This window comes from Microtus oregoni, unplaced genomic scaffold, assembly GCF_018167655.1.
Source record: "Microtus oregoni isolate MIOR12 unplaced genomic scaffold, Mior012 000005F_ref0000423, whole genome shotgun sequence".
NCBI lineage: Eukaryota > Metazoa > Chordata > Mammalia > Rodentia > Cricetidae > Microtus > Microtus oregoni.
In genome coordinates, this window is record NW_024543064.1 from 59930600 (window position 1) to 60507315 (window position 576716).

A 576716-nucleotide genomic window follows, 5' to 3' on the forward strand; every position below is an offset into this window, starting at 1 on the left:
GTTATTTATTTGGTGAGACTTTTTTAAAGACTGTAAGCTGAGGATGAGAGGGAGAACATTACTAGTTTCACAGTGTGGTTACTTGGGCTTTAATTAATTATTTATAGCCTACTTTGTTCCCCAGGAGGCAATTTTAGGTGATTTTTAGAAACGATGTGAAGTTACGAACAAGAATGTTTTTAACCTGGGGATATAGCCCATAATAGAGTATGTGCACAGAATCTTTTTATGATGTCCCTACTGGACCCAAGAACCCAGCTGTCACTAGGGACCAACAAAGAGGGAAGACATTGCTTTTTCCTCATCCTCAATCTCAGGACCTCTGGGACTGCAGCATGACAATCTGTGCTGATGTGAATCTCAGAAAGAAAGGCAGAGTTTCTATTAATAGTCCAAGCAATGTAGCATTCATATTGCCTGCAGTCGTCTGTTCTTTATCCAGTTCTTCAGAGGACCAATTACAAGCGGGTTAAGACTTAACCTGGAAGTAGGTTTTAAAGAATTCAGCTGTGTCAAATCAGAGACTCTTGACACGACCCTTTACAGACGGCTTCCTTCCATGAAAACACACACACACACACACACATACACACACATGAAATCAGATCTCCCACTTCAAAATTATGTCTATTTCATAAGTGACTCTTTTCAAAAATACATTTAATGTCAACACATAAATTAAGATGTTACTGTGTTGGAGATACTGTGGGCTGACAAGGCTATTTCACAAGCCTAGGTTCTTGGCAGATAACGATGTCTCACAAGTCCTGCTGAGCCTACCCTGACACTTACTGTGATGCACACCTGTCCATGTTTATGTGAGGTCAATTTGGGAAATATGAAAGAAAAGAAAAGTACCATGACAATAAAGTCTCATTATATTTAATTTTATGACCAAATTTGTTGACATTAACCAATAACAAAGATCATACATGCTGAAAATACATTAAATAGTAAGACTTTTTGTATTTTTTAAAAATTGGGATTCTATCAGATCTTGAAGTTTCAATGAGCATCATGCCTTATTTCAAAGCATCAGAGAGGCAGCTGATCACATTACTAACCAAAGTTGGAAAAGCCTTGGTTAATACTCATTCATGTTAGGATATGAGTGGATTACTGTTGGGACTTAAGACAGAAAGAAATTTGAAACAATGTCTTATTCCCATGATGCACATGCTCCTCAATTCTGATCGTAAGCCCATTTGTGGAAGAATGACAATGCCCAACCTCACTTCAAGCTACTGCATTGAAACTGTAGAGCCATAGCTGACATTGAGCAGCTGAGCAGAGGCAAACGCTACAGAGAAGAACCCTTCTTTTTTCTGAGCCCCCAGTTTGAAACTTCAAAGGCCCTCACTGTGTTCAAGATGGTGGCAAGGTTCTTTGCCAAGAGAACGTCCCTAGGCGGATCATCTTGCTATTCCATGCACAGATGGGGCCCCTGCAGGACTTGATAACACATCTGGGTTGTCCCTTTGATGAACAAAGAGGCTCTGCATGCCATCATGACTCACTGCCATCCTCATCAACACGCACTTCAGCTAGAGACTGCCAACTCCCTGAAACAAAGTTTGTCATCGTCCACGTACAAGAGAGTTCAGTTTCCTCGGAGAGAGAGTTTTATTTCCCTCATTTCCAAATGATTTTGTGAAGAAATGAGAGCAAACTAAAAATGATTTTGCAGGCAGAGAAGCACCGGTCTGCGTGAGGATGAGTTCTAGAGGCACTGACTGAATGAAGTATCAGGAGGAAGCTTAGGTTTCTGAGAGAGGAATGAAAGCTTGTTCTGTGTAATCCGGTAAGGGGTGTATTTGTCCATGATTCATTTTTCTCAGTAAGGACCTTCCCCTCAAGACCTTACACTAATCATTATAAATGAGTTAAATACAGAAAAACTATGCTGGCTGAGTTTAATGTCTTGTTATGGTAGAAGATAAAGTCAGGCGCGGAAATGTTAACTAAGTTAACTAAATCAATCTCCTAAAACTAGAAGCACAATTGATCAATGCCTTAGCTATTTCATTAGCAGACGGAAACCTGAAGACAATTAATATGGAGGAGAAACGCATTTCCATTGTTTGCTTAAAATTTCAAAATGGAGTTTTAGAACACATCCCCATGTTGGTTCCACATACAACACCAGCAGTGGCGGCAGACGCTGGGTGACCTTAGGCACTGGAACTAAGTCATGAAATGATGGTAAGAAAGTCAACACGAGGAATCATGAGATCTTGTGGGAATTGGACTGTCTGGGAAGACGTCTGTCCTTGTCTGCAATGAGAGCAATTGATACCTAATACACTTTTAAATTTCTCAGTCATCGCAATGAATATTTGGAGAGCATTTGCATCAAAGTCATACATATTGCCATTCCCAAGATCATTCCACACTTTCCAACAACCTTCTCCGCCCTGAACTAAACCTTTAGAATTAAGTTCTACTTTAAATGTTGTTTGACTCTTTAGACTTTTTTCATCAAGGTGCTCAATTTATTTAGGTGAAAGCTAAGCCAAAGACATATTTTTTTCTGAGAATATTTTTTTCAGTTTTCCAACATATATATGGCATATGTTGAGAATACGTCTCTCATATTCTTCTGCCCTCCCCTTTCTCATGCATAAACCTTTATTATATCCTATTTATATGAAGAAAAGAAATCCCCAGTGCAATGAACTGAAAATGTTTTATACATAAATTGGCAAAACTCTTGCTCTGAATTGGAATCTGTAGTTTTTGGGAAACATTCAAAGGGGTTCAGGATTTCAAAACTTTTAAGAATTGCCGATTTAGGAACACTAGTTGTCCTTCAAGCAAGCAGAGAGTACTGTTTTTCTGAAGAGAGACTTTGATAAACACAAGGAGCAACAACTTGTGGCTTAGAGCAAATACATGGATCATTTATAGTTTGAGTGCCCAATTGCATGTCCTACCCCATCATTATCAGGGGCAGAATCAAAATCCTTACTATAACTTCATATTACCTCAAACATTACAGGATTCAATCCTTTCTAAAAGGTCAATATCATCTTCTCAATATAATTAGTAGATATAAAAGAATACTACAGACCGTTAACCAAATGGCTCTAGTTGGCTTTTATACATTTTAGCCACTCACCGAGGAATAAATGTAAACCATTTTGGTGGTTGATCTTGGCTCTCAACTTCATTAGATTAAAAAGCACCTGGGATATTAGTACAATTTATTCTCTGAGTATTTCCATAAAGGTGTTTGCAGTGGTACCTGAAAGTGAGCAATACCATATCATAGACTAAGGGCCCAGACAAAAAGGAGGAAAACAGCCAGGGCATGCTTTTTCCTCTGCTGCCTGGATGACAGAAGAGAAGATGACTTGATTCCACCACCATGATATGCTGCCTCACTGTAGGTCCAGACACTTGCATCCAAGTGACTCTGGGCTGAAGCCAAATTAAGTCCTTCCTCTTTTTAAGCTGTTTATATTAGTTCTTTTGTCATAGTGTGACAAGTCTAAGAGAATTTTAGTACCAGAGAAGTGGGCTTGTAGCTGTGACTTCAGCTGATGGTGTGGGCCTTTGAAGCTGAGTCATGAGAGGGATTTGGAAGAGTTTAGAGATGTTGGCTAGAGAAGCCTATGGATACTGTAAGTAGAGCCTACTGGGCAGTTCTGGTGAGAGCTAAAAAGCCTGGAATATTGCTGAAGATGTGTAAATAACATGTTAGAGAAGTTTTGTATGAAAATGATGAGTATTCTCAGGGATGGGGTTAGAGTCCATGCACAACTATATTCGAATAAAAACATTCTATTTGTATCATGAGACTTTAAGTGTTGCTGAATTTGAAGGTGACAGACTACTTTATGCAGCAGAGAGAGTGGGAATCTCTTTGAAAGGTAGCCCAGCAGCCAGGGTAGAAAATAGCTGTTGCTAGTTTCTTTTAGCCAAGCTTACAGTGGCAACTGTGAGCCTAAAGAAGAGTTTTGGAAAAGTGTAGCTTTCCTAGAAAGAGTTGGGAATTGTGGATGCTGAAGATATTAGGGTCACCAAACAGTCCGGAACCTTGTGTTGGGACAATGGGGGTCACCTCGGTGGGATCTCTGAAATTCAAATAATGTCACATACCGAAGACCCATTATTGTAACTTATGTAAGAGGCTTTGCCATAAGAAGAGGTGCTTTGGAATTTCTCTAGTGCCAAGTTCCTTGCTAGCCCCATAATGGTTCCCTCAATCAAAAGATCTCTTTCTTTGCTCTCATCTCTGTCCTTCTCAGCTATCCCATTCCCTAAGTTCTCCTCCCAACTCCCCTTCTCCCTGCCTCTTCCCCTTCCACCCTTCTTTCTCTCCCCACCCCATGCTCCCAATTTTGTCAGGCGATCATGTATATTTCCCCTTTCCAGGATCCCAGCTAAGACACTAAGTAATAGAGGAGAGGGTGCCCAAACTGGCCTTGACCTGTAGCAAGATAGATGAATATCTTAAAAGTCACCATAGAACCTTCATCCAGCAACTGATGGAAACAGAGGTAGAGACCCACAGAGGAGCATTGGTTGAGCTCCCAGAGTCCAGTTGAAGAGTGGGAGGAGTGAGAATATTAGCAGAGAGGTCAAGACCATGACAGAAACATCCACTTAAACAGTTTACCTGAGCTAAAGGGAGCTCACCACTCCAACCAGACAGGAAAGGAGCCAGCATAGGTCCAGACTAGTCTCTCTGAATGCAGGTGACAGTTGTTTGGCTGGGGCAGACTGCAGGATCACTGGCAATGGCACCAGGATTTCTCCCTAATGCTAGCTAGACTTACAGAATCGCTGACTGAAAACCTGTTATCTGTATCTGTAATTTCTAAGAACAGCTTTGAGCACATTCCCACAGCTTGTGTGTTTTTTTCATGTAAATATTCCATCTTTTGGGCACATATATAGCTGTGGATGGTCAGGAAGATGACTTGCACTTAATTGTATAATTTTGATGAATAGAAATAATACTAGGATATTTTTCAATACTCAGACTAGCATAGTCACAAAGACAGCCTTTGTCACAGACAGTTTTGGACTTCAGAGCAGATTTAAAGCAGGCTGGTTGCACCTGGAGACAAATATTTTTCTGCCCCTAGAGACAGATGCACGAGGTCACTTTCCAGGTGTTTTGTTGATTCAAGGTCAGGATAGAAGCAAATTTATTGGACATAACTTTCTCAGTAATTGACTTTTTGCATGTAGTCCCACGTTCAGGCTCAAGGTTCAGCCAATTATTTACTGCCTGGGAACCCTCACCGACTTAGAGCTACATGCATGAGTCAATGTGACATCTCTAGCCTAAGAGAAACTGCATGGCTTATCTTGCATCATGATAATGGGTCAGGCCCTGAAAATGTAACTTATAATTGTCCAGAGTTTGGCTGTGAAATGAGCGGCAGCGACAGTGTGGAGAGAGATGGCACACACACACACACACACACACACACACACACGTCACTCAAATTCTGCAGCAGTTCTTATACAGCTCTACACAACTATCTCTCTCCACACCATATATATATATATATATATATATACATATACATATACATATACATATGGTTTTTGAGAGTCAGTGATCTTGTAAGCCTTGCTAGACAGGATTATCTCCTTCAGATAATTATTCATCTGGTGGGTGGACACCTGAATTACCAATTGCCATACGCTGTATACTTCCATGGCCCTTTGTAATTAGTGCTGAGGACTATGACTCTGAAGGCCCAGCCCAAGAAGTTACAGAGGGGGAACAATATTAGCAACCTGGCTAGAGAATATTCTTGTGGTATTTGACAAAGAACGTGGCTGCTCTCTGCCCTCATCCTAAGAATAAGCCTGAGGCTAAATTAAAAAGTCACTAACTAAGTTTTGATGGAGGAGAAAAGGATGCAGTTAAGCTTGATGCTACAGCTCAGACTTGTGCAGGAAGAGAGGCTATATCTGTTAAAGAGGCTAGTACCATTACGGAAGGTCCAGATCTGCATTGGAATAAAAACAGGGGTGCCCTTGGGGTAAGAGCTCATCCAGTTAAGCTTGTGACTTGTGAACAGAAAAGTCCTAAGGAATTAACAAAAATTGCTAAAATGTGGTTCAGGGGGACCAGGTTCATCCCAAGTGGGCAGTTGAACTCAGCAGTGTTCTCCATGTAGCTCTGGCTTTCGAGTCATGAAGGGTAGAAGAACAAAGGGTTTGTGGAATCGTCTTCTGTGGTTAAGGAGAACCACTGAGGTCAGCAATAGGTGCATGGAGCCTGTATGAGGGCAAGAGCCTCTAAGATGTCCCTGGGTGAATGCGTGAGTGGAGCCTGGATTTAGTTGGAGACTCCAAGATGTCAGACATGCCAGAACTATGGAATATCTGCACACAGGAAGTGGAACTGGCCCCAGAGAGATATATGTTACAAACAACAAAGTAAGAGAGACAGAGCCATCTAAGCTGTTTGACAACAGACAAGGAATCAAAGGATTTGGTGTTTTCCTTGCTGGTTTTTGTCTTGATTCCTCACTCTGTCTCTTTCTTCCCTTTTGGAATGGTAATGTATATTCTGTACCATTATACACAATTTGCTTTTTGACTTTATAGGGGGTTACAACTAAGAATTTGCCTTGAGTCTTAGAAAAGTTTTTGGACTTTTAAGCACTGCTGTGACTGTCAAAGACACTGGGGGCTTTTGAAATTACACCAAATGTGTTTTACATTAGGATATTGCCATGAGACTATTGGAGCCAGGGAGTGGAATATGGTGGTTTGATGAGATGTCACCCATGAATGTCATGCATTTGAATACTTGGTCACCAGTTAGAGACTTTGGGGGGAGGATTCTGAGATTTAGCCTTGATTGGGGAAGTATGTCACTGGTGGGTGGGCTTTCTAGTGCATTCTCTGCCTCTGTTTACAGTTCAAAGTGTGAGCTCTCCGTTAATCCTGTCTCTATGTCTTTTCTCTGCCATCATGGACTCTAACCCTCTGAAACTATAAGCCCAGCTTTATGTAAGTTGTCTTGGCCATAGTGTCTTAGCACAACAATAGAAAAAGTAACTGATACGCTGCCCTAGACTGACTGAGATAGGAGAAGAGGCTGTAAGCAATGAAATCTGAATGAAAGAGAAGCACTAACCGTTTCACAGAGACAACAAGGGTTACAACAGGATGTCAGGCCGGGCGGTGGTGGCGCACGCCTTTAATCCCAGCACTCAGGAGGCAGAGGCAGGTGGATCTCTGTGAGTTCGAGGCCAGCCTGGTCTACAAGAGCTAGTTCCAGGACAGGAACCAAAAGCTACGGAGAAACCCTGTCTCGAAAAATCAAAAAAAAAAAAAAAAAAAAAAAAAAAACCAGAATGTCAGGACAATTATATGCCAACAAATTAAATAATTTAGAAAACACAAATTCCCAGTGGAAACAAATTACTAAAACTGATTCCAAAACAAATAGATTTTCTAGAAAGTAAATTGACTTCATAATTAAATTCCTCCCACAAAGCAAAGCCCAGACATAGATTGCTTCATTGACAAATTCTACCAAATATTAAAGGAGAAATAATAACAACCCTTTAAAATGCTTTCAGAATACAGAGAATATTCTCCCAACCCACTCTAAAGCCATTATCATTTTATAGAAAAGGCAGACAAAGAAATCACACGAACAGAAAACCATAGAACACAACTCACAAGCAATCCACTAGCAAAACAAATTCAGCGACATATTCAATGAATTAAATATCATGAGCAAGGAGGATTAAGCCCAAAAATGCAAACTCAGTTTAATGTGTAATGGTAGCCTTAAAAGTTTTAGCCTTTAAGACTCCCTTTCAGGGTTTAGTTAAAGATGCCATGAATAGCTAAAGGGGGGGGGGGGGGCTAGGAATCTGAGGGTAAAAAAAATCTACTCACAACAGGAGTAATTCATCCATATTTCTTTATTCTTCTTTCTCATTTCTATCAATTCTCCCTTGTTCTCTCTTGTTCTTTGTTCTACCTGTTACAAATGTTCCCTGGTGTGGGAGAATTGTCTGTATTTTGTCAATCATGTTTTAAATAAACACTGATTGGCCAGGGAGGAAGTATAGATGGGTCAACCAGACAGGAAGTAGAGGCAGAGCGATGAGAACAGGAGTATTCTGAGAAGAAGAAAGCTCTTTCCGCAGTCCTGCCCTGACAACGGAAGAAGAAAGATGTAACCTGCCCCACTGAAAAAGGTAGCAAGCCATGTGGCTAACATAGATAAGAATAGTGGGTTAATATAAGCTACAATAACAAATAAGAAGCCTGAGATAATGGGCCAATCAGTTTATCATTAATATAGAATCTCTGTGTGATTTTCTTTGTGGCTTACTGGTTGTGGGAACCAGGCAGGACAGAAATCCCAACAAGCCGGCCCTCATGTTACAGTTCCCAGTCATATATATCCTTAAAACCAGCAATTCCCCAGCCTTAGCAAGTTCCAGGGATGGAATTCTTTTGCCACATTAAAAAAAAAATCAGATAATGGTTTACAGACACACACACACACACACGCACACACACACACACACACACACACACACAGAGAGAGAGAGAGAGAGAGAGAGAGAGAGAGAGAGAGAGAGAGAGAGAGAGACGTGGGAGTTGCTAGTACACATCTGGTGCACTCCTTAATGGAGACGGTTGTTTAAGGAAGGAATTAAATCATCAAGGAGTCTTAGAGGGGAAGGTTAGTGTGCTACACTACACTTTTAGGTGGTAGATAAAGCTAAAAGGTTTATTTTCTGTAGCAGGAGGGGCTGCTTGTTTGTCCCAGCTGCCCAGACCTAAAATATTCACACAGAAACTGTATTCATTAAATCACTGCTTGGCCCATTAGCTCTAGCTTCTTATTGACTAACTCTTACATCTTAATTTAAACCATTTCTATTCATCTGTATGTCACAATGAGGTCGTGGCCTACAAGCAAAATTTCAGCACTTCTACCTCCAGCTGCAGATCCATGGCATCTCCCTGACTCTGCCTTCGTCCTCTCAGCATTCAGTCCAGTCCTCCCTGCCTACCTAAGTTCTGCCCTATCAAGAGGCCACTGCAGTTTCTTTTTTCATTAATGATAATCACTGCACACAGAAAGAACTCCCACATCAAAACACACAGAGAGTCTGGATATTGTATATTATTATGTTGTCTTTAAATTGCTTGACAGCTAAGGAAGAAGCAACAGCTGCTAAAAGACATTTGAATATAAATGCTGCTAAATTAATAAAGCATAAATATTTTAAAAAATACTTTGACTTCAAAATTGAAGTCAAAAGGTATGTTACTTTGGAGAAGAAGTTTTGCTTTTGTTTCCATAGGAAATGAAGGCTGTGGATTCATTCCAGGTTAAGAAAAATCAGGTTTGATCAAGGAAGACCCCCCCTGAGAAATCTCCAATAGGAGTAGATGGTCCAGATGTCTGAGTTCTACATCCAGATTCAAGACTGTTGTCTGAGATGATCAAGCCTCACAGAATACTCCAGTCACTACTTGATCATAATTCTAAATTTTCTTTAGGTTCCCATAAGATTATCAGTGCCCCCAATCAGCAGGAATAACCTGAAAAACTATGCCCACATTCCCCCAAAATGGACTATGGATATTTTCCTTTGTTTAGAATGTTGGTTACAAGTTGTTATAGATAATGGTCAGGAGAAAAGCTAAACAAAGGGTATTAGATTCAGAGTTCTTGTTTTTTTTTTTTTAAAGGGGGAAAGTGCTGTGGGACAATAGTTTGTACCTTGTCAATTGTATTTTAATAAAATGTTGATTGGCCAGTATCCATACAGGAAATATAGGCAGAACAACCAGGCAGGAAGTAGAGGCAGGGCAGCAAGAACAGGAGAATTCTGGGAATAGGAAAGCTCAGTTTGCAGTTGTTACTCAGATACAAAAGATGTAAGATGTGAGTGCCTCATCGAAAAAGGTGCCAAGCCACGTGACCAACATAGACAAGAATTATGGGTTAATATAAGTTATAAGAATTAATTAATAAGAACCTGAGATACTCAGCCAATCAGTTTATAATTGATGCAGACCTCTGTGTGATTTTTTGGGACTTAGCAAAAAGAGAAGTGAAATGACTTCCCCCCCCCCCCCCGAAGGAACTCAGTGAATTTAAAGAAACTACTCAGCAATTTGAGTGATTTGTCAGAGAAACCTAGCAGATCAGATATAATTTTAAGACTCAAACAGAAATTCTTATCCTAAGATGTAAAAAAATGACATTAAAATATGATAGAAAGTATCAATAGCAAAACAGATCATAGAGAAGTAAGAAGTAGTGAGCCTTTTGAAAACACACAGGAAAAGAAAATTCAATGTTAGAGTTCAAGCTTCAAAAATCTGGAAGAAAATAAAATTCAAATTCTTCGCAGTCTTTGACTAAGTAAATTGTTTGGTGTGAGAACAAAAGTACAAATCATAAATGAAAATAATAAATTGTTCTGGGATAAAATTAAAATTCTGTGCTTCAGAGGTATCATTAAAAAGTTCAAAACTGTTCACATACTGAAGAAAACATTTGCAAATTATAAGTTAAATACTGTTCTCCAGATTATAGAAAGAACTCATAGCTCAACAAGAAGAAAAGTGACTTAAAAGTGGGCCAAACCAAAATAAACATTTTTCTTAAAAAGATATGTTAAAACATATTCAACATCTTGTTTGTTTGCAAAATGAGAGTTGAAACCACCGTGACATGCCACTTGGTACTCCAGTGGGGTAGTCAGAGGACTGCTGTCCAAATGCCAGTGTCTGTGAGGAAACTGGATGGCAGATTGCCTTATTCTACTGTTGACCATAGTGGAATTTCAAATCAGCAAACTTACTTAGCTGATTTTTCTTTCAAAGTCTTTGTTGTGTGTGGGTGTTTGTATACTCTGGTGGAGGATGCTTTACAAAGAGTTGCAAACAGGCCTTTCCCTGGGAACACAGTCTTCTGTGGTTGTACTCCTCCCATGAGAAAAGCCCTTCTTGGTCGTATGGGTCACACATCAAGCCCTTTTCCTGGACAATCAGCTTTCTGGGACGGTGAAAACACAGTGCTTTTTAAGCCTTATTCACAAACCATCTTTTTTCTTTTATTTTCAAAGGAAAGCTTTCTGCATCTAAGTCTACTGTAGAGACATTTGCTTTAAATATCTTCGGTTGCTCATAGATCTCATCTTGGTGTTTTGATCTTCAGCACCGAGATTTGTGTCAGCTACACTGAGGTCTCTGTAGAGTCATAACATCCCAGATGGAAACATAAAGATGTTTGTCTCATTACTTGACAGAAAGTCTATAGCAAAACTAGATTCATGTATAAGCTACCACCTACAAATCAGTGAGTAAGATTCCCTCATATTATGAATTCATTCATCTCTAAGACACAAATGTTTATACACAAAACATTACATAATTATACTGTGGCCAATCGTAATTACGTAATTACACATCACGTGTAAATATAACTGTGTACAATGGTTTGCCTATACTCCTGCATGACATGTGTTCTCCACACTGTTGTGATTTATTTTTATTATTTTATAGATGAGGAAACAAACGTAGTTAATTTATACAAGAAGTAGCACCACATGCTGTTAATGGAGGTTTCTGTCCCACCTGGGTCCACAGCCATTCAGTCCTAAAGAAACACACAGAGGTCTACATTACTTATAAACTTGTGGCCTATTAGCTCAGGCTTCTTATTTACTAATTCTTACATCTTAAATTAGCCCATAATTCTTGTCTGTGTCAGCCACATGGCTGGGTACCTTTTATCAGTGAGGCATTCTCATCTTGCTTTCTCTGTGTCTGGGTGATGACTGCAGACTGAGTCTTCCCTCTTCCCAGAATTCTCCTGTTCTCATCGCCCCACCTATACTTCCTGCTACTGGCTTATCAGCATTTTATTAAAACAATACAAGCGACAAATCTTTACAGGGTACAAGATTATTGTCCCACAATAACAGGTGACAGAGCCAAAGTGTGAACCCACTGATTTACTCCCTGAGTTTTAACATAAAAGTTTCAGCAAATATACAGCTTGATCCTCCTCTTCTGTATAAGTTTAATGTTATCAAAAGTTAACATGTGTCTAGATTCAGGAAACCCATTTGAAATGGAAAGGATTATAACAGTCTGGTCCCACATAATAAATTTGGTCACAAGAGGGTTTCTGAGAGTTGTTAGATTCACATTTAACCTATTGAAGACAAGTCCTCTGATGATCAGATTCAAAACAAGGATCAAGATCTGCAGCCAGCTTCCTTTATCCAAAGATAAAGTGATCAATTGATTACTGTGAGTCCCATATGAGTTCATTACATACTCGTTCTGAGCAAATTATGTCACTGTTTAAAAGTGTGAAAGAAACGAGAATTTGTCATATTTATTCAGCATGGTGAGCAAGCCCAAGCATGGAGTTATCAAAATATGTATCATTTGCTTTCTGCGTAAGCTCCAGGGGGAGTATTATTTTTATCTGAAAGAGAGAATAAAGGCAGAGATTTATATTAGCAATCAGTGAGGAGATAAGTTAATGTAATTGAGGTTACATTTAGCATTAAACTTGGCAGTCAAAACTAAAATAGAAACATTATAAATTATGTAGTGTATCATCTCATAAAATAATGCAATTTATCAAGAACATTCAAACATTGTGCTACTGTTAAACCCTAAAAATAAATTCGCCCCAGAATATGTCACCAATACTCAATTAATGAATATTGAATGAATTAAATTAATCAATTCAATTAATATCACCAATGTTCAATTAACGGGTAGAAGTGTTTTTTAAAGTTGTCGAAATTTCTTTCCCTTCCCCCACACCCATGCACCCATGTAGCATCAGGACCGTCTTTCCATAAATAACCCAGTATAACCCTGTGATGCCAAATAATTAGAGAAGCTTTTCCCTCCTATTGAATTACCTCAAAAGCGTAGAACCAGAACCTAAGCCATAATTACATTTCTGTTCCAACATTTTTGTGTAAAGAGAAATTTCTGAATAAGAAAAATTTAGAATGCCATCAATTTGTCAATAAAAAGAACTTGGTCATTAATGAACTCCCAAATTAAAAAATATGAATCGAACCACAGTTTTCCACAAAGAATTGAAGTCACTGATGTGGAAGCTATGTTTTAAACTTTGGAGTTTTATAGATAAATGTAATTTATTATAACTGGGGATAACTTTCAACTTCCAAAAGTCTTTAGAAATCTCTACCACTTACTGGTGTTTTCCTTTCAAACAGAAGTAGAGCGATGGCACAATGAAAGGAATGAGGGCACGGCTTTGAAATACAGGGAAGCCCTCTACCTTGGATATCTTTACTTTTTAAAAGCCCATTACATCATCCTTTTCTGTGGCCTGGTGACAGCATTGCTCATGGACTGGTACAAGCTTCAAAAAAATACCATAATGGAGAGTGTTCTGAAGGGCAATCAAGCAAACACTCATTATTTGAGGAAAATAAAACGGAATCTGAAAAAATACTAATAAAAATGATAATTATAAGTGATAATACAATATCGTGAAAGACATCATAAAATATAACAATTATTATAGAAGATAAGGTCTCTGGGAGTTAGAGAGCTTATGGCAAACCATAGTGGAAGCTTTGTGATCTGGATAGTGTTTTATGTTTTTATTACTAGTACTTTTGAGTTAGCACACAAGATAATGGATTTCATTACAATATTTTCATGCATATTTCATTATACTTTCTGAGAAGTGCTTTGGACAAAGAGAGCTCAGAAATTTTAGAGAGGGAAATATCATAAATAGGTATTGTATGGGGGTAGACACAAACACAGTCACAATCAAGCTATTGGTACAGGGTGTATTTCCGGGTCATAGTTTCATGTTTTAATTCACTGAGACCACTGTGCTATCCAGTGATGGGATTATTCTTTCTTTGGGCCCTAAGACCTTTAGGACAACCTAAGTCAAATACATCAGGATAAGAATCAGAATTCCTGGTGATACTGGGTGTAATTGTGAGAGGAGTAGCTTCAATTTCTAGTTTTTATTCTTGGGCATGTATATCCCACAAGGACAGCAGCATGTAACGATCTCTTAATCAAAGAATATTCTAGGTCCCTACATAACAGAATCCTTTCATTCTGTGTGTTCTTCTTAAAACTGTTACATTCACAGTGAACTCTTCATTACTCTATTCTATTTTTCAGTTAGGTGCCTGCTTTCTGCAGGTGGGGTAGGGTAGTAGAATAAGACCAGTTAGTCAATAGTCACGGTCCCTGGGTTGTTTTCTTTTTTGCAGGAATTGAGTGCTTGATTAAACTCAAACCACACCAAATGTCATGAAGGTGGATAAAGCATTCTGAACATCCCTGAATGTGATGCTGGCCAAAACATCATAAGCAAAGAAGACGTTGTATAAACCAACGCATATGTTTCCCACCTCCACTATGGAAAAGGAATGTAAGAAACTTGCCACTGCATAGCTGGAAAGTTTCCCAGGGAAATGGTAACATAGTAAGACTCCACCTAACATCTCCAGTTAGCAGATTAGGTACCCAATAGTCACACAGAATAGTTAGTTCATTCTTCGTAAGTGGGAGTTTAAGTTTTGAAGCAATATACAGCAAGCTGACAGTCAACATCAAATGAAATGGAGAGAAACTCAAAGCGATTCCACTAAAATCAGGAACAAGACAAGGCTGCCCACTCTCTCCATATCTCTTCAACATAGTTCTTGAAGTTCTAGCTAGAGCAATAAGACAACAAAAGGAGATCAAGGGGATACAGATTGGAAAGGAAGAAGTCAAACTTTCACTCTTTGCAGATGATATGATACTATTTAAGTTTTTTAATTTTATAGCACATTCTATATTAGTTTTAATAGTTTCTGTTTGTAGTCATTGATTATATATGAGTGTGATTTAATCAATTTTAAGAGTATTTCATATATTGTACAATTTAATGTGATGGCTGTTAGGGCATTTTGGGTTTTTTTTTTCTACTCTGGGGATTGAGCCTTCAAAAGTAGACTGCTGAGTCTACTTTAATCCCAAAATAAAACCAGAAGCAATGTCCAAACCAACATGCACAAATTGCAACATGGAAACACAAAAATACAAAGCTCATAACATCTCAACCACTGAATTCAATATGCTAAATATAAACCATTATGTATAAAGATTTCAATATTTTTAAATCATATTAAAAATTATCTGTAACCTCAGTCAATTTACAAATAAGCATGTACGAACTAGACCCAGGATCTGGGGAGGAAAGCCAGAAGCAGAGGGGAAGGTAAGCAACACAGAAGAAAGTTGTAGAAAGAAACAGAAACTGAAACAGCTGAAGTGAAAACACAGTGGGAACAGTACCAATAAACCCAAACTATCAGAAAAAAAAGAGAATCAGGAGTGGAGACAAGTCTGAGTAAAATACTACAAGGAAACATCATTAAAGAGTAACATACAAGTATGGCCTCAGTGTTCTGGAACTCCAGGATACAATCAAAAGGCCAGTCCGCAATCTAGGAGAAAGAAGGAGCTGAGAGATTAAAAACTAAATGTATAAAGGATGATCTAAGCATTAAAATTATAGCATAAATGTCCAATTATGGAATTTATGTATATCCACAAATATCCAAAAAAAAATCAAAAGATACTGAGGACCTAAAGTAGACACAGCCATAGAAGAACTTCCACATTGTAGTTAAAATGTCTAAAAGACTAAATTAAAAAATACATTATTAAGAGCTGAGGAACAAAATCGCAAAAGCAAACACGTCTCTTTGGCACCCCTAAAAATCATGAAAACATGTTATGATATGTTTGAAACACTGAAAGTATAAAGTTGTCAACCAAGTTTTCTACATACAGCAAACTGTCTTTTAAAACTGTTAGAGAAATAAAGGCAATTCAATACAAGCATAAACTAAGGCAGTTCTTTAATACTAACCCAACACTTCAGGGTATACGTAAGGAAATACTAAATACTGCGGAAGAAGAAAGACAATGTGTGCCATGAGGACACAAAACAGAATAATTTTCATCAGAGGATAAAATAACACAGGAGATGTAGAAAGGAATCCATTATGTTCAACATAGTAAACAAATTCTTTACACTACATGGGGGGGGGGGGATAAACAATAATACAACCAACCAGTAAAACAACCAACAGGAATTAGCAAACATTCTTCAGTAAAAATAACAATAACTTTAAATGAAAGTGGCCTTAGCTCACCAACAAAAAAATAAACCAGATGACTGGTTTAAAAGATAAGGTCCAACTATCTGTTGTATTTGTTGTTGCCAAGAAACATACCACATGAGCAAAGGCACCCATAGACTGAGAACAGAGGACAAAAGTCCACCTTCTCAGTAAGTAAAAACCAAAACCAAACTGGTAGAACTCTCTTAATATCTTATTTTATATATGTCAAAGCAAAATAGGTCAGAACAGATAGAGCAAGCCAGTACACATTTAAAGGGGGAGTTCTTCATCCCAAAGCTATAACAACTATAAATGTGCAGCAGATGTTAAGGCTCTTAATTTTGTAAAAACATATTAAAAGTCATAAAAAGTCAGACAGATTCTGATACAGCAGATTTTAGGGATGTCAGTGTCTCATCTCATATTAAGATAGGTCCTTCACTTGTAGAGACAATTTGGAAATCAATATGGTAGTTTCTCAGAAAATTGGAAGTCAGTCTACCTTAAGATACAGCTATGTCACTCCTGGGTGTGTACCCAAAGGACACTCCGCCATAGCACAAGGACACTTGCTCAGTGTTGTTCCGAGCAACTTTAATCATAATAGGCAGAAACTGGAAACAACCTAGGTTTTCCTCAACTGAATAATGAATAAAAGAAATGAGGTACATTTGCACAATGGAGTATTCCTCAGCTGTTAAAAACAAAGACATCCAGAAATTTGCTGACAAATGGATAGAACTAGAAAAAATCATTCTGAGGGAGGTAACCCAGACTCAGAAAGACGAATTGGGTATGTACTCACATATAAGTGGATATTAACTGTGAAGGATAACCATGCTGCCGTCCACAAACCCGGAGAAGCTAAGTAACAAGGAGGACTCAAGAGGGGTACCTGAATCTCACTGTGAATGGAAAATAGAACAGGCTGATATCACCACCAGTGGGCAGGGGTAAAGAATCTAATGGGGGTGGGATGGGGATAGGAATAGAAAGGATCAGGTGAGGGTAGGATGGAGAGAAAAGGTACTGGGAAAGACAACGGGAATCAGGGGTCATCTCTGGATGCGCTAGAAACCTAAAGCATTGAAAACTCCCAGGAATCTATGCGGGTGACCCTAGCTAAGACTCCTAAGCAATAAGGGATTTGGAGCCTGAATTGGCCATGTTCTGTAACCAGTCAAGACTTCCAGTGGAGGGACTGGGACACCAACCCTCCACATAACCTTCAACCTACTATTGGTCCTGCATACAAGATGTGCTAGGGTAAAGATGGTGTAGAAATTATGGGAGTGACAACCAATGACTGGTCCTGATTGGGACCTATACCAAGAGAGAGAACCCTTGTCACTGCCTGGAGGGGCAGGACCCAGAGGTTGGATAGCCCAGAGACCTAGGACAGAACCAAACAGGACTGGAGAGAGAAAGAGAAACAGATGAGAGAGGGAAGGGGGGAGAAGAGAGAGAGAGAGAGGAGAAGAAGGAGGAGGAGGAGGAGGAGGAGGAGGAGGAGGAGGGAGGGAGGAGAGAGGGAAAGAAAGAGAGGGGGAGGGAAGAAGAGAGGGAAGGAGGAAGGAAGGAAAGAAGGTAAGAAGGAAGGAGGAAAGAAGGGAGGGAGGGAAAGGAAAAAGAAAAAAGAAGCCAATGAAATGATTCCTAACAATACCCTGCTACACTCATAGATGGGTGCCTAGCCCAATTGTCATCAGAGAGGCTTCATCCAGGAACTGATGGAAACAGATACAGAGATCCAAGCCAAACATTAGGCTGAGCTCACAGATCCTGCTCAAGTGAGGGAGGAAGGATTATATGAGCTAGAGGGGTCAAAGATACCACAACAAAACCCACAGAATCAACTAACCTGGGTTCATAGGAGCTCACAGAGACTAAACCATCATGTCAGGGAGCCTGCAAGGGACTGACCTAGGCCCTCTGCAAGTATGTTACAGTTGTGTAGCTTGGTCTTCTTGTGGGATTCCTAACCGTGGGAGCATGGGCTGTCTCTGACTCTGTTGTCTGCTTTTGGGATCCTTTCCTCCTACTGAGTTGTCTTGTCCAGCCACAGCAGGAGAGGAGGTGCCTAGTCTCATTAAAACTTAATATACCATTGCTGATGGATTTCCATGAGAGGTCTGCAGCCTCCCCCCCCCACCTCTTTTTTAAAAAAGAGGAACAGAAGGAGGAGTAGATTAGGGAAGAGACTTGGAGGAAAAGGAGGAGGGGAAACTGCAGTGGGGACCTAAAACATACATACATACATACATACATACATACATACATACATAAACAAATGTCTTTCAAACTAAAAATGAACAAAGAAACATCAACTCCAACTATATGCTAGAATAATTGAATTTAACAAATGTCTAAAGGATGCTCCAACCAGCACATAGAAAATGCACATTCTGCACAGCACTCCATATACCTTTATCAAAACTGATCAGATTATAGAACACTAAGAAAGCTTTAGCAAATGTGAAACAATCAAAATATTTCCCTGTAATTCATTAGATCATAATAAAATGAGAAAAAAATACATAATAAAATGAGAAAAAACACAGAAACTAAACCATTATCTGGAGACTGGACAACACTTTCATGAATTACCAGCAAACAAACAAACAAAATAAACAAAAATATACAAAATTCCTAGGATCAAATGAAAATGAAAGTATAACTTGCCAGAACCTTTGGGCTATAGTCAATGCAGCACTAACAGGGAACTTTAGAGCTATGAGTGCTTACATTAAAAATAAGAGAAATCCCAAATGAGTTAGCAAATGATGTGCATTATGAGTCCTGAGAAAAGGAATAATCCAAACCAATAGCAATAGGCAACAAGAAGCAATCTAGATCACAGTAGACACTACTGAAGACTAACAGAACAATGCCCCAAATCATTCAAACAAAATGTTGGTTCTTTGAAGAAACACAACTGACAAAACCCTTAGCTAAAAGAGTGATAGTCTCTCTAACAAAATCTCAGTGCCAGGCATGGAGAAACTCTCTTGGAGTTGTAGGTCAGGGCTGTCCAAGAGACTCTCAAAACAATATAGGATATTGACGCTGTTCTTTGGTTGCTGCCAATAACTTGAAAGTAGGGATGTTGAAGACATCACGTACTTCAGACACAAGGCTTGAAGGAACTGAGTTAGAAGTAACCTGGAAGTCTCCTCTCTGAGAACTAATTCTCATCCTATCTGAAACTGCTATGCAATCTACTAGAGAAGTAAACAGCTGGTAGTCCTACCCAGCTAGAGTCCATGAAGACAACAATGCCAGTCTAACAAGTTATCCTCAGTAGTGAAATAGTGGTGCTTTTATCTTGGATGTAATCAGCAGCTGTCTAATAGTCCTTAATGCTCATCTAATAAAAGTACCCTTCTATTACTGTAGATGTACCCAACTACCTGCGGCTGGAGAGAGAGTAGACCCTAGATGATAACCTACAATTGCCGTTTTCCTAAACCAATATAATTTCTAACAGAATTCACAATACTATTCACATACTCAGATAAGTGTAGCTTCTACCCCATCCCCTATTAAAGAAACTTTTTACAGAAGATGGAAGGTATTATGGAGATCCATAACTAGTCAAATTACAGAAAACTGGGTACCCAGCTCCAATCGGTACGTCAATAATATAACCCCTACACCTAACTTTCAGGGGACATCATGGAAGAGGGGAAACAAGACTATAAAAGTCAGAAGATTGAGATGCCTACTGCTAGATAATCGCTCTTAGCTAGGGCAGGAATGTTGTTTCAATAAATCCTAACATTACAGTTGTCTAAATAAGACCTGCATAGTAACAGCATCAATAAGTGTGTTAGTATAGAAGGGGGGATTTAACAAGACTCTACCCCTAGATTAAGAGCTGAAAGAAATAAATGGCTTCTGAGGTAGGAAGAATCCGTTTTCTCCAAGGAAAAGACCTCAGATAGGTTGTCCATTCCTAAACACATGCACATGGAAGCAACACTAAGTGGATTCCAATATATATATATATATTTTTTTCATGAATTTGAGAATGAGTGAGGGGCCATGGGAGGAATTGAAAATGAAAAAGGAGGAGTGAAAATGATATAAATATAGGATGCATTTATGAAAATTTAAAAATAATTACAAAAAGAAAAAGGAAATGAGAAAAGACCCAAATTAATAAAATTAGAGTCGAAAGGCCTGGTTGAAATTGTGCTGGCCCAGTTTTGTTGTCAACTTGACACAAGCAAGTTAGTTTGGGAAGAGAGAACCTCAACTGAGAAAATCCCCCACCATATGGACAAGTCTGTAGGGCATTTTCTTGATTAATGATTGATGTGGGAGAGTTTAGCTCACCGTGGGGTGGTGCAAACACTGGACTGGTGGGATCACAACACCTGATCTCAAATTATAATATAGAGTCATAATAGCAAAGAAATTATAGTAAAGCCACATGTTACTAGTACAAAATCAGACATGTGAGCCAGTGAAATATAAGATGTAGAAGAAAATCTATACAGCTCTGTGCACCAAATTCTTTACAAAGATGTCAGAAGCACGTATCACAGAAAGACAACCTTCCTTTTGGCAAATGGTGCTGGGAGGACTGTGTCTCCACATGCCGGAGGATGAAACTAGAGCCATATCTCTCACCCTGCATTCAATTTATTCAAAACAGATTAAAGACCTAAAACGTTAACACTGCTAGAGCAAAACACTTCATGGGTATTGTAAGCATTTTATTCCTGGGTTGTAGGAACTAGGCAACTCCTACCAATGTCCCAATCCCAAATCAAAGTTTAATTCATTCTGGGGAACAAATGAGTTCATTGAGTTTTCTTATAGAGCAAAGGTGAGAGATTGCTTACAGGAAGATGGATGACCTCAAAATAATCTTGCCCAGCTTCACACAGTGTAAATATTGCCTTCCTCACAGCCACATAAATAAATGGAGACCCCTTCCCCCAGTTCTCTCCAGCCTATACTCCAGCTCCATCACCAAGACCACATGGAATTAGAGTAGAATTGCACACGAGTGGCTGGGAGAAGTAGCTGAATACTCTGGTGAGGGTCCAAAGACCATCCTCAACTTTTCTTTCTATGAAGGATTGCCAGCATTTAACAAACCCAGTTAGATTGAGATTTTGCAAGCAGATACACCTTATCTTATGAGGTCTTGGTTGCTGTGCTCAGAAGATAGTGCTGTACAACAATGTCTATCTATTGACAAATGTTCAACAGTTATAGACTCTCATCTGAGCACACATTTTATCATATGCAAATTTTACTTCAATATAAAATTTGAAATAATTTGAATATAAAAGTCATAAAAGCAATCTGTAATTCTAATTTGATCACAATCCATTCATTAAACCAGGACAAAACACTCATAACTTTCTCATTTATCTAAAAGGCTCAAGTCACAACTCAAAGTTTTGACCATATTGAAGATGAGATTTAAGTTCATTTCCCAGAAAGCAGGCTATGAAAGAGAAAGTAGTTGAAGGCACCATACAAGGTTACCCATGGTAAATCAGACACTAATGAAGTTCAACTATTAAGTATGAAGAAGTATTGGAAATGTCTTTTCCTTTTCTAATACTGCTCTGTTCAAGACTGAATGCTGATTTAATTCTAGAGTTATACAGTGGTAAATTATTGAGAATCTATCTACAAGATGACAGCATTTTTGCTTGCTCTCTGTGTGTCAGAGGTAGCATCTGAACTTCACTGCACAGCACAGCACAGAGGCTTGGAATGGTCCTTTCACCCCAGCTTCGCAAGCACTGGGATTATAAGTGGGTACCACTGTGCATAGAGGAAGAGATCTATCTGGGCAGTCGTCCTCGTCAACTTAGACCATGAAACCCAATATGGACAAGTTCAACAGAACCACTATATATGGGCTGCCACGCATGCTTCATTTTTTTCCCCACGGTGCATAGCAATTCCTACACTACCTTTGAAGAAAGTGCTAGAAAGGTGACCACTGTTGCAAGTATAGACAACTACAGATCATTTGCCCATACAGTGTCTTAGAACTACACATCCCATCCCCCCTATAGGTGCCAATAGTGTACGGTATTTGTTTCTCATTCTACTTAATCACTTTGATATTGACATACTACAATTTGTAACATTTTCTATATTTAAGCTGTGTTTTGCAACTAAAGCAAAAATCTCCACCAACTGTAGTTAATAATCTTTCTCCATCTATTTTAACCACTTTTAACTTGTATTTTTTTCAAACAAACTTATGATTTTTCCTCTCTTTAAGAAACATGTCTATCATGCTTGTATTGTTGTTTTGTTGTTTGACAACACACCCACACAAGTGTATTAGGTAATTTCATAAATCAATGCTATAAGAATGAGCACAATCTAATCCCCACAACCCTGGCCTAAGGACATTATTCAGGCTGAGTAAGAATGAAGGAAACACTGTGCCATCACACCAAGTGCAAATGTCTCTCTTTGAATATTATGTAAAAGCAAAATTAGCAACAAGAAAATGGACAATTAAGAGGTCTTGTTCTTGGGTAATTGAAGATGAAATAAACAGATTGGGCTTTTGAAATCAGTAAGAAATCTGTTTTTATTTGCACCACTTTGATAGAAGGCCAAAGAGTCTGATTTGACTTTCAATTTATCTTTACACAGAAAAGAAGGAGTGTGTTTGACCAGGATGGAAGCCCTACATATCCTGTTCACTTTCCTTTAACTCTGTATTTCAAAGGGCAGATATTTTGTTGTTTTGTTTTTAGAGTATCATCTTTCAATATCCTAATGAGTTAATATCACATTGGGCTTATTTTGGAAATTTCCAGTCAGCATAACATGACTTGATCGGCCAATAACTGAATCATTATTAAGCAATTATTTGCATGACTCACACTGAGCCTATAACAAAATTTTAAAAGGTCTGCGTATAAAAATGAAATGTTCTCTTATACAAATTGGAGTAGTTAGTAATAGTTTAGCATTTGCAAAATGAGGCTGAAACCATAGATTGTGGGCTTCCTGTTTAATTTCTAGATGGTAGAGATGCTCCAAGTCACAGCTGGAATGCTTTGTTTGTGAGACCAGTATCCAGGATGTCCCCTCATTTCCAGCTAGTTGGGTTCGATGTGTTCTGAAAGCAACACTTCTGGTCTGGCCTGGCAGGCTGTGAGAGGTGACTAGGAGAAACGGAAGGTGAGAGCAGATGTATGGGCTCTAAGTCTACCCCACTGCTACCTTTCTTCAGAAGCTAATTCAAATATCTGACCAGCACTAAGTAAACAATACTATCTTTTCCCTGATGCTTGAATATTTTATATTGCACTGGCAAAATGTTTGCTTCTGGAATGGGTAACATTTTTATTGTGTTCATTCTATTCTAAGCTTCACAAGAAAAAGCAATTAGAACTTGAATGACATGTCTTGGCCCAAAACGGTTTCTTTATTTGGGAATCAATAACTTTGTTTCATAGGAAAAATAAATATTTGGCTTGTTGGGGATTTGAGTCTTTCCTGCTTTACCAGAAGTTTTTGTCCCTTCCTTTTTGTCTCATTTATTTTTTTTAATATTTGACTTCTAAACCCCTGAGTAAATCTGGAGACAACATTATCTCTTCTTTGTTGGAATCATTTTTAAAATTCATTTGGGAAAATGAAAGAACTATGAATCAAATATAATTGTAAATCTAATGACATTTGTAGCACGATTGTTTGAACTGATTTGATTTCAAGTTTATATGAGGACATGCTTGAATAAGTATTGCTCCTTTTCTTCTTCAAATTTCAATATCACTTGCAACGACTTCTACTTTATTTAAAGGTCTAGCAGACAGGCGGCATTTCAGATGCTGCTGTGGGACTCAGAAAGATTAAAAAAGAGTCTCAAAAATCAATGGACTTGAATTAGACTCAGACTTTAAAGATGCAAGAGAATGATGGGCTTAAGTAGGGGCTAAAGGACAAAAATCCCTCCAAGGGATGCTGTAAAGGGATCCCATTTTGAAAATGGAAAGCAGCCCTTAGTGGCTACTAGTATTTCAGCACCAAATTCTTAGATTTCTTGGTCTCCCAAATTGTATGAAGCCAATTCCTATTGTTTATAACTTGTTCAGTCTCATATTCTTGGCCAATACTCTTTTCTTGGTTTTCAGCTCATGGTCACCGGCAGAATATTTAGGCTCTAAAGTACAGGAGGAAAAGCACACGTCTGAAGTTCAGAGTCTGGATGATTGCACACTCACAGCTGGCCAAATGACTCGTGCAGGTCCCCTGCTGTCACTCAGAGTGAAAGAATCCTAGAAAAAGCCACGATTTTCTCCTGAGGTATTCTAACAACCAATTGGACATTGAGGTCTCAAACAGTGCTACGACAGTCCCAGCTCACTGTAGTGTAATTTGAGGTAAGTTGTCTGTGTCTAAGAGTTCTTCCTGATTTGTGAAAACAACAATAATAATACTTTTTTGTTTGTTTTAGTTTTTGGTTTTTTGAGACAGGGTCTCCCTATGTAGCCCTGGCTGTCCTCAAACTTACTACTTAGACCAGGCTGGCCTTGAACTTATAGAGATCTGCCTGCTTTGCCTCCCAAGTACTGGGATAAAATGCATGTACCACCAAGCCTGGCTTTTTTTCAGTAATAATACTTATTTCACAGTTTTGAGAATGGAATGCACTAATGCATGTCCAAACTTAGCACAATAGTTCAGAGCAAAAACATTCATAGAATACGATATTGTAGAAAAACACTCAAAAGACCTCTTATTCTCAATGAATTTATGAAAACAATTTACTCTTTCTAGAGCAAACAAAACAGGAGATGAAAGCTTCCCTCATGAGATCCGCAAGGTTACTCATAGACCAGCTGACATTTGGAAGGCCATCCCACCAGAGATTCATTCACACATCTGATGGAGGATGTATTCACACAGGCAAGGCCCGTGAGAAACACTGCCTTCTGAATAGCTGGCTGTCTCTAGCTATAAACTCCCTTGCGTGATAACATGCTCCCCTGCAGGGTGTTCCTCATATGTTGGGCATTATTTTCCTGTGTTCTGTTAGGAGGATGGCTTTTTTTTTGTTTGTTTGTTTGTTTGTTTTTTGTTTTTTTTTAATTTATTTATTTATTAAGGATTTCTGCCTCGTCCCCACAACCGCTTCCCATTTCCCTCCCCCTCCCCCTATCAAGTCCCCCCCCCCTCATCTGCTCGAAGAGCAATCAGGGTTCCCTGACCTGTGGGAAGCCCAAGGACTGCCCACCTCTATCCAGGTCTCGTAAGGTGAGCATTCAAACTGCCTAGGCTCCCACAAAGCCAGTACGTGCAGTAGGATCAAAAACCCACTGCAATTGTTCTTGAGTTCTCAGTATTCCTCATTGTCCGCTATGTTCAGCTAGTCCGGATTTATCTCATGCTTTTTCAGACCTAGGCCAGCTGGCCTTGGTGAGATCCCAATAGAACATCCCCATTGTCTTAGTGTGTGGGTGCACCCCTCGTGGTCCTGAGTTCCTTGCTCGTGCTCCGTCTCCTTCTGCTCCTGATTTGGACCTTGAGATTTCTGTCCGGTGCTCCCGTGTGGGTCTCTGTCTCTGTCTCCTTTCATGGCCTGATGAAAGTTAATATTCCTGAGGATGCCTATGTGTTTGTCTTTGGATTCACCTTATTTAGCTTCTCTAGGAACATGAATTATAGGCTCAATGTCCTTTATTTATGGCTAGAAACCAAATATGAGTGAGTACATCCCATGTTCCTCTTTTTGGGTCTGGCTTACCTCACTCAGGATAGTGTTTTCTATTTCCAGAGGATGGCTTTTTCTACACACTGTGTAATTCTGGCAAATAAAATAGGACAGTCAAACCTTTTGTCCCATACTGCAATAAAAAATAAATAAACTTAGAAGTCTGTTCTCCATAATTACCTCCACGACAGTATGATTTGTCCAGATAGGAGTCCTTGTGGGGTGATTGCAGGAGGAACTTTCACAGAGTGGAGTGGCAGGTGTCCAGCCTTGCTAGAGCTAAGTCCTTCCAAGATGTAAGACAAATGAGGGCGGTGTTACAGGTGTCTGTCCTTGTTATATAACAGTCCTTCTGGAGATCAACAGCTCCTATGCCTCCGTGAGTTTCCTTCACCTGCACCTCCCTGCTCTGATTAAAAAAAAAATAGCAATTAACTGAGAACTCAAGAACAATGGCAATGGGTTTCTGATCCTACTGCACGTACTGGCTTTGTGGGAGCCTAGGCAGTTTGGATGCTCACCTTACTAGACCTGGATGGAGGTGGGGGTTCCTTGGACTTCCCACAGGGCAGGGAACCCTGACTGCTCTTTGGGCTGATGAGGGAGGAGTACTTGATTGGGGGAGGGGGGGAGGAAAATGGGAGGCGGTGATGGGGAGGAGACAGAAATCCTAAATAAATAAATAAATAAATAAATAAATAAATAAATAAATAAATGATGGAACCGCCTTACCATGAACTGAAACAAAACTATGAGGCCAAACAACCTGTCCTTCTTTTAAGTTGATTTTCTCAGTTATTTTGTCTCAGGGACTGAAAACTAATTGACATCCTCTCTGTCTCATATAAAAGAAGAGGAGCTGAAAAGGGCAGAAAATGAGATGAGGAAAAAGAAGGAAGAAAAGTGAGAGGAGGCAAAAAATAAAAATGAAAAGGAAGATGGTAAAAAAAGAAATTTTAAATATGTGGCAAACCAAAATTTTATAAACTCAAATTTGAAGTGATCAAAAAAGTGGGAATAGAAAGAACCATCCGATATCAGAGACTAGCACTTCCCTGGATTTATGTTGGAGGCCTGTGTATTCTATGCATCCAAATAAGGCATAAAATATTGTCAGTTTGACATAAAACTAGACATATTTGGGAAGAGAGGAATTCCATAACCTTCGTCTGTAGGCAAGAGGGGCATATTTTGATTGAGTACTGATGCAGGATGACCCAGCTACTGTGTGCAGGGACACTCCTGGGTGGGTGGTCCTGGGCTGTACAAGAGAGCAAGCTGGGCAAGCCATGAAGAGCAAGCCAGTAAGCAGTAATTTTCCATGGTCTCTGTTTCTGATTCCAGATTCCTTTCCTGGCTTCCTTTCATGATAGACCCTAAGCTGTAAGATGAAATAAACCCTTTTCTCCTCCAAAGTGGCTTGTGGTCTCGGTGCTCATCACAATAGAAACCTAAGAAAGACAGGCCCTAAATTTCAAGTTCCATCTTTCTCTTTTTAGTGAAAATTATGTTCTGCATTGCACATATGGCCTTTTACTTTTTCCTACTCAATCCTCATTAAAACAAAAAGGCAACATCATAAGTTTTAATTCTACAAAATTAATAATGTGTAAAAATTACAGAACCAGGGGCTGGAGAGATGGCTCAGAGGTTAAGAGCATTGCTGCTCTTCCAAAGGTCCTGAGTTCAACTCCCAGCAACCACATGGTGGCTCACAACCATCTATAGTGGGGTCTGGTGCCTGCAAGCATACACACAGACAGAATATTATATACATAATAAATAAATATAAAAAAATTACAGAACCAGATACAGATAGTCAACCGAAAAGCTGGAGTTCATGATCTTCCCAGAAACCATGTGGGATTAAGTTGCTCAGGCTGAAGGTAATTAAAACAGAGGCCATAAAGAATTTTGAAGTTAAAGAATTGGAAGGGCCGTCAATTTGGCTGTTTAAATAATTTACCAGCCTGTGAGTCCTTGCAATATGTCAGGCCCTCTGCTAGAAGTTCTTGGACAGTGCATCCCTTAATCTCCTTAGCCTTTCATGATATCTCATTCCTCCTGTCGACTCCTCTGAGGTGGGCCTTATACTTTGGAGGGGGTGGCACAACTTTTAATATGGATAGGAGTGGGGAGATTGGGGGATGTGAATTGAGAGAGATGGTGGGGTGATTGTAGAGAAATGAGGAGGTGGTGGGGAGGGTCAACCAAAATGAAGGAGGTATTTAAAAATCCATATGGAATCCTACTAGTCTATAAGCTAATTAAAAATATAATTTTAAAACACTTTGAATGGAGATCCCCTGCATGAATAGATAATAAGTCTCCTCGAAGCATTAGGATATTAAGTAAAAATCCCAATGACAGATCTTGGACTCCTTAGGGGGAGTTGGTCGGGGGAGACACCAAAGAGGCCCCCAAAACAATACAAACTATTGCAACTGATTTTGGTTGCCACCAGAGCTAGACACTACTGCTAAAGATACCACTAGTTGTTGCATGACATAGAGAAATCAAGCTGGAATTTAAATTAAAGCTTCTTCACTGTTGACAAGCTTTTACAATACCAGAAGATGCTATGCAGCCTTCTGGGGGTAGAGTGATCATCAGAAATGATGAACCCCGTATGATACGTTACCAATGTGTTAGGGAATATGTGCCCACTGGAGCAATTGCAGCCTGAGTGTTAGGAGAGTAACCAACCAGTCTCTGGTTGGATTTGAGACCCACTCCACAGAAGTTTATAGTTGGAACTGTAAAGCTGATCAAAAGCTTTACATAGGCCTAGGGAAAAACATACAATATTGTTTTGCTATATGAACAAGATGTCAAAAGTGCCTTGTAAATAATTATGTTTATTCCCATAGATTAGTGCCGCAACCAGTCTTGATCATGGAAATGAAGTAGGCAAGGATTAACGAAGAGGCTCCTAATTGGAGAAAATGCTTAGAGTAAGTGACTGGTAAGTGCTCAGTCTTGAATGGAAAGAGGTTTGAGGGAGAGCATAGTGCTGGAGAGAACAGCAGAGAGAACAAGACATGAAAATCACCATCTTCGAAGGGTTCTGAGGACATGAAGCAGACAGTCGTTACGTTGAGAGTCTACAGGGTAAGTCAGCCTTCAATTCTTGTGAAGGGACCAAGGCAAGTTGAGAAAAAGGGTTAATGATCAAAGGGAGAGGCAAGGAAAAGAGCATGGACAGGGTGACTGGTCATTGTGGGAATTTATTGGCAGTTTAGAAGACTGGTGGACATCCTTCAATGACCTGGAGCCGTGTTCCCAACCTATGGGTCAAATAACCCTGTCACAGGGGTCACCCAAGACCTTTGGAAAATACATTGCAATTCATAACAGTAGCAAAATTACAGTTATGAACTAGCAATGAAAATAATTTGTTAGAGCCACAAGACCATCCAGTAAATGCACAGCTGACAGACCAATAGACTATAATCTGCTGGAAGTGTATGCATACATGTCCACATGGAATAATCCATTTTGCAGGGCTACGAGAACACTTGTCTTTTGAAAAAAATTGCTGTTATATCTTTAAAAACCTTGTGAGGCCATGATTCTTCCCTTCAACATGGGACTCATTCCCAAAACACCTCAGCAGTATAACTTCTCCTGCACAGGCAACGGAGTGACCTGGCTTCATTCCCCCAATCATGAGGCCTTAGAGCAATAACATACAATCTTCATTCTAACAGCTAAATTTACAGAGTCAATCCCACAAAATTACTTGCTAACAGACCACATAGAATTTCTATAGAAGATAGGCACTGAGCAGGAAGGCAGCATGCCCCACTTTTGTTAACAAATAAATCTGGATGTCCTCGAAGCTGGTTATCACAAAAGAGGTTGGGTGAGGAGGATAGGTAAATCCTGGATTCAGGGATGGTTAGTAACTTCATCTCCTGGTTTGGAATGTCAAGTACTTCCCCTTGAATGCTGGATCTTTCTTGGGTCCTGTCACCTGTTCTGGAGCACTTCTTTGTCAGGTTCTACCAACCCTTTTTGCAATTTTGATATACACATTATTGTTGTCCTTGCCTATGGAATTTTCCAACTCTGTCTGTTAAAACTAGAAACCTTATAGAGATCACCCCTTACTCTTTTTCTTCATCTTCTCCTTATTATTCATGCCCCTTCACTTTCTCCTCTCACCCAAAAAATAAAGAACATGCAGAAGTAATGTACTTGAGTTATTTATTTACCCTCAGATCCTTGCCTGCTGTAAATATTCTGAGCCCTGAGGACCGGGTACTGAGACTGGTACTCAAGGCCCCCAATAATAATTTTATGTCTGGAGGTCTCCACAACATGAGGAACTCTATTAAAGGCTCGCAGCATTAGGCAGGCTGAGAACCACTGATCTGGAGAGACATTTGCAAGGTATGCTAACTCAAGTCTGGAAAGCAATGAGAGTACACGGTGCCAAGCTTCCCTAGCCCTGAGCAGCAGACCCTCCCTGTTGACTCATTTTCCTCCTTCATACTTTTAGCAAAGAGGCAGACGATCTGATCAGACAGTAACCCTCCCCTCCATACACATGCTCACCACAGGTAGTGTGTGTTTTTGTCATCTCTATGTTTTAAAAATCCTTTGCATCCACCCAATCCGCACATTCATCCAGATTCCGGACAGTTTTTTAAGCGTACCTAGTTCTGACATGAATTGAGACAAACGACCCTTTCCATCACAACTTTGAATGTGAATTTCCATGAAAACAACCTCATTTCTTATTTTAAAAACATCTAATTCATATTTTAGTCCTATCCAGGATAAATATAGAAATCCACTCAAAACAGTACCACAAATTCTACTTGTAATTGAATCATTCTAAAATAGTTTTATATTAAATAATAATAAAAATCCAGGCTAGCGTTGCTTTTAAAACTCCCTTGCTGCCTTTGTTTTGAAGGCTCCAAGAAGACAGTTCAGTGACAAACACAGCGATGAACACAGGGGGATTCTTTGGATGAGACTTAGGGAAGAACAGGAATCAGTAGTGGAAACACTCCGGTCATGTCTTCCACATAGACGATTCTAGAGTTTTTCACGCATGCTGAATCCTCAATGGGCCATTTTTAAATAGACGACTTTTCCTCACTCTGCTGATTAGCGCAAAAGGTACCTCTAGGGGCCAGAGGTGAGGAACCAAAACATATCCTATTCCCTTGCCTGTGATGCCGCAGCTTTGTGAGCGCTTCTAATTTGTGCTTGATATTGAAGGTAGGAGAGAAAGATAGAGTACAGAGAAAACAGATGCCGGATTAAATATGCATGCTGAGTGAGAACATTTACTGCCCTCCAGACGCCGTGAAACGTATGAAAGTGTACTTTTAGAAACCGGTGAATATATAAATAAAGCAAATAAAGCCCTTTCAGTGTTAGAGCTGGTCACTTGCATAGCCCTAACAAGAAAAGGAAATTAGAATCACTCTTCAACATCGGATGGAAAGCACCCCATAAACCCAGCTGGTCATGATCATCCACCACATCCGACATCCAAAACAGTGGTACCATGGTGATTAGAGACAAAGGGTTAATTTAACTAGAATATTAAAGTTGGTAACAACTTCCTGTGGTAATCTGGCAAGGTGCATAGTCAGAATGGACGGAGGAATGTTGAAGTAGAGCTTGACTCTCAGAGGATCTGCAGGACCTGACCTGATACCCATCAGGGGCCCTTGGCTGTTTGGTGATAACTACGGAAGGGGATAAGTTTCATCCATGTATCTGATGAAGTAGGATCGAATTGTGGGACGTGAGGGTGGACAGTCTGGAAAAGGTCTGTTTGCAGCTTAGAGCTCTAGATGCCAAGCGAAGAGAGCTTGAAAGCGTGCGCAGTGGGGAGAGGAAAGGGGAGAAGCAGCCCGGAAGGGATCAAGCTGCACCCAGGCCTCACGTGAAGCCAGGAGGAGGTTCACTGAACAACACACGCTGTGGTCCCACCATCCGCTCACTTTGCGCTCTCTCTCTCTCTCTCTCTCTCTCTCTCTCTCTCTCTCTCTCTCTCTTTCTCTCTCCCGCCTATATAATTTGAAGGTTTGTTTTGGTATCACATTCAAAGAATAAGTGTCCTTTTCGTAATTTTCCTTTCTCTGAACATGTAGAATAACATTCAAAATCACACCATGGAAATCTTTAATAAATATTAGTTTGACAATAAAGAATAAGAAAGAAGCTCTTTAAACAAGGGGAGCGATTCAGACTTCAGTGGGCATGGGCACAAAGTGGTCTCAAGGCACACTAGCTGCCACCGCCAGTCACCGTCGCCTGCAGGACTCTGTCCATGCGCCTCCCAGTGCTTGAACCTCTCAGCAGGAAAAAATGTCAACTTCAGGGATTCAAAAATACTTATTTTTCAGACTACATGATCTTTTGAAGCAATGATTTCTTCATCAAATGTCTAAGTAATGACATGATCTGCCATAGGCAGAAAGGCTACTGCGTAGTGAACTGAGAGGTGTGATGGGATTGATGAGAACTTTCCACTTTCTATTTGAACTTAGACTCCACGATCCATATTAGAGCTGCACTGAATCCCCACGCACATCACACTCTGCGTAACCTTTTCCCTATTAACAGAGTCATATCCCTGGAGTAGAAACGAGCTCTTACTCACAGGAACCACTTGCTCCCTGCTTGAATCGTTTCATTTCCTGCCTGGTACTTCACTGGTTGGTTATTACTAATGGTTCATAGAATTCCATTTCAGGAAAAATAAAACCAGAGATGCTGAAAGCTGACCTTGGATTTTACAGGGCTGTGAAAGACATCGCTGAGACAATGGGCAAGAAATATTACATCATAGAAGGAATTAGAAGATATTTTTTTCTTCCTTCATTGAAGATTGCATTGGAGCTATGTAAGACAGTTTTTACTTTTAGAAAGACTCACTGAAGTATTTAGAGGTAAAGAAATATGATAACTAAACCTTCCTCTTAAAGGGTTGTTAGAAGATATGCATGTGAAGACCTGGGCATTCTGCACAATCATACACAGATATTCTCTGTGCCATTCTTATAACTTTTGTAGTAAATCCAACATTTCTGGGGAAAAAAAGTAGAGAGACAAGAAGATGCATGAAGAACCCATGTCTTTAAGGTCCCCGGTTGTACTGGTTAGTTTTAAGTCAATCTAACACAAGCTAGAGTCATTTGGGAAGATGGACTTTCAAAGGAGAAAATGCCTCCATAAGACTGGCCTGTAGGCAAGTCTATAGTGCATTTTATCAATTAATCATTGATGTTGGAAGGCTCAGCCCATTGTGTGTGCTGCCAACCCTGGTCTGGTGATCCTGAGTGCTGGAAGAAAGCAGGCTGATTAAGCCAGGTAAGGGAGAGCAGCTCCTGCCTGGAAGTTCCTTCCCTGTATGAGTTCTCTCACTGATGGACTATACTGTGGAACCATAAACTGAATGAAACCCTTCCCTCTTTTTCAGTTGCTTTTGGTCATGGTGTTTTATCACAGTAATAGGAACCTAACAAATAGACCAGGTCACTAATTTCTTAGGCTCAGTAAGTCTGACAGCTTTTCGGGGTACTTTGCTACCACAGTAGGCTGAGGTAATAGGATCACAAGTTTCAGATGAGCTTGGATGGTAACCAATAGTATTTCCCCACTTAGGTTCCTGCCTCCAAGTTCCTGTCTTGAGTTCCTGCCCTGACTTCCTTTGATGATGGACTTTGATGTTGAAACATAAGCCCTTTCCTCCCCAAGTTGTTTGGGTCATGGTGTTTTATTGCAGTAATAGAAAGCAAACTAAAAATTCACACTATTTCATAGATACTATAAAGTGAGTTGTAAGCCAATAAATAATCTAATTAATTTGCATGTTTTAATATTTTCCTAATCAATTTCTTGACACTGCAGAATATCCATCTTGAATCATAACATCATCTCCGTCGATGCTAAGTCTCTTTTCTAGTGGGGTTGTCAGGGGTCACCTCCATTAAGAAAAGAACAGACATCACAAGGAAGAAGTAAGACTAGGATCAGTGCTGGACCTGAACGAAATGAATTTTACTTAAAGATCTCAAGTTTCATTAAAAATAATTTTCACAAAGGCTCAAAAGATTTCTATAATCAATCTTTATTGTAAATCTCAGCCAGTACTCTGTAGCCTATGGGTGATAAACCCTTGGAAGGTCCACTAGTTTGTAGGCAGATCCCTCAGATAATGTGTTATACCAACATTTTGAGGCAATATAAATAAATAACATAAAAATATAGTTTAAGGCACTGTCAAGAGTCCATTACAGGGATAACCAAGTAGATTATTTCTCTATCAATAGGTTATTAAAATTCAACTTCTAGAATGCAGCAGCTACTTGTAAGGAGAGGGCTCCTTGTTCATCCTGGCTGCCCAGCTAGCTTAGCCACAAAATAACCAAACAGAGGCACAGAGGCGGAGCGGCGGCGGCGCCAGACACGGCGGAGCGGCGGCCAGACCCAAGCGGCGGGGACAGGCATGCAATAAGGAGAGCAGATCGCCCTACTACAATTGAATCAAAGAGGTAGGCCTTTGGTTGGCCAGGTCACTGGCACAAGGGGAGCCTGGTCCTGTCCTGAAGATCCTTCGGAGGGGTGAGAGGGTTCTTGGCCTGCAGCAGGAACCACGAAAGAGAGTGAGGGCATTTTGTAAGCGGAGCCCTTGGCTAGCAGGGAAACCTGATCCGGTTTCTAAAGGACCCATTGGATAGGATCAATAGGAGGAGATGGGCAGGCGCCAAGGCAAGAACTCACCCAATAATCTGAAAAACAACATGAAAACATCAGAACCCAATGATCTTACAACAGAAGTATTTGAACAACCTAACACAGAAGAAGTGGAAAAAATCGACTTTATGAAGATAATAGAGTCCCTTAAACAACATGTAAAAAATGCCCTTATAGAAATGGATGAGAAGTATAACAAAAAGTTTGAAGAAATGAGTAAATACGTACATGATACCCTGGGAAACCAAAGAAAAAACCATCAAACAGGTAATGGAAACAGTTCAAGAATTGAAAACTGAAATGAAGGCAAAGAAGAAAATACAAACTGAAGACCAGCTGGATATGGAAAATCTAGGCCAACGAGCAGAGTCTACAGAAATAAGCATAATCAATAGAATACAAGAGCTAGAAGAAAGACTCTCAGATGCTGAGGACACCATAGAGAAAATAAACGAACAGATCAAAGAAAACAGCAAAGCCAACAAATTCTCAACACAAAACATTCAGGAACTATGGGACACAATAAAAAAACCAAACCTAAGAATAATAGGAATAGAAGAAGGAGAAGAGTCACAGCTCAAAGGCCCAGAAAATATTTTCAACAAAATTATGGAAGAAAACTTTCCCAACTTAAAGAAAGATATTCATTTAAATATTCAAGAAGCATACAGAACACCAAACAGACTGGATCAAAGAAAAACATCTCCTCGCCATATAATAATCAAAACACAAAATATACAGGTTAAAGAAAGAATATTAAGAGCTGCAAAAGAAAAAGGGCAAGTAACTTATAAAGGTAAACCGATCAGACTTACACCTGACTTCTCGATGGAAACTATGAAAGCCAGAAGGTCCTGGATAGAGGTTCTGCAGAAGCTAAGAGACCATGGATGCAAGCCCAGACTACTATACCCAGCCAAGCTATCGTTCACTATCAACGGAGAAAACAAGACATTCCAGGATAAGAACAAATTTAAACAATACGTAGCCACAAATCCAGCCCTACAGAAAGTAATAGAAGGAAAATCGCAACCCAAGGAATCCAACACTGCCAACACTGCCTACAATAACCCAGGCATCTAATGACCCTTCACGAGCACATCTCAAAGAAAGGAGACACACAATCTCTACTACCAAAAGCAATAAGAATAACCAGAGTAAACAACCACTGGTCATTAATATCACTTAATATTAATGGGCTCAATTCACCTATAAAAAGGCACAGGCTAAAAGATTGGATACGAAAACAGGATCCAACATTCTGCTGTTTGCAAGAAACACATCTCAACCACAAAGACAGGCACCTACTCAGAGTAAAGGGTTGGGAAAAGGTGTTTCAAGCAAATGGTCCTAAGAAAAAAGCAGGTGTGGCCATACTAATTTCTAACAAAACTGACTTCAAACTAAAATCAATCAGAAGAGACCGAGATGGTCACTTTATACTCATAACAGGAACAATTCATCAGGAGGACGTCTCAATCCTGAATATTTACGCCCCCAATATAAAAGCACCTACTTATGTAAAAGAAATATTACTAGAACTCAAGGCAGACATCAAACCACACACACTAGTAGTAGGAGACTTCAACACACCTCTCTCTCCAAGGGACAGGTCAATCAGACAGAAACCTAATAGAGAATTAAGAGAATTATTGGAGGTAATGAAGCAAATGGACTTAACAGACATCTATAGAACATTCCACCCAAATAGGAAAGAATATACCTTCTTCTCTGCAGCTCATGGAACCTTCTCAAAAATTGACCACATACTCGGAAACAAAGGAAACCTCCACAGATACAAAAAAATATCAGTGTCCACCTGTGTCTTATCAGATCATCACGGATTAAAGTTAGAAGGCAACAACCACGCTGCCCCCAAAAAACCGACAAACTCATGGAAACTGAACAGTCAACTACTGAACCACACCTGGGTCAAGGAAGAAATCAAGAAAGAAATTAAAGTCTTCCTTGAATTTAATGAAAATAAAGGGACAACATACTCAAACCTATGGGACACAATGAAAGCAGTGCTAAGAGGAAAGTTCATAGCACTAAGTGCCCACTTAAAGAAAACGGAGAATGCATACATTGGGGACTTAAAAACACACCTGAAAGCTCTAGAAAAAAAAGAAGCAGACGCGCCCAGGAGAAGTAGAAGACTGGAAATAATAAAACTGAGGGCTGAAATCAACAAAATAGAAACCCAGAAAACAGTCCAAAGAATCAATGAAACAAAAAGCTGGTTCTTGGAGAAAATCAACAAGATCGACAAACCCCTATCCAAACTAATTAAACGACAGAGAGAGAACACGCAAATAAATAAGATCAGAAATGAAAAGGGGGACATAACCACAGACACAGAGGAAATTCAGAGAATCATTAGATCTTACTACAAAAGCCTGTATGCCACAAAACTGGAAAATACAAAAGAAATGGACATTTTTTTTAAATAAGTATCATATACCAAAGCTAAACCAAGACCAGGTGAATGATCTAAATAGACCGGTTTCTCGCGAAGAATTAGAAATGGTTATCAAAAATCTCCCTTCAAAAAAAAGCCCAGGACCAGATGGTTTCAATGCAGAATTCTACCAGAACTTCCAAAAAGAACTAATACCTATACTCCTTAATGTATTTCACAATATAGAATCAGAAGAGTCATTGCCAAATTCCTTTTATGAAGCTACAGTTACCCTGATACCAAAACCACAAAAAGACCCAACCAAGAAAGAGAATTACAGACCTATCTCACTCATGAACATCGACGCAAAAATTTTCAATAAAATACTGGCAAACCGAATCCAAGACCACATAAGAAAAATTATCCATTATGATCAAGTAGGCTTCATCCCAGAGATGCAGGGCTGGTTCAACATACGCAAATCTATCAATGTAATCCACCATATAAATAAACTGAAAGAAAAAAACCATATGATCATTTCACTAGATGCGGAAAAAGCATTCGACAAAATTCAACACCCCTTTATGATAAAGGTCTTGGAGAGAATAGGGATACAAGGGTCCTACCTAAATATAATAAAAGCTATTTACAGCAAGCCAACAGCTAACATTAAATTAAACGGAGAAAAACTCAAAGCCATCCCACTAAAATCAGGAACACGACAAGGATGTCCACTCTCGCCATACCTCTTCAATATAGTGCTTGAAATTCTAGCAATAGCAATAAGACAACATAAGGAGATCAAGGGGATTCGTATTGGAAAGGAAGAAGTTAAGCTTTCGTTATTTGCAGATGATATGATAGTGTACATAAGCGACCCCAAAAATTCTACCAAAGAACTCCTACAGCTGATAAACAGCTTTAGTAACGTGGCAGGATACAAGATCAACTCCAAAAAATCAGTTGCCTTCCTATACACCAAGGATAAGGAAACAGAGAGGGAAATCAGAGAAGCATCACCTTTCACGATAGCCACAAACAGCATAAAATACCTTGGGGTAACCCTGACCAAGGAAGTGAAAGATCTACTTGACAAGAACTATAAGTCCTTGAAGAAAGAAATTGAAGAAGACACCAGAAAATGGAAAGACCTCCCTTGCTCTTGGATTGGGAGGACCAACATAGTAAAAATGGCAATTCTACCAAAAGCAATCTATAGATTCAATGCAATCCCCATCAAAATCCCATCAAAATTCTTCACAGATCTGGAGAAGACAATAATCAACTTTATATGGAAAAACAAAAAACCCAGGATAGCCAAAACAATCTTATACAATAAAGGTTTGTCTAGAGGCATTACCATCCCTGACTTCAAACTCTATTACAGAGATACAGTATTGAAAACAGCTTGGTATTGGCATAAAAACAGAGAAGTCGACCAATGGAATCGAATAGAAGACCCTGACATTAACCCACAAACCTATGAACACCTGATCTTCGATAAAGGAGCTAAAAGTATACAATGGAAAAAAGAGAGCATCTTCAACAAATGGTGCTGGCAAAACTGGATGTCAATCTGTAGAAGAATGAAAATAGATCCATATCTATCACCATGCACAAAACTCAAATCCAAATGGATTAAAGACCTCAATATCAGTCCGAACACACTGAACCTGATAGAAGAGAAAGTGGGAAGTACTCTACAGCACATGGGCACAGGAGACCACTTCCTATGTATAACCCCAGCAGCACAGACACTAAGGGCATCATTGAATAAATGGGACTTCCTGAGGCTGAGAAGCTTCTGTAAAGCAAAGGACACTGTCACTAAGACAAAAAGACAACCCACTGACTGGGAGAAGATCTTCACCAACCCTGCAACTGACAAAGGTTTGATCTCCAAAATATATAAAGAACTCAAGAAACTAGACCGTAAAAGGCTAATCAACCCAATTATAAAATGGGGCACTGAGCTGAACAGAGAATTCTCAACAGAAGAACTTCAAATGGCCAAAAGACACTTAAGGTCATGCTCAACTTCCTTAGCGATCAGGGAAATGCAAATCAAGACAACTTTAAGATACCACCTTACACCTGTCAGAATGGCTAAAATAAAAAACACCAATGATAGCCTTTGCTGGAGAGGTTGTGGAGAAAGGGGTACACTCACCCATTGCTGGTGGGAATGCAAACTTGTGCAACCACTCTGGAAAGCAGTGTTTCGGTTTCTCAGGAAATTCGGGATCAACCTACCCCTGGATCCAGCAATACCACTCTTGGGAATATACCCAAGAGAGGCCCTATCATACAACAAAAGTATATTCTCAACTATGTTCATGGCAGCATTGTTTGTAATAGCCAGAACCTGGAAACAACCTAGATGCCCTTCAATGGAAGAATGGATGAAGAAAGTATGGAATATATACATATTAGAGTATTACTCAGCAGTAAAAAACAAGGACTTCTTGAATTTTGCATACAAATGGATGGAAATAGAAAACACTATCCTGAGTGAGGTAAGCCAGACCCAAAAAGAGGAACATGGGATGTACTCACTCATATTTGGGTTCTAGCCATAATATAGGACATTGAGCCTATTATTCGTGATCCTAGAGAAGCTAAATAAGAAGGTGAACCCAAAGAAAAACATATAGGCATCCTCCTGAATATAACCTTCATCAGGCGATGAAAGGAGACAGAGACAGAGACCCACACGGGAGCACCGGACAGAAATCTCAAGGTCCAAATCAGGAGCAGAAGGAGACGGAGCACGAGCAAGGAACTCAGGACCACGAGGGGTGCACCCACACACTAAGACAATGGGGATGTTCTATTGGGATCTCACCAAGGCCAGCTGGCCTAGGTCTGAAAAAGCATGGGATAAATCCGGACTAGCTGAACATAGCGGACAATGAGGAATACTGAGAATTCAAGAACAATTGCAGTGGGTTTTTGATCCTACTGCACGTACTGGCTTTGTGGGAGCCTAGGCAGTTTGAATGCTCACCTTACGAGACCTGGATAGAGGTGGGCAGTCCTTGGGCTTCCCACAGGTCAGGGAACCCTGATTGCTCTTCGAGCAGATGAGGGGGGGGGACTTGATCGGGGGAGGGGGAGGGAAATGGGAAGCGGTGGTGGGGACGAGGCAGAAATCCTTAATAAATAAATAAATTTAAAAAATAAAAAAAAAAAGATTGTAAACCCCATTGATGCATTGGATATTGAAGTTGCTAGTAAAGAATCATTATAAAGACAAAAAAAAATAACCAAACAGAAATTGTATTGATTAAAACACTGCTTGGCACATTTGCTCTAGCCTCTTATTGGCTCACTCTCACATCTTGATTTAACCCATTTCTATTAATCTGTATATCGCCACCTAGTAGTGGCTTACCAGGAAAGATTCAGCATGTCTGACTCCGGCGATAGGTCCATGGTGGCTCCCTGACTTTGCCTTCTTCCTCCCAGCATTCCGTTTAATTTTCCCCATCTACCTAAGTTCTGCCTTATCAAGGGCCCAAAGCAGTTTCTTTATTAACCAATGAAAGCAACACAAAGACAGAAGGACCTCCAATACCAGCTATTAGAATGTGTCTGATTTTAAAGTGGGTCTTTTATTTTAAAAGATAAAAACCTCCAGATATGCTATTGTGTATCTACTGCACTGTCTACTATTCCAGTGGGTCCTTGAATTGATGTTTCTCTGAAGCTTATCTCACAGTCTCAGTAGATTTCTTTTTACACTTCCAGATCCTTCTCCAAACAACAAAAAGCATAACCATGTGATCTGAAAGCTAAATGACAATATGGCTTACCATATGTAAGTCAAGGAAACCTACAGAAGTGACTTTGTATTTATTTGTGCCCTTTACATGGAGATTCCTGACTACAAAGTTTTGGAGATCAAACTTCATTTTGGGTATCAAATTTGATCCTTCCTTCCACATTGGTTTTAGCACCAGTTTATTCTGTTCCTTGATTCTCACAATTCAGGGGGAATAATTGTATCACACTAAGGGGTACAAAAGTTTGGGAGTAAAATTGTTTTTTCCACACTAGCATACAAAGTTCTCCAACATGGCAATCTTTCAGAAATCACTCAGCAAAAAAAGTAAGAAATTATTTTCAAAAGAAATCCAGAATCACAGAGAAGGCATTGCATGTTTGTAATAAAAGCGTTTCCCCAAAATATAACATCTCAGAAAAAAACCTGACTAATCCAGAAAGACTTCTTTCTTTATATAAGCACAATAGGGTTAAAAGTGTGCAGACTTCCCTCCTATTGCAGAAAACATAAATGCTCTACCTCAGGGGTTTCCTTAGGAATATAATGAGAACTGGTAAGTTAAGCAAAGGCAGCTGATTCTAGCATGATTGGAAGATTCTCCGTATCATATGTTTATCATATATTACGTGTGTGTGTGTGTGTGTGTGTATGTGTGTGTGTGTCTCATGGTAGAAATTAATCCATTTCACACATACCGAATGGAACAGGGAGAAACATAGGGAAGAGGAGGGATGGAGGTGACACCAGCACTCAGAATCTTGACATATTTTACTATACTATATTAGTTAAGTTTTTAATGGCTCTTTTGCAGTTAAATATAATTTATGAGTCTTCAGCTAATGATTTGAATAAAGTTAATAGATGGCAGGGCAGTCACTCCCCGTTGAAGGTGAAGTCCTTTCTGGGTTAGAAGTTCTGACATTTTGCCTTCTTCTCCAGCCAGACAAAGGAGGACTGGAGAGAATGTGGAGTTCACTGCAGGAGATTGAAGCTGGGGACTGGATACAAAGCAGAACAGTATGCACTTGGGAAATAAGGAGTAAGGCTCTATTATATACCACATAGCAAACCAAATGTTAACAATAATTGTACAAGCCTTTGTTAATTTCACAAACTTTTTAATAAAGGTACATAGATAATAAGTCTGAATTTTAGAGAGTTTGTGCAAACAGATTTGTTATATAATCAAGTTCCTATTCTTTATAATGAACTCTAAACTATACTGTGAAACATGCCAGAGTTATCTTAAACATACACACAACACAATTATAATTATCTGATATATTCTATAGATCCCTAAGTCCATATGTTGACTCCTTTATATGACCTACATAAAAACTCTTTAGTGATAATGTAAATGAAAGCTGATACTGATGTACCATGACTTTTTTGTAAGTTGACGTATACCCTTAAATAACAAAATTATGGCTCAGTAAATATATTAGCAACATGCTTATTTACTATCAAGTGTTATAGACTAACGTTACTGTATCTGCTAAACTCATGATTGGAAGCTCAGTTGTCTTGTTCACACCAGCATCACCACAAACACATGGGTAAAGTACACACAACATTAGGACAGCTGTAATGTCTCTGGGCAGGAAGAATTTTTTAGCTCTGTTATAATACTTTAAGACCATGATCATATACACAGTCCATTATTACTACATAGCAATAGTCATTATATTATTATATAAAAACTTATATAATAAGTTACTCTTATATAATGTATGTCTCTACATGTATGTATATATCATATAAGTGTATTCATCATCAAAACAGGTAAGTTCTCTCAAAGATCTTTACTAATGACCAGTTTATTTAAACTCCAGCCACTTTGGATGGATTATTTATGTGTTTGGATATAAAGTTTCTGTTGAGCAATTAACTTATAGTGCAATTTTAAGCCATCTGAATAAAACCAAGTCAACTCATGAATAATTCACTATAGTCATTTCTTCCATGTTAGTGCATTTGTGGAATATGTCAGCACACTGAAGCAGAGATGCAGGAGGGAGGGAGCTCATCCTACACAGTGATACTGAACTTGAGAAAGCGCAGTACCTCCTGGATGATTGTTTTGTGGCTGTGTGAATTAGGTACCTACTACACAACGAGGTTGTTGCGTCAACATACCGTGAACACCAGACAGAACTCTCAACATACCTTTTATCATAAGCTACTTTGAACCTCTGCATCCAGACATGCTTAGTCACTTATTCTACAAGTACTCCTGAGAACTACTATAATCCCGACTAATGGTTTACTATGGTAGGATGGGCATAGGCAGCTGCACCAAAAGCATTCTTCTCTTTCAACAGTACTAAAACATCCTAGAAAGTAGCTGCTCACTCAGGAATTACACTTGCCAATATTGTGTATGCCTATATCCTCTGAGCTAGGCAACAAGCATCTTGGAGATTCTGCTCTGCCCTCTTGCTAAAGGATGATCCCAGTGGGGCTTGTTGTCTGTATATATCCCCTTCTACAAGTATGGGGAGAGCCCTAAAATCCTCACCTGAGTACTTAACTATTTCTTCCCACCTATTGTATGCAACTCTGTCTTGATTGCCCTAGACTTCAGAGAGGACCTAGAGTATTTAAGCCAGGAATACTTGTAGAGAGGGCTTCATTTCTATGTCTACAGGACATCCCTCACCCATTCTGCACAAAGACTTTCCAGTTTGGTCTTTTGGAGAAGGAGTATCCACACCCCTGCCAGTAACCTCTCACCTATGCTCTGTAAATAAGCCCAATAAAGCCATGGTTCCCCAGAAGGAACTTTGGTGAAATCACACATCAGTTTGTCCAGTTAGTTGTTGGGACCCTGGGAAGAGGGATGGACATTGTCTATGCCACCCCCTGGAGAGGAATTTTAGAAACACCAACTCACCTTGTAACTTAGATGTGGCCTATGTGGTTCTTATCATCAGAAGACATTTGAAATTAAATGTGTGTGCTACTCTGGGGTCAGGGTGATGTCAGTCGGTGCCTTCTGTCTTTTTTTCCTTTCTGTTGGCAGTAAGGGGCTCTGGAGTCTGAAATAGAAGAGCCAAAGAGCCTTAAATGCCTGGCCTGAACAACCACATAGAAAAAAGTAACTCGCCAACCTGGAGAACACGAGGAGGCTTCAGTCTGCGAAGAAGAGAAAGACAGAAGGAAAAGTCACGTAGAGCATTCCTAGAGGAAAGGGCACATAAACAAGGAGCGGAGAAGCCACCACGACTGTGGCCTTCAGCAGCTTGCTACCCAAACTACGAAACCTAGGGGTAATTATCAAAGCCACCAGAAAATAACAAATTCTTATTAAAAAATAGAGTAAAACTCACCTGTCTAAACATGAAAGTATTAGTGCATAATTGTTTATTACATTGATTACTGAGCTGTGTATATAACTTTATGTCTTATAATTCAGCACGATTTCATGGAATTGACATGTTAGAAGCAAAATATTTAATAGCAGGTGTGTATCCCCAGGGATACAAAATATCATAATTTTTATATCTTCAACATATCACAAATACATATGTGTGCATATATACATATGAATGTATATATACATATATGTGTATGTCTATAATATATAGGTATAGTGTATATACAGGAATATATATGAAACATACACACATTTATATATACACATATATGTAAAGCAAAATAAACTTTGGGTGTGTTTATCTCCCTTAACTTAGGATCCTGTGATGGTCCTGTTACTGAAGGCTTATGTTTGCAGTTTTACACATGGAAATATTTTCTAGGTTCTGCAGCATACATCTGATTCCACAACATCAAAAACCAAATGAATTAGTGTCTAGAAACATTTGAAACGGCACTAAATGAAAGAGTATAATACTCCCTTAATGATTCAGAAACATTAATAAAGTGCTGAATTTCAAATGATCTGGTAATTAAGCAATAGTAGGTTTTAGGGAAGGCATCCCCAAGCTCATCCAATGAACTCAAAAACCCTTCCGGTGATTATTCCATTAGTACAGGCAATACATCCTGAGAGGCCAGATTTTGTTTTCCATAACAGATTGGAAAATGAAGAATTGAGTTAGAAAAATGAAGTGCTACATTCAGAGTTTGTAGCGGAATCCCAAGGACCTCTTGAGACAAGTTTCCCACTATTAATCATCTGATGATTCCCTTAAAGTTGAAATGTACTCCAAGAGAGCCCTTAGTCTCGGAATTTAAATCCCTTCGGTGTGCCAGGGCCCAGTGTTTGCTGATTAACTTGATAGGGAGTCCTTTGGGACCAGCTACAGTCTATAACTTTGCTTTTTATTTTAAAAGGGCCAGCATCTTTACTCACCCCCAAACTGTAAACCGCTTCTGATGAGGCACAATCTTTGGGAACTCTCTTGATTTTATCTTCCCCCACATTTCAGGTCCATATCTTCATCTGCATACTGAGCACAGGAGAAAGCAGTTTGCACACACGATCTTTTGAGTGTTTGTCATTTGCTATATTTCCCCTTCCTGTTAGAAACTAAGACATCATTTGCAAGACTTTCCTAAACAAAGGAATGGCATTTTGATTCCACAGAAGGGAATCTGCTAGTAAGTTTATCAAAAGCTACCCAGTACCTAAGTAATGATAGCATTTTAGAAAGAGAGCCACAGCAACAATAGGATTGTTGTCTTAAGAGCAAACTGGGGTCAGTGGAGACTGGGTCACTGTGAAGGTTGTGTAGAAGTTTTGATCATCTCCTTGGATGACTCACAGCTGCTAACTAGCATTTCCCTCAAGTCTCCAAGGAAAGCTAAATGATTACCTTAAAGGTTTGGTGTGCATAGATCCAAGCACAGGAGCTAGATGGTTGTGACGGCTAGAGGCGATGGAGCAATGGATGCTGTCTGAGCTGATCGAAGGTGGAAGTGTGTGATGATACCTTATGTTTCCTGCATAAGAAGGAACACCCTATTACACTGGAGCTGAAACTGGCTACTGTCCTCCTGCTTTGTGACCAGCTGCTTACACTCATGGTTTTTCTTCATCTTTCATATGTTCTCAAGAACAGAACTTTTTTTTTTACTTTGACATATCGTCAGTCAAAGATTGTTTTATATAAATTACCTTTCCTGGTATGTGTTGTGATCCCATGGCTCAGTTTGGACAGTGAGTTTCAGAGAATATTATGACATTCCCATCAAGGACAATTAGAAAAGCCAAATAAATGCATAAAACAAGCAAATGGCATGCATACTTAAAAGCACTAAAAGCTCCCAAAGCAGCTAGAAATAAAGGCACTTAGTGCTCAAGGACTACATCAAATAGACCGAGCAGCTTGTAAACAACGGAAGTTCATCTCTCAGCTTTTCAGGTTCAGAAGCCTAAGCTCAAGGTATCATACAATGGGAGTTCATTTCCTGGTTCACAGGAGTGGAACATTTCCCCTGTGTTCGGAGATGGTGAGTAGTCTCTTCAAAATGACATGAATGCCATTGGTGAGGGATCTGCGACATGGAAAACCGACTTACCACCACCACTTTGATCAGCTCCGGAGGTTACTCCAGGCCATTGAGCAAATATGTCATCAAGAGTTGGTGAAAAACTGCAAGCGTTCAATCATTTGCTACCAAATGGGGTTTGTAAAAGGGTAGGGCAGTGAGTGCTATTCCTTGTGGTAGATTCTTTACTCCAGAGACTTGGGGACAGTGGAAGGCACAACCCAAGAGAAAATAATACATCACAGAAAATAAAAATAGGGACGAGCATCGAGTCGTTTTAGAAATAGCTAAACATGTTCCCTTGCTCACTCCCCTCATAACTGTGGGTTGAAAACACTCAGAAAATCAGAGTTCCATTCTTGCAAAGAACTCATGCTATTGGAATGATCTGTAAAATTTTGATGCAGTCACATAACAGGCAGAGAGTTTGGTACTTTGTAGTTCTTTCCTTCCTTATGCAGTATACAATAGAGTTCAGTGGGACTCACGCAGTTCTTCAACCCCTTAGGACCATGGACTGAGCAACTGGATTCAGATCTCACATCTATCCCCCACTCCTTCCAGACTTGCTTCCACTGACATGCACCGCCTTTTACTCATTCAGTAAATATGTTAAATCCACACCAAAAAGAAAGGATTTTGGAATGGAAGAACAACAGAGAGAAGTGTATTGCATTTGTGTGACTGATGGCATCCGACTCTCCTGTACCACTGCATATGGGTCTCCTGGACCCTTGAGAGCATATGCTTTGTTTATACAGAATGTTATTTTAGGGCAGGGGAGGCGGGGATGGGAAATAGAGCAGAGATTTGAGGTCTTTATGGAACTGAAGTTTCAAAATTAGGTTAAGACTCTGATGGGGTCAAGAACTGTCTATCAACATATGACTATGTATTCCTTTAACCATTTATCAAATTTTGAAACTACATAGAAAAGGAAACTAAACAGTTAAGCAGAAAGTTTCTGAGGAACAAAACAGAAATTTCAACCAAGAGTCAAGAGTTCAAAACTTTGCAGGCAAAGCAGCCGAGAGAAGCCACCATCCTCATATTGGGAAGCTGCTGTAATGGTACACCCCACGAGCTAAGGAGAATTGAGTGCACAGAGACTCATAGATAAAGTTCCAAGCCTTCACAGATACAATGTACCTAAATAGAGTAAGACAACCTTAGCCATTGTTTCTGCGTAAGAAAATGGTAAATAGTTTTGAAAGAGATAAAACATTTGTAGGTTTTGGTAATAAACAAAATACAACCACATCCGATCACAATTATTGTACATATGAAAAAATGATACTATATAATGTAAAACAAGAGAAAAATTAGACATCACATGTAGGACTCCACATGGTTCCTATAATAAAGATAACAAAGATTTTCAACTAACATGTATTAATACATTAAAGAAAACAAATGTAGTGATAAGAATTTCTTCCTAGAAATAGAATTTATAAAAGGTATCAAATGAAAATTCTTAGACTAAAAAGCCTGGCACCTGAAATTAAGAATGCAGCACATGAATTAACAGTCAGTAATGGCGAGGATTGGTAAGTAGAAGATAGGTAACTAGAAAACATCTAGAGGAGAGCCCTAAGGAAAAGAATTATAAAATATGGAAAAGTCTAATATATATATATATGTGTGTGTGTGTGTAGCCTAGAATAAATTTAACTAAGTTATCAAAAAGAAAGAACATGAGGAAATAATGTCCAGGAATTTTCAAAATGGATGAAATAACTACTTCCATGGAGCATAAAAAAGTAAATATACTACCTTAAAATTTTGAACACTAACCCCAGGGATCCTGCTATCTTAATCTTCCCAGCACTGGAATTATTTCTATATGGATTCTAAAGATCAAACTCAGGTCCTTATGTCGCTGTGACAAGTACTTGATCTGCTAAGCTATCTCCCCAGCTGCTACCTTTGAATTTAAAAGAAGCAAAATATGGCATATTTTGCATATTTTTATTTAACATAATTTCTTTATTTATTCTTTGGAAATTTCACATCATGCACCCTAATTCTACTTGGGTCCCAGTCCCACCCTTACAGGTAAGTTTTACAAAAACAGTACGTTTCCTCCTATGGTCCTCATACATTTCTTTTTCATGCTACATTTATTATTAGTTATTGAGTGGATTTTATTTTAGTATAATGATTAGATTTTACTGCTTACTTTGCTTTCTAAAAAGTTACTAGTTATAAACACAGAAAGCATAAAATTTATCATGTTTTTCTTTTTTTATGTTACTGTCCACACACAGCACCTTCATTAATCAGCTTTAGTTACAAAAATGCCAAATTGTTGACACTTTCATTTTCTTTTCTATTTTTTTTATTGAGCTATATATTTTTTTCTACTCCCTTGCCTTCCTCTTCCCTCCTTCTACCCTCTCCATGGTCCCTGTGATCCCAATTTACTCAGGAGATCTTGTCTTTTTCTATTTCCCATGTATATTAGATCCATGTACGTCTCTCTTAGGTTCCTCGTTGTTGTCTAGGTTCTCTGGGATTGTAAATTGTAGGTTGGTTTTTCTTTGTTTTATATCTAAAAGCCACTTAAGAGTGAGTACATATATGATATTTGTCTTTGTGGTTACCTCACTCAACATGCTGTTTTCTAGATCCATCCATTTGCCCACAAATTTCAAGATGTCATTTTTTTCTGTTGTGTAGTACTCCATTGTGTAAATGTACTACATATTCTTTATCCATTCTTCAGTCGAGAGGCATTTAGGTTGTTTCCAGATTCTGGCTATGACAAACAATGCTGCTGTGAACATAGTTGAATGCATGTCCTTGTGGTATAATTGAGCATCCTTTGGATATATACCCAAAAGTGATATTGCTGGGTCTTGAGGTAGGTTGTTTCCTAATTTTCTGAAAAATCACCATCCTGACATCCAAAGCAGGTGTACCAGTTTGCACTGCCCTGGGACCTGATCAACATTTTGCTATGAAATATTCTACTATCAATAGGCATGCTGAGAAAAATGACCTCCAACCAGAGACTCAAATTTAAGCCTTTAAAAGCTTTTTGATACCCAACTCCCACTTCTATGTGTGATTATTTTTTCCTGTTCCTATAAGTGTTATCATATTCACTGTGCATTCATAAACATGATTGATTGGCTGTGTACAATCATCATTGCTAATATCATTCACAACTTCTCCATCATACAATCTTTCCATCCCCCTCCCAAGAAGATCCTTGAGCTTTGATGAGAGGGATGAGACACAGACTTCCCATTTAAGGCTGAGTACTTCAGTTTCTTCTTTACTGCATGTTGATCATAACGTGGTAATCTGTGTTAATCTACTGTAAAAAGAAGTATGTCCAATGAGAATTGAAAGATGCATTAATCTATGTGTATGGCATCAAGTCATTAGAAGTTATTTTAATACTGTGTCCATTTTGCAGAATAAGAGTAGAAGATTCCCCCCTGGAGCCTATGACCTATCTAGCCAAAGGTTCTTGGCCCTGATAATGGTACCAAACATGGTTTCTCTTTCATAGATAAGGTTTTAAATCATCAAATAAATGTTGACTGAAGTTTCTGTCCTTCCCAGTTCCCACAGTCCTTAAGTCACAAAGAAATTACACAGAGGTCTACATTAATTATAAACTGATTGTCTTAGTATCTTAGGCTTCTTATTAACTCTTATAACTTATATTAGCCCATAATTGTTGTCTATGTTAGACACATGGCTTGGTACCTTTTTCAAAGAGGAAGTCACATCTTGTTTGTAGTCACATCTGGCTTCTGCTGTGTCTGGGCAAAGACTGCAAACTGAAGCTTCCTTCTTCCCAGAATTCTTGTTGCCCCGCCTCTACTTTCTGCCTGGTCACCCCACCTACACTTCCTGCCTGGCTACTGGCCAATCAGAGTTTATTTAAAATACAAGTGACAGGGTACAGATCATTGTCCTACAGCAAATAAATCCTTAAATTAAACCCTTTTTAAATAGTTGAGGGTTACAAAAAGAAATCTTTTTTCACATTGTGTTTTTTTTTTTTACTCTGTTATGTCTCAAAATGTTTACTCTGTAGTTGAGAGATAGAAAAATCTAACAGGATCTGATGTTTTTGGCTTTTTTTTCTAAATATATTAATGATTATTTTATTACAGAGATGTACACAGAGGAGAAACTATCCTATTAATCATACTATCTCCAGATACTCCTGTGGACAGTGTTAAAACTTGACATAATACATGCTCATAATTACAAACATGTGAACTAGGGGTGAGGAGATAAGTCAGTTAGTAAAGCACTTGTCAAGAAAGCATTAGACCCGAGTTAGAGTTTTAAGACCCACATTAAAATACCAATTTTGAAGAGGCAGAGACAAGTGTGCCCCTGAACCTTACTGTACACTCCATGTAATCACTTCAAAAGTTCCAAGCCAGTGACAGATTCTGTCTCAAAAAAATTGCCTGAGATTGACTTCCAGTCTCAACATAGACTCTCCCAAACACACACACACACACACACACACACACACACACACACACACACAGAGAGAGAGAGAGAGAGAGAGAGAGAGAGAGAGAGAGAATTCAAAGGGACAGAGAAAGAGGTGGAGAGAGACATAGAGACAGAAAGATACAGAAAAGGAAAGATAGACAGAGACAGAGGGACAGGGAAGGAGGAGAATAACTCAAGAAAAGGGAGGAGTTGCACGCATTAGTTCACATGTTTACTAATGCATAACCGGGGATCATGAATAGACCAGATGTGGAGAAGATCAGTACACTCAGGAGGGAAGTGCACATTGCCAATAAGCCCTGACTATGACCTAGGTAGATCACCCTCCCTAAATAGTCTGGAACTGTTCCTTTCCCACTCAGAAAACTTGCTCTTAAACCTGTTCTGGAACCAAAGAGTTCTAGGGTCACATACTCGAGGTTGGCATCTTCCATGTTTCACTACAAAAAAATAGTGGCCATTTCTCAGAAAATGAAGGATAGGGAAAGACGTTGGGTTACTCTCAGCATGATTCCTCATAGAAGCTCTTGGACAAAAGAACCGAATCTGTCTGTCTTGGTTGTACTCACAGTGCTAACTGACTGCCCTAGCTATCTAGAAGGAACCACTGATACCCTAAAGAGGTTTTTCACGTGAATCCATGTGCTCCTTCTTCATCACAATAATAAGACTCCAGGGGCTCTCGCTCCCAACAAGTGAAGAATAGAGTCCCACGGGAGAGTGGCAGAAAATAGCCTCTGGCAAAAGGAGCTCGGAGCACTTTCCAGCTCACAGAGTGATGGTTTTGTCTAAAACAGATTCCGCTGGGAAGCCATAAAAGTACAAGTAGTGGGGGAACTGTCTGCACTTTGAAATGACAGACTTCCTCCCCTTGTAATTAGCATTTAAAAGACTTTCATAACCATTCTATTCAAATGTACCCCCTTTGTAGCCATAGTAACTCTTTTATATTTAGATTTGATTGCAGTTACAAGTCTACTTGAGCCATTCATTTCATCTGCCTCCTCCAGTGCCTGCTTTCTTTCCCCTTTGTTCTTTCTAATAGACTCATTTTCTTCTAATATATCCATTCTCCCTGAAGAATAGGATAAAAACAAAATAAGCCATCATGATAAGTTCCCAAACTATAAAAACATCCCCTGAACTAACAGGAAAAGTTAGAAGATGCTGTTGTCTGCAGACATAGAGCGGAAGTTGTTTCATCCTGTTCAAACTCGGTGTCTTTCTCTTCCTGTTTGCCTCTGTAATAATACCCACTTTGCTGATTCAAGTCTTGGGATGTTAAAATTCAAGATTCAGGCCGGCAAGACTGTTTCCTCCAAAAAGGACCAGGATCCATATCAGTGTCTGTTCTATTTCTTTTTTATGTATAGAAAAAACATGTCAAATGAGATAAGAGCATAATATAAAATTTGCATTCCTCTCTCTGTTTTTCTTTTAGTATCTACTTCTACATCTGATTTTGTGTTTATGACACTTTTTAAAAATCCTCTTATTTAGATATTCAAAGTAGAAGGTTCTTCAGAGTTTATCTAGCTGGAGTCTTTACCTTGCAAGCGAGAAAACCGAGACCACAAGGAAATGAGAAATCAGTCCACAACACACCCCCAGCTAATGGGCAGCTGCCTACCCAGCAATCCCTGGAGTCTGTTTATCCCATGGCTCACTGAGTCTTCACAGCAGAGGATGGAATAAAAGACAGGTTAATAAGAGAAAGGCATAACAGATTCAAAGATTTTTAAAAAACGTTTTTAAAGGTTTATTCATTTTATTTGTATGAATGTTTTGTTTCCACTGTATGTGTGTGCGCATGCGCACACCTGGGAGCAGCAGAGTTCCCAACCCCCCGAAAAAAGGCATTGAATCCCTTGGAACTGGAGTGACAGACAGTTGTGAACTGCTGGGAATCAAACCCAGATCCTCTGCAAGAGCACCACATGCTCACAACCACTGAGTCACCTCTCAGCCCCAAATGGACTCTAAGTTTAATGTTTAATGGCTTCCAAGGGAGCCATCAGCAATGAAGACCAAAAGACATAGATAAAACGTCATAGAATTCTAGTGGTTATGTCAGATAAAGAATGGGCATTCAACCATGTAGAAATTAGATTGGGCAGAGTGAGATAACCTAAGATAGTGCTCTATCTCAGGAGGTCATGACCAGAGCCCTGACTTGAAGTAGCAGAGTGTCTCCAATAAATAAGGTCCTGTCACTCGAGCCAGCCAGGAAGTGGACAGTGGCAGGACCGGAAGGTTTGTAATCAGTATGCTGTGATGGAAATCAAGAATTTCGGCTCACCTTTAAGATAAAGACATGAACTTTAGGTTTAAATAGGGGAGCAACTGTGACAGAGAAGAGAGCAGTGCTGGCCAATCCGTGGTCTGACTGGCCAGTATCTCAGTCCCGCTCCTACCTGGTGAATTCCTACTGCTTGATGGTTTCCTGAGACAACTGCTTCTCTTTGGGAGGGGAAATGGGGTATCTAATCGTGAGGTAACATATCTGTGGAGCTCCACTGTCCCAGGAGTCCAAGGTATCTGTGGTCTTAAGACAGGAACTAGAGACTTGCTTTTTGGGTGACAGCCGAAAATGGGGTGGGGGAGGTGTCTTTACAGGATGTTGCAAAACAAACAATTAAAATTTTATTTTTAAAAATGAAATATAGTAGAATAATTGAAAAAAGAGTGCAGTGTCTCAGCCGTTCTTTGTGATTTCTGCTTTGGAGGGGCATGGAAGAGGTTAGGGATCTCTAGTGTTCAGATAAGATGACTCACTTTTCCACCTATGCTCAGAGTAGAACAGTACTTGCCAAGAGTAAAAGCAGTAGATACACAATAAAGGCAGAGATAGCAGCCTTTGTCCTGCCTTTAGTTACCTTGTGGGTCCCAGAAGAGGATCAGTGCTTTTTAGGAAACAGTTTCTAGGTAGTTGCTGTAAACCACATCTGTCCAGACTCTTCTTTGCTTCTTTGTAGCTTTGCTTCCTAACTGATGGAGCACAGTTCTGCCTGATGATGGTCTTCAGGGAGAAGGGAGGGGAGCTGTCTAAATTTCCTGGATTGCTCTGAAGAAGGACAAAGAAGGAGGAGAGTATTGAGGATTTTGCTTCTGAGGTCCTTCCAAACCCCTTTAGTCAACAGCACCCAACATGCTGTGCTATCCTGAAATGTCATGTTCTGAACCGCACACCTGTATTATTATCATCTTAAATTTCAGAAAAGGTTTTCATTTTACATTTTATATGTAATTAAGTTTCTAAAAATTGATTAATATTCTTTAGGCTGAATTGTCCTAATGTGTGAGTGATACATGTTATATTCATTAACCTGGTTTAAAATTCAAGGTCAAATGAAAGTGAGGCAATAATCTTTTGCTTCACATTTTTGGCAGGAAAATTGTTTAAAGACATCTCATTGACCTTCAAATTTTTCTTGGGCAAAAATCTGCAGACTTAGTCATATATCTTCATTCTTAGAAAGCCTCCCAAAATGTAGACTTTTGTTGTTGTTTGTTTATTTTGAAATTTTTACTTTATGTTTATGAGTGTTTTCTTGTATGTACATATATGCACCACATGTGTATACGGTGCCCACAGAGGATTAGAGTGTCTCAGCTCTCCTGAAATTAGAGTTACGGTTCTGAGCTGCCATGTTGGTGCTAGAAACCAAGCCCACGTCTCTGCAAGAGCAACAAGTGCTAATAACCACTGAGTCATCTCTCCAGCCCCTGGAATGCAGTTTTTAAATAAAGTTGTCCTTTTGGTGTCACTGTTGGGGGGACTTGTCACTCGATGAATAAGCATTGCTGATTCGAGGCTTATATCAAGGTAGAAAGGATAAGAATGCCTCCAACTATGGTGCGCCCTTGTCTGGCTTTATTAACAAACTAGTGTAAAATGCGAGTGTCCTTGCCACATGTACAAGTTAAAAAAAAGAACAAGTCAATATGATGAGTGACAGAATCAATGTATGTCAATAATTTCTATGATAAACAGTGGGACTTCCATGTAAGGCTGTTTCCATCACTGACATCATTCCATCACATACCACGTTATGTTGACAGGTGTCAAGAACCGTCTGTTGCCAAAAGAATAATACATTAGTGCCATGCCTTCGGTCAATATGCCAAATTAATATGTCAGCTTTAACCACAAAAACATTTCTTCAAAAGTTAAAGAATGCACTGACTCTCTGATAAAATGTCATTTATTTAAAAGAAATCTCCAAATATCTGAAAGTTAATTTACATAATACATTGATAGAATGTTAATAGAAAAAAGACAAAAACTACAGTCATTTTAGAAGATATAGAAATCATATTTGATAAAAATCAAGCATGTCTTCTTCATGCTAAAAATACTCAGTAATCTAGGAATGGGAGAGAGCTTAGCCAACGTGACAAAGGCCATCTCTGTAAACCTGTAAGCACAATTGTACCTAATAATGAACAACTGGGTGTTCACCTAAAACCATGAACAAGGCACCTCTCACTACTTCTGTTCAGCATTGCAGTAGAGGTTCTAACCATACCAATAAGGAAATGAAATTAAATTCCTCTGAAAAGAAACAAAGAATTAAAATACCTATTACAAATGATGGTCTTAAGTATAAGAAATCCTAGAAGATCCTCTAAAAATGTGTTAGAATGAATAAATGGTTTCAATAAGTGAAGTACATAAGATAATACATATATTATAACATGCATTTTATTGTATATAGTATACTGTATATATAAAACCATATATATGTATATAATAAATGTATCTATACATAGTAAAAATGGACAGTCCAAAACTGAAATTAAGAAAACAATTTCATTTGCAATTGCATTGAGCAGAATAAACTACTTGGAATTAAATGCCATTAAAGAAACACAAAACATTCTCAGGAGGTCCCATTTATTCAATGAGGTCCTTAATGTCTGTGCTGCTGGGGTTATACGTAAGAAGTGGTCTCCTATGCCCATGTGTTGTAGAGTACTTCCCACTTTCTCTTCTATCAGGTTCAGTGTGTTCGGACTGATATTGAGGTCTTTAATCCATTTGGACTTGAGTTTTGTGCATGGTGATAGATATGGATCTATTTTCATTCTTCTACAGGTTGACATCCAGTTTTGCCAGCACAAATTTGTTGAAGATGCTCTTTTTTCCGTTGTATACTTTTAGCTCCTTTATCGAAAATCAGGTGTTCATAGGTTTGTGGGTTAATGTCAGGGTCTTCTATTCGATTCCATTGGTCGACTTCTCTGTTTTTATGCCAATACCAAGCTGTTTTCAATACTGTAGCTCTGTAATAGAGTTTGAAGTCAGGGATGGTAATGCCTCCAGACGCTCCTTTGTTGTATAAGATTGTTTTGGCTATAAAAAAAAAAGAAACACAAAACACATACTCTGAAAACTCATAAGACATTGTTAGAAGAAATTAGAGAAGGCCTAAGTAAGTGGAAAGAATTCTAAGGGATGAATTGAAAGATTTGTATTGTTAACATAGCAATTCTCCATGAATTAATCCATCAATTCAATATAATCCCTATGAAACTTCCGACTGGCTTCTTGGCAGATGTCAACAAACTGGAAATGTAAAAGAGCCAAGACGGAGGAGACAGGATGAATAGAGAAAGCTATGAGAGGAGCCACAACCTCCTATTTCTCTTCAGGTCCTCTAGACCACAGTTTACTCTGAACATTATTTCTTCTTTACTAAACCTAATTTCTTCAACAAAACGACTGAAAACTGCTCATTTTTCAAGGATGATATGAGATTATATCTCAATATAGATATTTTAATGTTCAATTCTTGGGGAAAATTTCAAATAGACAACTATCTTACTTTATGATTTATAATGCCATACTTCCTGGCTACTTTTCAGCTCCAACACTATAAATACTCAATAGAAGGTAACATGCAGCATTTCTCTAAATTTTAGAATTCCATTTCCCATATCTTTAGAAATGTTTTCTCACTGTCTCATTTATTTGATGAATAAATGCAAACTTTATGTAAAGTAGATGTAAAGTTACCAAGAACACATCCATTTTGTTAATTTATTGTACAACCCAGAAGAGTCTGAATGTGCTGATTTGGATGGTGCCAAATAAAAATAGGCAGGATTTTTTTAAAAACTATAGTTAAAACCCCAGATTACTCCATAACATGAGTATCTATATGAAGATCAAAAGGGTTTATGTCAATATATTTGACTGAAGCAATTTTTCTCAAACATCGCCTACAAAGACTTGAAGAATTTCAGAGACGCAGTGATGTTAGCTTCCCAAGATGAAAGAGAAAACAAACCTGTAACTCCCTTCAAGATATTGAATTTTTCATTTAAAGGAATTTATTTCACATACTTACCCAGCACAGTTGAAACCTCATCAATAATTCTTGGAATGTTACCATCTTGATTCATTCCTCCCCAAGTAGCACTCTCATTTCAAAAAATACTTTCCTAGCGAAGTTTACAAGCAGAGTTACGTGCCCATGTCGGCATTGCTCACCTGCTAAGGGTTACAGATGTCTGCTCCTTGTCAAGTGGGTGCTGGATATCCTCAGCCTGGACCTCATCTTGTACAAGTGTTCTGTCCATGGACACAGCTCCCCAGCCTTTTCTCACTCATTCTTACTGTTAGTAATGTGTTTTCTTTACCAGGAGCCTCTAAGTTCCCTTAGCTAAGTTATTAGATTTGGAAGAACATATTTCTTATAAAATATTAGTTCAATATTTATCTTTTAATTATTTAATTCTGTGTGACTTTTTCATTATTCTCACAGATCTGAATTATCCCTGTTTATTACACATACAGACACTGAAAAGCACCTCCAAACTTTGTGACCCCTCCCTTCTGATGTCAGTATGCAATAGTGTGTTGTAAATTCTTATATTCTGAAACAGGAGCATGTGCCCTCATGAAAGAATTAGAATATAGCCATTCGAAATCATTTGACAACTAAGATGCAGACTATTAAAATACAGTAACAATTAAGATCCAATGTGATTTTCCCAAAGGGCAGAGAGTTTTTCAAGAATTCACTACACATCTACCCTGAGTCCTGGATTGTTCATCTGTCCCCGGAACTGAGAGTCTTAGATGATGCATGATAAGTGGATCATTTATCAGGGGTTTTTAAGACGACCTACATCATTTCCCTTGGGCCAGTGAACTTAGGATACTTGTAAAATAACCTTAATGTTTTTTCCTCTGTTGTTTTAATGAATTTTCCAGGTAGTACAGAAGTATTTCGACATTTGAACAAGAAATATGGCCATGAACTGTTGACCCTACGTCTGCATGAGTCTCTCCTTACAGAGGATAAGAGACTTATTATACTATTGTGATATGGTATGAACTTGATGTGTGCACAACTAACACGAACTGGGGAATGTTTAAATAATGATGATGGTTCTTTCTAGGTCCTTTTGTTAAAAAGTTTTCATCAAGATAAAGCTAGCAGTCCATTGGCCTTCCCTATAGATTAACAGTCAGGTAGACTCACTGGTGGTAAGAAAAATAGATCTATGGAAGTGCACTAGCAGTGAAGGTTCATCCTTTCTATCTATTTGTGTGTGAGAAAAACATACGTGCATGAATTCCTAGATAGTTTGTTCCAAGGAGCAAAAAATATGTATCTCAGAGTCGGCAAATGTCTCCTTCCTACACCATTATGTGTCGATCTCAGTAGTTTTATAAAAGAAAATAAAATAAAGTGATGAAAGAATTGTTAAATGCATATGACCCACACATAATGTAGAGACAAAACAGTCAAAAAGAATAAGAAAAAAATCTCCCAATCTCTAATAGCTTGACTGCTTGAAGCCTGACCCAGTGACTTGCAATGACTTATACAATCATCTAGAGCCTAACTCCTAATGACATCCCCAACAGCCAGTCCCTAGAGACAATGGCTGGTATAAATGTTACTACTTAACAAATTAGCAAGAAGTTGGTCTGACCTGTGACTGAAGATGTAGAGTCCACACCTACGACATATGAGAACAAACCAAATAACACTCTCTCTACTATGGAGAAGGCTCACCTCCTCCTCTTGCTGCACAACTGCTGGGGCTGCACCCAAGTGTATCTGACCAGCTTTCTACGTCTCTCTTTTTCTGTTGATGCTTCACTAGGCTTGTCACCATCGTCTATGCCTGGCACAGAAGAGGCAGTACCGTGTGGCCCTCTGAACAAAGTAGCCATTCAGTAATAGGAGCACAAGCACATGTTTTCTTCATCTGTCTCACACAAATGCCGCCAGTGCAAAAGAATGAGAAAATCTTATTGGGAAACTAACTCCATAGCAAACGAATCCAATAAATTTTTCTATCCAAAACTAAAATTGGAGGTTTTTTTTTACAAAATATAATGATATTTTCAACAAATAAAAAGAGAACACAAGAAATAAATAATAGACAATGTTCTTAAGCTCAGTAATATTCTAGCAAAAGTAAGCTGTAATTATGAGGAGTCTACTCTCCTGCTTGGAAAAATAATTGAAGACCAGGACACTGTGACCTCAGTGGCTAAGAGTTGGGAGAGGAGATGTCTTGGGACCTCAGTGGCTAACAGGAGGAAGAGGACACACCCTGGTACCTCAGTTTGCTTCTTACAAATGATCAGTGTTGGAACAATCAGAATGTAAGCAAGCTTATTTTTTTTCCAATCTTGGCCTGAAATTCCACATGCAATGAGTTGAATAATATCCCATCATTTTAAATCTGTGTCCCCTGATACCTCAGGGTATAGTCCTTTTTTATTTAAAAAATTACATTTTTGCAAATAAAATTAAAGGTTATTCTATATTTAGAACATGCTCTAATCCAATGACTGATATCTAAAGGAAGACATGACAATAGAGAGACACACAGAGACGAGCAAGAGGAAGGAGGCAGCGCTGGCGGGACTCAGCTGTAAGGAATGACAAGGATTGATGGAAGCTGCCAAGGACCAGGAAAAGGCAATCAAGCAAATCTTCCCCTGGAGCCAGGATCATGTCAATACTGTGGTTTCAGACTTCTCACCTCCAGAACTGTGAGAGAATACATTTCTATTGGCTTAGGCGCTAGGTTTTTTGGTGATATTCTTTAATGGAAGCCCAAGGAAACCCAAACAAGACATTAAGAAGAAAGCTGAGATGAGATAAAGAAGGGGGAAGGGAGAGAATCAAGCAGATGTATCACCTCCAGAACTGTGAGAGAATACATTTCTATTGGCTTAGGCGCTAGGTTTTTTGGTGATATTCTTTAATGGAAGCCCAAGGAAACCCAAACAAGACATTAAGAAGAAAGCTGAGATGAGATAAAGAAGGGGGAAGGGAGAGAATCAAGCAGATGTATCATAAGACACCGGTACTCTGCTGGTTGCCATGATGAGGTCTGAAGGGAGACTGAACTCAGCTTACCTGGATCAGATCCACACTACACTGAAGGGATGGAAAGACTAAGGTCTAGGCTGAGATGACACTCAAGCTAAGGGTCTACCTGCTGGCTTTGAAGTTTCAGGTATATATCCCAAACGACTTCCCTGTTCTCGTTTCTCATTCCTCCCATACTTTTCATGAACCAAATTCAGGATGGCAGAGAATTTATTAGTATGCAGGATGAATAATAATTAAAGGATACAACATATAGTCCAAAAATTTATATGTGACAATACATAGGAGGGATGGAAAAAGAAAAGTCCAAAGCAAAAAGGGATAAACAATATACAGAAAATAAATTATAAAATCCAAAAGCCAGAAGGCCAGTGAGATGGCTTAGCTGATAAAGGCACCTGCCGCCAAGCTTGATGACCAGGTTTGATCCCCAGGACATAAACAGTAGAAAGGGAAGAGAGAAACAACTACCTGGAGATGTTCTCGGACCTTCTCACATGTACGTTGGTATGGTATGCACACACAAGTACACATGTGCACACACATACACACATACACACACACTAAGTAAATAAAATACAAAAAAGAGGAAGAAGATATCAGGGAAATATTTACCTCAAAGAAAGAAACACTATGGTGTCTTTGTCTAAGTGTAAAAAAGCTGAAAGTACAGTTAGTTAAATGAAAATTAATGAGAAACAATAACAAGATATAGAAGCAGGAGACAGAAGAGCTGAGAAAGGAATCAACTACGGTAAAAACCCATGGAGATAAAATCCATATTGAAAATAGAAAGACGATAAAAGCCAAACAAAAAGTTTTAAAAGATGAAATGGTACAATATACAGCCCTAATCTATTTTGTATCTCTAATTACACAAAAGCACAGAAGATATTGATCACACAAAACAGACTTGTTCAGGCTTACCATTCCGGCTCAAGGTTGAGATGCCGGATCTGACAATAGCTTTCTTGTTGTCCAAGTCCCCAGATGTCATACAAGACATCACATGAAGACACTAGGATGGCAAGGGAGACCTGGTCCAAGAGGTTTTCATAGCACACTCATTTTTATATAACCCATTAGCCCATCTGTCCATCAGTCTCACAAGAGCAGAACCGTAAGACCTCTTAAATGTCTCATCTGGTCTCAGCTTTGCGTGTGTCATTAAAGGGATTAAGTTTCAACATGAGTTTTAGAAAGGACAGATTATATTCAGACAAAGACAGATTTCTTGGAAAAGTCCCACGAGGAAAATGAAATAATGCAATTTAAGAAGAGGCCTATGGAGGAGGGGACAACAGACACAGCAGACAGTGCATTGACAATGTATATATAATGGTAACTGTTACTGAAGGTGACAAAAAGCAAAAAGAGGGGAAAATGTGATTTCAGACAGAAGTGAAGATTCAGCAAATTATTCAGGGTGGGAGGTAGATAGGGGTATGGTATTAGTTATAGATATTTAATGAGACTTGTCATGTGAAAAAAAAAAGATACATATGTTTCTCTATAACAGCAACACTAGCTGACAGAAAGACCACAAGACAGTATCCACAGTTAGCTGTGGTGGGCATGCTATAAGTGATTTCATAAACTTATCATTACTTATACTGGACGCAAAAGGCCTTATCAAGATGAAAGTTTTCAGCTGGGCCTGGTAGTACATGCTTGTAATCCTAGCACCTGAGAGGCTGAGGCAGGAAGATTGGAAGTTCAAGGCCAGCCTGGGCTACAGTGAAATCCTGCCTCAAAAAGGAAAATAAATTAAAACAAAATATAAGAAAAAAAAAATATTTTTAGCCACAGACTCTCCTTGCCAAAACAACTTGAAAATGAAATTTAGATAATTAAATTTAAAAAAAAAGTAGGAATGGGTAAGTCATGCTTCAAAGAGATTAAAAAAAGCATGCAACTTCGCATAGCCCTAGGACTGCAAATGCCTTATAGGATTCCTGTGATCTGTGCTATGAGGAAAGTTTACATTTATGGCTGTGTATGTGTTACCAGCAATCAGTCAACACTTTTGTCTGCAGTTGACAAATCTACACATACAAATGTGATCACATTATGTAAATGACAGAAGAAAGAACACGAGGAAACATTAAAAACAGATAAACAATTTTAAATGAGAAGTTAGACTTAAAACATTTCAAACAAACATAAATGAGATACATAGGAAATTTTAAATTCAGATAGGATTAAGAAAAATAAGAGGCCGTCTCAGTGGTGAAGAACACTTGAGTGCTCTTCCAGAGGTCCTAAGTACAATTTCTAGCAACCACATGGGGGCTCACAACCATCCGTAATGGGTTCTGATTCCTTCTTTCAGTGTGCCTGAAGACAGAGCTCTCATATTCATAAAAAATATACATGAAGAAATAAACCTTTAAAAACAAAAGAGTCTCGCTAGAAGAGCAGCTGCCTGGTAGAATGCTTGCTTAGTCCATGGGAGGCCCTGGGTTCAGTTCCCAGCACTGAAAAAATAAATAAGAGAAGAAAGTAATATGAACTCAGTAGCCAACTACATCGGCAAGATGGTTCCTCAAAGAGAGAAGTAGCTCATGTCTGGCATTCTAACTGCATTCTGTTAACAAATTAATGTCGCTACAAGACACAAGCTTTGTAGCATCTCTTGTAGTTATAACAGAAAACTAATAGTCTCAGGTTGGGGCTAAAAGTTTGATTTGGTGTCACTAATTTAAATAAACCTGTAACTCTTAGTGAGATAGAGGCAGTAACAAAATCTCCCCAACCTCAAAAATAGGCCCAGGGCCAGATGGTTTTAGCACAAAATCCTAAATAGTAGCAGACTGTCAAAGAATTAATCCCAATACTCCTCAAATTATTCCACAAAATAGAAACAGAAGAAATGTTGCCCAATTTGCATTTAGGAAGCTAGAGTCACCCTGATACCCAACAAAGATAATAATTATAGACCAATTTCCCATATAAACACAAATGCAAAATTTTTCAATAAAATACTTGGAAACCAAATCCAAGAACATATCCAAAAGATCATTTATCACAATCAAGTAGGTGTCATCTCGGAGATACAGGGATTGTTCAACATATGTAAAATGATAAATGCAAGCTACCATATAAGCAGACTAAAAGTCAAAAAGCCGTGGTCATCTCATTGGATGCAAAAGGCATTTGATAAAGTCCAACACGCCTTCATGATAAAGTCCCAGAAAGACTAGGAGAGCAAGGTGCAGACATAAACATAATAAAGGAGATTTACAGCAGGCCCACACCCTACAAAAACCTAAATGTGGAGAAACTCAAAACATTCCACTAAAATAAAGAAGAAGATAAGTTTGTTCACTCTCTCCATATCTATGCAATTTAGTACTTGAAGTCTTAGCTGGGAGCAACAAGACAACTGAAGGAAATCAAAAGAACACAAATAAAAATGAAAGACATCAAAGTATCCTTATTTACAGATGATATGATAATATTCATAAGTGACCCTAAAAATTACATAAGGAAACTCCTAGATTTGACTAAAAAAAAACCTTTCAGCAAAATAGCAAGATACAAAATTAATACACGAAAATCTTAGCCTTTCTATGTACAAAAGACAGACTGAGAAAGAAATCAGAGAAACAAGACCTTTTACAATATCAAAAAACATAAAATGTCTTGGGGTAACTTTAACCAAGCAAGCAAAAGACTTGCACAAAAAAAAAAAAAACCTTTAAGACACTGAAGAAATTGAAGAAGGTATCAGAAGATGGAAATATGGATCAGTAGGTTGATATAGTGAAAAAAGGCCGTCTTACCAAAAACATTCTACAAATTCAATGCAATCCCCATCAAAATTCCAACACAATTCCTCAAGAATTTGAAAGGACAATTTTAGCTTCATATGGAAACAAAAAACCCAGAAGAGCTAAAGAAAATATCCTAAATAATAATTTTAAAAAAAGAACTGCTGGAAGCATCATCATCCCCAACCTCACACTGTACTACAGAGCTGTAGTAATAAAGACTGAATTGCAGAAAAACAGACAAGTTGACAATGGAATTTAATTGAAGATCCAGATATAAATCCATACCTCTGGATGACTGATTTCTGATAAAGAAGCCAGAAATTCATACTGGAGAAAAGACAGCATCTTCAACAAAAACTGGATTGCTGGATACAGAAGAATGAAAATAGATCCATACTTATCACCCTGCACAAAAATCAGCTGTGAATAATGATACTTTGTTTGAAGGCAAATAAGAGTAGAAAAAAAATCATCCTGAGTGAAGTAACCCAGATGGAGAAAGACAAACATGGTATGTACTCACTGGTAAGTGGACATTAGCTGTAAAATAGAGGATAACTATGTTGCAAGAAGGATTCAAGGGGGGACCATGGGGTCTCCCTGGGAAAAAAGATGAAAGATTTTGTGAGTGCACTATGCTAGGGTAGGGATGGGATCATGATCTATCATCTTGAGGAGGGCAGAGTGGAAGAATACTGAAAGAAACTGCTGGAAAGGGAGGGCATTTGGGGATCAGGGTAAAAACCTGACACAAGGAAATCTCCTAGGAATCTACAAAGATGACACCCACCCACCCCCACCACCACCACTAAGACTCCTAGGAATAACTGATAAGTAGCCAGAGCTGGCCATCTCCTGTAACCAGGCAAGACTTCAAGTAGAGGAAGTTGGAAAACAACCCAACCACTTAACTTTCCCCCTTGAGTCTGTCCTGCCTATGGGATGTGCTGGGATAAAGGTGACCTAGAGATTGAGGAAATGGCCAGCCAATGATTGGTCTACCCTATGGCACAGGTAAGGAAGAGTAAGCCCACCCCTGACATTGCCTGGAACACCTGGATCCACAAACTGGATGACCCGGAGACATAGGATAGACTCAAACATGACTGGAAGAAAAAATGGCAATATAATGATACCTAATGATATTCTGCTATACCCATAGATTGGTGCCTACTCCAATTACCATTAGAGAGGCTTCATCCAATCACTGATGAAAACAAATGGTACTCACAGTCAAACATCAGGCGGAGCTCGGGGAACCCTGCAGAAAATGGGGAGAAAGGAAAGTAGGAGCAGGAGGGATCAAGGACTCCACAAGAAAACCCACAAAACCAACTAACCTAGGCTCATAGGGACTCACAGAGACTGAATCAACAACCAGGGTGTCTGTATGGGACTGACCTATGCACTCTGCTTATTTGTTACAGTTGTGTAGCTTGGTCTCCTTGTGGGACTCCTAACAGTGGGAGCAGGGGCTGTCTCTGACTCTTTTACTGACCTTTGGGACTCTACTCCCCATATTGGGCTGCCTTGCCCAGTCTTAATACATGGGAAGTGCCTAATCTTACTGCAACTTGTTATGTCATGTTTTGCTGATATCCTTGGGAGACCTGCCCTTTCCTGAACAGAAACAGAGGAGGAGAGGACTGGGAATTGGTAACAGAGGGAGATGGGGGAGGAACTGAGAGGAGAGGAGGGAGGGAATGTAAAGTTAACAAACAAGTAATAAATATATAAATAAATAAAAAATATTCAATATCCTTTAGTCATCAGGAAAATGCAAATCAAAACTACTTTGAGATTTTTGTCTTACAGCAGCCAGAATGGCCAAGATCAATAAAATGAACACAGCTCTTGCTGGCAAGGAGATGGAGTTAAGGGAACATTCAACCATTGCTAGTGGGACTGAAAGCTTGCACAGCCACTATGGAAATAAGTGTGGTGGTTACTACAGAAGCTGGGAATATATCTACCTCAAGATCCAACTACACTAGATTTGGGGTATATACCCAAAGACAGAAACACTTACTCAATCATGTTCCTTGCTGTTCTATTCATAAATTCCAGAAATTGGATCTCTGTCAACAGTTGAATGAATAAAAAAATGTGGTACATTAGCCGGGTGGTGGTGGCGCACGCCTTTAATCCCAGCACTTGGGAGGCAGAGGTAGGCGGATCTCTGTGAGTTCGAGACCAGCCTGGTCTACAAGAGCTAGTTCCAGGACAGGCTCCAAAACCACATAGAAACCCTGCCTTGAAAAACCAAAAAAAAAAAATGTGGTACATTTACACACTGGACTGTTACTCAGCTGCTAAAAAAAAAGGGGGGGGGGGGGAAGAAAGGAAGAGAGAGAGAGAGAGAGAGAGAGAGAGAGAAACCATGAAATTCACAGGTAAATGAATGGAGCTAGAAAAAAATTATCCTGAGTGAGGCAACCCAGATCCATTAAGATAAATATGGTATGTATTTATTCATATGTGGATGTTAGTTGTTAAGTCATTGATAAACAAGCTACAATTATATAGCTACAGGTTGGATATAAAGTAAGGGACTAGGGGGAAGGGGTAGATCTCCCTAGGGAGAAAAAATAGAATAGACAGTTGTAGATGGATGGTGGGGACAATGAGAGAACCAAACGGGGTGGGAGAGGGAAGAGGAAGGTGAGGAAGGGAATTCAGGGAGGAACTAAAGGACATTTGAGGGATCATATAGAAACCTAGTACAGTAGAAGTGTTTAAAAATATATGTTTATATAATAGTGATTTAAGTGGAATCACAAAATAATGAGGTAGATTGAACCTCAGTTGGGCATCTCTTTTCACCAAATGAAGCTTCCAGTTCTAGGAATGGATTACATCTAATTGAGTTGTTGGCCAAATGGGTCCCAAGGGAGCCTTCAAACCCAGGCTATTGCCAAGGTGATTGGTTCCTATTGATAAAGACAACACCTATACAGCTCATTAATCATGGAGAAGTTTAGCTGGTGCCTACCTACAGCCTTCCTCCCTGCTGGCTAGTGTTTCAGGTACTGGAAGGTTTACTGCCTACTACCAAAGGAGAAAGGTAAACACCAATCCAGCTCCAACCCCTCTATCTACTACAGTGACCTGCATGCAAGATGTGCTAGAGAGAAACCCTAACCTAGAAGCTATCACTCGATAGCCACTTGCAAATGTAACATCAGCTTTGTCTGATGGATTTCAAATGGGGAGACAAACCACTCTTTTTGTTTTTAACTAGCTAGACCAGGCTGACTTCAAACTCACAGAGATCCGCCTGCCTCTGCCTCCCAAGTGCTGGGATTAAAGGTGAGTGCCACCACTGCAAACCACTCTTAAGACCAGGCCCCATATCCAGCTGTGGTTATGATGTTTTGTGGGTTTGCCTTAATTCTTTTGTTTGTTTCACAATGACTTTTCTGAGAATCTTTTAGATGCTTTTTATTCTAACTCTACAGGACTTTTTCTTTTAAATTTTGGTTTGTGATGTGTTTTTAGGGAATTTCTGTGTCCCAATGTGTATGTCTCTGTGTCTATAGGAGTTTCTTGTGCTTTTTTTGGCTCTTGTCTTCTGTTAAATTTTTTGCTTGGTCCTATTCAAGTTTGCTTGGTTTTTTAATCTTATTTTTATTATTTTTTCTTTAAATGTCTATTTATTTTCTAACAAGAGCAATGAAGGATATGGATTTAGGTGGGTGGAGCAGTAGGGAGGATTTGAAAAGATTTGGGGGAGGAACATTACAATATATCATGTGAAAAATATTTTGTCAATAAAAATAAATTAAATAATTTAAAATAAACCTACCCAACTCACTCCAAGACATTAATATACAAAATTTTAGAGCACTATGAATTCAAAAATTTAAAAATCATACCAGAGATAAAACAGATACCATCAAAATCCCCAGGAATCCAAATAGCACCAATTTTCTCTACAGCAACAATAAAACGTCCAACAGCAGAAAAAAAAAACTTTAAAAATGAGAGTTCTCATTCTAGCAGCATGTGTACAAACATCCAAACATACAGGATGCTCTGGTAGGTAGACACAAATTCAAGGTCAGCCTGGGCTGTGTAGCAAGACCCTGTTTCCAAAAGAAAGAACTTAGCATTTTCACGAAAGGACCATTCTGAGCTAGAAATTTATAGTTAGACATGCTAGGCTTGTGGAGACAACATCATTCTTCCTATCCCCCTTGGAAGACACACTGGGCTGCACTCCAATAAACAAAGGAATACGGTACACATGACAGTGAGTCCAGGAAGCAGGAGTCATGGGGAAGGAGCAGCAGTTTCTCAGTGAAGTCCTTGCATTCAAACCTGGAGTGGCATCCCTGTATGTCACCTGTCTTCTCACCTTGGTTCCCAGGCAACTGAGGAATAAACAACGGGACAGCAGGTGGAAGAGGAGCTGTCAGTAATTGCCAAGGAAGTGACTGAGGAGAAGGTGAGCAAGCCCAGCCAAACCTCTTTAAGTGACCCCAGAGTTGGGGCAGAGGCCTGTGAACAGGAATGCTGCGGAAAGGCTCACAAGCTCCACCATGCATGGACAAGTATTGACTCCAACGACAGAGCCTGACACCCAACCTGGGAAAACGATTAAAGTTATTCATTCCAATGCTATGGTTGGAACAGCACAAATATTTTAGTTCAGCAATCAAGAGTCAAAGGCAGTGGCACACTCTCGGTGGCTCGTCTTGTTTGAGACTGAGGCATGCGACTCCCTTTTAGGACTGTGGCTTTCACTTTATGCTCAAATTCTGAACCGCAGATGGCACACGGGGATGCAGGCAGCAGAGGCACCTTCTTTCAGCGGGCTGTTCATCCTCCTGCAGTCTTCCTCACCAGTGTTGACTGTACTTTCCTGCCAATGTGGCTCTGAGAGACAAGGAGTCCTAGAGGTCACTCAAGAAGTCCCTACTGGAGCCAGGAAGACAGCCAAGACTTTCGACTCCGAGTTACAGCTGAAATCAATAGACCTGACTGCCCTCCTTCCCGGCCTGCCTCAGCATTGTGCCCAGGGCTGGTGTTCACAACCGGGAGGCTAAGCTGAGCTTGCGAAGAGAAGCTGACTTTTAACCTCCTGAGCATTTCAAAACCAGAAAAAAAAAATCTTGTTCCTCTTGTAAAAGTACTAGCCATTCATCATTTCTCCTCACTTCACAGCTAAGCAGAAGGAGAAAGCCGTCGTTGGGATGTGGGGTATAAGTGATGTTGAGAATCCCTCTGTGAAAGGGGGAGAATTCTAAACTTGCCCCTCAGCCCCACAGACACGTTTGCTGTTGGGATTTTTATTAAACTGGAAGAGAAAGGCCACAGACGAACAAAACAAACAAAAACACGCCACCAAAAGCAAAGAAAAGCAAAGTCAGCCAGGCTAGGCACCTAAGAAGAATGTCTTTACAGAGTGCCAGGATTCCACTTTAGTATTTACACTATGGTTTTTAAATAAGCAAAACATGTTCTATTATGAAGCAGACTGCTATTGACTATGGACCAACTAGTGGTACCAGAAATGCTTCAGACCTGCCTAAGCCTGTCATCTCAATAGCAAAATGCACTAACCCTGTCATGATGTAGGAAGCCGCTTGGTCGTTCTGGCCACTGGGCAGCTCAGACCCAAAATAACCACACAGAAACTGTATTAATTAAATCACTGCTTGGCCAATTACTTAAGCATATTGCTAGCTAGTTCTTACATCTAGAATTAACCCATCTCTATTATTTTAAATTTTACCAGGAGGCTTGTGGCCTACGGGCAAGGTTTCAGCATGTCTATCTCTGGTGGCACCTCCAAGGCTTCTCCCTGACTCCGCCCTTCTTTCTCCCAGCATTCAGTTTAGTTTTCACCACCTAGCTCTGTTCTACCCTATCAGGCCAAGCCTTTTTCTTTATTGACCAATGGTATTCACAGCATACAGAGGGGAATCCCACATCACTGTTATATTCCATTAAGAACTCAGACTTGGGAGACAATACTGTATTCAAGTGGGATCTGTTTGATGTTGAGCAAGCTACTTTAACCTACAGGATATTGGTTTCTTCATCTGTAAAACGAGAATCTTAATAACTGCTTAAAAAATCCAGCAAATAGGTCCAAAGCAGTTTCTCTATTCATTAATGGTAATCACAGCATACAGAGGAAAATCCCAAATCATAGGACAATCATAACCAAGTGAAAGCTTAAAGGATGCAAAGCTTTGCTAGCACATCTTAAGTCTCTCCATATCTAATATATACCTCTCTGCTTTGGACCTATAGCAGGGCAGAACTTAGCTAGGCGGGAAAAACTAAGCCGAATGCTGGAGGAAGAAGGCAGAGTCAGGGAGCAGCCATGTAGCCCCGCTGGAGACAGACTGAACTTTAGCCGGTAAGTCACAGCCATGTGGCGATACACAGATTTGATAGAAATGGGTTAATTTAATGTGTAAGAGTTAGTCAATAAGAAGCTAGGGCTAATGGGTCAAGCAGCGATTCAATTAATACAGTTTGTGTGATTATTTTAGTTCTTGGAGGCGGGGACAAACAAGTGGCCCCCACTTCCTCCTGCAACAATCTCCAGCATGCTCCTATCCTTTTATGTATGTTCCTATAAGAACCTGAACATAGAAATTCACATGAGGATAATGGTATTTTAAATTTGCTTTATATTTTTATATTTCTAGCATCAAGTGTGGAACTTGAAATATATAGGCAGTAAGCAGTAACAGTTAATTTAATAATAAAAAAACTAACATTGTTTAACAAAAAAAATAAAATAAAAATAAAAAATCCAGCAAAGTGGAAAGATAAATAAAAACTGTTTTCCGGTGAAAACCCCAGTCAGTGCTTAAGACATGATTCTTTTGTTGCCTAACATGGCAGTCACAAGTGCTGGGCACATAGAATAATTGTTCCTTTGTGCTCGTGCTCTTGAACGTAGATTGGTCATGTGCAGCCACTGCTCACCAATGGGGGTAGTGAGCAGCCATGATGTAGGGCTTCCAAGCTGAAGTCTTAAAAAGCCAGTCCATGTTTTCCATGACCATCAGCAGCAGTATGCCCACTTAGGAGCAAACTTGCAACCCAGAACAAGGGTATAACAGCAAAATTCACCAGGGACAAGTTGTTTTAGGCCGTTGTGATCTCCGAGTCTCCTGTAGCACAGCACAAGCGACTCCTCCCCGGATCAGCTTTCAGTAACGCTTGGCGCTTCTGATTCTTCCTCTCACGGACACTCACCCTGTGCTGTACAGGCTGAAATGCACAGCCCAATTCTTGACTTCACGGGCTCCTAGAGAGGGGAATGTCAGGGTTGTGGTCTGAGTTCTACAAGCTCTTAGCAAGAGATTTTCATATTCAGCCTGAGGAAAGCCTGGGAATTGCTAATGCTATGAACACTGCATTCTTCACAGCTGTTGAGAGCATGGAAGCTGAACACTGTAATAAAAGGGGGACAGCCGGTTCTGGTAGCACAGGCCAGTAGGATTTGCTGAAGGAGGCAGAAGCAGGTGGATCTGGAGTTCGAGGCCAGCCTGGACTACACATTTGGGGGAGGGGGAGGAAAATGTGAGGTGGTGGCGGGGAGGAGACAGAAATCTTTAATAAATAAATAAATAATTTTAAAAAATCCAAAAAAAAACCAAAAAAATAAAAGGGGGACAGAAGGCAGGGGCATGTGGGGAGAATGAGGACAAAGGCAGTTAAACTGACTCTGTGCTGTTCACCTTCACTTTATAATAATTTCCTGCAGATTTTATCTTTGTTTTCCCAATTTGCTTTGTCTTTAAATTATTAAAAGTAGTTTTAAAGGTTGCTAATAACTTCAATGACACTAGAGATAGTTATTTTTTAAAACAATTCCTGTCAAAGAAATAGTACAGTGCCAGCTGTTCAATATTTCCACTACAGTTATGTGTGAGAAGTGTTACGGTGACCGCTACTGCAATAAAAGACATTGCCGTTGTTCTTGATTGCTCACTGGAATTGTATGGTAAGACCCTATCGCTGAAGACACCGTGCACTTTTATCATAGAACTTGGAGAAATCAAATTGGTGGTAACCAGGAAGCTTCCACACTGCTGGATAGCTCTTATAGTTCTGGAAGGTGCTGTGCAAGCTGCCAGGGAGAAAACATTTTCAACAGTCTTATCCAGCTGTGAACACTTTGAACAACAATAATGATCTCTGTGACAGGATATGCCCATGTGTGCAATGGTGACACAAATGTTATGGAAGTAACCAACTGTTTTATGACTAGATTTAAGGCCTCCACAGGAGGAAACACCTGCCTGGTACTATAAGTGTGGACAAGAACCCATGGTTAGAGGGCTCTTAGGCCCCAGGGATAAACTCTACCGCTAATATTATGCTAAAATAAACACAGTATCAAACTGCCTTCTAAGTTTGCCTGTCTTTACTCATAGATTAATGCAGCTCTCAGACCTCGACGGAGAACTTTCTTTGTGTTGTGTGCTTGGCAGTGGTTAACATAGACACTCACAACTGATCAAAATACAGAGAATAAGCATCAGTGCAGTGTTCAGCCACAAATAGAACATCTACATAACACCCCTCTCCATGCCTTAGAGGCCAGCCAGGAAGGTGAGGCAGAAAGAATCTAAGACCCAGAGCAAACAGTGTCTTGTTTGGGACACGGTGTAACCACTGAACTCATGAACGCACAGCATCTGTGGTTGCCTGCACAAGATCTCTATAAGATTAAGCCACTCCACAGTCTAGCATGGAAGTAGGTAGGGCTTGTTAATCCTGTACTGGGAAACTTTGATAATTGATGACTTCTGGGGAAAGAAGAGACAGTTTTCTTAAAGGGTGTGGCCTCTACTGTGTTGTCCATACTCCAGTGAATGCCCCATAATCACATGTACATGACCAGCAAAAAATGGACCTAATGGGACATGAAGTTGGGAAAGAATGGTGAGGTGGAACTGGGAGAAGTCAAAGGGAGGTGTGGGGGACAATTATGGTCAAAATACATTTTATAAAGTTCTCAAAAAGTTAAGAAAGATATTACATTAAAGAAAGTAATACTGAAATTGTGAAAATAAGTAGCCAGAGTAACAAATTTCTAGTGGTGGAATCAGAGTCAGAGTGACTTAGTGACACCTGAGAATTCTGTTTTAGCTTTATTAATTCAAGTGTGGCCCATGATTTTTGAAAGTATTATATTAGTTTTTGAAAGGCTGCTATAGAATTACTAAGAGAGCCAACTACTCTTAGCTGGTAATTACTAACCACTCCCACTAACTCTATATTCAAACAAAGTGCTAGTTAATACAAGGGTGAGCATGATGTCAAGCAATGTTTACATGTATGTAGTGTATATTTAAAATTTTTAAATGATTATCTAAAGAGGTTCATTATCGACTCTCAACAAAGGAGTTGATCAAGCTTCTGTTTTGACAACTCAGGTTTTCTCAGGAATGTCCCTTTCTCCATGATCAAGCAGCAAGTGGGAGGATATAGCTGTCCTTTGGTTCTGGCTTCAGGGAATGTGGCATAGACCAGCGAAGGCTCTCCATCACTACAGTAATGCACTTCCAGCCTTCTCGATTTTCACGGCAGCTCACTGTCAAGTTCTTGTGCAGCTGCCAAATTAAGATACTTTGAAGCTGTCAAATGCTGTTAGCTGCTCATTCAACATCCATTCCTCCTTGTCTGCTTCAAACAAAGTCTCACTTCTTTAAAACTTGGGTACGAACCCACTTAAGAAATATTTCATACTCCCTTACAGCTAAGTGTAACCATGACCAAGTGGTGGCCATTCACATGGAGATGTGTTATGACAGCATCCTTCTATAAATAAAAAGGGAAACTTCAACAAGGGAGTCTCGTTTTTTTTCCCCCTTCATTATTCCTTATTCTTGTCTGGAATTCAGACATATTACCCCCCCCCCCCCCAAAAAAAGGCAACAACTCTGTAGCACTGAAGACAAAAGCTATCCATTAAGATGAGAGAGCATAGACTTTTGAATTCTAAGGCTGGTATCATAGAGCTATCAGACAAATGCTAGACAGTATGTTTCCAGGTTTCTTTTTGAGAAAAATAAAGTCTTGTTTGGTTAAGCTGTGGAAGCTGAGTTTCTGCCACAATCAGCCAAGTGTGAACCCAGACAGTACAGCCTGCAGACACAGGTCTTCATCTGAGTCCCATTCCTCTTTCTGCCAAATGGAGAGTTGGTGACCCCTCTGGGCTAAAGTTGAAGGGAATTGAACAACACCAATAAAGGTCCTGGTAGGAAGCAGTGTGCCGTAACTACATTTGTAAGTTTTCTAGCTAGCTTCAAACATAGAGATCCTCTTGCTTCTGTCTTTTGAGGTTTAAGTGCTATGTGATACTATTTCTGAGAAGACATTAACAAACAGCAATTTTACCCCAGATAGGAATCAATGGCAGGCCAAAGACACTAACTGTCTTAGTTAGAGTTTCTATTGCTGTAAAGAGACACTATGACCATGGCAACTCTTATAACAACAAAAACATTTAATTGAGGTGGCGGCTTATGGTTTGAGAGGTTTAATCCATTATCAACATGGTGGAGAGCATGGCAGTGTGCAGGCAGACATGGTGCTGGAAAAGGAGCTGTATATGCTGATTTGCAGACAACAGGAAGTAGACTGAGCATCACACTCTGTGAAGTTTGAGCAAGTGAGTCCTCAAAGCCTCCCCCACAGTGACACACTTCCTACAAGACCACACCTCCAAAAGATGCCAATCTCTTTGGAAGCCATTTTCTTTCAAACCACCACAACCACTAAAGTCCAGTTTGGTCAACCAATGAAGTTTATTTGTGACTCTTACAGAAATATGGTTGAGGAGTTAACTGCAGGACTGAAAATAACTCAGGCACTGCTACATCATCAAAACCCCACACCACCATGGGAGACAGTTCACAAAAACTAGGTACTTGAACTGCACTCCACAGCCTGGAGACAGATGAACAATTTGGAGGATGTTTGTCATTCGTTTGGTCTGAGCTTATTCTGGGACACTTGGCCGGTCTTTTTTCTTCAGGAAACTTCAGCAGATCTCTGCCTCTTCCAAGTTACTTGGCTAATATCTTCTTCTTCCTGGTGGTTGGTCTGGTATAGGCCTCTTTCTAGACAGCTAAGCTTGAACCTTTTCTTATCTGTGAGTCTTCCCTTAGTTGGTCTGAAAGTGTCCCTCAGGAGTCTTTAACACTTATATACTCTTAGATGAAGAGTAGTAAATTTGATCTCTTTCAGGGACTTCCTGAAGCCCTCTTAGGTTGTTTATGTCTGGTCCTGAGGCCTTTAGCTGCTTCCCTGCAGGATGGAGTATTTCACTTCCCCTTAGAATAGCAGTTGGTTCACTTTCCTGTAAACTTCCTGTCTTAAACTATCCAGTTGCTCAGCCTCCCTTTTCACACCCTATTTTAAATTTCCAACAAAAATGAAAGGTTTGAATGTCAGAGGAAACTACTGCAGAGCTAACATGTTTAGGCTATTCTCACTTTCCTATTCTTGGTGTCTGCTGCCTGGGGAAGATCAGGATTGTTCAGTCAATAGAGTCAAAAACAAGGGAAATGAAGCTGAATGGGATATACTCAGGTTCCATTTGTATAAAACTTTGTAGAATAGATGTATGATTGTTTTCTTCTTTCTTAAGTATTTTTGCAGTATGAAATGGTTCTCTCTGCCATCAGCAGTTACCAATCTGTTGGGTTGTTTTGGAAACATTATGAACTTCTGTTAATGGGCCTGAAGCAACTGCAATAATCTCCTGATGTTGAAGTTGACTCATCATGATCAATGTGAGCCTATCTGGGTCATCCCTGGAGTCTTCATTGACACAGTCTTAGTACTGGTTAACTGCTTTCTTCCTTCTCCTATGGGTTTGTGAATAAAATGGAGTGTTGTCTGAGATTTGCTTCATGGGGAGGACACTGGGAAAGGGTGCCTGCAGGTACAATGCACAACTAGCCAGGTAGTCAATAATTTTGCAAGGCTGTGATGGCCCCATAAAGCCTTGCTGTGTTCTTTTCTCACATCTGTGAATGTTTGAAATTTCCCAGAACAAAAAGGAAAGGGTTTTTTTTGTTGTTGTTTGTTGTTGTTGTTGTTGTTTTTTTTTTTTTTTTTAAGTTTAGCCCATGACTTTCGAAATAAAACCTGAGGTTTCCCTTTACTTGGCAAGACAACCCTGAAGGTCTGAGTGAACCTCTGCGGACTGCAGAGACAGAAAGATGGCATGCAAAAAAAGGTCCTTAATGCACAGAAAACCTCCACGGTTTCCCAGGTTGGGTCCTCCTCATCCATCAGGTTAAAAAATGTTTCCCTCAACAACTAGCTTGTTCCACCTCCTATTAATTGGCCCAGACTCTTGACTTGTTCACCAGAGAGCTGGACTCAATTTCCCCTGGTTAAAGGGTCTTTGCAAACAAGGCTGGGGGAAACGCAGAGTTGGCAGTCTGGAGGCAAAACACGAGTCTTGTCAGGGACACCAAAGTGACCCCAGTGTCTTGGGTCATAAAGGTAACAAACGGTTTGCCTGTTGAACTAAAGACCCTTCACTTTCTCATCATTGTAAAACAGAGACTTCAGTTCCCTCTGACAGAGAGCCATGCCCCCGAGGCCTGTACTTTTCTAAACACCATCTTTTCCACCTTTGCATAGTAAAGAGAGATCAATTCTTATTCCTGCAGATGATTGGAGAGGAGGTGACCACTACAGGCGACCCCAAACTTAACAGCACTTTCTGGCTTCGGGAATCGGGTGCTGCAGGGACCTGTACGATTTCTCCTTTGTGCCCTTGCCTTCCTGCACACCCTGACCCGGTCCCCACTGCAGAGAAATCTGACAGGCGGCAACGGCGGGCGTGGCCCGCGCAAGAGGCGCGCAGGGCGGGAGGGCGCCAAGCTGCGGCTACTCCCGCGCCGCCGAGAGGGAGGGGCCCAACACCGCCCGCCAGCCCAGCTCGCGCCACCACTCGCCGCTGCTCACTGTCCCCACAAGCCCAGATCCAGCCGGTGAAGGCGACCGCCAGCACTAGTCCGGGGCCCGGGCGCGAGAGGCGGAGGCCGGAGGAGGCGGCCCGAGCGTCCAGGCGTGCGAGCCCTGCTCACCGGTGCGGGTAAGTGCGGGTCTCCGGCTCTGCGTCCTCCTAGCTGCTGGTCCCCCGGCGGGTCTTGCGCATCGTACTGCTCCGCCGCAGGCTCACAGGTGGCCCCGCAGCGGACGTGGCGCCCCAGGCCCAGCTCCTAGTTAGCCAACTCTCTCCACTCGGGGGCGCGGGTTGCCAGCCCCTATGTGGCCCACTCGGGCTCGTCCCGGAGCTAGGGCACCAGCAAGAGCCTGACTTAGAAAGGGATGCGCAAAGACACCCCCCCCCCCCCCCCCCACACACACACGACTAGCTATCCGGGGTTAAAAACAGTGGAGCAAGCTTCACCCCGAAAGCATCGCAGCTTCCAGCTTGCAGGTGGGGTCCAGCTATTTTTTCGTTTTATTTTCTTCTTGACCATCCATGGAAAAAGTTTAAGATCATTCAAGGCAAAGTTGGGGCGCAGCTGGGGGGCACATCCCGGACATCAGAGCAAAGGATTTACAGAGCTCACCCTAGAGCTGATCTTACACCCTAGTAGTCCAGCCCTGCTGCTAGCCCTGACCCGGCACTGACAGTCCCTAGAGCGCTGCGAGCCGCTTAATCACGGGTGCTAAGCATAGACATCTGCAGCCTGCCTGGGCATCCGATGGGCTAGGGTTATCTGAGGAGCAGTGGCAACTCAACCTGCGTTGACTGCTGGGCTTGCTCTGCTCCAGCTAATCCCACTGTATAAGTGGCGTGTGTTTAATTAGCTTATTTTACACCTGAAGTGATCTCGGCGAATGCTCCGAAAATAAAATTATTGGCACCAAAAAGGAAACAAAAACAGGAAATTTAGAGGCTTGTTTAGAAAGAGAATCTTGACTGTAGGAGCAGGCGTGTGGGGTACTCTACCCACCTCTTCCGTAGACTAACGAATCAAAACTCTGCTCTGCGTATCTGGCATAAAGGATAGGTGTTGGGGCTACTGGGGGAGGGTTTTATGGACAGAGGTGTTGCTGCAACTTGCATGTTGTTTACGAAATACATACTTGGTCTCTCAAGATAGCCTCCTGGTCATGTCCCTGGGCTGAGCTTTTTTTAAGCTCTGGAGAGTAAGAGTAAAGGGTTCTGGCTGTTGCTGTTCCGAAGCTCCAACTGAAAACAGTATCTATATGCTTTAAGAAAACAGCTTGTTCATGTCGACAGGACATTTCTTGCTTTTTCTTGTCTTTCTTTCTTTTTCTTTCATAAACTTAAATATTTAAAGAGCCTGTTTTCTGTATCTGTATGAGACACAATCGTGAAAAATATTATCCTTGGATTATTATGTGAAAAGAAAAACAGTATTACCTCCTCCCCAAACCACCCTTTCCAAATGATAGGTTCAATCAGAAAATGCACCGAATTACATAATTGTTCTAGAAGAAAACATAATGGATAATGGTCAGTCGTCAAGAACTTAGTTCTGAAGGAAGTGGGGCCATTTTAACACTGAGCGATGTTGCGTGGCTTCAAATGGATGATTTGACTTTCACCTATAAATTTTTTATACTTACACACATCTCAGCTGTCTAACCCTGGCATCAGATGTGTTGAAATATTTACTTGGTTTATACATGTGTGGTTATGAGTCCATTCTAGATACCACTTCTTCTTCCAAATGCTGCTTTTGTTCTAATTATTTTAAAGCAATTTGTGAGGTCGTTGTTCAATGGTAGCGCTATTATCTGGAGTGTCTGAGGCTCTGAATGCAATCCTCAGTACCCTCCCCACAACACATGCACGCACACGTACATATACACATATATGCAATAAAAGCAATTCTGGTTGGCAAGGGTTTAATTGTCTATAACAATATATTGGTGTGTGCATGTGTGTGTCTGTGTGTCTGTGTGTGTGTGTGTAGCTAGGGATCAAACCCACATCCCACACATGCTAAGTAAATTCTTCACCCTAGTTCTGCTCCCCAGTTTTAAAATAAGGAAACCCAGAGCTAGAGAGATGGCTTAGAAGTTAAGGGCACATACTACTTTTGCAAAGAACCTGAGTTTGGTTCCCAACACCCATGTTGGATAAATCACAACTGCTTGTATCTCCAATTCCAGGAGATCCTAGGGCCTCTTCTGGGTTCCTGGGGCCCCCTGCACTCACATGTGCACATACTCACACACAGACACACCCACTAAAATTAAAAGAAACCTTTAAGGCCGGGCGATGGTGGCGCACGCCTTTAATCCCAGCACTTGGGAGGCAGAGGTAGGCAGATCTCTGGGAGTTCGAGACCAGCCTGGTCTACAGAGCTAGTTCCAGGACAGGCTCCAAAGCCACAGAGAAACCCTGTCTCTAAAAAACAAAAAAAACAAACAAACAAAAAAAAACAAAAAAAAAACCTTTAGAAAATAAAACAAAGAAACTGAGGCACAGATAAGTAACTTACCTATGAACACATACTATAGGACAAGACTTTATTGTATTTGCAGTTATTTTTATAGAAACATAAGATTTTGGTGACCTACTTACCTTGGTTGTTGTTCTTACTTAAGCATAGCTGGTGAAATCTTTCTGTGAAGAAGAAGAAGGATACCTGATAGTAAACGCGTCCCACAAGCACAGTTAACCAGGAAGCAAGGAACAGTATGACAGAACCATCTAGCCGAGTCTGAAGTGTGAAGACCACCATATCCACCAGAAGACCCAGGATGATGGATCTGCACCAAAGTACCACAGTCAGGTTGCTGGAGAAATGGAGCTCCAATGAGCCACCATCTGGCTGCCGGAGACATCATCATGCCAGAAAGAAACTGAAGCTAATTCGGGTCATTGGCCTTGTCATGGGCCTGGTCGCTATGAGCACTGTCCCGTTTTCAATCAGTGCCTTTACTGAGACAGACACTCAGAGCCACACAGGAGAAGCCAGTGTCGTGAGTGGCCCTAGGGTAGCCCAGGGCCACCATCAAAGAACTCTCTTAGATTTTAATGACAAGTTGCTAGATGATGCCACACAGCCACCCACTTCTCAGGAAGACAAAGCCGAGAACAGCACTGACCATGCCCAGGGAGACTACCCAAGGGACATCTTCTCCCTAGAGGAGCGCAGGAAAGGCGCCATCATCCTCCATGTCATCGGCATGATCTACATGTTCATAGCCTTAGCCATCGTCTGTGATGAGTTCTTTGTTCCTTCCTTGACTGTCATCACTGAAAAACTGGGCATCTCTGATGATGTGGCCGGAGCCACCTTCATGGCTGCAGGCGGGTCAGCCCCAGAACTTTTCACGTCTCTTATAGGGGTCTTCATTGCTCACAGCAACGTTGGCATAGGCACCATTGTAGGTTCCGCCGTGTTCAATATCCTCTTTGTTATTGGCATGTGTGCTCTGTTTTCTAGAGAAATCTTAAACCTGACATGGTGGCCGCTCTTTCGGGATGTGTCCTTCTACATCGTCGACTTGATCATGTTGATCATATTTTTCCTGGATAACGTCATCATGTGGTGGGAAAGCTTGCTGCTCTTAACAGCTTATTTCGGCTATGTGGTTTTCATGAAGTTCAACGTCCAAGTAGAAGGATGGGTGAAGCAAATGATAAGTCGCAATAAAGTTGTCAAGGTGACAGCACCAGAAGCCCAAGCGAAGGTCAGTGGAAGTAGCCTCTACTAACCGCTTTCTTAGCTATCATTCTGAAGGCAGATGTCTTGGCAGTTGGCAGCTTGCTTTTGTTTTCGTGTGTGTTTGTTTTGGTTTGTTTTTTCCTATACTGATCTTTGGGCTATCGTGGTAACAGATTGCATCCTGCAGTTTTGTGAAAGCCAATGAAAATGACAGCAGAAAATTTAAATTTGGGGGGCGGGGAGACGTTGTTCTATAAGTGTACCAAGTTTCCACGCTACTATGGAGTTAAAAAGGCCAGTGTAAATACAGGCATCCCAAGGCAGACTCAGCATTGACTCGTTTTTAGGAAAATGGACCCAGTGATTTTGTGAGCAACTTAATTTTTATAGGCAGGTTCTTAGCAAGTGACAGGGTTTTGTTTTTGAGAATAGCATATGGTGGAAGAACAAGAGCCATCTCTTTAAAGATGTTTAGGGGAGAAAGTTTGCTGTGCCCTCCAGCAGTAGCTTGGGCTTAACAGTAGTCTGGCTTCCACTACAGTGGCCATAACTATGTGTCCTCTCTTTAAGTCAGTCCTATTTCATGGTGCTGGGACTGAACCCGGTGTCTCTCATGTTACTAGGTGAGCATCCTGAGACCGAGTGACACCCAGACCAATGCCTATTTTTTTGATCCTAGTGGTCTTCTTTGCAATGGATCAGAAGCATCTGTAGAGGAAGTCACCGGCAGCCCTGGCACCCGCCGCTGTGCTGCAGTAGCCCATCTTGCACACCGTAATAAACATGACCCAAACTACTTTCACAGCAGAACTTGAGGGGATGTTGCTTAACTAGGAAGGATATTTGTAAAAAGCTTAAAAGAAAAAAAAATAGAACTTTGAAAGAAAAACAATAGAGGAATAGCATCAATGAATTTTTATGTAGTTTCATAATTATGCAGCATTCTGATTTCTATCCTAAATATAAAAATGCCATCTTCAGATGTGGTTTTAAGCAGAAAACCCAAGTTCATAACAGAAACTTTTCATGTTTGCATATGGGAAATTTTTCACACATATAAAATAAATGCTTGAGTCGTGGTAGGAGATTTAATCATAAAGAGAAGAAAAATGATACTATCTTAGTTAAATTTGCATTATTCCTTTATAGACTAGGTTGATGATCATTGTTTTCATAGTAACCACAGAGTAGAAGCAGAAAAAAAAGTCACCAGCAATACCTAGACAGTAGATAGAGTATACATTAAAACATGCAAAGAGAAGTGTTTTGATCATTTTTTATCATGTACTGATATGTGTCAATGGGTACACAGGCCAAACCATGTGTGTCAGTCAGAGGACATCTTTGTGGACTTTGTTTCTCTTTTTATCCGTATTTGGGTTCAGGGAATCATTCTGGTTACCAGGTTTTTGTCACAAATACCTTATCCTGTTGAGATATCTCTCTGGTCCAGGACACATTTACACTATATAAATCTAACATTTATTTCTGTGTGTGCTCATTGAGAACTGCGGTTTATAAAGTTGTTTTGCATAATATATAGCAAGCATGCATTCGCTTGTGACAGCTGAGGACATGCCCTTCAAGGCATTGGACAATTATGCTCTGTGCTCTACCTTAATAACAAAAAGGATGTCGCTCGGCCTCTCTTCAAGCATGTTAGAGTGATTTGCTTAGCACTTTGTGGTCTGTTTCAATCAGAGTACTGGGCAGTTCTCAATAAAAGCCATATTTTTGAGAAGCAGGGAAGTGATCTGACACTCTAGAAATACCCCGGGCACATCAACAGTAAAAAGTTTTTTGAGGAACTATGCCCCTGGGATTCTTTTTATGCTACAGTGGACCTTCTTTACTTCGACATATCCTTGGTTGAAAATTGTGTTGGCCACATTTGCCAATGATGTTGGAATTCAGAGTTTGTGTTCTGATTTTAGTTAGGTTCGGAATGCAGCTGACATCGTACACGTGGGAAATAACTTTTGAAATGCAAGCCACAGAGTGCACTCAGTCAGTTATAATCTGCTCACCACAGTAGAGCTAGTAGAGTTTTTACCTCCCTAATTAGATGATTGTCATGTCACGTCCCTGATCATATACACGTCAATAATTCAGACTGACATTTCTTACTTGGTGTTTTTCATATCCATAATTTTATTCTTAATTCTGTGTTCTTTTCAAATTGGAAATTCTGAGTATGGCTTAATTTTATCATGAAGATATTGGTTATAATCGTAAATATTTCCACAATGTGTCAGTTCTCTTATTGTCCTTTCACACCCCACATTTTTAATTTACTCCATTCAATCATCATCATTTCTTTTGGCATTTGATAACTAATTAGAGTAGATGGTCTGTTTGTTTTTGTTTTGTTTTGTTGTTGTTTTTTTCCTTAACAGAGCTCTGTCTTGCTTGAGCACAGTCATACATTTTCAAGAGGAATGGTTCATAAGAGCCTGATTCCCTTCAGGAAACTGTACCGAGTCAGTTTCTCTATAGAATTACTGCTGGAACTTTGCAGTAATTGCAGCCCTTCTCACCTTCCAGGTTTCAGAATCTTGGAGAGCTTGCTCCCCAGCTCTGAGCAAGACTGCCTCAGGATGGCTGCTTTGAGTATAACCATTTGCCCTCTGGTGTGCTGAGCTCACTGTGACCCAAATACAGGTGTCAGTGTTCTGTTGCTATCTGGACACTTAGAAAGAGAGCCCTACACCAACTGTAGCTCACTGACGTCCCCATAAGAAGAAGTCTGCTATATAGGTCTCTAGAGAGCAAATACCGGCATGTTTTTTTATAAGCTCACTTTGCTGCCATGCTTTTGCAGTTACGGGGCGGGAGGGTTTGAGAGTGTGGAGAAAATACAATTTAGGTAACCTCACAGATTATCAGATGGTCCTTGCCCATCAGCTCTTCTGGGCTGAACACAGTGAAATGACTTTCAAATGACTCACTTCAATAAGGAAGGTGGAAATCTTAATTTGGTTCCATGATGGACGACCGGATCTGTGCCAGGAAGCAATGGGCTGTGAACATGAAGAAGTTGGGAATTCTTTTCCTAAAGTGTTCCTGCTCCATGCGTACTTTTCAGTCTTCTTTTTTTTTAAATTTGTTTGGTTTTAGATTTCCTTTAGTGATACCACTACCGTCTTTAAAAAGCTCCGTAGTGTCATGACATGATACAGAGACCCGGACAGGAAAGATTTTGCTGTTATTTTTAATTAGTTCTTTGAGAGTTTCATACAGTAAAATTTGATCATATTTACCCCCCCCCTCAATTTTCTCCGTTCTGACACCTCTTCATCACCTACCCAACTTTGTGTCCTTGTTTTTAATCCTTAGAGATCAATTTGTGCTGCTCAATATTCTTGGAAGTGTGGTCTTCCACTGAAAGGATACATATGTTTCCTTCAGGGCCAAGCGTTCTTCCATCTCTTATGCTCTGCACCATGGCCAGCTGCGGGTCTCTGTATTAATTGCCTTCTATTGCAAATTGAAGCTTCTCCAGTGAGGACTGAGAGATGCATTGATCAATATGTATAACAGTGAGTCATTAAGGATTGGTTTAATATTCAATCCATTTAGCAAAATCATAGTAGGAAGTACTCTAGGGCTTTCACTTACCTGGCCACAGGCTCTTGGCTGAATAGTGGTACCAGGTATAGGTTTCATCTTGGGGAGGGAGAATAAAATCCAACAAAAAAGGGGGGCTTGGTTACTCCTGTGATATTGGTGCCATTATTACACCAGTGCGTCTATCTTGCCAGGCCAGTTGTTATTGCAGCTTACGGGGTTTACAGTGGAGTATAACTGCTGATTTGTTTTCTCCTCTAGTATTCTTCCTAGTGCTTTTCAGAACTATGAGAACTGGCCAGCAGAGACGAAGTTTCCAGACCAGTAGCAGTTTGATTTCGCTTTCTTCTGTGACTCAAACTTATGGCGTCTTCAGAAATAGAATCTTATGGTCACTCTGGGGTGGATAGCCAAGAGCATAAGAAATAGCATGTAATGTTTGGGGGTCTATGAGACCTCTATGGCCAGTGACTCCAAAGAAATAACCCATTCCTGGTGCTGGGCTTTCTGTTTGATAGCCTGTGGTGCCTAGTGGAGGCATTGTGTCCCTGCTATGGATAACTCTATCCTCTCTCTCAATGTTTGTGTATTTATAATAGGAAGCGTCCACTGCAGTAGCTTTCTCAGTGACTTTTTGGAAAGGTTTTTAGTGTTATTTATCCATCTCTGTACTTCCTCCTCTACCCTGTTCACTGTTCTCCCTACGCCAGTTTAACCCATCCAGTTCCATTACTCCCTTCTAACCCTCTATACTGATACATTCTATCTCCCCTGCCATGAAACCTGTCCCACAAGTCCCCTGAGTCCCCTGACTTCCCTGGGTATCAGGAAAGAATTTTAAACCCTATCTGTGTAGCAAGCATCTAGTATCATCCTTGGCGTATGTGGCAAGTGTGGCTTGTTCGGTATATGTTGGTTTTCTTCTTTTGCTGCTCCATTCCTAAATGCAAAGTGAATCAGAATGAGTGATTCCAGGTTTGATTTACAAAAGCATTCCTTGAAGGTTGAATTCACTTTAGTGGCTCACTGGGCCAAACAGGTTGCCATGCCTCTCAAGGGGATGGATTTACCATGTCATGATGCTCATAAATCTAGTTGGTGTACCATGAATATCTGTGGTTCCCGTGTTAGCATAAACTCCAAGGAAACCACATCTTTTGTCCTGAAGTTTTGTTGCCTAGAATTTTCCTTGAAATCAGGAGACCATTTGGGAGGAGCTCAGAAATATCTGTACTGAGAGCAACTTCTTTTTAAGGCATTTTTGGCTATAAAGACCAGGAACCTTTTCTCCCAGCCCCTTCCTAGCTGGCTAGTCAGACATTTGGATGGTACAAGCTGTAGCGCTGTCTCTTTTCGGGACATGCAGACCTCATGGGAAGCATCGGATTTGGCCGCTGAGATCTGGTTTTGATGTGTCACTGTACTAGGCTGTCACTGGCCCAGAAAGCAGCTGTCCATGGTATTTAACTTCTTAGACTTGGCGCACTAATCTGACAGCAAGTCAGCTGAGTCCTAATCAAGGGAGTGAGCCAAATAAAGACTCTGAAAGCAGCCAAGTGAGAAGCTCTGGGCTCGAGTCATCCGGGCTCACTGCGCTTCACTAAACCTGAGTGCTCCTCGAAGTTGACAACAGTTTTTGCAGTTGGAACTATTAGTTACGTTCCTGGGAAAATGAGAATTGAAACATGATAAATATTCCTTACATAGTTCCCTCATTAAATCGTAACTAATTTTATAAACACCCATGCGTAGCCCAAAGCTTGCTTAAGATTCAGAATGTGTTAGAAAGCTCAAGCCCTCTCAAACCTAGTATATAAATTACTAAAGCTGATGTACACACCGCAAGGAAGTCAAGACCCTTCTTAGGATGTAAATAAAAGGGTTTTACTTCTTCCCATCCTCCTCTTTCTCCCTCCATCCCTCCCTTGCCACTTCCTGGTCTCAGTGTTGCCCAGCTGAACTGGCAACCTCAATCCTGCTCAATTTTGCTAGGGTGCTGGGATCATAGGTGTGCAATTTTGCTGTGTGCATCACCAAGCTAGGCAGGATATATTTCTAAACAGATCTGAAAACTTCTCATCATTTTTAACAAGAAGAAAATGTAGGGGGTCACAAATCCTTAATCAACTAGAATTTTGTGAGTGTTGCATCTAGAACTTCCTATCCCAGCACCCAATTAAGAAGCCCAGTGTCCAGCACACACCTTTAGCCCAGCCCCCAGCAGGCAGGGCAGGGGGTTGCAGGGGTTTGCACACACCTCCAACCCCAGCCACCCACCCACCCACCCCCCTGCCTTGCAGGGCAGAGGATTGCTCAGGTTTGCTGACTTCCTTTACCTACAGGAAAAATGCAAGCCTGGGATCAAGAAGAGACCCTGAAAAGGAAAAGGCAGGTGATAGAAGAGGACACCTGCTGCCCTCCTCTGGCTTCTGTGTGTGTGTGTTGGGGGGGGGGGGGGGACACAAACACATGCACTTAAACACACACACACACACACCACATGCACGTGTGAACACAAAATAATTATCTTTTGAAAAAGAATAGGCTTGTTACGTTAATCTCTTTCCTGGAGGCCTTTGGCAGGTTTAATTTCCCCGTTCTTTGATTTCCCACCTTCTTTTCTTTTGGATATGTCTCTGATATGCAGACTGCAGCTGCATTTGGTTTTTGTTTTTGTTTTGCATTGACAGTCTTCTTTGAACTGGAGGCTCAGCTTGTTTGACTGTGAGTCCTGGAACCTCTCTTTCTGTTATCCCCTTACACTTTCTATTGTCTCATCTTGCTGTTGCTTTTCCTATCATTCTCTTGCCCTTTTGTTGTTCTTTCTAAGTTTGTTTTTCCATAAACTATTTTGGAATTTATTTGCTGTGTTTCTATATTTGTTGTTGTTATTGTCTGAAAATTGAGGAATTTTGTTTGTTTGAGGAAGTTATCCAGTATTTGGGATGTAATATATTGAGAAGAGATTTTCTGAATATTTAATGGGCCGTCTTGCCAGAGTTTGCTAAAAGATAGTGCATGTAGCAAGTGAAGGTGACACGAAACTTCAGTGCTGGCTGTGTCCTGGCTGTGTCCGAAAGGACCCTCATCAACAAACATCCTACCAGCAGCAAAATTTTGAGCCAAATAAATTTTAAGAGGCAATTCTAATAGAAATTTATATGGATCACATTAAATATTAGACTTGCCTTTTAGATTGTATTTTTTACCAGACACAAAATAACATGTTCATTTTACAAGGCTATAAGAAATGAAAACACTAAAAATGAAGTAACCTCTAATCTCTTCATTGAGCCATCCCAACATAGCTTTAGCTTCTATGCCTCCAGGTTCTCATACATATGCATTTGCACATCTACAGATTTGTTTACACGTAAACCTACATTTTACACAAATAGAAAAATATTTTGCATGCACAATTTAAAAATTATCTATAGTTGATGATTTAATAAGGGGGTTAAAAATCTTAGCCTATTGAGAGTGTGTCCTTCTCCTGCAATGTGTTAGACCATTTAGTTTTATCATCTTGTATTATTTATTGCACTATTTCATTAGTGCTATAAAAATGTTGCAACACATTACCCATGAGTTTCTATGAAGCAGAAACTCAGCCCCCAAGTCTTTCGGCTTCTTAAAATTTCTACAGTGCCGCTGCGTTCTTCAGCGTTGGATATTAAAAGTCCCAGTGTTTTCCAGTTCCACAGGTGAGAGCTAGAATTTTGATTAGCTTTCATTTGCATTTCTCTGATTAATTGGGAGGCTCTGCTTTGAAGCATATGTTTGTGGAGTTTGCCAGTTCCCTATGTCTTTGTGTCACTTTTAAAGTTCGCTCTGATGACTAACACGGAGATCTCTTACAAATATATGCCGAGAATCCTAACTTTAACTTTCCTCATCGTTCCCATTTCCATACCTAAATACCATCAGGAAGTTTCTGCTTTTGTTGAACAGTGAGTTATTCTGAAGAGGAAGCCTTGAGTCGGAGATTTCTGGACTGGCAAGTGCTCCCTGATCGTATGACCTTGTGGAATTTTCTGCCACTCAAAATCTCTGTTTCTCTGTGGAGAAACAGGGTTGTAGCTTAGATGGTCTACTATATTAAGAAGATCTAGTCTGAGATGACCTAGTGTATCAGTGTTTTAGCATATTGTATTGTTTCTGTACTTAGAAGTATTGAAGTTGAGCACCCTAAGGAGGCCAACAAGCAATTTCTTATGTTTACACTAACAGTATCCATATCACCTAGCTCTGCTCAGTAACTACTTTACATGTGATGTTTCACTTGAATGTTTTAATCAACTTAATGAAGCTGTAATTTAACTTAAGCATGCCTTGGGAGATAGCTCTTCTGGACAGATGGGGACTGTGTGCTTGCAGGGAAGACATTTAAAGTTTACTGCAGGACACCAGGCCTCCTTGGCACTCCCGGATTCTGGCAGTGAACACCTTTGCTGGCAGCTGCTTCTGCCTCCCTGTGCTCCTGGAGACTGCTGAGCCCCGATGGCCCTTCTGGAGTCAAGGGCAGAGGGAATCTGAAACTAGACAGCACTTCCTATCAGGTTCTCACCCATCTCAATCCTCCGAAGCAGGTACCATACTCACCTGCACACCCCAGGACCAAGGGATCTGGAAATAGAGATGATTTCAATGATTTTCAGTTTAGATTTTTGAATTCGAATTTGTGTCTGCCCGACTCCAAAGTGCATCCTGATTCTTAGACTTTAGTATATCTCTGGACAATTAGAAACAAAAACGAATCACACTTCCAAATTAGATTCACTTTTCATATTAGACTCTATTAAGTCAGCACCTTTCAAATACATTTTTTTTTACCATGATTTCTGTTTTAGTTTTTTTTTTTTTAAAGGTTGCTTTTGAGGTTCTGGGAATTGAACTCAGGAATCTGTGCATGCTAGGCAAGTGTTCTATCACTGAAATATATATATATATTATATATGTAATATAATATATAAATATATTAAGGGCTGAGAATACAACTTAGTATATAGAAGTCCATTGTGCTATCCATTGTGCCCAGAGCCAGGTGTAACAACTCAGTATATATGCATGTGCATATATACAAAGGTATATGCGTATTTATATATAAAAATAAAATCCAAATAAATCAAGGCATTTTGCTTTCACTTTTGCAGTGCTTGCATTTTCTATTCACTGGAAACGATACCTTCGACCTTTTGAATAATGAGTTGTGGCCTGAGTTTTTAAGAGCCTGTTACAAAGTTTCTTTGTAAGATTCTCTTCTCAGCAGGGCTGCTCTACAGCTGTGCTGGCCGTGTGGTGCTCAAGAGTGTCTGTCTGACCAAAGGGATGGGTGAGAACAGAAATCCAGAAGTCACCCCACTAGACTAGCTCTGGGCTTCAACAGGAGCCTGTGGCTTCCCAGGGAATGGGTGACTCACTCTCGTTTTCTTCAGAGGACAATTTGTAAGAGTCACTTCTCTCCTAGTATGAGGATCCCAGGGTTGTTAGAACTCAGTCAGTTCATCAAGCTTGGCAGCCAGCGCCTTTACCTGCTGAGTCATCTTGCTGACTCTTTTGAATTTAACAAAATAGAAGTTCTTCGGGCTAGTGAGTCCCTTGCATCTTACCACCAAATTTTCCTTTTTATGACTTTAGTCTCAGAACCACGATTTCAAAGAGCTCGTTAAGTACAAGTAAAACCGTGCTCACGTTAACGCTAGGGACTCCTAAAACTGTTACAATGCAACCATGTGTCATGGCAGCTTTCTTCCCAAGCACAGGCCCCTGGGTAACTAGTGCTCTACCTAATGCAGACATGCATAGAGTCCCGAGAAACCAATGTTCAGTGAACCACCTGCTGCCTTCTGGCTCTGACGTGGTTAGGAGGGCGATGGTTAATTTTCTTTGCCAAATTGACACAAGATAGAGTCATCTGGGAAGAGGCAATGTCAGTTGAGAAAATGCCCCAATCAGATTGGCATGCAGGCAAACAAACCTGTGGAACCTTTTCTTGATTCGTGATTGATGGGAGGTGCAACCCACTGTGGGTGGTGCCATCCCTTGGCAGGTGGGCCAGGGCTGTATAAGAAAGCAAGCTGAGCAAGCCATGGAGAGCAAGCCAGGAAGCAGCATTTCTGTGTGGTCTCTGCATCATCGCCCTCCCTTAGGTTCCTCTATGAGTTTCTGCCCTAACCTCCCTTTATGATAGACTGACTGTAAGGTGGAAAAAAAAACAACAACAAAAACTCTTTCCTCCCCTGCTTGCTTTTGGTCATGATCATTGCCACAGTAAAAAGTGGGCTAGGACAGAGGGTGACAATTCTATCCCGAGTTTCCCTCAATTCATGCTTCCATGCATCTGTGAGGAGGTGGGGAAGAAACATGAGTGCCATGGAAGGGGTTATGAAGTCAAAGAGAAGCAGAATTCAGTCAAGAGAGCTGAAGCTGGGATTCTATTAGGTTGGTTTCCTTTCTCTGAAGTATTCTATTTGTGAACCAAATAAGGCAGACACAGTTCTTATAAAGGTAAAATTGGTGGTTTGGGAGGAGCCTGAGCATCAAGCCACACTGAATGCCATGTTCACGGCTTTATCGAATGCACTCAGAACCATGCATTGGCAGGGACCAAGCCCGGAGACAGAGTGCCTTTTAGCCCCCACCCTGACTGTGTAAGACTGTACCAGGCACTATGCACCAAGCATCTATTCTCTGGAAATGAAAGACTGGCTTATCTCTGATGTCCCCAGAAGCTCTTATAACTGTGCTTCTCTGTTAATGGGAAATTGCAAATACAGCCACATAAAATGGCCTAGTATTTGCATAGAAACTACATAAACCTCTGCGGTATTTTCAGTTGTTTCTCAGTTACTTCTACCTAGCACACGTTGTTATATAAATGGTTGTTGGACTGTCCTGTTTAGAAAGTAATGACAAGAAAAGTGTGAGTTCAATACAGACACAGTTATTTTCCAATTGTTTGTAATCCGTGGTTGAATCCGTGGATGTGGACCTGTTTATAATCATGGACTGACCAGCAGCAGAGATGGGCAGGTACTGGAGCCCTGAATTTACCTCCCTTGGAGCCGTTTTTCAATTCAGGGAGATTAATTTTTATGGAATGAATTTAAAAGGCTTCTTTGTGTCTTTACTTGTCCAGAAGAACTTGGAAAGGGCCAAGTGAGCCTGTGATGCTCTGGCCCTTGTTCTATTACTGTTTGGTGGAATTGGGCATGTGCACTTCAGGGAGAGAAAAAAATGTTTCCTCTGGGTGTGGTGTAACCTGTAACCCCAACATTCTGGGGTGCTGAGGCAGGGAAATACAGAGTTCCAGGCCAGCATGGGTTGCAGAGAGAATTATAGGGTAGCCTGAACTTCCCACTGAAAGCCTATTGAGAGAGAGAGAGAGAGAGAGAGAGAGAGAGAGAGCAAATGAAGCAAGATTTCTATTATGTTAGACCTTGAGTCAGCCCTGAACATTTAACATTTTCCTGAAACCTATCATTTTATTTGCTCAGTCTGATGACTTAGAAACCACACATTTAGGACTAGGATAGCAGTCCAATCATGGATGGATGTCCTGTTTAAACCTCTTGGGATTGTGTTTGCTTATCCATATGCTTAAAAAAAATAGGACAGTTTCTGTCACAGGGAGGCCGAATTCTGAATAAGACTAAATAGGATCAGTGTTTAGCTGAGCCCAGTTGCGAGCCCAACTACATGCTGGACTCCAGGCCCCTCACGCTGAGTCCTGCGTGCTAGCCTCCTCTCCCCAATTTCCCTCTTGCTTCTGTTGTTTGCTTCCTATTTCAGGCCATTGTTTGACTCCTGGGCCCTCCTCTCTATGTCTCTTTTTCAGCCATATAAATATGCAGTTGCCCGACTAGTCCTTAGCAGCCATATCTTCATGTTTGGACACAAACCTGCCCTCCCCTTGTGTTTGCAGAGGATTAAGGAAGTGTGTCTTCTTATCTATGAGACCGAGCCTCTGTCAACCATGAAATTATTCTGAGCTCTCTTACGTCTGTCCCTGAAATTGTATTTACTTCTGCTGATATACATCACCAATATTTAATCCTAGTGCCTCCTTTGTCCATCTCCTTGCTCCCATTCCTATGTGGAATTTTCCTGGTATCCGTTTTCTGCCTTAGCTTAGGCCACACCCCTTCCCTTGTTAACTATTGAGTTGCATTTGAAGAATTAAATGCCTGACACAGGGCAACGGAGGTTAATATTGTCAGTGATGAAAATGTTCTCTGAATTTTCTAGGCCTGACAAGTCCTAAAGTGCAGTGGTTCCTGTGCTAAGGCCCGTGGTAAACGACAGTCTTCCTAAGTAGGAAACAGAATTTATTGAAAGTCATTTCTTCCCCCATCAGAGTGCAGCTATGAAGACAAGTCCCTCAGAGATGAAGAAAGAGTCTCCGTTCTCCTAGCTGCATTGTTCGGACTGTGGCCCTAAGTGTGTTCTGTAGTGCTTTTCTGTTGACTTTTTAAGTAATAGCTCCTTTAAAATAAAAGTGACTTGCAGCAGTATGTGCCCCGAGTGTGCACTGTAGAGATTTCTTTAGAATGCTTTGATTTGTATCATCATGACTGCTAATTTCAGACCATTTTCAATCACCCCAGAAGAAAGGCCTTAAGACAATAATGTTATTTGGCCATCAAGGGCTTCTTATCCCCCAATAGCCACAATCTATTTCTCCTGTAAAGGCCTGTCCATGTTGGACATTTCACATAAATGGAAGCAGGTAATATATAGCTTGTGTGTCTGCTTTCTTTCATGTAGAATAATGTTCTCGCAGACCTTCAGGATTCTATCTTTAATGGCAAAATTATATCCCATTACATGGATTTAACACATCTTGTATATTTAACCATTTGTGGCATTTGGGTTGTTTCACCTTTTAGGTTGTTAGGGATAGTGCAGCAATGAGCATCCGTCTGCAGGTTTTGTGGCTAGACGCTATGGATCTTCTGTGGAACATATTTAAGAGTGGAATTGATGGCCATCTGCTAACACGATCTCTCTAACCTTGTGAGGAACTGCCGGACTCGGTTCTCTTTTGTTCCAGGACCAGTTTGTATTCTTACCAATGGCGTATGAGGGTTCTAATTTCTACCATCGTCATCTCTTCCTGCTATATGCCAAGCTTGCAGCAGTCATGCTGACTCTGACCGCCCCCCAAATGCTGTGTTTACAGATGTAAGCCACCACACCCCACTCCAAGTCCTCCATATTCAAAATTCTGCTGCTCATGCCAGTCCTCATGAGTGTGAAGTGGTATCTCTGGGTGATTTTATCTGCATTTTCTTGATGGATGATGACGGTGAGCTTTTTTAAGATAGGGATTTGGGACTGTTTCATATCTTCGTTGAGGCAATGTCTGTAAATGTCTCTTGCTTGCTTTTAAATTGGACTGTTTGCTTCAGTGTTTTGACTATGTGAATATGTATCTTAATTAGGTCCATGGTTGGCAAGTATTTCCCACAGTCGTGTGGGTTTTGTGTGCTTTATAAAGACTACTCCTAGCTTGGGAACCCCTGAAGATCTAATGTTTTCCATATTTTTCTTGAGGAATTCTTGTGCGGAAAGCAATTGAGACCCTTGGGTCGACCCTGAAGCTATATCCTGTCTGAGAACTTTGAAAATGTTGGTCTGTGGGAGAAGATTGACTCCCTTGAAGCTGAGGCCTTTGTCGTATGCAGAGCTTGTTTGGGGTCTGTACTTCCTTACTGTGGAGAGCCTGGGGATGTGTCTACATGAACATCAGACCCAGCATACTTAGAATCTAGTTGAATTATCACTCATCACACTGCTTTGCTTCCAAAATATTCTGTTTCAGCTAAGAGAGATGTTCCTAACCTCCAGTTCCTTCTCTCATTCTTGCACCTACTGTGGGCATATTCTCATTCTCTCTCTCTCTCTCTCTCTCTCTCTCTCTCCCTCCCTCCCTCCTTCCCTCTCTCTCTTCTCTCTCTCCCTCTCTCTGTTTTTACATGGATGGGTGTCTTGCCTGCATACATGTCTGTGTACCATGTGTATGCTTGCTGCCCATGGAGACCAGAAAAAGGCATTGAATCTCCTGGAACTAGAGTTTAGGCCATTGTGAGCCACCATGATATGGGTGCTGAGAGCTGAACTCTGATCCCCTGGAAGAGCAACAAATGCACTTAACTGCTGAGCCATCTCTCCGGCCCTCATGGTGTGGACTTTGGCCTCATCTGCTGTCTGGTAATAACCCTTAGGTTTATTCATTTTGGTTGCAGACCCATCAGGCCCACCCACCTGCTTTCCCCCAGTGTATATATATCCCTTCCCATTCCAGGTCGTAGCAACCTTTTCATCTTTCTTGAACAAAGCTTTGAAGCTAATGGTGCTTTATACAGTGAATAATAATTTCAGAAATGACCTACTTTGGCATTGTCCAGCAAGCACGGTCACCCCACCAACCTGACTGATGTGCACCATCTGAGAGTAGAGACAACTTAACCACATGATTATGCTTTTCATGCACAATTGGTTCAAAGCTCTCGGGGTTTCCTAGGGGCCCAGGAAACATCTTCTCCCAGGAGTCCAGCTTGTGTCAGCTGCATAGTAGCTGGTGGCCTGGTAGATGGGGTTTTGTAGCCTTGAGCAAGAAGCTGATTTATTTAAATGGCATTCAGATGAGCCGGGCTGCTCTTTTTAGGCTGCCTATAAAGGACCATTACAGATCTACTATTTTCTGCTGCCTTTTATTTTAAGTCCAATTATGTGGATCGCCATAAATAGCAGCTCTGACCTTGGAAGTCTAAGGGAAGGTGAGATGTGGTAACCGGCTTAGGAAACATATGTTTTGATGTGTTAATGCGCTGCCAGTCACATACACTTACAGAAATAAATAGAACAGAGCCAGATAGCATTGTGCTGCAGGGGGAGGAATTTAAAAGCTATAGGACACACTTTCCTGGTGGAGAACCACAAACTGGGATACAATTTCACCCGATCTGTCTCTTCACCTCTGGGTGGCTCTGTGAGGTTAGCCCCACGTGGGTGGGATTTCCAGTGACGTTTGCTGTGCAATTCTGTTAGACCAGTGCCTCCGTCACATGCCACAACCTTACTTTCTGCAGTCCCACTGTGTGCTTGGGTTCTCTATTTTCAGTAGAGCAACGCCGAACCACCATTTCAGTCCAGCTTCTTGCAAATGGGGATAGCAGGATGACTCTTCTTGCTTAAAAAATATCATCAGCACGGGGCCTCTTGTTAAGATGCTTAAAGTCCTCGAGTTGGGATAGAGAGATTCTAAGAGCTATTTTTACCATCCTTTAAAAAAAAAACAAAACACACCAAGTATTTGCAATGCCTCCTGAATGGTTCTCTGTCGAATCTGCTCAGTCCTGGGAGATAATGCTGGTCTGACCATCTTCCTGACACACTGAATGGTCAGTGTTAAATTTCAGTTCTTGCCCCTGTTCCCTAACTCTCAGTATTATGATGTTCTAGCTATCTCACGGCTCCAACACTTCATGAGTTACATATACATTAATCTGTCTCCAGTGTTCTACATCAAAAAATGGGAGCAGATGGCCTTCCTTTTGCTTTGTAGGATAGTGTGAATATTAATGAGGTAATGGGGATGTTTCACGATCTGAGCTCATGGCAGAATGAAAGTGCAGACAGGAAGAGACAGTGAGAGGTGCTGAGTGGGTATGCTGGGAGATGGGACGAGGATCGCTGCATGCCCATTTTGGTGCAGAGTCCAAATGGCCTTTTAGCAAGGGGTTGTTCTAGTGTGACTATCTTTGCTAAATGTTCAGTAGTGATCTCAAGAGGCTAATATATGCTTACATGATTTTAATCCCAGAAACTTTAATTCATCCATAGGGTCCTTATTCTGATGTTCAGAACATACACAAGGCATAAAGCCAAGAGACCCATGACCAAGATCAGTTGTCTGTGTTTCATATAGCAACTTCTTGAGGCCTCTCCTTAAAATCTGTTTGTTTCTGCCATATTCAGAATTCAAACAAGTTGGCTTTCTTTGTTTCCCACCCCATAAAGAAACTAGAGGTAGAAAATGCACTGTGCAAGCCTTGATGGAGAAAATGTTGTGTTCATGATGACTCCTGTATGCACAGTGGCAACCAGGTCAGCTACTGGCCTTTTTAGGGTCTTTAAATAGATTTTTAAAAGATTTCTACCCTGTACAGTTCAATTAGAAAAGATTATATACACACAAATACAAGTGTGTGTGTGTGTGTGTGTGTGTGTGTGTGTGTATGTGTGTGCCTGTGTGCCTGTGTCTATGGCTGAATGGGCAGTAGGCATCTTTGCCCTGTGTAAAAGGTGCACAGATGCAGTGTGCACCAGGGTTCACAGCCTTTAGTATACAACACGTGTTTCACTCCATCCTGATTTATGCACCTCTAGGCAGTGCACTAAGATATCCCTTGACAACAAAGATCAAAGGAACTTTAGCAACATCCATGAATCTGTCTGGGGCCAGAAAGTGTAGAATCAAATTACAGTACTTTACTTTCTGATGATACCCATGAATACAGCCGTGCTACATAGTGATGGATGTTAAACACTGAGAATGTCCATGCTCATCCTGGGCTCCTTAGAGGCAGTAGAGCTGTACTCAAGGATGGGAACATAGTGCGGCCACTTGGTACCATCATCTACATAAGTGACGATGGCAGCGTGGCCAGGAAGTGGGAAACAAACAGGTAGGAAGAGGTGTTCAGATTTGAGACATATATTGAAGGTAGAGCTAATATCATATTCTGGTGGGTTCAAGTCAAATTAGGAGAAAAGGAGAGAGGAGGGAGATAAAGGATGCTGAAGGTTTTTGTCTCTGTGACAGGAAGAATTGCCCTAGTTTAAATAAACATCACCAGAGAAGCAGACTCCCAATGTGTGTTATAAACTTAATTTTAGATTTAAGTTGTACATCTATGATGGAGGAAGGTCATTGGTTAATAAAGAAACTGCCTTGGCCCATTTGATAGGCCAGCCCTTAGGTGGGTGGAGTAAACAGAATAGAATGCTGGGAAGAAGGGAAGTGAGGTCAGAGACGGCATGCCTCTCCTCTTTAGGGCAAACACAATGAAGCAAGCTGCCAGGTCAGACATGCTGAATCTTTCCCGGTAAGACTGGTGCTACACAGATTACTAAATATGGGTTAGGCAAGATAAGTCATGACCTCATGGTGCTACACACATTAATAGAAATGGGCCAAGCAGTGTTTATATGAATACAGTTTGTGTGTTGTTATTTTGGGGCATAAGCTAGCCAGGCGGCCGGGAGCTGGGTGGCAGGAATGCAGCCCGCAGCTCCCTTCTACACATCTACATGGATAAGTTAAATTCTTAAGGACATTTAACTATGTTAAATACAATGTAGGCATTTGGGTATGAATCTGAAATTTAGATCATAAATATAATTTCAGATATTACTAAAGAGTTATATCAATCTAGAGATCATAGATAGTCCATAATATTGTAAGACATTTTATTCAATGTCTCCAATAAAAAAATTCATGAATGGTTGTAGAAAGGGTGTGAAGAGTGAGTCGTGAGGTCTTCACAGCATTGAGAAAAGAAAATGAGGATCCATCAAAGGAGCTGGAAACAGCAGGAAATGGAAGGAAAGCAACCTGGGAAATGAGGAAGCTGATGAAGTTAGTATCTCAAGAAGGGGGTGGTTGTGTGTCAAAGTGGAGGATAAGGACAGGGATTTGAACACTGGAGCCGGCAACATGACAGTCATTAGTGACTTGGTAGAAGCAAGTGACAGGGTGAACACCTTTGCAACACACATTTATGAAATAAAGGAGTGGACTAGCGAGATGGCTCAGTGTTAAGAGCATTTATTGATCTTGCAGAGGACCTGGGTTCAGTTCCCAGTACCCACATTGGGGAGCCACAAGTGCCTATAGCTGCAGCTCCAGAGGGGTCTGACATCCTCGTCTGGACTCTGCAGGCACCTATACTCATATGCACACACCCTTCACATATATTTATAGTTAAAATGAATCTCAAAAGAAATGAAGGAATAAGAGTTGGAGGTTTTACAGTGAGGAACAGAGAAATAGAAATGAGAAGAAGATGTAATTTCAGGAGGTTGTTGATTTGCTTATTATTTTATTTTGTTTCATGGCAGGATGTACTCTGTAGCATAGACTGGCCTGGAACTCACAGCAGCCCTCTTAGCCTCCCAAATGTTGGGATAGAAGCTATGAATCTTTTTTTTTAAAGCGGAGAAATAATAGCCTATTAGGACGGGAATGACACAGCACAGGGAGGGTCTGGTGATGTACAGAAAGGAAGAAATGCTGACACAGTGTGCTCGAATGAATCGGGGGAGGAGTGGATCCTAAATGGGAGGGCTGGGCTAATGAGCATCACATGTGGAGGAAGGCTGGTACTCCGGCAGCACTTGCTTTAGGTGACGGATGGATTTATGGGAGTTATCTTTTTGCTTCTGTTCAATCATTAAAATAGCAGGCCACAGATTTCCAAAATTTGATTGAAAATCCTCTGAAAATAATACAAATCATCTGTCATTCAAACCAACATTGACCAGAATAAAGTTCGATGGCTCCTATTGAATTATGAAAATCTGTTCTGCTTGTGAAGCCAAGTTTAAAAAAAAAAGTTCAGTTATCCTGCTGAAACAAAGGCCACAGGCTATACGGAAGGACATTTGTAGGTAGGTTGATGGATGGAGCTCCGGAGTGGTTTGCTCAATCCCCACTCTGCCCCAGGGGTCTCAGGGATTATAGAAAAACATGGAAGTTGGTGAAGTACACACTTCATTAAGGCAGAAGTCTGTTTTGTTCACACAGGTGCATGTGTGGCAAACCCTAGGGGCTCGGTAATAATTATCAAATAATTGACAAGCAAAATCCAACCAGGCTGTGCTTTGTTTCAGAGGAACTGAAAATTCTAAGTCATCTCTTCTGCATTCTCTGGTTTTCCTCCTGTAATGGAAGTGTCCATCTGGCTACAATGATGCCATTTTTCTTTCTCATGCAGTGACGATGGAATATTGCTTACACCTCTGCTTACAGGATCCTTTCAGAGGTGGTCACCGTTGGCCATTGAAGAGCTGGAGGTTCTCTAGTTGGAATGTGGACCTTCTCTGTGATGCTGCCTGGTCCAATCTCACAATTCAATGGTGATAGTGATCATTATGCCCAGTGGCTAAAGTGCCAAGCACTCCTTGTTGGCGATTCAGACGCCTACACTGGAAACCAGAAAATTCTTCCAGGATTTCAGTTATTCCAATCTGCCACCATATGGCGGGGGTAGTAAGAATCGGAAGTACAACAGAAGTGCCATGATTTGTATTCCTGGGCTGAGGAGCAATTTGCCATTGTCTTTTGTTTGATCTTCCTTGTAAGTAGCAGGATTGCAGAGTAAGCCAACTGTACTTCATTTCCTTTTGCTTGGCAAGAATGTCTTCACTCAGATCAATAGGCTGCATTCTGACAGTTAAGCCATCCCCACACAAAAGAGCGATCCAAGCACTTTTGTGGTTGTATCCATTGCAGATACCTCGGGACAGGTGCATTGCAGGCTGGGGTGAGCCGGTGAGTCAAGGAGGACAAATGACTTTTCCTCAGAAGAATAATATGATAGGCTTTCCTTCCAGCTTTACTGAGTTACAGACAGACACAAGCGAGAAACAGGAAGGAACATAACTGGCTTAATAGAAATATTGGTTTTTAAAACTGTTGAAATGGCTTGCTTCCATTTTTAAGAGCAAGAAAATCTGACAGGTCCTCGTCCTCTTGGGTCCTCATTTGTATAACTCAACCTCAGTGATCACCATTCCCTTGGGACCTTCTGGTTCCATAACCTAGCAGGAAAAACATGACTTGGGCTCCTTGATGGCATGAGGAATTTGTTTTCTGAGTCACATTATATTCTAACTCATGGTTAATCCTTCTTCACTGAAAATCTAATGGAGCCAAATAAGGAAAAGGCAGAGTTGCATGTGGAATAGTCCCAGTTTAAAAGGACAGCGCAACTTGCTCACCCCACAGACAGGTCACTTAAAGTTGCTCCTCTCTTCCTCCAGAGGAAGCCTGAGGTCCTACTTGCATGAAGAAGCAAAAATAGTGGGATGGGGCAAGTGGGGTCGCAGGCTCCTCACTGTGTGAGTATTTGCCCCTAGTGTAGTGTAGACCGTTGTAGACTTCCTGGCTATTGGTAGGTCACAAGTTGTTTACTTTCATATTCCATAAAGTTCCTGTTTGACAGTAAAATTACCCTAACCCAGGGCTTAGAGATGTAGTCTCTTCACTTCTGTTCATGTCTTAAGCTTTGTCAAGATCTTTGCTGGGCTGTAGCATGGCCTTAAGCATCTAGAAAGTCCATTTAGCTTGTGGGGTTTATTTTTATGTTTCTTTATTTCAGTTCCGGGTCTGGTCTTTTCCTCAAGCTAGCTTTTCTTTGTTGCAGTCATATTTCTAGTTTCTATCTGCTTGCTAGCAAAGGAAAACATAGCATCGTGGAATTTTTAGTTAGCGTCACTTCAAAGAAGAAAGGGGAGAGGAGAAGGCAAAACACATTGCTCAAAATGTTTCCCTTCTTTTTGCAAGTGGTTATGGATCAATGAGCATCCTAAATTATCGGTAATTGTTTTCACTCAGTTATATATTGGGCTGCTATGCTCGTTTTTATTGGCAGCTCAAATTTTTTATTCTGTGTATGAAAACATAGCAGAGACCATAGCTGGGGCTCAGGATACAGACATAAGTAGGCACGTTCTTGCTTTCCAGGGCGGTGTGCTCTGTTAATCATTCAGCCAGCTCCAGAATCTTCAGGTAGCTATTTGCGTTTATAGGAAGCTACAGTGGAAGGCCAGGCATGGGTTCTGTGCCCTAGGTTTAGACATTTTTGGTACTGTCCTTCTTGCCTCCCAAAATTAGAACATTAGTTACGAGAAATACAGAAATGTGATGTTTTCCTGAGCAAACAGACTGAAGTCAAAGTTTTTAGGCTCTAGTTTGGAATTAAATCAGATAAAATAGTTTTTTTTCAGTTCCAAAATAATGTTGACCTCTTGAATAACTGTTAGTACCTCACAGAGGAAAAATTAGTCTTCACATAATACTGTGATTGCCCAAGGAGAGAACCCTGCCTTGCCATGCGAGGCCTGAACTTCTGGCCTATGTTGTAAGCATCAAGGTTTGTGATGATTTTTTTAATTGAAAGTACTACAAGACACCGTTATAAAAAGCTTCTCAGTGTTAGAATATGAACAGTTAAACTTTGGGCATGTTCAGAGAATCATTGTAGAATATTTAGTCTACAATTCACCCCTACCTAGAGTCCCCTTGAAATTATTTTTTCTTATTTTGCGTCTCTAGTTTTTTAAACAACTCTGAAGAAGGACACATCCATGCGTTGATGGATTCTCTCATCAAATATTTATTGTATATCAACTATGTATGTGCCTGGCCCTCAGCTGCATATTTTTGAGGTACAATTAGACTAGAAATGATCCTTGTACTTCAGGAACTCACAGACTTGAAAGCAGATCATGGTTTTTGGATGCTCCGGTTTCAAGGTTATTACAGGCACTGAGGACAGGGACCAGGTAACTTGGTGACTTTACCATGCTTGGGAATCTAGTATTCAGCCCAGCACTGTAAGCCTGACAACATGAGTCACTGCAAACAGTCTCAACTCACACTGGCATGCTCATTATTACTGCTCTTTATATTATACAAATCCAATTAGCGCCCCGAATACACAATCATAGCTCCATCTCCAGCACTGAGTGGACTGGGCTTCATTGGCCTCTAGGCAAGTACACAGAAAGCAAATTATGATAATCGGGGTGACCATCTATTAATTTACAAGGAGAAATTAAGCTGTCAAGTTGACTGGTCCATCCAGCACATTGGTTCACAGAGATAGCCAAGTGGGGAGCCAGATGATTCCATCATGATGGCTTCAAACGTGTTACTTTGCTAAAATACCTTGACAGACTCCCCCACAGCAGGGGTGACCTTCGTGATGAAAATGGAGCAGTTTCTCAGCCAAGGTGTCCTCTGTCCTTGAGTGGCCTAGGGCGGGCCTGGCCAGCTCCGTCTCCTACAGTATTCTGTATTGTTCACTTGTCTCACGCTCTGTTTTTACAATGCAGCACAATACAGTTATGCTTTGGTGAATTAAAATCATTTTCAGTTCTCTTTCAAAGTTGTGCCTGAACCTCTTTTGTTCAAGTTTGTGATGTGAACTTTTTATTCACATCTAATAGGCAACCTCTGGGGGTTGTAGTCAAGAGGATTAATCAATACAGTGTGATTAAATACTGTAATAGACTATAATTCTATCAGAACTCAGCACAGGAAAGAACAGACATTCATTCTATGCTATGGACCAAGTATTACAGCAAGGATTCTACAGGTATGATCTCACGTAATCCTATAATAACCATATTGTGTAGTAACTGGGGATTAAGGCCCTTGCCTAAGGTTGCAAAGCAAGCAAGAGGCAGGACCACAGTTTAAACCCAGGCCATCTGAGCTCAGAGCTTATGTTCTTAACTGCTGGCTCTGCTGCTTTCCTTGAGTCTTTTGGTCCTCATACACCCACACTAAAGGATGGAGACTTGTATCACTCTGCACTTAATCCAAGAAAATAGCAAGTTTTGAGGACAAGTATTTAATGAAAGAACTGTGTGCTTGCAAATGCATCAGGAGGGCTGGAGTGGCAGGCTGCAGCCCCCCAAAAATTCCCAGACTGCTCTCTAAGACCGGCCTCCCAGAACAGCTACGGCATCTGCCGCAGCCAGGAAGGTAAGGAATCAGGAAGCCGGAATGGGGAAATCTAGGGAAACTCATGTTCTCCCCTATCCAATCCACCTAGGTGATGTGGGATGCCCATCTGGTCCCTGGGTGCATGCCCTCTCTACTGCATACCTGTGGTGCGACAGTAGTTTTGAAGCCATAATTTATTCCAGAGAGGTGACATAGGTAAGCAAACACTGACAGAAAAGACGAGAAATTCTAAACTCCAGGAAAGAGGCTGATGCATCGGAGGCTGAGATGCCACTGTAATAGCAGTTAACTACTACCCTGAAACACCAAAGGTGAGCCCCACATTAAAGAACAGTGGTGTGCCCTAGTAAACACCGCTCCTGTGCCATTACGACAGCTAAGCACTAGTGTATAGAAACAATTTGGGTGAGCGATGGTGACCATTGAAGGGTTTTATCCCCTTCGTTCTTAAGGTCTCCTCTCCCAACCCTTAGAACTCTCTAGAATAGGAGCTAAATCTATTTTTAAAAGACTTATTGATTGTCGACACAGATAAAATTCAGGGTTTCTAAACTGCTGGGACTCAGGAATCTGAGAAAGTGGAAGCGCTGTCCTTGCGGGCTAAGTTGAGAGCCCGGGTATTTAGGGAATGATTCAGCTCTTGTCCCTGTCCTCTCTGTGGGCTGATGCAGAGGAGCCCTCAGTGGTCTGAGGGCTTCCAAAGGTGCCCTCTGCATCTTTATAGGAGGCTTTTCTTTAGCAACCCACAGTATAAAAAAATAACGCAGGAGGTGAAAGTGAAGATAAGTCTAAAGTCTGCCGACCTCTGAGGGTGCAGGAGCTTCCTTTGAAAACGGCATCTTAAAGATTCTGGCATTTCCAACTCCTTTGCACCTGCCATTTGTCCTCATTTTTGTCATCTAATCCCCAGAGGGAATTTTGAGTATAGAGTAGTAAGTAGTCTCAGCACAGACTCAAAGACCCTGGGGTCAAATTACCCTCACTCAAAATCTGGTCTGGCCACTAGTTAGTTATCTGTCTAACTTTGGGGGAAACCACCCAGTTTCTTTCACTTCAGTTTCCTAATCTATAATATGAGTGTGGTAATAGTTCCTACTGCCTAGGGCCATCGGGAGAGTAACTGAACTGACTACATATATATAATATTATATATAACTGCATATATATCATACAAACACACACACACACACACGCATCCTTTTGGTTAGGGCTTATTGCAGTGATAAAACACCATGATCAAAAGAAAGAGTTTATCATCTTAAATTTTTACATCACAGTCCATGGTCAAGGGCAGTCGGGGCAGAAACCTGGAAGCAGGAACTGATGTAGAGGCCATGGCCGAGTGCTGCTTACTGGCTCGTCCTCCAGGGCTTTCTCAGTCTCGTAGCAGTTAGGACTACCAGTCCAGGGATGGAACCACCAGCCCTGGGCTGGGTCCTTACGCACCAATCACTAATTTAAAAAAATGCACTACAGGTTTGCCCACAGGCCTTTCTGATGGGGGTATTTTCTCAGTTGAGGTTCCCTCTTCCTAAACATTCTAGCTTGTGTCAACATAAAGCTTCGGCTCTTGTTAAAGGTAGTTTTTCATTTCTTTCTCCTCATAACATATGACAGAAATATTTATTAAGAGTATTTGTATGTAGATAAACTTAGGATTCATGAGGGTATAAAGCTACCCCCGGATACACAACTCCTATAAAGGAGCTTATCCAAGGGCTAAGTTGAAGGATTGCTTGACTGTATATCCTATACCAAATGTCATTTTGCTTCCTGTAACAGTTCCATTGATAGTGTATCCCTGAAAGAAACAGGAACTTCTTTGCCACAGCCATTTGGAAATCCTTGCCTTTTCTCGTTGGGATCCTCCTTTAGACCATCAATTTCTGGATCAGAATTGATCTTGCCGTTGCTTCATGAGCCCTCATCCTTCTCCCACATGGGATCCTATTGAAGCTTAGTCAGTGGTTCACCTCTCTTAGGTCTTTCACATCTGATGAGAAAACCCCTCTTACGATTGTCTCTCCATCCTGAATCGGGTCTTTCTGCCTAGTTTCCAGTTCTTTTCATTCTCCTCCCTGACAGGCAGCTCACTCTGTGGTCATATAACCAGACACCTGTCACGCTCTCACCAAACGGACATTTTTAAGGTCAGATTCTGTCATCTGACAACTTTTGACGACGTGGAAGGTGGTTCTCATGCGGTGCACTCCCAGCTGTGGGAGAATCGGCTCTCTTTGCAAAGCAGCAGCTGGAGCCAGAGAGGAGCAGGACCCGACCTGTCTGTGGAGATTAGGTGGGATGTCGATCCACCCCGACCCTGCCTCTGTCTCGCAGGTTGGAAAGGCGCCATCTCCACCTTCCTGTTCATCCTCGGTTCCCCCAGCGTGCATTAACTAGAGAAAGAAGTGTGACCTCTTCTGCAGCATTCAGGAAGGACTGGGAGTGCTACGTCAAGTGCCTACAAGGGCCTTGTGCTGATGGTACCGATGGGACCATGAACACAGAACTCCTGACCCAGTTGCCAGTGTTTGGGTTTCTCCCCTCCCCAAAATGTTCTTTAGCTTTTGATCTCTTTTCTTAGGACTAAGTTTTCCTAGAAGCAAGTGGATCCCTGCTTCTCAACTCTGGCTGTAGGTGAAAAACACCCAGCATGTTTCCTTAAGATTGTCCAAGTCGTGACACTCGGTCATCAACAGTACTTCCCAAGTAAGACTGAGCACAAAAGTTTATAAGTCTTAACCATTGAAACTGAATTTAAACCTCCAGGTTCCTAGCTGGAATACTTTGGCCAGCCCTTCACAGCTTTGTTTATATTTTTTCCCTCTGTCAAATAGAGATAATAAAACTGTTGTTGTCTACATTAGAAATTTAAAATAGAAGTGGGTCTAGAAAAGAGCCCAACACAGGAATACCTACCAGCTTTTACTATAGCAATGTCTGCTGCTGTAATTATCACAGCCAGCACTTGTGAGGAGTCCCAGGGACCAAAAAATGGGGAAAGAATGGTCCTTGCACTCCAGCTCATGATACTAATACTCAGCTTGAAGTGGTAAAGCCCCATAGCAGAGGCCCATGCTGCATGCTGTGGGATAGGAAACAGGAAGAAACTTCTACATACAAAAAAGGAAACACGCCTCCAGGATGCATGACTGACACCCACGAGTCTTCCATAGACAGCAGAGACAGAGGTTATCTGGTAATGCAACAGTCTGTGCAGAGCTGTATTGGCATCAAAGCGTCAGATGATGGTTGATCATTGGACATGATATGTTGCTAGGAAAGGTGATGGTCAAGAGGCTGGAAATAAAGACCAAAGGCAAGCTCAAAGGACCTGTGCATTTTCCTGGAGGCAATTTGGATTGTTTTTCTCTAAACAAACCACTTTGGTTTTTAATAAGTAAAACCTCCTCACACTTGCATTTCAGAACAATAACTCACCTAGCAAAGAGAGTCAGTTCAGAAAAGAAAATGGAGCCAGGCGATGGTGGCACACACCTTTAATCCTAATACTTGGGAGGCAGAGGCAGGCAGATCTCTGAGTTCAAGGCCAGCCTCACAGAGTTCTAGGACAGGCTCCAAAGCTGCACAGAGAAACTCTGTCTCAAAGAAACAAAGAACAAACAAACAAAAGAAAAGTAACTGGCTGTGCAGTTATTCTAGACCCTCTTGCTATTAAGGAGATCCAGAGGTTAACATCTTGAGCTGAAAGACAGCAGTCTTATGAAGAACAGGAATTTGGTTGCCTGTTGTGTAAGGTGGAGTCTGGGTTTACTGTGGCCTCTTATCCAGGGCTGTTGGAGTCTTACTATGGTATCTGTAGTTGAACAGGACCATAGGGAGGCAAGTAGTGCTGGAAAAAGAAGAGTAAAGTAAGCAATGAATTCTGTTGAATTGGGGCATGTTCTTGGCTGTACAGAGGTATTTAGGTAAAAGTGTTCTTTAGACAGCTTGAGTGGACAGAGAAATCACTATTTCCCTAGATCGCTCTAGTCTCCCCAGTAAGTCTTCCTAAACTCTGGAATCCAGTGAAACATCACGCTCCAACCAGCCTCAAAAGCTATTAGTTAGAATTGTCTCTAATGTCTCTGCCATTACTTGGTGGCATTTTCTCATTAAGCATTAGGCTTCATGGCAGCATCCAGGGCTCATGGAGAACTGGAACTCTCTTGCCTTGACTCGAGTTTTTAAAGGGTCTGGAAACTGCATAAATCATTCTCCACGTAGGCATATTCCACTGAACTTTCTCACAAACAGCAATCCCAGTTTGGAGAACTGGGTTATGGTTCCATTTGTGCATTTATCGCAGTGAAAAATGTACACCTGGAGAGAAGAACAACATTACCAGGTCCCCCAAATGGCCGCGCGTGTACTGCTGCTACATGGCCTATACATCTATAGGGCCCCACCTAATAGGTTGTTAGGGGGGAAATGCAGGAAGCACAAGAAAGTTTGACTGTTCAGTAAATACTGGATAATTCATTCGTATATGTAATATTCAAAATACTAGGGCAAATACCCTAATAAAAATGGCCTGTTGTTTTTCTACCATGCAAACTCACTTGAGAATCTTGAATTTTTAGTTGCTACTTCTGGCTACCCTTAGCCTAGTCTATGCTGTGTATTCTCCTTCTTTTGTTGTTTTGAGACAGGGTCTTACATTGCCGTACCACCTGACCTTGACATATCATATAGCCCAAGCGAGCCTCAGGCTTACGACAATCCTCCTGCCTAAGCCTCCCAGGTGCTAGGATCCCAAGCATGCGCCACCATGCCTAGCATCTTGTTCAGGTCTTGGAATGCCTGGGTTGTCTCCTAATGAAAAAATAAAGACCCCCGCCTCCCGCCCCTGCCTTTAGCACAGGGAGACCAGCTGAATATATGCTTCTCCACATCTGTCTTATCCACAAGCAGTAGACTCTGATTGGGTGGTTTGTTTTCTTTTGAGAACTTTTATCCATTTCATGTACACATACACCTTTTCAAAAGATGAATCTGTGTTAGTCAGCTTCCCATCTCTGGCGGCAAACACAAGAGAATGGTGAGCCAAAGCAGGACAGGTTGATCTGGAGTTTGGTTGCTGTGGTTCTAGCCCACAGTCATTTGGCTTCAGTTGCCTTCCGGCCTGAGGCAGCACAGTCCTTCCTGGCAGGAGGGAAGCCATCTACCTCATGGAAACCATGAAACAAAGCAAGAGACAGGACGGATTCAAGGTCCCAGTGCCCCCTTTGGGAGTATTCCCCCAGTGGCCCAACTTCATGCTACTAAGCAAAGCCCGTGTTTTGTTTGTTTGTTTTGTTTTGTTTTTAGATAGGATTTCACCATAAAGTCCTGGCTGGACTGTTTGGAACTCACTATGTAGACCATGTTAATCTTCAACTCACAGAGAACTACCTGCCTAAAGGTTCCACCAGATCCCAATGGTACCACAGGCTTGGGACTAAATCTTTGAACACGTGGACATTTGGTGGACATTTCCACACCACAGCAGCATATCAGAAATGATAAAAAACACAGTCAACAACCAATGAAAATTTGGGTTAGTTTCATAATATCATTCCCACAGAGAAAGTGGCCCAAAGAAATATGCTCTTTATGTCTTTCAGAAACCATTAGTAAATCTCACTGCAGATTCAGGGAAGCTGAATTGTGAAACCTATCCTCACCTAAGCAACCAGAGCTGGGTCAATATTTGGAACACACACGTTGATTTTGCTGATTCATGGGACTCTTGGGGGTATATTGATGGTGTCTGGAAATAGCTCTGGGAGCTGATTGTGCTGATATCTAGATGTGTCTCCTCCCTTATGCCAAGATCCCTGGAGAGACAGTTGCTGCAGAGATGGGAAGGGGTTTTTATTTCTCACCTTACACAGTTCTGCTTCCTCCTACATCCTGTCCATCTGCAAAGGGAGAACATGCTTGGTGGTCCTCTGGGGAGGTTGACCAAGCCCCCTTTCTTTCTCTACTTGGATATTTTCTCCTTCTGGTCAACCCAGCAGTATCAGGGAACTGGGGAGTTCTTGAGTTATATATAATAAAACAAAGGAATAACAAAATGTAATCAGGCCTGGTTTGCTTAGATGAAAAGACTGCTCAATCTTGCCCCCCAGCAAAAAAAAAATGATTATCAGGTTAAAACTGGGAAGATCCTGATTCTAGTTCTGCCCATCTATGTCTGACACCTGTCTGGCATTGTTTTCTGCTTCCTGTGACTACACAAAATTTTAGTTATTCCTTCTTAATTACTGTCCTATTGCTGTGAGGAGACACCATGACCAAAGCCACTTTTAAAGGAAACATTTAATTGGGAGCTTGCTTACATTTTGAGAGTGTGAGCCCATGATCATCATGGCAGGAAGCGTGGAAGCAGGCAAGCAGGCAAGACACTGGAGCAGTAACTAAGAGCTCACATCTGATCCACAACATGCAAACTTGCAAGGAGAGAGAGAGAGAGAGAGAGAGAGAGAGAGAGAGAGAGAGAGAGAGAGAGAGGAAGAAGAAGAAGAAGAAGAAGAAGAAGAAGAGGAGGAGGAGGAGGAGGAGGAGGAGGAGGAGGAGAGGAGAGGAGAGGAGAGGAGAGGAGAGGAGAGGAGAGGAGAGGAGAGGAGAGGAGAGGAGAGGAGAGAGACTGACTGACTTGGGAGAAACTTGGCCTGGCAAAGTCCACCCCTAGTGGAATACCTCCTCTAATAAGGTCATACCTCTTAATCCTTCCCAAATAGTTCCACTAACTGGGGACTAGACATTAAACTCTATGAGCCATGAGCCTCTGGGAGCCATTCTCATTCAAACTTCCACAGGCATCTCAATAGTTTTTAGTGTGCCTTACCCCACAATATCAATGGAGCCACCAGTTTTAAAACCTTGTGATAAAAGTATAGAGACTCTTTTGTCATTTTTGTTAAGCATTTTTTTTTAATTTCAGCCTGGTGGTAAAGAGAAAACCATGCCTGCTGTGGTGCTTATATTTTCTGGTGGGACTTGGCCAAAAGAGCCACCCTTCTGCACAGAAAAATTCTATCTACTCCAGCTGGGCTGAGTGTGAGCTAGTTCCCAGTGCAAATGGTTCTGGAGATTTATTTTTAGTAAACAATTCGTCAGATAACCTGTGCAGCATGCATGACATTCACTGTCATATATCTCCTCTGTGAGGTTGTAGCCTTTGGAAAATCATAAAATAGAGAAATGTGTATAGGCAAAGAGGTTGAGAAACGGCAAGCGTCAGCCGGTGGAGACTCAAGAGCAAATCTGTTTGCTTGGAGCATCCTGCTGTTGCACTTCCTATGAGCTCTGTGATCTCAGGCAGTTTATTAAATTCTGTGTGCCTCAGTTTCCTCACCGGCGAGGCAGAAGTGATGAAGACGCCAACCTCATACATGCTGCCCTGTGCATCAAATGGTTTTCATGAATTCTAGCCCAGTGCCTCTGTGTGAGGTATGTGCATGCGCATTTGGATCTGCACCATCCGTGTATCAGGCCGTGATGCTATCTTTATGCCTGGTCTGTGTCACACGAAGCAGGTGGAAATATTGACGTTCACCAGAGACAGAGTAAAACTGAATTTTCAGATAAGGCAAGAATTTGCTTTAGCTAATCTCTTGAAAGGCAGAGTGCTGTGTCAGATAAGAACATTTTGTAATTAACTTCTTCCAAATGCCTATTACCTGCTGAACACTGTGTGAAACATTTTACTCTTGTAGGAAGGGTTATTTTCCTTGTTTTACATAGGAGTAATTTGAGACTTGAAGAAGCTAAATGTGTATATAAGAACTTTCATAAAAGCACAAAAAAGGTAAATCGTGTATGGACACTATATATTTATATAATGATAAGAAAGTAAAGATATAAACAGTGGCCTGGTGAGAGGCTTGCGAGGTGGTTTAGTGAGCATGCGTGCTTGCTGTAGAAGCAAGAAGACTTAAGTTTGAATGGTCAACATCCACGCAAAACCAGGCATAACCAATCAAGCATGAGCGTGCCTGCAATGCCAGCTTTGGGAAAAAGACATAGGAAAATCCCAAGGGCTCCTTGGCTACCCAGCTTAGCCAAAACAAGCTTCAGGGTCAGTGAGGGATCTGTGAGAAAAGTAGATGAAGACGTGTAGTTTCATTTCATTTGTATTTTAATAAATAAAGCTTGTCTGAAGTTCAGAGAGTAAAACAGCTGCACTGATCAGCCTTACAGAGCAGGCGGTGATGGCACACACCTTTAATCCCAGTAGCCACACTAGTTTGCCATAGAAACTGGGTGGTAGTGGCGCATGCCTTTAATCCCAGCACTAGAGAGGAATATAAAACAGGAGGAAACAGTGCTCATGCACAATCTCACTCAGAGATTCCTGGAGGCAGGGTCGCCATTTCAGGCTGAGGTAGAGGTAAGAGCCAGTGGCTGGCTATTTTGCTTTTCTGACCTTTGGGTTGAACCCTAATTTCTGTCTCGGGGTTTTTATTAATTGTGCTACAGAGAAGTAAAGTGTGGTAGCTCTTGTCTTTAATCCAAGCACTCAGGAGACAGGGGCCAGCAAATCTCTGTGAGTTGAAGATCAGTCTAGTCTACATAGTAAATTCCAGGACATGCAGATCTACAAAGTGAGACTCTGTCTCCAAAAACAAATATACAAAAGTAGGTAAATGGAGAGTGACCGAGACAAGCACCTATGCCCTCTTACCTCCACATATGCATACATAGGTCCATACACCCAGGCACACATTCACAGAGAGAGAGAGAGATACATGAGGATGAGAAATAGCCAGCTCAGGGTGGTGATGGAGAGCGATGATTGGGTTAGGGAGAAACACCGAGGTTCGTCAACCTTATCTGTGAGATTTTATTTCTTGCAAATAACTCAATATAAAGCACCATTAAAACTTAAAGAATCAACAATTCAATGTTTAAATATTAAGATATTTAGTTGTCTTATGGAGAGTCCACTTCTTAGTGACCTGGAAAGCCTCAACACAACATTGCTGACACACAAAAGACACTCAACGGTTCTTGTTAATAAGAAGTCCCCACTCCAACCCCCCAAAACTGGGCTGTAAGGCAAAACTGTTGATTTCAGTATTGAAATTACATTATAGGGGAAGATAAAGTGTAGGAGGAAGGAGGCAACTTGTTTGGTCCCCGGCCACCCAGCTATCTTAGACCCAAAATAGTCACACAGAGACTGTATTAATTAAAGCAATGCTTGACCCATTAGCTCTAGCTTCGTATTGGCCTACCAGCAAAATTTTAGCATGTCTATCTCTGGCGGCCGATCCATGGCATCCTTCTTCTAACTCAGCCCTTCTTTCTCCCAGCATATAGCCTAGCTTTCCCTGCCTACCTAAGTACTGCCTTGCTATAGGTTCAAAGCAGTTTCTTTATTCGTTAATGGTAATCACAGCACACAGAGGGGACTCCCACATCAATAAAGGAAATTACCTCCACTACCCACATGGAACTAAGAATATCTTGAGAAAAAGCTTTGTTCATGGTTGGGCAAACCAGAAAGATGAACAAGTGCAGCTTAAATGAATACCTGCAAGAAAGCCCCATAAGCCCAAGCTTGGTTTTCTATGGGTTTCCCTGGGGATCTCCAACCTCAGCTTCAGAATATGAAGTTAAGGAAAGACTGAGAGTTAGGGAAATGTCAGAATCAAGGATAAACAGTTCCCTGGATCAGTAAACAAAAACAAAAGCTTCTCCTTGCCTATCCTTGAGTACGATTTTCTTTTAATTTGGAAGCGATATCAATCAATTCTGTTTGACACAGCACAGATATGGCAATTGAGGCTTATTGTTACTGAATTCTATTCCAATTAGTGACACCGAGTCTATACATGTTATCTACAGTTAGAATTGCCTCCGCTGATCCCAGTTGTATGAGGTATATCGAATATTTTCATGTCAGGATTAACAATTTCTTCTGTTATAACACTAGAAAGTCAGCTGATTTAATTTTATTTATATTTTGCACCTATTTTAAAGTCACTTAGAAGTTTGGTGAAGAAAGACACATAAAATTTATGCCACCCATGTGCCCTCATGAAGGCTGGGATCACCACAGACCTTGTATCTCCTTACAGAGTTGTGCTTGCCTTTGTCAAAGAGATTGCAGTTTAAACTGTGCACACCTGCATTCAAAAGGAAAAGACCAAAAAGTAACTAATTATGGAGGGTAGGACTGTTGTATTATGGTTGATTTCCTCTCCAGTCTTTTCTGTATTTTCTAGATTTTCTGCAACAAATATAGCTGATGATTGCAAGTACTTTTTATTTTTATTATTCTTGGAGAGTTCCATCTGCAGTATCCTTCCCTTACCCTTCCAGATCCACCTTCTTCCCCACACACCCAATTTCTTCTTTTTTTTTGTTTTTTGTCTTTTTTAAAAATTGTTTTTATTGAATTATATACTCTATATATGTAGCTATATTATCATCCCTATTCCCCTTCCTTCCTTCCTCTATCCTCACCTTCAACCCTCTCCCATAGTCCCCATGCTCCTAATTTACTCAGGAGATCTTGTCTTTTTCTACTACCCATGCAGATAAGATCCATATATGTCTCTCTTAGGGTTTTCATTGTTGTCTAGGTTCTCTGGGATTATAAATTTTATATTTGTTTTTCTTTGCTTTATGTCTAAAAACCACTATGAGTGAGTACATATGATATTTGTCTTTCAGGGTCTGGGTTACCTCACTCAATATGATGTTTTCTAGCTCTATCCATTTGCCTGCAAATTTCAAGATGTCATTTTTTTTTCTACTGTGTAGTACTCCATTTTGTAAATGTACCACATTTTCTTTATTTATTCTTCAGTTGAAGGACATTTAGGTTGTTTCTAGGTTCTGGCTTTGTGAGAAATAATACTGCTATGAACATAGCTGAGCACATGTCCTTGTGGCACAATTGAGCATCCTTTGGGTATATACCAAAAGTGGTATTTACTGGGTCTTGAGGTAGGTTATTTCCTAATTTTCTGAGAAATCACCATACTGATATCCAAAGGGACTGTACCAGCTTGCACTCCCACCAGCAATGCAGGAGTGTTCCCTTTACCCCACAACCTCTCCAGCTTAAGTTGTCATCAGTGTTTTTGAGCTTAGTCATTCTGACGGGTGTAAGATGGAATCTCAGAGTTGTTTTGATTGGCGTTTCTCTGATGAATAAGAATGTTGAGCATTTCCTTAAGTGTCTTTCAGCCATTTTAGATTCCTCTGTTGAGAGTTCTCTGTTTAGGTCTGTACCTCAGACCTAAACAGATTATTTGTTCTTTTGATGACCAACTTCTTGAGTTCTTTGTATATTTTGGTGATCATCCCTCTGTCCAATGTAGGGTTAGTGAAGATCTTTTCCCATTCTGTAGGCTGCCGTTTTGTCTTGTTGACCATGTCCTTTGCTTTACAGAAGCTTTTCAGTTTTAGGAGGTCCCATTTATTAATTGTTTCTCCCGGTGTCCGTGGGTTATATTTAGGAAGTAGTCTCGTGTCAATGTGTTCAAGTGTACTTCCCACTTTCTCTTCTATGAGTTTCAGTGTGGTTGGTTTTATTTTTTTTAATTTATTATTTTTTTTTAAAAAGAATACTAATCCATGTTCCTACTTCCTCCCCTCCTCCCATTCCCTCCACACACCCTCCCACCCCACCCCCATCTAGTCCTCAAAGAAGGTAAGACACATTTTATGTTGAGGTATTTGATCCATTTGGACTTGAGTTTTGTTCATGGCAATAGATATGGGTCTATTTTTATCCTTTTACATGTTGATATCCAGTTATGCCAGCACCATTTGTTGAATATGCTTCCTTTTTTCCATTTTCTATTTTTTGCTTCCACACATCCAATTTCATGTCCTTTAAAATAAAAAATAAAAACCAATTTGTACTGACCAAATACCCTTGGATATGCAGACACCAAGAGTATGGTCAGCTTTTCAGAAGCTAGAGTCTTCGCACCATCTCTCCCTCTCCATGTAACTAACAGTTGCCAATAGCTCCATGGCTCGGGGGTGAGATTTGGTGTCCAGCTCCCATCTTCATGATGGCATTGGCTCTGGCTCAGGCTTTCACGGGCCTTGTGTGTGCTGTCACAACTGCTGTGAGTTCTTGTGTGCAGCCACCTGTTGTGTTCAAAAAACACTGTTTCCTTGGAGTCATCTGCCACCTCTGGCTTCTGCACCCTTAATCCTTGGGAGGAAGGCATTCATTATAAATGTTTGATTTCGTGCTGAGCATTCTGCAGTCTCATTTGCTGCATCTTGGCCAGTTGTGGGTCTCTGTGTTAATCACCAGCTACTTAATGACAAGGAAAGCTTCTCAGAGGAGAGCCGAGAGATACACTGTCCTGTGAGTATAACTGTCAGTCATTAGGAGTCTGGTCCTGACCTCGAAGTTTCATCCCTTCGGGCTGACTGGTGTAGTGCTGGAAGGAACCACGCACACTGTTGGAGGAGAAAAGTCATCATCAGCCGTGCCCACCTGTGAATCCTGTGGGCCACAATATGAACTGGCTTAGCAAAATGTGCCCACTTTTGCTGTAGTGGTATGAACATCAGGAAAGTAGCCAGCCACTTTTTTATTGGATTAAGTCCCACTCCATAAGATGGAACTCATGCAAGGCACCATTATCCAGCAAGAACCTATGGCTAGATAGGCCCTAGGCCCTAGAGGAGAATCTGCTATTATTATTCTGATAATGGGTACAAGTATTCTTTTAACTACTATTTCCAAAAGACCGAAAGGAAGAAAAGGTTATGATTTATGTCAGGCAACCAGACTGATATTAACTCTGACACATCTCTTGCTACTGATTTTCGTATTTCTAAGATTGGCAGAAAAAGGAAAATGAACTGACTCACTTTCCTAACATGCAAGATTCTTATATGTAAAAGTGAGTTGATAAAATGTGAAAATCTAAGAATAAAAGCTATTTCATCTACAGAAAGCTAGGATGTAGAAGAGGGAATTGAAGTTGAACAGCAAGACACAAGGCATAGATTGACTTTCCTATTTAACTTGAGGCAGGTACAAGGGCAGTGGACCTCGGACTTACAGTCATCAGAAATGCTGGGAGAGCTGATCAGTACACTCAAGTCTCAGAGTTAGATTTAATAGGTCTTGGGAAGGTCATGAGATTATGCATTTCTAGCAAGTTCCCAGCTTCTATGCAAGAACCGTTGTTTGAAAAGTATATAAAGATGTATGCCTGCATATAGTTATTCCAGGACATTGGGTCTTTAGACCCTTGCCGATGACCTTGGAAAGTACATATTCAGTAGAATGGAAGATGTGTTAAAATTGGCTGAGGAGAGAACTCTAGCTGCGGAAAAGATGTCAACAGTCTCGGGCTAGATGTTGGGCAAATGTGAGTAAAATCACACGGCACTTGAGTGGGAAGCTGAGATGAGTGAATTTTTAGGCAAAAGATGAAATGCCTGATGGGAGCCCATGAGGTATTCATTTCTCCCACGCACCTTATTGTTCAGTCCTCTAAGTTCATAGCCAACATTTAAGAGTTATCAGTTTTCATATGGGAATCCAGGTTTCTTTCTGGTTTTTGGAAATCTACGGTGATAAACTGAAATCTGAATTCCCATGTGACAGCGAGCGGGCAGAGACAGGACTGCCTTTTCCCTTTCCCTGGAGCGTTTATTCTCAGGCTAACCAGCCCTACCTGATCCTTCCCTCCTAGACATAATTGGCAGATCTCTGTCAATCTGTGTGTTTTCACGGACTCCAGCACTGTTCGAGGATCTCAAGAACTAAAGACGCTGGAGAGCTGTAGCTCCATCGTGAGACAGTCAGTAAGAGTGGGAGGATGTGGACTTGAGAACACAAGCGGAAGGGTTGACTCTGGGAAGAAGCAAGAACAGTTATTGCTGCCATGAGTCAGGGAATTCAAAAGACAGAGAGCGGTAAAGGATAGGCTGTCCTGGACTGAGATGGTAACTTTCAGCTTCTCGGTAGCACGCATAAGACTTCTTGTGAACTTGAGGGAGGAAGGCTCTGGTTCTAGAAAACAGTAGGGGGATGTTTGCTGAAGAATATGTTGTGGAATTAACAAGGTATATTAAAACATCGTAAAGCAGGTCTGTCATCTGGTTTGCAGTAAGACTATGAGGTTCTCTACTCCAATAGCAACACACCTGGGTGGACCAGTGAGCTAAGACTGAGAAGTCACCAAATCAAGATATCCATCCATGTGTGTTGTTGGTCCGTCCACCTCGGCACTATAAAATTTCTATAGCACCAAGAATTTCATTCAAATTTCCATGCTTTTTGAATTACAAATGTAATGTACCTTGGGATAAACAGAACATGAAGACCGGACTATGATTTTTATCAATTGAATTCTCTCTCTCTCTCTCTCTTTCTGTGTGTGTGTGTGTGTGTGTGTGTGTGTGTGTGTGTAGACCACAGCTCATATCAGGAGCCATCTTCTGTGGCTTTTCTACAGTACTCAGGTAGAGTTTCTCAGTCAACCCCCAAACTCCATGACGTGGCTAGTTTTACCGTGCATCTTGCCCCGGGATCCCTGCCCTGGGATCCCGTGTCTCTTCTCTGCCTTCTGGGGCTGGAACTGTAAATGGGTTGGTTACTCTGCCCACCCGGAGTTTCCATGATCTAAGCTCAGGCCCTCACTCTTGCTTCGCAAAGCTTCAGCACTGAGCGTCTCCCCAGCCCCTTGTTGGTGGATATTTTGCAAGAGGTCAGCATTAAACAGTTTCCCTACCAATTTAGCAAGAATGTGGTGGATGTCGATTCCCTTTGTCTTTTTCAATGCAATATCAATTTCAAATAAATTTATCTACACAACTCTGCCGAGCCTCCATGGCTGATACATTTTGTCTTCTGTCCCGCGACAATGGCAAAGCTCGAGAAATGAAAACATTTCATTCTTCATAGTTAAACTTGCAGCACGGTGAAAGATGATTGTTTTAAAAATTCAAGAAACTAGGCCTGCAGTATTTTAAATAGTTTCCCTAAAACGCAGCCCACTAAAATCCTGTATAATTTATCAGGTGAATTACAAATGAGAGCATGATCAAGCTTGCTTTGAACAGAAGTGATAAACGGATTGACCTCGTGATATAACCTCTGCAGTAACTGTCCAGCTCAGCCCTCGCTGCTGCATCAGCAGATTTCTGTCAGCGCTGATCCTGCATGTGGAATATGGTTTTTGCAGGGTTTTACTTTGTAAAAAGAGGTTTTAAGTACAGAATTCAGACAACTAAATCTTCTAGTTAAAAGATTTTTTTTCCCCGAAAAAAAAAAAAAGGTAGTGGTAATGCCTACTTATTTTGTGGGAGTGCTGTGGGAATTCACCAGGACCATGCTAGGGAATCTGCTCTTTGGGGACGGATCTCGGTGTACAGATATCATCTGTTGTTAGGTAGAGTGTCCGAAGTGGATGCATTTCCAGTTCTGTTCAGAAAGATTTTTTTTTTCTGAGCAATTGACAGTGTGTCTGTTTATGAGCTAATGAAAACAAAAAGGTGAGGTCCTCTCCCAGGTTCCTAGCGGAGGAACATGCACTGGGTGAAGAAGGCTCCAGTAGATTTTCTGGACCACCGAGGACCTCATTTCCTATCTTTAAGCCGGCAGCAAAGACAGAACCCTGAAGGCAGACTGTGAATATGGAAGAGCTGAGCTGCCAATCTCTTGTCTTTCATTCTCAGTTAGTCTAATCCAGGTGAATTCATTATCATTTATTGAATTTTTCCCCCCAAGGATAATACCTGCCCATCTTCTGGCAGCACGCTGCGACTGAATTCCCAATGTGGAGCTCTTTGCTTCGGGCAGTATTCACTCATGTACTATGCAACACTCTGCTCACCCACTGGTAAATCCAGCAGCTCCCTGATAACCTCCATATACTAAATGGCGTCTGAACTTTAATGGAAGTTGAGTCAAGACGGAAGTTGGCTTTCTGAGCTTCTGATTGCTAAATCTCAAGGAATACCTACCTGATCAGCTTCATTGACAAAGAGAAGTTTTATGAGAAATAGCATAAACATGCAAGAGATGTGTGTCTTATAGCTCAGGTTATCCCATTTTACATACCGTGCTAACGCCAGTATCGTTTAAGCTCAGTGAGTTGGTTTTCAGTAGTCATGTTTTAAAATGCTAATTGAGATAACTGAATTTTCAAACGAATAAAATTGTTCCATTTACCTGGAGTGGGAGCAGAGAAACAAGGAGGCTGTTGACTTTTTCGTGCAATTGTATGCCCAATATAAGAAGATAATCAATAATTCGATGTCAAGCCCCAGGAGCAGCAAGCAAGAGCAGAGTGTAACTCTTGACGGTCTGACAGTCTAGATCCAATTAGGAAGCAGAAATCACACCCGCTATTTAAGCGAAGCAGGCTTCCCATAAAGAATTGTTAACTAGGTAGAGAGCTGTTAATTATCTCAAGTGAAAGGAAGCTTTAAGGTACCAGTGAGACAAAATTGCAGGAAGCAGCTGCCACTCCAGGGACTGAGGAGACAAAAGGAAAATACTAGAATTATTAAAGCTGAGAAACTCAGAGGAGGTCATGGCTCAGCTAGTGTTTGGAGCACAGAGTGGCAAAACCAGTCCCAGGAGTGTTAGAAAAGCTGTGTCCTGGATCAGCTGCTGGAAAGAGACACTGTCACCCCAGGGGTGAAACAGGAAGTGAAAAGCCCAGAAGGAACCGCATCTTCCTGCATCCTCTTAGAGGCTTCCACTCTCCCTTTAGCGGGTCCATATTTAGAAGAACCAGAAGGCCCCATGGAGAAAGTAAAGGAAATTTGAGACAGCCCCCTCTCTGATATCACAGAGCAAGAATCCAGGGCAGGTTGAGCAGAGAGAGGTACTTACAAGCACAGCCGGGAAGCCGTAAGGCAGAAGAGAACCTGGGAGCTCCCAGGAAGGCTGAGGCATAGTCTAGGTGCCAGGAAAACATATAGAATGTAGCATCTTCTTAATTCTTATCCCTGTGTGACAGTTTTAACAGTGCTTATTTACTTTCAAATAAATCCCGTAAAACTGGTTTGAAAGAAGGCCGTAAAATTACCAGCACAGGCCTCGGCAAATAAGCGACCCTCGCCACCGTTCCTTTTGTAATGGAAAGTTTCACATGTATAAAAAGCAGATAAAATAGCACACTGAACCCCCATGTCCGACTGTAACAATCAGGAGGGTTTGCCCACTCTCTGTGCCCTCCCAGCTGCCCCCTGAGCTGTTCATAAACAGTTCATTGTGTTTAATTGCCCCCTTTGAATCTTCACAAAGCTGCTCAGGTAAGGCTCACTTAGATCAAAACATAAACCTCTGCAAATACTCCAGGCCTCCTTCAGACAGCTCTCTTGGGTCTCCTCTTGACTGTTTTCCAGAGAAGAGGCCCCTTTTGCCAATTTCAAACTTTGTGTGTACAGACAACATGTGCTTTTTAAAAGTTCTTCTTGCCAGGTGGTTGTGGTACAGGCCTTTAATCCCAGCACTCAGGAGGCAGAGGCAGGTGGATCTCTGTGAGTTCAAGACCTGCCTGGTCTACAAGAGCTAGTTCCAGGACAGGCTCCAAAGCTACAGAGAAATCCTGTCTTGAAAAAAAAAAAGATTTTGATTTTTAATTGTTCTGCCTCATTGTCTTTCGTTGAACATGGCACCAGCTTACATACATACACTTTCATGCAAGGATGCAATGTACTCACAGCAAAATCCTCCTCTGTGTCCTACTTCCCCCCTTCTCTGTTCCCCTTCTTCCCTGCTCCCCTTCTCAGCAGATCTGTTCCCCCCATGACATTTTTCCCCATGTCCTTTCATATCCTCTGTACACATATGGTTTTTACATACCTGAAAAACTCAGTTTCTGTCTTTCTCAGACTGAGTTCACTTGTTTACTGTAACTCCCTCAGGTTCTACAAATTTTTATGAAAGTAACGTAACTTTGTTTTTTGGTGGAAAAAAAAAAGATTGTATGTCACCTTTTCTTTATGCCTTCCTCTGTTGACGATCCTGAGTTAGCTATTGTGGACAGAACTGTGGTCAACATTGATGTGTGAGTATCTCTGCAGCCTTGGAATCCCTCTGGCTTTTTGAGGAACACAATGTCAGTCCTTGTTTAGTTTACATCCGCACCAGCAGCGTGTAGGGGTTTGTCTTTGTCTGCATCCTCAGGAGTGTGCCATTCCGCAATTCTGACTGGAGTGGAATAGAATCTCAATGTCGCTCTAATTTGCATTTCCATAATGGCTATTGAGGCTGAACATTTTTTCATATGTTTATTGGCCACTGGAAGATTTTATTCCTTTAGAACTCTCTGCTGTTTTCATTTGCCTGTTTATTGACTGGTTTGTTTGATTTCTTGTGATTTAATATTTTTAGTCTTTTCTGTTCTCTAGATATTGGTCTTCTGTCAGATGTGTGGTTGGCAATCCTTCTCCCATTCCGTAGACTGTCTCTTCACTCTTTCCTTGCATAGAGCAGCAGCCTTTTGGTTCTAAGATTCCCCTCTGCTAGAGCAGACCATCTGATAGGCCACACCCAGCCAAGCCTTTCTCTCCGAGTCCAGTTCTTTCCCACCCCCAGTCCTGAGAACTGCCCTTCGCAGTAACAAAGCCCCAAAGAGAAAAACACTCCAGACAGGACAAGTGACCACTGTCCCATTGCATACTAACTAGTCTAGCCCATCGTCCAGGAATGACCTTGAGGCTATACGAAGACATAATATCTCTGTCTAGTGGAGTTGTTGTCACTGACCGTGGGCCCCTTTCCTCTACCACAACACACATTCCTCCTCCTCTCCTTGGACTGGCTCAGGCTTTCCTTCCAACCCCTCCTTGTCAGTTCTAGTGAACCCTTTGCCTGATAGTGGGTTCAGCTCTGTCCCTCTTTTTAACCCCATCTTTTGAACTGGAGACCATCACACATTTGTCAGCTGTTGCTATTATTTCTTGACTTCCTTGAGTCTTATTCCAAAAGGCCTTACCTATTTTGGTATCTTGAAATAGTTCCCCTCCTTTTTCCTGTAACAGATTCAGAGTCTTGGGTCTTACATTAAAGTCTTTGAGCCATTTTGAGTTAGTTTTCATAGAGGGCAAGAGAGGGGAGTCTAGTTTCATTTCTTCTGCAGGTTTTTATTTAATTAAGACTTCAACATTATTGCCGAGGTCTACCATGGCTGCGTATGACCATATTTCATTTCTCTTCCTTGTTCTATGGTAGTACATCATAGGGATGTCCCTGCTTTCTCCGCTCTTTATTCTGTTGGTAAGTAATTGTTTCCAGTCTTTGGCTATTAGAAACAATACAACTATAAACATTCTGAACACAAAATATCCCCTAGGATACATTTGTCTACGTTTCTGTTAAGAACATGTCAAAAATGGGTCTTAGGATATATGTCGAACTTTAATAAATACTGTCTGATAGTTTTTTAAAGTAGTAAAATCGGTTTATCACCCATCACCTCTAGTCGCTTCATATGTCAACATCTGATGTTGTCTGTACGTTTGATTTTAGCTGTTCTATGAGGTATATCTTATTTCTTTCTCACTTTAATTTGCATTTCCTTAATGAGTACATTTTCTGAGGCTTAACTTGGTAACTGAATATATTTTGTAAAGTGTTCAAGTCATTTTTTCATGTATGATTTGTGTTTGCGCGTTCAGAATACAATTTGGGGGAGGAGTTGGACAACAACCCTGAAGGCATTTTCTCCCCCTGGTAACTTTCCATTCTCTTGATGGTATTTTTTATAATAAAGTCCATAATTTTAATGTAGTTCAATATCTCAGACTTCTTCTCTATAGTTAGTTCTTACTGAATTTTATTTGGAGTGAGACTCTTGCCTCTTCGATTTGGGTCTGGAACTACCTGCCGTTGAACTCTCTGTGATATGAGATAGATTACCCTACAATCATGTAGTGGAAAAAAATAACGTTTTCTCACTATGACTTCCTCTCAGTCATAAAGTGACAGTGTGGACAGGACGGTCTGTAGTTTCCCTAACTGTATAACCCTGTGTGGATACCGTGCTGTTTTAATTGTAATAGGAATGGGGATATCTGGTAAAGCAAATTCTTTTAAAAAAAATTAATTAAATATTTTAAATATTAAATGTAAACCACTGGGTGGATGCTGAGAACTAAACCTGGGTTATCCGAAAGAATAGCAAGTGCTCTTAACCACTGACCTATCATCTCTCCGCACCCCGCCCCCCCAGTGCACATTTCATAAGTTTTGTCCTCCAGAGTTTTCTTTGCCTTTTTAAGTTAGTTTAATTTTCACATTATCTGGTAGAGTTTTAGTCAGGATTAGATTCAGCCTATAGTTTGTCTAGAAATGGCTTCTTTATAACATAGACTGATTCTATTCATAAGCATTCTGTGCCCTTTCATTAATCCGAACAGCTTTATTTTCTTTGATAAGGCAAATTCTCTCTGTAGAAGCCATGTAAATTCTTTTTTTTAAAGTTAATCATGTAATTTTATTTTATTTTTTTTAATTTATTAAGGATTTCTGCCTCCTCCCCGCCACCGCCTCCCATTTCCCTCCCCCTCCCCCAATCAAGTCCCTCTCCCTCATCAGCTCGAAGAGCAATCAGGGTTCCCTGACCTGTGGGAGCCATGTAAATTCTTAAGTTTATTTCTAGACAACTATTTTTGATATCGTAAATGGAATCATTTTATTTTATGTTTTGTTAGTATATGGAAATTAATGTGCTAATTCATGTTATTTCAAATAGCTTGTTTGGCGATAAGTATGTTTTTTCTCTCTCTGTAAACATAATAAGATTGTCTACCAATTCTGATAATTTCTTTATTTGTCTTTCCAACCCATGCCTTTCACTTCTTTTTCTTGCTTTCTTGCATTGGTTGAAATCACTATTGCTTCTAGGCCACCACAAGTACACACCGGGTGTGGACACTATTACTGGAGATCTGTCCCTCTAAATCTGTCTTTTTACCTTAACATCTGCAGGTGCCCCAGAAAAAGTTCTTCACCTCCCTCAGCCTTTGAAACAGAAGGCATCCCAGTTGTACGACGGTCTGGGAATTGTGTTCGTGTTGCTAGTGGTAACAAGGGCAGGGTTTCACTGAAGAATCAGAAGGACAGAAGCACTTAGATGAATGACAAGTGCTGTGACAAGTCTCCTAACAAAGTAGCATGTGCACATAGATTGTGCCCATTGTCTTTGCCATGATGAGAGACGGCTTTGTGTTTGCCTTTCAAATCCTTTTGCCTTACTTTTCTTTTCCTTGTTTTATTGTACTGTTGAGAACCAATTGTTTTCCAAAAGATTGGAAGTCCTATTTGCTTTCCTAATCTTTTTACCTTACTTTTAATTATTGGGACCAGAAAATTATTCCTTTCTAAATTTCTAAATATTTTGTAGTGATGGTAGATACCAGCTGAAGAACATTTTGAAAAAAGAAGCTGTTGATGTTATACTTAATTTTGCCCATATTTACTAGATCTGTGTGTGGAATCAGGCTGATTCTTTGCATGTTATAATTGAAAACATCTAGTTTTTACAAAACTGTTGAGTAAAATTTTCAAAAATCAAATTTAAAATGACAAATTTCCTTAATTATATTTTATTTGAAAAAATTGAGATTTCCTCATTGATTTCTATTGCTCTTTTTACTTTAATATGTAACAATGAAACTGTTTAAAGAAAATTATATTTTAAGCTATCAAAAATAGCGTTTTATATTTTCTAATGAAATATATCAAAACTTATTCATCTTGAGTACAATTGCATGTTACTTCTATCCTCTAAATCATTACTATCAAAATATATCAACTAAATAAAAAAATCTCTTAACAAATGATGAAAAAGTTACTAATATAAAGGGAATAAAAATTTTAAAATAAGTATCTAGTCATCATTGGCTTAGTCTTCTTTTAATTATGTAAGTTCCTCAGACATGCCCAGTCCAACAACAGACGTCTGGATATGTAACATAATAATTAAATGTAATTATCCTTTTTGATATCCTGCCATCTTCGATATTTTCAGTCATGTGTTAATGATAGTTTTGTATTTTTTTTCACCAAGGTCTATTCGTGAATATAGGAAGGAAGAGAGTGTTTTGACAGTGTCTTAGGTTGATTTATAATGTTAGCATATTTAGGTATGTGGAACACAGAACTCCGTTTGTCTTGCTGTTCTCACAAATGAGCCTTGGTGAATCTGACAAAGGCCTTGGTACAAAGTTACAAAGAAAAGGCATGGGTATCCTTGTTCATCACGCAGTGCAAGGAAATGTGCAGCCAGTTCATGTTTGGCCTTTTTGTGCTCTTCCTCTCTCCTTCTAGAAGGCCTTGCTATGTTTGTAGTTTAGCTTATTTCTCCATTTAGTTGTTTATTTCTGTTGCATATATTTGACTCTCTGTTGTCAAATACATCAGTTGGGAATTGTGTTGTCATACTAGGCAAACCCTGGCATTGTCATGCAATGGTCCTCCTGATTATAATAATTACTCTGTCTTTAAAGTCTGCTTTATTTATTTTTAATATTGCCAATCTGAGCTTCTTTTGTTGTTTATTTTTGAGATTGTAGTTTAATTGCAACATTTCTCCCTTCCCTGCCCCCTCCAAACTCTCCAACATACACCTCCCCACTGTCCTTCATTGCATGCATGAATTTGTATATACATACATACATATTCCTAAATATAAACTGTTGAGTCCATATAATATTAGTTGTATGTATGTTTTTAGGGTTGACCATTGAGTACTGCACAACTAATTGTTGTGGTCTTCCCTGGGTTGGGGGGGGGGGGACCACTTCTTCCCCTCCCAGCTTTACTCAGCTGCCAATAGTTCTTTGTGTAGGGCTGAGGCCTCCTGGGCTTTTCCATCTCCAATTTAGCATGCTTGTTGGTACCCTCCTTATTCAGCTCACATTTAGGCCGTCAAGATGTTGAGAATTTGCTGATGTTATGAGAGACACAGTCAGAAAATTCCCTGGTCCTCTGGCTCTCACCATCTTTCCACACTGTCTTCTGCAATGTTCTCTGAGCTTTAGGTGTGGGAGTGTTTTGTAGATGCGCCCATTGGAACTGAGCTCACAAGTCTGCATTTTGATTGGCTGTGATTTTCTGAAATGGTCTCTGTCTGTTGCAAAGAGAAGTTTCCTTGATGATGGGTAAAGACTCCACTTACCTAGGGGTATGAAGAAAAATGTTTGTAGATTATTGATAGGAATTACTGGTTTAGTAATTAGTGGTTGCAGATTCTCCTCCAATAACCATAATTTCACTAGTACTGAGTAGCTACCTAGGTTTCCAGTACCAAGCATGGAATCTCTATTTTTGAATAGATCTTAAGTCCACTTAGAGATCTGTTGGTTACCACCAAGGTACTGCAACTGTAGGGTTTTTAAACCATGCTATGCTGATCGTTGATGTGGTTCGTAGTAATCCAGGCTTTTTTTTCTTAATGTTTATCTAAAATTATCTATGGTTTACTTTCCACCTTTTTATATTTAAAAGTCTTGTGTAAGCCATAGGTAGTTGGAGTTCTGTTTGTGACCTGTTGCTTAAAATCTTTTTCTTTCTTTATTTAGTCTATTCCAATCTGATGTAATTATGAGTATATTTGGTGTTTAAATTCATTATCTTATTTTCTGCGTGTCTATGTTTTCTTTCTTGCACTTGCTATTTTTTTTTACTTTGACAAAATATTTTATTTTGTTTCTTTATACTAAAGCTATAGAAAAGGGCTGGGGTAATTGCTCAGTGGTTAAAGTGCTTGCCACACATATGACAACCCATGTTCAATTCCTTATGTAAAATCCAAGCACAGTAATACACACCTGTAATCTCAGTGCTCCTGAAACGCAAAATGGGAGTCAAAAACAAGAGACTCCTGGAAGCTTCTGAACCAACCACCCTGGCAAACATACTGCAGTAGCCACCAACAAAAGAGCCTTGCCTCAAACAAGACAGACAGTGAGGACCAATATCCAAGACGCCCCTACTTCTACACATAAACACACATGCAAAATGCATAATGCATGTTCAGTTTAATAGATCAACTACTTGCTACTTTCTTTGTAGCAGGTACTAAAAAGTCAGGACTATACTGATTCCATATAATTCTCTCCTTTCTCATAGTATTGGTGTCACGTTTTAATTCTAATGGCACCCTGGCATGACTTAAACTATTCTGTCTACTCACTGTCTACATTAATACTTCTCCCGCAGAGAGCTACACTAACAGTATCCTGACTAAGCCATCACTAGGGTATCATCACTTCACCCTTTCCTTTCCATCTCCTTATTGTTTTGTTTGTTTGCTTTTCTTTCTGGGCTTTCAGCATGAAACATCTTATATGTAATATATATGGTTCTGGGTTTTGCTTGTTGACACTCGGTAAACCTATGTTTAACCAGAAGGGGGGATAAAGGCTGCCAAGCAAAGGACAAAAGCACTAGCTCTCACAGCATTAGAAGATCAATCCACAGACGGTAGGATTTTAACAAGAAGAACACATGGGATGGATATGAGGATTGCTGCAGAAATGGCTAAGTGTGCAAATCTCTCCTATGCATACATTTTTCATTCTCTCACTACTTCCTGAACACCCGTGTAGATCTGGGTGGGTGCCATACTACATGGGGAAGAGCAGCCCTCCAGTGGGTTCCTGCAGTGGTCACGCTGACAATTCCCGGCTGGAGAGATGGGTAGAAGCTTGGTGGTGGAGAGAAGACTGGAAAAGAGAAATGGGGATTACATTGTCCATGAAGCAGTCTCAGGCTGAAGGAAGTCAGGAGCTTTGAGCCTCATGTCTCCAAATCAGCAACAGTGAAGCAGTGAAAAAATTCCAAGGGATATTCACGCATAAAGGTTCTGAGGATTGGCCCAGAATATTCTCCACTCACAGCCCTGAATTTGTAATTCCTGATTAAATTCATTCTTGAGATTCAGAAACCAAAGACCACTATGCCTTGAAATTTGGGCCAGGTTCCTGAGCTAACACCACCTCAGATGCCCAGTGTTTGCTTGGTACGATATTAGCCTTTATGGCAAAAATCAGCAAATAAACATAAAAAAAAAAAGCAAAATCAAAGCTAACAGTCACATGGCTGTAAACATGACTCGGTGACTGTTCTTCCACAGGACTGGGGTTTGGCTCACAGGGCTCTCTCATCAGGCAGATCACATCTACCTATAACTCCAGCCCCAGGGGATCTCGTGCCCTCTGGTTCCTCAGACACTTGCACAAGTGTGGTACACATAAAACTCATCCAGATACCCACACACATATGTGACGTCATATCCTAAGACTTCCTTGTGCCCGATCTTCATGTGAAGTTACAAACCAAGTTGCTTATGTGATTGTTGCATCCCTAATGCTTTTCCCTGGTCTTTACCCATTTTTTAAATAATAAAACAAAAAGGACACCAGTTAATTCCTAGCTTTTACCATAAAAGAGCAATTGAAATACCAGAATTTTTTGTTTCAGGCAGTGGGGCTGTATTTTTTTTTCTCACTCTTTCTTTTCTCAGCATTTCCTCCAGCCTCACAGGCAGATGGGAGAGCAGCTGGCTCTGAATAACAAGCGACCCTGACTGACAAGGGTGTGTGCTTCCTGGCCTATCCTGGATCCGGCCTAAGGAAGGTGATTGGGGGAGTGACTGAGGAGAAAGATCCAGAATAGTTGTGGGGAAGAGTATCCCTCAAGCTGGGTTAGGATTATACCTTAATGCCTACCTCACACTGCTGAAGATTCATTAAGAGCTTCGGCCCTGATGGAAATGCATGGATAGGTGTTCTGCTGTTTAACAACAGTTAGTTCTAGCATTTCTGCAAGGAGTATTCTATGGGTACTGCACCAATCCCAGCTGCGCTTCAGTGTTTTCTCAGTAAGCAAACTGGAGTAGGTGAAATTAATCTCACAACCTTTGCCTCATCGGTGCTGGCCAGCAGGGCTTAGCCACTTGAAGAATTTGGGAAGCAGACATAGCTAGTTGCTCACAACAGCCGTGCTCTGAGTTGAATGTAATAAGCAGTCAAAGCCTGCCCTTTGTTTTCTGTGTGGGTATAAAACAGCGGTGGTGGGATCCACTTTGCATCTGTAGTGTGCTGGCACTACCGCAGGATTTTTCTCATGTTTCCAGGTCCTCCTGGTATCCTGGTAGACACTGTTCGAGTCATTACACAGACCATAGACAAATTATCTGTAGAAGTAGCTAAAGAAGCTGATTTGTGAGGTGCCTGTTGCAAAATTAAGGTTCCTAGCCCACTCACTTGGACCATTTACATCACAGCTCAGTTTCCCTTTCTTATCCGATGGGGATTTGAACTGCTGCTCTTTCTCTGCAAGCACTTAGGCAACCCTGTTTCCCATCTCTCCCTCTGGGATGCAGCTTGTGTAGGGAACTTTCTTCATTTTTGTAAGTATCATTGAAGCCATGTAAAGTTACTGCTTCTCAGTAATTCTCTCCTTTCTCTTTGAGGAAAAACTGTAGAGTGCCAAGACAGTCATTGTAGATCGTGTGTGTGTGTGTGTGTGTATGTGTGAATGCACATACGTACTCACGTCACCTGAGGATGCCATCAGAGGTATCAGATCCCTTGGAGCTACAGTTAAAGGCAATTGTGATCTTTGTTTTTTTAATTCTTTTTTTTAAGGTTTTTTTAAATTTATTTATTTATTAAAGATTTCTGTCTCTTCCCCGCCACCGCCTCCCATTTCCCCCCTCCCCCAATTAAGTCCCCCCCCTCCTCAGCCCGAAGAGCAATCAGGGTTCCCTGCCCTGTGGGAAGTCCAAGGAACCCCCACCTCCATCCAGGTCTAGTAAGGTGAGCATCCAAACTGCCTAGGCTCCCACAAAACCAGTACGTGCTGTAGGATCAGAAACCCATTGCCATTGTTCTTGAGTTCTCAGTAGCCCTCATTGTCCGCTATGTTCAGAGAGTCCGGTTTTATCCCAGGCTTTTTCAGACCCAGGCCAGAAGGACATGCAGTTGGGAGGGAATTGTGCTGTGGTACCCAATAAAGCAATCAGTGGGGGAATCAGGAATGAAATAATAAAGTTAGACTGTACACATGAAATTCTCAATAAATGAAAAAATAAAATAAAAAAAAGGCAATTGTGAGTCACCTGACATGAGCAAATGCTCTGAATTGCTGAGCCATCTTTCCAGCCTCCGTAGAGTCTCATTTTGAAAGTGCAGAGTAGCCAAGAACTCTGTGTCTACTATGTCCAAACCAAAATCATTTTATTTGAATAGACTGATGACAACAAGCTACATATGCTCATTGGTAATTTATTGTCATCATTATTACTTCTGTTTTCAGTTATAATTTTATTATTGCTATTAACCAGGATGACAATATACTTTTATGAACTTCATAGAGTAGATTTTGAATATATGAATAAAATCAATTGCAACACATAAATAGTATAACATTCAGCATATTAGTTCTAAGTGTACAGGCAGTGGTCAATGCATATTTCTGAAGTAACTGCCGAGCAAACTGAAGACAATTTTGATCACATCGGTTGTGAAGCAAAGTGCTGCCTGCCTGAAGTCGTTTACTTAGTGTTAGCTATGTAATAAGCTCTTCACTGGTGTTTAACGGAGGTGTGTGTCTGTGCTCAAGATGCTATTACAGCACAAACCGGATTTCTTAAGCTACACAAGTTTACTTCTCATGGCTCTGTACATTGGCAGTCCAAGATCAAGGTACCAGGTGGCTCAGTTTTCTCCTGGCTTGCAGATTACTGCCTCATGACACAGAGAGAAAGATAGAGGTAGAGATGACAGAGAGAGAGAGAGAGAGAGAGAGAGAGAGAGAGAGAGAGAGAATGTTTCCAGTGTATTTTTCACATAAGAATACCACATCTTCTGGGTCAGGTCCCTACCCTCATTGATTTATTGATAACTAGAGTTTCAGAATTCCTGCCTCCGGATACAGCCATCTTGAGGAGCGGGTCTTCAACTTACTTACCCATTTAAGGAGGACACATCCAGTCTGTAACACTATCATACAACCCTATAAGAAACCTTTTCAAATGGAGAAGCTGAAACTCTGAGAAGGGATCTCACGGCAGACACAAGTTTCAAACTGAGAACTGGTGACCAAATCTGGACTTTTCCACTAGCTAGGTCACTCGCTGAGCACATCACAGTGGCATGACATCTGGGTGGTAAATAAGAGAAACAGCGAAAGTGCTTTGTCAGTGACCATACAGCTCGTGCTGGTTTGGCTTGTGTGTGCTTCTTCCGAAAGATGTACTCAACAGCAAACCAGCATGGCTTCACACTCAGTCAGATTACACGGCAAGAGGTGTGGAAGCCTTGAGGGTTTTTAGTATGTCTAATTCTTTGGAAATGAGTCTTTTTATGTTGTCAGAAACACTTATTACCAAAGGCAAAAATTAAACCAAGATATGTAAGATTTAAGGATAGAAGGGAGAAGGCGCAATGGTTTAAAACACTGTTCAGTGTGAATTGAAATGTATTCATACTGGCCGACGTATCCATCAAATAATACTTTTACGTATATTTAAAACCTTGAATGACAATTTAGGGCATTTGTATTTTATCCATTTGAACCATAGAAAATGCAACAAACCTAGTAACAATACACACTGTGGTTTGCCCAGGGAAACTAGGCATTAGATTCCATAATCAATGTGGAAGTTGCATATTTTGTCATGTTGTCACTAAATAAATCCACCCCATTCTATGAGGCAGCGTCGTGGGCATTGGTAGGCAGTTGTTTTATCTTTTTGTTTGTAAATCACAAAGCTCATCATTGGTGTAAACGCTGCCCTTCAAGTCCAAGTCTCAAGTCAAACAAATAAAAGCGGTTTTTGGTCCAGAATGTCCTTCATCCCTTCAGTGAACGCAATCACCTGGGACAGGAGTCTCTGGATGAATAAACCTTGATGCACCTTCTAATATATTGAGCTCCCTAATCATCAGTTTTTCCAGCTGAGCTTCCTGTGCAAACAATGCAAAATGTATTAACAGCCTTTTACATTTTTGTACCATGCTGCAGTCTTTGAAAACTGAGCCTACCTGACTGACCCATTTTCCTCCCCAGTGGAGAACCTTCTGTAACTACGTGTGTGGCAACTCAGATATTTTTTCACTGGGACAAAGCATAAGAATAAAGAATAAGTAAATAGGTTATAGTCCCTGGGCTGGAGCCCTGGGAAATGTCAATGTGCTGTGTTCACGCACAGCCAGCTTAGCCCCTTTAGTGCCCATTTGCCTGGGTTTATGAGATACTGTTCTTCTGGATTTGGCCTTTCTGAAATGATACAGCTGGGAGCCAGTCCATTTAATTTTTCTGTCACTAATTCATTAGAAATGTCAGTCACACAAAGCAACTCAAGAGAGACCATCTGCTTTCTAAAAACCGTAAGTACACAAAGAACAAAGTGGCTGTGCACCCCAAGTCTGTGCTGGAATGGCTGTTCCTAAGATGGGAATAGCCTCCACAGACTCATCCTCATCCCGCAAGCAGCGGGGCCCTCCTCAGCCTCAGCAACCTCACCTGCTTCTCGGAAGTGGGTGGGACTTCTGGATGATCTGCTCCTCTCCCCGTGGTGAAGTCGAGGGTATGGCATGAGCACTTCAATGGCTACCTTACCCACAGAGAGATGGCAATTGTCTTCATTTATAATTTCTGCTTTTTAATAGTAATTGTCCTTGCTTCTAAAGAGTTGTTGAGGTAATCAGGCTGCAAGGAAACCGAGTATTTGTCCAGAAAAAAAAAAAAGTCCTCTTTTTAATATTTGGGATGTGTATTTTTCAAAAATTATTTTCTCTAGAAAAGGTTTGCAGCCAAGTGACTTGAATACCATTTTAAACGTGGAGCAGGCATGGGAGATGGAGAACCCAGTCAGTAAATGCAGGGGCCGCTGGTGCTGGCCTTTGCTCTGCTCGATCCGGCTCCTGGGGAAGAAGTGCGAGGTCCAAATCCCCACTCTTGGAGATTCCACACTAAATAAGTAAATCAACAAGTATAGAGAACATTTTATAGAGGAAAAATAAAGACAAAGGATTTGAGAGTTACAGCCAGGCTCTCTTGTGAAATGACTACACCTAATACCATATATAGCGAGATTGCTCTTCACCAGAAGGTTATGCTGACACCTATTTTGTATTTTATTTCGTGAGGACAGCAAAATATCCCTCCATACAGGTTCCCATTCTTTGGTTCTGTCCACACAGGAATGTCTCAATTTTTATAGCAACTTAAAAGTAGAAACTACAGCGCTGAAAACAGAACTGGTTTTCCCGATGAGAACCCAGAGGTGATGAGGCCCGTGGATACGAAATTACCCATTTTGACTTGCCTAATACGTGAGGTGGCACCGTCTTAACTTCTTCACTGTGGCAAAGTTCCATCCCATAATATTTAGGAGGCTGGGTGAAATGGGAGGAAGCAATAACTCTGGGACTGGCTGTGGGGAAGCTTCGGGCAGCGTGATGATCTGCCGTGCACCAAGCAATAAACAAAAATCTGTCAGGCACCAGGCCTTCGTTCTTGCATGGAAAGGAAACAGACTGTGCCCAAATGCATTTATTAGAATTTGAAGCTAGCCCAGAAACTTTCCATGCCTTTTCTTTTTTATGTAAAAAAAATATATATATCACATTGACTTGCCTTGAGGTAAACAGATCAATTGTGCAGGGTGCAGAATAATTCTATAGAACAGTTGGCAAACGAAGATGAATTCAGCTCTGTTAAGCATATGTGAAGAAGGAGTCCTGCGATGATTGGGAGTGAGTCACCAGCACGACCAAGTAGAGGGTGCCTAGTGCCAATGAGCGCGTCAGCCAGCCTCACTTCCACTCCCTGCTCAGGCTGGAGAGGGTCACTCAGGTCTCCAGGCACGAGCACTTCTTTCCTTTCTCCGGTTTCAGGAAGGGTTCTGTGGTTTCTGACTGCTGTCGGGAGCCACATGACAGTTTGATTCGAGTTTTACAAATACAAAGCAAGAGAGACAACAAAAGCAATACTCATGGGAGTAACCCAGCTCGACTAATACGGGAGGAAGATGGTGGAACAGGTATAGAACTAAAGGGTATAGTAGCATTTAGTTGGGTACCTTCTTGAAGTTCCAGTGTTTCCCTGGGAATTAAAATATTTCATCAGCAAGGAAGCGATCTGTTGATAGGAAGTATGATTTTATGTAACTTTAAAAAGCATTTTAGGGGGGCTGGAGAGATGGCTCAGTGGTTAAGAGCATTGCCTGCTCTTCCAGAGGTCCTGAGTTCAATCCCAGCAACCACATGGTGGCTCACAACCATCTGTAATGGGGTCTGGTGCTCTCTTCTGTCCTGCAGGCAGACACACAGACAGAATATTGTATACATAATAAATAAATAAATATTTAAAAAAAAGCATTTTAGGTAAGTTTCTATATGAGATGTTCATGCATATTTCATTTTTGTTGACTCCTGTCATGAGATGGGTGATTCCAGAAAGATGAGCTTGAGAGTGCTATAAAGTTTAAAGCAGAAATTTTGACAAGACACATGGTTCTTGGTTTGTATGTTTGTCTGTTTGTTTGTTTGTTGTTGTTCCTTGGTGATGCCGAGCTTTCCTTGGAGCCATGTTTGAGTCAAAAGGTCCAGCAATCACCACATTCACGAGCCCACCTTTTGAAGAAGCAGATGTCACTGGGTGTGGTACCAGCTCTGTGAAGCTGAGACAGCAGGGCTGCCATGGGCGTGAAGATGATAGCCTGGCCGATGTGATGAGACCATGACTTTAACAGGAGGGAAGGCTCAAAGGAAGATGAGGAGAGGCAGCAGCAGCTTGCGCACTAGGAGCATAAGAGCTGTTTTTGTTTGTGTTTTCTTGGTTTGTTTTGCCCCAGGCCATCCAAATCTGAACATAAAGTGGTGGGACACAGGGGTAGCTTGGCTTTTCTTTCAGGCCTTATATTACCCCAGAAGCATTTTCAGCATGAGCTAAGTGTCTGACGAGTGAGGGACAAGCGTTGTGAACGGCTTCACTTTGATGCCCATGTGTGCATTCTAGTTCCTCCCATTCAAGTGGGAAGAGTTAGAAGCGTGGAGGGCACAGGAATCCATTCCCTTCCAATGCTCACCTCAGAAATACTGTGTTTATAGCTCCTTCTTTTTACTATTGATGCACCATCTCACTATGTTTGTGGCTATTTCCTTTAAAACAGAATAAAAGTAAGGCCTACATAAAAAAGTACCCTAAATAAAATGAAATAAAATGTCACGGTTGTATAAATGAAGCTCTGGAAACACGGCTTATTTTGTAGACAGTTTACCTCCTAATCTGAGAATTTTATCAAAACATTCAACAGAGATTGTACACATTCCATCCTAAGCCAAAACACAGTAAAAATAAAATGTTGAGCCAAACTCTATTCCTTAAAGTATTCGCTCATTCGGGAGGAGGCATGTGCAGAGTGCCATTGGTTCTTTTAACTGTATGTCATGGCTGGGGGTGGGGAGTGGACAACACCTGACTGAGTTTTGTAATTAAAATGTGCAGTGTAAAATTAACCACTTAGCAGATGTTTCATGTGCAAGCTACATACTGGGTTTCTCAGCCTAGGTGTCATTTTCTTTGTCAATGGGGCACTGTGACAGGCATCCTGAGCCATTCAGCAGCATTCCCAACCTCACACTCATCCTACAATTGGAATCACCAAAAATATCCCGCAGATGTTACAAGACGCCCCTGTGGGAAAGAGGGAGCAAAATCACCCTGCTGGAATAGAACATGGTAGATAGCCTACCTGCGGTACAAGACAGAGGTGTTGAGGGTGCAGAACAGCACTGGGGGCTGTTGAGGCTAGGGTGCTGAGGGTGGAGGGTTGCCCACCAGGGGATGGGCATATTGGAGAGAGCAGAGGGAAGAAGGTAGACTAGGCAGGCCCTTGAAGTTTTTAAAAGATGTTAAGTCAAACTGTGTCTTGCTGACTGGTCTTATGTTAGTGGTGCACAATCTAGTTGGTGGGGGGGGGGCATCTAAAGTATGCCCTCTTAATTTCAAAAATGCTTAAACTTCTAAATATACAAAAAAAATTGTAGTGAGGAGCTGTGGGCTGCTTCCTGCTTCCCAGCTTTCGGCCACCAGCTAGCTTTACCCAAAATAATTACACAGAAATTGTATTCTTTTAAACACTGCCTGCCCCATTAGTTCTAGCCTCTTATTAGCTAACTCTTACATCTTGATTAACCCATTTCTAATAATCTGTGCAGCACCACAAGGTGGTAGCTTACCAGGAAAGATTCTAGACTACATCCGTCATGGGTCGAAGAATCATGGCCTCTGCCTGAATCTGCTTCTTTCTCCCAGCATTCTGTTCTGTCTACTCCGTCTGTCTAAGCTGCTGTCCTATCAAAGGGCCAAGGCAGTTTCTTTATTAACCAATGAAAGTAACACATAGACAGATGACCCTCCTACATAAAAAATTAGAATGCATTCATAAGTGAGAAAGTGGTAAAACTTAACTCATTTTTAATTTCCAATTTAAATGAAGACTGAATGATTTCCAAACTTAATCATGAGCAAAGTAAAAACCATGTAGAAGTAATTGGATGGAGTGTAAGCTCAGTGTTCCCACTTCTATAGATGCCACAGGGACGCTTACTGAAGGAGAATGGTATATATGACCCTGTGTCAATAATGTTACCACTTGGGAGGACTTTTTCCTTACCCTTCTACTCTCCCCACAGAAAGAAAAATCCCACACTGTTGAAACATTGGATACTGTTCCCCCAAGTCTTCTTTTGGGGAGCAAATGTGCACAGTTGTTTTTCAAATACTTTATTGAATCTTTCATTTAATCTTAACTTTGAAATCATCCTTTCTCAAAGGAAGTGACTTGCTAAACTTTATTGTGTTAGGAAATGAGAAACCATCCCATGCTGTTGTGTGGGAGTGCCATTCTCTTCCTCCTAGTGTCACCCCCAGAATCTGATTGAGCATCTCAAAGTGATACATTTAACCAGATATGAAGCTGATTCTGATACTGTGGCCACCAAATATTGTGGCTCTGGATCACTCATAGACGTCTTCTAAGAACACTTGACCTTCAGTTTCCCTTCAGGGAGTTTTCATTCTCTTTAAGGGATACAAATTGTGTCTGTACCAATTTGACTGCTTGGCAAATTAAAGTGCAGGAATATAGCAGATGCTAGACTTAACTAGGGATGTACTCCAAATCAGATTACATCATGAGCTGGATTACATTTCAGACATCTGAAATCAATCTTGAATATCAAGTGCTTTCAAGTAAACATAAATATGTAACTCCATAATGATCTGTGTGGGGGAAATGCTGACATCACTAAAGACATCTCACCCAGGCAAGTGTCTCGCAAACTCCTTATAAGTACTTGTCGAAGTAAGTAATGTGTCCTGATCTCTGTCCTGGCAGCAATATATAGAAGGCTTTTCAAAATTAATTTTTCCATGTGTTTTTTTTCTTTTTCTGGCTATGACTCTGAACTTCTATTATTAATTATTCATAGAAATTCCCTTCAATTTAAGCTTCAGCGAGAGTCCCATGAATCGAACAATAAATAGCCTGTCTTTCTGATTCGTCTATAGAGGGAGATGAGCTAATAGCCTTGGTACTTCTGTAGGGCCCCTGGTAATATTGCAGCAGATCCTAAAGACATATGGCAAAAATGTCTTATTTCGGAGAGACTGTGTTGAAGTCATTCTGCGTTGATGAAAGGAGCAATTGGTGACAGAGGATAGGGGAAAATCCTGGATTGTAAATTAAGTGAAAGGTGATAGAATATTTAGAATAGACACACCTACATTAAATGTTATTTTTAGGATGAGGAAGGGGTACCAGATGTTCTGAGGGTTTGCTCTTTTTTTGATGCATCTTCTTTTTCTTTGTTTTTGAGTAGAAATATGAAATAGATCAAAACTCCTTCACAACTGTGCAACAGAAATAGAGCAAACAACACAAGCGCCAGATAAAGCCCTCCTGAAAATAATTGTCACAGCTATTTGCAGCTTCATTGTGAATTAGACCGCAGGAATGTGCATGATAAAAGTGGCATCTGCCATTTCAAAAACAATATAATTTATTTAAAAATGGATCCGTATGCACTGCTTAGATTGACAGGTCTTTAAATTTTGATGATAATTTTATCACTACCACCCCCAAGCCCCGGTATTTTATATGCTTTTTGCTTTGGGATTTTCCTTGAGTTAAAAATTGAACAATCTTATTGCACTGCAGAAAAGATTTCATTACTTGCCGAGGTGACCTTCCAGATTCTATTAGGACAGGAAAATAACCCTTAACAACATCACTTAAAATCTGTCTTCCCGTCCTGCCCTTTGCCTGATTCTAGCACCTCCAAATGTTCTAGAAACTCTTTGACATTTCCCTTCTCCTTGATTTTCCCAGCCAGAGTCTGTAATAAGAATGTGTGAAGGATCTTTGGAAGTCATCCGCTCCATTCTTCTGCCTGCGTCTGTGATTCTGAAACTCACACTCTATTGTCATGAAGGCTTTTTAAAGATGAGTGCTAGAACCCAGAAGATCTGACTGGAATATCCTATTTCTTTGATAATTTAACAGACAACCCAACTTGTATTTTTGCACCTGGTGGGCACCTGCTCACAGTGCTTTCTTCCTCATGGAACACCCCATGATTTCTTTAGCGTCTGTCATGATTTGTCATCAGTTTTAGGTATTGCATAAGAACTCCAAACTAGACGTTAATTAACTGTTTTCACCTTTCCTATTACAGATGCAATGGTGCCAAAGAAGGCAATTTTTTCCGTGTCACTCTATAGCAGTCACAATACTTCTTTTTATTTAAAGAGATCCCAAAATATGCATTTAACCCAGTATTTATGGCTCAGCTAAATTAATTCATGAGGAGTTGTATTTTTATATTACTTCAATAGTTCTGAGTCTGAGACATTAGAAATATCAGGGTCTAGACAACAATGTGGACCGTAAGAGAGACATACTTGGATCTAATCTACATGGGAAGTAGAAAAAGATAAGATTTCCTGAGTAAATTTGGGTGCATGGGGACCATGGGAGAGGGTTGAAGGGGAGGGGAGAGGCAAAGGGGAGCAGAGAAAAATGTAGAGCTCAATAAAATCAATTTTCAAAAAAGAAAAGAAAGAAAAAAAGAAATATCAGGGTCTGATTTCATCTGCTCCAGGATTCCTCAATCCACTGGCCTGTGCCTTGTACCACACATGAAATGACTTAAGACCACTCTTTACTATTTCCATTTGACTCAAGTACAACTGTAAAAGTAAGAAGCACTGAAAACAAGCACAGTTGACAGTTTCTGCAATGCTTTCTCCTCTCGGGAAAGACTGTGTAACCACTGAGGTGTGAAGAATTTGAAAAGGTATTAAGGGAAATTATCTTATATTAGAAGATGAAGAACTAAAGGGACCCTGGAGTGAGGTTGAAGAATAGCCTATTTATCTGAAAAGGGGAGGAAAAAAGAGAGAAAGAAAGAAAAAGAAAGAAAGAAAGAAAGAGAAAGAAAGAAAGAAAAGACGTTTCACTAATTCAGTGATTATTTCATCTATGCAGTTATGTGAAAATGGTGACCAATGATTTCTCTATAAATATACAGAAATAGAGTTTTAGCAAAAACAGAATAAGCCTTAGAATGCAAGGTTAACTTAGATAAAAAAGAAAATACCCTCAAAATGAAGATGTTATCTAGTAGAAATGATTGCTTTGGGATGGTCGATTGTTTCATTGGAAAGTAATAGGAATACAGAGATATGAGTGTCTGGCATATAGAAGTCAAACATACATTTATGAGCCTCCTATTTCCATACTGCTTAAGATTTCTTTCAATTTATTACTTAATTTCTTGATTAACCTCTTTGATTTCATCATTTTTATCATAATCTCATGGGTGAAGCTTTTAGACTTCATTTTCAAAAGAGGGGGTGACATTAATGTTTGATTATTTTATCAAGAATATTTTTGTCTCCTTGTTTTCCTTCTTTTGCTTTTGGTACTCCAATTAAGTCAAAACATTAGCTCCAAAATGAAAAACAATTCCAGATGCACACAAAAGCTCCTCTAGCCAGTGTCAACAGAGATCAGCTTTCAGAATATTTATACCATAAAGGATGCATGCCTGGGATCCAGCTGAGTTCACCACACTGAGTCTCTATGAATATATAGGATTGGTGTTTGTTTTCAAAATAACCCACAAGAGTGTATTTTTAGAGGGAAATTTTCAGAGTTGGAAATTATCTGACTTAGGGACTATTTTTAACTCTTTCTTCTTTCCCTTTCCTTTGTTTCTTTCTTTCCTTTTTTAGTTTGCAGTCAAAGACTTTAAATTCCCTTCCCTTTGAGACAGGTGATTTTTCTCAGATTTACAAAGAAAAGAGTGGTCTTGGAATATAAGAGGCATGGAGGAAGGTCTGAAAGGAGTGTTTTTGTAGTCATGCCAGAGCAGAATTATGGGCAGTAGGTACTTGTGTCGAGCATTCTGTTTTGGAAAAAAAGATAATCACACCATGATGCTACTAGCAATGAGCACTCAGAGATACAACACACACATACACACACACAAATGCACACATATGCATATATCACTCTATACACACATATACATCACTTTACACACACTATCACTCTACACATACACACACACGTGTGCACACATATGCACACACCACTCTATACACATATATACACCACTTTACACACACTATCACTTTACACACACACACACACATCACTCTAAACACCAAAAATAAAAGAAAACTGCTTCAGAACTACCGAGAAGAAATCAGGATGAGTTCTGTTTAAGTGTTTTCTGTTGAGTCAGAAATATGCTGGATCTTAAACTATATCAAGATAACATGATGGAGGTTTCTGTTGTCAATTTCTCCCATTTTGTGCACAAGACATGTTCAGCATGACATATTCCTCCCCCGCAGACTTTGAGAAGGAGCTACAGATGTAGAGAATATGACTCATGGATTATCTCAGCCACAGCCCTCTTCCAACAGACCTGTAGCTCAGCAACACTCGAGGGCCAGCTAAGAGTTCATTCGGATCTCATAACCTGCTCTCTGTGAAATTCCACATTTGAGTTTTTAGACAAGACCATCTCAAGTTGCTACTTCCATATTTACTCATTTGCTGAGATTTGGGTACTGTCTTCTGTGATTCTTTTCGTAATACCTGATACCTTAATGCAGAGTAAGTCAAACTGATGACTCAAAAACCCTCAAATCAGACCTTATTTTTTTTTTACACCCAGGGTTTTTTTTAAAATACAATGTAAAGGTTCTTTTCATTTTTTTGGTAGGCTGAAGCATATAAAAGCCATGCTGCCAAGGCCACACGGCTAGTGCTGTGACCAAGAGAAAACCAGGTCTGAATAGTTTCTGTTGTGTGCACTAAAGAGAACCAGTTCTAGTTTGATTTCTGTTGCTGTGCAAAACCAACAACAACAACAACCAGATAAAAAGATTTAATTGCTTACACATCTGGGTCATATCCATTGTTGAGGGGCATCAGGGCAGAAACCCAAGCAGCAGCGTGTCACAGAAGCCATGGAGAATCACTCCTCGCTGACTTTCTTATGGACTCATACTTAGAGAGCTTTCTTTTTTTTTTTCTATTAGACAGGCACTTTTGAATAGCCTTTACTTGCCGTCTCTTAAAAACAAGCAAATAAACAATATTTTAAAAGTACAAAAACATATAAAATATATTGAACATTAAAGATTTAGACATAGTTGAGAATTAGAATCCTTGAAAAGATGACTGGCAGGTCGTTAATTAATTTGCAAGAGCCCAGCCCACTGTGGGAGGCACAGTTCTCTGGGAGGTTGGTCTTCAGCTGTATAAGAAAGCTGGTCTTTTTTTTTTTTTTAAGTACTCAAGCCAGTACTGGTGGCACCTACCTTTGATCCCAGAATAAAGAAACAAAGCCAGATGGATTTCTGTGAGTTTGAAGCAACAAACATAGCAAGCTCTAGTCCAATCAGAGATGCGCAGTGAGGCCCTGTCTAAGAACGCTACAATAAAATAAAAACAAATAAAAGTACTCAAGATTTTACCTTAGTTGCAAAATGAAGGAAACTCCTCAGCATTTGGTAATATAAGGTACAAGGATTGCTGCAAGGTCAAGTTCAAGACCAGCCTGGGCTACATAGCAAGACCCTCATGGGGAGAGACTGAGTTCAAGACCAGCCTGGGTTACATAGCAAGACCCTCATGGGGAGAGACTGAGTTCAAGACCAGCCTGGGCTACATAGCAAGACCCTCATGGGGAGAAACTGAGTTCAAGGCCAGCCTGAACTACACAGCAAGACCTTCAGGGGGAGAGCCTGAGTTCAAGGCCAGCCTGGGCTACATAGCAAGACCCTGTCATGGAGGGCGACTGAGGCAGAGAGACAGAAGAGACACAGAGGAAATTTGGGAGGAAGAGAGGGGGAAAGAGGGAGAGAGAGGGAAAGAAAAAGGGGAAGAGAGGAAACTTTCTATAAACTCCTAAACTTAACAGCTTTGACAGCTTACCATAGCAACTCCTTCTTCTCTACACTGCCTCTCACTGGAGACCATTTCTCCCCCCCCCTCAATGGCGACTTTAATGAGAATCCTCAAGGAATCCAGTTTCTCTTGTGTCTCAGCCTCGGCTGTCATCAACATCTAGGAAACAAGATGATCAGTGGCAGTCCAGAAGTGAAACAGTAGCGAGACAAGCTTAAACACATGCCCCGATCTGAGACAGACACACACAGAACACAAATGGCTTTAAAAAATACTCTTCGTGTCCGATAGGACAAATGTGACAGTGGTGCATCATCTTAAATATGAAATCTCCTCTTTATCATACAAACCAAAGGCATCACGGTCTCTAGAACCGTCTTCCCTAGGCCACCACAAAAGCCAAAGCAAATGCAGAGACGTAGATTTTATACAAACCACACTGCAATAAATTAAAGTTGTTAAGAAGATCTAAGGCTAAACTCCTCTGTAAAGCACTCACATGTGAGCCAGTGAGGTGATCACGGGTACTTGCTACCCAAGCCTAGTGGATTGAAGTTGATTCTCGGGATCCACCTGGTGGAGAGACGCAATTCCCAAAAGTTACCTCCCCACTCATGCTTTGCCATATGCCTTCCGTCCCTGAATAGAGTAAATAAATAAAATGCCTTAAAAAGAACTCAAAAAGCACATGGTGATAGGGAACGGTGTGATTCAGATGTGAATCCCACCATTGCAAAAGTAACTAGAACAGGGTAATTAATTGTCCCAAAGCTCGTAGGAGGTTAGCCACACTTCCTCGCCCACTAAATTGGTAATGAGTGTGTTGCAGTAAGAACACTGAGGAATAGGGATCCTTTCCCTCCCAAAGCACAGTGCCAAGAGAGTGTCTTGTAACTGCAAACACAGGGGCAGCAAGCCATGCCCCTGATTGTTCCACCAGGCAAGCAGTCCGTGCCCAGAAGGAGGGTGCATCATGAGCTTTCGCATTTGGGGTGTTGTGTGAAGTGTGGGAGGAGGAGAGCTGGGTAAGATCTACTCTGCAGAGGACTTGATTGCTTTCTGCCAATATTCAGTTGAACAGCTTATTGCAGATGGGTCTTTCCTTCTCATATAGCTTCAAATATGTCAAGGGAAATGTGTCCCACTTTCTCAGACCAGCTCTAAAATTTCAAAAAGCAAAAAGGCAGTATAAATTCGGAAAGAGTCATGGGGGAAATCAGTTGACATCATACTCCAAAGTTCCCAAAGTTGAAGAGAAGTGAAAATGGGTCACCTTTTTCTCATAATATTTTCCATTTTTTGAAATTATAATATAATTAGATCATTTTCCCCTTTCCTTCCCTCCCTCTAACCCTCCCATGAACCCCCTTGCTCTCTCTCAAGTTCTTGACCCCTTTTTCTTTTAATGATCAGATAATAAGGCATTGCCATGGTGGATACTGTAGATCTAAGCATTTAGACATGCATTCCACTTCTCAGTGTGGTCTTGAAGTGCCCTTAACATAATGCCAAAACCTGGTTGACAATAAGGGCCACAGGTGCCTATCCAAGTGGCACGTGATGTTGTAACCATGTGAGATAACCCCAGATGTGACCAACTGATACCCAGTTCACACTTATCTTCGTACAGCCCAGTCACAGTAGATCTTATCACGCACACGCATTTGCTTCTTGCAACTAAATTTTAGCAGAAATTTCATTTAGCTAAATCACTGAAAAGCTGAACCATTGATGACTCTTGTACGGAAAGACTTAATACGGTGCGATCACCACAAGAGGTTTCATTTGGAGTTCTTAATCATAGGAGAAAAAAAGGAAGAAGCTCTCTCGAGCAATTAAGAAAATAATAATAAAAGGAAGTATAGAATCTCAAGCAAGATGCTGAGACATTTAGCATAACCATATTGAACCACTTGAAGCCTTCAAGTGCAATGAGTTGGTGTGGATTCATTTTTTCTGAAATCCTAAAAACATAATCACACAAAGACATTTTTTAAAATTGCTGCAATGTCCTTACTGATCTCCAAAGCAAACATTTTGACAGCAGCCTTTCAGCAATAAATACATTTCTTCCTAGTTGAGTAATATGTGGGTATTTTCTGCTAGGTACCTTCTAAATTGGAGTCCAGCCAGGCAATTACAGTGCTAACCTTGAAGGGCAGAGTTACTTTATCGAATCAGATTCCTGCCCATCAGTGCACCACCTAAGAGCAAAATGCAAGAGAAATTTGATGTGTCTCGGGAATACTGTGCAAAATACCCAACTCACTATCCATTAAAGGTCACATCATAGGTATCTGGAATTCTGTTCAAAACTAGATTTGGGGGTTTCAGAACAATGCAGACTTGTGGCAAATATCAGGAAGTGTTCATTTTCTGATGAGCGTAGTACTGGTGGTTGTAAAAGGGGAACTCAGCAGAGGGTTAAGGCCCCTTGGGGCTGGGTTTTCTATATCTCTTTTCAGATAAAGTCTTAGCCTAATTTGTATCCTTTAACCTACAGCTCTGCTTTGCTCCCTCCTTGTCTTTCCTATAACCAACCATTGCTTATTCTTTGCCCCTATACAAAGAAGCAGATCTGTGGGATAAAAAAAGCTCAGAGACCTAATTTTTGACATGAAAATTATAGTTAACAATAGGTGTTTAGAATCAACTGCAGTAGAGCATTCCCATAACCCCAGCTCTCAGGAGACCGATGCAGGACAGTTGTGGTTTGAATACAGCATAGGCTACAGTGGGGCCCACCATGTCTTTGTTCTGTCACTGCGATAAAATATACTCTGTCAAAAGCGACTTAAGGGGAAAAGGCTTCTTCTGGTACAAGGCTACCGCCCATCATGGCATGGAATTCAAGGCTGTAGGAACCTGAAATAGCTTCTCACATTGCATCCGGTCAGGACGCAGAAAGGATGGATGCGCATTACTGCTCACATTGCATCCGGTCAGGACGCGGAGAGGATGGATGCGCATTACTGCTCACATTGCATCCGGTCAGGACGTGGAGAGGATGGATGTTCATTTCTGCTCACATTGCATCCAGTCAGGGTGCAGAGAGGATGGATGTTCATTTCTGCTCACATTGCATCCGGTCAGGGTGCAGAGAGGATGGATGCACATTACTGCTCACATTGCATCCAGTCAGGGTGCAGAGAGGATGGATGTTCATTACTGCTCACATTGCATCCAGTCAGGGTGCAGAGAGGATGGATGTTCATTACTGCTCACATTGCATCCGGTCAGGGTGCAGAGAGGATGGATGCACATTACTGCTCACATTGCATCCAGTCAGGGTGCAGAGAGGATGGATGTTCATTACTGCTCACATTGCATCCAGTCAGGGTGCAGAGAGGATGGATGTTCATTACTGCTCACATTGCATCCAGTCAGGGTGCAGAAAAGATGGATGTGCACTTCTGCTTAGCTTTCTTTCTCCACTTATGTAGTGTGGGATCCCAGTCAAGAAATGGACCCTCCCACAGTGGGTAGACCTTCCCACATCACTTAAATTCAAAGTAATCCCTCACAGACATGGTTCCCCAGTGACTACAGTTTCTGTCAAGTAGAGAATAAGCATTGACCATTGCATCCCATCTGCATAAGGAGAGATAATCATAGAGCGGAGCCTGAGAGGTGATTCAGCCAATAGCACTGCGTGCTCTTGTAGAGGAGCCAGGTTTAATTCCTAACATCCACATGGTGGCTCACAGCTATCCGTACGTAACTCCAGAGCCAGGGGATCCAATGCCTCTGAACTCTGAGCGCACCAGGCACACAGCTGGTACATACAGACATGCGTGCAAAGCACTCATATACATAAAATAGACAAATCTAGTAGAGTTTTAAAAATGGCATCATTTGATATACCTTAGATATACACAATAAATTTATATGTAAAAATTATTTAAGTAGTGATGAATATTCCCTCTGTTCAAACACTGAAACAGATGAGTGATGAGTCCCCAAAAGAAGCAATGGTGAAAACCACAGACAAGTCTAAAAGGAATACAGAAGAAGCTGGTGTATTTTAAATCAAGATAACCCCAGGAGACAAAGGGTCTTGTCAGCCTTTGACTAAGTGGTTAGTGTTTAAAAAGGCAGGCTGCCTCTTTCCCTTCATGGCCCTGGGTGTCCTGCCCTAGCCCTTGAAGGGAAAAGCAAGCCTTTGGGTCACTCAGGGTCCCAAATTTTAAAACTCACACCCACCTTGGTTGTGCTGATAAAAAGCTTTGTGTCACTGGTACACTTACACACACACCACACACGCACACCACACACACCATGCACACACACATGCATGCACGCACACACATACATACACACCACACACACCATGCACACACACAAAATGTGCACACACAACGCACACACACACACCACACACACACAACGTGCACACACACACACCAGATTTCTATTATTGTCTAAAACAGTATTACCAAAACGCTTCCATCCTCCTACAGTTGGAAAATGTGAGTATGGAATTGCTTAATGTTAAGAAGCTATATTTAATGTATTTGGAAATCCTTATTCCATGGGGATTCTCAGGAACTGAGTTTTGATGAAACATCTTTTACTCGCTGACCAAACCCAAGTCTTAAGAAGATGGATACTCTGAGTGTTCATAAGATCTGCCAGAAGACAAGAGAGAGCTGCCCTTAGCTTATCCAAATGTGAAATTTAGTTGGCACTTATGTTTCTCTTCAATATTGGAAGTTCCTTCCAGAAGAAAGCCAGCATCTCAGAAATGAATCCATTCAAAGACCTCAACATAAAGCCAGCCACACTGAACCTTATAGAAGAGAAAGTGGGAAGTACACTTGAATGCATTGGCACAGGAGACCACTTCCTAAATATAACCCCAGTAACACAGACATTGAGAGAAAAAATTAATAAATGGGACCTCCTGAAACTGAAAAGCTTCTGTAAAGCAAAGGACATGGTCAACAAGACAAAATGACAGCCCACAGAATGGGAAAAGATCTTCACTAAACCCACATCAGAGGTCTGATCTCCAAAATATACAAAATCTCAAGAAATTGGTCATCAAAAGAACAAATAATTCAATTAAAAAAATGGAATACAAACCTAAAGAGAGAACTCTCAGCAGAGGAATCTAAATGGCTGAAAGACACTTAAGGAAATGTTCAACATCCTTAGTCATCAGAGAAATAGAAATCAAAACAACTCTGAGATTCCATCTAACACCTGTCAGAATGGCCAAGATCAAAAACACTGATGACAATTTATGCTGGAGAGGTTGTGGGGTAAGGGGAACACTCCTGCATCACTGATGGGAGTGCAAACTGATACAGCCCCTTTGGATGTCAGTATGGTGATTTCTCAGAAAATTAGGAAACAACCTTCCTCAAAACCCAGCAATACTACTTTTGGGTATCTATCCAAAGAATGATCAATCATCCCACAAGGACCTGTGCTCAACTGTGTTCATAGCAGCATTGTTTATCATAGCCAGAACCTGGAAACAACCTGAATGCCCCTCTACCAAAGAATGGATAAGGAATATGTGGTACATTTGCACAATGGAGAACTACACAGCAGAAAACAATGATGACATCTTGAAATTTGCAGGCAAATGGATGGATCTAGAAAACATCATATTGAGCGAGGTAATCCAGACATAGAAAGACAAATATCATATGTACTCACTCATGTGGTTTTTAAACATAAAGCAAAGAAACCTAGCCCACAAATCACAATCCCAGAGAACTTAGACAACAATGAGGACACTAAGAGAGACATACATAGATCTAATCTACATGGGAAGTAGAAAAAGACACGATCTCCTGAGTAAATTGGGAGCATAGGAACCATGGAAGAGGGCTGAAGGGGAGGGGAGAGATAGGGAGGGGAGCAGAGAAAAGTGTGGTGCTCAATAAAAATCAATAGAAAAAAAGAAAAGGGTTCCGTGTGCCTTAGGGAATCCAGGAAGAGGACAGCAGCAAGTGTCAGTAGGGGAGGAGGACCTCAGTGTTGCTCTAAAGTAAAGACTCCAGAGGTGACTGAGTTTACCTCGACTGGAGTCAGCCTGGTTAGTATTGACCTGCTGGGATGGTATGGTGATGGCACTTCCACAATAGGAGAATGAGGAAATATGCCAACCTTCAACCAGATACTCTCCTAATTATCAGCAGGATTTTTTGCTCTGTGGCAAGCAGATGTCGGTGTAAATATTGGCTGAGAACACTGCCTTTCGATGGCGGGAAATGACTCCAATTGTAGGTCTGAAACGTGTATTTTGTTTATAAAAGTGTTTGGCGATAACTTGTTCCTGCTGTCAAAGCGCCATTTTAGAAAGAGCGAGCAAAATGCGCCTCTCGTTAGAAGTGTCCCTAAAGCCCCATCCTCATGCAGACAATGACCCCTGCAGTATTTTATCAGTTAAGTTGAAGTCTTTCTTTCCTTGTGGCAAGTCCTTATTCCTCCAAGAGACCTTCGCATCCTTCTGTGGAGTCTCCAAACAGTACCAGACCTTGTTCCTTCCTTTTCTCTCCAAAACATCTCTAGATGTTTGGGGCACAGCAGCAAGGGAAGCAGGCAGCTTCCCACCAGAGTATCTGATGTACGTACCATTAGCTTTTGATAAATTATAGGAAGAAAATAAGCTAATAAGTGGGCAGATGGAGCAAGGGCTTCTGTCTCAGACTGTGTTTTGACAAAGTTTCCCTAGGGGTGGAATCTGAGTGCGGACCTAAATTAAGAGACAGAGTGAATCAGGCAGATATCTAGGGCAGTGATTCCCAACCAGAGGTGACTTTGCCTCCCAAGGGACAGTTGGCATCTGGGATGCTTTAATTGTCACAACCAAGGATGGGGTTCTCACCGACTTTTGCTGGACAGGGAAGAGCCAGGGATAATGGCATCTTTTCGTGTGTATGCATGTGTGTCTGTGTGTGCACATGTGCATGTGTGTGTACATGTTGCATGTGGCACACTGTTGAGGTCAGAGGATAACTTCAGGCTTCTGTCCTCATCTTCCACCTTGTATGAGGCAGTCTCCTTGCTGGTTTTCCACTGTGTATGCCAGACTGAGTGACCCACAGGCTTCCAGAGACGTTGGTTTTCATCTCCTGTCTCCCTGTAGGAATGACAGACACTTGGACTGTATGCTTGGCTTTTATGTGGGTGCCAGAGATTCTAACTCAGGTCCTCACGCCTGCATCTCTCCACCCCCTTAAACGTCTTCAAATGCACAAGACAGGCCTCTGTGACAAAGTTTCATCCAGCCTAGAATGCTAGGGACTGGGCAAGAACCTATCAGGCTAAGAAGACAGGAAATACAGGACCATGCCCTGAGACAGAACTTAGATTGGATATTGAGGAAGACCTAGAAGGCTTATGTGACTGGAGCCTAGTAACAAAGGGAGATACAGCAGAAAACATTTCAAAGACAGCTCAGGACCAAGTTTTATGGTAACATTCAAGACCTCTGTCACTTCTTTCTCCAGTTCCTCTTCTCGTTTGGGATCCTGTCACACATCTCTACTAGGAGACCAAACTGGTTTTGCTAATGGATGTCCTAGGCAGCTGAATCAAGGGTTTATGAGAAACAGGGGTTTCACATACTCAACTACATAAAGAGTGAGTTCACGTCCGACCTGCCCATTGGTGGTGGATCTTGGAGTTGGCTCTCTGGTGATTTAAAAAAAATCATTCCACTGAAATAGTGGGATAGCATTCACCACTGAAGTTGTTACTCCTCGTGTGAATCTTTGAATTTAGGTTATCAGAGTCAAATAAAATGCAAAACTTATTCCTACCAGTCCTTGGAGCCCCAGTCCTAAGCCTTGGTCCTGCCCTGCCTGCAGTCTCCTGGGTCCTTTCCCGTACATCCACTTGCTTTTTGTCTGACCTCCCCTCCGGCTTTTCACAGTAAGACTCCCTGTGGCTTCTAGGAAGGGTGGATACATCAGGATTGTTCAGAGCACCGAACAGCTTGCTATACTCTCTCCTGGTCTCTGCAGATGGAGTATGGGTGACGGCTGGGCTGTGCTCGCTTAGCTAGCACATCGCCCTTAGTTCTTAAGCAGAATGTTCAAAACAACAGTAAGAGGAAAAGTGGTCCACAAGGAATGCTGAAGTCCCTCTGGATGGGCACTTGGGCTCAGAGCTTCTGCTGCTGGGTGTCCTCTGCGTCACCTCTCATCATTGTGTTATTTTTCCACCTGCCCACATCACAGCCTCCTGCTCTCCTGCCTACACAACAAATCTCGTTCTGATCTCTGGGTATTACTCACTTTCTCTGTTTTCTAACTTTGTTTAATGAACAACGAATCCTCAGAATTGCAGATACATATTTCACATTTCTGCTTTCAGGCGTCATTTTTGTGCTGTGCAGACAGTGGCTCTGATTTGAAAAGACAGCAAAGCTAAGTCAGAAATCAGCTTCTTAGGCAGCACGATGTGCCTGCTCACGGGTTCCACTCTTGGTAATGCCTGGCCTTTAGGTGCTTTCTGATGATGACTTTCATCCCTAGAACATCTTAGATGTCACTGAAGGTCCCAAAGAGCTTTTGTTTATAGGATTATACCTTTCTGCATTTACCATACTCCAAATTAAAACTCAGAACACTTGGAGTTTAATACAGAGTATCATCAGCCATCAAGAACAATGATCACAGATTACACGGCCTCTTGAAAACCCTGTGTGTTCCTGAAGACATAAGACAAAACAGAAAAAAAATGTAGTTGTCCCTTGGTGTCTGAGATAGGTTTGATGCCAGCAGTCTCAAGAATATGTAAGTCTTGAGGTGTGCAGGTCTCTTACATAACATGGTTGTTTGCATATAACATGCACAATTCCCCCATTTGTGTAAAGTCATCTCTGCATTACTTATAATACCAACACAATGCAAATTATACATTTGCTATATTGTATTAAGAAATGAAAAGAAAAATCTGCACATTTGATACAGATACATTTTTTTTTCACTAAGTAGTTTCCCTCCTATTTGGTTGCAGCTACAAAGGACCAAATATAGCATCTTGGTCTTAAAAATATACTTTTGGTCTTCAGTGGAAAAAAAATCCCCAGGTCTTACTTTGAGAAATTCTAAGAAGAGACGGGTATTTTTCAATGCCACTAAGTTAATCTTCCCTTGGCCTGAAGTGGTTAAGAGATGTCCAGAGAGTGGAAAGGACGATCCCAAAGAGCTTTTGTTTATAGAATTTATTTTCAGTTATTTTTAGCTAGGAATTGATGAAGGACTTTCTTAGTACCTATTCCATCACACACTTCCAGTCAAACGCTGTTCTCAATCCATCTGCAGCTGTCCGTCTCCTCTGACCTACTTCAGGGTGGAATCAGCTCTCCCCTGCGTTCTTGTGGCAGCCTCATAGCCAATGGCCTCCCTGTTGTCAACAGTCCCCAATCTCTATTCTAACTGTGCAACCTTTCTAAGGCCTCAGATTGCTCATGTTTGACCTTGGCCTTTCCCACTGCCCTTTGGATAAAGTTAACCTTCCCCACATGGCTCACAAAGTTCACATATGGTGAAGCTCTGTTGACATGTACATTGTTGTTTCCTTCTCTTTACTGCCTAGAGCCTCTGCCTCAAGCCCATCTCCCATCTCCTACCCATGTCAATTAGCTAAAGGTTTAGACATAGGACCTCTTTCTCCTAACGTGCCTTTCCTAAATGTCCTTTCTCCCAAAGGACCTCAAACGTGCCAACCATACCTGACCAAAGCCTACAGGCTCGTCACATTTAGTGAAATGTCACTTTCCCTGGAAAACCCCACTGCCACCCCTGCCTCCACAGTGACATTTGGTCCTCCTATTATTTGCCGATAGCTCATTAAGGGATGAAAATAAAGCAGCTTCCCCTTGGATTAGTTTGAACAACAGAGAGCCCAACTTAGAATTCTCTACTTCTCCCCCTGTCTCCTGTCTGACCCTAACAAAGGGCTTTGCTCTACAGTTGTTGAACAGGACAGAAAACATGGCATCCTCCCCACCCACCCAACTTCATGATCTTTCTATCTCTCTCAAAATAACAAACAAAAAACAGAAACAACAACAACAAAAAAAAAAAACCCTACCAAACCAAGAAAAAAAAAAACAGAGCAAAACCAAAACAAACAAAAAACCATGGAGGCATTTTGTACTGGCTGAGTATCTTGGGTATGAAGCCTGTTCTTCACTGTCACTGTGTCGATCACTCCTTGGAGAAAACTGACTTTTCCCCTCCCAGCCGCTATTAATTGCAAATAACTTCTTGGTTAGGAGTGGCTCTGTGTGCCCTCCCCTTCAGAATGAGGGACTCTTTGTAGAAACCTTTAACAGAGTTTTGCAAGAAAAACTGAGTGTTCCCAGCTGACCCAGCACTCAAAACTACAAGCAGGTGCTACTAGCCTATATGCACATATTGCGCCCAACATTTATGGTGAATATTTGCTGTCTCAAGGTTGCTTTCAGCGGGCTGGCTGTTTTTAGCAAATGATTACAACATGCATTATTCTGAGTCAGGCCTTGAACACTAGATAGATAGATAGATAGATAGATAGATAGATAGATAGATAGATATCTTAAGATTAAGGCTGTGCATTTAGCTTGGGTTATAAAAGCTGGTTGCACAGGAAATCCAAGCCCTAGTAAAGCTGGTCACGTTGTTCTCTCTTATTAACCAACTAAACTTAAATAGGCTGAGTATGCAGGAGAGCAGCAGGTTAAGCACTTTAAGTGACCTCAAAGCATTTTATTAACTTGGCTGCAAAGTCCAGCAGAAGTTCACTATTTTGGGATTCAAGAGATAGGTTCACGAAAATAAATCACCACAGTCGCCTTCATAAGGCCTGGCCTTCTCATCATGGTAGTACCTATACCCTCCAGGGTACTTCATAATATCCCACAGAAGGGAATATGGTTGACATCATGGATGTCCTCTGCCTGAATTCATGGTAACAAGGTTGTTGAAGGAAAGTAATGATTGGATCAGTCGACTTTTAAATCTCCTTTATGCTCCATGTAAATTATTCCACTTAATACTCCTATAAAGTATCCATCACTGCCCACGTTTGAAGGAGTGTAAGCTCTTTGTCTCCATTGCCTAAACACCCCAACAGCTAGGAAGCGTTGGATCACTTTCCTGTTAGTGTAGGCTAAGATGGGGAGTCACCAAAGTAAGGGAGAACTGCAAGAAATGAGCACGTGAGGTAAATTTTCCAAGTGAGCACGCGGGGAAAGAGTTGTTTCAAAAGCAGCTGGGGCCTCTTTCAACCTGAGAGATACTGCTGAGATGGCCCCAGCCAGAGCTTAAAATAAAGCCGCTGAAAATAATAGTTCAGAAACAGATCTGGTTCGTCATAAAGACTTTCTCAGCCAGCAGTCTTGAAAATGTCAATGCCTATGTCTTTGTGCTGAAAGAAAAAGATGGACTAGTAGACACACGTGCACATCTCTCTCTCTCTCTCTCTTCTCACAAGGACTTTAGGGTCATGAAAGTCACACTGCCTTACTTCTTTCTCACTTAGGTCTTGTCTTTGTCTTGTTCTAACAATTTCTTGCTTTCTTGTTTCCCAAGGGCTTGCTGCCTCATGTTTATTTTTTTCCAGAAATATTTCAATGAAGTTCTGAAACCAGAAAAAATATATATATAAATATAGTAGCTTTATTACCTTTATTTTTAAAAGATTTATTTATTCTTATTTTGTGTACACACATACACACTCACACACACACACACACACACACACACACACACACTCACGGCATGCGGTAACTGAAGGCCAGAAGATGACTTGGATTTCCTGATACTTGTTAGCTGCTATATGGGTGCTAGAAACTGAACCTGGGTCCATTGCAAGAGTTCTTAACCACCAAGCTGTCTCTCTACACCTACTTTCATTTTTTAAGGCAAGTTAGTAATAGAAAATACAAGTCAGTGTTTAAAAAAAGTGTAAATCATTTCTTATATTCCACCATTATTTGGGCATATATTCTCCTGTCTATCTTGTATTTTGTCTCTATGTAATCTGAATCTCTATGTGAATGCAGCCTCTTTCTTACCATTGCTGATATCTTTCTGTGCCTCAATCCCCTACTCAGGCTTCAATGCTCTGGGCCACTAGAGAACAGAATTGCAAGTGGTAGCGTCTCATAGCCCCCCAGACATCCTCCCTGGAAACTGTATTTTAACAAGCTCCAGGTAAAAGCAAGGGGTGACCCAAGGACCATATTTCAGCAGTGGAGGCTGACATGTTTTATAAACACTGCACAGAATGTCAGTGTCAACATAGTTAAATTGCCAGACAGTCAAGTGATTTATGACTTCCAGGAAAGATGGAAAGACTTCCTTATAAATAAGAACGCACACCCTCGGTGTTCTCCTCAAGCACAAACACTGTAAGCTGAATGCTATACATGTTTAAAGGAAATAATTCATTTTTAAAGAGGCTAGAGGAGGAGCTAATTCCACTGAGAAGGCCATAAGACTGTCAAAGTGGCCTTTGCACTTTCTAATGATTTTGCGTCTTCCCCAATCTGCATTGACCCAAGGCCAGAATGTCTTTAACTGTTTTGTTAAATGTCATCATGGGGTTATTTGAAATACTTTTCCCTCTGTCTTTTCTCCAGGCTGTCTGATTCTGTCCGTCTACCTTCTTCATGCAGTTGTAACCTCACTTCCATACTCACAAAATCCTTCCTAACGACCCAGGCTGCAGCCCTCACCACTATTCTCCAAGTCAATTATCTCAAAGCACACTTACCTACTTTCTCTTGATGCATCTGGACCGTCACTCGGTGCTTCTCACCTCTTGACCTGGTTATAAGAGATTGAGGGGGATCTTTAGTGTTTGACTCAGGTCTCCCGGTATGCCCCTCCCTCCAGGCAAGGGACTGGGTGCAGGGGATGAGCTTATAGTTTGAGTCTCCGTTATAAAGTTCACCACTTTACAATCGCATGTGAGTTCCAGGAGCCCTGGTCTGGTCATCTATAAAGTATGAACAATATCTTCAAGGCTTATGTTACCTGTCGATTAGTTTTCATGCAGGTTGTGATTACAGTCTATTTTAACACGTCCCTTCACCTAAATGCTTTGCTAGAATATCTCATACTATAGCTTGTCTCCAGATTCTGACTAATACATGCGAGTCTCCTCCCTCTCTATAGACACCTGTCGATGAAGAGATGCTTTAGACTTTCTTCATTTGTTTACGATCTAAAATTAATATCTATATCAAAATAGGTCATTGAAATGTGTATGTTTTACAATATCATGCTTTTAATATAGTATTTTAATCATTGCCAGTTTCATACAATGTATTCTAATCATATTCATTCCCCACTCCTTCCCCTAATTCCTCCTAGATCCACACCACACACACTCACACAATATGAGGTTAAATATATGTATATTTTGTGGAATTACTAAATCTGTGAATTTATTTGCTTCTTACTTATGGCACGAAGTTATAGTAGTGATATAAAGTTTACTTTTGTAAAGGTTTATTTTATTTTGTATGTGTGTTTGTGTGTGTGTATGTGGGTACATGCACGTGATCACACACATACCTGCACAGGTGCCAGTGGATACCAGAAAAGGCATGAAATCCCTTGGGGCTGGAGTTACAAAAATTTGCAAGCCTCTTGATGTGGGCGGATTGGTGGCGTCAAAGCTCTGGTCCTCTGGTAGAGCTACAGTAAATGCTGTAAACCACCGGGCCATCTCCCCAGCCCCAATGTTTACATTTTAAATAAGCTTATTATTTAGGCAAAACTATTCAACTAACAGCAAAAGTCTTTTTAAATTATCAAGCATTTACATTATAAAAGTATACTAACCCCATCATATTAAAAATGACTGACGTTTGAGAGGCGTTTACCTATAGGTAAAACAACTTGCGGGTATAGGTTGTTATCTTAGTTATGATGATATAAACTACGAGCTGATCAGTTCTGATGTTTCCTGCCTAGCAAGCCTTAGACACAATAGAGTCTAAGTAAAATGTACCTGTATGGAAAATAGACCAAAAAGATGAGTAACCAGGGTAGATAGCTCCTGGGTCAGAGCTTCATTGCGTGTGTCTGCCCGGGAGCGGGGAGCATGGCGTCTCTGAGCTCACTTCCTCTTCCTCCCAGCATTCTGTTCTGTTTACTCCTTCCACCTGTGTTTTAACCTATCAGGGCCAAGCAGTTTCTTTATTGCTTAACCAATGAAATCAACAGATTGATATATGACACTCCCACATCACTTCCCCTTTTTCTGTTTAAACAAAAAAAAAAAAAAAACACTGCTTCCAACTGGAAGAAAATGAATGGGTTATTTGGCAGTAAGATAGTTTTTCTCATTATCTAGAACAACCAAGTTTTAAAGAACACCAAACCTTGTCTAGGAAGAGTTTGATTCAAACCTTTATTCGTTAGAAAAACAAGCTTACTAGGCTGTGAGTCACCATAATTACTACCATAATATTAGAATTCAAAGCAAATTCACGTAGAGTTTTTATTTTAACCTTACAAAATCAATTAAGGAAGGAGGAGTTTTATGAAGAAATAAAGTAAAATGTTGGCAAGAAGAATGAGTTCAATGAAAGTGAGAAAGGGATAAGAAAGGGTAAGAGGGGCGAAGAGGATCAAAATACATTATATGCGTAAGAAACTATCAATAATAAAAGAAGGAAAAAAGGAAATGAGGTAACAAAGAGATTATGGAATTATTCTAATTCCATATGGATATTTGTAGGTAGAATAAGAAATAAAATATGTTTACTCTGTTAACTAGATAATTTGCCATTGATTTCTGACCAGCATGGGTTTCTGGAACATTTTTCTTTCCTTGCTTATCTGAGCCTATTAGATAACTTGACTCAAGGGTTCCAGATTTGAGTTGTACAAAAGTGGGATTACATTACATAAATTACATTAGTTTGGGAGAATGAATTGAATTAAGTGGGATTGGAATGGTGTCTGGTGTTGTTTGTCTGAAGAGCATAGAAAGGAATGAGCCTTCACCGCAAAGGATGTAGAGCAGGCATCTGGTCAAGTGGACCAAAGTGTGGACAGCTCGTCTTCGGGAGACTTGGAGGTTTCCCGTCCTTTCTTCTTGTGATCCGAACGAAGGCAAGAGAATGTGGAAAGTAAAAATGTCAACCTCAGACCTGAAGCAGCTCAGTTCTAAACCCTGCTTCTCCCATTGTCTGTGGGATCTTGGGCAAGTTATATAACTCCTCTGGTTTCTAGTTCAACTACAAATTGAGAATAGTAGTGTTTGCTTCGGATGGTGGTGATGGAGTTAATGTGCATGAGATCCATCCACAAGCTAGAAGGTACACACTATGAGATGATGGAGATTTGGGGAATGAAAATGGGAACTAGTGTTGTAGAGATGTCAGGATACTCCGGGACTTACAGTCCACCCTGGAGGTGAGAAGTTTTCTCGTCCTTTGAATGGTGGCAGTGCCTTCTGGATCTTTTGTTTACTTCATTAGCCAGTGTTTCCCAGCATGTCTCAGCATTGTGCCTTAAAAGAGGGACTCTGCACGTCTAACTACCATTTCTACCTTGCTGACCTAATGTTTGAACCACTAATGTGGAACTTGGTATCATCTTGTCCGATTGCTATCTGGCTTACCACTGCTTTCTTCTACCATCATGGTCCAGGCCACCTTTCTCGAGTCATCTCCATAGCAACCATGGATTTTCTCCCATTGTGCCCTTACTCAGGCCTCTCCAGAAGCAGACCCCAAGACAAGGCTTCCAGTATCAGTGGCTTACTCAAGAGATCTAGAAAACACTGACAGGAAAGTGGAGAAACCAGGAAGGGTGCAGACCACTGAGGTGCATTGTAGGGCTACTGCCACTGCGGTGTTGAGACTTTATTCCCTGGGAGGAAATTCTAGGAACTGGCCTGCATTCCCCAGATAGAGGTGATGGTCCCTGTCCATGTTCCAAATCCCACAATGTGGGAATATGCTGCCTTCTATGGCAGAATTCACATATGTGATTAAGGATCTTTGGAAGGAAAGATTGTCTTGAATTACCCAAGTAGACCTAAAGAAATCGAAGGACCTTTTAAGAGAGAGACATCAGGTCAGGAGTTGCAGAGAACGTTGAAGATCTTACCCTGCTACTTTTGAAGATGAAGGCATGGCCCAAGAAAGAGCCAAAAAGCAGGGATGGTGATGTATACCCCCAAATTTGGGGGGGGGGGGGCAGGTAGATCCATAGTTCCATAGCGGCTTTGACTACAGAGAGAGTTCAAGGCCACCCTGAGCTACAGGATATCTTGCCTCAAAAAAAAAAAAAAAATCCAAGGGATACAACCAGATGCCGCCAGGAAGGCAGAGGAATAAATTATTCATACTTCAAATGTATGGTCTCCAAAACTCTTGGATAATACAGTTCTGTTTCTTTCACCATTGAGGGGTTTTGGTTTTATTTTTAGAGCAACAATAAGAAATATTGCCAGAGCTCTTTGCTTCAAAGGCAAGCATTGGGCATTGACTCATTATCAGTCATTGACAGAGGGCCGCTGGGTGTGCAAAGTTCAGTCCTTACCACTTCACTGGCAGTTACAAGTCAGAACACACCCGGGAACTCTGGAAGTGGACCAGGCGCCGGCTGACTATGCTGCTGCAATGTGCCCTTCATCAGCCTCTTCCTCTCAAATCTGTCTTCCCAATGGATGTCTTATAAACCACGCATCCCAGTCAGTCCACCAGCGCCTGTCAAGCTTGCCTTCTCACAGCGGGGGGGATCCTTCAATAGGCTACTCCCTCCCTTTCTCAGAACTCTCCCATTCTCCTGTGAGCGAGACCCTTACTGGAAGCCCCAGTGTCAGCTGAGGAAGGTTGGGCCCAGACCCCCTGATAGTTTAGTCTTGTTCCTTAACTTTCTATGTTTGGTTGTGCAAAGGGGGAGGTCAGCAAGCTTGGCTGTCTGTTTGTGTGCAAAGTTCCGAGTTTAGTGTACAAAACTTAAGAAGCCTGAACTGTTGATCTCTTCAGTCTGCATTCTGAGAATAGCAGCGGCAGCACCGTGGGCAAGTGAGAAAATCAATATGAAGGAGAAGGTTAATTAAGGAAACATTTAAGACACGTGGCTGTCAATCGGCACTAAGGATCCCAAACCTGACTATGGCACAAATATGCGTGGAGAAGCCTGGCCTCTCGGGAACTTAGAGTTGAACGATCCACACACCACAGCAAGCACACCCTAATGCTCAGTATTTCTATGTCAGAACCTTTGTGGGAAAGGCTTCAGACTCAAATGACCCCTTGAAAGTTGACTGTGCCCTTAACATTGATTTTCTCAAACTGTGACCACTCTACTTGCTATTTGTCTAGACCATAAAAGGGTAGAGAGGTTAAAAAGAGAGTCTGTGCATTCTTAAAAATCAAAATAAATATGCTTCAAAATTACCACAGGTGGTGCTGAAACTGGAACACTTTCCTCTTTGTTTCGGAGTACGGTGAGGCCGTGAGAGGCAGAGCCTGGGAAAGGAAGGATACTGGTGTTTCCCAACACTGCATGGGTGTCGGTTAAGCAGAAACACAGTAGCACATGAGCCCCAACAGAAAGCATTGCTGTCACCTCAATGGTTATAAGTAGAGCTTCCCAGGTAATGTAGATTGTCTGACGGCATAAAACTAAGAAGTGAGTGACTTAGTGTTTGACCGTTTTTCTTAGGCTATTCTCATTTCATCTGTGAGGAGCTATCAATGACCACATTTGGGAGATATAGTTACAAAGGCTCAGCTGGTCAACAGTAAGTCCTGGCTATGGGCTCAGGTCTCATGACCTTTCTTGTCCATTGTGTTCAAAACAGAAGGGCTGAGTCACTTAGTAGCCTGAATCCAGTAGATAGACAGTGGATAGACAGCAATTCATTCCAGAGCATCATCCTGGTCAGAAAGAGTTCATTAGCATAATTATAAGATTAAAGGAGTCTCTGTGTAGAAAAAAATTTGGAGACTGAGATGGAGAGATGACGCAGTCAGTAAAGCTCCTGCCTTGCAAGCCAGAGGATCTGCGTTCAGATCACAGAGCCCATGTAAAAAGCCAGAACTGTGGCTCACGCCTGTTATACCAGGACAGTGAGGTAGAAGGCAGAAATAGCAGATCCCTGGAAGCTTGCCAGCTAATAGCTGGCCTACTTGGCATCGTTCCAAGCTAAGGGCAGACCCTATCTCAAACAAACAACCAAAAAGGTGGAAAGCACATGAAGGTTGACACCAGAAGTTATCCTCTGACCTCACACACACACACACACGCATGCACGCGCGCGCGCACTCACACACACACACACACACACACACACACACACAGATTGGTAATGCTAGAAACTGAAACAGTGAAGATCAAGTAGATCGAGTTTATCTACAGGTAATCACAGGCAGTCACTCACCACGTTTACCTTCTGGCGCTTGTCACACATGCTCATGCGCACATTGCATTTTTAGAAAAATAGACATCGTGCTACGTATATGATGGTTTTATAATATTAGCCGGAGTGAGGGTTCTCTTGCAGGTGTGTTTTAGCAGACTGCTTCACGTACCATGATACTTTGTGAATGAAGTTCGTGGCCGTGTTTGCTCACTGTGACCACAGTTTATCCCCGTTAAAGCCACTGTTATGGGATACCATAGTTTACATCTAAACACGAAGTTTACATCGCCAACAGCAGTTGAAAGGGCCAGTGTCTCTGTTTTGAATGTTGTTGTTTGAAAAACTTTGTAAGATTAATAGATGAGTACAAATTCTCTTTCAAATGCACGTTTTCCAGACTTACAACTTAGTTGAATTTGTTTCTCCTTTGTACTTTACCAGGTGTTCTGGTCTCCACACAGTGCCAGTCTCATTTCTGTAATGCCACAGGCCTCTGAGACATCACAGTTGGTAGGTACTAAGATATCAAATGCTACATTAATTCCCAGTGCTCACCAGCCCAGCCACCACCAATGCCAGAGCGCAAATACCTCCTGGCACAAACTGGGTCTGAGTCTCCATTCTTGTGCCCTTCTTGGCTCTAAGTCAGATACCTGGCAGGTATCCAACATATTTCTTGAAGAGTGTGAGAATTGGCATGTTCCTCATCAGGTCTTCTAAACTTCTCTGTGACATCAACAAGTCCGGCCTCCTCTCTGACCTCAGGATCTGCCCTGAGATGTGAAGAGAAACTTGATGCCGTGAAATGGGACAAGGTCCATGCGCATCCACCTTGTATGTGCCCGTCACCTGGGCAGCAATTGTTTTCCTTCCTGTAGACGCCCACGTCTCGTGGATTTATCATACATGTTCTCCTCTAGGGCTTTTGTGCTATAGGTACAACACATTTCCTTTCCTTCTCTGGAGTCTCACAGGCCCCTGGCAGTCCAGGAAGTGAGGGGAGGGGGTGGGAGTTGGAGACATCACCAGCAGGGAGGAGGTGGGGGTTGGAAGCATCACTAAGGATGATATAACTGAAGCCGCTTTCACAGAACTCATCCAAGGATCTCAGTTCCCATTTAATTTTTGTAAACATCTATGTTAGCATCTTTGCCTTGTAAGCACTTAGGAGAAAAAGCTTCAATTATTTAAACAGAATGCATTTCAGCAGCTAGAGTGGAAAATGCAATAAGCATTTTAATTTAAAAAAACACTTTTTGGTCAATATTGTTTTGTTTTATCACTGGTCATGTTCTTAATACTTATTTTTAGATTTCAGAAGTATAATGCTTCACTCTGAGAGGATGCATGCCATAAAGGTACACATGCTAGGGATCAACTTTTTCCTGATGAAATTTGCAACCCTATTTAAAAAAAAAAAATGTGAAATTATTTCTATTCCCAGAGCTAATTTCTTTGAATGAGGACTTAAAACCTCTGGAGAACAGGAACTCAAGGCTGTGTCAATTTGGGGCCTTTTTGACTGAAATAATGAGAAAGTGTGCATATTTCAACTAGTAACATGCATTTTTAAAGATTTCACTACTTGGTATAATAATACAGCGTTCACAACCAAGTGAATAAAATGGTAATTTTAGGTAAAGTGATATAAGATTAAAATGTTTACTTACCCAGCTCTCAACTTTGTTGTTATCACTTAAATCCTAAGTGACAAATTTTATTATTTTCTCAAGTCCCAATTGAGTTCTGTAGTGCCAGAAAAAAAAGGGGGGGAGGATTTCTTAGATGATTACAGGAGTTGGTACAATTTCTAAAACATGGATGCAGGCACCTGTCTCCAGGTTTAGTTCATCCAAAGCATGAAAAGGCATCTTAGTTTTGATTTCCCTCATTTGTAGAAACTTCCATAACTGCTAAATGCCTCAGAACCAATGTTCATCTTCTAGAGCAATGGATAATTCACCTCAGTTCTTAGTGTAAGAACGTGACTGCACATAGCACACCTCCTGCGTGTAGCTGTGTAACTTCCCAAAGCATGGGGCCAAATTGTTTCATATGCTTAGTTATAGAAAAGAAAATGATGCCACTGAGATTAGATAACCTTGGATTTGAAATTAAATTAGACAGTTTTTTGCCCCAGCAATGCTAATCTTTTATCAAAATTTTGCGGGTGGTTTATTTTGTTACTATGATTCAGAAATTCAGAATTCGCCTGATTTTTTTCTTTTTCACATGTTCTGAATTATTAACTATACAAAGATGAAAAAGGAGTCATTAGTAAGTCATTTACCTGTTTGTGATAAAGAGATATGTTCTATTCAAGTAAAACAAACAAACAAAAAACTCCATATCCAAATGAAATATAACTTCCAGAATAAGTATTTTTCTCTTAGACGAGCTACTCCCCATACTGCTAATAAAGCCAGCGTGGAATTACCCTCATGTTCAGCTTACATGAGTAATGGCAACTGCCTCATGACACAGAATTTCTCAGGTCAAACAGAGCTGCCTAACCACGGCCACTCATATGCAAATTGTCCTTGACATCATATGGCCTAGAGAAACCAAACCAAGCAATCAGAGGTGTATTTGACACAGAGGCAGACCCCTGACACACTTCAGACTTTGGCAAGAGAAGTGATTTCCTTGCACATGGGTGAGTGTCTGGAGTGCTGGTGCTGAGTGGAAGAAAACTTGCAAATTCATTACTTAGGGTTTGTAATAGTATACTCATATCTTTGTTTATATTAACTAAGTGTCCTACTCTTCTAGCATATTTGGATAATCCCACAAACCAGTCGAAAATTCATGGTAGTTTTTCGCTTTCCATTTGGTTCACTAGCCTACATCTTCATGATACAATCTCCTGTGTGTTCCTAAGCACTACCATGTACCCAGTGAATTCCAGTATGAGTGAGTCAGACTTGCCCTTACGGTCTTCTCGAGAGGCAAGAGCACTGGCTACAATACATTAGATTAGATGGCTTTGGATGAGATGAAAGAAATATAAACAATGCTATTGGACCATCAGTGTGAATCGATGGAAAGACTGATAGTTCCAAATGGGGATGGAGTTTATCAAAAGCATGACATCATGTGACCAGCGAGATGGTCACCCAAGCCGGACAATCTGAGCTAAATCCCTAGGATCCCCTCAGTGGAAGGAGAGAACAAGTTGTCCTCTGACCTCCACATGAAGTTTAGCATGCACAGGCATACTCACAAGATAAATGGGGACGTACATGAAAAAAAAATATTTTTAAAAATAGAATTGTGGTATTTGGACTAAGGCTTCAGGGTAGAGCTGCTCTGCCTGCATTATAATTGCTAAGTTGGAATGAAGTAGACACTTTCCAGGAACCTTCCTGTGACTCCCTCTGTAGTCTCTGTCCTATATCTATTCTTTGAATTAATTATTTCTTTATTTAAAGAAATTCTTTCCTCATTTTATATACCAATCCCAGTTCCCACTCCCTCCTTCCACTCCCTCCACCTTCCCCTCATTAGACATTTCAAAGGAAAACATGAATTATATTTTTTAATTTTGCATTTTACACTCACACACATACACACATTACTTTTTCTTTATTTTTACTTTTGGTGTATGGGTGTTTTGTCTGCAAGTATATCTATGCAGTGCCCATGGAGGCCAGAAGAGGGCATCAGATGCCCTGGATATGGAATTACACATGGTTGTGAGCGCCCTTTGGGTACTTGGAATCAAATCCAGGTCCTTTGAAAGAGTAGCGAGTGCTCTAAACTGCTGCACATTCTCTCCTGCCCAATATGCTATATTTTAAGGTATTTAATAAGTACTACACATGCTATTTGTGAGTTTGTTTTTTATAACTATTACATTTTTTTTATATTCCTGCTTCTTTAACCAGATCACAGCATTTATTGGGTACAACCTTCTCTTTTATCTTTCTGAAGATGTTATTTAATGTCATTGAAGGCATACTAAAATATTAAAAAATATATAGCAAGCACTAACTAGGAAGCACAAAATGCATGAAAAGAAATAAAAGCTGACAAGTTGAAGTCACATTGCATTCTCTGCCTCCCAGGAGAGCTTTCCTCCTGAGTCTGATAGAGCCAGCAGGATCTGGTATGGAGATGAGGAGTGACTCCTTCAATAACATAAAGCTTGCCCACTCTTTAAATATATGATATCTTCCTCAGTGCAGTTTTTAATTGGCACATAATTGTCCATATTGATAGGGTACACTGTGACATTTCAATGCATTCCCATTATCATATTTGTGAAGCTCATCTGCATTTAAAAACTTCTATATCATTCACTTTAAGTGACTGGTGGTATTTATTATGTGACTAGACTACAATTAATCTATTTCTTCTTTATTTAGTACACCATTACATTTGATTTTAGGTATTTGTGACTACTCAGTCATGCTGCTTAGAGTAATCTGTGCATGTGTGCAGTGACAGAGGAGAGCTTTTCTGAGATGAGTCCCTTAAAGGAGAATATCTGGGGCACATCTTTGTTCCGACTCTCACTTGCTGGGTGTTTTGGATTGACTGTACCTTTCATAATTATCCTTTGTATGTTTTTTCCATTATTTCTAGTACCTCTTATTTTTTTAATTCAGTTATTTCATTGTTAGATTGGTGTTTATTTCTCCCTCTCTTTTTTTTTAACTCCGACTTGTATTATGAGGGCTTTATTTAAAGGTCTGTTGAAAGGCTAGTCATCTATAGTTGACTGTTTTGAAGGGATGTATGCCTGCCAGTGGTTAGCTGTAGGTTTCGCTGTAGGTTGGCCTCCAAGGTGGTGTGATTCTGTTGTGAGAGCTAGGCTGTGTGCTCTGAAGAATCCAGCAACTTCCCCGAGCCTCTGACCATTGGATTCAACAGCACCCTTCCAGTCGTGTCTTACACAACTCCCCGACTTGCGCTTAGGAATGACCACTCTTACAGGAAGGGAGGACCACTTACTTTCCCCCAACTGAAGCTCTCAGAGGACTTTGCTCTGCTTTCGCTTGCTTTCTTCAAATAAGCTCCTACATCTTCCCCTGGGTGTAGGACAGTCAGATTGATGAGGATCAGGTGTGGCTTTCTCCTAACCCCTTCTATTCTTATGCACACTTTTGCGAACTGTTTCTGGCATCCATGACCCAAGGCTTCCCTTTACCCTCCCTCAGCTTCCTGTCCACATAGGCTGTCTTCACCAACTGCATGGAGCGGGAAGTACAGGTTTGTTGATCCCTGTGTCTGACCAGCGCTGGCGTGACATACACATGTATGAATTCTTTCACCATACGTGCCTGAAACTGGCATTTAGGTACATGCTAGGCTGGTAAGGCTAAAGGCAGCAGCTACAGGCTCATGCTGCCAAGCCTGATAATATGAATTAGATCCCCAGAACCCACACTGAGAAATGAGAGACCAGACTCCACCAATCATGCATATGGCAATATGCATACATACAGTCCATAAATAATGGAAAAATAAAAAATAATTAATGTTCAGTTTCAAATCCATTTCTCAATATGAATATCTCAAGCTTTGCTCCGTGAAGGGCACATTCATCTGCACAAAGCTCTTGATGCTGGTCAGCCTTCACCTTCAGGAACACTTTATCATGTAAGTTTACTGAAGTTTTCTCTTCTTTGGTAGGATAAACTGTCAATCCTTTAAAGTACATTATTAGAAAATGAATTTCCCCCAAACAAATAGAGCAGATATTAAAGTGAAAATAAATCCTTCATAGAGTAGAGCAGGTGCTGTTCTCAGTGTGATCTGCAAAACTTTGATGTAGACCTGTCAGCAAACAGAACATCTTCTGTTGGTGTGTTTGAACTGACTGGGAAGTGGCTAAGGCAATTACTAAAGCAACACAGGATAGGAATAAATACCTTCAACCTGATATTTAATGTTTTATCTAGTATTTTGGTGTGCAGATTGTATTACTTTCCAGTGTTTTAAAAATATGTTTATTTAGAATGAACACTAAAGTGGTCCAGGAATTTTTAATTTTTTATTGTTTTTATTGAGCTATACATTTTTCTCCACTCCCTTAATTTTTATTTTTTATTAATTTTGCTAATGTTTTATGTATGTGTGTTTTACCTGAATATACATCTGTATACCATGTGTGTTCCTGGTGCCCATAGAGTACCAGAAAAAGGCATTGGTTCTCTGGGGCCTGGAATTACAAAGGGTTATGAACTGCCGTGCGGCTGGAAATCAAATCCAGGACCTCTGAAAGATCAGCCAGTGCTCTTAACCACTGGGCCATCTCTCCAGCCCTACCAGGATTTTTTTGTGGGTTTTCTTTTTGAATTTTATTTATTTATTTAGAGCAAGCAGATTAACCATTTTTAAGTGGAAAATATGGCTATATCATAATTCAACAAGTTTACTTTTTCATATTGGTAAGATTTTCACAATTCCAGATTTGAAATTGGCTTAATACTTATACATCTTTAAGAAAGATTGTCACTGACCGTTTTTTTTAAACCACCAACAGAGCTAATTTTTTTTAGATATTGACCATAAGTGAATAAATAATCCAAAATTAATTTAATTCTAGTTAATGAAAAGTACCACTAAAGAGATAGGGGGAGGAGGGAGAGGGGAAGTTGGCTTTAAGAAGAAGAGCAGCTCAGAAAGCATCTCTCTGAGAAGCCAGTCCCCTTTCCCGGTGCTCTTCTCTGTGTCTGAGAGGAAAGTACAAACCAGAACTGACCTTTCTGGAGGGACAGAAGAATGACTTCGGCTCCTGCCCACCTTCTCGATGTCCTGTTCTTATTTTGTCCTCCAAATGTACTTGACTGTGGAGAACGCTGTGTTTTTACACCTCTTCATCCAGCAGATATTTAAAGGGTAAGCGTTTGACTACATAAAGCCAATGTTTCCATCTGTTGAGTTCTTTGTCCTTGGCTTTAGGCAGAGCCATCAACAGCCAGAGAAGAGATGAATACGTTCTGTAGTAGTTAGCAAACAACAACAAAGTACAATGATCAGTACCCACTGCATACCCACTATGAGCCAGATGAAGCTCCCGTTCTTATACAGGTCCACATACATAGAGGCCAGCACCATCATAGATGTTACTCCATTTTATTCTCATAAATACCCTAGGACTTATTAGTGTCCCCACTTTTACAGACATTTTTCTACATAAACACCCTCACAAAAACTCAAGGCAATGTTTATCCCATTCTCTGTGTGTCAGTTATTCCTGATCCCCTTGTGACTTAGTCTACTTGACTTGTCTAAGTCTACTAAACTAAGGTTTAGGCTTTGCTGGCCAACTACTTTATAAAGAGATAACAATGATTTTTCTTTGTGAGCAATTAAGAAAATAGCTGATATTTACACAGTACTTAGTATGTTCGTCCTTTTTCTCTTAATAGAGTACTTCTTGTAAACAAATTTTAGTTTTGGTGAATGTTCATAAAACTCTGAATGGGATGTATTCCTCTGGCTAAGAGAAAGAGGAGGAGGAGGAGGAGGAAGAAGAGGAGAGAGGAGAAAGCCAGAATACTGATATCATAAAAAAAATGATCTGTAGATGCACCTCTGCTGTATTTACTAGAGGTAGGCTCTTCGCCAAGAACACATCCTGATCTATATCTTTGGAGTGAAGGTGACAACGAAGCTCATTGTAAGATGTGTTTTCTAGTCAGCTTAACTAAAATACGGTTGCAGAAGTCCTCGGAGGCCCTTCACAGCACCCACCCACTGCTTAGAACCACTTCTTGGGGGCGAGTCAAGGCTTTGTTATGTAGCCAAGGCTGGCCTCCACTTTGGAGTCTTCCTGCTTCAGCCCCCGAGGGCTGGAATAACAGGTGCATACTATTATAACTAGAACTTTGAAGTCATTTTCAAGTATTGCCTTCAAATGCATATTCACGAAGGTCCAGTGAGTCTACCAACACACATGGAGCAGTCTGCTGGCAGCCCTTCCATGTGCTTCTCATTTCTTCTTTTGTCACAGTGCAGTGAGAGAGATGCCACTCCCTCATTCTGCAACCAAGGAATCTGAGATGCCAAAGATTTTTTTTTTCTGATTGTGCCACTGTCAGTAATCTGTGAAGCCAGAATTGCTCAGTCCCAAACTGAACCAAGGGCTTTTGCACGGATTATTAGTAATGTGCTCCAGACTGAAGAAAGGCATTTTTTATTTCACACATTTAATAGCACCTTTCTTTATCAAGATTTCTATAAACTGTACAAATTGATTTGTAAGTTATTTTTAGAAATCATTTCACCCATCACTGAAAGCAACCTCTTTCAATGACATACAAAAAATGTTGCCTGGCCGTCTAATGAAATGGAAAAGGCAGAGAGAAATTATTGGGACTGCAGAGTGTTTATGCATAAACAATAGGAGACACACAAGCTGCCAGAGGTTGACTCCCCAGTGGCCTGCCTTGGCTGAATTCATATTTATGTAGTCTAAGCTTTGTTAGCTATAGCCTGGGTCCTCTGCAGAGATTACACCTGATTCAAACATTTGTTACTTAAGCTATTGGGGCCCTAACCAACTCTTTATTGGGGTACTAATCAAGATAGCTGAAAGTGGTAATTGATGGAAAAATGTGCCAGACTTGGTGAGAATAATACAAGGTAAAGATCAGGGGCCACTGGCAAAGCAAACCCCAGAAAGGAACATGAACAAGAGATCTAAACCTTAGAAAGTCAGAAACAAGTTATGAAACATGACTCAAGCTGGGCAGTAGTGGCACACACCTTTCTCTCAGCACACGAGAAGCAGAGGCAGGTGGATCTCTGTGAGTTCTAGATCAGCATGGTCTGCAGAATAAGTTCCAGGATAGCCAAAGCTACACAAAGAAATCCTGTCTCGAAAAACCAAACCAAAGAAGAAGAGGAGAAGGGAAAAAGAGAAGAGGAGAGGAGAGGAGAGGAGAGGAGAGGAGAGGAGAGGAGAGGAGAGGAGAAGAGAAGACCTGGTACACACCAGATGTAAAGGATGTGGGCCCGGTGTGGTTGTATGTATTACCTAAGGCATGTAACCACCCAAGAGAGCCAAAAGATTTGTGTTTCTATTTCTCACTCACCATTTAATCTCCAAGTGGGTGGCGTGAATTCTCAGAATATTTCCCAGTTCCTTATAAAGTTCAGGGCTATGCTTGCAAGAACAAACATGCCATTTTCTATATTCTACCCCGAAACACCGTGCATCTGCTCCACCCATCCACAGATCAGGTGGGAACTCAACTCTTCCCTGAAGCCATCTTGTCATCTTCCAGCATCCATTTTCCCCCAGGGTTCTCCATGCGATTTGGAAGATTTGAACTCAACAACCTTAAAAGAAAGTCACTGACCTGAAACCCAGTCACAAACAAACAAAGACCTCTTCACCCATCAAATAGACTTGGATGTCCCCTTCTTGGCTATTTGACACCATCTTGCTACAGTCCCTAAAAGTACTGCTCTCTCAGCAACAAGCATTGAGTGCTTCAAGGACAATGGCACGGGGTTTTGATCCTACGTAATGTGATGGCTTTGTGGGAGCCTAGCCAGTTTGGATGTTCACCTTCCTAGATATGGACGGAGGTGGGAGGTCCTAGGTCTTACCACAGGGCAGAAATCCCTGACTGCTCTTTGGACTGGAGAGGGAGGGGGAAAGGAGTGGGGGGAGGGGGAGAAGGGTGGGAGGAGGGGGCGTAGGGTGGGAGGAGGGGGTGGGAAATGGGAGGCTGGAAGGAGGTGGAAACTTGTTTTTTTTTTCTCCTTTTCTCAATAAAAAAAAAAAAAAGCATTGTTATTCGCCGAGCTATCTCTTAGGACCCCGGAGGCCCGCGCTTCTCCCACCCTCCCTCTCTGTTTAGAAACAGCAGCCACTGGTCAACATCTCTGTTTTTGTGCCAATACCAAGCTGTTTTCATTACTGTAGCTCTGTAATAGAGTCTGAAGTCAGGGGTGGTAATGCCACCGGAAGTACCTTTATTGTACAGGGTCGTTTTGGCTATCCTGGGTTTTTTGTTTTTCCATATAAAGTTGATTATTGTTCTCTCAAAAAAAAAAAAAGAGTGCCATCTCTCCTGGGCCAGTGGAGGCATAGGTCTTGGTCCTGTTAGTCCAGGGGCCAGCATCAGGAAAGAACCGGAGTCTGCTCTAAGGATAATGTCCTAGGAATGGTCTCTGGTCAGCAGGGAATTTTCTCCAATGCAGCAGCATTCTGACTCCCGCTGAATGATGGGAGAGGAGTACTTTTGCCTCTTTTCATACAAGAGAGGAAGAGTTTCTGTCTCTCTGCCAGAAACAGGAATGAAACAGCACAAAATGGGGGGAAAGTAATTGGAGAATAAATCTTGTGAGAATCGCCAAACAGATCCTGCAGCCTGCATTTCCTGAAGACCCTTTCAGGTCCAACTCCTTGTTTCTCTTCAATCTTATAAGTTCTTCCATCAAGAACTCCCCTTTCCACCTTTTTCTTAAACATAGTTCTTCTTATTGATTATTTGAAAATTTCACATCAGGCACGCCAGTCCCATTCATTCCCCAGTCCTTCCATGTCTGCCCTCTACCCTTGTTGCTCCCCTCAAAAGAAAATCCCAAAGAAAAAAATGGAAAACATGTCACTCCTCCATCTCTCCCACCTCTCTATCATATATTCTTTTGTCATAGTGGCCTTGGGCACTGTGGTATGTCATACAGTATACACTTTTGCCCAAACAGCTTTATTTGTGAATGTTCAATGCAAGAAGTTGTTGGTCTGGTTCAAGACCTCTGGCTTCTGGTACGTCATCAATACTAGATCTCACTGAAACTTCTCTTGAGTATCCTGCTGTTGTCCCAAGTCATCTGCCTCATCTACGACCTGCTGGAGACTATGAAGGGACCAGTCCTGTGGAATCAAACCCTTTTCCATCTTAAGAAGAAGGTTTCTTTTGCTCATAACCTTAAGAGTTTTGTAAACTACTCCCAAAAGTGAGGAGCCATAGATACAGAGAGGAAATGCAGAAGTGGGAACAAAAAGGATTGTGGATCCATTATGCTCAGGACTGTGGCTCCATGCTGACTGTCCTGCTCACCAGATCACCAACAGCTTTCAAAAATATCAACTCCCAAAGTGGGAAGACTATATCGTAAGATCTGGCTTTTTAAAAATGGCTTCCTTTGGCCAGACCAAGTACCACTCTCTTGTCTTAAGCCTTGTCAGTTCCAGGACAGTCAACCAACCCTCTATATCCTTAAAACTGCAGCTCTGTATCCATGGCGTCCCTCTTAAACCTGCGCCAGGACAATCGATCTTCCTTGCCCTTCGCTACAGTGGCTGTCTGCTCCATGTGAGGCTTAGTACCAGTCCCATAATTGATCCTATTTCCCTAGGTGTCTCTCCCGCCAAGTCCTAACCTCCCTGCCTTGGGGCCTTTGTCTATAGTGTTTCTATCAAGCACCTAGGTACATGTTCGGCATATGTAGTGAGCACTCCGTAGTTAATTTCCTGTTCTTTAAAAAAGGTTTGGATAGTATGTCTTACTCTCCACTCTCTTTAGTAAATGCCTTGCAGGGTGTCATTTCAACATAATGCTAGGAATGGGTGTTAGAGTAGATTTTCTTCATGGATTCTTAGCCTTCCTGCAATCTTAATGTGCTTTGGGCTTTTGTTGTTGCTGTTGCTGCTGTTTGTTTGTTGCTGTTGTTTCCAGGAAGTAAACCTTTTGGGAACAGCTGCTTTCAGCTGTGTTTTGATTTTTCATCTATCTTACTTCAAGGAAAGTCAATATCTAAAGTAAGAAGAATGTAGCAGTGGCTTCTCTGGGCTCTCCCCATGACCCTACCCTCAAAACTCGGCCCCATCAGCAGACACCTGCTTAGAATAGTGTGAACAACTCTCACAATCATGTTCTGAGGTTAGCTACAAGTGTGTGTTTGTTCCTATTTAGAGAGGAGGCTTTCTCCGATGTACCTGGTGTTCAGGGAGACCTGGTCATCCCTACTGTGTGCATCCCCTGTCCAGGGAATTGCTGTGTCAGCACAACCCCGTAGTGTTTCTCCTATGGCGTGGAAATGGCCTTCTCTTTGTTGCTTTCTCTGTGTCATGCCCCAGAGGCTGAGACTGAAAACTTCTGGGTTTTTTGTGAAGGTGTCCCCTTTACCATTTTAAGTGAAACTTTCAAGGGGACAAAGACAGCAGCAGGAAGAAGACTGTGACTGAAGGGAGCTGGCATCTTTATTCACACACAGTGTGTGACTTCTGGTGTTGCTCCCGAACAGACTTCCAGAACGCAGAAATTCTTGTCCTGTGTTATCTCCAGGCTGTAGGCTACGGTTTTCAGTACCAGGGGGAGCATCAAATATAATTTCACTCGTGTGGTTTTAGACATTGAGAAACTGAGGCCCAGTCAGGGATGACTTGCAGATATCCGCCACTGAAGGCAGCATGGTAATAGAGCCTTACCTCTGGTAGAGCACTGCCCTGGTGCCAGATAATGAGTTTCAGAGGTCCCTGGCTAAGTCCCACTTCCAATTAACCTGTGGCAGAGAGAAGTGCACAGGAAATGTCAACTGTGAAGTCAGGCTGGTGCATTTGGGCAAAGCAGTGATGATAAATCACCCTGCAGGAACAGGACCAGTGTCCCTTTCCTTTACGCAAAGAAGTTGTCTGTATAAACTCATGCTGCTCGTGCCTTTCTCAAACACCCGGCAAATATCCTGTTTTCTGGATAAAGATTGACATGATGAGTCTCTGGAAAACAAAACCAATCTCCCCAACTCAGTGCTATGGAGATCCTTGTATTGGAAATGTTCATGGTTAGTCCGAACAAAGGTAAGAACAGCCAAAGTTACAGTGGCAGTGACTTCTGCTTTGTCCACAACTTTATTCTACTGTGCTTCCTAGAGAGTGTCTTACTCCAGAGTACCATGAACCAGGAAAATGAGAGCCGAGATCCAAAATCCCAGAGAGACCCAGCTCTGCAGGAACACAGGCGGGTGGCTCTCTGTAGTGACCCCAACAGACCCCCACTAGGTCCAAGCTGGAGGTGGCAGCTGACAAAAGGGACAGTAAACCCTTTCCCTTAGAGAGATCATATTCTGGAAAAGGGACTCAGAAAATAAAGTAAGAAAGTTGAATAAAATGCTGGAAGACGAGGCAGGACACAGTGAGGCAGAAAACAGCGAAGGTAAGGAGCAGGGAGATTGGTCATGAAAAGCCATCCTGGGAGGTGGGGGAGTCTGTATTTTACAAATAGGCAGCTAAGGTGAAAAGAACTGGAAGTCAGGGAGGGAAACATCTGAGGTCTGTGTGAATGCCCTGTAAAAGGTGTCTGAGAGCAGGATTTCTAAGTCGAGACCTAGGGGTGTCACTGGACAACTGTTGACAACAGGTAACCCGGGATGGTCCCTGCGGGGCTGGGGTACCTTCAAAGGACTCAGCCTGTGCTCTGATATGGGGGTACTTGGAAGACTTTTAGCTGGGGAGAGTGGTGTTCTGACATTGGGGATCTCTCTGCTGAACATGTCGAGGGTCTACATTTGCATATTTTAAACTCTTCGCTGAATCTTTCAAACACGTTTTGGTAGTGCCTCTGAATCTCTTTGGGCAAAATAGTCAAATTCCGAAGGTTGGAACAAGAAAAAGTCCCATCGTCCTCATTAAAAAGTGACACAAAGGATTGCTAAACGAAAGAGGAGTCAAAAGTCAAGTGCTAGGTTTGCCCGAATACTCCATGGATCTGAAGTATTGATGCCTGCTGCCTAATACTAGTGGTGGGGGGGGGGGCAGACTTCAATTTTGAGGTCCTCTTGCCAGTTAGGCTGCAGCAGAATGAGAAGCAATGGCTCTCATGGGATATGGTTGTGTGAGAAAATATTGCAAACTATGAGAACTAGAGTCTGGGGTATGGAGCAAAAAGAATTTGAAATTTAAGTCAGAGTCATAGAGGGATGGCTCAGTCATTGTAGGCTGCCACTGCTGAGGGCCTACTCTGTGCTAGGCTTGCTACCTACAACCTCCCATCTCGCTCTATGTTCTGTCATTAGGCTGTGTTGTTTTCAGGAAAACACTCAAAGAGATAGAGTGGGTCATCTCTCTAAGGGTACAAAGCTACTGTGACAGAGAGGGACTGCAGATGGGAATTGTCATATTGAAGCCCACGCCCTTACTATGGCAGATTTGTGACCTGGAACCTGGTTCTGCTATTGCTCATTGTTTAATGTGTTTGTATGCACTTATATTATATGTTATATATGTTCAAGCATATATATATACATATAAACATATGAATACACATACAAAAAATATGATCATGTTAAGAATTGAGGGGGCAATTGTGAATTGAAGGCAGTGTTCAGATCCAAAGAGTTTCCAATATGGCCAAAGAGATTGATGTACAAACTAAAACTTTTAAAAATTCTGCATGAAACACTTAAGCATGTATTTACGTAAAAATATGTATACATTGGTGCAAAAACTACTTAAATTAGAATAAATAATGTGTAATACATATATAAAATACGATGTGTGTTACATAGTAAATGCATTTATGTGCTTTTAGAATACAATACAAAGATTTTTTTTGTGTGACAGGGTCTGACTATGGAACCCTGGCTAGTCTAGAATTTGCTATGTAGACCAGGTTAGACTTGAACTCACAAATATCCACCTGCCTCTGTATCCCAAATCCTGAGATTACAGGTATGTATTTTGAATTACCAAAATACATGAAGATTTTAATCACTTTAACTTAGATTTTTCTAATTTAAAACATTTTTATTATTGATAATGCTTACAAAGAAATCTCCTAGTTTGAGAAATCAACTGTTAAAAATTAAAATTATTTATTTTCAAAGCCAAAGTGGTCCTTCTTATTATGTAATTTAATAGTAGCCAAAATTTTGTCTGTACTTTGTGACTTTTAGTTGTCATGGGAATGTAAGGTAGTGAAAATTCATGAATTGAGAGTTAATTTATCTTGTTTTGTCTGCTTTTTCATTGTCATAATCCTAGCTGATCTTTAATTTAAAAAACCTCTTTTTAAAAACATGTCCCACCCTTTGAGATGAACCTATAGAGAGGGGTAGAAACACAAGATAGCAGTAGACAGCAGTGGAGGTTCGGGTGGTGTAACTGGGTAAACAGACAAACAGCCAGCAAAATTAGCTACAATTATATCACCCAGAGAAGATCACTGCTAATGGAAACTGTACAGACTTGCAGGTGTTTTAAAGCATCTAATTTTTAGATGTTATTTTCACATTTAACAAATCATTACATACTTAATCTGCAAATATCACTGTTTGGGAAAGGCTCTGTTTATCATTATTATTAACCTTCTCCACAAATCAGCAAATAACCTTCAATGAGCATAGCATGAACTCCATCCTCATCTGCTGACGTCAGGCTAATTAGCTGGAGATCCTGGCATTGGAGGCTGCATTAAGAGTTTTTATCCGAGAAGTCAGAAATATTCCTTAGAAAGCCACAAGTCTCCCTCCTTGTGCCTGGGTAGTGGAGATGGAGCAGAGAGGACAGATAGCTCACCGTGGATCATGTAATCTCCAGATCTGCCTCTTCTCCTCAGCACACGTTTATAGATCTAGGTGTGTTAGGAAGCAACCACTAATCAGAAGCAGTTTCCACATCCAAGGAACTTCCCATGCAGCCAGGGAGGTGGGTGCGTAAACTAAAGTATTAAAAATGTGCATGAAATACACAAGTATGGAAAGATGGTCTGGACCCAAGGGCATTGAGAGGTGAGCGGGAGAGGAAGGCTTCCTGCCTGGAAGATCAACTGTAAGAACCCATGATGAGGTTAACCTGTTTTCTGGGTCGACAATATGCAGGAAAACATTTCCAGGCAGAGAGAGAGAGCAGTAAGATACAGAGCATCGAGACTGCAGGCAGAGCGAAACAGCCCTGGCAGGGACCAGCTAAACCTGAAGCTCCGCCATGGGAAGAAACCATTCTCATTAGTTCTGGGGCCTCTCCAAGTTCTGGCACTTCAGTCTGGTCCAGTGCATCATCCAGAAAGACGAGGTCAGTTCAGAAAGCCTTGGGCTACCGTGAAGGCCATGCAAGAACAGCAAGGCCTGGAGCAAGAAGACCACTAAGACTCGGGCCATTATAGGAGTTCCTGGGCTCTCAGGATGGAGATGGAGGAAACAGAGTGTGTAAAGGGGGGGGGGGGGGTAAAGTATAGTACCATGGCAGCTACCAGCTCAGGCTGTGACAATGAAGGTGTTCAGGACACCAGGCTTCTGGGTCCATGGTGAGTGTGATAATTAATTTTTTGTCAACTTGACCCAAACAGCAGTCATCTGGGGGAAAAAAATATCGTCAATAAAGAAAATGTCCCCAGAAGACAGGCCTGTAGGCCTGTGGGGCACTGGCTGGATGAGTGATTGATGGAGGCAAACCCAATCCTAGAGAGATACAAGACAGCAGACTGAGCAAGCCATGGGGAGAAGCCAGTAAGCAACTATCCTCCATGGTCTCTGCTCCAGTTCCTGCCCCCAGGTTCCCGCCCTGAGTTCCTGCCTTGGCGTCCCCTGATGATGGACTATAACCTATAATCCAAATGAGTCCTTTCCTCCCCAACTTGCTTTTGGTCATGGTATTTTATCCCAGTAACAAAGCAAACTCAGACAGTGGGGGGTCATTAGATGCAAGAAATGTGGGGGACAGAACAGATCTGAGTCAGACAGGGTGAATAAGGAGAAGGTCACTCAGTTTGGGATAATTTATTTTGAAAAGCCCAAGGGGGGAAAAAAGCAGGTTGGAGCAGGAAAGCTTTGACAAGATCTCTGTCACGGAATTAGCAGTTTCCTCCTTTGGTAAGGCTTAACTCAGGAGTTTGTTTTCTTTTTATAGAATAAACCATGGAAGTTGTGTTCTTAAAGGAGAAGGAAGTCAGATTTATCATAACAGCGTCATGCAGGCTCGTTGGTTAATCTGGATGGAGAGAAACAGACCCGGTTACGTTAACTATAATGTGCCTGGTCTTCAGTGATGGGTACTGTGCGTTTACTCTTCAATATCTCAGTGAGGAGTGAGAACCGCTGTCTGTGCAGCTCTGAGACTGCACATAAACGGCACCTGCCATGCGTGGTGGGCACTGTGCTTTGGAAGCAATAAAATGCCCCAGAGGGAGGGAGGGATGAAGAGAGGTGGGTAGGTGAGGAAGAAAAGGGAAGGGAACAGGATGGAGGGGAGAGAAATGAAGGGAAGGGAAGGGAAGGGAAGGGAAGGGAAGGGAAGGGAAGGGAAGGGAAGGGAAAGGAAGGGAAGGCTCTAAGAGTTCCACTTAGAGAGGCTTCAGTCTCTGAAGCCCTGAAAAGTACCAAACATTGTCACCTTGAGAAAAGGACAAAATGCCCAGCAGTAAAAAGAACCTGACGGCTCTGCCACGCTAGGAGAGAGAGGGAGCCTGTGAGGGAAGGGAGGGTGTTATTTCATTATTGGTACATGCTGTTCTCATTAATAGTTGCAAATCAGGAAAATTTGGACCCTCTGTACTATCCAGCTCTCACGCATCTGCATCGTCTCCTTGATCAAAATTGTACATAGGACAAGTGATTTGTGGCTCCTCAGTCAGCTAAGAAGCAATTTTTATTTTCTGAAGTATGCATTCACTCATCCTTACCAACAATAGACCAGGCAATTTCCCACATGATTTTCTTGCATTCTTTTCAGGGAATAAAAACAAGGACCTGGATATCTGGTAATTAGCCAGATTCATTATTAGAAGGTCCCAGGCAGAGGGGTGGAGGAGATGACTGTTAAGAACACTGACTGCTTTTCTAGAAGGGTTGGTTTAGATTCCCAGCATCCCCATGGTGGTTCACAACCATCTGTAACTCTGTCCCCTGGGATCCAGATTCCTCTTCTGTCCTCTGTATGCACCAGGAACACATGTGGTACACAGAGAGACATGCAGGCAAAACACCCATACGTATTTAAATGAAAGGGTCTCAGGGGGGGAAAATGAGCTAGTTATAAAATAATTTCTAAAATCTTATAATCTTTGGGTTATTTTCTTACATACATACATCAGTTCGTATTGTACGTATGAAGCCTCATGGTAAGTCTGCTTTCCTAGATGAAGAAAGGGAAGCCCTGTGAGTTAAGTAATCTGCCCAGCTAGTGAGCTGCCAAACCACAGGTCATAACTCCTTTCCCTGCTTCCAGAGCTTATCCTCTTACAGTGTTCTGTAGCTAACCCTTTCGGCTGATGTCTAGTCTGTGGTGTTTAGATCCACCACAACAAACTGTTCTCATCTCTCTCTAGGACATGAGTACCCATGCAGTTGCCCAAGCCAGAAACCTGAACCTCCTAGACCGCAGACTCCCTTGCAGCCCGCAGACACCCTCGCAGCCGGCCTCCACCGGAGCTCTACCTTCTCAGCTCCTCCAGAATCATGCATGCCTGTCATATGCATCACCTCCTGATGAGCACAGGCTACCTAAGTTACTCCTTGGACATCAGCTGTGTTTCTCAGTACTGCCCCCTGTATCTGTCTTTTCCTCCTCTTCTTCCTCTTCCTCCTCCTCCTCATCATGGGAAATCAGACCGAGGGGCTCTTGGGAAACTCCTTCCTTGCTTTCTCCCAGCTTCTAGTTGCTGGCAGTCTTTAGGATGCTTTAGCCTGCAGCTAAGCAGTTCTGATCTGCCTTATTTCCTGTGTGCGTCTTAAATCTTTCTCTTCTTTAAGGACACTTGTAATCAAATGTAGGACCCACCCCCATCCAGGATGACCTCATCTTTTCTTGATTCAGTCTGCAAGGACCCTGTACCAAATAAGGGAACACCCACCGAGAGTTAGACCTCCAGTGCACCATGGGTGAAGGGAACACTTCTACCTGTGGATGGGGTTCGCCCCCATGATTTCACACTCGTTTGAAACCTGGTTTCTTGTTTCACAGAAGACACGCTAGTGTCCATGTTCGGGGTTATTGTGAACAATCATCGAGTTGATGAGTGCAGCGTGTTTGTCACAGTTGTGTGTCTCAGAGACTTAGAAAGTAGCAATTTTGATTTATTGCCAAAATAAACTAAAAACAAACAAACAAAAAATCCTTTATCTGTAAGCTTACCTCTTATCTAAGAAAGCCTGCATCAAATCTGTTGTGATACAAAGCCTGGGGCCTCTGTTGTTTTTTTTTTTTCATTCTGTCTTCCATATGCCTCCTTATAAAAGGGTATGAGACACACACATACATCTGAACTTGGAGGTACACGTACCCACATCAAAACATCTGCCGCTCACCTCTGTGTTCGTCAGAGCAGGAAGAAGTTGTCCTGGTAGGGAATGGAGACAGAAGAGGGTTGTAGCTTGTGCTTCTTCATGCTCTAGATAGTCAAAACACCTACATCCCCACTTTGCTTGCAGTAATCCAAGGCTCCTGGTTCAGAGATTTGCTGGAATCGAGGCCTGGACACAAACAGCGTTATCGGGAACAGACCTGAGCTCAAATCCTCCTTATGCCACTCACTAGCTTTGCCACCTTGAACATCTCTGAACCCTCTTCTTCTCACCTTTTCCTTGGCACTTATTAGGAGAGGTAAAATATCTCCTCTTCAGGGTGGTCCCGGAACTTAATGAGATGGAACAGGTGTAGATCACTTTTTCCTTCTCTCATTCCAAGGACTGGGTATGCATTGACTACCTAGACACTCACATACTTGGCTGATGGTGGGTGTTGAATTTAAGTCAGAAGCTCTTTCATTCCATAATATAAAGACCAATCCATATTTTATTTAGTATATACAATGTGCTATTCCTGTATCATTTTTACAGTATGGTACTTATTAGTGATCTGGGACCACTAAGATGGGGAATGCATGCGCGCACACACATACACACACACACACACATGCTTACACAAAACCACTCATCCATCAATGAATGAGATAAATGAGCACATTAATTTAATAAAGAAAGTTCAGAATATGGGCATTAAATCAAATTTAGAGCTAGCAGAGTACAGGATGGTGTTTGAGAGCAGGTGTTCTTTTTCAAAAGAGCATACTGGTTGGAAGTAACACCAGACAGGAAGCTGGGGTGGTACTCCAGGCTCAGAGGCCACAAGTATCCCGTGTACTATGGGAGAATCAAAGTGTACCCCTGAGTCTCTGATCAGGGTTTTTTTTAATTAGCTGGGGAGACTCATGCATGCCTTGCAGTGTGACTGGCACAGGGCATGAGCATCATTGCATGCCATAGCAGACGTGAAAATAATTCGAGAGGACAGGTTGGGAAGCAGCAATCTTTGAGTCCGACTTTGTGCCAAGTGCTACTGCTGTCTTGTAAATACGCGTAGTCTAATGCTGCAGTGTCTGATACAAGGGGCTCCTGAGTTCTTCAAATCCAGAATCTTATCTGAAGTTTCTATTGCTGTAAAAAGACATGACCGTGGCGATTCTTATAAAGGAAAACATTTCATTGGGGCTGGCTTACAGTTTCAGAGGTTTAGTCCATCATCATCATGGCAAGAAGCATGGCATTGTGTAAGCAGACATGGTGCTGGAGAGAAGCTGAGAGTTCTTCATCTGAATCCGCAGGCGGCAGGAAGTGGCTGCCACACTGGGTCTGACTTGAGCATCTGAGACCTCAAAGCCTGCCCCCAGTGACCACTTCCTCCAATAAGGCCACACCTCCTAATAGTGCCACACCTCCTAACATGGGCCTATGGAGGCCATTTTCTTTCAAACCACATGCAACTCATCCAAATGGAGATGGGCTTCGATAAAATGGAGTTTGGTATCTATAAAGAGCTGATACTACAAAATATCTCCCCTGCAGTCACTAACTTGTATACGGATTAGATGCTCAAATTATAATAATGTAGATATATTTTATCAAGTAAAATATGAGGTGAAAACTAGATTCGCCTGTTTCCTGTCTCTTTTTAAAATAAACATTTGCGGTGACATAAGTGGCCCACATAGCATTTCTGTTGGACACTGTTGGTGTGGTCAGAGGTCTTAGCCTGCAATGGCTAAGACCAATGGGCACGGAGTTTGAACACTGCTGTGGAGAATGTGGAAGGCTCGGGTGGAAGGGAAAAGAAAGGATTTTCGGGGGACAGAGAATGATAAACATCAGCACCAACCTGGGATTTCCAAGGTCTAGTTAGGAATCACATGTGGGCCATCTGGAGAAGTGGGTGACAAAATAGACTCTCAGGAGTCCACATCAGATATGATGATAAGCTTCATATCAGCAGAAGACAGGGATGTCTGTCACTGACAAAAACAACAGAGAATTACAAATAGAGGTTCTAACCTTTTATTGTTGGTTGCTTTGAAGTCAAGGAGTCCCTTAGAGAAAATCAAAATGGGATGCCATGGGTAAAGTGTTAGAAAATGAAAAGGTTGATATTCTTGTCATATCCTTTATTTGTAATCCAATAACTTATTACAACTATAAATACATGTATGTTTCAAAGAAGATAATGATGAGGAAACAGTCATGCCTCTAGGGTGGGGGGTTCTTTTGACATGGGGGCTAAGACACACATACCTCTAATCTCTTCTAGTGGTCTACTCTTCCGCAAGAAATACTGAGCTGAATTGATCCAACATGGTTTTTTATTCTTGCTTTTAAAGTAATTAATTTTATAATGAATTCTGCTTTTTTTTTATTAACATCCGAAGATGGATAGTGCAAGATTTTCCCAGTACTGTGCCGGTTGTCTTGTAGGACACATTTATCTGGAACTGTCCATGTTATTTATACAGCAGCCTAACTGTTTGTCAGTAGAGCATGTCAGCCGAATAAGAAATATGCAAAATACACTGATACAAAATATGTGATTTTGTTGAATTGAATTGTGTTCTGTGAAGTGCAATCATCAGAAAGGTTACCTCTAAGCCCCAGAAATGACAGGGTTTCTAGCATTCTTCTTTCATCTAGCAAACCTACAAAACACATAGATGGAGGAAGGCAATAAATACCAGATGGGAGACTCCGGGCAAGCGAGACTGGATTTTGTAGCAGAATCACGTTTTGTGTGCTCTGGTGTACTAGGCAACTACAATAGTGTACCCAACTATTCCAAAATTACGGGATGTCTGTGCTCAGAAAGACCAAGGTTCCGGCCGGTCTTTTGTGATTATGTTGGGTTAATGACAATGCCGCCTGCCTCTTGTAAGCATACAGGAGAGCGTCTGCAAAGTGCTCTCACATCCCAGGGTGGTGCAGCCGGTTGTCCAGGGACTCGAGCACAACTTAACCCTTTGAGAAGAGGAGAATAGAGCCTCTGAGTCAGGAAACGATCTCTCCCAGAGCTTCTTAACCTGTGGTGCCTAGTCAGGTGTGTTTGCTGCGCTCCAGGGGAAGCTAGAAAGTTCGAGTCTGTCTCCCCAGTCTTGGCCTGTTCCTGAGGAAGGCTGGAAGCCCCACTACTCTCCTCTCTCACCTTCACTCCTGCCACATTTTTTAGAATTTTCCCATTTCTCAAATATGCTGTGATATCTTTATTTCTAGGAGAAGTCTGTATGTCTTCATTGGTGCCCTCTCCTGTGGCGATTATCAAGAGAAAAGATAAAATTTGAGGATGGATCTAAACATCCCCCTGCATAGAGGTTAAATCATTCATAAGAACCTCCTTCTCCACCCTGATACCTACTTGTTTGAATGAGTTGCTCCTCCTGAAAATAGTGGCCTCCTTAAAAAGAAATGGCAGGGCAGTGATTACTCAGACAGCAGCTTCCTTCACCTGCTCACCAGGCAGGATCTGGGATGCTGGAGACAGAGGCCAGAGAGGGTCCAGAAGAGGACAGTGAGCAGATGCTGAGTGGCAGGGAATCCTTCAGTTCTGCGCCTTCCATCTGTCTGTTGTTTGTTCCTTTCCCTTCGGAAGGAATCCGTACTTACAGAGTAGCCTGTTTGCATTTAAAGGAGGCTCAGTTCCCTCTCAGTCCCCTGCTACCCACCTTAGAAGTGGAACACTTCCTGAAGTCCAAGGCCTGGATAGTCGCAAAGGTGGAGACCTGCACCCCCACCTGGTATTCTTCTAACTTTCTTTTTTTTTTTTTTTTTTTTTTTTTTTTTTAATTTATTTATTTATTAAGGATTTCTGCCTCGTCCCCACAACCGCTTCCCATTTCCCTCCCCCTCCCCCGATCAATTCCCCCTCCCTCATCTGCTCGAAGAGCAATCAGGGTTCCCTGACCTGTGGGAAGCCCAAGGACTGCCCACCTCTATCCAGGTCTCATAAGGTGAGCATCCAAACTGTCTAGGCTCCCACAACTTTCAAGGGAAGCTGCGAGCACATTTGAAAACCCTGGAACTCCAGAGATGCTGACTCCCACATATCCCATTCTGCATGTGTGTGTGTATGTGGCTCTTCAGGGATCCGCTTTTTACACACTTCATCAAAGCTTCACCAGTTAGCACAGGAGGCAGGTATTCAACTCTGTACATTAGAGCTGGGCCAAACAGCACCAGGGAGTGTATAATAGCCCAGTACAAGATTTACCCATAATTACTGGTGTTCTATGGAAGGTAAACACTTGTTGCCATCAAAGCCTAAATTCCATTCCTGGCTGGTTTTACTTTAGAAGAGTGGGGGGTAGAGGACAGTGGAAAACATGTAGCACACTACACTCAAAAGAAGTTAATTAGGAGAATGTGTAGTTGGGTGACGGCTGAGCATGCGGCTGAGCAGTACTGGTTTCCCACACTGTGACAAAGGACCACAGATGGAATGGCTTACAACGGACGTCTATTGCCTTGCAGCTCTAGAGGGTAGTAAAATCAAGGGATCTGCGCCTGCCTGGAGCCCAGAGAAGAGTCCTTGCTTGCCTCCTCTTAGTTTGCACCAATGGCCGAGAGTCCTCGGTGTTCCTTGGCAAGTCTGGAATCTCTGCTCAATTCTCCTCCCTGTTCTGTCAGCCTTCGCTCAGCTGTCTCCTTTATTATTCTTTCATTCTTGATTGGTACCTACTGGAACATATTTGTGTTCAACGTTGTGCTTCAATATGTAGACGTTTTATAATGACAAAATCAGGGTAATTAGCGTAGCTTAAGTGTTTATAATTTCATTGTTATAAGAACCTAAAAGCCCCTTCTTCCAGCTGTTTTGACATATACAATGAGATGGTGTTAGCTACAGTCATTCTCGTGTGCGGCAGAACACCAGAGACAGTTCCTCACATCTGACTGCAGTGTTGTACTTATTAGCCAGACTCTTCCCATTGTTTCCTCCCCTGCCTATATTGTCTTCTTAATAGGACGACGACAATCGTATTAGACACCAACCTCCCTCCTCCTTGTCTCTTTATGCTCCTGATAACTCCATTTGCAAATGTAAGCATTCTGAGGTACCACACATTAGAATTTCAGAGTGTCTCTTTGGAACCCATAACAGATCCATGGTACTCTGGGGTCCTTCTACTGAGTAAATTGGGACACAAGAGACAGGTTTATTACAGGAACTGAAGTCATGAAGAGAGGGGAAAAAAAAAAACCATTGACTGTCCATTGCCACCAGGTAGGGAATTGGGAAAATCAATATTTTGACCTCTTTTCCCAATTAGATCTCTTGATGCTTATGCTAGTACCTCACCCTGACTGAACCAACAGAAAAGTCAAAGGTCAGGAGCCCAGAGATACAGTGACTAGAGGTTGTGTGGCAGAATAGTGGAAGAACAGTGGGCGTGGGGAGGTGAAGAGAAATGAATAGTACAGCCTGTTAACTCTTGCAAGCTTCCATTCCCCTGGCCGTACACTGGGGATAGTATTAGTGGCTACTTCATAGGGTCATTAACTTGTCACCCAGCATATCATAGTTCAGATTCCCTGCTGTGGGTTGACACGGAGGTGTGTCCTGTGCTCAGCTGTGCTCTCTGCCTTGCTGAGTCATCAACTCAAATGGCTGTTCCTCAGTAGTTTGAACTAGTACTGGAGGAGGTCAAGGTGAGAAAAGGCTGGGTGATTTCCTGTCATGGCCCCATGTTAGGTAGAAAAAGCTGAGATACAAAATAAAAAGACAGAGACACAGACTAGAGTCAGGAAGGCAACCAGTGACTACTGAGTTCACCCACATTTGTTTTCCATAAGCTCATATACCCCAATCCAAAACGGGGGGAAGAAGTCAAAAGTCTGCTTTACCATGATACAAAGAAGAAACAGAGCAATTACCTCTTTAATACCCCAAACACCAAGTAACTATATCCTGAGTTAAATATTCTATTGTTTAGGCAGGACATGCAGCGACCACATCTTAGGCTAAGCATCCTGTAGACAGCCACATCCTGGCTCAAATCTGTCATAACCTTGAAGGAGCAGGAATTGACCTGAATTCTCTGACCTTTGGTTAAGGTGGATTGACAGCCATGGGCTCCAACATGTTCCATAATAAAAGTAAGAGGGGCCCTGGAAAGATGGCTCAGGAGTTAAACACTCACAGTACTTCCGCAGAGGACCTGAGGTCTAGCCCCGGCTGCCTGTAATGTTGGCTCCAGGGAATGTGGCACCCTCTTCTGGCATACACATGAATATACTAACACATACACAAACCAATTTAAGTCAAAGATAGGAGCAATCAAGTTCCTGGGGTATAGTGTTTCGGATGATGACAAAACTGGACATGGAGGAACACCTCAGTGTGGTGTAGCCCATCACAGACAATTCTCACAGGTAGAAATCATCGATGTTCTTAATACTCAGAAGAGGAGTGCTTGCCCTCGAGGGGATGTCTGAGAGGATTCTGTGGAAAGGATGGTGATTGAGCTGGGCCCTGGTGCAGTAGGATCTGGGCACATGGAGATTGAGGGTGAGGAAGCCAACAGATTATGGGAAGTGAAGAGTAGGAATGTACAAAGACTAGACAGGAACTATGTATGAGTAAACAGAGGTAGATGAGAGACAACAGAGGCCTCCTGGGAAAAGGAGGCTTAATTTCCACCTAAAGCTTAATTGACACTTAATATAGAACTAACACGCTGCTCTCAAGGTCAAATAATACGTCTATCATTCTCTAATTTTAAACGGACTCTTCTCTCATGATGACCCCACTTAAGTTCTGGTTATTTAAAGATGCATCTGAGCTAAAATCACAGTCTAGAGCTGAGAGGAATGTTCATTCAGAATCCAGGGTGGGCAGAATCCTAGAACCCCTGGGAAACAGCCCATCACATGCCAAAGGCAAGTACTCAGTGAAACCACGTGGACAGTCATCCCAACAGGAGGCAGCCTGAGGAAAAGAGGCCCTGCAGACCAGCATGGCACACCCTGAGGGTACAAGAGGGATCCGTGGCAGGTAAGGAGCTACAGTGATGGCAGCTGTGGGGTGGTCAGGAGTAATGAGCAGGGAGAGCAGCACAAACATGTCCAGTGTCACTGCTGCAAATAGGCAGGATGAGAGGTGCACAGCTGTGCACCAATCAGGCTGCCAAAGAGGCAGCCGGCCTGGAAGAAAGTAAGAACACAAATAAGGAACACAGGCGTGATTGACTGTGATGGGGACTCTGAAGGTAGGGTGTTTTGTGATGTTTTACTCTTCTGACTTCTTGAGGGGCCCACCGTCCAGCTCCCAAATAAACCATACACAGAGATTTATTCTAAGCTATGAATGCTTGGCCTTAACTTAGCTTGTTTCTTGTCAGCTTTTCTTAACTTAAATTATCCTAACTACCTTTTGCCTCTGGGCTTTTATCTTTTTCTGTTTCTGTATACCTTTCTTTAGTTCTTTCTCCTTGGCTTGCTGTGTAGCTGGGTGACTAGCCCACTCTCTTTGTTCTCTTGTTCCTCTTCTTCCTCATTTCTCCTTCTATTTATACTCTCTGCCTGCCAGCCCCGCCTATCCTTGCTCCTGCCTTGTTATTGGCCGTTCAGCTCTTTGTTAGGCCATCAGGTGTTTTAGACAGGCAAAGAATCACAGCTTCACGGAGTTAAATGCATAAACAAAAGCAACACACCCTAAAATATTCCCCAACAGTAGTGCATACAACATAGATGATTTTCATACTGAAAAAAAGTGGGGTTCTGCAAACAGGAGAGGGAGTAGGAAAAACATTTCAAGAAAGGTTTCTTGAATCAAAAAAATAATAATAAGGCACATTACAACGTCCTACCTGGGCCCTGAAGAGGTGGCCCCGTGGTTAAGAGCACTTGTTTCTCTTTCAGAGGACCTGGGTTCTGTTCCCACCACCCAAATATTGGTTCACAACCATCTGTAACCTTATGTCCAGGGATTCAATACCCTTTTCCAACCTTCAGCACACACATGATTCATGTATTTTCATATAAATAAAACCCTCATATACATGAAATAAATCCTTTAAAAAAATAACAAAATAAGATATTCTACCTTGTTTTATAATGATTTATTAAGTGGACTGGGTGTTTCCTATGTCAGAGACAAAGGTTTCCCTAAGTTTTTTATTTTCAGTTCATAATAACATTCTTTAATAACTTTAAAATATTTTATTTTATTTTATGTGCCTATGCACCTCTTGCATGTTTGGTGCTCGATGGGGCAGAGGAGGTTGTTGGACCTCTTTGGAACTGGAGTTACATATGGTTGTGGACTGTCGTGTGGATGCTGGGAATCAAACCTAAGTCCACTGGAAGTGAGCAGCTCGTGTTCTTAACTACAAAGCCATCTCTCCAGCCACAGTAGAGCATTCCTAACTCATGTATGACATTGTCAAAAAATGTTAAGCTAAGAAGTAATATGTAAGAAAAAATGAAAAGTAAAACTAATAGATAATGATAAATGTTTAGTTAAACAAAAAATAACTAATCACAGTTGAATGGAAACAGACTTGAGTAGAATAAAATATGAAAGAAGACAACCCCAGTGTTTTGAAGGCCAGAGAAAATATAAGTTATGGCAGCTACAAATAGGAGGCAAAAATCACATAGCAATCCTGACTTCCCAGGTATGTCTCTAGCGTTTCCATTTTTATTTCTTAGGCTGGCTGTAGTCTTGGTAACCACAAAGACTTTGTATTCTATTCATTGTGGTAACCAGCATAACAGTTTGACTTAGGCAAAAGCTCCCACTATGGAAATGATGTATCCCCCAGTTTCAGAGAGAAGCACAATCCAGTTTGCAGCTTGGGAGCCTGGGGTCTAAGGGCCTACTTTCCATAAAATTCCCACCAGGAAGAGCAATTCCAGCTCTTCCCAGGCAGTTAGAACTTAGGGACACCAGTGATCTTTTTTTCACAATCAGACCCTGCACCTTCAGATTAGAATGTTAATTGTGGTTTCTCCCAGTCCCTGTGCTTTCCTCCCATGCACCGCCCGCTGCGCTCAGCCACACATCAACTCAGAAATGCTCTCAGTGCAGCGTGTCAGGCAGCCTCCACCCACCAGTTCTAATTGGCAGGGAGCTGAAACCCATTTGCCACCAGCCTTCCAAAGATTCCTTTATGTGCCTTCTTCAAGCAAGTTTATCTGACTGCAGCTCATTCTGCCAGGAAGAAAATCCTTCATTTACTAGAAAAAAAAAATTGCTGCTATCCAGCCCCCAGACCAAGAATTAGGAATGACTGACGTTTTCAGAGAACTGAGACCTTCTCACCTCAGGACCATTTCTGAAGGAAGTTGCTTTGGGGAGTATTAATAAGTCTTCTCTGCATAGGAAATGGAGGATATTGAACATAATTTAACATTTATTCAATGTAACCCTCATTTTAAAAAATCATTTCTGAAAATATTTTGTAATTATGCATCAGTGTCCCAGGAGATACCTGCCTCTCTTTAAATCATCTCATGCATCGTTGGAGATATATAGAAACCAGTGGGGCAGATTCTGCAACCTTACCCTCTTCCAATTTTCTCTCTGGGGCTACTGGGCAGAATAAAGGTTACCAAAGACTCCAGAAAACTACAATTGTTAAATCACCTTGTTTTCCACTGCACCAAAGTGTCAAGTGAAGGATACTTCTCCCCAACAGTAATAGATACTTCTTTTATATACTTCGGATTTTCCAGGTATTTTACAAAGCATGGGACCCTTAAATTGTAATTTGAGATTGATGGAATGTTTAGGCATGTCTTAAAATTTTTTTGTTTGCATTACTTGTTTTGAATCATCATTATAACTAGGTTGAAGTCAGCAAGCAACTGTGGGCAGAAGTTGCTGTCCCTCCGGCCACTCCCAAGTAACCACACAGAGGCTTAATATTAATTATAAATACTCAGCCAATAGCTCAGGCTTGTTACAACATTTTAAATTAACCCACATTTCTTAACTATGCTTTCCCATGTGGCGAGGTATCTTTTCTCTCTGTGTCTCCTCCCAACTCTCTCTGACTCCACCCTTCTTCTTTCCAGCATTCTCAGTTTGGCTCTTCTGCCTAACCTTATCCTGTCCAGCTGTTGGCCAATCAGCTTCTTTATTAAAACAATCACAGCAACATATATTCACACAGTGTAAAGGAATATTCCACGAGCAGTAAGTATCCACAATGAGAGTGGCCTTTCTGAATGGGGGCCTGAGGGAATGAAGATCATGTGTGCATGACAATACCCACAACATATGTGCATAGACAACCCCTTTAAGATCCCTTCCATTGGTGCTTCAGTGCACAGTACCTGTGTAGTTCAGGTGTGAGTGTGGACAGTCATTGGTTAAATAAGGCAGCAGAGAAGTGGAAGAGCATACCTACGGTGATAATGTAGTTTTGGGCATTGTGGGCACATCCAAAGGGTATCCACACTTCCCAAAGCATCACCAACTTGTATACACAGTCCTCAGCCCTACCAGAAAGACATTGGTAGGACAATAGCTTATATAATGTTTAGCATGACCCCTTTCTTTACTTGAGCTTAAAGCTACAGATAAGATGTCTAAGGGAGGAAGATGGATGGTGACCTGTACATTCCTCATGTGACCACTGAGTAGGCAGAAGTTTATCTGAGCGAGAAGGACAGGTTCTCCAGGTGGTCAGATGTCATCTATTACATGACAGACAGTTCTGTGATTTAGAAGTCCTCATCTTCCTGGGAGTGCACAAGCGGAAGCACACAGAAGGACAAGGTGTCCGAGCCAATGTCAAGAGTACACCAAGCTAATACCTAGGCAAGACGAAGAATAGACCTGTGAACATTTGGAAGCAGCAGAACGGATACATCTCAAAACATGTGAGATTATCAGGCATCGACGACTGCATTCTGGTGAGGCATTGTGACCCACCACTGTAAGCTTAACATTCAGAGGCAGAGAGAGAGAGAAGATCTCAAGTTCAAGGCTTCCTGGGCTTTACAGCAAGACCTGTCAAAAAAAAAAAAAAAAACCCTAGGGCTGGAAATGTGCCTTAGTGATAGAGTACTTACCTAGCATATGCAAGCTGGGCAGAGAGGCAGGGGAGAGGGAGGTTGGGCGGTGGTGGCGCACGCCTTTAATCCTAATCCCAGCATTTAGGAGGCAGAGGCAGGCAGATCTCTGTGAACTCGAGGCCAGCCTGGTCTACAAGAGCTAGTTCCAGGACAGACACCCAGGCTACAGAAAAATGCTATCTCGAGGGGGGGGGGGAGCAAGGCAAGAGGAAGGAGAAAAGAGTGTACGTCCTAGGTGAGTCCATTTAAGAGAATGTCTAGAACACTGCGAACGATGACAGCAAATGGCAGGTCAGCAGTCTCCTGGGATGCGGGGAGGAGCGGGCCACAACGGGGCATGAAGAAACCACTTGAAATGGTAGGGATGTTTTGAATCATAAGATTAGTGGCTACACAGCCTTGACACTGACTGAATCATGCGTTTAGTATGGACGGGTTAAACTGTATGCAAATTATTTCTAAAAGGCATTGATTTTTTTTTAACATTTCAGCTGTATAGGCTTCATATAAAGGTGGGCTCACTCACAGACTAGCTCCCCATCAGGGCTGCAGCTCCGATGACCAGCACGTGAGGCCGGGTACACACAGATGCCATGCCTGCTGCTGGCCTTGAAGAGGTTTAGTCCGTGCTTATTCCATACCTGCTCTGTGCTGGACGCTGTGCTTACCACAGGCATGCAGTGATGGTAGATAAATAATAAAAATAAAGGTGGGGTCTCAGGATGAATGAAACTCGGCTGCATGCTTCCACTCATGTTTGAATGTGTTGAATTCAAATTGTCAGTATGGTCATTTGGGTAACATAAAGAGATCAACTTTCCAGAAAGGACACGAACGTGCATTTAGGCAAAACTCGCACATGTAAAATAAAAATAAAAAATATCTCTATCTTTAAGCTGACGACTAGCTAGATTGGATTAACAAAGTCCGAGTATCAGAGAATAAACCAAAGCCAGGTGAGATGCCCCTGGCATGAGTTGCCTTTCACCCAGCCAATGTGTGTCAGAACATAAAAGGTGGGAGAATTATTCTGAGCACAGCAGAACAAGGCTGGTTCTGCTTACATACACAGGGTTTATGAGTTCAGTGAGTTGGACAGATGAGTGAGTGCTCACTGAACCTGAAATAAACTAGAGGAGAGACTGAAATCAGGGGCACAAGTTTTGAGAAGCACGAGGACTTCAACCACGGTGCCTGTGTGGATTCCTATTGCTACTGTAGTAAGTTATCAAGACTTTTGTAGCTTAATCCAGTGCACACTGAGTATGAAAGCTGTTAAACTAGGAAGCCTCACAAGATGGTGTCATCAAGGCAGTTTCCTCTGGACGCTTCCCAAGGGTTCTCTTCTTTTCCCTTTTCTCTTTTCTCAAGACTAAACCTGGGGCTCCTTCTGTATATTCAAAGTTTATTACCTCAACCCTGCATTGATGGTCACATTTTCCCTTCTCTCTAATCCTGCTTCCCTTGTGAAAGACAACCAAACATAATCTTCCTATTTCAAAATGCTTAATTTAACCACCTATACAAAGCCTCTTTGCCACAGAAAGTATTCATAGATTTTTTGGAACTAGGATAGGCCATGACCTTCTTTAGGGAACATTAGTCAGCCTACTGAGGTAATGTCAAATCCAATTATTTTTCCTATCATGCAACCAAATGCCATAACTGGAAGAATCTTGCAATCTCCAAAATAAAAGAAAATACAGTTATTATCTCTAAGAGAAGAGGGACCAGAGAAGCCCATGGAATATATGTGTCATAAAAGAAGGAAAGCCAGGTGTGGTGGCATATGCATTAATCTCAGCACTCAGGAAGCAGAGGCATTCGCATCTCTGTGAATTAGAGGCCAACCTGGTCTACATAGAAAATTCCCAGATAGCCAGGGCTACAAACACAAAAGCAGAGGGAAGGACCCTCTTGTGGGAGAAAGAAAACCAGCAAGAGGAGGGGAGAGAAAGGTTGGGGAAAGTCAGGTTGGGAGAAAAAGAACAAACTACTACAGCACATATGAAAATATCTCCGTGAGACCCAGTTCTTTTTATGTTAATGAAAGGGAGAGATTAGAGGGTAATGGGGGAAAGAAGACGAAGCTACAGAAACTGAGAGTGGATGGGAACATGGACACCCACAGCTGTCACCTTGAGAACCCAATAATATTATAGAACCTTTGTGATGAGCCTTGGCTTGATTTTGGGTCCCCTCATCCATGAAACAAAAGTGCTTGTTGGGTCATCTGGCTCTTCACAGGTTGGTGTCTTGCAGTTCCATTGGTGGTAGTTGGTTTATTTATTGTGCTAGGGCTTTTTTTCGTTTGGTAGTTTTATGTAGCTATCATGCTTTGCTTTGCTTTACTTTTGGGTGTTTTGTTTTTGCTTGATTTGGGGATTGTTACTCTTTGTTTGGTTATTTGGTTTCGGGTTTGGTTTTGGTTCCTGCTAATTCTACCACAGACTTAGCGTTACAAAAGCAAGAGTCTGAAAAGAAAATTGGGAAAAGAAAGAGCGAGACCTAAAGATGACCATGGGTTTCCCATAGTAGACTATGTGTTCCTTAATTCCTAATGCCCGTTCTTCCCAGGAGCCACATTAACTGGATGTACCCTTGGGTAAGAGTAGTTGAGTTAGATGCCCCCAGCCTGCAGCCCCATCCTGTTCATCAGACAGCCTTGGACAAGTCAGTGAATTTCTCTCCATATCACTCTTGAGTCTATAAAATAATAACAAAATACCATTGACATCAGGTAGACGCAGGAATCCAACAAGGTAATACTAGGTCTTTGAAAGAGCCGGTACTGCTGTACACTTTACATACATGCCTCATATAACCAGATACTATCATAAAGAACATGCTAGTAGAGAGTATCAGTTTACTGGGAGTCTTGATTTTACATGAACTATAAAGACAAACGAAGTAACCAAGGCTTCAGATCTGTCTGCTACCATCAAGTTCCCATCTGAGCTTCTTTCTGGAATGGTACTTATTTTTCCATTTTCATATTTCAGCTGGCAGCCCATTCTTTACCTCTGAGGTGTATAGATACCATACCAATGAAAGCTGACTGCTTAACAGTGAGATTTCTACAAATACAAATGATGGCAACAACTCTTCTTCGGGGACATTTGAACCCAACAGCAGAATTCACAGAAGGCCTCTGGGTGCTGGCACGTATTCTCAACTAGAAGATGATTTGTAGGATAGCCATGAAATAGTTTTTATTTTAGTTGTGAAACATGGTTATTTGTGTATTTTGATCTGTGAGCATATGCATGCTGTGTTGCATTTTCTTTGAAGGTGGCCAGATTGTTTATGTGAAAGTGGTCCACTCAAGGACATTGCTACGTATAATGAGGCCAAGGTCACAGCTTCAATTCCCATTTGGCCACTTAGCTTTGCTCATAGCCACAGGCTAGGCTTTTCCTAATTATTAAATGCAAGCTGTCTCAGCATCGTGAAAGGGTGCTGGGTGATGCAGATTGTCAGGGCTGATACACAACCACCGTCTAGGGCCTACTTCGGACCACAGACCCAGAGAAGTGACAGACCACTCACTGTGGGGTTCGGTTTTGTGCTCCTGTGAGCACTTCTTGAACTATCCTGAGTCCCTGCAGAAACACACTTTAGGTTCTCTATATCTGATCGACTAAATCATTTTGTCATTGCCCCCTTGAATGGCTAGTACATACTCCTGGAACCCAGCTAGTAATAATTACTGTTTGCCTTCAGAAGATGTTCTGACATTTTCTACATTTGCCTGCTCTGGAGTCTGTTACCAAAGACCCTACTAGTGAAAGTTAGCACCGTCTGATTCTCCTCTTGGCAGTCATTAGTTGCCTTGACCTCTTCACCTAGGATGAGGCATTGTGGGATTTCTCCCATCCACATTGGCTTGTCAACTAGTGTTGTCATGGCTCAGGTCTTGCTTAAGCAGCCATGTTAGTGAGACTGCATGGGTGTGTCTTCTCTGTCATACACAGAAGACACAGTCTGACAGCAGACGTCCTAGTCCTCTGGATCTTACAATCTTTCCGCCCACTCTTCTAGAATGTTCCCTGAGCCTTGGGTGTAGGAGATGTGTTGTAGACGTATCACTTGGGCTAGGCAGCCTAGCGTCGGTGGTTTTCAGCCTGCTGACCACGTGGTTTTCTGTAATGCCGTCTATTAAAGAAAGGAATTCCTTTGATCAGGGGTGAGATCTACATCAACCTATGGATCTGAGGATAGGTATTTAGAACGCAGAGCCCCAGATTGCTTATCCAATACCAAGTAGTCAGCTCTGAACACAACACACATATATATGAATAACACTAAATGGCCTCAAGAAGTTGTATTTATATATTTATATTTAACAATAATAATTTAAGAATACGAGGTAATGAATTTGAGAAGGATAAGATGAATGGAGACAGGGGAGGAGTTGGAGGGAGGAGAGGGAAGAGGAAATGATACAAATATGGGACTCAGATGAAATTCTCAAGAAATTAATTTTAAAAAATAAAACAAGTATTCATGTGTGTTTTAATGTAAAACATTGAGTTTAATAATAAACATTTCCAAAAAAAAAGTCTAACACTGAGTACTGAGTGCTTACCACATACCAAGACTCAAGATATTCAATTAACATATGAGATAAAAAAGAGTTTTCTTTCTTCCTCTGAAACCAAGGTTTAGTGCAGTTGAGTTATCATATGTTCTGAATGAGTCAGGATCCAGTCCCTGCTTGCAGGTCGTGCTCCTTACCCATGATGCTTTGAAGCGTACTTGCACCAGTGACATGCTGGGCATCGTTGGCAACTGTGGCCCTACAGATTCACCCTGCTTTGTTGAATCTGCACATTCTGGAAGGGATTATCCTATACCATGTCCCTCTTGTCAGAGGTGCATCCGAGATGGCCATCTGGAAAACTGTGCTAACTGAACAAGCTCATTCAGTGCCAGGGGTTAATTCAGAGTTCCAGGCGCCTTCATATTTCTCTGCTGAATCCCAAGCCACTGGGAATAAGTAGACAATGACTGGACCTAAGAAACACATGTGCTTGAACAAGTTGAGATCGGTGAGCAAATAAAATCTGTGACCCCGGAAGCTCTTGATCCAGCTTACTCTCCCCAGACATCAGTGCGTACTAGACCTCATTCTTTAGAAGCAACTTGCAAATGCCAAAAGAAAACCCACATTGAAGTTGATGCCCAGTATCCTCACCAGCTCTCATTGCCTCTGTTTACTGCATACTTGTGGGCCCAAGAATCTTCCCAACCCGTTTTTGCTCATGCTTATTCCATCTGCAGAACAACTATATTATCTGGGAAAGAAACAAAGAAAAGAACTCAATACTTCTCGTTGTTTACTAAAAACATACAAAAGCCCACCCTAGCCTCCCACCTAAAACAGTTTTGCTTTGTGTGGTTACTAGTTAGTCAGCCTTAGCCTCAAATCTCTGAACACTTGCACGGTTTAGAAGTCATCTGGTACAGAACGCTGATGCTTCTCTTGCTTTCCAATTGCAGTGACAGATCCCTGGACTTTGAGGTTTCCCAAAACAATCCTCACATCTTCGGAAGAACCAGTTTTTGTTTTTAATCAAAACTGGTAAGATTTACTAAGCTGCATTATTCTGAAATAAGTATTCTAGGCCCAGACAATCCGAGTGAAATCAACTTTAATAAATTTAAAAAAAAAAAAACCTTTGAGTCACTTCCTCCCCTATTTCTAGCATCCCCAATCTGTCAATACATGTGGGTGACATATCGTCTGTAACACGGAATACTGATCAACACTTTTTATAGAAGTTCCAGAAGCTTGAAGCTCAGTAGCCAGCCTAAAGCCCTCAGTCTTAAGAAATGTCCTCTAGTTAGCCACCTCTCTCTGTCAGTGACGGGTTTGCCTGGGTTTTTCTCTGCCCGGTAGACTTAAGTGATGCTTTCTCAAGTCCAGTTGATCCCTGCTTTAAGATTGCTCACCCCCCGTGACTCGTTCCCTTCTTGTCCCCTTAGGTGACCTAGTTCGGCTCCCAAGCCTCCTGCTGTATTGTGCAGGCTCTGAATTTAACTCCCTCAATCCCATTCCTTGCTTCCGCTTTGTATTTCCCGTTGTCCTCATTCATGGCATACAACTTTCTTGAGGTGCATAGATGTCCTTTTTTTTTTCTTTTTGTATGATTGTTTTGGTTTTAATCTCTTCATCTCGTCCCCTGCTGCATCTCTGGATTCGTTTTAGAAAGCTTGTTTGAAATATATTATCCTAATTTGGCAGTTCTTTCGGATCAAAGACACGCAGCAGTACCAGTATTAATCAGAAGGTCTTAGAACGGGGTGTTTCACCTTGAGGCACCTGTGCTCCCCACCTGTAAAATGAAATCCATAATAGCTAACTTCGTGGGCTGTTGTGGCTGTCGTGTAAACTAATAGCTGCTGCGCCTGATACAGTTTGGACCTGACCGGTAAGGCTAGTGCCACTTTATTCTAGAGACCTAGAGGGTGGTGCTGGCATGGCTACTTGGATTTTCATCTTCTCTTTGTCCCGTTCTCTTGCCTTCCACGACCACTGTGAAGAGGAAAAGGCAGTTCCAACTCAGAGCTTGCCATCCTGCGTGAATGCGGGCTACAAAGTTGTCTTGGACAGCTTAGCTGAGACACCTATCATCTTATTGCAAACCTTAGCTTCCTGTGAACCACGTGTTTTCACATCTACGGCAGAAACTAATGATTCTCATAGAGAACCTATATTCACCTAAAAGTAATGAGCCAGAGACAGCACTCGGGTGATTAATTTGTTAATCATCCTCTCCTGCTGGGAATAAATCTTATTTCCTCTCCTTTTTTTCCTTATTCTAGTGTCTTAGTTTGCTTTCTATTGCTGTGATAAACACCAAGACCAAAAGCAGCTTGAGGAGGACAGGACCTTCTCTGCTTACACATTCTGAACAGCCTATCATTGAGGGAAGCCAGGGGAGGAACCCGGAGGCAGAAACTCAGGGAACACTACTTACTGGCTTGTTCCTCATGGTTCCCTCAGCTTAAGGTTTTCTTTAAATATATATGTCAGGACCCTCTGCTGGGGGAAGCACTGCCCAAAGTGGTCTGGGCCCTCCCATGTCAATCATTACTCAAGAAAAATGGCCCACAGACTTGCCTATGGGCCACTCAAATGGAGGTATTTTCTTAGTTTGTAGCTCCCCTCTTCCCAGGCAAGTCTAGTTTGTGTCAAGTTGACAAAAAAAAAAAGGAAAAAACTTGTAGTGCCATACTCTGTAATTAACCTTCATGCTAATAACCGTGGAAGGAGGGAGAAAATCAAGAAGCAACATGCTTCTATCTTGAACCCATCTGATTAAGAACACTATTCCTACCCCCCACACACCTCTCCGTGGCATTCTGGAGCCAGCCGTGCTAACTGGAGCAGAGCTAGCTGCTCCACCCTCTCTCTCAGAGACATCTGTCACACGAAAACACAGTTATGGACACCCACACCTTCCTCACCCTACCCAGTATTCCTGCTCTAATTTTTAAAAAAAATTTATGAGCCTGTCCTTTTGGACTGAATTTTCCAATAAAAGAAATTTAGAAAGCCTAATGCAAAACATCTGTAAGCTTCTCCAGGATCAAAACAATGGCTTTGGGACCAGGGAAATGATTCAGTCAGAAGGCAGATGCCTGCCAAGCCTGCTGGCCTAAGCTTGGTCCCTGGGACCCCCATTGTGGAGGAGGAGAATGGACCTCTACTGTAAGTGTGCGCCATGGCTCATGAGTGCATGTGTGTGTGTGTGCACATGCATAAACACAGAAGCCTTTTTAATGTGACTTTGAAGATGACATTGAAAACCTGTCAGCTCCGCATTGTTGTATGAAACATTCCTTTTCTGTGGGCAAGACTTAGATCCCTGATCCTTGGTCCTCATCAATGTAGAGTTCACAGCATCGTGAGAAAGGAAAAATGAAAATCAATTGCTAATGAAGGCAGGCGGGAGCGCGCTGCAGCACTGGGGGAATCTTCATGGTGCCGTGGGACGGGAAATTAATTTTAGATGGGAAAATTTGGGGAGACTCATAATGAAAGATGTCAGAATTGAAGTAAGAATGACATCCAGATTTCTACAGGGAGATAGCCAAGGAAACATGCAGATAAAGGAGCAACTCAAGATACAGCAACATCAACCTTCAAAGAGATGTCACCTAGAACTATTGGTTAAAGCTGAATTTTTAAGGCCACAGAACCTTACTTTCACTGTAAACATATGAGAAGCTAAGACTGTAAAGGAAGAAGATATTGGATTTCTCTCTTGTTCCCATCTGATTACACACACTGTTAAAATGGGGAGCTTCTTATGTCATCTGTGCCTGTCAACTCCCCCCCCCCCCCCGATTTGAGGCCCTGTGCCCAGATCTGCACCAATCTGTCCCTCACAGTAGTGACCTTTCTTCAAAGACAAAGCTGGCCTGACACCAGTGATGTTTAAATTCGGCATCCAGAGCATGAGAGGAATTTCTTTCTGAAGCAAAAAGGGGAAAAAAAACGTGTCAGTCCCCAGATGACATCTCCGCCATACCCCTGCTCACTGCCCAGAAGGAAGCAGGTTTGTGCTCATCTGTGGCAAGGCTGGTTTCAGACGACAAACATGACCTGCTGGGTCAAAGCACACAGCTTCAGACCTGCAAATCTGCAAGATTCCCAGAGCAGGCAAGAAACCCAACTGGTTTTTCACTTTGTGAGGAAACAAACAGGTAGATTTGAAGGCAATAATGTAAATTTGGCACACACACAAACACACAGAGACATTCATACACAGACACACACTGACAGACAGACACACACACATACATAAATACAGATACACACACAAACACGCACACACAAACACAGAGAGACATATACACACAGACACACACTGACAGATACAGACAGACACACACAGAGACATACACACAGACACACGGAGAGAGCTATACACACAGAGACACAAAGACAGTGCAAACAGACACACACAGAGACATACACACAGACACACGGAGAGAGCTATACACACAGAGACACAAAGACAGTGCAAACAGACACACACAGAGACATACACACACAGACACAGACAGACACACACATATACAGACACATATAGAGAGACATCTAGACACGCAGACACACACTGACAGATGCAGACAGACAGACAGACAGACACATACAGACAGACAGACACACACACACACACCACTGCTGCTAGGTGTGATACATTTCCACTATTGCTTTGAGTTGCCTAGAGTTGCATAACGACACATGCCCCCAGCCACCCCAGATGGTTCTATCTTGTTTCTTCCCTCTGTCTCTCAGTCTGTCTGTCTGTCTCTATGTCTCTCTCACTTGTCCCAGCTCCGAGGCAGCCTTTTGCTTTCCCTCCTCCTCCAATAAACCTCTTGAAATAGATCTGTTGTGTGGCATGATCTCTTCATGGCTCACCTTAGCTGGCCCTCCAAGGGTACCTTTTCACCTCTTTATGCTAACAACTAGAACATTCTGGTTGAATTATTTTAGTTCAACAAAATGGCCAAAAGTCCTTGCATTTCGTTTAAAGCTTGAATCCCGTTTGTCACTATGCCTGACTGACTTACAGGCTAGCCCGGAAGGCACACCTATGCTCCTAAGGCAGAGGTGCATCCTACGGCCTGTAGGGTTTTTTTTTTTTTTTCATGGTTTTATAGGAAAGCTGTTCCCAGAAAAGCTGATGGAGTTCCCTCTTCACCTGGGTGGGAAGATGCAGTGAGATGATTGGCTAATCATCTTACTCAGAACTAGTGCCACCCACCCATGTGCACATACCTCAGGATCATTTCCTGCCCATTGCCTATAAAACCAAAGGGCTAAACAAGAGCTCCCTTAGATGGGACAGGAGAGGTGGCTCTGGCTACCTTACCAGAGGACCCAGGTTCAATTCCCCACAAGCACAAGGCAGCTACAAATGCCTCTAACTCCCGTTCCAAGGGAAGCCCTCATCTGGTCTCTGTGAGCACTGCATGCATGTGGTACAGACATGCAGGCAAAGCACTCGTCCATATAAAAAATAAATAAATCTAAAACAAAGGAGTCCCTTAGAGGCTCCTTATAACCCTAGAAAAATGGATGTAAAGGCTTCTCTTTTGCAGAAGCCAAATAAGGTATGGGGTATGCCCAGGTCTGGGTGACTGGACAACTGTCAGTGCCTCCTCTTGTCACCCACTGCTGTGCCCAACTCTACCCAGCCTCAGGGCTGCCATCCTTAACCTTCCCAGCTTCCCTCCTGAGCTCCACTCCTTCGCATCTGACCCTCTTCGGCACCACATCTCTTGACTACCATGTTGGAAAACATACTATGTCTATTATATACGGAGAATTTAATGTAGAATTTAATATTTTATATTATATCAAATTTGATGTTAAATATAAATTTAATGTCCCCACTTTTCTTAAATAACTAGATGCTCTAAACCTATGTATACGAATAGTATAGCCCTGGTTTTTTCATAACAATTCAGCGTAATGAGTGAAAGCAGAGACATTAAGAAAAAATGTCAATTTTACACCAGTCACTAGCATATGATATTCCTAATGGGGAGGAAGGTCCGGGTAGCAGCTTTTGCAGATGAATGTAAATAGAATTGTGTTGTTTTCGCTTAGAAGGGACCTCTAGGAGTAGGTAGCATTTATAATTCACCAAGGTGTCACTGATCTGACTCTTTATGCTGTATTACAGTATCTAGCTTGAAATCTCATCATAGTCTCTTCAGGGATCATCTAGAGAAACTGTATGAAATGGTGTCATGAAAGAACGCGATGTTTTCTCGCCTGCAAGCACTGTGCTTCCCTGCAGTGGTGTTTCGTTTGTATTTTAATAAATAAAGCTTGCCTGAAGTTCAGAGTGATCAGCCTTACAGACCAGGCAGTGGTGACACACACCTTTAAGCCCAGTAGCCACGCTAGTTTGCCACAGAAACAAGGCAGTTGTGGTGCACACCTTTAATCCCAGCGCCAGAGAGGACTATAAAATGGGAGGAGACGGCTCTCACACAGTCTCATCCTGAGATTCCTGGAGGCAGAATTGTGCTTTCAGACTGAGGTCAAGATAAGAGTCAGTGTCTGGTTGTTTTGTTTTGCTGACCTTCAGGTTGAACCCCAATTTATATCTCTGGGTTTTTATTAATCGGGCTATGCTTCCCATAATCTCCTCTTTTTTTTTTTTTTTTTTTTTTTTTTAGTTTCATGCTTGCTCTAAATTTGTTCTGAAAATTTTCATCGTGGCTTTTGTAGAGAAAAATCCCTTGTTTTTATATGCTTTTAGGCTTGAGAGCTCAGAGAGTGAGAAGACCAGTATAGCCACAGACTTGGAAGAGTGCCCAAGCAAACAAGTCCTCTCAATGATGGCAAATATTCTTTCAATAGGAGCAACGAGACACTCACAAGCATTCGGTTACTGAAACACGAAAGCCCGTGCTTTTTAAAACATAAACGTGATCCCTCTACAGAGTAGGCATATTATTTCACATGAAAACTTGTATAAGCTGGAGTCAAGTAAGGCAAACGAAAACCGTAATTGAAATGAAAATGCTAATGTGGAGGGCACATTGCTGATTGTTCAAGGGCACAGAGCAGGGGCACAGCCGCTTGTGCTCAGCTCCCAGTTCTCCCACTTCTTACATTGGAGCAACAGATCTGATCATCCCCTTCCTCGGTTTCCCTTATCTCCTCTCACAGGCTTATTGTTAGGATACAGTAGGTGAACCTAGGTAAAACGCACACCGCCTATTTTGTACTAGCAAGCACTTAGTACCTATTACCTTAAATTTATAAGCATGCCAATGTGCCCCCCAGAAGCCTGTCTTCTACCTACATTCAGCCAAAAATAAATATGTATGAAAATTCGGCAAAGAAACCTGATGTGTGCTAAATAAAATATATGCTAATTTAAAGATAAAACTGCGCACGCACACACAACATTTGCCAAGCACAGAAACCAGTCTAGAGGGCAGGGGTGATAGCTCGGGTAACAGCATTTGCTATGCTAGTGATCTGAATTCTACCTCTAGCTTCTACAGTGGAAGGCAACAACCTACTCCCGATCTGACCCCATACCCACACACATCACACGTATGCACACACAAATCACAACGATGCTGATGCATAAAAATTTAACTAAAGACCCTTCAAAAATAATATTAATGAAAACCATGACATTTCAGTGGGAAGGAGGATTAAATGTAATACTCAGTGTCCTCTGAATTAGTAAAATGCCAGTGTAAGTAAAGCATATTTTTATGATCTTTCAGTTAACATATAGATAAAAATTTCTACTTGATACGGTTCTGGCAGCTTACATTTGATATGCAAATGGCACACTAATCAGTAACTACTAAATCAGCTTTGCTGATTTTTTTTTTCAGGTGGGCAGATGATTGTTGAATTTATTTAGACCTGTAACATGAAAAGCAGATGCCATCTCTAGAAGCAGGATCTTGCAGTCACAAAACATACAAAGTCATCCCAAAACCCAAGTTGGCAGTCAAGACAAGCTCTCCCTGTTCTGTGGGCGCAGAACTAGTCTGGCAAGATGACCAGTTAAGTGTACTCTATATGACTGAACTTAGCTCCCAGAGAAATAAACTGTTGGCTCGGAAAACTGACCCTGTGGTTTCCGCACACTTCCTTCTGGCCTCAGCCACGGATGTTGAGTGTGTCAACACTCCTGTCTACTCAGGCCCCTGCCAGATGGTGATGAGACACACTGCCATTGAAATCATCCAACTCTCTCAAGAGCCATGAGGCCTGACTGATTGAGCTCCCTCCTCTGCTCTCAGATCCAGACATATGCATGCAAACAACAGGACAGGAGAAGTGTGCAGTTGGCCAAAAGCTGGGACATCTTCTAGTGTTTGTGCTTCCTGGGGAAGCCCGAGCACATAACCCAGATCCCACCACTGTACAGTTTTAAACTTGCCAAAGGCACGCCAGTGCCCCATCTAGTCATCTGGAAATTGAACACTTCTATTTGTACACCCCCTTTCCCTTCCTCCCCAACCCCAGCTTCTTTATCAGGGAAGACCCTACGCTACATCTATGGGAGCTAGATCCTTTCCAGACCTAGTTTTGATGCTGATCTTATTTCAGGGGATGAAAAATGGAGCCATGTTTTGGGAGAATCTGTGGCATTTGCTGTTAGAATAGGTGTTGGGGAAAGAGGGGGAAATAGGAGTTAATGACTTTTTTCTCTTCTTAAGCAGCCAAATAGAATTAGTGATATTTCCCTTTCCTAAAAGGGATATGAAAGATTAATAGATAGGTACTTAGGGAGTCAAAAGTCAAAACTTCCAACTGAACATGCATTGTTTGTTTTTTTCGTTTCAACACTTGAATTATTTTAATTGTTTAAAGCATTGTTCACAAGGTTCTGGACGGATGGCTCAGTGGTTAAGAGCATTTGCTGCTCTCGCAGAGGACCTAGGTGTAATTATTGGCATCGGGTGACTTCAAACACCTGTAAAACCTGGTTCAAGGGACCCAGTGCCTTCTTCTGCCCCCCTCTATTTCCCAGTGATCTGATGCACACACATACACATAAAACTAAATGGCTTTAAAAGGTGTTTAAGAAACATAAAGTTAAGCAAGGAAATGAAATAGTTTTATAGCATACAAATTAGTGATGAAACTAGCCCCGCCAGCATAGAGGACTCTTGCTTCTGACATCCAGGAAAGTTTATGTCAGGGTCATTAAGTTTGCTCTGCTCGTTGAATGAGCATGGCAGGTGGACAGTTAAGAGTACACAGCGTCAGGACTAGAGATGTCTCTTAAGATAATTGAAGGCCACAGTATCACTCAAGAATAGACCAAAGTAGAGTACCTGTAGCTGATGAGAAGTCAGTAAGGCAAGGGGAAGCTGTGATAGTCTGAATGTAGTTGGCCCCCATAAGCTCACTGGGAGTGGCACTATTAGGAGGTGTGGCTTTGTTGAAATAGTATGGTCTTGTTAGAGGAAGTGTGTCACTGTGGGGCTGGGCTTTGAGGTCTCATATCTGCTCAAATCATGCCCAGTATGACACTCACTTCACTCCTTCTTGCTTGTGGATCAAATATATAGAATTCTCAGCTCCTTCTCCAGCACCATGTCTGCCTGTATACTGCCATGTCCTACCATAATGATAACGGACTGAACCTCTAAACTGTAAGCTACCCAATTGCATGCTTTCCTTTATAATTGTTGCTGCGGTCATGGTGTCTCTTCACGTTGTAGAAACCCTAAGACAGAAGTTGGTACCAGGGACTAGGATGTGGCTGTTATAGGCTGGAGCATGTTTTTGTTTGCAGTAATATGGACTTCAGGAGTTTGGGTTAGGAAAGCAGTAGAATGCTTTAAGCACTGCTTAATTGGCCATTCAAGTAGGAGCATGGAAGACAGTCGTGCCAAGGGTTATTTGGACTGTGAGGGCCTGATCCAAGAGGTTTCAGAGCAAAATGATATTAATATGTAGCCTAGAGATCATTCTTGTGATATTTCAGAGAAGAATGTGGCTGCTTTTTGCCCTTGTTCAAAGAGTCTGTCTGAGGCTAAAGTGAAGAGTTTGGGATTAATTCCATCGGCAGAGGAAATATCAAAACAGCCTAATATTGACTCTATTGTGTGGTCCCTCTTATACAGATTTTTAATGAAAAGGGGCAAGCTGAACACGAAAAAGTACAAAATGTACAATTTGAGGAGAAAAAGAGCTCCAGAAAGTGGAATGGAACTAAAATCTGCTTCCAAGGGGATAAACAGATTAAGAAATAAAATAAAGGGAGTGCTGACCTCAGGGCAAGATGCCACCCAGATGAATTTCCAACTTGTAAAAATGAATTAAAGGAAAGCTTTAAGCAGGGGGTAGCAGTGCTCATCTTTAATCCCAGTGCTCGGAAAGCAGAGGCTGGCAGATCTCTGAGTTTGAGGTCAGTCTGGCATACAGATCCAGTTTCAGCACAGCCAAGCTGAAGCAGTAAAGGAGGCCATCAAAAACAGAAAGTTGGTGAAAGTATAATTGAATGGGGGGCCATGTTCCAGCCCCAGTAAGCAGCAGAACTTGGCGGCTTCAGCCACATGGTTCTGGAGTTAAGGACAGAAGAAAGGGACTATGGAATTTGCCTTCATGACTAAAGAAAGCTTTTGAGGCCGGGCATGTGTCAGGGTATCCCTGAATGGAGGCCGAGAGGCCATTGCATGAAGCTCTAAAGTTGAAGCATGGGTTGCCTTGGAGATCCCAAGATGTTGGAGATGCCAGGGCTGCGGGAAACTGCTGAGGAGAACTGCTAACTAGGAGTGCAACCAGCCTGAGAGAGATCAGCATGTTGCAGTCAACAAAGATGAAAGGACCTGGAGCTCTGGAGAATGCTGTGACATCAGACATGGAGTCGCAGAGTTTGGAGTTTGTCCAGCTGGTTTTCGGTCTTGCTTTGGTCCAGTATTTCCTCACTATTTTCCCTTCCCAACATTTTGGATGAACAATGTATATCCTATGCCATTGTATGTTGGAAGTATGTGATCTGTCTTTTAAATTGTGATTTTTATAGAGGATTACAGTTAAGAGATTACATGAATGTCAGGAAAGACTTAATTTGAGTTTTTAAACATTGCTGAAACTGTGATAGACTCTGGGGACTTTTGAAGTTGGACTAAATGCATTTTGCATTATGAGATTGTTACAAGCTTATGGTGGTCAGGGAGTGGAATGTGGTAGTTTGAAAATAACTGACCCTCATCAATTCATAAGGAGTGACACTATGAGGAGGTGTGGCTTTGTTGGAGTAGGTGTGGCTTTGTTGGAGTAGGTATGGCCTTGTTGAAGGAAGTGTGGCACTGTGCGGTCACTTTGAGGTCTCATATATGCTCAAGCCATGCCTAGTGTGACACTCATTTCACTTCCTGTTATTTGTGAACCAAAGAGGTAGAATCCTCAGCTCCTTCTCCAGCGGTATGTCTGCCTGCACACTGCCATGTTTCACTATAATGGTAATGGGCTGAACCTCTGAAATGTAAGTGAACCACTGCGGTTAAATATTTTCCTTTATAAGAGTTGCTGTGGTCATGGTGTCTCTTCACAGCAACAGAAACCCTGAGACAAACGTCACAGAAGAATCTCGGGAATTAGGCAATGAGAGGAATCGTCAGTCTATGTGTTACCCTCATCTTGAACATTCCTGCTCATCACAATTATATTGGTCAATCTCCTTCCAATCTACACATTAGTCGAAGCCATCTTTTTAAAAATCTACTGTTGGTAGCTGTGTAGCACCTTCATTATCTCACCCTTTGAACCTAGACTCAAATGCACAGCTCAACTCCAAGGCTGTACATAGTTGGAAATGAGGAAGGAACTCAGGCACAAAGTATAGAGGAACTTGAAATCTACCTTTGATTTAGTGTAATATTTTGAAAACATGAATTGGCAAATTATAACCTGCATACTAACTCCATGTTTTTATAAAGCTTTATTGGAACCAGGGCCAGGATGAGGGTCAAGAAGTAAGGAAGGATCAGTCTAGTACAGAGGCAAAGGCTCTCTTTATTTAAAATCTTGACATTCCGGCATCATCATTTTTTTTTGGCATTGATGATAAGTATTTAGGTACTGTATTATATCATTTTAATATTATACAGTATCATTTATCTCTATCATAATGTTTTAGGACTTTGTTTGGTTTGGTTTTGTTGTTGTTTTGCTGTGGTTTTTTGCTTTGGTTTGGTTTGTTTGGTTGATTGCTTTTGTTTAGGTTGTTTGGTTTCTGATTTTTTTTTGGGGGGGGGGGGGTTGTGCCCTTTTACATCTGTGTAGGAGGCCAGTAAAATGTTCACCTGATCCCTATGTTTTCATCAGGAGCTATCTGTACTTCCCAGTGAATATGTGTTCCTTTCATAGTCAAAACATATAAATTCTAATCAGTGCTTTCAAAAACTATTTCAGCCACCTAAAATAAATGCAAGGATAGGAAGATGTTTTTCCCAGCAGTACAGAGAGAAAGACACTGAACTTTCATATCAGAATAGGGGAAAGCTGCCGGTCTTCCGGCTGCATCAGATCTGGCCTTGCTGAGAATCCGCAGAGATCCCCGTGGATTAGGAACAGCAGGAGAGCCATTTTCAGATGAAGCCGATGATGCTTTCATGGAAAAATTCCAGGCAGATTAAAGTTGCAGAAGACATCCTGCTTTTTGACAGCTTAAATATGTTAGGATCATAATTTTATCTTGTGACTGCTTCCACAGAAAGGAGCTTCTTCTTTTCTCTCGTTTATTTCTTCTTTCATAATTTCATGTACAAGTATCATGTACATCAACCATCACCCACCCCCATTACCCTCCCCATCTCCTTTCTTCTCAGCAAGTCTTTTTTCTTGCTTTCTTGTCTTTTTAGTTTTATTTTATTTTATTTTAGCTCATTGCATTTAAATAGGGTTGACTCCGTGTTTATCTGAGCGAAGGCCATTTACCGAAGAACATCACTCCGCCTCCACCTTAACTACCTCTAGCGCTCAGGGAAGAGTGGGACCCTCTGAGTCCCTTTCCTCTCCATTCTGGAATGCTAATGGATCCTGTCCTGTTAAGATCTTCTGCGGGCAGCCACCCACTGCTGGCATGTCTTCATGGTGCAACAGCCACGTCAGGCCCTGAAGTCAGCATTCCACAGCCCCTCTTCCGGTGCTCTGATTCCTGCATCCTTTCCTCCCTCTCTGAAACCTAGAGGAAATTATATAGATGTCTCAGATAGGGCTGGGCACTCAACAGTTGTTTTCTCTGCACACTTTGGACCCCTGATGAGCCTTTGCATTACCCACTGCAGAAAGAATCGAGAAATCTTTCTGTTGACCAAATGACAAACTGAAAGACACAGGCATGCTAAATTTCTTCACTCATCTAGTAAACTCCAGTCACTGAGCATGAAGGATCTTATAAACCAATTAAAAATCATACTTTTAACATATGTGTGGGATTTGATTCACAGAATAAATACCCTGTTCTCCAAGTTATCAAAAACAGTCTCCCCTCCGTCGGTCTTTACCCTCTCTTCTGCAGCCAGTACCTTGTGTTTTAAAGATTGATTTGCTCCTATTGTGAATCACATGCAGATGAATGTATTCAGACAAGCCTACAAACTGCACTGACTCTCATCAGAACAAAGCTCATTACGAGATTGGGATGAAGGTCTTAGGTGAATTTTTAGACTGTTGTCTGTCCATGCCGCCTTATTTGAGAGCTGAGAATTATTGTTACAAAATGCTATCAGTGTGAATACTGGAAATTGGTTATCTAGATCTGTTACTAATATGACCATGAAATCCTTAGAAGACTATTGGTCAGAAGACACAGGATGTGTCCAAAGTACTTGTCTCATCATGCTTGTTATTTCTATCGTCTGTGTGGATAATAGCTGGAATTTGAGGGGACAGCTGGCAGGGTAGTGTGGACATGTTCATATGGAATTTGGGTAGAGTTTTAAGGGACATCTTCATTTATACAAGATAGTCTGAGGCCAATGCCAACAAATGACATGTGTCCCTTCCACTGAACGCAACCGGCCCAACAAGTCACAAGATCTTGTACAAAGCCTGGAATAAATTCCACCACCACCTGGGGCAGGGGTGTGTGGGCTGGCAGGTATCTTGTAAAGGGACGTGGGAGTAGGAGGGGAGTCATTGCCGCCATTCCACAAAGTACCGCAGCTAATAATGTTGGAGACCCCCTGAATTAGCTGAAATAAAGGGGCACTTTTTTAATAAGGGCAGCGTGAAGAGAGAAGGAAATGAAGAACCCTGGAAAATAATCTTCGTGTTGATAAAAAAAAAAAGAAAACCATTTGCAAATGCAAAATGGCCATCATTGGAACGAAAACAGAGAAACTAGAGAGGCTGTATCCTTGTCCGTCTAGAATAACGCCTCACCTGCCCATTCTCCATAGCTTTATGAAACTGAAATTCTTAGCAAAACCTTTGGAGAGATTCATTCAGATGTAGACAGTCCAGCCTGGCTGCCAGCCATCATTGAGTTTGGGAACCAAGTTGCCCGATCAGAGGTTCTTATCACTGTATGCCTCAGATATGTTCACTGGGTGCCTGTGGGGAGAGGACTTTACATATGTCATCTTCTTTAATTTGATAATTAAACAGTCCTCTAAGACAGCTTCCATCCACATTCTGCATGCTTAATTTCTAAGGCCTACATCCCTCTAGTATCCAACTGGATGTCGCACACCGAGGAATTGGCAGGCGGACTCTGAATGCTTTGTGTTTTTCTCCAGTGTCATCCTCAGCTTTACCCTTCTAAATTCCAGCATCTTGGTGTTTGTTTCGTGCATATACATTGTGTGTGTGTGTCATATGAACTTTCCAGTGTATACATGTACACTTGTGTGCGCGTACATCTGGAGTCCAAAGGTCAACGTTAGGTATTTTTCCTCGGTGGCTCTCCACCTTTATTTTTAAGAAAGGGTCCCTCACTGAACCTGAAGCTTATCACCTGAACCAAACTGCCTGCTCAGTGAATCTCAGGAACCTGTCCGTCTCTGCCTGACTCGCCCTGCCCCAGCCCAGTCATGCTGGGCTTACAGACACATATGGCTTTTCATGTCGGTTCTGAGGATCTGAACTCAAGTCTTCAAATTATGTGGCAGTTGCCTTACCAGCTGAATCATCTCTTCAGCCTTACCATGTTTTTTTGTATACTTAATACTTAAAAGTTTTAGAAATACTAATATCAGGCCAGGCATGGTAATACATGCCTTTAACCCCAGCCTTTAGGAAATCAGGGAGGCAAATTTCTGTGCATTCAGGGCTACATAGTAAGAACCTATTCACCCATCCACCCCCCCCAAGAGAAAAAAATAACAAATATCAGAATCAAACCCAATGGGAAATAATTATTCTCTTACCAAAAAAGAACAAAACCAAGATTCCCTTAGATCCTCTAGTACATTAAAATGAGTATTTGTGTATCTCCAATTCAATAAGCAGAAGATCTAAGAAGCATTAAAAATATTAGGATTATTCTGACAAACTCATATCTAGCAATAATAATAAATTCACTTTGCTAACATTTGATTTCCCACAAAACATCCTAATAATGTACTGGATCTTAGGGCATTTCCTTGGAGATGAGAGGGTCAGGCAAATAGTATAACAAACTCCTAATAACTCAGTTAGGAATTAGGCCTCAGTTCCAGCCTCCTGAAACTGAACCAGTCTGTTTCTGAGGAAGACAGGAACAAAGGGAAATCAAACACCACTACCCCTGAAAGTAAGGATGAGAACAATTGCACATACTAGGCCAGGGACACCCCTACCCAATCCCGGTACCTCAAGGCAATAACCAAATAAGGACAAAGGCTGGGACTTGTCCAGATATGCCCAACCATGAAAAAGCCTAGCCTCAGCCCATCCCTGCTAGCCCTAACCAGTTAGAAAGGTACTAATATGATCGCCACTTGCGTAAGCCACCCTAGACAAAATGATCACATTGCTTTTAAAATTCCCTTAGTTGTGTATGAAAGAACCAGCAAACTTCTCTTGGGGGTTGCCATTCACTGCTTTTGCCTTTGTGTTGGAGGCGTGGCCCCATCGTGCTGGTATCTTCTCGAGACAATAAAGACTCTTACTGACTGCATACATGGATGGTGGTCTCTCGTGGGACTTCTCCAGGACCCTAACAGGAGGAAAGAAAGTTTTTTTTCATGCAGTTAAGTACCCTCCAATGATCTGAGACTTCGCACCCTCCTGGAGAGTTAACTGTTTATTAAGCTGATTTGTCTCATAGTATCAAACCTGCAGGGACAGGGAGCCCCAGCTTCTTGCCCACACAGCTGGATGTGAACCTTAGCTTTACCAGAGACTACACCTATGGCCTTGGGCTCATTCCTCTCTCCTTTCTCCAGCAGTAAAATGGGATTAATAATGCTCACGAAGGTATAAATATTAAACGAGATCATGTAAATCAAGGGTTCGGATGCTAAGTGCTATTGATCTATCTCTCACTGTCCGGTTTTTCGACAAAAGCTAGCACAAAGCTCAAGGTGCCAGCCACCCCACAGTGCAGGCTGACTCCACTGGGTCAGGTCTCCAGCTGGTCTCTCAAGCTGAGCATCTCTAAACCCCAGAGACGCGGTGGGAAATTGATCTTCGCAGACTCTGTAATCCAGCTCCATTCGCTAAGTCACAGACTGGCCTTAACCAGTCCAGTAGCGTCATCGTTTTGAGGTTCACTTCCTTCTAAGCCTGGAAAAGAGATTTGAGGAAGACAAATAATTCCTCTAAAGCCAGGAGACAACTATGGGAGAAACCCTAACATGATGCTTGGTATTTCTCTGGACCCTTGTTTTATTCCCTTTGGTGCTGATGAAGAAGTATACCCAGCACCCATTTTCAAAATGTCTAGGCAAGTAAAAGAGGAGGCCTTCATTATTTTCTTACTGTTTTTGTTTTTGTTTGGGATGCCTTGGAGGAGGAGGGAAGGTCCCCCTCCCCCTTGTGTGTCTTTGAAGCGGAGTACAATCACAGACGTAAGCTGCCCTCATGGCTACCAGTGCCTGCCGAGGCAGCATTTAGAACAAACAGCCAGCAAGAGGCAGCTGGTGCCCAGAGCAGACCGTGGGCACCCTGCCCAGTCTGTGCCCACTGAACAGAGTCAGCTCATCTGCAGTGACATCCCAGCCTTTTCCTGAAGAGTGTGAACTAATTGAGAACTTGACAGCGTGTGTAAAATGCTCCATGCCGCCTTCTGCTCTCCCTCACCTCTGCCAGATCCCATTCCGCTGTGTGGGCTGTGGATTGACTAGGCTGGAAGGGTCCTTTCACGGCCCCTCCTTTCTGTCAGGGAGCGATCACACGTGGCCTTTGGAAGTGTATCTTCCAGCTCAGGGGTCAAAGTCGTGATCCTTAGCCTTTTTAGGGTTCTCAACACTTTTTAGAATCTGATGGTAGCTTTACACACTTGTTCCTCTGCCCCCTGGAAATTTCCATGCACTCAAAACTTAGCCAGTCTCAGACTTCCACAGTTCTCCTCTTCCCAAATGTAGAATACGGAGCTTCTTTCTATTCTTGCCCTTAAAGTCAAGCCACCACAAGGCCTTGTACACCTCCAAGCCCTGTGGGTCTCCCTTGGAACAAAGTAGCTCCTTTCCTGTTCCAGGAAAATGAAAGTCATGGCAATATATAATGTTTTTATTCACAAATTTGTGGACAGTGGTTAATCCAGTAATGATTAACCCCCAACAGTGGTGAGCAAAACTGTTCTTAGTCAACTAGGCAAGAGGCTCAGGGGGTAAAGGCTCTTGCTGCCAAGCCTGATGAGCCCAGTTTGACCTCCAAGGGTCACAGGGTGGTGGAAAGAACCAGCTTCCTGCAAACTGACCTCTGACCTACACATATGCACCACGGCAAGTGCAGGTCTGTGCATACACATACACAATAAGGTAAACAAATGTAATTTTAAAACCTTTTTAAAACAGAATACTTATGCCACAGTAAAATATTTAAATGAATTTAGTGGCATTTGGCGATCTGTTCTCGTGAAAAAGTATAAAAAGGGGGAAAGGAAGAAGCCCGAGAAAGTGGTGCCATTAATTGTTTTACATAACTAGACTCGGGACAGAAGCATAAAGCAAAGAAAACTGACAGTGTTGGCAAGAAATAAACAGCAGCACCGTTAGGATGTGTGCACCAGTTAGTGCAACATGTCCCCCGTTACCATGCATGCATACAAAGCACCACACACACACACACACACACACACATGTACACGTGTGTGCACACACATGCACACACATAGCAACTGTGGCTGCACAGGAGTATGTTTGCACACTCCACATGAACATGTAAAATGTTCTGGGCTAACGATATGACGTCTGAGTTCACTTCCATTCAGGAAAGAAATATACCCGTGTTAACAGAACAAGAACAGAAAATAACAGTGAATTTGCTTAAGTGGAAGAACCATGACTATTCTGAACTTCTCCTTAGATTGATAGCTCTCACTATAAAAACTTAAAAAATGAACAAAGACATATAATTTTGAGAGAAATGTCAACACAAGTAGTCTCTGATTTGGGACTAGATCTTCTTTCGTCAGCCCCACAGCTCTGGTTCATTCTCCATTGCTTACTGGAGTCTTACCCAAAGACATCAGGCATTGCTGCCATTGACAAAACAGTCAGTGCCTGATGCTGGTGCCACACAACCTGATAACTATGCTCAGCGTGTGAGAGGTTGTCTGAGCAGTGAGCGTGTGAATGCTGCTCCTCCAAACTTCTGAAGCCACCTTAGGAAACTGTCACAGGCAAACCAAGGTCTGAGGCCAGCAGTCGATAGGAGACTTAGCGTCATTTTCCTCCAACCTTGCAAAGGATGATTAATTCCAGAACTGGAAGTGGTGCTGTGTCTCGGCCGTGGAAACACTGTTGATGTCACACTGGCCAGTCCTTGGCTGCTTGCTGAGTCTCTGCTGCTGATATCACACTGGCCAGTCCTTGACTGCTTGCTGGGTCTCTGGTGCTGATGCAACACTGGCCAGTCCTTGGCTGCCTATGACAGTAATGCAGTTCAGCCTTCCAGCGCCTGTCTTTCCATTTCTGGAACTGCCGAGCTACATCTGTTTTCAATTGCACACAATTTCCGTTGTTCTATTGACAGATAACAGATAAGATAGGCCCAGGGAGACCGCAGCCACTGCCTGGCCAGATCTCTTTTATTTTATTTTAAGACTAAACTCCCAACATTTTCAGCAAATATGAAGCACTATCCTAGTATCAAACCTCAATTTCACCCCTAGATTTCCTTTTATAGTTCATAAATTAGATGACTCTCATAAGATTAGAAAATTTTGTGAAATTGATAATAATTAAAGTTTTTTTTAAATACCCTAAAATTTTTGTTCAAATCAAAGATAATGACTACCAGTACTCTAGGTTCCTTAGGTAGTCCTATGAAGATCAGGGGGTTATGTTTTCTAAATACATTCTTTCTACTCTCCTGTCAGGAGGGTAATGAGGAGTGTGTTTTGTGTCTTCTTGGGGAATGCAAAGAGAGTAAGGGACCTGAGGAGTCAGGGCATTAAGAGTCCCTGCTACTGTGCTTCCCCAGCATGCAGGAGGCCTTGGATTCCGTCCTTCACACTCAAATCAAACAGGGCGGGGGCATGGAGGGAGAGAAGCATATGGTTTCTATTTAGACTTTCTGCTTGTCGATTCCAGCCCCCCCCCCCATACAACCTATATAATCTGAAAGTAGGTTTGTTAACCGTACTCACCCTTCCTCTCTAAAATGCGTAATAACTTGAAGATGGAGGCCCAATACCTGAGTTTGATCCCTAGACCCCACAAGGTGACAAGAGAGAACCAGCTCCCAAGAGCTGTAATCTGACCTCCACACACACACTAAGATACAGATAGATATACCTGCACTTCCACGTATACAAAAGTTAGCATGCATAATAGCAATTGGGCATCCATCACCAAAATAATAGACCATCCAAAAATCACACAATATGACAAAAAAGGAAAAATGAATATCACCAAAATTGAAATTTTTGCCACAAGAAAAACTTTATTTAGAATATAATAGGGTAAATTATTATTATTATTATTATTATTATTATTTTCAAACAAGATATCTCACAAAAAAGCGTATATAGAGTATACTTAGAATTTGCAAAATATTTTTAAAAAACCAATCCAGTTGGAAAGTATTCAAAGGATTTGCACACATAGTTCTCTGACAGAAATCCACAGCCGACAAATAAGTCTATGGGGGGATGGCCACTATCTAAACCATCCGAGAAAGCCACAGTGAGGGTGTCACCACAAACAGCTATCACTGCACCAGTGTGAGTGTCTAAAATAGGAAATAGCAGTAATCCACAGTGTCGGCCAGAAGGAAAGAGACCCTGATCAATCACATCGCTCGTGTGAGTGTGAAACGGCACAGGGAACTACTACAGAAAATAGTGTAACAATCAAAGTAAACGTGGTCTTATTATTTGACCCACAAATGATAAGCTTAGCATAAATCCCAGATAATTTGTGTTTATGCAGAAATTTGTTTGAAATATGCACAGGCTCCCAGGGATCAAGCCAGAGAATAGGTCAAACATGCCATTGTATACTAGTCAAATAATGTCCGCTAGCTGTAACCTGAAAGTCAAATACTGGATCCAAATACCTCATACTTTCTTCCTCGTAGTTTTTCTACCTACTTAAGCTTCATCCTTTCTTGCAGAGTGCTGGACCTGCCCTTGTGACCAGCAACAAAAAGAGCAGTTTGTTGAGTCTACGTATGGTGTTAGCACAATGGCAGACAAATATGGAGTATAGTAAAGACGTGTAAGATGTAAGACAGTCTTGCTTAGAAAAGCCTACAATCCCAATAAAGCATATAACATGGCACCCTTAGCCTATTAAGAATCATTTTTGATTAGTTTTTTATTTTATTGACCAAATGCCTAAGCAGAAAGGAAGGAAGGAAGGAAAGAAGGAAGGAAGGAAGGAAGGAAGGAAGGAAGGAAGGAAAGCAGTTTAAGGTAGGAACAACCGGTTTATTGGGGATCCCCTGTTTGGAGGCACAGCCAGTTGAGGGAAAAACCTGGAAGCAGGAGCATGAAACAGCTGGTCCCATTACATCCACAGTCAAGAAGCAGAACAAGGTGAGAGTTGGCCCTTGGTGTCTTCCTCTTGCCCTCTTATCCAGTCCAGGCCCCAGCCATGGGATGGTGCCACCACATCCAGAGTAGACTTCCCTCCTCAGTTACAACCCTTTGGACACACACCCCCAGACTTGGCCAGGGGTGTATCTCCTGAGTCCAAATCCAGTCAGTCCTCACAATGTCGGGAAATGCTCATTCTGACCAAAGTTCAAAGAAGGCAGGTTTAAGCTGGTGTCTTTCCAAAGACTGAGAAGATGGGCCAGACCAGAGTGCACACCCCTGTGTTGAGGGAAGAAACTCGAGAGGCGCTGGGTCATCAGAAGTATCAAAAGCACGAGGAAAGTGACACAGATCAACCTTGAGCTAACCAAAAGCCATTTTCTGCCAGCATCTTTATAGATAAGCAATGGCTCAGTGATTTACCTATTACTAAGTGTGCATTTACTGAGCCCCTAGCATCACTACAGTATATACCGGGAATTAAAGTGAAATAAAAATGGTGTGTGCTCTCAAATGGATGATCCATGGTGGGAAAGAGAGGGGAGATAAGCAATACAGAGGACAGACTAGAGAGGAGATGGGAGGCCCCGTGGGAAGGGCATGGAGAAGTAGCCGCATGGTTGTGTCCACTTTCACTCACTGCAGTGAGGTGAACGGCTTTAACCACCTCTTGGCCCCAACCAAGAACAGAAGAGCAGATTAAAAGATGCCCCTAATCAGGAGCAGATGGAGAGAGAGCACGAGCAAGGAACCCAGGACCGCGAGGGGTGCACCCACACACTGAGACAATGGGGATGTTCTATCGGGAACTCACCAAGGCCAGCTGGACTGGGTCTGAAAAAGCCTGGGATAAAACCGGACTCGCTGAACATAGAGGACAATGAGGACTACTGAGAACTCAAGAACAATAGCAATGGGTTTTTTATCCTACTGCATGTACTGGCTTTGTGGGAGCCTAGGCAGTTTGGATGCTCACCTTACTAGACCTGGATGGAGGTGGGTGGTCCTTGGACTCCCCACAGGGCAGGGAACCCTGATTGCTCTTTGAGCTGACTAGGGAGGGGGAGGGAGGGGGACTTGATGGGGGAAGGGGAGGGAAATGAGAGGCGGTGGCGGGGAGGAGGCAGAAATCTTTAATAAATAAATTAATTAATTTAAAAAAAAAGATGTCCCTAATCCCCGGTGTCAGTACATTTTCAACAGAAAAGACTTTGTACTTGGTATTTCATTGTTCTCTCCAAAGTGTGTTTACGTTCATGCTCATTACGTGTTCAAATTGTGCTGCATTGTGTTTACTGATTCCCGGGAACTCCTCTAAAGCCAGGGTGTCTGTTTTTCTGCGCTTGTGGAAACTGTCAGGTGCTGCAGGAGCCGGGTGGGAAAGCAGAAGCAGCATTTCCAGGATGGGAAGTGGAACGCGTAAAGGATAAACACTTGACGTTACTAAGTGACTCTTACATCACAGAGACCATATGAAAAGATTTATAATGTGCACAAATGACCGTGTTGTGTTGCTTCCCCTGTAAACTTTTGTTCTCACACATCAATCTATGAAGGCATCTAAAAAAATTAGCAAGGATCTTTGTGATATGAAAACCTGAGTCACACTTGAAATTTTATCAGTTTTACTCTAATTCATACATTAGGCATCTGGTTCCTTGTAATCCTTGAATTTTGCTGGACATCGTGTTTACATCTCTGTAGAAAAAGTCATGCTCTTCATATTTTAATTGTCTTTACCAGCATCTCTCCCAATGAGAGAACATATTAAGTCCAGGATTAAAGATCAGTCACAGTGTACGATTTCAGGCATGATGGTTAGATCCTAGGTAACCTGCTTGGTATATCTGAAAATATCACATTTAATTTGAAATGATGCAACTTCCACCCACACATTCTTCTTCATTTTAAAATAGCATATACTACAGTGAGAGGTTGACAATCCATCGATGCTTCAATCATTAAGGCTGATTCTTTATTTTCTGAGCTTATTCCGAGATGGAGAAAGGGCACTACTCTTTCAAGTGCCAGAAAGTGATTGAAAATTGGACGCCCATGATCTTCTAAATAAACAACCTGCAGTGCAGGACCTGCTCCTGGCCACACAGTGAGTGAGCCAGACCATCAGACAGCTCTCCTCCTATCTATTGCTGAGTTATTGAGTTCTAATACAAGCCATCTTGATGTATGAAGAAACTCATTTGCACTTGTTACATTGTGACAGCCATTAAAAGTGCCTCCATGACCCTTAAGAGACAGAAATTATATTTTTAAAACACTCTGACAGTTGTGGGTGAGTCTAAATTATAATTCTGAAAGAGACAAATGACAAGAAAATTAATTCTTATACTTTCTCTACTCTCTAGTACTTGCTCACAATTCCCATCAAAACAAATGTGTACCTAATCAATACAAATAAAATCTGTCATTCTAAATTCTGAACAATTGCTTGACATCGTCTGATTTCCATTAGAAATCCAAGTTCATAAACAGTTCTTAATATTTTCACTGCATTTGGAGTTCTGCTTGCCACTTTCTTCCCACGGGTTACTAGAAGGAAAATTCCACTTGCTTATTCTCCAACATGCTTAAACACTCCAAAGACCAGCTAGCTGAGCTCATATCCCAGTTCTGCCATTCATTGGCTATAGGACCTTGGATAAATCACCCAGCCTCTATCAGTCTCAGGATCTGTGTGTTGTAAAGGATACAGAAGTGCTTATGATACTTACTAATTTAAAGATTTGGTGAGGTTTTATATATATATATATATATATATATATGTATATGTATATATATATATATTATGCTTTCCATAAATAATTCCCATTTTTGCTAAATGTTGCTTGATTTACATAGTCTTTAGTTTGTCCAGCACTAGTATTTACTGGATCTTAAAAAGGATTCAGGGCTGGGGAGATAGTTCCATCAGTTGAGTGTTTGCTGCACATGTGTGAAGACCTGTGTTTGAGTTCAGATACCCATCATCCATATAAAAAAATAAATATGGTAGCTTGCCTCCCAGCATTGAGGAGGTAGACACAAAAAGAGCCCCGAGGTTCACTGGCCAGCTAGTCTGTCATCTACTTGATGATCTCCACCCTCAGTGAGGGATCCTGACTCAGCAACTGAGATGGGAAGCGATAAGAGAAAGTGCCTTTTGTGAACGTCCAGTCATGCAATCATGTGCATACACCATCTATAGACATCTGTGCATAAACACATCACATGCATTGCATGCACATGTGTGCATGCGCACGCGCACACACACACACACACACACACACACACACACACACCCCAGATCCTCATAGGCACTCTTTCCTAAAAAGAAAGAAGGCAGGAGTCCAGTGGTAGCGTACTTGTCGAGCATGTGTGAGGCCTTGAGCTTAACCACCAGCCCTGCAAAAGGAAAAAAAAAATAAAGCAATAAGACCATTTATGAATGTGTTCTGGGTTCCTAACCAGTCGCTGGCAATGTGCGTGTCTTATACCAACCCTAACAGACGGTGTTTGGGGGGCATATCACAATTGTTCACTGCCAATTCTGAGAATTGTAGTAATTAGAGCTGCAGGGCTGCGTCCCCAGCACCCTGGCCGCCTGCTAGCTTATGCCCCGAAATAATTACACGAACACTGTATTCTTTTAAACACTGGTTGGCCCATTAGCTCTAGCCCTTACTGGCTAATTCTGATATCCCGATCAACCCATCTCTAATAAACTGTGTAGCACCGGTCTTACCGGGAAAGATTCAGCATGTCTGACCTGGCGGCTTGCTTCATGGCGTCTGCCCGGGAGAGGGGAGCATGGCCTCTGTCTGAGGCGTCTGCCCCCGAGAGGAGAGCTATCGAGTCTGAGCTCACTTCCTCTTCCTCCCAGCATTCTGTTCTGCCTACTCCACCCACCTAAGGGATGGCCTATCAAAATGGGCCAAGGCAGTTTGTTTATTACCAATGACCTTCCTCCATCAGAGAATCACGAGAACAATACAATGAAGTCAATTAGCAGCCTCTGAATTGTTCAGGGGGAGGCAAGAACGAGCAGTGGTAGGTAGACTGTTAAGTCCTAAATTAAATGGCTTGGCACTGGTGTGACATATTGCAAGTACAGAAACAGCCCGATGATGGAGGAAGGTCATTGGTTAAATAAAAAGAAACTGCTTGGCCCTCATTGGTTAGAAGATAGGTGGGAGGAGTAAACAGAACAGAACGCTGGGAGGAAGAGGAAGTGAGCTCAGACTCCACAGCTCTCCTCTCGGGAGCAGACGCCCCAGAGAGATGCCATGCTCCCAGCTCCTAGGCAGACGCACGCGATGAAGCTCCGACCCAGGATGGACATAAGCTAGAATCTTCCCGGTAAGCGCACCTAGGGGCGCTACACAGATGATTAGAAATGAGCTAAATTAATATGTGAGAATTAGCCTAGAAGAGGCTAGATAGAAATGGGCCAAGCAGTGATTAAATGAATACCGTTTGTGTGTTGTTATTTCAGGCATAAGCTAGCCAGGCAGCCGGGGTGCTGGGGACGCAGCCCCGCTGCCCTTATTACTACAGCCTGAGGCCCTTCCTGCCTCTTACTCTCCGTCTGTAAAGCACAGATTACTGTCTTCCGCATACCTGCTTAATAAGGAAGATTAAGTAGTAGTTGAATAAGTGGACCTAAATAATCACCGTGACTATTAACTTAACCAATGTCACAGGGAGCTTCACTTGCTGAAGCACACGGCCCCGTCCCACCTGAGTGGTTCACTCGGGCATGCCACCTGGTTGCATTTTAAGTCACCACAGGCAGGGACCATGGAAAGCACAGAGGTGAATTCCGTCCACAACTATCTTACAACTTCCAGTATTTGGGAGGCTCTGTGGAGGAGTTGGGTACAGATGCACCCAATCTAGCTTGCCAGTTCTGCAAGAGGTACTAAGAAGTCCTATTTAAAGCTTGGAGCTGTGGTGTCGATGGAGTGTACAAGATAACTACTTGGTAAGCAAGAAGGAAAGATTAGGATGACTTCTATCTATTTTTATCTTTCGGGGAATAGAGTCAGACAGACGGTTCACTGGGTAAAGATGCTTACACCAAGCTTGGTGGCTTGAGTTCAGTTCCCAGGGATGGAGTTAAAAAACAGACTCTCATAGGTTGTCCTCATGCCTCCACACTTGAGCTGTGACAGGTGCACACATACACAACAACAATTATTATTATTCAAGAATAAAGAAGTCAGTTTGTGTTTGCTTAAAGGTTGATAGTAACAGATAGGTGATAGATAATGATATACTATAGGATAGAAAGATGATAGATAGATAGATAGATAGATAGATAGATAGATAGATAGACAGACAGATAGATGGATGAAAGGGAGAAAGGTGACAGACAGATAAAGGTGTGGCGGTTCAAAAGTCAATGTCGATAATTGTTCAGAATGCTTATGAAAACAGTATATGATCAATAGTTAGCCACATTGATCATGCATAATTATATAAGTTTGTCAATAATAGTCCAGGTCTGCCTGTATCCTGATGTTACTCTACTGTCTGCCTTACATACTGATCATTCACAAATTACATTTCCTAACAATCTCAGCAGAGTCCAAGCCATGCCTCTAGCATAACCTTCTGGTTTAGCAATCTGCCCTCTTGCATGGTGAACTTCTTTTCAAGTTGTGAAGGGACTTCTCCCTTTAGTCAAATCATGCCCTTTAAGAGACAGTTAGCACTCCCATGCTTGCCTGCACCAGACACACTCGTGAATCATCTGTATACAGACTGCCTTCTTGCATGTAGGAACCTCTAATTCAGAATCTAGCCAGAGAAGGAAAGTACTCCAGCAGCTTTCTGGTCCCATACTACCTCTTCCACCTGTATATGCAGCATCCTCCAAGGGACAGCATCATAGAACACTCAGGTTTCGAGATTCTGTGCGTTTAGATCTTCATTCTCTCTTCTCTCAGTCTTCTTCCTCCTGAGAGCCTTGGGCATAGACAATATGAGCTGCTAAACTCACTTCGTCCATGCTATCTTTTAGAAGGTTACAGGGACAAGGTCAGGAGCCAAGTCAAGGACATAGAATCTGTTGTGTCACCTCCTTCCACAGATGCCAAGCTAGGACATACCATAGTGGCCCTGCCTAGATTCCTGCTTAAGCCGCTTCCCTCCACCCTCATCAGTGAACTTGCCTGCTTCCCATAGAAGTCACCCTACTTCCAAGTCTAACTTTCAGTCTAGAACTACTTTAACCTGTCATTCCTTATCTTGTCGAAGCTCTTCAGTTGTGTATGACACCTAACCTTCACAACAGCCGTGTACGTCAGATAGTCTTATCCCCATTTCATGGATCAAGTTGTTAAAGCAGAGCAATGAGATTACTTTCTCAATGTGATATAGCTGAGAAGAGGCAGTTCAGAAAACCCCAAAACCAACACAACCCCTGAATTCCATGGGCTACCACTTCTCAGCTGACTTGATTTCTTCTCTTGTATAATGATCTAAAAATTAAATGATGGGGCTGGAGAGATGGCTCAGAGGTTAAGAGCACTGACTGCTCTTCCACACGTCCTGAGTTCAATTCCCAGCAACCACATGGTGGCTCACAACTATCTCTAATGAGATCTGGTGCCCTCTTCTGGCATTCGGGCAGAATACTATATACCTTATAAATAAAAAATAAAATAAACTTAAATGATGTTCTCTAACTCTCTTCAGGCAATTTATTGTCTACTCTCTCCATTCAAGGTTTGTCTATTTTCAGATCTCTTTCCATTGCCCCAAATATTCAAGATGATGGAGATGATCTGTTCAAGCAAAAGGTCAACCAGCTTTGCTTCTAGAATGTGAGCTTCTGTGAGAACATTCTTTTTTTTTTTTTTTGACAGGGTTTCTCTGTTTAACAGTCCAAGTTGTCCTGGAACTAGGTCTTGTAGACCAGGCTGGCCTCAAACTCACAGAAATCCACCTGCCTCTGCCTCCCAAGTGCTGGGATTAAAGGCGTGCGCCACCTCCCGACTTGCGAATGTTTCTTACTTGGGTCATTTCTAGTCTTTCTCCCTCTGATGACTCTGTAAAGCAGAACTGTGGTAGGGATATTGCATCATCCAGGGCTACCAGATCCAGCCAGGATTTTTTTTTTTAATTCTTACTTTCCTGAATGATTGTCAGAGAATGCAGCATGAGTACACAGTCCAAAGTCATCTGAGTTTTCTTCTTTCTTTCTTTCGCTAAGCAATTACTTAACTTCCCCTCTGTTGGTGTCTTGAGGACTGTGCTGGTACCTGGTAGAAGGAGGAGCCAGGAGATGGGTTTCCATCTAAGAAGTGCTCAGGCTTCTTTCCTTCCTATTAAGTTCGAGATTCTGTGCCTGTTACCTCATCTTCCCAGTAGGCTTTGAGGCTTATCTAGCTTTATCTGGGAAAGATAATTAGAATGTGTTTTTCTTACAGAAAAGAACATTGACAGAAAAGGGATACACCATTTTTAAGAAATGTCAATCAAGTCACCTCTCACTCAACTGTCTCAATCCTGGGTTGTTAAAGTTAATGCCAACTAAATATTAAATATTAGATTCACATTTTAATTAGTCGAATGTCTGGCTTGGGTCACAATTATGACAAAAACAATACCTTTATGTTTGCCTACATGTCCTTTATCTGTACTGCTGCCTAGTCTTTGGTATGCCTCCTGGGACTCGGTAGAGGGTTTGAAATAGAAGTTAACGGCTCTTGCTGCAGCATTCTGAATGCTCCTGTCTCCCCTCTGTCCTATGCCCGGTCGCTGGCTCAGGAAACCACCTCTTATTTTCCAGACTTCTCTGTTGGCATAGGAAGTCTTCATGGTGACACACTTGGTTGTATACTTTGCAAGTAATTGCAGGTCAGAGTGAACCACAGGCATGGCTCACTGTGTGGTCCAACCCAGCTGGGCTATGCAACCTTTGCCTCATTTTCACATGCCAGGAAAAGGAGAGGGGAGCAGAAAAGCTGTGCACAGAGTTATATCAAAACTGCACTTGTCATGCAGTGAACCCATCTCCCAGCCAGCAGCCAGCGACTTCCCATGGCCAAATGGGGGGTAAAAAACGATTTAAAGACATGGGGATTTCTAAAATTCTTCCAAATGGGTTATAGGTTTTATCATCTGAGGGCAGAGCACTTTAAAAGTCATTATAAGCAGCTAGCAACATTCCCATGTGCAAGTAGCATTTTCTCTAAGAAAGATATCAGATACTGCATGATCGCAGTTGCTCAAGTTCAATGCACTCACCAAATGACTAACGCAGAGCAATGATGGAGGGGCCATTCACATTGAATAAAAAATTGAATAACAGAATACTTCATAAGACCCTGGCCTGGGAAAAGAGGACTGCTTTGTTGGAGGAGGTCTGCTTGTGGGTTCCCGGCCACCTGGGCTAACGTAGACCCGAAATAATCACACAAAAACTGTATTAATTAAATCACTGCTTGGCTCATTAGCTCTAGCTTCTTATTGGCTAACTCTTACATATTAATTTAACCCATTTCTGTTAATCTGTGCATCGCCGCATGGCAGTGGCTTACGGGCAAACTTCCCAGCATTTGTCTCCAGCGGCTACATGGCTTCTCTCTGACTCCGCCCTTCTTTTTCCCAGCACTCAGCCTAGCTTTTCTTGCCTACCTAAGTTCTGCCTTGCTATAGGTCCAATGCAGTTTCTTTGTTCATTAATGGTAATCACAGCACACAGAGGGGACTCCCACATCACTGCTTCAGTCACCAAAGCCACAGCCTAAGACCCTTCATGATGTCCCTTGGATGTCCCTTAGAAAGTCTCTTAAATAAACTAAAAAATTTCTTTGTGTGCTGCTGACTGGCTAGACAGAACTCTTCTGTGTGTCGGCCTTTGAACTGACTGTGGGAATGGAGATTTCAGGTTAGTACAGTCAAAATTGATAGTATTGATATAGGATCCAGAAATAATGGACTTTGTTAAAATTTAGATTTTTTTTAAAAAGTGCACTATAAAACACCAAGATCCAAGTCTTATTAGTCTTATTCAACATATAATACATTTAAACTTCTCAGATGTTTGATAAATAAATCAACCGGTTGGCCACACACACGTCATCCAACCGTACACAGTTTCTCTGAGATTTGTTTACCTTCGGTTCACGAAAGCCCCTTCACCGGTGAGTTCAAAGCTCAGGAGCGCACTGTCAGGACTGTGAGCACTAGGAATCACGTGGGGTGGGGAGTGGCCTTTATCACCTGCCACCTTCGTGACAGCTACAGAAAAGTGGCCTCAGCTGCCATGTCTGTGCCACCTACAGCTACATGATGTAACATGATACACATTCATGTCTGAAAATCACACCTGGAAGAAAACTAATGCTATCAACTTCCGTGACATGAGACAGCAGGACACCTTGTAAAGGCTCCATCTGGAGAGACATCTGTCTCTCTGTACCGTGTTCCTTGCAGAATCTGTGTGCTACGCGTGGTCCTTCAGCCTGCCGACGTTATGATCCTTCTAGCTCATAAGAGAAAAATTCAGTGGGGTAAATATTTTTTTTCTTTCATTCAGACCAAAATGTAGTCTTGGTTTTAATTTTTATTCCTCAAATAAGTACGTTACACGTGCTTTTAAAAATTCAAACTCTCAGCCGAGCATTTTTGCTCTTCTGAAGCGCGCCCTTTATTTTTCCTCAGTTTCATTCCGTTCTTTTTGTCCTGGCATATCAGTCCGCCTCACAGTTCTTTGCTTCCCGTTTAGCCACCAGGTATAAATTGGCTAACTGTAAAGGCGTGTTCTGGCAGCTAGTCCCAATGTGTGTCCAAAGGCTAAGCTAGCTGCACTGGGAAATTTCCCCAGAGGGCTACTCTGTAGAATGTGGAGCCGTTTGTTGAGCTGTCTGATGTGGAAGAACAAAGAACCTGCCTTTGCACAATGGACTCACAGAGTGCCTCTCAGAGCAGAGCGAGAAATCAAAGGACAACTTCCGGTCTGCTTCCATTTCCAAGGCCGTTCTTGGCAACCAGGGTATCAGAGGTAGTGTCTTGTGGTATTTTTCAAGAAGTCATTGAGAGATAACCCCCAAAGAAAATGTTATAGCAAATTTACTGACACCCATGGACTGTTCTGGGAAATTTTCACCACCCCAGAACTTATCTGTATGTCTGTCTGTCTGTCTGTGTCTGACACACACAGGTTCTACATGGATCTGTAACAATGTTTAGAAACAGAAGGGAACATACATTGCCTTGATTTCAAGGTCCAAAAAGGGATTTCAACAAAATTAAGATCGTTAAAATATTTGATTGAATGTCTGTGAAATATTTAACATCAACTTTATTAAATAACAAATTTATTCGTCTTAAAAATTATATCGTGCATACTACTGGAATGATGACTCAGCAGTTAAGAGCACTGGTTGGTCTTCCAGAGGACCCCACTTCAGTCCCCAGTCCCCACATAGTGACTCACAGTTATCTATAACTCCAGTCTCAGGGGACCCCATACCCATGTCTGAGGGAGCCAGGCATGTACATGATACACAAATATACATGCCTACAAAATGCCCATACATATAAAATAAATATATTTTTAAAGATCAAAAATTATCTCATTATATCACACAAGAGAAGAAATTATGGATTCAGTTTTCTTACTTTCCAAGATTTTGAGCATAACAATCATAAGTGGCACATAGACAGCCATTTCCTCTCCATCTATCCCACAAGGGAACACATTGCATATAGAATATGGAAGAAAATCATTCTGTTTTTTAAGATTTATTTATTTATTATGTATACAGTTTTCTGTCTGTATGTCTGCCTGCAGGCCAGAAGAGAGCACTAGATCTCATTACAGATGGGTTCGAGCCACCATGTGGTTGCTGGGAACTGAACTCAGGACCTCTGGAAGAGCTGCCAGTGATCTTAACCACTAAGCTATCTCTCCAGCCCCTGCATATCATTCTTTATATGATGTGTGTGGTAGGATCTAAAACTGGAGAGCGTGCACTGGTGAAGATTTTTCAGACAGCACTGCACCCCTTCTTTACATATATTATTATTACCACAGACTCATGTCTGCTCAGACTCCCTAAGAAGGACCAGAGGTTGCCCAGACGGAGGAGGTTGAGCTTCTGCTTTGTTCATGCTGCAACCACCCATAGTTAGGATAAAGAGACAGGGGAAGTGAAGCTTGTGGAGCTTCCAAAGAACCTGTACATCATGGAAAAGGCCCAAGAATGGTCCTTACTCTATGTAAGAAGGAAATGTCCTTTGAGATAAGGGAGCCAAGCCATCCATTTGAGTCACACCAATGGAATTCCAATGTGCCTTTGTCTGGTGTTCTTTCCAGGTGGATGACCTGCTCTTCTGTTCAACATTTCCTACCTGAACAGATTTCTGTTATAGACTAGGACCTGTAATATAGTAGGGATGGGGTAAGGGGTGGGTTGTCTTGGTTCCATTGTTACGTGGTGGAGACAGGATACAGGGTGGCCTGTCTGGGTTCCATGTGAGATAATCCTGGTCATTAATCCAGTGGCCTAACTTCTTTGGGTATTGCTTCATTATCCCACATATGGGACAATGAATGTAAACTCCCCCCCAAAACATAAAAAGTGGCAATTCCCTATAATCCCATCACACAACAATAACTATGCATGACACTAATTCTTGCAGAATCTTTCCCTTTATATACACATAGATATTACTCACCTTTGTTAGAGCAACATAATAAATATGATTTTAAAAATAGTTTGCCCTTAATGCATTTCCATTTCAGTATGTATGACTTCATCTCATGTATTTTAATGATTTCATGGTATTTCACTGCATGGCTGCGCCATAGTTCATTTCACTGCCCTTTATTACTAGATATCAGAAGTGGAAATTCAGGTTTGACTTTGGAGAATGGGTCATATGTCTAAAAAAAAAAAAAATTAACTGTGTGCTCCTACTTTAACTGAACTCATTCCAGAAGTGGAAATAACCATCTCTAACCATCTCTGTATTGGTTTAAATGTAAATTTAATTAATTAATTGCTATTAAATGTAAAGCCTCTGTGAGATTTGTTATTTATTTCTTTGTCTTCTGTTTCTGCCCTTTCCTCTTCTGCAGTCGTCTACACCAGGGGACAAGGAAGAGCCGTCTTTTCCGGTAGGAAGCAGTAGCCCTGCCTGCCTGTTCCTGTGCCTGTGGAGAGTGCCTTGCAGGGGTGGGAAGGGGCTCTATGCTTGCAAATCTTCCTCTCCCTTGGAATACTTGTGGTTTGATCCATTGGAGGGGGGTGTATACTTCTGCCCTACAATTACTAACAATTGAACTCTGGCATTCACTCATAAATTATTTCTGGTCTTATGTTTCAAAATCTTGAATTCTTTCTTCCATTGGGCCTGAAATTTTATAAGCATGAAAGGGGTAAAAATGTCTAAATTACATTCCAAGGGATGTTGGCTGAAATGTGGGGACAGTGTGGGATCTAATGCTTGAGAAATGTTTTCTTTGTGGGTCTGCGTGCACACCCTTTTTGCATTGTTGCATGAAATGTAAACATTCAGTATATGCAATACTGCCTGAAAGAATGCTTAGTGTCTTCCATGGACATAATTCATGTCTAACAGAGATACACACAGCAGAGTTCTTGTGGTTTCCCAGAATAACCACCGTAGTAGCAGTGGTTATTATGACAAATTACTAACAACGACCACGTTTTCAGTTGCTCTGCAATTAACACATGACATTTCATATTGTGCTGCCTGGCAAGGAAATAACCTTGTGAGCTTTTGTGTTCAACAAACAGTTATTCCATTTCCACTGGGTTTAAGTATGCTACCTTTGCCCCTAGAATATTTTGAACCTGCTGATCTGAAGCCCCTATAACTAAATGCCACAGGGCATTTCTAAATGTTACAGGCTTTTAAGGATGAAAGGGATCGCCATGGAAATGTTGGTGACCCTGTAGTATTGCTTTCCATTAACACTCAGAGCAAAGATGTGACATTCACTGAGCACCCAGAGGATACACTAGACTCAAGGCCAAGGTACAGCTCGCACTCCAGCTGCCTTTGAAGAGCTCAAACGGTGTTCATCACTAAGTTACCACTATTCTCCTTCATTCACCCCCGAACTCTGATGGGTTAGGAATACAGCTTTAATAGAATTACAATAAAATCCCTGCTGATTTCTCCCTGTATTACATCCTGAGATTTTACCCATGCTCCAATCTTGCAATAGCTTTTAGGTTTACCAACAACGTTTGAACCGTGTCCCTTAATAAGTATTTTCTGGAGTAACAGACATAAGGTCAATAACTTGGAACTGTATTTCTTTTGTGTTACAATATTCTAAAGATGAGTTGTCCTAGAAAATATCACCCTATCCACATGTGATTAATTGTGGGGTCTCGTGGAAAATTTGTGATGGAGAAGTTTGAAGACTTGGTGAAAATGAGGTTTTGATTTTTCCAGACCATATAAAATTTTCTGGTCAATTTTTTGGACCAACAGTTAAATTTTTTTTTAAAAAAATAGTAATCTAAATCAGGCATGGCATTGGATTTATAGTGAGATGAGGCAGGTAGATGGTAGACATCTGTGAGTTAAAGGCCAGCCTGATCTACAGCATAAGTTCTAGGACAGTCGGGGCTCTATGGAGAAACCCTGTCTTGAAAAATAAAAAAAATAAAATAAAATCAGCAAATAATGAATCTGCTTATAGCAGCCCTCCTCCTCCTCAAGTCTGTCTCTGTCCTCTGTGTTCACCACCACAGACTCAACCACAAAGAAGAACGCCATTTCTAGTCAGGATTAAAAAGCTGTCCAAATAAAGAGGGTTTGGGCAGCTTTGGTTTGATTTAAGGCTGTTTTTGAAGAAAAAAGTAAAAGTTTGTTGGTAACCCCATCTCCTGAAGCTCACTGGGGTCCAGCTATCAGAGCATACAACTAGAAGGGCCTGGTACCAAGGAGACTTCTTGGAAGCCAGGAAGCTCTGTCTGGAGACACAATAGGAAAGTCCCTTTCAGTTTCTCACTTAACAGGGACCTCAGAGCTTCCTGGGTCAGAGGCTAGAGACAGGAACCCCAGAAGTCGTGTAAGACGATATGGTGTAGCTCGTCTGGTGACATAGAAACAGGTACAAACAAAGATCTTGCTGATAGAATACACAATCTAAAAAGATTAAAGATTGTCTGCTAGGTTATGAAGAGTCTTTAAGAAAAGCAAACCTGGAATCCACGCCCCTACCCAACACTTTCTGTCTGTGTGGCACAGAACCTCATTTCACTCCTCAGAGACTTCAGGTTAATACTAACAACCTCGGGCCCACGAGGCTCATTCTGAGAATGAAATGGAATCCCTGGTGTGAAGCATGCCGCACCCTGCCTGCTTTGTACTAATCTCTTTGGTTAAAAAGGGGCGGAGGTGGGGGCAAAATGGATTCATTTAGTAGAAAAACCATTTCCTTGGGGCATTTGAAAGGTGCTTTGAAGTTCTTTGGTTCAACTTGTATGCCCATGAGGCCAAGATGAGTGACCACAGGCTGGGCGAGGCCCCTCTGTGATGTACATGGTGTTCGTTGCTGAGAACTAACGGCCTCTTTGGTTTCTCCGCTCAGGCGAAGCCGCGCCTCCAGCGAGGTGGGAGTTCTGCCTCTCTCCACAACAGTCTTATGAGGAATAGCATCTTCCAGCTCATGATACACACCCTTGACCCGCTCGCTGAAGGTAACCGTCAGGCTTGGGCTTGGGATTGCTGTTGGGGGAGAGGAGGATGTCGAATACTTTGCATATGTATGCTGAGGTTACACGCACCTGCCAAACTCCTCTTGGTTAACATCATGAGTTGAAATCTTGACTCTGCCATGGGCTTCATTCACCAGTGCTTAGTTCCTGGCAGGGTGGTTTTACGCCGGGAGTAGAATATGAGTTCCACATGCCGATTCTGTCTGTTGATGCCTTTGGCATAAACACAGTTTGTTTGGAGGCAGGGACAGAAAGAAAGGTCTCCCTCCTGTCTGGTATTTCCCTTTATCACTTTCAACAAAGTTGTGTGTGAAAATAAATTGCATACCCTAAAAAGAATAGGAAAGAGAACTCTATTCCTGCGGAGGGCTATGAATAATTTAGAGAGTGATGTTCTCTGAAGACCAGTAACATGGTACTGTTTTCTTGGCAGGTGGATGGGGGTAGCATCTAAGCATTCAAAAGGCCCTGCATAACTCCTTGAGACCAGTCATTGGGGACCCAAAAGGCCTGGCTCACCTCCCATGGCTATCATAAGAACTATCACAAAGAATCCAGTATATTATGTCCTTCCACTTTTACTTAGTCGCAAAGCCAAATATGCTTTTTTTCTTCAGTTTCATAGGTATCCTAAATATGATTCTTGTAGTAGGTGGATAGCTGCCATAACCAAATAAGTGATCAGAATTCTGCCACAAAAAGGGGTTCAGCAGACAGGTCTACCCTTCCACTCCTGAATCTCATCACCCTTCTCTAGGAAGACACTTGAGGGATTGTGGGGCAAGTAGACGAAGAAGTAGGCACAGGTCACTGAACAGACACAGGAGATCTGACTGTCAGTCATATTGCATACATCAGACATCTTATGGAAAATAGACCACTGCCAAGGTCTTTCCAACCTAGAGGTGCTCAAGACTTACACGGTGTAAAGGACAACCAGGGATCTGAAGACCAGTTCCCCAGGCCCTGTCTATCCCATTGGACACGAGCCTCTCCTCAGAATAGTAACTGAGGATCCCTGGCCACATCCCACTTCAGAGCACAGAGCATTTCAGTTACAAAGCGCCCATTCTACCCCCAGAGCAGCGCTGGCATGATGCTCCTCCCCAAGACGTTTGGCTTCGCACTCCAGATTCTACCCAATCCCTGTGGGAACAGCCAAGATAGCATCCCTCTGTTCACCCAGTGGTCCAGCTGACGAGGGAATCATCAACCACCATCCTTGTTTCCTTTCATCCCCAACAAAAGGAGTGAAGGAATCACTGTCACGCCTACCTCCTGCCACTACACAGTCATGTGACTTTGGGCAAGTTGGGGTCTCTCTCCAGAATCTGGCTTCTTCATTTATCATTAGCACCTTTCTTCCCTGGGCTCTTTACAGTTGACAACATGTTCACGCTTGAGTGTATGGCCACCACCGTACTGCGCTATTCTCCTTCCATAGAGGATTGTGTGACCAACAGAGACCCCAGGTGTGCCTACTGCTCACTCTTTGCCATCTTCTTGCTCCCTCTGCAACTTCAGAGCTGGTCCTCTTGCTTAGCTTTCATCTGTTTCCCACACAGCAGTTCAGGTCATCTTTAGAAGTCAACCCGGTTATGTAAGCGCCTACTTAACAACCTTTGGTGGCTTACTAAAGTTCTGAGGAAGCTATGAGGCCCTCACCACAGTCCCCAGGGTGTGTTTCTCATTGCAAACGTTTGGAGTCCCCGTATTCAGATAGCTACTTTCACCCATCTCGCCATCTTCCCTGTTCCTGCCACCAGAACATTCTTCCTTCCCTCCACCTTTCTCCCACCTTCCCTTGCTCTCCTCCCTTCTTTTCCTCAGCCCTCTGACCATCCGTGACAAATCAGGGCCTTCAGCCCTCACCTGTGCATGCTCCCGCCCTGCTTTTTACAGCACCCCTTGCAGCCCCTGAAAGCCAATTCGGGCTTGAGGTTGTCAATGAATCGTTCATGGATTATCTGGGAACCATTTTTTCTACCCCCTATTGCCCTGGAGATGCAACTGAGAAAAGAACAGTTGTTTCTGTCCCAACTCTGTCATGGCAGCTGCTGAGGAGTTTGGGTTTCTGAAAAGGCGGTATTCTATGGTAAAGAGAAAAGACTCCAAGCCCGAACCCTCTAGCTCTGGATCCCACTTCTGCATTTACTAACTATGTGACCTTGAACAGCTTATGTACCTGTCTCTACCTCAGTTCCTTCATCTATAAAATCCCAGTGATAATGATGTCCGCCCTCTAAAGCTGCCATAAGGATTAGAGGCATGAAGACAGAGAACACAGCACACTGCCGGGGAGCTAAGCAGGTTTGAGGCTGTTCGCATACATTATTGTGGTAAGCAGGTAGCAGTCTAGTGGGGAGCAGGGGGAGCCTTTAGGTGTTCAAAGGGGTTGTTGTAAAAACAAGCTCTCCTCCTCTACCAACCGTCCACCCAGTTTTCTCAGTTCCCCAATTCTCCCTCAGAGAAACCATTATTGTCAGGTTCTTGGAGCTCCTTTCAGAGAAATTCTATCTTAAGTAAATATGTGTGGGTTGTCTGTGTGTCTGTGTTGTGTGTGTGTCTGTGTGTATTGTTTGTCTGTATGTGTTGTGTTTGTGTGTTATGTGTGTCTGTTTGTGTTGTGTCTGTATGTTGTGTGTTGTGTATGTTGTGTGTATTGCATGTTTGTGTGTGTGCTATGTGTATGTTGTATGTGTATGTGTGTGTGCATTATGTGTGTGCTGTGTGTGTCTATGTGTAGTATGTGCGTCTATGTGTGTTACTGTGTATGTACTGTGTGTTATGTATGTGTTGTGTGTGTTGCGTAGTGTGTATATGTTGTGTGTAGTGTGTATGTGTGTGTTGTGTGTGTGTTGTGTCTGTGTGTGGTTTGTGTGCATGCTGTGTGTATTGTGTGTGTGTGTCTTTATCCACAGATCTGAGCAGTCGAAGTATCTCTTTAGTTGGGAGGATTCAGTTTCTGAAAGGACTTGTTTTTGTTTTCCTGCGTGGAGGGGAGGTTGTGTTTTGTTTCTGTGAGATAAGGAAAAGTGAATCTGGGTTGTCTCCATCAGTGATTTTCCAAAACACCTGGTCCTTGTGGAGCTAAGCTGCAATTAAGCTGTTTGTCCTGCTGCTGTAGCAAGAGGCACCTTCCGAATCTGGGCACCGGCTTTCAAGGTGAAACCTCTCCCTGAAAGACAGGGGCTCCCGGAGCGTGAATGGGAGAGATAATCAGTTCCGGGAGGACTTGAGTGACTGAAAAATACAGAAAGCACTTTGACGCTTTAGAATTGCTCCATAGCACAAAGCCAAGCAAACAGCTTGCTCTGCTAGCCCCTCCCAGCCAACAGAATTCACAATGCCTTTCCATTTCAAGACGAGCCAAAAACTTAACCCGCTGCTTTCCCAGAAATAGTCTTATTCCCTATAGCTATTATACTTCTACTATAACTCTCTTAGTATAGGTTTCATCACTTGAATTCATATGTCCTTGTGCAAATCTACAACCTCTGAAGAATATAGAACATGCCAGTTCTGTCCCCCGGTTGATGCTGTGAAAATTACAACAGCTTCCATAGGCAGACAGTTCACTGGTGCTCCTGGCACTGACGGGGCGGGGAGGCACATGGGCACCACTGGTGTGCAGCCAGTGTTCCCAAAGGGGAGTATTCAGTTTTATTGTAAACATTTAGAACAGATGGCCTGTAGGAACATATTTCCCAGTCTCATCTGTGCCACACAAGTGTGTTGACAGAACCCTGGCTGACACCTTTGATCAGCAGCTGGTTTGGCCTCTGGGCCTGAGTGCCATAATTCCAACTGTGTGTGCATATGCCTTCCATTGATAGATCACAAAGCACCCAAGACCCAGAGCCTGACTTTAAGATTTGGTTTGGAGTCAGCTGGGTGATTCTTCTGTTCCATATGGTGTCGATGGAGATTATGTAGTGAAAACTATCTAGCCAGCAAATTGGAAGGTCCAAGAGGGACTTCTTGACATGTAATCTTTTAAAGGAAGATCTCTGACTCTCCATGGTCATCTCTGATCCTGTGCACGTAGCCAGATGTCCTGCTTGATGGCTAAGAGTTCCAGCGGAACTAGGAAGCCCAGCCTCGAAAGTCCCAGGACCCCACTTTCCCCACATCCCTCTGTCCAGCATCCCAGAGCTGGCCCAGAGCACAAGAAAGGAATGTAGCCCTGCTTCTCAGGACAGCGATACCAGAAAGCTTGAAGCACAGGCTGTTTTGTTCACATGTTCATGGTTGTTTGGTGTGCCGGAAGTAATGCACACTCTGAAGAGGGACAATCCATAGTCAGTCTGCCAAACGAAACTGACCTGTGTCTTTTCAGGAACACTAAACTATGAGCATGCGTTGTTCATGAATACAAAGTCTCAGATTCTGCCTAAGGCTCTTAAGATGGTTGAAATAAACCAAGATAAGACAGGAGCATTGCTGCTAGTTCCAGGCCACTCTGGGCTACAAAGTAAGACCCAGTATCAAAAACCAAAAATAAAAAAGGACAGAAAAGTAATGTAGTTTAGCAGCAATGAGAATGAATTACAACATACAACAAACCCATGTGGAAGTTCATTGATGGGGGTGAAAGAGGAGGTTGTGATGGTAGATCAGGAAAGGGAAGTGATGAAAAGTGAGCAAGGAATGGGCAGAGCTTGCTTTAAAAGGGGCCTTTGTGCATACATACAGAGCCTTACACAGCCATTTAACACATGTACATAGATTACATAGTAACATACGGCCGTAGGACCCTGGGCTGACTAAGTATTTGCCTGAGTACTGACAAATGCATCCCGCCAGGTGGCAGAGGGCCGGCCAGAATAAAGCTACTTATTATAAAAAGGTGAGGAGTTTGAAGGGATAGCAGGTGGGACAGGGATGAGGGCGCTGAGTTCTTGAGACTACTTCCAGCTGACCTGAGGGTGTCAGAGTCTTGGGGGGCACCTGAGAACACTGGGAAGCTGGCCATGTCCGGGAGATGGTTGCCTTACCGCTGTCCAGGCTCTGGGGAACCATCTAGCGCAGTTTAGACCTGGCAAGATGCCGTTCCAAAGTGGATCCTAGTCAACTCCCTGGAGCTTACAGGAATTTTTTGAGTTTGTGGGAAGATGAGTTTTAGACACATTTAAAACAAAATAAAATAAAACCAAAGGGAGTTTTAAATCCCTAACTTGTGGCCATGATAATATAGTTATAATGGGCAGAACTCTGTCAGCTAGATTAACAGCTTATCAGAATCCTATTGGTCAGTGTTTTAAGTTACAACAGTAACAGAACAAGAAAGAGGAATCCAGACCACGTCTCATTCTTTTATTCATCTCAAATCACTTTCTCCTTATCACCATCTTTACATCAAAGAATCTTAAAGCCCCCATTCCTTCCCCCATCATCATGCCATCTCCTTAACACTCAGGAGATGCAGGCGGTTGATTGCTGAGGGCAGTCATTGTAGAGTTAGTACCTTCTAAATAAAGGGATAGTAAGAAGTTACATTAAAATCTTTTCTGTGAGCCTCTTCTCTGAATATGGGTGGGGGGGGGGGGCATAGATACCTCTGGAGTGCTGTGGTTCTCAGCTCCTGGACATGTTTGGTAGTCTTGCACCTCCAGCTAACAGCTGCTAGTCCTGTGACAACAGCTGGTTAGTTGTTTGAGCAGAGATTTTTGAATTTATCATTGGGGATACAAGGGAGGAAATTGATGAGGTGGTGTCATTAGTAGAAACAGGAGAATGTAGAACAGTCTAGGGGGAAGGATAAGGGCCAGGAAGGAAAGTATATGGGGCTCCCAATCTGGTTGTGGGACAAAGCCTCAGTCTTCCGGAATTGGAAACCAGGCAGTTGATCTCAGTGTAATCTGAAACTTAAGGGAGCGGAGTCCTGTTGGAGTTGCTGTGTATGAAGAAGGATTAGCTTGAGGTGAAGAGATAAATGGTTTGAGGTGATATAAGAGAATCCATTGAAGGAGGTCCTCATACTTAGCTTGGAGTTACAAGAATTACTATGAAGGAGCCCTGCCATTTAGGGGAAAGGGGTGAGGGGCATTGTTCTGGAGGAGAGAGAAGGACCTGATCCCTTCTGTTGATTGGAGATGGATGAGGTTGGTTTGTGGTCAAGGCAGAGAGCAGTCAGTAAAGTTTCCTAGGAGGGAACGGGGGTGATGCAGTAATGGGGTGAGTAGGTGATAAGGGAGGGGTGAGGGTTTAGATGAGAGACCAGGGGTTAGAACTGGCCACCCATAGATGAATTCAAAGAGGGAGATGGAAAGGGGTCATGTGGGGAGACCCAGGAGCCTGAAAAGGGCCAGAGTCAAGAGCTTTACCCAGTCAAGGTGAAGTTCCTCTGACATTTTAACAAGAATGTTTTGGGTTTTTTTTTGTTTGTTTGTTTGTTTGTTTGTTTTGAAGTTCATCAAGCACTAAGGAGCAGTTAGGTCATTCTATCTTTACCGAGGACTGGGAAGTGATATGGGATATGAAAATGCCAAGGGATGCTGAGGGCTTTAGATAGGTTTTGGGAGATCTGAGAGGTGAACTCAGGACCATTGTCTGACTTAAGAGAGGCTGGAATTCCAAATCGGGGGATAATTTTCCAGAGAAAGTCAGAGACTGTCTGAGCCCTTTAGTTAGTGGTAGGGAACACTTCTACTCAGCCTGAGATGTATCCACTAGAGCCAGAAGATTTGACTGCAGGCATGTGGGTAAAATCAAGATGCCAGTCTGTCCCTGGGAGGAAGCTCCTGGCCTGGTGGTTAGGAAAAGGGAGGCTATGATACCGGGAGTTGGGGTCTGACATCTGACAAGTTTTACAAGAGGCAGTAACAGTTCTTAAGCAGTGCAGGTCCTCAGAGTGGGCTGGAGTTGTCTCATTGACAAAATGAGACAGAACCTGGCTATTAGGATGGGAGAGATGGTGTAGATAGGACAGAATTTTTTGAGTGTCAAGGTGATATGGGTTGTAGTGTGTGGACTCTTTGTGGTAAATGAGGTAATTCTGGGCCTTGGAGGGCTGCGGCTCTAGCTGCCTCATCAACTCGGTTGTCTCCCCTAGAGATGATGGAGTTGTTGGTCTGATGAGACTGGCAGTGAATAGTTCCTACAGCTTTGGGGAGATGGGAGGCTTTTAGCGTGGCTATAATTTGACCTGAGTTAGTTACGAATCCTCCTTTTGTTGTAAGTAGCCTGGCGCTCTTTCCAAATAGCAATGTTGGACGGAGGATAAGAAAAGCATATTTGGAGTTCATGTAAATATTTAGGGGTTGTCCTTATGCCAATTAAAAGGCACGGGTGAGAGCTATTCATTCGGCCTGTTGGCTAGTGGGATGGGCAGGGAGTGCCCTAGTATCTGATGCCTGCTTTTCGGGTCCCCTCATGTAAAACGGAGCTTCCTAGGTGACCTGAGGCAATGTGCCCTCCTGTATGTGTGAAAGATGGGCGGTAGTTCCTCAAGGGTATCAATGCAGGAATGAGATGGGTGTGAAGGGGTCAGTGTTGAGCCGAGGAAGAAGATTTGAGATATAGAGGGGTGGGCAAGATTGGAACATAAGTGTGGCACCTTCTACTAGTGGCACCTGGAGGGAAAGAACCTGGGAAGGAGATAGCGTTCATAAGCCTTTATAAGTTAGAAGATGGGACAGGTTGTGGCAGAAGAAGATAGTGGTGGGTAACGCAAAGATTAAAGTTTTTTGATTCATGAATAAGGAACTCAACAGCTGCCAAAGCACATAGGCAGGGTGTCCATCCCTGGGTGGTAAGGTCTAGTTTTTTTGGACAGGTGTGCTATAGGTGCAAAGGAAGGTCCCAGCTGGTGGCCTAGGATCCCAAGGGCCTATCCCTCCTTTTCTGTTACCTAGAGAGAGAAGAAAAGAGTTAGGTCTGGGTGATGAAGGGCTGGAGCCTGGAGAAGAGCCTGCTGGAGCTTCTGAAAGGGCTTAGTAATGGGATTGAGGAGGGGCTCATGTGGGGGAACTGAGGGCCGCCTCATATAAGAAGCAAGCGAGGAGGGAAAAAGAGGGGATCTAGGAACGTAAGAAGCCAACTATTTCTAAGAACGATAAAAATTTCCTCTTTAGTAGAGGGGACTGCAAGAGACTGGATTAGGTGTTTCTATATAAAGTAATGGCTGAGTGGGTTGGAGTAATGGTTAGCCCCAAGTAGGTGACCTGAGGAGTGGAGTGGACAGTTGGACCTTAGAAAATGAGACTCTATAGTCCCAGCTGGACAAGAAATTTAGAAGAGCAGGGGTATTAGTTTAGCTAATTTGTAAAGACAGACTACAAAGGACAGACAATATCAACCACATACTGTATGAATTTAGACTTGGAGAGAGACAAAGAAAGTAGGTCAGAAGCTAGAACCTGGCCAAATATGTGTGGGCTGTCCTGGAATCCTTAGGGTAGGATATTTCAGGTGAGCTATGCAGAGAGGTGAGTGTCAGGGTCAGTCTAGGTGAAAACAAAGATGTTTTGAGACTCAGAACTGAAAGGGATAGAGAAAAAAGCATTCTTGAGATCTAGAGCTGAGAAATGAGAGGTCCCTAGAGGGATAGTGGAAAGGATACAGAGAATTCGGCACCACAGGATAGAGGGGGACCACGGCAGCATTAATGAGCTGGAAATCTTGAACCAGGTGGTTCAAGGTTTCTTAACTGCAAGTATAGGAGTGTTAAAAGGAGAGGCTGTAAGACAACGTAGTTTCTTTCTCCTTAGGAGGTCAGAGATGAGAGGCTCTGGGGTGGGACTGGCTACTGGGCTTGGGTCATGTACCATGTAGGATCTTATAATAGGATGAGGATAGATGGGGGAATGATTTCTAGCAACGTAAGTGTTTTGAGGGTCCACCTGGAACACTGGCAGAGGAAACGACATGTTGGAACCAGTAGGGTGGGTGTCTAGGAGGAGGAGAAGGGTCGCTGGCAAGACTGGGGTCAGATGAACGGGGAAGCAAAAGAAATAGAAGCTGCCACTCTGGCTAAAAGATCCTTTCCCAATAAGGGTACAGTATGTGCACAGGACAAGTTGGCACAACCAAAAATGAATGAGTAAGAGGACTATCCCAGAAAATGCAGTTGAGCGGTGGGGTCTAATGAAGTTGTAAGGCTGTTCCCCTAACCCAACAGTAAGGAGATGAAGAGAGGTGAGTCCCCCAAAACACCTGCAGGACCAAGTATGTGGACCACTGTCCAAGAGGAAAGAGATGGACTGCCCTGAGACTGTGATGTCTACCCAGAGTTCCCTGTCAGAGATGATAGTGGTCGGGTCAAGAGAGCCCGGGTCCTTTCATGGTCCATGACCAGATCTAGACAGTCAGCTGAAGTTTGGTCTGCATTTGATATCCCCATGCCACGAGGTGCGTGGAAGCAGTCTGACAGTGTCCCTCTTGATATCACTTTGAACATGGCCCAGGTGGCCCACAGGGATTAAGGCAAACCTGGGCCTAATGACTGTCCTCAGCACATTTGAAGCAGGGACCCAGTTGTCCTTGAGCCCCAGGGGGCAAAGAAGCCCGGACAGTCACTGAGGCCTGTCAGATGGCCTTGACCATCATTTGGTATTTTTTGTTTATGGGCTTTTTCATCTCTCTCACGGTACACTTTAAATGCAAGCACTAAGACTTCTGCCTGTGGGGTCAGGGGCCCCCTCACCAAGTACTTAAGGTTAGCCCTAATGTTGGGGAAGCTCTGGGAAAAGAAATAGGTCATAAGGAGTTGTCTGCCCTCTGGGTTTTCAGGGTGTAGATTACTATATTGGGGGGGGGGGGACTTTGTGAGATGTATAGGAACTGAGATGGATTTTCCTGTCTGTCCTGAACAATTTCCTAGAGTTTCTCATAGTTAGCTGCTTTAAGGGCAGCCTTATGGAGACCCACCAGGAGGCAGGTTGTAAACTGAGCTCTAGCTAGAGTATCCTCTGGATATTATAGTCCCATTGGGGGTCACAGTTTGGGACTGTCTCTGCCCTGACTGGATGTGCTGCATTAGTTTGATGAATCTCATCTGTATGGGCTCTGCCCTGTTCCCAAACTCAACTGCATTCCTCAGGGAGTAGGTTGATAGCTAGGATTTTAGATAGATAGATAGATAGATAGATAGATAGATAGATAGATAGATATCATGAAAGGTGAGACTGTAAGATTGTGTAATATATTGGAACTCTTTTATGAAAGTGGTAGGGTTAGATGTATAAGAACCTAGCTTATTTTTTTCTATTTGAGAAGGTTCTGCCAGTGAGGAAAGGGCATGTACCTCAACCAGTCCATCCACTCCAGCTACCTCTCGCAAGGAGAAAACTGTGGCCAGGTTGGTTTGGGTTGCTTTGGGTAGGGTGGGGTCCCATAGCAGCGTGAGGATGAGTAACAGGAAGGGAGAAAGCAGGTGAGAATCGGGTGGTTGAACCGGCCTCAGCCCCATTGCTGGAGAAAAGGAAGAAGCTGGAGGAACTTATGGGCAGTTGTGTTGAGGACAGAATGGTGGGGTTCGTTAGCAGGGTCCAGGTTAGTGGGAGGTTCTTCTAGCTCAGATTGCATAGCTAGGAGGACATTAGACGGTGAAGCATGGAGAGAGGGTTTGGAATTGAGGTAGAAAAATGCTTGTATATAAAGTAGCTCCTTCCATCTGCCCATTCGCTGGCAGAAGTTTGAAAGGTCCCATAAAATTTCAGGTTCTAAACTGCCATTAGTTGGACACTTTGAGTTGTTATCTAAGGAGTATTCGGGCTATTTCTGAGTACAAAGGCAGATGAGTTTAGAAGCCTTTAAATAGGGCATTAAGCATGGGGTTTTTAGATTTTCTAGAAGACATCCCAGAGGAGTGGATGGGCTTATATTTTTGGTAAGCTTATTCCCCACGAGTGAGACAGAAAAGGAAAAAAATGAGATCCATTGGCTTCTTACCAAGTGAGGATGGAGCAAGAAAAGCACTGGGGTAGAGGGAGGGGTTGGGGGACTAAGTGCAAAGGACACTCAGGTCCGAGAGATGAGAAAGGCACACGCTGCCCTGTGAGCTGTCGTGTAAAGAGCGGGAGCTGAGGTGCTAAGCCCGAGGGGCACTCGGGTCCAAGAAACGAGGCCTTACTCATGGGGGATGGCCAGAGGTGGTTGTCAGCAAAAGGGGCCAGCTGTAGCCCTGAAGGCTGTGACTGGGGGTTCCCTCACTTTCAAGGACACCAGAGGAACAGTCAGGGAAGCATTTAAGTCAAATGAGAAAAATGAACCTCACCAATTGCAGCCAATGTTATGCCAAGGGGGCTAACAGATGAGTGGTTAGTTAGTTGTTGTTCAGGATTCCACCACTCAGAGTACCAGGAGGAGCGGTCAAGTCTCACAGCACCAAATATTGTAGTTCAGCGGCAGTGAGAACAAATCTCTATATACAACAAACCCACATGGGAGTTTATCAATAGAGGTGAAAGAGGAGGTCGTGATAGTCAACCGGGAAAGGAAAGTCATGAAGAGAGAGGAAAAGGCAGAACCTACTTTAAAAGGGAGCCTTTGTGCATGCGTACAGAGCCTTACACAGCCACACAATACATGTACGTAGAATAAGTAGTGACATCCAGCCATAGCACCCTGGGTTGACTAAGTATTTGCCTGAGTACTGACAAGAGCATCCCAGGTGACAGGGACGGGCCAGCATAAAGCCTGGATGCTAACAAGTAAGAGAGAAAAATGACTGAAATACATTTATTTTCCTTTATGCGATAGTTCTGGTGGACCAGAGTTCTCAGTCTTTGAGATTACACACACCGTGCCTGTCTGAACTGATCCCTCTAATAAACTCACTGTTCCATATTGATTTTAACATTTTTCTAAACAAGCCATCTTTATTAACCTTAAACTTGGCTGCTAGGGGGAGTATTTTAAAGTGTAATGCACCGTCTGCTTTGAATGCATCTGAAAATAAAACACACATATTTGCAGGGTGCTTGCTGCAGGCCAGCACGCTGTCACAAGTTCTACATGAAGCAGAGTATCTCTCCTGGGCACTCTCCATCATGCAGAGGACACAGACATCAAAAAGAGGCCAAGTCTGCCTAAGGTGACACAAGAATAAAATGTCAATCTAGACAGACCCATACTGGACAGTTTCCAAAGTCCGTACCCTAGGGACCTACTACTAGCTGAGCAGAAGTATCAAACTCATGAGATTATATACACTACTCAAGAAGATGCAGGTTGATTGCTGATCTTTATGGAAAACTGTGGGCATTGAATCATCAGAGAATAATTCCAGCACAGGGTTTTATAGTAAAGCAGATTGACTCTAGACCCAGGCCCTGTGGGTTCCAAGCCTAGTTCTGTCTTTTACCAGCTGTGTGAGAGTCCTCGTCTATAAAATAAGAATACTACTTCCTATCTCGTTGACTTCACTGAACTGCTTTAAGAATATAGATTGCTGTTTTATGATTTCTATCACTGTAAAGGGACACCATCACTGTGGCAACTCTTACAAAGGAAAACATTTAGTTGAGGTAGCAGCTTCCAGTTTCAGAGATTTAGTCCATTTTCATTATACAGGGAACATGACAGCGTGCAGGCAGACATGGTGCTATAAAATGGGAATTTCAATTGTGAAAACTCCTCCCTTGGATTGGCCTGTAGGCAAGCCCATGGAGTATTTTCTTAACAATTGATGTGGGAGGGCCTAGCCTAATATGGGTGGTGCTAACCCTGGAGGTATGGTTCTGGGTGGTATAACAAAGCCTGCTCAGCAAGCCATGGGGAGTGAGCCAGTAAGCAACCTTCTTCCATGGGCTCTGCTTCAGTGCCTCCAGGATCCTGTCCTGACTTCCTTCAGTGATGGACTATGATCAGGATTTGTAAGCCGAATAAACCCATTCTTCCCCAAGTTGCTTTGGGTCATGGTCTTTATCACAGCAATAGAAAAGTCAAAAAAAAAAAAAGTCAAAAAAGAAAGAAAGGAAGAAAAGAAGGAAGGAAGGAAGGAAGGAAGGAAGGAAGGAAAAAGGAAGGAAGGAAGGAAGGAAGTCATGACCTGCCTCTGCTCAAAGCCCTTACACATGGAGTCCCCTGTGATTTACAAAACTCCCCCTCTTTCTGGCCCTCCTTGCCCTCCCTCTTCCTCTTTTCATTTCTGTTCCTGCTCCTCCTCTTCCCTTCTGCCTCCCTTCATCTTCCTTTGTCACTGCTTGTCCCTCTCTCTTCTTTCGTTGATTTTTCCCCTTTGTTACACCTCTCTGACTACCTAGACATGCCTACAAACTCTAAGCTCGGTTTCATCACTAGGCCTTTACACACATTCCCTCTTCCCCTGGACATCTACATGTCTCCTGTTCTCCTATCCATTGAGTCAGCTTTCAGATGATACCTGATCAGAGAGGTCTTAGTTAACCTTGACAGTTCTATCCAAATAAAAACAATGCTAATAAGTCAGAGTTCCCGTCTCTTTTGCTCTGCTCTGTAGTTCCCCATAATGCTTACCACATTTATTTGTTGTTCCTGCCTGTGCCTCCCTTTATATGGCCAGCAGGACAGAATTTGAAGCAGGCTGTGTTCTACTCCCAGTGCCTGGCTCAAACAGACCCATAGATGTGTGTGTGTGTGTGTGTGTGTGTGTGTGTGTGTGTGTGTCTTTGTTGTGAAATATATATTGTATATATATACAGCATATATATGTCAACTAGAATGAATACTGGTTTTATAATTTTTCTTCTGAACAACTGTGTACATGGCTGTGCTCTGCTGAAGGGCTCTTTTGTTCTAATCAACAAAGTCCTATTCAATTGTTCATCTAACACTAGCGAGAAGCAAACTTCTATGCTTTGACTCCTATTGTGTCCACAGCCATTAAAATGGCACCTTCTTGGGGCAGTTGACTGGTTTGTGCCCTTGCTGGGTGGTCAGATGAAACCCTCCCCTCAATCTTTGCTGCAGGGAGAAACAGCCTCACTCTGCTTCTCACTTCCTCATGAGTCCCAGACTTCTTCCAAATACTTTGTTCCTTCATTTTCTTTCCTTTTCTTTCCCTTGATATTTACTTATTGCATTCCATGGAAATAGTTTTTTAAAAAAATACCACCACTACAAAAGTCTAAGAAGTAGGTTGTCACCAGGCAGTGGTAGCACAGGCCTTTAATCCCAGCACTCAGAAGACAGTTCGAGACCAGCCTGGTCTACAAGAGCTAGTTCCAGGACAGACCCCAAAGGTGCAAAGAAAGCCTATCTCGAAAAACCAAAAGAAGAAAGAGGAGGAGGAGGAGGAGGAGGAGGAGGAGGAGGAGGAGGAGGAAGAGGAAGAAGAAGAAGAAGAAGAAGAAGAAGAAGAAGAAGAAGAAGAAGAAGGTTGTCTGAGTCAGTCAATCACAGTGCACAACCACCCTCTCACCCCCCACCCACACCCCGAGCCCTGTAATCCGTTACTCAGAGCATGGTTTGAGGTTAAGGGGATCTTGAGGCAGAAAAGCATAGCTCCTCTTCCACTGCTTTAAATCCTTTTGTAAGTCTAGTACCTTCTCCATGCTTTGGAGATAAAAGATTGGACTTGCATTTTCTTCATTTCTCACGGTTTTATTTGTAGGAGCAGTATGTGAGATGGTTTAGGACAGCAGCAGTTCCTCATGGAGCTCCCAGACGGACTCCTTGAGGCTGCTTTTCCTGATAATACCTTCAGAATGCTGTAAGGGGATGTCTTCAACTGGTTCCACCATCCCAGTGGGATACACTCTTTGTCCTTGTCTGCAGTTAGGCAGACTCCCCTGGGCTAAGCCCACTTCCCCAGCAGAGCCCATGGTCTCTCACCTTCCTGCGGATTGGCCACACTGGTGATGCCTTTCAAAGGGACCTTTTGTGCCCTCTTTCCCTCTCTGATTGCTACAGGACAGCCTGATGACTCAGGCGGTGGGGGGTAAGCAGGTGACATCATCAGCGACCTAGACTGCAGAAGGTCTTTATATCAAAGCTTCACAAATGAAAAGAGAACGTATATTTTTTTTTTCACAATCTTCCTTACACTGTAGATCACGTATTTTCCTTTTTTTTAAAATCAGCAGAGTTCTTTTGTTCAAAGCAATTTCCAAATGGAATAGTCAAAAAGTCTTTAAATGGTTATAACTCCAGAGCACTTCAGGCCGCCTCTGACTGTGCCCGATTCAGTAACCTCCCTATGACACAGCAGTGCCAGTGACAGAACAGACAGACACAAAATACCGACAAAGCCTGACAAAGTACAAAGAATAAACTCGAAATAAATACTTAAAATTTTTGCAGCAAAAATAATTGACGCTATCAACCTTCCTGAAGAACATAAGAGAAACCAAAGTAGAAGGCGGTGTGTCAGGGAGATGCCCGTTCTTCCCTAATTACACTCCAAAGGCAGCACAAACCTAGAAACCCCAAAAGGATACTGCGTGAGACTTCCTAATCGATTTGTAAATTTATGTAAACCAAATAAGGAGAGCAGAAGAGATTTTTGGGCAATAAAGAGGGGAAAAAGGAAGGTGTGCCAACCGGAGCTGAAGAATCATTCACAAAGCTTGTGTGTTAGATGCTCGAGTTAAATCTGAGGAAAGAAAGCAGACTTGGTCAAGGCAGTGACGATGCCCCTGGATGCCCCACAATCTGTGACCTGCTCTTGGTGAAGCACAGGGGAGGGGAATCTTCCCAGAGTATTAAAGACAGACCCCTCTGCTTGTGCTTAAGGAGGGCGTTCATCAAGTGTTTTTGTGCGTATACACCACAAGCCTTGAGGCCGGCTTAGCATAAGCTTCTGACACACGTGCAGCTTACCAGGTCCTGAGGAATCTGTATCGCTGTAGGAAGCCGGAAGAAGGGCCGTCAGAAAGCATTGCTGGAGACTAGGAGCTGCAAAGGTAGATTGCAGAAGTGCAGGGAATGTGAGCATCTGAGAGGCTGGTTGGTTCAGGGAGGCTCAGAATATGAACTGTAGGCTCAACAGACATGAGCGCTCCTTTAAGAGGAGTGGCCATACTGGATGTCCCTGACTGCCCACTAAACTACAGGCCTGTCAGCCTCTCCCATCAAAGAGTATGTGTGTGCCTCTGTGTGTGTCATGTGTGTGTGTGTGTGTGTGTGTGTGTGAGAGAGAGAGAGAGAGAGAGAGAGAGAGAGAGAGAGAGAGACTGTGAGTCTGTGTCTTTATGTGAGCCTGTGTATGTGTGTATGTGCACTGTGTGTCTGTGTGTCTCAGCAAATGTGTGCCTTGGTGTGTGTGTGTGTGTGTATGTGCCTGTGTATGTATGTGTATGTGCCTGTATGTGTATGTGCCTGTGTGTGTGTGCCTGTGTATGTGTGTGTGTATGTGCCTGTGTATGTGTGTGTATGTGCCTGTGTGTGTATGTGCCTGTGTATGTGTGTGTATGTGCCTGTGTATGTGTGTGTAGGTGTCTTATGTGTCTGTTTGTCTCTGAGTGTGGGCATATGTGTGTATGCATGAGTGTATGTCATATGTGTGTGTGCCTATAGAAGTCAGAGGTTGATGTTGCCTGCTTTCTATTGCTCTCCAACGAATTCTTGAGCTAGGCCCTCACTGAACATGGAGCTCAAGTTGTCTAGAGTGACTGGTCAGTGAGCTCTATGCTCTTTCTGTCTCTGCTTTTCCCTGGGTACCATGACCGGGGCATCTGCTGCTACTCCCAGCTTGTGTGTGCTAGAGGTCTAAACTCAGGTCTCGTGCTGGGGAAACATGCCCTTAACCCACTGAGCCCTTTCCTGGCCTCAGGAGAGTGGACTTTATGAGTCTCTGCTCCGTGTGACACAGCTGATGTCATCTGCGGGATTCTCTCAGCAACAGTGCTAAGAACGTAGACGTGTTTTGCCTCTGAAGAAACATGTTCAAAAACATTGTGAGTGCTAACAGCCAGGCTGGCCTGACGTTTGGCGTCCAAGCTGAGACATTTGCCCACACGGGGCTCTTGTCCACAGTCACACACCCACCCCCACACACCCACATCATCTCTGCACTGAGCCATCTGTCTCTCTATTCCATAGCCTTCCAATGCTCCAACACGAGTGAATGTCAGTGAGGAGCTGACATGAAGATTCAACTTCTACTCCCTTGCTGAGCTTTCTTTTTTTTTCTTACCAGACACCAGAACTTGTTATTTATTTCTCCCAGCTTCTGGTGTTTAAAGGAAAGAGCTAGAAAACAAGCTTTTACAAGTTTCCATTTGATCCCTGAAGAAAGTCATTTCATGCCTGTTGCGTTCAAACGACGGTGGTGTCCCTGGAAGCGGTGGTGTAACCTTTCTGGCTGTCCCAAGTTATACATCAGTTTAAATTAGCAAGAAATATGTTTGCACACAGCCTCGGCCAGGGAAGTGAATAGGCAGCGGGAGGGGAGAGAAACTGGAACCACAGTTTAATAAGGTGACAGTGGTAAAGACCCCAAACCTCCAGATAGAGGCGAGCAGGCTATTGACAGGACAGGTTGGTTAGCCCCTCTTTTTAGCGAATAACAAAGCTTATTTCTGTATTTGACCATCAAAGATGATTGAAATGGAGTCACACCTTGTGTGGTACACGTTATAAGTAAATATCAATTAGAGCATAAGGGAATGTGGATAGTCTTACTGAAGTAAATGCTTTTGAGTATGGGAATGGTCTCCCCCCACACACACCCGGCCACAATTTGCTTTGATGACATTCGAGGTTCAATGTAGCATGAAGGAGACAGACTGACGATGAAGCACAAGATTGCACCTCATTTGCTTCCTTGGAAGTTATGTTCCAACAGCCCCTCTTTCAGAAGGGAGGACTCAGAGCGTCAGAGATGAAAAGCAGTTTTCCAGACAGCCCTTGGATTCAGGGGTGGGGCAGAGGGCAGAGCAATCCTGAAGGTGAAAGGGCATTTTCAAAGTGCAGATTCAAACATGAATGTCACCATAAAATGTAGGCTGTTATTGTTTCCTTCCATAATAAAGGCATTTGAGTCGGGCGGTGGTGGCACACGCCTTTAATCGCAGTACTTAGGAGGCAGAGGCAGGTGGATCTCTGTGAGTTCGAGACCAGTCTGGTCTACAAGAGCTAGTTCCAGGACAGGCTCCAAAACCACAGAGAAACCCTGTCTCGAAAAACCAAATAAATAAATAAATGAATGAATAAATAAATAAATAAATAAATAAAGGCATTTGAGCTGAATGCCTACATTCAGTAGTGAGATGGTCCTTCCTTTTTGTCCCATCCCCCTGGGAGGTGCTTGTCGCTATCATAGGGATGCTGATCCTATTAAGTGCATACAACCTCAAGTGGCTCTCAGGTCCCTTCTCTCCTGACGTTACATGACCAAGTCTGCCAGATCTGGCTTCTTCTGCCATTAAAATCATCTTCGCCCACACCACACTGTCCTTCACAGGTTGTTTGTGATCAGATGAGACTATATTATATGTTCATGTGCACATACATGTTTCTGAAAACAGACGAACATTGTTGTTTATGTAAAGCTCTCAGGTCTACATCAGATCACTGGGGCAGGGGGAATTCATGCATCCACCCATCCATTCACAAAACAATTTTCTGTCACAAGCTGGCATGAGTGGCAACCCCATTCAGAACATTTTCTTTTAGAAACTGTCATTATAAGCAAGTTTCTGGGGACCTATTAGCCAATGCTTGTGCCAGACTGCTTGTGGACAGGTAGCTCAATGCCATGGTTGAACCTGAACTTTGGAACTAGAGCTACAGTATCTGTGCAGCTACTTTCAATTGACTTCCAGGGTGGCAGTTCTCATGCCCAAACAACTCATGATGGAAGGAGCTTTGTTTCAACTTAAAAGCCTTTTGGCCAAAACATTTGTCATTAGAAGGAATTAAATTCAACAGTGAGTGACTCTCATATCAGAAAACTTTTGAGAAGAAAATTCTCCCCTGTGAGAGAAAGGCTAGCAGCACCCCGCGGGCATGGAGGCAGGAGCAGGAAGCTGAGAGACCACACCTTCAAAGGCAGACAAGAAGCAAAGAAAGCCAAACGGAAGTGGAGTAGGACTATAAACGCTCAGCATTCACCCCGGGTGATGTACTTCTCCAGCAGCACTCCACTTTCCAGGAGCTGGAGAGATGTCTTAGCAACTAAGACCACTGGCTGCTCTTGCAGAAGACCTGGGTTCGGTTCCCAGCATCCACTTGGTGGCTCACAACCATCCAGTTCCAGGAGAGCTGATGTCCTCCTCTCACTTCTGTGGGCCTTTGCACATACATGATGCACATACATACATTCAGGCAAAGCATTCACACACATAAATCATTTTTTAAAAAAGACTCAACCTTCCAAAGTCTCCACAACTTCCCCCAAGTAGTGCCACCAATAGAGGAGCAAGTGTTCAAATAGGAGGGACATTCTCATTCAAACCTCCAAACCCAACTTCTCAGGAGGTTAGGTCAACCAGAACAACTCTGTAAGAGCGTGGATGGAAATTCCAAGTCAGACAGTTCTGAGGGTGTAGCTAGCTCAGTGATAGAATACCTGACAAGCATGCTTCTCGGTCCCATCTCCAATACTACACAATACACCCTTTAATTCGCTGTCTGCATTTTCCCTTGTAAAGGAACCTGCTTGGCCATGGAGGGCAGCGTGGCTGGTTTCCTGTCATTCGCCTGCTAGTTGGGCACAAGTTGTCCTGGCACGGCACAGTTGGAGCTCCCGTGCCTGCAAACTTCTCCCGTCTTTTGTACAGAGAGGAAATTGTGTGGCATAGAACCTCACTTGTTTCCTTTGGAAGGTTCAAATTTCACCTGGAGTGCACACCTTTAGTATGGTCCTCGGACAGGGGGGAAAAAAACTCTTCCCAACACAGCGATTAAAACCCTAGAAAAGCAGTTGCTGCAATAATTCTAAAGCCTGCTGAGACAATCCTTAGAGTCCGCAGGGCTTAGACGATTACCGTATCCCTGCTTTGTCGTATTCGCTGTTTCACTTCAGATATACAATAGGGTAACTGTGAAACATACCCTTCATTCCATCCGCCTGTGTGGTCCCTATCCATCGGGACAATATTTAAAGATGTGGTGGTAATGAACAAACTTATGCTTGGAACAGATGATAAGTTTTAGAGATTCCTGTTAGTCTTCTTCCAACTTCAAATCCAGTCTTCTAAGTTTGTGTTCATGTGGGCTGCTTATTTCTGCTGAGGTCAAGAGCTAAGTAGTTAGTGGAATAGCAGCCAGGACAATGCCATCACATAGACTATCTAATCATAAGGATGCTGTTTCTCTCAGTCACCTCCACGGCAATGACGCTGGTTGCCTTTCTGTTGTGTCTTTTACCCCTGGAACCTCAGATCTCTCTCATTCTCCCATTCTGACTCACATTTTCCCTTTATTTCCTCTTGAACAATGAGATTTTGTTTGTTTGTTTGTTGATGTCTCACCCTTCTTCCATCCCAACCTCAGAACACTTACCCTATAGATGCTTCATGTATCAAAGGGTAGAAGCCCACCAATGCTCATCCAGTAATTGCATAAACTTTATCTCTGATACTCTGTGTGAGACACAAACCACTAGATCCAGCCAGGCCCCAGGGAAGAAATCCAGGAACCTGCCCAAGGTGTTCTCCAGCAGGATGCAGCATTTTCTCTTCTTGGCAGTGTTTTCCCTCCACGTCGTCTGGGTGCTGAGCTCTCTCTCCTCTTCTGCCTCATTTGCATGCTGTAACTCCTCCCACGATGGAAGCAGTGAACAGCATTCCAAGAGTAATGCTACATTTTTCCCTTAACATACTTCCTCCCCACAGATACTGTAAAGAGTAGACAAACTTGCAGAATCAGAGAAGAAAATGGAGAACCATCCTAGGCAGAAGTACCAAAAACAGGGCTGAAAGGAGACACTCAGAACACTTGAAGTGGGAATTTAATTGTTGACAGAGCACCTACAGATCACCCACAGACGGAATTAGCAAAATAAATGCAGTGATTCCTTGCCCCAAAGCAAGCAGGTTAAGGCAGATTTGACAAGCACAACAGCAGAAGCAAGTACCTGGCATAGTAGAGCAGGAAGAAATGGCTTATGGCAGGGCTGTGAGCGTGCAGGGAGTGATGTCTGCAGGAGGGAGCCTCAAAGCATGGTTTTGGAGGGGGAAGTAACTTGGGAGATGCAATGAAGTTCCAATACAGACAGACAGTATTGTATGGTTAAGAAACACTGGGTTTTCATTTTGTCTTTTGAAAAGATTACCCTGATTAAAAAAAAAAATTTAAAAAAAATCAAAGAAAACACTGCAGTTTGACAAGTGGTATGAAAACCCGGGAAAGCAGAATTCAGGTAAGACCATTGGAGTATAACACACAGACCTCACCTAAAGGGGGTGGCACACAGAAGACAGAGCAGAGGAGACAACAGAACTGGGGGAAATTCATCTCTGGGATCACTAAGGCTCCATGCCAGTCCCTGAGTAACCCAGCATCGCGTTAGCTGCCCCTCCCCCAACCATAGATCTTGGTCAAATTTATATGTTTATGAAACATGTTTGCCTGTCTATATCCACAATCTCAACAGACTTTAAAGAAAATCAGAAGCACTGAATATTTTGCCAATTTTAAGAGCAACAAACACATCTAGAACTTTCACCCCAGATCTGGTAGAACTGAATCGCAGAGGGCTTGTGTTTGATTTTGTAAGCACAACCATCCAGTTTACAGAGATATACAAATGTAGCCAAGGTGTTTGTAGATATTATCAGTGAAAAGCTCAGCTTTCCCCAACCCTCTTCAGGGGCCCCTAAAAACTGTTAAGATCGTGTTTGAGAAATATGCTAATAGAGCATCCAAACAAGGCATCAAACCCAATAAATACCTGTAATCCTCAACACCGTTCTAAAAGATGGCCGTGATTGTTCCCATCTACAGAATGACGGAAATCGAGTCTCAAGGAGATCAGATATCCCCAGACACACACACACACACACACACACACACACACACACACACACACGCCTCCTGGCCAAGAAGAGCAGACTCTGTTGTACAGTTAAGATCTTCAGGACTACAGGCTGTGCAAATAGCTATCATAGTATATTATCACCTGTTTTTCACCTTGACTTGGAGAAAAAGGGACAAACCACACTCTAGCAAAGTGTCAGGATGTCAAACTCTCTGAAGATTGTTGTTGAGGTTGGAAATGGCACAGTTAAAAGGATGCTCGTAAGAGATTGTGTGACTTTCTGATCACGCTGTGTTAGGCTAGGCCTTTTGCTTAGGATGTTCATTGTTTTTCTTTGTGAAAAAAAATTCTTTGCTTTTTCTGTTGGCTTATTCTCCTCTGCCCCTTCCCCCTCCAGAGTTCATCTCAAAAAGAAAGCAGAGCAGCACATCCAGCGTCTAGTTTTCTTGCCTGGTCATCCAGAGCATGTAAAATATGGCTAAGTACAATCTGAGTCAGCGCCCGCCTCCCAGGACAGAGCTCGGCAAGCACTGTGACATTGCTAAGCAACACCACAGAGAAGCTGGCTGCAAATTAGGGGACAAATTTATAAGAAGGCAGAGTATCTGGGGACTCACATGGACATTTTATTATGAGCCATCTGGATGATCTACAGTAATAACCACACATTATTGTTCACTGTTCAAGGCTGATAATTCCCACATAATTATATTGACGCCTCCCTCTGTGATCCTAACCTAGCTTTCCAAATCTTCTACTGTGCTTCGCCTAATCCAGGTATTATTCTGCAGAATGACAGGGGACAGTTGGACCTAATGAGCAATCCCCATTCCTCCCAAAATAAAATTTAAAACACAGTGAGGAAAGTCACTTTCTGCTCTCTGCTTATGCCATGGCAGAGCTGACTGCCCAGGAATGTCCACAATAGAGGGACTGGTCACAATGCCATCACTGCTCAGGTTTCCCCGTACGGGCTCCACCACACTTCCCCAGACAAAGCCATCATAAAAGCCAGTCTCGTCCTCAGCCAGCGAGGACCGGACTGTGGTACAGAGAGGCAAACCTTGATGAGGAAATGTGTCTAGCAAGCATCCCTCCCAGGTCCAGCTACCTGAATGGTTCAGTCAACAAATATTTTTAGGAAAACTGGACCAAGTGATCTGATTTCAAATCAAGAGTTACAAAATTGATGACCCAAATATAGCTCCAATCAATTGAATTTTTTTAATTTGGTGTTTATGGACAACACTTGAAAATCAAGAAGTTTCACACAGAAGCCCAGGCATCTAGATCCCGCTCTTGAGAAAAGGTCTGTGGATGCTGCATTTACAGTGTTCCACTTACACGTGCACTTACGCCGGAAGCAGATGAGTGAGGGGACAAAAAGGTTGACCATAACAAAGCATGGGGCTTGGAAGAGAGACAGGAGAGTAAGAATTTCGCAAAAGGGTGGATTCAGCGGGCATGAAAATCAGTGGGAACTCTCTAAGAGCTCAAAGGTGATTTTGTGTGTGTGTGTGTGTATGTGAGTATGTGTGTGTGTGTTTGTGTGTATGTGTGTATGTTTGTGTGTGTGTGTGTGTGTGTGTGTGTGTCTAGTTCATAATCCTACCTGAGACTCACTAGCTGGTTCATTTTGCTCTGCTCTAGCAAAATGCCTAAGACTAGCATTTATGAGGCACAGAACTGGGTTGCTCAGTTGCTCGTGGTTCTAGGGATCTGGTGTCTAGTGAGGGCTGGCTCTCTGCTTTCAAGATGGCACCTCGGACACATGTCCTCTGAAGGCATTGAACATTGCTCGCAAAAGCAAGGAGAGAACCACTCTCATAATCCTTTTTATAGTAACATCAATGTATGCCAGAAAAATTCAATTCTCATAATCCAAACCTGTCTCATGGCCCATCTCCCAATTTCACCGCATTAGAAATTAAGTTGCAATTCTTGAATTCAGAGGGACCCATCTGAACCCTAGCAGTGCCCCCAAGTTCCGCCCTTTATCTCTTCATTTGCTAAGTTCTTACCTTGCTTTGAAAACCTAAGTGAGGGCTAGAGAGATGGCTCAGAGGTTAAGAGCGCTGATTGCTCTTCCAGAGGTCCTGAGTTCAATTCCCAGCAACCACATGGTGGCTCACAACCATCTATGATAAAATCTGGTGCCCTCTTCTGGTGTGCAGATATACATGCAAGCTGTATACATAATAAATATATTTAAAAAAAAAAAAAGAAAAAGAAAACCTAAGTGAGAGGGTTTAAGCTCACAGAACAAAAAGAAGTATCTTTTAGCGTAAGTTTGGAAGATTTGGATCAGGAGAGAACTCCACAGGGCAAAATCTCTCTGTGTTAGCACCTCATGTATGACATATGTGTGCCACACATTGAGTGGGGACTGTGGATGCGCTGAAGAGCCGCCTCGGGAGGTTCATCGCGAACGTCAGTCTCCCACAGAATGCCAAGCAGAGCGGCTGTAATGAGTCAGTAGTTAAAGCTCTGAAAGCTTTGCAATTTGAAGGTTAAAATATTCCCTTCCTTCTCACTTGAGTAGGAAGTGGGATTTGTGGTTGTTTCCTCATTTAACCTCCATCTCTAAAGTGGTTTGGGTTTTCTTTTGTTTTGTTTTCTAATTTTAAAAAAAATTACTTCTTTGGGCCAGGAACATTTGATACATAAGAATAAACCAAAGAAACCTTTTAGGAAAAAGCTGTTAATTTTAGTAGTCCATACAAATTGGTTTTGTTGGTTGGTTGGTTGGTTGGTTGGTGTTTTTATTGAGGAAAAGTTCAACAAAAAGTTTAAAATTGGGTTTCATTAGAAAATATCTTTCACCTAAGAACTTATGTTCAGTATGAAAAAAAATTTCCAATGAAGAGTCATAAGAAAAAATAGTAGTGACCAATTTACTTCAAATACCTCTATGAACAACACAAGTGCTACGTATGATGATGGGAAATTACAAACCATCAACCCTCGTCCTGTCATTTAGAGACATTCACGCTGGCTGTTGAGCATATGCCCTTAATCTCAGCACTTGGGTGGGTAGGAGCAGAAGAGCAGGACTTCCAGGCTGAGCTCAGCTAAATAGTGAGTTTGAGACCAACTTGGGCAACATGAGTCATTGTCTCAAAACCCAAAGTAACAATGGTTAAGTAAAATCTTCAAAGCAAGAATGTACTCCATAGTTAAAAGGAGAAGGGAAGTCCTCGGGTTTATAGAACACCTTCATTCTGAGGCTAAATTAACACAGTGCAGACATGCTTTTGGAAGCTTCCCTTGGCATCCTTTACCGGAGTCTGCGTATCAGAGAAGTGTAGGTAATTTGGTTCGTTTGCACATCTCAAAGTACTTGTGAATACTATCCACCCTTGGAGACAGTTAGCCTTTAGATACTACTTCACTACTTTGCACTAAGTTGAATTTCACATGTTGTTGCTGCAACTTCAGCCGTCCGTGGAAAGAGACCTAAAGATGTTTACAACACCCTAGTCCATTGTGCTTTATGGACCATCTCATCTGATCCTACAGAATGGCCCCTTGATGATAAGTGATGGCCTCTCCCTATGCCCCGCACCTCATTTTAAAGAAAGAACAGAGACACAGGAGGGTTACCCAGATCATAAGTAGTCGAGTATCTTTGAACTGTCCAATGAGTGTTACTCGGAAGTCCTTTCAATATGTATAGCAATAATATAGTTTTAAACCTTGGGCATCAATGTTGACCTTCTTTATTTTACCACATCCATAAAACCTCCACACGCCAAAGCATTCTGAATATCACTGTCTCTGGAGCTGTGCGTTTGAATAGTTTCCTTTAGGAAATGAGAGGAGAGCTGAGCATGTTGTGTGAGAACATGGTTTTCTGTTTTAGACAGACTTAAAGTGAAATGGTCTTTGCCCCCAACATAAGACGAGTTAGCCAGAGAGCAGCTCCCTGCCAATATTCAAAGGGAAAATGTCTGGGCTCCAATCAGTACCTGACAGGGAAGGACCATGTGCCACACCCTCTCCCTCCTTTTGGTGTGTGCTTTGATTCTTTTTATATCTGAGAGTAGATGTGCAGAATTAATGAAGAGATATTAAATATTGGCTCCAACATGATGGATACCCTTTGCTATTGAACAACAAATCCCTATTTGGATTATCTTGGTCATACTGAATTTATCTTTACACGCTTGGATAAGGAACCAACTTGCCTCCTGCCTTGTTCCTCATCTTAGGGCTTCTCATCTTTTTAGTACTTCCAATAATGGCAGTTTCTCATATTCTGCCTTGTGTGGGTCATCCAGTACACCCTTCACTGTCACCTTGTTTATAGGATAAAGCAATCATCGTGTAACTTTACAGCTGAGGATGCCAGCATCCAGAGAGAGGAAACACCTGGCTCAGAGTCACATGTCCCATAAGCAGCATATTTTGGCTTCAAAACTACAGCTCCAACTTCAAATCCCATTTTCTTCCATGCACTGCAGAGCAGAACCCTTCCATGCAAGCCAGTACTCATACATACATCTTGGTAAGCACTGGGCAGCTTTACCGAGAAACTGCAGTCAGTTCTAAGAAAACCTCGATTTTCAGGTTTGCCCTAGTAATAAAGCTAGATCTTTGAAAAGAATAAGGCATCAATCTTTAATTTCTCTGTGAAACGACACTTAAATAATAAACGTGTATTCTCATTTATTCCTCCACCTCTAGTTTTCATTCAAATCAAATAAACTCAGCGTAGATCCTTCTATTGGCTTTCCATTTCATGCACTTGAATTTTAAATCTTCAAACATGAGAAATACTTTTTCTGCTGCTCCCGTCTCTAGGGTTTGATGGAAGCTGTGGGATGAAGAATGGCAAAGGCCTCAAGAATAAAGCTGAGGAAAGAGAAGTCTTTACCGTGTGCTTCTTGAGAAAGGCTGAAGTCGGGAACCTCAAATACTAATTCTCATTCACATACTTTTTAAAGACAGAGAGTAAAGAATAAACTTCATCCAATCAAAACAATGCCCACTGCTGTCTATCTATACTATGGGTAAAATAGCCTTTCTAAAGGTTTCTCTTTTTTCCTTTTTTTTTTTTTTTTCAAGACAGGGTTTTTCTCTGTGTAGCTCTTGCTGTCCTGGAACTCACTCTGTAGACCAGGATGGCCTCGAACTCACAGAAATCCACCTGCCTCTGCCTCCCGAGTACTGGGATTAAAGGTGTGAAGGACCACCTGGCATCTAAAGGTTTCTAAGCAGCACGTTTCATAAAGCAATGAAACTTCCTTTATACTTTGTCTTGAATTTTTCGATGTGAATGTTATTCACAGATTGTTTTAAGATTAGAAGCAAACCCTCTACTATGATTTTGTGCAGTGTGAGGCGTGGATAAGAACCCAGAGGCCAACCCCTTAAAGTCAGGGAGAAAGGTTGATGGCAAGCGTGGACCACAGTGGGCAGAAGGACAATAAAGCCTTCAGTTCCTTAGAGAGCTAGGACCGAGTCCGCACCTGGGATCCCAGCTCTCCAGATGAACCAAACGCTAGTACAGGACCATGTTAGGCAGTGTCGCTGCTCAGCCTTCAGGCCCATCGAAAGCATACACCAATTACTTTGCATGGCACTGTGCTAGGAGTCCTCCATGTCACAGACTTGGGCTCATCCCAAACACAAACCAGTGGGCTTGGGATCCCTGTCCCCCGGTCTCTTGGTCTTCTTGGAGAAACCTTGCAAAGAAAAGACACCAGGTGATTCCCAGAATGGAAACCTGGGTGACCTACCACTCTTCCAGTCCTGACTGCCTCTTGCTCACTTGCTACACTGAACACTGCTGGATGGGACATTAACCTTCTAAGCTTTCTCAGCCTCTTTTCTCCTTTCTTCAAGAAACAAGCCTTATTTTTAGTCCAAATAAGTTGAAGGTAGCAGGGCAGTGGTCACACACACCTTTAATACCAGCACTCAGAAAGCAGAGGCAGGTGGACCTCTGAATTTGAGGCCAACCTGGTCTACAGAATGAGTTCCAAGACAGCCAGAACTATACAATGAAACCCTGTCTCAATAAATATATAAATAAATAAATAAATAAATAAATAAATAAATAAAGGGTGGGTCGGTGGGTGGGTGGATAGAAGAAAGGAAGGAAGAAGAAAGGAAGGAAGGAAGGAAGGAAAAAAGTGGGTGGATAGAAGAAAAAAAGAAAAGGAAGGAAGGAAGGAAGGAAGGAACATAGATAGTAGATAGTAAAGGTGACTTGAGAAGATGTCAATGGGTTGTGGGAATGGAGGTCAAGTTCTTTGCACAGGTGAGTTTTCATTATGCCTCTGGGCCCTCACAGCCAGGTTAGGCCTGGCCACAGACTATCAACAAACTGTGACTGAGGTCACTTTCCGTGGGGCATCCCTGGGCTATGGGACAGTAGCCAGGTATGTGAGGAGCTCTGGCGTCTACAACGCACACCGTTTGTCCTGCTTGCATGTTGCATCCCTCATCCTGCACCACCCATGACCCCAGGATTAGGGAACAGGGCTGACTAGCTCATGGAGATGCTGCCCTGCTTCCCTCGGGATGTGGCTGCTGAGTTCTCCATCTCACCATCCCGTGGCTGCCAGCGATGAAGACTGTGTTCTAATTGGCTGATTTCATCCTTCATCCTTTCCCATAAATATGATCCCCCTCTGCTTGAGTGGCTCTCCCTTTCAGCTTCCTCCTTCCTACTGCTTGAATAGCCATGTAATGTATTGTGCAGCTTTTCACCACCTTCATTCCACATTGTCTGCCTTGTTTTTTCCATGGAGTGTGCCCTGGTCTTGTCCCTCTATCCCATTCAGCATCCAAGGAAGCAGCTCAGAAACAATCTAAATATTTCCACGGTGCAAGAATGCGTGAGGCTTGGTATATGGGAACAGTTTCTATTCTGTGAACATAGAGTTACAATTAAGCAATGTGATTGTATTTATTATACATGGTTCCACTAAAGATGAAATTCAAAACAATATCATCTGCCGTAAATAGATGTTTCAAGGTTGGGAATCAATGCATGAAAGCAGGTGGGTGCACACAGAAAGGTTTGCATCCGAAAAGATGGTTCCACTAACCCGCAGGGATGTGACATCACTGTGCAGAACATGATTGACAGTCAGCTTTGCAAACAAGGGTCACCCGCATCCTGTTTCCTGCGCAGGTCATCATGGATTCTAGTGGTTTATTATTCTAGCAGTGGAATAACCTCTGCTTTACCTGGCAGAAGAAGGGAGCCTACAAAAAAACTATTAGTTGACCGGTAGAATTTATCTATTTCCTGCAAGATTACACACGCGCACCTATTTCGTAATGCCATCAAAAACATATGATTAATATTTATGAACTATGTAGATCACTTAAAAATTCTACTCTTTTGTAACACACACACACATACCAACAGTTCTTAAAATTGCAGAAAAAATATTTCACTAATAGCAATCCCAGAAATCACCAAAAATATCTTATTTACATAAAACTCAACTTCTCATTGAAGCATCCGCTTCTTTTGTAATGATCCTAACAAGAGCAGGCTAGATTCACAAGAACATAAAGAAGGGGTGATTTTACCCCCAAGGGCATAATTTTACACTGGCGTATCAAAATAGCTTTAGATAAAATTAGACATGTGGGAAGGAATATATAGAAAGAGCATGCATGGTACAAAGATCCAACGCAGGGATGTTTGTCATCTGCTTTAAGCAGGTTCCTGCCTCTCACACAGACTCAGCGATTACAAGTTGATCCACACGTGGGTTTTCAGTATCCATCCAAGGCAATGGGCTGTGGACACATTCTGTGGAGGGTCTCTGGAGTCTAATTAATTTCTTGAAGCTTATTAGTAGAATGTGGTGATGGCCATTCTTAATCTGCTTACATTGTTCAAAATAATCTGGGATTTTGAAAAGAACAAAACTCAAAGTTTTTTGTTTAGAAACTAAAGTAAGAAAAAGGGAAATGATAGGCCCCTATCCACCTCTCCCCTCCCCCTGTCGCCATACCTCCAGCTGACTCCAGCATCCCTACCTCCCAGTACAGACGGGTTCCCAGGGTCATCTGCACTCGGAAGCCCGAAAACTGGTCCCCCACCCTTGCTCTACACCACAGCAGGCCTCCAGGTTGTGCTACTTTCTTACCTGCCTCAGCCAGGTGGACTCTGCTGGGAAGATGCCTCACTGGTACTCAGTGCCCTCAGTGTCACTAGCAACCTGCCCAGCATCCTGCCCACATGACACTGGTGTTTCCTCTCAAGTATGAGATCCTCCGTGATAAGAGAGCTATGGGGCTGTTTAATACCTATCTCCAGGTAGCCTCCTTATACTCTAAGAGATGGTTCTGTCAGGTGCTGGAAAAGTCATGCAATGACTTTGGGGCCACTGAAGACGGCAAGTATCTACAAGGTTCTCTGGTTCCAGCTGGCTGTCCTGGCTCAGGCCTTTCCTCCTGGAGTATCACGTGTATAAAAGTGAGGCTAGACAAAGTCCAGGCTGAAGCACCTTTGCCAAGTCTTCCGCTTTGTGGCGTGTTGAACAAATGTGTCCTCTTCTGTGATGCAGGGCCCAGCCCACCCTAAGTTGAATAATATATTTTCAGGGATTCTGAAAATGGGCCGTGAAGCCGTCTGCCACATGGCTCATGTTTGCACATCTCCATATAGTTACGATTGCCGAATCTGACAGTATAACTCTGAATCTGATTAATTAAGAATGTGTAAAAACAAAGTTCTTGCATTATAGCTCGTTCCTTATCTTTGTGTCTTTTACTGTGATGTTGTAGAACTTGGATCATATGGAAAACTAAAATATTATGACACAATGGCTGAGGAAGGTAAGAATGACTTCAGAATTGTATGCCGTTGGCTTTTTGTTTCTTTTCCTTCTTTCATTTATGGTGTCTGTGGCTTGCCCATATTTTAACCTCTTTTATTTTCTTTTTGCATGACCTCAGTAACATTGTGTGATTTGCTTTTTGTGTTCTTTTGAGTTCTGCATTTTTTGTCTTGTTTTTGCCATTGTGTTTCGTTGGAATTAGAGACGTGCAATACCATGGGTAATTATGTTATTCCATCCAAACAATCAAACCATCCCGATTATAAAACACACACAGAGAAATGGTGTCGGCAATGCAAGCACAAATCAACACCCACACACTCACAGGAACATACACATCCTCCCAGCACTCTCCTGAGATGTCCTGCATTTCAGAAGGAGATTAAGTTCTGGTGGATTTATGGTTTGTGCAAAAGCAATAAAGTACCTAAAGTAGCGTAGTCACCTTAAACCAGCCTGAAACCAAGATCTCAAGCAGAGGGCTGTGGACTTGTGTTAAGGCCCTGCCATCCCTGCCAACTCCGACAAGAACCTTAACCTGATAGGCCAGAGAATTCCAGGCATTCCAGGCATCTGAATAGTTTGTCTGAGGCCCCCACTCTGTGAGGTCGGGTGAGTAACTTGAACAATTCCCTAAGCAGAGATTTATTTTAAAATGCACTTACTGATGACTTCCAGACCTTATTTCAGAGGGTAACCTTGTCCCAGGGACAATCGCTTTTCATAATTATTAAATTCTGGAACAGAATCATAGAACATCGATTTGAAATTTTTGAAATCTCGTAAAGGGAGACGGCTTCTCATCTTAGCCGCTGTTTCACCCCACACGTATCTCCACATCTTGATGAATATGTAATGTTTCTTTAAAGAAAGTCATTTTTACATGATTCTTTCTCTGATACTAATGAGCAATCAGAAGGTACCCTAGAATGGCCTTCAGCACAATAAATTCCCAGATGTGTTGCATATCTTGCGTTCGGCTTCCAGTATTTCTTAGCTGCTTTAGTTTGCCAAAGATCTCCTAGTTGCTTTGCATGCCCAAAGTGGACAGTCTGAGAGTCCTGGAAAAGAGGAAGCCCTCCTCAGCCCCTCCCAATTCTGACTTGTGCACACCTGGGCCCTCCCCCAATGCTCTCCTGGGTTTCTGGCTAATGCTACGATGTGGTTAAGTCATCTGACCACTAAGAAGATCTCAGGCAGAGTCCTGCCAACAGCCAGAAAAACGCAGATCCTTGCGCAGTGAGAGGCCCAAGAACAGAAGAATGAGTGCCCCTCCACCAAGGGTTAGAAAGAGCTCTTACACATTAAAGGAAGCCCCTGGCCTGGCTGTTATTTGACTCCTGGCTCGGGCAGAGGGTATGCTAACTTCTACTGCCCTGTTTCTAATCTGCACTGTCTCCTTTACTTCCTGCCCACATCCTACCAGCCCAGCTCCCGTTAGTCACTTTCGTCTCCCTTTCTCTCTGTTTCTTTCCTTCCTCTTTGTCTAACCATCTGAACAAACACTGCTATGCAGAATCTACCTCTCTCCGTGCTACCCCAGAGTAAGATCACAGGGAGATACAGCAGTGGTCCTCGCAGTCTGATGATATTGCTTGCTGACGGTTGGGATGTGGGAGAAGGAAAGAGAAGTCAAACTGCTGTCTGGACTAAGAACCAAGGATGGGCCTTGGGAAGCTTAACCACCTGTGTCTTGGTGGCCTTGTGGCTCACCTTTAACATTCTTTATCTCCCACTTCCCCTCATGTATTTTCTACTGTCTTGTTCTTAGCTAAACATTTAGCTCTGCTGTGATAAGCAGGAAACTAAAGCAGAATCCCATGAGACAGCATCCGTGATGTTACTAGCTCTATTTGAACAAGAAAGGAAAGATGAGAGGGAGCCATAGTGAAAGCACTTTTGACTTAGATTTCTTTACCGGGTGATTCTTGGTCCCTGGCTGTGCTGTGAGCCACTACAGTGAATCACACAAGAGGGCTCAGGTGTACAGGGTTCTCAGGTTGCTTTGGTCAGAGAAAACTTGCTTACATGGAGCTTCTTGAGAGACCATCCCGTGAATGCTACCTGAGGTTGACCCTTCCCCTGGAATGAAAACCTCTGGAAGAGTAAAGCCTTCTAAACACAGAGCAATCCCTCGGAGGTACCAATATCAAGGATATTGTGGAACAGAGGTTCAGCCATCTCAGACCACGCCATTAGGCAGGACAAGCTAAGTTCGGCTTGAAACTTAATGCTTGGATTCCATCGAAGGGACCCAGAGTCAACTTAGATCCCATTGAGGTGACAATAGACATATTCTTAAGGACCTCCCACCTCTCACTTACAAACAATCATCGTTGCTGTGATTTACAGCTCTCCACGCTGTGCAGTTTAAGGGAGTGTCACAAAGATAGGTGTTTGGGGTGTTAACTATGGCTTCACCTCATTTGGGAAATACTCTGCTCCATGCCAGCAGCTTTCCAGTCTTAACACTGTGCCGAGCCCTCCAGTAGGGCTTTATGACGTTAGCTCACGTGATGAGTCGTTATTTATAACTATTTGCCGGGATTCTCTGGACCTCTTTGTCCTACTTACATGGAGCAGATGGAAAGATGCATTGTCCATGCCTTCTCCTCTCCAGAGAAGACTGGAATAGGGATTCTGAAATCACAGAACTGTCCTACACTGCACAGAGTTGGCACATACTTTTGAGCACACACCTGTGCTAGGTATCCTACTGGGTGCTCTGAGGACACGAGATTGGAGAGCAGGCAGTTTGTTCCTGTGAAACTTGCAGACATGGGGGAACAACAGCAGAGAGTGACAGAGGCACCAAGAAGAAAATGGTAAATATCAGAGAAGTTCGAAAGATGATGTAGAAAAAAAATCTCTTCCAGTAAGAAGGAAGAAGATTTTTATGAAAAGGTGGTCTTTGAATGAGCCCTAAAAGGTCAGCAGATAAGGGATAAACTGGAGAAGGGAGGTGGCAAGGACCAGCTGACTGGGCCAAGAGAACAATGAAACAGAGACCGCTCTGGCATTGTGAGTTGCTGTCTCCTGCTGGGTGCAGGCCCGTGGGGTTTGTAAATTTTGTATTGTCTCCCCAGCATCATCACCACATAAGTAAGTGGTATTAACAGTGAAAAAAAATCAAGGTTCACAGAAGTTTTTTAGTGCTGAGAAAACTGGGGTTCAGAGGAGCAAAGAGATTCATCTGGGAATACAGACACAGGAAGTGGTGGCTTGAACTCAGTACAAGTCACACCAAAGCCCTGCCTTGTGCAGGTGGCTCTGGGGAGCACTGACATTCAACCCTGCCTTGTGCACATGTGGCTCTGGGGAGCACTGCCATTCAACCCTGCCTTGTGCAGATGTGGCTCTGGGGAGCACTGAGATTCAGCCCTGCCTTGTGCAGATGTGTCTTTGGGGAGCACTGCCATCCAACCCTGCCTTGTGTAGATGGCTCTGGGGAGCACTGCCATTCAACCCTGCCTTGTGCAGATGTGGCTCTGGGGAGCACTGCCATTCAACCCTGCCTTGTGCAGATGTGGCTCAGGGGAGCACTGACATCCAACCCTGCCTTGTGCAGATGTGGCTCTGGGGAGCACTGCCATTCAACCCTGCCTTGTGCAGATGTGGCTCTAGGGAGCCCTGCCATTCAAGTTGGCTTCAGTGCATGGAGTGAAGATCTTAGTATCTGCCTCCAGTTTCTTTTTGTTTCTGTAACAAAGTACCCCAGCAGATGCAACAGCCTAAGTCATCTATTCATCAACATGAAGTTGGACATGGTGCTAGCATAGGATCAGGACCTGCAGCTGTCAAAGACAATCTTCCTGAGAACTTATGCCTGGTGGGAGACATGAGAGATAAAGCTGTAAGACATAAAACCTGGAACATGCAGCAGGGTCCCTCTCTCAGCATTGGGAACCTGGAGCAGGCAGAGTCCCAGAAGCCCCAGCTTTTCCCAAGGACTGTATTTGCTTCTAGAACAAGACATGTATGGAAACTCAACTGAATAACCCTAATTGTTATTTCCATGACCTCAGCTAGAGACAGACAGACAGACAGACAGAGACAGGCAGAAAGGAGAGAGGGGGAGAGAAAAGACACTTTGCCTCCTCAGAAAATAATGCTGCCTATTCATGGAAGAACAACTTCAAATCTCTAAAATGAGTAATCTATAGTTTATTTCTCATGTGCTTATACACAAATTTCATATCATTCTCACATTGGAGAATTCTCACTATGACTTCTTAACATTGCTCTAAATGCAAATGTATAAACTACTTCAGGGCTGGTGAGATGACTGAGCAGCTAAAGGTACTTGCTACCAAGTCTGATGTCTCGAGCTCGGTCCCCAGGACCCACATGGTGAAAAGAAAGAATCAGTTCCTACAAACTGTGCTCTGATCTTTAGATGCACACCATGGCACAAGCCCTACTCCACCTGAAAAAAAAATAAACAAATGTACAAAAGAAAAAGTTAACTCAGCATTTTTTTTTTCTGGCTGAGCCCAATATCTCAAGCATACTAGACAAGCTCTCTCTCTCAGACAGACCTCCTCTCCCAGGCCCCAGTTTATAGGATGGATTGAAGGCAAAGGCAATATGCATAAGTAATCATTTTGCCCTTACAAAGGCAGGTAGGTAGCTGGACAGTTGCCTCGACTAGCCTTGAAAGCAGCGATGTGTGGCAGAAACGGCTTGCATCAGGTTACCCTAAAGCTGTGGCCACTTAACAAAGGCCATTTGCAGAAGGAGTTCACCACTGTTTAAAAGAATCAATCATTTTTCATCTGTGTAAGTTAAAGTGAGATAGAAAGGGTTGTGACGGTGAGCGCAAAAGTTGTGAGGCCCTCTCCCCATGAAATTAAGTCTGTTTCACGGCAACCAACATCTCCTTTACCTAACCAAGAAACTGCTGGTGTCATGCATGACTCATGGGATCCTAAACTACATTTGTGGCTAGGTTTTTCTAAAAACCCTTTGTTTCAAAGAGACGGTTACCCAATGTTTATAGTTGCCATGAACTAATACACATCTCTTTCAAAGACAGTTGGATTCTGAAATACCATTCAGGAGTGTTCTCCATTGCCAAAGATACATCCTCTAAAACCATAGAACTAAGACAGGTCCTCAGGTTATCTGGTATTTTTCCTATACATTTTAATCATTGCTTTAGTCGCTGACTGTGTTATATACCCTTATATTATCAGATAGAATTGGTTCAACAATAAATAGCAAAAGAGAATCTAAATTAACAATGCCTTAATCAGGTGGAAGTTCATTTTCCTCTTAAGGGGAGGGTCAGGAAGATGTGGTAGCCCTACAATAATTCACAACCCAGACCCCTTCCACCCACCCTGGTGCTTTCAAGTGTAGAGGTGGTGGGTTGCTGGCTAAGGGAGATACTCCAACAGAAAGGAGAGAGTAGGGGGTTGTTTCAGAGGCTGTGACGAAAGGAGGATTTCTGTATATAGTTTTTGAGTTAGAAGGAAGAAAGCAAAGCTTGCAGAGGAGAAGTCAAGGACAGTGGAGGTTGGCTGCCTTCAGCACTGGGAGGTTATGTCAGGTTAGGAATATTCAAAGCCATCTGGAGATGTGATCCAGATGCCGAGATGAAGCAGGCATTCTACTGAGATGACAGGATGTTGCTTAGGTCTAGGAACAACCTAACAGCTCTCATCCCGTTCTTCTAATGAATCCATGGCTATGTGTCATGGGAAAGCAGTATCTATCTTATCAGAAGGAAGAATTTTAGGTCCCTTGAGGGCCAGCCGCTGGTAGTATCATGGCTAGGGAAAGAAATCAACCTTCCGCAGTTCAAAGAGAGAATTTAGCCCAGACTAGGAAAACCTTTCTCCTCAGACATAGCCAAAGGCAGAATGGCCTGGCTTAGAAAGATACACGTCCTTTTCTCCGGAGAACAATGTTGAGATGATGGACACCCAATACCCCACACTCATATTTATGACTGTCCTCTAGGAAGGATGACATCACTCAATGGCTTGCCATCTGCTCCGACCTCTGAACACCTGACCTTGTAGCTGGCCAAGCTGGGAAGTAATAAGTGCTTCCTGGGTCACACACCTAAAGTGACAATCTTGAGTATTGTTGCGTCCGGTTCACAAGAAATAGAACATCTTCTAGATCTTTGACAGAACAGGAGGCGTTAGATTCCTTTTTTATTACTAATCAAAACTTTTACCAGAGTAGAAATTTTAATCACAAACTAATTTTAAATTTATTAAAACTGTTTCTTATATATAAAAAAAAATTACATTCACACAAAAGTCAAAATGGGACACTCCATAACGAAGCCAGGAAGTGTCCTTCCTGCCCTAAACTCCTAATCCCTTAGAGAAGTAAGGAATTACTTCTTTAGCATAACCCTCCACACTGAGCACATTGTTCCGGCTTTGTGTATTAATTTTGCCTTGGATACCTGTCTATACTGGCATATTCAGACATCCCACGTTCTTTTTTAGTAGTTGCGTAGTATTCTGCTACCTGGCTCTTTCATGGTGGATTCAGTCAGCCTCCTGCAGGTGAACATTTGAGATATTTTCATTATTATATTCATTGTTATCATAACAATGCTGTGTGGTCCTTTTCTGGGCCCGTGTTTTAAATGCTACTGTGTAGATGCCTACACATAATACAAATATCTGAGAACAAAAATGTCAGATCGAAGAGTATGCCTACACTTCTCACACTCTGAAAGACACTGCCAAAGTACCCTCCAGACCAGAATGGTTGCACCAATTTACACTCCCATTTGCAGTGTCTGGGTGAGCCTCAAAGGCCAGGTTTAAATTAGCCCATTGAGGAGAGATGTCTCAGGACTCCATTGCAAAGCAGATAGACGTTGTAATAGAGCTGCTTTCTAACTACTTGTTTTAGAAATACAGGTTTCTAGCAGAGTTGAGTTAAAGCCAGGGTACTTTTGTGGTTGAAGTGGTTGCCCTCTCAAACTCAAGTGACAAGGCTGTTCCTCCCACATAGAACATCCCGTTTCCACTGCAGCATGTTCCTTGCTTCTTCCAAACTTCTGACACCCTCACAGAAATTCTGCAAAGGACACTGTGGGCTACCTCTCTACCTTCCAATAAAGGAGGCTGGTCCTCACTGCACACAGGCACCATTGCCCTCTCCACCTTCCAGTGCAAGAGGCTGGTCCCCCACTGTGCACAGGCACCATTGTCCTTTCTACTGCCCATTGACTGAGCAGGAAACCAGCTGTGCACAGGTACCATTGCCCTCTCCACCTTCCAGTGCAGGAGACTGGTCCCCACTATGCACAGGCACCATTGCCCTTTCTATTGCTCACTGACTGAGCAGGAAGCCTACTGTATACAGGTACCATTGCCCTCTCTACCTTCCAGTGACCAAGGCAGGAGCCCACGCACAGACACCATTTCCAGTACTGTGTTATGTTTCATTCATTCCAGTTCATGGTTAATTCCATCCAGTCCAGCCTTCCATGGCCAGAAAATTTTGGGGTACTTGAACAGATGCTTTCTGGAAGGCTTCATCCAGAAAACAAATGTCTGAACTCACCATGACTTCTTCAGGGATGTATTCTGGGAAGCATCTCCCTGAGACTGGATCTTTACGGAGATGGACAGCAAATGTGCAGAACCAAGCTCAGCAGCTAGTACCGGGCACTGGATCTGTCAGAAAGCCCAGCCCCAGCGCTGTGGGCAAAGCTGCCATCCTCCTGAAGTCTGGGACCAGGGAGTTCTTCCTGCGAGGATACATCTGCTGCTCGAATGCATTGCATCTTATTTTCCTGATCTAAACTGTCAGCAGTAAAAGCAGAAAGATCAGACTTGGCAAGCTCAGGCGGATTTTGCCACACTGCATATGTAGAAGGTGATAAATGGCAGCAGAAGGCAAATTGTGGATGCCTCACCCTGTCTGTTTCTGACATCCCTAGAGCTCACGATGTTAGATTGCCTCACCTTCATCAGTCAAACCAGAATGTGGTTATTCTAAATTAATTATTCCCCTAACACTCCTGGATCTCTGTCTCCTTCTCTCTGAAAAGACAGAAAGAGAGACTGGGGAGATGGCTCAGCAGTTAAGAGCACTGGCTGCTCTTCCGAAGGACCCGTGTTCAGTTCCCATGATAGTTCACTACCATCTGTAACTCTAGTCTCCGGGGATCTGACACCTTCTTCTGGCTTTAATGGGTACCAGACACACACAAGCTGTACAGACAGAGAGACACGCAAAACACCTGTGCTCTTAAAATAAATGAGAGGAAGGAGGGAAGGAAGGAAGGGAGGGAGGGAGGGAGGGAGGGGAGGGGAGGGGAGGGGAGGAAGGAAGGAAGGAAGGAAGGAAGGGGAAGGGAAGGGAGGAAGGGAGGAAGGAAGGAAGGAAGGACTGGTTTCCAAAGGAAGCTGGCATGTTACTTAAGCATGGTAAGTTTCTCTTATAATTAACTCTAAGATGAATTGGATTCTCTCGTTTAGTCATGGGCCTCTACAACTTGAGTTACAGAGTTCTGGCCTGTGCTGGCATTTTTGCTGCAAGCCCACAAGATTTGCAGGTACCAGACTGCAGTGTAAAGTAGAAGGGGATTGAAAATTGTTGGGGGGAGGAGAGACAGAAAAACTAGGAACTCAAAGTAAGTGCCAATCCTTATACACAAGAAATCTGGGTGGCAACAGATATATTTTGAAAGCCACATACCAGTGGCTTCTGTAGATGAAGTTTTAACAAATCTAATGACTTTTACTTTACATCGGGATAAATCACTGGGTGATATACTCCTCATCAGTACAAACGATTTTTTATTGTTGTTGATGTTTTTAGTTTCTGGGTTTTTTAGCCAGTTTGCAAAGACATTCTGCAAGTTTGAGCCTTAATGAGCTGCCTGGGACAAGACCTCACCACCTGTTAGGAAATGCTTGACTTAAATGTTGGCAGGTCCAGGGGTACGCAGCCCACTTTATCAGCACTGACTCTTCATCCATTCCTCCCCTAGCTCTCTGCAAGGACCCAGGCAATGGGAACCAAGGCAAATTTTAAAGCCTCCATGGGCAGGCCCATCTAATTCAGAAATCCGAGTCCTCTTAGCCTGAGCCACAGCTCTGTCTGGCAGCTGGGAATGGTCACTGAGAAAAGTTCCAGAAGCAGAGCAAGCTCCCTGCTAAGCTAGTGAGCATCAGCTCCCCAGTCTGGCCAGCAGCCCTAGTTCTCCTGAAACACTGCAGTAAAGACCTGCTCTGAGGCTGACAACATCATCTATTAGCCCTGCTAAACTTTGGAAATCTACCCAAGTGTGAACTTAAGCAGTCCCTGGAGGCTTCTGCCATGTGTGTTGCCTCTTTCTTGCCCTCTCCCCAGAAGTAAACGGAGAATTGAGTTTGAAACAATTCCAGGTCCTCATCACTAACCCACTTGCATCTCTCTCTGTTGTTTATAGTCATGGGACCATATCCACAAACCCCCAGAGAGCAAGCCTAGCATTTGGGGGACTGATACCCTGTCCTGTGCTGCCTAGGGAGGTCAGAAAAATACCTTGAAGGGTCTCTGATGAACACCATCATAGGGCAGATAGCAATGTGCTGATATGGAAAAAAGAGATCCTTGAAGGTGTATGTCTCAGAACCTGGCAGAGTAGAAAAGATCACTTCATGTGGAGAATTGGGAGCCATGTGGGAGATAAGTGGGGATGCAGGAGGGATGATGAACACTGGGATCCAGTGAAGATGCTAGAACCAACAGCAGCCCAGGAGACTTAGCATGCAAGAGTCACAGGTAGAGTCCAAAGGTCTTGGCTGAGATGGCTAAGATGCCCCGGGGGCAGAAGACTAGAGTATAGGCATCAGCAACGGATGGCACAGGGAGAAGAGCAGCTGCCTAGGAAGGAGGAGTGTTTGAGTGGAGGTGTGCGTCTTCTGGAGAACAGGGTCTGAGCTTCAGGACTGATGCACTGCTACTCAGGTAGCAAGCAATTGGGTCCCCTGGGGAGAAGAGGGAATGAGGAAGAGGGCCCAAGAGGGGCTCTGAGGATTACTGGCATTTAAAGAAGTCCCTTAGGGGTTGTGAAAATTAAAGATGATTTTTGAGGTTGGGGTAAGGGAAGCCAAATGCTACAGAGAAATCAGGGTCATGCAGAGGCAGAAAACAACCAAGGACTGGTCCCTAGAGCGATGCTGACGGACACCAGGTGCAGAGTTCATGTGTAAACAAAGGAGACTAAGGGCGCGGGCACCAGCATAGCCAGCTCGTCCAAGTGGGGTGCCTGCAAGGCAGAAAGGTGAGAGGGCAGTGCCAGTGGAAGTGAAGGCACAGAAGGGGCTGTGTTATGACCTTGAACTTGAGAGAAGAGGCAGACACTGCAGACTGAAGGTGATCCAGAGTCTGGGAGAGGAAAGTCTGCAGACTGGGAACATTAGAAACAGAAATGTCAGCATTTACATGCCAACAGTTATGAAACTCTGTAACTATTTTCAATGTGTTTATGAAAGTACGCTCATGATGATGTAACCAGCTCAGGGAGGCAAGATCACAAATTCACATCGGACAGATGTGCGTTCTCATCCGTTACAGATCTACCTGTACATGTAATGACAATTGAGTTATGTTGAGCACTTCTACTATGAAGTTCACTCACAACTGATTAAAGACGGTTTACAATAGTAGTTTAGTTTCGTTAATGTCAATGTAGTATAACTTACTACATGATTTACTTGATGAATTTCATAATGGAGTAAATAATTTAGAGGCTTTAAAAAGTATCTAACATTTTCCTTTAAAGAATACAAATCAAGCCAGTGCCTGTTAAGAAATTACTGTTTCTCTGAGTTTGTGGAATGATCCATTCGTCCGTCCTAGCTGCAAGGTTGCCTTTTCAGTTTTATCCCCTGAGCTTCACCCCATCCTGGCCATCGAGAAGGATCCAGGAATCCAGGCTGAAGCTCCAGGGGTACCAGATGAACCCACCAAACACTACCGAATACATAGCACAGGTTTGCTTAAGATTTTCAAGACTGGCTTGAGAGGAAGCTTCTCGGGGCTGCCATTTTATAAAGGAAGAGTTTCATTGCAGTGTGCAGCTGAGGAGCCTGGAACTGTTGCTTTTAACCCCTGAGCCATCTCTCCATCTCCCAAGCCTGGCATTATTGAGGCATAGATGATGGCTAAGAGAAGGCCCCCTTCTCAGTGAAGTCTGTCCTCTAGTGGTGAGAATGGGTAAGGACGTGGGAAGCTGACACAAGGCTATGATGCTGAAAAAGTCAACAGAGAACAAAAGACAACGGAGAAACCTTCAGGTTAGCCCCTCATAAATACTAGCCACTTCGTAAAGGAGGGGCAGGACACAGCCTTTTCCCCCCGGGTCTTCACAACACTCCAAAACCTCTTTTTCCATCCCAAGGAGTCCTATTTTGGGGCTGGCCCAGGAAATTCACAGAATGGGGAAACATGGTGTGTGCCCTGCCTTTTACCCCTGGGCCATCAGTACTCACTGTGCCCCAATTATCAATAGAAAGTTCTCAGCTTGGGAGACCTGTCTGTTCCACCACTGCTATAGCCTTGGAAGGTTCCGTGAGGACAGAGTTTAGGTTATGGTCAATAGGAAGTCTAACCTTAACGGTGGTAAAAAGCTCTGCCTTCACCCAGCTTTTTCACCCATAGAAAACGATGCATAAACAACAGTAATAATAGTAATGGGATAACTGCTTCTGCGGAAAGAAGCTGGGATAGGAAACGCTAAGGTTTGCTCAGGGAAGCCGGGGTGAGATGGTGACGTTTGAACAGATACTAGAAGAAGATGCAACAGTGAGCCTCTGATTTGGGGGCAAGAGGGGCCGGGAGGAGGGGTGTGAGGGGTGCCCTTCGCGCAGAGCAGGCAAGTCGGTGCCGTGGCGCTAAAGTATAAAGGGGCACAGTGTTCTCAGGGTGCAGAGAAGGGGCTAGCCTGGATGCAGCAGGGCAAGAGCGCCGTGGGGATGAGGTTAGCATGGTCAGGGATTAGATGGAGTCCGGAAGGCAGCTGTAAGGTCCTGAGCGTTCACTCCGACCTAGAGATCCTCTGCGGACCTAGTGTGTCTCTCCCTGAGAGTGCCTGGGAGACAGAGAGGAAAGGGGGAGGGGCCACACCAGCTGGCTGGGTTGCCCCTGTGGAGCTGCTTGGTGGAACTCAGAAGTGAGGGCTCAAAGAGAAGTGGGCTAAAAGAATGTTTTTGGTTTTTGCTGATGAATGGTTTTAGGGAGAAAGAGAGGCTCTTGGGACGACGGGTGACACCACCTCGGTTCTGTCAAAGCCTTGTCAGAATGAGGAGGGCCTGTCTGCCTGATTCTAGAGTTTTCGCAAGGAAAGACGAAGAAGCAATAGATGGGGCACAGGGATGGGGGGGGGCAAGAGCTCGGGTGCCCTTTGGCCTTCGAAGCTACCTGCCAAGCCCTGAACTTCAAAGAAAGAGACAGGAAAGGCAGCATTGAAAACACAGAAATAGACTTGAAAAGACTTGTTCCGAGTTTTCTCTCCCCTACCCCCTCTTTCTCATTTTTTTCTCTCCAAGTGACTGGCTTCCTTTATATCTGTCTCTTTTGTGCCTTTTTTCCCCTATATTCCTGTATTCCTGTATGCTCAGGCTACGACAGTCTGGATCTGACCCCAAGCCCAAACGGTCCCCTTTGACAATTGCCTATTTCAGGCTTGGTGGGGGGGGGGGGGGAGTGAAGGGATTTCCAGGGGGCTGTTTAATGAATTAACAGCAGGCTAGAAGCCACGCCTACTCCCCTCCAGTGCACAAACCTCCAGGTTGTCTTACAGTACACATGGGCCTGACTTCTGTTTCAGCTTGGAGGGACCCAGCCAAGGCTCTGGGTGACTGTGTTTCTTAAATAGCCTCATTCCCAAGAAGCCCTCAGCTCCCCTCTTTTCCTTCCAAGCTTCCTAGCCACCCCCTCACGCACCCTCCTGTAAGGACACTCAGCTGGTCCCTCTTGTACATCTCAGATCAAATGAAACTATACTAAAATTGTGTACCAGGTTTGACGTAGGTGCCTCACGATCCGAGCCCAGTCTGCTATTTCCGAGACTTCTAAGTATACAAATATCTGTGGCTATATAAAAAGACAACACCTTCAGGGTTTGCACCCCAGCAAAGGATATTTTTAAGGCTGCTTTGAACCAGGCTAAAAAAAAAATCACTCCACGGCTCACCTTGAAAAGTATTCAAAGGTGTCTCGATTCTTTCTTGCCAGACACAAAGCGGTATGGCAGTCTCTTACGCCCATCCCTCCGTGCCCCCACCGAAATGTGGACCTAACACTTAGAGGCCATTCTGAGAGGATTCCCTGAAACTCAAGCACCAAGCCAACAGGCGGAACCAAGCAGACCTTGCTTTGTCGGGCTCTCCCTTCCCCCTTCGGGAGTGTATTGCTGAGTGCTGGAGGTGGCCCTGGCTGGAAACTAGACTTCAAGAGAAAAAAACCCCTTCAGACAAGGGTGCCGTCATCAGCACTCTGAATGAGAGTAGTCACCAGAGCAGAACAGTGGGACTAAACATGATCAGGGGACAAACGTGAAGGAAAGAAACTGGAGAATTCCTTGCCAGCCTTGGCAGCTTTGCTAGGCTGCACGTGTGACTAAACCCCAAGAGAAAAAGGTCATAGAGCAGCTCCTTCTTTCAATAGCACAGAAACCGAGGAGACCCACTGCAGCTGAGGAAATAGCAACACACAAGATACACAGACAGCACCCCGGCCCCACCAGCCCTTCCCACTCTATCTACCAAAGTTCTTGTAGAATTTGAGAAAGCCACACCAGGCATGGCCCACTCAGTGTTGAAAGATATTCATGGCAAAGTAAGTGGCTACAGCCAGACGTGTTTGTGTGTCCATTTTTAAGTCACTTCTCTCTGGCACGTACATCCACTGAGGAAGGAATCTTTTGAGCACGGGCAAGCTGTGAGAGGTGCTGGGAAGAGCATCTTGTCTGCTGTGATGCGTGACTTGAGGGCATGATTGGAACTAGGTTAGTCTACACAGGTTTGCTTTTTCCGCACCCTTGTCTACTTTCTTGCTCTGCCATATGTGGTTTTAAAGCGTGTTTGATCTTTTTATTGCATAGGCCTCAAATTGATCTGAGCTCAGAGGTGGATCCCACACACACGCCACAGTTAGCAGAAGCTGCAGGGAAATTGCAGAACCTCCTTTTGCCACTTCTGGGTCCAAAACACATGATCTGGAAACTTCTTGAGCTTGTCTTTCTTGCAAAGTAACCCCTTTAGGCTTAAGATTGCAGGGTCCTAAAGGACACCCTCCCCATCTGCTTAGTGCTCAGAGAAAACTCCACCCAGTAGCCAGGAAGTGCCCAGCATCGCACGGCAAGCTGGGCCACCACCAGGCCACCACCTACCTACCTACCTCCTTCATATCCTTCTTTTTTCTTTTCTGTTCCTTTCCATGCTCGCTTTGACCTGCTCATTTTCCTAGTCCCCAGAGTGTCTTTCCTTCACCCTTTTCTTTCCACAGTTTACCACGGAGATTAAACAGAAGCCCAAGCTCAAAGCACTTGCCAGAATGAACAGCTGCCCGTCTCCTCATCCTTCCCATGCCTTGTGGAGTCTGAGTTAGTCAGTTCTCCATCACAGTGGCAAAGATTTGTTCTCACTCCCGGTTTCAGAGCCTTCATCCCTCACCATCTGGTCCCTTACCTTAGGACCAAGGGGAAGCAGAACATGATGGCAGTAGAAGCCTGTGGCAAAGGCTGGTACTACTACACTTCGTCGTGCCTGGAAACAAAGAGAAGTAACGGGCAAACGCTAGAATCTAGTTATTCCGTGCAAACTGGAGATGTCCCTCCAATGCCTGCCATAGTGCCACCACCTTCACTGGCCTACCATCAATGTGAGGCCAGAAGAGGCACTCACAGACACAGTGGGTTGCTAATCGCCTCGATATCACTCACCCAGTCAAGTCGCCCATCAAAGTAAGCTACCATGCACTCCAAGCCACGTTCTAGCCTACTTTCTGTTTCTCATTCCACCCCCACCCCCCGTGCCTGGAGAGCATAGTTGTGCAACACACTCACGGCCTAGACTGACACCTTTGTACAATAGGAAATGTAGGTAAAGGCTGGCAAGATGGCTCCATGGGTAAAGGTGCTGGCCTCCAAGCCTGACAGCCTGCCTTCCGACTCCAGGACACATATGGTACCCTCTGATCTCCACATGTATGCCGCAGCATGCATATGCCTTCCCCAATTAAAAGAAAAAAGTTTTAAAAATGCAATGGGTTGAAACACAAAATAAATTCAAATCCATGAGCTTATTTAAAAAAAAGGGGGGGGTTTTAGGTTAGTGGCCAAAGAAGCTCTGAGCAGAAATGACCCCATCCTGTGTCACCTTCATATAGACCTGTACGTGTTCTATCACATTATTCTAACCTGTCATGATTCCCATACATGGGGAAAGGAGAGGCCTGGGTGCTCCCCTGCCATGCCTAGCCTTGGAGGATGCACTCTCCAAGAGAAACATTTTCATTCGATTTGCTTCTAACTTGAAAAACAGAATGAGATCCCCCGATAATACGCTGCTAGGTAACACAGCCAACCAAAAAAAAAAAAAAAGCCCAGTAGAAAATTGTGGAACTGAGGATATTTTGAGGAACTCATCATGCAGGAATCTAGGCAGTAATCAGTTTAAAATGAGAATCTTTTGTACCTTGAATGTTCCCAAGGAAGAAAATCAAAGACTAAAAGAGGGAGATGCGCTGCGTCCCCCTAACCGCTACACTTTGCATGCCTCTTCTGTGTGCTTATCACATGCATTTACCCATTAATTACGTCAATAACGAAGGCGAAATGAGGCGCTTCACTTGTGGCACAGCTCTTTACAGTGATTGCTTTGAGCATGGTATAGATATATAGATATATTTTTCCCCAGCACCTTTTCCCAAAGTGTCTCATCACCAACATGCTCGGTTGGTCATTCTCTGCCCTAAATCCCCAAGTGAGATCAGTCGCCGCCTTGACACTTTCGTCGCAGCTGACTCAGCTTCTCTGGAGAGCTGTGGTATCTGTCCCTGACTCCTGGAAGCTGCAATAATGACAGACGCTGGAAAACCAAAGTCAAGCCGAAGGATTGCTGGGCTTGGCTTTCCTTCCCAGCCATTGTCAAAAGCAAACCTGGGCGGAGCATCTAATTCCAAAGCAGCCCTGGATCTTCAGTCTCACTGGGAATCTCAGAGGTTGTGAGGGGAGATGTTGGATGTTTTCATGCATTTGTGAGCACTTGGGAGGCGAGACAGAGAGCCAAGTCCCACCCTTCCCCTATGGTTCAGCAGCTTGGAGCTTGCAGCTCTCAGGGAACTGGGCTGAGGTGTCCAAAGAGGTAAGAAAGCACCCTCCACATAGGCTGAAAGACATTTGGGGTGGATAGAGTCTGTGGTCCCTGCTGCGATGTAGCCTACGTGGAGAGGCCACAGCCCTGCGCTGGCAATCCTGCCCCCTCACTCTGTCTCTTTCCTGCCACTTTCTCTTGCTTCAGGGAGATTCAGAGAAAAGGCTTCGATTCTCCACAAGATTGCCAAGAAGAAATGCCAAGTGGATGAGAATGAGCGGCAGAATGGGGCTGCCAATCATGTGGGTAAGTGAGAGATATCCTTGTCCTCCCCTGTGGGTAAGGGGAGGTGACACAGAAAGGCAGGACCCAGTGTGGGCACCCCTGACTATTTACCAGCCCAGGCCCTTCCTCAACAATGAAATGAGTCCCTCTTCTGCACCCAGGACCAGGCATGTACGTCACCAAGGGGACACTAAGAGAAGTCCATGGGCAGTAGTAATTCTAACCAAATCACCAAGTATTCTCTTCAAGAGGTGACAGACACTTGGCTTCAGAAAGCCACCAAAAAAAAAAGACACAACCAAGTCATTAATGTTTATCCAGGGGTAGGAGTTCTGCTTCTGTACCCTTAACTGGTGATCGGATTGTATATCTACTATACTGCTCTGTGCACCACCACCCCCAAATTACCACTCACCCCAACAGAATCCTTTAGAGTCTGTGCCGTCTCCTCTTTCTTAAAAAAATTCAGCAAGATCATGGCTGGGGAGGTGGATCAGCGGATAAAGCGCTTGCTTCATAAATGTGAGGACCTACGTCCAAGTTCCCAGCACTCACGGAAATGCTGGATGAAAGTGGTGACCCCACCTGTAATCTCAGCATTTAGAAGCCAGGGACAGAAGATTCCCCAGGGCAAGATAGCTAGCTAGACTAGACAAATTAGCAAGTTCTGGGTTCCCCCAAGAAACTCTGCCTCAGTAAATAAGGTGGATTAATCAAACTCTGGCCTTCATATACATGTGCTCAGGTACACAGACACACAGATACACACACACATGCATGAACACATGTACACATATGCTCACACCATACATATATACACAGCCCTTCCCCCCAAAAAAATAAAGTCAGGCAAAATCAGTCTAGGTCTGTCTTGGCTGACTTCTCTAGAACTCCTGTGTGACCAGATTGTGACATTCAGGCAGCTTATTTTAACTTGGGGCATCATGTTCCCTTTCTCCTGTCTGTAACTATAATATAGCTCTCAATTCCAAATTCAGACTAAATTTAACCTAATCTGGATCCATGCTGTAAACGAAGCTATTGCCCAAGTGACTAAAATTATCTGCAGACAAATCTCAACAGTTTTGCCCTCAAAATACTCCATAGACGACTTCCTGCCTCTCCTACCATCCTGAATTCTAGCCCAGGCAAAATTTTCAGCCAAGGAACAGACAATTGAGTCAATTGAGTATTTATGAAGAACATGGACAGGAATCAGTTCAAATGTGGACCAAGATTGGGCTATGAATTACAAGGTTTCACCTGACCCCCTCTGCCTCCCTGAGCACATTCTCTTAGAAGGAGCAGAGTTCGGGTTTTGTGTCAAGGTCAACGGGGAAAGTTATTGCCTGGTTACACTCTGGTTGTTGTGTGTGAGTTTTAGGTTCGATCCCAAAGGCAATTTTTTCTACTCCAGCTGTTGGTTTTTCTTTTGTGGGACAAAGTAGCTTGGAACAGAAGATTTATGTGGCTGGGTTCACTCCCAGACAGACTCTTGCAGACTGGTGACTGGAGACTTGGATTTAATCATCCGTAACAGAACTCCTAGGAACTCCACTGTTGACAGGGCCAGCGAAGGGCGTGGCAATCAAAAGGAGTGTGTATGGAAATCTATGCTTTCCAAAGTAACCCCGGGATTTAGCTCCCTATTGTCTGTGATAGTAAATACTGTGGCTACAGGCACCCTCAAGTTAGAGGCTGTGTCTACCAGGTAGGCTCTTACTTGTCTGCGTCTCTCCTGGACCACCCAAACCTCCTGTGGATCCTGTGATTCTAAAATCAAGTTTGGCCTCAGCAATCTGCTATGGGGGGCGTGTCCCCCGGATTCTTAGCATGTTTTGATTTAAGTAACTGGATGAAACATACTGAGATAACTCGACATGGTTACAGACAGCAGGACAGCCCACACCACTGACCAGATGAGTCACCGATGGATAGGGAGAACCCGAATTTCCATACTTTCCTTACCACCACTTGTGTCTCAGGACACCCCAACCGAATTCATGAGCATTTCCTTAGGATCTCCAGTACTTGACTGCTTCAAGCCAAACATTCTTATGGAGTTCTTTTTGTTGCTGGGGGGATGTAATAGGGTCTCACCACATAACCAGGCTGGCCTTGAACTTGTGCGATCCTCCTACATCTACCTACCAAGTGCTGAGATTCTAGGCATGTGCCCCACATAACTCTCTATTTTCTCATGCACTAGTGGCAGAAATATTTGGTCTTTCTGAAATTGCTAGAGGAAAAAAAAACAAACTTCTGTTCTTCTATGAGCATCCCATTGCTCACATCTGGCACAGCCAGGCAGACTGCTGTCCGGCAGCCCTGACTCCTGACTTAGCACCATACAAGCATTGCCTTCTGACCCTGAACAGAGTTGGTGCCCATGCCCATGGAGCCCAGCGTAGAGCGTTGGACCACCCAGAATGTATGTAGTTAATGAGAGTTGTGGACCTCCCAATACAGGTGCAGAGAATGGAACCCAGTTCTTGGAAGGAGTAGTGGGTGCTCTTGACTGCCGAGCCTTCTCTCTGACCTCAGTGAAAGACTTTCTACTTCACACCCTCTTAAATTTATGTTAAACCTAATGGGGCCTGAACAGTGGCCACCTGCAGGTGCTTCTCTTAGCCCTGAAAAAAAAAATCTTGCAAAAGGCCATTGTGGTGACGGCGATCCAGATCGTTCCTTTCTGGCTTGTCAGCTCCGCCACGGCTCTGTTCCGAGTGCTTTCCGTACACTTTCCTACCTCTCTGCAGCAGGGGCAGTGAGGGCAGCTATAGTAATGGTGGTGGTGGTGGCTGTGTTAGCGGCACGGAAGTTCTACATGTGAGGAAACAAATGTCGCAGAGGTTGAAGCATTTGCTGAGGGTCACGAAGTGTAAGTTGTGGAGTGAGAAACACGGGCCCGTTTGGTTTCTGGTGTCACGGCATCCCAGGGCCTGACCAGGGTCCTTGAGCCTCTTCTGCTTTCTCAGGAAAACATGACTGCACTTGCTGATCCATGACCTCTCTCTCTCTCTCTCATTCTCTCTCTCTCTCTCTCTCTCTCTCTCTCTCTCTCTCTCTCTCTCTCTGACTTGAACCTTGTTGCTTGTCTCAGCTCCCCCTTGCTTTTCTTGGAACAGGACAACCAGTGCAGAATGTGCTATGAGTGTTCTCAGGATTGTAAAAAGAGACAGGTGGCCAAATCCTACTTCCCGGTGCCCCCTCCTCCCCTCCTGGCACTGGCAATTTTGTAGCGTGGGGACTGAGCTGAAAGCAGTGCCCGCCTGGCCATCAGCCAAAATGAACCATTCAGTTCACAGAGATGTCCCAGCCCAGAGGAAAGGAGGCCTGCCGGAGATGCCAGGCTGAGGGTCACAGAGCATAGCCTAGGCTATGGTACCATGACCAGTATCCCTTCTGGGGCAGAATGTGTTGTCGCACTAGGGATCCAGCTATCTCACAGTCTGCATCTAAATGTCAACGATATGTATTCATGTCCTTGCATAGCCTGTCACATATGGCAGCTGATGGGATCTCCAGTGGAGTCGTGTGTGGTGGAAACCAGAGCTTAAGGCAAATGATGAAACCCTTTACTGGTGTCCAACACCAGCGCGGGTCTCAGATGCCTCCTCACCTTCCATCAGCGTTGTCAGTGTTTTAGAACATTCCTTCCAACACGACCCCTTTGGCCCATTGGTTCTGATCGTTCTCCTTGTGTTTAAATTTATGCCACAGAAAAAATCGACCTTCCCACCAGCACAAGCACGGAGGTGGAGATGACGCCGTCGAGCGAAGCTTCGGAACCCGTGCAGAACGGAAACCTCTCCCACAGCATCGAAGCTACAGATGCCCCGGTATGATACCTGAGCATGACAGTACAGGCTGTTTGGTGGCCCAGCTCCCGGCTGTGTGGCCACCAAGGAGTTGATTCGTGTATGTGTGTCCTTCCTAGGGCCTCACGTGGGGGAACTCTTTGTGCATTGAACAAACATGCAAACTGTCTATGGGCGAGGGAAAGGGCAAGTATATCTGAGGCTGGGGATGAAGAGGTGCAGGCTAATATATGACCAAGCTTGATGACTGTGTCTTCAAAGGCAGTGCTAAAGCTCATAGTCTTCGCTCCTCCCCGAAGACCTCTTACCTCAATGGTTGAAAGTAATACTCTTTGGCCCCACCCACTGCTCAACCACAACCAATGAACCGTTCCTCCTAGAAGTAATTAATGATACCTAGCATTTATCCAACACCTACAACTTGCCTACATGTGGTGCTAGGTGCTTTAAGAATGTCCATCCTCATACATCCCAGCCACCGGTGCAGCTGGGGAAGCTGAGCTGGGTGAGATGATTAACTGGATGACCTAGTTGTGAGGCATGAGCTGAGACCCTGTCTCAGGTTTGTCTAAATGCATTGCCTGGTCTGCTTCTATCAGGAGCACTGCCTGTAGGCCACGGCTGCTCACACAGTGGGCAGAATCATGTGGTGCTTACTAGATACTTGAGGCTTGTCCTGATCCAGTAAATCGGAACTTCAAAAGCATGGGGCCCCAGTTTTGCATCTCATCAGGTACCCTCCATCAAAGCTCTGCAACAGGGGCAATCTGCCCTCGGGGGGGGGGGGGGGGGGAGAAATGTTACTTCTCACCCGTTGCCCTGATCTCTAAGAGCAATTTAGAAGGAGAGTCTCTCTGTTTATCTGAAGAGAGCCCAGCTCTGCCTGCCCTTGTATCCTCTGCCTTCCAGCTTCTCGCCCTCCTGCCCAGAGCCCTGGGCTGCCACCACGTCAGCTCAGCAGTGATCTGGCAGAGTGGCTTCTGTCCATATGGATGAGCAGCATGTGGTGGCAGGGGGCAAGCCCCAAGGACATCTGGCTGCCCTTGGGGCTGGCACGGTCACAGGTGTGCAGAGGAACACCTTATCGCCACGCCACTCCATCTGGCTGGCTGAGGGACATCTGTGTCCCTTTCAAGGGAGGACCTTGCTGCAGGGGAGCGAAGGACTTGCTGACCTCTGTCCATGGTGCTGTCCCAGGTCTCAGTGCAGGGAGACGGCACAGATTTGCATGCTGTGCTGGCTCGACTGGAGAGCAGTCCAGCTCTCAAAAAGTCATTGCTGTCGCTGACTCCAGGGTGACCTGCTGATGCATTTCAAAGCCATGAGGAAGTTGCCAACCTGACTGTGCGCTCCCTTCCTCCTCCTCCTCCTCCTCCTCCTCCTCCTCCTCCTCCTCCTCCTCTTCCTTAAAGTACAGGTCCTGAAAATACTGCCTCATTGGTGCTATTGTGAGAGCTAAATGAGCCCTTGGCACTGAACCCCATGCTGTCTACTTACACCGGATGCCCAAACTTGCTGCTTAAACAGCATTCACCCTTCCTTTAAGGATTCCTTATAGATAAACGTGAAAACGGTTGTATATGTATACACAAGATATATTTAAGTCAGCCAACAAATGTTGGGTGGTTAATAATGTTCCAGAGTGATCATGGAGGTCTCTGTGCACAGTGCTCTAGAAGCCTGCCAAAAAAAAAAAATTGATCTTACCTGGGAAAGATATGAAAACTGTAGGACATGTAATATGTTAGCTGGGTGTTGATGAATGGGAGGAAGTTGTCTCTCTGAGAGGAAAGAAATGGAATGGCAACCTGTGCAGGTGTCTGAAAACTCATGTTTGATGATTGCTGTATAAGATGGTAGAGTGGGAGACTAGAAACCAAGCTGAGGAGAGATAAGCCAGAAAGGGTAAACTAGCTTGAGGTCTTTCACCCATCCATCAGATCAGAAGGCTCTCCGTGTTCATCTGGGTCAGACAATGCCCACATGTTCCAGCAGGGCTGAGACTAATAGCCACAGGGATACAGAGAGCAAGGGAAGGTGGTGGGAAAGGGGAGTGCAGTGGCCCCTGGAACACCTAGGTGAAGATGTATCCCTCAAACTGAGTGTGAACCTGTGGAAGGAGCCTGCCAAAGGCATGGCACCATGAGGCAAAAAATGAGTTCCCCTTGTTTGGAGACAACATTCCTGTGACAGCAGCAGGACAGCTAGCCTTCAGACAATGGGATGTTGGTTCTTCTTGGGCAGAGCCAAGCTACTGGGCATCCCAGATGTGACTGGCCCTGCCGGAATGCCCCTGAAACTGCATCTAGACTGTATTTAAAGCAATAGTGAGACAGAGAGATCCCTAGGGGTTTGATGGAGGGAAAGGATTGCTGGTGCTTGGGTCAGTGCAGTAGACGTAGGGGAAGAGATAAGTACCCATCATGAAACATGCTGTATATTCGGTCCAGTTCTCAGGAGTGAGGAACCTTGAAGGGTTTAGGGAGCAATGGTAACCTTTGGATATTTTTCGGGAAGATAGCTCATCTTGTTCAAGAAAGAACAGGTGGCTGAAGATGTGGGTTGGTAGCAGAGCAATTGCCAAGGATGCACCAGGTCCTGGGTTCCATCTCTGGTACCACAAAAATACGGGGAATGGTATAATAGAAAAAGACCAGACACAAAAAAGCTAGACCCAGCAATACCACTTTGGGGTATATACCCAAAGGATGCTCAAGGACATGTGCTCAGCTATGTTCTTAGCAGCATTGTTTGTCATAGCCAGAATCTGGAAACAACCTAAATGCCCCTCAATTGAAGAATGGATAAGGAAAAAGTGGTACATTTACACAATAAAGCACTACACAGCAGAAAAATATAACGACATCTTGAAATTTGCAGGTAAATGGATGGATCTGGAAAACATCATATTGAATGAAGTAACCCAGACCCCGAAAGACAAATATCATATATACTCACTCATAAGTGGTTTTTAGACATAAAGCAAAGAAAATCAGGCTACAATTCACAATCCCAGAGAACCTAGAGAACAATGAGGACCCTAAGAGAGACTTACATGGATCTAATCTACATGGGAAGTAGAAAAAGACAAGATCTCCTGAGTAAATTGGGAGCAGAGGGACCATGGGAGAGGGTTTAAGGGGAGGGGAGCAGAGAAAAATGTATAGCTCAATAAAATCAAAAAATAAAAAGAACACAGAAGCCTAGGGATTATTGTGTTGGAGTCCATAGGCCAATTTGGCCTGTCGCCTGCGTCTATATGACCCAGAGGGCTAGAATGGTTTGTATATTTCAGAAATGTTTTTGTGAAAAAGGGAAGCAGGAGCATATGGAACAGGGACCATATGGACCCCAAAGCCTGAAATATTTACTGTCTAGCCCTTTGTGGAGCGCGGAGGAGGGGTACTGCTTGTGCCCAATATAGACCATCTGTAGTCTTTAAAGAGAAAGCTCTCCTATACCGATTTGGCACGATCCTTGGTGTGTGTTGTTAAGTGAAAAGGCACCGTGCCAAAGTGTATCCTAGATTGTGATATACAACGAGACGCTGATACAGAAGGAAAAGAGGGGGATCAGCATGCAAGCCTTTGCTTGCGGTGCTGCTGGAGACATTAGCTGTGTCAGTTACTTCCAGAGGCTTTTGATATGTCCCCTTCTGCAGGTTTTGCATTTTGGACCAAATAATTGTGTTGCCTAGTCAAAAAAACAGAGTAATAACAATAAAAATAATACTGGGTTAAATTAGGAACGGGGATGGAGCTCGGTAGGTAACATGCTGTTTCAGAGCCGGAATTAAGAAGCTATAACAGAAATTGACCATAGCAAGCAAACAGGAAAACGGGGGGGGGGGGGGGGGGGGACGGACACTGTAGAGAAGGCTGAGGTTGCCTGACTGGAAAGACTGGATGATGGGTTGAACTAGGGTTACAACTCCAGGGCAAGAAAAAGCAAGATTTGCAGTCACCACTCCTCACATAGATTAGCAGAAGTGACTCAGCATCTCTGTTTTGCTAGTTCTGTGTCTTTCTACATTGTATTTTTATCCAGTTCCACGACAAGGGAGGTTTGCATCCCCACTTTAGTCGTGGGAATTCTGAGCCCATGCTGCACACCCATTGCTGGTATTCTCCTAAGACTTTAGCCTGTCTCCTTAATTGGCCTGCTATATTTCAAAAAACAAAAAAAAGAAAGAAAGAAAGAAAAATCTCCACTTACAAGTTAGTTGATCTCACCTTGACACCTTGGCTCAGAAGTTTCACCAGCACAGACATTCCACGGCCCCTGGCTGGGAGGAGCATCTGAAAAAAAATACCCTCATGGAGCATCTGAAAAAAAATACCCTCATGGAGCCCTGTGTGGCAGAGTCCCTGCTGCGTGCTAATCTGTGCAACTGCAGGGGAACGCAGCCTTTTCTACCCTTGAGTACTATTCTCTTTTCTTCACCTGCCCTCCCAGTGCTGGGCAGAGAAGAGGACTGGAGATGCCATAGATCTGCATCCCACCCAGATTTCCAGTGTGGGTAGTTTCGCCAGGCATAGACAGATAGACAGACACTAACCTTTTCTTCCATTTGAATTTTGACAGTCTGTGGACAGCTTGCCTAGTGCATATGAGTGGCCTCTGGATAGGATCCCTAGAACTAGAGATTTGAGGGGACCACCTAGCTGCATGTTAATCTTGCAAATCTAGACAACGCCCAGGTATTGTCCCTTGGCCGCATGCCCTGTGATGCTGCCACTTTGCCGCAGCTGCATGCTCACTGTTGTGATGCAGCTAAACCCTGCAAATACACTCAGCAGAGTTCAGGATCTAGCTAAAGAGCTCCCTGGTTTAAATTACGCCTGCTTTATTTTTTCTTTGAGATAGGGTCTCACTATATAACCGTAGATGGCCTGGAACTCACTGTGTAGTCCAGGCTGGTCTCGAACATACAGAGATACACCTGCCTCTGCTTCCCTGGTGCTGGGATTAGAGGCGTGAGTGATCATGTCTGGCAGTGCACCATAAAGCAACTTTTTTTCTGTGCTCAACTCTGATTTGATTTTACCTGAGATTTCTCTGTCCTTAGGATTGTCTTAATTGTTCTTGTTTTAGTTGTGATACAGGTACATCTAGGGGTAAGGCAATTTATGTAAGAAAATTACATCCTTGGATAGAAGACTGGGATGGATGTATGTATGGATGGATACATGGATAGATCAGTGGACAAATGGATGGATGGGTAGATGAATGAATGAATGAATGAATAGATGGACAGACAGATGAATGGATGGACGAATGGATGTGTAGGTAAATGGCTGGATGTGTGGATGGATGGATGGATGGATGGATGGATGGATATGTGGTTGGATGAATGGATGTATGTATGGATGGATGGATACATGGATGGGTCAGTGGACAAATGGATGGATGGGTAGATGAATGAATGAATAGATGGACAGACAGATGAATGGATGGACAAATGGATGTGTAGGTAAATGGTTGGATGAGTGGATGGATGGATGGATGGATGGTTGGTTGGATGGATATGAGGGTGGATGGATGGGTGAATGGATGGATAGATGAGTGGATGTATGGATGGATGGATAGATGCTTTGCAGAATGAAAAATAGACATCGGGTCTGTACAATGCAGGATCTTTTCTTACTTCCTAACCTTATAATTGGAGTATTGCCATACTGTGTTAAAGCTGTCTTCTTTCATTTTGTAGCAGCTCTGATGTACTTCTTTTTAGGGCTGCCTCCCCTTATCTCAATAGAGTTTTCAAGACCTGCTTTCTCCAAGCCCCACTGGATGACTAAGTAAATGATAAATAGAGAAAATGTAGTAGAAGCGGCTGTGTGTTTAAATGTCTCCCTTTGGGGCTGGAGAGATGGCTCAGTGGTTAAGAGCATTGCCTGCTCTTCTAAAGGTCCTGAGTTCAATTCCCAGCAACCACATGGTGGCTCACAACCATCTGTAATGAGGTCTGATGCCCTCTTCTGGCCTTCAGGCATACACACAGACAGAATATTGTGTACAAAATAAATAAATACATATTAAATGTCTCCCTTTAAAAGAAAAGAATTAAATGCTTAAAAATATCTCCTGCCTCTTAAATTTAGGTTTCCAAGAGTGCTTTAGAAAAACCAAGTACCGTTTTCAAAGTTTGTCACTTATCGCAGACTGGGGCTGCTGTGACCTGAGGGCTCCCTGGACAGACTTGACAGTGCAAGTGGCTCAGACTGTCAGGTGTAAGAAGAATGTTCAAAAATCACCTAGGCAGGTGGTGCCTGGAATCCATATTTTCTGTTTCTTCTAAAAAAAAAATGTTACCCTTAACATAACAAAAGACATCTCTTTCCATGGTGGTGAGGTCCAGCACAGGGACCCCACACTGTCCTGCTAGTCAGTGGGTAGGCACATGGATGGAGTAGATCAACCACTGCGGAAGTTCAGGAACAACTTCACTTTCACCTGCTAGTAAAATAGTCCATCTCCTGGAACATCCATGGGGCACAGCGAGAGGATTCTATTAACCATGAGATGGTGGAAGAGGTCAGAGGGCAGTAGTGGGACAAGATAGCCAAATATCACTGTGAAGGCAATGGGAATACTAAGGATTCCCCAGTCCTTCTTGCTGGGTGGCTTTCTTATAAAAGAACCCGTTTGTGTCCGAGAAAATCCAACAGCAATCACAAAGCAGGCAAAGCTTAAGGCCTTTTGCTGACTAGGCCATTTCCAGCACAGATAACATTTTTCTGTCAGTTTTATTTTTAACAAAAAATCGAGATCTGTTTCCTACATCTGATGACCTGGATAATATTTACCAAGTACTTCAGATTCACTCAGAGGCCTTTTAATATATTTTAAACATGAAATATGATACAATTTAAGACTCTTAAAAATCTTCATAAATTTGAATATTGACAAAGAATTATACCTTGACTGAGAACCATGCTGTTAAGAATTTACTCTCTGAGGAATTTTGAGAATATCTGTTCATCCTTCAAATGATACATTAGTAACTGACTATCAATAAAAGAGTGGAAAACTTCATTACCACTCTGGGGAAAAATGCCAACATTAATATACAGTTTCTATGACTAATTCTGATCCAATTGATAATGAGGATAAAAAGGAGTTTGCGATTATTTTCATGATTCTCGAGTTAACTTCTGTGTGGATAAATCTTTTACGAACGTGTCAGCAATATTTATAAATCCCTGAAAAGACACCAAAGCCAGTTTGTAGCAATGCAGAGAAATCTATCTTGTCTGTGGCTTGTGCCTCAGAATCACGGAGGCAAATGCGCAGCGAAGAAGAGCACCTGCATTTCAATGAGACCCTCATGTGCTGTTCTGCCTGGTCGGAAATGCCCCCTTGCCGTCCTGGAATGCTGTAGTTCAGACAGCTCTGTCATTCACTGCAGTGGATGTTGAAACCTTGGTTTTGCTTCAACATCTGGTACAAGATGAAGTTTTGGGGTTGCCACTAAACAGTGGAACCTTATTTTATATTTCATGTGCTAGATATCTGATGTTGGAATTTTTTTTCTTCTACATGTAAAGTAGGCCATATGATGTCATTAGAAGGGAGTGAATTCCTCCCTACAACCTGCAGCAAATGTGTCCGGTGTTTAAGGAAACCTGTTTTCTAGTGAAAGATCAGCTCTGTTGGTTCAGAAGGCCAGGCAAACGTCTCAGATGGTGTGTCTCTCCTAAAACGGGATGCAGTGTGACTTCCTTTCGGCTTTCTTTGTATATAAGAAACAAGGGATAGGTACCTCGAGATTAAAGGCAAATTACAGAGACTGAGGGATTTGGGGTAGAAACTATGAATGCAAGATCAGTGAGAATCTCAGAACACAAAAGTAGGTTGTTGTTCTAAGACTCAAACATGCGTGTTTAAAGGGCAATTGAAAAGCAGATTAAGTTAAGCAAACATAATTTCTTCCCAAGCGAATCACGTACTCAACAATGACATGTTGGAAAGGAAGAGATACTCATGCGGCCATCATACTATTCTATCAGGCCATCCATAAAGAAATACCGTGGATGGGTTGACTTAGACAGCGCAAACTTGTTTTCCTCATGGCTCAGAGGGTTACAAGTTTCCATCCTCTGGTCAAGGCTCTCTTCCCAGCTCCTTAGTGAGGCCTCATGTGACCTTTCCTCAACCCATGCAGACCTGCAGGGGCAGAGGGAGACACAGAGGGGACAGAGAAGAACCAGGGGATAAGGGACACTCCAGGGAACAAGCACTATAGGATCTCTTGTTACAAGGATACCCTAATTACTTCCACAGAGTCCCTATCCCCAAATACAGTTCCCTGGGTAGAGAAAGACTTGACATACTTGCAGTGTTTTGTGTTTAGCCAGGACTTGATGCTTCCATTCAGATAACAAATTTTCCTACATGACTGGTTTTCGGTCCCCTGCTCTAAAAAGTTTTCTTCTCCAGGACTTTCCTGGTTTTGTTGCCTTTTTACAGAGGAAAGGCAAATGCATTTTATCCCTTGGAGGGGCAGAGTCTTACAGAAAACCATCCCAGAGTCCTGAGACGACTTCGAACATAACTCAGCATGCCTTGTTTGACAAACCCAAAAGCTGCAGTTTTGAGGTCCCAAAAGTTCAGATTCCATGGTGACTTGGAGATTTTAAGTTTGAGTCTGTGAAACCAAAATGAACCATAAGCCAGTAGTTCATGTTTATGTGGGTGTCTTAGTTAGGGTTACTGTTGCTGTGACGAAACACCATGACCAAGAGCAACCTGGGGAGGAAAGGGTTTCCTTCGCTCACAGTTCCATGTAACAACAGTCCAACATCAAAACCAGTGAGGCAGGAGCTGACAGAGGTCTTCAAGGGCGCCATTTCCGGACTTTTTCCCCATGACTTGCTCAGCCTACTCTTGTATAGAATCCGGAACCATCAGCCCAGGGATGGCACCACCCACAATGAGTTGGTGGCACCACCCACAATGGGTTGGACCCTCCTCTATTGATCATTAACTTAAACAATGCCTTACAACCAGATCTCATGGAGGCATTTTCTCAGTTCAGGTTCCCCCCCTTTCAGATAATGCTAGCTTGTGTCAAGTTGACATAAAAGTAGCCAGGACAGTAGCCATGTGAGTTGATAAGAAAGTCTGTGTGTGTTAGCCTCCATGAATTAGTCAGTACATTTTGTGGGAGAATGGAGCCAGTCAGTTTGCCCCATTTCCTCTGCCAAGCACAAGTGGACTGGTGCTTACATAAGCACGGGCCCCTGTGGAAGTCTCTCGAGGAATTCTACCAGGCAGTCGGTTGTTGACCATAGAGTCGGTCACTGTTTTAAAGAGTCCCTATGCACGGGGGGTAATGTTGCCTTGGAGAATACCAGCACTGGTCTTGTTTTTAAGTCTGCACAGAGCTCAGAGTCAAGGTGTCACAATATTGGGAGTCTTACCATCTGTTTAGAAGCTCAGATTCCGACAGAAAGTCCACTCAAAGCTAACAACTTCCTGAATAAAATAGTGGTTCTCCTTGGGGCTGTAGAATTTCCCCTTTTCGTTTACGGAGCCTTCCATTTATCTAAGAGAGAAGAAAGTTAGATTGTTGGTATCACTGCAGCCAACAAATGCTCAATAGATATTGGATGAGTGAACAGATGGGGGAAATCCATTGCAGTTTTCCACTTTCATATCAAATAATTGAATTGTAGGGCTTTATTGTTGGAAACAATATTATAATTCACCTAATCAAATTTCTTTCTCCTAGAAGAAATTATTTTCCTGACTATATTTTATGAGTGATAACCGTCATGGTTTAAATGTCTGCTGTGTGCCAAACATTGTTCTAAGGACTTTGCACAAATTATTTCAGGCGGATCTTCAATAGCACCAATGTTGTAAAAGAACCTTCTAGAACAGAATTCCTATTTTAAACAGTTTTATGTCTGACTTCCTATTTCACGGGAACCACATATTTACTGTGGCTTTCTGCAGCTGTCTCATCATTAGATAAGGTGCCATCAGGATGTCCCCTGGGAGGGTCTTACAGGCCCACTGCCCAGACCCACACACCTTTCACCAGTTCCCCTGGAGACCTACTTTGAGAGATGATGTGTGTTACCAAAGAGCTTCTGTTATTGCTTTGGGCATGAAAACGGAGGCAGGCAGTCCCAGGATAATGAAGGTGCTGTTTTCCTGTGCAGTCTTCCTTGGGGGCACCATGACCTTCAAACACCGAATAGCAGAGTCTGAAACTGACCCAGCTCCCCTTTCAGCCCTTGCTGACGTTAATCCCAGGAAGGTTTATTATTGTAAAGGATTTTATTCATTTTCTACAATGTTCCCTGGATACCCATTTTAAAGGTAGCGAAAATGGGATTATCCACTGTTATAGGCATCAGGCGATGAAGCCCACATAAAATCTCCTTGTTGGGCTTGTCTGCCATGTTCCCCACTTCAGCAACCCGGGGAAGCACTGGTGGGGAGGCTGGTTTTGAGAGCGCGATATTCACTGGTGTCTATAGCATTTCATTTTTTCAATATTTTGAAATGAAAACATATTTACGCCATTTTCCCTCCCTTCAACATTTCACATGTTCCCCGCAAATACCTGACCTCTTTTCTTTGATGTTGTTACATATATGTGTGTGCATAAATCCATAAACACAACTTGCTCGGTCCATTCAGTGTTACTCATATATTAGTGGTTTCGGGGATGACCATTTGGTATGGATAACAGCCAGGGACCTCACCCCTGGAGAAGACTATCTCTTCTGCTCTCAGCTCTCTTCAGTGCCTGTACTTTGTCTACAGGCGGGGTCCCGTGAGCTTCCCCTTCATGTTAGCAACTAGCCAGCACTCAGTGCTTTGGGCCATCCAGTTTTGCCTCTTCTTTTAAATGCAATACACCCTGGAAGCAGGAGCCCTAGATTTTTCATGATTCGCTTCATAGCTAAAGGCCCTTGGGAATCTGCAGATGAGAGCAGAGGCTCCTTGAGAAATCTGGAAAGTGGAACTTGTGAGTCCTGACTCTGCCCCTGCCTTCCCCGTCTCACTAGATCTGAGGGCTAGTGCAACACCCATCACTTAGGAAGCTAGTTAGAGGTGTGTGTGTGTGTGTGTGTGTGCATGTGTGTGTGTGTGTGTGGTCAGAATTTCTCCATACAGCCCAGGCTGTCCTGCTACTCACTATATAGCCCTGACTGACCTTAAAGACTGGGATCCTACTGGCTCTGCCTTCCAGAGTCCTGGGATTAAAGGTGTAAACCCCCATGCCCTGCTGAGTAAGGTGTCTTCCTCTAAGATTTGTTTTATTTTTTTTTTTTTACTCTCAGAGATTACAGGGTCTTAGAGATCTAGTCAGTAGCCTAGTTTTGTGTAACCATAGGGCTTATGCAGGACCCCACCTGATTGCAAACCATGCTAAGTCTTTACATCAAAAACCACTTGGATTCTTTCTGGCTTACACATCTGTAGCCAACTCTCCTTGCCGTGTTTCCTAGGGACGCTCTTCAGACACTTTAGGAGGCAAGAACGGGTCATCACAAGGTCAAAGCTGGCATGTCCCAACTCCAGGAAAACCTGACAACTCATTGCCCTGACCTCAGTGGCCTCTTGCTTGGGGCCAAGCCTAATGCAAGTAGTGTATCTCCTGCTCAGGCACAGACAAAAAGGGCCTTGAACTTGGCACAGCATGTTCTTCTACAGTCTCTAACCAGCTTGCAAGCTGTTGCCCTTCGAATCAGAGCAGGATTTCCTTGGCAAGAAGACAAAAAGAATTTCTTCTGAAGTGCCCTGACAGCTTGCTCCTGAGGCCCCTCTCACATCCATCCCAGGGTTCCGGACCCTGTCATTTTCCTACAACAGGAACTGGTCCCTTGAAGAGTGAAGTTCTCTGTTAGCCCAGCTTAAATCACAACCTGGTCCACTCCGGCCCTAGCAACAGCCTCCTTAAATGCCATTTTTGGACCCTATACAACACAGCTAATTGTTTGCACTGGACACTCGTGTGTTTAGAGCTTGGGCGTCCAAACGGACAATTATTTTCTGCTCTTCGCTGGCGGCGCTGCCTGCCTGGTGACTTTGGCAGATGGAGAAAAGAGCTAATCCGTAGGTTACAAGCAGAAGGGTTATTGATGAAATGTCACCATCTGTCGGTGTCATTAAAATGATATGAGTCACAAAGACTTGCTTTTGTCTTTTCTCAAAAAAAAAAAAAGAAAGAAAGGGTAGCTTGGAGCTTAGAGAGAGGTTACTAAGTTGTGAATGGCAGCAGAAAGAGGAGTGTGGTGAATCCATCGGACAGGCTGATTGGTGTTCAAGGAAACCAGTCCTCAACTGGATTAAACCCCCGACTTGGTATGAAGTGCCGTGCTCATGAAGACTGGCATAGTACATCAACTCTCTGTGCCTAGTTCTTGAGTATTGACCAGGTGTGGAAGGGAAACTCACCCATTAGGTTACATGAGGAAGACCTCATCGGAAGAAAACGGAATATGCCCCAGCCTTTTTAGTCTTCACTACCGCATGGCACACAGATTATCACTCTTGTATCCAGATGGCACCATGGGTGCGTGAGCCCATAGGGGATAGATGTCTCTGCGGGTCACCTCTCCTCCAACGATGGCATGATGAGGATCAGGAAGGGAGTCCTCATGAAAGGGTAAAGACAACGGTGGGTAGGATGGCTTCCATGTCACATTAGCAAAGGGGTTGGAGGGGCGAGGTGTGTGCTTGGGTAACCAAACTGTGCCAACTTCTTTACCTAATCCCCACAGTTCACTCACATTTGTGCTTGAGGATTCCATGTTTCTTTTCTTTTCTTTTCTCTTTTGGTTTTTCTAGACAGGGTATCTCTGAGTAGCTTTGGAGCCTCTCCCGAAACTCTGTCTGTAGACCATGTTGGCCTCAAATGCACAGAGATCCGCCAGCCTCTGCCTCCCAAGTGCTAGGATTAAAGGCGTGCGCCACCACAACCTGCCTTGCACTTTGAGGATTCTTACCCACTGCGACAAACCTGTTATTTCCTGTCCTTTTCAACATGGCTTTTTTGTTTGGTTTATTGTTGTTGTTGTTTTGTTTTGTTTTGTTTTGCTTTGTTTTAAACTCCAGAGAAGGTTGAAGGGTGCGTGATTTCATAAACCATGACAGGCCTTTTGTTTAGCCCTAATGAGTGCCAATAAAGAAACTAACAGTACAGTAGTATTGCTGTGAATCTGTACACACCCATCCATGACCTCTAGTTTGGTATTTCATCCCTTAAAACATCCGGCCCAAACCCTTCCCACCTGCCACTCCTTAGGGACACAGACATTGAAAGAGCCGCCGCTGCCATCACCACTGCTGCGTGTGCGAGCCGTTCTGGAAGCCTGCAGGAAGCTCTCTGTGCTTTCTAAAGGAGGCGTCACTGCAGGGGCACCTATTGATTTGTTTAGATTCGGTGCTCCTGTTGCTGCCGCTTCATTTCTGAACAAGCAGGGTGAGCGGCGATGGGTGGTATCACAGCGCCCTGCTAGTGACTCTGTGCCCCAGTCATGGACTAACGGTCATCCCGCTGGGCAGACTCACCTTTTGTCTGTCTGCCTCTGGGACTCGAGAGCTGATTCTTGGGTGACTAGAGCTAGGACATCCCAGAATTAACACTGAACTGTTTCTGAAGTGAGCTTTGTGCGCCTAGTGAATAGCAGTTGCAGGAAGGACAGGGAAGAGGGGGATGTCAGGGGAAGAGAGGGATTTTAATTTTTTACCTGCCTTCTTCCTCCCAAGGAGTCCTAACCACATAACACGATCCCAGGGAAAAGGAGATGGGGTCATAGGTCAATATATCAGCAGATATTATTAATCATAGAATGTTCATGAAGGGAGTTTTTTTTTTAAAAGATAAGGCGGATTATATCAAAGTGCACTATGTGCGTGTATGCAAATGTCATAATAAAACCCATTACTTTGTACAGTTGAATATGAAGCACAGTTGGATTGGAAAGAAAGAAAGAAAGAAAGAAAGAAAGAAAAAAATGTCATGAGTAGTAACTATGGTCAATGTTGAATATCAGTTGATAAACATGAGAAGCCATAAGATACTCAAAAAATGAAAAGGAAGTTCTACAGTGCTCTGGTGAACGGTTAGTTTTTGGGCCTCGGGCTGTGAAATATGGGGCGCTTCTAGAAAAAGAATGCTTGTGAAAGCAGCTGGGGTGGCTTGGGACAACCCTCACTTGCTCTGCAGTCTACGTGACCCCCATCACTTCCCAAGCTTCTGCCTGTTTAAAGCTGCCCTCTTGTTCTACAGCAGGCTGCAGAGACCACTGAGGAAGAGGATGACCAGCCCCTCAGCCTGTCCTGGCCATCCAACGCCCGCAAACAAGTCACGTTCCTCATCGTTCTTCCCATCGTGTTCCCTCTCTGGATCACCTTACCTGACGTCCGCAAACCTGTGAGTGCAGCTCTGTCGAAACCCTTGTTAAAAAAAAAAAAAAGTATGGTAGCCATCGTAGTCCATTTCCAGTTGTGTGCATGTCTCTTCTCATACATGCCTGGAACTTCAGTCACAGTGATTGTGTAGTGACTAGCAAACCTGAACCACCCCAGAACTTAGGCATGTAAAACAACCACCATTTTATTCCGTTCACAGATCCTTCGGGAGGGAAATTGAAGTGGGGTGCTCTGGGGATGGTTTACCCCTACCCACCAAACCTGGGACTCCAGCTAGAAAGACTTGCATGGTTAGGGGGGTGACTCACAGCTGAGACCTGTAGTCACCTTCTTTGCTAAGGTTTTTGGCACCTGGGCAGAGATGGGTTGAAGGCTGGTTGTCTATCAGAGTACCCAAACACAGCCTGTCTCTGCACTTTGATTCCTCACAGCATGGTGGCCCCAGGTTAGCCCAATGTCCTACATAAGAGGTTAGGGGAGCATTCTAACAGTAGAAGACAGAAGTTAGGTGATCTTTGGTTCCCTTGACTCTGAAGCTATGTACTGACAATTCTACTGGCCAAAACACCCATGAACCTGCTGATATTAAAAATGTAACAGTAGCTGGGTGGTGGTGGCACACACCTTTAATTCCAGCACTCTGAGTGTAAGGCCAGCCTGGTCTACAGAGTAAGTTCCAAGACAGCGGAGATATATGAAGAGACCCCGTAATTTAAAAGGGGAGAGGACAGTTCACCTACAGGCAAGAAAGGTAATTCAGGAGTTAAGAGCACACGCTACTCCTAAGTAGATCTGAGTTTAGTTCTTAGCAACCACACTAAGTGGCTGACAACCATTTGTAACTTCGGCTCTGGAAATGCCTTCTTCTGGATGCTGAGGGCAGCTGCATTCAGGCATGTACAAACCCAAGTGTAGACACACACATATACCACAATTTTTAAAACATGAAATCTTAAAAAGAATTAACCTAAAATATGCCAGTGCCCGGTGCCATATGAATTCCTTAGTGAAAAAAAAAATGGCCAAAAGCTTGAAACAATCATAACAATTTTCTCTTAGGGGGCATAAGGTTTCAGCTGGGTGGTGGTGCACACCTTTAGTCCCAGCACTCAGGAGGTAGAGGCAAACAGATCTTTGTGAGTTTGAGGCCAACCTGGTATACTCAGTGAGTTCCAGGACAGCCAGAGCTATTATATAGAGAAACCCTGTCTCTCAAAAAGCCAAACAAAAAAACCCAAGGTCTCTCAAGGTCCAAGCAGGGAAGGGGCTCTGTATTTTCTTGAGTTTCCTTTTAGAGATATTTTAAAGATAATTTAAAGTAATGCAAATGCCTACATATCTGATATTCCCTCTGTAATTTTACTGTCATCACTATAACCAATGTTATTATTGAGTGCTGTCAGATGTCAAGGGCTGAGAATGCAATACTATCCTGCAGCCAGCAAAAGGTAATCTAAGTGTGGACTAATCACAGGAGCATCCCCTTCCAGGGTTGGTGAACGAGAGTCCTAAGCCATTCAGTTTTGCCCTAGAGGTAAAAAAGGTAAAGAAAGGAAAAGGGTACATGCGCCAACACACACTCGACAGATTCATACGTCAGATTCTGCACTGATATTTTCAATGAGCTACATCATGGGTCTCAGGAAACATCTGTGGTAGGATATACGTGTATTGCTGGTGTAAGAAAAAGAGGCTCACGTGAGTCAACTAAATTCTATCTGGTCACTTTCCAGAGTGTCATAAACCACCTTTTGGTGGGATGACTTCTGCCATAGGTCAGCCATGATGGGTTCGTACGTTCCAAGGTAGGGGCATGAGGATTGGACATGTTAGGTGGGAGGAACAGGGATATGAAAGAAACACAGAGACATAGGAAAGTTCAGGGAGGGCAACTCCATGGATGCTAAATACTAAATTCACCCGCGTTTATTTTTCATATGCTTTTATACCCCAATACAAAATGGGGAGGCAAAAGACGGCTTTAATCTGACACAAAGGACAATTAGAACAGTTCCTTGCTTCAGTACTTGAGATATCAAGCCATTATTTCCTGAGTAAGGCATTTGATGTCTTGAGCAGGATATACAATGAATACATCCTAGACCAAGTATCCTGTAGGCAGCCGCTCCCTATGTCAAACCTCCTATTTTAAGTGAAGGAGCACAGGAGTATGCTTGAGTCCTCTGAGCATTGGTCAGGGTAGAGTGGATCCACCTTTATGGGCCGTCTTAATGCACAAAACACCAAATGACGACACCTTAGGTCAGGATCTCCAGTTGTAGCCACACCTGTTGTCAACCACTTAGAAAAAGCAAAAAATCAGCTCAGACTCTCTGGCCTCCAGGCAAGGTGGAATAGGCTCACATTCGTGGGCCCTCACACCAGAGGTTGGAGCTGAGATGCAGACCAGGTCTCTGCAACCACATGGTTTCCCCTAAGATTTCTTGATACCTGATGGTTTTAATCTGTAAAAAAAAAAAAAAAAAAAAGCTAAAAGCATTTGCAATAAAATCCTATGGTCACATTCAAGTCTAAAGTTAGCAGAAATCTTCAAGGGTCTCCTGGTGATCCTACTTTCTTATTGGCTGGGGTCGGGTAAGAAGAATCTTATCCCATTAGCCTGCACTGTGAATAACCCAGCCTAGTAGAGAGTCGTGTCCTTCGTAGACACTAGGAAAGAACTCACGGAAGTACTCGCCACAGTCCAGCTACCCTGGTAAAGGGTGCAAGCTGCTGGTCTGGTTTTGTCCTGGCTGTCCTGAAACTTACTCTGTAGACCAGGCTAACCTCAAACTCAGAGATCCACCTGCCTCTGCCTCCCCAGTGCTGGGATTAAAGGTGTGCATCACCACCTAAGTTTCTTAAGTCACAACTCCAGAGCATCTGCCTATCACGAAGGATTGGCTTCCTGAAATCCTTAACAAAGCAGCTGATGTATTTAACCCCGCCCCTTTCATGACTCACACTGCACAGATAGTTCTGCAATGCGTTCATTATCCCTTCTGATGGTTTATACTGATGGTCAGCTTAGCAGGGTCTAAAGTAACCAGACCCTAGCCTCTGGGCACATTTGTGAGGGTTATAGGTTAGTTGAGGAGGAAGGACCCACCTTAAATGTGGGTGGTACCAACCCATGGGTGGTTTGTTGTCCCCAACTGAATAAAAAGGAAAGGGTCAGCCTAGCACCCCTCATTTATTCCTGCCTCCTGACTAGACACACTGGACCAGCTGCCTGCTGCTACCACTGCACCCTCTAACTGGGAGCAGAAAGAAACCTTTCCTTAAGTTGCTTTTGTCTTCTTTTGTTACAAGGAAAGTAACCAATATGCCAATCATTCCCGTTTCTATACTGTTTGGCCCAGTGTTTTCTTTTACCCCACAAGAGGACATCAAAAAACCAAGTACAGTTTTCTAATTCTCTACAGAAGGCTTAACGTGATATGGTCCAGGACTGGCTGGCTAATGGGAGCTAACTGTTACTTTGCCCCATGCGCTTGAGCAGAATGTCATGGGAGCAGAAGTGTGGCAGGGCCTTTCTTCACTTCTAGTAGGCAGGAAGCCAAGAGGAAACACTGGTGCTCTGAAGGCCTCCTTTCTCCCTTTTATTCCATCTATACCCAAGGTAGGCCTGTCCCCTTCCATTAATCCTCTCAGAAAACACCGTCACAGACATATCCAGGGGTGTGCCCCACAACGCTTCTAGATGATTCTAAATCCAATCACATTCACAGTAAGCATGAACTATCACACCTCACACCTAGATCATGACAAGTCTGACTGATGAGGAAACAGAGCTGCGTGTGGCCCTCTTCGGTGACACCATTGGCTCATTCTTCGCTTCGCGGCCTACCCTTGAGGGCCAGCCCCTGCCACCGTGACCAGGGGAGCTTCCTGTCTCTGTTGTCACTTTTCTGATTGTTGTGCCAAGATACCCGGACAGAAGCAGTTTGAGGGAAGCAAACTTGATTTTGGATCATAGTTTTAAAAGGATAAATTCCATCAGGCCTGGGAAGACATGACTCATGGGCGTGAGGCAGCTGGTCACGTGACGTCCAAAGTCAGGAGCAGAGGGAGGTGAATATGAGTGCCCCACTCACCTCCTTCTGTTGATCCAGCTTGGGGCCGCAGCCCATGGGATCCTGACACCCCCATTCAGGATGAGTGTCCCCTCCTCAGTTACACCACTTTGAAAGTGCCTTCAAAATCAAACCCAGAGGTATCTCTCCTGTGTGATTCCAAATCCAGTCAAGACAATGAAGATTAGCCGTCACTTTCCTTGCTTCCCCAAGCCAGTCAGCCATAATATGAAATGGATTCTTTTCTATCTTTTTCTGGGCTTTCTGTATACCCTTCCAAGCAATGAGACGACCGAGGGAACGTCTGGTTGTTTTGATTTCTTCAGCAAATAGCACTAAGGACCACGCAGACCCTTAGAGGGTAAAATAACACAAAATATTAGGCTGTTTCATTAAGTTTAATAATTAAACCAAGGCATGCTTGCTGTGCTTCATGGTTTTACGTCAACCTGCTCAAACTAAAGTCGTCTGAGAGGAGGGAGCCTCAGTTAGGAAAACACTTCCATAAGATAGGCGGTAGGCAAACCTGAAGGGTATTTTCTTAATTAGTGATTGATGGAGGAAGGTCCAGTCCACTGTGGGTGGTTTCATCCCTGGGCTGGTGGTCCTGGGTTCTATAAGAAAGCAGGCTGAGCAAGCCCCTGAGGAACAGCACCACCACCTCTGCATCAGTTTCTGACTCCAGGTTCCTGCCCTGGAGGAGTTCCGGTCCTGACTTCCTCCCACATGAACAGTGATAGAAGTGTAAACCAAATGAACCCTTTCCTCCCCACGTCGCTGCCGGTCATGGCATTTCATCACAGCAACAGAAGCCCTGACTGAGACTCTTACATGTAACTCGAAACAAGATTTCACAGAAACAGTTAAAGGAGACTTGACCCCGAGGCTCCCGATTCCAGATCATTATCACTCCACTACCCCGACTGGTAGTTTGCATCCCATGTCCTGCGTAGTAAGCTGAGGAATCTTGGGAAATGCACTTCTCGGAATTCAATTTTTGTCCACTGTTGATAAAGATTTTTAAGATCTCTAGATTCCTTACCAGCCATGGCATTCTGTGATTGGGAAAAAGCACAAATAAAGAGATCTGCCTCAGGACAATGCTGCAAATTGAAGGTGACTGTATTACTTGCTGTGATAGTCCCAGCTTGCTCTGAGAGCATACTGATTGGAAGATAAGCTATGTGGTCCTCCCCGCACATACAAGAGGCCAAATGAAATAAACCACGCCAGTAGATACAGGAGCCAATAAGGTGTTCCCTGGTCATATTTATTACAGGAGAGTTTTATTCAATCGCTTCTTATGTTAGTTTTCCATTTTGCTCTGTAACACACCGTCTCAAACTCAGCTTAAGACAAGCTTATTTTGGCCCATGATTCTAAGGACCAGAAGTCTGTGTTAGGCTCAGCCATACAGTTCTCCTGGGAGCGGGTTGCCATAGGAGCATCTCAGCTGAAACAGCCTGTCTGTGTTCTATATGGTCTCTAACCTTTAAGCAGTGTGCTCTGAACTTAGTCATGGGATAGCAAAAGACCAAGAGCTACAAGAATGAAGACTACAGAACCCTCCTGAAATCTAGTTCAGAACTTGTACTCCATCATGACCTTATCATCATGACTCCATCACGACCAGCACATTGTATTGACTGAAGCCAGTCCTAAAGCCAGCCGATACCTATGGGGGTGGGGGGGAAAAGCTCACCTACCGATGGAAGAGGCAGAGTGATGTACTGTTTTGTTTTGTTTTTTCAGCCCTACTTCAGCCCTTATTTATGTCCACAAAGGCCACTGGAGATGATATCAAGAAGAGGGGAAAATAAGAAACAGACATTTGCCCCTACTTAGGGCCCACCAGCTCTGTTTCTTCTGCAGTTTTTTTTTAAATTCTTCCTAGGGATGAAAATCCCAAACCTTACCAGTAATTACAGGGAACACATGATTGTATAGTTCTGATTTCAGAATAAATATCACTCCCACTGTGTTCATCACCACATCATTCCTATGCAAATGTTATGGCCATTTTTATTGACTCACACACACTTTCAGCTGAGATATTAAATAGGAGCTTCACACTTATCGTTTTCTTAAATAAACAACTTTGTGTGAAAACAGAAAGGGCTACAGTGTAAACCTGGGCCCGAAACATACCTTTGGTGAAAACTGAAAATTAAGCACAATAGGACACATAATGTGATTTTCTCTCGTGGCCTGAGATGGGTGTTCACACAAAGGAGGGGTGTATCTCTTGAGACAGGAAAACATGATCTGTTAGTACCAGGAAGGAACCTGGACACCCGGAGAGGGGTTTGCATTTTGGGTCATGTATTCATTCTCCCAATTTTTATTGATTATCTAGCAGGAGCCAAACGCGATGTAGCAAGAACGAGGTGACTAAGACCCAGGGAGGCTGAAAGGTTTGTTCAATCACAGCTGCTAAGAGGAAAGCCAAGCCTCCTCTCCATACCAGGCATCCACAGTGGCTTTGCCTCCCCAGGTCTCAGCCTCTCCACCTCTTAAAACCTGTGATGAAGACAATGACTGACAGTAACAACCATGATTGCTACGGGGGCACTTCTCATGTCTCGGGGGCTTGGCTTGGCTTTCTGTGTACATGACTCTTCGGATGGTTTAGATTTGTGTTACCCCTCCCCTCCGCGTTACAGACGAAGAAACCAAAACTTAAAGAAGTCTTCCTAAGTGAAAAACACTGCTCAGTTGAGAGTCACTATCATAACCCAGTGGCCATAGTGTGAATCTTAATAAGGCTGTGGTGGAAAACTTCTTAAAGTGTGTTTACTTCGGGGGACGGCAAGATGGCTGAGCAGGTAAAGGCAATTACTAACAAGACTTACGGCCTAAATTTGACCCACATGGTGGAAGAAGATAACAGACTCCCACAGGTTGTTTTCAGACCTTCGTACAGATATGCATAAACATGCACCTCTCCATGTGTGTGTAAGCGCGCGCACACACACACTCACACACACATACTAATGAATGAACAAATAGATAAATACATAAGTGTAAAATATTTCAGATTTAATGGTAAGCTAAATGGTAAACATGGCTACTCAGAAAACGGAGGAAAGACAGCTATAAATTTGAAACCATCCTGGGCTATATAACAAGACTCCCATCCCTTCCACCCGAAGAATATTCTTCAGTCCATTGCACAAAGTAGATGATCAGTGACTATTAAATTTAGAACAGCCAGGACATGGCCAGTTTGCTCAGCCAGCTGTTGTCCGGTGACTTTTTCCAAACCGGTATCACACTGCTCTACTAAAAGCTTCTAATGGGAACATTAGCTGTCAATTAGGTACCCAGCCATTACATTGGAAACAAAATGAGCAGCACATGGTCACAATTTGCTCATTTGCTAATTGGTGTGAGGCCCACCCTAACAGATGTCAGGACGAGCCACCGTTGCCGACCATAGCCTGATGGGTTAGACCTTGGCTTCAGGGCTGGTCTCTCCCTTCCACGAGACTCGTAACCTAGTACCCATGCAGATGCTCCTGGGCAGTGATGTACAGGGTGAAACCATGGAACCCACATGAGGAGCATGGTCTAGACAAGAATGAGTGGGGTGATTTCCTGGGTTGGGAGACGGGGCATGGTAAGGCATCTGACGGAGAAACGAATTAGCCAGACTGCTGGTGCATGAAGGGTTTCCGCTTCCAAGGCAAGAACAATCTGGGAGGCTGGAGAGACAGCTGGCCTTACAGCTGGAGCACTGACCTCTGTTTCCTGGACACTCTCGTTTTATTTCCTGACGTTGAGAAGAGAGCCCAGCATGATGATGACAGCACTCACTCTGTCTGTGGCGGGGTGCATTTTGACCAGTTTGGGCCCTGTTTATGTGATGGTAAAACATACGTGTTAGGCACGCATTGCTGTGTAGTCAGCAGATCTGAACGTCATCTCTAGTTGAAGAGCTGGATGTAGAGTAGGTAGCCAGTCTTTACCTGCTTCTAGCTGATAGTGAAGAGCTTGAACTTCACTAAGAATATTTATTTTAATAGTGTTTTTGAATAGCCTCTAATTCAATATTTGATATTTTTGATGGGTGTTCATTATTAACTGGTATACCTCAAATTCTAATTGGTCTCAATAAAAACCCGGCGTCAGATACCAGGGGGTGAAAGGTAAGAGGTCAGAGAAACAGAGTGGCCAGTCACCAGAGTTCTCACCTCTACTGATGCTCAGACTGAACGGGCCATCCTGTCCTCAGACTGCATGCTCAGACGGCAGCTGTCTCCACCAAACCTCGGGCTGCACTGAGTTCCTGTCTCCTCCCGTCTTAGATTATTTTCTCTCCGCCCAGCCATATCACTCCTTCTCCACCTCCCAGTGCTGGGATTCAAGGTGCAGACTCCACTTTGAAAAAACAGTGTTTCCCCTGTCACCCACTGAAGTGCTCAGGTCTCCGGGACAGACCAGAGTCCTTACCCAAAATACTTTTCTAAGAAGGAGGAGGAGCACAGGGAAGCATTTAAGGGTGAGATCTAGTCTGCTCAGTGTGACATGAAGCCCCTTCCCAATTGAGCATGCCCGTTTGGTCTTATAGTCACCCCAGAGAACACCCTGCACCAGCAACAGTCATTTCCAGAGAGAAAAGATTCTTGCATAGTCTAAGGCCTGTGGGAATAATAATAAAAAGACTTTCTCAAAGCCTGAAATTTACAGAGATTGCAAGCCTTCTCTGGAACCCGAGAGCATGTCTATCACTGGGCTTCAGGTTTAAAAGATTGCCACACACAAATTTATCTTTTTTCTACCCATGAGCCTTTAAATGCCATGGCAGAATGGACTCTGTGACTGCCAAGCCCAGCCCTTCAGACAACTCAGACAGCTGCTGTCCACATCAACTCCAGGAGCCGGTGCCCTGAATGGAACTGGGTGACATTATCAGAGTGTGGTTTTCTCAGCGTATAAAAGCTTTGGAATTAACAGTGTTGGCAATAATAGGTGGCAGACTCTCAAAGAGCATCCTCTTATCTGTGCCCCATGTTTTCCATCAAGGGAATCAGCAGAAACTAATTCGGTGCAAGCCACAATTTCCCTGGAATGGGACTGAGTAAGAAATACTGCATTTGTTATTAAATTTCTTTATTTGGTTCTTGTGATCAGAGACAACTTACAGGAGTTGGTTCTCTCCTTTCACTCCGTGTGTTCTAGGGATGGGACATGGGTGTCTGGCTTGCCAGCCGGTGACTTTACCTACTGAGCTATCTTATTGGCCATGAAAAACTACATTTCTAAGTGTCTGATTTTTTATTGGTGCTCTAAGGGAATTTGAGTGTGTTCACACAGTCCGAATCCAAGATGACAGGAAGTTCAGTGCTGGAAGCAGAACGGGACTTGTACTATAGGTTGGAGAGTTGTATGTAATACAGGTGCAATATAAATGTGCCAAGAACACAATTCTGAGAATGGTGTCTGCCTGCCCCTCCCTGGCAGGGACCATTCTGATTGGGCGTCTCCATCTCTGTCCACTCCAGCTGATGGGTATTGTTAGTGTCATGGAGACGACCCATCCCAGCCATCTCTGGTGGTGGCTTTCCTGATAAGTCATGGGACTCTAAGATAAATTAATCTATTTCCAACCTTCCTAATCCTTCCTGTCTTTTGTTTCATGGAATCAATTACATAAGAGGTTTAGCATAGAGATTATCATGGCACATGGTTTCCCGGCAGTAGATTCTGATGAACTGATTCTGGTGAACTTGGAAGCAAACTAAAGAAAAGGGAAGAGATAGAGGGAGGATGCAGGATATATAACAGAAGGAATGACAGAGAATCCAGACCCTATAAAAGACAGGAGCAGGGGGCATTGATCATTCTCTCAAGTGACTTCCAGAGCCCAATACGGTGGTCCATGTCACAACAGTTGGGAGGTTGAAACAGGAAGATAGGATTTGAGACCAACCTGGGCTGCATAATGAGTTCTGGGCCATCTAGGCTATCCTGGGCTATGAGACACTGTCTCAAAGAGAGAAGTCGGGGTAAGGGGAGGAAAAGGGGACAGAGGAAGGAAGACAGGGAAATTTCTTTCTCAGTTCTACAATCATTCAGCTCCCATCAATTTAAATTTCCAAGAATGCGTTTTCCTCTCCCAGTTTTATTAGGGGCAAGTAGCATCTTTTGATTGCCAATGCAACCAAGTAACAAATGTGAGAGAAATCACAGCAATGGCAAAGGCGGCTGTAGCTTTGGACTCTCTCTCCAGCATAGAGGGCAACTCTGACATGTTTCCCCTCTGGTTGTCTCACAGGCTTCCAAGAAGTTCTTCCCTGTCACGTTCTTTGGCTCCATCACTTGGATCGCAGTTTTCTCTTACCTGATGGTGTGGTGGGCACACCAGGTAAGACTGCCGGTGGCACCCATCTGCCTGGTTTGTCTCTAGTCTTGGTTGTCAAGTGATCAATCAATGTGTTTGCCCTTATGGAACTGTCATAATACTGAGTGTGACATAAACAAGTTTCATTACAGGACTGGATTTTCTTATTCCCCTAGCTTGGTGGTCAGAAATCAAATCAGCATAGCTGTTAAATAGCTATGTGGAGGAAAGCAAGCCTGGCTGATTCTTGTTTTTTTGTTTTTGTTTTTTTGTTTTGTTTTCTTTTCTTTTCTTTTCTTTTTGGCTGATTCTTCTTGTCTGTCCCCTAAGGCCTGACCAATCAGGACTTGGGCAGAAAGTCAGGTACCTACCTCAGTATCTTTATTTTGTCTTAGACAAGGAACTCAGCATGGCTGTCCCCAACTCTGTGTGTGTGTGTGTGTGCATGTGCATGTACCTGTGTGTGATGCATGTGTGCATATATGTGTGAGTCCATATGATAGGCATAAAAAGTCTTCCATGTTCTCCCTACCTTATACGACCTTGAAATAGAGTCCCTCATTAAACCTGTATCTTGCCATTTCTCAGCAAGGCTGGCAGGCAGAAATCCCCAATGTTCTTCCTATCTCTACCTCAAAGCCCCATGCTGGGGGTACAGGCCTTTTCACATGGATGCCTGGGCTCTGAACTCAGGTCCTCATGTTTCTGCAGGGATTTAAGTGGGCTCTTACCCACTGAGCCACCTCCCCAGCCCTCACCAAGCCTTTTAACAATGGTTATTAAGAAAGGTCGTGAAGACAAAATATTCATCCTTGGGCTTTAATTTATAAATGTAACGATGCATGTCATTTTTGTCACTGTTGGCTCAGTACCAGTCATAATGCTGATCCCAAGATATGGTCTCAGTGATTGCTGCCTAACAACTTGAATGAGTGATATTTGAGGGCTTCCATTCTCAAAGACGAGAGTGGAAACCATTAATTGTTGAGTGTATGCTCCATGCTGGACAGTTCACATCCCTTTGTCATTTTACTATTGTTTTTGATCATGCACACAGATTCAGATGCTATGAGCAGGAAATTATCATTATCTACAGTATACAGATTTTAAAAAATGAGTTAACAGCTAATAAGATAAATGCCCAAGCAGCTGGGCGCAGTGCCACACAAGTGGAATCCTAGCACTTGGGAGGTAGAGGCAGAAAATTCAGGAACTTGAAGCTAGCCTCATCAGAGACTTGGAAGGCATCCTGGGCTGTAGGAGGCTCAGTCATGTTCATAACCACACCACCATGCTTCTTTACAGTTTGGTCTCTTCTATAAGGACTGGCATTCAAACTCCAAATATCAAAAAAAAAAAATGTGTATTTTTTTAAAAGATCACCGCAATAGCATTCCTTCTAAGAATTTAAATTATTAAGAATATATAATAGCCAGGCGGTGGTGGTGCACACCTTTAATCCCAGCACTTTGGAGGCAGAGGCAGATGGATCTCTGTGAGTTCAAGGCCAACCTGATTTACAAGAGCTAGTTCCAGGACAAGCTCCAAAGCTACAAAGAAACCCTGTCTCAAATACCAAAAAAGAAGAAAAAAAAAAAGGAGGAGGGGTAGATATTCAATCAATTGTAACATACTTAGGGTGAAAATCACTTAGTCAGCACGAAGAAGACCATTTTGCCTCCTGTTGCCCAAGGGAAATCACCAGCGTGATTCATGCCGCAAGTAGGAACTTAGAGCCTACAGCAGGTGTCTTCGTCACCTGTTTCTTCTTATAACTCTTTTTGCTCAAGTAATTTTATGCACAACCCCAGATGTATTGCCCTAGAAAACAAATACACAAATCAAACATTTGCTCGTGATAAGTCATAAATTTATTTTAAAACAATTCTTTGGGGGCTGGAGAGATGGCTCAGAGGTTAAGAGCATTGCCTGCTCTTCCAAAAGTCCTGAGTTCAATTCCCAGCAACCACATGGTGGCTCACAACCATCAGTAATGGGGTTTGGTGCCCTCTTCTGGCCTGCAGGCATACAGACAGAATATTGTATACATAATAAATAAATAAATAAATAAATAAATAAATAAATAAATGAAACAATTCTTTGGTGTGTATATAATTTAACCATTTGTTAAAGGTGAAAGCTCTTTGCATACTACTCAGAGATACTTGCTTGTTTGTTGTTGCATGAAGAATTAAACCACAGAAGCAAGTGTGATGCTGCAGGACAGAGCGCATACATGGTGCCTTTCCCTAGTTGATCACTATTTGATGTTTAGAATTGACTGCGAACATTGCATCATGCAAACATGCAGTCCAATATGGTACAGATGTGTTTAGGACTACTTCAGAAATGGTTAGAGACCCTGCCCTAGTCCCAAGAGAGATAGAATTTATTTAATGTTTCTTCGTTTATTTTATGTATTTGGGCAAAGAGGCCCCTACCCATGCCAGAGCACGCGTGTGGGCGTCAGAGGACAACTTCCAGTGCCACGTCTCTCTTTCCAGTGTGCAGGCTCTGGGGATCAGGTCATCAGGCTTGGTAACAAGTGCCCTTTGCCCACCGAGCCATCTCAGGTCCTCATTTAACAACTTTCTAGGAAAGTCAAGTCAGCAACTCAAGCAGAAATTTTTATAATCTAATATTACAACATAATATAATCTGAGGTGTGGATGTTGCTTGCATGTAGATTACTTCTTTGTCATTTTTAAAGTTTTTATTATATTTATTAGTGTGCATAGAAGCGGAGAGAAGACAGTTTGCTGGAGTGTTTTTTTTTCTTCTTCCACCATGTGAATACTGGAGCTCTGATTCAGGTGACAGGCTTGGTGGCAAGTGTCATTACTTCCCCTGGGACTTGCCTTCTAGTTGGTGGGGACGGTAGATCTGTGTGCCTGGAGGACCGAGTCGGCTCAACTGTCAAAATAAAAGCCTGCCTTTAAGTTACCAGGAACCAAGATATTATGTACTTATAAATAAAAAAAGAGATTTAAAAATAAGTATTATATTCCCTAAAATTCTTTATTCCTATATTTTATTTTGCCCGTTAAATTATTTTTAAAAAGTACATAAAGAAAACCTTTGGATGTCATAATATTGGAAAACATTCTCTAAAATTTTTGAGAACAGCAACACACCAGTAATTCTCGAATAATGCTCCAGAAAACATAAAAGGTTTATTAAATCCCCCACAAAGTAAGGTGCTCAAGAAACAAAAGGAATTATGTGTGATAGCTTACAGTCATTATCCTAGAATCAGGTGGCAGAAAAACAGAAACAAGAAGATCCCAAGTTGAAAGCTAGTGGAGGGCTACATAGTGAGATGCTGTCTCAAAGAAACCATGGCTGGATGTGTGGCTTGATGGTAGAGTGCTCGCCTAGCATGTGCAATGCCCTGAGTTTGATCCCCAGTATGGATAGATGGATGGGTGGATGGATGGATGGATGGATGGGTGGATGGATGGATGATGGATGAATGGATGGATGGATAATGGATGGGTGGATGGATAGATGGATGGATGATGGATAGATGGATGGATGGATGAATGGATGGATGGATGGATGGATGGATAATGGATGGGTGGATGGATAGATGGATGGATGATGGATGGATGGATGGATGGATGATGGATAGATGGATGGATGGGTGGATGGATGGGTGGATGGAGGATAGATAGATGGATGGGTGGATGGATGGATGGATGGATGGAGGATGGATGGACAGATGGATGAATTTTCTATTTAAGGCTAGACCGACTATCCAAACACAGCTGGCAGTCTTAAGCAAAGACCATAATGAAATAGAATACTGCACCTTCTCACTTTTCAATAATGATGTGCTATTATAAGAGCTTTCCTGAAAACTATCATTTTAGCTCACAACTTTCTCGTAAGGAAAGTATTATTATCCCTACTTGATTGCTAAGAAAGTAAGAATCAAGACACTGTACAGGGAACAGTTATCAATTGGTCAAGTCCTTAGAGCAGCCCTGGGACCAAGGCCCTCTGATTCCTTGCAATTGGTTCTGCATAGCTGTTTTGTTGATTTAACTCCATATTTTTAAGCCTAAGTTCACCCAATGCCAAGTTCCCTGTGGAAATAGTAGAGGTTATATGTGTTTTAGAGTGGTAGAAATAATTGAAGGTATTAAGAAAAAAATGGGACATTGTCTTAACACTTAATAGTAGATTGTCAGGTGCTGGCCTTAGGCTCAAAGACCATTGGCTTTTCAAATGAATCTTGCAGCTTCCCTGACAGTCTTAGCAGACAACAATGTGGTGGCTGCACTCAGGGTCTCTACAGCCCTTTATTATTTAAAATAGTCTGTTCAGTCCTCATGTGCACATCTATGACTTCCTGGGCACAGATGCTGAATTGCATTAACTCCTTTATCAGTGACTATGGCTTATTCTTTTATCTTATATCAGCACTTACCCTAAAACAGAGGAGGGAGTCATTCAAAACAGGTCACATAATGGTGTTGGGTTCTGCAATTTTCAGCCCTCACATTTGTCCTTGCTCTGGTATTCAGGTTGGAGAGACCATCGGCATCAGTGAGGAGATCATGGGTCTGACCATCTTGGCTGCTGGGACCTCTATCCCTGATCTTATCACCAGTGTCATAGTGGCCAGGAAGGGGCTGGGGGACATGGCCGTGTCCAGCTCTGTTGGAAGCAACATCTTTGACATCACTGTGGGGTGAGTACGGTGTTCTATACGTATGCACACCAGCTCCACTCTGTCTTTTTCATCATAGAAGCTAAAGAAACATGAGCTGGCTCTCTGAACCCAAAACTTGTCCAAGTGCCAACCAAAACTTATGCCTGGGAGCGCCATTCCATTTTACCAGCTGGCTTTTTGTTTTCAGGGAACTTAATAAAACTAAGTCATCCCTAAATCAGCAGACACACATATTTACATACAGAATGTTCTAGAAGGTAAGGCAGCACTCACCACATATTATGGATGTGCACTGCCCAGGTAGGACTGGGCTGCCCTGTCAGTTTCGTGGTGTTTTTTTCTATCCTCTAATTACTGCCCTGACCAGGTGAGATTGGATTCAAAGGCAGCTTGGGACACACCCAGGCCCAGCACTGATATCCTGTCTTCTTGCTTGGAAAATGCTGGCAACCCAGGTTTTGTGAAAGGCAGATGAGATCTTTTCCCTGAGCTGGGCAAACTGGTGCTGTCGCTGGGAATAATCTGTAGTGAGCCAGATTGGCAGGGACTCTGTTATGGCTCCCATTTCATCTAACTTGTCAAAAGTAGTTGACAAATGACCCTGCATGTCAGCTCCTGAAAAACTCAAGTCACAGAGTCTCTATGCTCCGGGATAATAGGTTTCTTGGCCCTGGAATTGGGAAATTCACTGAGAGGTATCCACTTTCTCATTGAACATTTTGAATGCTGTTCTTTTTCCTTTTCGTTAAACCATCCAATGGTTTAATGAATATATTTGTCCTTGTTCACATGGTGCTTACAGTTAGTAATTTAAGACACCCAACAGTCATGTGGATAATGTGTTATCAACCTTAGTCATTGTTCACATAGTACTTACAGTTAGCAACTGAAGACCCACAACGATCGTGTGGATTATGTGTTATCAACCTTATTCCTGAGTGTGGGAGCTGGAGGGCACAGAGCTAACAAATGCAGCAGGTAAAGATAGCTGGAACTAGAGCAGGGTCCCAGAGGACAAGTACTCTGCCTGAGAGTGAAACCCAACTGAGTTTTCACTGTCTGAATCTGCTGTCACTCACCCTCTCCCGATCACGTGCCTTTGCTGGCCACCCACCAAAAAGCCTCTTCCTCTGTCGACAGGAAACCCTGACTTCTTTTCCAGAGTCTATTCAAATCCAGGGGTTTCTACTCTGGTAGACTCAGCATATTGTATTCTCGCTGTGATTATTTCCTCCTGCCAGTCTGCAAGCCCTTCAAGCATCCCCTACTGAACTCACATAGCCTAGCCCCTTGTCTAATCACGGTAGCATCTCACGAGGCTTCTAGAATGAACAGATACGTGGGTGTGTTTTCGCTGAAATTGTTCTGGCATAAGCTATCAGTCCAATCCTTCCACTTACAGATTTACATTCCCCTTAGAGGGTTCAGCGAGGGGGGAGGGAGGAGAATGTCCTGTCGTGTAAAAGGAAAAAGTCTACTACAGCTCTAAGTATTCAGATAGACGTGTTTGCCATGTTTTCCAAAGGCACATGCTCTGACAATTACAACACACTCCTTGTTCATTGTTACCAAATTAGATGTAAATAACAACAAAGGAAAGTCTCTCAGTCTTCACTAGACCTACTGCCAAAAGCCCTTCATTTTTTATCTTCTGCAAAGATGCAATAATTTTTCTTAGAGAATAGTCAGTTTTGTTCTCTTGAAGGGCATTTATCTTTTCTAAAGCCGTGTGGTCCTGGCATGGCGTGGCCTCTCCTAGTAAGCTGGCGGGCCCCATGAACTGCTCTGCTGGGTGTTTTAATAGCCCTAGAAACTAACACTGACTTTAGGTGTTTCAACCAGTTGCACCGCAGGTTAACCAGTGTCTTTCAATGGAGCTTTTCTCTTTTTTTCTTTTGCTTTATGCTGTTATGGGAATTTTATGGATACCTTTATATAGAAAATTCTCTTTCAATTATTTCATTAGAATATATCCCTTAAAAGAGCAATAACAAACTATGTATTTTGAATATTTTAATTGATATTGATATATTTTATATATTTCTTTTCCAAAATGTGTTCAGTTTTATGTTTTTATTGTCAGGACACTGATTGCACTGTTAACAATACCGTGAGTATAGTTTCTCTATAGTCAGTCTTGCCATCATTTTCTATGCACATGTAAATAAATACATAAGGGTTTTAGAAGATATATATAGAAATCAATAAAGAAAAAAAAGAAATCAATAATGATCTACCACCCATTCATATATTTTGCGTGATTAAAATTACATTGCTAGTTTTATTTTTGCCATTCATTTTTTTCAATTAAAATTATACACAAGGCCCTGCATTCAATCCCAGCACGTCAGTAAGTAGATATCATGTGAGCAGTGGAAGCAGAGGGATCAGAAAGTCAGTATTATCCTCAGTCAAATAGCAAGTTCACAGTCAGCCTGGGCTACACATGAGACGACTCTAACTCAAAAAGAATACTAAATTGAAACTTACATCATGAGTATTTTCCTATTAGCACTATAAGGCCTGCAGAGTTTGTTATTCAACAGTTTAGCTTGGTTGTGTCGTGGTCTCATGCAGCCCAGGCTGGCCTCACACTACCTATGTAGCCGAGAACTCCTGATGCTCCTGCCTCTGCATCCCAGGTGCTGGATTTCAGGCACCACGTCTGTCTTAGGCAATGCTGACGAACTCGAGGCATCTCGCATGCTAGGCAAACCTTCTTCCAGCTGCTCGGAAGTCCCGATCTCTAAGCTTGTGATTTTAAATAGCCCCATAACATTACACCGGCCTACGCACTCTCTAACTGGTTCCTTATTGCTAGAAATTATAAAAAAGATCCCCAACTTCCTCCTCAAATAACACTGAAATGATCATGCTTCTGATTGGAGTTGCATTTACAGCCCATTCCCTCCTTATGTTTGATTACTGACAACAGAGGTGACAGATCAAGAGGGGTGGGAAATGTCAATCCCTGAAAAGAGGTTTTACGAATTATATGAAATCCCACCAGCCTCGACTTTACCCAAGTCAGTTGTGCGTGTGTGTATGGGTGTGACTGTGGGTCGGTCAACTCTCCGCCCCCGTAATAAACATCTAAACTCTGTCTCCTTAAAGGAGAAATGGTTTATTTTGGCTTAGGGCTTCAGAAGTGTCAGCCTGTGGTCTCTTGTCCCTCTTGCTTCGGGCTTTGGGCAGCCAATGTATCACAGTGGGAGTGCATGGCAGAGAAGGCCTGTTCACCTCATTGTGGCCAGGTAGCAAACGAAACAACAGAAAGGGACCAGGGTCCCAAAATCCCATTCAAGATCATCCTGTTGACCTATCTTCCTTCCATCCGCCTCCTAAAGGTTCCATCACCTCCCAAAAAGCCTCAGACCAGAGACCACACCTTTAACACACAGCCTTAAAGGAATGTTCAAGACCCAACTATGGCATGGAGCTTAGTGGGAGTGAAGTGTTTGGCTCCCACAGCCCAGAGAGATCCTCTGAAGTAAGCGTCTCCCACCCAGGCTCTACCGAGCAAAACACCTGTGCTGACATCGCAGGTTCTGATGTCAATCACTTTTGCCCAAGTCAGCAAGGACCCCAGGGGGTCAGCAAGTGCTGGGCCTGGAAATTTGAAAATACATACACACTGTGGGCTCTAGTTTCACACACAGTTGCTTTCACTATTGGCTGTTTTTAAAATAATGTTTATGTCTTATTTGCTTTTCCGTTAGGAAATTTGGGATTCGTAAAGTTACTTCCTCCCCTACATCCCATCCTAGCCATGCTCCTGTAACTGGCTGCACGCCACAGAGCTGCCTCCAGAGGGCAGCACACCACTAGAACCTGATATTTTCAGCCATGTTTCTACCGTCTGTGTCTTCCCAGCAATGGCTCTGCCTGGTAGATGTCAGAGTCATCACTCTGGTTAGGGAGCAGTGGGTGTTGTCGGATTTCAAATGTCAGTTTAAAGCAAGAAAACTGGTAGTAAATTTTATAATAAAGTTTTTTTTTAATTCATTATAAATAAACAACCTTCTTTTGTTTATTGTTTGAGATGGGGGCAGGGGTGGTCTCACTGTGTAGTGCCAGCTATCCTGGAACTCACTCAGTAGATCAGACCAGACCTCAAAACTCACAAAGATTGGCCTGCCAATCTCTGTCACCTGTGTGCTGGGATTAAAGGCACACACCACTAGACCTAGACACCAGCCCTAGACCCTTTTTAATAAATGATTATCACAATCCTTCCCAGCATAAACTTCAGACTGCCACACAGTGCCTTGGTCCCCACCACCATCCTACAGCCTCACTGCGTTTTAGGTTCTCAGAGGAGTCCTGGCTACTCTGTCTCCATTCTGAAGGCGAGGTGGCCTTTTTTCCATTTTTACCACTCATTCCTCTACCATTTCCTGCTGCCCTCTCCTCCCTTCGCCTCGTACAAACTTGGTCCACCTTTTCAGGGCTGGGAGCACACTGTAATCTCCCCTAGGAAGAAAACAAAAGCGAATTCGGATCAAATTCCGAGGTCACCCGTAGCATCACGCCTTTGATGTGGTCCACGGGAGAACGAATGAGTCAGGAGTCAAGATTCCAAAGCTCCACACCACCACCACCACCCCCGCCCCCAGACTCCCTTACATAGTTTCCCGGCCCAGCCGTTTATCCTCGCAACCCTAAAGAATCATCCTCCTCGGGGCCCTAGGCAGGGGCTTCCTCGCCACACCTGACTGCTCTCTCTCTCTCTCTCCTTCCTCTCCTGCCGGCTTCTCTTCCTCTCAGGCTCCCCCTGCCCTGGCTCCTCTACACCATCATCCACAGATTCACGCCGGTGACTGTCAGCAGCAACGGCCTCTTCTGCGCCATCGTCCTCCTCTTCATCATGCTGCTCTTTGTCATCCTTTCCATTGCCCTCTGCAAGTGGCGGATGAACAAAATACTGGGCTTCATCATGTTTGGCCTCTACTTCGTGTTCCTGGTGGTCAGCGTCCTCCTGGAAAACAAAGTGCTCGAGTGCCCTGTCTCCATCTAGTGGAAAAGCCATATCTTCAACCAACAGCATGGATGGTCCTTCCTGGCTCTGGGCTCCAGGCTCCTTGCAGAAGCCTTGAGAAGAGGCAGCCTGTGCGCAGCCCTGGGAGGCAAGCGTCCCTCCTTGGAGGGCGGAGGAAGGATGGATTCTCATGGGGCCATTCGCTTCACGGGCACCTCACCTTGCCTGCGGAAACGACTCCATGGAAGAGACAAAGAGAACCGTCTCTCCATCACCACTGACAGGTACTCCTCGCTGGTCGGAGGTACATTCATTGTGATGACGCGAAAGAGGACAGAGGCTATACATACACATGAATATAAATATTATAAATATATACACATGAGCGTACAAATCCTGCCTGTTTCTGTACTATACCTCTCCTCCTAGACCTATAGATTAATACATAACTGTACACAGAAAGAGAAATTATATATATATAAACATATATATATATTTAAGTGCAAATGCATCTTTTCAGGGATAGTGCTAGCGTAATTATAGTTCCTATTTGAAGAGGGGCATCAACCTTCAACCTTCAGTTTGTGTGCTTTGCCTCTCGAGTGCAAAAGGTGAATTAACAGAATCAGTAGGCCGAGCACTCTTTGCTGTGATTTCCAGCCTGCTTTGGACATACTGCGTTGAGTTAAATAGTTTGCAGAGAGGAAAGCTCAGAAGAGAGAGTCTGTTGGAGCCCTGTTAGAACCTCTAAAATACTGTCACAAGCCAAACAACCCATCCCCACTGGGATGCTCTGACTGAGACCCATGGAATTCCTTAAGACAGAGGGGAAACTCAGACCGGGTGGCAACCAAAGGAACTGACGAAGGTTAGGTTGTTTCGTTTTGCTTTTTTTTTTTCTTGTATTGCCCCAGCATGATAAGTGCTTTTCTAGGACAGCAAACTTCTACAAACTGAGCCTGTCTTGTTCCAGTGCATGGCCCATCATCATCAAAAGAACAAGGGCGATCTTAGCCGTGGTTGTCGTCGGACACGCTTTAATGCCAAGGGCTCACACACAGTCCAAAGTCCTGCCAAGAGAGCTGAGATGTGTGCCGAGAGACACCGTCCAGCAGAGGTGCTCAGTGGGAGTGGCCACTGATGGGGACATAAGGGCATAGCTCCTCCGAGCACTTCTCAGTGTGGCCACAAAGGGCTGCCACATCTAAAAATCATTCTCAGTAGATCTAAACTAACAGACTGACTGTGCTTGATTGAGGCAGCTCAGGTTTGTCTGATCCACTTGGTGTCCCCACCCCCCACCCCAGAACAGTTTCTAAGTCCTGAGTCATGAATTTGGTGTAGACCCATGCAACACTCCTCCCTCCATCGTGAGCCCATCTGGAACGCTAGTGTTCCGAGCTTGCGGTCCATACTTTCTTTACACTTCTTTGAAGCAGTCACTCTGATAATATGATCTACTGATTTTGCTCAGCTTCACATGGGATCACCTCATTCACTGAGACCCCACACACACACACTCTGTCCAACACCTTGTGTGATTTCTCCAGTTTATTGCAGTAGGAAATGAAACCGCTTGACAGCTGCAGGACAAACTGAACTGAAAACATACAGTTTTTCATTTTCTGAAACCATGCTTTCTCCTCAAAATCCATTGAAAAGGTGAATAGAGGGTGGCCACATCCATGTAAATTGGCACACACCATACGAGGAGAGTGTCACCATGCTTTGGGTTCTGATCTGTCACTGCGCCTTGTCTATGTTCTGAACACCGCTTAATATAGGGAGGTGGGGCGAAGAACTCAGACTGAATAAAAAGGTCAGGTGACCCAATACCCCAGATCAAGTTCAGCTTTCCATCCACAAAACTTCCATTCATTTACAGAACATGGCAGCAACGGGAAGAGCCAAGCCCAAGACCACTTTACACTTAAGCACACGGCACTTCAAAGTGGATGCCCCCTGAGAACACAAGAAATCAAAAGGTCTGCCAACTAAGAAACTGGCTTTCAAGTCTCTCCAACAATGCAAAGTTGGGTTTTTGGTTTGATTTGATTTTTTTTTCTCTCTCTCTCTCTGTGTAACAGCCTTGGCTATGCTGGAACTCACTCTGTAGAGCAGGCTGGCTGCAAACTCACAGAGATCTGCCTCTCTTTGCCTCCTGAGTACTGGCAGTTTTCAATGGTGAGAGAGAAATCCACATCCCATTCATCAAGGGTTGGGCTTTGTTTGAAGCAAGCATTTTTGCTACTACCTTAGAAAGACGGTTGCAAAAGTGAGTTTTCAGTTTTAAAAGCTCAGATTGTTGTCCTGGCTGCATGATGATGGTTGGATAAATTCTGATTTCAGGTTGGCTTATCGTTTAAAATGGATGATTTTTTTAAACCAACTACAAAATAAGAAAGGTCACAGAATGTCTGGTCCCACCGTTACCATTCCCACACTCGCTCCCCTTACCTCCTCAACCAGAAGCCAGGAAGCACTCCGGTGCCTAAGGGCTGGGCATTCTGCTTCACAGTGAGTGCTATGGTCTTCAATGAAAAGTTACTTTGAGAAGACAACATTCCCAAAACCAGTCCCCATCTCCATAGTGCTCCCCCTCACTGAACGGTGGTGCTCGGGCACCATCTACTGCTGGCTCTTGCTGCCTTCATTGAGGAATGTGTGGTATGTGGCCTATGTTGACCTGGAAGCATTCACATTATTGTAAAACTGCTTTCTACATGCTGGTTTCAGCTCATCTCTAACTTCTTTCTCGCATGTCAGTGTGTGCAAGTGTACCAGATCTTGCAGACATACAGTATCAATTACATCATCATCCTTTGGGCCCAATCAATTCTAAGGCAAAAGGCATCAAATTTGACAGCCAAGGGAAAAGAAAGTGAACATTTATGAGCTGGATTTTTTTTATTCTATGCACACACATGCACTTGAACATGCCAACCCCCAGAATATAGGAAATGGTCAGCTGTGTCTCTAATGCTTACAGAGAGGCAAAAATAATGCCACAAGAGGCATAGGGAAAATTTTTTAGATGGCTGTCTTTTTTCTTCTCTGGAGCAGGATATGAAATAACACCAAAAGTTCAAACCAAAATTTATCATTCATCCTAAAATAAAGGAATTGTACCCAAATGTGTCCACTTGTGTACTCACAGAAAACCAAGCCAGTCTTGCTTGCTGTCACCTCTCCTATAGCCCTAGGCAACCCTGGAAGAGGAGAGAATCTTGGTCCAGACTAAGGATCCTAAGATAGAAACCCCTAGATTTGCGTTTAACAATGCCCATGACGTATCTACTTGCCCTCCAGACCCAGCGAGTTCCTGCTGGAATGAAACATGAGATTAAATAGTGTGATTTCACTGCCCAAGACCTAAACATGCCAGGCAGTGTCAGCAGAGCAGAATGTGTGTCCAGAGACTCAGGGACAGGGTTGTGTCTCAGCTCGGCAGATGAAGCAGCGTGTCTGATGTCTCACTTTAGAGTGCTACGAAAAGAGACAAGGACCGTTTCATATTCAAGGAGAACGCTTTGCCAGGCGTCTGAGAGGTGTCACCTGACAGCAGCCATTAGCATTTATTTTCCAGGGAAGACATGAGTCGGCGGTCTAGAGGCCTTTCAGCAAAACACTCCTGCCTCGATGATTAGATTTTTGGTAACATTAGCGTACATCTGCTCCTGGTTAGAGAGAAATGGCCAACACCACTACTTCCCGCATCTTGTAAAATCCTCTCTGATCTATGGCGAAGGAAGATGGGGCCTATGAAAGAAGGTTGTCCTCACCCAGACCACCTTAAGAGAAAGTTGATCACAGAAGGGACAACAGTTAGAGCTACTGTCTAGAGAGGGGACGGTGGAGTTTGAAGCATTCTATTGAAAGAATTGCATTGAAGAATTTGGTAGGGTCTGATGCTTGTTTGAAGGTAAGCATTTCAGAGAATTTCAGGGGGCTTTCTCACAAATACACACACACACACACACACATTCTATGTTTTCTTGTACCCAAAAAGGTTGAACTTCAACAAGTAACATTGTTACAGACAGCAGGCCTGTTTTAGAAAAAGTACACTATAAAGCTGATACCCACTCGTACATATTCACCTGTTAATTTTTAAAGCTATCATCCTCAGTTCCCATGCCTCCCTCACAACATTTTCTTCAATTAGCAGGCAAGGCCTTCCCACCAAAAGAGAGTTGGGAGAAAACTGCAAAATTCAAAAGGAGGAAAGGAGAAAATAATTTACAAATAATTCCTAAGAAAGCCATTCAAACCTATCTGTGATGCTTAAAGTGAATACAAATAGCCGACCTTTTTAAGCAATTACTAGAGCCTATATATGCCCTCGGTTGATTTGAAAATCTTGTGTTAAGACAGCCTCAGTAAAGAAGGTTCCTGTGCCTTGCCCCCGTGTCTGTCTGAGTTTAGTTTCCTGCCTCTGGATCTTTGTGGTCCTTTTTAACCTCACAGCCTCATATTTTTTTGAAATATATAGCTAACAAGAAAAGCAATAAAGGAAATACAGCCAGCTCAGATCCAATACATATTATTGCACCTCTGAAATATTTCTTTCATGTCACTGGGCGCTTGGGGCCTGCGTAGGCTGTGATGCCTCAGCAACAGGAGGACATGGACTTCTGTGGGATCACAGATGTGCGCGTGTTGACTACATCTGGAAGTGGCTAGCTTTCCATGTAGGCCTCCCAGACAGCATGCATCCACACGCCTTTCTCACACATGGACAATCAACCTCGGTCCAAACTACCTAAATGTCACCAAAGTCTTTAATCTTGCCAATGGGTTTTCTTAAGAAAGAGTAAAGTGGGGGGGGGGGGGACACAAAAGACAAACAGATGTATGACCTAGCCGGTTTTTGAGAGAACAAACTGGTCCTGAAAGTTTAGGCAGATGGGCTCATTAGTGAACAGTGAGGGATTGAATAGAGAAGCATGTGGCCTAAACCAAAGCACTTTTCCTAAAACACTGATGGGCTGAACCGGAAAATTAATAGTTAAGGATAGAAAAGTGCCTTGGGCATGTGTGGGCTCCCACCAAGAGCCGATTTCAATAGGGGAATCTGTCTGCTGGTCACTGTAGTCCAAAGGACCACCAATATTAAGTCATGGGATATTAGCAAAGAGATCCTACTATACCCAAGGCCAGTGTTTAACTCTGACAGAAACGTCCCCACCCAGCTTCGCCCAAAGACCCTCCGGCTGATGGCATCAGCCTTTTTTTTTCCTTCATGGCAGAAGACAACTGCATTTGAACACCTTTTGAGCTTTATCCATGACGTAGTTGGAAGTTGCTACTGTGGGACCCTGTGTTTATCTTCATCAGAAGTGCCCTTGAATCCTTATTTGTTCGCTTAGGTGATTTCTTCTTCCTCTCCCTCCTTTCTCTGCTCTTCCTTCTCTTCCTGCTGTTCCTGTTCCTCCTCAATGTAAATATTCAAAAATTCTAAACCTTTACCCCCCAGCAGCACTCCCTGGAAGGGACCATTCTGATTACTGTTGAATGGTAGGCAGAATCCATAACCACGTAGGAGCACAATAGTACAAACGCCTTCCAAGGAAGGGCCAATAGAATTGAATATGGTACCCATGGGAACTGGCTTTTCTAGTGTCGAGATGACCACTGGGCACATCTTTATCAGGAAGTGCTGGTGAGGTCAAGATCACAGCTCTTTTTGCATCTTGCATCTTCATTCCTTAGCCACAAAGGAGACAGGAAGGAAGCCATGTTAGACCATTCCAAGACTCTGGGTTCGTGCTTCCTGCACTGATTACAGAGAGGAAGTAACATTTTCCTTTCAAATAAGAAGTCAGAGAAAGGGTTGGAGCTCCTCTTGTTATGAGTCCCACCGTGTGTTTATTTCCCACACAGTAAGCTGATAGAAACAGTAAGGACACTTCCTAACCTAGGAAACTGGTCAGCAAAAGATGGGAATTTCCTCTTGGGTTGCAATTTCTTCATAATGGATACATACTTAGTGAAGGCCTTGGATGTTGACAGGTCTGTAAAACACTCAGCTAGCCAAAAGAAAGTACTAATTCTCTTAAATCATGTTACACGCACACAAACAAGAGAAAAGTGAACTAAGTCTGAATCCCAGAATAAAATCACTTCCAGAATGAAACTGCATGTGTGAATTAAGGCAGAGAATTCCTTGCCAGTTAATTCAATGCATCTCCAACTCTTATCATCAGGATAAAACTGAAGGACAATGGATGCCTTTTGGGTTTTTTAATTTTTTTAATATTGCACTTTATAGTATTTCATAAGAGACGATTGTCTTAATTAAAGCCATAAAATACCAATAAAGCATATATTCAGGGCTTCTGAATATAGCCAATAAACAGTCCATGAGTCATCCTGTGTGTTGTTCGTTGATGAAGTTTATCTCTTCTGTTTCTTATTACTTACACCTACTCTTCTGGATAGTCCTAATCTACTAATACATTTTTAGGTATGTATGTTATGCAAACTGTTTGAAAATCAAAGAAATTGTTTATTTCACAAAAAAGCATTCTTCATTTTCAAAGTAGCTTATTGCATGGCTTCTTTAAGTAGCCAGTCACATTGCCACGCCGAAAATACTTCCTTATTATTTTTCTGCAATCTGTCTGCTATGCAAAGCAAGATTCCTCCGCATGGGAATTGAAATGGATAATTAGCAAAGGTGCCTGGAAAAATCAGGAAGTGTTTGTGTTTCTATGCGAATAAGTGATGGATCTAAAAAGTTCCCTTATAAAAATGGCAAACAGATATACAACCTGTTGGCATCATAAACCTAAATTGGCATATGTCCCCAGGAGAACAAGCGAAAACAACAGACTTCATAGCGCGGTGGGCAGTTTATTTCCTATTTCTGTTAAAATATGCTTTCTGACTGCAATGGTAAGTTTGTTTGCACACATATAAGCACAGATGTTCCCACAACTAAAACCTTTAATATTTCACTTTGTAATGCAATTGGAGTAAAATATAGTATAATGATTAAAAGGCACAAAAGAGTCTAGAACAATCCACCACAACCAGGTATCTAAATCACATAAGCCCAAGTATTAAATTGAACAACCCCATCAATCTTAGGCTTTAACAGACAATTTGCCCTAAAGAAAGGGTGTCTGGAGGCAGAGCCAGTGATGTTCCTCTATCTCAGGCTCTTTGGGGGCTGAAGGTTCTCGGAGAGTCAGACTGTCCATCAAGAACAGAGTGAGTGTCTCTTGCACTCTGCACAGAATCTATTGTGGTACCTGTACCTAACCATCATGGTACCTGGACCTAGCCTTGTTTTCTCAAGTCTCCACAAGCAACAGCTTCCATCTTCACAATGCAGACACAGAGAGGTACATGAAAAATATAAGTTGCAAGCCAGACATGATGGTACACCTGCAATCCCAGAACTGAGGAGGTAGAGGCAGGAGGATTGGAAACTCCTGGCCAGCTTTGGCTACATGAGAGTCTGTCTCAAAAATAACAAAGAAGTAAGAGTAACAAACACTACCCTCCTGGTTCAATGAAGCCACTACTAGTGTTTAAAAAAAAAAGATAAGTTATGCAATTATTATTTGCATATTTTTAAAACATAAAATACCATTAATATTGATTCTAACATAGATATATGCACTACAAGATTTAACCTGTCTTTTAAATGGGTTATGTTAAAAAATATCAAAATGTACTCAAAATCTTGTTTTGAGATGCACAATCAATTACTGCCAACCATACTTTTTCTCCTGCACTACAGCAGAACCTATAACCCAGATTTAGTCATGTTATTCCACCCCATAAGTATATACAATAAGTATGCCAATCAAATAAACAAAAGCAATTTTTTAGAATTTTTAATGAATATATTTTGGAAGGATCAAAACATATCACAATGCCATTTTTGTGAGGGATCTTTTTAGGGGAGGTCAGGGTCTCACACCGCCTTTGTTTGCCTGGATTCTAAAGAAACATCTCAGCCCCTATCTTCACCCCTCAAGAGTCCTCTCAATGCACTTTAAAGTCATTTTTGTCATTTTGTGTGTTTGTTGTGAGCCGTGGCTGGCTAGGTGTACAGCGACCCCGCGTCATTTACTCTGTGACTCTGTCTGTACATAACTGGAATTCGGGTTGCACCTGTACATAGGCTGTCTGGAGCGGTGTGCTTCAGTCCCATGCTCTCGCTCTGATAAGGGGCATTCCTCCGTGGTCCACTGTCTGCATCCTTGTGCTTCTACTACTGATAACCAACCTACTGAATACACTTCATGTAACTAAGTCTCCTCAGTGTGAAAATAATGACAATAAAACAATTGACTCCAAAAGTAAAGTGTGGGGTTTTGTTTCTGGAGGGTGGCATTGATCCTTTCCTGCATCAGGTCATGACAATCAGCATCTCAAGAAATAAACAGTCAGTGGTGAGAGTCCCGTGGTAGGGACTCAGAGCCGGCATGAGGCATGCAGAGTTACTGCTGGTTTTGTCTTTCACTTCTTCAGTGTTTGCTGGTCTCATCTGAGCTTCTGCATATCCATGATCGTTTTGTTCACTAAGAAATCTACTCTTCAAAAATTAGGTTTTATATTTTTGGTTGTGAGCCTAGCCTTTAATGGCTTTGATCTAATTAATGTTAAAATACTTTGTACTAGAGAATCTAGTAACTAAATACAGTAAGTAAATAAAGAAGTTAATAAAGAAACAATAAATATATCATGTGCAAAAAAAAAAAATTAGGTGCCAGGCAGTGGTGGCGCACGCCTTTAATCCCAGCACTCGGGAGGCAGAGGCAGGCGGATCTCTGTGAGTTCGAGGCCAGCCTGGTCTACAAGAGCTAGTTCTGGGACAGGTACCAAAGCTACAGAGAAACCCTGTCTCGAAAAAAACAAAAAAAAAATAGGTTTTATGAGATAACCCAGACCCAGAAAGACAATTATCACATGTACTCACTCATAAGTGGTTTTCAAACATAAAGCAAAGAAGACCAGCCTACAAACCACAATCCCAGAGAACCTAGACAACAATGAGGACCCTAAGAGAAACATACATAGATCTAATGTATATGGGAAGGAGAAAAAGACAAAATCTCCTGAGTAAAGTGGGAGCATGGGGACCTTGGGAGAGGGTAGAAGAGGGGAAGAGGCAGGGAGGGGAGCAGAGAAAAATATAGAGCTCAATAAATTTTTAAAAAAGAAAATTAGGTTTTAATTAAATATGTTGAAAGGGAAATTTTCAAAGATCACAGATACCTGTCTATTGACAGAGGCTGCTCGTTCATTTCCCAGCTACCCAGACCCAACATATTCACACAGAAACTGTATTAATTAAAATGCTGCTTGACCTATTAGCTTATGCATATTTCTAGCTAGCTCTTACATCTTAAATTAACCCATCTCTATTAATCTGTACATCACCGTGAGATTCCTAAACCACAATGTGATGCTTGTGTGTGTGTGTGTGTGTGTGTGTGTGTGTGTGTGTGTCATAGGATTATAGTCAACTAATCTCTTGTATTACTTCATTGGATTTTTTTATTCTTCTCCTGCCTTTTTGTACTGACAACAGTTCCAAACTTGCTTTCAACAACTTTGAGTCTCCATTGTACCACAGTCCTACCGATTACATCAGCAGGTTGGCAAGGCAAAGACTAAGGGATCAGGCATTTGACCTTAAACCCATGTTTATATAGAATCATACAAAAGTAACACTCAGCCAAACATATTAATATAACAGATTACATCACTGTATACTTGGGGTTGCCTGGACATTCTGGGTTAGCCATTCTGTGCTGATTCGGAATCCTCTTCCCCCATGTCCAATGTCAGCAATGTTTTATCTGACTTGTGCGTGATGTAAATATCAATGCTGTGTTGTTTCAACATAAACCAAGCCTTGCAGCCTTCTGTTCCTAACACCTCCATCACATAATTTTCAACATTGGCACTATTGACACTTGAGGCTAGAAAATGACTTGGTAAGTACTGTACATTATGGGATGTTTTACCCTATAGGTATCAGTTTCATTAAAAATATATTTGGGCATTGCCAAATTTCTCCTAAAAATAGCAGCAAGGTAGGACCCAGTTGAGAACCACATCTATTCTATTTGACATAACTCAGTTCACTACCTCAAGATGTCTGCACTTCCATAAACGCTTGCCTTGCAGCCCCTGGTATAGTCTTGTCAAGTCTTGTGCAACTGAGAACCAGCTCCCGTGCACATACACAACTCCACACCTTGCCAAAATTAGAAGAATTAAATACTCAAGCAGGAAACTGGGTTTAGTGGTTCAAACCTATAAGCCCAGTGGTTAAGAGGCTAAGGCAGAAGGATTGCCATGAGTTAAAAGCCAGCCTGGGCTAGATACTGAACTCAGACAAGCCTGGGCCACAGAGAAAAACCTGTCTCAAAAGAACAACAAAAATCAAACATGAAAACCTGTCATTTCCTCAAATGACCTCTGTGTGAACAGATGACCGCTGAAACTCGAGATGACTCCTTCCTTGTCCCATTCCAAATGGCCAATTTTGGACAATCTTGGTTGAGAACTTTGTTGAATATCTGGGTTTCTCCCTGGACAGGGCCTTCATCCTCTGAAGGAATTTCTACAGGCTAAAATGAAGAGACAACACATCCCCAGAGGCATATTCTGAGGTGAGATCTTCCATGTCCTGCTGCCTGATTCCTCACTGGAGCAAGCTTGGAGATCTGGTTTTTTCAACACAACTAACAAACATATCCACACTTAAGGAAAGCTTGATTTCTACATCTCTCATCTCCTTGCCCCTCAAAACGAATCCCACTTCTCAGAAATAAGGCCTTTTGATTCTGTGTCCAACCCAATGATTTTAGATGCTCTGGATTCTGAGTCTAGGGACATTGTCAATCTTTGTTTGAGAGGAATGACACTTACACTACTTTCATCAGTGTTGACTTCTGGGTAATAGTCATGAAGCTGATTGACTATTTCATTAGTTCTTTGTAGAATACAGTTAGACTACTCACTGTCTTTGTTTCTATTTTATTGATATTTTCATGGTGAATTTTTAAAGTAAATTTTTTCACTGATTTTAAAGTAAATTTTAAAATAAGAACACAAAAAAAATAGAAACTCAATATAATGCCTAATCTTGGGGCTTGTATTCACCTCAACATTTTTTATCACCTAGAATTTAGCTATGTGAAACCTGGATTTCTACAAAGCTCAATTTGTTTAATACTATCCTACAGGTCTAAATTTCAGTGCCCCCCCCAAACTAAAATTGACCTATGGCTCTATATTTCACTACAGTTATTTTAGCCACCTCTGTACTCTACAAAATTGGAAAATCTTAAAAAAGTGGAAATTTTTCTCAATAGATACCACTTACCAAAGTTAAATCAAGATTAGATAATTAAATAGACCTAAAGAAATATAAGTAGTCATTAAAAGTCTCCCAACCAAAAATAGCCCACGGACAAATGGTTTTAATGCAGAATTCTACCAGACTTTCAAAGAGCTAATACCAATATTCCTCAAATTATTCTACAAAATAAAAACAGAAAGAACATTGCTAGATTTCTTTTATGAGGCCTCAGTCACCCTGATACCCAAACCACACAAAGATTTGACCAAAAAAAGAGAACTACAGAACCAATTTTCTTTATGAACATTGATGTAATAATACTCAATAAAATACTCACAAACAAAATCCAAGAACACATCGAAAAGACCACGCACCATGATCAATCAAGTAGGCTTCATCCCAGAGATACAAGGATGGTTCAACATATGAAATTCTGTCAATGTAATCCACCATATAAACAAACTAAAAGAAAAAAAACACATGATAATCTCATTAGATGATGGCTTTTGACAAAATCCAACACACCTTCATGATAAAAGTTTTGGAGAAATCAGGGACATATCTAAACATGCTAAAGGTAATTTACAGCAAGCCTATAGCCAACATCAAAAAATTAAATGGAGCAAAACTCAAAGCAATTCCACTAAAATCAGGAACAAGATACAACTGCCCACTCTCTCCATCTGTATTCAGTAAAGTACTTGAAGTTCTAGCAAGAGCAATAAGGAGATTAAGGGGATACAAACTGGAAAGGAAGAAGTCAAAATATTGTTATTTAAAGATGATATGACAGCATACATAATTAACCTCAAAAATTCTACCAGGAAATTCCTACAGCTGAAAAACACCTTCAGCAAAGGTGAAGCTATGGCTGGATACAAGTTTAATGCAAAAAAAAAAAAATCAGTAGCCTTCAGCTATGCACAAATGACAAACAGGCTAAGAAAGAAACCAGGAAAACAACACCCTTCACAACTGTCACAAATAATATAAACTATATTGGGGTAACTCTAACCAAGCAAGTGACACTTCTGTATAACAATAACTTCAAGTCTTTGAAGAAGGTATCAGAAGGTGGAAAGATCGCCCATGTTCATGGATCGGTAGGATAACATAGGAAAAATGGCCATCTTACCAAAGACAAACTACAGATTCAGCCCAGTCCCTATGGGAGTCCCAGTATGATTCTTTACAGATTTTGAAAGAACAGTACTCAAATTCATGTGAAAAAAACAAAACAAAAAAACCCAGGATAGATAAAAACAATTCTATATAATAAAAGAACTTCCAGGGGCTAGAGAGATGGCTCAGTGGTTAAGAGCCCTGCCTGCTCTTCCATGGGTCCTGAGTTCAATTCCCAGCAACCACATGGGGGCTCACAACCATCTGTGATAAGATCTAGTGTCTTCTTCTGGCCTGCAGGCATACAGGCAGGCAGAACACTGTATATATAATAAATAAATAAATCTTTTTTTAAAAAAAAAGAACTCCCAGAGGTATCATCATCCTGATTTCAAGCTCTACTACAGAGCTATAGTAATAAAAACACATGGTACTAGCATAAAAAGATAGATTGCTCAATGAAATCGAATCTGATGACCCAGACATAAATCTTTTGGACACCTGATTTTTTATAAAGAAGCCAGATTCACACAACAGAAAAGAGAAAACACCTTCAACAAAGGGTGCTGGTCTAACTAGCTGTTAAAAGAATACAAACGGATCTATCACCCTGCACAATACTCAAGTCCTAATGGACCAAAGACCTCAACATAAAACCAGATACACTAAACTTGATAGAAGAGAAACTGGGGAACAGCCTGGAATGCATTGGCACAGGAGATGACTTCCTAAAAAGAACACCAATAGCACAGACACTAAAATCAACAATCAATAAATGAAACTTTGCTCGCCAGCTGCCATGTAGCTGAGGCAGGTGAAAGACACCCACGGGCCAGCCTGGGTCCTTACAATCTGGGTTGACTGAAGGCATCCACAGGCCCTGAGGTGCCATGTGGGTAGGTGCCATTATGATGAGCAAATATATGGTGGAGAAATGGGAGAGAAAGAGAAGCAGAATGGCTCATGTGCTGGGTAAGAGGAGGAACAGAAGAAGTAAAGGTGGTGAGGAGTAGGCTCATGTGGGTGGGCTGCTCTGTCTGAGCTCTTGGTCCTACTGAAAATGAGGTTCATATTGCCACCAAAGGCCTCAAGGATGCCCAATGTCTGAGCCACCACCTGTGGTCATTTTGGTGTCTGAGGGCCAGGTCACCTTCAGAGTCATGCTGGCCTAAGGGGTTTATCCTGTCAGCAAGGAGGAGCATGATGACACTTAGGCCTAAGCTGCTACCAAGGCCATGTCTGGATTCATGCTCTTACACATTCAGAGTCTTTGTGGATCTCTATGGCTTCAGTAACCACTGAAGGCAATGTGGATGCTTGGTATTTGGTCATCCACCTGACTCCATACTGGTATTCCAGTGAAGAAGGACACTTAAAAGAAATTTCACACTAGCTCAGAATTGAGTATAATAGAGGGTTATTTATTTAGGGGTGGACTCACAGATTACAGTCCTCTGCTGGAACGGGGAACAGCAACTGAATCCCACAGCTAGAAAAGAGGCCAGATGTGTGCTTTACATGGGCGTAAATAGTATAAGAGGCCACGCCCAAGTGGGCAGGTAACTTAAAGGCTACTGGCAGTAGGAATTCCTACAGCACCTCCCCCTTTTGGTTAAATAAGTAAGTTCTAAGCTTAATACAAAGTTATATATAGTAAGAACAAATATCAGGAATAAAAATAAGAATTACAACCAGCATAAACAATATCAAGCAAGAAACATGTGATAAATGTTTCAATAATTATCCTATCCTAAGGAGTCTAAGTCTTGTATTATAAATAACTTGGCCAAGTCAGGAGAGGAAAGTAACTAAAACTATCCAGTATTCAACCTCAATGAAGACCCGAGAAGGGAAATAATATTACTTGAGTAAGCAGGAAGTGCAATCAAGCAACTTCCGAAATGTGCAACAAATGACAGAGACAACTGGCTAGCTAAATAGGCAGTCACCCAACGTCTCATTTGCAATGTTGGAGCAACCCACTTTGGCTAGGGCGTAGAGTAACTGACAGACCATTTTTACAGGCAGAAAAGTTTTCAAAACCATCTTACCCTCTCTTGGCAAGACTTGACTGTCTTTTTTCTTGTGTCCTGCTTGCCCTGTCAAGACATTGTGCATTTTGTCAGTGGTCGATGTATGGGCAGTTCTTTGCCCAAAGGCCAGTTATGCCAAGAAGAAAACAAGCTCCAAGTTGATGGAGGAAGGTCATTGGCTAATAAAGGAACTGCCTTGGCCCATTTTATTGGTTAGAGGATAGGTGGGAGGAGTAAACAGAACAGAACGCTGGGAGGAAGAGGAAGTGAGCTCAGTCTCAGTAGCTCTTCTCTCGGGAGCAGACGCCTGAGAGAGACACCATGCCCCGCTCCCGGGATGAAGTCCGACCCAGGATGGACTAGGCTAGAATCTCCCCGGTAAGTGAACCTTGGGGTGCTACACACAGATGATTAGAAATGGGCTAAATTAATATGTGAGAATTAGCCTAGAAGAGAATGGGCCAAGCAGTGATTAAATGAATACAGTTTCCGTGTAATTATTTCGGGCATAAGCTAGCCGTGCGGACGGCTGGGGTGCTGGGGACGCAGCCCCACTGCCCCTGTCACTACACCAAGTGGAGTGACTTCAGTACTCAACATTCTCTCAGGAATAGATCGATGCTGCCAGGAGCAATCGTGTCTCGCTTCAACAGAACCCTAAGTTATTTAAATGCCATATTCTACAGCTCTTTGCAGTGGTTGAAGATTACCTATCTATGCAGAATACAATGTCTATGTATCTAAAGAACCTGATTAGTCTAACTTTAAGTATGACAAACATGGATGACTATTGACCTATGAATCTTAATACCTATATAACTTAAAGACTAAGACTTCATATTAGAATATTAAACAATTTTTAAACAACTATGCAACAAATGAAGACAATGATCTCAAAATGTAAACAATGTATAAATATCTTGATCAGAGGTATAAATGTATATTACAGTATGATAAATATATCCTTAAAATTGTATCAATATACAAAATGTCTTAAGCAGAGGTAGAAGCATGCATGCATACAATATGACTAAATAACTTTGCCCAGATATACAAATATTGTAGACAAAAATAAGAACATATTCAATATAATTTAAGTTTGTATCAATATACAAGAATCTATACCAATGTAAATTGCATATAAATATAGCTCACAAGTATTCATTTCATTACTCACTATTATTATTAGTGTAAGTAAGCTCACACTAATCTATTATCCCATCCAATTTCCTCTCTTTTTTTTCCAAAGAAATCCCTGATCCTGCATAATTTCTCCCCAACTCCCAACCCTATACCAATTATAATCATCCCCTAAATGATGTCCCTAACCCTGAGAACAAACTTTGTTGGGAGAGGGAACATCGTCTTCTAGAATTATTTTCAGCTGTCATGGGGGCGATGTTCTTTTTATGGGATCCTGTGAAAGTAAAATGATGCCACCAGGGCCATGCTGATCTGAGAGGCCTATGCTGCCACCCAGGACCATGGTGACATTCAGGCATGGGTTTTGGTATAGGACCATGTCTGGGTCTATGACCCTATTGCAGCCATGGTCTGTGTTGATGTCCATGGTTCCTGATACAATCGAAGGCCATGCTGAGGCCAAGGGTCTGGGCCACAACTTGAGCCATGCTGGTGTCCAAGGGCCATGTTGCCATGCTGATCTGAATGGCCTGTGCTGCCACCTGGAGCCATGGTGGCATCCTAGCCCAGGCTGCTGCCAAGAACAACATGAGGCCTCCTACATGGCTGGGAACATGGTCCTACCACAGCTAGGGTCTGTGTTGATGTCTATGGCCCAAGTTGCCACCAAAAGCCACATGGATGCCCAGGGTCTAGACCACAACCTATGGCCACGCTGGTATCTGAGAACTATTCCACCATAGGGGGTCATGCCTATCTGAATGGTCTGTTCTATCACCAGGGCCATGGTTGTTGTAGGAGGCCTCATGTTGTTACCAGCTGCTCAGCCCCAAAATAACCACATAGAAATTGTATTAATTAAATCACTGCTTGACCCACTAGCTCTAGCTTCTTATTGGCTAACTCTTATATATTATTTTTACCCATTTCTATTAATCTGTGTATTGCCATGAGGTTGTGGCTTACCAGGTAAAATTCCAGCATCTGTCTCTGGCGGGGATACATGGCTTCCTCCTGACCCTGCCTTCTTTCTCCCAGCATTCAATTTAGTTTTCCTAGCTCTACTCTATATTATCAGGCCAAGCCAGTTTCTTTATTAATTAGCCAATCATATTCACAGCATACAGAGGGGAATCCCACATCACATGGTGTCATCCAAGCCAGGGATGCTGCCTAGGGCCATGTCTGGGTCCATGGCCCTAGCCACAGTCAGGGTCTGCATTGATTTCATGGCTCCCAAGATTTGGCCAGCCACCTGAGACTACATTGGTGTCTGATGGCCATACTTATGCTAGGGCCTTACTGACCTGGGTGACGTGCTTTGTCCAGCAACAGATACAGAGACTCACAGTCAAACATTAGGCAGAGCTCAGGGAAGAGGCAGAAGAGGAGGAGAAAGAATCACAGGAGTCAGAGGAGTCAAGGGCACCATAAGAAAACATCCCACAGAATCAACTAACCGGTGCATAATAGGGACTCACAGAGACTGGAGTGATGATCAGGCAGCTTGTATGAGTCTTACCAAGGTCCTCTGCACATATGTTAAGGTCATGTAACTTGGAATTCTTGTGGGATACCTAACAGTGGGAGGAGGGCCTGTCTCTGACTTTTTTGTCTGCTTTTGCGACCCTTTTCCTCCTACTGGGTTGCCTTGCCAGCCTTAATATGCGGGGGTTTGCCTAGTCTTATTGCAACTTGATATGCCATGTTTGGTTGATAGCCCTGAAAGGCCTGCCTTTTTTTCTGAAGGGAAATAGAAGAGGAGTGGATCTGGGGGAGGGGTGGAAGGAGGAAAAAAGTGTGGTTGGAATATTTAATACATGAGAGAAGAACAAAGAAGGGAGGGAGAGAGGAAGGGAGGGAGGGAGGGAGGGAGGGAGGGAGGGAGGGAGGGAAGGAAAGAGGTAAGTACTGTGAAAAGAATCCTGCTCATTTAGAGACTTAAAAGTTCAAGTCTTTAATAGCGGGGCAGTGGTGGCGCACGCCTTTAATCCCAGCACTTGGGAGGCAGAGGCAGGCGGATCTCTGGGAGTTCGAGACCAGCCTGGTCTACAAGAGCTAGTTCCAGGACAGGCTCCAAAACCACAGAGAAACCCTGTCTTGAAAAACCAAAAAAAAAAAAAAAAGTTCAAGTTTTTGGTTAGGTCATAGCCAGACAGGGACTTAAAATACTCTAATTAATAAGAACTGTGAATTGCACAGAAAATGTTAAAGGCTTTTGTTAAAATTTTAATAATAGAATTTCAACAATTACCACAAAAAAAAAATAAAGAAAAACCTATTAGCTGTGCTCTGGCATTTCACAAAACTGTTAGCGTGCACACTGACACCTCTGTCTGCCTCCCACAGCGATGACCCATGTCCTTGCGGCTGACGCAGGCCAGGGAAACTTGTGAACATTCGGCTGTCTTCCTATAGGCTCACCCAAACATGCTATCTATTGCAATTGTAGCTACGTGGGACTTCAAGGGAGTAGAAAAACTGCTGCTTACCACCAGAAAAATGGCATTCATTCCCCTTGACCTGCCGTGATCCTGAGGAGGGCCTAGAGGTGGAGGGAGGACCTGTCTGTGCCAAGTATCCTCAAATTCTTCCTCCATCCGGGGGCCATTGCTAAAACTTTATTCTGGTGTCTTGTCTCTCCAGTTCAACAAGTCCCAACCAAGGGGCTGCGCCTGTATGCAAATCAGAGGCACCTGGAAGCCTATTCAGCTCTCCCTGTAAAACCTAGCTTCGGGGCTGGAGAGATGGCTCAGAGGTTAAGAGCACTCTTTGCTCTTCCAGAGGTCCTGAGTTCAATTCCCAGCAACCACATGGTGGCTCACAACCATCTATAATGAGATCTGGTGCCCTCTTCTGGCATACAAACATACATTGCAGGAATGTTGTATACATAATAAATAAATAAATCTTTAAAAAAAAAAAAAAAAAACCTAGCTTCGCCATTTCCCCAACCCAGGAGAGAACTGCAGATTGCCTCTGTTCAGGGATAAGGTCAGAACAAGTGTTGGTTATTTAAAAAAAAAAAAAGGTTAATCTTGTCAGCTAAGGGTTCTTGTTACCATAGGAATTATAGCTGACTGTTGGAAGCTGGTGCCTTGATGTTTCTCCAGATGATAGCACAGAGTCCTATGTCAAATGATTTCAGCAACAAATGTGCTGTCCAGCCAGGAAGGTCTCAGGCCAGGAGTGCAGAAGATAATCCCCCACCCAGTTCCCCAAGGCTGCACAGTCGACACACCAAAGGGGTATCAAATACAGGCCTTGGACTAGAGTGAGCAGCCCGGCAGCCTGAGCCTGTAATCCCAGCTTTGTCGCTTCCAACTCTGCACCTCGCTTCCCCTGTGTAGAACCTCTCTCTGTTTGACATGGTCAAGTCAGCTGGTGTTTGTTCAAAATCTCCTAGAATGTACACACTGCCTAGAAATAATTGTTATAAACAGGAAACCCTGTGCCATTGGCTCTCACAGGAGCGGCCGACTTCATCTGGGGGTCCAGGAAATGTTCCAGAGAAGGGATGGTTTCTGGGGTACCACTGGAAGAATGAGAGGTCTGAGAAAATGAAGCCTTTATTCCTAGCACTAGATGGAAGGTACTACTCAGGGGAACACATCACAGTGTGGCGAGGAGGGGAGACCACTAGGAAAGAGAAAAAGAGGCCAAAAAGGTGGGCACTGCCACAGCAGAGAGGGAAACCGTCTGAGCTCTCTTCTGCCACCAAACGTTCTTCACCAGCAGCAGATACCATGAAAAAGAAATCATTTGCTTCAAAATAACTTAGGGGTGCAAGCATTGGCCTGAGCATTGCTGAGGAGGGTGATGTGTGCTCACTTCACTGTGGTATACTCCTCTCCGTTATATACAAATATCTTTAAAAGGGTAGCCCAGAGAAAACCATCAGTCTTTTTTTTTCTTTTTAATCTATGTATTGATGAGGGGAGCATTGTGTGGGGGCGCCCGCAGGGACCCAAACAAGCATCAGATACCCTGAGCTAGAGTGACAGCCACCTACCATGATAAAAACTAACCTCTGGAATTCTGCAAGAGCAGCAAGCTCTCTGAAGCCCTGAGCCTTCATCTCCCTGACCCTCATCGTGCTTCTTCATACTTGAGTTTGGAAGAAGAGGATTTTGACAGGAAAGGAAGAAACAGGAGGCACCTGGGGATAGGAGCCAGGGATGCCAACCACAGAGAGAGACATCCCTGATAGCAGCCAGCCACCTCCCACCCTGCCCATTTCTGTCTGTTCTCCTGTCTGATACTGGTGACTGACTAGGTTTCATAAGCACTGATCTGTACTCTAAGGTACTTTTCCGTCACCCAGGATTTGATGATAATTTTGAGGAGACGTTTGCTAACGGATTTAACCCCTCCAAGAAGGTGCAAGTGACCATTTGACTTCCTGGCAGGTACTTGGCATCATGAATGATGAAGGGATTGCTGGGGTTTTAAGAGCTCTGTGTGGGGTCTTGGATCTAGTGTATGTCACATATTCTTGAGGAAGGATTCACCCCAGGACCCCAGTCATAAGCAAAAGTAGAGACGTAGAGTCACCCACAGGAAGGTCCCAAAGAAATCAGACCCTGGGACCACCGAGAGTAACTTCCCTGGGTTTCAGAGAGAAGTCAAGAGTCCCTGATTGACAGTTCAAGACTAAGAACTGGAATGTAAATCACACCATATAAGAGCCAGTGCCCCAGGACAGAACGCTCAGTCTAGACCAAGAAAAATCTCCCCTGCAGAGCTATGACTTCTGCAAGCATACAGTCATACCAGCCGAGCCAAAAGATTTGGGGAGGAGGGGGGAGGAGGGAGAGATAAGCAGAAAGGGTGTTTCATTCTAAGCAACATTAAACCCAAAGATCCAGACTGTTTGGACAATTGAATCAGACTCCCCTCTGCCATCTTCCCAGCCCGGAAGGATGGATACTGAACTGGCCGAACAAACCATCTCCCCGCTCCAAACTTCCGACAGCTTTTTCTCTCTTGCACTTTACCTGCCTCTGTCTGTTGCCATGGGGGTAGGGAGAATATAATCGCTCCATCAGCTGCGTTGACGTCTGTCATAGTTTAGCAAGAACTAATTTAATGACAAGAGACTGACTCAGATCCCTTCTGGGAAGAGGCATTTAGGGACAAGAACACCCGGAGGAGATGTGTGAGCGAAGTCTGAGCAGTGGGCAGCTGGCACGGGACTCCCAGACAGCCACCTCCTGCAGGGGCAGAGCGGCGCCAGATGTAGGCTGTGTAGAGATAGCAGGCGACCTCTAGCCAACGCCGCTGATGTTTCCTGGGCCACCCTCCCAGCCATCAGTTGCTGGGAGTCACTTTGAAAATATCTCTACTCTGTATGGCTGCCAAAAGCAGGGCAAGGTGAGAGGAGGGAACAGAAAGACTGCCCACCCACGCCGTTAAATTGCAAAGACGGTCTTGGCGATGCTGCCCTCTACTGGCAAAAGAGTATATTATGACGCTGGTCCCCAATGTCCGCAGCTTCCGGGAGAGGATGCGCCAGCTGGCTTTCCTACCACAGGGCACAGAAACAGGATATCCAGAGAGGTAGCTGCCATCAGAACATTACCAGAGATGAAGCCATGAAAGGTATGATTTCACGTGGGATCTCAAGTAATCGCTAACAAAAAGGAGCGGGGCCGTCCTGCCTCGGGGCAGGACATGTATGTAAACAGGCTGAGGAGATGTCTCAGGGGGTAAAGGTGTTTGCTGTCAAGCCCGATGACTTTGATCCCTCCGGAGTCCACAGGTCCTTCAGGTGGTCCTCTGATTTTCACATTCAGGTGGAGGCCACACGGTCCACACACAGACCCCCATTTACATCATCATCATCATGTAAATACATATATGAAATGTTTTGAAGTTGTTAAGTGACTCTCACACAGCATCCGACATCTCAGGCCGGTGATACTGAATGGCCTGCCCAGAATCGAATCCTTGTGCTCTAAGTGGGAAGCGGTCATAATGAAGAACACCCAAAAGGCCTTGCTTTTGTTGGGGACACCACCATGCTACCTTTTCTAGAATAGTTTTACGTATGTCCACCATCCAACTACGCCTGTTCGAGGGTGATGTGTAACACATATGCATGAGTGGTGGACATGACTGACGTTCGAACCCAAGGAAAGCTCTTCGCTGTGCAAGCCCCCATGAGGCTGACTCACTAACTGTGGACAGACTATTACAGAGGACCGAGTTATCACAGGCTGTTTTTAGACTCCTAGAGAGGCATTTAATGCTCACCTCTGCTCCTGACCTGATACCCTGTGACCACTAGGTAAACCTTTTTAGAATATATAAACAAAGCTACAGCTTCCACCGATTCGAAAGCTAAGAAGGTCAGCAAATAACTGAGATTTCTCTAGTTTGCTGTAAACCTCCAACCCAATACTTGAAAAATATCTCAATGTCTAACTTTCCTTGTTCTGTTACTATAGAAAAATTTCCTGAAGTGGTTACCGCACTGGAATATGGTGTTTGGGGTAACATAAATCTGCATTCTTGTGCCATGGCCACTCATATTTAGCTCTAAAATAAACCCTCACGTTCCCTTTGAGGTGAGAGCATTCTTATATAGACACTAGTAAGAGCCAACACATACAGAAAAGAAAATACCCCCTCAGTAACTCGGGGACCCTACCCTCATTTAGATAGGAATCATCCCCCAGAAAACACGCTGTTCTATGTAAGTAAATCCTGCTATAGTGCCTCAGGGACCATCTCACCTCATCCTCGCTGCTGGGAGGCAGGAAAGTGACTTACTTACAAATTCAGGAGCTGAGGCCTCAGGGGAGTCAAATGACATGCTTGGTCACTTAGCTATTTAGAAGAAAATGAGATTTGAACCAAGTTCCATAAGACTCAGAAGACCATGTTCTTATAAATCCCACTGAGTCACTGTCCGCAATATCTTTTAGAACCTGCCACGGTGGTGGAAATAGCCCCTTAACTGTTGCTCCTAGGCACACGGGGGTTCTTGGGCACTCAAAATGTTGCAGAGGATGCAGCTGGGGACTAAGCTTTCCTTTGTGCTTAATTTAAATTTAAACATCCACATGGAGTTAGGAGCTATCCTCCGACCCAGTGGAAGGTGACGTGGTTTTGTATGGAAAATACCATAGGAGGAGAACCTTACCATCTTCAAAGGAAAAGCCAAAGGACAAGAGCCACCAGTTCATCGGATTGTCTACGGTTCTCTTAACGGAGACGCTGACAGAATCCTTACAGCGTCTAAAGGAAGACGACATATCCACAGACTTGGTTACTCAGATTTAAAGAGCCCTGCCTTCGTAAGCATCAGCAGCCAGCAGAAGCCAAGGATGGTGGCTGGAAGGCGCCCTGTGTCACCTACTAATGGACTGAACGACAGCGGTCCAGGCAAATGGAACCATTTCAACAGGTCATCACTTATCTCCTGATGGACTTTGAGACGCTCTGTCTTATTTCTTCTAATAGCCGGTCTTCTAATGCTAAAAGAACAGGCTCAAATAGATCCGCCACAATGACTTGACAGATAACAGTGAACTTAGCAGGGATAACAGCCGTCTAACTTCTACTTCTCCAGATAAGGACGGAGGACAGCAGTGTATGTTGTCTGGTCAGTGTAACTGACACTTGTCACTTGGTCGCTGGTGCCCACTTAATGGAAAAATCCAAGTGTGTGTGTGTGTGTGTGTGTGTGTGAGAGAGAGAGAGAGAGAGAGAGAGAGAGAGGCAGACAGAGAGAGAGAGAGAGAGAGAGAGAGATATCTCAGAACAAGGGAAAGAGCTCCAATTAAAGGGACAACAGAACATAGCATTCTCTTAAGAGGAGACAAGTCCTCCTCGTGCATTCTGCTTCATGTTTGTCATGGAACTGCCTATAATTCAGAGCCAGAGATGTGGGCAGCAGGCCCAGGCCTCACCACAGGCCCAGAAATGACAAAGCAGAGCAGCTACAGACTCTGACAGAATCAGCAAATTCATCATGGCTAGATTGGGGAGCCGTACCAGTGTGTTCTGCAAAGCCAGCAGGGAGCTGGTAGAGAAGGTAATAACAGTGAGAGAGGGAAATGATGGCAAACCCCATCCACTGTTGCCAAAAAAAGTGGGCAGGATCCTGAAAGTTGGGTAAGGGAGCCCATGCTAAGCAGCATGAAAGATGGAAGAACAATGGATAAAAGGAGCAATTAAAGCCAGTATAGTGGTACTGATGGGATGGAGAGATGGCTCAGTGGTTAGAGACACATACTCCTAAGGCAAAGGACCTAAGTTCAGTTCCCAGCACCCGCGTTGGGTGGCTCACCGCTGCCTGTAACTCCAGCACCAGGGGAATGCAGCTCTGGTCTCCCAGGATGACTACAGATATGTATGCATACACAGAGATACAGACATGCACACACACGCATGCACACATGTGTTGCACACACACAGTGTGAAATGATAAAAGTAAATATTTAAAGAGGAAAAAAAGGAGGGCAGTTGGTGTGGCGCACACCTTTAGTCCTCGCACTCAGGAGGAAGAGGCAAACAGATCTCTGTGAGTTCAAGGCCAGCTTGGTCTACATAGCAAGATCCATGCCAGCCATACATAGTGAGGCCCTGCCCCAAATCAAAACAAACAGTAAAACAAGTGACAGAAAGCAAGAAAGGGTTTTCCCTCTGGAGAGCACATCACGAGCCTCCTCTGCATGGTGTCTTCGCATGCACTGAGCTCCTCCGAAGCTGGAGCCTTCACACCGTGTTGTTAGTTTCTGCTGAGGGCCCAGCACACACAGCAGACCCTTAGAAGGCTAATCTGCTGTGGGACCATATCACGTTAACCATTCAGCAGGTGTGAGTGAGGCCTGAGACTGAATTTCTAACAAGATACCAAGGAATCTCAATGGGTCACACTGGCTGACCAGGCCTTTACTCTCTTCGTTAGGCATAAACTAATGCAATCAGTTGAGGGCTGACCCAGAGGCTTCAGATACTTAGGTTTGATTTCCATGAATAGAATTGCTTCATGCTATGACCGCAAGCTGAACCCACAGCCATAGCTGGTGACCTTGGGTCATTGTCACACTCATACTCCCATGCATACACAAGCACACACACATTTGCAAATGCACACACACACACACACACACACACACATACACACACTGCTATAGCTTGAATTCTAAATGCTCCCCTAGTTCCCAGTGCAGCAGTGTTCAGGGGTGCGGCTTTGGGATGGACCAGATCAAGTGGTCTCTGACTCACTGAGGGATTAGCTCACTGATGGTCTTATAATTTGATGGCATCTTGGGAAGGCAGTGGAAATGTCAGGAGGTGGCAGTCATGAGAAATAGGACACTGGGGACTTGGCTTGGAAGAATATATCTTCTATTCACCCCCCCTTCTCCCTCTCTCTCTCTCTCTCTCTCTCTCTCTCTCTCTCTCTCTACACACACACACACACACACACACACACACACACACACCATCCCTCTCCCCCATCTCTTTCCCCTCTCTGGCCACTATGGGTGAGCAGTTTGGCATCACATGACCTCCCTCACCACAGTCCAGGAACAACAGAGCCAAATGTCCACACAGAGATCCCTCTGAGCCAAAACAAAATGTTTCCTCCTTTAAATTGACTTGGTCACAGTGGTGGAAAACTGACACACAAAAGCATGTGGAATGATGGAAAATACAGTAGAAGGGGGAATTCCTGTGCTCCCCAGCAGCTGACATGTCACGCGTGGGTAGAGCGGCCTGAGCCCCAGTGCTGTGCCTCGGTCACCACACATGGATTTTACAATTGCTTTTTTATTGTTTCCGTTTTGAGACAGGCTCTCTCTCTGCAATGCAATTTAGTCTGGTCCAGAACTCACTACGTAGCTTAGGCTGGCTTCAAACTCACAGTGACCTCCTGCTTTGGCCTCCTAAGTGCGAGGATTCCAGGCAGGAGCCAATTGAACAGCTAGAATTGCTTTCAGACAAAGTCACTCAGAAACAAGATTGCAAACATGTCTCCTCTCTCACACTGACTGTACGCCCCAAAGTGGCTGTCGACGCAGAGAGCTTGAGGACCCTGAAAATGTGTTTTCCTCTGCAGGAATGATTATAGTGGATTAATGATGTCTGGAGAACATGGCATGCATTGTGGCCAGCAGGGAGCAGACTGAGCAAGCAGAAAGGTCTCACAAGGTGGCCATTCTGGCTTCTGATCCCAGAGCAAGAAGCCGGATAATTCCGGCACATTGCTCAGAGTACACGCAGCATGAAGTCCTGCCCCCCCAGAGGTAGCACTGACACTGCTTCACCCTGCCCAGAGGCTTCCTCCTGAAGAATCAGGTCCCAGGTCCCCCTGACTCCATTGCGGTGTGAGAAAAATACACTAAGCCAAAAGCGAAGGCCAACCTGATGACCCATAGCAATGAATGCATAAAAAGGTGGTATAGTTATACCGTGGAATAGTACATGGCCTTGAGAAAGAATTAAATCCTGTCATTTGCAACAACATAGACGTAACTGGAGGGCATTACAGTCAGTGAAATGAGGCAAACACAGGAAGTATCACATGTTCTAAATCATGTATAGAAATGAAACAGTAGGGGGCTGGAGAGATAGCTCAGCAGTTAAGAGCAGCAGTTAACAGCCTGCTCTTCCAAAGGTCCTGAGTTCAATTCCCAGCAACCACATGTGGCTCACAACCATCTGTAGTGAGGTCTGGTGCCCTCTTCTGGACTACAGGTGTAGCAGAATATTGTATACATAATAAATAAATTTAAAAAAAAAAGAAATGAAACAGTAGAGTCTGAGACAAGGAAGGGAAAGGGGAACAGAAAGAAATTAAGAGGGACCTTCAGGGGCAGAAAGGTAGCTGGGGCGAGAAGAAATTGGAAAGGCCCCAGGGAAAGCGGGGGTAGGTGGGCACGCTCAATGCACAAAGCATGTGTGTTCAGAAACATCAGAATGGGCCCCTCTCATCTGGCAGCTCATGTGTGTCACATGCATGTTTCATTCTCACCTGATGCCACCTCATGACGCCTGCACACAAGGAGGACCTTGGCGAGACTGAGTGTTCTACCCCTTTAAGGTTCAGGAGCAAACTAACAGTATCTAGGCATTGAAAGATTCAGGTTGGAGTCACAGCGCCACGACTTTAGAAAGACACCGCTTGACTCTCTTTAACTTTAAAAGCGAAGGGGTTTGACTAGACCTCAGATTCTCTTTGTTGTTGCAAAAGTCTACAGTCCATGAGAAAACTCCAGCCTGGCCCTGTGTGCCTGTCCGTCCACAACCACGGTGCCGCAACCATGGGTGCAAACGGGGTGTTCTGAAAGGCCCGCGCCAGTGAGCACCTGGAAAATTTGGTCATGTGAGAAAATTCCTTTGACTGAGGATCAATCGGCTCTTTCCAACTGGTAAAATAAAGTGTCGGGATCCTAATCTTTATTTTTATTTTATTTTTTGAGTTTGGCACAGGACTCCCCTGCATCCCGTAGTGGCTTCAGTCACCCTCATTTACTATGTAATCAGAGTGCTGGGATGACAGGCGTGTGTCGTCATGCCCAGTGCTGGGGCTCAAACCCAGGGCTACATGGACACTGGCAAGTCCTCTATGAGTGGAGCCATGTCCCCAGGCTCCCTGATTTTATTGTTTTTAAAGCCTTGACTTTGAAACTGAAACCTTCTTTTGAAAGACCCCCATCCAGCTTGCTAAGCAGCTTAGCACCAGATGAAAGACCCCCCCCACCCCCGCCCAGCTTGTTAAACAACTTAGCACCAGTAACGCCATTTTACAAGGCTTGTACTGAATATTCAGGGTTTGAACAAAGGGCAGTTTAAAAGCTGCCAAAACGAGATAGAGACACCTGTGGCTGGGCCGGGGGAGGAACGGGGAATACCGAGAATGTGGCTGGGCATCGTCTGTCCCAGGTGGGGAGGAACGGTGAAAACCGAGAAAGACACCCTGTCTGCCCTAGATAAGAGCCAAGGCAGCCTATATCTGAATTCTCGGGAACTAGGGACCTTGTCCCGACCTGAACTCGGCCACATTCAAACTAACCAATAAAAACCCTGTAACTACACTTCTCGCTTCTGTACCGCGCTTTTTGCTCCCCAAAACATATATAAACCCATTACCCCGACCTGGAGGCGCACAAGTCCTCCGAGAGACTTTGTTGCCCCAGGTACCTGTGTATCTGAATAAACCTCTTGCTGTTTGCATCTGTACAAGTGGTCTCGCTGTTCCTTGGGAAGGGTCTCCCCAGAGGAAAGACACTCTTGGAGGGTCTTTCACTTTAAGATGAGGCATTGAGGCCAGGCATGGGTGGCACACACCTTTAATCCCAGCACTCAGGAGACAGAGGCAGGTGGATCTCTGTGAGTTCATGGCCAGCCTGGTCTACAGAGTGAGTTTCAGGACAGCCAAAGCTACACAGAGAAACCCTGTCTCCAAAAACAAAATCAAAATAAACTAACAAAAAAACGATGAGGCATTAATCCTCAGAGAATGCTCTTGATAACCTCTTCAAACAACATCTAGAACTGGCAATACAGGATACAAGGCCAGATAAAATAACATCACAAACCACCCTGATGGCCCTAAGGCCCTGGGAGGCTAAAGAAGCAGTTGCCCCAGGTTATCTACCTCTTCAGCTGCAGCCTCGGGAGAAGGCATGGACAGGAGGGCCTGAATTCGCTTCCTTAGCTGTGTTTGGGGACGCTTGGCACACTTCCACGGGTGCCCGTTCTCTGACAGTGTGAGATGTGAACTGCTCACTTTGGAGATCCCGTTTTATGGCCGTGGTTTCGTTCCTGGTCTCGCTGGTTTCATCCCGTGCATCTTAACATGATGGTTTCTCTCCATCTGAGGAAAGAGACGTGTGCACATGCGTGCTTATGTCAGCTTTTCCTCACGGTGAGAAAATAGCAAAGGGAAGGCGGCAGGCGTTGGTAGGGCTCACTGCATCAGAGATGTCGCTCCATAACCACTGTCACCACCCCTGTGGGCCTGCGGTGTGGGCCAAGAAGGACAGCATGATGGAGAACGCATAGTCGAGATGCTGCGAGAAAACCAGAGAAGGAGGCTGGGGGACAGGACAGACTCCTCAGCGGCCTCTCCAGTGACCTACTTCCTCCAACCAGGCCGCACCTCCTCAGAGCTCTTTGAGCCACAAAGTCAACAGTTTAAGGCATCCGTGAGATTAGCGCCCTCCTAACCAACCGCCCCTACAGAAAGCCTTCCATTCATGAACTTGTTTGGGGATTGTGTTGTCTGCTTTCTCTTGTGGTGATAAGCCGCTGACTAAAAGTAACTTGAAAGAGGAAAGTGTTTATTTCAGCTTATAGGATACGCGGCCACCATGGAGAAAACCGAGGATGGGCACTCAAGACAAGAAGGTGGAGGCAGATACTTAAACAGAGACCGTGGAAGGTACACAGCTTCCTGGCTTGCTCCCAGGCTCACAACCGCCTTTCTAATACAATTCAGGACCACCAGCCCAGGTGTGGCACCACACACAATGACCTGGGCCCTCTAACACCGGACATTAGTCTAAAAAATGCCCCCATAGATTTGCCCCTGGGTCGATCTAATGAGGTAATTCCTTAACTGAGGCCCTCCCTTCCCAGGTGTCTAGTTTATGTCAAGTTTGACAAAACTAACCAGCACAATTTACTTCCTGCCAAACTGACATACAAACAAATCTTTATTAAACCATAACATTTCCTTTTTTTGTTTATCCTCATGATTTCATTTAATGACACAGTATAAAAGAGTGTAACTCTAAACGTCCCTCTATCCTTTCAAAAATTGAAAGTTTCTTTAAGATACCCAGACTCTTAACTGTGGCTTTCTACAAAATCAAAAACAAATTAAATATTTTCTTATCCCAAAAGGGAAGAATTAGGGCATAAAAGCAATCAGACTTAACAAGAGAAAAACATCCAGCCATGCATCTGCAAATCTTGAGCCCTGTGCCCAGCATCTGGGACTCAGTTCTGATTTTCTGGGCTCCAAGGGGCTTAACTAACTCAATATCTCTAGCTCTTCCATCAATAGCACACATAGCTTGTCTAACAGGATCAGACTGGCTCTGCTCCACATCTGCTGGTGTCCGTGGTGGTCATCCCCGGGTCTCAGTATATCCCATATACAGGAGACCTCTACCACAACATCTCCAGTGGCTTCTTCAGGGACTGCTGCCCTGCCAAACGTGCCAAGTCAGCTTCTCCCCTTTCAGTTCTGGGATTTCCAGTGCAGCTGAGGATGCACCTTCATCTACACCTCTCCTGGCCTCTCTTCAAGGAGACGAAAATCCTACCATACAGGGCCAAGCCTCAGCTGTGCCCCCATGATCCTTCCATGCTTCCCAAAGCAATACTGTGGTGGGAGAGAGTCTTACACATTACTAACTTCAGCTGCCAGCTTGAGATCCAGCCCCAGACCCGCGTGGACCACAGCTTCCTGACCCTGAGAAAACAGTACCCAGGAGATCTGAACCCAGTGATGCTGGTCCCTTATTAATGATGCTGATCTTTCAGCTCCACTTAAACAGCATCCCTTGTCCCCATAAAGCAATGGTTTCACTTCCAAAGACTCTTAATTCAAAACTATCACCCAAAAAAAAATGGCACCAATAAAGTTTTTAAGGGACTCTCTGAAATTTCACAAGCCATTCCTTTGCCATCTCATACCATCCTCCACACTCCCACAGAGCGGCCCGTGAAGGGCTAAGCACTCACCAGCTTTTAGCTCAAAGCTCCAAGCACTTCCACAGTACCAAGACAGGAACTGAGGCAGAGACACAGAAGGAACACTGCTTACTGGCTTGTTCCTCGGATTCACATTCTGCTACCTTTCTGATAAAACTCAGGACAACCCGCCCAGGTGTGGCGCCACACACAGTGACCTGGGTCCTCCCACATCAGCCATGAAGCAAGAAAATCCCCCACCACAAACCTGTCCATGGGCCAGTGTGATGAAGGCAATTCTCAACTGAGGTCCTCTTCTCCCAGGTGATTCTAGTTTGTGTCCAGTTGACAAAAACTAACCATCCCAGAGGTACTTCCTATCCAGACAGCTAGTGCATATATCAACAAAATGCAGGTCCTAGTGGAAGCTATTACAGTGTAGATATGGCTGGAGATATGACCAGGAGCTTGGTGGTGTTGATAGTCCACGCATTGCTCCTATTCTGATAGATTAAAAATTTAAATGTACAGAGTTATCATTGTAGGTGTTTTAGTACTAGATTTACTACAGTTCCATGATGTAAAATGTCAAATAATTATTGGGATAAAGATGGAGGAATAGAGGAAAGAGGGGAAGGAAAGAAAATGTGGAAAAAGGAAAGACAGAGGATGGAAGAGAAGGGAGAAGCGAAAAGAGAGTGGGATGTGAGAGAAAGGGAGGGAGTGAAAGACAGAGGGAGAGAAAATGGAAAGATACTTTTTTTGAAAACTCATTTGTTTATGCATTTTATGTACATAGGTACTTTGTCTGTATGAACATCTGCACACCAGAAGATGGCATCAGACAGTTGTGAGCTGCCATGTGCATGCTGGGAATTGAACTCAGGACCTTTAGAAGAGTATTGAGTGTTCTTAACCACTGAGGCATCTCTGCAGCCCCAGAAAGGTATTTCTTAATAATGCTTGTTACAGTTCTATGTCTTTCTGATCAGCCATGAGCTCCAAACACCAAGAAACTAAATCATTTGTGACCAGCCATCACTGTTCCCCTACTTATTTCCAATATCTTAGCAATGAGTCTCATTAGCATTCAGCTGGGCATGATGATGCCTGTAATTCTAGAACTCAGGAAACAGGGGCAAGATAGTTGCCAGTTCAGGTTAGCATGCATTACTATATAGTGAAAATTATCTAAAAAGACATGAATTTAAAAAAAAAAAACAGGATGATAAACGTATTCACCCGTCCCTGGAAACTGGACTGACTTGCACCTCCTTTGACCCTAGACTTTCTACAATGGCGCCTTGTTATATCCTCAGTGCAGACCCAGGAGAGCTGTTTCCACTTCTCTGAGAATCGGCCTGACTATGTATAAATAAATGAGCCAACCGAGCTCACTAGAGAAGAAAGAATGTAGGTCAGACTTCAGACCCCCAAGATGAGAGTTCCCTAGGCCAGCTAACACTAACTGGCCCCGGAGGACAACTGGCCCCAGATCCCAATAAGGCTCAGCCAAGACCAGAAAAGTGATCTGTTGAACCCAGCCCAAATCCTGACCCAGACCTCTGCTCACTAAATACTTTACCTTTTAAGCCACTAACTTTCAGGTATTTGTTATGCAGCAAGAGCTAACTCACACACAAAGGTCATATTTTATCTGTCCTTATGTCACTAATACTCAGCATGGGACAATATGAGACCTGATAAATAAATGGTAAATCAATAAATTTGAAAATGGCCCATTCATGTAACTGACCAATGGTTGGCCTTTATGTTCAGCACCATTCAACATATGATAGCTGTGGTGGTTTGAAAGAAAATGGTCCCCAAAGGGAGTGGCACTATTTGGAGGTGTGACTTTGTTGGTGTGGTATGGTCTTGTTGGAGGACATGTGTCACTGTGGAGGTGGGCCTTAAAGTCTCATACATGCTCAGGATACTGCCTAGTGTCTCAGACCATGTCCTGTTACCTGCAAGATGTAGGACTCTCAGCTCCTTCTCCAGCACCACATCTGCCTGCATGCTGTCATGCCCCACCATGATGATAATGAACTGAACCTCTAAACTATAAGCCAGCCCCAATTAAATGTTTACCTTTATAAGAATTGCCATGGTCATGGTGTCTCTTCACAGCAATAGAAACCCTACCTAAGGCAGTGGCAAACAATACTATTCTTTCTGGAGTGATAGAAATGGGACCATTTCAGACCTCTGCCCTTTTGGTCAACAGTAATGTCTAGGGTTCTGGGTAACAGATGGAAGATGGGTAGCCCCTACTCTGATGTCTAAGGCTCAAACATCATTTGTAAAGAATATAAACCTAAACCAGACATTGAAACAAAATCTAGAATAATCTATGTGTCCAGATGGAGGTGTGAGTCAATAAAAAAATGGAACACTTATTTAATCCATTTTTAATTTTTAAACCTCTTTCCTTTGCATGTGTGCATGCATGTGGTTGTGTGTGTGTGTGAATGTGTAGGCACACATGGACTAAAATGCTTGTTCAGAAAGTTGACAGCTTTATCCCATGGCACAGCCTGGGAGAGCCAGAATCACGGGTAAGATACTTGGAGCCATAAATGGGGTCTTCCTAACTGTCTGCTACAGAAAGTTTCCTAGCCCCGTGAGAAAATGCAAATCTAAGCCTTGCATGCTGTCTCCTGATGGCCGAGAGGCACAGAGAAAGCCACTGGGTGCCTTGCTTTCAAGCAGGACTACACTATAAGCCAGTCCATGACAGCGATTCGTACTAGATCCCTAACCGGGGGGGGGGGGGGGGGGGGGGGGGGGGCTTTACAGAACTTGCCAGCACTTCATCAGTCCCTATAGCCTTTCTCCTGTGAGGAGGTTGTGGCACAGGAAAGAGACTAGCTGGGGAGGGAGAGCTGTCTTCAGGAAGTATCTTTGGCCATAAAAATCACCTACTCCCCACGTATGGAAGCTTATGGGATTCCACCCACATCTCGGGGCTCCAGATTCTTGAGACAGTTCACATAATGAACCTAAGCTGCCCTGCTGCTATGGATGGTCCAAGGGTTTGCTCCCTCTGAGGAAACCTGGAGTTCCACGGGGTCCTGGAACAATAGAAACAGATATGCAAGAGAAATGGAAAGAAGCCTGCCTGGACCTGGGCACTTTTCATCAGAGTGAGGCGTGGAGAGTTGACCACTGTGCCGCAACCCACCCCCCCATCACAGGAAGGTGACTTGAGAAGACATTATTTGCTCCCTGCAGGGAAGGCACAGAATCCTAAGAGCCACTGTGGCTCATTTGTGACAGAGGAACAGGCAATACCAAACAAAGCTGGACATCCATCTGATCTTCAAGTCCTGGCTCAGGGATTCCATCTTGTAAGGTTTTCCAGATGAGACATGTGGGAAGACGCTAGCAAAGGTGCAGAGAAGGACGTGGAGACCCAACAAGTATCTAGAGCCTGAAACTTGCCTGCAATGGTGCCAGCAATCAGTTGGCATGACGAATGGGAAGACCAGATCGCCCCGAGAACCTAAACCTCCCAGACACCTCTGTGCGTGTGCGTATGTGTATATGTATGTGGTGCACTCACACACATGCACCTCTGTGTGTTTGGAGGGATGCACATCTGTATGCGTATGCGTGCTTGGGGAGCCCAAAGGACAACCAACCTGGGGTGTCGTTCCTCAGGACGATCCCCACCTTGGGATTTTTTGGGGGGGGGGGGGTTATGATTGTTTTTTGAGACAGTACCTCACATTGGCCTGGAGCTCAGCAAGTAGGCCTGCCTAGCTGGCCAATGAACCCTAAGGATCTGTCTGTCTCCCCTCCAGTGTCTGGAATTACGAAGAGATGCCACCACACTGGTTCTTCACTTGGATCCTGGGGCATAAGTCCAGGTGTGACACGGTGTTCTAGTCACATTTCTATTGCTCTAATGAAACAATTTAATAGGAAGAAAGGGCTTCTTTAAACCTCATGGTTTATAATCCATCATTGTGGAAGTCAGGGCGGGACTTCAAAGGAGGAACTTGAAGGCAGACCAGTTGGTATCCTATACAGCATTATCTCTGATCCAGCAGCTCAGTCACAGCCAAGGAACGGCAACAGAAACCACAAATGAGGGCCACTTTCTTGTACCAAGCTTTTTCTTTTAGGCCACCAACCAGCTCCCAAATCATGACACAGAGACTTATTAGTTTTGAATGTTCGACCTAGCATAGGCACATTTCCAGGCAGATCTTTTAAATTAAATTATCTTTATCTAACGCCTACCTCAGGGCTTTTCATCTTTTCTTACTTTCTTGCTGTCTCTGGCTGATGGCTGCCTGGCTTCTGGCACCAGGGAATCTCCCTCATTCTCTCCTGTTCCTTCTTCTCTGTTCCCTCTTCTCTCTCTCTCTCTCTCTCTCTCTCTCTCTCTCTCTCTCTCTCTCCTAAATCTCTCCTCCTTTTATTCTCTCTGTCTGCCAGCCCCATCAATTATTTCTCCGCCTAGCTATTGGTCATTCAGCTCTTTATTAGACCAATCATGTGTCTTGGGCAGGCAAGGTGAAACAGATGCAATATATTCTACAACACTTACTGGCTGGCTCCAGCTCATACTTATACTGGCTCCAGCTTTCTTATATAGCTCCAAATCACTTGCCCAGGGAACGGTGCCACCCACAAGGGGCTGAACCTTCCTACGTCAATTAACAATCAAGACAGTTCCGGTGCCCATAAGCCAGTTTGATCTGAGCAAGCTCTCAATTGAGGTTCCCTTCTCAGGTGACTCTGAGTTGTATCAGGTTGACAGTTAAAGCCAACGGGGACACAGGTCAGGCACTTTATTAAATGAACTGTATCTCTCCAGTCTTTGAATTTCCTCTCAAAAGTAATAAGAGCTTTTTATTCTGAATTGGAAAAAGAAGACACTTTGACACAGAACCTGGCACACAGGAAGGCTCAGATACAGTTGGATTAATACGTTCTTAATAGTCTATTAATTCTGGGAGACTCTTTGTCAGCTTTAGTTATATTCCTAAAAGTAGCTGTTACACATTGAATGATTATTTTAAAGTTCTGTCTCACTGTCTCATATGAAGCTGAGCACTGTGAAGACAGGAAAATTAAAACTGAGGGCTGGCTCTCACACCCCGAAATTTTAATTTAATTGATCTGGGTGCTTCCTGGCACCGTGATTTTTTTAAAAACTGCTCCAGTCATTCGGATGAATGGGCAGCTGTGTTTAAGACACATAACTGTTTACTCTTAGGACATCCACATGAGGTAGTCATCCATTATCCCAGTTGCGCAGAAAACAAAGATTCTCCTGATGTGTGATATCCTCTGTACACTGTAAATGTGTTGCTTTTACTGGTTGATGAGTAAAGCTCCTTTGGCCTACGACAGGGCAGACTATAGCTATGAGGGAAAGCCAAACTGATTACAGGAAGAAAGAAGGTGGAGTTGAGGGAGACGCCATCAGCCACCGTAGAAGCAAGATTAAGGCAATAAGCCACGAGTCTCCTGGTAAAATATAAAATAATAGAAATGGGTACAGCTAAAAGTAAGAGTTGGTGATAAGCCTGAGCCCTTGGCCAAATTTTTTTTTTTTTTTTTTTTTTTTTTTTGATTTTCGAGACAGGGTTTCTCTGTGGCTTTGGAGCCTGTCCTGGAACTAGCTCTTGTAGACCAGGCTGGTTTCGAACTCACAGAGATCCGCCTGCCTCTGCTTCCCGAGTGCTGGGATTAAAGGCGTGCACTACCACCGCCCGGCTTGGCCAAACTTTTATAATTAATATAAGTCTCTGGGTGTTTATTCAGGAACTGGTAGACGGGTGAGAAAATAGTTTAGTAAGTAGTAAATTTAGGACATGAAGCTGGTATAGATGTCAGACATACAAAAACTCTCTGGCAAGTCCCTGCCTCATCTGGCTGCTATTCTCCAAAATCCCCCAATAGTTGCAACAAAAATGATCTTTTAGATGAATTTTGGAAGCTGGGGTGACCTGTGTCCTTATACAGACAAAGCCGGACAACTACTTAGACCAGCAGGTAGAGTTTATTATGAGTTAGGCTTGCTTAGAGCATCAGGGCTAGGCAGATTTAACACACACAAAGAGACCGTGTGTGTAACCCATGACAACTGAACTGCTGCGGAACAAAGGGGACAATGCCAGGATTCAGCTGAGGACGTGTGGAAGCGTGGATGCTGACGAGCCCTTCCCAGTCTGTCAATGCAAGCAGCTGGCTGCTCTTTTGGTAATTCTTTATTTCCTCCCAAAGGACAAAGCATGTTTTACACACAGACACGTCTGTCAGCAGCTGCACTGGTGGCTTCAGAAGAAGAGGGAGGGGACAGGAAAGATCAGAGTGGGGGTTCGTGATTTTTCTCTTTTCCCTCTCAAATGTATTAAGCTAATAAAATAAAGAAAGGAAATGGATTGCTAAATGACGGTGAGGCTGTGTCCCTGCAAGTAAACATAGGAGGAAATTCTGCATCCAGTTGCCACCAGGCCCTCATTGTTCAGAGGGCAGCAGGGTGGGGGTAGGGAGGCACCTGTTTTTAGCTCAGTGTGCCTGAGACCTAACTCTGCCCAATAATCCTTCCCTCAGATTAATCCTATATTCGTGGATCCTCTGTTTGGTTTTAAGTAACACAATACAACTTGATCAAGAATCAGAAGAAACCTAAGCAGAGGGGTAATGGCGCACACCTTTAATCCCAGCACTCAGGAGGCAGATCTTTGTGAGTTCAAGGCCAGGCTGGTCCACAGAATGAGTTCCAGGACAGGCTCCAAAGCTACGAAGAAACACTGTCTTGAAAAAAAACAAAACAAAACAAAAGAATCAGAAGAAAAAAATCAAATAAACTAGCCCAAAGGACTCTACCTCATAGGACCCAAAAGAGGACTCAAAAGGGCTTCAGGAAGGACCAGAAAGGTTATAAAGGATGTATGCCATGTCTAACCCAGACTCTCCCTGCTCCTGTCTGTAGTCTGAGAAGTATGGTTACTACAAGGCAGGCTACATACAAACAAAGGCACTTCCCTGAGTTCCAGACTCCTGGGAGAAGGGGCTGGCAGGTTCCACCTTGAGTTGTGGTCATTCTTGGCCTCACTAACTGGAGTCAGAGATGTGTGGTAAATTGGTTACCAAACCTTACAACTCCTGCATGTGAGGGGAACACTTACAAAAGAGAAGAGTCATTTTAAACCTCAGGTAATGCTCCAGAAACTGCTGTGAGCAGGTGAAAACCAATGCCTGCTCGTCACGCCCCCGTGGGCCCTGGTCCAGCCCTCCACAGCATACAGCTGTCAAAACCTCCCGTCAGTCAGTCAACACCCCAGAAGCCACTCTGTCTACTTTGTCAGAGGTAGCTGGACTTGGACCAGAGACGTATCTCCATGCTGCAGTCTGCAGCAATATGAAGTCTCTGCTCAGGTGAAGCTGAGACTCTTGACTTCATTGTAGAGAAAAACTTTAGGACAATGTGGTAGTTTGAATGAGAATGGCCCCACAGGTTCATATATTTGATTGCTTTGTTCCCAGCTGATGGACTATTTGGGAAGGATTAGGAGGTGTGGTCTTGTTGGAGGAAGTGTGTCACTGGGGCTAGGCCCAGTCTCCCTCGGTCTGACTCCTGCCTTTAGAACAGGATGTAAGAGCTCAGCTCCTGTTCCAGCACCATGCCCACATGCTTGCTACCACACTCCCTGCCATGATGTTCATGGACTACCTCTCTGAAACTGCAAGCAAGTCCCCAGTCAAATGTTTTCTCCTGTAATTTGCCATGGGTCTCTTCACAGCAATAGAACAGTGACTGAGACAGACAAGCTAGCATGGAGTAGAGCTGAGGTTTGTTAGAAAAAAGTTAAGCATGAGTATTAGGGAAAGAGAAGGGTATTTATAAAAAGGATAGTACACGCCCAAGGGTGGGGTGGTGATGTGGGAGAGTCTTCTGTCTATGTGTTACTTTCATTGGTTAATAAAGAAACTGCCTTGGCCTTTTGATAGGACAGCAGTTTAGACGAGTAGAGTAGACCAAACAGAATGCTGGGAGAAAGAAAGCAGAGTCAAGCAGATGCCATGGCTCTCTGACCCGAGATGGATGTAGGTTAGAATCTTCCCTGTAAGCCACGACATCATGGTAAACACAGATTAATAGAAATGGGTTAATCAAGATGTGAGTTTTAGCCAGTAAAAGGCTAGAACTAATGGGCCAGGCAGTGTTTAAATGAATACAGTTCCTGTGTAATTATTTTGGGTATAAGCTAGCTGGGTGGAACGGAACAAGCAGCCCACGCTCCTTTTTACTACAGAGCCACTTGGGCACCACTTGTAAAAGGAGCAGCAGGCTGCATTCCCACCAGGATCCCAGCTAGCTTACCCCCAAAATAATTTGAAGGAAGAGAAGAATGCAGAGAAGGGAACCTACATGTTAGTGAGACATGCCCTGGAGCAGTGTAGGATTCTGGTCCTTGCTGATCTGGACACCTGATGGGAAAAACTCTCAGAGGATGGTTTCTCCATCCTTGCTAGCATTGGAGGGAGAAGGTCCTTCTCTTGTGGACCACAAGCAGAAGAACTCTTAACCCACGGGCTTCAGGAAGACACTGTGGACCTCATCCTTGACAACATTTCCAGATATTCAGGAGGTCTTGTTAACTCCACCGGGTGAGAATAAAGAACACTAGCACAATTTTTGAGCCAAATTTAAAGCAGGTTTTATTAAATACTGGCCAAGACGATGAACATTGGCCAGGCCCATACCCAGGATTCCCAGAGAATGTCTGTGAATTCCATTAGTCAGATGCTTATAAAGGAAAATGCACAAAGCTACATTCATCCTGCCTTCCTCCAGTAGAGGCAAGCATACCTCCTGATGTGTACTTCCTGCCTACAAGTGATCAAGCACATCAGGCACAATTGGAGCAACCAAATTTGTTTGCAGAAGTGAAAACATGTGGCTTGCTATCTTAAATGAACAACAGCCCCCAGAATCCTAGGAAGTTGTCTGTTCTTGAACAAGTGGGGCTTACAGGTTAGAGGCATTTTGCTTTATAGATTTCTTAAGCATAGTAATTTAAACTTAAAGGATAACTTTAGCCCCCACAATCTTATTTTTGGCCTCTTGCCGATGGTACCTTCTTGAAGTGGGAATGTTCTGGTCACATCCAAGCTGTTCCCAGTAGGCTCCATAAGATGAAGTACTGAGCAATCTGAACTAGATCGACAAAAGTTCAGTATCCAGAGACCCAAATATCCTTTCTTCTTTTAAACCACCATTTCTACTATATATTTGTAGGGAAAGGGGAGATGGTTACCTACAGAATGACAGGTCAATTAATGCTCCCCCTGTATGAGACAGTGTTCTAGAACTTGACTGCTCCAGAATTGTGGAAGGTAAAAACAAAATTGCAGGTCTCATCTCCAGAGCCAGATCTCTGTGGGGTTTGTTCATTTGCATTCGAGTGGGTTTCCAGCTAGAGTTGATGCCACAAGTCTGGGATTCCATTTCTGAGACCCACTAAAGATGGAGTTAGCAACTCTCTTGTTCAAATGCATGATGTTAGCAGTTTGCAGGTAAACAAGACTAAGGAACCCATGTAACAAAACTCTCTGTGCCGGGGTCTCCAGCAGATAGGGCAGTAGCAAAGTCGATCCCCTCAGTCTCTCCATGGGGCTGAGCAGGATGGTGAGTGTCCATGACTCAGACCTCCCCACCCCCTCACTCCCAGTCACCGGAGAGAAACACACTGAGTAGGGAGTCTTGTTGAAGCAGGATCTTGTTTTATTGTGTCTGGCAGGAACTTATATAGGGTTGTGATAGGGGGTGGGAGTCTTGGGACAGGGTGAGGAGGAGTGGGGAATAAGGGCCAATAATATTTTACCACGTTAGCGGTGGCTGTGCTGAGTCACTCATATGTGGAAGTTATCGCCAAAGACAGGTCACCAAACTCAAGTTAGGCTCAGGAAGTTACATTGGGCCTCACGCCCAGGCCTCATGAGGCCCAACGTCTCTGCCATGACTTTTCACTTGCCCACATCTTAGAACTTTTGAGAAAAAAATGATTGTGATGTTGCACAAAGGAGCACACAAAAGTAAAGTAACTCAGCAAGGCGATTTCTGCAAAAGCATGTGGGTAGCAGAACCCAAGCTAGCATGAACACGTGACCAAGATGACATCTGTCTATTATTCCTGATACAGATGGTAACTTCATTTCATCCCATCAATGCTTGACGTCACAGTCTGGCATGATTGGCTAATCTGTGCAAAGGGGAAAGGGACATTCAGAATATGTGGGCCTTTGGCTACCTTGATAGAAAAAAACAAAAACATTTCTCATGGATATACATATTTCTTTAAGTTTTTAGTCATCTAGATTCTGAAGGCAATTTTAACCTGATTTGACCTTGACAAAACCAAAAAGTAGCTGAGTGTTGTGCTGTAGAATATTATTTTAAGGTTGTTGTGTTAACAGCGGCAGGGCTGCGTCCCCGGCACCCGGCCGCCCGCATGGCTAGCTTTACCCGAAATAATTACACGGAAACTATATTCTTTTTTTTTTGAGGGATGCAATGAACTTTATTGATGGTATTCAAGAGAGTAGGGCTCCCTAAGCCCCCTCCTGCTATTCTGGGGGTCTGGGATGGAAACTGTAAGGGAGATGCTCAGTGTCAAGGGTTAGTTAGGACAGGGACTGCTCAGCAGCCGAGGACCTCTCTCTTGCTATGTCCTTGCTGGGATGGGTGGTCCAGGGCGGGCTTCTTACTCCTTGAAGGCCATGTAGGCCATGAGGTCCACCACTCTGTTGCCGTAGCCGAATTCATTGTCGTACCAGGAAATGAGCTTTACAAAGTTGTCATTGAGAGCAATGCCAGCCCCAGCATCGAAGGTGGAAGAGTGGGACTCACTGTTAAAGTCACAGGAGACAACCTGGTCCTCAGTGTAGCCCAGGATGCTCTTTAGTGGGCCCTCGGATGCCTGCTTCACCACCTTCTTGATGTCATCATACTTGGCAGCTTTCTCCAGGTGGCATGTCAGATCCACGACGGACACATTGGGGATAGGAACGCGGAAGGCCATGCCCGTGAGCTTCCCGTTCAGCTCTGGGGTGACTTTGCCCACAGCCTTGGCAGCACCAGTGGACGCAGGGATGATGTTCTGGGCAGCACCACGGCCATCTCGCCACAGCTTCCCAGAGGGGCCATCCACTGTCTTCTGGGTGGCCGTGATGGCATGGACTGTTGTCATGAGTCCTTCCACAATGTCAAAGTTGTCATGGATGACCTTGGCCAAGGGGGCTAAGCAGTTGGTGATGCAGGAAGCGTTGCTGACAATCTTGAGGGAATTGTCATACTTGTCATGGTTCACACCCATCACAAACATGGGGGCATCGGCAGAAGGGGCGGAGATGATGACCCTCTTGGCCCCACCCTTCAAGTGGGCCCCAGCCTTCTCCATGGTGGTGAAGACACCGGTAGACCCCACAACATACTCGGCGCCGGCATCCCCCCATTTGATGTTGGCAGGATCTCGCTCCTGGAAGATGGTGATGGCCTTCCCATTGATGACAAGCTTCCCATTCTCAGCCTTAACTGTGCCTTCGAACTTGCCATGGGTGGAGTCATACTGGAACATGTAGACCATGTAGTTGAGGTCGATGAAAGGGTCATTGATGACAACAATGTCCACTTTGCCAGAAGTGAAGGCAGCCCTGGTAACCAGGCGTCCAATATGGCCAAATCCGTTCACTCCGACCTTCACCATCGTGTCTCTGGAACGAGGCTGGCACTGCACGAAAAGAAGCGGCTGTCTCTAGAACAGGGAGGAGCAGAGAGCCGGAAACTGTATTATTTAAACACCGCTTGGCCCATTATATCTAGCCTTTTCTCAGCTAACTCTCGAACCTGGACTAGCCCATTTCTTATAATCTATGTAGTCCACGAGCTGGCTTACCAGGAATGATCTTAACCTGCGTCTGCCTGGAGTGGGAGAATCATGGCGACTCCTTGACTCAGCTTCTTTCTCCCAGCATTCTGCTCTGTTTACTCCACCCACCTATGTTTTAACCTATGAGGGCCAAGCAGTTTCTTTATTGCTTAACCAATGAAATCAACAGATAGAAAGATGACCCTCCTCCATCATAAGGTGTGTTACTTTTTTTATGCTCTGGAACATTTGTTTAATGATGCAAAAGATGAGTTTGATTAAATAAAATTCACTGGCAACAAGGAGGCTGAGTCAGCAACTGGCTGACTGGAAGTTTTAGGGAGGAGCCACGTGGAGAAAGGTTTTAAAGGAGGGGCAAGGTGAAGAAGGACTTCTGGGGAGACAGGAGGAGAGAGCGAGGTGAGCTGCTTGCTGTTCAGCCTCTCCGGGGAGGCAGAATTCTACCTCAGCCTTTGAACCTTGCGTTCTTTAGAGGAACAGAGATTTAGAGAAGCTCCTGTTGTAGCTATGAAAGAGCCGGCACCTGAAGGAACAGAATTTTCTCAGACTGCAGCTCTTGCTGTGTGACCACCGCTGACTACAATAGCCATAGCTGAAAGGGCAGCAACGATTAAAAAGAAAACAATTGGCGCCCCACATTGGGCACCAAAATGTTGTATGTTTTACTCTTTGACTTTTGGAGGAGGCCGCCAGCTCCCAGATAAGTCACACACAGAGACTTATTCTTAATTTTGAATGTCTGACCTTAGCTTGACTTGTTTCTTGCCAGTTTTTCTTAAATTATCCTGACTACTTTTGCCTTTGGGCTTTTATCTTTCTCTATTTCTGTGTACCTTTCTTTACGTCTTTCTCTGTAGCTTGCTGTGTAGCTGGGTGGCTGGCCCCTGATGTCCTCCTCTACTTGTTTTCTTGCTATTCTTCCTTCTCATTTCTTCTCCTCTTTATTCTCTCTGCCTCCCAGCCCCACCTATCCTTGCTCCTACCTTGCTATTGGTCATTCAGCGCTTTATTAGACAATCAGGTGTTTTAGACAGGCAAAGAATCACAGCTTCATAGAGTTAAACAAATGTAGCATAAACAAAAGCAGCACACCTTAAAATAATAGTCCCCAACACTGTGTTACACACATAATCTCAGCACTTAATCCCAGGGTTAATGCCCTATGTTTAGAACAAAACAGAGCAAAGTGGGGCTACAAATATACAAGAAAAAGACAGATGGCCTGTCCTAGCCAGCTTTTCAGGTCTTGTGATAAAACACTATTGCTGAGACAACTTATAGAAGTGAGGTCTACTTGCCTTATGGTTCCAAAGTAATAAGAGTTCAGCCTGCCAGGGAAGCATGGCAGCAAGTAATAGACATGGCCACTGTGGCACAAGGCAAGTGCTGACGTTTGAACCACAAGCAAGAGCAGAGAGTGAACTGGGAGTGTTGAGAGGCATTGAAATCTCAAAGCCCACCCCCAGTAATGGATGTTCTTTAGCAAGGCCACAACCCCTAAGCCTCCACAATTAGCACCACCAACTGGGGACCCAGTGTTCAAATGCCAGAGCCCGTGGGCACATTCTCATTCAAACCACCACAAGGCCCATTAGAAAAACACACAAGGGCTGGAGAGATGGCTCAGTGGTTAAGAGCATTGGCTGGTCTTCCAAAGGTCATGAGTTCAATTCCCAGCAACCACATGGTGACTCACAACCATCTGTGGTGAGGTTTGGTGCCCTCTTCTGGCCTGCAAACACACACACAGACAGAATATTGTATATATAATAAATAAATAAATATTTAAAAGAAAAAAAAAGAAAAACACACAAAATATATGGGTAATGTTAGCATTCAAACACACCTGGCCCGCCCCTGGAGACCTGGCAGAGTGAGTCACCCCAATGCACATGTGCTTGCCCTGGCATGTTGTGTGGTCTCTGTGTACATGAGCTGTGCTCTTCCCTTTAGAAAGGCAAACCTCATCTGTTCACTTTCCTCTTCTTCCTTCTTTTTCTTCTTCATCTTCCTCTCTACCACCCCTCTCTCTCTCTGTGTGTGTCTCTCTCTCTCTCTCCCTCTGCCTCTCTCTGTACCTCCTCTCTCTCTCTTTCTCTTTTTTTTTTCTCTCTTTCTGTCTTGGCTGTAGGAGGGACTGTCTCCCTGGAAAAGGTTAACCTCATAGACTGAGCACTTAGCATAACTTAGCTCATAGCTATCTCTACACGAGCCGTCTGCTTCATCTTCCCCATAAACTGTAACCTTGCTACAGGCAACTTTTCTCTCTGGCTCAAACTGTACATGGATCGAAACATGTACATTTTCTTTCACCAGTTCCTGTCTCTGGTAGAGCAGAATAGAGGAGCAGTTACAACTTCACTTTTTTGTGTTTTGTTTGTTTGTTTGTTTTCAAGACAGGGTTTCTCTATGTAGCTCTGGCTGTCCTGGAACTCACTCTGTAGACGGGGCTGACTTCAAATTCCGAGATCTGCCTGCTGCCTCTCAGGGCTGGGATTAAAGGTGTGTGCCACCACAACAAAGCAAAAACAATTTTTTTTTTTGGTTTTCAATAACATTGCTTTTCATTTTTAAAAAATCATATTTATAGGCAAGGTGAAAGATATACATGTCTTATCCTCTAACAATGTGTCTCAAGTAAATAATGTTGGAAAAGGGACTGTCTCCAGTGTCGCACAAACAATGAAGTGAAAGTAACTCAGTAAGGCAGTTTGGTTTTTCAGCAGGGAGCATGAGGATCCAAACTGGGCAAGCAAGGACACAGAGTAGGGTGTTCACAGTCACACAGAGCAGGGTGTTCACGGTCGCACAGAGCGGGGTGTTCACGGTCTCACAGAGCAGGGTGTTCACGGTCTCACAGAGCAGGGTGTTCACCGTCACACAGAGCGGGGTGTTCACGGTCACACAGAGCGGGGTGTTCACGGTCACACAGAGCGGGGTGTTCACCGTCACACAGAGCGGGGTATTCACCGTCACACAGAGAGGGGTGTTCACGGTCACACAAAGTAGGGTGTTCACGGTCACACAGAGAGGGGTGTTCACCATCACAGAACAGAGTGTTCACAGTCACACAGAGCGGGGTGTTCACTGTCACACAGAGCGGGCTGTTCACTGTCACACAGAGCCGGGTGTTCATCATCACACAGAGGGGTGTTCACGGTCAGAGAGCAGGGTGTTCACAGTCACACAGAGTGGGGTGTTCACGGTCACTCAGTTTTTATCCTAATGCAGAATAGTGACTGTGTCTCCTCAGTGGTGGGAGCTTGACCTCACAATCGGAGGCAGTTGGCTAATTCACAATCAGTGCTAACAGGAAGCTTGTGACAAAGTCACATCTCGGGAACGTCTGGCATCCAGGCTTGGAGCAAACAGGCACGAACACAAGGTTTCACAGGATCAAGAAGGTTTATGGACCTCTGGCCCTTGGCAGGCCGGCCGTTGTTGATAGAAAAAGACTGCTGCTTCCCACAAACAGCCTAGAGAACATCTCGTCCCTTTCCGCCAGGAGACATCTAAGACTGCTCTGAGTGGCGCTGCCCACAGTGAAAAAGGCTGCACTGTCTGATGACAGGGAGGAACGGAGACACTGCTGTGTTTACTGCGGGAGGCTGGGTGATCTGTTACACACAGCAGTAAGACCACGCCCACAAATGGCGGGGGAATAAATAAAAAAATGGAATAGGGTGAGATTTCTACTTACACAAGTTCAAAAGCAGGGGAAACCTACACCTGTTCGGAGATACCTTGTGGGGGAGGGGGAGAGAAAGATGGAGGGGCAGTGACTGATCTCCAAGATTGTGCAAAACAGGGGTTTGCTGAGACATAGAAGTTTTGGTGCTAAAACCAAGACAGTGGTGGGTGGACAGGAGGAGGCAGTCTGGACACATGGGTTTGAAAAGACTCCTCATGTTTTGATTCCTTACCATCGGTATGAGAGGAGGATTTTTTGGTTGGTTGGTTGGTTTTGTTTATGTATGTGTTTAGCCAGCATGTATGTCTGGGTACCGCGTGTGCCCCTGATGCCTACAGAGGCCAAAAGATGGCGCCAGATCCCTTGGAACTGTAGTTAGTGATGAGTGGTGTTGTGTGGCTACTGGGATTTGAACCTGGGTCCTCTGCAAGGGCAGCCATTCTCTAAACCACTGAGCCATCTCTCCAGTCACTATATTTTGTTGATAGTGTTGTTGTTTGGACCTTTAGAACATGCATGTATGTCACATAAACTTTTATATGTGTTGTTACTAAAACAGTTTTTGAAAACAAAGCCATCTGGCTCTCGAGGCCTGAGCAATAGAAAGGTGTTCAGACTTTGAAGCCACAGAACTGGAGGACAAACAGGAGTTGTCTTACATGTGGTCGTGCCTGACGTGGCCCCTGAAAACTGACATGTAGGCTAAGCTTTAAGTGGTGCGAATCGGTACGTATCCTAAAGCGACCTGAATGTAATCTCGTGTGACTTTGTTATCATGCTAATTAAAAATAGAGGGAACGTTAACAGTGGCAAAGTAGTCTAGATTTCCAAAGTGCACTAGGGACACCAAAGTTTTCAAATCTGCTAAAAGTGATTCTTATAATAGCTACCACGTGCTAAAAAGCGCTGGATTGAAAAGAGGTCTATATCTGAAAAATGATAACATGCCCACCCCATCACCTTCCAGGCGCCCATGCATGTGTGGCCGCATTGACTGAGGGTGGGGGAGGGACAGGGGCTGCTGCTTCCCACTCTTGCCCACCCCAAGAACATTGTGACGGGAACAGAGAGCTCACATTCCAAAGCTGGAAACTTGAGCCAGGAGGGTAGAGGGAAGAACGGGGGAAGTGTTCCCTTTGAAGGAAGAACATGACAGAAGCCAGGGAGTCAATTCATTCAAAGTAGGGAATGTTGGGAGATCAGTCAATGATTTCTAAGTTCCAAGGACGACCGCTTCCTCCTCTCCTTAGATGGGGCAACACAGTCTTGGGGAAATATCGCTTATGTTCTAAGACACTGGACCTTTTGCTAGACCTCGAAGCCAGAGTTCACAATGCACCCTGCGGTCATTTAAGATTTAAGACTCCTAGCCTTCTGTGTACTCGGTCTGTTTAAGAGAACTGTGTAAGCCAGCCGGTGGTGGCGCACACCTTCAATCACCTGCCTTGGAGTTTCCATGTAATCGACTTTCACAACCTAAGCTAATGTATAACTTTAATCATAAATTATGTACTCTTCCGTGCCCTGACCCAGAGGGATGCACGAGTGTATATGTGTCATAGTGATAAATTTCTGAAAACAGCAAACAAGTCTAAAGAAACCTTGTACAATAAATACCCACCGTAAATCCTGGAAACAGTACATGGAAATAGCGTGATAAACAGAATGTTTATACTACCGCCGTCTGACTCCGCCGGGTCAGTGACTTAATCCCTTGTAAAACTCCGCTAAGATTGCTGCGACGCATTTCCTCACTCTCCACACCCCCTCCCCCCGGGTGATGCTTCCTGTGCTGTTCAATCAAAGCAGAGCGAAGCCCTTTTACTGGAGACACAGACAAAGGGACAGACAGTCACACTCCATATAGGCACGACAGACACACAACAGGCAGATTACAGAAAAGCCAGAAACCACGAGTTTGAGACAGACAGACAGACAGACAGACAGACGACACAGGGTGAAAAGTGAAGAATTCAAACTTGGCCTAGCCCTTGATCAAATTTCTCCAAGAGGAAATACTTTGAATTTTTTTTTCCTTAAAGTGATACTGTAGGATTTTGGTGCCTCTGAGGTAATCGCTAGTGTATTTGACCTATGAATGTAGGTGTCTTTTTATGCTTGAGCAAGAGAGCTAAGAAGCTGAATTGCACAGGAGCATTTATAGAGCACCGACTGGATATGCTGGTTTGCGACCTTTGTTTAATACGTTCAGTTAATACTCCTGGATAGCAAGGGGTCTCCAGAGAAACAGAAATCATGGGATGTTTTATGAGATGGAAGGGATTTTATTATAAGGAAATGTCTCACACAGTTATGTAAACTGCTAAGTCTAGAATCTTCAGGTAGGCTGAAGACACAAAATTCAAGGCTGTGCGGTTCCACTTACAGCTATGGACTGGAGACCAGAACAACTGCTTTCCCCCAGTGAGAAGGAAGGAGCCACACTGTAGGTGATGTCTGTGAGCAGTGTATGTGTGGGGATATTTCCCTTGCTCGGACGAAGCCAGGCCTTTTCCTATCTGAGCCTCCATTGATTGGTGAGATCCACCCACAGGGCCCGGGGATCGGCTTTACTCAAAGTCTACCAGCCAAACATATCCCCACCTCACGAAAATACCTGAAATAATTACTGGCTATCGGGACATGCCTGGTGGAGCCAAGCTGATATAAAATTAATGAGCATGCAGATGAAAGGTAGATATTGCCCTAATTTTACACGTGTGGAGACCCAGGCTAAAAGTAGCTGACTAGAGCTAATTGCAATTCCTCTCTCTCTCTCTCTCTCTCTCTCTCTCTCTCTCTCTCTCTCTCTCTCTCTCCTGACTGTCACCTTGAGAGAAAGCCCAGAGCCCAGGTCTCCATCCCGATCCTCACTGGTCACTCTCAAACGTATCAACTAGCCACTGTGTGAGGCCCTACTGTGTGTTCAGTAAGCAGGAAATTAAAATATCATTTTGGAGGCAAGGGTAAAAGTTGTGAAATATGGGGCAGGTCTTTTCTGAGGCACGGGCGCTGGAGCCAGGCTCAGACAGCGCCCCACCCCACCCCCAGCCACACCAGAAGCAGGTGGCTTTGCCAAGACCAGCACCAAGTTCTCTCTCACTTCCTTTGAGACTTTCACTCACAGGTCACCACGGATGATCTCAGACAAAGCCCTAAGCACTCAGACTTTGGACTGAGCACGGAAATCACTCTCCTTGCCCAGGAGGATTACTCCCGAGGTCCCCTGGGGCACAAATGAATGTTTTAAATCCCTTTTTTGCGGCAGGAGAGAGGCGAGGTGCTTTGTTTGGATAACCCAACAGGGCAGAAAGCCGTAGGGCAAACGTCTCAAAGCCCTGTCGTGCTTTCCCTCGAATATTCCACGCGCAGAGCCTGCTGGGTGTCCTAACACTGTCCTGAATTCAGGTTCCACCGTTCAGGAGCTACTCCTTCCCGGGGTTCTCAGCTCCCATCGGGCACCCACCTCCACCCTCCCTGGGGACTGCGGGACCACTAGTGACACCTAGTGGCTAACCTCAGCAGCCGAAAGCCAGAACTTCTGGTTTCTGTCCTGGTTTCTGTCCTTAGACCTAGAAAGTCCCCCAAGGAGTCCGTGGGATCTCTCTCCAGAAGGAAAGGGGTGGGTTAGTGTCCATAGTGCCCTTAGCCATTGTGATTGTGAAAGGGATTCGGTCATCACTCTGAACTGCCAGGGGTACCCGGTTTTCAGTCTTTTCTTGTCCCCAGGCCCTGGAAAGGGGCCAAGAGAAGATTTCCAGAGCGGGATTTGACGGAGACTCCTTGAAGTCCACCTCCTCTGAGCTTCATGGTAGGCTTCTCTGCCCACTGTTCAGTGCCCGCCAATGGCGGACACTGAGTATTAAATTTAATTATGGTCAGCTTCTAGCTGGGAATGTAATCTCGGCACCGGGGCAAGAGAGGCAGGAAGATCAAGGATAGACCATCCCGGGACACACAGTGAGACTGCGGACACAAGCCAAGGCATGGCTTCAGTGGCACCAGCCCCGTTTCAAGGGCTCAGCCGGCTGACAGACTCCTCCAAAGTCACAGATCCAGGAGGCCAGTGCCGTCCTAGAGCTAGGGAAATGGTTGCCTGGGTATCCCAAGCCCTTTTATTCCGCTGGTTTTCTTTAGTTGAAAGAAAGGGTAGGAAGTTGGGTGGAGCTGTCATCTTGTCAGGCGTCACCAGCAGGGAAGCACAAGGGGACAAAGGAGAGGGTGAGTTTGGCTAGAACTCCTCCAGATGCCACTCAAGGGGCTTCTGTCCCTGGACACAGCCACGTGGACACGCGCCAAGCTTCGCGCAGCCTCAGAGGTAAGACGAGGCAGGCCCCGTCCCCCTTCTCACTTCCTCTGCAAACTTCAAAGAAGAAACGCTTGGTGGAAATGAGGACTCTGATTTGGACTGACAGGAGGAACGTTTGAGGGACAGGCTATTCAGTTTTTAAGGTCACTGGATTGAACACCAAAACTAATTATCCCATGGAGACACCACAAGCCTATTGGGGGCTAGGCACCATTCCCGGGGCCAAGGACACAGCTCTGAGCACAGAACTCTCCCCTCTCCTCCCAGTCATGACACTCAGAGTGCATAGCAATAACTGCAGGCCAGCCCTGCCTCGGCCCATCCTATTCCATCTTGAAGGTCATAGTACTTCTCAGCCGGCTCCCCATGGTCCCTATGGCAACTGATCCGGCCTCGGATCTTGCTGTCTCACTGTCTTAGAAAGTGAGGCTTTCTATGGCTGTGAAGAGACACCATGACCACAGTTTCAGAGGTTCAGTCCATTATCACCATGATGGAGAACATGGCAGCGTGCAGGCAGACGTGGTGCTGGAGAAGTAGCGGAGAGTCCTTGCAGGCAACAGGAAATCAACTGAGACACTGGGCAGCATCCTGAGCATAGGAAACCTCAAAGCCTGCCCTCACAGGGACACACTTCTTCCAACAAGGCCACACCCATGCCAATAAAAGAGATATCGCTTCTAATCGTGCCGCTCCCTGTGAGATTATTCAGGCCAATCACATTCAAACGACCACACTCACTCCCTTCGTGTACGCACTCGAGACGTAGCCGGAGCAGGTGAGCCACCCTCAGAGCGCTGGTATGAGCTGAGTCAGCATCTGAAACCTCCTGTCCCTATTTCTAAACACTGGGGACAGGCATGTGCTACCTACTGACCCTGGATTCTAGACTTGAGAAGGAGCTGTGTCTCCTCATCCCCAGTGGTAAATACAGCAACAGTAGGTGTATCTGTGGCAGGAAAAGAGAAACTTCTATGGAAACACAGGAAGGACACAGAGACGTGTGTAGGATTGGCGGCCTGGTAATCGTGGGGAAATCAGACAGATATTGGGGTTTCAAGCTGGAAAATCAGAGAAGCAAAGCAACCAACTACTTGAGAGCTATTGCTTCTACAAAATCTTCAGACTGAAAGGGGAGCGAGTTCCTGTCTCATCCTGTCTTATATTCCTCTCTAGTGCTGGGATCAAAGGCATGCACCACTACCGTCTGGCCTCTATGGCTAACTAGTGTAGCTGCTGGGATTAAAGGTGTGTGTCACCACTGCCTGGCCTGTATGGCTGGCTAGCGTGGCTAGCTTTATACTCTTAACTTCAGGGAAACTTTATTTATTAAAACACAAATAAAGTATCACTCTAGGAGTTTCTGGGGAGAGACCTTGAGAGCAACAGGAGCTGTTCTGACTCAGCTTGGGCCGCCTGGCTGTGCCAAATGACTCTAGCTAACAAACACCACTGCCCGCTGTTCTGCCGAGTTAGGTGGGTCTCCGCATCCACTGTGGTTTAGCTTGTTGGGAAGCTTGTCCACAGCCTGTCACTCCTACTAGAGCACCACCTCCCCTCAAGACCCCTCCTTTGCACATGCTCGCTTGCTTCCTGCCATAAAAAAACCAATGTCTGGGGACCCAGCCACAGGGAGGGTATGCTGGCTGGCAGTGTGCTGTGTTCCAGGCCACAGTCATAGAAACCTAAGTCTATGTTCCAGGCCACAGTCATGGGAACCTGAGCCTGTGCTCCAAGCCACAGTGATAGAAACCCAAGTCTATGTTCCAGGCCACAGTCTCAGTAACCTGTGCCTGTGTTCCAGGCTGCAGACCTCGTAACCCAAATCTGTATTCCAGGCCACCCTCAGTCATATTGCAACAAAGCTCCAGACCTTAGCGCAACTGACTCCATGATGCAAGGGCCATTCAGGCTGTAAAACTCAGCCTGTAGACAACACCACCTGCCAAAACTAAAACAAAGACCTAAGCCATCAACGTCTATAGTTCTGGGGAAGTCTCTAAATGTACTAACCTTGCTTTTCGGCTTCTGTAGCTCCAGTTCTGGCTAATTTTTCTCGTTAACTGGAGTGTGTCAACCCAGAACATGGTTTACTGCGCTTAAAATCTCACCCCAGAAAAGGCTCACTGGCACCCCTAGCACTTAGCGCAGTGGCCAGTCGACTAATAAAGACTTCCTATTGGCCCATGCCTAAGCGGTCATCTCCAGTGAATACCCCCACAACATTTCTGGAGGTCCTACAGAGATTCCCAGAGCAAGACCGCAAGACGCCAGGGGTCTCAGAACCCCTCAGATCAGGGAAGGGTGCAGTGGTCAAGGAGTTCCTAGGGGGTGCCCAACCTGAGGTCCAGGTCCCCAAGACTCCCTTTGATCAACTGCTGCCTTATGGAGGAATTTGACACCTCCACCCCAAAATTAGAAAGTGACCTGGTAAGTCACCTCTAGAGGTGACTCTGGTTAAGGCACCCTCTGTCTGGACACATAGGAGAGGTCAGACATGGCTGCTGATCCCGTGTCCCAGGACCAGGTGCGACATCACTGGATCTCCCTGTCTGTCCAGGCTCATGGATGTGTAGCGGCAGCCCCTGGGTGTGTGTGTGTGTGTGTGTGTGTGTGTGTGTGTGTGTGTGTCCTTTCTATGTGTTTCTGACAGTTTTGTTTTCCTGTATTGACCAGTTGTTCTTTTTGGTGTGAGCCCCTCCTCCTCTCCTACCTGACTTAAGACCTCTGCTGCCTCCTGTTGGGTACCCAAATCCTTTGGGTTCTGCCAGGTGACCCAGAAAAACCAAACTAAACCTCCACCTGTCCCAGTCTGGGAGCAGGAGAACCTGTTTGCTGGACTCCTGGTCAGGGTAAGGATGGGTCCCTGTGTGGAGGTGGGGAGGGGCCGGGCCTCTCATCCCGGGCCCCTGCCAGCTCAGTGGAATTCACTGCACACAGGGAGGATGAAATGGTTCCCCCAGCTGATCGGTCCACTCAGTGCCTGCTCTAAGCAGCCCCATGGAAAGGGAAAAGAGAACATTCCACTCCTTTCTTCATGATTTATGTCCCCTTATTAGCCAGTGACCCATATAATTAATTTAAAAACCTACCAATCTCTGAAAGAAACGTGGAAAAACTGTCCCTGGGTTGGGCAGAGAGATCGCTGCCTGACAACCCAGCCTGGACAGAACAGATTTTCCTTTCTGTCCAGCACTGGTCAAGGGGACTTTAAACAATTTTCACTAGGTCCCTTCTAGAAGGAATAAAGACAGCTGCTAAAAAGATTTCCTTTGTCACCCAGTCAGCCCCAGATATTAGAAAAAAAGTTATAAAATCTAAAAATTAATAAAAATAAATTTAAAAAATTAAACATAAAAGTAGGTTCCAGTGGCTGGCGGTAAGTCAAAGGTGTTTCAAAGCAGAGAACTGATTGGGACGAGACCTTCTGCATGAACTGAGAGCTACCGTCGGGCAGCCTCTGAGAGCTCTATCCCAGGGGACATCTTACTTCCATTGTCCCTTGCACACCTCTCTAGTCTGTTTGCACATCGTTTTCCTGTCTAGGGAGACTTTGCTCAGCAAGGCCTTCCCGCCAGCACGTCTCTTACTCTGTAAACCAAACTAACCGAAGAAGTACTGCTTGAAGCAGCGATTGTGAGGTCAGCCCCTGCATGCCCCTGGGAATGCGTGTACCACAATATCACGACCCAGATGCGAATGGGTGGCAGGGTGACTTCATCCCCAAAACACCCTGGTTTCCAGAACAAAGGGACTTTTATGTCAAGAGAAGACCAAGCAAGCTCCCTGCCGTCCACTATTTCCTATCGTGCCTACAAATCTCTCTCAGCATTCACTGTGTCTTCCCACAGCGGGCTGTAAATGGAACACACACCCCAGTTGGACTCAAGAGGATGAAAACCCAGCACAGAAACCTCCAATGGGAACCAGGGATGTGCTATAAGAACCCGGATGTGCCTGTTGTATGTGTGAGGGTGAATGTATTAGAGAAGCAGGACTCTGTGTGTGTGTGTGTGTGTGTGTGTGTGTGTGTGTGTGTGAGAGAGAGAGAGAGAGAGAGAGAGAGAGAGAGAGAGAAACAAAGAAAGGAAGAAGGAAAGAAGGAAAGGAAGAAAGAAAGAGAGAGAGAGAGAGAGAGAGAGAGAGAGAGAAAGAAAGAAAGAAAGAAAGAAGATGTTGGTTGACTTTTCCTCAACTGGAGCCCCCTCCCCACAGTTACATGTGTTTGTGTCCTCTCTCTCTCTCTCTCTCTCTCTCTCTCTCTCTCTCTCTTTATTATGTACACAGTGCTCTGCCTGTAAGTTTGCCTGCTTGCCAGAAGAGAGTACCAGATCCCACTATAGATGGTTGTGAGCCACCATGTGGTTGCTGGGAATTAAACTCAGGACTTCTGGAAGAGCAGCCAGCACTCTTAACCTCTGAGCCATCTCTCCAGCCCCACTGACATCTTTTGAAGGCAAAGAAGATGGATTATTTGGGCACAGAGAGGCATGGAAAAAGCCACATGACCATACAGACAGGAATGAAGTAGTTTGCCTTCAAGGCCGAGACTGACCATGCAGGGTAACCACCAGCAACATGGATGGGTCTCCACGGGTCTCTACATGGCATAAATCCTACAGACATGATATTAATATCATATGCCTTTATCCTAAAATGCAGAAGCACAAACTACTCTGGTTCCAGACACTCAGTTTAGGGGCTGTTTCCCAGCAAAGAATATCCACAATCATGAGAAGGCAAAGATAGAACTGCAAATTTCTGGAAGATTCTTTTTTATTTTTATTTATTTGTATATCTACCTATTTATTTATTTGGGATCTGTTTGTTGTGTGTTCGTTTTGAAACAGGATTTTTCTATGTGGCGTTGGTTGTCGCGGGAACTGTGTAGACTAGTGGCCTTGAACTCACAGAGCTCCCACCGCCTCTGACTCGCAAGTGCTGTGATTAAAGGTGTGTGCCACCACACCCTCCCTGTAACGGTAGACAAGCATCATTCAGTCTCAGCTGCACGTTTTAATCTTGTGCTTATCTTGTATAAATGGGGCTGTTGATCCCAGAGGATTAAAAAGCAAAACAAACAAACTAAAAAAGCCCTCCATCTAGGGGCTGCAGCTACAGTTAAGAGCACTAGGTGTCCTTACAGAGAAAGGACAGGGTTCCATTCCCAGCACTCACATGGGAGTTCACAATCCTCTATAACTCCAGCTTCTGGCGATCTGACTGACACCCTCTTCCGTCCCCCGAAGGCACTGGGCACACATTTGGGCAGAACAAACACATAAAGTAAATAAATCCTATAAAACAAATAAGCAACAACAAATAGACCTCTCAATAAACCAGGTGATTGACACATGTAATCCCTGCCTTGGAAGAAGGGGGCAGGAGGATCAGGAAACCAGGTCATCCTGGAATTTACATGAAGTAATATTGAGTTTAAGGCCAGAGTGACCTACATAGATCATGTCAGATAGGTAGACAGACTCATGGATAGATGACAGACAGACAGACGGACGGACAGACGGACGGACAAAAACTTCCTCTAGACCACATCTGTATTAAGTTGGTTTTTCGTACAGAAGTGAATTTCCTTTATTTTTTTTTTATTTTTGAGACAGAGTTTCTCTGTAGCTTTTGGTTCCTGTCCTAGAACTAGCTCTTGTAGACCAGGCTGGCCTCGAACTCACAGAGATCCGCCTGCCTCTGCCTCCCGAGTGCTGGGATTAAAGGCGTGCGCCACCACCGCCCGGCTTTTCCTTTATTTTTTAAGTTTTAGCAATATCCAACACCTTAGGCCATGAAACATGAATTGTTAAGGGGAGAGAAGAGGGAGTGAAGGCCGAGAGATGGTTGAAAAAACCCAAGGCAACATACATGTACCTTGATAAAGCTTCCAAATTTATCAGACTTTTGAGACTGTTTGGAGACAAGCTGGCACCACTGATGGCAATACCATATATTGTCACGAGGTGGCGCGACTACTCCATTGATTTCTGGTCCAGCAGCTATGCTCTATTGTTTTGATTACAGAATAGCAAATACTATTAGGCTGTCCTGCTTTTTTTTCCTATTTTTTTCTTTCCTTCCTCCCTCCCTCCTTTCCTCCTTCTCTCCCTTCCTCCTTTCTTTCTTTTTCTTTTCTTTCTTCCCACATGAATCCTGGGGATTGAACTCTGGTCAGCAGGCTTGACAGCAGGTGCATTTACCCATTGAGCCCTCTTACCAGTTCCCCCCCATATTGGCACCTTAATGTAATGCATATCTTTGGGTCTTAATCCTTTTTTTCCCCCTTTTTCTCATGATTCTCTTCTTCTTCTTCTTTTTCTTTCTTCCTCCTCCTCCTTCTTCCTATTCTTCCTCCTCCTCCTCCTTTCAGAAAAGGTCTCACTACGTAGCCCTGAACAGTCTAAAACTTGCAGCAATTCTTCTGCCTATGTAGAAGAATTATAGGCATGCAATAGCATCCCCAACTGGCCTGGGTTATACCCCTAGCTCATACAAGGCCCTGGGTTACACCCTGAGCACATACAAGGCCCTGGGTTACACCCCTAACACATACAAGACCCTGGGTTACACCCCTAGCTCATACAAGGCCCTGGGTTACACCCCTAGCTCATACAAGGCCCTGGGTTATGCCCCTGGCACATTCAAGGCCCTGGGTTACACCCCTAGCTCATACAAGGCCCTGGGTTACACCCCTAGCTCATACAAGGCCCTGGGTTACACCCCTAGCTCATACAAGGCCCTGGGTTACACCCCTAGCTCATACAAGGCCCTGGGTTACACCCCTAGCTCATACAAGGCCCTGGGTTATGCCCCTGGCACATTCAAGGCCCTGGGTTACACCCCAAGCACATACAAGGCTCTGAGTTACACCCCGAGCACCACTTAAAATGTTTGTCTTAAAAAGGAGTTGGACTCCAACTCTGATCTTTAAAACAGAGGGTGGGGAAGCCTGTAGAATTTCTGTCTCCTTCAGTCGGACTCATACAAGCAGACTGCAAGGATATCTGGGGGTACACTCTGCACTGCTTCCTGTACATAGAACCCCCTTCCCCAGCTTCTGCTCCCCCCTACTCAGCCTCTTCCCCAGCCTCTGTCCCCCCACTCAGCCTCTTCCCCAGCTCTGTCCCCACTTCCCAGACTCAAAAGAGACTGGGGTTCCTATTTTCAGGATCAACGGACCAATCTGAGAACCAGAAAGGATTCAGATCCTTGCTTAGTCTTGCCACAGAGGGAGTTCTTTATGAAGGGGAATGGATCCTAGGGACACCATTCCCCAGAAAAATCACAGGCAGGGACATGACCCTAAAGAGAAGATCCAACTTCATCAGACATCGCAAGGCTCCAGGACTGCCAGTGTCTCTTCCTATTAACCAGAGAAAAGTCTAAAGAGCCCATTGTGAGGACCTTTGGTAATGCTGACCCATGCTCTCTGATCACCTTATTTAACTCTGGTGACCAATGAATCTCTACACTGAAATGACCGTCACAGGAAATTATAACAGTAAGGAGGTAGATGCAGTTGCTGCCACCAATCACTGACTGGAAATGTCACAAGATATGGCCTCCCGTGACTGCCTGGAAGGCAGTACCAGTGAGCTGTCATCTGGGTAAGATGCCACATGACATGTCGCAGAATTGTCTGGTACTCTGTGCTGAGAACATGGTGCTGTGTTGGTTTCACAGCTCAGAAGAAATCAGCAATGAACTAGATGCTTCTTTGAAGCGTGTGTAGTCACAGATGCCCAGACCTCTCACCAGACAAAGATACTGTGCTCTGCAATCCATGAGCTTCACGCTTGCTTATGGTGGTGACTCCTGCCTGTAATCCAAGCATTCAGGAATCTCAGGCATACATAGTGATTTCTATGAGTTTGAGGTCAGCCTGGGCTACAGAGTGTTCCAAGCCAACCTAGGCTACAGTATGAGATCCTGTCTCATGGAAGGGAGGGATAGAGTTCATTTTCATTACAGATACTTTGGAAATTATTTTGAAGATCCACACGTGGTGGCTAGCTTACTTCTCTGTTGCTGACCATGATCAAGGAAACTTATTTTTAAAAAGCAGGCATTTGGGCCTACAGTTTCAGAGAGTTATAATCCATGATGATAGAGCAAAGGCCTGGTGGCACTCGAGAGCTCACTTCTTGATTCATAAGCAGGAGACAGGGAGAGTGGACTAGAAATAGTGGAAGGTTTTTGTTTTGTTTTGAAATCTTTTTTTTTTTTTTTTTTTTTTTTTTGGTTTTTCGAGACAGGGTTTCTCTGTGGCTTTAGAGCCTGTCCTGGAACTAGCTCTGTAGACCAGGCTGGTCTCGAACTCACAGAGATCCGCCTGCCTGTGCCTCCCGAGTGCTGGGATTAAAGGCGTGTGCCACCATCGCCCAGCTTGTTTTGAAATCTTAAGCTTGTCCACAGTAGCTCCCCTCCAACAAGGCCATACTTCCTACTCCTTCCCAGACAGTTCCACCAACTGGGACCAAGTGTTCAAACATGTGTGCCTATGGAGACCATTCTCATTCAAACTACCACCCTGTCGTCCCATTGGGAGGCAGAGGCAGGAGGATCAGAAGTTCAGGATCATCCTCAACTATATGTATGTAAGTTCAAGACCAGGCCGGGCTTCATGAGATTCTGTCTAAACGACATGGGAGTCGGGGAGAACAAGCAAACAAACGGATTAACAGGATGACTCAGCGGGTAAAGAAAGGCATTTGTCACCCAAGCCTGGCAACCTGAGTTTGACTCCTGGAACCCGCATGAAGGCAGAAGAGACTCATCTCCACGTGTGAGGGCCGCCATTCATACACGCATCATACATATACACATACACACATAGATAATAATAAAAATGTTTAAAGAAAGAAGTCATCTCAGAAATAGATACATATACATTTTTATTCACAGGAAATGCCAGTTAATGGCTTTAATATTAACAGTGGTCATCAGAGTTCTCTCTCACACACAAGCATAAAGTGCAAAAGGTCTATAAATTCCCCCAGAGCAATGATTAATGTCACCTCAGCCAGAGTACATACCACCCATATACAGCACATCCTCCATAAAAGTATAAAACACAGTATATATCTGAAAATACTCTACTTACTTGGATTACATATTGTGGTTATAAAATAGTTTTTGAGGCCGGGCGGTGGTGGCGCACGCCTTTAATCCCAGCACTCGGGAGGCAGAGGCAGGCGGATCTCTGTGAGTTCGAGACCAGCCTGGTCTACAAGAGCTAGTTCCGGGACAGGCTCCAAAACCACAGAGAAACCCTGTCTCGAAAAACCACAAAAAAAAAAAAATACTTTTTGATCTGACTTGATTGTAGGAAAAGATACAAGCCCTTTGGAGTGATTTAAGAGACCGTGGGAAAATAATGTCTATAAAATCTAATGAGAATCCCACTCTGGCCGGAGATGTGTCCTTGGCCATTGGGACCAACAGCACCTAGGTCCAGCCCTGGTTAGGAGGAATCCAAGCTCAGCTAGAGAAAGGAACTGGGAGAGAGGGCTTGGCAGGCCAAGCCCCAGCCCTTGCCTGGACCCCAGAGATAGTCATCAGACCTGAGGGAAAAAACAGGGAAGGTTCAAATCCCAGTGCTGGCTCGGGGTGCGGTCGGAAGGAAATGACTTCTGGGGGAGGTTTTAGTCACCCGAGAAACCCAACCATCCAGCTTTGTCCCTCAACACAACACTGCTGACCTGCAATGACTGTTTTAGGCACTTTTCACCAGAGAGACCCCCACTTCCCCCACATGGATCACATTACAAATGGATACAGACATTAAGAGCTCCACTGAAGAGCTGGCTTTGGCATCACGGAGCACTAAACAGAGGAGCTCTCCTCCTAAGAATCAACCATGGATCAAAACTGTAAAATCATGGACAGAGATGATCGCTTGGTGACATTTGGCTTTCTATGTCCTGAGATCACAGGCAGATTTGGGACAGAATACTCTGATACCCATGCTGGTGACAGTGGTCATGACCCCACCCATCAGTGCCAACTCTGCCAGGAGGGAGAAGATTCTGGACTCAGTGGCCTCAGCCTGTCTTTACCACTCTTAACACACGACAGTCCATGAAGTCGCATCTTTAACAGCTGTTGACCATGACACGGAGATCCAAACGTGAAGTGTTGCATCGGAAGCTGAAATCAGTCCGTGTCTCCGGGGCCACTCCAGTCAGGCTTCATGGAAAAGGCAGTTCCAGTAGTGAGCTCAGAGTCCAGCAATCAGCCTTCCAGAGGAAGCCAGCTCGAGTGTACTCCACGCCAACTCTCCGTGAAAATGCTGGCATTTGTACTCCATTCAAGGATACATTGTCTAAATGACATCTAATTATAGCTGTAGTAGGACAGAAAGGACAGGAAGGAAACACACCCAGAAGGCAAACTATTGGCAAGGGATGCTCTAAGGCAATAGTGGCGTGGGTAATTTTTTTTTTCTGCTGCTTTTCAATAGCATCCCAATTTTTTCTCAACACATGGAGCTTTAACGTGAATATGAACGATGCCCAAAGCCCAGCTCAAATTCGGATTCATATATATCTAGTCCCTTGCTAGCGAGCTATAGATCTCCGTTTATGATGGGTATGGTTGTTCACTCCTATAATCACGCCTAGCGCTTGAGAGGCTACATCTGGGGGCTCATCATCAATTTGAGGCCAGCCTGGGCTACATAATGAAATTGAAGCCAGCCTGAGACAGAGGAGAAAGCTCTGTCACAGACAGACGAGAAAGAAAAAAAGGTGTCTGCCCCAAACACACTCCATCCCAAGCCAGACCTGGAGAAGTTGTCCCCTGAGTCAGGTGCTCGTTTCCTTTCACCCAATCATGTTCAAGCATTTCTATCAGTACTAGATCCCCATTTCTAGTGGTGTCAGCAGTAAGTTCTCTCCCTGGTGAAAAGGAACGAGTCTTCCCTGACTTTGAGGACCACACCACTGCCACGGCAGCGCCCTCAGGACAAATTAAACCTTGTGTCTAGAAACCCTCTCCTACAGCCAACTTTCTCGTTTATTCATTTTATTCCTTTATGTGCATAAACGTTTGCCTGCCTGTATGCATGGATCCCAGGGGACCGGAGTCACAGGGTGTGAGCTTCATGTGTATGCTGGGAATTAATTCTGAGTCCTCTGGGAAAGCAATATGTAATCCTTCTTTCTTTCCTTTCCTTTTCTTTTTTTTTTTCAAGACAGAGTTTCTTTGTGTAAAGCCCTGGCTGTCCTAGAACTCGCTTTGTAGACCAGGCTGGCCTCAAACTCACTGAGATCTGCCTACCTCTGCCTCTCAAGTGCTGGGATGAAAAGTGTGTTCCACCATTGCCCACTGTATTCTTAACTGCTGAGCTAACTCTCCAGCCCCAGCCAACCCTTCCAGAGTAGGGCAGTTGGGTGTGTCTTCAAGACGTTTGTGCAGGGTAGAATAGATAAGAGCAGATCACGTGCCTGGGAAGATAAGCCAGAAACAAGGATGGTTTGATTTTGCCCTCTGAAAATTTCTAGACTCAAAAACCAAAGTGCTCAGCAGCAATTCTGAATCCTTACGTAGCCACAAACATTCAACTCAAAAATCATTTTAAATATATTTTAAGCTATATAGTAAGATCACATGAACACACACTCAAAACCAAATATTTCTGCCTTGGAAATCCCCCAATCAAATAACTTGCGTGTTTGCTGCCTGGGAGATGCAGGGAATGCTATAAATTTAATAAAAGACAACTTACTTCCATAAAGATGTGTTCCTATAAACAAGAAATAACCTAGCAAGTGACTTATAAAACTTCAAAGCCACAAAAGTGAAACGGAGTCTGTTCATGTAAAAACTTAAGTTCAGTTTCCATTACAGACCCTGTGAAAATTCTAACCAGAGTACAAGTTCCTGAGGTACCAGACCCGACTAGCTGCTTCTGAGCTCATGGCTCAGAACAGTGGCCTCGTGACTCCGATCCCCTAGCACTGTCGGACTCCCCACAATGGAATGTCAGAAAAGAGAAGGTGCCTGAGTTACAAACATCCCTGAGATATCCCACCTCATGCCCTGAAGACCCCTGCCCACCTGTGACCCCCAACCAGCTAATCACGGTGTAGTGACAGACAGAAAGACAAACAGACAAGTGCTCTGAGAAACCAATTAGCACCAGGTAACGTGAGAACAAAAGCAGGAGGCCCACATTCCCGGGAAGCAGCAGAGGAACAGGGTCAGAGTCTTGGAGGTGACAACATCCTGGAAGCTTCCAGTGAGAACTTTCCCCCAAAGCTTCACACACGCTCCAGTCAAAACCAGAGCTGCCTCGGTGACAGAAATGAGCTGTTGGCGTGCTCAGAGGTCAAGGGGTAAGCAGAGGGGCTGTGTGTGGAGTCTTCACACCAGGGAAGGCTACTGAGCTTTAGGAAGAGCAGAAACAGTGTCAGTATTTAATGTGTGCTTACAGCGGAGGGCAGGTTTTGGCACAGAGGGTTACTGCTTTGCCCTCTGACACCAAGTCTCCCTCTCTCAGCCGAGGTAGTGGTTGAAGGATCCACAGCTCATGGAAAACCTGGGAAGGCTGAGAGGCGCAAGTGACAAGCCTGCCCCCTCAGTCACAGGCCCCCTGTTGTGTTCTGTCCACTTGGTTTTGTTAAAGGACAATTTCTCCCCTGCCAGTGAAAAGCTCCGGCACCTTCCATCACAAAACCCGAAAGTCTTATATACCAGAGAAGCTGACTCCTGTGTACTCACAAGCAAGCCACCTTGTCCAGCAAGAAGTTGCCCTGGGTCTCCCAAAGAACTGCTCTGCCACCGCCAAAATGGACAGGCCAGCAAGCCCCCGTGCCTAGAAAGGATGCTGAATAAGACACACCTACTCTCCCTGAGCCCTGCATCCCCCATCTAGGGAAAAGATGGACCTCCTCCCCAGGCACAGTGGTCCAGAGGAACAGAATTTTAAACAGATACACCCACACCGATTCTTCAACCCCCGTGGCTAGTTTTGCCAGCAAATGAAGCCCAGTGCACGAAGAGAAATAAGTCGAGAAGCCAGCCTCTGCCTTGCCATCATGTGATCTTGACTGGTGACTTCTTGCGGGCACACAGGAGGGACACGTAGGGGATACCGATAAAGGCCCATTTCTCACTGGGCCAGAATCTGATGACTGGACCTTGCTCGGGTATCTCTGAGGCAGCGTCGAAGTAGGCGAAGCACACGCAGCCCAGGTATGCGGCAAGACAGATGAAGATGTGCCTACAAAAGAGGAGAGCGGTGAGCCTGGCACAGGCTCAGACAGTGCAGTTGCAACACCTGTGTCTCTCTGGGCCACCCGCCTCCCCTGCTGTCACTTCCATCCAGAGGGAAAGGACGAGACAGTCAGCGTAGGCCGAAGGGTTACGATAAATCTTGAGCACTAGACTTCAAAACATTCCCACGTGAAATGGCATGGTAACTCAGACCCATAACCCGGGCACTATAGAGGCCAACTCAAGAGGACGGCCGCAAGTTCAAGGTTACACAGTGGTGGCCTGTGCCTTTAATCCCAGCACTCAGGAGGCAGAGGCAAGTGCATCTCTGAGAGTTCGAGGCCAGCCTGGTCTACAGAGCGAGTTCCAGGACAGCCAGAGCTGCACAGAGAAACACTGTCTCAAAAAAAAGAAATCCTATTTGATAATTGGACCAAATATCTTTAGGGTCTTCCCAGTAAGACTGAGGACCAAGGGTAAAACCGGAAGTGCTTGAACCCCAAATTGAACCCCACTTTCCCACCTTAGCAATAAGTACGGTCTGTGTTTTTCACCGGAAATCATCCTACATTAAAGTGTGATTGCAGCTTTTTGGGGAAATCTTAAAAAAAAAATCTTTACCTGTCAAAAGCTTCAATTTTGATCTTTATCAGGAAATAATTTTTTAAAGGCAGACAGAGTCTTCCTTATACCCTATACTGAAACTCAATCCCAAATGAATTAAAGATTTAAAACATGGACCCATGAGATGTCCCAAGTCTAATGGCCTGAGCTCAAACCCCAGAAACCACATAGCAAAAGGAAAGAGCTGACTGGCTCCCAAAAGTGGTCCTCTGACCGCTACACATGGCCTGTGTCATGCACACAACCACACACATATACATACAAGCACAAATTAACAAGTAAATGTAAAAATGTTTAATTACCTAAGAAGAGATTTAAAATACAATTTTAAAATGGTTTGCTTTAACTTGTTTGTATGTGTGTCCTGTGTGAGTGTATGGCCAACTGTGCAGGTACCTGCAGAGGCCACAAAGGGGCATGGGATCCCCTGGAACTGGAATTACAGGTAGTTGGAAGCCATTCAACCTGGGTACTAGAACTGAACTAGGACCCTTTTCAAGAGCAGCAAGTGCTCAGAAGCACTGAGCCATCTCTCCGGCCCCTATGCTTTTAATATATAGTCCAAAGGACCTGTGCTCCCATGACGTTGACGGAAGAGGCTTTCCTTAGAAGGACACAAAGTCCGGAAACCAAGGAGAAAAGTCAGACATGTGACAACAGAATTCAAAATGAAGACAGCGCAAGACTATTAATGTGCTTTTAAAAACAAAATAGGAAACTGGGGGAAATATTTGCCCAACGTAGTAAAGCTCTAAAACTAATACTAAAAATGTCAATCGTTTTATAAATGTCAATCATTATAAACGCTGTGTGAGCTGTGCTTTCAAATGGGGTTGGATGAAGAGTGGGGAAGGGGATACAAACATGACCCGCCCCCAACGATGGCCAGGAACCGGAGTCAGAGCACATGGCGGCTCTGGTATTGTTCTTTCTGCTTTTAAAACCTCTTCAAAAGCCGGGCGGTAGTGGCGCAGGCCTTTAATCCCAGCACTTGGGAGGCAGAGGCAGGCAGATCTCTGTGAGTTTGAAACCCGCCTGGTCTACCAGCAAGTTCAGGCTAGCCAGAGCTACATAGTGAGAACACAACAATTATTAACTAACGAGTAATTAATTAAATATGCATAACAAACAGCACATAGTCACCGCAGGCAGTTAATGGCTGAAGACGGAGACATCAGAAGGCGTGCTTTCAAAGGGGAAACAGGCCAATTGGGAAGATCGCAACTGATGACAATCAAAAGCCACCATTCAGGTTACATTTTAAAATCATCTAGTGATACTGTCTTTAAAGACATGAAAATAAAAATAATTTTTAATAATTTAATTAATAATTAAATTTAATTTATAATTTAATATTTATAATTAATTATAAATTAATAATATAAATATTGCTTGTAATAAATTAATAATTTAAAATTAAATTTAATTAATAATTAAAGATAATTTTTTTCCTATCAGGTTAGCAAAGATTTAAGAATTAATAACCTCCTGCAGGTGTGAGCATGTGGGCTGAGGCCCTCTAAGAGACTTCAGGAAAGTGATTGCAGGACTGGAGCGGAGCTGCTCAGGGAAGATGTAGCAGAAGACTTGCCTGGCATCCACGACCCCTAGCACTGCCCACGGAAACAAAACCAAGCCTGACAGGGTGGCACTAGCCTGAACTCCAGCACTTGAGAGTGCACAGTGAATTTGAGGCCAACCTGGAATACACAAGACTGTCTCAAACAGGAACTAAACAGCAGGGCATGGTAGTGCCTGCCTTTGATCTCAGCACTCAGGAAGCAAAGGTGGCCAATTCTCTGTTGACTAGTGTGCACAGAGCTCCAGGCCAACTTGCACTACATAGTGAGATCGTATTTTAAAGCAAAACAAAAGCCAAGGGGGTGGTGGCACACACCTTTAATCTCACAACTTCGGAGGCAAAGGCAGGTGGATCTCTGAGAGTTCGAGGCCAGCCTGGTCTACGGAGTGAGTTCGAGGCCAGCCAAGGGCTACACAGAGAAACCCTGTCTTGGAAAACCAAAACCAACAAGAAAAAAGATAGATAAAATAATAAAAATAATGTCTCACTCTGTAACCCAAGCTGCACTTGCTTGTCATCCTCCTGCCTCAGTCTGCCGACTAGTAAGATTTTGACCCTGTGCCACTATTCCCAGTTTATGTGGTGCTGGGAATCAAATCCAGGGCTTTGTTTGCGCTAGGCAAGCACTGTACCCATTAAATCACATCCCCGGTCCAAGTCCTTATTTTAAAGGAAAAATAAGAGTGTGTTGCCATCTTGTAATTTAACCTATAAAGATTAGACTCAATATAGATGTTTTTACAGATTATTTACAAAAGTTTCTAATATTAGAAACGACATGAGCTCGGGAGATGGTTTAGTGGAAACAAACTCTTATTCTTCAAACATTAGGCTACCAAGAAGCTGTGCTAAACTCCGTTTTTTATGGGTGTGTGTCCAGAATTCCTTTTTAAAGTTCTCTCGAGTTTTATGTGGATGTAGTCAGCCCACATTGGCGCCATGTAGACCCAGCTGGCTTTGAATTCACGGATGCCTGCTGACTCTACTTCTGAATATTAAAGGTGTGTGTCACCATGCCTGGCGGTTCATTTCTTTTCTTCCTCATTTTTCATTAGCATGAAGGAGAAAAAAAGAACTCTTTTGTGGAATTTTGTGCATAAGCGTGCATGTGTGCATATGCACACACGCACACACAATTCTGTGTATGTGATGGACCTCCTTATGTAGTCCATACTAACCTGGATCTTGTGGCAAATTTCCTGCCTCAGCCTGTCAGGTGCTGGGAAGACAAGTATAAGCCACCATCCCCAGATCACACAGGGATCTGTATGTATCCTCTGAAGATGGAAGGCAGGTGTGAGCCACCATCCCCAGATCACACTGGACTCAGTATGTCCCCTCTGAAGATGGAGGGTAGGTGTGAGCCACCATCCCCAGATCACACAGGGATCTGTAAGTATCCTCTGAAGATGGAAGGCAGGTGTGAGCCACCATCCCCAGATCACATTGGACTCAGTATGTCCCCTCTGAAGATGGAGGGTAGGTGTGAGCCACCATCCCCAGATCACACTGGACTCAGTATGTCCCCTCTGAAGACGGAGGGTAGGTGTGAACCACCATCCCCAGATCACACTGGACTCAGTATGTCCCCTGTGAAGATGGAGGGCAGGTGTGAGCCACCATCCCCAGATCACACTGGACTCAGTATGTCCCCTCTGAAGATGACTCTGGACACGGATGCACTATTGCACTTTGCCTGGATGCTCTAATCTCCAGGACATTCGACAACCATTGTTCCCTGCCACCTTTTGTATTTAGCAGTCATGAGGACAAAGACAGAGACTCTGCCTTGTTCTGGGTTTGGAGCTGAAGCAGCTGCTAGGAAGAAAACCACTCCACATCCCTGCTTCCTCCTTTTTCACTGGAGTTTGAACCCAGGGGCTTGTACATGCCAGGCAGGCACTCTACCACTGAGCTACGCCTCCCTCCACCCCCACTCCTCCACTGCCTCCCCCCCCTTCCTCAGTGTGGGTCTGTGTGTAATTTGGTAACCTCCATTTTCTTTTCTTTGACCTTTAGATTCATTCCCAGGCTCCCCAAAACATAGATGCTCTAGCTCCTTATCATCAAAAGGTCTGACTGATGGTCAACAATAGACTCCAGTCCCCGAGGCTCTCTCTGGAGCTGTACAAAAAGAACAGGTGAGACTGTCCCTAGACGACCTGCGAGAGCCAAGCTCTCATTGGTCACATGGGCCCTGAAGGCGTGGTTCCTATTGGGGACCGTCCTGTCCTCACGGCACTTAGTCCCCAACTCCCCCTCCCCCACCCCCATCCAGACCTTGGGGCTCAGGTTGCAGGGCCACCTTTCAGGCTCCCTGGTACTCATTAAGGAACGGGCAGGAGACGCTGCCAATTCGCCGAGCAGCATAACAATTAGGTTGGGGGGCAGGGATCGCCCTGGCTAAACCAGCTCCCTGGAGCCATTTTCACACTCTACCTTACTTTGTTTCTAAAATGTCTGACAGGAGAAAGGAGAATGCTTGGCTCTACGCCCCTCCCTTGAGCCCACCTGTGCACCCGGCCGGGGAGCACCCCGCCCAGCAGCAGCAAGCGGGGACACCCAGTGTCAATGCCACCACCCCAGGGCAGGTGCTCACCACACGCAGTGCAGGTACGGAAAGTGCACAGAGGATAGCAGCTCACAGAAGACTCGGTCACTGATCCAGCAGAAGAGGGCAAGGGCCCACCAGAGGCCGGAGAAGAGGCCCAGCTTAAACACACGGACATTGTCACACCTGCAAGGCAGAGGGAGAGGGTCAGTTCTGGTGGCCGTAGGGTCTGCTGGCTACCTACCGCTTCTGTATCTCCACAACTTGTGTTCCGCTCCAGCCCTTGGCATTGGCGTCTTACCGAACATAGCCACAGATGTAAATAACACAGGTACACACGGGCTCACACAACCTTATTTCCCACCAGTCCTGGCTCCGACTCCAGATGCAGAGAACCCACCGTCTTGACAGGGTAGCCTGATGTCTAACACAGATACAAGATCAACTAGTCTTTCCTCCTGCCCACAGACCCCACATCCGGTTTCTTAGCCCTTCTTTCAGAATCCACCCCAAATCTGTCCTCTTACTGCGTGGGTCCAGGCCCCCATCATCTCCTCCTCTCTAACCTACTGTCACCTTTGTCCTTGTAGTCAGCTGACAATGTTCTGCTCCAGGGCCCTAATGAGAGAGAGCATTCACAGTGGCCAAGGCCCGTGCCCATGCGTGGGCTCCCCTTCCTTTTCCCCCTATGGGTCTCACACTCTAACTTTGCTTAAACTATGATGTTCCTCAAACACTCTGGGGCTTAGCATGAACCTCTACAACCTTCCTGCTTGCTTTGCCTCTGCCCGGGTTCTGTCTTCAAGTGTCTGCTCAGGCAGCCTGTGTGGTTAGAGACACCTTTTCATTGAATGAATCCTCAGTTCCCAGTGGGTGGCGCTGTCCGCCTTATCACAGGAAGTACATTACTGGAGGCGGGCTTTGAGAGTTTAAAGACTCACGCCATTTTGAGTTTGCTCTCACTGCTTCCTGTTTGCTGTTTAAGACAGGAGCTACCAGCTTGCCACCATGTTCGCCCCCCCCCCCCCCCACCGCCATGATGGTGATGGACTCTTGTGCCTCTGGAAGTGTGAGCCGGAAGAATCTCTTCCTTCTATGAGTTGTCTTAGCTCGCAACACACTGATAGTAAGGCCCTGGATAGTGAAGACAGCACATACTCAACTCACAGAACACTGGGAATTCAAGCTGGTGCCTATCTAGAGCCTTCACCCCATGGGTGAGTATTCACAGTACTAGAAGGTAGTCCTCATGCTACCAAAGGAGAGGGATAAATACCAAACAGTTACAAACCCTTTGATCTACAAGAGTGACTTTCCCGCCTGCAAGATATGTTGGTATAATAGCGGCCCAAAACTTCTAAGTGCTCTAAACCATGGAGCCATCTCTCCAGCCCCAAGGAAAAGTTGTTTTTAAAGTATTTTAAATACAAGAGAATCTCCTAGTAGCGTGATTGAAACATCCCAAAGTTCAACGATATCAGATGGTCATGACCCTGAATCAGAATAAGCTTTCGTTTTCTCCTGGTGAGAGAAGGTTCAGAATGAACACTGAAGCTCTAATAGACACACTTCAGGAAGGAAGGCTAGAGAGAAGCAAGGCGATAATAGGCAGACTTTCCTCTTTGGCCCCCGGGGAAAAGCAAGGCACAATGAGAAAAACTGGTGTGGACATGCCATGCCTTATGAAAACAAACAGGGGAGATGCTGGCAAGAAATGCAAAGAGTGCCAAGAGCACCAAGAGAGCCCCTTTTCCTGGGAATCTTTTCCCCCCTTTGGTTTTTTGACACAGGGTTTCCCAGTAGCTATGGAGCCAGTCCTGGAACTTACTCTGTAGACCAGGCTGTTTTCAAACTCACAGAGATCCACCTGCCTCTACCGTGTGTGTGTGTGTGTGTGTGTGTGTGTGTGTGTGTGTGTGTGTGTGTTGCGGGGGTGTTCAACTCATGGGGGCAGCAGAGATGTATGTGAAAGACTGAATTTTATCCACATTGCCATGCTAATGAGTAGAACAATGAGCAAGACCAGAGGAGATGGTCCGGAAAACAGCTTCCGGCTTGGGCATCTGAACACATAGTATCCCTATTTAGCACAACAGGAAACACAGAGAAGACGATGCATGAGAGAGACAGGTAACTCTCCACTCCGGTGACTTCTGCAATTACAGAAGTCAGGAAAGCAGCTAATAGATTTAAAAAAAAAAACAAAAACAAAAAAAACCTCAAGAACAATGGCAGTAGGTTTTTGATCCTACTGCACGTACTGGCTTTGTGGGAGCCTAGGCTGTTTGGATGTTCACCTTACTAGACCTGGATGGAGGTGGGTGGTCCTTGGACTTCCCACAGGGCAGGGAACCCTGATAGCTCTATGGGCTGACAAGGGAGGGGAACTTGATTGGGGGAGGGGGAGGGAAATGGGAGGAGGTGGCGGGGAAGAGACACAAATCTTTAATAAATAAATAAATGGGAAAAAATAAATAAAAAAAGACACTATAGATAAGAAAGACATCACAAACCCAGTGTGGTGGTGCAGGTGTTTAATTCCAGGAGCCCAAGGCAGGCAGATCTCTGAGTTCAAGGCCAGCCTGGTTTATATAGTGAGTTTCAGGACAGTCTGGGCTACACAGGAAGACCCTATCTCAAAACAAAACAAAAACAAATACAAAAAAACAAAACAAACAACAACAATAAAAACATTTAAATCTAGAATACTCTACTCACTTCAGGCCAAAAAGAAGCCAGCACCAATGGACTGAATGCCCCAAATATCATGTATTTCAGATATCTTCAACAGCTACTTAGTCACATGTCTTCCACAGACCTTTAATATCTGTTAGTATCCAGGCTTGGATAGATGAAGTTGAAAGCAGGCCCCAAACCTCAGGCACCAAGATCTTCAGGCCACAAATAATGAAAAAGGCTATTCTGTGGGCATCTCCAGTCAAGAACACAGGGAGGACCCCTCGATAGGAAAGGAAGGGTCCATACAAGAGAAGCTAAAACGGCAGGAGGTATTGTTTGTCTCTCTTTCTATTGCTAGGAGTCCTTGTTCAAACTTAAGGACTTATGGAAGGCAGCTGATGTGGTTTGAATGAAACCGGCCCCGTAAGCTCAGGCATTTGAACCCTTAGTGCCCAGTTGGTGGCGCTGTTGAGAAGGTGGGGCCTTTCTAGAGCTCTGAGAGTATATAACATAGCCTCTCCCCTTTCTGCCTCCAGCTCCACATTTGCTGTAGAGTCTGTGGTGGGCTCTCTGCTTCCTGGCTCCTGCCGGCATGCCTGCCACTTACCTGCCGGCATGCCTGCCACTTACTGGCATGCTTCTCTACCACGATGGACCCATCATCACTCCAGAATTGCAAGCCCAAATCAACTCACCCTTCTAGAAGTTTCTGTGGTAATGGTGTTTGAGCAGAGCAGCAGAAAACTAAATAATACAACTAGTATTCCTTTTTTGTTTAGTTTTGCTTCGAGACAGTCTCCCTGTGTAACCCTGGCTGGCCTAGTGTAGATCAGGCTGGCCTTAAGCTCACAGAGATCTGCCTGCCTCAACCCTGAGGCTACCTCCAAGTGCTAGGATTAAAGGCAAGCATTACTATATACAGCCACAACTAGTATTTCTTGACTAGCCACCATCAGATAGATTCTGCACTAGATACAACTTATTTACGCTCACTGGAAGATCAAAAGACATACACTGTGTTGTTTAGTTTGCCACCTTATTTGTTGGGACAAATTCTCTCTGAGCTGGCAGCTCTGTCTCAGCTTCCTACGTGTTGCCAGGGCCCCCAGCTTTGTTTATTCATTTTTTAATGATTTATTTATTTTATGTTTTGCCGGCATGTATATCTGCATAAGGGTGCCGAATCCTCTGGAACTAGAATTACAGACAGTTGGAAGCTGCCATGTGGGTGCTAGGACTTGAACCGGGGTCCTCTGGAAGAGCAACCAGTGCTCTTACCCACTGAACTATCTCTTCAGCCCTCGATTTTTTTTTTAAATAGACCTTAATCTTATTATGAAAGACTCAAGGAAGTGAAGAAAATGCCCTGAATTTCTGAGCTACTGGAAGGCAAAGCCAAGCTCCCAACTTAGTGCTGTCTAGCTCCTGGACCCAAGTTTCTTCCAGCATTTTCTACTGCATTCTCAAGCAATCGTGTGAATCTAAAATAAAATAGAGCTACCTTGTGAACATAGACTTGAGAATTTTCAGAGGTAATACACACCTTGGAAAATGTACAGATAGGTATAATTTCTGCCTTTGAATAATATACCAGAAAGAAGAAGAAAATTATCCATATTCATGGGAGCACACATTAAACCTAATGTAAAGGCACGGAGTCTGGGAAGACAGATGCCAAGCTAACTGAGGAAGAAGAGAGGGATAGGAAGTCCCCAAGGAGCTGGCATCTAAGGAGCTGATATAGGAGGCTGGGTCTTTGCAAAGCAGCGGTGGGGAAGGGCCGTTGACTGGGAGGACAAAGTGCAAGTAAGTATGAGCTGAAGAGGAAAAAAAATGTAAGGAGCTGGTCCACCAGGCACAAGGAAGGAAGCAAGGTCAGAGAAAGCGGGACAGCAAATATGGAGCCACTAAAGGTTGGTGTACAAGGACAAAGGGGCAATATGAAAAATACCCCCTTTAAGGAAGAAGACTAGGGGAAGAAGAGGGGAGCCATCACTTATTCAGCCCAACACAGGACATCGACGTCACCCCTTCCAATGCTCAGGAGACATGGAGGAAGAGGAGGTGGAAAGACTCTAAGAACTGGAATATACGAAGGGCGGCAAAATGCCATCTTCTGAGCAGGCATAGCCGGTACAACTATGATCACACAGTAGCATTGGCTGCTGCTCTCACTAGGTCTACACCGGTTGGGCCTATCAGTTGTCAGTCACTGATCAGAGGGCAGTTCATGGAACCCTGTCCCTGCCTGATAAGCGACTAGCAACTGGTGAGTTCTGGGGGAAGAACTGTGGTCGGCTTCAGGCGTGTACTCATAGGTGAGCCCGTCGGGCTCCCAGACTGCTCCAAACCCATATTCATAAAGTCAGCCCTGGTTAAACTCAGTGGGTTACAAACCAAAAAGACAAAATGTGAGAAATGGATTTGTAAGGAGGATGAGAGGTGTTGACAAGGTTGGGAGGGTGAGAGAAACCAGAATATATTATACACATGTATGAAATTATCAAAGAACAAATGTAAGAAAAATTAGTTTTTATAAAAACATTTGGAGGTTGCAGAGATGGCTCAAGGGTTTAAGAGCACTGACTGCTCTTCCAGGGAGCCCAGGATTAACTCCCAGCATCCACATGATGGCTCACAACCATCTTTAATCTGGCTTCTCCAAGTGCCAGGCATACAAGTGGTACACACACACACACACACACACACACACGACAAAGCATCCACACACATAAAAGTCTTTTGTTGTTGTTTCTAATATTTATTTATTTATTATGTATATAATATTCTGTCTGTGTGTATGCCTGCAGGCCAGAAGAGGGCACCAGACCTCATTACAGATGGTTGTGAGCCACCATGCGATTGCTGGGAATTGAACTCAGGACCTTTGGAAGAGCAGGCAATGCTCTTAATCTCTGAACCATCTCTCCAGCCCCTCTATTGTTGTTTTTAAAAACTCACTCATGGGCATGATATATCACATTCATAATCCCAGCACTAAGGAAGCTGTGATGGGAAGATCAGTATGAGTTAGTCCCAGCCTGGCCAGTCTTGACTACACAACAAGAGCTGGTTTCAAAAAACCAAGACCTTTAGTGCTCATAATAAGAGAAAGTATGGATTCAAATACATTTTAAAGGTAACTACAGCAAGAACAAAGTTTTCATCAAATCTTAAAATCATATCAGTGATTATATGTATTTTGTGGCTAGAAGACCACACCCAAGACCTAAAATAAAATACGTTTTCATTCTTTTTCTTTTGTGTGTATGAATGTTTCACCTGAACGTATGTGCACCACGTGCATACCTGGTGCATGACCAGCGCCTGCAGAGGTCAGAAGAGGGTGGCAGATGCTTGGGAGCTGCCGTGGAGATGCTGGGAATGAAACCAAGGATCCCTGGAAGAGCAACAAGTGCTCTTAACCATTGAGCCATCTCTCCAGCACACATAACATGTTTCTGGAAGGACTGGAGGGATGGCTTCAATGGCTTCGAAGTTAAGAGCACTCTGCTCTCACAGAAGACCCAGATCTGGTCTCCGCACACAGGTCAGGCAGCTCATATCATGTGTGGCTTCAGTTCTGGGAATTGGACTACTCTTCTGACCTCAGAGGACTCCTGGTACATGTGCATGGTGCGATACATACATTCAGACATATACACATATGCACAAAATAAAATAGATAAATGTAAAGATGTATTTTTAAAAATAAAAGAACCTTCAATTATGAACCTGAAGTCTTCATCTACAACTTCCCAGAATAAAGTGGTTACCCAGGCAACTAAAGACAGGAAGGATGGCACTCACCTCTTCAGTTCCGTAATGAGCAGGGCAGTGCATGGGATCCCTAGAGTCATTAGAGAGATATTGTTGACGGCAGGCTTGACAAATGCCAGGCATGTTGCAACTACAGACAGGACACACACGGCCACCTTGAACCTGCCCCTGAATCAGTGGAATCAAAACCAAATCCGTTAGCAAAGGAGATCTTGCTTATTTACTCATCATGCTCCCCAACCCCAAGCTGAGGACTGAGCCCAGGGCCTTGTGGACGCTGGGCAAGTCTTCTCCCATCACTTGTTACTGTTGGCAAGGTGCAGCCGGCATATTTGTGCAAGCTAAGAACTCGACACCAGAGGTTCTCAACCTTCCTGATGCTGTGACTCTTTAAGACAGTTCCTCACGCTGTGGTGACCACAATCCATAATATTATTGTCGTTGCTACTTCATAACTGTAATTTTGCTACTGTTATGTATGAATCATAATGTAAGTATCTGAGCTGTGACCCTAAGGGGGTCATGACCTATAGGGTTGAGAACTATGTCTTATACTAAGTATTATTGGGTCATAGATGAACCAGACCTAAAGGCCATCCACCCTCCTTCCAGGAGCTGATTGTTGGGAAATCGAAGAGTTTGAAAACATTTAGCTGTGAAAATGGTTAAGCCACAATCAACCTAACTCTCTGGAAGAGACACGGACAATGAGTTCCCTTTCCTTAACTGGGTTTCTTCAGATGTTCATCTACAGGACTTGACCAAACTTTTTCCTATAAACCGGACAAAATGGCATAGGACTGTAATTCCAGCACTTGGAAGGGAGAGACAGGAAGATCAGGGGTTCAAGACCAGTCTCAGCTACATGACATGTTTTAAGGCCCTATCTCAGGGCTGGAGAACTAGTTCAGTAGCTAAGAGCACTGGTTGCTCTTCCAGAGGACCTGGGTTCAACTCCCAGCACCCACATGGCAGCTCACAATTGTCTGTAACTCCAGTTCCAAGGGATCTGACACCTTCACACCAAGACCCATAAAATAAATTTAAACAAAAAAAAAAAGACCCTTTCTTGGATAAAAAGAAAAAAATCTGTAAAGGGTGAGAACATTTGCAAACCCTGAGCTCTTTGCCACAGCTACTCAACTCTGCCTTTGTACAGATAAGATCAGGAATGTGTAAGACGTGCTGATAAAACTTCACAGAACCCATTTAGCCCTGAACCTTGCCAAGCCCTGTTCTACCAGGTCATCATGCATGATTTTATGAGACAATCAGAGACCATTAATAAAGCATAAGCATCAGTACTTGAAAAGAAAACAAATCCTGTGTGCCCAACCTACAAAACTAAAAGTTGGGCGGGGGGGTGGGGGCAAGAATCAAATAGGCTGAGTATTTCCTGGCAGCCTGTATGTCTAGCGTGAACTGGAAGTCTGTCTTGACAAGTTTTTAAACATGACAGATCCCTGACACTCTCCTCACAGCCTGCAGGGAAGTGGAGTCAGCCAGAAGTGGCGACGTGATCCTGGACACACTTCTTCCCTCCCGGGACCCTGTTTCCTGATCTATAGAGCCTTATCCATGACTTAAACTAAGGAGCACCATTTTCCTGTAGTTTCTGTTCTTTGTCTTTAGCAGAATTTGTTTTGGCCAAGAGCCCCAGAATAGGTCACAGTTAGGAAACTGATTGGAATGAAGTTCTGTTATAAAGAAATCAAAGACCATCAACCCCTCGAAACACAAATTTATCTTCTAAAGAGGAAAAGCATTTCTCATTGAGGCGCAGGAAATCATTGATCAAGCTGCCAACCCTCTGCCTGGAATGAACGGGCTTTGTAACCCTGAACCGGAGGGGAACCAGCACATGTGAGAGGAAGCAGGCCTCAAATGCTCAGGAGACTCGTGTTTTCTTCCTGACAGGCCAGAGCTCTTCAGCTACCGGAAGCAAAGCTGCCTGTCCAGCCTGAGGCCAGCCCGACCAGAACCGAGCACATGGATGATCTCTGGGGCACTGGGCAGCTCTCCCTGCTTCTGACACACCTAGGCTAAGGCCTTTTGCTCTTCTCTCTCTGTTCCTTCTCCCTCCTGTCTTGGTCACAGGACAAGTGCAAGTGTTTCCTTACCGGCTCATCGTACCCCAGAGCTGTACATTGTTCTACCCTTCAGTTTTCATTGCCAGTTTTTCTGTCTATGAGTTTGTTCTTGTTTTGTTTGTTTTTGTTTTGTTTTTTGGTTTTTGTTTTGTTTTGCTTTTGTGACAGGGTTTCTCTGTGTAACAGTCCTGGCTGCCCTGAGACCTTGCTTTGTAGACCAGGCTGGCCTCATACTCACAGAGATCTGCCTGCCTCTGACTCCCAAGTGCTGGGATTAAAGGCATGCTCCACCACCACCCAGCTCTATGAATTATTTTATACCCTCTCCTCTTCAATTGGAAATGTAACCAGAGGCTCAGAAGCTGGAGATATAACTGTTAGCATAGTTCTTCCCTAGAATACATGAAGCGCTTGGGGCTCATCCTTGCATCTCAAAAGCTAAACGTAGTCATGCGTATTTGTGATAATTAGAATGTCAAAGTCAGCCTCGGCTAGCAAGCTTGGAGCCAGTGTGGGACACAGGAGACCTTGTTTGAAATAAAAAATGAAAGAGAATGAGAGGGGACAGGAGGGAAGAGGTGAGGAAAGAAAGCAAATTTGCAAAGTATGTCGCCTCCCGTACCCAGTGGTTTAGGATTCAAGCACAAGTTGGAAAGAGGAACACAATGTTTGAAAGCACCGATGTTTCTGATGGGGCAGATGTACTCACAAATTCAGCCTCACTGTGCAGTGGCTGTGGGCCCTCTGCAAGAAGCTTAATGCCTCGAGCTTTTCCAACTTGAAACTGAACAGCTAACACCCATGGCATTCTTAGGAGCCTTTCAGCACTTAATATAGGGTCCAGGTGAGGTGCTGTGCCAATAAGACCCACTACCACCAGCTGTGTAAGAGTTAATGCTATGCTCATAATATCACTACTGTTGAGCTGGCTATTGGGGTTCATATCTGTAATCCCAGCACTTGGGAAGTAGAGGCAGGAGGATTACTATGAGTTGAGGCCAGCTAGACTAAGAGTGTGATCATGTCTCAAAATAAAACAGAACAAAGCAAACAACAGGAAAAAAAAAATATTCTCGTTGATGATATCTCCTGAAGGCGAGCAGGCCGGACAGCCATTACAATCCCCAAAGGTTCCGTTTAATACTGCCAAATAGTTTAAAGGCACATGCCTGAGGAGGCAGTGGCAGACACCTCCCCACATAGGTCCAGAGGGAGTGGAGGAATGTACTGGACAAGGAGGACATCCTGTGCGCGCGCACAATTTTGCAACTCGTCAAAGTAAACAGAGGTCACATGGCCAACAGAAAGTCAGCCAGCCCAGCAAACCCAAGCAAGAGTTGCCACAGGCCCTAGCTATGAGAGAGCTAGAAATTTCCAGGCGTGAGGGCCCTGACAGTGTGTGTTCTAAACTGTTGATGGCAGGCAGTCCCTACCTTGGTCAGCCCATAGAGTATCATGCAAGAGCACACAGTGCAGGAACTCTTAGCACCCCATCTTCTGTATTCCCCAAACCCAAATCTAGCAACCCAACTTCCTCACCATTAGCTCACGAGGATGCTGTCACGGTTACCATTAGCTGCCCCTTAAAGGGGAGGATTTCAACCTCCACTGGTCCTGATTTTATATTTAGTACTTGGAAATGTCACCTGTACTCCCACAAAGTGAGATGGACTTTCTGGAGGATAAAACCTGCCATCATTTATAGATGATAAAGACCAAGCCCGCAAACTTCTGAGATGTCCCATAAGATAAGGTTAGGACTCAGTAGTTTCAGTGATAGTGGCGGAAACGTCACCTACTTAAACCAGTGCCCTTGCTATGTCGTGGTGCTTGTAGCACTTGGCCTGGGAAGGGCTTCAGAGAGCTCTCTCATGCCTGTTGTTTCTGTAGAGAGGCACTGAGGGCCAGAGAATTTACACTTCTAGCCTTATGTACACTAAGACAGGCAGGGCCTAGCCTGCACCCTAGCCATTCAAGATTCTAAGAATTAGGTGGGCTACGAAATGAGGGCTGGCTGTAGGTTTTGTAGAAGGTACTCATAAGTCCACATGTAAGGGGTTATTTGGGAAGGACATTTCATCAGCCTGTAATGACCCTTTTTCCTCGCCTTGTCTGAAAATAAAAATACCTAAAGCTATTAATAGCCATCAGTAGTTGAGTGTATATTCTGTAGAGTCCTGGGATTTCTAAGTATAATGAGAACCTGTCTTTTCCTAACCTAGCAATTATATCCTATTGGTATAATGAAAACTTCCTATAGACAGCATTATCTTCCATGCTAGGACTAAAAGCTCAAAGCCCAATGAACGCTACACAAGGGCTCTGTAATAAACTACATTAACACACATCTCTCATTTTTCTCTGATTCCCTTAGGTAGGCAGGTAGGTGTGTGTGTGTGTGTGATCTCAGCCCTGGGGGAGTTTACAGATTAGGAGATAGCAGGCCAGGTCACCCAGTTCCTAAGCACCAGCAGCAGGAATTCAACCCCATCCCATCAGAAAGGACTTGTGGTCCTCAGCCTCCAAATGACTCTCCCCACACCCAAGGCTCAGGGCTCACATCGTCCCTAGAACAATACTGCACCGTGCTGCGATAGTCCCGTGTGAGTTCCCGACGTCGCTGCTCAGTGTTTTCATTATTAAGATGATAGGTTTCAGTTACCAGCACCAACACCCCGCTTCCTTTCCTCCCGTGTAAACACTCCCTACTCTACTGCACGAACTGAAGGTGGGGGAGGCAGGCGTCTATAGCTAAGAGAATCAAACCTTGCTTAGCATTTCAACCTAGGACTACAGAATGCTACAACTGGAGAAAATCCTTGTTCTCCCTTCTTCAGTGCCTCACTCAGATCCCAAACTCTGAAAGAGGAGTTCTTAGGGGAAAGTGGCTCCTTAATGCAGAAACTAACACACACCAGAAAGTGTACTGAGCTGTTCACGTCGTGAGTGCATGTCTGTTGATGACATGAGCATGGTCAAGTCAAGGACCACAGTGCCTCAGACTCAGAGGAAAGGAAAAGCCTTCTCTGGGTCAAACTTAGGAAATGGCAAAGTCTTCCCCGGTCCATGTATGGATGTTGACACTGTGTGCAGAACACGTCCACAATGGTTTCCTCCTCTCTATTTACAGCCTGAGACTGCTCCTGTCCAGAGACCTCCTGCCAAGATTAACTAAACCTGCCTCCTGCCTCAGCTATATATACTAACCCTGCCTCCTGCCTCAGCTGTATATGCTAACACTGCTCCCTACCTCAGTTGTATATACTAACACTGCCTCAGCTGTATATACTAACCCTGCTCCTGCCTCAGCTGTATATACTAACCCTGCCTCCTGCCTCAGCTGTATATACTAACCCTGCCTCCTGCCTCAGCTGTATATACTAACCCTGCCTCCTGCCTCAGGTGTATATACTAACCATGCCTCCTGCCTCAGCTGTATACACTAACCATGCCTCCTGCCTCAGCTGCATATAGTAACCCTGCCTTGTCTAGTCAGAGGTATGAAAGACAAGCACTGAATCTCCACATTGCCGCCACCATTGGTGCATTGGAGCCCATGACGGACCAGATCCCAGCTTTTCTGTCTGTGTGTCTGTCATTTCTTCATTTCCTTGTTGCTCCAATTCAGTCAATCTCTAAGCCTTGCAGAGCGCAATGCCCAAGGTGTCTGATGGGTATCCCAGGAGCTGGTATCCTCACCTGCAAGTGACATTGCCCCATGTTCTTGGTCCCTCCCCTTACAGGGCCTCTCCTGAGACAGACCAAGTTTACAGGACACTCTGGGGACACCACAGCAACCTGGGAACATTGGTTTTTTTGTTGTCATTGTTGGTTTGTTTTGTTTGTTGTTTTTTGCTTTTTTTAAAGACGGGGTTTCTCTGTGTAACACTGAATGTCCTGGAACTCACTTTGTAGACCAGGGTGGCCTCAAACTCAGAGATTTGTCTGCCTCTGTCTCCCAAGCACTGGGATTCTGGGATTAAAGGCATGTGCCACCAGGCCCAGCAGCTGGGCACATTGGAAAGCACACTTTCTGGGGCTGGGAATGTAGTTCAGTGTAAGAGTGTGTGCAGGGACCTGTGTTCAATGCCCCGTAACAGACAGACAGAGACAGGAAGAAAGAAGGAAGGGGAGGGCCTTAGAGCATAATTTCTCTGCTGATTAGAAGACAAGATAAAGGTCTACCAACTTGCCCTTCCTCACAGGTTTTTTGATAAATTACTTCCTTGAGGGTACTTCTAATGTTAGATTATATTCAGAAATAATACTAGTCAAGTCCTACTTCAAAGGATAAAGATTAATTCACAAGAAACATTTTCTCTCTACCTCTTTGTAGAGGCAGGGAGATTAGGAGTGCAATGCCCAGCTCATCTACCTAGTGAGTTTAGTTTAGCCAGGAATGCATAAGTTCCTGTCTCAAAAGCAAACAACAGACACACACATTGGCAAAATACCCATATGCATAAAGTAAAATAAATACATCTCTAATTTTTTCTTTTTAATCTTTAATTTTTTTAAAAAAATGAATATATGTTTGTTTTACACATGTATATAAATATGCATATATGTACTCTACTTGATTGATCCTAAAATAGGATATTACATGTATACACACAACTGTACCAGGCGCTTTCTGAGGCATTTCCACAAACATTCCTCACACTGACGCTTCAGAAAACAATCTTCGCCTTTTTCTCTTTATTTTATTTTTAATTGTATGTATGGCTATATGCACATGAGTGCAGATGCTCACAGAGGCCAGAGATGTTGAATGCCCTTGGAGCTGGAGTTACAAGCAATTGTGCACTGCCTGATGTGGGTGCTGGGAGTCAACCTTGCGTCCTTGGCAAGAGCAGTCCATGTCCTTGACCACCAGGCCACCACTCCAGTCCCCCAAATGTTAATCTTTAAGAGCTGTATCGCTCCTGCCCCTTTCCAACACGGCACAGGAGTCTTCATTACGTGTTTTATTGCTCTGATAAACTCTTCCCTAGCCAGGCAGAGCTTGCTTCACTGACTCCAAAAATTTTAAAGTGGTTATCTCTATGCTATATGTATTTTGACAGAATCGGATATCCTGTAGAGAGATGTGTGTTTAACATGTTTGGGTACATTTCTCCCCTTCAGTAGGCTGATTGACTCTGTGCCTCCCAATGAGAACAACCTCTCGCAGCTTCTCAGATGGACTTCCCCTGATCAAGCTGGAAATGAGCATGGATGTCGCTGGCACAGCCCAGCTCCGTTCCCACCACGGCACCCATCACACTGTCATCTGTGTGTGCCTGTGCACTCGTCCCAGCTTCAGTGGAGGTGCACTAGAGGAAGAGACTCATGCTCTGTTTACTGCTGTATCTTAGGGCTGAGAGAAACACACAGTATAAAATAGTGTGCGAAAATGCTTGCTTAATAACCATCTAATCCTAACACAATGGATGCTGAAATGCATCCCTTCCTGAAGTTCTGGGTTTCCATACACTGTCTCATTCTCTCTCTCTCTCTCTCTCTCTCTCTCTCTCTCTCTCTCTCTCTCATTCATACACACACACACACACACACCCACACCCCAAGTCACTCTCTCTCTCTCATTCACAAACACACATACCCCAAGTCTCTCTGTCTGTCTGTCTCTCTCTCTCTCTCTTGTTCACACACCACACACCCGTCTCTCTCTCTCTCTCTCTCTCTCACACACACACACACACAGAGAGAGAGAGAGAGAGAGAGCACTAGAATGTATCTGTATGTGTTATAAAAAGCAAAATAAAATATGATCCAATCCAAAACTAGCTCTATACCTGCAACAGCAAAACCAGAGCATGAACCTCCTTCATGTGTATGAAGTTGGTGGATCGGACTGCACTCGAGGAGGACATAATCTAGGAAGGAACCAAGGGGCTTTGAAATACCACCCAAAATTTTCTCTTCCACTGAGAGTGGCTTCATTCTTGCTCAGATCACAGAAATCAGATCTCTGGCTTTATGCCTCTACCATAATATCAGCTCTTCCCCAGGGATTTCTCCTTGTATCTGTGAGCTCATATTTTCCCCATTTATCCATCAACTGTATTGTCTGATCATTAAACTCCGTGGACAATAAGCAAGTGTATGATGAGCTCATTGCTAGCTGAGTTCACTCATGCAGCAATTTGCTTGATGAGTGGTTACATTGCTAACTTGATGAGTGGTTACATTGCTAACTTGATGAGCAGTTACATTGCTAGCTTGATGAGCATGTTGCATTGCTAACTTGATGAATGTCTTACATTGCTAACTCAAGTATGTTACATTGCTAACTTGATTAGCGTATTACATTGCTAACTTGATGAGCAGTTACATTGCTAACTTGATGATGAGTGGTTACATTGCTAACTTGATGAGTGGTTACATTGCTAACTTGATGAGCCTGCTACATAGCTACCTTGATTAGCATATTACATTGCTAAAACGAGTGTGTTACATTGCTAACTTGATTAGCGTATTACTATGCTAACTTGATAAACGTATTATGTTGCTAACTTGATGAGTGTACTACATTGCTAACTTAAGTGATTACATTGCTAACTTGATGAGCGTACTACATTGCTCATTTGATGAGCATACTACAATGCTAACTTGATGAGCGTACTATATTGCTAACTTGAGTGTGTTACTTTGCTAACTTGATGAGCGTGTTACATTGGTTAACTTGAGTGTGTTACTTTGCTAACTTGATGAGCGTGTTGCATTGGTAACCACATCTAGCAAAAACAAAGTCTTTAGCACAAGCTTACCTGTCATTCCGAAAGATCTTTGGTAAATACCTCTTGGGAAACCACATGGCCAAAGCACACATCAGAACCCAAAGGATGGCAAGTTCATCAAGCATCTGACCCAGGAAACTGAGAGTTGCATGGAAGTAGACAGATCCAATTCCTAGAAACGATCATGGCCAACAAAAAGTAATTCAGAACAGACTCACACAGACAACCCTTCTCCGGGTGCCATCAGAACCACCAGAGTGCTCTACCTCTTGGGGAGGGGACTCAAGAGGTCAGGCTTACAGGCCTGGAGGCTAGAAAGGAGGTTTCAAGCTGGGCTCAAACGTCAGCACATCACAACAGAAAGAATTCCACGGCCAAGCACACTCTGTCTCCATCCTCTGAACCTTCACGATAACAGGCAGTAAATAAAAGTCAACGTTATCTCCCTGTTAAGAATTCCCAAACATCCAAAAAAAAAAAAAAAAGAATTCCCAAACTGCCGGAGAGGAAATGGAAATCACACAAATATTTCACAGAACAATGAGGGACCTAACGTCTAAATATTTTTCTTTCTTTAAGTCTCTTGGAACCACATCTCATCAGACTTCAATTGTTTCAGGGGTTCTTCAGAAGTTCTCAGAAAACCACCCTGGCACGCCACCAGTGGCTGCTCACAGACGCTGAGTGCCCGTCTGTGATCGCTATGGGCAGCCTTGTTATCAAGCCGAGTCCTTTTGGCATCAGCGGAGCAATGGCTAAGACGTCAGAGTGACTTTGGTTTACAAAACATTATGTTCAAAAGGGACAGGAAACATTCGGGGTCCCACTTCCTCCCTTTCAGTTCCCGCTCCCACATGACTTCACTTACCCACTACAACGAGGAGAGTCCATATTAAGTAGATGCCGCTGTTGAAGCACTTCGCATACTGGCGGAACAGGCACATGCAGATGGGTGGTAAAATGAAAAACAAGACGTTGCTGATCTGGAAGGGAGATGAATAGTAAGTAAAAACATAAAGAATGCTTGTTCCAAGCGTGTCCTTTGCAAAGCGTGGTGAATGTGTCCATGCATCTTGTGCAAGTTCTGCAGTTTTGGGGTTTTTTTTGTTTTTTACTTATTTATTTATTTATTATGTATACAATGTTTTGTCTGTGTGTCTGCCTTCAGGCCAGAAGAGAACACCAGACCTCATTATAGATGGTTGTAAGCCACCATGTGGTTGCTGGGAATTGAACTCAGGACCTTTGGAAGAGCAGGCAATGCTCTTAACCGCTGAGCCATCTCTCCAGCTCCCGAGTTCTGCAGTTTTTAAATTGAAGACGCGCAGTGGGGGTAAAGACAGACCATCTTAAAGTCCAAGTTGGGGGCTCCTTGTCTCTTTGGGTCATAGGAGCAACTGTAAGCAGCACTGTCAAGACTCGAGGTAGTGCAGCTCAGTGGTTGAACCCTGGCCTAGCATCAAAGCCTGGGGTCAATTCACAGTATCTGGAGGGAGAAGAACATGAATACTTTGATCTATGAAAAGTTCCAAAACTCCTCGCCTGATTCAAAGAGCCGGTAACCCTTGCTTTCCGCACGAGGACAGCACTCTTTCTTGCACGGCCTCTAAGTCACAATGTCAGTTGTCTCATCCCAATCAAAACCTATCCTTCGAAGAAAATCAAGTTTGTATGCTTCTTCCCAGCTTTGAAATAAGATTGTTTAGCCGGGCGGTGGTGGCGCACGCCTTTAATCCCAGCACTTAGGAGGCAGAGGCAGGCAGATCTCTGTGAGTTCGAGGCCAGCCTGGTCTACAAAGGGAGTTCCAGGACAGGCTCCAAAGCTACAGAGAAACCCTGTCTCGAAAAACCAAAAAAAAAAAAAAAAAGAAAAGAAAAGAAATAAGATTGTTTGACTGGGCGTGGTGGTGCAGCACTAGGTCTGAGGCAGGAGGATCGGGAGTTCAAGGATAGATTCAGGCACATGAGGAGCCTGGGCGATAAGAAACTCTGCCACCCACCACACCATCTCCCACCCTGCCCCCCAACCTGTACTCCAAAAAAAAAAAAAAGGAAAGAAAATTGTATTTAGCTTGTAAATTTTATTTGTGCTTAAACCTATTATGTCCCTAGGAGGCACTCGACTGTTTAAAAAATAATAATAATGTTTTATCTAATGTAATATAATATAAATATTATTGCCTGAATATGTAATCACTATTAAAATATCATTAGTTTAGCAAGGTAGCCTATACCCATATCCCAATTTCAGGGGAAGTTGAGGCTGGAGGACTGTGAATTGGATTAGTTGAATTTAGGCAAACAAATAAGTAAATAAATAAATAAACCAGGGACTGGAGAGATGGCTCAGCAATGAAAGCACAGGCTGCTCTTCCGTATGACCTGGGTTTGATCCCCAGAACCCATGTTGGGGTTCACAACCTTCCCTCCAGCTCCAGGGGATCTGATGCCCTCTCCTGGCCTCCACAGACAATATTCAGGTGTAGTGCTCAGACAGACATGCAAGCAAAAACACCCGTACATATAAAATAAATAAATCTTAATAAAAAAGAAAAAACAATCTTAATAAAAATGGTGATGAAATATTGTACATCCTTTGGTTCACACCCAAGCTTTTAAACCCAGTGTAAATTTCACACGTATAACAAGTTTCAGTTTGGGATAGCCACATCTCCCTGTGCTCAGAAGACAGACTGTAAAACACAGTTCTACAATCTCACTCTAAGTCTGAAGAGCTGGAAATACATCTCAGTAAGATGCTTGCCTGGCATTTGTGAGGCCCTGGCTGAAATCAACAGACTCACCAACACCCCTAAGCTCCCCCTCCCCCCAAATAAAAAGGAGGAAGAAGGGGAGGGAGGGTTGGAGGATGGGAAAACAGAAAGAAAAGGGCGAGGGCAGCAGCTGAGAGACAATGCCCTCACCAGAGTACAACTGACTGACTCGTCTGTCTTGTGTCTGCACCCTGTAGAACTAACTGTGAGAACCTTCTGATGTATAAGCGACTGTGTTTAAAAATATTTCCTATAGGAGCAGGACCAGTTTTGGTACTGGTGGCTTGGTAATTCTACATTCAATAGCAGGCTTTTGAGGCTTTTTTGCTTTGTCTTATACTCCTCCCAGGGGGGTACAAGGGTTCTGATTCTCACTGAAACATAGTATACCCTGCTGTTTGTTTCTAAAGCAAGGCCATTCTTAGAAGGTATACAATGGTAGAGACAGTCAGCTTGCTTTTCCTCTCTCTCTCTCTCTCTCTCTCTCTCTCTTTCCTTCTCTCCTTTTTAATTAATTTATTTTTATCTCATGTGCATTTGTATTTTGCCTGCACATATGTCTGTGTGAAGGTGTTGGATCCCCTGGAGTTACCCACAGTTATCAGCTGTCACACTGGAAGAACAGCCAGTGCTCCCGATCACTGAGCCATCTCTCCAGCTTGACATTCAGTTCCTAAGCATCATCTCCAGTTGCTGAATGAGAAGCTCTTGGTCCTGGCCTGTGCACGCAGAATGTAAAGATAACATCTAAGTCTAAATTGGCTTTAGCCTGAAGGTGAGGTGGGAGGAACACATCGCAAAACAAGTGACTCAGCAGTTAAGAACACGTGTTGCTCCTGCAGAGACCAGGGTTCACAGCACCCACATTAGGTGGTTCTTATAGATGCCTGGAACTCCAGCTCCAGGGGATACCATGCCTCTGACCTCAAAAGGCACTACACTCACACACACACACACATACACACACACACACACACACACACACACACACACATACACACACCACAGATTCACACACACATACCACATACACACCACACACACACTTAAGAATAATAAAAAGAAGCCAAGAGAGACGGCTCAGGGGTTAAGAGCACTTGCTGCTTTTATGGAGGCTCCAGGTTTAGTTCCCAGAAGCCACATGACAGTTCACAACTGTCCATAACTCCAGTTCTAGGTGATCCAACACTCTCCTCTGACTTCCTCAAGCGCTAGACATGTGGACATACACACGGAAACAAAAGTCACACATATGATATAGAACAAGTAAATCTTCAAAAACAGTAATAAAAACATACCTTTTTTGCATGTTTGTATGTTTTTTAAGACAGGATTTCTCTGTGTAACAGCCTTGCTATCCTAGAGCTTGCTTTGTAGACCAGGCTGGCCTTGAGCTCACAGAGATCCACCAGCCTCTGCTGCCCAAGTGCTGGGATTAAAGGCATGTGCCACTGAGGTAGATTGAATGTAATTGACCCCCATAATCTCATAGGAAGTGGCACTATTAGGAGGTGTGGCTTTGTTGGAGTGGGTGTGGCCTCATTGGAGAAAGTGTGTCACCGCAGGGGTGGGCTTTAAGATTCCCTATGCTCAGGATACCGCCCAGTGTGACAGTCGACTTCCTGTTGCCTACAAGATGTAGGACTCTCAGCTACTCCAGCATCACGTCTGCCAGCCTGCAGCCATGCACCCCATCATGATGATAAAGGACTCTGAAACTGTAAGCAACCCCCCCCAATTAAAATTTTTTTAGGAGTTGCCATGATCAGCCAGGTAGTGGTGGCACACGCCTTTAATCCTAGTACTTGGGAGGCAGAGGGAAGCGGATCTCTGTGAATTCCAGGCCAGCCTGGTCTACAAGAGCTAGTTCCAGGACATGCTCCAAAGCTACAGAGAAACCCTGTCTCGAAAAAAATAAAAATAAAAAAATAAAAAAGTTGCCATGGTGATGGTGTCTCTTCTCTGAAAAAGTAAAAAGAACCAGACCTGATTGCTCATGCCTGTAATTCCAGCTATTCTGGAGGTGAGGCAGGAGGTTCCCAAGTTCAAGTTAAAGGCCTTCCTTGGCTACAGCTTGAATTAACAGCCAGCCTGGGCAACTTAGTGAGACTGTGTCTCAAAATTTAAAAATCCAGGGCTGGAGAGATGGCTCAGTAGTTAAGAGCATTGCCTGCTCTTCCAAAGGTCCTGAGTTCAATTCCCGGCAACCACATGGTGGCTCACAACCATCTGTAATGGGGTCTGGTGCCCTCTTCTGGCCTGCAGACATACAGACAGACAGAATATTGTATACTATGTGTGTGTGTGTGTATATATATATATATATATATATATATATATATATATAAAATTTAAAAATCCAAAGAGCAAGGCTGGCAAGATGGCTCACTTGCCCCTGAACCTGACAATCGGAGTTCAATTTCATCCACCAGGTGAAAGGGGAGAACCAGCTCCCTTCAGTAATCCTTGGACCTCCACCTATGTGCTACAGTGGGCAAGCATCCACACACATGCACACTTACTAAATTAAATAAATGAAAAATAAATAAATAACAATATACCTGGGGATATAGCTCAATTATAAAACACTCTCCAGCATGTGTGGGGCCCTGGGTTCAATCCTTAGTACTGCCAGAAAAATTCAGGGATAAGTAGAGAGGATAAAGTCTTAGGGTTTCTTTTGCTGTGATAAAGACTATGACCAAAGCAATCAGGAGAGGAAAGGGGTTATTTCATCTTAGACTTCCAGGTAACTGTCCGTCACTGAAGGAAGTCAGGGTATGAACACAGCAGGGCAGGAACTGGTACAGAGGCCTCGTACACCCATTACTTCCTTTCTTAGACCACCCAGAACCACCAGTCCAAGGTGTGGCCCTGCCCACAAGGGGCTGGGCCCTCTCCATCAATCACTAATTAAGAAAATGCACTACAGATTTGCCTACAAGCCAAACTCATGGAGACATTTTCTCAACTGACAGTCCCACTTCCCAAATGACTCTAGCTTTTTTTCAGGTCGACAAAAAACTAGATAGCACGGTAAATAAAGACGAAAACTAAAGACAGGGGCACGAGGGTTTCCAAAAGAAAGGTGCGACCACCCCTGTTGGCTAAGCCAGAAAGGTGACTTAGGCGCTGGCACAAAGGAACCGCCAGGCACCTGAACATGGATGAAGACAGCAGGGCAGAAGGGCCTATGACCAGACCTCAGAAGCCACGCTGGTCACATCCCAATAAAATGTGTCACGACAGGGGCTGGGGAGATGGCTTAGTCCGTGAAGTGCTTGCCACACCTGCATGAGGACTTAAGTCTGGAAACCCAGCTCTCCAGCTCCCATGCAAAAAAGCTGCCTTGGATGCTTTAATGCCAGCGAATGCAGGGGAGGTAGAGACAAGAGGGGTTTTTCAGGCTCGCTTACCAGAGAGTGTAGCCAAATCAGTAAGATCCCGTTCCCACCAGAGACCACATCACAAACAATGAAGGAGAAAGGGATTAAGGGCAACAGCCAACTTCAAACTCTGGCTTCCATACACAAGTAAACACACATGTACATGCACAAATGCTGCTCACACATACACAGAGAGAGGGGAAAAAAGTGTTAGCAAAACCCAGAACTTAGGTACCGCGTGGAGGTGATACGGTCTTTGGAAAGGAAGAAAGAAAGGGAAAGAAAAGAGGATAATAAAACGAGAGAACAGATTCTTTATGTGTGATTGATGGCCTTGAATAAAACTGAATAAATGTTCTCAGAGGCCCCAGAACCAATTCTCATTTATAAAAGAAGCAAGTGAACTGGCCCCTGGTAGCCCACAGTTTTGATCCCAACACTCAGGAGGCAGAGGCGCTCAGATCTTTGTTGAGTTCAAGAACAGGCTACAGAGCAAGTTCCAGGACAACTAGGGATACACAGAGAAACCCTGTCTCAAAGAAAGAAAGAAAGAAAGAAAGAAAGAAAGAAAGAAAGAAAGAAGGAGGGAGGAGTAGATGAAGATGGGGCACAGAAGAGATGACTCAGTGGTTACCCAGAGTTCCATTTCCAGCTCGCTGCTCACAACAATCTGAAACTCCAGCTTCAAGGGCTCTAACACCCAGTTCTGACTTCCATGAGCACAAGGCATGCATGTGGTACACAAATATAAGTGCAGGCAAAATACCCAGACATAATTTTTTAAATTGTAGAAAGAATAACTTTAGGGGCTGGAGAGATGGCTCAGTGGTTAAGAGCATTGCCTGCTCTTCCAAAGGTCCTGAGTTCAATCCCAGCAACCACATGGTGGCTCACAACCATCTGTAATGGGGTCTGGTGCCCTCTTCTGGCCTTCAGGCATAAAGAGACAGAACATTGTATACATAATAAATAAATTTTTTAAAAAAAAAAAGAATAACTTTGGGGACTGGAGAAATGGCTCAGAGGTTAAGAGCACAGGCTGCTCTTCCAGAGGTCCTGAGTTCAATCTCCAGCACCCACATGGTGGCTCACAACCATCTGTAATTTGATCTGATTCCCTCTTCCGGTATGCAGACCAAACACTGTACAAATGATAAATAAATAATTTTTTAAAAAAAGAATAACTTTAAAAAAACATGATATTTAAAAAGAAAAAGAAGTCAGGGCTAGAGCTATAGCTCAGGGGTACAGCACTACTCTAGCATGCAGGAGGTCCTGGGTTCAATCCCCAATGCCTGGGGGAAAAAAAGACCCATGTGGAATGGGGTTTACCTTACCTACTGCATACACACAGGTTTCTGTTCATGCTATGAGCATAGCTTCTCACTTCTAATGAGGCTGGAGAGATGACTTGGTGACTATGAACACTGGCTGTTCTTCCAGAGGTCTTGAGTTCAATTCCGAGCAACCGCATGATGGTTCACAACCATTTATAGTGGAATCTGATGCCCTCGTGCAACTTGAAGGTGCACATGCAGATAGAGCACTCATATATGGGATCCTTCCAAAGCCATCCCTTGCTTTAGGGGGCTATGAAGACCCAGAAAGTTCCTCTCACTGCTACTCCCAGGTTTCTCCTCCAACTGGGCCGCTCGCATCCAGACTTCCAGTTTTTCCTTCCCTAAGAACAGTGAAGGCCATCACACTGTGCTCACACCCCCATCACATGATCTAAACTTGAGTTTCATTCGGCAGGGGAAAAAGCAGATGAAATGGGAGGTGAAGGGGGAGCAGAGAGAGAGAGCAGGAATAGAAACATCGAATTGCAACTTAATAATTTTCTCTTAATAATTTTCCCTTGCAACTTAATAATGTTCATGGGCAACATCTTAAGAGTTAAAAACTTCTTTCTACCCCTCTCCCCGGAAAGAAGTCCTGCTCTTGATGCAAACCCCCCATCTGCTTCTTTGCATCATGAGAAGGAGCGCAGACGGGTCCCACGCAGCAGCACCGTCGTTCTGAGAAACTTTTCGTCTTAGTGAACATGGATTTGCTGACTGCTCTTCGCGACCGCAGAGAGCAAGAGGGTTTCGTTGCTGTTGTTTTGTCTTGTGTACTCATCTTTTCAGGGGAAGGAGCACCAATTTAGAGTCTCCTTTACAACGCTGGGAAATATAATACACTTGGGGGTGTGTCTGCTTGTCTGTGGTAGGATCTCAGGTACCGCAGGTTGGTCTTACACTCACTAGGTAGCCAAGGGTAACCTTAAACTCCTCTACCTACCAAGTACCGCGATTACTGGTGTTCACGACTTGGCCCGTGCTCTGCCATGCATCCTGCCTTTCACTCCAGCGTGTCTCTGTCCCCTGAAGGCCTAGCAATAGCTCTTGCTTTAGCCAAGGGCCACTATGCCTGGCAAGCTGTCCGTTACACGGCTCCACAGATTCATATTACCACAAGTAAGGCACATGCCTGTCGCACACAAATGAGCTCATATGCTTTTCACGAGGGCACGGAATCATTTACTGCACCTGCAGTAAAATCATGACACTTCAACATTATTATTTATCAGTTATTGTATTTTCTAAATACAATAATACAATACAATGAGAATGATCTCACTGGGTAGCCCAGGCTGGTCTCAAACCATCCCAAGCAGCTGCTTCAGCCTTTCAAGTGCTGGAACTACAGGCCTTTTCCAATGCTGCGCGTTATTTTTAAGGTCACATATAAACACCGTTCTGATCCATGCTCCCTACTAAGACTAAAATCACATTTTTTGAAAACTTCTTAACAGCCTACCTAAGAAGCCGGCTGGCTGCGACTATTCCTTTAAAAGGCACCAATATATGGAGAGGAAAAGCCCAAATTAGAGGGTGACCGTTCTCAAAACAAAAAGAGGAAGGAATACCAAAATAAATACGGAAAGACAAATGAGTTATGGCTAAAGACAGACTCTGCGGCTCCGTCTCTACTGAGAAACAAGCTCTCATTCAAAACAACGAGGGTCTCTAAAGTTGTACAATGATTCAGCTGAAGAGAGATTGTTTTAAGGTCATTGCTGCTTTATCCCTTGAAAAATTGGTTTGTTCCTTGTCCACAAACTTTTTTTTTTAAACTGAGGAAAACTACAACTTCAAAATGCATTGATTGTTTCCTTTAAGAGTTTCTTACTCCGTGGATTTCTATCTAGCATTTGTTCCAAAGTCATCTCACGGACACGCTATGTTCTCATTCTGATGCATTGGAGCGAGCCTTTCCCATAGAAGCGGGGAGTGCTGACAAAGGCATGAGCAGGCGACTTGCTAAGCATAGGTTCGAGGGCAGCCTTGGACTCCCACCCTGGCTAAGCGTACTGTCTGTGCCTCCTGTTTGCCTGCAGAGCCCTAGGCCTCACTGCACTGCCCCAGTCCTGCCGGGGGTGGGGGGGGGGGTGGGGGGGGGGGGGCTTCTAGAGCACAGGACTTCCAGTTGCAAAAATCAAGAAAATTGGACAAGAGAGATGCTTGCTGCCACACACAAGGACCTGAGTTCTATCCTAAACCCAAATGATAGAAGGAAAGAACTGACTCCCACAAGTTGCCCTGTACCTTCCATATGTACACAACCACACACACGCACGCATGCACACACATACACGCACACACACATACGCACGTACACACCTTAATAAATAGGGCTAGAGATCTAGCTCAACAGCTAAGAGTGCTGGCTGCACTTGCAGAGGACTCAAATTAAGGTCCCAGCACCACAAAGCAGATCACAAGCTTGGTAACTCCAGTTCCAGGGGGATCTGATGCCCTCTTCTGGTCTCCATGATTACTGCACATACATGATATACATATACATAAATACATACATACATGTATGCATGCATACATACATAGAAGCAAGCATTCATACACATAAAATAAAATATAAAGAAATTAAAATAGTAAGCAGAAATGCTTTTTAAATTAATTAAAATTATCAAGCAAAATAATTAGAATCAGTTTGGTCCCCCTACTCAGACGCCTGCTTGCAACCCCCCTCCCAGCCCCACAGCACACATCTGCGTGCAGTGTGCCAACAACACCTCAGCAACGTGTATGTGCCATTATTAAGCGCTCCAAAGCCCAGAGACTATTTCCACATCTGATTTCTGGGACAGGCACATGGCAACAAATGCTTAGTCAGGCCACCAGCCAGGCAGATTCTGTCCAACAGAGAGGGGTCCCAGACTTGGACCCACAAAGAAAGCTTTCCTTACTGTGATTGTTGGGTACAGAGGAGGAGGTAAGAAGCCAGGTGCTGTTTTCATGCATATAGTTCACTTTTTTTCAATACCTGTTTATTTCTGTTTCCCAAGTCACTGATCAGCAAGAGAGCCTTCAAAGGGCATACCCAGTGGTCCCAGAGCAGATTCACTTTTATCCAAAGCAGCCTATGTGGCAGGAGTCCCCCAAAAGTGCCAGCCGTGTTGACTCATACCTGGAAGCCCAGCACTTGGATGCTGGGACAGGATTTCTGTGAGTACAAGTTCAGCCTGGGTTACAGGATGCGTTCTAGGCGGCATGGGGCTATATCATGAGACTCTGTCTTAAAAACCAAACCAAACAAACTCAGATCATTCATCCCTGAGAGCTGCATGTACTAAAAAACAGTATCCTAGGTGAACAAGGGAAGGGAAAGAGTGGGTTCTTTTTGTTTTATTTTTGAAACAGTGTAGCCCTGGCTGGCCTGCAACCTGCTATTTAGACCAGGCTAGCCTGGGTCTCTCAGAGTCCTGCCTGCCTCTGCCTCCTGAGTGCTAGGATTGAAGGTGTGCACCTCCACATCAGGTTTAAGTGATGAATCTTGGAAGAGATGCTGGTGTTTCTCGGAAGCCAAGTTTGGGTGGTAAGAGGGACGGAGGCAGCAAGGCAAACAGAGGAGGAAAGTATGTACGCTCTCTGGCGGGCCATTGGGTAACAGTTCAGCATTTACAGTGAACTTTTCAAGCCGGGCATGACTACTTATGCCTGCATTTCCAGCACTTGGCGGGTAGAGGCAAGGAAACAAGAAATTTAATGCCATCCTTGGCTACATAGGGAGTTTTAACTCAACCACTACATAGGATCTTGGTGTTTTTTTTTAAATAATAAAGTAAAGACAGAAATAATAAAGCATCAAGAAGGAGTTAAGTGGCCAAGTGAGCCGTGGCCAATCAGTTCCAGGGCGCATGAGAAGAAGAAGGTGGTTCTGTGCAGCCAGTGTGACTACTGGGAGCACAAAGGTCCTCGCACTCACAGATAAGCACTAGGGCAACCAGGAATGTTAAACATACAGGGCAGTGTCTTCTGCAGAGGAGATGTATAACCTGTTCTCTACCCAGAAGGCTAGGAATGAAGATCAGCCTAGCTAATCCCTGTGCTATCTGTATGGCCGGGGAATCCCCCAAGCTCCTACAACTAGGACCAGTGGTGACTAATAGCCCAGGTGACCTCTATGCTGTCTACATGACCAAGGCCACACCAGACCCTCCCCGAGACCCTTAAGATAATATCTGTAGTCTACCTATGGAACCCACATCACGGAAGAAGTGACATGTACTTTGAGAAGAGCATCTATGTAATTGTGCCTCCTTGTGCATACGGGATTGTGTTACACCAGTAAACTTTTCTTCCAAATTGTAACATATGGAGTCTTTCTCTATCCTGCCAGCCAGCTCCCAAATAATGACATGGACACTTCTTAGTAATTACAAAAGCTTGGCCTTAGCCTAGGCTGACTTCTAACTAGCTTTTCTAACTTAAATTAACCCATTTGTATTCATCTGCGTGCTGCTACATGGCTCATGACTTTTACCCTCTCCTCCTGCATGCCCTGCCTCCTCTGTACCCAGCAGAGGACTCTGCCTTTCTTCTTCCCTGAAACCTCTCTATCCACAGAAGTCCCACCTAACCTCCTCCTGCCTAGCTCCTGGCCACTCAGCTCTTTATTAAATTAAGCACAGCGACACATCTTCACACAGTATAAAGGAATATTTTAAAATGCAACGTAGGAGCCGGGCGATGGTGGCGCACGCCTTTAATCCCAGCACTCGGGACGCAGAGGCAGGCGGATCTCTGCGAGTTTGAGACCAGCCTGGTCTACAAGAGCTAGTTCCGGGATGGGCACCAAAGCTACAGAGAAACCCTGTCTCAAAAAACCAAAAGAAAAAAGAAAAAAGAAATGCAACATAGGTATCTAAAGTTAATCACTGATTAAACAATACACATATATACTGTGTGCATATATATAAGATAGATATTAGATGTTTGCAGAAGCACTTACATTTACAACTCTTGGCAGAGTCAAAAGGGGTAAGTTCTGACTCCATCTCTGCCATTTTCTTGACTTCAGCAAGTGATGTAAACTAAACGGGCCCTTATTTTCCTCCTTTTCTAAGGAATACATTGCACATGATGTTTGTGGTGATGGCAGAGTACCCGACAGAGCCACAACACACAACAAACAACTAAGTGTGACCAGTAGTGACTGAAGTCATATTAGTCACCCATTACCCTCTAAGACTCGTTAAAACATTCTAGATCCCTCTTCCAGTATTCTCCTGCCTTAATTGTCAATTCTTTTAATTTTTCTCAACTCCTTTAACTTTTTCTCAACATTGGTACTAATTACCAGTTTTGTGCAAATAATTAAGCTAGGCACAATGTCACACACCTGAAATCCCAGCATTCTGGGGCCAGAGACAAGAGGATCTTGGTGCATTTGAGGACAGTACAGGCTACATAGTATGGGCATCACAGTGAGTTCAAGTCCAGCCTGGGCTACATAGAGAGGCTCTGTCTTAAAACAAAACAAATGAGATGAGCAAGGTAGCACATGCCTTTCATCTTAGAACTCTGGAGGCATGCCAGGCGGTGGTGGCGCACACCTTTAATCCCAGCACTCGGGATGCAGAAGCAGGCAGATCTCTGCGAGTTTGAGACCAGCCTGGTCTACAAGAGCTAGTTCCAGGACAGGCTCCAAAATCACAGAGAAACCTTGTCTCGAAAAACCAAAAAAAAAAAAAGAACTCTGGAGGCAGAGGCAGGCAGATCTCTATGAATGTGAAGCCAGTCTGGTCTACACAGTGAGAGCCAGGCCAGCCAAGGCAACATGGTGAGACCCTGCCTTGAAACAAATAAAATAAACAGGGCTGGAGAGAAGGCTCATTAGTTAAGAATGACCTTCCAGGGCTGGAGAGGTGGTTCAGAAGTTAAGAGCATTGCCTGATCTTCTAAAGGTCCCGAGTTCAATTTCCAGGAACCACATGGTGGCTCACAACCATCTGTAATGAAGTCTGATGCCCTCTTCTGGCCTGCAGGCATACACACAGACAGAATATTGTATACATAATAAATTAAAAAAAAAAAGAGTGACCTTCCAGAGGACCTGGGTTCAATTCCCATTAACCACATGGTGGCTCACAGCTGTCTGTACCCAGGGGATCTGACCTCATCTAGACATACATGCAGGCAAAATACCAAAGGCTTATAAAATAAAAATAAAAAAACACACAAATAAAAAATGCATAACAAGGTCTCCTGTTTTATTATGAGAACCGTAGATATTTATCACCAACAATTCATTGCTATTCCCCGTGCATGAGAAAGAAGGGTTCAGGAAAGTCTTGTGGTAGCATTAGCACACCAGCAGAGTCACGGTGAGAAGGTATTCCTCTGTGACCCTCCACATCCCAGAAAAAAGTGTGGTGGTTTATTAATCCCAAAGAAAAAGTTTGTCCTGCAGATGGGCTAGATTAAGGAGCTGCAAACACTGCAGCTCTTTCCTAAAACAGAGTTTGCTTCTCTCTGTATACAGCTCCCGTGAGGTTAGACTGAAAAGAAAAAAGCAGCCAGGTGCACGGGCTACTTGAGAAACCGAGATGAGGGTCTCCAGTTTAATTCCAGTCTGTGCTATACAGGAAGACCCTTGCCAGAAAGAGACTAAGAGGAGGGGGCAGGAGGGGAAGGAAGGAAAAAGAAAAGGGAAGGCAGGTCACATCTCCCCTCCTCCAGTACTGGGGGATGGGGGGTCAAGCCTGGCACAGAGCAGCTATGCAAGAGCTTTGGGGACCTAATGATAGGGCTGAACCCCTCTGCAGATCTCACACCTCACAGGGAACTGCCACGGTGGATGTTCAAGAGCCTGACACCAATCTGTCATTCCTTCAACTCTGGTGAAATCTTTAGTATTTCTCAGCAATTTCCCACTTGTTACCGCTGGTGTTTCTCCTCATTGAAAATGCCCTACCTGGCCAGGCGGTGGTGCCGCACGCCTTTAATCCCAGCACTCGGGAGGCAGAGGCAGGCGGATCTCTGTGAGTTCGAGGCCAGCCTGGTCTACAAGAGCTAGTTCCAGGACAGGAACCAAAAGCTACGGAGAAACCCTGTCTCGAAAATCAAAAAAAAAAAAAAAAAAAAAAGAAAGAAAAGAAAAGAAAGAAAAGAAAAAGAAAGAAAGAAAGAAAATAACCTACCTGCTCCAGCCCTTTTGTTGGTGCCTGTATGTACCTGAGAGCAGCATACTTCACCAGGTTGTAAAATAGGAAAAGGGTGGCCACATCCACTAACTAGTTCTTTCCCTATGTTTCTGAATGTCAAAAATCTGGTTTCCTAGCCGGGCGGTGGTAGCACACGCCTTTAATCCCAGCACTCGGGAGGCAGAGGCAGGCAGATCTCTGTGAGTAGCTCGAGGCCAGCCTGGTCTAGAAGAGCTAGTTCCAGGACAGGAACCAAAAAGCAATGGAGAAACCCTGTCTCGAAAATAAAAAATAAAAAGAAAAAAAGAAAAAGAAAAAAGAAAAAAAAATCTGGTTTCCTTGAGCAACCAACCTGGCCATATAAAAAGGAGAGATGCTGATGTAGAGGACAACCATGTATGTTAGCACTGAGGGGAAGCAAGTGGAGAATTCTGGGTTGTAGCCCCAGATACACCAGCATGTGGGTAGGACAGCTCTCTCCTCAATAGCCTAGTCTTTTCACGATGGGAATAAAAGAGCGGTGGGGGAGGAGATCAAAATTAAAGGATGGGGAATAAAAGAGACCAGAGATCTCTCCAGGCAACTCTTGCTGAGGACATTCTTTCAAGAAATCCAAGAGGGGGAAAAATCCTAAATAACAATCTCAAACTCACAATGACTCAAACCAGGAGTTCCTGTTTTCTGTGTCTGAACAGCAAGGAGAGATAAGCCAGAAAAATGACCATGCAAAGTCACGTTGGATACTAGAGTCCCGAGCGACGGGCACAGGGAAAAAGCAGGGACATTTCCTCTCCTAGGCACAACCCTTCCCCTCCCACAAAGACCAAAATCCTACCAAGGATTCTGTAAATTTCCTCTTGTCCTTATCCAGGGAGCTAGGCAAGTTCAGAAAAACCCACCCGTTATTATTCCCAAATTTCACTGTCACCACCAGGAGCTGGCTCAAAATTGAACTCTAAAAGCAACAATAAAAAGAACTCAGAGTAATTAACTTGATTCTGGACAGTAATAATTCGATCGACATTATCATAGTTTAGTGGGAAGGACAGGCCGACTTGTAGGAGTGGGCCCAGTCCCTGGACGTGCCCCGGGCTCCACTCTCCCAATGCGCCCAAAGCAGGTACTCAGCGCAAAAAAACGCACAATGAGATCCAGGTGCGTCACACCACAAAGATCCTAGGCAGGGAGGAAGGGAGCTGCGCTGTGGGTTCACATCCCCAACTGACCCAAACTGGAAGAAAGGGTTGACGCGGACCCCTGGCTCCCGGACCACGGGACTCAAACAAGACAATAGAGCCATCAGAAGAAAATGACAGGAAGAGCTGGAGGAGCCCAGATGCCCTGGATAGGGACCCGGGAGGCGTGCAGAAATAGAGCTGGGAGCAGTGACGGGAGAAGGGGGCGTGGAGTGACTCCTGCCTCGGACATCCACGGTCACCCACTGCCTGCTTCCAGGCACCGCAGCCACGGAGACAGCTCCCTCCCTCCGCCCACCTGCCCTCCAGCTCCCGAGTCCCGCACCGTGTTGTAGAACTCAGCGATGGCAGGCACGATGGTGTAGTTGTCCTCACACCAATCCACCTCCGAGCTGCCAGCCCGCAGGTGGTCCCACCAGTGCGGGTCGCCCATGGCCGCTCTGGAGCATCGGAGCAGCTTCTCCGCCGCGGCGACCGGCCGGAGCGGCTGCGGGGGGCACCCTGTGCGTCTGCTGCTTTATGCGGTGCGGGACAGCCTCCGGATGAGACGCCTCCCCGCGGGCCTCCCCAGCCTGGCTGCTCCGGCCGGCCACTGCCGCTGCAGACCCGCCCCGGCCCCGCCCCTGGGAGTCCCGAAGCAGGACGGCCACGCCCACTCGGGGGCGGGACCTGACGTGAGAGGGGCCCGAAAGGGCGGGGGTGGAAAAGCGGGGCTGTAACCACTGGCTCTCCAGTTCCGCGCTGGTGGCAAAGGTCTTTAGTGTCGCTCTTGTCCGCGTGCGCCCAGGTTGTGTAAAGAACGCCAGAGCTGCCCCCTCCCCCCGCGCCCCGTAAAAATGTAAAATATGGAGAAACACAAGAACATCCGAACCACTTTGGACTCCTCGGAAGTTCTCAGCAAGCTGGTTCTCACGCTTAAGGAAGAAGGCGGGACAGCTCTACCAGAAAGCGACTCGCTATTGTCGCTGGGGCAAAAGATCCTCCAAGCTGTAACAACAGGTTCTCTGGACTCTTCCAAGCAGCCTGGGCCACCCACTCCCCCGGGGGGGGGGGGGGGCGTTTCTGCAGTACTAAATGTGTCCATACCCATCTTTAGTCGTTTATGTGAACGTAGGCTTGGAGAAAGCCTTCAGCCACCCCAACCCACAGAGGATGCAGTATAGCCGGTAAGAACACACAAGTGCAGGACATTATACACACACAGTACTATAGTACACACAGTTATGTGTGCCGGGCGCTTTTGGGAAGAGTGTCCATATGTCTCCCATTAGGTGACCCAGGCAGGTTTCCCGCGAAGTAGGTTGTGTTAACAACCCCCTTTCTGCCAGTGTGTTAGATCTAATCGAGTTCAGGCCGGATGACCTTCGATCGACTCATAAAGACTTTGCGACTGTGATTATTCTGTAGTTCCTAAATACAAGCCAGCTGGTTCCTAAGATCTTGGAGAAACCCATTTTATTCCTTTCGGTGACTTCTTGAGAAGTTCCAGGTAAGGAGAGTGGCAGACACCCTGGACAGCAAACTACACTGATTGCGGTTTCCGTGCTCAGACGGGCCTGGCTTCTCTCCTGACTAAAGCACCTGTAAGCTGTATGTCGGTGTCTGTCTTCTACAGACACCCACACAGCCATTACCCATCTCCGTGGCAGGCAGAAACTGCGGGTCTCCACCAGGAAACCCGACTTTATTTCCTAGGGACCAGACCATTCCTTGTGTCTTATTTATTTGTTTATTTATTTGGATTTTCGAGACAGGGTTTCTCTGTAGCTTTTGGTTCCTGCCCTGGAACTAGCTCTTGTAGACCAGGCTGGCCTTGAACTCACAGGGATCCGCCTGCCTCTGCCTCCCAAGTGCTGGGATTAAAGGCGTGCGCCACCACCGCCCGGCCTCCTTGTGTCTTTATTATCTGATCTTCTATCCCTTGTTCCTTTTCCAGAGCCAGTTCAACTGTTTCCTGAAACCCAGGAAGGAGAGCATACATATTAGCTTTCTTCTAGGGTCAGTTATGGGCTAGCAATTGTGAGCAGGCCAGAGCCACAAAAGAAAAATGTGCTGTTAATGTCTCCCTGTCAAATACCAAACACCAACAGTCCAGCACCAGAACTGCTTTCTCAAGTGATCATGTTTTACTCTTCCCAATAGCTTAGGGGAAAATAAATTGGGTGTGGTAACACATGCTTGTAATCCCCTGTAGCAAGCTGCGTGGTGTCACACCTGATGGAGACATATAATCAACTCCTGAGATGGCTAAGGCCTGACCTATGCTATGATCACGCAATGATTATCAGCTGCCTGCATATGCGTGAACTGATGGACAATGCCCACTTGGCAGTTCGGGGTTGGCAGCCCATGCCTACTTAAGGGCTGGGAGAGGTTTGCCCGAAGAAAGAGGTCAAAAGGAGAAAAGAAGGAGAGAGAGGAAGGAAAGAGAGAGAGAGGAAAAGGAGAGAGATCAAGGAGAGAGGAAAAGAGAGAGAGGGGAAGAGAGAGAGAAGTGATAGAAGTCCTGGAATAAACTGCAGTGAGAAGAACTCCGGTGGTCGCGTCATCCTTGCGGGATGAGGGTGGCCGTGACAATCCCCCAAAGAAAGACCACGCACATCCATCTATTCTAACAAAATAAAACACCCTTATTATATGTGCCAGTTTCTCTCAAATTGTGATCCTCAAAGTCAAAATGTTTCCTGTTAATGCTGTAGCATTATCTACAACTTGCAATATTTTTGTTTCTAATTTTTTGAGACAGGGTCTCATGTAGCCCCAGCTGGCCTCCAGAGTGCTGGGATTTCAGGCATGTACCACCACATCCAGCTCCCTTCTCATTTTTAAAAATACTCATACGCATTGTTGTAGACGGAAGTTTCTGTCCCACCTGGTCCCACAGCCATGCAGTCCCAAATAAACACACAGAGGCTTATATTAATTATAAACTATTTGGCCTATTGTTCAGGCTTATTACTCACTATCTCTTACAACTTAAATTAACCCATATTTCTTTTCCGTGTTTAGTCACGTGGCTTGGTACCTTTTCTCAGTAAGGCTTTCTTATCTTGCATCCCACACATCTGGATGATGACTGCATCTCTTCCTTTCCTCCTTCCAGAATTCTCCTAGTCTGGTTGTCCCACCTATACTTCCTGTCTGGCTACTGGCCAATCAGCATTTTACCAAACCAATATGAGTGACACATCTTTTTTTTTTAAATATTTATTTATTTATTATGCATACAATATTCTGTCTGTGTGTACGTCTGCAGGCCAGAAGAGGGCACCAGACCTCATTACAGATGGTTGTGAGCCACCATGTGGTTGCCGGGAATTGAACTCAGGACCTCTGGAAGAGCAGACACTGCTCTTAACCACTGAGCCATCTCTCCAGCCCCCTGAGTGACACATCTTTACAGTGTACAAGAACATTATCCTGAGCCTAGCGGTGGTGGCGCACACCTTTAATCCCAGCACTCGGGAGGCAGAGGCAGGTGGATTGCTGTGAGTTCAAGGCCAACCTGATCTACAAGAGCTAGTTCCAGGACAGACTCCAAAGCTACAGAGAAACCCTGTTTCAGAAAACCAAAAAATAAGAAAAGAAAGAAAGAAAAAAGAAAAAAAAAAAGCATTATCCCACAATACATTGTAATTTTTCAGAGTCTGCAGTGTGATATATGGACACCTTATAGAATGTGTTTATGCATTCATAGGCATTAAATACATCAGTTTAAATTCTGGCATTGTGCCGGGCAGTGCTGGTGCTGGTCTTTAATCCTAGCACTCAGGAGGCAGAGGCCGGTGGATCTTTGTGAGTTCAAGGCCAGCCTGGTCTACAGAGTGAGTTCCCCAGTCATCAGGCTCCAAAGCTACAGAGAAACTCTGTCTCAGAAAAAAAAATCTAGCATTGTAAAAATGTTGATAGATAAACCAGGCGGTGGTGGCGCACGCCTTTAATCCCAGCACTCGGGAGGCAGAGCCAGACGGATCTCTGTGAGTTTGAGACCAGCCTGGTCTACAAAGGGAGCTCCAGGACAGGCTCCAAAGCCACAGAGAAACCCTGTCTCGAAAAAAAAAAAGTTGATAGATGTACTTTTTTAAAAGACTGATAATGTGGACAGGTTATCTGTATGCATATGCACACAGTGAAATGGTACACAAACCTGTTCATGCATTTAGGGACTAGAAGGCCTCAGGTGCACTCCTCCAGCGCCCTGTCTTAATCTAAGGCAGGGTCTCTCCTTGAGCTTGGAGTTTGCTTTTCTTTTTTTTTTGTTGTTGTTGTTGTCTTTCTTTCTTTCTTTCTTTCTTTCTTTCTTTCTAAGTATACAGTGTTCTGCCTGCATGTATGACCGCACAACAGAAGAGGGCACCAGATCTCATTATAGATGGTTGTATGTCATCATGTGGTTGCTAGGAATTGAACTCAGGACCTCTAGAAGAGCAGCCAGTGCTTTTAACCTCTGAGCTATCTCTCCAGCCCAAACTGTACATTTTGTTTTTGTTTTTGTTCCCCCCCCCCCAAAACAAGGTTTCTCTGTAGCTTTGGAGCCCGTCCTGGAGCTAACTAGCTCTTGTAGACCAGGCTGGTCTTGAACTCACAGAGATCCGCCTGCCTCTGCCTCCCGAGTGCTGGGATTAAAGGCGTGTGCCACCACCGCCCGGCTAGGAGTTTGCAGTTCTTGACTAGCCTGGTAGCCTGCACACCCCAGCACCGATTGTGCTTCTGCGCTCCTCGGAGCTGGGGTACAGTCATGGACCAGACACTTAACTTCTTCCATGAGTTCTGGCATCTGAACTCTGACCCTCATCAAGCATAGCAAGCATTCTCAACCAATGATCCGTCTCTTTGCAGTCCCCAGGGTCCTCTATGTTTTTACATTTTTATTTATTTTCATGGGCATGGGTGTTTTGCCTGCCTGCATGTGCATCTGTCCACTACATGCGTGCAGTCCCATGGAGACCAGAAGAGGGCACTGGCCCCCCCTGGAACTGAACTTATAGAAGGTTATGAACTACCATCTGGGTGCTAGGAATTGGCCCCAGGTTCCCTGGAAGAGCATCCAGTGCTCTTAAACGCGGAGCAATCTCTCCAGTCCTCTACCGGCGCACATATTGTCAGAAACAGTTCAGGTTTAAAATCAAAGTCCCCTACTGTGAGAGAAAGCAAGCTCTGTTACCCTCTTATTTCTTATGTAGTGTCTCTGGCTAGATTTAGATTTCCAATCAATACAAAAACCGGTTTGTTGACAAGAGAAAAGCATAAAAGATTTGTTAGCTTCCCGTGTGCCTGGAGGTCATCACAAGAGAGTGAAGTCTGAAGGAATAGTATTCTCAATTGAGAATATCGGTATCTCAAAGAATGATATTGGTATTTCTTAAACTAGAGCAATACTTTTTTTTTTTTTGAGACAAAGTCTGGCTGGCCTCGAGGCCTCAAACTCACAGAGATCTGCCTGCAGTGCTGGAATAAAAGGCATGAGCCACCATGCTCAGCCCAAGAACCATAACTTTGTGAAGCGAGCGGACAATTGACCTAGAGCAGTGATTCTCAACCTGTGGGTCTCGACCCCTTTGGGGGGGTCACATATCAGCTATTCTGTATATCAGATATCTATATTATGATTCATAACAGTGGCAAAATTATGAAGTAGCAACAAAAGTAATTTGTGGTTTGGGTCACCACAGCATGAGGAACTGTATGAAGGGGTCGCAGCCTTAGGAAGGTTGAGAACCCCTGCTCTAGGGCTGCTGCTTAGAGAGATATGGGACAGAATGATGTAGGCACTGGTAGACAAGTTGTCTTACACAAAGCGCATCTTTGAGTTTACGTCACTGGACTTGCATGTTCTAAGCTACTTTCTAGTCTTGGTCTGTGTGGGACATCTTTCTCCCACCAAAACTCTTTGTTTTTTGTGTCTGTGGTGCTGGGGATAGAATCCAGGGCCCCAAGCATGCTAGGCACACCACACACACACACACACACACACACACACACACACACACACCCGTCTAACTCAAGCTATCCCCAAAGATTCCCTATGGCCGGTTGCATATGGGGAAAGGCTTGCCGCCTAGAGGGGGAAAGACCAATGACCCTTTATGAACGCACAGAGCCATAAGTGATTTCAACTGGAAATAATCAATACGCCAGCCCCATGTTTTCGGCCTTAATGCCTCCTCAACGCCTTCTCATTACAGACACCGTGTGAGCTATTAGTTGTGGATGAGCGGCAGAGAAAACTAAAGTCAGAGAATTCCCCAATGACACCAGTGCTGGTCTGCTGACCGCTAACAAAATTTCTCTGATGATTGCACTTTTCCAATAACTATAATGTACTCATTTGACATCAGTAGCTATTGTCAGGCAATCCATTTTAAGACCGAATTTCATTAATACTGTGGGGCTTTAGCAACCATCCTCTGGTTTCGTACTCAATTCTGCTATCTTGTAGTTTTCGGGGGGGGGGGGGAGGGGGAGTGGCAACAGGAACAAAGCCCGGCTCAGTTCTATGGCAAGTTTCCTTATAATATCTTTGGTCTAAATATGAGTCATTGATAGAGAGCCACAAGAGCAGGCTCTGGAGAGCCACCATGCAAGCGAGTCAATGTGCCCATAGCTTCAGTTTTGCAATAGTATTTACCTAGGCAAATATCTGATCGAAAGGACCCAGCTCCTCTGGTTCCACGAGTGAAATTTATCAGATCACAGTATCTTTGTTGGGAAAAAACAAAACAAAACTGTAGGCGCCTGAGTAAGTGAAGCAAGTAGTGCCCAACCAAGGATGAAATTCTCAGTGTTTTCCTCTTGGGCCAGAGTACTGCTCAGCTGGGTTGGCTTAAGCTGGCGATTCCCAAGGTCAGACCAGCAGCAGCAGCAGCAGCAGCAGCAGCAGCAGCCGCAACAGCTAGGACTTTACAGCTATGCATACTGCCTAGCACCCACCTCAGACACGCTGGATGAAACTGGATGCAGCTGGATGAAACTGGATGCAGTTTCCCAATGCCCTCTCAGGCAAGTTCAGGGAGTGTGAACAAGTAAAAGGAATACAAGTTCACTCTGGACTGCCAAATCTAACAGTAGGCGACGGGCTGGGTGAGAACAATGTACAGTGACAAAAGTAATGTCACCTTGTCACCGTACCTGGATATGGAATCACGAGGAGGTGCAAGAAGAGGCACCCATCCCAGAGGAAGGAAACATGTAGCTGAACACCAGCGTTCGCCTCTCACAGCCAGCAACATAATGTGACCAACCTGCCTTACGCTGGCACACCACCATGGTTTCCTTCTATCGCGGACAATATTTCTACGAACTGTGAGCCAAAATTAGCCTGTTCTCCCTGATGTAACCTTCTGTCGGACATTTACTTGCAGCCACAAAAGAAATGATTAACGCCTATATGTTAATGTCATGATGAAACCCATTACTTGCTCATGACCCTCTTGCCTCTGCCTCATGAATGATAGGATTATGGCAAGCACCACCAAACCTTACTCTTTGCTTTTAATTTGAGACTCTAAGCTCAGGGATGAGGGAAAGGGCTGGTTGTAATTTATATGTACATCATGTGCAAGACCTGAGTTCTATATCCTGCAACAAAAAAGAAAAGAAGAAGAAGGATGAGGAGGAGAAGAAAGGGAAGAAGGAAAGAAAGAAAGAAGAAAGGAAGAAAGGGAGGAAGGGAGGGAGGGAGGAAGAGAGAGAGGAAAGAAAGGAAGGAAGGAAGGAAGGAAGGAAGGAGGAAGGAAGGGAAGGAAGAAAGAAAGAAAGAAAGAAAGAAAGAAAGAAAGAAAGAAAGGTGGGGTTTGCAGGCAGCAGGTCCTTGCCAGGAAACATTGCAGCCACAAGTAGGCACCATGGTTGCTGGATTAGATGCCTGCATTTTGTTTGCTAACAAGCCCTTGATGGCCACTAGAAGTTTCTCTCTTCTGATTCTAATCTGCGCTGAAAAACTACAAACAATGTTAGTACTGAATAATAAAATGAAGTGGGTTTGAGGTTGGGGGTGTACTTCATTTGATAGAAGGCTTGCCTAGCAAGCCCTTGCCACACACATGAGGCCCAGGATTCTGTCCTCAGCGGCTTATAAGACTGTGTGGTAGTAGTATACTCTTGTAATCTCCATATTGGGAGGTGGAGGCAGAAGGATCAAAATTCAAGATCATGCTTGGCTACACGGTGAGTTTGAGGCTGGCTTGGGCTTTGTCAGACCCTGCCTCAAAAACAGGACAAAACAAATACCCACGACAACAAAAAATAACAAGGAAAAAAAGTAGAAAAATTTTGCTTGCTTGAAGAGCATGAGATGGTTATGGTGTGTTTTGTCATGTGTTTCTATTGACTGACTTGACTTGCAAAGATTTGTCAGGCATCTAGCTCTTAAGCATCTCCATATTAAGTGATGGATAAGATAAGACCAGTAAAAGTACTGCTCTTGGCCCCAAAGAGCCCCATCCAATAGATGGATGTAACGACCTTGTAACCTCAGCACAAAGAATGCAGAGGCAAGAGGCTTGCTGCAAGTTTGAAGCCAGGTTAGCTTCAGAATTAGGCTGAGACTTTCAAAAAAAGAAGAAAAAAAAACAGGATTAATTGGAAAAAACTGAAGGCTGGCTGGGTGTGGAAGTAAGTGCCCTTAATCCCAGCACTTGAGAGGCAGGCAGGTCTCTGTGGGTTCAAGGCTAAATTGACACACCTCCAAACCTACAAGCACAAGGCTTCCTCAGTCCCTAGTTAGAGCCACCCGGAATTGATTTGTGCTGTACCTGAACCGTGCCTTTGTGCCCCTGTGACTTCTCAAACTGAGGCTGTTCCTTGGCCTGGATCTTAGATGAAGAAATCCATGAAGCAAATCATCGTGTCAGGTGGATACTGGCCCAATACCTGTCTTGGGCAAGCTGTACTGTGTTGCAAACCACTGACATGAAGGAGGCTTTGTGTTCAACCCCAGCATGACTTAACCAAGGCCAGCAAGCACGGGAGAGACAACAAAGCTAATCCCTAAGAAGAAACGAGGCCAGTGAAAGAGTGGGAAAAAGATAGAGGCAACTTGGAATGATCTGAATAGTCAAAAAAAGTTATTAGGCCAAAGGCCAGAGAAAAGGGAAAAAGTAGACTCGCCTTGAGTCAAAGTGCAGGGTGAATATCAGAGAAGGCATATCACTCTGGCCCACTGAAGGCAAGCTGGTGTCAGTATCCAGGCATCTGTACTGGCCTGCTTGTGGGGTCCTGACAGGATACCTCAGCTGCCGCCACTCAGAGCACCCCCTGTGCACATTCGCAGGGTTTCCTTTTAAAAGGTGGGCCTTGCCCGCCTCTTGTCTCTTTCTCTTTTTTCTCTCTCCCTCTCTCTTTCTCTTCTGCCACTCAACTCCAGGGACTGGTCTCTTTCCCCCTCTCTGTCCTTTCCTCTGCCCCTTCTCTCTCCTCTTCCAATAACCCTCCTCTTTCTCTTTTTTCTCTCTCCCTCTCTCTTTCTCTTCTGCCACTCAACTCCAGGGACTGGTCTCTTTCCCCCTCTCTGTCCTTTCCTCTGCCCCTTCTCTCTCCTCTTCCAATAACCCTCCTCTGGAGCCTCGTTGCCTGCTGTGATTTCTCTTCGCTGCGCTGCGTTCTTATGTAAATGACAACAGCAGGAGAGTAAGAACACATTGGGATTTGAGGGATTTGTGTGAATCATAGGGATGAGATTCTTGAAAGCCAGAGCAAGGGGGAAGAATGGGAGACAGGACAGCATCTCCTTGGGCGTGCTGACATCTACAAAGCCTGCTCTTTGGGAGGCCACAGGACCTGGCTCCTGAGCAGTCCAGGGAGTTTAAGACGGAGCAGTGGGCAGGGCTGAGGAGCAAGAGGTTCAACACCCCCAGAAACTAGCTCAGGAGGAGGAGGTGGTGGTCAGGGTGACAGCCAAATCATGAGGATTACTTCTGGAAAGTTTGTGACTATATATCAGGGTGAGGCAGGATGATGCAGGTGGATTGCCTGAAGTCCCAGGCCAGCCTAGGTTACATTGTGAGACCCAGGAGGAAAAAGACTTGGTACTTCTCATTATCAACCTACACAGCAGAATGTCCCTGTGCCCCTTGCTCAGGGTTCCCAATGCAGATTGTGATTTAGTGAGCCAGGGTTGGGGTACACGATTCTGCGTTTCTTTTTCTTTCCTATGTTTTTATGGGGGGAGCCGTGTTGAGACAGAGTCTCATAGAGCCCAAAGTGGCCTCGAGCTAATGGCATTTCTGTTTCAGCCTCCCATGTGCTGATAGCATAATTTTATGCCGTTGTGCCCAGCTCCACAGTTATGGTTTTTATTTATTTATTTAAGACAGGGTTTCTCTGTAGCTTTGGAACCTGTCCTGGAACTAGCTCTTGTAGACCAGACTGGTCTTGAACTTACAGAAATCCGCCTGCCTCTGCCTCCCGAGTGCTGGGATTAAAGGCGTGCGCCACCACTGCCCGGTGGCATGTTTTATTTTTTAATAATGTATTTATTTGTATTTTATGCGCATTGGAGTTTTTGCCTGCACGTATGTCTGTGTGAGAACATCAGATCTCCTGTAACTGGCATTGCAGAATTACAGACAGTTGTGAGCTGCCATGTGGGTGCTGGATGCTGAAACTAAAACCTCTGGAAGAACAGCCAGTGCTCTTAACTGCTGAACCAGCTCTCCGGACCCCAGCCAGTGCTCTTAACTGCTGAGCCAGCTCTCCGGACCCCACGGTTACGTCTTAAAAGGTGGGCTTGTAAAAGGCTACCACGGCTTCATTTTTATGACATTCCTGCAAAGATAGAGCTATAGCAGAAAGCATGTCTGTGACTGGGGATGGGAGAGAGGATGGATTCTCTGCAGATGGGCACGGGGCTCTGGAACATAATAGAACCTTAGAAGTTCATAAAAGTTATGACCTTATTTAAGGGTAAGTCTGATTGAACTCAAACCAAAAAAAAAAAAAAAGAAGAAGCTTGTTTTGAGATATCAATGGGAGTATTTATGATAGGGCATGTCAGAGCAGTATCGCAATAGCGGGGGAGGGGCCGGTCGGATTGGAGGCAAAGGGGGAGCAGGGCTGGCCCAAATGCGGAGCTGTCGAAACAAGGTGGCAGGTACTTTGATCGGTATCTTTACTTGGTACAGCATTTATATTATTTTCAGAAACAAAGGGCTTAGCCAGCGGTAGTGACCCACACCTTTAATCCCAATACTCAGGAGGTCAGCCTGGTGTACAGAGGGAGTTTCAGGACACCTGGGCTCCAGGAAACAAAGCACTCCCCTAGACTGTCTCCAAATGAGCCGCTTACCCAAGACCAACACAAGTTCAAGTCAGAGGCAAAGGCTGTTTCTGGTCCAGCCTGTGATAGTTATCTTTCATCTTCACCCCAGAGAACACAAGCAAAGCAGCCAAGGGTTACCCTACCTTAGGACACCAAGGGCATCCACTCACTCTCTTCCTGGAAAAGTCTGGACCCAGGGAAGCTCCGGGAAACAAGCTACTATCAGCATCCTGGGTGGGTCTAGATGGCTCAGTGGCCACAGACAAGTTAGAAAGGTTAGGAACTACTCAGTGCTTCAGTCTCCCGTCTAGGGGAATGTTGAAGATGGGTCGTGAGGGAGCTAACACTGCCCAGTTTACCTCTAGAAGCTAGGAGGAGGTGGCTTACCTCACTCTGACCGCTAGCAAGAAACACCTGAGGGAAAATGGAATTAGCCCAGAAGGGCGATATAAAGAGGAACTAAGCCAGCGAGGGTAAAGTGTCACCGGAGAGCAGGTGGCGTTTAACCCAGAAGGAAGTCGTGTAGATTGGTCCAGAGCTTAAGGGTTGTGGGGTGGTCTTTTTGCATAGGAAAGATTGGGACCAATTGGAGCCCAAAGAAAAGGCAGCTTGAGCAGAAGTATTTTAAGATGTGAAAGAGCTGGGTGTAGTGTAGTGTAGTGTCTTTAATTCCTTCATTCAGGAGGTAGAAACAGGCAGACCTCCATGAGTTCAAGGTCAGCCTGGTCTGCTAGTGAGTTCTGCGACAGTCAAGGTTGTCATAGACCCTGTCTCAAAAAGCCTAAATAAATAAATAAATAAATGTGAAAGAGGCCAGGCATGGTAATGCATGCCTTTAATTTCAGCACTCAGGGGGAAGAAGTAAGGGGATCTCTGTGAATTTGAGGCCACCCTGGTCTACACAACAAGTTACACACACACACACACACACACACACACACACACACCACATATGCTCTTCCCTGGCCCCATAAAGAAAGGGTGAAAGAAGGGAAGGAAAGAACTGAGAGTAAATGCTACCTATTGCAAATCTGAGGTGTGGGAGTGAGACTGGGATTTGAAAACGTCGGTAAAGATTGTGACCAAGAAGCCGGGCGGTGGTGGCGCACGCCTTTAATCCCAGCACTCGGGAGGCAGAGTCAGGTGGATTTCTGTGAGTTCGAGACCAGCCTGGTCTACAAGAGTTAGTACCAGGACAGGCTCCAAAACCACAGAGAAACCCTGTCTCGAAAAACCAAAAAGAAAAAAAAAGATTGTGACCAAGAAGTTCATGCTAGGGCTGGACTTAGCAGTTAATAGCACTTACTGTTCTTCCAGAGGACCTAGGTTCAAATCTCAGCACCCATATAGTGGCTCACAACTGTCTGTAACTCCAGTTTCAGGGGACCTGGCACCTATGGCAAAACACCAGTGCGCATAAAAAATTTTTAAAAAAGAAGCTCATGATCCTGTTTTTTCTTAAAGTTTATTTATTTATGACTTTTATGTGTATGTGTGTGTGCTTTGCATGAGTTTTACGGATGCTTGCAGTAGCCTGAAAAACCAGAAAAGAGTGTCAGATCCGGAACTGAAGTAAAAATAGGTGATTGTGAGCCACCATGTAGGTGCTGGCAACCAAACACGGGCGCTGGCAAAAGCTGTAAGTTCAAGGCCAGCTGGATCAACAGAGTGAGTTCCAGGTCTACCAGGGCCACATAGAGAGAACCCTGTATCACACAAACCAAAAACCAAAGCAGTAAATGCCCTTAAGTGCTGAGCCATCTCTCCTGCCCGCACCCCGTCACCACCACTTGGCTTATTTCCCCTTTCTTTACGGGGGAATGAGTTTTGGCTTAGATAGTCTTCTTTCTCTTTGAAAACTTTATTCTGATATCTCTTGTAAACCTGGCATGGTGGTGCATGCCTTTCATCCCTGCACTCCAGCCGGAGGCAGATCTCAGAATTTTTCTAATTAATATTTATTTTTTTTAAATTCATTTTACATTCCATCCAAAGTTCTCCCTCCCATTCCTTCTCCCTCCCCCCTCGCTTGTCTCTCCACACAAGCCCACTCCCCATCCACTCCTCCTAACAGGTAAGGACTCTTATGGGGAGTTGGCACAGTTTGGCACAGTTGGGGCAGGACCAATCCCCTCCCCTCTGTGTCAAGTCTGAGCATGGCAGCCTCTCATATAAAATGGGCTGTAACAAGCTAGCTCCTGCACCAGGAATAGATCCTGGTCCTACCGCCCGGAGCCCCTCAGGTAGCCCAGCCTTCACAAATGACTCCAGCATATGGAGGGCCTCGTTCGGTCCCACGGAGGCTCCTCAGCTGTCGGTCCAGAGTTCATGACTTTCCACGAGCTTGGTTCAGCTGTCTGTAGATTTCTCCATCCTGATCCTGACCTCCCTTGTTCACGTAGTCCCTCCTCCCTCTCTGACTGGATTCTGGGAGTTCAGCCTGGTGCTTGGTTGAGAGGCCTGCCTGGTCTTAGAACAAGTTCCAGGACAGCCAGGGCTAGCTCCAGATAGACCTTATCTCAACCCTCACCCCAGCCCACTCCACCCTACCAAAAAAATCTCTTAAAAAAGGGGGCCAGCAAGATGGCTCAGCAGGTAAGGCCAAGACTTGGCCTGAGCTCAGTCCACAGAACCTACATGGTGGAAGAAGAGAATCAATCAGCAAGTTGTCCTCTGACGTCCGCACAGCACTATGGCACCTGCATCTCTCACACACACAGAAAATAATGGAATATATATATATATATATATATATATATATATATATATATATTAAAGAATGGCTATAGGGGCTGGAAAGATGACTCAGCAGTTAAGAGTACTTGGTGCTCTTCCAGAGGACCTGAGTTCAATTCCCAGCATTCACATTAGGCAGCTCACAACTGTCTGTAACTCTAGCTCCATGAGATCCAACATCCTCTCTGGCCTCCATGGGTATTCACATGTATGTGACACTTGATACCCATACAGACACACCCACATCTTCATAAACAAAAACGAATTTTACAAACTCTTTATTTTTTGTTTTGTTTTGTTTGTTTTTGTTTTTTGAAACAGGGTTTCTCTCTGTAGCTTTGGAGCCTATCCTGGGACTAGCTCTTGTAGACCAGGCTGGCCTCGAACTCACAAAGATCCGCCTGCCTCTGCCTCCTGGGATTAAAGGCGTGTGCCACCACCGCCCGACTACAAATCTCTTATATGTATATCACTGAAAATTTCTCTTGGTTTGAAATAAAAAAAAAATTGTATTGTTTCTTCCATTTTTGAAGGATAGCTTGACTATATATAGAAGTTATATAAAATTTTCTTTCAATAGTTTCAAAAGTCTAGAGGTGTGGATGTGTGTGCGTGTGTGTAGTAGAGCACTTGTCTAGCATGTATTAGGTCCTATATTCAATTCCCAGTACCACAAATAGTTAATTAATGTAACAACACCCACCAAAATGGGCAGGGGTATAACCCGGTAGAGTGTTTGCTGAGCGTGTTTGAAGCATAGGTTCAGTCCCAGAAGAACATAGACTGAATGTGGTCTCTTACTCCTGTGTTCCCAGGATCAGTAGTTCAAGGTCATCCTTAGGCACTTTCAAGATCAATCTGAGCTACAGCAGATCCTGACAAAGACGCAATCCAGCAAGAGAGGGGAAAAAAAAGAAAAGTTAATAATTGCCTTCTTGCTTTCATGAGAGATACCAGTGGTTTTTTTGTTTTGTTTTGTTTTTGTTTTTGTTTTTCGAGACAGGGTTTCTCTGTGGCTTTGGAGCCTGTCCTGGAACTAGCTCTTGTAGACGAGGCTGGTCTGGAACTCGCAGAGATCCACCTGCCTCTGCACTCCCGAGTGCTGGGATTAAAGGCGTGCACCACCATCGCCCAGCTACTAGCATAATTCTTAATTCCTCCACAGATGTTCGTTTAAAAAATTCCTGTAACATTTTGTTTTGTATGTGGTTCATGACTTGTGTGTGTACCTGTGCAGACCAGAGGCCAGCTAAGATGTCCTCCTCTAGCTCTCTCCACCTGAAGCTCACCAGTTGGCTGGACTGGACGGCCAGAGAGGCACCAGGATCCTTCTGTCTCAGTCTCCCTGCACAAGAGTTAAAGCTGTTTTATTTTGTCTTTGGTTTTTTTGTTGGCTATTTTTGAGACAGGTTCTCACTATGTAGCTCTGACAGGCCTGGACCAGGCTGTAGACCAGGCTACCCTTGAACTTAGAGATCCATCTGCTGTTGTATTGGGATTAAGGTCATGTACCACCATGGCCAGCAAAGCTGTTATTTTTTTGTGAGGTCCAACTTATCATCAGTTTTTTTCTTTATTAGATTTTTGGAGACAGGATTTCTCTGTGTAGTCCTGGCTATCCTGGGACTCATTCTGTAGACCAGGCTGACCTCACACTCAGAGATCTGCCTGTCTCTGCCTCTGCTTCCTGAGTGCTGGGATTAAAGACATGGGTCACCACCACCTGGCTATCAGTTTTTCTTTTTATGGTTTATGCTTTTGGTTCTACATTAGCCCTCAATCTAAAAGATTTTTTTCCATGCTTTTTTCTAACAATATTTATATTTTTTACATCACATTTGCTGTGGAATAATCCTCCCATACATTGTGAAAATGTATTGCTCTCATTGTTGATAAAAAGCTAATTGGCAGAATTTTCGGAGCAGAGAGAATGCTGGGGAGAAGGGTGAGGTCTGAGGAGTCTCAAGCCAGACTCAAAAGAAGCAACATGGCAAGTTCATAGATGAGGAAAAGGAGCCTTGGAGTAGCACACAGATTAATAGAAACCGGTTAGTTTAAGTTGTTAAGAACTAGCTGGAGATAAGCCTAAGCTATTGTAGGTTATAATTAATATTAAATCTCTGTGTGGTTATTTGGAAGAGACTGCCAGGACACAGAAAAACTCCACCTACACACGTTACATTTGTGATGTAGGTGATTCAGTTTTCTATAATTTGTATATTAGGTTGAGTTAATTAATTTAATTGATTAACTTATTAATATAAAACTAATTAATTAATTAACTTGTTGACATAATCAGTGTTCTACTACTGTGAAGAAACGCCATGACTGCTGTAGAATATTATTTTAAGGTGCCTGGAGATATGGCTCAGAGGTAAAGAGCACTGGCTCCTCTTCCTAAGGTCCCGAGTTCAATTCCCAGCAACCACATGGTAGCTCCAATCATCTGTAATGAAATCTGGTGCCCTCTTCTAGCATACAACATACATTCAGGCAGAAACCGTATACATAATAAGTAAATCAATCTTTTTTTTTAAAAAAAAAGAATATTACTTTAAGATGTGTTACATTTGTTTATGCTGTGGAACATTTGTTTAACGATGCAAAGATGTGTTGCATTCTTTTGTGTTGTATTTGTTTAACTTTGTGAAGCTGTGATTCTTTGACTGTCTAAAACACCTGCTGGTCTAATAAAGAGCCAAACGGCCAATAGCAAGGAAGAATAAAGGATAGGCAGGGCTGGCAGGCAGAGAGAATAAATAGAAGATGGGAGGAGGAAGAAGAAGAAGCAAGAGAGCTCAAGGAGCAAAATAAGGGGCCATCCACCCAGCTACACCAGGGTAAGAAAGAAAGAAAAGTTGTACAAAAATAGAGAAAGGTAAAAGTCCAGAGGCAAAAGGTAGACGGGATAATTTAAGTTGGCTAGAAACAAGCCAAGCTAAGTTCAGACATTAATAAGAAGGAATAAGCCTCTGTGTGTGATTTATTTGGGCTCTGGGTGGCAGGACCCCCCAAAAAGCCAAAAGAGTAAAATAACCAACAACAATGATGACAGCAACTCATTTAAAGAAAAAAAAAAAAGCACTTATTGGGGCTGGCTTACAGTTCAGAGATTTAGTCCATCATCATCATGGCAGGAAGCATGTTGGCACACAGGCAGACATGGTGCTGGAGGAGCTGAGAGTTCTATGTCCTGACCATCAGGCAACAGGAAGAGAGAGACACTTGGCCTGCCTTGGGTTTCTGAAATCTCAAACCCTACCCTCAGTAACACACTTCCTCCAGCAAAGCCACACCTCCTAATTCTTCTGATACCACCACTCACTGAGCCTAAGGGGGCCGCTCTTACCCAAACCACCACACTTGTTTTGTGTTTTGTTGTTGTTAGTTTTGGCTTGTCTTGTTTTATAAGACAGTATCTCATGTAGCCTCAAAATTACTACGTATATGAGCCTGAACTCCAGATCTTCCCAGCCTCACGTCTTCCTCCGCCGGGCTGCTTTGGGAACGGGTAAACATTGGGTGAGCATATTTGTGTGGGTCTGTTTCTAGGTGACCTGAGTGTCTGTTCCTCTACTAGAAACACACAGATTTGATCACTGCAGCTGGAAGTCTTGAGTCTGATTGGCTGCTGCTTCTTGCTTTACTCTTCAAAAAAAATTATCTTCACACCAGGCATGATGGCACATGCCTTCCATCCCAGATTCGGGAGGAACAGGCAGGCAGGTGTCTATGGGTTCTGAGCTAGCCTGGTCTATATAGAGAGTTCCAGGCCAGCCAGATCTACATAAGAAGATCCTGTCTCAAAAAACCAAAATGATTTTTTCAGCTATTGTAGCTACTTTGCATCTCCATATAAATTTTGGAATAATGTTATTTACATCTATTTTTTAAAAATTCCTTGCTCAGCAGTGATGGCGCATGCCTTTAGTTCCAGCACTTGGAAGGCAAAGACAGGTGGACCTCTGTGAGTTCAAGGCCAGCCTGGTCTACAAAGTTAGTTCCAGAACAGCCAAGAAAACCCTGACTCAAATAAAAGGAGAAGGGCGGGCGGTGGTGGAGCACGCCTTTAATCCCAGCACTCAGGAGGCAGAGGCAGGTGGATCTCTGTGAGTTCGAGACCAGCCTGGTCGACAAAGCTAGTTCCAGGACAGGCTCCAAAGCCACAGAGAAACCCTGTCTCGAAAAACCAAAAAAAAAAAAAGGGGGGGGGGAAGAAAAACAAATTCTCCTCTTCGTTGCATACTTTTGGTTCAAGATGTGACTTCTCAGCTTCCTGTCTGCCATCTGCTGCCTCACTTCCTGTCATCACTCCTCCCTGCCATTATAGACTCTACCTCTGAAATCCTAAGTCCAAAGAAACTGTTTCTTTCACTAAAAAAGATATCTTTCTGGAGCTGGGTCTGACTTCTGTAATGTCTGTAATCCCAGAATTTAGAAGGTAGAGGCAGGAGGATTAGTTCAAGGTCATCTCAGTTACATTCTTTCATCTATCCATCCATTCATTCATTCATTCATTCAAAGGCAGCCTGAGCTACAGGAGAGGATGCCTCCAAAAAAAGTAAAAACTCTCCTGGGATTTTTACATGAATTGCATTAGGCTTGTACAACTTTAAAAAAAAAAGTGACATTATATAAGAAAAATCAATCTTAAGAAAATTGTCACATTTTCCCCAATGTGTCTCTTTTCTCTCTTTTTTTCTTTTTCCTTTTTTTTTTTTTTTTTTTTTTTCGAGACGGGGTTTCTCTGTAGCTTTGGAGCCTGTCCTGGAACTAGCTTTGTCGACCAGGCTGGTCTCGAACTCACAGAGATCCGCCTGCCTCTGCCTCCCGAGTGCTGGGATTAAAGGCGTGCGCCACCATCGCCCAGCAAGACTTAATTTTTCGATGCTTAACTTTTGAGGTTCTTTATACATTATAGATACTAACCTCTTCCTGACATAGAGCTAGCCAAACTCTGCCATTCTATAGGCTGTCTCTGCTCTCTCTAATAGTCCTTGGCTAAGCAGGAAGTGTTAAATCTCATATCATCCCTATTGTCAGCCCTTAGGTGTTGCTTTCTGTGCTGTCGGGGGCCTTTTCGGAAAGCGTTTGCCCTGTTTTCCTCTAGCAGTTTAACATTTAATTCTTCTATTAAGCTCTTTAATGTTTAGTTTATATTGGTCTATAATCTTTTGAATTGATATGGATCTACCTTTGCTATTCTGTTTGCGGCTATCCAGCTACCTATCACCATTTATTGAAAAGGCTTTGTCCCCCCAGTGTCTGACACCTTTTGAAAAGGAGGCTGGAACTGTTTGGGCCATTATCCAGCGTTGATGGAGATTGCATTGAATCTGTAGGCTGTTTTCAGGAAATAGCCATTTTCACACTATTACTTCCCCAATCTGTGAACACGAAATCCATGAGCCTTTCCACCTCCTGGTGTCTTCTTAGATTTCCTTGACGTCGGAAAGTTTTCATTGCAGAGGACTTTCACCTCCTCGGTTTGCTTCTCGCTATTCTTGAAAAGTTATTGTGAATGGGATGTTTTTCCTAATTCAAGTCTTGGCAAGCTTATTCTTGGTATCTAGGAAAGTCTCTGATTTTTTTATATTGATTTACCTTCCCGCTACGGAAATCCAGCAATTATTTTACAGCTTCTTTATAAAGGAGGCGAGGAAGGTCTCGCCAGGGAACAGTAGCTAGAGGAAGTTGCTTAATTAATATGGAACTTTTAAAGGGAGAAGATACCTCCTTCAGTATGGTTTTAGGCTGGTGGGTGGCAGGGGAATGATCTCGACACTTGAATTATGTCCTCCTTTGCTGTGTTTAGTTCCCCTTTAAGTTTCTCTGTTATGTCTCCCTCCTTTTTCCTGCCTGCCTCTCTTGCATCTTTGCTTTTGTCCTTCCCAGTTGTGGAATCAAACCCAGGGCCTTCCTCCTGCCGCTGGACAAGTAGTCTTCTAATCAGCTCTGGTCCCCCAGCTCGCCCCTCCCCCCAACTTTTGTACTTTTTATGAGCTCGCGGTCTTCCTGCTTCCGCTTTCCCAGTACTGAGATTCCAGGCTTCTGCCATCAAGTCCCTCCTGCCTCTTGATGTGTTTCTTCCTTCATTAGGTAAAGCAGTCCCCGTGCTAGGAATATTCCTAACACCCTGAAATCAAAGATCAATACTTTTTATCTAAGAATTTCCTGCCTCTGGCCACACTGCCTCGAAACAGGTACTAGCACACATCCACGGAATGATGCTGAGACCTCTCCACGGGGCTGTGCAGCATCTCTGAACAAATTCAGAACGCTTGCTCACGCCGAGTTCAAGCTTCCATCCCTTCTCTGCAGCAAGGTCAGCTTGGGTTAGGAAGCTTAAGGAAAGATGGCAGAGGCTGTTAAACTTCTGTCAGGTAGCTTGAAAGGGGAAAGGGGTCACGGCTATCAGAAAGGCAGCATGAGCAAAGCCAGCAGCACCGGGATGGTGGTGACAAGCATCTTAGTTACTCTCTCCTATCGCTGTGACAAACACCATGGCCCAGGCAAACTATACAAGATGATGCTTAATTGGGATTATGGTTTCAGAGGGTCAGAGTCCATAATGATGGAGCAAAGGCCTGGGCGCAGGAACAGCTGAGAGCTCACATCTTGATCCACAAGTAGGCGGCAAAGACAGAACACTGGATGGTTCAGGTCTTTTGAAAACTCAAAACTTGCCCCTAGTGACACACCTCCCTCCAACAAAGCCATACCTCCTAGTCATTCCCAAACAGTTCAAGAAACTGGGTTCAAATATTCAAACATAGAGGCAATGCGGGACATTGCCTTTCAGTCCACCACAGTGAGGAAAAGCTAACACACCAATGGCCTATTATGTCCCAAGAACTGAGGTTTCTGTCAGGGATTAGAGCACAAGAGTGCTACAAAGACGGTATTGTCTTCACTTGGAGGCACATAAAGAACAACAGGTTGCCCGAGGCCATCCAGTTATTAGGCAATGGGGGTAAAGTGCTTACTACACAAATATGAGAACCTGAATCTGAACCCCAGCATCTAAATAAGAAGCTGTGTAGAGCGTATGCATCTGTAAACCAAGTACTAGGAAGGCAGAGATAGGTGGATCCCTGGAGCTCGCTAGCCCAGCTGAATTGGTGAATTCTGGTTCTGTGAGAGACCCTGCTTAAATAATACAGCAACCTCTCAAAAAGAAACGAGGAAACAAAGAATGAAATACACGGAACATGGAGCAGAGGCTGCCCTCGTATACTAACTTGATCTCATACAGAAGACCCATTCTGGAGCTGGAGAGATGACTCCGCAGTTAGAGCTCTCGCTGTTTCAGAAAAAGACAGCAGTTTGCTGCCTAGCATCCACGTTATGTGGCTCACATAAGTCTAGGTAGAGAGAACCTGATGCCCCTTCTAGCCTCCAAGGACACCTACACACCCACACACACACACACACACACAGAGAGAGACAGAGACAGAGACAGAGAGAGGGAAAGGGAGCGAGAGAATCCCTGTATTTAAAAATACTCATTCTTGCATTTTTTCCAGTCATCTCTTCTTCATAGCTACTACCAGATCATTAATAAACATGACTGGAGAAATGACACAAATGTGCCGCACACACATAGAAGAACCTGTCTGACTCCATGGTGAAGCCAGGAGCCATTATGCTGTATTTTTTTTAAAGTTTCACATTGTATACATAATAAATAAATCTTAAAGAAACAAGTTTCTATTTACTGTGAGAGCTGAGTTGCTCTCTGTTTCCTGGACCTGCCCTTCCCCAACCCATGACTTTGATTTGTCTTTGAGAATACTCTTGCCCTCCCTGTCCCCCTCACCCCTCCCCAATCACATGGTGTGTGACCACATTTTAAGATCTTTTTGTAGTTCTTTATTGCCCCGTTGTCTCTCTTCTGTAAAATTGCTCATTTTTACTCTTTAAAAGGGGCCCAAGAGATGGATTTGGGGTTTTTCTCTTTAACCAAGCTTAGTAGTAGCTGCCCAGCTCTTGGGTGTACTTCAATTAAAAAAAAATCAAGTTTGCTTTAAATTTGGCTCAAACTGTGGTAGTGGTTAACAGGTTTCTCTGCTAATGCAGTAAGCCAGATCAAGCAGAACTGAAAAAGTATAAGAACAGGTTTATTTGAGCAAAGCCATTCCCAGGTGGGGCTCTCTAGTCTCAGAGACAGAAGTCGGAGAAGCCACACACCTGAAGTCAAGCAGGGAGATCATATAGATTGGAGGCGAGGGGTGATGATGTATCCGCCACAAGCTCGGTTTGTGCCCAAGTGTGGTCAAAAGCTGATGGCCACTTTAGATGGGGACTTGGGTGGCTGACAACTTCAGAGGAGGAAGCTGTCCTAACCCTAACCACCAAGAATGCAGAACTGGGCTTCTTGCCTTCAAAGGCTCTTTGAGTGGCCAGGATTTGGAGAGAGAGACAGGAATGGAGCTTTCTGGATCAAGTGGGGCTTTCCAATCAAACAGTGGTCTTATTCTCGCCTTTGGAATTACTAACATACATGCAGATAAAATGTTATGCATAAAACAAACAAATGCCAGATCTACCAGACATGGTGCTACATGTCTGTAATCCCAGTGCTCAGAAGCCAGAGGCAGGAGGCTCAGAGGTTCAAGACCACCCTCATCTATACAACAAGTTTGAGAGCAGCTTGGGCTATATGAAACCTTGCCTCAAAGGACAGAAACACGAACACAGAGATACACAAACAATATGCCTGATCTTATATTCCACACTTCTGTAAAAGTATCTGTTAGTTCCGGATTCAAAGGGTGAGAGAACCATGTCAATCCTGCTCCTGAGGACAGTTACAGCAGGGTTACAAGAGTTCCCAACCTTCCTTTCACGTGTATGATAAAATGTGCCATCCTTTTACTTTCTTCCTTATAGTTAGAAATTGGCCTTAAAAATGCACTTTGTGTATCTAATCTCTCCCCGACCCTAGACTAGGCTAGAAAGAGCTCTCTGAAACACTAGAACCCATTTCCTCCCCTACAACTTCTCTTCCTGCATTTATTGTTTGGTTGGGGAAAGGGTCTCAGTAGTTAGCCCGGGCTACTCTGCAACTCACTGCTTAGCCCCAGGCTGGTTTTCAAACTCTTGATGTTCCTTTCTTAACGTGCAGACACTGGAATTAGAAACATGCACCCACAGCTGACTGGTTGGTTGGATCCGCAGCTAGTCTAGGATGGCCTCTGCATTATAGTTAAGGCTGGCCTTCAAGTACTGACCCTCTTGCTGACCCCTCCAGAGTCCTGGAGTCCAGGCACACACCACCCTGCCTGGCTGGTGTTTCTTCTTCCTCTCACAGGGCTCACTCTGCATTCATGGAAGCTGTTTCTAGATACGATAATCTTGACTATTTGGGAAAAGAAGAAACTGCACACACAGCGAACATTTGGAGCCCTCTTCTTGCATTGCTCCTCTAAAAATACAGTAAGACAGCTATTCACACAGCGTTTGTTCTGTCTTAGGCGTCGTAAGTGATCTGGGTTTAAAGAGCACAGGAAGCTGGATGTGTGCAACACTCAGTGTGTCGCTATTTTACACAAGGAACTGGAGCATCCATGGCCTTTGGCATCCATAGGTGCTCCTGAAACCAACAACTCACAGGAACATTTGTTATTCACCTAAGGCTGACCTTACACTCGGGATCTTCTTGCCTCACCCAGAGCGCTAAATTATGGCAAATTTGTACCACCAAGACAGACAGACATACGATGCCGCTATGTAAAACTTCAAACCAGCTGGTACGTGGAACAGCACATCACACATTCTGAATTTGCCCTATGGCTTTCTTCATACTCAGAGTCAGAAATCCTTACCCCTTTGCCCCCCCCCCCTTTTTTTTTTAAAAAAAAATTCATTTATTTTTATTTTATTTGCATGAATGCCTGTGTGAGAGTGTCTTGGAGTTACAGACAGTTGTCCTGTGGGTGCTGGGACTTGAACCCATGTCCTCTGCTCAGTTGGTGTTTTGTTTGTTTGTTTTTTTTGTTTTTCAAGACAGGGTTTCTCTGTGGCTTTGGAGCCTGTCCTGGAACTAGCTCTTGTATACCAGGCTGGCCTCGAACTCACAGAGATCTGCCTGCCCTCTGCCTCCCAAGTGCTGGGATTAAAGGTGCCACCACTGCCTGGTAAATTATTACTTTTTTTTTTTTTTTTTTTTTTTTTGGTTTTTCGAGACAGGGTTTCTCTGTGGTTTTGGAGCCTGTCCTGGAACTAGCTCTTGTAGACCAGGCTGGTCTCGAACTCACAGAGATCTCGAACTCACAGAGATCCGTCTGCTTCTGCCTCCCGAGTGCTGGGATTAAAGGCGTGCGCCACCGCCGCCCGGCTAATTATTACTTTCTTTCTAGCACAGATATTCTAGATTTATTTTGTTGTTTATCTGCTCCAGATCTGAAGTCAGTGAAATTTGCTAGAGAATGCATGATTTTCTGGGTAGGCCATAGATTTTAGAGACCAAGCTCTGGGGGAGAGGTGTGCCCCCAAGTTCCAGATCCTATCTAACCACCAAGCAGTACCCAATTCAAAACAGATGAGTACAAACTAACATTTTACACCCAGTTCAAATGATTCAGCCCCATGTCTTCTCTATCCCACAGCAGCTCCCCCATCTCTGCCTCTCTCTCCCTCACTTTTGTTTGCTTGTTTTGAGACAGGTTCTCTCTACATAGCTTTGGCTGTCCTGGAACTCTCTATAGACCAGGTTGGCCTCAAACTCAGAGATCCAGCTGCCTCTGCTTGCAGAGAGCTACGATTAAAGGTGTGAGCTACTGTGTTCATCTCACTTGTTTTAAGACGGGGTCTCCCTATGTGCTCCAGACAGTTGCTCATAGGTAATTTCATGTGCATATGTGTTTTGTATTTGAGATGAGGAGGTCTTGCTAGGTAGTGGAGGCTGGCCTAAAATTAGTGACTCTCCCCCCTCTATTTCCTGAGTGTTAGTGTTACAGGCCTGACTCTAGGAATCTTACAAAATTATGGCAATCAAAACAACATGAACTGGCATCCAGACCAAAGAAACAGGTCAAGTGTGTAGAAATGAACCCATACCGTGAGTGCCAATCTGTGAGGTAGAGCCCCCATCCTGTGTAGTGCTAGAACAACTGGATACCCACACACAGAAGAGGCCGATTCCACCTCTGGAGAGGCACATTAGGATAACAGCTCCACGTTTTGCAATGGTCTGTGCCTTGTAATTCCAACCTCCTGGAAGGCTGGGGATAGGACTGCTTGAATTCAGAGACTAAGAGGCCAGCCTGGGAAACACAGTGAGACTCCGTTTCAAAAACAAACAAACCTCAAAGTGGATCAATGACCTAATATAAGAACTAAAGTAATTAAAATTAAAGACCAATCTTTATGATCAGATTAGCGGTAGCCCAGGTCTACAATAACACCAGCACTTGAGAGGAAGCAGCCTGAGGATCAGGAGCCACCCTGGGCGACAGTACCAAGTTTGACACAGCATGTGCTAGTGAAAGCCTCCAGGAAAAGCCTCAGTATCACTCCCCACCCCCAATCGTCTGTTTGCTTGTTACTGGAGACAGGTTCTCACTATGTACTCCTGCCCGTCCTGGAATATATTATGTAGACCAAGCTGGCCAGGAATTTGTGGCAACAGTCCTGTCTGGGCTCCACACACAGTGCTGGGATTAAAGGTACACACCACCAATGGCAGGCCTAACAATCTGACCAGACACCTTCTGATAACTGAGGGTTTCAGGCCTGCAAGTGGTGTACAGACATACATGCAAAATACCCATACTCAAAATAAAAATCAGGCAACAAGTCTTTCTATAATTGTGATGTCGTTGCATAAAATACATTTTTATTTATTTATTTATTTATTTATTTATTATGTATACAATATTCTGTCTGTGTATGTCTGCAGGCCAGAAGAGGTCACCAGACCTCACTACAGATGGTTGTGAGCCACCATGTGGTTGCCGGGAATTGAACTCAGGACCTTTGGAAGAGCAGGCAGTGCTCTTAACCACTGAGCCATCTCTCCAGCCCCCCATAAAATACATTTTTAATTCTTCAAAAATTAAAAACAGAACTACTTTACTCTTGGGAGGAATAGGCAGAATTGTGAGTTCCTAACATGGGTGACATAGTATAATCCTGTCTCAAAAAATTAAAACAAGGGAGAGCTGCTCTATAATCCAGCAAGCACTTGTGTGGGTGGCTCACAACTGCCTATTAACTCCAGCTCTCGGGGGGGACCCAATACCTCTGGCCTCCTCCAGCACTTGCAGGCACATGAACATACACACCCACATACACATAATTTAAAATATTCGTTTTCACTGGGTGGTGGTGGCACACGCCTTTAATCCCAGCCCTTGGCAGGCAGATCTCTGAGTTCAAGGCCTGCCTGGACTACAGAGCAAGTTCCAGGACAGAAAGAGCTATACAGAGACGTCTCAAAAAAACAAAACAAAAGTCTTTATTTAAGAAAACAGATGAAGTTCACCTTTTTTTTTTTTTTTTTTTTTTTTTGGTTTTTTCGAGACAAGGTTTCTCTGTGGTTTTGGTTCCTGTCCTGGAACTAGCTCTTGTAGACCAGGCTGGTCTCGAACTCACAGAGATCTGCCTGCCTCTGCCTCCCGAGTGCTGGGATTACAGGCGTGCGCCACCACCGCCCGGCTTGAAGTTCACCTTTTACAAGATGAAAATGACTGAGAGATGTTGGACAACAAAGTTAAGTACATTTAACATTCCTGAAATGTACACTGAAAACTTTATATACTTGTTCTTTAAAACCTTTTATTATTTTGTGCATTAGTGTTTTGTCTGCACGTATGTCTGTGCAGCACCTTCACGCTGTGTGCGGAAGCTAGAAAAATATTATCAGACCCTGGCTGTATGGGTGCCGAGAACCCAGGTCCTGGGGAAGAGCAGTCAATACTCTTAATCCATGAGCCAGCTCTCCAGCCCCCTAAATTTTACTATTTTTACAATTCATTTGTAGTTGTGTGTATCATGCACATGGACAGGATATGTACATACATGTCCAGGTGTCAACGGAGCCCAGGAGGCTGGAATTACTAAGTTTTTTAAACACTGGATAGTTTTTTTTCTTTCTTTTATTTTTAAAGATTTATTTATTTATTTATTTATTATTTATACAGCATTCCTTCCATGTACGCTTGCATGCCAGAAGAGGGAACCAGATCTCATTACAGATGGTTGTGAGCCACCATGTGGTTGCTGGGAATTGAACTCAGGACCTCTGGAAGAGCAGTCAATGCTCTTAACCTCTGAGCCATCTCTCCAGCCCTAATAGTTTGTTTTCTTGAAGTGAAAAGAAAAAGCATAAAAATATAATAGACAATAATCTGGTGTGCTGGCCCACTCCTATAATCGCAGCATTCAGGAGACAGAGGCAGGAACACTGTGGTTTCCTGGCCAGACTATATATCGGATTCTCGGCCAATCAGGGCTACACAGTGAGACCTTTAAAAAAAAATAAACAAGCCGGGCGGTGGTGGCGCTCGCCTTTAATCCCAGCACTCGGGAGGCAGAGGCAGGCGGATCTCTGTGAGTTCGAGACCAGCCTGGTCTACAAAGCTAGTTCCAGGACTGGCTCCAAAGCCACAGAGAAACCCTGTCTCGAAAAACCAAAAAAAAAAAAAAAAAAAGCACAAAAAAAAAGTTACTTCTGGATATCGATTGTAAGTAGAGTCTCCACTAGTCAAAACATGATCTAGTCTGCCACCACCTCCATCTTTTTGTACTACTAAGAGCTACAAAAATACTGTTTGGAGATCCCTCTGCTGGTTGGTTCCATACTACTACAGTCTAAACTAACACATGTAGGGCTTAAGCGATAATCATTTAACAGATACTTACTGAACACATTCATATTTCATGGCATGTACTTAGCCGCATCCTGGGGATGCCTGAACTAAAAACCTGAGCGTTGACCATCTAGGACAGGGGCAGACCGTTCAATCATTTATGTGTAACGAACAACCAATATGAAACCAGTGCTACAGTAGAGGAAGGTGGGATCCTACTTTAGGTAACATGATTAAGGGAAAGTTTAGCGCTGATAGCTGGTTGATGGCTCACTTCTGTAGTCCCAGCACAAGAGAGGTAGAAGCAAGCGGGTCACTCTGGAGGCAGAGGCAGCTAACTCGCAAAAGGGAAAAAGATGGGCGTAAGAAAAAGTAGAAAGACTCAAGACTCCGAGGCATCTGACGGTTGTCTGTGCTGGGAAAATGTGACTACTTAGCTTCTGCGACCCGGCGACTAGAGAAGTCACACTGACAGATGCAGGACAAAGCACGACGTTCAGGATTTCTTGCTGCCGATCGCTGGGATCAGGACAAAAATCCTGCACTGGAAATCTTTCGCTGAGAGGAGGGACGGGCTAGCTAGCCCAAGCGCGCTTTCCCACTTAAGACCACTAGACGCCAGGGTCGGGAACCGAGATTCGGCTCCGCGGCGTAGACCAGACTCACGCCGAGGCGGGAAACAGCACCGAGGAAGCGGCGAACCCGCATCACAAATGACCAGTCCCCCTCACCGGAAAAACCAGGAGGCCCAAGCACCACTCCGCAAAGAGGACGCCTCTCAGCACGCTAGTAATCCACCCCCGGAAGTACCGCCCCTCTGGACTCGCTTCCTCCGGCTCCGGCGCAGGCCAGTCTCGCGAGACTTGAGAGCGCTATGTGACCTGGGTTAAGCGGAAGTTAGGTCTCTTTTTCGTGGCGCCTCCTGGGCGGTCGGCTGTGCGAAGATGAAGGTAGGAGGTCGTGGCCGGGCCTCAGTGAGAGCGGGGAGGCTTAGTGCGAGCGCCAGAGCGCAGCATTGCCTCCGCCGCAGGTGGAGAAGGGGCTGAGGCAGGAGGATGCTCTCTCTCATGGGCTTGGGGCTCCCTGGGAGCGCGGATGGCGGCCGATTGCGGCGTTGGAACGGCGGACGTGGCTCAATGGCGGCGCCCGGCTCCCGACCCGGCACAGCCGGGTCAGAGGCTCAGCCCGCGGTGCGGCGGGCGGTCCGGCTGCTCGTGGTCCCGCGTCACCGCGTGCTCTGCGTTCCGGGATCGTGAGGGGCGCTCTGGCGGCCTCATCGCATTCCACAGAGCTGGAGGAATCCATATTCCTCTAATGTGGTACTTAACCCATGCTCGGGCTTGCAGGGAGGAAGAGTCCGTATCTCGTGTTTTCTGCTGCAAGCAACAAAACGTTACGCGACCGAATTGTTGATGTTGCGTGTCTTCTAAGGTTTCCTTTTTGCCCCCTTTTAAATTCCTAGCTGAATATCTCCTTCCCAGCCACCGGCTGCCAGAAACTCATCGAAGTGGACGATGAACGCAAACTTCGGACCTTCTATGAGAAGCGCATGGCCACGGAAGTGGCTGCCGATGCCCTGGGTGAAGAGTGGAAGGTAAATGATACTGGCAGGATTTCCCAGCTCTTCGCAGTGGTTGTGAGGACTGTCGGCGTTTGACAGAGCTGGGCTAATAGGGTTGCTTTGAAGTTAGGTAGTAGATAAAGCTGGGGAGAAGTGCCAAGAGGAGTTATAATTCAGGCCTTTGGAAGCCCTTCATGATGATTGGTAAAACCTGGTTGGTTAGTAGTGGAGAATTTGCTCGTTGAACTTAATTTGGAAATGTAGACAACATGAGGTTATTTTCTCTGATGAGGTGTGGCTCATTAGAGGTCAAAATCCTACATTTTATAGATTGGAACAGACCTGGTAAATGTACCTTTTTTTTTTCCAACTCAGGGTTACGTGGTCCGAATCAGTGGCGGCAATGACAAACAAGGTTTTCCTATGAAACAAGGTGTCCTGACCCATGGCAGAGTGCGCCTGCTGTTGAGTAAGGGGCATTCTTGTTATAGACCAAGGAGAACCGGAGAGAGGAAGCGCAAATCTGTCCGAGGATGCATTGTGGATGCCAATCTGAGTGTTCTCAACTTGGTTATTGTAAAAAAAGGTGAGGATTTTATTAAAGTTTATTGAAATTTGTCGCCCTGGAACTTGATCTGCATGGTGATTGATGAACAGTTAGGAATTACTAATTAAACATAATTGTGGTAAAAACTTAATGTTTTTGTTGTGATTGTTTCTCCTAAGGAGAGAAGGATATTCCTGGACTGACAGATACTACTGTGCCTCGTCGGTTGGGACCTAAAAGAGCTAGCAGAATCCGAAAGCTTTTTAATCTTTCTAAAGAAGATGATGTCCGCCAGTACGTTGTCAGAAAGCCTTTAAACAAAGAAGGTAAGGATTGTGTATTGTCTTGTAGCTGCATTGTTTGCCTGGAGTCTGGACAGTGAAGTTCATGGCTTTGGGGTTAGGAGTGGCAAGGATTGGAAATTGTAAGATTACGAAAGTATTCTCAAGTTTTGGAATTTTCTTTAAAAGGATTTTCATGCAGGAGGTAGAATAACTTGGAGGAGACCATTCTTTCTTGGGGAGGTCAGGTTCAAAATTAGTGTTTTGGATCACCAAAGGAAACGTTCATCTGATAAATGGCCTGATTTTTTTTTCCAATCTTTGGGATATGGGTTATACTTTATAAGGGAGTGTTTGGGATTTGGGAGCAAGAAAAAATGCATATTTGTAAAGCAACATACTCATGAAGAGCCACAGCAGCAATGACATGATGTTAATGTCTATAGGAAGCACAAGACTGCTGAGGTGCACATGTACTAGAAGTGTGATACTAGAGGAAATGTAACTTTGTTGTCAAGAGTTGAAAAATGGTCCTCTCATGGGATGAGTAGCTCAACTATAGCAGAACTTGGATGTCCATCTTTTTTAATAAAGGGTTTGTGATGTGAGATTACATCAGGATTCTGTTCCTAGAGAGGCTGTAAATGTTTGCAAATCCACAAAGCTAAAAAATAATTTCGATAGTAACTCTTTCTAGTTTTCCAAGACAGGGTTTCTCTGTAGCTTTGGAGCCTGTCCTGGAACTAGCTGTAGACCAGGCTGGCCTTGAACTCACAGAGAACCACCTGCCTGTGCCTCCTGAGTGCTGGAATTAAAGGCGTGCACCACCACCGCCCGGCTGATAGTAACTCTTGAATTGTAGTACAATGTAGACTGTCAACTCAAGCATATGGGAAATTGAAAATGTGGAGTTTAGAAAACGCGGACCACAGGATCAGGAAGACTTGTAAAATCTTTTTGAGTACAACACTGGCATTGAGTGGATGAGGCTTGAATTGGGGCATTGTGTGCTACACCAGTGGGTACACCCATCCGGCAACGACATTCAGAAGTGCTGATACATCTGTATTTTTAGGTAAGAAGCCCAGGACCAAGGCACCCAAGATTCAGCGTCTTGTGACGCCGCGTGTTCTGCAACACAAACGCCGGCGTATTGCTCTGAAGAAGCAACGAACAAAGAAAAACAAGGAGGAGGCTGCAGAATATGCTAAACTTTTGGCCAAGAGAATGAAGGTAAGACGTGTAACAATGCAGAACTGCCACCGGGTTTGCATTTTTTTGCCCGGAGAAATCCTTAACTGTTATTTTTTTTTTTTCTTGTTTAGGAAGCCAAAGAAAAGCGCCAGGAACAGATTGCCAAGAGGCGAAGGCTGTCCTCGCTGAGAGCTTCTACTTCTAAGTCTGAGTCCAGTCAAAAATAAGTTTGTAAGGGTAACAAATAAATGATCAGACCTTGAGTCTCCTTTATTGGTTTTTTATTAGTTGTGTAACTGGATAAGTGAAGTTGAAAAGGAGTGAGTCAGAAATGAACTCACTGGATTGTGCTAGAAATAAGGGGAAAGTGTTCCTATTTAAATTATGTGCTTTTATCCTGGAACTAGCTCTTGCAGACTAGGCTGGCCTTGAACTAACAAAGATCTGCCTGTCTTGGAGTGCTAGGACTAGGGATTTTTCTTAAGTATAGATGAGGCAATAAATGACTCAGTACATAAGATTAATAGTTTAACTAGTTCTGGAAATACAGCCTTGCTGGTGTCACACACCTTTAGTCTCAGGTCTTGGAGGACATAAGCAGGTGGATCTCAAGTTCAACGCCAGTCTGCTCTACAAAGCGAATTCTGGGATAGCCAGGGCTGTTTCACAAAGAAGCCGTTTTGCCCCAAAAAGGTGTTATCATCCACTACTACCTCTCCCTAGCCCTGTAGTATACCATAATTTCTACAGTGAATATAGCCTACTTGGTTGCATTCTTGGTGAAGGGCAAGGCAATTTGTTTATCAGTTGTTTTAGGGTTAAACCTAGGCCTCAAGCATGCTGAACTACTGCTGATTGGCATCCAGTCTAAAACAGCTGTTCCACAAGGCAGAACCCATGTAACAGGTTCTTTTTGTTAGGCATAACTTTGTCGTTTAGAGCACAAGTAAAATGGGAAATGTCCTTCAGAGGACAGGCTTAGAAATTCTGATCCAGTAATTTAAGGTTCTTCTCTGGCTGCTAGGGCACCATTCACAGGTTAGCCAAAAGAAGAGGGTGAACAGACTGCACAGAGCAAAGCCACCTCAAATGAAAACTTGGGAACCTTTTTATTTGTAGAACACTAGGTAAATGGTGTCACTTTAACTGGTTGGTCATGTAGCTCTCAGCTGTTCAAGTCAGACTTGATTTTAAGGCTACTAAAACCACTATCGAGTCCTACTAAATGCTGACTTTAATGTTGAAGAGATCCTGGAAGTTAATACTGGCTGTGAACATTACACTCCTTGGTCTTTGTAGTGCTTAGCTTATGACATCACATCTTAGACCTCTCTTCCCAGCAGTTGATATTTCATCCTGTGCTCAGGCTGAAGCTGACCACAGATATAAAGCACAGAAAAAATTCTTAATGCTTTGGTGGGATTAACCGGACTCTCTGAACATAGCGGACAATGAGGACTACTGAGAACTCAAGAACAATGGCAATGTGTTTCTGATCCTACTGCACGTACTGGCTTTGTGGGAGCCTAGGCAGTTTGGATGCTCAACTTACTAGACCTGGATGAAGGTGGGAGTTCCTTGGACTTCCCACAGGACAGGGAACCCTGATCGCTTTTCGGGCTGAGGGGGGGCGGGAATGGGAGGCGGTGGCGGGGAAGAGACAGAAATCTTAAATAAAAAAAAATGGAACACCCAATCACAGAAATGCAGCAGACACCAAGTTTAAGATTTTTCTTTTTATTCAACCTTAATTTTATATACGCAAGATAATAAATTTATTGGGTCAGTAAGTTTGTTAAGGTATAAGCTGTAAAAATATATATATGAAACTGTAAAAGATCCAATTTGAAGGTAATAAAGATTTTACAAATTTTCTGATAAAGTTAACACTTAACACTCAAAATTTAGTCTAGAATTCTCCAAAGTCAGATGAACAACTTTTAACGTTGAAATGCTGGTACATAATTTAAAAAAGTTCCCCCCACGCAGAAAAAATTTATGCTATTTATTAATGTGTACCATATTGAGGTAAGTTTATGTGTCAACTGGTTTAGTCACCTGCACTATTACTGTAAGTGCACAAATAACCACTGGCTTTCTAAACCATGCAGACAACTAAGGCAAATTTGCTGTTCTTATGTTAATGGATGTTTTAAAAAGCACAATAAATGTCAAGGTAGGGCTTTGTGAGGTCATGATTTTCTTAAACTTACTGGCAATAAGCTCAATAAGCTTTAAGGTTTTAAGACTTAATTGATTCAACCTAAAAAAACAGTATTTACAAATACACACTTATTCACAAGCATATAAATCAAAATATTGTACAAGAATAAAACTTCTATGTGCAGTGCAAATTCTCTGTGCCACAGGGTGTTTTTTTTGGTACTAGGAACTAAACCTAGGGACTTAGATACTAACTAGCCAAATGCTCTTAACCACTGAACTGCATTTCCAGGCTTCCTAACAACTTATTTTGAGATAGGAGTTGTTCAGGCTGGCCTTGAACTTATCCTCCTGCCTCTACCTCCGCCTCCCAAGAAATCAGGATTATAAAATGTAATCAATGCCAACATTTGGCCTGCCTGAATAAAGATTTCGGGTTAAAGACTATATATATATAAATATATACCTTAGCATTTTAAGTAAGTTCTGGATAATTTCGGTAGGTTACAAAGTTTAATTTCATTTTACCTATTGGATTCCGATGGAAGCATCATAGATTAATTTGGTATTGGAAGAAGATGGAAAGGAGCACCTGGATATACAAGATACAACCTACTAACATAATTTAAAAGGCAAAATACAAAATTTAAGTCACAGGGAAGGCAGTTAGGACTTTTAGATGCTTTTGGAACTGCTGACTACAATTTAGTAGTCACTGAGGCCTCCTTCCAGAAACTATTGCAACATGCAATCTAAGTATTTTAATAAATAGACACACACATACCTACCGCATAACCCCACACATATACAATCATACACAGTTACTCTTATAATTGAAATATTTCACTTATTTTGGGGTTAGGCAAATTTAATTTGCCATTTTCCAGCTCAGCAGCTTCAATAAAACCAAGTATATAGAAAGATGACAATATTAATTATACACATACTGTGAAATCCAATAATAGTTTTGGTTGTTTTCAGCAGAGGCAGAGAAATAGGTCAGGAACTGAAAATTTCCAACATCAATAAACCTCAGGGAGTTGTGATATTTTACATTCTGAGATGATTCATTATGAATTACATTTTCTTTGTATTTTTATCCCCAAGAGTTACTTCATTGCAGCTTTCACCAAGTCATGATTTGGGGAAAAACTAGAAAGTTTCCAGGCAGGATCTATTTCCCCAGTACTCTACCAAAATTTGAATGTATCTTATTTAAATGAGAGGCGCTCCAAAACATTTCCTGCACCACTCCACACTCATACTTGGTGGGGCATCGATTTTCTGTAACTTTTCAAGAATCTCTGAAGATAGACTTCGGTATGCAAGTCCATATTCATTGTCAAAAGCCTCTGAAAAACATTTTCAAAAATGCAATTGTAATTTTTTTAACCAAAAGCTATGTACTTAAAAACATGAGTCATGTGACACAGATTATTTTTAATTGATTTTTTGGGGGTGGAATGGAGTAGGGAATACATGTCACAGTGTATGTGTGGAGGTCAGAGGAAAAGTTGAGGGACTCAAGTTTTCTCTATCATGTGGGTCCTGGGGATAAACTTGGTTATCAGGCCTGGTGGCAGGTGGCCTCTGTCCACTGAGCCATCTCACCTGCTGTTGTTTTAAAACAGTCTTACAGCCCACACTGCCCTCCAACTTGTGATCCTCCAATCTTAGTCCACAAATGCACCAGGCCCAGCTAGAGAGAGTAATCTGTTTTGCTTTTAAAGAAAGCCTTTAGTTTAGCTTATTCCAGAGGGATAGTCCATAATGGTGCAGAAGGCATGGCATGATGGCAGGGTCGGAAGCTGTCTGATCACATTTCAGCCGTTCTAAAGGCAACTATTTACTCATACCAGCTTCATTTTTCTTGTCCCTGTATGCTAGGAATATGGCCTAACACTTCTACCAGCTCCATTAGAAAACAAAACCCCCCTTCAATTTAGAAAATAAAACTGAAGTCTTAAATAATTCCCCATTAATCAACTTACCAATATCAATATTTTCTCTTCCCAGAGACACTAATGATAAGAAAAGGATTTCTCTGTATAAACTCCTATAAAAAGAAAGAAATTTTCTGAAGTGGTCAACAACAACAAATAGCAAACAAAACGTGCAGATGGAGATTTTGGTTTGGTGTTTTTTTAAAATATTTATTTATTTATTTATTATGTATACAATATTCTGTCTACATGTATGCCTGCAGGCCAGAAGAGAGCACCAGACCTCATTACAGATGGTTGTGAGCCACCGTGTGGTTGCTGGAAATTGAACTCAGCACCTTTGGAATAGCAGGCAATGTTCACCATCTCTCCAGCCCTTGGTGATTTCTTTGTGACTAGAGTTTCACTATAGCCCAGGGTGTCCTGAACTCACTTTGCAGTGGAGACTGGCCTCAAATTTCAAAGTGCTGAGGTTACAGATACAAACCAGCACATCTGGCAGTATACAGTGAAAACATATCTCATGTATGCTGTTTGCCCAGCATACATGAGAGCCAAAGTCTAACCCTTACCTAGCATGACAAACATTAAACAAATGAGGTGGACCTGTGAGGTGAATTTTTTATCATGGTGGAACAAGCACTGTGAGTTCAAGGTCAACCTGGTCTACATACTGAGTTCCAGGCCAGTCAAGATTATATAGGGACTTACATCCAAAAAAATGAGAGGATGCTGGGGTATTCATAGCGTTTGATATAATTATGCACCCCTCCCCTTTACAAAGCTTCCACAACAAAATGCCCTTAGTCAAGATGTGAATGTGTACAGATCCCAATAACAAGGATGAGGAAAGCAGTTCCACACTTTCCTAAACTGACCCTATTTCTAATCTCATAGTATCCAACAAGAAAAAAATTGTGAGGTCATCACAGGATGGCACAAGTTGTACTTACGTGTGTCAAAGTTTAAAAATTCACTGCCTCTGTGCCTCGAGTGCTGGGATTAAAGGTGTGCACCAAACATTTCCAATGAAGAGGAGAAACATTTCCAAAATATACCATACACCTTCATCGAGGACTTACCTTGCTAAGATTTAACCTATTCTCTTTGACTGACTCACTGTCAGACATGAATGCATATATTTGAATATACTCATTTCTTTTACAATTACACACCATAAAATGTTAAATTGAGTGGCATCAAGAAAAAGAAACTGCCGGGCGGTGGTGGCGCACGCCTTTAATCCTAGCACTCAGGAGGCAGAGGCAGGCGGATCTTTGTGAGTTGGAGACCAGCCTAGTCTATAAGAGCTAGTTCCAGGACAGGCTCCAAAATCACAGAGAAACCCTGTCTCGAAAAACCAAAAAAAAAAAAAAAAAAGAAAAAAAAAAGAAAAGAAAAAGATACTGAGATCATTACCTTTGTCTTTTCACATCCGGCTTCATTTGCTGGGAAAGCAGATTGATGGGCTTCAGAACATCATTCTGCTGAATACTCTGCCTGATAGTCTCAACTAAAGCGCTGGCTGCCTGCTGCTCCTCTGATGGTTTCTTCTCAGAATCTAAAGAACAAGACATGGAGAACAGGTTTCCCAAGCAGTAACAAGGTTTCCAGAGCTATGTCATCTTGAGGTCTTCAAAATCACCTCCTTTTTGCCAGTAAAAGCATGTGATAACAATGTGCTTACTAAAACATGTAACCCTCTTCCCTTTTCTCAAACTTAAAGCTTCTTCCCTGGGGCTGGCGTATGCTCCACTATAATCCAGAAACTAGTAGGGAAGGAACAACCTTTATTGACTGTGAGTACACCAGAAGGGAACCAGAAGAGAAAAAAATAAAAATCAGAGGCTGGGCAGTGGTGGTACACAACTTTAATCACAGCACTCTGGAGGCAAAGTCTGGTAGATCTCTGAGTTTAAGACCAGCCTGGTCTACAGAGTGAGTTCCAGGAGAGCCAGGACTACACAGAGAAAATCTGTCTCAAAAAAATCAACAGGAAACTCCAAGCTGGGCGGTGGTGGTGCATGCCTTTAATCCCAGCACTCAGGAGACAGAGGCAGGCAGATCTCTGTGAGTTCAAGGCCAGTCTGTAGTCTATGAAGATTGTTCCAGCACAGCCAGAATTATAGAATTATTACACAGAGTAACCCTGTCTCGAAAAACAAAACAAAACAAAACAAAAAAAAAAAAAGGAAAAAGAAACTCTATATCCCTCCAAGATCCAGGAACATTTGTGCTGGTACCACTCTCCCAGGCTCAAGCAAGCACCTACCGGGATAAATGGTTTGTCCAGCAAATGGAACCCTCCATCTTATAAGTTTTCTAGAATGTTCCAATGAAAGGTATATCTGCTCTGTCTTTTTTGTACAACCAGGGCACATGTCCATTCCATTCTTACTTTCTTACTGGCAATCTCCATTCTTTCCATGGCTAGCCCTGCTCATAGTGATATTTTATTATATATATTTTATTTTATTTATTTATTTTTTTTCTCCTAGCAACTTGCCTTCTCTGCTTCCTCAAGAAACAGATTCCTGAGGTCTTCAGGACGGCAGTTAGCCAAATGCTTCTTCAGCCATAACTCCCATTGAGTATGAGCCCACAGATTCTCAATTCCCCCTCCCTATGTTGTCCCATACCAACCGGAAGTAGCCCATATATCCAAGAAAGTCAGGATGTTTAGCTGGAATCTCCAGTCCCACTCTAAACCCTGCCCTGGCAGAAAGACCTCAACTATAGGGTATTTAAGCTGCCCCCTCCTCTAGACCTGCTTCCTTCCCCTGCCTCACCTCCGGGGGACTGGAAAGGTCACACAGGAATGCTTTGCCCAATAAACCTAGTCTTTTTAATTTGGCTTGACCTGGCTTACTGCATAGATAGAGAAATCTATTATTGGGGCTACAGAAAACCTGTTATCTAGCCTTGACTGTCCTGAACTCACAGAAATCCACCTATCTCTGCCTCTTGAGTGCTGGGATTTAAGGAATATTGCTACCAAGCCCAACCTTGTTATGTCTTAGATTCTCTTTTACTTACTCAAGTTCCTCCATGAGACATATAGAGGTTCTCCTGGTTCCTGATGAAGGTTGATATTATCCCATAACAGTTGTATATATACAAGTTTGCTGTCCTGGGACAAAGATGATAGAGGAAGCTAAAAGAGATTAATAAAATTAGTTTCTCAAATTTTTACCAGTAATAAAATCTAATGAGTTTTCTTTTTAACTGTAGACCCAAAATTCTGAGCAAAAGCTTTAATTTTTATTAATACCTGATGATAAACTGCCTTATTATTTTCTGGCATATAAGAAGTTAGCCATCATTACAATGACGTCTAGTAAAACACAGTATGAGAATGTCTATAACTTTACAAGATAACTTCTTTCAATCACTACCTGCTAAACAAGTCAAACTAAAATTTATAATATTTAAGAAAGACTGTGCTATGTGCCAAGTGTGTTTGGGGCCTGGTGTCTCCCAATGTGTAGTATCATAAAAGTATGTATAAAATGCAGCTCCCTGTCAACAGTGATCCCAATAAGGGCTTTAGGAGGCAGGTCCTGGAGGTGGCCTGAGGGTGATCACTAGTGAGGCATTTACTTTACATAAATTACATAACTTCCCTAACTGTTAACTAATTCTCTGAAAGTTATGGATGAGACTTTTCAAACAAGACAGCTGTGCATATTCCAGGAGAGCCGGTGACACCTGATGATTAAAGCTTCTGTCTAGACAACTGTGCAGCTAGACAGGGAAACCTGAGTCCAGGCCGTATAGATACACACACGGAAACACTAGGTACAGCTCCAGGAGCTCTAAAAGAGAAGATAATCTCTTGGGTATCAATTTTCTCTTCACTGCTGGCTGGAATGTGACTGATAGCCTGAACACAGAAGTCAGTCATCCTGAAGCATAAAGTCTTAAAAATGGAGATCCTATACAGCTTAAAACACACACACACACACACACACACACACACACACACACACACACCGAAACCAGAAGGCTCAGATCCCAACACTATACCATCCCATCTTGCCTTATCTTACTCATTTAAACTACATTATGCAGTCCAAGTATATAGAAGGTGGTACCTCACCTGCACACCTTCATTACAATGTTCAGATGTGAGGATAAGTCCTGGCAAGTTGCTAGGAAGGTCCAAACGTCTGAAATACCAAACCAGGTTCCAGAAAATGATTGGATGTTGATTGATGAAAGAGGATGTATGAATGACCTGATCACCTTCATTTTCTAGCAAAGATTCAAGTTCCTTCCGAAGTACTAGAGGACTCAAATAGGGCACAGACACAGGAGGAGGATTGGGCCTTTTTCCTAGATGGTCCTTTAAAAATATATAAAAAGTGGACATTATTTAATTCTGGATGTTTGCCAGTACTCTGCAATGAGATTATCTTTTCTATGCTGTTTAAATTGTAGCAAGATATGCTAATGAACAAAAGCAAACAATGTCACTAGATTATGCTTAAGCTAAATCATTACCAGAAAAAATTAATAATCAACATCAGTAAACCCTTTAAATAAATATAACAAAATAGTTTTGCTTTGGTTTTTCAAGATAGGGTTTCTCTGTGTAGCCCTGGCTGTTTTAGAACTAGCTTTGTAGACTAGGCTGGCCTCAAACTCAGAGATCTGCCTGCCTCTGTCTTCCAAGACTGGGATTCAAGGTATGCACCACTTCCCTGCAAATGTCTTATTTATGTATTTTTATTTTATGTGCACATTTGCCTGCGTGAAGGTATACTGGAATTACAGACAGTTGTGAGCTATCATGTGGTTGCTGAGAATTGAACTCAGGACCTCTGGAAGAGCAGCCAGTGCTCTTAACTGTTGAGCATCTGTAGAGCACCAAAAAAGACTTTAAAGACTTAAAAAAACAAAACAAAACTGTGACAGTTATTGTTGTGACTATGACAACTCTAAAAGATGGGATAATTGGTTTTTTTCTTTGTTAGCTAGGAGTGGTGGCTGACAAAGACAGAAGTATTGCTTCAAGTTTGAGGCCAATGCAATCAATATTTTGAACTCAGGGTCAGGTTGGGCTATATAATGAAAAGTTGTTTAAAAAAAAAAATCCAGCATGAAGCCCCACAACTTCAAGATGGCTATTCCAAACACTGAGAAGTAAGTTCACTGAGATGTTAGACTGGATCTAGTTAATTTTAAAACCAAACAAAACATACCCTTCAGCTAACCAAGCTTCTAGACTGTAAAGCTCCAGACTGTGAGAACCCCTAGTAGTTAAGACAAAGGGTATAGCAGTTTGAGTTTTTTGTTGTTGTTGTCTGTTTGGTTTTTTTTTTTTTTTTTTTTTCCCCAAGACAGCATTTCTCTGTAGTTTTGGAGTCTGTCTTGGAAATAGCTCTTATAGATAGACCAGGCTGGCCTTGAACTCTCAGAGATCCGCCTTTTGAGTGCTAGGATTAAAGGCCTGCGTCACCACCATCTGGCTTTTCAGCTGTTTTTAAAAAATGATTTATTTATTTTTATTTGACATGCATTGGTGTTTTGCCTGCAGGTATGTTTGTCTGTGTGAGGGTTTTGGATCCCCTGGAGGTGGAGTTACAGGCAGTTCTGAGCTGCCGTGTGGGTGCTATTAATTGAACCCAGGTCCTCTGAAAAAACAGCCTGAGCCATCTCTTCAGTCCCCAATGCATCTAGTTTTATCAACAAACAAATTATGAGAAGAAAAAAGGAGTCTACAATTTAAAAACTAAGGTTTACCAACCAATTGAAAGGCATAAACTTTACTTCACCCTGATGTCTAAAATCACACTCTACCCCCTCCCCCCCATTTGACCCTACTATAACGACGGAAAGTCAGAACAAAGACTGCTGACTACCTGGTTTGGGGTATGATAATAACATTGTGATTATGTCTGTTAAAATCATTTATAGATATTTGCTGAAATAATCACACATAGCATAATGTTGTTTGAAACTGCCTTCAAAATAATCTGGGCATAGAAAAGTGAATGAAGACGTGGTGTAGGAGGGTCTTCTTTCTATGTGTTGCTTTCATTGGTTGAATAAAGAAAACTGCCTTGGCCTTTGATAGGGCAGCCCTCAGATGGGCGGAGAATACAGAACAGAATTCTGGGAGGAAGAAGGCAGTGTGGCAGATGCCATGGCTCTCCTCTCTGAGACGGACGCTGGTTAGACTCTTGCCAGTAAGCCACAGTCAAGTGGCAATACACATTAATGGAGATGGGTTAAACTAATAAGTGAGAGTTAGCCAATAAGAGGTTAGAACTAATGGGCCAGGCAGCAATTAATACAGATCTCCGTGTGATTATTTCGGGCATAAGCTAGCTGGGTGGCGGGAATGCAGCCTGCCGCTCCTCGTTACAACAAAGACGTGCATGGAAGAATGGTCGCCAGCTGGAAACAGGACTTACTGAGCGGAGCTGGGTATGGTAGTATTCACACCACCACAATGTTGAGACCTTGTTCATTTTAAAAAAATTTCCATATTAAAAAAATAGCTGAAGCTAGGTATGGTAGCACATGCCTGTAATCCCAGAATTTGGGAGATAGAAGCATGAGGATACCCACAAGTTTGAAGGCCACCTCATCTCATAGTGACTAGGGCAGTTGGAACTACAAAACAAGACTATGTCTCAAAAAGTCAAAGTGCACACACATACGCAAGTAATTTTAAGTTTTAAAAGTTTTTGGTTTCTTATTTATTTATTTATTTATTTATTATGTATACAATGTTCTGTCTGTGTGTCTGCCTGCAGGCCAGAAGAGGGCACCAGATCTCATTACAGATGGTTGTGAGCCACCATGTGGTTGCTGGGAATTGAACTCAGGACCTTTGGAAGAGCAGGCAAAGCTCTTAACCACTGAGCCATCTCTCCAGCCCCAAGTTTTTGGTTTCTTTATGGACTTTTTGGGACAAGATGACCTTGAACCTGCCATCTCTTGAATACAAGTATGCAGCATCATACCTGGTAAAGGTTTATGTTCCTATGTGTGTATGTGTGCACATAGAGACCAAAGTTTGACACTAGGTATTTCCCTCAATCACTCTCTACCTTATTTGTGAGACAAAGTCTCTCACAGGCCCAGGGATCGTCCTGCCTCCATCTACAGGGTGTTTGGATTACTAGGCATGTACCATCATACCTGGCTTTCCCATCGGTGAGTACAGGAGATCTGAACTCAAGTTCTCACGCTTGTGCAGCAGCACTTGAATGGCTGAGCCATCATCTCCCCAGCAAGCCAGCCTTGAACTCCCTGTGTAGCTTACCTTAATCTGTCTCAGTCTCTTGAATGCTGGAAATACAGGTGTGAGACACCAAAAAAAATTGCACCTATCACTTTTCACGTGATATCATGAAATTATGGAGTGTTCCTTAATTACAAGAGTATACAGTATGATTACAATGATACATACCACATCTTCTTGCAGACTATTTGGAAGACTAACTGTTGAAATACCATGAAATGGTCGCTGGGAGAAGTCAATATTTTGCAAAGGACCTCCAACGCTATGACTTCGAGTCAAAGACACATTTCGCTTAGATAAACTACTAGGCACAGCTGAAATTTTCACACTTTGGACATCAACACTGGTTTTCTTTATTTCATCACTTAAAAAAAAATGAAGCAATGCAGTTAAGTCATGAAAAACAACTGAAATCTAGAGAGGAACAGTATTTTCTACAGTGAATTTAAATGTCCTGAATCACCTGAGAATTGGTATCGGTTAAGAATGAAATGTGGGGCTGGAGAGATGGCTCAGCAGTTAAGAGCACTGGCTGCTCTTCCAGATGTCCTGAGTTCAATTCTCAGCAACCATAAGGTAACTCACAGCCATCTACAGTGGTGTCTTATGCAGACAGAGCACTCATATACATAAATAAATATTAAAAAAGAATTAAATGGGAAGCTGGGGGTGTGGCTCAGTGGTGGAGCACTGTCATCCATTTCTACCATGCCTCTCCCCATACAACAAGTAAACATTTCCCAAGCATTTCAAATGCTGGTCAGATAATTAACTGGAGAGGAGTGTAAGAGGACATGATATAAGTTTAAAAAAAATAAGGTGCCTATTCGGTTGCTTTATTCAAACATCATCTCATCTTTATTAAACAAAATCTCAAATAAGTACTCATCAATGTATGCAAATACAAGCTTGCTGAGAGGCATTTAATTTCTACCAGGCCATGATCTGAGAACAGAGACAGGATCTGACTTACATTGGCAAGGGGCAGGGATAGGACAGGGTCTCACTGATTGGCCTGGAACTTGAAATCTCCCTCCATCAGACAGCTAGCTGTGCATCTCCAAGCCCAGCCAGACTGTCTTTAATACAGACTGTTTACAGGAATACCTCATTTTCTACAGTGAACTCTGTGCACCCTGTGGTACCTTGATTCGACTGTATAGCTTGCTTCTTCTATTATGGTCTGGCTGTGTTTTGAGAAATCCATAAAGCTGATCAAGTCAGGTTCTGCTGAACTGGACACAGGTTTGTGCTCTGAGGGCTCATTTGCCGATGGAATGCTGCCACTTTGCAAACTGTCACCAGATGTACTTGGTTTCAGGAAAAAGCTAAATAAGGAACACAAAAGAAAGAAAGAAGAGGAAGAAAGAAAAGGCCTTTAAAAAAATCCCTTTCTCCATAAATGATTTATACACCTAATTTTTGAATGTGGTAAATATTTCAATATTTTTCTGTTGGTTTATGGAACTTTGAACTGTTTTTGAATAATGACAATTGAAAGATCTTCACTGAACTGTAAAAAAAGAAAATCCTTGAGCCTAGGTTAGCTCAGTGAGTAAACAGGCTTGCTATGCAAAGACTGAGGCCCTGAGTTGGATCCCTGAATCCTAAAGTGGAAGGAGAGAACCAACTCCAGAGGATGCTGGCCTGCGATCTCCACACACACACTTCTTTCCGCACATATAAAACATACGCCCATACCCACAATACTTATTTTTTAAAGCAGGGCCTTATTATGTAGCCCTGGCTGGTCTGGAACAGTATGTAGACCAGGCTGGCCTTCAACTCCAAGTCACAGTCATCTTCCAGCTTCTGCCTCCCAAATACTAGAATAAATGTGTGTGTGATCAATTCTTTTTTTTTTCCAGTCTTTAAGTCTTCAAATGATCTTACTTAGAATTATTGCTTTATAATAAAATAGCCACTAGCTGGAAATCCACAGGGATCTGTTCCCTACTCAGACACACACTCTCCACTCCTCCCACTTTTTCATCCTAACATCTTCAAAGGAGAGGAATACTGTGCTGGCTTCCAACACATGAAAGCAAACAATGAAAAAAGAAAACAAAATATTTCCTAAGTTAAATACATATAAAATAAGCAAGTCTAAAAAAATCTGTTTAAATACAAATTTAGTAGAGGCATGCTAGCATAAGCATTTAATCTGAGAAAGTGGAGGCTGAGCCAGGGAGACCTGAGTTCAAGTTCAACTTGTGCTACCTGGATCTGACTTTAAAAACTCCCAAACCAGGGGACTGGAGAGACGGCTCAGACGTTAAGAGCACTGGCTGCTCTTCCAGAGGTCCTGAGTTCAACTCCCAGGAACCACATGGTGGCTTATTATAGATGGCATAACCATCTTTAATAAGATCTGCATACATGTATACAGATCTCTGTATTCATAATAAATTATATATATAAAACAAACAAACTTCCAAACCAAACCTAGGATGGTTGGCAGAAGCAAGCAGGCAGGCAGGTTTGAAGGCTGGCTCCAGTAGCATTATGTTTCATGCTGACCCTGTGGGGCAAGGCGCTACACACTTCTAATACCAGGAGCTAGTCTATGTTCATCTTTTTTTTTATTTTCGAGACAGGGTTTCTCTGTAGCTTTTGGTTCCTGTCCTGGAACTAGCTCTTCTAGACCAGGCTGGCCTCGAATTCACATAGATCCGCCTGCCTCTGCCTCCTGAGTGTTGGGATTAAAGGCGTGCGCCACCACCGCCCGGCTTATGTTCATCTTTAATTGCTCACAATACCTCTTTTATAGACCTCCATATCTGTCCTTATTTTCATCTTCTCTTTTCCTCCTTTCTCTGGTTAGGGACTTGGTGATGGTAATGCCATGCAAAGAATATTATTATCTGAGGTAATACTGTTTTACTCTAGGTAAGGATTTGATTTCCACTAATGTAAACATTTATTCTTCGAATGATATATTTTAAATTTGCCCAGTTTACTGTATGTAATGCCAAACTGTAGTTAATGATATTCACATTTAAATTAAGAAGTACATTAACATCTTCACCTTGTTATTCGATTCAAAATATTTTAACTTTACTTATTATTAATGTGTTTATGAATGTGATGTGTGATCTTGGAGATCAAAGCTAGGTCATCAGATGTAAAACATGAAGGTCATTGTGCTCACAAATAAACACTATGGGTACTAGAAACGTCAAACACACAGGTTTTGTCCCTTCAGAGAGAAATATAACCTGTTTCCATCCAGAAGGCTGGGAGTAGATGTAGTCAACAGTCTGGTGACCTCTGTGCCATTTGCCAGGCCATACCAGATTCAGACCCTTAGAGTAAGCTTGTCAATCTATAGAACCCATCTTTATCGAATATGTCACATGTACTTTACACAGAGTTTGAATATACTCATGTCTTAAGCTTTATTGTATACACAGGACTGAGATATTTATCACCAGGAAAAATTTCAACAAATCATGTTTTGCTTACATATACCTAAAAAAAAAAACCTACTTTGGGTTAGAGTCCCAAAGTCTGACTCAACATTGGCTACTTAGAACTCTGCAGGCTATAGTGGTCACAGAGACACCTACACTTGGGGCTTCAAAAACATTAGTCGCCCAGGCTTTCCAGATGCAAAAAACAGTGTGGAGAAAATATAAACATGATAGCTCTTTGTACAAGTGGCTTTCAATGCTTGCAGAACCCTTCTAAGTCCATCCCTTAGTATTTGATTCCAAAGAGACAAGCCCTATTGAACTAGGCAGGTTTGGGCAACAGCACTCTGAGTAGCAAGGCAGTATTGAGGAATAAGCAGCATCGTACTTAGTGTAGAAGCTGGCCAGTAGGCATAGTACAACAGCAGACATCAAGGAATATCCAGGAAAAGTCGGGGGAGTAACTACTCTCAACCTGTCTAAATCCAAGTTTTCACTGATCAGGGTCTCAGAAAGAATCCCTTTTAGTTTATGTGGGAAGATGGTCAGGGTCTGGACAACAAGAATGCTGAAGGAGAGGATGCTGATAAAGCTACCTCCAACAGTCCTACTGAGATGAAGCCAAGATGCAACTTTATCACTTTAGTTTTGGGGGTTTACTTCACTCGTTGACAATTTCCACATTCATCCTGCCAACATCTGATGCTATCTATATTCACTCTCAGGCCAGCACCATGGGATCCAACACCCTCTTTAGCCTTGAGTACACATGTGCACACAGACACAACTTAAAAAAAAAACCACAAACACAAAGCAAAGTAACAACACTAAAAGCTGTAAAGAAAAAAATCATTAGTTAATAGCTACAGGCAGAAACATCAGAATAACAAATTTGTCACCAGCACCCCTAAAAGTCAGGAAAACAAGGAAAAATATATTCCAAACCTTGGAAGTAAATACTTGTCAACCAAGAGTTCTTTTCCCTGCCCTACACCAACCAAACAAACAATAAAGCCAACAACAACATGGAGAAGTAAGAACATTTCAAGACGGAGCTGGCTCAGTGGTTAAGAGCACTGGATGCTCTTCCAGAAGATCCAGGTTTGATTCCCAGCATCCATATGGTGGCTTGACAACCATAACTCCAGTTCCAAAGGATCCAGCATTGGAGGGCACCAGGCACACATGTATGCACAGACATATATACAACCAAAACATTCATATACATAAAAATTAAAAAAGAGAGTAATTAAAAAAGAGAGTATCACAAGACAAACACAAGTCAAGGCAATTCATGACAATTAAGCCAGCACTGCAGAAAGTTCTTAAGGTAGTGAAGGAAGACAGTTTCACACACAAGAATACAGGATAGAACACACTCCATGAATGCAACAGAACAGAAGAGAACAGGAAAGAAATCAATCATGTCCAACATAGCAAACCAGTGAACATCCAACACTAACAGAAGTGGAAGAATTACCAAGTGACCAGCCAACCAGAACAACAAACATAACCATAAAGAGCATCAAGCCCTTCTCAAATATAACCTTGAGTGCAAATGACCATAAGTCATCAATTAAAAGACACAGACTAACAGACTGAGTAAAAACCATGATCCAGAGCCAGCTAGATGCCTCAGTGGGAAAAAAATGCTAGCTGTACAGGTCTAAACAATCTGAGTCTGATTTCAGAAACCCACATAAAGAGGTATGTGTAACCCTACTCCTAAGGCAGGATGGGAGGTGAAGGTAGGAGGAATCGCCCAGAAGTCAGCTAGCCTGGAGTACTCAATTAAGCAGCAGAAACAACCTCAACAAGGTAGACGGTAACAACAAACTCCTTCCTATAAGATGTCCTGTGACCTCGATATGTGCACCATGGCATACATGTACCCATACTCATACACATATAATATTAAAAATACAATTAATAAATAAAAAGTAAAGAAAAGAGGACCTTTGCCAGGCCAATGAGGATATTATGTCAGAAGTACGATCCAGTATCATGCCTGAAGATAATAGGAAAAGTAGAGAGGAAAAACTTCTAAACTCGGGATTAAACAAACATCATCATCATCAACAACAACAAAACAGACTCTAAGGGAGCTAAGAATGCAGCTCAGAGCACATGCTAATATCATGTGCATGAATGCCTGGGTTAAATTCACAACAATCAAAACAATATAAACAACAAATATATAAATAAAATACTAAGGCCATTGATTAGGTCCGCATACTTCTTAATTACTTACCAATTCAATTGATTACAAACTGATTAGCCCATTTCTTAAGTTTACAAGGCTAGGCAGGGCCTCATGCATGATAGGCCAAGCCACCCACCACTGAGTCATACCCCAGCCTCTTAATTAGTGGTATTTCTATTACCTAGAATTTGTTCATCTCCCTATACCAGACAGAGGCAACAAGATGTGTTAAAGACTTAATTTAAGTCACCAAGGCATAAGTTTGTGTAGCTATGTGCACATGTGTATATAAGAGTGTAGTAGATGCAGGATGTGGAAGCCAGAGGTCAACGTTCCATGTCCACTTCAATCACTCGCCATACCTGTATTCTCTCTCTCTCGCTCCCCCCCCCTTTTCTTTTTTTTCACAGTATCTCTCGCTGAACCTGGAGCTCACTGATTTGGTGAGGTTCACTGGCCAGTGAGTTTCTGGGACCTACCTGTCCCTACCTCCCTAGTGCTGGGATTTCAGATGGGTGCTCAGCTTTTCCCTGGGTGCTAGGAATCATGTTTGCTCAGGAAGCACTTTCAAAACCAAGTCACAAACATTAGTATTGAATCATCTATAAGCAGAGTCTAATTTCAAGAATCTACTCCTGGAAACCATACGTTAAATAAAACAGAAAAGCAGCCCAGAGAAACAAGATGTGCTTGGATCCAGCTGTGAATGCCCAAAGAGCCATGGCTTCAGGGCACCTACCACCTGAGGGAGCTCACACAATACTAACCTGGCAGAGCCTCTTAGGTCTTTAAATTCTACATTGAGAAGAGGCAAGAAGTTGCTTTTACAGAATGGGCAGGTTGTATTCAAATTTGAATCATCTGCAGTCCATCCAGCCATTATTTCTTCATCATAAACCAGAGCTCCACAAGCTCTACACTGTGAACAACTTGACATCAAAACCTAAAGGGAAAATAGAACACTGAGAGTCTCTATGGTGGAAATGAACCTGAATGGTCCACTCTACTGAAATAAAATGAAATTTTTATTCTATTGGTTTCAACTGGAGTTAACAGCTTTTGTATATTAAGGACAAAGCTACCAGTTTATTGCCTCAAAGGTCTCAAGCAGTCATATGAGTATCCACATGGATCCCACTGAATCCTGTCAAGTGCACTCGCATGAGATAAGGATATGTCTAGTCACTTTACCACAGGTACAGTGAGTGCAGAATCTTTACCTCCATCGCACAGTTTTGATAGATGCTGGACATACTGGTATTCTGCGAAGAACCATGGTCTGATTTTTCAAAGTCCTGCCCTTTGATGTTTCTTGAAAATGGAATTTCACCTAAATAGAACACATAATGTGGAAGAATGTTCTTGATGTTTTGGAAATATATACTGAAGTATTAAGGAGGGCAGTACCATGAAATCTGGTATTTACAGACGGTTCACTATATAAATGTGTGTGAATATAAACATGGATAAAATTAATAAAAGTTGATTACATCTAGGTTGAAGATATATAATTGCTTATTATATAATTCTCTCAACTTTTCCAAATGACAACTTAGATGATTAAAGGTATATACCTATAAAGCCAGTACGTGGAGAGGGGAATTATGGGTGCAAGCCTGTGCTATGTGATGAGGTTCTGTCTCAAAGAATCAGAAAAAAGGAGAACAGTTGTTTTTAATTAAAAAGGTAAAAATTTTCCCTCTCTTGAAATTGCAATTGTATTCCTTAAAATCCAGCCGGGTGATGGTGGTGCACACCTTTAATCCCAGCACTTGGGAGACAGAGGCAGGCGGATCTCTGTGAGTTCGAGACCAGCCTGGCCCAGGACAGGCTCCAAAACCACAGAGAAACCCTGTCTCGAAAAACCAAAAAAATTAAAAAAAAAAAAATCCTTCAATCACTGATTTACCCACAGAACTAGTTAAAGAAATACATATTTACAAGACCCCATTTCATAAATTCAGTCATAAAGGCTTTAGCTAAAGGCGGAGGAGAGGGAAAGAGAGGGGGAGATATTCCCTGACTGATTCGGTAGACAATACAATGGTAACAGTACTTAGATACATAAAATCAGAGTAGAATGGATATGTGGGGATGAAGGGTTATAGGCATTTAAATTAAAACTGAATTCGAGTGGTAGAACTGCTGCCCAGTATGCAGAGGCCCTGATTCAATCTTCAGCACCACAAATAAGCAAAAGCAAGCAAAAGAGCAGACATGAAGGACACTTTTCCCCATACCTGTTGGACACTGCAGTTTCCCAACATCTCCACCGCTGCTACTGCTGCCGAGGCTTGTGTTGCTCTGGGTAAGTTCACTGGGAACCAGCCCTGAGATACTTGTATTAGGCGATACATTCTCTCCCAGTAGATGATCTTCTAGGCCGGCTGGGAAACTATAATCTTTATTAGTTTCTTCCTTTAAAAAGAATAAAACCCCACGTACATAAATATCTTCTGCAATGGAAATATACTCACTTTTACTCCTTTTAGAATCAAACTTCACATCTTAAAGCAAATAACCTCTATGGTTTTTTTTTTTCAAAACTTTAAAGTTATCTCACTGACTTTTAAAACTTACATACTTAAAGATATTTTAAAAAAATGACCTACCCCAGATGGGGTGTCCAAAAACTGTCCCCTCACCAAGTGACATACTTTAAAAGAGACTGGGTTGTACCCTAGGTGAACTAATTATTCACTTATGTCCTATAACCTAATGAGTAAATCTCTAGCGCTGTGAGTCTACTAGAATCTACACTAACAGAGTCCAAGTCTAAATGACCATGTAAAAATCTTTTCTACCTTTAATCCCAGCACTCGGGAGGCAGAGGCAGGCGGATCTCTGTGAGTTCGAGACCAGCCTGGTCTACAAGAGCTAGTTCCAGGACAGGCTCCAAAACCACAGAGAAACCCTGTCTCGAAAAACCAAAAAAAAAAAAAAAAAAAAAAAAAAAAATCTTTTCTAAATAATTTTGGAGAACATTTCAGAAATAAAATGGTTCATTCTGTTCTTTCTCATAATGCTCAGCTAACACCCGCCCCCCACCTCCAAAACACACACACACACACACACACACACACACACACCCCGAAGGATAAACCAAGGGCTAGCTCTATGTTCTAGGTTGGCACTCTAGCAAGTCAGCCAGGTTAACACCCTTTTAAAGTTATTGGGTGTTGTGTGGACTGATCTTGTGAAGTTCTCCAAAAACAAAGGCTGAGAATGAAGCTAGATGCTTTAATGCTAAGCTTGCACGTACAAAGGCTCTGGTACCACACAGACAAAAAGGAGTTTGTTGTCCTAATCCTGTATTTTTTATTCAGTTAGCACTTTTCCTAGATGCTTTCCCTTAATAAGCCTTCTTTGTCCAGTTCCTTTCCTTGCTTCTTTCTTTGTTACTGCCTAGAGCTTTAGCAACCTGGAATTATCTTATAGTACTCAAGTATCATATAATTCCGTGCACATGAAGGAGAAACTACAGCTTTTTTTTTTTCTAAAAGTAGTTTTTTTTTTCTATTTTCATTTTTACAAAAAGAAAATCTAACGATTAAGTTTATCCACAACAATGTTTTAAGGACAATCATGCTGTACGAAATCTATGGAATAAGCTACAGGGTGATTTCATGTATATTTACATGTAAAAGCCATGTAAAGATGAAAGTGCCCACTGAAAGTGGGGTGGTAAATACAAGCAAAAGTAACACAGAAGAGGTTGAGGCAGGAGGAGAATAAGTCTGGAGTCTGCCTGGCCTGCACAGTGATGCTCCCAACTCCAAAACCCAAAAAGAAACAAAGTAAAATGTTATGCAAATATAACAATGATGCTATTATAATTTCAAACACTATAAGTGCTTTCAAAAGTTTTAATTTAGACTTCTTTATGGAGTTATAAAGCGATTCTAATGTTATTTTTGTTAGTTTTTAAATTTTTAAAAATTTTATGTGCATGGGTATTTTGCTTCCATGTATGTTTGTATTACTTGTGTACAATAAATGTGGCAATCAGAAAATGGTATAAGATCCTCCGGAACTGAAGTTACAGACAGCTGTGAGCTACCATGTGGTACTAGGAATTGAATCCAGGTTCTCTGGAAGAGAAGCCAGTACTCTTCATCATTGAGCCACCTCTCCAACCTCCCATTTCCCCTTTTTAAGACAGGATCTCATGTAGTCCAGACTGGTCTCAAGTAATTACATATCCAAAGATGATCCTGAGCTCCTGATCTTCATGCCTCTATCTTCCAAGTGCTGAGATTATAGGTAAGTGCCAACATGTCTGGCAATTCTGACATTGTATTTTTACATCATTAATTGTCTTAAGTCACTTATAAAACAACATGTATAAAGTTTTAAGATATAATCTCTAGATTATACAAACACAAATTTGTACATTAAGTAAAGGCACTACAAGCATTCCTACATCAGACTATGCAGTAGTATATTCTTACCTCATCGTCTGAGTAGCTGTAGGCAGATGCAACAGCCACCCACATCTTACTGGCTACTGTTGCTGCTTGTTTCATACTAGATTTTAGGACATCTATTTTGGGCCCTGAGAGTATATTGTCCAACTTTAGACCTGATAAAGAATTTACTACAGAACCCAGAGAGCTATTTGGTGAAGAACGCACTAACGCTGATAAAGAAGTAGACCGGTCTTTGTAAGTACGGTAAGGAGTTTGTGGCTTGAAACGCCCAGTCAATGTCTTAGACCTGGACACTGCAGGGGAGCTTTTCTCAAAGTCTGGACTGTCTTGGGCTGGTGGACCACGGTCTAAAGGTAGACTCGATCTCCTTTCTAAACGGTGAGCAAATGAAGCAGGGGAGCCAGGCTCTTGGTTTCCCTCTCCATGCAATTCCATACTAGAAGATTTACTACCCAGAGGACTTTTTAGGTTCATGTAACTTTCAATTTCATCAGCCAAATTACGTGAAATTACTGGAGAAAACTTCTCTTCAGAATCAGAAGTTTTTTCTACACATTCCGTGGCTAAAAGAGACAAAGGATCTAGTCCAGTTTCAACACCTTTCCTCTCAATGGTTTTTCCAACAGCATATGAAGTACTTCTCTTATTGACGGTATCTTTGGACCCCGCTCTCCTGTCTCTGGACTGGCTGCTATTGCTCTCATTCTGCAGACTGTCACATGTAACCTTTGCTGTAGTCTCTGCAGCAGTATCATCAACCACAGATTCCAGGAGTTCTTGGCTTTCCTCCAACATCTCCAGCACAGGAGATGCTTTGTGCTCAAAATCCCAAGTGCCCTCCGACATGCGAGTCCTCATATCAGTTGGATGACAATTAACATTGTCAAAACTATGAGTTCTTGAGACATGAAGTGGAGAAGTCTTAGGACATGTCAGTGCTGCTGTGAGGATCTTGGCATCTGCTCCCATCATGACAGCCATTTCACTTGAATTCAGATCCAAACTGCTCTTCTTAAGCAGCATCCCTGCCCGACTTTCAGAACTAAAGCTACAGCTCCTCTCTGGGAAATGCTTCTGTCTTTTTTCTCCTCTATCACCGTTCTTCTTAAAGTTAGTAACCTCACCAAAGGCGGCATCTTCAACTGGAGCTTGAGCAGAAAATAGCACATTTGATGTACTACCTAAAGTGGGCAGTAATACAGTAAAGTGAAATATCAGTATTTTCTAAAGTAACAAATAGAATGATTATTGTTCTGATTATGCCCAGAGTAAAGCTACAGAGAACCTGGAAGGTGTTAAGCAGCAGCATCTCCCGTGGGGTCTAGCAGTTAGGATGCCTGGTTTCATTGAGAAGCTATGAAAAGGTGTGCAGGAAAAGTACACCCCAAACCTATCCAAGCCTGACTCTCACAGGTAACCCTCCTCTATGTACAGACATATCTGTGAAAACATGCAGTCTATGCTGGATATACCCGCATTGCTCACCCTTATCAACAAACATACGCCTCTGCTTCTTAAAGAGTCAATTTAGGAAAAATATTCTGAGTTAAATAGCAAACTCCAAAAGAAACAATCTCTTCTAATTTAACTTTCATATATCCAAGTCAGCAAATACTTGCCAGGAAGCTTGGGATATAGCTGAGTGGTAGAACATTGACTCAGCATAAAAAAAGGATTGGGCTTAATAACATGCATGTGCTCATGCGCACACACATGCACACACACAGGAGTAGGGGGGTTTATTCTATACAAAACAAGTTTGTAATTATGGAGAAATCACATATTTGTTACAGCCAAAGCATTACCATATCAAAGTAAAAAGAACTGCTTTAAAGTTAAAAATCAGAAATTCTAAGAAGGCTGGTCAAATCCTGAGTGAATTTTATATTTGATTCTTCAACAAATGTGAATGCCTACTACTTATTAACTATATGAGGTGCTGAAAACAATGGCAAACAAAAGAGACTGAGTCATTAGAGCAGATAAACAAAAACATGCCGGAAGTTTGAAAAACCAATGATTGCTTTATGAAAGCAAATGGTCTTTTTTTTTTTTTTTTGGTGCCAGGTAGTGGTGATGCACACTTTACTCCCAGCACTTGAGAGGCAGAGGCAGGTGGATCTCTCTGAGTTCGAGGCCAGCCTGCTCTACAGAGCGAGTTCTGGACAGGCTCCAAAAAGCTACAGAGAAATCCTGTCTCAAAAAACCAAAAAACAAAGACAACAAAAGCTGGGCAGTGGTGGCACATGCCTTTAATCCCAGCACTCAGAAGCCTGAGGCAGGTGGATCTCTGTGAATTTGAGGCCAGCCTGGTCTACAAGAGCTAGTTCCAGAACAGGCTCCAAAGCTACAGAGAAACTCTGTCTCAAATAACCTCCCCCGCCCCAAATAAAGCAAAAAAGTTATTAGGCTCATTTTGTGTCTTTGAGTGTTTCGCTTAAATTTTACTCTTTCAAACTGGCTTTATTAACTATCAATTGTGAACTGTTTCTTTTTAAAATAATTTATACTAAATTGTTCTTTAAAAAATTAAAAAAATAGCATGTTGATTAGTTAGCCACAAGCACTGAGAAAAGTTTCAAAAGGTTTTAGGGGAATTAAAGTAACCTGCTACACTAAAATTACACTGCTTTGACGCCTTTCTCAATACATGAGGAACAGGTCTTCACAATTATTTAGGCTCTCTAGTCTTACAATAACCTGTTATGCCATGTTTGGTTGATATCCCTGGAAGGCCCACTTTTTTTTTCTTTAAGGGAAACTGATAAGGAGTGGATTGGGGAAGTGGGGAGATGCAAAGGAAGGGAGAGTGAGGAGTGGAGGGAAGGAAACTACAGTTGGGATGTAATGTGTAAGAATAAAAAATGTATTCAGGCTCTCATTGTAGTTCCACAGCTTATCAGCACAGTTTATTTTCATTTTAAAATGAAACTGATACAGTATCAAAAGTCCCATTACCACCTCTTCCTTTCTTTACGGAATAGATCTTATAAGAACAAGATACAGCATATCAAGTCAGGCATGGTAGTTGGTCCATGCTTGAAATTACTGTGGCAAAGGATGAAAGCTAAAGGATCACTGCCAGGTCAACGCCAGCCTGGGCTCTGTATCAAGACTCTGCCTCTGCCTCAATCTCTTTATTTATTTACCTGTTTATTTACTTATACCAAGATTCTGCCTCAATCCCATTCATTCATTCATTTATTCGAGACAGGGTCTCTCTGTGTAGTCCTAGCTATGTTGGAACTCACTATGTAGACCAAACTGGCCTCAAATTAAGAGCTCTGCCTGCCACTGCCTCCCCAGTGCTGCAGTCTGTTCACATCACTGCCTCTGTTCTTGACAAGCACAGGAGACTTTATAGCAATCCCATTATCTATAGTGAAAAAGAATGACCAAAAAGACCAGGCAGTACAGCAAGAAAAGCACACTGAGTTAACAAACATACTTCATACCTAACCTTCAAAGTTAAAACAACTAAAACACACCAAGGCTCAATTCCCCTATATAACATTTTCATATAACTTACATATTTTCTCATATCTACTTCAAATTATCACTCCATATTACTTTTGTGCATGTGTGCCACCATGCAAGGCTCTCAACTGTTCCTTTGAGTCACCGATTTTAACTTTAATTTTATCCCACTTATAGAATTCAGGCTCATTAATGGCTTCCTAGTGTGCCCATTATAATAAACAAGCAAAATTAGTATCATTAAAGACACTGTAGCTGAGCATGGTGGAGAAACTCATCTTGACTGCAAGGTGAGACTCTGTCTCCCAAGTGGTGGAGGTCACTTTCTACTTACCATTACTACTTGTCCTGATGTTGGTGTCAAATAACCCAGATGGAACTTTCACAATACTGCTGCCCCATGCAGGAGGCTCAGTAGGACTCTGAGGTTCTGGACTAGGCTGTGATTGTTTTGAGACAATGTCAGACACATCACATGCCTCTGGAAAAAAAATATTTCATTGTTACCATGCCTACTCTGACAATAATTATCAGAAACCAGAGATTTTTATAAATGGATGTAGTCTCTCTTCAAGTAGGATGAAGACATCACTATTCTTCACTGACTTACTCTATCTGGCTTCTTTATGCCATAAATACTAAGAGTACTGACCGACTGTTTACTCAATAATAGGGACTTGAACATTTCTAAGTAAATCAAGTAAGCCCTTGGCCTTGACTTCTCTTTCTTCCGTTGTCAAGTAGCTTATTTATAACTCTGGAGCACAAAATAACTGCTACAGCTGGGTGCAGTGGCACATGGCTTTAATCCCAGCACTTGAGAGGCTGAGGCAGGTTGATCTCTGTGAGTTCAAGGCCAGCCTGGTCTATAAAGTGAGTTCTAGGAAAGCCAGGGCTGTAACACAGAGAAACTCTGTCTGGGGTGGGGAGGTAGCAGGGATGCGGAATTCAAAGGAACCCATGGCCTGAGAATGCAAAGGGTTTGCCTTCTTAGACTGGGGATAACCCTCAGTTCCAGAGTTGGGAGGGAAAAGAACAGGAAGCATCAGTTTTGACAGCTCAGAAGTTTGGTCTTATTGTTTGCTGGGCATAGTGACTGGTATATGCATGTTGTCCCAGCACTCTGAAGACAGACGAAGGAGAAACAGCAGCTCAAGATCAAAATAGGACAAAATTTAGACCTAGTTTTGCCAAAAATTACCCAATAGATGGCACTTTTTGCAAAATTAAGGATGATCTACAAACTTTCTGAAGTCTGCTAAAATCTAAACCTTAGAGATTATCAAAGTCTACTTTAGGAAGTAGGTCTTAAGTTCTTAATTACTGCTGAAATTATCAAGTATGATAAAACAATCTGAGCGTGCTTCTACACAAAGCTCACAAGCATCAGCACGTGCCTTCGATGTGCAGCTCTGTGGCAGCCAGTTCTTGTGGCACATGCTCTTCGGGTGCATGAACCTCTGCATCTTCCTTTACTAGCTCATCCTTGGACCCATAGCCTTGGTCAGACTGACCGCCTGTTTAAAAGATGTTTAAAAGACAGCTATAAACAGAAAATGGCACAGATCTATTCAATTAAACTCAACAGAAAAAATAAATAAATAAAATAAAAATAACTCTAACAAGACACATTTCAAAAATAATGATAAGCAATGCTGAGAAGAGCACGACATACTGAAGACAGTTCTACAGCTGAAAGTACCAGACCTTCTCTTCCTCACCTAAAAATTAAAAGCAATTTGGACAAGCAGTTTAACTCTCTTATGAAGAGGGTCTATAGCATATTGTCTTCTTTATTTTATTTATTTACTTTTTGATAAGACAAAAAAACTGAGCTACTTTTGCAAAAGAAATGTAGAAAAGGCAATAAAATTTTTACTTTAAGAAAACAATAAAAGTTTATCTACAAAGGGTAGAGAAAAACAGATTTTTTTTTAACAAAGAGAAAACTTCCTAAAGTATGGTTTCCTGAGCTGATTTTATTTTTAATACATTTCTACATATTCAAAAAGTTAAATCAACAAAATTGAGGGGCTCTAAAAGTGATGCAAATAAAAACTGATACAGCCAACTAATACTATACCTGAAATAACATAAACCTACTATATGGGTCAAAAGAAGGGTAATCTACATAACTTTTGAACTGAAGGTTTTAAAATTACATATCTTTTAACATGCATTGGGGGTGGTGCATATGTGGGGATCAGGACAACAATTCGGAAGTTGATTCTTTCTACCATATGGTCCCAAAGATTGAACTCAGGTCATAAGACTTAGCAGCAAGTATCTCTTTACCGAGTGTGCCACGTTGCCATTCCCTGTATTGAACTTTGTGTCTTTTGACAGTGTCTCCTATAGCCCATGTTAGCCTCAAATTCCATATGTAGCTGAGCCTTGCTTTGAACTCCTGATCCTTCTGCTGCCATCTGGCCTACAGGTGTCACCTGTACCTAACTTCAAATTTAGCCTTTAAAAACTATACTTGGAGGGGGCTGGAGAGATGGCTCAGCGGTTAAGAGCATTGCCTGCTCTTCCAAAGGTCCTGAGTTCAATTCCCAGCAACCACATGGTGGCTCACAACCATCTGTAATGAGGTGTGGTGCCCTCTTCTGGCCTTTAGGCATACACACAGAAAGAATATTGTATACATAATAAATAAATAAATAAATAAATAAATATATTAAAAAAAAGATTTAAAAAAAAACCAAAACTATACTTGGAGTCCATTCACATTCTAAATATGGAAAGCTAAGTAGGTCTGTTTCCTACCAGTGTGTGTGTGTGTGGGGGGGGGGGGGAGGGTAGAGTGAATGTGAAAAATCATTTGATATTTTAAAATCTATTCTTTGACAACTTCATACTTGTGAACAATGTATCTTTATCACAGCCAACCCAACCCCTCCCCCATCCTCGAAGCTGCTTTATGAATGCTATAGGACTGAGCAAACAACTAGATGTAATGAATCAGGAAACAAGGATTTCAGCATGGGAGAACATAGGTTTTCTGTGTGTGATACTGGGAGCTAAATTCAGAGCACAGTGTATGCAAAGCAAACACTCGACCACTACCAGCCCGCACCAATTAAAAAAGAAAGAAAAGAAATAACCGAAGGTTTAAAAAAAAATCTTGTGGCACTGATTTGGAATCAGAGACATTTGAAAACATCTGCATATGATGTTTGCAGTCCTGGGCTGGAAAGTCTAAAAGCAGTGCCATAACACCTGGTGCAGCAGCAAGCACACTGAGATCAGACTTGAACTAAACACAACTTGGGAGTTGCTGGGGCAAGGGAGAGAAGAATAATTCCTGAGCTGAGCAAGGGAGGTACAAAAACGAGACAGAGGGTTTGTTGCCCCAGAAGGAACTATAACACACACCTAATAGGCATAATAACCAAATCTAAAGGAACACCCACTGAGCCAACCCTGAGGTGATCTGAGAATGGGTAATACAGCAATCAATAAACCCAGGCTGATGATAAAAAAAAAAAAAAAAAGAGAACAGACTGTCCTGAAAGTATTAGAATGCCATCTTCTAAACACAGGAGTAAAATCACCAAGTTGTAACTTCCGTAGTAAAGACTGGTTCAGAGAACATCATCAATGGATGCTAATTTTAAAAAGTATGATTAAAAAAATAAGATATTACTACATGGTCTCATAGTTTACCCTTAAAATAGCTTATGATCTAAATGAGGTAAGATATTTACACAGAGAAACCAAACCACATGGATATCAAGGGACCAAAATTAACACTACTTATGAAGGGCAGATAGGCACAAAACCTCACATATGCAGCACACGAATGGATATTGAGAACCTAAGCTAACCAAAAGGAAATATAAAACACCAACTATAGAACATTCTACAAAACAAAATGGATCTTCCAACAAGGTTAACAAGTCACAACCAATAAATATTGATCATCCAAGTATGGTGATCACCTTTAATCCCAGCGCTAGGGGGCAGAGACAGGTAGATCTCTATGAGTTCCAGACTAGCCGGAGCTACATGAGATTGTCAGAAAGAAACACCGAGGAACTGTGTCAGGTAAAAGGTGACTAAGGAGAAGGGAGTGGGTACTGGAGTCCTTAATCACTGCTATTGAGAATCACTAACTTCAGAGCTGATAAAAGAGTTCAGCAGGTAATGGCTCATGCCCCAAGCCTGTCAACTACAGGACTTACATGGTGGAAGGAGAGAATCAACACACACAAGTTGTCCTCCACACTAGTGCGATGGCACACTGCCTGTATCCACCAATCCCCACCCAACCCCAGACCAAACAAACAATATTTTTTTTTTTGGTTGGCTTCCTTAAAAAGTCTGTTGTTGAAATATGGTGTCATGAATTGAACAGACTAGGAAAGAGTAAAACCAGGAGTCCTGAGAAGCTCAGTGCCTCTGTGTGGGCACAAAGTGGAAAGATCCCACAAGATAATGCTTAAGGAAATGAGTGCAGGCAACAGGCTGCTGAAGACTCCAAGTGTTATATGGCTCCACTAGAAACCCTAGGACACATGGCCACTGGCCATTTAGTATCTACTGTGTAGTCATTAGAAATTCAGCTAATGGGCAGTAAAGAGCACTGTTGTTCTTTCACAAGACCCAGTTTTAATTCCCAGCACCCACATGGCCAGTGTCAGGAAATTTGATGCCCTCTTTTGGCCTCGGGGGGTGCAGGCATACATGTGATGCACAGACAAACATGCAGAAAACATCTACACAGGGGGCTGGAGAGATGGCTCAGAGGTTAAGAGCACTGACTGTTCTTCCAGAGGTCCTGAGTTCAATTCCCAGCAACCACATGGTGGCTCACATCCATCTTTAATGAGATCTGGTGCCCTCTACTGGCGTATAGGGATATATGTAGGCAAAATATTGTGTATATAAGTAAATAAATCTTTATTAAAAAAAAAGAAAACATCTACACATACAAAATAAAACAACAAAGCTAAAAATGTATGAAAAGGTTTTATAGCACCATCCTAACTACCGTAATTGCTAGAGAAAATACTAGGATATTGTTTTTGTTTCTGTTTTCAGTAAAAGATTAAGTTGCCTTTATAATTTTAAAAACCTGAGGAATTAGGAAAGATGAAGATGTATCTCCTTTCATTAGTATTTCTCATAAACTGAATTTATATCAAAATTACATACTTAGCCTTCTTTATAAATAAAGCTAACTTTAAAATAACTTTATATATTCATATGAAAATATCATGAGAAACATTATTTTGTCCAAATAATATACACAATAAAATAACAAATAAAAATTTAATATAACAAAGTATCAGGAAAAATAAAAGATGAAACAAGATAGCTTTAAAACAAAAGTCACAGGGGGAGGTAGGCAAGAAAGAGGATCAGCAGTTGAGAGCACTTCCTGCTCTTGCCAAAGATCCAGCACCTACACAGTAGCTCAGTAACTCCAGACTCTCTTCTGCCTCCTCAAGACACCAGGCACACACACAGTGCACACATAAAACACGCAGACAAACACCCATGTACATAAAATAAAACAAAATCTTTTTAAAAAAAAAGTCCTATAAAAATTTCTTGTTAAGTTACAAGCAGGGTTGAAAAGGTTAATTACTAACAGGATGGCAATGTCCAGACGCATGTTGTCTTCAGTGGTGCACAAACACTTCTGTAATTGTAGCAAGGCAGTTTCAGGCACAAAAGCTAAGCAGACTTGTGGAAAGAAGTAAGTGCCTCAAACAACTGAAAAATGGATTCTTTCAAACCCATAATACCATTTCATGCAACAATACTTAAACAAATCTTAAAATTATCATTACAGCAAAACATACTTTATTTCCAAATAAGATAACAAATGTTTGTAAACTGGTCAAAAGTTGTTACATGGAGATTTTTGAAAGTCTATATATGGCTACCCTTATCTAAAGAAAAGCCAAGAAACTGAAAACTGTCCCTTAAAATATAAACTTAAAAAATACAATCAAGTAAGCATCTTTCCCCCACCCTTGAATGTCAGCAAACTTTAACCTAATAAATGGGAAATTACCTGAAGTGGTTAACATTCAAGGGTAGAATTAAAGCACACGTGTATCCATAGCTTCAGTTCACAAAAGTCTGTTTGCCCCACACCTTGACAGCCCAGGACAAATGCAGCACCAAGAAACAGCACAGAGTAAAAAGCAGAGCAACAAAGAGCAGAGAAAAGGAAACTTCAGTCATTGAGACAAGGTCATCAGAGGGAGCACAGGAACTAGACTGGATTCTTAAGGAGGCCTGGGATACCAGCGACCAGACAACACACACAGGAGGATGTGCAGCACATACACCGCCCAGTGGGCTCTCAATACAGCCACTCTGACTTCAACACAGAGGTTGTGCCTATGGCTATACACATGTAAGCTGCTTCTACTTCTACAAACAGAAGTCCTAAATGCACACATCCTTTTTCAAAATGACTTATTTTCTTCCCTTTTCAGGCACCCATAATTTCAAAATTATAAGTTAAAATTTCAACTTAATGAAAAAGAGATTTATAAATTGTGTCAGTAATGTTCACATATACTAAGTTGTGATCCCTGTCAACTGTCTCAGACAATTTCATAAACTTAGGATGAACAAATATAAGCATACCATGCTAGCGCAATGTACACTGCACCCCAAAGTCAGTTTGAAACTGCAGGAAGTAAGTGCAGAAGGGTAAGCCTCTCAGCAATATATACTACTTTCAAAGCATTCCCTTTATGAAAATAGTTTTGGGTTTTTGTTTTTTTTTTGAAAAAGAAACATTTCCACAGTAGTAAATGAAAGGTTAGTAAAATACAGATTTTAGTACCTGTGCTAGAGTGATTGTCAATGGAATCAAGGCTGATTAAGTCTTTGACAAAGACTGTGTGCTCCCCACTGTTAGCATCGTTACAACTATCCACACTGCCATGGCTCACTGTGTCCCCATCACTTCCACCTGCAGCATTCTGGGGAGCTAAAGATAAGGACAATGTAGTTCAATAATTCATGTACTGGTACTGCTGAAACTACACACGAATGGCCCAAGTTAATTTATAATTACACAACACTTTGCAGATTTTGTGACCAAAACATAAGAAATCTATCTTTAGTTATAAATGAAAATATCAAACAGAATTGAGCTTTCTACTTCATAAAATTAAAACTTCATGTCTGTAAACCTATAGTAAAAATATCTTTCCAATCATATGTGTTACCTGATACTGAAAAGACCTGTGATTTTTGCCCAGTCTTTTTAAGTGGCTGCCTAAATTGGGCCAAACCATGTACAACATTCCGTACTTTCGTCCATAAGAAAATACCACTGCGAGTACTGCTGGGCCATGGGCTCTCCAAAACTACCTAAAGGTAAAAGAAAAGTTAAAATTAAAAAAAAAAAAAAGTTATTTAGGGCCAGTGAGCTGCCCCAGTGGGCACAAGCATACTCTGTACGTGCCTCATGCCTGATAATCCAGAACCCTAAGTCGGAGGAAAAAACCAAAAGTTGTCTTCTAACCACCACACAAATAAATATTAAAAATTTAAAATAAATTAAATTTTTTTTTAAAAATTAAGTTTAAGAGAATGACTATGTGGAGAAAAGAGAATGTTGCACCATGGGAGTATCAATTAGTAAACCCAGAAAGGAAAACAATATGAGAGTTCCTTAAAAGCTAAAAACTGGCCAAGTGGTGGTGGCGCATGCCTTTAATCCCAGCACTTAACAGGCAGAGGCAGGCGGATCTCCAGGAGTGTGAGGCCAGCCTGGTCTACAAGAGCTAGTTCCAGGACAGGCTCCAAACCTACACAGAGAAACCCTATTTCAAAAAACACCAAACCAAACAACAACAACAACAACAAACCCCTTAAGCTACTGAGTATATATCCACAGGAAGTGAAATCAGTATTTCACATAGGCAGCCGTACTCCCAAGTTCACTGTAGCCAAGATATGGAACCAACCTAATGTCCAGGAATGGATAAAGAGAATGGGGCATATATATGCAATTAAACACTAAGCTTAAAAAAAAGAAAAAGAAGCCCGGCGGTGGTGGCGCGCGCCTTTAATCCCAGCACTCGGGAGGCAGAGGCAGGCGGATCTCTGTGAGTTCGAGGCCAGCCTGGTCTACAAGAGCTAGTTCTGGGACAGGCACCAAAGCTACAGAGAAACCCTGTCTTGAAAAACCAAAAAAAAGAAAAAAAAAGAAAAAAAACCTACATCTTTTCACAATAAACCAGAGAAACCCTGAGGACATTATGTTAGGTAAAACAGGATCTTGCCTTTCACACAGAATCAAAGAGGTGGACTCACAAATAGTGATGCACACGGGGCAGGAGTGGGAAGCAGTAAAGATACTGGGCCACGGTTAGACAGGAGGGATAAATTTAAGAGACCTATTGTCAACATGGCAACTATAGTTAATAATATATTCATTTTGAAAGTTGGTAAGAATAGATTTTAAGTATTCTCATCACAAAAATTAGTAAATGATATAATATAAATGTTAATTAGCTTGAAGGAGACATTCCAAAATAAATACACATTTCAAAACGTATTATTTACAATTTATACAATTTCTGTTGATGAAGATGGGAGAATAACCTCTTCTTAAGTGAAGTTTAACAAATAATAATAAGCACAGCTTCCTAGGCCTGGATGTAGGGGGGAGGCCCTTGGACTTCCCACAGGGCAGGGGTTCCTGCCCTCTCTTAAGCAGGGAGGGGGAGGGAGAGAGCAGAAAGGGAATGGGAGGAGGGGAGGAAGTGTAAATTTTTGAATGGAAAAATAAAAATTAAAAAATAAATAAATAAAATATAGTGCCCTGCCTAGCATTACTACAACTTACCTTATTATAATAGCCATAAGTAATAGCATTTGGTTTTATTCTAGCAGTTTTCATTTCGAATAAGACTCTCACTGCTAACACAGGATGAACCCAAAGTCCGCAAAGCTGCATCACCACTCGATAGCACACCTACCACGAGGAACAGCAAAGCATTAGTCTTTAGCATTATTTGTTTACTTAGACTTACAGAGAATTTAAAGACACTATGTAACCAGGTGTGGTGGTTATGTGGGAGGAGTTCAGGACCATTCTCCCATAAATAGGGACTTCCAGGATAGCCTGGGTTACAAAATACTCCTGTCTTAGAAAACAAATAAACAAATAAAATAAAATAACAAATCCTATTCAACCTAATAGATAATAATTAACAGTATTAACTATTTCAGGCACATCTCATCTTTTGGAGAAAATAAATCTATGAAAAAAATGATTAATATTCTCCATAATGTAAAAAAAATTCATTTCTAAAACCAAATATATGGTTAAAATATCCTTTGCCCCAATCAGTATGCTTTACGTTCTATGCTAAAGGAACAGGAGTTTCAGGATGGCTGTTTAGCAGGTGGGATTTGTAAACTAATGTCAAAAGACTGACAGAGGCATAGGAAGGGATTTCAGTAACAAATATTCTGAACAAACAATATGTATTAGCACCATGAAACAGAATGATAGTTTTATCATAACTGCTTCATGAAAATGATTGGGCATGTCTTTTTATTTATTATGCATACAATATTCTGTCTGTGTGTATGTCTGCAGGCCACAAGAGGGCACCAGACCTCATTACAGATGGTTGTGAGCCACCATGTGGTCGCCGGGAATTGAATTCAGGACCTTTGGAAGAGCAGGCAATGCTCTTAACCTCTGAGCCATCTCTCCAGCCCCTGGGCATGTCTTAAAATGACTAAGAGCTAATTTTTTCTTTGTTTTCTCACTTTTCAAGTCAGGGTTTCTCTGTGTAACAGTCCTGGCTGGCCTGGAACTTACTCTGCAGACCACGCTGGCCTAGAACTCACCGAGATCCATCTGCTCTGCCTCCCGAGTGCTGGGATTAAAAGCGTGTGCCACCATGCCTGGCTGACTAAGAGCTAAATTAACTAACTTTCCTACCTTCCTTTTGTTTTTTATTTTTAAGATTGGATGTTGCTCCGTAGTTCAGGATATGCCAGCCTGAGAGCTGGGACAATCTCTTGCCTCAGCCTCACAGGTGCTAGGATTATAATCGTGTATCACCATAACTGGCAGACTCAAACACTTAAAATTACAAAACAACATGTATCAGCATGGGCGAGGGATATATCACACTTGTCAAGCACAAACAAGGCCCTCAATTCATCCACTACATTGCAAAAAAAGAAAAAGGGTAACAGCTTGTCTTGTACTTGCCTCATCCAGTGGATCCACGTCTGTCTTCCTCATCTTTATAAGCACATCGTATGCCTGCTGGAGCGCTCTGACCTTGGGATGAGAAACTCTAACATAGGCAGGGAGACAGATAAACCACAAGCTGTAACAGTGACTGAAAAGACACTTGGCCCATTGTAGTGGATTCATATAACATCTCTTCGCCAACTTATGAGCTGTTTTTATCTCCTATAAAGAGAATAAATATCACTGTATTCATCAAAACCCATTATATGAATGAAGAAGAAAAAAAGGGAAAATTTTAATGTAAACTTAGATTTTAAAAATGAAACATTTCATAGTTTTAGTTCTGTACCATATGATTCCATGAACTTTGGTTTATAGCCCAACTTCTTAAACTGAGGACATAACCCTAAATGGGAGTTGTGTAAGTAAATCTGAGAGACATGAAAACCATGGCAATGGTAAACTGTCTGGGTACACAATGACCAAAGAGTAATTCAAAATCAGATTATAAAGATTCCATGTCTCCATCATGTGTCTGTACCAGACATGCTATCACATCAAAAATGCCAACAGGTGTGTCTAAATGCCTTTACTGTTTATTCAGTACAGTTTAATGTTAGGAATCTAGTATTTTTATAACACATGTCGTTCCTTGTTCTTATAAAAACACAATGGCCCAATTGCAGAAAGAAAAAAAAATTAATATTTCCCTATGACAATTCCTCAGTATGTAAACATCAAGCAAGGATTTTTTGGGGGGGGACACATGTTCATATTTGTGTGCATATGTCTGTGAAGGCCAGAGGTCAACCTCTGGTATGACTTCTCATGTATTATCCACCCTGCTTTTTATTTTTTGGTACGTTTTCCCATTAGCCTGGGCCTCTCTGATTAGACAAGGATGGCTGACCAATAAGCTCCACGGATTCTCTTGTCTTTACCTCCCCAGTAATGACATTACAAGGGTGCACCACCCCATCTGGCTCTTTACGTGGGCTTTGAGGCCAGAACTCGGGTCCTCATGCTTGCAGACTGAACGCTTCACCTACTGAGGTACATCCAATTTTACTTTTGGACTGTACTGCATCAGAATGTTTTACTTTTAAAAGTATGGGCTGCTGATCTGAGTTTTATTTTAAAAACAAAAAGTCACTGCTTGACTTGGCTTAGGATTAAGACAGAATTTCCAATAACTGGTCCTAAACATATTTTTGTTATTTTGTACTATATATTTATGTAAAGTGGTATTTTCAGCACTGAAGTATAAAATCAAAGTACTGATCAACTTTGAAAAACACTGAACATGCTGTATATTCTGTCTAGATTTGATTCTGCATGTAAAAATGAACAAGGGCATTCGTCTCATTCGCATGCAAATTTGTTCTGGTTGCTAACATAAAGTAAAATTACATATATAATTATATTATTATTTTTAAAAAAATTATGCTGCCTGGAATCACATAAAAAATTCTCAGGTAAAAAGGGATCATAAGTGAAAAAAGTTTAAGAAACTTGAGTTTACAGTAACATTTTACACTATTCTACACTATCTGTTGGCAAGTGTATGATATCCATTTTAACTCCTTATCTTCCTGCTTCCAAATGCTGGGATTACAGGCATGCACCATGGTGTCTGGTTCTATACTCCTAACTTTTTAGTGCACACCATGCGTGCATGCGTGTGTGTGTATGTGTGTGTGTGTGTAAAATGGGCGTATGTATGTACACGGGCTATGCTCACATGCAGGGGTCAGAGAACAATGCTATAGAACCATTTCTTCTTTCCGCCTTTAGATGGCCTATGGGACAAGCTCAGGCCCTCAGGCTTGCACAGCAGGTACCTTCCTTTTCTCAGGCCTCCTTGAGTCTGAAGCAGTATTCTTCTCATTCTTCTCACTACTAACAATTAAGATGCCCTAGAGTATTTCTTGTCGGATTTCCACTTAATTCTCCCTTTTGAGTTTATTGTCTACACTGATTCTCTCATGCAGTTGGTTTAAAAATAACTGGTCCAAGGCTAGACACTGCGGTTTATACCTGTAGTCCCAATACTCAGGAGGCTGCGGCAGAAGAACTGTCATAATTTCAACTTATTCTGAAGGACCTCAAAATATCAGTGTATAAAGGACATTATTTTAATACATCTCATCATAGCTTAATCCCTTATTTCTATATCAGATGCTGCAGTAAAGTAAAATATCTATCTAGGTCCTGTGTTTAACTCCCCTTTATGTAGAATTTGCTGTACTGTACATAAAACACAAAGGAAATACAAATCAAAGCTACAGTGAAGTATCACTTCATATTCACCAGATAGCAGTAATTGAAAGGCAGAAAATAAGAACTAAAAATGAAATGGCAATATCAGAATGGTATGGGAGAATTGTCTGTATTCTGTCAACCACGTTATAAATAAACGCTGATTGGCTAGGCAGAAAATATAGGCGGGAAAACCAGACAGGAAGTAGAAATGATGTAATGAGAACAGGAGAATTCTGGGAAGGAGGAAGCTGATTCCTGCCACTGCTGCCCAGACCACGGATGCAGCAGGATGTGAGCTGCCCCACTGAAAAAAGATACTGAGCTACATGGCTAACATAGATCAGAAAAATGGGTTAATCAAGATGTGAGAATTAGCCAGTGAGAGGCTAGAGCTAATGGGCCAATCAGCTTTATAACTTACAGAGACCTATTTGTGATTTTTCTTTGGGGCTAAACAGTTGTGGGGTACCTGGTGGGAGGACAGAAACAACAAGCAGGACCCCCCCCCTCCATGTTACATCAGAACCCTTGCACAATGTTAATGAAAATGTAAAATAGTGTAGTCATTCTGGAAAACAGCTTAGCATTTCCTTAAAAGATTCAACAGAGAATTATCATTTAATAAATATAGCAGCTCTACTATTAGACTAGAAAGACAGGAAAACAAACATCAACTTGGTAACCGCATACATATACTTACATCAACATTATTCACAGTAGCCAACAATAAGAACTGTTGCATGCATATGGACAGATAAACTACTATATGCATGCAATGGAATATTATTCAGTCAAAATGAAACACTAATGCATGTTGGAGGACGAAAAGATGATACTAAGTAAAAGAAGACAATCACAACGAAATACTGCATTATTCTACTTTATGAAATGCCTAGAATAAATAAATTGCACCTGTAGGGGCAGAAAACAGACTAATGATTACAGAGGGTTTTATGAGAAAGGTTGCAGTGGCTAATGGCTAAAGGATGTGGACTTTTCTTCTGGAGTTATGAGTTATTTGCATCTCTAAAATTAACTGATGTGGTGGCTGCACAACCTTGAGTCCCAGAGTGGAAGAGAAGCTACTGAATTATATACCCTTGAAGTGGGTAAACTGTGAGGTATATGGATTATATCACAATAAAGGTGTGTGTGGGGAGACCTGGAACTCAGATATCTGTCTGTCTCTGCCTCCCAGAACGGGGATTAAAGGAAGGCATGTGCCACCACTGTCAGGCTGTTATATACCTTCCATTTTATTTCTTTTAATTTTTGAGACAGGGTCTCACTATGTAGTGCTGGCTGGCCTGGAACTCACTGTATAGACCAGGCTGACCTCAAACTCATAGTGACCCTCCAGTCTTTGCTTCCTGAGTACTGGGATTCAAAGTGTGTGCTACCATGTCCAGAAAAGTTATATTGCTTTCTTAAGTCAAGTTTGGTTCCCAAAACTACTTTTAAATATAAATGAGTGCTTTAAACTTCAGCTTTAATTTCAAGTAGAATACAAGAAATAGAGTTTAACTCATGACAGCCACAGGGGGCCTTCCAAGGGCTGCTGAGGATTCTATACCACAAGCTGCATGTCACACACACGTTTTACATTTTCACTGAACAAGGAAAGGGTGGGTAGGGAGGATCTGACCTGTTTGGTTCTTTTAGCCATAAGAGCAGGACTGTTTGTGATGCTGCTCCCAGGAGGATGTCTACTGAAGCACAGTTTCAGCTCTTGTGGGCTGTCAAAAAGCTTACGATCCAATATTGGAAAGCATGTGTAACTAAAATAAAAATCAAAAACAGAACTGCTGATTTAAAATCCACCAATTTCTTCAACCACTCAGTATTCGGGTAAGATTTTCTAAACCTCAAATAGCCAATAAATATTCTTGAAAACTCCTTACAATTTGTTTCAAAATATGAGAAACGACAGCTAGAAGCTACAGAATGTTCTATATGGAACTCTAACTGCTCCCACCTGTTTGTTATTTTCAACCAGTTTCTGAAAAGAAATATCTCTGACTTCTTACATAAAAAGAGAAATTCATAACTCTTTAAATAAAATCCATATGCTCAAGTTTAATTATATTTGAAATACCAGCTAGTATATTTTATAATCAAGGTTGTCTTTAAGACATTAGTTTATGTAAGTTTTGGTTTTTTTTTTTTTTTTTTGGCTTTTTCGAGACAGGGTTTCTCTGTGGCTTTGGAGCCTGTCCTGGAACTAGCTCTTGTAGACCAGGCTGGTCTCGAACTCACAGAGATCTGCCTGCCTCTGCCTCCCGAGTGCTGGGATTAAAGGCGTGTGCCACCATCGCCCGGCCTTATGTAAGTATTTTAAAAATTAGTCTTTTTATTTTTTATTATGATTTAACCAGTTCTTTACACTGCTGGATATTATTCAGTTATTTTAGAATATCATCAATTAATTTCCTTTTTTTTTTTTTGGTTTTTCGAGACAGGGTTTCTCTGTGGTTTAGAGCCTGTCCTGGAACTAGCTCTTGTAGACCAGGCTGGTCTCGAACTCACAGAGATCTGCCTGCCTCTGCCTCCCGAGTGCTGGGATTAAAGGCGTGTGCCACCACCGCCCGGCCTTATGTAAGTATTTTAAAAATTAGTCTTTTTATTTTTTATTATGATTTAACCAGTTCTTTACACTGCTGGATATTATTCAGTGATTTTAGAATATCATCAATTAATTTCCTTTGTATGTGTATCTTTGTTAATACTTTTGCTTAATTCCTTAAAATGAATACTAAATTGAAACAGTGTTTCTCAAGAAAACTGGATTTATCTGTCCAATTCTGTCCACCCCCAATTCATCCAATTCATTCCCCACTCTACCCTCTCATTCCCAGGCCCCACGTAAGGGTTTTTAATGTGTTGCCCTGGCTGCTATGGAACTCACACTGTAGACCAGGCTGGCCTCAAACTCACAGAGATCTGCCTGCCTCTGCATCCTGAGTGCTGGGGTTAAAGGTGTGTGCTAACACGCCCGGAAAAAATGAACTTATTCTAATCACTAGCAAATGTCATCAAAATGGGTATACTAACAAATACGTCAGCAGTGCAGCTCAGCCTCCAGTGGGTAAGTTAAAATGCTTCTGTTCAACACTATGGTGTGCGGTTTTCTGAATGCTAAAAAAGCTAAGTGGTTTTTGGGTTTGTTTTTAGTTTTTTCTTGTATGACTGAATCTCCTTGGAATCTGTTTGATTTACTTTAGCAAATTTTCTTCTAGGAAAGATTACCTTTCCCTACTTGATTGTGCCTTATGTGTCAGAGCTAAAAGCCTCAACCACACAAGTCAAAATAAAAATGAATTCTTTTTTGGCATCAAATCAAACTAGCATTTGATTAAGACACTCAATTACAGGTATAACTCAGTCTCACTTAGCCCTATTGAGATTACAGTCTATTTACAAAGGTCCCTGACTTTTCTTTAGAGAATTATTATAGAAATATAGCCTCAAACAAACAAAAAAAATGTCTGCAAAGATACAAAGAACTATGAACAAATCTACAGGAAACAAGGTAAATTCATTACAGTAGCTGCATACAATGTGGTCATTAAAATCATAAAGCAGGAAAAAATTTGATAGCACAGAATAATGTTCAGACCTGTCATTAAATGCAAAAGGTTACAAAGAAAAGGAACTCATCTTTACAATATACACACATATCTGAAGTTAATAATAAAACAAAGATTATTACAAAAACCACGTTAGATTTCTCATTTCATTTAAGTTTATTAAACTATGTACCATGATGATTATAAAATAAAAACAAATTCATTGTAATTTCTGAAGAGATTCTCATCTAAATCCTATCTGTTAGGTTTTCCTTAAACACAGAATGATCCCTAGCCCTCTACTTTCATGTTTTCTGTATCTCACTACCTCAAAAATTTTACAGGTTTAAAACTAAAGTTAGTAGAGGAATCTCAAAAACAAACAAACAAATCCAAACAAAAAAACCAAACTAAACCAAAACTTTTTCTTCAGAAACTCTAAAGACTAAAATATGGTGAAACACTTAAGTGAATGATATTAACGTCTGACTTCCCTTCCGAGAAGACGCTCGTCCTATGCTGTAATGCCTGGTGGCAACTCCACAGAATGTTAGAGTATCCACATAGAAATTCCCTACACACATTACTAAGTGCATCTCTTAGTAGTGGCAAAAACTAAAATTAACTATGTCCAAGTAGCTCTTAAAAAGTTCATGCTACCTGTATTGAGGTGACAAGTGACTTCCATCATCAGGAGGTGGCTCCGGGGGCATTATAAATACAGTGTGTTCACTTTTCTGTGAATCATCTAGCTCTATCAATCTGGTGTCTTCTGCTGAATCCAAATCAACCTGAAAATAAGTATGTTCTCCAATTAATGTGCATATAAGCAATATCTAATTCTGAAACTTGACATTTCAATATAAGAAAAAAAAATCATACCTTGTCTGTTTTATCTACACCTTTATCTGGAAACAACTGAAAGAGGAAAAGAAAAATTCTTAGTGAAAACCTCTACTGAATTCAATAGTTTTTTTTAAATAATTTATTTAACTTTATTTCATGCGCATTGGTGTGAAGGTGTCAGATTCCCTGTGACTGGAGTTACAGACAGTTGTGAGCTGCCATATAGGTGCTGGGAATTGAACCCAAATCCTCTGAAAGAGGAGCCAATGCTCTTAACTTCTGAATCATCTCTCCAGCCCTGAATTCAATAGTTTTTAAAAATGTTTAATCCTGATAGAAGAAGAAGAAGAAGAAGAAGAAGAAGAAGAAGAAGAAGAAGAAGAAGAAGAAGAAAAAGAAAAAGAAGAAATGGTTCACTTGTTAGAAATACTCGACTGAAAAAAAAAGAAGAAACTCAGGGCTGGAGCAGGGATTCAATGGTTAAGAACACTGGTTAGACAAGCACAAAGACCTGAGTTCGGATCCCAGCACCCATATAAAAAGCAGGGCAGCTACACATGCCCGTTACCCCAGTGCAGTGGGGGAGGAGGATAGCAGAGACACCAGCGCAGCACCAGGTTCAGTGAGGGACCCTATGTCAAAGAAACATGGTAGAGTGGTACAGGACACCCAACATCCCTCTCTGGCCTCTGCACATGTGCACCACTACATGTGTGCATACAACTGACACATACAAACATAAACCTTTTTTTCCCCCAATATCAGGGGTACACAAGACATTTCAGAATGTATTTTACGTCCCATATGCTTAGATTAAAGCATATTTGTCTTGTGGCTTACACAACAGGTTATTCCTTTTCATTAGTTTTCTTTCCTTTGTTTCCTTCCTCTCTTTCACTCTTTAAGAGACAGCTGTAGCCACAGCTGATCTTGTACACTAAGTACACAGAACTTCCTGTATAGTGTAGTGTAGGCTGCCTCTGAACTTTCCATCTTCCTTCCTTAGCCTCTAGCAGTGGGATTGCAGGTATGTGTCATCATACTTGACTTTAATAGATTATTTCACAAATAAACCTTAGCAAACAAGGTTTCTAAGGCATATGAGTCACTGAAGGTCAATAAAAATTAAAACATAATATTCAACCACTTATGGATACAATCTCAAATCTTACATGATTTGTATAAACAAATAAGCTCCTAAATCTATTTAGAAAAACTGTGAAATCACTTGGAATGTGGAGGCAAGAAGATAAGGAGTTCAAGTCATTCTTAGTTATGCAGTAAGTTCAAAGCTAATCCAGTCACAAGAGATTGGCTCAAAAGAAACCTTCAACAACAACAGAAAGCTCTACAGATATTAGCAAGTGTTCAGAAAGACAGTAAAGAAGGCACAGTGCACCATTATGCATGAATCCACAGCTTTTTAAAACTCATCGCTTCCTGTTCATTTAGCTAAAACTAAATGTTTTAGCTGTTGTGGAACTGTTCTTTACACTGTGTGAAGATGTGTCACTGTGACAGGCTTAATAAAAAGCTAAATGGACAATAGCTAGGAATGAGGTATAGGCAGGACTTCTGGACAGAGAGAGCTTTGGGAAGAAGAAATTGCCAGCCAGTCACAGAGTGAACAGACATTCGGGAGAGGTAAAGCCATGAGTCACTTGGCAACGTGTAGATGAATAGAAATGGGCTAATTTAAGTTATAAGAGCTTGGGAACAAACCTAAGCTATAGACCAAGCTTTCATAATTAATAAGTCTCTGTGTCATTTTTCATGAGCTGGTGGCCCAAAGAAAAATCCATCTATAGGGGCTGGAGAGATGGCTCAGAGGTTAAGAGCATTGCCTGCTCTTCCAAAGGTCCTGAGTTCAATTCCCAGCAACCACATGGTGGCTGACAACCATCTGTAAAGAGGTCTGGCGCCCTCTTCTGGCCTTCAGGCATACAGACAGAATATTGTATACATAATAAAGAAAGAAAGAAAGAAAGATCCATCTATAATAAACAAAAAAAAAAAACCAGCAAGAGTTAGAAAGGTGAGGATACATTCTTAACACTGAACAAGCTCAAAGAGAAAAGTAAATCAAGTATAGTACCAAGTAGATACCACAGAGAAAAGTTCTGTTACATATAACACACATACATCTGTCTTCATCAGATTACTTTGAGCTAAAAATCCCTATTATAAAGTTAAACCAAAGTGGTTTTTCTTAAAGTTAGCATATCAAAAAAATTACCTTCTCAATGCAATCATCAAAAAATGCCAATCCAGTATCTTTATCACTTACAAAACTGCATTCTTCAATGAAACGAATGAAGATCTGAGTTTTAGATAAAAGGGTATAGAATTTTGTATAGGCGCGATCCCGACTTTTTAAAAAACCTGAAAAAACAGAATTGTAACAAATTTTAAAGAGGAATCAATATATCAAATACTACTTTATACTCATCTATATTATATTCCCTTTATACACATCCACGTTTATGGAAATTTCTAATAATCATGTAAAGCTCTTCCTGCCTGATCCAACTATGAAAACCACTGATACTAATCTCACTGAATTATGAATCTTCTAAGGAACCTCAGTCCCATGTCCTTATTCTCAGATGCGGTGTGGTGGGGCATGACTTTGAGTCCCAGCACTCCTGAAGCAAAGGCAGGTGGATCTCTGAATTCTGAGTTCAGGTCTACAGAGCAAGTTCCTAGACAGATCTCCAGAGAGAAACCTTATCTCTAAAACAGAACAAAACAAACAAAAATTCCTCTCTGAGACTCTACAACCCTTAAACCAAGGGTTAATAGACATTTAAAGGGTCAGTTGTCTTCCTCTGCCATCAGACCATCATTCCTGCATGTGATGAAAATTTCTGTGCAGTTACAGTCCAACCCACTGGCTAGTAGCCCACTGTTTTAATGAAGTCAGGGGCCTCTCCTTCGTTCAATGACTGAAGATCAGGGGGTCTTATCAAAGTCTCTTTATTCCTAACATCCTCATTCATCATCACTATTGTGGTCTGGACACCAAGTCTCACATGTAATATCTCATGTTTTGAGGCCTAGTCCACAGCGGGTGGTATTACTGAGAGGTGACCGGATCATTCCCCAATGGGTTAACCCATGTAGTTTACAGTAAGCAATATGTTAGCAGGTAGGCCCATGGGAGGAAGCAGGTGACTGGGGCCGTTCTGGAAAGATCTTGCCCAAGGGCCCTTTCCTGCCTCCGCCTCCCAGTGCTCTCTGATGGTCAAGAGCATAGCTTTCCTCAGCTGTGTTCTGCTGCAGTTCTGGCTTAGCAGAGGCCCATATGTTGTTCTTCCTGAGGCTGTGGTCACAGTGATGAATAGGTAACTAACACGCACAAACCACAAAATAGTCAGGGCTCTACACACCATGGTTCTCAGTGATCCCATTTCTTTATTTCAATTTTCCATTTCTTCACAGTCATTATACTCATCAAACTTTCCTTCCTGGTTTTCAATATTATTACTAAATCTCTAATTTCCACAACACTCAGCTCACAGATATCTGTTAGGTTTACTTTTTAAAAAATTAAATTACTACTTACTACGAATCTTTGGTTTGGTTTTGGTTTTGGTGAGGGTGGCAAATAAAGAAGGTGAGAAAATTGGCTGAAAACTGAAATCACCAATGTACCAACTTTTCTGAAAAGTTTTTAAGATATATTTATTTGAAGTGTGTGTGTGTGTGTGTGTGTGTGTGTGTGTGTGTGTGTGTGTGTACACCATTTGTGCAGGCATCCCAGGAGTCCATAAGAAGGTGCTGTATTTCCTGGAACTGGAATTCTCTAACATGGGTGCTGGAAACCAAACTCAAAGTTGTTTTCTACAAAAGCAGTTTGCTCTCTTAACTGCTAAACATCTCTGTTTTTGAGACAGGGTCTCACTATGCAGCACTGGCTGCCCTTGAACTGACAGATTTGCTTTCCTCTACCTCTTTAATGCTGGGATTAAAGGTGAGCACTACCAAGCCCAGCCAATTTATTCTTAAAGACTGAAATTTTAACTATCTTAAATAATCCTCCATAATCTAACAATATTTAAAATGTCGCTTTTTCTGTGCCTTTCTTTTTTTGATGCCTTAGGGCATTTGGCATGCTGTATTACTCATTCATCCCCACCCTCTTGAGGCACTTATCAACAAATAAATTATTAAATAAAATATAAGTAAATTACAGGGGAAGTGAGGAGAGAGGGAAGAGAAGGGAAGGGGGAAAGGAAAAAAAACGGAGAGAAAAAGAGATAGAGGGAAAGGGGGAAGGGTGAGAAGGAGGGAAAAGAGATTAGAACAGGCCATATTTTTAAATCTTTAATAATTAAGGTCCATATGTTTGTTCCAGTAACTAACACGGTAACACATCACCTTAAATGCAACTAATGGAACTGCACTGCCAATTATAACAGACACACTGCATTTCAAAGACAAGATGGAAATAAAGAATGTTAGGGGGCTGGAGAGATGGCTCAGTGGTTAAGAACACTGCCTGCTCTTCCAAAGGTCCTGAGTTCAATTCCCAGCAACCGCGTGGTGGCTCACAACCATCTGCAATGGGGTCTGGTGCCTTCTTATGGCCTGAAGGCATATATATAGACAGAATATTGTATACATAATAAATAAATAAATATTTTTAAAAAAGAATGTTAGGCTGTTTCACTAATAATTTAAAATATTTGATTATATGTTGAAATGATATTGTTTTGGACAGACTGGAGGAAATGTAGTTATAATTACTTTTTCTTAGTTGTTACACTTTCATTGTGGCTACTAGAAATTTAAAACTACATTGTAGCTCAAATGGTATTTCTACTAGGCAGAGTAGCTCTTGATACAATTAAAATAGATGGAAATGTTGAATAACAACACAATGATATAGCAGTTCATACATGTGAATCTAGGAAATTCTAAAGGTACCAACAGTTATAGAAGAAATGATAGCCTGTTTGCATTGCACATTAAATGAAATGGAGTGGAAGGGAATGGATGGGGCAGACAAAATTATTGAACTTAAGTAACACCTATGTGAAGGTATTGTATGAATCTAACAGAGTCGCTGTGTCTGGGGCAAACATTAGAATAAGTAGTTTTCACTGTATCTGGGGTAAACATCAGAATGAATAGTTGTTTTCTAGAAGTACTTTGACCTGAAGAATTGTGGAAAACAGCGATCATTTTCTGTGATTTGTAGAATTGTTTTTCTGAGGGGGTGTTAGAGGCTTCGCATGACTTTGGTCACAACATGTTCCTGGTGTACCTACTGCAAACTATATACAATAAGAACTGAAGTAGCAGGGCATTATGCCTTCCTTTAGAGAAACATATAGATTATATTAGGGGCTTTGGTATGAGGGAATAATTTACCCAAAAAACAACTTTGTGTGACAATCAATATGCTATGTACGGCTGCTCGATGTTCGGTCTATCAGAGCTGAACCTTCCCGCTGCCACACAGGTCTAAAACTTTCATCTGGTAGTGACCTTTTTCTTCAACCCACCCACATGACACAGAACACCCATACACATATAGATTTTGTTTGCATAAAAAGTTAAGCTAAAGCTACTATCCAGTTCCTAACGATTCTTCACTTGTTATGTCTGCAGGAAAGATCTCTAACCAAGTTAGCACTCTCATGTAATCAACACTGTAATCAGTATTTGTAGTCCTTTGTTGTTTAATGTCTGCTTTCCCTAGAACAAAAATGCTGTGTTGTTTATATACAACCTCAGATCAAGGTCATTCTCAGAGAGAAAGACAGGAGAGACTGTACTAGTTAATGGCCCACTACTGTCCATAGAAGTCAATATTCTATTACTTAAGGCTACCAGCAGCCTGAATATAATCTTAAATTTGATCTTCCATTTAATCTTTTAACATTTAATTTTCTGGGGGTGGGGTATACAAGCATACTTTATGAGATGGCCTAAAAAACAAACAAACAAAAAACTGCTCATATGCTAATGTCTTAACTCCTATTATTTCAAATATGACAATATTTGGAAACAGAGTCATTTAAAACAATTACAGATTTAAAATGGAGTCACTGGACGGACCTTGCTCTGATACTATTGGTGTCCTACGGAAGGAAATTTAGACACAAAGTGGTAATAAACAGCCCATGTATAGGCCAAGAAGAGAGGCCTCAGAAGAAACCTTGATCTCAGCCTAGCTTCCAAACTGTAAACTAGCTTGTAGCTGGGCAGTAGTGGTGCACCCCTTTAATTCCAGCACTTGGGAGGCAGATGTAGGTGGATCTCTATGAGTTCGAATCCAGCCTGGTCTATAGAGTGAGTTCCAGGACAGGCTCCAAAGCTGTAGAGATACAGCTTCAAAAAAAAAAAAATAATAAAATAAAAAAAATAATTAATTAAATAAATAAATATCAGTTATTTTCCATTTTATAATGAGTCCTCCAAATTACTCACTTGAAAGAATGCTTCCATCTTGGCATGGTGGAGCACACCTTTAATTACAGCATTCAGGAGGCAGAGGCGGACAGATCTTTTGAGTTTGAGACCAGCCTGTTTTATAGAGTGAGTTCTAGGACAGCCAGAGCCACACAGAGAAACCCTGTCTCAAAAAACAAAAACAAAACAAAACAAAAAATACAATTACTAAGAAAATTATATGTTTCCTCCAGGAACAAAGTCACAGTTTTCAAAATGAATAAAAACTGGTGGCTTCAGTCTGTACAATAACTGTTGAGGAGTCTTTTAACGGCACAAACTGCAAAACTGAGGGAAGAAAGAAAGACAAGTCCCAGATGTGTCTTCCTGAGACAATGGACTATTTGGGATTGTGAATCCACATAACACATTGGGCTCTTCAAATTAAATACCTCGGGTTATTTTTAAGGGAAACCAATGAGTATAAATTTAAAAAATTCTCTACTAACAGAGGTAGGTTACAGATTATGGAAATTCCTTACAGTTGAATATTAATTTCTAAGGATGCAGTACATCATCTGAAATACCTTTGACTTCAGTGAAGGCAAATGTGATCTGACACTTACCCTGTCGATCAAACAATGAATCCACAGCTGTGGCTTTATTTGAAGGAGCTTCTGTGATTGGTCTGAGATACGACCTATACCCTTTTAAAACAGATGCCATAAATCGCAAAAATGCCTCTTGGATTTCCATCTCGAGTTGTGTCATCTTTTTTTGCCAAGAAAAATCTGCTTCAATTGGAGTCATCTCAATTGCTGAACTTTCCTGAGTCTTTCGGTGAACTGACAACAGAAGTAGAAACAAAACAAGGCATTCATATATGATATCTATTTGTATAATGACTGAATGATAATAGTCAAAATAAGGCCCACAACTTCCTTTTTCTTTTTCCTTTTCTTCTTCGAGATAGTCTTTCTGTATTTTAGCTATGTAGCTATGTATCTGGCTTCACACTCAACATCTTGCTGCCTCACCATCCCTAAGTGCTGGGGTAACTCAACTACACAACAAGCTGGAACCAGCCCATATAAACATTGAGATTCAGTCTCAAAAAACCCTAAACAAACAAACAACTAGGCTAGGGATATAGCTCAGACAGTAGAGTGCTTACCTAGCCCTGGGTCCACTCCCCAGAACTCCACAAACTTGCCCTGTACCTCATCTGCAACCCTAATATTTGAGAGATAGAGACAAAAGGATTGGGAGTTTGAAGTCACTTTTAGCTCTCAGAACCGAGGGTGGTAGGTAGCAAGGAGGGCAGGGTACAGAGAAAATGCTTAGAAAAAAAAAAAAAAACTAAACATTATCTGTTATGTAATAACCAATTAAGCAGCACGCAATATTTAAATTAACAATTATCTTAATATTATCTTATCTTAGTCTCCCATTTAAAATACTGTAGGGGAGAGGCAGAAACAAAAGAATCACAAGATCACAAGTTCCAGGCCAATTTGGGCTAGGTCACAAAGACGCTGTCTCAAAACAGTGAAAAGGGACTAGCGAGATGGATGGGTCAGTGGTTAAGAATGCACACTGTTCTTACTGGAACCAACCACCCATGCTGGGAAGCTTACATATCAAAGGAACCTGACACCCTATTCCAGGTTCCACAGGTACCCACCTGTGCATGCACATCTCACACACATGCGTGCACACACAAGCACTATTAGAAATAAGATACTAAACGTAAGGAAGAGAGACATCTGTGTTTGCAGCCAATGTCCTACTCCCTCGTCGTACCCACCTGAGCAGAGCTGGGGATACAGCCTCTTCAAGGTCCCAAGCAGACTCTTGCATGGCTTTTTGGGAAGTTGTTTCCAGTTTATGTTCTTCTTTTCATCAGATCTATTAAACCAGAATTTTAAAAATCTGTTATTTATAATTCATTTGGACTAAACAAAGTTCTACGTCAAAGTTAAAAGGGGACATTTTTTCACACTGAAGATGGTTGCCTCCATCTAAGCCTCCAACAACCTTTACCACCACAGTAAACAGTACAACACTGACTTGAAATCTGACTTCTGAAGGTATGTTTAAATATTATATTTTTAGGGTTGAATTAACTGACTTGAGACATTAGCCTACTCACAGAACTCTAAAATACTATATGCCCAAACCAAGAGCTGGAATTTAACAAAGAAGTAAAGTACACTTAGTTCGTAGTATTCCTCACAGAGGTATAAGAAGAAATCAAACACATTATTTAACATAGTCTATGACCATAAAAGCATTAAAAAAAATAAAGATGCAGATAGAAGCTAAATAAAAACTAAAATTTCCAAAATTTTATACTTCGGAAACATAAAATACAGCAGAGACAATGGCTTTGGGAGACGCTCTTCTACAACTCAGCATGTATGTGCCAGGTTTTCTTTTAATGCTATAGCTTAGTCTTCAGTGACTGGAAACCTACAGACACACCAAAGCTTCACCTGACCTCTAAGACAGCATTGGGTTCTAAAGGCCTCTGTTTTGATCACAACCAAGTAGGGTGTGAAAACTAAGACTCACTAGTGTGGGCTGAGCTTAGATCTCAATGGAAAGGTGTTTCCCCTTCAATTATTACAGGTCCAACCAAGTATTACCAGCATGGTCCAAGAATCTCCAAGTAGAAATTAACTTCTAATACTCCCTGGGTGGTAATACCACCAGCACAGAGGCAAATATCGTGTCCTCCCTGCAAAGATAATTGACTGAAGGCACTGTAGCAATCCCATGCTCCAGGGACTGCTGGAAGACACCTACTTTAGCTGAGTATGATGGCAGCAGGGAACAAAGCAAGGAGAATCGCCCCAGTTTAGTAAGGATAGCCTGCTCTATAGCAAGATCCAGGCCGGCCAGGGACACAAAGGAAGGGCTTCCTTTTTCTGTTTTGTTTTTTGAGACACGGTTTCTCTGTGTTAACAGTCCTGGCCATCCTGGAAGTTGTTTTGTAGACCAGGCTGGCCTCAAACTCACAGAGATCTGCCCGCCTTTGCCTCCTGAGTACTGAGTTTAAAGGCATGTGCCATTAGCAACCTGTGCAAGATCTTTCTTACAAATAAGTAGATAAAATATCAAATCAACTATGAAATTGTCATGTTTTTAAAATTAACAGCATGTCACATTTAACTCTGATCAAGTATTTTTACTTGATGTAATCACATAGTACCTATAACGCTACCTTTTGAATCCCCAAATCCACACTGTCATGCCTATTTGGATTACTATTACCAGTTTGTAACCTGGTTCTAACATTTACTATCTATCAGACTTTGGAAACAAAGTCATTTTGAAAGTCTGTTACTCAAATTTCTTCTAAAATGACAATGATAATATACCTAATGTACAGAAATTGCCACATGTTCACATTCTATATTCTGTCTAATCCAAGGGATCATCAACTATAAAACTTGTATTTTTACAGTCATAAGTGATATGAAGCACTGGGTGGTGGTGGCGCATGCCTTTAATTCCAACACTTGGGAGACAGAAACAGGCAGGTCTCTATGAGTTTGAGGCCAGCCTGGTCTAGAGAGTGAGTTCCAGCAGGCTCCAAAGCTACACAAAGAAACCCTGTCTTGAAAAACTGAGAGAGAGAAAAAAAGAAAGTCTGCTGGGTTGAATGTATGGCACACATCCATAACCCTAGCACTTGAGGAAGGCACAAAGATCAGTTCAAGAGCACCCTTGGCTACCACAGCTAGCTCAAATTCAAGGGCCAGTCTGGGATATGTGATATTCATACAAACAAACAAAATTTTAGAGCTACCTATGAGACCTAGTGGTAGAGATCAGGCCTAACTCACACCAGACCCTGGGTTCAGTTCCTAGGAAAGGAGGGAAGAAGTGTAGGAAATGAGGGATTTATGTAAATTCATGAAGTGATTTACTACTTCCAAGTTGTCTATAAATCTAGATATACACAATAATGAGCCACCATAGCTATACAGTTTTAAAATACAGTAGTGTATCCATTTCAGCACATTTTAACTTAAATTTTTGTGGGGTTATTTGAGGCAATGTCTCACTCTGTAGCTAAGGCTGATCTGGATCTCATCATGTAGCCCAGGATCGTCCCCAACTCCCGGTGATCTTTCTCTTTAATCTCCCAAGTGAGTTGACAAGCATAAACTATCGTACTTAGCTTTAGTATTATTTTCTAAGCAAATGTTTTCTTCCTTCCTTTCAGTTCACATGCAGGTATCTTCTCAAACAGATGCACTGCAGTGACCATGGTGGCCTGGAGAGAAAGGCTCTCAAACAGCATAGGCTGGCTCCAAACAGACCATACAGTAGAGGGTCTATGAATTTCTGATCCTGCTACCCCTGCCACTCAAGTGCAGAGATTACAGGGATATGCCACTGTAGCATGTATTCAGTACTAGAGATGGAAAACAGGGCTTCAAGAATGCTAAGCAAGCCCTCTATCAACCAAGCTACATCCCCAGCCCCCAATTTTTTTTTATCTATACCATTTCCTGCCAATACATCTTATTTCTAGATGTTTCTAAATAGCTCTAATTATATATGGTGGAAACTACACATGTGAGATAATAAAGATGGATCACTTACACATATATCATATTCGTATCCAAGTCAATGCAAACAACATCTTGTGGTGGGTCATGAAGATCAAAGTACCTTGAGTCCACTCCAACTATAAATGGTACAGGTGCACTAAGCACTCCAGCCAGTGAAAGAGGACAAAGGGGAATATATGGGCACTGCCACTGAAATGGAAAGATCATCTAGGGGAAAAGTTTTTTAAAAATTAACCAAATTCAAATTTGCAATGACAATTACACAATTAACTATTATCAAAAGGGACCACTGAAAAGTAATAAATCTATGTTTTAATTTTAAATCTCATTCCAAAATAAAGTGGCTACAAATACTACTGGATTAAAATTCAAGAATAATAATGATCACGGCACACTTAAAATCCTAACAGCTCTCTGCAAGTTAATTCTGATATCTAGACAAATCCCACATGCATATTTTATGGAGAACCGAAGCAAAGAGATGAAACTGCCTCCCAAATCATACAATAAACTTAGGCATTTTACCCACTAATGAGCTCTGACTAAAGTCAAACTCAGCATACAAGAAGGTGGGTAGAGTCTGGGAGAGATAAACTAACATGGGGCTAGGCTTAAGCTCGGCGGTAGAGTGTTTGCTTAGCATACTTAGCATCCTTGGGTTCGAGTTCAAGCACCACACTAAAATTTTAAGTATAACAAATAATTAAAAATTAAGAAATCTCTTGAGAATCACTTCAAGATCTAACAAAACATTTTCTACACTTCAAATAAACATTTAAAATAATTCAACTTCAGTGAAGCTTGACCTCTTTAAAATAAAGAAGATATAAAACATTCTGAGAATCTCAAACAAATAAAGAGCCAGGCATAATGAACTCGTTTAATTCCAGAGCAGATGCAGCCAGATCTGTATGACTAGCTGGCCATCCAGCATAGCCAGTGAGAAAAATCTCAAAAAAAAAAAAAAAGTGGAATGTGGAATATACCAAGTCTCTGATCTCCATACATACACACACCCTCATCCTCATAAACACATGAACACACACAAACATATGCACACACAAAAAAATTAATAGGAGTTTTAATTTACAAACTGCTACCTTAATTGGTATATGTGTGTGTGTGTGTGTGTGATGGGGTTTTGTTTGTTTTGTTTCTGTTTTTTTTTTTTTTTAAACACCTACTCCAATTCATTTGTTTCTGTTTTTAAGAACAGCTTCTGATAGGTTGAAAAAACAGGCTTAGGGTCTGGAGAGATGGCTCGATGCCTAAGAGCATCTGCTGCTCTTGCAGAATATCTGGGTTCAGTTCCTAGAACCTATACTGAGAGGCTCACAACCTTCTGTAACTCCAGCTCCAGGGGATCTGACACCCTCCTCTGGCCTTCATGAGTACTAGTCCATATATACATAGACACAAACACATAAAACAACAAACTGTACTGCAGGGACTGCAGGGACTCATTCAAAAACATACTTTTCTAAGGGACAGAGCACTGCACAGTTTGCTGACTTCAAACTCACTACGTTGTAGAGAATGACCATGAATTTCTAGTCTTCCTGCCTCTGCCACCTGAATGCTCAATAACACTGTAACGTGATGAGCTTTAACTCCAAGGCAAGACTCATCATCTGTGCCTGGTTCAATTTTCACCTTCACCCATCCCAAAAAAATGCTATACCGCCACCCCTGCCAGACATTACAGATTATTATTCAAGACTGGGGTTTCTGTACTCAAGAATCATACACTTAACAGATACATGAGTATTTATTAGATGCCAGGTACTCTTAGACAATGAGACCACAGTATCAAGAAAACAGACCCTATCTTCAGTCTAGAATATTAGTCTACTTTTTTCTATAAAATGCAGAGTGATTTAGACCTCACAACCTTTGTAACAACTACTTAACTCTGCTATTGTACAAGAAAACAGTAATGGGTCGTAAGTCAATAGGTAGCCTATGTTTCAATAAAACTTTATTATTCGCACAATTCCTGGTAGACATGAACTGGCAGGTCAGACTTGCCCAGTCTGTTGATACCTACTCTGACAGAAAGAGATAGAAAATAAACAGAAGATATAATTCAATATTTACTCTAGTAGAAAGTGAGTAATACTATGGAAAAAAAAAAAAAGGACCCTCATGAACATGGTTAAGAGTTCAGAGCAGGTTATACTAGTACAGATGAGCCTCATTATGAAAAAGACAGCTACTTGAAACACAAACCTAAGTGTTCCAGAATAAAGCAAGAAAGAAAGCAGGGTGGCTGGGCATGGTAGCTCCCACCTCTAATTCCAACACAGGAGGCTGAGGCAGGAGAACTGCTAAAGTGAGGTCATCAACCTGGTACGTTCCAGGTCAACTTCAGCTGAGTGTGAGCCTGTCTTTTTAAAGCAAGACCAGTGGGAAGGAAGGCTTGGCATTTAAGAGTGAGTATCTTCTTGCAGACAACCTGAGTTTGGTTTCAAGCACCCATATGAAATGGCTCACAACCACCTGTAACTCCAGCTCCAGGGGATCCAATGCCCTCTTCTGGCCTCCCCAGGCACCCACACTCATATGTGCGGACACACACACACACACCACAAAATTAAAAATAGTACAATAAAATAAACAAGAGCTAGAAAGACAGCTCAGCAGTTAGAGCACTTGTACAATCATGAGATTTGTAGTTCAAATCCCAGCAACTACACAGTAAGTCTGGTATTTCATGAATGCGTGTGTGCATGCACACACAGCAACAAAAAATTCAGCACTATCTGATTTCTAAATGCAGTAAGAAAGCTGACTTCATGATGGTGTTTTAAGTAGAACTTTATTTGTGACGTACCCAAGAGCTTAGTGTTTTATATTATCCTATTAAAAATAAAGCCATATGTATAATTAGAGAAAACAGTTAACAATTAAAATAAGAAATTAACCGTGTAATAAATTTGCAAAATTTAAAGCAAAATCAACTAGAGTTTCTTTGGTGTTCTGCTTTATTCTTTATTTGAGGCAAGGTTTTGATATGTAAGTATTTCTGTCTCAGCCTCCCAAGTGCCATGATATTGTATAGCAACTTTCTTTGAATTGAAACAATCCCCCTTGAGAAAGCAGAGTCAAAAGATTAACAGGCCTGAGAAACCTGCTCAGCCTCACAAGTACTCTCCCTCTCCTAGGTCACAGGAACAGTAAACAACTGAACCAGCCCTGTAATCTGAAGAGATTCTAACCTTCTGCAGTGCCTGCCAGTCCTGAAGATGGCTAGGATTCCAGCCTGATTCATGAGTTGCCATTTAGGCTACGGGATTTCCACAATGCAGCTGCATTTGAACTGTCCCTGCTCCTGTGAGTAACCTCTCACCCACACTCCTCTGAGTAGTCCCAATAACCTGACTGGCTTTCCAAGTTGGACTTCGGTAGGTTCGTTACTTTAGTCTCTTCTTGGTTCCCTCCTAGAACGACAAGACCTTTATTTGTGTTTCCCCAGGAAGCATGGGACTATAGGTAGGTAGCACCAGACTCCACTTATATGGTTTAATGTTATATAACATAATAAATATTTACTCTGTGGAGAACACTAAAATACGAAAAATTAGAAACTGATTTTTTTTTCCTCAAACAAAAGTCACTTTTGTTTTTTTCATACATACAAATTATATTCATATTAAACTGACTGGGATGGAATTTAAAAGCTGCTTTCTTTTAAAGAAGAATACAAATCCTCCAGTAGCAATTTTGTTCTAAAAGAAAAAGTTTATACTCACAGCAACAACAGCTTCAGCTACCCCAGTCAGGACAGCTGGCCTAAGAGAATGCAGCAGAATCTTACTCTCAAGTAGAACCAGCAGCAGCAATGTTGCACAATTCTCAGGACCCAAATTCATCAGTAAGGTACTAAAGTTGGCTCCACTAGAAAACAAAAAAAGAAAGGTTTACAAACTACTTTGCTAAAATATTATCATCAAGATTTGCTTACTAAACAGGATACTAATCTAATGTTAATTTCAATTTGTAATTTAGCAGTGAGAAAATGTAGCTAAATAATGAGGTAGTATATGGTGCAATTCAAATGAACATGTATTAAGAAAGATTTTCTGAAGCCTAGACATTTGAGCTGAGTTCAAAGGAACAAAGGCAAGGGTGTGATGGGGCTGGGAGACAGCATATGTAAAGACTCAGGAAAAAGCTAATGCCATAATCCAAGAACTGCAAAACAAGCGAGCATGGCAAAAATGACAAGAGGTTAGGCTAAAGAGAAATGACTGACTCATTTATACTTGTATTCATAAGTGGATGCACTAGCTGCAGGGTAGATTGAAAAAGAAACTGGAGGAAGAAGGATTAATTAAGAGGCTATTAATGAAATAGTCCAGATAGTACCCTGGACTAGCGACACAGATGAAAAGACGCAAATAGAATAGAAGATAGCACCAGCTCACCATGAACATTACTGACTGCACATGGGAAGGAAGGATAATTCTGGTTTTGTAGAATGTGTGTACATGCACCTGGGCACATGCAGTACGTAGGGATGCATGCAGTGGTCAGAAGACAGCCTCAGGCGCTAGTCCTCAGTACCTTCCATCTTTTCTTTGCAAAAAGGTCTATCCTTGGCCTAGAACTTCACCAAGTGGGCTACCTGGCTGGTCAGCAAGCTTCTAAAACTCACTTATCTTTGCTTCCTGTCTGGCCACTGCTGGGATTACAGGAATGTACCACCCATGCATGCTTTCCATGTGGGTTCTGTGGACCAAAATTCATATCCTCACGCTTGCATGCCAAGTGTTTCACATACTGAGTCATTTCCTGGTCTTGCAATTCTCTCAAGTGCTGCACCACCCACCCAGGTACCAAGGATGGCAAAACTAATGGATGCCCTATCCTTACCTAGTTGGTCATCCTGCCTCTAAAGTACTCTATCCCTTTTGCGTTTTTTTCTTTACTGGAGACTGAACTCAGGGCTTGTGTAAGCTAAGCAAGTGCTCTACCACCAAGCTATACAGGTACTCATAGCTTTTTATTTTAAGACAGGTCTCACCAAGGTGCTAGGATTATAAGCTTATGCCACCATGTCTGGCTCAGAGAAGTATTTTAAAGTATTCTATTTTAAGCAAATAAATATAGCATTTAAAATACTATCAATGGGGCTAGAGAGATGGCTCAGAGATTAAGAGCACTGGTTGCTCTTCTAGAGGTCTTGAGTTGAATTCCTAGCAACCACATGATGGTTCACAACCATCTATAACAAGATCTGGTGTCCCGGCACACATGCAGGTAGAACACTGTATACATAATGAATAAATAAAATCTTTAAAAAACATACTATCAAATGGGGGTGTGGCTTGTAAGGTCCAACATACATAAGGTCTTGGGTTCTATCCACAACAAATAAACAAGCAAACAAAGCAAGCAAATAAGCAAAGCATCATTACCTTAATGGTAAAGGTGTGGAAACTGGTTGTGATAATATTAATGCATCGTGGACTGATAGCTTAAAACAAACAAAAGCATAAATTAGTCAAACCAATTTTTTAGTCTCAATATTTAGATAAGGGTAAAATTGAAAATTACTTAATATGCAGAAAGGTATATAATTTTAATCACATTGAGATATAAATGATAGCTACAACTACTCAGAGATATTTGTATTAGCTCTTAAATTGCTGAATTTTGACCTAGTTAGTGGGTTAAATGCAAGTACATAAAACTTTGGAATAATTTTTTTTTTTTTTTTTTTTTTTTTTTTTGCTTTTTCGAGACAGGGTTTCTCTGTGGCTTTGGAGCCTGTGGAATAATTTTTTATAAGAACCTCAAATTTATTTACTCACCACACTAGTTAAGGATCTGTAATTGTTTAGTACAAATTAATACTTGCTGAAATGAATACATTCAAGACCAACAGTGTCTGGCTTAATCCTGTTATAGAATGTTAATAACGTCTTAGAAGAAATATTAAATGGATCACTTCATTAACTAGTGCTACTCAGTGTCAGTTTGTAAACTGTTATGATTCAGGAAGAGACAGTACATAAATAGAAAGCTAAATATTCAGCAACTTTGATAACAACCTACTCTCGTTCCTGTAGTCAAGCAGTCAATCTGTGCAATCTTGTATTTACTGATTCTACACAGTAAATGTCATAAGCTGTATACCTACCAAGGCCTGGGAAAGAAGCAGGTTGTTCAGCACAGTCTGAAAGCATTGTTTAAACTCTTTTCATTGTCCCCCCAAATACTCAGCATTTAAGTATTAAAATACTAAATATTATCAGTTACTCTGAAACTAAGAACATGGCCACAACATAATTCTGAGGTTTACATTATTAAATTTAGCTATGCAAAGACCATACATGGACCAATGAAAACATGTAACTTATGATGCCATGAATGATAAGTAATACTCCAGTTCTAATTCACCTGGGATTTAAAACCCAATTAGGAAAGAAATGTTCAGTAAAGCTACTAAATAATGAGATAGTCAGAATTTCATACAGACATACTGCTTCATTTCAAACTCAAAGAACCTGGCACAAACTAACATGAGAAGACTTCTTTTTCGTTACCTGTACAAGGATTCTTGGTCTTTGTGGTGAAGGAAAAGGGATGTTTTGCATAAAATGTGAGATGTGTCTAGAAAAGATGGTGAGATGAATACCCACAGTTACTTTCTTTAATGCATCATAGATTTTAACAAGCCTTTTCATTCTACTATATAGAACCCAATGGAAAAAGCATTTATTAAAACTGAGCTAAAGAAATAAACATCTGCCAAGCATGGTGGTGCATTCTTGTAATTCTGGTATTTAAAAGGTTGAGGCAGAAGGATTACTACAAGTTGAAAACTACCCTGGGCTACAGAGTGAGTTCTAGGCCAGCTTGCACTACAGAGTGAGTCCATGTCTAATAGAACAAAACCCACTATTTTCATCAGGAAATCAGTAACATAAAAACAGCTCTCATAAAGTAAACAAGCTAATTTAGGGACTACAGAGATTGCTCAGCAGCTAAGAATGGCTACACTCCTCAGAGAGCCCAAGTTCAGTTCATAGCCACCTGGTGGCTCACAAACACCTGGAATTCTAGCTAGCTCCAGGAGGTTCAATGTACAGTGTCTGGCCTCCACAGCAACCACACACATGTGGTACACACATGTATGCACAAGCACACACACAAAAATAAATCTTTTTTTTAAAGCTATTTGTGCCAGACAGTGATGGTGCACACCTTTAATCCAAGTAAGTATTCAGGAGGCAGAGGCGGAAGGATCTCTGTGAGTTCAAGGCCAGTCCTGTTTAGAGAGCTAGTTCCAGGACAGCCAGGGCTACACAGAGAACCCTGCCTCAGAAGGAAAAAAACAAACAATTTTTACAACCTTGGTTATCAGTGACATTATAAGGAAGTATAAATAAGGAATTTAAACCTAGATTTATTACTAGAACCCTAGACAAACAACCTAAATGCTGTTTCTCTACTTAGAAATAATGTTTTTTCAAGTTTCTCCAGAGTTTTATGTTCTTGGGAGAGATAAAATGTACAATTTACCTTAACAGAAGAACAATGATCACATCATTGATCTTGAGTCTACTGCACAAATCATAGAATCTCAATTGCCCACAAACTTGCTAACTTGAAGCCGGGCGGTGGTGGCGCACGCCTTTAATCCCAGCACTTGGGAGGCAGAGGCAGGCGGATCTCTGTGAGTTCGAGACCAGCCTGGTCTACAAGAGCTAGTTCCAGGACAGGCTCCAAAACCACAGAGAAACCCTGTCTCGAAAAACCAAAAAAAAAAAAAAAAAAAAAACTTGCTAACTTGACATCAGTTAAAGTTTACCTCAATTTAGTTAATCTGACAACTGAAACTTAAATGTAAAACTATAAACCACCAACTTGCATTCTGGGAACAAAGTGAAAACCCTACATTTTACACTGAATGCTGATACTGTGAAGACTTTACAAAGTTCTTGACCCTTCTACCCTTCTTGTTTTGTTACTAAAGTAGAGTATTATACACAATAACAAACAAAAACATTGTCCCACTATAAATCAAAACAGTTTATAAATGACAGGCTTGGGGCCAGAGAGATGGCTCACTGAGTAAGCCTAACAACCTGAGTTTGAGCACCCAGAGCACACATGGTGGAAGGAGAGAACTGACTCCCACAAGTTACCCTCTGAGCTCTACTCGTGGGCCTTGGCGGTGTGTGTGTGCATGGACTTGTGCACACACAGAAATGCACACGGACAGCAAGCTTTTATTTATTCATTAACTTTGATTTACTTACTTTCTGTGTATTCTGAGTGTTGTGTTGTGTGTATATTAGTACTCGACATGTGAAGGTCAGATAGTACTGGCTATCCTGGATCTAGAGCTAGCTGTCATGAGGATGCTGGAAATCGAACCCAAGTCTTCTGCTCTTACCTGACAAGCCATTCCTCCAGCCCCAATAAATAAGCTTAAAATGACAGGATGGAGGCTGTAAATACCTATAAAGTCCCTGTTCAAAAACTAAGAGGCTCAGGAGTTTGCAGTCAGTCTAAGTCTAGGCTACTAGACTAGGAACCCTGTCTGAAAAACAAAACAAAACAAAATACAGCACAAAGACTTCATTCATGGCTCTACATCTATTTTTCTTGATTATAAAACATTTCCATGACAAAAAGAAATATGGAACATTCTGCCTCGTGCTAAAACCAAAATCACACAGTTAACATCAGTTAATTTATTTTTGTAATTTCCATATTAGTTTACAGATGAATATTCATTATACCTAATTCTTGTACTGGCCACTTACACAAAGTATGTGTATATATTCACTGCCTTGGTTTCTGAAGAATAAATAGGAAGAAGAACACATACATCTATACAAGTTATTGTCTAATCTGGATTATCAAAACAATCATAAGGCCATGTTTACCAAGACTCCAATTTCAAGTTCACAATCAATGACTCCGTGGAGAGGGAACAAGTAAAAATATGGTGACTATGATTCTCCTTCCCTTTCAATTCTGCGGCTAAGTTAGATGACAGTGAAATGATCATTATGTATCTTATTTCCACAGACATGACACCGCATCATTATACATACTTTTCAATGGGAAGAGGATGTGGTCCAGACACAGAAACTTTGTAGATAAACATAAGAAATTTCTTAAAAGCATCAAAAAAAGGCCAGTGTGAAAGCAAACAAATGCACTTGTTTGAATTGATGGGTTTGGAGACCACTTTTCTCTCCACGGGGGTCAACAGGCCCAGCTGCATAAGTTGCTTCTCTGTTAGAAGTTCTCGAGGGTAAGGCTCATAAAACTGGATGGCAGCTCCATAGACCTACAGTCAAAGAATTGTTGTGAGATTTACATTTCATGCTAGAGATTAAAATCCAAACCTCAAGCATCCTAGGCAAGCATTCTACCAGGATATCTATATGCCCAATGTTCTTTTTCTCTTTAAACAAATATTTTCTGTGACTACATACCAAACAGATAAATGAAATATCTCACCTCAAACTCAACCAGATGTTGATGCAAATCCATCTAGATCCCCACACACATTGTGAATATACATGTAAGCATTTATTTAAAAAAAAATAATAAAAGAATGGAAGGGAGGGAGGGAGAGAGAGAGAAGGAGAGAAAAGAAAAAGGGCAACTTCATGTAGCTGGGGTGATTTAATAGGCAAAGCATTTAACCTTGCAGGCCTGACAATCCGAGTCCAAATTACAGATTCCACAGTAGGAGAGAACTGTCTCCTAAAAGCTGTCCTCTGACCTCTTTAAACATGTGCAACACACATGTTCCTACACTCAAACATGCATTTTAAAAAGGGGGAACCATTTTTTTTACTTGTTCTCACTTTTATCCAGTGTATTTTTTCCTACTCTGTTGAGTACTCTAATAACCTCACTCAACTTGTACTTGCTTGAACGACATATTTTAGAACATGGAATATACAGAAACACAACATTGATCCCATCTGTCATTTTTGTATGTATATCCATGAGAAAGTATATGTGCACACATATCACCTTCCACTTGACTGGGTCTCTGTTTTTTGCACTCCATATGCCAAGCTAGCTGGCCTGTGAGCTTCAGGGACTCTACCGTCTCTGCTACCCATCTTGCCACTGGACAATAGAGTTGCTGACACATGCTCCCTTATCTGACGTTTACATGGACCTAAGTCAAACTTAGGTCCTCATGCCTACACGGTAAGCACTTTATGCACTGGGCCCACATGATTTTTTTTCCCTTTAGATAGGGTAGTTTTTAATTCTACTTTCTGTCTCAATGAAGTTGCCTATTCTAATGATACCTACTACATATAGAATCAGCATTTATTCTTTTTGTGTCTTGCTTATTTTACTTAGCATGTTTTCAAAGTTCATCCATGTTACAGAATGTATTTGAATTTTATATTTTTTAAAGCTGAGTAATGTTCTATAGTGTATACACACCAAATTCCACTTTCCTCTCACTCTCCAGTAGATACCTGGGATGTCTGGTAATACTACAAGCATACTGCCGTCCAAGTTCTTTTCAAGATAGTCCGTAAGTTCAGTTTTCTGGGTACAGATCGCAGAATGAAACTGTTTCATCAAATAATTAATTCTGTTTTCCTTTTGAAGGAGCTGCCAATCTGTTGTCCACAGAAGCAGGGTTAAAAGGTTCTACTTTCTCTATATCCTTAATAATATTGATTTTCTGATTTTTGCTGTTACTTAGTAGTCAACTTAATAAATGTGAAATGCTACCTTACCATAACTTTGTATCTCCAAACTACATGAAGCTGAGCATCTTTTACAAGCTAACTGGTCATTTATATGTCTTTAGAGAAATGTCTACTTAAGTCTGTGTGGTGGTTTGAATAAGAATGTCCCTATAGGCTCAAAGATCTGAATACTTAGTCATCAGGGAATAGCACTACTGGAGAAGGATCTATATATAAGCACTTATGAGTTAGGAGTACAAATAGATTTAAACAGAACACTTTGCCTATCATACAAAGGTCTAAGTTCAACCCCCATTAGGAAAAATAAAAATCTTTTAAGATATATATTTTGCAAATATATTTTCCATTCTTGTCATTTGTATCTTTCACTCTTAAATTGTTGGGGTTTTTTGTTTGTTTGTTTTGAGATGGTCTCATGGAGCCCTGGCTAGCTTCAAACCTGAGATGCTAGTTTTCCAAATGCTATGATCACAGGAGATCAGAGGACACATCCATGGAGTCGGCCCTCTCCATCTACCTTTATCTGGGTCCCAGGGATCAAAGTCAGGACTCCAGGATCGTGAAGCAAGTGCCTTTACCGGCTGAGCTGTCTGGTCAGTCCTCTAAGAGTAATTTTCAGCCCTTAAGCCAAAGATTGAATCTGAGTTTATTATGTGGTTATTGTTTGTCTGGTGGTGGGAATACAACTCAAGGCTGTGCACAGCAAACTCTACATCACTGAAGTATAGCTGATTTTCACATCTAAATTCTTTTTTCTTCTTTGCTTTGTGTGTTTTATTTTGTTTTGTTTGAGACAGAGTTTCATTGTATAACGAACAGTCTTGGCTGTCCTGGAACTTGCTTTGTAGACCAGGCTGGCCTCAAACTCACAGAGATCTACTTGCCTCTGCCTCTAGAGTGCTGGGATTAAAGGTGTGTGTCATCACCATCTGGTTCACATCTAAACTCTCTAGTGTCCTTTTCTCTCCAGTTATTTGCAGTTATGGGTCACTATGTGGCCTAAGTTATCTGCTATTCCTCATTCTCCTAGTGAAGCACCTGTAGCAAGCTAAAAGCCTTGCTCAAATTAGGTAACTATTTTTCACCTCAATCCATTACAACAATTCTAAAATCAAGATTACAAGTTAATAGCTGGGCATGGTGGCGCACGCCTTCAATCCCAACACTCGGGAGGCAGAAGAAGCAGGCAGATCTCTGTGAGCTTGAGACCAGCCTAGTCTACAATGTGAGTTCCAGGACCAGCTAAGGCTGTTATACAAAGTAACATTAACTCAAATCTTGTCTCAAAAAACATTTAACAAAAAACAAAACAACAACAAAAGACTACCAATAATAATCTAGTTGAAATACTTTCAGGGCTTAATTCCTTTTTTCTCTGGGTAACAAAAATACAACTGACAATCCTATCTCCTTTTATCTTCAAAATCTTTATTCCTTTGGTATGTTTAACAGTAAACACTTGTCTTTATTCTGATAACTTCTTTCTTTCCCACACAAGATCCAATTCTGACCATCATTTAAATACTGCCATTTCTAAAGCTTCTTGTCTAATTCAATTGGGAAAATTTTATTCTCTAATATTTGAACTATAATCATCTCAATAGCAGAACACCAATCTTTATGTGACCTCTTCCCAGAACTCAATTCCTATTTCCAGATGACTTGGCAACATCTCTGTCTACATAGACATCATAAGCCATTACTTTCAAAGGTGAATAGAAACTGAGGGATGGCTCAGCGAGTTAAGCACTTGTCCCACAGCATGAGGAACCAAGCTCAGATCCCCAGCACCCAAGTAAGTACTGGGCATTAAAAACATGGCCTTCCGTTTTTGCTAGTCTGCCCTTTAGGAATTCATTTACTAAATGTGTTATATTTTTATCTGCTGTTTTTTGTTTGTTTCTCTGTTTAAAATAAGGTCTCACTGGATGGACTAGAACCAGACTGGCCTCACCTGCCTCCCAAGTACAGGAATTAAACCCAGAGATCCACCTGCCTCCCAAGTACAGGAATTAAAAAGTTCGCACCACCATGCTCAGCTATTTGCTATATTTTAAATTTCATGTTTTATCTTTTTCTGTGCTACAATTTAGAAAATCTACCTTTCTCTTCATTAATTCTTCCTTTGGGTATTGGTTTATGTGTTGTTGAAACCGTTCGTTGAAGGCTGGGCATGTGGAACATGCCTATAATTCAGCACAAGAGGCTGAAGCAAGAAGATTCATGTAAATGAGATCAGCCTGGGTCACGTACAGAGTCCCTACCTCCAAGAAAACAAAGTCACACAATTTTAATTGTATTTATTTATATAATTTAACTTTAAAGATCATATTTCTAATTTCTAGTCATCTGAAATTTTTATCTATTTGCTTTGTTTCTCTTGAGATAAGATCTCTCTATGTAGCTCTGGATATCCTGGAAGTCAATAGGTAGACCAGGCTGGCCTCAAACTCACAGATCTCTCCCAGCTTGCCTCTCTAGCCTCCCAAGTGCTGGGATAAGAGGCCCAGCTAAATTACATATTTAATTTCATAATGGCTTTAATATTTTCCTTCAATCATTTCAATGTCTTCTCATCCAGTTGTTTTATGAAATCCTGACTCTTCCCAAACCTATATCTTTAAATCATTACCATAATCTTATTTTGAGACCTGTGTTTGCAGATAGCTCTCTCAAAACACTTTATTTTGATATATAAGACTCAGGAATATCAGCATATTATATAATCGCAAGTATCATGTTGACTTTGAAAATTTTTATGCATTATTTATTGTTTTAAAAAACTTGGAAATAAATAAAAAACACATACTAAAATTAACTGAACCCAAAGTCTGCCAATTCTAACTGTACAGAAGTTCACTGAGTTGTACAGACTTTGGGTCTGGTTATTTCTGACTTCTTATGATGGGTGTTATAGTATGAATGGAAATGTCTTTTATCCAAATTATCCTAGCATTCAAATAAAACATAAAGTAACCACTTTACAACATTAAAATATGGACAAAACAGGCTTCATCAATAAGATACAAAATATACCTTTTCAGCTGAAGAACCTGTCAAGACAAATGTTGAGAAAACAGGAAGTGGGTATTTGGTTTGAGGATCCCAGCATTCAATAGTGGCTCCCATAGGAAGGCAGAACAGAGGCACGGATTCTGAGAGCGGAAAAGACTCATAATCTTCTTCTGGATATCGAAAAATCAAACCTTTCAGAAAAGATAAGGTTCATTTAAAAAAATTTTATATAAATTATTCATAATACATACTTAATATAAGCACATTATAATATCAAATTGCTTAGAAATATGTGTAAAATTTCAAAATTAGTTTTACTATAACAGAAACTGAGATCCCCAATCTATCCTTTATATGTTACCCCTGAACTTATATTTAATTACAACATGAAAATGTATTAAGAATATTAGTAAAGACTGAAGTCAGCCAATCTTGATCACCAATCAACACATTTTTTTAACCTACATATGTCATCACCTTAGCACCTTGTGAAGAATGGTAAGAAAGTTAGAAGGAAAATTTACTAATTATTTCAGTTAGTCTTTAGAAAAAAATTCAGAGAAGGGATAAATGTTATTTAAAAGTGCAAGACAAGAGAAGTGATTCTAGCCCCTGTACCAGTGCTGAAAGCTGCAGTGTAAACGGCACTCAACGTAAGCCCAAGACAAAATATGTGAGACCCAGGAAGGAGGGGCAGACAGCAGCATTGAGGGCCCTGATGGAGCCCTTCAGAACAAAGGAGCCGTACACCATCAATTAATTAGCCTGTAATGTCACCAATATACAGCCCACTTCCAAGCTAAGAACTTGAAAGTAAGATTTTAATCAAGTTCAGTCTCCAAAGCGCTGCATTCTAAAGTATCTCATAATAACAATCTAAAATTTAGATTTAAATACTTTAGCAATCTTTCTGCAAATGTTTTAAGTTTGAGCACTTTTTGTCGATTCCTTCTCCCTTCCAAAGAAAAGACTTGTATTCTGTATTAAGGACATATTACAGCAATGTCATATTCTAAAATAATTTGGAATCTCTTATTAGTTGTTGCTTTTGTTTTATATAAAGTAAATGGTTTAATTCATTAGTATGAGTGGTTTTATGAGGGCAATCAAAGAGTTTTCAGATATGGATTTGCCTAATTTCCCTAAAATAAAATTTGAATTCGAAAACTGCATAAGCAAAAAGTAATTGGCACTGCTTCTCTTCACAAAGAAGCATTCCAGTATCTTTTATTTACAGCTGGAGCATACCTGTATTGCCAGATTTTATCCCACCATACCAGTGGGATGAAGAAGTCACACTTAAATCTTTACAGCCCTTGACACTTTAGTGTGCAGTTAGAGTATGGCGAGAGATTTCCCAAAAACTTCATGGCAGAAAAGTTTCTCAGGCCCTCCTCTCCTCCACATAGCTGATTCTTTGCAACAAGAGAGAAAGGAAGCAAGTCCACCTTTCATGGCAAGTAACATGTGGTTCAAATCAGACACACAAAGATAAGAGAAGGAAATATAAGAAGTAAAGATGCAGTATGACACCTTTATGATTGTCCAAACACAAAGATCAAAGAAAGAAATTTCCATTGAATTATTAAATCTACTTTATTAGTGTAAACCAAAGCTCGGAGGCTTATGCCTCATATGCTTGCTTGGACAAAAATTTAAATTTAATAACATATAGAGGGTGGTTTTAGTAAATCTTACAACATATAATGCATTTAAGAAAACTTTAGCCTTTACATGCTAAAACTTATAGATAATTAACAAATAAACCAATTCCACAAATATATAAGGGAACACATATTGTCTTTTCTAGCCAGCCCAATGATAGCATCCACTAGTTTGTCAACTGGGACAGATCTTCACTTCACTTACCAGCCTTATATGCTATTGCATTTGAAGCAGGCACAGACTTCTTATAACACAGAAACACATTGGAACCCCACTGTAAAAGATAAATTGAGTTTTCAAAAACAAAGTGAAAAGAAGAAACTGATGATTTTGAATGTAATCTAGAAACTATTTATCCAAACAAGTCATTTAAAACTCCGAGTTAGCCAGGAGTTGTAATATCTGCCTGTAATCCCCACATTCAGGATGAGGAAGCAGAGGGTAGTGAATCTGAAGCCACTCTGGGTTACAAAACCATGTCTTTAAAAACAAAAAGAGCTAGGTGTCTTAGTTAGTACCTGTGTGGTATTTGTGAAACCTGGACATGATCCCCAGTGCCACATAAAATTAGGCATGGTGGTGCACACTGTTATCTTGGCACTTGGGAGAAGTCAGGACATTGTAGTTCAAGGTCACCTACACAGCCATTTCCAGACCAGACTGGAATGGATACATGAGACCCTGTCTCTATATTTATAAGGGTAGGAATGTATCTCAGTGGTAGAGTCCAATTCCAGTACCCATAAGAAAATCAAAACACTCTGTTAAACAGTTGCTATGGAATAAAGTAAAAATACAGTTGACAATGCAAAAGGAAAAGAAACAAAGCCGGGCAGTGGTGATGCACAACTTTAATCCCAACACTCAGGAGGCAGAGGCAGATGGATCTCTGTGAGTTCGAAGCCAGCCTGGTCTACAAGAGCTAGTTCTTGGACAGGCTCCAAAGCTACAGAAAAACCGTCTCGAAAAACAAAAACAAAAAAAGAAAAGAGAAAAAGAAAAGAAACAAGTCTGTTTTTTTTTTTTTTTAAGACAGTTTCAAAAACTTTAGAGTTTATGAGGCCATTGGGATGATGGCTCAGCAGGCAAAGATGCTCACTGTTAATCCTGACAAACTGAGTTCAATCATTGGGATCCTCATGTTGAAAAGAGACTTAATTCCCAAAAAGTGATCTTCTGTCTTACATGTGTGCACAAATGCATGGCTCATGCACGCACACAGTAAAATATGGTTTTCAAAAGCTTACAGTTCTGTGATCATTCAGATACTACTGTTTGAAAGAACAGATATTGGAGCCCAAAGCAGGAAAGGCTGAGTCTCCAGGAGACAATGAAGCCATCACTCCCACCAACAGTTACAAATACATACATCTCTGCCTATCTTCAAGATAAACCTGACCCAAAAATAAGCGTTAGTCTTATAAAACTATAAACCAAATGTGTATGCCCAATTTCCTTCTCCATAACTCTGTGTGCTTATTTGAAGAAGGGTCTGATTTGTGGCCTATACTGGCCTGGGAAAACCCTATTCAGCCAAAGTTGGTTTTGAACTCCTGAGTCCTGGGATTACAGTCATGACTGAGTTTTATTAACCCTTTCAAAAAGTAAGCATATAAAACCACATTAGGTAAAATAAATAACTCTAAGGAGAGTTTCCACCCAATCTATCTGTAACTGTCCTTAAAGCTACTATTGAAATCCAGAAGTTAAATCTCTGTGTTGATATAACAGACAATATTAAGATATACACAGACATACATAAAATTCCAAGCATAAATTACACTTTGTCTATGTGTATCAGAATATTAAAAATGATGATTTATGCACATTAGGAAGAAACAGCTAGGACTCCTTAACAAAGGAGCTAGTCTAGCATGCACAAAGCCCTGGCTTGATCACCAGAATCACAGGTCTTTTTCAAATTAAAGAAATAGAGAAAAACATAAACAAGAATCATAAAAATGGGGGCTGGAGATATGGCTCAGCAGTTAAGAGCACTGATTGTTCTTCCAGAGGACCCGGGTTCAATTCCCAGCATCCACATGGCAGCTCACAACTGTCTGAAAATGCAGTTCCACAAGATCTGACACCTTCACACCAATGTACATAAAATAAAGTTAAATAAATCATCAAAAGTTAAAAAAAAAGAATCATAAAAATGTGAAAATAAACTATAGAACCAATATTAACATTTTTGGATTACTCCCAAACAGAAGTTTGAAAAGGAAGCAACTCTGTCTTACCATGCCACAGTTTAAATTCTTATCGACTTTGCAGAAAGTATGAGGAGGGGTTTCCCCTTTACTGGTAATTATAACACAGATGTCAGTTACAGCCAAGGAATTCTGGGACCGAGCTGGAGGAGCCCTGCGATAGGTGATAAAAATTCTCTGTGAAGTAGTTGAACTATTGTTGACATTGGCACAGCGACCATAGGGCGTGGCTTGGATCACTTCACATCCTGGAATAAGCCTTTCTTTCCCTTCATAGAGCACTCTACATGGCAGGGAGAAAAGGGAGAGAAAGGGATTTAAGATTAATGCTGTTTTCTTCTTGAAATGAGCAAAGAAAACTTTGGTCATTCCTGTTCCTCTCCAAACTTCAACCAGAAATGAAAACTAAAATTACTACTTTAGGAATTATAAATCCTGGATTGTTTTTCAAAAGCTAGAACACGATTTAAGAAACAAAACTGGACTGAGCAATTCAATTTTTTATGACAAGAAACCTAAGCAAGACAATGGAACACCACAGACATCCTCCAGTCAGGCTTCAGAAATTCTATGGAGTACTCAATCCAGGTGGTTTCTGGAAAATGTCGTTCCCAATTCCTGTCAAACTTTTTTCTTTAAAAGTCCTGAGACCAAATGAGTCCCACTCACTAGGGAGGCAGAGGCAGGAGGACCTCTGTGAGTTCAAAGTCAGTCTGTTCTACAGAGCTAGTTCCAGGCCAGGGAAATAAAGCAAGTCACAAATCCATCCATTCATAAATGATTCCTACCATCAAGTATGTAAAATGTGCCAAGTATTCCCACTGATGCACAAGACCGACAAAGTCCAAGACCTACCTCAGACACACAGCCTGGGTAACAAAGCAAGATCCTATTTCAAAAAACCAAAACACTCTAGCTTGAGAGGTGGCCCAGTGGGCAAGAGCACTTACTGTCAAGCTCAACCTCAGCTCTCATCGCTGAGACCCACATGGTGGAAACTGAGTCCTGTAGGATGAACTCCACACGTACCCACACACACATATTTGCGCATGCGTGCACAAACACACAAAATATTTTTTAAAATGTAATTTCAAAAGATGTAAAAAGTATATATGAAATGTGAAAAAAACTGCAAGTCACATAAGATAACACCATTTAAAAATGGTCACACAACAGGACACAGAGGCACACACTTTTTATTCCCAGCATTTATAAGGCTGAGGTCACAGAAATACATAATTATACTGTCTCAGGAAAATAAAAGGGGGCAGGTGTGGTGATGCATACTTTTAATCCCAGCACTAAGGGAGCAGAGGCAAACAGATCTCTACGTAATGTACATGAATTCCAGGCCAGTCAGAGCTACATAGCGAGACCCTGTCTCAAAAAAAAAAAAAAAAAAAGTAAGTGGGGCAGGAGAGATTGGGTCAGTGGTTAGAGCTCTGCTACTCTTCCAATAGATTCAGTTTCAATTCTCAGCACCTACAAAGTGGATCACAATCACCTGTAACTCTAGCTCTGGGAGATCTGATGCCCTCTTCTGGTCTCAAAGGACACTAAGCACATATATAGTGCCAAGACACACATGACACAAAGCACCCCACACATAAAATAAACAAACACACAAATAAGAAGAAAAAATAAGTAAGTAAAATTTTAAATAAAACATATAAACAAAATGGCACAAAACTAGGTGAAGGGTGTATGAGAACTCTGTTACCCTTATAGTTTCTGAGTCAGGTTAAAACTATTTTAAACTAAACTTTTTTGCCAGGACTTGGAACAACTAGGCAGAAGTAAAAGCTCTAGATCAGACTGGACTGTGCAGCTAGGCCATGTCTCCAGAAACAAAGTAAACACTATTTTTTTAAAATGCTTAAAATGAAATGTCCCTATTTTTTTTTAAGTAGGCAAAGACATGCAAGTGGCCAAAACACATGGAAGCTGCTGAGTATGTCAGATAGCAGTAGAAATGATGAGCTATTATTTCATGTTCTATGTGAAGAAAATCATCAGAAAGGTAAGAGGTCAGAGTATGGTAGCACTTGCCTTTTGTCACAGCACTCAGGAGGCAGGGGCAGGTAGAATGTTGTGAATTTGAGCCAATCTGATTTACACAGTAAGTCCTAGACAGCCAGGAACAGAGAGAGTCTGTCTCAAGAACAAAACAGAAAGACAAATAAGAGGGCTAGAGAGATGCTCTGCAGGTAAGAGCACTTGCTACTCAGATCCCAGCAATCATGTCAGATAATTCACTGCCACTAAAACTCAAGCTCCAGATCTGATGCCTCCTCCTGGCCCCCAAGAGCATCTGAACACATACAGATATGTATGTGTGTGTGTGTATTTATATATATAAATATACATACATACACACAGATACAGAGAGAGAGAGAGATACACATTTTTTAAAGACAAATAAGTATTGGTAGGATGTACAAAAAAAATGAATCCTCATATACTACTGATGAAAAGTACTTGATTTAGAAAACAGTTTGATGCGTCTTCAAAAACTTCCATAGAAGCAAGAAGTCTCCTACGGGTATACAACCAAGACAAATAAAAACACAAATGCTCGTAAATCATTATAGTAGCCAAAATGTGGAGGGGGAAATCAAATGCCCACTAACTATTGAAGACAAAATATGAACATTCACAAGAAACTACTACTGTCCAGCAATTAAAACAATGGACTCTATGGAAAAGCCCCCCCTTGTCAAGTGAAGGAAGGAATTTAGAAAAGCACGCCTAGGAGGACTGCATTTATATGATGTGCCCAGAAGAGGCAGGTGTTCAGAGACAGAAAGCAGAATAGTAACTTCCTAAGAGTAGAGGGAAATCAGAACATTAGCAAGTGCCTGCCAACTAGGTACAGGGTTTCTTTTGGGGGAGATAAAAATATTCTAAAATGGATTATAGTGACTGCTGCACAATTCTCTAGATACACTTAAAAAAACTGAGTAAATGTGTGAGTAATCTGTCAACATTAGTTACACAAAGCTCTTAAAAGGACAACCAAATATTAACATCTATTCTAAAGGCCTAGCAATTTAAATCAAGACTCTATCAGCAACTAAGTGAACAGAAACAACAATGAGGGGCTGGAGAGCAGGCTCAGAGGTTAAAGCATGTACTGCTCTTTCATAGGTCCCATTAGGTTCCCAGATCTACATCAGATCACAACCACCTGAAACTCAACTCCAGGATTTCCAACACTCTCTTCTAGCCCCGTCAGGCACCTACATGCACACGGCAGATGCAGACAGACAGATTAAAAAAGATAAGCCTTAAATTTAAAACTCAAAATAAGTATGCAGAAACTTATGGATCACAGCCGTGTAGGGCTGTAAGTCTACCCATTTTTCTGATTTACTTATTTTCACTTTATGTGGATGAGTGTTTTGCCTGCAAGTATGTCTGTGCACCATGCATATTCAGTACCCTCGGAAGCCAGAAGAGGGCATCAGATCCCTTGGGACTGGAGTTACAAACAGCTGTTCAGAGTAAGGCAATTAATTCACTATTCCTGCATTCATAAAACATTAAGCAAAAAAATACATGAGAATTAAGAAAACAGCCAGATGGTGATGGTGCATGTCTTTACTTCCAGAACTTGGGAGGCAGGCAGATCTCTGCGTTCAAGGCCATACTGGTCTACAATGGCTGAGGGCATTAAAAATAAGAGTCAACTGTTTGTTGTATGCAAAACACTCAAAAACACACAGATGGAAAGTGGAATGATATAAAGCAATACTCCAAGAAAAGAGAATCTGAAAGCAAGCAGGACTACCTATATTAATTCAGACTTCAAGTCAAAATTATTTAGAAAATATCAAGTCTTTACATACTATCAGAAAGAACAAGCTACCAAATTACAATTAAAGTTGGGGGCTGGGGAGACAGCATAGTGGCTAAGAGTGCTTCCTTCACAACAATCCTTAGGACTAGAGTTCCGATCCCAGTATCAATGCAAGAGCCAGCATCCTCACACCTGTAACCGCAACTCAGAGGTAGATAGACTGAAAGATCATCAGGGCTTCCTGGGTCCATCCAGCTGAGAAAACACAAGTTCCAGGTTCAGGGAGAGACGCTGCTTCTCAAAGGAATTGGAGGAAACTGAGTAAGCTACCCTACACCCTATTCTGGCCTCCATTATGTGAACAGGAGCACACAAGTATCCAACAAACAAGAAACATTGTACACACAGAGAGAAATAGAAAAACGAATAAATAAATTAAATAGTCATAAATAGCCAAACACTACTGAACACAAGGGATAGATAAGACCAGATATGATAATATGGGGTCCTGAAATACTGTTCTTTCATCAGCAGATACACCAAATCAACAAACTTCAGATTTAAACTGTACCATAAATCAAACAGAAAAATTCTGCAGAATGTCATCTAACAGCTGTATAATATTCACTTCAGCATCCTGTGAACTTTGTCTCTATTATGTATCTCTGGCTGTCCTGAAACTTACTCTGTAGACCAGGCTGGCCTCAGACTCACAGAAATCCACCCTTCACCTGCCTCTGCAAGTGGGATTAAAGGCATGTGTTGTGGAATAATCTTTTTATACACTGTGAATATGTGTCATCCAGACTGGTTTAATAAGTTGTCAATAGCTAAGCAGGGTTTTCAGAGCAGAGAGAACACCGGGAAGAGGGCGGAGCTGCCAGTCAGGCATGGAGGAAGCAGCATGGACAGTACAGCATAAAGATAATAAAGCCACGAGGCAGAAAGCAAATTAATAGAAATAAGTTAAGTTATAAGAGCTAGTTAAAAACAAGCCTAAGCTGTCAGTCAAGCTTTCATAATTAATAAATAAGAAGTCTCCACGTTGGTGTGGGATTCCCTTCTATATGCAGTGAATGCCACTGGTTAATAAAGAAGCTACTTTGGACCTACTGCAGCACAGAATAGGGCAAGGCGGGAATTCCAAGCAGATAGAGGAGAGAGTAGGCGGAGTCAGGAGAAGCTGTTTAGCCTCCACAGGAGGCAGATGCCAGATGGAACCTTACTGGTAGGCCACAACCATGTGGAAATATACAAATTAATAGAAATGGGTTAATTTAAGATGTAAGAGTTAGCTAGAAATATGCATTAGCTAATAGGCCAAGCAATGTCTTCATTAATACAGTTTCTGTATGGTTATTTTGGGTCTGGGCAGCTGGGAAACAAAAGAGCAGTCTCCAACTACACCTTGTAGTTATTTGGGAGTTGGCAAGTGGGACAGAAAAGTCCACCTACAGACATGCACCACAATACCTAATTTTATTTTTTTAGCCAAGTTTTAACAAAACAAAAATTGAAATAATTTTCTAGTATATTATCAGACTATACCAGAAAAAAAAGGGAAAAATTAATACCAATAGACTGACAGTAATTCAAGAATTCAGGAGGCCAAAGTAAGAGGGATTGGTCATTACAGCAAGTTCCAGGCCAGCTTGATCTACATAGTGAGGCCCTGTCTCAAAAGAACAGGGGCTGTATATGTTGCTCACTCAGTATTAGAGCACATGTCAACATGTATACTGCTTTGGATTTAATACTCAGCAACCCAGAAAATGAAGCAAAAAGGAAATATCAATAGCAATATAAACTACAAACACAGGGATAATGCTCTTGTACACTGTAAAGATTTGTCACTCATACTGACCAAATAAAACACAGATTGGCCAGTAGGTAGGCAGGAAGTATAAGCGGGGCAATCAGACTAAGCAAATTCTGGGAAGAGGAAAGGTGGAGAGTCAGTTACCAGCCAGACACAGAGGAAGCAAGATAAGAATGCCTGACTGAAAAGAGGTACCAAGTCACATGGTTAAACATAGACAAGAATTATGGCTTAATTTAAATTCTAAGAGCTAGTTAATAATAAGATTGAGCTAATAGGCCAACAGTTTATAATTAATGTAAGTCTTGTGTGGGGAAGGGGGTAGGAAGTAGTACATATAATTTACCAGACCTTTGGAATATAGCAAAGGTAGTTCTAAAAGAAAGATAATAATAAAAAAATCAAGGGTAGCAACATAGTTCAGTGATCTCCAGATGCACATTGTTAAGTTTCAAACCCAGAACAAATGACTAGGGAGCTTATTTAACATATCAAGGCAGACCTGGCAGTCAGCTTCTTCCAGCAGCCATCAGTCCCTACCTGTTACTGGGTACAGATGGGAGGATACCCCAGCCTCTACCCTGAACTCTCCAGCCCAGGGGCTGGGCTGCCCCTCCCCAGAGGCTCTTCCCTATATAATCTGGACATTTTGGTTTCCTGCCCCTTTTTGTACCTTTGGCCTCCTGGCTGCTGCACCTGGTTCCTCTTTCTCTCCTCTCCCTTTCCCCTCCCTCTCCTCACATGGCCCAGCTCAGTCTGGTCATGTCCATTCCAGACTCTCCCAGGTATCCCTGCCTCTGACTGTGCTCTCCCACATATCTGTAATAAACTTTCTCCTCCACCATACCTAGGAGCAGTCATGCCCTTTCCTTTTTATTTCTTTTTTTCATTCACATACCACTAATATGTGTCCACTCTCACACACACACACATATATACACAGCACTGGATAGATGGACAGATGGACAGACAGATAGATGGACGTATGGATGAAGTTAAAAACCAGAGTCAGAGAGAGATCTCAAATAAATGGTAGGCCCCAGTCTTAGATAAGCAAGAACAAGACAGATATGGTGGTGCACACTGTAATCACAATTTTAAATGTCAGAAGCAGTTCAAGGCCAACCTGGGCCACAGAGTGGGTTTCAAACCTGAGCTACCAATTAAAACCAGTTGAATCTCTGTAATACATGGTGGAAGGAGAGGACCAACTCTGGAATGCTGTGTGGCCACCCACAAGCTCACTGTAGCACACGAGCAGTGCTTGCATATGGACAAGCATACAATATACACACAAAAGTAACAACAACAACAAAAAAACACAATCAACTTGATTTCATTCAGAAAGGAATGGATGATTCAACATATGCAAGTCAATAAACATGATGTAGGACATAAATAAAGCACAAAATCAAATGATCATCACAATGGATTTAAAAAAAAAAAGGCCTTTGCCCAAACTCAACATCTCTTCATAATAAAAGCCCTGAAGAAGCTGGGCATAGTGACATGCACCTTTAATTCTAGCACTCCTGAAGCAGAGGCAAGTGGATCATTGTGAATTCCAGGTCAGACAAGGTAACCTAGTAAGACCCTATCTCAAAAAATAAACAAACAAATAAATGGGTGGATGGATTAATAAATTAATTAAAGAAATAAAAAGGAAAAATTGTAATAGCAAAAATCTAAGAATAAATAATAGCAGGTACTCTTTATATAAACCAAGAGCTAATATTACATTGGGGAAAAATACGAGAAGACTTTCCTGTAAAGCCAGACAATGGACATGAATGTCAACTCTTTTTCTTAATCATACAATTAAGTGCTAAACTTATTATTACCCAAAGCAATAATGTAAGAAAATAATGTAAATAAAAAGGATACAAATAGAAAAGAAAGAATTCAAATTACCCCTATTTGCAGACCATATGATCTGTGCTTACACTTTGCCACAAAAGCAGATACTAGAATAGTAGAATACAGGGATGGAGAGATGGCTCAGCTGTTAGAAGCACTGACAGTTCTTCCAGCGAACCCGAGCTCAATTTCTAGCACCCTCATGAAAATTCACAACTGTCTCTAACTACAGTTCCCAACACCCTTGCACAGGCAAAATACCAATGAACATAAAAATAAAAATAAGTAATTTAAGAAAAGAAAGAATACAGGACCTAGAAATGAACCCATGCAGCTTCAACTCCCTGATGCCTGACAAAGATGTCAAAAACACACACCAGGAAAAAAGAAAACTTCTTCAATAAATGCTACCAATAAAAATTCAAAACCATACACAGAGGAATGAAATTTCTTACCCTGTGCAAAAATCAATTTAAAATATATTAACATGTTAAAATATAAGATATTAAACACTGAAAGTACTAAATGAAATCACTTGGGGACACACAGTTAATGATCTTCTCAATAAGACCCAATAGCTCAAGAAATAATAGTAAGAATTGACAATCATGACTGCATAAAATTAAAAGCGGTATAACAAAGAAAATGCATGGTGTAATGAATCAAGAGTCAATTAATGGCCCAGTACATGCCACCAAGCCTGATGACCTAAGCTTGATAGCCAGGATCTACATGGAAGAAGAGAACTGACTTACACACGTCCTCTCACCTCTGCATGTACACTGTGGCACCCCCCCCCAACACACATACACAAACACAAGTAAAATCTAATAATCTTTTTTAAAGTTTCCATTTCACTCCAGTAAAAATGACTATAGTCAAGAAAACTTAAATAATGCAAGAATAATGGGGAAAGGAACCTTCTTAAGCTGTTAGTGGTAATATAAATTATTCCTGCCACCATGGAAATCAATATGGAAGTTGCTCAAAAAATTAAAAACAGAACTAGTACATTACCTTGTTAGCCCCCTCTTGGGTGTACACCCAAAGGAATCAAAGCAGACATAGTACAGCGACACGCTGCATACTTGTGCTTATGACAGCACTACTCACAACAGTCAACAGGTGACAAAAGGCTAGGTGCCCATCAACAGATGCATGGATAAAATGAAAAAATGCAGTAGAGAAACACAATGGAATTTTATTCTGCCATGATGAATGAAATTACCTCATTTGTAGAGTATTGCATACAAGTGGCCATTATCTACCAGAATTGGAGCCAGAATCAGAAAAACAAATGTCACTCATTTTCTCACACGTGCATAATCTAAATTTATATGAAGAAGTGTGTGTGTGTGAAAGTCACACACAAGTTCATTCTTAACACTGGGGAGGTAGAGGCAGAAGGATTGAGTGTAAGACCATCTTCAGCTATACAGCAAGTTTGAAGTCAGCGTGGTATACACAAGATCCTGTCTCAAAACTTAAGTCTCAGCAGGTAGAGACCACTGCCATTAATCCTAACAAACTGAGTTCAATCATTAAGTCATGACAAAAAGAGAAAGCTGACTCTCTCAAGTTATTTTTTGACTTCTGTGTGTATGTACATGCACACAAAATGAACAAACACATAATACAAAACAAAATGGCATATAGTAGCACATCACAGAGCTCAGGAGGCAGAGGCAGCAAATCTTTATGAGTTTGAGGTCAGCCTGGTTTATACACCATATTCCAGGCCAGTCATACTGAAATTCTGACTTGGGGGAGGGGCAGGAGAATCATGAGAGCCAGTGATATGTATACCTGCTAGCAAGTCCAACAACTTGAGTTTGATCCCTGAAACCTACAATGGTGGAAGAAGTTGCTCCATGACCCCATCATGACCCCACGTGCATACCATGTGTGTTAACACACACATAAAACACATGCATGCATGCGCGCGCGCACACACACACACACACACACCTTGGACACACTAGGACAGAACAGAACAATGACATGAAAGAAGACAGACTATTTGTGAATAACAGCAGGATCACTGGGGAGGGGCACAGGGGCAAATGAGCCAAGTACACTATATACAAGCATAGAAATGTCATAAATGCAAACAAAAAGACCAAAATGGCATTTATAAAAAACTTAGAGTTAATATTTTCAATGATAAAACCTTAAAACTTTTCCCTTAGAATCAGGATTGAATTTAATCCCACCAAAGCATTAAGAATTTTTTCTCTGTGTGCCACTGTGACAACTAGCATTGAAGAAACCCGAGTGCATAAAATTCCATGGTACATGTGTTAACTTGAAATGTTTACTTAAATTACAGATTACTTATTTTTTACCACCAATCTCTGATACAAAATATCCTTTAATGTTTTATACATACTGGAAAATAATAAAAATGTTTTATGAACAGTCAAAAAAAAAAAAAAAGAATCAGGATTGAGACCAAATGGCTACTATGAAATAAAACTATCCAAACTGTACAGGAAGGTGAAACTATGTACATTTCCAGGTGACATCATCTTGCATTTTCCAATAAAGCATAACAAAGCCCAAGCAAGCAGAAGGCTAATGAACCCACAGAAGCAGGGGAGTACACTACTTACATATGCGTCCCAAAACTGTTTAATGTAATCTCCGTGAAAATTGCATGTTTTGTATAAGAGACAAACTGAACCTAAAAATACTTGTCAGGGTGCTCTCAAATAGCTAAATATCTACAATCCTTTTATGTATGGTGCTGGGGGTGGGGGTGGTTCTGAGGCAGGCCTTCATGTAATCCATCAAACCAGATATGTAGCCAAAACAGCCCTGAGTCCTGTGCCTACCAGAATCACATGTGAGTACCTCTAAGGCCACCTGGCTCTATCATCAGTTTTTACTAGGGGTAGTTTCATAATAAACACAACACTTCAATATAATATCCACACATGAGAGGACTACTGAGAACTCAAGAACAATGGCAATGGGTTTTTTATCCTACTGCATGTATTGGCTTTGTGGGAGCCTAGGCAGTTTGTATGCTCACCTTACTAGACCTGGATGGAGGTGGGTGGTCCTTGGACTTCCCACAGGGCAGGGAACCCTGATTGCTCTTTGGGCTGATGAGAGAGGGGGACTTGATTGGGGGAGGGAGAGGGAAATGGGAGGCGGTGGCGGGGAGGAGGCAGAAATCTTTAATAAATAAATTTAAAAAAAGATTTTTAGGAGGACCTAGAATGAAATGATCTTTCCCCTCCAAAAAATAAAACTCCACTAGAGAACAAAGCTATAGCTACACCTCAGATGGGACCAGAGGATAGATGCTATAATAAAATGATTGACTAGAAACAAACAAACAAAAATATCCACACATGATAAATCACTAGGGGATTATAAAGCAGCATAATTTTCATAGGAAAGTATCAACACAAATTTCTGAAATAAAGTCTTTTTAGCAGTAACAGTAACAAAGAAATCTTCACTGACTTCATTGACAAAATACTTCACAACTGTCATGTATTTATTTTTACTTATGTCTGTATGAGGGTATGAGAATCCCCTGTTACTGACAGGTGTGAGTGGCCATGTGAGTGCTGGGTATAAGCCAGGACCTCTGGAAGAGTAGAGCTATCTCTCCAGCCCCCTAATAGCTTTGGGGGGAACCATTTTTTCACTTTTGTCTTTCTTTCTTTTAAAGCAGTCCTGAGAATTGAACCTACAAACTCATATGCATTGGGCAAACCAGGCCCATCTCCAGTTCCCAATTTAGAAAGGAAGAGAGGAGAAATGAGTACCCCTAACAGCAATATTTGAGACAGAATCTCTTGTAGCCCAGACTGGCCTTGAACCTAGTATACAGACAAGGATGGACTCGGATTTCTAATCTTGTCTCTACCTTCTAAGTGCTTTGGAGTACATGTACAGGTCACCACACTTGGCTTCCAAATATATATATACAGTGTCTTTTATCATAGCACTTCACATTTATATATCTAATCAAGAGTATGTATAGACATGTAATATATCCTTGAACTTAATCTTGAAATAAAAAATAACAACTACCAGAAAGTTCAAATTTCTACTACTATATACCTTCTTATTTTTAAACAAATTTAATTCCCTTTACCATTGCAAAAGAAAGTGATCATACCCAATATCTGTAAGGGGAGGTTTATCTCTCCCTCTCTTATAACACAGGAAAAGCTCTGGGCTTTTCAGACTTCCATAGTTCAAGTTTGCTTGGAGTGCTGACGGAGTGGCTTCAACACAGGTGTACCCTTCGGGTACAGCTTCCCCAGCTGACTTGATAATAACTGCAATGTCTGTGATTGGAGCTTTAGGGCCAGTTGATTTAGTATCTGTACGGTTTACTTCTTGATCTAGAAGAGTTGATGTATCCGTGAGACCTGCCACAACAAAGTAGTCTGTCACTCTTGGTCCTTTGTCTTCTATCATGACTGCTGTCTGTTTCCTAAAACAGAAAAGAAATGATATCAATGGTTGGAAATACTTTATACTGATCAAAATTAAGGCATCCTTAAATTAGGAATAACCAACTACCATACTTCTCAGATTTACAATCAAACTTCAATCTGTAAGGTTTTTATCATCTTATCAGCTTTTACCTAAATTTTAAAAAAAAGTAGGTCTGGTACATTTGCAACACAACTACAGTCATTTCATGGACCTATAACTCTTATTTACTACAACAGCTGGGTGTGGTGGCTCAATCTGTAATACTAGCACTTGGAAGGCTAAAGCAGTAGGATTTTAAGGCTAGCACTACACAATAAGACCCTGTTCCAAAACCCGGAAAAAGGGGCCATCAAGATGGCTCAAGAGGTAAAACATCTGCCTCAAAATCCTAACGACCTCAGCTGGATACCTGAAATCCACAGCAGGAGAAAGTCAACTCCCCTGCAAGCTGTCCTCTGATCTCCACACTCACAATATGGCATGCACTCATACACACACCTACCCACAAACATGCACGCATACACACGACTATTCATTAAAGATTTAAGAGCTGTTGATCTAGGTAATAATATGGATGAGTAATAAAATGATGTGACAGCAACCAGAACAGAGAGAGAGAAAGAGAGAGAGAGAGAGAGAGAGAGAGAGAGAGAGAAAGGGGGGGGGGGCTGGCTGGCATAGAATTCATGTATGCCAGACTAGCCTCGAAGTCATAGAGATCCATCCGCATCTACCTCCCCAGTGGTGGGATTAAAAGTGTGCACCAACATACCTGGTCCCATATAAATTTTAGAAACTTGTTGGAAAGATGTCTCAGTGGTTAAAAACACTAGCTACTCTTCCAGAGGTCCTGGATTCAGTTCCCAGCACCCCACATGGTGGCTCAAAATCATCTATAACTCACATCTCAGGGGATCTGACGCCCTCTTCTGGCCTTTAAGGGTACTGCATGAATGTAGAGCAAAGACATACTTGTAAGAAAAACACACATATTTAAAAAAAAATCTCATATATATATGTATATACATACACACACACACACACACACACACACACACACACACACACATATATATATATATATATATATATATATGCCTGGCATGGTAGCATAAATCTTTAATCCAACCATTTGGGAAGAACAGCAAGTGGATCTCTGAGTTCAAGGACAGACTGGCATACAGAAGGAGTTCCAGGACAGCCAGGGCTATACAGAGAAACCCTGTATAGGGTTTTCTCAATTAACTAATTTATTTATTAATTTTAGAGGTTATATGATAAAAGACAATATCAGGAGAAAATAGTGAAGAAGGAGGAAACTTGGGATATTGATGGATATCTTCACTACCTTGATTTTGCAATGATTTCCCAAGTGTATATATTTGCGTCTTTGAGGATATTTGATTTCATTATTTCAGAATATCATACAATATAGTTTGAGATCATATTTAATCCCAGCTGTTGATTTGACTCCTCCCAGATCTACCCTGAATTTCCTTCCCACCACCTGACTTGGTGTCTTCTCCAATTTGCACTGCCCACATACTCAGGGATGTGAGGCCATCCACTGCAGTGCGTTAACCTGCCAGGAGCTACAACCCTTAGAAGAAAATTAACTCTCTGTCCGCCAGTGGTCACCAGTTGTCAATAGCTCCTCAGTTAAGGGTAAGGACTCTTGGCCCCTGTCCCCCTCCAAGATTTATACTTTTTTTTTTTTTTTTGGTTTTTCAAAACAGGGTTTCTCTGTGGCTTTGGAGCCTGTCCTGGAACTAGCTCTTGTAGACCAGGCTAGCCTCGAACTCACAGAGATCCACCTGCCTCTGCCTCCCGAGTGCTGGGATTAAAGGCATGTGCCACCACTGCCCGGCAAGATTTATACATTTTAAGTAGGAGCTGTACATTTTATCTGTATTATTGTCTTTTCTAAGTTTTTATTAGCATGTATCAATTATTCACAAAATAGGTTTCATTATGACATTTTCATACATGTGTATAGCATATTTTGATTATATTCAAAACTCCTTGCTGGGCATAAGGGCACAGAACTTTTTGATGGAATAATTTAATGACAGATACTCCAATTCTCCGCTGTTTTACGTGCATTTAGAGTCTATCATGTTTCATCTTCATTTCTGGACTATCCCAAATGTCTTCTAAATTACTTTTTGATCCTCTCAATGAACCCCACTTTGTTTAAAAATTCCTTATTTCTAATAATGTACGTCTTTTATATATGCCATCTCACTTTTACATCCAATTTATTTTAAGACAAATATTCTTGCATAATGGAATTTCTTCAAATTATTGAATTTCTTCAAATTACATATATTTTGCATTCAATACCAAACATATAATAACATATTAAAAATAACAAGTTCTACTTCTAATCTGATGGAAGAGGGTCATCTTTCTATCTGTTGTTTCATTGGTTAAGTAATAAAGAAACTGCTTGGCCTCTGATAGCACAGAAAATTAGGTAGGCGGAGTAGACAGAACAGAATGCTGGGAGAAAGAAGCTGAATCAGGCAGTCGCCATGATTCTCTCACTCCAGACAGTCGCAGTTTAAGATCTTCCCTGGTAAGCCACTTCGTGGGCTACACAGATTATTTGAAATGGGTTAGATCAATATGTAAGAGCTAGCCAATAAGAGGCTAGAGCTAATGGGCCAAGAGGTGTTTAAAAGAATATAGTTTCCATGTAATTATTTCGGGGCATAAGCCATGCGGGCGGCCAGGTGCCGGGACACAGCCCCGCCGCTCCCTCAACACTAATCAACTAGCCAGAGTAAAACTGCTATCTTGTGATTATTGCCCTAAACCCCAAGGGATCGTTTTAGCATGACAGCAACATGAGGAGTTGGGGCGGTTGGAGCAATAGCTCAGTGGTTAAGAGCACTTACAGTTCTTACGAAGTACCCAAATTTGGTTCCCAATTCCAGGAGACCTGATACCTTCTGACCTCTGCAGGGACCAGGCACACACATGGTGCATATTAATACAAGCACTCAAATACACAAAATAAATAGGCCTTTAAAAAAGACTGGAGGTGATAGCACCTGTCTTTAATCCCAGCACTCAGGTGGATCTCTGTGAGTTCGAGGCCAGTCTGGTCTACAAGAGCTAGTTCCAGAATAGGCTCCAAAGCTACAAAGGGAAACTCTGTCTTAAAAAACAAAAACAAACAAAAAGACAAAATAAAAGAGTTGCTAATTTGGAAGAAGGGTGTCAGAACACAGTCCAAGAATAGAGTCATGTGAGAATTCTGGGCACTTGTGAGAAAAGTCCAAAAAAAACAAGACAAGAGTCTTGTAATCTCAATTTCTTTAAAACACAGACTTGTTCTTGGAATGTTTTCGTGTTCCTCCCAAGTATGAGAGATAGGAGTGAGTTTACTTCACCTGTTACTATTCATATGCCTCTCCTGAAAAACATGTACAGCTTGTCCTTATGATTATATGCTTTATTCGGGTGATTCTTCTTAACTCTCTGAGCATAAATTGTCTGATGCTCTGAATAAAGCTGGCTATTGCAAGAGACTTGAGTCAGCCCCATTTTAGGCCCTCTCTCCCAGGTTCACCTGCCAACTAGAGCGGTAAACAAAAGGGATCAGGGGCTGGAGAGATGGCTCAGTGGTTAAGAGCATTGCCTGCTCTTCCAAAGGTCCTGAGTTCAATTTCCAGCAACCACATGGTGGCTCACAACCATCTGTAATGAGGTCTGGTGCCCTCTTCTGGCCTGCAGGCATACACACAGACAGAACATTGTATACATAATAAATAAATAAATAGATAAATAAATATTAAAAAAAAGGGATCAGTAGGAGTGGGAGGGAGACAGGAGAGGAAAATGAAAGGTTAAAGAAGTTGTGTTGTTGTTGTTTGAAACAGAGTGGTATTATGTAACCCTAGCTGCACAGAACTTTGTAGCAGACCAAGCTGACTTGCTGGAGATTGACTTGCCTATGCCTCTTTTATTTTTTAAAGATTTATTGGGGGGCTGGTGTGATAGCTCAGAGGTGAAGAGCACTGACTGCTCTTGCAGAGGACCTGGGTTCATTCCTAGCATACGCAGGGCAACTTAGAACTGTCTGTAGTTCCAGCTTCAAAAAAATCTGACATATGGCCGGGCGGTGGTGGCGCACGCCTTTAATCCCAGCACTTGGGAGGTAGAGGCAGGTGGATCTCTGGGAGTTCGAGGCCAGCCTGGTCTACAAGAGCTAGTTCCAGGACAGGAACCAAAAGTTACGGAGAAACTCTGTCTCGAAAATCAAAAAAAAAAAAAAAAATCTGACATACTCACCTGAATCATCAATGGGGCAAGGGAGAAATTAAAGAATTCCTAAACTTCAATGAAAACGACCACACAACATACCCAAATTTATGGGGCACAATGAAAAAACTTTCCTCTTAGGAAAGTTCATAGCACTAAATGCCTACATAAAGAAGCTGAAAAAATTCCACACTGGTCAATTAACAGAACATTTGAAAACTTGGAACAAAAAGCAGCAAACTCACTTAAGAGAACTAGATGGCAGGAAATAAAGTGAGAGCTGAAGTCAACAAAATAGAAACAAAGAAAACAATACAAAAAAAAAATCAATGAGACAAAGAGTTGGTTCTTCTGAGAAAAATCAACAAGACAAACCTCTATCCAAACTAACCAAAAGGCAGAGAGAGAATATCCACATTAACAAAATCAGAAATGAAAAGAAGAACATAACAACAGATACAGAGAAAATCGAGAGGATCATCAGGTCATATTTGAAAAACCTGTGCTCCACAAAATTAGAAAACTTAAAAGAAATGGGCAACTTTCTGGATAAATATCACTTACCAAAATTAAATCAAGACCAGATAACAAATTAAACAGAGCTATAATTGCTAAAGAAATAGAAAAAGTCACCAAGAGTCTCCCAACCAAAAACAGCCCAAGACCAGATGGTTTCAGCTTAGAATTCTATAAGATTTTCAAGGAAGAACTAATACTAATACTGCTCAAATAGTTCCACACAATAGAAACAGAAGGAACAAATTCTTTTTATGAGGCTACAATTACCCTGATACCCAAACCACATAAAGACATTACTAAAAAAGAGAATTACAGCTCAATCGCACTCACGAACATTGATGCAAAAATAGTAAATAAAGAGGTGGGCAGTCCTTGGGCTTCCCACAGGTCAGGGAACCCTGATTGCTCTTCGAGCAGATGAGGGGGGGGGGACTTGATCGGGGGAGGGGGAGGGAAATGGGAAGCGGTTGTGGGGACGAGGCAGAAATCCTTAATAAATAAATAAATTAAAAAAAAATAGTAAATAAAATACTGGCAAATCGGATCCAAGAACACATCAGAACCATCATCCACCATGATCAAGTCAGCTTCATCCCAGAGATGCAGGGATGGTTCAACATACAAAAATCTGTCAACGTAATCCACCATATATAAACAAACTGAAAAATAAAAACCACATGATCGTCTCATTAGATGCCAAAAAAGTTTTCGACAAAATACAACATCCCTTCGTGATAAAGATCTTGGAGAGAGGGGCTGGAGAGATGGCTCAGTGGTTAAGAGCATTGCCTGCTCTTCCAAAGGTCCTGAGTTCAATTCCCAGCAACCACATGGTGGCTCACAACCATCTGTAATGAGATCTGGTGCCCTCTTCTGGCCTGCAGACATGCACACATACAGAACATTGTATACATAATAAATAAATAAATAGATCTTGGAAAGAGCAGGTATACAAGGAACATATCTAAACATAATAAAAGCAATAAAGAGCAAGCCAACAGCCAACATCAAACTAAATGGAAACTTCCAGCGATCCCACTGAAATCAGGAACAAGACAAGGCTGTCCACTCTTTCCATATCTTTTCAATATAGTTCTTTAGGTTCTAGCTAGAGTGATAAGACAACAAAAGGAGATCAAGGGGATACAAATCGAAAAAGAAAAAGTCAAACTCTCACTAATCACTGATGATATGATAGTTTACATAAGCGACCCCAAAAATTCTACCAAGGAACTTCTACAACTCATAAACCCCTTCAGAAATGTAGCAAGATACAAGATTAACTCAGAAAAATCAGTAGCCCTCCTGTACACACATGATAAAAGGGCTGGGGAAGAAATCAGAGAATTCACAATAGCCACAAACAGCATAAAATATCTCAGAGTAACTCTAATCAAACAAGTGGAAGACTTGTATGATAAGAACTTTAAATGTTTGAAGGAAGAAATTGAAGAAGACACCAGAAAGTGGGGAGATCTCCCATGCTCCTGGGTAGGCAGAATTAACATAGTAAAAATGGCAATCTTACCAAAAGCAATCTACAGAATCAACACAATGCCCATCAAAATCCCAGCAAAATTCTTCAAAGACCTCAAAAGAATGGTACTCAACTTCATATGGAAAAGCAAAAAACCCAGGATAGCCAAAACAATCCTGTACAATAAAAGAACTTCTGGAGGCAACACAATTCCTGACTATAGAGCTACAGCACTGAAAACAGCCTGGTGTTGGCATAAGAACAGACAGGAAGACCAATGGAACCAAATAGAAGACCCAGATATCAATCCACACATCTTTGAACACCTGATCTTTGATAAAGAAGCAAGAAAATATCAAATGGAAAAAAGAAAGCATATTTAACAAATGGTGCTGGCATAAATGGATATCAACATGCGGAAGAGTGAAAATAGATCCATATCTATCACCTGCACAAAACTCAAATCCAAATGGATCAAAGACCTCAACATAAAACCAACCACAATGAGCCTCACTGAAGAAAAGTGGGAAGTACACTTGAAAGCATTGGCACAGGAGACCATTTCCTAAATATAACCCCAGTATCACAGATACTGAGAGAAACAATAAATGGAACCTCCTGAAACTGAAAAGCTTCTGTAAAGCAAAGGACACAGTCAACAAGACAAAACGGCAGTCTACAGAATGGGAAAAGATCTTCACTAACCCCACATCAGACAGAGGTCTCATCTCCAAAATATACAAAGAACTCAAGAAATTCAACTCCAAAAGATCACATAATCCAATAAAAAAATAAAGTACAGACCTAAATAGAGAACTCTCAACAGAGGAACCTAAAATGGCTGAAAGACACTTAAGGAAATGTTCAACATCCTTAGTCATCAGAGAAAAGCAAATCAAAACTCTGAGATTCCATCTTACACCTGTAAGAATGGCTAAGATCAAAAACACTTGACGACAACTTATGCTGGAGAGGTTGTGGGGTAAAGGGAACACTCCTGCATTGCTGATGGGAGTGTAAAGTGGTACAGCCCCTTTGGATATAGTGTTATGATTTCTCAGAAAATAGGAAACAACCTTCCTCAAGACCCAGTAATACCACTTTTGGGTATATATCCAAAGGATGTTCAATCGTGCCACAAGGACATGTGCTCAACTATGCTCAAAGCAGCATGGCCAGAACCTGGAAACAACCTAAATGCCCCTCGACCGAAGAATGGATAAGGAATATATGGTTCATTTACACAATGGAGTACTTCCAAGTAGAAAAAAATAATCTTGAAATTTGCAAGAAAATGGATGGATCTAGAAAACATCATATTGAGTGAGGTAACCCAGACCCAGAAAGACAATTATCATATGTACTCAGTCATAGTGGTTATTAAACATAAAGCAAAGAAAACCGGCCTACAAATCACAATCCCAGAGAACCTTGACAACAATGAGGACCTTAATACATGGATCTAATCTACATGGGAAATAGAAAAGGACAAGAACTCCTGAGTAAATTGGAAGCATGGGGACCATGGGAGAGGGTTGAAGGGGAGGGGAGAGGCAGCGAGGGGAGCAGAGAAAAACGCAGAGTTCAAAAAATAAAAAATCTGACATCTTCTTCTGGCCTCCAAAGGCACTGCATATATGTAGAGCACAAATATACAAGCAGGCGTATTATCCATACGTATGAAAATAAGTAAAAATTTAAAAATTACATTATGTGTGTGGGGGGGGGGGGGAGTATGTGCACATGAAAAGCCAAATACCCAGGTATTTGGATTCCCTGAAGCTGGAGTTATGGGCTGTTTTGAGATACCTGGTGTGGGTGCTGGGAATTGAACTCAGGTCTTCTGAAGTACCATTAGTGCTCTTAACTGCTGAGCCACCTCTCCAGGCCTATACTTTATTTTTATATATTTTTGGTTTTGTTTTGTGTTGAGGAGTGGGATTCAGTCACAGGAGTCCTTTTATCCTTTGCCTGGTCCTCTGAAAAGCCCAAATACTAGACATTTAACTCTCTCTACCACGGCCACTTCAGACTACTCCTACTTTCCAGTTGAACATTATTTCTCTGTATGTGCACCTCACATTTTTATTCCTTCATCTACTTAAGGACACTGAGTTGTCTCCACATCCTGCTGCTATCATAGTGCTAAAATGAGCCTGGGGTGTGGAGTGGGTGCAGGTATGGCCTCAAGAGAGCAATTCTGGCTAAATAACTACAAGCTTGATTGCCAGTCCATACAGTGATTCTATTTTTAATATAATTTTTTAGTAATCTCCCACGTTTGTAGATAGTGTTTATTCCCTTTGCTTTAACCCTGCTACGGCTCTGCATAGCAAAGCTTTTCTGTTTGGTTTTAAGAGACGGGGTCTCACTCTGAAACCCAGGTTACCTAGAACTCATTGTGGCCCAGGCAAGCTCAAATTCATCCTCCTGCTTCAGCTTCCCATGCCACTTAGCTTCAACAAAGCTTTATTTTGGGGGAGGGTTTCTCTGTAGTCGAGGATAACCTCCAAATCACAGAGATCCGCCTGTCTCTGCCTCCCGGAGTGCTGGGATTAAAGGCGTGAGCACCACCACTCAGTTTAACAAAGCTTTTTTAAAAAGTGCAAAAATCAATTTATAAGGCTTAATATTCATTCTCCAATACAACAAAGATAATCTTTTATAACTTAATTTCATACTTCTTACTGACTAGCACCCCGCCCCCCGACAGGTTTCTGTGTTGCCCTGGCTGTCCTGATTGTCCCTTTGTAGACCAGGTTGGCCTTGAAATCAGAGACCCTCCTGCTTTAGCCATCCTAGTGCTGGAATTAAAGGCAGGTACCACCGCACACGTGCCCAAAACATTCATTAATGTAAACAAAACACCATTAGCTTCAACCTACACAACTAAATATCATCCACACAATTTTTCTCACTGAAATATAAAGATTTCTTCCAGAGTTTCAAAATTTATCTGTATGTTCCCACACCATGCAAAATAAATGATAAGTTTTCTAAATCAAAGAAAAATAGGAAAGTACCATTTTATCAGTTATTGGCTACATTTAAGCAACGTAAAACAGGGATTTAGTGGTTTTCTTCAGACAGCTCTATCAAGACCAGTTATGCCTCCTATATCAGAGAACTATAAAACTGAAGTCCTTTCAAATAAAATCAGCTGACAAAACCATAATATTCTCCACTGTTGTATTTGTGGCTCCGAGTTTTATACAAAAGTAATGTAAAGAGAGGGCTTGGGCTAGATTGTGAGTTTCATCCAGGTCAGCCAAGGTTAAAAGATGAGGTCCTATCTCAAAAGAGCTAGAGGGAGGGGGAGAGAAACAGGAAGGGAGGGAAGGAGGGAGGGAAAAAAAGAAAGAAAGAAAGAAAGAAAGTCAGACAGGATAAAAGAGCCCTGGAAAGTAGAGAATGCAGCAGCCACTACTAATTAAATAAATCCAGTTGTTATCCACCAAATCCCCTTGGAAAAACTAGAACTTCCCTTTTTGAATGTTATGCAAAGTTAAGATGGCCAGGTGTGGTGGCAAGGGCAGAAGGAGCACCAGGAGTCTGAGGTTGGCCTGGTCTACACAGTGAGTTCTAAATCAGCCAGGACTGCTTAGTGAGATCTTGTCTCAAAGAAAGAAGGGAGCAGGGAGCCTGGGCTTGGTAGCACTACCTGTAAATCCAGAATTTAGGAGGTAGCAGCAGAAAGATGAGGAGTTCATGGCCAATCTCACAGAGGGATTCAGAGGCCAACCAGGGCTTCAGGAGACCCCATCAAGGCAAGGGAAAAGGGGTAAAAGAGAGGGAGGCGATTAGCTTTACCACCAAGATTTATAAGGCAATGGACCTATGTATCAAATTGATAATATAACATGTCTGGGAATTTTAAAAGGGACAACTCTGGGTCTGCTTAATTTTGGTGTATGATTTTTTTTTATTTGCAAGTTTTTTTAATACATAAAAAGCTTATTCTTTTAAAAAATGACTGAATTCCACTAGCATTTGAACATAGTATTTTGAAAAAAAAAGAATTAAAAAAGAAATTTTGACCCTTTTTTTGTTTTGTTTTTAGAAGGATTTTTCAAGGTGGTCTTGGTGTAACAATTTTGCATTTATCTGTACCTACTCTGTAAGTGAACAACTGCTGGAAGTCAGAATTCCTGCTGTAAGAAAATGGATACAAATCTGGAGAATGTGAAGAAAAGAGCCAGTGTACTAGAATGGAATTAGAAGCATCGGTGTGAATACATAACCTTAGCACATTGCTAAGGCAATTCTGTGCCCTTCAACGACTCCTAGAACAGGAAAAGCATATTAAACTAGATGTGGTGGCACTAGTCTAGTAATCCCAGCACTCAGGAAGCTGAGGCAGGGGGATTTCCAACTCCAGGCCAGCCTGAGATAAGCAGCCAGGTTTTGGCTCAAGAAATCCAAGCAAGCCAAAATGAAGCAACTGCAGAGTGCTCGGGCATTTAGAAACAGGCTATCTACACCAACCACTCCCCGGCTAGGAACCAGGAAAGAGGGGGGAGAAAGACATTGTGAGGCAGCATTGGGGTGGGATGTTGTGAAGGCTGTCACCCAGTTATGCCTGAAGCCTCAGAAGATGGGATTCCCAGAATAGCAGACCTACCAACAACCTGTACGAAGGGATGACCTTCATCCTGTATAAAGGGCCAACACACTCCATGGGAGCTATAGACAGTTGCTGGGGAAAGACATTTTCTTCAGTGTTGTTCCTAAATTAACCTGTAGCACCCATGTCCCTGTAAACAACCCTAAGTAAACTCATTAGGTCACTAAACAGACAGGAGCAGATGCAGGGCTAGGAGGAAGAAGAAGATCATGGGAATAGTAGGGGAACGAGAAAGTAATAGGGTTGAATAGGATTAAAATACACTATATACAGATATGAGGATGTCATAATGAAACATATTATTATGTATAAATAATATATGCCAGTAAAAACATTAAAACCAAATAAATAAATGCGTATTCATGTAAAACCAAAGTCCGGGCTTTGGTAAATGCCAATGTCATTAGTAGGACAATTATGCCATAGTAATATAAAATGTTTTATTTTGGAATTATGTGACTTTTTTGAGACAGGGTCTCATTTTGTAATTTACTATGTTGCCCAATCTGGTATGGAAAGCACGGCAATCCTCCTGCCTCAGCCTCATGAGTGCTGGGAGCTACTATGCCCAACTTGAAACATAAAATGGTAACAGGGGCTGGAGAGATGGCTCAGAGGTTAAAAGAACTGACTGCTGTTCCGGAGGTCCTGAGTTCAATTCCCAGCAACCACATGAAGGCTCACACCCATCTATAATGAGATCTGGTGCCCAGAACACTATATACATAACAAGTAAATTTTAAAAAAATAAATAAATAAATAAAATGGTAACAGGAAGGAGAGAAACACTATCTTTTCAACTTTGATAAATCTAAAATTATTCAGAAATTTACATTTTAAGGGTGGAGATATATCTCAATGATAGATCACTTGCCTAGCATAAGAGAAGTCCTGAGTTCAATCTACAGCATCACTAGAGCTTGATTTTATTCTTTAATGCAGGAAAAAGAGTGTCCATGAGAATGTAAACACGTTTGTGAAGACCAGAGGTGGATCTTGGGTTTCTTCCTCAAGTGTTTTTTGCCTTATTCTTGAGAAAAGATCGCTCACTGAACCTAGAGCTCACCAACTGAGTAGACTGGCAGCAAGACCCCACAGGGATCCTCCTGATTTACCTTCTTTCTCAGTTTGGGGGTTATGGGAGCACAATGCCACACCTGGCTAATTAATGTGGGTACTGTGTACTCACGTCCTCTTATTTGTAAAGCAAATACTTTAACAACTGTAAACTTTAACAACTTTAAGGTTTTCCCTGTCCCAATAATTTAAGCATATGTAAATTTTATTAATTTATTATATATGCAAGTCAACAAAACTGACAGCAGTAATATAAACAAGCAAATCAAGGAAACAACACACTTGAAAGTGGTACCTACACATAATTATTTATACAATGGAGTGTCACTCAACAATAAAAAAGAAATGAAGTACCAACACATTGGTACCACAAAGATGAACCTTGAAAACACTTCACTAAGTGGAAGAAGCTAGTCACAGACACCATATGCAGATCGGTTCCACTTCATTAAAATGCTCAGAACAGCAAATCTAAAGAAACAAGAGAGGATAAATAGCAGACTCAGGCAGGCAAGGATTCAAGAAAACTGCAGGACAGGAGGTTCCTGTTCAAAATGCTTCCACAAGAGCCAGGCCTGGGAGCACAGAGAAGAGAGAAAAAGAGGGGATGGTTGGAGATGTAGAGGGCAAAAAGAGATCTTGTCTCCAAATAACAGGTGCTAGAGCAGGGGTTATAACATGTAGGTCGGGACCCCTGGGGTCAACTGGCTCTTTCACAGGGGTCTCTTGAGAACATCAGAAAACCCAGGTATTTACATTATGATTCATAACTGTATTCAAAATTAGCTATGAAGTAGCAAAAATAATTTTTTGGTTGGGGTCAGCACAACATGAGGAACTGTATTAAAGCATTGCAGCATTAGGAACGCTGTGCTAGAAATGGCTCAGCAGTTCTAAGTGCTAGCAACTCTTCCAGAGAACTGAACCCAATTTCCAGAGCCCTCATGGGGAGATTCACAACCATTTGTAACTCCAGCTCCAAGGGATCCAACATCCTCTCATGGCCTCTGTGGGTACCTGCATTCACCCACATAACCAAATGCAGGTACACATAAGAAAAAAGAAATAAAAAAATGATATGGGTTTCCCTCCTAGTTCTGATTGCTTAAAAACACTTCCAGAAGTAGTGTCACCAAAACAACAAACAATACCTAATCTACCCCTTCAGTAACACACCAGAGCAGGGTGCCCTGGAGAAATGATGAGGCTGAAGTGAATCAAGAAAAATATATGCTACACCTAGAATGCCATGTTCAAAGGACAAAAGGCACGTCTAAGATTAACAGTCACAGGGACTAGCTTAAAAAGAGTCTCCCATAGGTCAAACTGTGGGTGATCTCTAAGTCATAGTCATAACAAGTAGCAGGAACTGGGAATATGACTCCAGAGTAAAATGCATGCTGAGCATACAAAAAGACAGAATGGTAGCAACGGATTATAATACAATTTAATATGTACATGTACCAGAGGCATTCAGTGCCTGTGGAGGTCAGAGAAGTCAGAAGAGCTGGACTAGAGTTACAGATGTCTGTGAACCACCATGTGGGTGCAGGAGTTGAATTCAGGTCTTTTGCAAGAACAAGTGTTCTTATCTGCTGAGCCACTTCTCAATATATATAAAATAATTTTGAACCTTGAGTGCGTTCTGGTCCTACAAAATGAAGGGCAAGAAAACTTTTACAAAAGAATGACAACAGATACTTTGAGAAGAAGGAATAGTAGAAAATAACTATGTTTTTCTCCATCCCTACCTGTTACAGGGTCCTCCTGGCTGGCATACCTCACCCGCTACCCTAAACTTCTCCAACCCTGGGACTCCCTTACCCCAATTGCCGTTCCCTATATAATCCAGCTATTTTGACCCCTTCTCTTTTGGACCCCCTAGCTGCACCTGGAACTCAAAATGCTGAGACAGGAGGATCTTGAGTTTGAGGCTGGCTTGGACTAGATATGGAGCTCCAGGCCAAACTGCTGGACTATAAAGAAAAATCAGGTCTCAAAAATCAAAAGAGACGGGCCAGTGAGATGGCTCAGCAGATAACGGCACTTATCAGGATACCCTATAAGCAGGGTCTCCAGTTCTCACATGGTCTAAAGAGAGAACTAATTCTGGCAAGTTGTCTTCTGACAATCACACACACACACGCGCGCGCACACACACACACACACACACACACACCTTTCTCTAAAATGTTAAAATGTTAGGGGAAAGAAAAGGGTGGCCAATGATTAATAAAGTTCTTATCCCACAGGCAAGAGTCTGATCCCCAGAGCCCATGTAAATTCTGAGTAGGCTTGGCAGTTTTCCTGTAATTCCAACCTCTGAAGGCAGAGATGGGATCCCCACAGTAAACTGGCTACTGAGACTAGCTGTGGAAGATTCCAAACATCAGCCTCAGCCCTCTATATTCACACTCACTCACACACGTGAGCTCACACCTGTACATACATGTGCTGCACACAAGTAAATACACCCACACCCACAAGCACATGAAAAAGTTTTAAAATAATGACATCAATAAACAAAACAAAACAAAAAAGAGTCGGGCTTGGTGGTACATATCTTTAATCTCAGCACTCACAAGGGGGGGGATATGATATTGATCTCTGTAAATTCAAGGACAGCCTGGTCTATTGAGTTCCCACCTAGTCAGATCTAGAGTGAGACCCTGTCTGAGGGAAGAAGGAAATCTCCAAATAAATGATCAGGTATCCGGCTAAGGCAGGAGGATTTTTGCAAGTTTAAGACTAGTCTAGATTTCAAAGCAAGACCCTGTTTCAAAAGAAAAGAAAAGCATAGGAACTGAAGAGAGGGCTCTGTGCTTAAAAGTTTAAGAGCACCAACTGCTCTTCCAGAGGACCTGTGTTCAATTCCCAGTACCACATGGCAGCTCACAACCACCTGTAATTACAGCTCAGGAAATATACATTCAGGCAAAAGACCCATGCACATAAAACTAAAAAAAAATTAAAGAAAATGCTGAGGATTATAGGTGAGAATATAGTCTTTCAGGACAAAAAAACAGGTCATATAATAAGGGAAATACTTTATAAGAAAAGAAAGCCGCGGGGTGGTGGTGGCGCACGCCTTTAATCCCAGCACTCGGGAGGCAGAGGCAGGCGGATCTCTGTGAGTTCGAGGCCAGCCTGGTCTACAAGAGCTAGTTCCAGGACAGGCTCCAAAGCTACAGAGAAATCCTGTCTCAAAAAACCAAAAAGAAAAAAGAAAAGAAAGTCTAAGGCCAAGATAACTAAGTCTCTGTCTGAAGAGCCCCACACGCCTCAAACTTACGGTTACCACTGTGTATAGTCTACTGAATAAAGAGTGCAACCAGCCGGTCGGTGGTGGCACACACCTTTAATTCCAACACTCGGGAGGCAGAGGCAGGCAAACCCCTGTGAGTTTGAGGCCAGCCTGGTCTATAAGAGCTAGTTCCAGGACAGGAACCAAAAGCTATGGAGAAACACTGTCTCAAAAAATCCAAAAAAAAAAAGATAAAATAAATAAAGAGTGCAACCATGTCATTCCATTAATTATAGAAAGATTAAATTACTGAATAATTCTTTTTAAAAATTAGCACTTATTTATTTTGTTTGGGAAGGGAAGCACAAGCTTGCCGCAGCATCCATGTAGAGGTCAGATGACAACTTTTCAGATGTTCTCTCCTACCATGAGGGAACCAGGGATCAAAGGCAGGTTGGCAGGCTTGGCAGCAAGTAACTTTATCCACTGAGCCATCTAACCAGCCTCTGAATAATTCACCTTTCTGTATATTAAAATCTCCTACATAGAGCTGGGAATCTACATGTATGGGAAATACATGATTATCATGTAAAAGCAGGCTCCAAATTCAATGTACAGCACCCTTTAAAACAAAAAAATCACATATAATCTTGGGGAGGGGGGGTCTACCTTCTGTTTTGTTCCATTAGCCAATTCCCAAGCAACATCCAGTTAATTGTCATGGGTCTACGTTTGATCTAAATTCCCTCTCTTCACTCTTACCCGCCCCCCAAAAAATACCAAAAACAAACAAACAAAAAACCTTTTCAAGTTTATTCTTTCAGGCATCTAAGTTTCCAGTGGAAAGTAGGGCTTACGTAGTGGGACACACTTCATGTACTCATGTAATACATACTTCATGCAATCATGGCACTCAAAAGGCTAAAGGAAGAGAACTGCTTGAGTTTGAGGCCCATCCATGTCATACTGTGAATTGCAAGCCAGCTTGGGATAAAAATTTCATTCAATAAACGAATAACAAGAACAAAAGGTTTTAGAGAGAGGCAAATGGAGATTTTTTTGTATCTAATTACTTTTTTAAAGCTTTCCTTTATGTAATGTGTATATGTACATGTACCAGAGGCATTCAGTGCCTGTGGAGGTCAGAGAAGTCAGAAGAGCTGGACTAGAGTTACAGATGTCTGTGAACCACCATGTGGGTGCGGGAGTTGAACTCAGGTCCTCTGCAAGAACAAGTGTTCTTATCTGCTGAGCCACTTCCCAAGCCTCAGAACGACTTTAAAGCACAGCACAGGGGCATGAGGAGGCAGTGCAGCAGATAAAGAAGCTTCCTGGCCCTTTGTTCACGATGTTAGGAATGAGAGCGATGAACACACTGAATGCACACAAGGAATCACAAGCAAGACAGCTAGTACATGAGTGTGAGGACTGATTAGGGAGGGGGACACCCCTCTGGCCTCTGCAGGTACCTGCACTCACATGCACATACCTACACACAGGCACACATACACATGATCAAAAATAATAAAAACATCCAGGCAGTGGTGGCACACAACTATAATCCCAGCACTTGGAAAGCAGAGGCAGGTGGATCTCCACAAATTTGAGGTCAGCCTGGTCTACAAAGCAAGTTCCAGGACAGTCAGAGCTGTTACACAGAAAAACCCTGTCTCGAAAAAAACCAAATAATAATAAATCTTTTTTTTTTTTTGGTTTTTCGAGACAGGGTTTCTTTGTGGCTTTGGAGCCTGTCCCAGAACTAGCTCTTGTAGACCAGGCTGGTCTCGAACTCACAGAGATCCGCCTGCCTCTGCCTCCCGAGTGCTGGGATTAAAGGCGTGCACCACCACAGTCCAGCACAATAAATCTTTAAAAAAAAAGAAAAGCAAGTTTAACCATTAGGAAGCAGGAAGGGAAGTGACATAAAGAGGCTGGAGAGGTGGCTCAGCAGTTAAAACGTGCCATTTTCCAAAGGACCCAAGTTCAGTTTCCAGCATCACATCCTTCAGTTACAACCACTGGTGATTACAACTTAAGGAGGTCTCATCTTTCAACCTCCCATGCACTACTAAATATATAAGCACTTGCAACAGAGAACAACCTAGATCAATAAAAAAAAAATCAAGAGCCAATATGGTGGCACACACCTGTAATCCTACAACTCTGGAGTCAGACGCAGAAAGACCTCAAATCCCAGACTAGACTGATAATAATGAGCACAGCCATACACACTATAGCCCCACCTAATCTCACCAGTGCATGGCGTGCATGGCCACCTCCACTGTCAACAGCCCCTTCAGAGCACTATCTGTATTAATTCATAACTGATCAATCTGCTGCACTCACACACAGTCATCACCCAGAGTCTCTGGTTTATATTAGAACCCCCTTTGGGTGGTAGACAGTCTACGGCTTTGAACAAATGAATAGTGTATACATCTACTACTATAGCTTCACATTTAATTTTAGTGCCTTAAAATTGTTCTGTGCTTTGCCTTTCCCCTCCCCCAATTGTTATTTTTTTCTTTTCCTTACTGCTTTTTTGATACAGGGTCTCATAGCCCAGGCTGGCTTTGAACTCATAATCCTCCCACTTCAGCCTCCCAAATACTAGGATTACTGGCATGCCCAGCTTTTTTGCCATTACTGAGGTTTTGACTTTTTTTTCCCATTTGTCTAATTTTTACTGACTTCTTTGTGTATGTGGGTAGATGTGCGTAGTTGAGCACATGCATAAAGATAGGAGAACAACTTGCAGGAGTCACTTTGCTCTTCTATCAAGTGGGACCTAGGGATCAAACCTGGGTCAGGTGACAAGTGCCTTACTTTCTCGGCCATCTCACTGGCCCTGATTGCGTGGTGAGACAGGATCTTGAATAGCCAGACTGTCTGCAACCTCATTCTGAAACTGAGGCTAGTCTTGATCCTCCTGCTTCTATCTCCCTACTACTGGGATTACAAGCATGTGCCATCACCCCATTTATTGTTACATGCTTTACTGTAGGGCCACGAAAATGTCTAAACTACGTATGTGAGCTGGAGGTGTGATTTGGTGGTAGAGGAAGTGTTCAGTATGCCTAAGTTTCTGGTTCCACCTAAAAACCACAGTAGCACAAAGAAGTCATGCATGAGAATTATACTGTATTTCCTCCATAGCAATGATCTAACCAGCAGTAGGAAAAAGCCATACCAATTTGAAAGGAGGAAGTATTACCAGCTTTCTTAGCAAACACTATGAGTGTGACGGGGAAATAAAGAAAAAAGATATCCAAGAGCAACTGGAAGTCAAGTATGAGTCTGAGCAGACCACAGTGATGAAGACCTGCAATCCCTGCACCTGAGGAGGCAGGAGCGCTTAAGTGTGTCCTCAGCTGTGTACGTTTACCTTTCCCAGGATTTAAGAGGCCCAGGCAGGAAGGCACAGCAAGTTCCAGGCATGCCTAGACTATACATACAACAGGACTTGTAATAAAAAAAAAAAAAAAAGTAGTTTTCAAACTGGGCATGATGTCTTTAGTCCCCAGACTGAGGCAAAAGCAAGACGATTATAAAAAACTCCCACAAATACTATCATCAATTTCAAATAATAAAGTATCTAAATTTGGAATTCCTTACACGATGATGCTAAAAAACTTCTTTTACTATGCTATAATACAACATTCTTTTCTCAGTTTTCAACTATTTTTTTGGTGCTCTGTTTTGTTTTTCCTAAACATGGTCTCACCAGTCAACCAAAGCTGGCATGAAACTTGTTTGCTGAGTCGTGGAGCTGGCCTCACACAATCCTCCTGCCTCCACCTTCCAAGTGGAGAGCATTAGAGCTGTACATCACTACCCCTGGCTTCCCAAACCGCACAACTTCCCATTCCACTAAGACGTCCCATTGCTCCTGTCTATAAGACTGACAACCTGAAAGAAGGTACCATTTGTGCGGCACCATCCCCCAAAAAGGCGGCATTCAAATTCGTGTACTATGAAAACTTGTGTCGTAATTGTAACAGACATTCCGTTTTCAAATCACAACAGCCAGCCGAGACAACCTGCCACTGACTCAGCTGCTTTCTTTTTCACCTTACAACCTGCACTTGAGGTGCAAGAACAAGACGAAAACACCACTTTAAAGTGAGCAGCAAAGCCATTATGGTATTTGTCTTGGCAGGAAGCACCAATGAAAATAGGAGATGCTTCAGTCTTGGCAGGCAGATAGACAAATTCTCCACGCATAAGTTACACACTGCATTTCATTACAGATGCCTAACATGTGCTCCCTTAGAAAGCTCACCTGCCCAAATAACCATCCGAACCTGGCACCGTGAATTGTTATAGCCTGCACAACACGGCAGTTCCTTGTAACTTAAAACATTTGCTTTTAAGAACAGTCTCCACCTACAACTTTTCCACCAATTTCTTCAACTACAAGCCAAAGTTTATACTATGAAAATCTGTATTTATTCCCAGAATGCATTTACAAATTACACAGGGGTAAAGTATTAAAATACAAAAACATCAACATTTCTAACACATCTTTTCTATTATTCAAACAGCCAAACAATTATACCTCAGGCAAAGTATCATGAGCCAAAAATCAAATGACACGGGATTACTTCACTAAAATAGGTAATAGAGATGATTAGACCCTTAATCTCAATCAATTACTTTATAAATAGTCAAAGGAGTCACCCACCATGTGGTAGGAAGTGGACTGAATAGCAGTAACTAAAAAACGATTGAACGCAATCCAGGAAGAGGCAGGTCATGTTCATGAACACAAATCTAAGTTTATTTCTGAGATTTTTGAGTTCCCAGTCGTACGTCAAGAAGGCAGTTTGCCAACTTTTTGACATTAATATGGAGAACAGAGAAGAAAATATAGCAGATTTTTATGGTTATAATGAGTGAGATAGAAAAAAAGATTTTCCTTTCGCAATTTTTTTTCTTAGAAAAAGTCACAGAAAGCGTTCCAGATTTGAGGTAATATACATGGTTTCCTCAAATCAAATGAAAACTTGGTAACAGCACATTACACCTAAGGATCTCTTCTATCTTACTTCTCCTTGAAAACAGAGACAGGAATGGAAGACCTACTCCTAGGATTAGCTGGAGTGTGAGAACATCTTAACTCCAGTTGCACACAATTAAGCAGACTCAGTCAGTCAACTGCTCAGGCTACGGTGCACTGACAACCTCAGTTAAGCACAATCGCCCAAGTTGAGCTTTCAGTAAGGGGGATGACACCTTCCCTCGCATTTGCTCAAGTAACTACGGTAACTGCTCTAAATTTTCCCGTGTGAAACCAACAAAATGTGGGGGAAGAAAGAGAGAGGGACATTTTAAAAACTGGGTCATTCCTTATTTGTTCTCTTCCAGCACATTCTTCGGGAGGGAAACGGCCTTCGAAGCACAGAAAGGGGAGGGGGGAAAGACGTGACAGCATCTCCAACGCTTTAAAGTTACAGTTCTTCCAAGAGTCGGCACTAGGGGCTCATTAGTTGGCTTTATTTGCGTTTAGTCACTCCGGACTGAATGGAGTCTTCCTATAAGTTATCCCCAACAAAGCACCCCTAGGCATCGGCCACCGTCCGGCAGAGGAGGAAATGCCCTCAATTCACCTGCGGCACCTGCCTGCTCCCGGGCTGCCTCCACCTCCGCGGCGTCACACGACCCCGGTTCCCTGGAGGCACCGTCACCAGCAGCGACCCGCCGGCCGGGCCAAGGGCCCCGGAGTCCGGCTCCCGCCCCACCCCGGCGGCACAGGCCAGGCTCTGGCCCAGCACCGACGCGATCCTCAAGAGGCCCTCCGGCCGCAGCCAGCAGGCTCCGGGGACCTCCCGCCCGCTGAGCGCCTAGGCCGGCCAACCCGCCGCTCCCCACCTCCGACTCCGGTCCCGCACGCTACCTGCGCGGCCCGGCGGCGCGGGAGACGTAGGCAGGGCGGCGGTGCGGACTCACCTGCGCCAGCCCCGTCAGCGACGGCCCGACACTACAAGCGGCTTCCTGGGGCGAGAAGGCGCCGGCGACGCGGCCTGGGCACCCTCAGCAGGCAGGGCCGGGACTCCGGCGGCCCCTCTGCGCCTGCGCCTCCGCGCGGCCGGGTCTCGAGGGGCACCGCCTGCAGCGAGGGCAACTGCCGGCCGAGGGGCTCGCGGGCCGCGGGCGCTGCGGGAGGACCGATGTCTAGGCGCTGCCCGCGACGAGCCCGTCCCGACCGCAGACCGCCATGTTTCTGTTCCCTTTTCTTTTTTGCCTTCCCCTCCTTCCGCCCCTTTCCACAGAACACCACTTTCCCTCCCTTCTTCCCTCTCCCTTTCCTTCTGCGGGGGCGGTGGAAAGGGCGCGGGGAGGGCGGGGTCCGAGGGCGGTCCCGCCCCGCTAGATCCACGCCCCCATGGTTAGGCTCCGCCCAGTGGCTGACCCACGCCCACAGACTTGAACCAAGCCTTGCGCTCAGACCACGCCCCTGCAGCCTGTGCAGAGCCTGGAGGAGAGCTCCCTGGCTGCGTCGGCCGGGTTTCCGTGCCCTGTCCCTCCTGGCAGAGGGACCCATCCTGGCCGACCTCCGGACGCGCTCTAAGAGTCCTGACGCTGGCCTCGGAGACCCCGAAGCGAGAGATGACTAGCGTTCCGGGCGCTGCTTGCAGCCTTCCTATAGGCTCTGTGTTTATTGTGGTGGCCTGGAGCAGGTGACCGCTCCCTCTCCCAGCTGGGGCTTTCCAAGACTGGAATAGCGACTCTGAATAGTTCAAGGTCAATGAAAAGAGAGCGAGAGGCCCAGTTAGTAGAGGCTGGAAGTGGCATTCATAACTGGATGACTTCAAAGTCCGAGTGACACTGGAGGGCTGTTCCTTTCCAAGCGGGCCACAGACATCTAGAGAGACTTTAGCTGCGCGGAATTTCGCGTAGAACTCTTTATAAAAAACGATCAGTACCCTACTGCCTCCCAAAGGTAGCCTAGATTTGTAGGTACGCCCTCTGAGTCTTTCTTGTAGCACAATTTTGGCAAAATGTTTCTAACTTGTTTTGTTGAAGTGCGCGAGGTGGGGGGGGGAGCGCGGGGGCAAGGTTCCACTGTCTAGCCCGGGCTATCCTGCAAGTCTGTTTGTAGACCAGGCTGGCCTTTTAACACTCGCTGGAATTGAAGACGTGCGCCACCACTTGGTGACAACAATTTAAGGTATAAACTTTTCAAGGAACAAATGGCTTAAAATAAGTTACAACTTATTTCCTCCTGGCAAAACAGGATTGGCCAGTGACCCCCGCAGTTGATTGAAATTACAACTGATAAGATTTTGGAGGGAAAAGAAGACAGCGCATAATAAATGGCGTGTGTGAACACGCCTAAAGGAAACCGGTTTCTCTGTATGCAGTTAAAAATTCACTAAATTATTTTAAAGATTTGTACACATCTGATGAGTACTCGGGCACATAATGATCATTTTGCCGCGAATTACTCCTTGTTCACTATTCTTGCTAACAAGTGGAATATTAAGTCTGATTGGCTTGGATGTCAATTTATCTCTGAGGTTTACTGCAGGTTTGAAAATTTTTTGGTTTTGACTTCTGTAGCAGACACTGTTTTCCTAACCACATTAGTAGTCGGAATTGATTCAAGAAGAAACACTTAGCAATATAAATACGGCTCCACTAACAATAGTTAGGCGTTAGTCTGGGGCCCTGGAAACACCCTAACACTAACAATCCAGACAGCAGAAATTTATTCTAAGGACACGTTCGTATTTGAAAACCTAGCTTGTGGACTTCTTGTCCTTCCTTACAAATGTGAAAATTTATATTTTCAAAATATTTCAATGGAGTTATGGGTTTAACTCAATAGGAGAGAACTTATTTAGCCCACATGAGGCCCTAGGTTGGATCTCTAGCTCTGAAAAAAAAATGTTTCTGGGTACACATCATTAGCCCTCAGGCACAGCAAGGGCCTCCCCTTCTTTCCCAATCCTGTTCTTTGCTACCCACAAAAATGGGAGAAAAAAAAAGGTGCTGGAGAGATGTCTCTGTATTTAAGAGTACTTCCTGCTCTTCTAGAGGACCAGAATTTAATTCCCAGCACCCTGTCCAGAGGCTCACAACCACCTACAACTCCAGTTTCAGGGGATCTGTTGGACTCTAGCGTCCAAACACCGAGAAGGAGTCGCCCCCAGAGACCACCTCATACACCACAGTCAATGCAAAAGCATGAGGATTTTATTAATTCTGTCATGACAGGGTCCCCCAGCATTCGGGAAGCTGAGAGACCTCGAATAGCTGGTACAGTCTACTTTTACAGGGGCCACAGAAGCAAGGGGGGGTTGTTCTTTGACTATTCTGATTGGCTTATTCGAAAGGGCTATTACCAATAATTGACTGGAGAGCTGTTGCCAGATCAGATGAGGTAAGAGGTCATTTTGACCCCATTTCCCAGGGGACCGAACCAAAATATACGTATATGGGTAATTGTTCAGGAACTGAGTACGTGCGAGTGTAGCTGTTAGGTCCTTGGTTCCCAGAGGAGAAGGGGAAGCACTATGGCACAGAGGCTGAGAGATCTTAAAGTCTTACAGATCCAACACCCTCTTCTGGCCCCCAATGTTACCCATATATACATGTTTATACTCACACAGAAACACACAAGCATACATAAAAATAAAAGTTATAAACTAAGAAACCATCAAAAAAGCAATAAAGTCAGTGTGCTAGCTAGTGTTATGTCCACTTGACACAAGCAAGAACACGCAAAGAGAGAGTTTCAATTGAGAAAATGCCTCCAAAAGATCCAGCTGTATGCAAAATGCCTGTGGAAAAATTTCTTAAATAGGGATTGATGAGGGAGGGCCCAGCCAATGGAGGTAGGGCCACCCCAAGGCTGATGGTCCTGGGTTCTAGAAAGCAGGCTGCCTTAAAGTTATTGCTGTGATGAGACACCATCTTGAAGAGAAAAGGGTTTATTTGACTTACACTTCCACATCACTGTTCATCATTGAAGAAGTCAGGACAGAAACTCAAACAGGGCAAGAACCTGAAGGCAGAGCTGATGCAGAAGCCATGGAGGGGTGCTGCTCACTAGCTTGCTAACAAGGCTTGTTTGACTTCTTATAGAACCCAGGACCACCAGCCCAGGGATGGCACTACCCACAATGGGCTGAGCCCTCCCACATCAATCATTGATTAAGAAAATGCCCTACAGACTTGCCTACAGTTCCGTCTTATAGAGGCTCTTTCTCAACTGAGGCTCTCTCCTCTCCGATGACTCTAGCTTGTGTCAAGGTGACATGAAACTAGCCAGCACACAGGTTGAGCAAGCCATGAGGAGCAAGCCATTCCTTCTTTGCCTCTGCATCAGTTCCTGCCTCAGGTTCCTTCCCTGCTTGAGTTCCTGTCTTGACTTCCTCCAATGATGACCAGTGATGTAGAAGTGTAAGCCAAATAAACCCTTACCTCCCTGGTTTGCTTTTGGTCATGGTGTTTCATCACAGCAATAGTGACCTTAAATAAAATAGTAAGAAATGCCAAAAGCATTTCCTACTTTTAAAAAATATGAAAATTGGGGGCTGGAGAGATGGCTCAGTGGTTAAGAGCATTGCCTGCTCTTCCAAAGGTCCTGAGTTCAATTCCCAGCAACCACATGGTGGTTCACAACCATCTGTAATGAGATCTGGCACCCTCTTCTGGCCTGAAGGCATATGTGCAGGCAAGAACACTATACATAATAAATAAATAAATCTTTAAAAAAAAATATGAAAATTGGAAAAGCCAAATTTTTCTAAGGCATATTAATAAAAACCCAGAGAGAAAACTTGAGGTTCAACCTGAAGACACAAAAAGCAAAGCAGCCAGCCACTGGCTCTTACTTCCAACTCAGTCTGAAAATGGCGATCCTGCCTCCAGGCATCTCAGAATGAGACTGAGCCTGAGAACTGCCTCCTCCTGTTTTATACTCCTCTCTAGGGCTGGGATTAAAGGTGTGTGCCACCACTGCTGGTCTTTAAGACTGGCTGGCCAGTGCTGCTGTTCTACTCTGATCTTCAGCTTCAGGCAACATTTATCAAATACAAATGAACTGCCACTACATTTCTCCTTTTATTACAGTTGGTAATAACAATTTTCAAGAACTAGAAATTTCAAGAACTAGAAATTTGCATCACATTGTTAAATGAGCTATATAGACACAATACCATGAACAAGAATAGAAATATATGTACAGTATATTCTAACAAAATTAATCTTAAATTTATATCAATATACAAAATTTGTATCTAATATGCAAAAGTCCGATCCTATGTAAAACATTCAAAACTAGTAGTTGATTTTTAAAAGTAAATTGGATAATCTGTTTTTATCCTGTCATATCTATATTCCCCCTTTTTTCCAAAACAATAACCTTGAATCTAATTCCTTTTGTTTAGCTTTTTTCTTGATCATTATCCATAACAACTTGTAACCAACACATTAAACAAAGGCAAACATTCATAATTCATTTTTTGGGAATGTGAGCATAATTTTCTAGGTTACTTCCTGCTGATTTGGGTGCTGATAATCTTATTGGGACCCAAAGAAAAATTATGATTATTGTCAAGTCCTGACTAGAGTATTCTGTGAGACTGAATCATCTCAGTCAGCAGTCTTGAAGCTGTTCTGAATATAGAGCTCAGAGGAAACTGCAACAGAGGTGCACTAAAACATTGGATCATCTGGGTCATCTGCTCCTATCAGAGATTTTTTTTTCAGGGGGTCTTTATCAATCAAACCTTATTTTTCTTACCCAAGAATGAATCCACAGACTCTCATTTCCTGTGGAAACAAAAGCAAAACCTCTTCTCCAAAGTAACACATCTTTTGACTTAAATTTTGAAGTCGAGGCAATTCATAGGTTGGATGAATCCAGATGCATTTATAATCAAAAGTCTTTCAGCAGCTGTTGCTCCTTCCTCAGCAGTCAAACAATTCAAAGACAACACAATAACATGCAATATCCAATTCTCTGTGTGTTTTCCATCTTTACATGGAAGCTATACTGGGACAAATGGGAACTGGGAGCCCTAGTTTTTCTACTGAACCCAGGTGCCTAGGTTTAGGTTTGGCTGTGGCCTGAGCTAGGGACTAGGAAACCTCAAGCAAATGACTTTTTTGTAAATTTGTGCCCCAAAAGTCAGGTGTTGAATGATACATGATTAATAAAAACTCAGACAGAGAAACTGAGGTTCAACCTGAAGATCCAAAAAGCAAAGCAGTCAGCCACTGGCTCTTACTTTGACCTCAGTCTGAGAAATGGCGATCCTGCCTCCAGGAATCTCAGAATGAGACTGTGTCTGAGAGCTGTCTCCTCCCATTTTATAATTCTCTCTAGGGCTGGGATTAAAGGCACACATCACTCAATTTCTATGGCAACTAGTGTGACTACTGGGATTAAAGGTGTTACTACTGCCTGGTCTGTAAGGCTGACAATAGGGATGTTTCCCCCTCTGACTTTCAGGCAAGTTTTATTTATTAAATACAAATGAAATGCCCCTACATTTTCCCATGCGATGGATTACAAGACTTGAGAAAATCTGTAATTTTTATTAATATTTTCTTCATGCCAAAGTTTTACCATAATATTTTCATCTCCATTTCCTGCCCAGTGTCTCCCAGAATGAACTCGCAAGTCTAACTTTTCATCTGAGCCAGCCATTCTTTACTTTGTGTGTTCTTGATCACTCTTGCACATCCAGAATAAATAAATTCACTTTGATGTTTAATACGGAAACGTCTGTCTACCTTGACCGAGGAACTATTTGCAGCTAATAGTTGCTCAGGGAATGAGAACTCTGTTTTGACGATCTGGCCTCTTGTAGGAGTCCCATGCTGTAGTGGATGGTCCCTCACCCATGGCCATATGGGAAGCACTAACTGGATTTAGAGGGTTATTAAATATATGCATATAAATAAATAATAATTATCATGAAGTTGGGGAGGGGATATGGCCAGAGTGAGAAGGGATGAGGGGTAGATAGGATCATATTTCATTGTGTACATGTATGACACTCTCAATAATAAAGACAAAATTTAACCTCAATTTAAAAAAAAAATAGCCAGGCAGTGATGGTGTACACCTTTAATTCCAGCATTTGGTAGGCAAAGGCAGGTGGATCTCTGGGAGTTCAAGGGTCTACAGAGTGAGTGCCTGGACAGTCTCAGTTACACACAGCAGAAACCCTGTCTTGAAAAACCAAAATAAACAAACAAACAAGCAAACAAATAAAGAGGGCTGAATAAATGGGTCCAAGATTAAGAGTACTTATTAAATACTTTCTTACAGAGAGCCTGAGTCCAGTTCCCAGCACCCACATCAGGTGTCTCACAACCACCTGCAACTCCAGTTCTGGGGGACCCAATACCCTTTTCTGGCATCTGTCATCACCTGCACAAACATGGTATATATACAAATGCTCAAATACATGCAAACATACACATAAAATTCAATAAATCTTTCCAAAATCAATAATCCATATAAAAAGCCAAAAGAGACCTGGAGAGCCCAGCAACCACTTAACTGCTGTGATCTCATAGCACCCCAGTTTCATCTGAGCTTATAGATACAAGAATACATACAGGCCATGTGTGGAGGCATATGCATTTAAGCACTCTGGAGGCAGAGGCAGGTGGATCACCGTGAGTTCCAGGCCAGCCAGGACTACATAGTACGACTCTGTCTTTCAATAAATGCATGCATCATGGGTAAGCGTGTATATCAGCTGCCTCTAGCCTCGCATGTGTGAGAAGCCAGGTGTGATCATATCCAACTTTCCTAAAACAGGAGGGGCGAGAATGCATAGGAACAATCAGGCCAACCATTTGCAAAGGGAAATGACTTTCCAGCAGAAAGCTCCTTCTCACTCCACGTGATCATGGCCATTACGCATTCCTGTGGATTTGCAATGCAAAGGAAATGTTACTTCTTCTCTTCAAGTAGGCAGGAGGTTTCGGTGGCCCTCTTTACTGCTACATCTCAAAGGTGTCATTTTCCTCATTCTACTTAGTCTCTTCAAAATCTTCTGAGCCTCTGCCCTGTGGGGACAAGGTCACATGGTGCTCCTCTGACCTTTTTCTTTCCCAGGTGCACAGAGCTTATCATAGTAGCCCAGGGATAGCAGTCTTAAAAACTAGCGAATGCATATGAGGGGTGAGGATGTAGTTCCGAGGTAAAGAGGAATGCCTTAGCCCGGGGTTCACTCCCCAGGGCCACAAATACAGCAAAAACAGAAAAGAAGAAGGAGTCGGGGAGTGTAAAAAGAAGGATAGATGGAGGTTGAGAAGGAAAAAGAAAATCATTGATTATACAAGCAAGCCTACGCTTCCCTCACGTTCTCTCCCTCTGTGGGCTATTTGCTTAACTTCTTCTCACCCATTAAGTGAGTAGAATGATTTCCCTAATGAACCAAAATAATGTATTCATTTGTAATATTGTCTTAGTTAAGGTTTCTGTTGCTGTGATGAAACACCATAACTAAAAAAGCTGGTGAGGAAAGGGTTGGTTTGACTTACTCTTCCACATTGCTGTTCACTGAAGGAAGCCGAAACAGGAACTCAAGCAGGACAGGAGCCTGGAGGCTGGAGCTGATGCAGAGGCCAAGGACCAGCTGGGTAAACTATATGCAGATGTATACAAGCAGGTTCTCTTCTCTCCAACAGGCCCTGCCTTCCAGGTAGTTCCTTGCCTTTGTGTGTAGGGTAGAATTACTGGTTGGCTTCTTTTTTTTTCTTTTAAAAGAATGCATACACTGTCAGGATGGTGGTGCATACACCTCCAGTGCTCAGAGGTAAAGGCAGAAGGATCAGGAACTCAAAGATGACCTTTGCTACATATCTAGTTCTAGGCCAGCCTTGGATTCATGAGACCCTGTCTCAGGAAAGAGAATGGAAAAGATAAGAGCGGAGGGAAGAGAAAGCAAGGGGAAGGAAGGTAACAGGGACAGGGAGGAGAGGAAGCAGAGCAGGACTGTGGCCATGGGCTGGAGCAGTGTCTTCTGCGGCTATGTTTGGACTCTTGGAAGCCTGACTAGCTTGACAACCCTATATCCTCCCTCCTACAAGTGGAACTTGAGAGGCTGTTGGCAAGTTTTAGCGGGAGAGCAAAGTCACTCTGCGTACCTTTGATAGAAGGACAGAGTTCATCAATCCAGCAACGTTAAGGGCATGGCTTCCGGAGGGACACAGATGAAACAAAAGAACTTGCCTACCTCACCAGCTAGATCAGCTGAATCAATACTAGTGATCACTGAATCAATACTAGTGATCACTGGAGCTTCCAGGGTTGCAGCCATACTTTTGTTTGTGGGTGTTTGTTTGTTTGTTGTTTGTTTTGTTTGGGTTTTGGGTGTTTTTTAACATTTGTTTATTTACTTACTTTGTGGTAGTGGGGGTTAGAGATCAGAGAATAACTTTCCACAGTTGTTTCTGTCTCTTCACCATGTAGTGCTAGAGATTAAACACAAGTTTGATGGTGAATACTGTTACCCACTAAGCCGTCCTGCCACCCATATTATGTTTTTTGAGACAGTGTTGTGGGATATTTGTACACTGTGTGAAGATGTGGCACTGTGGTAGGTTTAATAAAGAGCCAAATGGCAAATAGCTAGGCAGGAAGAGGTTAGATGGGACTCCCAGGCACAGAAGGACTCTGGGAAAAAGAAAGGCAAAGATGTCAATGAGACACAGAGGGAGTCTGACACACAGAAGCAAAGAAAGGTAAAAAGCTGTAGTAATACGGAGCGGCAGGGCTGCGTCCCCAGCACCCCGCTCGCCTGGCTAGCTTATGCCCCGAAATAACAACACACAAATTGTATTCATTTAAACACTGCTTGGCCCTTTAGCTCTAGCCCTTACTGGCTAATTCTGATATCCCGATCAATCCATCTCTAATAATCTGTGAGCACCAGTCTTACCGGGAAGATTCTAGCCTAGTCCATCCTGGGTCGGAACTTCATCGCACGCCTCAGAGAGCTGAGCTATCGCATCTTCCCGGGAGAGGGGAGCATGGCATTTCTCTGAGACGTCTGCCCCCCGAGAGGAGAGCTGTCGAGTCTGAGCTCACTTCCTCTTCCTCCCAGCATTCTGTTCTGTTTTCTCCACCCACCTGTGTTCTAACCTATGAGGGCCAGCCAAGCAGTTTCTTTATTTTTTTAACCAATGACCTTCCACCATCATTTCCCCTTTTTCTGTTTAAACAAAAACAAAGGAAGGCTTTAACTTTAACATAGCATAATTACATATAACAAAACAGTTATCAAGTAAAAATTACAATAATCTTTATCATAATTAAGGAAAACTATAACTATAACTAACTATCCATCAACTCCATCAAAGACTCCAGAAAGATACAATATTACCTAAGCAAACAAGAAATAAGCAATTTCCAAACTCTAGAAATGACAGAGACATCTCGCTGCCTGGACAGTCACCCAAAGTTCCTCTGTACCGTTGGGGCATCCATCTTCAGCCTTCAGGCCCATGGTATCCAGCAGACATTTCCATAAAGCAGGAAAATTCAAAGTCAGTTCAGTCACTATCTGCTGTGTCCTGCAGAATGTCTCGCAGACTCTTTCATGAATCAGGAACCCCGAAAGATCATCTCACCATTAGGCAAGTTCAGTAGTCCTCTCTCTGTGGGTTCTCTGTGTCCAGTTTATGCAATAGTCCAGGCAAGAACAGTTTCTTGCCCAAATGGCTATCAAACTCCATAAGGATCCTCTTCGATGCCCATCTTCTTCTTGAAGTAGATTGGTGCTGCCAGGAGCAGAGTGTCTCATTGTCTTGAAAAGTTCTAAGTTATTAAAACATTAAATGCCATATTCTGCAGTCTTTGAAAGATATGAAGAATGTCTATCTAACTGAAATGTATCTCTATATATCTAGAAAATCTAACTAACATGACTACAAGCTTGACTATTACTGATGATTATCCATTAACCTATATTTCTTAATTATACATTACATTTTTTAATGAACTACACAATCACAATATCTTAATCAATAGCAGAAATATGCATATACATATAAGAAAATTGACCTTAAATCTCTATCAATAAAGCAAAATCTATACTAATGCAAATTATTCATATCTATATCATATCCCCCTTTAAATGTTAAAGAACGTTTATAAACCATATTTGGGAACATGGGCGCAGTTTTTTCTCTCCAAACTGCTTCCTGCTGAATGGGGGCGTCGTTAATTAGGTCTTTCATGGTATAACATGTGTGCTAGTTTCATCTCAGTTGGCAGTTGAGTGAAGCAATTTTCTGAAGGTGTTCACACCGACCCTTCAGGAGGGCGTGGTCCATCATACCAAATCGGAATAGAAGAAATGAACAGCGTCTCATCCTCTGTGAAAACAAAATAAGAAACTCCTTTCCAAAGCATCATGTCCTTAGATCCAAATTTCAAAGTCAAGGCATTTTCAAAGTATCTATGTTGGATTAGTTCAGCAGCATTTATAAACAAATATCTTTTAGCAGCTGTTGCTCCTTCCTCAGCATTCAAACAATTCAAAGAGAGCATAATAGCATACAATATCAAGATTCTCTGTGTATTTTCCATCTTTGTGCAGCTTTGTTTTAACCTCTATTTCATTTACTTTTACTTTTAACTTTTTGCTTTTTGAGACAGGTTCTCTGTATCTTTGACCTGGAATAACTCTGTAGACCAGGCTGTCCTTGAACTCTCAGAGATCCGCCTGTCTCTGCCTCCCAGGCATTGGGATTAAAGGTGTACATTACTACACCTTGAACTCACAGAGATCTGTTTGTCCCTGCCTTCTAAGCACTGGGATTAAAGGCATGTGCTACCACACCTTGAAGTCACAGAGGTCAATCTCCCTCTGCCTTCCAAGTGTTGGGATTAAAGGTGTGTACTACCACACACAACAACTCTCTTCCTCTTTTTTTTTGTTTTTTACTTTAAGAACTTCAACTTTTAGTCTGCATATATTTTTAACACGCTGTAAATCATTTAAAATTTTCTTTGTCTTTGACGCTCTCTTTACTGTATCTCTCTCTGTTTTTCTGACCACATGAGTCTTTAATTTACCAAGCAATCTCAGTAGGACTAAAGCCATGGCTTTGACGGCTGGATCCAGCCCATTCCTTAGCTTTCCAGCCTCATGGCTGAGGTACTGGCTGTAGCCACGTTTACTGCCACAACTCTTATGGCATTTCAAGGTCCCTGCCAGCAAGTGAGCTTCAGCAGCCTGTGCTTGCAAACCGCACTAACCGCCTGCGTAAGAGTCAGAGTTTGCCCTGGCAGGACAGCCCAGAAAACTGGCATTTTTAAACGGCACAGCTTTTTTCCTGCTACGGCTGAAAACCGAAAAGCATGCGTTCAGCTTTTTAAGTGTTTCATGGCAGGACCTCTTAAGAGCTGCAGGTTATTGCAGCTGAAGCTGAGTCAGGAAAGCCTCTCTTAGATGAGAGTGCTTGCTTGCCTCTAGCAAGCAGAGCAGACCCAAGAAATTGCCACAAGAAACATGCTTTACTCTATTCTTTTCCAAGCTTTCTCAGGCTTTCTGTGGACTCAGTTACCCACACGTCTGGGCGCCATTCTGTAGTAATACGGAGTGGCGGGGCTGCGTCCCCATAATAATAATCTGTGAGCACCGGTCTTACCGGGAAGATTCTAGCCTATGTCCATCCTGGGTCGGAGCTTCATCACGCGTGCCTCAGAGAGCTGAGCTATCGCATCTTCCCGGGAGAGGGGAGCATGGCATCTCTCTGAGACAAACTGGATATCTCCATGTTGAAGAATGAAACTATGTCCCTATATCTCACCCTGTATAAAGATCAACTCAAAATGGACAAAAAGTCTGAAAATTTTGGATCAGTGCTGCAACATGCATGGTGTGAAATTGGCTAACTGGGGGGTTAGGGAAACAGGGATGAAAAATGACAGACACACATACAGAAAAGCTGGGATCTGGGTGGGACAGTACGCTCTGATGGAGACACACCAGCAACCTGGAAACCCAGCAAGTTGATTATATACTGCTGAACAAGGAAGTGTGTTCATTATAGACAGTTGAACAAGGCGGTGGGTTTATGGTATGTATCTGAACAAGGATGTGGGTTTGCGGGTTTAGCTGATCTTAGCTGGAGTCTCTACAGGGCTGCAGTCTCAGGATGCAGTCATCCAAGAGGAGGAAGCTGTGGTTGATTCTTTATATATACACTGTCAACCTTCAATACTCAGAGCAGGGGACTCAATTTGCCATTCCCCCTGAGCCTGATTTGGGGAAGGACTTGCCATTCTCATGGATCTGAAGCATTGGGGTCCTTGCTATGGTTGTGCCCATGCCAACATTATACATTCAGTCAGGACTTCATTTGCTCCTCTCAGGTCAGTGAGGTGGCTCCATGGGTCCAGGTATCTGCTGTTGAGCCCGATGACTTCAGGCCTACCCCTGGTGTCCACATGGGAGAAGAACTAATTCCTGAAAGCTGGCCTCACCCCCCACCTGTGCACTGATGCAAATAAAGAAAGCAGAGTAATTTTTTTTTTCAAGAGCTGGTTTTGAAACTACTGCGGGAAAACGCTGCAAGAAACAGAAATGGGCTATGACTTTCTAAATAGGATTCCAACTGCTTAGGTCATAACAGCCAGAGTTTACGAACGAGAGTATATGAAATGAAACTTCTATACAGCAAAGGATCAGCACAGTGAAGAGAAACCTCAGGAGAAGACATTGATCTGCCACAGGAGATTAATAGCCAGAGTGTATAATGAACTCAGAAATTAAAACACCAAGCCAGACCCTCTCTCTCTCTCTCTCTCTCTCTCTCTCTCTCTCGCTTTTTTTCTTTCTCTCTTGAGACAGGGTTCCTCTGTAGCTTTGGAGCTTGTCCTTGAACTAGCTCTAGCAGACCAGGCTGGCCTCGAACTCACAGAGATCTGCCTGCCTCTGCCTCCCGAGTGCTGGGATTAAAGGAGTGAGCAACAACCACCTGGCTTCCAAGGCAGACCTGAAGGTTCGTGCCGATTGTCAGAACACTTGGAAAGTGGGGGCAGGAGGATCAGAACTTCAGGGTCACCCTTGGCTACTGGGTGGGTTTGAGATAACTCAGTAGCTAACAGCCCCTGCTATGAATGCTGAGGATCAGAGCCTGATCCTCAGGACCCACAAAATGGAAGGAGAGATCTGGCCTCAGCAAGCTGTCGTCTGTGACAGTCACCAAAAGAACAAATAATACAATGTGTGATGGTAAAAGTAAAATGCTGCAGGTTCCCGAGTGGCTGCAGCAGGCAGCGAGTCCCACGAGGAGAGACAGACTGATGGGCACACCACGAGACCATGCTACTGGTCTCCAAAACTGACTGGTCCCAGGCATGCAGCGGGAGAGAGACAGAGACATGGATAGGCACGCCATGCAGAGTGAGGTTGGATATTTATGTAGTGGGTTATGAAAGGGACGGGGAGGAGGGTAAGGGTAAAAGGGGGAAGAGTAGAGAGAGGCAGAGAGAGAGAGACAGAGACAGAGAGGGGGAAGGAGAGAAGCGGGGAGAAGGGAAAGACAGAAGCTGCCTCTTTGAGAGAGAGAGAGAGAGAGAGAGAGAGAGAGAGAGAGGAAAAAGGAAAGGACTTAGCGCTTGGGTGGGGAGGGAGTGGGAAGTAGGCATGGCTTGTCTCTTAAAGGGACAGAGCAGACCATTACACCACCACCATTGGCCAATTTTTAAATTTTTTTTAAAGAGAACTAAATATGATCTAATTGTACCATTCCTTGATATTTACCCAAAGAAACCTAAGTCAGTATACAAATCTCTGCACACCCATGTTTCTCAAAGCTGAACTATTCACAATGGCCAAACCATGGAGTCAGCTTAAGTGCTTGTTCCTGGATGAATGGATGGAAGAGATATGGTTTATATGATCAATGGAGTATTATTCTGCTATAAGGAAGAATAAGCTAGAAGTGATGGCTCACACCTGCAATCCTAGGAAGCTAAGGAGATGTTCTGTGAGTTGGAAGCCAGCATGGGAGACATAGTGAGTTCCAGGTCAGTCTGGGCTGCAGAGTGAGATCCTGTCTCCAGCCCCAAAATAGAAGAACGATAAATCAGCTGAGCACGGTGTCACAGGCCTGTAATCCTAGTACTTTTGAGGCTAAAGCAAGAATACTGCCTCAAGTTCAAGGTCACTTTACTGAGTTTCTGACCAACCTGAACTACAGGGAAGACTCTGTCTCAAAAATAAATGAATGAAAAACAAGTAAGTCCCTCCAGGAGCCCACACCCATGTTCTCATGCATGTCTCTGTTTCTTCAGAATGCCCTTCTTAATTCTCATCCTTAAAATCCATATTCAAAACATCCTTCAATAAACTCCAACTCTGCCTTTTAGAGAAGCTTATAAGAAATAGGCTGAAGGCAAGGAAGAAACAGAGATGGCCTAGTGTTTGTTGATAAGGAAGGTTTGCGTGTTTTTTTTTTGTTTGTTTTTTTTTGGGGGTTTTTTTTTTGGAGAAAAGACAGGGTTGTGAATGCAAAGCTTTCTCTGCCAACATAGATGTATTTTGTGACTACAATATCTTTATTCTTATGCCAAGTGGAAAGAAGCTGACAAGGATCCCAGCTGTTTGGGGAGTCAACTAAAAATTCAAAACTGAATTAATTCTTTTTTTTTTTTTGTTTTTGTTTTTCAAGACAGGGTTTCTCTGTGGCTTTGGAGCCTGTCCTGGAACTAGGTCTTGTAGATCAGGCTGGTCTCGAACTCACAGAGGTCCGCCTGCCTCTGCCACCTGGCTCTGAATTAATTCTTGATGTAGTTGTATATAACCAGAAAACAGTCTAATCTTATTAAGGCGAAGGGAAAACTTCATTGTGCTCCTCTTACCAAAGGGATATTTTTTAGGTTTATAGTTTTTCGGGTTTTTTGTTTGTTTGTTTGTTGCAGACCTCAGGAGAGGGGGACCTTGAATTCCTGCCCTCATTTCCCTGGGTGAGGAACATAAACTCTGAGGTGAAATAAACCCTTTCCTCCTCAAATTGTTGTTATCACAGAGATAGAAACCCTAATTGAGACTGATAGAAACACCATCTGTGGTAGTTTGAATAAGAATGCCCCCATAGACTCTTTTATTTGAATGCTTAGTCGGCAGGGAGCGGCACTACTTAGAAGGATTAAGAGGTGTGCTCTTGTTGGATAGGTGTGGTCTTTCTGGAGGAAGTGTCCTTTGAGGTTTTAAAAGCCTAAATCAAGACCCAGAGTCGCTTTCTCTCTCTTCCTGCTGCCTACAGGTCTAGAGGAAGAACTTTCAGCTCCTTCTCTAGCACCAGGTCTGCCTGCCTGCCTGCTGCTATGCTTCCTGACATGACGATAATGGACTAAACCTCTGAACTGTAAGCAAGCCGCAATTAAATGCTTTCTTTCCTAAGAGCTGCCGTGGTTTTGGTGTCTCTCCACAACAATGAACATTGACTATGGTACCACATAAACATAGTTGTGAGCACTCACCCTCTATTTTCATAAGAGAAAGAAGAGGAAGGCACTAATGTCTTGATCTTGTTCTTGACCAACAGTTAGTACTCCTAAAGTAAAGCTGTTTGAACCATGTAGTCCTATTAACAGCAAACACAACTTATAAACTCAAAGGAATAAAGGATCGCCAGAACCCTGAACGAACTTGGAATCTAAAGCTACAACCAACTCAAATCAGCAAAACTAAGCACGGAGGAAATGACCAAGTGACTTTTGTAAGTTGAATCAATACTATTAGGTGTTGTACGCTGATTTTTTTTTTTTTTTTTTTTTTTTGGTTTTTCGAGTCAGGGTTTCTCTGTGGTTTTGGAGCCTGTCCTGGAACTAGCTCTTGTAGACCACGCTGGTCTCGAACTCACAGAGATCCGCCTGCCTCTGCCTCCCGAGTGCTGGGATTAAAGGCGTGCACCACCACCGCCCGGCTGTACGCTGATTTTTAAGTTTACTATTGTTGTATGTGTGTGTGTACACGCACATGGGTTATGTATGGGTGTGATGTGGGGGTGTTGTAAGGAGTCTTTCTCTGCCCCACCAGTCAGTTCTCAAATGATGACTTAGTATTTATCATGAAAGCTCAGCTTAACCCATTTCTATTCATCTATGTTTTGCCTCATGACCTTTTACCTTTCTTTCATTCTGTGTGTCTGACTCCCTCCATGTCTTGTTGTCATTTCCCTGAACCTTGATCACCTCCTCCTACTTCCTCTCTGTGCCCAGAAGTCCTGCCTATCTCTCCTGCTTAGCTATTGACTATTCAGCTTTTTATGACACCAATCACAGCTGTTATTCTTTTTTAAAAAATGCTGCAAGATCCCCGGTGGCAGTAGGCAGCAGAAATGCTGTAGGTCCCAAATGGTGGTGGCGGGCCATGTGGTGGCAGGCAGCGGGCCCTGGGAGCAGCCAGTCCCAAACAGAGACGGCTGCTGGTCTCAGAGCAGTGGTGGCAGGCCATGTGGCATCAGGCAGTGGGCCCCAGGCAGAGATGGCTGCTGGTCCCTGAGTAATGGCTGGTCCCAGGCAGGGAGACACATGGCGGGCGGGCAGAAGACAGAAACATGGATAGACACGACATGCAGGGTGAGGTTGAATGTTTATTCAGGGGGTTATGGAGGAGGAAGGGTGAAGGGGGGGGACAGAGAGAGAGGGAGAGGGAGAGAGAGAAGAGGAGAAAGGGACAGAGAAGGGGGGAAGCAGAGAAGTGGGGAGAGAGGCAGAAGCAAAGCTGCCTCTCCGAGAGGAAGATGAAAAAAAGAGCGAGCTCAGGTCAGCTGAAGATCAGCTTGTCTCTTAAAGGGACCAAAACCATAACATTCCCAGGTCTTATAATAAAAAGCAAGCACGTCAAGGAAGCAGAAAAGGAAGGGCCCAAGATGGCGGCAGGCAGGTCAGAGGTAATGGGAGTGGGCGTGGCTTGTCCCTTAAAGCAACAGGAAAGCACAACAACAGCAATACATGTTCGCACGGTGTACAAATATCCCACAACAGGGGCACTTGTGGGCCACAGAGCTATGTGGGAGTCAAAGGACGACAGTTTTGGGAAGTTGGGTTTCTTTTCATTATGGGTTCCTGGGATCAAACTCAGGATGTCAGTCCTGCTCAATAAATGCTTCTCCCCACTGAGCTATGTGACCAGCCCTACTGTTAGATTTTGGCAATAGCTTTTTGGAGCTTGCAATTTTAATTTCAAAAATGATTTTGGCAATAGCTTTCTGTAGCATACAAATAATAATTTCAAAAATATATTTTATTTTATGTATATGAGTGTTTTATCTGTGTGTATGCCTGTGCACCACACTCTACCTGTGGAGACCAGAGAAGAGCATCCGAGCCCCTGAAACCAGAGTAACTGATGGTTATAAAACAACATGTGGGTGCTGGAAACTGAACCCTGATTCTTTGCAAGACCAGCAAGTGCAGCTGGGTGTGATGGGGCATGCCTTTAATCCCAGCCCTCGGGAGACAGAGGCAGGTGGATCTCTGTGAGTTCCAGGCCAGTCTAGTCTATAAGTGAGTTCCAGGACAGCCAGGGCTACACAGAGAAAACCCTGTCTCAAAAGAAAGAAAGAAAGAAAGAAGCAAGTGCTCTTAAACTTGCTGTCTCTCCAGCCTACAAATGGTGATTTTTATCTGATAATTTGTATATGATGATGTTTCCATGAAACAGCATACTGTTTTCTAACTGCAAACCTCATAACTGAAAATTAATTCTCAGAAATTCTTCTTAAATATAACAGTACAAACAGCCATAAGGCACACTATTTCATTTACTCACTATTGTTGGCTAAATGCCTATATAGGCTGATTTGACACGCACTCAGTGCAGTCAGGTATCAGACACAAACCCCTGGTCTAGTGAGGGACACAGTGCTCTCAGCTCACAGCCGGCCTGTCAGAACCATTCATACGGCAGCGGTTTATGGTTTTCAGTTCTTTCAGCATACAGAAGCTTTACAACTTGACCCCTGTCTTCCCATATTCCCTTCGTATTCTGAATCTTATCTTTTACTTTCCCTGCTTTATTGCTGATTTGTGAGTTTTGGCTTGGATCCTGGTTTATCTATTAGTTTCCTCTTGTTTTAGAACCTACTTGTGGAATGCTTTTCTACTTTTGTTCCATCCAGGGTTTGTATCTACTACTAAATCCTGCAATTGACATGCCCGAACTCCAACACCATCACCGCCCCCACTACATAGCTTTTAAACTCAAATCTAGAGCCTAATATCCCAGAGGAACTATCAATAGCTAGAAAAGTTTCATTCTTTTTGTTTGTTTGTTTGTTTGGTGTTTGTTTGTTTGTTTCAAGATAGGGTTTCTCTGCATAGCCCTGGCTGTTCTGGAACTCACTCTGTAGACCAGTCTGGCCTCAAACACAGAAATCTGCCTGCCTCTGTCTTCTGAGTGCTGAGATCAAAGGTGTGCACTACCACCACCATGGCTAAAGCTTCATACTTTATATCTGCATAAGATCTGTGGGCCATCCAGATGGCTCAGGTGGTAACGACATTTTGCCAACAAGCCTGACAACCTGAATTAGATCCCTGGGACCCACACGGTGAAGAAAGAGAAGCAACTCTCATACAAGTTAAATAAAAATAAGTAAGTCCAATATTTTTTTTAAATCACCACCGCCAAACCCTAAACATATTTATGGAAAAGCCATTGAGAGGCTGGCGAGATGGCTCATCTCCAAGGTACTTGTCACATGAGCCTGACAGCCTGGCTCCATCCCCATAGCCCACAGGCGAAGGAGAGAACCCCACTTCCGAAAGCTGTCTTCTAACCTCCACACAGGGCTGTGGTACAGCTGTGCCCCAAAACACACATCTACACACACAGTAATCCTAAGTGAAAGGTTTATTTTTTGGGTTTTTTTTTTTTCGAGACAGGGTTTCTCTGTGGCTTTGGAGCCTGTCCTGGAACTAGCTCTTGTAGACCAGGCTGGTCTCGAACTCACAGAGATCCGCCTGCCTCTGCCTCCCGAGTGCTGGGATTAAAGGCGTGCGCCACCACTGCCCGGCAAAGATTTATTCTTATTTTATATGTATTGGTGTTTTGCCTGCATAGATATCTGTATGAGGGTGTCAGATACCCTAGCACTGGAGTTACAGATAGTTGTTAGCTGCCATTTGGGTACTGGGAATTGAACCCAGGTCCTTTGAAAGAGCAGCCAATGTTCTTAACTGCTGAGCCATTCTCCAGCCTTAAGTGAAAGGTTTTAAAAAATTCAAACGTCCTTGTGTAAGAGTTACCGGTTTGCACAGGCTCGCCCCACTGGAGGGACACCAAGAACCTGTTAGACTTGTCACTGCTGAGCTGAGAAAAGATCCATGGGATTCCCAGTTGAAACCTGTTTTTCAATTATCACTCACCCTCATATTTGCTTACCAGGTGCAGGCTTACTTGCCTCAACAGCTTCATCTCCATCAGGAATAGTGTAGTAGCAAGAGCCAAGGTTTCCCAATGTTGTCGCTACCTGTCAGTCCAGATACAGGCTTCCAGAGGAGGGTTTGGACGCCAAGAGCAGCGGGAGCAGGCTTAGTATGAATTTGGCCAAATCTACTCTATGAGTTTGATACCTATTTGTTCTCGTTATATTGTTAAATTATGAACACTCGCCGTGGTGTGGAGGTGTTTGAGCCTCTTAATTTCTGGGAATCAGAAATTTAATGCATCATCAATTTAATGCCTTATGTTGGAAAATAGAAACATTGCAAATAGAGACAGACTTAATCCTAAATGTAGCAACAGCCTGCCTAGATGTCTGAAATTCCTGCTATGGGAAGTTCATATATTTTCTTTTTTAATTTTAAGATTATTATTCTAGGTTTATTTATTTATTTTATATATACGTTTTTCAACCACATGCATGTCTCATGCCCATCGAGGTCAGAAGAGGGTGTCAGATATTCTAGAACTAGAGTTAGAGATGGTTGTAGGTTGCCATGTGGGTTCTAGGAGTGAAACCTGTGTCTTCTACAAGAGCAGCATGTCCTCCACACTGTTGACTCATCTCCCTGCCCTGTTGTCATTTGATATAGGCTTTCACTGTGTAGTCCTGGCTGGCCTAGGACTCACTGTGTGGGCCAGACTGGCCTCAAACTCACAGAGATCTGCCTGCTTCTACTTCCTGAGTGCTGTGATTAAAAATGTATGGTATGTCACTACAGCCAGTTATTTTTATGATTTTAAATTTTGTATACGTGTACATGTGTGTACATGTGTGTGCACGTACCTGTGTGGGATCCCTCTAGAGCCAGAGCTACAGGCAGTATGGGTGCTGGGAGCTGAACTCCAGTCCTCACGGGAGCAGCCAGTGCTCTTAGCCTTTGAACCATCTCTCATCCCCCAAGCTTTCTATCTTCAAAGAACTCAGAGCAGCTAATAATGGCTGGGCTTGGTGGCTCATGCCTGTAATTCCAGCATTGAAGAGGCTGATGCGGAGGATGGTCAGGCGTTTAAGGTCAGTAGGAGTTACACAGTGAGTCTGAAGGCAGCCTGGACTACACATAGAGACCCTATCTCAAAACAACAGCGGAAATTGTAGGGAACCTCAAAGTTGACTCAAGATGCCCACCCAAAACCAAGTTCTCAGCACAAAGGAGATTTGCCCCAGAGGAACAGAGGGCAGGGATAAAGGAGCAAAGCAGGAGATAGATGACGAGGGAGAGGGAAGGGAAGAAGGGAGAGGGGAGAAAGGGGGCAAGGGGGAGGGAGAAGGGGTATTTGTCCAGGGGTGAGGGAGGAAAATAGAGTACTGCCTCTGGATAGAAGAGACAAAGTGGCCCATAGGCAAATGGTGGTTTATGAAGGCAAAGGAGGAAAACCCCTGTGTTAGGATGAGATGTTTAATCTTTGTTGTTGTTGTTGCTATTGTTGTTGTTTTTTTTTTTTTTTTTGAGACAGGCTTCGGAGCCTGTCCTGGAACTAGCTCTTGTAGACCAGGCTAGCCTTGAACTCACAGAGATCTGCCAGCCTCTGCCTCCCAAGTGCTGGGGTTAAAGGCGTGCGCCACCACTGCCCAGCAAGGTGTTTAATCTTAATTAGGGCCTTTTGTTTTATTTATTTTAATTTTTTTTGGATTTTCGAGACAGGGTTTCTCCGTAGCTTTTGGTTCTGTCCTGGAACTAGCTCTCGTAGACCAGGCTGGCCTCGAACTCACAGAGAGCCATCCACCTGCCTCTACCTCCCGAGTGCTGGGATTAAAGGCATGCGCCACCACCGCCTGGCCCAATGGGGCTTTTTTATTGCTGGACTTCAATACTTTGATAGCTAGACCTTGATAGTCAGTCTCAGGAGTAAGAAGTGGCCAAGTAAGGGAATAGACCTTGGTGCTAGCTCTAGGAATACAATCTAACTGTTTTTAGCACGGCAGAGAAAATGGGAGAGAAGGGCAGGGCTACAGCTGAAGGGCTGGGTAGAGTCCCTTCAGTTACGGTAAAACTATCATTTTCATGGCATTAGTTAGTTCAAAATATAGCTTCTGCCTCCCAAATGCTGAGGTTAAAGTGTGTCACATCCTATCCAGCTATGTTCGATTTTAATGTTAAGTAAATTTGCCCTTCTGATCATGAGAATTTAGGGATTAAAGAATGGCAGGTTCATAGCCAATCTCCATGCCATTTTCAATATGATCATAGAAAACTACCTGTCTTTCAACTGCTTATGAATCCATTCATTACTTAAATATTCCCCTAATCATATGTCACATATTCCTCCAGCCATTGAAAAACTCTAGGACAACTCTGAGGCCATTTCTAAGGCCTCTCAGCAGCAGTGCTCCCCCCTCCCCTGGGAACCAAGGACCTAACAACTACATATGCACGTACTGAAATGTTGGGGATTTTCCATCTCCCTGAGTCCTTGTGAATGTTCTCCAAATAGAACTCGGTTATTGAAATTGGGGCAAGATAACTCTTAGATGTTGACTCAGTTCCTCGGATACGGTTAGGATGACTCACAGATGTTTCCCCCTTACCCTGCCTGATCTAGCAACCACTCTCTCGCCGTGGCTCAGACCAATCATTGCTAGTAGCCCTTTGAATCAGCCAATCCTAATAGTTGGAAAAAGAACCCCCAGACTCCACCCTTGTTTCTATGGCTTTTTACTTTAAAAGTAGCTTGTGACAGTCATTTGGGGTCTTTTGGCTTCTCCAATGCTGAAAGACCCTGTCGTGACAGAATTAAATCCTCTTGATTTTACATCAACTGCGGTTTGAGAGTGGTCTCTTCAGGGTCCAACACCATATGCTAAGTGTCTGTTAAATTTGAACTGGGGATTGTAGGGAGTGAGTGAATTCCTCAGTGAAAGTATGCTGTTTACATGAGCATGGCCATTTCAGCTACCCCACAGAGCCTCAGTCCCATGGAAGTGGCATAGCCTTCCCAGAATAAAGCTCAGAGGATGGCAAAGCCTTCTTCTAGTTCATGTATGGATATTGATAGTGTGTGCAGATAATGTCCATTGTAGCTTTCTCTCCCCCTCCCCAGATGTTTACAGCCTGAAGACTGTTCCCCTACAAAAATCACTCCTGCTGATATTAGCTAAATCTGTCTCCTTGATTTACCTGTATGCAGTAATCTGCCATCCTGTTCTAACACATATAATAAATGCACTCAACTTCTGGGATGCTATGGTCCTCCATTAGATGCCCCAGTCCAGTCAATACCAGCTTTTCTTTGTCCATGTTTTCTCTTCATTCCTTTTCTGCCCCAGTAAAGTCAATCCCTGGATCCACATAGCAAGCATCAGGGTGTGGTGGTTTGAATGAGAATGGTCCCCATAGGCTCATAGCTTTAATGCTTGGTCACCAGGGAGTGGCACTATTTGAAAGGGTTAGAAGGTATGACTTTGCTGGAGGAAGTGTGTCACTGGGGGGGGGTGGACTTTGAGGTTTCAAAAGCCCATGCCAAGTCCAGAGACTCTCACTTCCTGCTGCCTGCATATACAGATGTAGAACTTGCAGCTATTTCTCCAGCACTAGACTTGCCTGTGTGCCACCAAGCTTCCCACCATGATGATAACGAACTAAACCTTTAAATTTGTAAGGAAGCACCAGTTAAGTGCTCTCTTTGTTTGAGTTGCTGTGGTCATGGTGTCTCTTCACAGCAACAGAACACTGACAAAAGCACAAGGGATATTTTGATAATAAACTAAACGTGAGGTAGTCTTGGCCCAGAAGTTGCTCACAACCTAGCATAATATGGCATTTTCCTCTTACCAATTGTAGCTGTTTTGCTATCTTTACAGTAATAAAAGCAGACAGTGAGCTGTTGAGGTCTCTTAGCATGTAAAGGCACTTGCTGCCAAGCCTGATAACTTGAATTCCATACCCTGGATCCAACTCCAGAAACTTGTCTAATGACAAAGGAGCATGTGCCCATCCCACCCCACAGCAAATGACTAAATATGCAGAGAAGTGAAAGAGTCAACACAGGATGAGCCGGGCGGTAGTGGCGCACGCCTTTAGTTCCAGCACTCGGGAGGCAGAGGCAGGTGGATCTCTGTGAGTTCAAGGCCAGCCTAGTTTACAAGAGCTAGTTCCAGAACAGGCTCCAAAGCCACAGAGAAACCCTGCCTCAAAAAAAAAAAATTTAAGGAAGAAGAAAGAAATAGATTTACAAATAAAAGATATCAATAGGCAGTGGTGGCACACGACTTTAATCCCAACAGTCAGGAAGCAGAGGCAGAAGAATCTCTGTGAGTTCAACACTTCAGGACAGTTCAAGCCTACACAAAGAAATCCTGTCTCAAAAATCCAAACAAACAAATCAATGGCACCATTCACATGCCAGTTGGGCTCAGTGATGTATGCTTGTAATCCCAGCACTCAAGAGATGGACGTAGGAGGACCAGGAGTTCAAGACCAGGCTCCGTAACATAGCAAGTTGGATGTTACATTAGATACTTCCAAAGAAAGGAAGTGAGGAAGGAAGGAAGGAAGGAAGGAAAGAAAGAAGGAAGGAAGGAAGACTTGAATCTATTTTATTTTATGTATTTATTTTTATAGTGTCAAAGATGAAACCTAGGGCCTTGAACATACTAAGCCAGTGTTCTCATCCCCACTATTTATCAAGTATTATTATATGTAATGCACTGTATTACATAAATGAAATAGACATGGAGCCAATCTTAGTGAATGTTACGGATGAGATTTATCACACAGCAAGAACGTTAGATTTCGGCTTCTTGTACTGGGAAGGTTGCTCAGTATCGAGAAGGAACTGTCAGTCTGTCAAGCCTGTCCATGTCTGGGCCTGGTGAGGTTTCCTGTGCTCTGGTTCAGTCTCTACTATGGACAGTGGAATGATAAACTGAGCTTTTTCATCTCCATGGGCTAACCTGGTGCTATCTTCACTTGAAATGTACCAAGATTGATTAGAATCAATCTATACTTATATGGACTTCTCGCAGGATTAAAAATAAGGCTATCTTTTCTTTCTTCCTTCCTTTTTTCCTTCCTTCCTTCCTTCCTTCTTCCAAATGAAATTATTTTTGTAACAGTTGATCTCTTGCTTAAGACTATGGGTGCAGATTTCCTGTGCTGTCCTGATAAGCAGATCTCTATTAGATTTGCTTGAACCTGAAAGTCTGCTTTTCCAGTGAACTCAAAACCTCCTGGCCTGACTTTCCACCGTGTCTTCAGAATGGCGCCTGCTAAAATAAAACGCCTTTGGCGGAGAAGGCGACTCACCCGTCTCCCCCTCAGGTGTTCCTCTGTGAAGGCTGCCTGCTTCAGGCCTTCTTAGGGCATCAGGCTCCCCTCACCTCACTAGCACCCTGGTCTGACCGAGAGAGCAGGGCTACACCTCTCCCACGCCATCCCAGCTGTCCAGCTGGTCTCTCTCCAGTACAGAGTGCCCAGTGCCCAGTGGCGCACTTCTCCGTAGCTCCCAGGGAGCTCGTCTGTTTCTGGGTTCTAACTAGCCTCGCTGTGTTTATGGTTCATTAATAGCCGTTTATCTAGGCGATAAGACGGCTAAGTGCAGCCAGCTGGCCTTTGTTCAGCTCGTTTCGCTTTGATGTAAACCTTAGCCTACTCTGCACTTTCTCCCCAAGTTTGCTGTTTGTTTTGTAGGTAGGGAAAAGTGGAGAGAGGCCAGGGCTTGTTTGATCTTTGATACAATGTCTTCAACTCTGGGATGGCCGGTAAACATTTTATAAGCTATTGGCTGTTAGCCTTTCTTTAGCTTCTACCGAGACCCCCAGAATTGTAGATTTTTGACTGTATTAAGGGGCTTCAAGGAGTTTTATTTAGTTCAACCTCTTTATCTGACCGATAGGAAACAGGTCCAGTGAGTTTCTGGATCTTGCCAAAGACTACAAGGGACCATTCTGGTATGGTGAGTTACCCATATCCTTCAAACTGTGCTCTAAAAGGAAAAATATTGAAGGCTCCCTAAATAGTCAAGGCTAGCCTCTAACTCTCAGTTCTCTTGCTTCCACTGCACAGTGCTGGGATTACATGTGAACTTCCCACCGAGCAGTTAGGGCTAATTCTATGCTTTTATTTATTATTTATGTTTTGAGTCCTAGTCAGCTGCAACTCACGCTACCCTTGAGCTTTCGATTTCTCCCTCTCCTGCCTCCATATCCTGAGGATTACAGATATGTGCCTCTGTACTAGATTATCTCTGTGTTCCTGAGAGAACCGCAAAACTCTTCCAGAGGTGGTACCATATTACACAGTAGTGGCAGTGCAAATGAG

The 576716-nt window shown here is 42.8% G+C and overlaps 4 protein-coding genes across 8 annotated transcripts; 2 read left to right on the forward strand and 2 right to left on the reverse strand.

The window, feature by feature from the left end:
• The first annotated feature begins 76644 nt into the window (after positions 1-76644).
• Slc24a2 (solute carrier family 24 member 2) lies at positions 76645-325115 on the forward strand. 4 transcript variants are annotated; one of them, XM_041651333.1, is made up of 11 exons: positions 76645-76978; positions 79477-80568; positions 228657-228695; positions 231150-231258; positions 261881-261931; positions 278427-278525; positions 282228-282346; positions 296583-296726; positions 307079-307168; positions 311674-311840; positions 316590-325115. In XM_041651333.1, the coding sequence occupies exons 2-11, from the start codon at positions 79633-79635 to the stop codon at positions 316837-316839; spliced, it is 2004 nt and encodes a 667-aa protein (XP_041507267.1). In that variant the 5' UTR covers positions 76645-76978; positions 79477-79632; the 3' UTR covers positions 316840-325115. The 4 variants fall into 4 exon arrangements, with proteins under 4 accessions (XP_041507267.1, XP_041507269.1, XP_041507268.1 ...); XM_041651335.1 differs by having other exon boundaries at positions 296586-296726; XM_041651334.1 differs by having other exon boundaries at positions 79482-80568.
• A 50781-nt stretch (positions 325116-375896) lies between these two features.
• Positions 375897-416674, reverse strand: Acer2 (alkaline ceramidase 2). Its single transcript, XM_041652564.1, has 6 exons — positions 416449-416674; positions 401148-401262; positions 400310-400451; positions 391480-391617; positions 385039-385176; positions 375897-380240 (listed from the first exon to the last, which is right to left on the reverse strand). Exons 1-6 carry the CDS (start codon positions 416554-416556, stop codon positions 380054-380056), a joined length of 828 nt encoding a protein of 275 aa, XP_041508498.1. The 5' UTR covers positions 416557-416674; the 3' UTR covers positions 375897-380053.
• A 28094-nt stretch (positions 416675-444768) lies between these two features.
• Positions 444769-447776, forward strand: Rps6 (ribosomal protein S6). Its single transcript, XM_041652973.1, has 6 exons — positions 444769-444880; positions 445393-445524; positions 445867-446077; positions 446218-446364; positions 447395-447552; positions 447645-447776. Exons 1-6 carry the CDS (start codon positions 444875-444877, stop codon positions 447738-447740), a joined length of 750 nt encoding a protein of 249 aa, XP_041508907.1. The 5' UTR covers positions 444769-444874; the 3' UTR covers positions 447741-447776.
• A 1458-nt stretch (positions 447777-449234) lies between these two features.
• On the reverse strand, positions 449235-551312 carry Dennd4c (DENN domain containing 4C). Of its 2 annotated transcripts, XM_041651430.1 has the most exons (33): positions 550964-551312; positions 529479-529799; positions 517896-518148; positions 515857-515926; positions 514009-514178; positions 509332-509570; positions 506809-506875; positions 505678-505736; positions 504010-504154; positions 500289-500464; positions 497479-497579; positions 496298-496516; positions 491509-491654; positions 489309-489344; positions 489087-489217; positions 486506-486638; positions 482614-482820; positions 481228-481356; positions 479600-479744; positions 479212-479358; positions 473795-473914; positions 472732-472878; positions 468942-470101; positions 466731-466908; positions 465711-465820; positions 465258-465433; positions 460020-460202; positions 459043-459238; positions 455719-455964; positions 454656-454773; positions 453039-453180; positions 451668-451732; positions 449235-451028 (listed from the first exon to the last, which is right to left on the reverse strand). In XM_041651430.1, exons 2-33 carry the CDS (start codon positions 529781-529783, stop codon positions 450892-450894), a joined length of 5856 nt encoding a protein of 1951 aa, XP_041507364.1. In that variant the 5' UTR covers positions 529784-529799; positions 550964-551312; the 3' UTR covers positions 449235-450891. The 2 variants fall into 2 exon arrangements, with proteins under 2 accessions (XP_041507364.1, XP_041507365.1); XM_041651431.1 differs by lacking the exon at positions 479212-479358.
• Positions 551313-576716: the final 25404 nt, after the last annotated feature.

Bases quoted from the DNA above. Each gene is read 5' to 3' on its own strand.
- Slc24a2 (XM_041651333.1), top strand. From the start codon at position 79,633: ATGATGGATCTGCACCAAAGTACCACAGTCAGGTTGCTGGAGAAATGG. The intron at 228,696-231,149 runs GTAGGAAGCAGT...TTCTCCGCTCAG, and splicing joins AGGAAGAGCCGTCTTTTCCG to GCGAAGCCGCGCCTCCAGCG. The intron at 278,526-282,227 runs GTAAGTGAGAGA...TTTATGCCACAG, and splicing joins TGGGGCTGCCAATCATGTGG to AAAAAATCGACCTTCCCACC.
- Acer2 (XM_041652564.1), bottom strand. From the start codon at position 416,556: ATGGGCGACCCGCACTGGTGGGACCACCTGCGGGCTGGCAGCTCGGAG. The intron at 391,618-400,309 runs GTAAGCTTGTGC...CCACTGATTCAG, and splicing joins AAGATCTTTCGGAATGACAG to GGGCAGGTTCAAGGTGGCCG. The intron at 380,241-385,038 runs GTGAGCACCTGC...CCTCTTTTGTAG, and splicing joins CCGTACCTGCACTGCGTGTG to GCACATCTTCATCTGTCTTG.
- Rps6 (XM_041652973.1), top strand. The intron at 445,525-445,866 runs GTAAATGATACT...TTTCCAACTCAG, and splicing joins CCCTGGGTGAAGAGTGGAAG to GGTTACGTGGTCCGAATCAG. The intron at 446,078-446,217 runs GTGAGGATTTTA...GTTTCTCCTAAG, and splicing joins CTTGGTTATTGTAAAAAAAG to GAGAGAAGGATATTCCTGGA.
- Dennd4c (XM_041651430.1), bottom strand. From the start codon at position 529,783: ATGATAGAAGACAAAGGACCAAGAGTGACAGACTACTTTGTTGTGGCA. The intron at 505,737-506,808 runs GTAACGAAAAAG...GTTTGTTTTAAG, and splicing joins GACCAAGAATCCTTGTACAG to CTATCAGTCCACGATGCATT. The intron at 465,821-466,730 runs GTATGGGGAAAA...TGTTCTATTTAG, and splicing joins GAAACTGCAGTGTCCAACAG to GTGAAATTCCATTTTCAAGA.